Below are 576,716 nucleotides of genomic sequence, written 5' to 3' on the forward strand. Positions count from 1 at the left end.
AACTCTTCTGATGTCATTTAACAGTCAGCACTCTCAGTGCAGCTATGATATGATCATGGTGATGGATTGCAGCAGGATGCCGTGAGCACCAAAATCTGGGCTCCACAGTTCCAACACTAGATATCAAACGAAAGTCTGTCTTAATTATTTATCTCCCACTGGAAAAGCATAAGGCCTCAAAAAATGTACAGAAGGAAAGTGATGAAGGATAGCAGGGTGATTTTATGTAATATACCTTAAAATACTTTTGTTCATTGAGGAAGACTAATTTTGTTTAAAAACAAGATTTAGTATCATAACAAAGAGCTTTTAATCTAATGGTGGAAAGAAAGCCTTATTGTGACAGTGTTAATTGGTCTGTTAACAGGTGGGGTGACTACATGCAGCACTTTTTTTAAATGAGAATGTCTTTGTGATGTTACATATCTTGATGTATAAAATTAGCAGTTAAATAATGTTAGCTAATTAATAGCCAGTGTTATAAGATTTGCCATCCTCCTATACCAAGGAAACTCATTTTGGGGGACAGTGCCATATGTAAAGTTAATAGTAGACTGCTGTCTTACAGTGAAATGAATAAATAGAATTTTTTTCCTAAATTGAAACTACCTAGGTTTTATTTGTAGTGATTCTTCCAGTTTTAAGATTACATAAATAAAACTTTCAGGTGTTTTTAAAAATTTAAAACAATAATAATCACTGTGGTTTAATGCTTGAATTTGAATGTACTTTAAAAAGTGAAATTTGATATCTGAATAAGAATATATTTGACAGTACTAATTTTATATTAAATTGGTGCACTGCACTTTGACATGTTACAAAGCTATATACCTGCAGTTTAAGATTTAGCTAAATATTGTGCATGATAAAATAAATATGGTTTGCAAAAGTATTCTATGCAACTATTTGTATAAATGTCAATAAAAATTAAATATTATTGTCATCAAACTGATCCAATTAAATTTCCTCAAAACATAGCAAGGACTTCAGCGTTCTCTGGTTTTTATGTATATTTGAAGCATAAGCAGCATGAAATGTTAAAGATGTACACAGATACCAGTTGTTAAAAATGCACTGGCATTTAATTCTGATTTTATTTGTTGAGTGTTTATTTGGCTGTTGTCTGAGTAATTAGAATTTAGGGTGTATCATAACATGTTATGCTTGGGTATAGAACCTTTGTTTTATTTTTAGTCTTCATAAAATGTACTACGTTACTTTCTTCCAAATCACAGTTGAGAGATGATCATGTAGATTGTAAGAGAACTGAGGTGTTTTCTTCCTCAATATTCTCTGACTGGTCAGATTTTAAAAGATTTTTTCACAGCCAGGGAAAGGCAGTTGGAGTTCTTTTTTGCCTGGCATTCTCCAGATTAAGAAATGGAACAGTGTTTTTCCTATTAAGCTGTAATAGTCCTGTTATATTAATCAGCAGCCTTAAAAGTCCTACCTGTGCATTCAGTAATTTTTGAGATTTCCAATGTATATATACACTTTTTTAGACCACATTTTGGGTGTGGGTTCAATTCTGGTTATCAAGTTTTAAGAACAGTGATAGACTAGACAATGTCCAGAGACCAACCAGGATGGTGAAGGGCCTGGAGATCATACCCTCTGAGGATTTTCAAACTTTTATTAAGCATCTACTATGTACCAGATCAGACAACTAGGTGGTGTAGTGGGAAGAGTGTCAGGCCCAGAGTCAGGAAGACTTCCCGAGTTCAAATGTGGCCTCTGATACTTAGAAGCTGTGTGACTGGGCAAGTCACTTAACCCTGTTTGCTTCAGTTTCCTCATCTGTACGATAGACTGGGGAAGGAAATGGCAAACCATTCCAGTATCTCTGCCATGAAAACCCCAAATGGGGTCAGGAAGACTCAGACATAACTGAAATGACTGAACAACCACAGTGTACCAGACATTACACTATATACTAAAGACACAAAAATAAAACACCTTCTGCCCTCAAGGACCGTATATTCCACTAGAAGAGCCAACATGTGTATAAGGATAAATAAGATAAAATATAATGTAAATATTTCTAGAGGGAAGGAAGCTAGGATCTGGGGGGATAGGAAAGGCTTTAACGTAAAAGGTGGCATTTGACCTGATCATTATAGAATCATTATAGAAACGTGTGTGTGTGTGTGTATATGTATATATATATACATATATATATATATGTATATATATATATACATATACACACACACAATGTGTATGTGTGTAGATATGTGCATGTGTGTGTGTGTATGTATGTATATGTACATAATGTCAAGATATTAGAAGACACCCTGTTTTCCAGAGCTAAGGCCCAGCAAGCCAGCTGTGCCCCAAGCTTGGCATAACAACAATCCTTTGTATTCATCCTCTGGATGATCTCAGCTACAGCAAAATCCCAGATTTGTTTCTGGTCATGATGCCCTGTTATGAATCAAAGTTGTGACACTGTTGCTGCCCTGTCAGGGTTACAGCTTACTGTGCAGCTGTCGGTATAAGTATTGAGGTCTCCCCCCACACAGTAGGGTTCTATCAAGTGTCCTTGATTACAGGCCATTTCCCTCACTTTGAAATTAAAGTTTGATTCCTGACTCTCCTATCTCTAGCCTGCTCTGTTCGTTCCGGACACCCACGAGTTAGAGGCTGTTGCTGTCCAGTTGACATTAATATAACATAATATAACATGATGGTAATTATGATATATGACTTTATCATATATGATCACATATATCACATAAATATATAGTGTATCATATGTAATTATATGTCAAATATATTTTTAAGTTAAAAATTTTAAATGCTTTATTGACAACAATATGAGGAAGTGTTTCATAAAGTAGTAAATTAATTTTCACAATGTAAATAACAGTATCAGGGCAAAAATTGTAATTTTGTCCCTCCTTACTGGTTTTTCCCCTTCTGCCCCCTCTCCTGGGTGTTAGGGGAGCTCTTTGACAAAAATCACAAATCCGGCAACCTGATGGAATAGCACTGAACCCTACACAAAAAGCGTGATAACCTCTGTCACATACATCACATACATAATTTCTTTTGCATGATGTGGCTGTTCACATATAATGCATGTTTTACATTCCATACGCTGCCATGGGTATGTCTAGTAAGTATGTAATATACACACATCTATACATACATATATACATACATACATATAATCATATGTTATATATGTATATAAGCTATTTCCCAATAGATAAATGATCAAAGGATATAAACAAACAGCTCTCAAAGGAAGAATTACAAAATATACACTACAACATGAACGAATGCACTATATAACTAATAATAAGAGAAACACAAATCAAAACAGTGCTGAGGTTTCCCTTTATGCCTTGTGAATTGGCAAAAATGGCAATAGTCAATGCTGAAGGAGTTGAGGAACAACAGGCACACTAATACGTTGTTGGCAGAGCTGTGAAGTGGTACCACCATTTTGAGAAGCTATTTGGAATTATTCAAAGTGCCTAAAATGACGATACTCTTTGAACCAGATACTCCATTACTGTGCTTATACCCCAAGAAAGTCACCAATAAAAAGAAAGTCCTCATATATTCTCAAATATTTATAGCAACTTTTTTTTTTGATGACAGCTAAAGATTGGGGGGGGGGAAGCCAATTTCCATCAATTGGGGAATGGTTAAACAAATTGTAGTATAAGAATGAAATGGACTACTACTGTGTTATAAAAAATGATGCCTGTGATGATTAGAGAAGCATGGAAAGATCTATATGGATTGATGTGGAGTGAATTAAACAGAGACAAGAAAATAATCTGCATAACAACTACAACAATGTAACTGGAAAGAACAACAGCACACCAAAAAAATCAAAACTCAATGAAATAAGAGTAAATGTAACAAAAGTATGAAGATCAGTAGCACTTGAATGTAGAGGTATGAGAGGTCACCCCCAACCCAGCCTTCCAAGGAGGCAGGAGACCCACAGGTGTTACACATTGCACATGGTTCTGAGCTTTTTCAGTGTATTGATCAGTTATGCTTGGGGGGGGGGGGTCCTCTCTAAAAAAACCAAACAACCATTTGCTATCTGGCATAGCTCTCTGGGAACTAAGAGGGGGACAGATACTTGGGGATAACTATGACAATGTAAGAAACAGAAGAAAGCATTTTGCTAACATGACAAAACAGGACATGGATAAATGTTGGAGATGTGGGAAAATTGGAACATTAATGCATTGTTGGTGGAGTTGTGAACTGATCCAACCATTCTGGAGAGCAATTTGGAACCTATGTCCAAAAGGATATAAAATTGTGTATACCCTTTGACCCAGCAATAGCACTTCTAGGACTGTGTCCCAAAGGGATCATAAAAACAGGAAAAGGACCCACATGTACAAAAACATATATAGCAGCTCTTTTTGTGGTGGCAAAGAATTGGAAATTGAGAGGATGCCCATCAATTGGAGAATGGCTGAACAAGCTGTGATATATGAATATAATGGAATACTAATGTGCTATAAGAAATGACGAGCAGGCAGACCTCAGAAAAACCTGGAAAGACTTGTATGGACTGATGCTGAGTGAAGTGAGCAGAAGCAGGAGAACGTTGTACCCAGTAGAAGCCACGTTGTGCGATGACTAACTTTGATAGACTCATCTATTCTTAGCAACACAAGGATTCAAGACAACTCCAAAAGACTCACGATGGAAATTGCTATCCACATCCACAGAAAGAACCATGGGGTCTGAATGCAGATGAAAGAATACTATTTGCTCTCCTTTTCCTTTGTAGTTTTGTTTTATTGCTTCATTCTCATGGTTCCTCCCATTAGTTCTAATTCTTCTGTACATCATGACTAATGGGAAAATGAGATCGCATGCTGTCTTGGGGGCGGGGGGGGAAGGAGAGAGGGGTAGAAAATTTAAAACTCAAAATTTTATGGAAGTGAAGGCTGAAAACTAAAAATAAATTATTTTTAAAAAGAAGAAAGCAATTAAAAACTTCCAAAAACAAACAAGAACAGCAATCTCTAAGCATAAACAGATAAATCAATGGGAAAGAAACTAGTAAAAGACGGAAATGAGGCTTCCAGACCTGCTAAAGAGGTCCAGATAATCTATGAAGAAATATTGCCTCGGAGGCCAGCCCGCCTCCGCTCCTTATTGACTTCCACTGGGTAGCCGCGTAACTGAGGCTCCGAGGGCCGCCCACACAGCCGGGCCAGAAACCCACATGCAGTTACTTTCCCTATAATCCCTGTGGAACAAGGGCTCACAGAGGGAGATCCTCTGCCACCAGTGTACCGGGGGGGGGGGGGGGAGGGGGGGGGGAAGGAAAGGGGGTGCGCGCAGGGCAGTGGCGGAAGGATGGGGCGCAGCAGGGGGCACGGCAGAAGCTCTTCAAGGCTCCTGAAGCAGCTTCCACCATCTCTGCCGCAGAATCGATATTCCACAAGGGAGTATATTACCAGATTGGCTATGTTGTTTCTGTAGTTAATGAACAAGATGGGAAAGTGTACTATATTCAGATTAGGGGCTTTATCAGGGCCAATATCTCGAAGAAAAGGGTAGCACTAACATGGCTCATCCCAACAATGTTGTTCAGTTGTGACTGACTCAGTGACCCCATTTGGGGTTTTCTTGTCAAAGAGACTGGAGTGGTTTTGCCATTTCCTTCCATTGTGCAGATGAGGAAACTGGGACAAACAGGGTTAGATGACTTGCCTAAGGTCACACAGGTAGTAAGTGTCTGAGGTCAAATTTGAACTCAGGTCTTCCTGACTACAGGTCCAGTGCTCTATCCACTGTGCCACCTAGCTGCTCTCATCCCCACAATGGCCAGTTCCAAAGCTAGTTTGATCCAGCATCTTCTAAGAGGACTGAAAGAAGATCTTCCAAGGAAGATGGAATATTTGGAATTTGTCACACATCTTCAGAATATTTCAAGTCTTCATCCCCACCATTCCCTAGTGTTCTCACTAGGCCTGAGAAAGGTATGTAATAACCATTAAAGGAATAGTTGCCAGGAGTAACTAGGTGGCACAGTGGATAGACCACTGGCCCTGAAGTCAGGAGGACCTGAGTTCAAGTCTGCCCTCAGACCAAATGCTTGACACTTAACTAGCTGTGTGACCCTGAGCAAGTCACTTAACCCCAATTGCCAAAAGAGAAGAGAAGGAAAAAAAAGAGTTGCCAACAATTTATAGTCTGGGATTGTTTTTTAAGATTCAATTTCCCTATCTCCTTTATGCATGCCATTACAAGATGTCCTGAAGTATAGTTGCTGAAATTGCTGTCTAGACGAAAAAATAATTTTAAAAAATATAATTACCAGATAGGCAAATAGTATCTTCTTAGGCATAGTTAGCTTTTTTTCCACTCATTTTTAATGAGTCTTTTTTAAAGAATTATTCCAAAAAGGTACCTATATAGAATAAGGTAAGATAAGACAGGTGTCTCCTTTCCTGAACTAGGATCTCCTACAGTGGAGGAAGCTTCTGATAGAGGTACATCCTGCTTTTCACCAGGATATATTCCTGCCTTCAGTGTAATGATGCTGATACTACTAGCTTCCCATCCCAAAGTATTATTTATCTGATGCTCAGTCTTTGGACCCCAGTCATAACCATAGTATGACCACTGTGTCATAAAAACAAACTATAAACATTTTATTATGTTTAAAATAGTGAAACTGCCATGCCCTGTGAAATAAATAGGCATATCTATACAGATTAAATAGGAAATCCCAAGTAATATACATTGAGTATGTATTACTGAATTATAAATATGATCTAAAGCTAACATGGTAGCTAGAATCACAACAGAAAGGCTTTGGGGGAATAGTTGGGGCACACCAATTATTTTTATAAAGCCTTTCCAACAAAGTTTAAGGTGATGCTTTTCCCCCCCTTAATTCCAGCCAACCATGAATATTCTTTAAAGTGCTACAGGAGTGGTTAAGTTGGCTTGTTGATGGTAGGGTTTCTCCTACTGAGGACGACCATATTCCCTATCTCTTCACTTTGTTTAAAGTTGCTGCTCATTACCAGATCGGACTAAAGGCTATCAGAGGACTATGGGACAATCAAAGTATAAGGAAAGCACAATATATATATTTTTAAAGGATCTTAGAAACATTTCTCAGGGACTTGTTAGCTAGGTTGGAGCAGAATGAGCTCAGCCCCATTATGTGAAACAGTGTGAGGAAAGGGCCGTATGTCCTTGCCTATAACTAGGGTGTTACCTTTGGCTCTGATTGAAGCAACCTACTTGTCTAAAGACTGTAGAGGGCCGATCTTAAGTTCTGAGATGGGTTTAAGATCCAGGGCAGAGTGTGACCTCTGCCCGGGCTTTCACCCAAAAGGGCTCAATGATTAAGAGATAGGCTCTCCAATCCCTTCCTGATTAGGAGGTTCCTGAGACATTCCCTTCTTACTCTTTGAACCTTAGATTTACACATTCACTCCTCTATGCAGGTGGCGCCAAGGTGCCTGGGAAAACCTTGATATTTACAACCCAGTCTAGGAACCCTGATAATGAGGAAATGTATGTTGTCACGTCCTCAGCAGATGTTCTGGGGAGTATCTCACGGGGAGGACTCTTTGAAGTTGAGCTAGATTTTCTCTATCTATCCTGTACCCTCAGATGAATAAACTGAGTCAGTTCTGCTGCTCTGCCTGATCCATGTCTCAAGTTTATTTCGTGCTCTTCCGTTCGGTGCACTATTTGATTGCTGGCAACAAGAGAAAACTATGAGTGCAATTCGTCCCACTGGTTTTAAGATATAAGAGTTTTGCCAATTCATCTGTCTTTCATCCCTTCCCTATATGTATTTTGGCTTGTGTCTGGCAAAAGCAACTGTAATTGAGTCTTAAAATAGATTGTATTTAGCATTCTATTTTTGTCTTTTCACAAGAGTGGTTGTGAGTCACCTATCAGATTGGCTAATATGACAAAAAAGGAAAATAATTAATGTTGGAAAAGATGTGGGAAAATTGGAACACAAATGCATTGTTGGTGGAGTTGTGAAGTACTCCAACCATTCTGGAGAGCAATTTGCAACTGTGCCCAAAGAGTAACCAAACTGTACATATTGTTTGATCTAGCAATACCACCACTAGGTCTGTATCCAAAGAGATCATAAAAAAAAAAAGGGAAAAGGACCCACATGTACAAAAATATTTATAGCAGCTCTTTTTTGTGATGGCAAAGAATTGGAAATTAGGAGATGACTATCAGTTGGGGAATGGGTGAACAAGTTGTGGTATATGATTGTAATGGAATATTATTGTGCTATAAGAAACGACAAGCAGGATGATTTCAGAAAAACCTGGAAAGAGCTACATAAACTGATGCTGAGTGAAGTGAGCAGAACCAGGAGAACATTGTATCAGAACCAGGAGAACATTGTATAGAGCAACAGCAACATTGTGCAATGATTAACTATGATACACTTACCTCTTCTCAACAATACAACGATCCAAGACAATTCCAAAAGACTCACGATGGAAAATGCTAAACACATCCACAGAAAGAACTATGGAATCTGAATGCAGATTGAAGCATACTATTTTTAGTTTTTTTGTTGTTTGTTTTTTCTTTCTCATGGTTTTTCCCTTTTGTTCTAATTCTTCTTTTATATGACCAATGTGGAAACGTATTTAACCTGATTGTACATGTATAATCTGTATCAAATTGTTTACTATCGTGGGGAGGGAGGGAGAAAAATTTGGAACTCAAAATTTTACAAAAATGAATGTTGAAAACTGTCTTTACTTGTAATTTCAAAAAAATAAAATACTATTAAGGAAAAAAATAAAATGCAGGGGGGCAGCTAGGTGGTGCAGCGGATAGAGCACCTGAGTCCAAATCCGGCCTCAGACCAAACACTTGACACTTACTAGCTGTGTGACCCTGGGCAAGTCACTTAACCCCAACTGCCTAAAAAATGTAAATAAAATAAAATACAGGGCATAGAATTGTGGGAAAAAAGAGTAGTTGTGAGTCATAAATATACTAATGCTTAAAAGTTTTAGATTAAAATATATTTTTTAAAAAAGAAGTAATTCAAGACAAAACAAAATGAATCAACATTTGATGAGTCGAAGCACACTATGGATTTCCAGGAGATCATGGAACCATCTCAAAATATTCTTGAAAGGTTGAAAAAAATACAAATTGCAAACATAGAATTTATGGCCTGCATGAAAGAAATAATTGACAGAATAGAAAAATTTGAATCCATGTTAGGGAGTCTCTCCAAAGAAACAAAAGAGAGAACAACTGAATGAGAATACAAATACAGAAGAAGTAAGGCAGTTAGACAGCTAGAACACTGGGCCTAGAGTCAGAAAGATCTGAGTTCAAATGTGGCCTCAGACACATCCTAGCTGTGTGGCCCTGGGCAAGTCACTTAGTCTCTGTTTGTCTCAGTGTCCTCATCTGTAAAATGAGGACACTACCTACCTCACAAGGTTGTAGTAAAGATAATATTTGTAAAGCACTTAACACTATGTCTGGCACATAGGAGGTACTATGTAAATGCTTATTCCCTGCTGTCCTCCAACTGAGGAACACTCTGAAAGAAGAAAAGCAAAAAACAATAATTTTAAAAGAACATATGATCTTTATATGAACAAAAACATATTAATTCCCAAGATAGGATACACAGAGAACTTAAAGATCAAATGTGTCTCAGAAGAATACGACAAATCAAAAAAAGTGAACCCCATAATACGAGAAAGCTGCCGAGAATCTCTGAACACAGAAAACAAAAGGCCAGTCAAAGAATCCACAGGTCACCTCCAAGAACAACAAAACTATGCTACAAACTCCAAGATATAGAGTGACTAAATTTAACAATTCCAATGAGAAACAACAAATTATGCAAGTGACTAGGAGAAAGACTTTCAAATATAAAGAAAGGAAATGTTAATATGACAAGAAAATTCTACACTCACCAGAAAACACAGAAAGGAATTGAATAATGCCTCCCCAAAAGCGAAAGAGCTCAAGATGCAATACAAAGTGACGTTCCCTGCAAACCTGAGCTTAATTAGTGAAAAATTTGGAATTATGCAAATAAAGTGACTAAAATGCTCAGACCCTCTGACCTATAGATTCTATTACTTATACCCCAAGAAAGCCATTGATAAGAAAAAAAGTGCCCACACATACCATGATATTTAAAGAAGCACTTTATGTAATAGGTTAAAAAGAAAAAGAGGAAACAGTACATGCCCATTACTAGCAAATGTCTGAACCAGGGGTGGGGAGCCTACGTCCTTGAGGCCACACATGGCCCTCTAGGTCCTCAAGTGCCACCCTTTGACTGAATGCAAACCTCACAGAATAAATCCTTATTACAAGGATTTGTTCCCCACTCTAAACAAATTGCGTTGCATGAATGTAATGAAATATTACTAGTACAAGAAATGATAAATGTGAGAAACACAGAGAAGCAGGGAAAGATCTACATAAATTGATGCAAAGTGAGGTAAACAGAGCCAATAAAATAATATACATGATGACTACAACAATATAAATGGAAAGAACCACAAAAAAAAATCAAGTGAATTTTGCAAAATTATAAAGAACAATCATGACTCCAAAGAAAAGATCTGAGAAGACACTTCTGCCTTACCCCTTTGCAGAGATGGGAGGTCCACAAGTATTGTACATCAGCTTTCACCAATGCACACATTTGTTGTTTTCTCTTTTTCTCTCTAAATCTTTTCCCTTTGCTTCTCATCCACTGCCATGGATTCAATTATCATCACTTGGAGATGATGACAAAATCCATGCAATAGAACAAGTGAAATGATTAGCATTCTCCAGAAAAGCCATCCTTCATTTTGAAAACAAAAAGAATGACACTGCCAATGTCCCAATCAACCATGCTTAAAACTTAGTATTATCTTTGAGTCTCACCTCTACTCTACCTTCCATAGCCCTGTTGATTCTGCTTCTAAAATCTTTTGCACATGCATCCCTTCTTTTCATTCCCACTCTCATCCTAATTCAAATCCTCATTAGCTCTCTCTTATGATACTCTCAGTTGGTCTTCCTGTCTCTAGTTAATCAATCCAAGCAATCCTAACTTTTTAAAAAAATTTAATGTTTTATTTTTCCTCAATTACATGTAAAAGCAATTTTTAACACTCATTTTGCCCCAAACTCTCTCCTTCCCTTCCCTCCCCCCTCGTTGAGAAGGCAAGCAATTTGATATAGATTATACATGTGCAGTCATGCAAAACATATTTTCGTATTAGTCATGTTGTGAAAGAAATCACAGACCCTCCTACTCCCCCCAAAAAAACAAGAAAATGAAGATTTAAAAAAGTATGCTTTGATCTGCATTCAGACTCCATCATTTCTTTATCTGCAGGTGGATTTTTCATCATAAATCTTTCATAATTGCCTTGGATCATTGCATTGCTGAAAATAAGTCATTCACAGTTGATCATCATACAATGCTGCTGTTACTGTGTACAACATTCTCCTGGTCCTGCTCACTTCACTTTGCATTATCAGTTCATGTAAGTCTTTCCAAGTTTTTCTGAGAGCACCTTGCTCATTATTTCTTATAGCACAATAGTATTCCATCACAATCATATACACAACTTGTTCAGCCATTCCCCAATTAATGGGCTTCCTTTCAATTTCCAATTGTTTGTCACCACTTAAAGAGCTGCTATAAATATTTTTTGTACATATAGGTCCTTTTCCTTTTTTATCTCTTTGGGGTACAAACCTATTAGTGGTATTGTTGGGTCAAAGGGTGTGCACAGTTTTATAGTTCTTCTGACTAGCTGTCCAACCCCCTTATATCTGTGGGCTCAGAGCTCTAGAAGCCACCTCAGCAGCAAATGGTTCCGTTGCCTCCAAAGCCTGCTGCTGGTTTGCTGGGGTCTGGCTTGCACTGTCATAGCTTACTCTGGACTGCTCTCCACTTTCACCCCACTGGGACCTTTTTTGCTAACTTCGTAAGTTGTCTTGGGCTAGAAAAATTGTTTCACTGTGTTCTTTTGTAGTTTTAGCCAACTCTACAAGTCAATTTAGTTTTTTTTTTCAATTTTTGTTGTTTTAGGCAATGGGGTTAAGTGACTTGCCCAGGATCACACAGCTAGTAAGTGTTATGTGTCTGAGGCCGAATTTGAACTCAGGTCCTCCTGAATCCAGGGCCTGTGCTCTATCCACTGTGCCACCTAGCTGCCCCTCTAGAAGTCAGTTTGAGGCATTATTTAAAATTGCTTGGAGGGGAATTAATTCTTTGTTTTCAACACTGATTTAGGAGGGGGGGGTGGGGGAGGGGGGGTGGTACAATTGATTCTTTTTTTCCAACCAGCAACTCTAGAAATCTTGTAACAAAAGATTGGTAGGATGTGATTGGGGGTTGGAGTTGATGAAATTTACCTAGTAAAACAGACATGACTTACTAAGGGAGTTTGCTGCTCCCATCTCTTCAGCAAGGAAATGTCACTTTTAGGTCTCTGGTCTCTTACCTATACTTAGAAAAGAGAAAAAGAAAGCAAAAAGAGGGACATCGAGGTGGCACAGTGTATAGAGCACTGGCCCTGGAGTCAGGAGGACCTGAGTTCAAATACAGCCTCAGACACTTGACACTTACTAGCTGTGTGACCTTGGGCAAGTCGCTTAACCCTGACTGCCTCTCCAAAAAAGAAAGAAAGCAAAGAGAATCCAGAAATTTGGGGTCCATAAAACTCTCCTCTCTGCCTTATTCATTTCCAAAGCCATCATGGATGACCCCTAGAGGAGTGAAATTGGTGCCAGTGCACTTAGGATCTCTCCAGACACGGGGCAAAAAAGAGTCCAAAAAATGTCTGTAGTATCACATTGATAGGCCAGTGAAAAAGGATGACTCCTCTCCAAATAATCTGTCCCACTATAATGGGAGCCAACCAATTGATCCAGGAAATAATAGGAATTGATAAAAATCAAGTGGTATCTTCCAGTGGGGAAAATGTATTCTTCTTTAATTAGAAATCTCTAAGAGGAGCCTTCTTCAGGATAGAGTCAATCTGGGTCCTCTTACTGTGGCCAGTAAGAAGGGGGATAAAGTTGAGAGCTTCTATTGCCACCTTCCTTTCAACTCTTTCTCTTTGGTTTCAGAAGTTTCTCTATCTGGGGAGAAATATTGTCCCTAAAATCACAGTACTAATTTCTCCCTCCTTCCTGACACTCTTCTCTTCCAAAGTTTTCAGTATCTCCCTATCGCCTACAGAATAAAATAGAATTTCCTCAGCAGGCTCAGGAAGTTGGGGTGCCCTCTCCCACTAGGTGCCCACTCTCTTGGCTCACATGAACTGGTTCCATTCTTGGGGGACCTGGCCCCTGAAGAGAGAGGATGGGTTTTCTCATTATTGCTGGCTCATTATGCCCCCAATTATAATGTTTCTTTTAAACAAAGCTTAGTTTTGGTTCATGTCTAGGGTCTCCCTCAAAAAGGATTAATAAGGTGCCTTTTAGAAGGGTACTTAAAGTACAAGGTAGATTAAGAATAGGACAAATATTTATTTTCTCCTCTACAAGAGAAATGCTTCAAACACAAGGGAAGCATAGTTTTCTTTTTTTTTTCTTTTTAGTTTCTCTAGAAATATTAAGAAATACTGTTTCTCCAGTTTAAACCCCTTTCCAAACTTTTACCTTAGGGAAAATGGGAGAGAAAAAAAAGGTAGCCCTTGCTTTGAAACGGACAAAGAGTGATAACCAAACTCTATTCTGTTCTAGATGAGATGATTACCTTACCACCCACTTAGAGTAATTGGTGCAGGGACCCATGTGGGGTCAGTATCTTCTCTTTTGGAATTTAAGGCTAAGATACTGATAACAGGAAAAAATTCTTAGGGTAAAATAGTCCAGGAAGGAACTGAGTGGTTCCTTATTCTGGAATGTTAACCCTAAACTATATTTTAATATATTATGATCTTTTCCTTGTTCAAGACTCCTGCAAACACTTGAAATTCCTGAAATCTTGGGGTAGTCTGTCAGAGGGCAATGGGACTGGTTTGGATATGCCAAAATAGAAATGACTCAGATGGAATGATAGATAGATTTTATCTATCTCTTTGTGTGTGTGTGTATGTGTGTGTGTGTGTGTCGGGCAGACTGATACCTAAATCACAAAGTACATTCTTGGTATTATTTTTTTCTTCAACAACATAAAAGACTTCTAAGCACACAACGACAAATACTTAAAACATAAACCAGTAGTCTATAGTTCCTATTATGCTTTCCTGGGAGACTGATATGTAAAAAGCAAGATATAAAATCCTTTGTGGGACTGCTGAACAGATACATTGCCTTTTGTCAGTTCTTTGTGTGAGAAATTCACTCAAGGTCCCTATTATCTGGCAAGTCAGGGCATGGCTTGGGCTCATTATGCAAGTGATCATCTCTGGATCCTTAGGGCAACTAGGTGGTGTGGTAGATAGACTGCCAGGCCTGGAGTCAGGAAGACTCATCTTCATGTGTTTAAATCTGGACTCAGATCCTTACTAACTGTGAATCTAGGCAAGTCACTTAAGCCTGACTACTATGGAGAAGGAAATGGCAAAACACTCTAGTATCTTTGCCAAGAAAACCCACATGGGGTCACAAAGTGTCAGACATGACTGAAGGATTGAACAACAACAATTATTAGTAACCTAGAGCATTTTCATGACTATTGGTAGGTTTGATTTCTTCTTCTGAAAAAGCCTGTTCATATCTTTTGACCACTTATCAATTGGAAAATGGCTCTTATTTTTATAAAACTAAGAAATGAGACCTTTATCAGAGAAACTTCCTATATAATCCTCCCCCCTCCCCCATTTCCTGCCTTCCTTCTAATTTTGGCTGCATTGGTTTTGTTTGTAAAAAACCTTTTTTTAATTTAATGTCATCAAAATGATCCATCTCACCTTCCGTGATCCTCTCTATCTCTTGTTTGGTATGAATGCTTCCTTTGTCCATAGATGTGACAGGTGATTTTTTTCCCCCCATGCTCCCCTAATTTGCTTATTTCATCCTTTATATCTAAATCATATACCCATTTTGAGCTTATATTGGTATACAATATGAAATATTGATCTTTGTCTAGTCCCTGCCACCCTGCTTTCCATTTTCCACAGCAGTTTTTGTCAAATAGTGAGTTCTTGCTACAATAGCTTAGAACTTTGGGCTTATTGAGTGCTAGATTACTGTGGTTATTTATTTCTGTATATCACATGCCTAATCTATTCCATTGATCAGCCACTCTCTTTTTTTATGAAGTGGAATTTTTTATTTTTTCCTTTTTTACCTCTTTTTATTAATTTATTTTGATTTATCAACTATCACTTCCATAAGCTTTTGAGTTTAAATTTTTTTCTCCCCCTCCTTCCACAAGACAGCACACAATCTGATATAGGCTATACATATGAATTCCAATTAAACATATTTTCACATTAGTGATGCTGTAAGTAAGAATTAGAACTAATAGGAGGAACCACCAGAAAGCAGAAACAAAACAAAACAGAAGAAAAAAAATAGCAAATAGTATGCTTCAATCTGCCTTCAAACTCCATAGTTCTTTCTTTGGATAAACCACTCTATTTCTTATCCAGTACTAAATAGTTTTGATTACTGTTTTGTAGTATAGTCTGAGATGTGGTACTGCTAGACCACTTTCTTTCACTTTTTAAAAATTGATTTCCTCAATATTCTAGACCTTTTGTTCCTCCTGATGAATTCTGTTATTATTTTTTCTAAATAATTATGTTATTATTTTTTCTATCTCTAGAAAAAATTCTTTGGTAGTTTTATTGGTATGGCACTGAATAAGCAAATTGATTTATGTGGCTTTGTCATTTTTATTACTGGCTTGGCCTACCCATGAGTAATTACTATTTCTCTAATTGCTATCCTTATTCGTGTCAAGAGTGTTTTGTAACTGTGTTCATATAATTCCTGTGTGTGTCTCAACACGTAGACTCTCAAGCATTTTAGAATGTCTGTGCTGTTGTTGTTGTTGTTCAGTCATGTCCAACTCTTTGTGACCCTGTAGACCACAGCATGTCAATACTGTCCATGGGATTTTCTTGGCAAAGATACTGGAGCGATTTGCCATTTCTTTCTCTAGTAGATCAAGGCAAACAGGGTTAAGTGACTTGCCCAGGATCACACAGCTAATAAGTGTCTAAGGCCAGATTTGAACTCAGGTCTTCCTGACTCCAGGCCCAGAGCTCTATCCACTGATCCACCTAGCTGCCTCCAGAAGGACATGAAAGACAAGCTCAGCTGAATCATCCACAGTAGAGGTGAACAGAACCCAACTTTAACATAAAGTGCCGGAGGTCCTAGCAGGGAGGGGGTGGGGGGAAGAAGAGAATCACAGACAAGAGACAGCAATATAAAAATGAGCATCAATAAAGTTTCTGAAATTTTTTTGAGATGAAGAATGAAGAAATTGTCAAAGCTTCTGTAAAATGACCTTAGTATTCTCAGCAAATAGGAACCAAAATCAATTTCCTAAGAGAAGAAAAAGGGGAGTTAAGTGTTTGAAATAATTATTATGGGAAATATAACAAGAAGCTGATGAGACATTTCTTTTTTTTCAGGTGCTATATTCTTTTTTAATTAATTTATTTTGAATTATCAACAATCACTTCCACAAACTTTTGAGTTTTAAATTTTTCTCCCCCTACCTCCCCACCTCCCTCCCCAAGACAGTGCACAGTCTGATATAGGCTATACATATACGTTCCTATTAAATATATTTTCACATTAGTGATGTTGTAAGTAAGAATTAGAACTAATAGGAGGAACCCCCAGAAAGAGGAAACAAAACACAACAGAAGAAAAAAAATAGCAAATAGTATGCTTCGCTCTGTATTCAAACTCCATAGTTCTTTCTCTGGACGTGGACAGCATTTTCCATCATGAGGCCTTTGGAGATGTCTTAGATCCTTGTATTGCTGAGAAAGACTAAGTCTATCAGTACTAGTCATTGCACAACATGGCTGTCTGATGAGACATTTCTAAGAAGACTTCACCAAGTAGCAACAAGGACTCAAATTTATATACAGTGTAAACTTATAATGGATGAAATTAGTGTGATCTCATGAAGGGGACAGAGAAGGGAAGGGAACATTGATTAAGCACCTACCATATGCCAGGCGCTGTGCTAAGCACTTTACAATTATTATCTCATTGGATCCTCACAATAACCCAGGGAGGTAGATGCTATTATTATCATCCCCCTCTTATACTGAGAAAACTGGGTAGACAGACAGGGTCACACAGATAGTGTCTGAGGCTAGATTTGAACTCAAGTCTTCCTGACTATAGGCCTAGCACTCTATCTACTGCCTTTTGTCAACCCTCATTCTCCATGACCTCTCTGCAACCTTTGACACTGTTGATCTCTCTCTCCTCCTTAATACTCTCTTCTGCCTAGGTTTTTGGGACACCATTCTCTCCTGGTTTTCCTCCTACTTACCTGACTGCTCCTTCTCAGTCTCCTTTACTGAATCCTCCTCCAGCTCATACTCTCTAACTATAATAGGTGTCTGTTCTGTCCTCTTCTCTTCTCCTTCTTTACTACTTCACTTGGCTATCTCATCAGCTCCCATGGACTTAATTACCATCTTTATGTTGATGATGCTCCAATTTACCTTTCCTTCCCCAGCCTCTCTGCTGACCTCCAATCTCACATCTCCAACTGCCTTTTAGACATCTCCAACTGAATGTCCAGTAGACATCTTAAAGTCAGTATTTATATAAAGAACTTTGTCAAATTTATAGGAATATGAGTCATTCCCCAATTGATTAATGGTCAAAAGATATGAACAGGCAGTTTTCCAATGAAGAAATCAAAACAATTTATAGTCATATGAAAACAATGCTCTAAATCATTATTTATTAGAGAAATGCAGATTAAAACAACTTTGAGGTATCATTTTACATTTACCAGATTGGCTAAAATGATAGAAGGGGAAAGTGAAAAATATTAGAGAAGATATGGAAGAATTTAGAGGCTAATTCATTGTTGGTGAAATTGTGAACTGTTTGGGAGAGCAATCTGAAATTATGCCCAAAGAATGATTAAACTACCTATAGCCTTTGACCCGGCAATACCACTGTTTGGTCTATTTTGAAAGATGATTAGGGAAAAAGGAAAAGAACCTATTATATGTTCTAAGATGTTTATAGCAGCTCTCTGTTGTAGCAAAAAACTGGAAATTGCAGGGATGCCCATCAATTGGGGAATGGCTAAACAAATTGTGATACATAATTGCGACGGAATACTACTGTGCTTTAAGAAATGATGGGCTCAGTGATTTTAGAAAAATATATAAAGACTTGCACAAAATATATATATCTATATCTATCTATCTATTTATCTATCTATACCTATTTGTGTCTAATGGTAGCCATCTCTAGGGTGCGGGGAGAGAGGGAAAGAAAACACAAGAAATTTACATGATAATTGTGTTGTATATTTGAAAGGAATAGCAAGTTGTGCATATTGGATTTGCAGTTTCATGTGCAATTATTTTTCTTGTTGTATTATGTTATGGAAATACTTGTTTTATTCCATAAATTAAAAATGAAATAAATTTAAAAAAAATAAAGGGAGTACGAGGTGTTCGGGGAGGACTAGCGCCTGTGGTGTGAGGGCTGCTGAGCCCTTTTCAGGGCTCTTCGTCCATCTTTGGTATTCAACCTGTCATCCAAACAGACTCTCACCCGTGGCTCCAAGATGCTGCAGCATGTGCAGTGGCCAGGCTTCAGTAAAACTGTCTTAGCAGACAGGCTAAACCAGATTGAGGGCGACTGACAGGTCTCAAACCTGTGGGTGAGTTAGATAGATATGAAGACTTCCTCCAGTGGAATGGGCGGATGGGAACACGATGTTCCATTTGCCGTGAAGGTGGCTGAAGCAAGCTCTGTGGAGCTGATGATTTTCTGCAACTCTGACTCACTTAAATCCAATTCACAAAAAAGTCAAGACTGATGTCATTGATCCTCTTTGAAAAGGAAGGGCAAACAACAGGTAGGGGCTCCTCCTGGGCCTCATTTTTTCTGTATTTTCAAAGAAGAAAATTTCCTGCCTTTTTCTAGCTATCAGAGGATTGTTTATAATCAGGAACTTGGAACGATTTGAAAGAACAGTGTTCTGTAAAACACAGGGCGCTGTTATGAAGAATAATCATGTAATTATTAGACAATCGCGCTGATATTAAATCAGTGAGTAATCATTTCACAAAGCTAGACAAAATAAACACAGTACTTTGCTACTGCTTTCTTTCCAAGGTAAATATTTGGGCTTGAACACTTATCAGGTATGGCCTATAGGTGGAGCAGTTGAGCTTCTCTAAGGACTGTTTCATTAAGGCCAGCAGGGAGCACAGTCTTGTCTAGACAGAGGACGTGCACAGAATCATGAAAGCCTCAGATGGCAAGCAGCCTGTAAAGGTTGCTTAATCCATCTGCTTGTTTCCAGGCAGAATCTGCACCTAAACTGGTCTAGGTAGATAGCTGTTGCAGATTTCCAGGAATTGCACAGCCTCCCTGTTAACCTTGATAAGCCCAGTTTGGAGTTAAACTGACCTTACATCTACTCCGGAGGCCTCTTTTCCTCTTCCAGATCATTTGTTTGCAACCTGGATCGGGGTGGGAGGGAGGAATAGGGAGAGGAGAGAAAGAGAGGAAAGAGAATGATAGGGAGAGACAGAGAGGAACAGATAGACTAGAGGGGGTAGAGAGGGAAGGAAGAGAAAGAAAGGAGGAGATATGGAGAGAGAGGAGCAGGAAGGGGAGAGGAGAAGAGGAGACGAGAGAAACAAAGAGGAGATAGATGCGAGAAAAAGAATGGAGAAAGGGCCCTAACAATCTTTGTTAACATAAGGTCTCAAAAATAGTTCTCTAAACTCTAATGAGAGAGTGGTAGCAAAGGAGGGGACATTTTATCAGGCACCTATTGTGTGCCAAATACTGTACTAAGAATTTACAAGAATTATCTCATGTGATTTAGTAAATGTTGTTTTCAGTCTTTATGATTCTTATGCAAAATTCTGGCTCAGGCTTCTCCAGGTCTTTCAGATCCCGGTACGAAGACTCACATAAATGCTTTTATGAATACGTGAAAGTATTTCCATAGAATGGTTTGGCTGGATATCATGTCAGAAGCTGCTTTTATTTTCCTGCCCACACACTCCTTCTAAGCAGGAATAATCATTTTTTTCAGTCCCTCAGTCAACTAGCATTTATGAAATACCTGCTATGTGCCAGACACTGTGCTAAGCATTGGAGATCAAAAAGGGGGAAGAGGGGGAGTCTACTCTCCAGGAGCTGACAGTCTAATTCGGGAGACAGTCTGCAAACAGCTATGTGTAAATGAGACGTATACAGAGATAAATTGAGGGCAATGCCAAAGGGAAAGCACTAAGATCAGAGAGGACTCGGAAAGGTTTCTTACAAGTGGGCTTTAGCTGAGACCTGAAGGGACCCAGGAAAGCCATGAGACAGAAATGAAGGAGAGTTCCAGACATGGGAGACAGCTCACAGACAACACTCAAGAGTCAGAGATTGGAGGGTCCTGAGGGAACAGAAAGGAGGCCAGTGTCACTGGACCTCATAATGTGCAGAGGCGAGTAAGATGTAGCAGAGACTAGAAAGGTAGGAAGGGACCAGTTCATAAAAAGCTTCGAAAGCCAAACAGAGGATTTTATATTTAATCCTGGAGGTTATAAGGAGCCACTGGGGTTTACTGAATAGGGGATAATGTGGTTGTAAATGCATTTTAGGAAAATAAACTTGACAGTCGAGTGGAATCTTTATTCTTCTCCAGGCTTCCCTGCTGACTCATCTCCACAGAACACTGTAGACCATGTCATAGAAATCTTTCTTTACTCGTCACCACTCCACCCTGGACAGCTTCTCACGTTGGAAGTACTCTCCTCCCCTCTGAGATCTATCTGCCTTCTGATTGTTTGGTTCCTTACATAACCTCCAATTGAAGGAAACCCAGGCCAAAGATGTCTTCCTTCCTCTCTAGGCTGCATTACTGATTCATCACCAAAGGACTTTCTCTGCCAACCCCTAGTGCCCAGAATCCTTCCCCATTCTTTTCACTTTTCAACTTCCTTTCACATTAGAATATAAGCTCTCTGAGAGGCAGGACTATTTTTCTGTTTATATTTGTGTTCCTAGCGCTCAGCCCAGTGTCTGACACATTTGTTGCTGTTCAGTCATATCAGACACTCCGTGACCCCATTTGGGATTTCCTTGGCAAAAGTCTTCCTAACTCTAGGCCCAGTACTCTATCCACTGGCTGACGAGATGGATTGGAATGGGGAGAGACTTCAGGCGGGGACCTTCCCAAGGATGGTGGCAGTGTCTGAGGAGAGAATGCGATATGTGTGAGAGATACTATGAAAGTGGAAATAAGATTTGACCCCACTGATTGGATGGGGGTAGAGGAAGAGTTAGGAGTTGATACTTAACTTTGGGATCCCAACCTCACTAAACCTGTATTAGGACTGTCTGCCAACAGCAACATTGGGTGATGATCAACTTTGATAGACTTAGCTCTTCTCAGCAATGCAATGATCCAAGACAATTCCAAAAGACTCATGATGGAAAATGGTATCCACATCCAGAGAAAGAACCATGGAGTCTGAATGCAGATTGAAACATACTATTTTTACTTCTTTTTGTTTGTTTGTTTTTTCTTTCCCATGGTTTTTTCCTTTTGTTTTTATTCTTTTACAACATGACTACTGTGGAAATGCGTTTAACATGATTGTATGTGTACAATCTATATCAGGTTGCTTGCTGTCTTAGGAACTCAAAATTTTACAAAAATAAATGTACAAAATGTTTACAAAAACTTTTAAAAAATACAGTTTGCCACATAATTCTCTGGGTTTGGCCTGCTTCCATATCCTCTGAGGGACTGGAAGCCCAGACTTAGCACTTCCATTCCTAAATTTACCCTATGTCCACTCAGCTAGGTGACACAGTGGATAGAGTGGAGTCAACTCATCTTCCTCAGTTCAAATCTGGCCTCAGACACTTACTAGCTGTGTGACCCTACATAAGTCGCTTAACCCTGTTTGCCTCAGTTTCTTCATCTGTAAAATGAGCTGGAGAAGGAAATGGCAAACCGCTCCAGGAACTTTGCCAAGAAAACCCCAAATGGGGTCACCAAGAGTCTGACACAAGTGAACAACAAATCCACTCATCACTATCCATGGTCTCAGCACTGAAATAGAGCATTTCCTGCCTTTATTTGAGAGAACAGCAATTCCTGAAATAGATCTTCTAGACCTATAGCTTTGACACTGAAGCCAATGAACTCATTTTTCAAACTATTCCAGAGGTCCTGAGAGCTGGAATACTAAGGGTTCAAATTCATGCTTCACTACTAAATCTCACCTTGGGCAGAGAAATTCTTCACTCTGCACCTCAATGTAAACACAGACACAGACACAGACACACATACATACATACATACATACATACATACATACAAACATACATACATACAAACCCTAAACACCCTCAGACCTTGCCCTGACTGTCATAAGCACTCCAACTTTAAATTTTACTTCATGGAGTGACTTAGAGGTTTACCTCACTTTTTGGAAAGGGTAAGTTCCTGAAAGGTTACATATAAAATCCATTTCTGAATCTCTAATTCTATGCTTTCATTTCCTCATTATAAAATCGAAAATGTGTTCATCTAAAAAAAAGTTATCTCCAGGAAGTAACAAAAACACTCTTAGAAATATAGTAAATTTGAATATATCTTTGTATATATGTATATACATATATATGTATACATATATGTGTGTGTATATATATACATATATATATACACACCAATAACTTTCTAGTTAAAAATTAATACTACTAGCAAGTAGTAAAATATAAATGTAGAATATCCAATAGTTCTAAAGCAGGGGTGGGAAGTAAGAAGTCACCCAACTTCTACCAGTTAACAAGCATTTACTAAGTGCTTTACTATGTGCCAGGCACTATTTTAGGCTCTGGGGAACAAAGAGAAATATTAAACATTTGTTTACATTCTACCAGGGAGGAACACATATACACAAATAAATAGATAGGGAACATATAAAAAATAAATACAAGATAATTTGAGAAAGGGAGGACACTACAAGCTGGGTCATGTTTTGCTTTTTGCTTTGTGTCCTGAAAAGCTAAGACATAGAAGGCATGCTTCTATATCAGGAGAAATTCTCATGAGTGAATCTTTAGGTCATTTACATTAAACAGGGGTCTAATAGGCATCTGGTCACATAATTTTGTAAGGAACCAGGCCTCCAGCCACTTCCTTTTCTGGCCATCCCCACATCATGAAGTCCTAGTCCAGGAGTGGGGAAACCTATGGCCCTGAGGCCGAAGGCTCCCCACCCCTAGGACCTAGTGTTTGTAGCCACCACTCCACCCCACCTCTTCCAGCTCTCTTTTATGTGTTGTCTTAGTACAGTGCCTGGCACACAGTAGGCTCTTAATAAATATTAATGGATTGCCTATCTTCTCCAAGCTTCTCACATTGCCCGACACATGATTGTCAATAACAATAAATATAAACAATAAATGCTCAGTGTATCCTGTTGCATTATTTTGGTATAATAAAGCATGCCCCTATGTGAAATGCCTGAAAGGATTTGGGGTAGGGAAAGTCTCACAGGGTGACTATTCTATACTCACTGTCATTTGGGTACAGCAGATGGAGGACTGAGCTAGAAATTAGGAGACTTTGATTCTGTTCCTAACCCCTCACCAACTGTGTGGCCTTCAGCAAGTTACCAAACCTCTTCGGTCTCAGTTTCCTCATTTGTAAATCTGAGGATTTGCAGGAAAGGTTACATGTTGTTATACAAAGTGCACAGCCAGCTGGAGAATTGGAGGCAGTGTGGTAGGGTGGTGAGAGCCCTTGGTTTTTTTTTTTCTTTTTATGTTTCATTGATGCTCTTTTCTAAGCTCACTGTTGCTTACCAATGACTCCCCCTTCATTGGAACCCTTCCTTGTAACAAGTATGACCAAGCAAAACAAATCAATACATTATGGATGTCTGAAAATGTGTCCCTCTGCCAAGAGGTGGGAGGCAGGCTTCACAACCCATCCTCAGAAGTCACAGTAATTGAATTGCTCACAGCTCCAGTCTTTCACTGTTGTTTTCTTTTACATTTGTTTGGACTTTGAGTCCATTGTTCTCCTGCTTCTGTTTGCTTTGCTCTACCTCAATTCATGCAAATCTTCCTAAGTTTCTTAGAATTATCCATAGCTGTATTTTTTTTTTTGGCAATTGGGGCTAAGAGACTTGCCCAGGGTCACACAGCTAGTAAGTGTCAAGTGTTTGGTCTGAGGCTGGATTTGAACTCAGGTCCTCCTGACTTCAAGGCTGGTACTCTATCCACTGTGCCACCTAGCAGCCCCTATACCTGTAATTTCTTATAGATGCAATAATATTCAAGCACATTCATATACCACAGTTTATTTAACCATTCCCCAGTCAATGGTACCCACTTTGCTTCCAAGTCTTTGCTACTGCAAAAAAAAAAAATGTTGCAATAAATATTCTTGTATATTGGAGACTTCTGTCTTTGACATCCAGTCATTTGTTAATGCCATTGGGTCAAATGTTATATATTTTTAAAAGTCTTTTAAAAGCATAACTCCAAATTATTTTTTAGAAAGGCTAGCCAAACCAGAGTTTCACATAACATTACATTATTGTGCCTGTCTTTCCACAGCACAACATATATCATTTTCTCCTTTTGTCATCTTTGCCAATCAGACAGACACGAAGTGAATGTTCCAGGAATTTTCTCTGACTGGCTGTCCCCCATGTCTGGCATGTTCTTTGCTCATCTAGTCTCCTGGCTTTCCTGGCTTCCTTCAAGTCCTAAGATCCCACCTTTCCTGATCCCTTTTGATTCCAGTGCCTTCCCTCTGTTGATTATTTCCATTTTATTCTCTATATAGATTGTTTGTAAGTATTTGTTTGCATGTTTCCTCCCTCCATTAGACCAGGAGCTCTTTGAAGGCAGGGACTGTCTTTTGCCTTTCTTTGCATCCCCAGAATTTCGCAGTGCCTGACACTTAATATTTGTTGGCTGACTAACGGAAACCTTAGAGTTATTTTTAATTTTCACTGGACTGCTCTATGGTTGTTGATAGCTTGTACTTCTTTTGTAAACTATCTGTTCATAACCTCTGACAACTTATCTATTAAAGAAGGACTCTTCTTACATATATTTATAAAAGCATTGAACTTGACAGAATTGCAGGAATCTTGGATGGAATCTCATCTGGTGCAACATCTGAACAAGAATTGCCTTGTGTACCCAGTAAGCTGGCATCCGGCCTTTGCTCAAAGACCTCTAATGAGGGAGGACCCATTACCTTCGCAAGGCAGGCCGTTTTACTTCTGACTGCTCTAATTGTTAGGAAGTTTTCACTTAACAACAATCCTAAAAATCTGGCTTTCTGCAACTTCTGCTCATTGCTTCTATAAGCAGAACAATGTTTAATCTATTCCACATGACAGTCTTTCTAATACTTGAAAATGGACATCATGCTCCCCCTTCATCTTTTTCTCTTCATACTAAATTTCTCTACTTCTTTCAACCAGTCCTCATATGGCATAATGTGATTTGGATTCAGATGTCCTGTACCTGAAGCTCTTTTTAATACTTAATATCTGATTGGAACATGTAGCCCAGGACACCAGTCTCCCTCAAAGGCTGTATGCTCATACCCACCCAGGCAGATCTCAGAGGCTAAGCTTTAAAAGGTCAGTGTCTCTCTTTAGCTCATTGCCCCAGTCCCAGAGTTTTACTCTGGATAAATCTCCAAAATAAAGTTTTCCTATAAGAAGTATAAGAAAAAAGGACATGTGGGAGCCCAAGAGCAAATATAGAAACAGGAAGCCTCTTAACAGCCCTTGAGGTTTCTCTCAGATGTTAACAGACTTTTAGGGGCTAATTCACCTGGGACCCACACAATTTGAGCCACTCAAAGTAGCAGCATGGGGCTTTGATAAGATGCAGATCCTTGCCTCTCCTCATCTCCCCCAATGCCAACAGCACCTGGCGGCAGTAGCCACACTGATGATCTGCTTCTTTCTCCTGTCAACACACTTTCAAAGAAATCACCCTAGTCAGGGCCTAACCTCTCACATTTGGGAAAAGAGGGGTCATATCTTTTTGTTATGCTTCTAGGGGTGAAAGCAAGACACAATTAACACTTACAGCATAGTAGCCAATTCAATTGATATGGGCATAAATTTTCCTGCAAGAGTTCAGGAAAAAGGACTGACAAGAAGAAGGCCTTGGAAGGTGCTCATGGCTCCACGGATTAGCTATGGGAGGCCTTTTAAAGGCCTAATTGAGGTACCTTGCAATTCTACATATGAATGCTAATTCACATTCCTGAGGGGAGAGGAAACACTGATACTAAGCAGAGGAGAGGGGCCTCATTGCATATTGTGTATGACTGTGATGTTCTGTTGCAAACAATTCATTTCATAGTTCATTTACACTCTTCAGAATAAGGACAGTTAGCACTTATAGTGGCAAAATTCTGAGAAGTAAACATATCCCAAAATAAGAAAAGGTAATAGAAACCACATACTGGATGCTATGAAATGGCTCCATAGTCATGGCAGTCATAGTTGAACAAGTTCTACAATAAGGGGGTGAAGTTTCAGACAAAAGCCATTTCCTCCTGACTTTCTGTTATCAGTCATCTTAGAAGCAGCAACAGTCACTGGCAACCAACCAGAGGAGTTCCTCATGTTCTCAGAACAACGGTGTCATGTCTAACTTTCCTGCAAGCCTTATCAGGTTAATCCTCTGATTACCTTACTTGTTACTGATACACCTTAAATGTATGACCTGGGGCAAGCCAATTTTTGTTTTCTCTTGGAGATTTGGCAGATTCCTCATCTACAAAATGAGGTCTCTCCTCTAAGGTTCCTTCTATATCTAAGTCCTCTGAATGATTTTACAATCCCTTCTATCCCTTAAACTCTAAGATTCTCAATTTTCAAAATCTCCGTTGTACCAGAAGTTGGAAAATTATTTTTCATGAAGTTGTGATAGGGATAAAAATCAGTATGTCTAGAAATTGATATCCTTGAAGGTATTTAGTTTGCTGTAATACGTGAAGGTGACAGAGCATGAAAACAAGAGGGTTCATTGTGAAAATTTAGCCAATGAAGACATTAGTTTCTCTTAAAGAAGTTTTATGTTGACCCAACTAAAGTAACTGTTATGCTGTACAATCTTTGTATATCTTAATCCAATAAACATTTTATGACCATGTATAATGGTCAAACAAATTAAAACAATTCACCGGGCACATTTGGCTTAATTTTTTAAACTAAGCAGCTGAATGCATGTGTGGTCACTAATTGCAGTATAATTAGATTAAAATCAGAAAACTTAATAAATGATACAACTGAGTGATAATTAGCATGAGGTAGCCTAAACCTAGATACTTGTGTTGAACCTTAATAATAAATTAGTGTTTTCACTGATATGAAATTAGATGCCTAAAGCTGCTTAAGTGAAAACTAAACAGCAGTTTAGTCTAGTAGGAATTTACACAGCCAGATTTAAGGAGTTGAGAAGAAATTACACAGCATAACATAAACCATGACTTAATAGGAACCCTATCTTTTGCCCAGGCATTTTAGGGATAACTTGCTATGCACTAGTCTGAAAGGCAGCATTGTTCACTGAAAAGAGCTCTAGGCTTAGGAAAAAAAATAGGCCTGGGTTTGAATTCTGATTCTGCCACTTATCGATGTGACCCCAATAAGTCATTTTATTTCTCTAGGCCTGAGTTTCTTCCTCAGCAAAAGAGAGAGCTGGCCTAGATATTTAAGGCCCTTTTAAGTTGTAAGTGCTATGATCCCTTAAAGTACTAAGAGCAGAATAAATTTGCCAGACTTTAAAGGATTAGACATTGAGCTAAAAGCTGAGATTTTTTTTTCCTTGATGTAGCTAGATCTCATATCACTCAGAGAAGGCCTTGTCCAATTTTACTACGTCTTTCAGCAACAGTGAGAAGCTGTTAGAAAACATCATCTTATTTGTTATAAAGGAGCTTAGCATTTTATCCATTTCTAACCTAAGCAAAGAGAGGTGTGAATGGTGTAGCCAGAGGGTAATTTGTGCCCAGAATGCTCCATGGAAATCTTCGGCAATCATTTTCATTGACCTCAGCATCTCTTAGGCATCTTCATCACTTCTCCCACTTACATGTTCACTGTCCTCTGGCAAGGGCCTATACTTTGAGATAGCAGAGTAGAGTTGTGCTAGCATTGGTCTTAAAGCTAGAAGAGGTGAATAATTCACAAGCACTGATTCTGACAATGACTAAGTGTATATCCCTGAGAAAATAATTTTCTCTTTCTGGGCCTCAATTTCCTTGCCTGTCAAAAGGGGATAATGGTAGCCATACAACCTCCTTGTCAGGAGTGTTACAGAGAAAGACTTTTGTAGGGGCAGCTAGGTGGCATAGTGGATAGAGCACTGGCCCTGGAGTCAGGAGGACCTGAGTTCAAATCCAGCCTCAGACACATAACACTTACTAGCTGTGTGACCCTGGGCAAATCACTTAACCCCATTGCCTAGCAAAAAAAAAAAAAAAGAAAAAGAAAAAGAAAACTTTTGCGCAACTTAAAATGTTATCCAAACATGAGTTCTCAGACAGCAACTTGAAACTCTTAGTATTGATTCCCATCAATGAGGGAACGGTTGAATAAATCATATCATATTATAATTATAGATATGACTACAACGGAATACGATTTTGCCATAAGAAAGTTTTTGAAACACACAATAACATTATAAGAGAAATATCTTTGAGTGATTTAAGAACTCTGATCAAATAGTGACTGAGCGGTGACCAAGCAGCATTCACTAGGACTGAAGATGAAGCATGTTAGTGACCTCCTTACACAGAGGTGATAGGACTCAAAGAACGAGACCAATGTGAGGATTCATTTTGCTTGATTGTGTATATTTGTTACAAGGTTTTTGTTTTTCTTCCTCCTCTTATGGAGAGGAAAAGGTGGGAGAAAAAGAAATTTTTTTTTTATTTTAAAAATATTTTTTAAAATTAAAAATCACCCCCCACACCCTTTACCCTCTGTTCACACAAACACAATCAATATTAAGAACCCAAACTCATAGATGCTTTTCCTCTCCAAAAAGATAGCCAATCAGCTAATAAGCTTTTATTAAGGAACTGCTATATTTGGGCACTGTGCCTGATACTGAGGGTGTGAAAACAAGCAAACTGATTCAAATATTTGAAGACGGCTATCATGTCTCTCCCTGCCTCCCCCTCCTGACATCCTCATTCCAAGTTTTCTTTTCTACAGACTAAACATCCCCAGTTCCCTCAACTGAAGCTCCCCATGGCATTAGCTCAAAGCTCTTTGATGTCTTTGTTGCCCTCTTCTGGGCACTCTTCGGCTTATCCATTTCCTTCCAAAATGTGGCAATGGGGTCTGCACACAGTACTCCAGATGTGGTCTCACCAGGACAGAGTAGCATGGCCCAATGGAAACAGCATTGGCTATGGAGTCAGAGACCTTCGGATCCTGCATTTGATGCAATGGGTAACTGTGTGACCTTGGATAAGCCCCCTAAATTCTTTGGTATAGAGGGCCGATCTTAAGAGTCTGATAAGGGTTTAAGATCCAAGGCAGAGTTTGACCTCTGCCCAGGCTTTTACCCAAAAGGGCTCAGTGATTAAGAGGGACGGCTCTCCAATCCCTTCCTGATTAGGAGGTTCCTGAGACATTCCTTCTCACTCTTTGAACCTTAGATTTACACATTCACTCCTCTATGCAGGTGGCGCCAAGGCGCCTGGGAAAACCTTGGAATTTACAACCCAATGTAGGAACCCTGATAACAAGGAAATGTATGTTGTCACATCCTCAGCAGATGTTCTGGGGAGTACCTCACGGGGAGGACTCTTTAAAGTTAGGCTAGATTTTCTCTATCTATCCTGTACCCTCAGATGAATAAACTGAGTCAGTTCTGCTGCTCCGCCTGGCCCATGTCTCAAGTTTATTTCACGCCTCTCCATTCGGTGTATTATCTGGTTCTGGGCGACACTTTGGGCCTCAGTTTCATCATCTATAAAAGGATATGATTCAACTAAATGACCTTTTAAGTTCCTTCTAGCTTTCAATCTATAATATTATGAGTACAGCATGACTATCCTCTCCCAGATCTTAGACACTATGGCTCTCTGCTGCAGCCAAAGATGGCATTGACTTTCTCAGTCGCCACACTGTCCTGTTGCCTCATGTCTCAAACTGAGCTTCCAGTTCACTAAAACCTTCAGATCTTTTTTCAGATGAGCTCTTCTCATCATATACTTATGCAACTATACAAAGTATCTGTGATTTATTAAATGTGTAGAACTTCTGGTGAGGCAACTCCCTCTACCAGCACCATGAATCACAACCCATCTATGACTTAGTAGATAAGTCTTAGGAAGTGTCCTGGGGCACAAAGTGGTTAGGTGACTTGCCCAGGGTCACAAGGCTAGCAGCAAAGGTAGGATTTGAACTTAGCTCTTCCTCACGCCTAGTTCAACATTCCATCTACTATCACACACTGCCTCTATCTTATACTTATGAAATTGATTTTTCTTTGACATTGCCCTTCTTTAGTATTGGGACATAAACTGTTGACTTTTCCAAACTTGCTGGCATATTGCGTATGGCACTTTAACAGACTCATTTTTTAGGATTTTAAATAGCTCATCCACCTTTGGTGTCCACCTCTCACTCAATTCTCACCTGCGGCACCAAGAAGTTGTAGCATGTACAGTGGCCACACCCTAGTAAAGCTGTCTCAGCAGATGAGCTAAAACAAAGTTGAAGGTAATTGACAGGCCTCAAACCTGTCAGTGAGTTAGGGGGATGTCTACCCCAAGCATATGAAGATTTTCCCCAGAGGAATGAGCAGATAAGAACAATTTGTTTCAATGGCCATGAAGGTGATTGAAGCAGGTACTGTGGAGCTTCGTCAAACACCAAAGATGCCAAGGTCATCCACTGAACCAGTCATCTTGACATTGTCTTGCCATTGGACTTTGATGACTCTGGAAAAGAGAGTGAGGTTGACAATTTTGTGCAACTCTGCCTCACTTAAATCCAATCCACACTTGAATCAAGACATTACTCCATGATGTCATTGGTCCTTTTAGAAAATGAAGGACAAAACAGTAACAAATAGCTCAGCTGGAATTCCATCACCTCTAATACCCTTTTTATTAGTAATGCTTCCTGAGGTATACTTGACCTCATTCTACAGGATGTTTAGCTCTAGATCAGTAACCACATCATGGTTGTTACTATGGTTATTGGTGATGCTAAGATCTTTCTTACACAGTTCTTCTGTGTATTCTTGCCACCTCTTCTTAATTTCTTCTACTTCTGTTAAGTTCCTACTATTTTAGTCTTTTATTTTGCCCATTTTTCCGTGAAACATTCACTTGCTACCTCTAATTTTCTTGAAGACATCTGTCTTTCCCATTCTATTGTTTTCTTCTATTTCTTTGCATTGCTCATTCAAGAAAACCTTCTTCTCTCTCCTTGCTACTCTGAAAACTCTGTATTCAGTTGGGTATATCTTTCCCTTTCTCCTTTTTCTTTCCTCAGCTATTTGTAAAGCCTCATCAGATAGCCAGTCAGACATGGTGAAACAATAACTATTCCTAGACTGACATAAAAAAAACCCTGAACTAAACTAAACTAAACTAAACTAAACTGGATAAGCCTAGCAGAGGAGGTAGATCCAGTGAGTAATCGGCAACCAGCTGCTGTGAGAAATGTGACATGACAGAGAATAAGCAGCCTGGCTAAAGCCCATCCTGCCATCTTGTGTCTAAACTAAGTAAAACACAGCAAAATGTCAAAAGGAAATGTGAATCTAACAAGATCTAATCTTAATGAATTTATGGCAGTTCTTTGTGATCGCTACTCCTTTAAAAAGAAAACAAACAATTTTTTTCTTTCTATTTTGAACTTAACAATCATCAATAAACACAAACATTTCAATATAAAAAAAGAAAGAAGAATTTAATTTCTACTAGGTAGAGTTTGTCTTTTAAGCAATATTTTGATTTGGAATTATGATTTCATTATGTTGGATACACCCAAACAGGTAACTCCCTCTAATAATACAGACGAACACCTGTTCTGCAACTTTCAGTCTTGGTCTGAGACAGTACAAGTTAAGTGACTAGCTTGACAAACAGTTTGTGTCAGAGTCTTGGACCAGATTTTTATGACATCAAGGCCAGTTCTTTATCCATTACACAATGCTGCCTCTCTTTTAAGAAGTATGTGTGTAGGTGTATGACACACACACACACACACACACACATAATCCTCATATATATATTTACATATATTAGGGATCTATAAGGATATAGAGGGCCACAAGCTGTTCAAGATGTCTCACTGATGGGTGAAGGCCCCTCTCGGGTGCTAATCTTTGGGCAAAGGTCACCTGGTTCAGTGCTCCATTGTATGGATCTTTAACAATCTTTAACTCCCCTAGTTATTGTATGGTCATTAGCAGTCTATTCTGGGACTGGAGTCAGATAAGTGCACAGGACATGTCCTTAGCACAGCATGAGCTCTGTGTCATTGTAACTTGATAAGAAGTTCTTGTTACTTTACTACTTAAGTGAATGCTTTGCAAAAATTAAACAGAGTTGCTTCCATCTTGTCTCCCGCCTCATCAATGAGCATTCAAGATAGAAGGTTAAGCTGGTCTTATCCCTTCAAAGTTAGTATAGGATCCTGGCTCTTGTGGTGAGCTGAATTAGTTGTGCGCAACATACATACACGTACATGCACACATATTGATACACATAAATACATAGATATAGATGATACTGAAGCATATATATATATATATATATATACAATCACACACGAATACATGTATATTATATATGTACATATATAATTTTAAAAGGAGTAATATAATTATTCCATTTTTATGACTTGCATTTTTTGTTTTCTGTGCATTAAAAAAATTTTCTATTCTTGTGTAATTATCACTGTCCACTACCTTACAATCTCCACCCTACCCCCAAGTAGAAGTCTTTCTTCGTAATAAATATACATATGTACATACACATATATTTCAGCACAATAAGTTAACCATCAACCATGTCCACAAATGGCTAATTAATTCTGTAATTCTGGTCCATTACCTTGTTTACAAGTTGTGGGAGCTATGCATCATCAGCCTTTTGAAGTCATTATTGTTTGCTGCTTTGATCCAGGTTCTGAGGACTTTTGACTTTTCTTCCTCTTTTTTCCTTGAATTTCAACAGTTTTATTGAAAGGTCACTTTCTTAGTACCAGAACAAAATGGTACTTTGTTATGTTACTTGAGTCAACTTAAGTTTGCATTGATGAATTAGAAAGGAAATTCTTCAATGAATCAGGTGTTTAGGAGTAAGGGAAGGATGCTTCTGCAAAAACTGCTTTACAAAATGAAGCATAGTGAATAGGGCACTGGCCCTAGATTCAGGAGGACCTGAGTTCAAATCCAGCCTCAGACACATAACACTTACTAGCTGTGTGACCCTGAGCAAGTCACTTAACCTCATTGCCTAGCCCTCCCCCCCCAAAAAAAATGAAGCATAATACATATGAGACATACTGTGTCGTTCTTTAGTTTTTCTTTAAAGGGAACTTTTTTTCCCCACAACATTGTGTCAAAGGGAAATTTGAACTAGTTATGGCTATTATGGAAGTTAGGCTATATATTGCACTGATTAACTACATGCTTTCCCAACCCTATATCTCAATTTAGATTCATTAACTTATAACTAGCCTTTAGGGCTCCAACAACCACATAATTAGTCAATTAAATTGCTGTTTACTTGAATCTGAATAGACAACTCACTTTAGTCTCTCTAAGTTGAATTGTTACAAGAGCATTATGACAATAGCATACCCAAATGTATTTCACCTTTGCTTTTCTTCACATTATTATTGTCGTTACATAAATTGGTCTCCTGGTTCTGCTCAATTCACCCTTCTTCAAATCATATGATTTTTCCCATGTTTCTCTGAAGCTATCACATTCATCATTTCTTAGGCACAATAATATTCCATTACATTCATTTGCCACAGTTTGTTCAGATATTTCCCAGTCAATGGGCAACTATTTTCTTTCCTATTATTTGCTGCCATTAATATTTCTATATGAATCTTTACTTTTAACCTTGAAATAGATGCCTAATACTGGCATCACTGGATCAGAGGATATGTAAGACTTAGTGACCTGAAAGATAGCTTCAAATTATTTTTCAGAAAGATTGAACCAATTCATAGCTCTACAAGAAGTAGAGAAGTAGAAGTAGTGGACTGTTCTTCTACAACTCCTCCCAACTGCTGTTTTTCTTGCTTATCATCTTTGCCCAGGTGATAAATTCCAAATGGATACATGGCGTAAATATGAAAGGTTACATATGATAAAAAAAAAAAGAATTAGAGGAGAAAGGAAGAAGAAAGGGACAGATAAGCTGTAAAAGATAAACTGGGACATCTTCAATTATGTAATATTGAGAAGCTTTGGCATAAACAAAATAAATGTAGCTAGAATTAAAAAGGAAACAACTGGGAAAAAATGTTCCCAGCAAATCTTTCTAAAATACCAAGATATATAAAGAATTAAGGGGCAGCTAGGTGGTGCAGTGGATAGAGTACCGGTACAACCCAACATGTTGGGTAACATATTTGGGATCCAAAGAGATCTCGATATGTTGGAACTATGGACTGAATGTTATGTTAATACATGACTTGTAGGAGCATCTAGGTGGTGCAGTGGATAGAGCACTCGTCCTGAAGTCAGGAGGACCTGAGTTCAAATCTGGCCTCAGACACATAACACCTACTAGCTGTGTGACCTTGGGCAAGTCACTTAACCCCATTGCCTAACCAAAAAAAAAAAAAGGAAGAAAGAAAAAGAATTAATACAACCATACAAGAATCAGGTTTTTCTTCAGCAAATAAGTAATCAAAGAATATGAATAGGTAGTTCCGAAAAGAAGAAATGCAAACTATTAACAACCATATAAAAATCCTCCAAATAACCAATAATTAGAGAAATACAAATTTCAAGTGCTGTGAGGTTCTACCACTTCCTTTTCCAGATATTTGGTAACTATGTCTTTTTTAAATTAATGTTCCAAGACTGTAATTTGAGTTCACTGCATGTGAGCCATATGTCCGAGGCTGCTCTGACCTCTGGGCAAAGGCCACATCAAGTCAGATGAGAAAGACATCTCTGAGGAGAAGACGATTCTTTTTTTTTTAATGTAAAATTTTAATTTTTTTTACATTACCTAAATTTTCCCCATGTACTTCCTTCTACCTCTTCTTAAAGTGTCATCATATATAACAATTTTAAGAAAAAAATAAGAAGAGGATGAAAAGAAAAACAATCAACAAAAAACCATAAATCCATTAAAAAAAAAAACCAACCCAACAACATATGCAATATCCCAGAGCTATGAACACCCTCCCTTCCTAACTTTGTAAAGGAGTTAGGGAAAGTGTCTTCTCCTAACTCTTCTTGGGCCTTAAACTTGTCCTTTGTAATTTCACAACACTCACTTTTGATCTTTTTATGGTTGTTCATTCCGTTTTATTGATGTTGTTTTCTTGGCTTTGCCAACTTTGTTTTGCATCAGTCCGTATAAGTCTTTCCATGCTGCAGGTTCATTTTTAACATAGAAAAAATCAACAAAGATGGGAAAGGCAGCAAGATTGGACCAAGTATATTTAGGGGAGATGTTTCTGAAGCAATACAATTGTGAAAGTGTTGAGGGGACTAATAAACAAGGTATCTGAAATAGGAGATTCCCAGAGAGCTGTAAAAAAATACTTTGAAATTTAGCATTACCAGAAAAAGTGACTGAGAATATTTATAATTGTTGACCTATTTGCCTACTGTCTTATGTATACAAAATCTTTTTTTTTAAGTCATCGAACAATAGATAAATCAAGGATATCCTTGATATGGGCATTAGTAGGAAACAAGCATGTTTTCACAAGCAATATTCAACTATGGGCCACATACCATCTCTAATTTTTGTTTGTGGTTTTTTTTTTTGGGGGGGGTGGTTTTGACGCTGTCTTCCTATATCAACTGGGCTGGAAGTACAATAGCACTCACAGCCCAATGCAAAGATGATCTGTACGAAAGCTTTCACCTGCTCTACATGGGTTGATTTGCCCTTCTTAGACAGCTGAGTGGTTCTCCAGTTTCAGGGTCTCACCGCATTTGTGCCAGACAGCGAAGATCTCAGATAAGTTTTTAGCTTTATTCCAGCTCAGCACCCCCACTCCAAGCAATCTACCAGCCTTAGTCTCCCTTAAGTAGCACAGATTATAGGTCTGTGACCACCATTTCACAATTAACTGCAAGATGTATATATATAATATATATATAAAGATATATGTGTGTGTATATTCTATATATAAAGAGATATATACATGCACATATATACTTACAGAGAGAGAGAATATAAGATTCTAGCATGCTTATTGTTTGTTGATTTAAAACAAGAACAATAAAGCGTTGATTAAATGAAACAAAATTCCTCCTCAGTTCCTTTTACAACAGATTTTCTCTCATCCATACCTCAAAATCATTCAAGATTCCTTGAAACATATAACGACAGAAATAACCCTGCTCCATGGCCTCCTAATTCTAAACATTAGGCAAAGCATAAAATAGCGATTTATATGTTCACTAATGTTATTTGCTGCTGTGATAGGGGAGATCCAATATAGAATCTAAATTCACTATCCTTGTGGATAGTGAAGTCCTCCAGATGCTCTGGAGTTTTACTGATAAAACTGGGCTGTTTAAATCCAGTGCCAGAAACTTGCAGAGCCCCCTGGAAGACATATGTAGTCAACGCAGAGTTTTGGCCTATCCATTCACACAGGAAAGACCAAGCGGGTGAAGAATATCCATTTTGTCCAGATTTTAACATGGATATAGAGATTATCCAAGAGTATGTATACTTGGGGCACAGAGTACAAATAGATAATAAGTTGGGCCAAGAATTATATAGGAAAAGGAGAGCAGACTTGGATTGCTTTCAGGAAATTGAAAAGCTCTTTTATTGATTTCCGGTCTCCCATGGAAAGCAAAGACCTATCTTGCTCATATTAATATGTTACTGGTATGGCTATATGGCAGTTATACATGGACCACAACTGCCTCCAAAGAACTCAAGATGACTATAACAGAAGGCAGTGGAGAAGGGCATGGTAGATGTAAGCAGGCTGCAATATATATCCAATGAGGAGCACTGAAATAGACCAGTAAAGAATTTTATCAAGGAATTATATGATGGGAAGAGATGATTGGCCGTTCCCACAGCAAGAGTAAAGTGGAAAGCCAGCATGCTCTACTAGTACCTTTGAGATGTCAGGAGAAAGTAAGACAGGCCTCTAGCTCATTGGGTGGGTCCCATTTAGTGAACTTTTTGGAGGACCTGGACGAGAGTCATTCAACATGGGCAGTCAAGGATAGGCTGCAATACTTGGAGGGAACTCCTGAAGTCGGGAGTCACAGATTCGTCTGAGTATTTAAATTGAGAAAGGTAACAAATAAGTGGTCCCCATGCCTAAAATAAAGCTTGAGGAATACTTTGGTGACTAAAAGATCTTCTCTTCATAAACTTCATAGTAAAGTCCTAGTCTAAGCTGCTTGTTCTACTTGGCTACCTATCCTGAGCTATTCCAGGTGTTTTCCAAATTAAAATCTCTCTCTCCCCTTCCCTCTACCAATTGATCTGCATTTCTACAGAGATAATGGGATCATGGAAAATCAAACCACATTGCCTACCCCACCCCTCTCCTGCCCCAGAGGTCCTTGGAACCCCAACCCCAAACTGCCAACCTTGCATGGGGAGGGGCAGAGAAGAAGAGACTTATCTCCCTGGGGAAACACTGAGTTTCCCAGTCCTAGAAATATTGCTCTTCCCTTCAGGACAAGTAATGGTTTTGATTTTCATCAGCTATGAGTCCTGTCCCTATCACTGGTCTCACTACATTCACTTCTTTCTCCATCTTGCTCTACACCCTCATCTTTTACTATAGAATATATATGCTTTTATTATATGATATATATGGATAGAGGATAGATCTGTGATTTTATTGGTAGAAGAAGCCCCTAGATAAGGAAATTTCCTCTACCAATGCGGATCGGCACCTTCTCTTCAAATTATAGTCTTTTTGAGAGGTTGAGTGATTTGCCTAGGCTCACATGGCCAATATGTATCACTGGGTGGACTTGAACCCAGTTCTTCTTGGCTCTGAAGCCAGCTCTCTATTTGCTACTCCATGATACATCTCCCTTCTCTCAATCTATAGAACTGAATAATAAATGCTTTGGGAGGAAGAAAGCGCTACCACTTTTCAAAAGTCTTTAAAACAGGATTAGTTCTCTTTTGTCTGGTATTAAGGGTGATTCTGTTAGGAGTCAAGGGAACTGATGCAATGACTTTATGGTCCCCTGGGATTCCAGGATGAATTCAGGTTTTGTTTTTCCATTAAAAATTAAGCATATTGACAGGTGGGAAAATTTCAAAATAATGTCAGGTTTTTTTTTAACAATGTATGACCTCTCCAAAGGCCTTGTGATGGAAAATGCTATCTTCAAAGGCCTCGTGATGGAAAATGCTATTCACATCCAAAGAAAGAACTACGGAATTTGAATGCAGATTGAAGCATACTATTTCCTATTTTTTTCTCTTCTGTTGAGTTTTGTTTCCTTTCTGGTGGTTCCTCCAAATGGTTCTAATTTTTACTAATAACATCACTAATCTGAAAATATGTTTAATAAAAATGTATATATATAGCATATATCAGACTGGATGCCATCTTAGGAGGGTGGTCGGGAGGAAGGGGGAGAAAAATTTTAAATGCAAAAGCATATGGAAGTGATTGCTGATAAATCAAAATAAATTAATAAAAAATAAAAAAGAGGATCATATAAAAATGTATGACCAGTTCTGTTAAATTTTTGGGCTTTCCTTTCTCTCTTTTTTTTCTTCTCCTTTTTAAAATAAAATTCTTTGTTGTCTCTGGGAGAGGGAGGAGTACAAGGGAAGATGATACAAAAACCAAAGTATCAATAAAAATCTATTTAATGAATTTTATTTATAAGAATGAAGTGTGTTGGAAGAATTACCAAAGGAAATTTGCTTCCTGAAAGGTTTACTGTGCCTGCAGTCTCAGACATGTGCTCACGCCACAAGGTTCTGCTGTACTTGAGTTACTCTTCTCATAATAATTTCATATTTTCCACTTCAGTACTCAAATGTTCAACCAAGAAAGGCTAGGGAGTCACCTCCTTGGGAGGCTATATAGATATAAAGCAAGCAGAAGCTTTTCTGGGATGATTTTTCAATAGAGCCCTATTCAAAGACAGGGGTACGTATTAGATAGATGACCACTCACATTCTCTCTAGCCCTGGGGTTTTAGGATTTATGAGCCACTGAAAGTGTCAGACTTTCCTTCCATAAAATGATGCATGATTATGTCTGAGTCCACCTTTCTTTTCCTCTCTCCCCCCTCCCCCCAGCTCCTTTTATCAGATTGAAGAGTAAAGATTAAATCAGCAGTTGCTGTGAAGGAAAAAAATGTCACCCCAAATCTTCCTGATACAACAGGTGATGGGAGCAGACTGAATGAAAAGGGCAATGTGGCAGCCTTGGAGGGAGAGCCACCAACAAATAGTTGGAGGAATCGGGAAAGAGGAAAAGGAATTTCATAATGAAATGGGGATTTGCCAGAACATCAAACAAGTATTTATTAATTCCTGTAATTGGTCAGGTACTGTGAGGGGGATAAAAATGAAATAGGGCAGATCCTTAGATAGAATCCCACCCCACCCCCCAAAATCTAGCACAAAGGAAACAGAGAGAATAATTTCTTTTTAACTGTGAAATAAGTAGTAAGATTGGAGACAAATGAATAGCCCTTTAAAAGGACAGAAAACAAGAAGTTCCTAGGGGAAAAGAAGGAAGCAACAGCTAGTCTTTTACCCCCACATAATTTCTGTTATATCTGGTCACAGAGCAAGTCTACAATTAGACCATGCCAAAGGCTAAATATTTGAAGGGGCTAATCTACTCTTCTAATTTGGTTAGCATTAGGATACAGTGCTAACGAGTTCAAGGTCATAGATTCAATTCCCATATGGGCCAATTAGTCTCAGAAGAAAAAAAACCCCAACAACTTTGTTCAGTAAATATAGCTGCAGCTCTAATCCTGGTTAGCCATCTTATAAATGTGGTTCATGGACATAAAAGGAACAGGGCATGAGAGCATTGATGACTCAACTCAATTTCATAAACATTACAGGAAGACAATTCAATATCCCCACTCAAATGTCATGGATCAGCAGGTGTCCTTACTATAAACAGTATTCTAGTGTTAGTGCTTGAAGGGATTTTTGAGACTACTCATTAGACACCTTTTCTGTTGATCCCAACTGTCCAGGGCAGAGAGAAAATGAAAAGAATATTGAACTAAGTGTTCTAGGTTTTAGGAGTCCTAGGCTCTAGCCCCAATCTTGCTATTAATTAGCCACGAGAACTTAGATAAGCCCTTTTGCTTATCTGGGCCTCAGTTTAGCTATTTGTAAAATGGTTGCACAAGAGTTCTTCGTGTCAGAGTTCCAGAGTCTGGATATAGATATGCTTTAGGGAATAGAGAAGGATTTCAGAGGTATCAAGGATGCAGTTGTCACCAACTTAGTGACAACAGAGTTATCATCACCCAGCTTGTGGGTGTACTTTCGTGGAAGAGCTGAAGTAACTTGTAGTAAAGCCTAGTGTGAAAGTCCTTCCCAGGGAACAATGTAAGAGAATGCAAGCAGACATTCAGGGGAAAGCAAGCATATCCCAAGACTCCCCAGAGCAACAATTCCGTGGCCCAGAAAGAAGTCTTACATGGCTCTCTTACTCTCTCTCCAAGCGCAATCAGCTTCACAATCAATAGAAGACACAATTTAACAACATCAGCCTGTGATGTCCTGACTTTTAGATACTGCCTACAGGCAGCTCAGGGGTAGAAGAGAGTCAAATATTTTCTTCTAGGCTACTGGGAACAGCTGCTTTCTTTCTGATCAGACAGGTTAACTGTCCCTCTGTGGTACTATTGTAGCACTTTTGGTCCTAATTTTCTAGGATTCTATATGAAGGACAGAGCTTCCTTTTTTCTATCTTCATTCCAATTCAATACTTACAAATAATTAGACTTTTTCCTAAGGCTATGCCCATTGTTATCACATATCCTAAAATGGAACTTTATGACTTGAGGTGATAAACAAATATAAGGGACCAGTACCATTGTAAAAGCCAGTCTTTATAACCTGATTTCCTGACTGCCCTGGATGATCTATAAATGCCTTTTCTAGCCCAAGAGTACAAGAGCATTAGAACAATAGCAAACAACAAAAATAATAGCTAACATTTAAGATTTGCAAAATGATTTATATATGTTTTCTTACTTGATCCTCAACAACCCTGGGAGGTAGGTACTTTATTATTTCCATTTTATAGATGAGGAAACTGAGGCTAACTTTGCCCGTGGTCACTAAACTAGTAATCGTCTGAGTCAAGATTTGAATTCAGGTCTTCCTGACTCCAAGCCCAACTGCACCAGTAGAAAAAGTGATAGGGGCAGCTAAGTGGTACGGTGGATAGAGCACTGGCCCTGGCTTCAGGAACAAATGAGTTCAAATCTAGCCTCAGATACATAACACTCACTAGCTGTGTGACCCTGGGCAAGACACTTAACCCCATTGCCAAGCCAAAAAAGAAAAAAGAAAAAAGAAAAAGTGATAAAACTTGGAAGCAATGATAGAAGTGCCAGCTAAAATACTGGAGGTCATGGGCCAAGGCTTCCTTTTACACCCCAAGTAGTCCCCAGACCAATGTGCTTAATAACTATGGGTTGATCCACTTAACTCCAGATAGTCATGCCCCTGAGAACCATAGAACATTAAAGCAGGAAGACCAACCCTCTCACTATACAGAGGAAGCCTTAGGCCCTATAAAGGTGAGTTATTCAGAACACTCTATTAGTAGCTGCATTGACTGGGCCTTATTTGTGGTGGTAACATTTAGGAGAATGGAAGAACTGAAGCTAGAGAAACCAGAAGAGGGTTGTTTTGGGGAAAGTCAGATCAGAAACGTGGGGCATAAGGTCTTAGAGACATCAGAGGTCTTGTGATGTGTTTATTCACCCAGTCACGTGAGAGAAACAACTTATTGGAGGCAGCATGATGTAAGTTAGACTGTTTAAATGTCAAACTCCTAGACATTAGGGCCTAAGCATCTGAACACAAAACTCCCAAGGGCTTGCCTGAATCAATTTAAAATGTAATTGAAAAAAGGTTAGCAAAATAAAAATATAACACAGATATTGTTAATTTGTTGTTTTCTCAGTCAACATGCTGCCTGCCCCTCAGGCATCCATTTTTTATTTGAGTTTGATACTAGACTAGAGGATTTTTGAAGTCACTTCCAACTCTGAGATTTTATGATTCTAGGGCTTAATGGAAAGAATAATAGGCATAGGTCCTGAAGACTTGGGTTCTCTTTTGAGTAGGCACAGTGAAGCAGATAGAATATGGGATGTGGGATCAGAAGCCCTGAGTATGAATTACACTTCCTACCCTTGCTAGTTATATGACTCTCGGCAAATACTTTAACTTCTCAGGATTTCAGCCTCTTCATCTGTAAAATAAACAGGATAATTCATGTTCTGCCTGCCTTGTAGGGTTGATTAATCAGTGAACTAGCATACATGAAGCACTCACTATGTGCCAGGCATTTAGCTACTTCGTAAAGATGCAAAGACAAAAACCAAAATTTCTCCTGTTTGTTGTCCTGGTAGAGAATTACATTCTCCAGGGGGATTGTTATTAAGTCAGTCAGTTAATAAGCATTTATTAAATGTTTACTATATGCCAGGCACTTTGTCAAGTGCTAGGGTTACTAATAAAGTAAAAAAAAACCCACCACACTCCCTGCCATCAAGAGAGTATTTTAATTGGGGAGATAACATGCAAACAACTACTGAGACAAGATACATACAGGGTAAATGGTATGAAATCTGAGAGGCAGGGCAAGAGGCTGGATGCAGTCACTGAGAGAGGAATGAGAAAGACCTCTAGCAGAAGGCAGGATTTGAGCTGAATCTTGAAGGAAGCCAGGGAAGTTAGTAGGAAAGCATTCCAGCATGGGGAACAGAAAGTGAAAAGACAGAGTCAGAGATGCAGTGTTGTATGTAAGGCACAGCTAAAAGGTCAATCAATGCCTCTGGACTGTAGAAAACATGGAGGGAGGAAGGCACAAAAAGACTGGAAAGGTAGGGAAGTTTCTTTTGCAAACCTTCAGGCACTATATAAATATGAATTACTGGCATCTCAGTTCCCACATTTACCTGATATGTGACCTTGTGGAAGTCACAACTGCACTGAAGCTCAATTTCTTCTGCAAAATAGAGATACCACCTGTCCTTGCTAATCTCCCTGAGCTGTCAGGAGGGTCAGATGAGATACTTTTTGTGAAAGTGTTTTATAAACTATGAAACATCATAAAAATAAGATTCATTGGAACCAGAGTTGGAAGGGACCAAGTCTAATTAATCGAATCATCCCTTTTTACTGATGTGGAAACTGAAGGAAGTTAAGTGACTTTGCTGAAGGTCATTATCACCAGCATGATCACTTATTGTTAATATTAACTATGAATTAATATTTGTTATTAATTATATTAACTCAATTAAATTAATATTAATTAAAATATTAACCTTTTGACCCAATCTGTGACTTGATCAGTACTGGATGCTTCCAATAAGGAATTTTTTCTACTACTGTAGATGACACCTTCTTTTATGGTATTACTTCTTAATCTATTCACCTAGAAGTTGCATTAACTTGATCTTTCCTCCTCTTTCCTGAAAGAATGAGGAGGAAAAAAACTATTCAAATGGGAGAGTTGAACCTGCTAACCTTTAAGACTACTTCTAGCTACAACATTATAGGGTTCTGAATCTTCAAAAGTGTTCTAGGTTTTTGGAATCCCCTTCCCTACTCCCCCACCCTGCTCCTAACCCACTTAAGGTGAAAACCAAAGAACAAGCCCTGGAACTACTTACTAGGGGGAGGTGGTTGACCATGAGATGGATTTCAGAAATAAGGTCACTTTTTGGCTGGCTAGACACCACAGAAGAAAGAAACGAGTTAAAAAGTATTCCAGATGAAACAACCTTCCGTAAAAACCCATGGCCACAAGGGGGCGCTTGATCTCATGGCTAGCCAAGATTCTGAGCATTTTTACGCTCAGCTGAAACGAGAGCCAAACCAAGGAGGAAATAGCAAAATTCTAGATTCGGAGTCAAAGGAGAGACTTCAAACTATTGAATAACCACGACCCAAGATCATGGTTGAGGAGCGTGGATTTAGAGCTGGAAGGGACTTTAGAGATCTAGTACAGCCCTCCTTTATCCAACCCGCTGCTTAGCACAGTGCCTGACACGTTTGTTGGTGTTTAGTCATTTCAGTCCTATCTGACTCTCTGCGCGCCCCATTTGGGGTTTTCTTGGCAGAGATACCGGAGGGGTTTGCCATTTCCTTCTCCAGCTCATTTTACAGATGAGGAAACTGAGGCAAACAGGGTGAAGTGACGTGCATAGTTGTAAGTATCTGAGGCCTGATTTGAACTCAGGTCTTCCTGACTCCAGGCCTGGGGCTCTATCCACTGTGCCACCTGCTTAATGTTCATTGAATTTATTGGACCCCTAAGGAGAAGGAACTGACCTCAGACCCACTCTGATTGCTGCTTTTAAAAAGATTTCACTGCTACCAGTCAAAGATAAGGGAGCGTGGCATGGTAGAGAGGACATTTGATTTGGAGTCAAAGGACTTGGGTTTCACTACCATTTTTGCTACTTGATACTCATATGATCTTGGTCAAATCATTTAATGTCTTTGAGACTCATTTTCTTCATCTGTAAAATGAGCGGGCCTCTGAGGTCCCTTCCAGATGTCAATCTATGATTTTATGATGACCCAAGTACCATTCTTTTCTCTCTTGGGCTTAAAATTTCCAGAAGGAAAAAAAAAAACAAAACCAGAGGTCAGAGGATCTTAGAAACAATCTTGCAGCAATGATTCAGCCCTGTGCTTGATGTTGGAACTAGTGTCACTGGCCATGAAGCATTCTGCCAAAGATGCATCCTGATCTTGGGAGGGCTTTGGAAGAGAAGGAATAGTAAAATTGCTGCTTACAGCACTGGAGCAATTCAAAGCTTTTGTTTTCGTGTGTGTGTGTGTGTGTGTGTGTGTGTGTGTGTGTGTGTGTGTGTGTGTGTGTGTTGGGGGAGTGGGAATTAGGGTGATGAAGAAACAGAGACCTGGTTTGCCACCTGTGTTAGATGACAGATTATCATTATCCAGAGTTCTTTATTACAGACAATAGCCATGGCATAATCAATAACTGATCTCCAAAACTAAGAAAAAAAAATGGAGATGGAGTTGGGGAGAAGAATAGGAGTGTGAATACAAACTTACCAATAAATTGGGCAGGCTTAGCTGTCTACTTAAATTGAACTCATTCCCCACAATTTCTGAGTCAATCATCCTTTGCTCTTAGCAACACAATCACTTCCTGCTCAAGTTAAACCATTTTCTCTGATCACTGTCAACAGTGTCGAGGGAGGAACATCTATCAGACTGCTTACAGGACCAGGCTGCTTCCTGAGATCTGTAAGGATTAAATGCCTTCGGCTTGGGCCTTGGATGGGTTATCTCCCTGATGACAGGATTGTATCCAGCGTGGGGGAGAAATGACTATGGCAGAATTTTAACTCCTCTTTGTCATAGATTGAAATCTCCCAAAGGGCTGTGGAGGGGGTGGGGTGGCAGAGACTAGCTGAACTACACATTCTTTGTCCAAGAAATGGGAATGATTAGCCTGAAGTAGAGGAAACTGTGGGATGGGGGTGGAGTAGGGAGAGGATGTGAGAGCTGTCTTCAAGCATGTGAAGAGCTATCAAGTGGAAGAATGAGCCTTGTTTTGCTCTGCCACAGAAGGCAGAAGTAGAAACACCGAACAGAAATTTCAGGAAGGCAAATTTTCACTTGATGCAAGATGTGCTGGGGTGGGGGAAAGAATCTTAACAATTACCACTGTTCTAAAGTGAAGTAAGCCTCCTCGGAAGATAGTGAGTTCCCTGTTACTGAGGTGTTCAAATGAAGTCGACAACCACCTTTGGGGGGTGTTGAGAAGGGGAGCCTCTAGTTCAGGTACTACTCAGACTGGATGCAGTTCTGAGTGTTTTTGATGATATAGGCACCTAGCATGGTCCTGTGCATGACAACGCATTGTCGATCACGGCTTTGGAGAAAGCTGGCATAATCAGTGTAAGAAGCTTTGGCCAGACCAGCAAAAGATTTGGATTGGAGTCCTGGTTCTATCAGTGGGCATCTATCAGAGGTTCAAACCTTAACAAATCACTCTCCCTCTCTGAGCTAATTAATGCTTGTTAGTTGATTGGTGGGGCTTCATTTTCCTTAGCTGTGAGAAGAGAGCTGATCTAGAAGATCTACCTGGTGACAGCTTATGGAAAGAGATTTCATCACTTTCCTTTCTAATCTTTAATAAACAAACCTCCACAAATCTGAAGATTGTCATTGGGTCTTGATTTCCTTTAGCTTTTTCTCCTTAGCCTGTTTTATTCCATAACCGTTGTTGGGAAGCTCTGCCTAAAATAGTTTGTAAATGAATGGATGGTCTTATAATTTAATTCCATTCAAACATTAAATGCCCCCTGTGGCAGAGAGCTGTAGATCTAGAACTGGAAAGGACCTCAGAGACCTAGCTTAACCCTCTCAGATGACAATCGAGGAAACTAAGGCCCAGCCAGATGGCACAGTGGACAGAGTACTAGGCCTAAAGCCAGGAAGATTTAAGTTCAAATCCATCCTCAAACACTCACCTGCATGACCATGGGCAAGTCACAACATCTCTGTTCCCTCAACTGGAAAAGGGGGGGGGGTCCATAATCATACCTACCTTCCAGGGTGATTGTGAGGATGAAATGAAGCGATCTTTCCTCTGTACCATGCAAGGCCCTCAGGAAAGTACCAGACTTAGATAATGCACAGTCTCTGCCCACATCATCATCATCACTAACATTTACTTAAGGCTTTGAGGTCTGCAGAGAGCTTTTCCTGTACTGTCTCCTTTATTTATCACAGCTGAAGTCTACTAAGTGCTTAAAGTGCTTAATAAACACTTGCTGACTAACCAGATAACTTGATAATGACTTCATTTCCCCATCACTCTTAATAAATGCTTGAAGAATTTAATGGAGTGAAGTGGCATTCCCAAGATCACACAGCTAGCAAGTACCCAAATGAGATTTGATGAGTAGCTAGATAGTACTGTGGATAGCATGCTGAATCTGGAGTCAGAAATACTTAAGTTCAAATTTGGCCTCAGATACTTTCTAGCCGCTTGACCCTGAGCAAGTCATTTAACTTCTATTTGCCTCTGCCTCAGTTTCCTCACTTATAAAAATAATAATAGCACCTGGGGAATAATAATAATAACAGCACCTGACTCTCGGGGTTGTTGTGAGAATAAAATAATATTTGTAAAACACTTTGCAAACCTTAAAACACTATATAAATGCCTCTCATTAGATTGTGAGCTCCTTGAGGGCAGGGAACTGTCTTTTGCCTCTTTTTGTATCCCTTGCACTTAGCACAGTGTCCAGCACATAGTAGGCACTTCACAAATGTTTATGGGCTATTGATTACCTGATGTTATTGCTAGAAGTAGTAGAAATGCAACATCTAGCACCTTATCCTTATGTGCCTTATAGGCACATATATTAATCACTTAAAATATAAAATATGAAAGATAGTAATGATGGCTGTCATTTCCATAGCGCTCTAAGATTTGCAAAGCACTTTACATGCATGATTTCATTTAATCCTCATAACAATGCCATAAGGTAGGTATAATAATTCTTATTATCGAAAGGAAATACTCACCTAATTCAAATTTGAGAAAGTTTATATACTAACGGTGAATGAGGAAGATTAAAAAAATCTCCAGACACATTGTTCACCTGCTAGATCATAGGACCATAGACAGAGAGCTGGAAGGGACCTCAGGGTTTAACTAGTCCATGACTACTATTTTGTAGATGAGGAAACTAAAGCCCACAGATGTTGAATGATTTGAGCAAGGCCACAGAAATCATAAATAGCAGGGGCAGGATTTGAACCCAGGTCCTCTGACTCCATAGCCAATGCTTTTCCCACTACACCATGTAGGCATCATCTAGCATATTTTAGAAATGAGATAATTGAGACTCAAAGAAATTAATAACTTGTCCCTGGTCAAATAAGCACAAATAGACCTTGATTCAACTCCCAGCTACAGTTCCAGCATGTTTTTACCATACCACTGAGGGTAGATGGTGGGTAGAAATCAGGGCAAGCTTTCTGGAAGAGGTAGCATTGGAGCTGGGCTTTGATGGGTAACAATTCAGCCTATCAAAGGGGTGGGAAGATAACTGCAGGTATAGGGAACATCATAAGCAAAATACGCAGAGCATGTGTTGGTGATGCTGAATAGCCCAGTTAGCCTACTGCCCCCTTTGCAAAAAAAAAAAAAATTACTCAGTGCCCTCCTGGAAATTTACTCTCTTTAACCCTTTAACTTTTTTGAAATTTGCATCATTTCAAAAAATATATAAAATATTTTTAAACAAATAATGCATCTTAAATTTAACAATTTATTGTAAATTTGTGGGTTTTTTCCTGCACTGAAATTTTGATGATACAATACTGTGTCATGTAACCATACAGTATCATATTATAAACAAGTCATTATACACACATATTCCTGCCAATGCATGCTGAACTTCCCAACAATGCCCGACGTGCTCGCTTGCCAACATTTTCTTGTTAAGATCTGTCATCAGACTTGACCACTGATTAGTTATAACTTGCATTTTGTGTGTTTATTTGGAAAATAATGTAATCACTATGACTTTAACTCTGTTATACAACAGATGAAACATGTACAAATGGTTTTTCAAAATTTTCTTCTTTTCTTTCCTTATGCTTCTACCACCCCCTTATTTTTATTCAACGCCCCCCAATTGCACCTGAGGCTGCTACTGCCCCCCCCATGTTCTAGTGCCCCCCAGGGGGTGGTATTGCCCACTTTAGGAACCTATGACCTAGAACATGAAGTATATGTTGGGTATGTATGAGTGAATGCTGGAAAGTAGGAATGATTCTGGATTATGGAGACCTCTGAATGTGAGGCTAAGAACTTTGATCTGCAAAGCTAGAATTTTCTGTTTTGCAGTATCATAGTTGCTTAGGGAATTCTTTTAAAAAGCCAGTGTTCTACTATTGACCAAAGGGTCTTCAGCTTGTGGTACATGAAGCCCCACAACTCTTTTTTTAGCTCCATTCACACATCTTTCATTGTGTGCTTGGGTCAATGGGTTCATCTCTCCAAAAGTGCTACCCTGTTTGAGCGCCACCAATCTGTTGGTTTCCCTGACTGTGGCTTCGCTTTCATAAGAGCATTGAAACAACACATGCAGCCCCAATCAGCAGCAGCCCTGGATTTATAGATCTGCAGGGTTATTATCTCCAGAAAGTAATGAGAACTCATGTCTGCGGGGGCTGGGGAGTCAGGGTAATGATTTCAGAGCTGGGTATCAGCAGAAAAATTAACGAGATGATGCTAAAACTCATGCTTCTGTGGGCTGGCTGTATGGGGAATTAATGATCCTGTGCTGGCTAAACCACAAACACTCTCTGGGGGCCAAAGTGGAAGTCATTTAAAGGACTGGCACTTTGTAACCATGTGTCACCCATTAATGTCACCCAGGGAGAGCTCAGATGCATCTCAGAATTGATAGTGTGCATCAGCACTCCCCTATATCACTGCAGGTGGCTGCTCGGGATGGTTGTAGGGGGGACGTTTGGCACATCCTGGACTGCACTCTTGGGCTATCACATCTGTATTTGAGTTGGCCCATGCGAGTCCATACCACATCTACTCCAGACAGCACAATCACTACCTGAGTTCATTGCTAGGGCAGTACCGCAAAGCATAATGGATAGAGTGATGGACTTGGAGTAAAAATGGACGTAGGTTCAAGTTCTATCTCAGACACTCACTCACTGTGTGACCCTAGGCAAGTCACATAAGTGCTTTGTGCCTCAGTTTCTTCATCTATAACATGAGGAGTATGAGACTCAATGGCCACTATGTTTATCTATGAACCAATGAGCCTATGAGAAGCCAGATAAGGGGGATAATAACACCTACAATACCTAGTTTACAAGGGTATTGCTAGGATCAAATGAAATACAAGTGCTTTAGACTGATAGGGAACTTCTTGCTATCTAAGATGAGCAATATAAAGATTATTCCAGTTTTACAGATAGAGACTGAGACTCAGGTAAGAGGTTAAGCACCAGGAATACAAAGAAAAAAAATGTAACAGTTTCTATACTCAGTTATTTTGCAATCTACTTGGAGACCCTACAGGGTAGGACTTCCAAAGGAAGAGCTGTCTACCACCTAGCACTTTCTGCTTTTCTGGGGCAGAGAGGAAACAGCTGTGGCCAGAGCCTAAAGGCATGGCATCAGTGGTGGGTAATGACCTAGTCTACTCTAGGGGAGCTGCCCAATAAATTTGCCCTAACAAAATTCAATAAAGAACAATTCACTTTCCTTCCTAGCCTGATGTTATCCAACCTAACGTTCTTGGAGAAGGTGGTCAAGGAGGAATCTTCTGAGCCAGATGTGTTTCTCAGGAAGCCCGGGAACTGAGCCTGGAAGAGATGCAGGGCCACTAGGAGAGAGTCACTCCTTCCCCGGAGCCATGGTCCTCCCAAAACATGCTGAAAGCTTTTTCAGAAGTTCTGTTAATATCATCAAGAAGCCAAACCCTGCTATTTAAGTGGGGAAGAGCCAGTCATTTGAAAGGAAGGAAATCTTTTGGCCAGACGTAAAATGCACCACCCCTACCCACACAGCCCTGGGGTAGAAAAGCAAGAAGGAAATGCTGAAAAAAAATCCCAGCCATTTCTGGTTCTGCATTCCACTTTCACCCACAGGCTCTTCTGGCTGACCTTTCAGTCCAACTGGAAATCTTACCACACACCCAGCTGGCAGAAAGGCTACAGAAAGGATGCAGGCTTCCATGCCCTCCCCCCACCCTCCCACTTGACCTCTAAACCTTGCATAACTCCCTTGGGTTGCCCTAACAGATGCCAAGTGAACATAGTCACTCTTTACCGCTTACATGCTGGGCTGGAGAGGGAGGGTGAGGAAGGAGGAGATGGTGGTGGAGGAATGTGTAAGAGAAAGATTCAGTGTGGGGACAGTGAGAAAAGCACTGGCTTTAGACTCAGAAGCCTTGGGTTCAAATCCTGCCTCTGGCACTCACTAACTTATGTAACTTTTAGTAACTTATTTAGGTTCTCTGGTTATCTCATCTAGAAGAGGGGGTTAAACTAGATGGCTCCTAAGGTGTCTTCTAGCTCTTGATCGAGGATCTCTAAAACGCCCATGGGTTCCTGAGTTAAAGTCTGTTAAGGTGGGAAGAGCACTGAACATTAGGGGAGGCAGATATATGCATTAGGACTCTGAACCCAATAGACCAGCCACCCACACAGAGGGATACCAGGGAAAATGCCCAGATTCCCAGCAACCCAATGGCTTCTACCATCATTCATCAATGTCAGATCACTGGGTAATGTTCTCAGAAATTCAGGCTTCTGTTGCTCCCTTCTCTCTTTAAAGTTCAGAAAAATGCAAGTGATGCCCACATACCACCAGGCATATGCCCAATTACCCTCTGGATTGCTTTCAAGGAAGACAAAGGCTCAAGCCCAGAACCATAGCACAGCTCAGAATTGCCGTCTACTCTGGATGCTCCCTGTTCCTAGAACACGCATTTCCTTTTGTGTTCTTACACCTCTACTCATGCCTCTGTCTAGCACAGCGTGTGAATGCCCTGGTCTCTGACATCAACCAGTGGTTAGTAATAGAAAAAATGAGAGGAACCTTAGGAGAAAGTGACTGTCAGCTTGTAATTCAAAGCAGCAAGAAAAGGACTATTGGCACCTCCACCAGGTGTGCACCCTAGACTTTAAGAGACAAGGTCCAAGAGAAAAGATGGGCCTGATGAGAAAGGCAGCTTGGTGTTAAAGGCAGAGCGCTGGATTTAGAAAAGAATCCAAGAGAGATGTGGATTCAAATCCTACCTGGACACTAGCTGTGTGACCAAGCGAGCCTTAGCTCCCTTATATGTAACAGGGGGATAATAATGCCTACAATATCTAGTTTACAAGGGTATTGCTAGGATCAAATGAAATACAAGTAAAGTGCTTTAGACTGATAGGGAACTTCTTGCTATCTAAGATGGGCAATATAAAGATTATTCCAGTTTTACAGATAGAGACTGAGACTCAGGTAAGAGGTTAAATAATTCCTCCAAGCTATTCTTGGCAGTGAAAATTTAAACCCAGGCCTTTGATGACAAATCCAGTGTTCTATCCCTTACCTCCGCAGACTTTCACTCGACACTACTTGCCATCTCTTCTATGAGATTATAGTTCCGTGGGAGCAAGGCCATGTCTTATTCTTTGTGCTTAGCAAAGGTGTCCACAAATTGGTGCTCAAATATTTGCTGAAGGAATCAATCACATATCACATCAAGAAAGAGTTAACCCATCAAGTCATCATGTCAATGAGCATGGAAAGATGGCCCATGAATAAACTTCACTATAAATAATTTATCTGGAGATAATTGGAAGTTGAGAGTGAGACTGCATGGATGAAGACTTGTAGGAGGTGGGAACTGGCACTTCCAACAGTACAAGACTTTTTTTTTCAGGACAGTGGGGGGGGTGGGGTTTAGGTGGCACTGTTTGCCAAATGCTTCTGTTCTGTTCCCTAGTCACCCTGTGCTCTGTGCCCATCACTGACTGGTCTCTCGGCAGCACCAGACACCTTCCTCCTCCTCTGGTCTACAGACCAGACACAGCATCAATCACCACATTCAGAAACTGATCCATTTTAAATGTCAGATGCCCCCTTAAGTAAGGGTTTGTAGGAAAATAATTCCCTCCTTGGTTATCCTTTCCCATAAAAATAGATCTCCTAGGTCCCCAAAGTTCTTACCTCCTACTCCTTGGTAGGAGGGCCAGGCATACAGGACTGAGATGCTTCCAAAAGGCAAAGAAAGAAAGTAAAATATTATCAACACCGATAAATCAATCACAGATGGCCTTCAAAAATTAATTGAAAAGCAAAATGCTCATTTTCAGCGAGTGCCTGGTTTCTTGAAACAATTGGGAAACTTCCCAAGAACAGCCTCCTATGTAGGTGATCTGGTATTCACTGGCTTCAGCTGGAAATTTCATGATTAAAAAAAAAATCCTATTTCTGCCTTTTTTGTTTTTCTTCTTCTAGATGAAACCAGGAAGACAAACAGCTAGTTGAGGTATAGAGCATGGCCACACCAAATCAGAAGACCTGGGTCTAAGTTCCAGCTCTCCCACTTACTAATTATATGTCTTGGGCAAATCACTTCCCTCCACTGGGCCTCAGTTTCCTCAGACAACAATAAAATGCAACACTGTTGTTCAGTCATTTCATTTGGGTCCGACTCTCCGTGACCCCATGTGGGATTTTCTTGGCAAAGATACTGGAATAGTTTGCCGCTTCCTTCCCCAGAAAATGCAACATAGGGCAAACATTCCTTTAACACCTATTGTGTGTACTGTGCTAGGTGCTAGAGGAGGACATACAAAACTTAGATATGACCTAGTCACAGTGTCTGCCTTTGTAGAGCTTAAAGTCTAAAGGGGATTGTGTAGGTCCAGAGTAAGAAGGAACCAGAGACACCATCTACTCCACTTTCTGCATTTAGGAAATTGAGGCTTAAGGAGTTGAAGCGGCTCACTCTAGGGCACACAGATGGTAAATGCGAGAGATGGGATGTGAACCCAGTTCTTCTGAATCCTGAGCCAGTATTACTTCCTTTATATCAAGGCTAAGACAAACACGGGTTACTACCATATACACTATTTACATGATAGGTGCATTAGGCAAATGCAAAACAAATGTCTACAGAAGGTCACTTGGGAAAGATCATTACCAACTAGAGATCAGGGAAGACTTCCTGGAGGAGACAATATTTGAGTCGAGATCTATTACATGAGAAGGTTCAACCAGACTTGCAATGACAGGTTGGACTCAGACTTTTGAAGTCCCTTATGATCTTCCGTAACTATGAGCCCCTACACCCTGGATCCACACATTGCGATATGACCTTTTGCAAGTTACTGACATTTCTAGGAATGAGATGTCAGTCAGTACAATCATTCAGTTCAATGAATATAGGCAGTATTGAGGAAGCATCTCGTCACAGCATGGGTTTTAGGGCTGGGAAGGAACCTTAGAGGTCACTGAATCATCATTTCATTTAATTCCCTCCTTTTGCAGATAAAAAAACTGAGGCTTAGAGAGAAAAAGTCCAAGATGACAAAGATGAAAAATAAAAAAGCATATATTTGAACTTGGCCTTCCTGATTCCAAATTCAGAGCTCTTCCTGTCTCCTTTACAAACCAGATTCTGACAAAGATGGTGTACAGATCACTGTGCTAGATTAGGGGAAAGATTCAACATGGCCTGGCCCCTACCTTTGGAAGACTTACCCCTCATGGAGGGATTAGCAAGGACAAAGTAGGCCAAGTACTTACAAGAGGTGCAGTGAACGAGTTATTCAAGGTAAGAGGAAGAAAGCATCATGGGCATGAGTGTGTGGGAGGGAAGATGGTTTTGGTCAAGAATAGTATCAGAGGAAACTTCACAGAGAAAGTGGTATTTGTCTAGGACATGAAAGATAATAGAATTTCAATTCACAGAGACTGTTGAGAAGGGAAAATGGTAAAGGTATAGGCATTGGACAAAGTACGTCTTGCTTTCTTAGATGCTAGATATGAACGCTACAAGATAATAATAGTTAACTAGTGTTTATATAACACTTCAATGTTTGCAAAGCACTTTATGTTTTAATCTCATTTTATCCTTACAACAACCCTGTGAGGTATATTATCCCCATTTTGTAGATGAGGAAACTGAGGCTGAGAGAGAGTAAATTACTGTCTCAGGGTAATGTAGTTTCAAAGAGTCTAAGACAGGATATGAATTAGCTCTTCTCAACCCAAGTCTCAGACTTTACCCACTGTGCCACCTAGTTGAAGTTACTGCTGGATTGCATCCCAAAATGAAACCAGGAACTTCTCTCCCCTCCTTTAATTAATTAGATTAGTTAGAAATCCTGAACTGAAATTTTGGCTTGCCAGAATTTTATATCAAGCTTTAAAACCCCCTACTCCCCTGTCTTTCCTCTCCTGACAAAACCACTAATATACCCAACCTGGCAGAAATTTTTCCATAAGTCATTCGACCACAAGTTTTTGGTCAGTAATATCTGCATTGATACATCCTCTCCCCCGACCCCTTCTGATTTCTATACAAAGCAAGCCCAGCAGGACTGGAAAGGAGAACCGAGGCTACTGTTTTCTCTGAAGTCCACTTCTTTGGAGTCTTCTAGCTTACATAATCTTTCCCTTCTCAGAAAAGCTTCCAAGCCCAGCTTTTGCCCATCCCCAACCACTCCAGCCTCCCCTCTTTCTCCTCTACTTCTGAGCCCCCCAGCCATGACATGGTTAAAAAAATGATAGCGAATGCTTCATGAAGATAAATATTTCAAATCTTGCTTTCAGGCCTGCCAGATGGCTGCATTTCACACTCCCAACTGTGTCAGACTCCAAAACACTCTCAGCCTTCCATCTTATAGTTGGGTATGTCATTCTCAAATAGGGTTTTGGGGCAGAAGATCTGAGCAGATTTTTTCCAAACAATTCCGAGTGGTTAACTGGAGCCAGTATAGCTCAGATCATTCCGTCCAGAGATAATGCAGCTGCAAACAACTTAACTAGACCACACAATCACTGGTCTCCCCCATACCTTGACTTTCTCAAGTACTAAATGGAAGAGACCTCTGCTCTTGTAATTGGGCACTCTTGCCAGGTCCCACCTCTACCCCTCTGAATTCCTACTGACGGATCGTTTAAAGCCCATCTCAGATATCACCTCCTCTAGAAAACCTTCTTTGCTCCTAAAGTCAGTAACGACTTGTATCATTAGGATTCACACGCCGTTTTTACTGTAGCTCTCTCATTCTCCTTTGTGTTACGTTGTGTCAGCTATTCTGCATAAATCGCAGAGCAGAAGAGGGCAGTTAAGTGGCACCATGGACAGAGCACTAAGATTCCTCTTCATGAGTCCAAATCTGGCCTCAGATATGTACTAGCTGTGTGACCCTGAGCAAGTCACTTAACCCTGTTTGCCTCAGCTTCCTCGTCTGTAAAATGAGCTGGAGAAGGAGATGGCAAATCACTCTAGTATCTCTGCCAAGAAAACCCTAAAAAGAGTCGCACACGACAATTGATGTTGTGAGTTCTATAAGGGCAGAAAAATCTTTTTTTTTTCCAGTCAAAGACAAGGTTTATTAGAACATCCATCATATTGGGCAGACTCTTAAGGTCTGAACATTAATTCGTAAGCTATTGGCTAGGTTTTAAGAATCTGAGCCCAGACAAATCTTATCAAAGCCTTTCATCTTCGTAACAACAGATTACTCTCTCTATCTGAAGGAGGTGGCCACAATAAAAGGATGCTGAGTTGAATTGAATAAAACAGAGGACATAGGCCTCTACAAACAGCCAGCACATTCCTCTGTTCTGGGGTGATACTGTGGAGAAACAGCTAAACTTGGGGGGCTGGGTCCTCCTGTGTTTGGATCTCAAGTCTACTACTGGGGACTTTGGGCAAGTCCCTCCCCAGGCAACCTCCCTGGGCCTCAGCCTCTTCATCTGTAAAATCAGGGAGTTGTGCCAGGTGATTGCTGACAGCCCCTTCTAGTTCTAGATCTATGACCCTGAAAGTTGCCCAAATAGGAAGGAAACAAGCATTTGTTAAGTGCCTACTGCATGCCAGGCACTGTGCTAAGTGCTTCTCATGTGATCCCCATAACAGCCCTGGGAGGAGGGTACAATTATTATCCCTATTTTACAGTGAAGGAAACTGAGGAAGGCAGATGTTAAGTGACTTGCCCGGGGTCACATAGTCAGTAAATGTCTAAGGCCAGATTTGAACTGGAGTAGAGGGAGAGAGGGTTCTCTGGCAAGGGAAAGATTTTGTAAGCTACTCTTTTTGACCCCAGATCCAGGGCTCTATCTGCTATACCACCTAGCTACTTCACAGCAGATCTATATCTTATAAAAAACAAAGTGTGTGTGTGTGTGTGTGTGTGTGTGTGTGTGTGTGTGTGTGTGTGTGTGTAGTTATATTGATTGCAATTTTCTTGGGCAGTAAATATAAAAGATAGCATCATAATTTTTTTTCCATTTTGATAGCATCTTTCAAAGAAACAAAAGAAACAAAGAAGTTGTCTGTATTAAAGACATTTGAGTAATAGGCATTTATTTTTAACATTTCTACCTAGAAGGTATTATTTTTTAAAAAGCAAATAAATATAAATACATTAAAAATAAAAATAAATAGTCTAAAAAACAAACAAACCTACTCCTATCACAATGTTTGTTTCCCCAAGTCATAGGCAAGTTTAGGAATGGGGTGGCAGAATGAGTGAAAGTTATAGAGGTAGCTTGCAGCTCAACCGAAGGAAAATATCCCAACAATCTGTTGTAGTTGTTCAGTTGTTTCAGTCATGTCTGACTCTCTGTGACCCCATTTGGGGTTTTCTTGGCAAAGATACTGCCATTTCCTTCTGTAGCTCATTTTACAGATGAGGAAACTGAGGTAAACAGGGTTAAGTGACTTGCCCACAGCCATACAGCTAGTAAGTGAGGCCAAATTTGAACTCAGGAAGAGGAGTCTTCTGATGCCAGGCCCAGCACTCTAGGGCCACCTAGCTGCCCCATCCTAAGAATTAGAATTGTCCAAAACGGAATAGAATGTTTTGTGGCTGATGAGTCCCTCATAACTGCAAATATTTAAGCAGAAGCTAGATGATCATTTGTCCAGGATATTGTTCACCTCTACAAACCATCTTCTACACAGTTTCCGCATTGATATTCCTAAAGCACAAGTCTGATCAGGTCACTCTCTGCTCCAAACTTTCCAGGGACTCATACTCTGGAGGATAAAATATAAACTCCCCTGTTTATCATCTAAATCCATTAATGACATAGCCCCAGCCTCCCTTTCTGGGCTTGTCACACATTAATCTCCTTGCGTGCTACTGTCCAGACAAACTGGCCTCCTTGGTAGGGCTTCTGAACACGCTTGGAATGCTCTCCTTCCTCACATCTGTCTCTTAAATCTCCCTTCAGGTCCCTTTCAGCTCTATATATATGACCCTAAGTCTCGGTTCATGGGTCACCTCATATACTTCACTGATCTACTCAGTTGGTGGTGCCTGCCCTCTTCCCCTCAATATTCTTTGTACTTACTTTGTTTATAGCTCATGTTTATTTTTCTGTGTACATATTCTTTGTCCCAAATAGAATGTAAACTCTATGGGGGCAGGGATTGTCTCATTTTGTAACTGTGCTCCCCTAGCATTTAACACAATTCCTGGCACATAGTAGGTGCTTAATAAATGCTTATTGAATGAATGAGTGAATGTTATAAAAGGAAATCATGATTTGGGTAAAAATTGACTTTCTAGCTTTAAGTCTCTGTATGATTCTGTGGGTTTTTGGATCAATATCTGGCCAGCTTCTGATGTAAGCAATAGATTTCAAAGTGAAGAGAAGTGAGCCTGTGAGATTATTTACAGAGACAGAATGATTAGGGACCGAGATTAGGCACTGATGATGTATAGAGGCTGGGCAATTTGAGGAGACAGATTCCAGAGGAAACCTCCTTATTTTTACCTGCAGAGCAGGCAGAAGAGCAGACTCAGGAGCTCCATGGATACGCAGCACCTTCCTACTAATTAGCATGAGAAATGTCATGTCCTTGGCAGGGCCTCCTGCTTTCCTTCAGTGTGGTGCAGCTAGTTGTTAGGGCATTAACAGAGCGGGAGCTCTCTGAGAGCCTTGCCAATGAGCTTCATATGAGACCCAGGAGGAATTGCTATCATCCTCATGCAAGGAGGCTGGAAAACAAGCCACTTTTTGTCACTTCATACACACACACACACACACACACACACACACACATACATACACATATGTAGGTATATATGCATATATTTATACATGTACATATATACACATGTTTGCATGTATGTATTGTACATACATATATTATACACATGCATATGTGTACTGTATGCTATTCACATATACATGTGTATGCACATATACACATGTGCGCACACACATACATATATAATCTGTATATGTACACACCCTTCCTGTATGACACGCATCTTGGATGGTCCCTCAGATACCATCTATGTAGTCCAGCCCATTTCTTTATCATCCCTAACAAGTAGATAGGCAGCCTTTCCTTGAAGATCAAGCAAGATAACATATGTGCAGTGTTTTGCACACTTTGGAGCACTATATAAATGCCAGTTATTGCTATTAATAATCTCCAGTGAAGGGAACCTGTTAACCACTTGAGTCAGCCAATTGTAGACTGAAAAACCTCTGCTTAGGCACCTACCTTTTCTTGGGGCAGGCTGCATTCTTCTTGCTCCTGATTCACACTTGGTACACTCCTCCTCATCCTCCCTATCTCCCTAAACACACACTTTGGCTTTTCTCTCCTTGCCTGAAATATCCAGCTTCTGAGTAATTGGTGCCCACCTGCCTATGGCACCAGAAGGAGTTAAAAAAAAAAGAGGTGTGGAACTAATTGCACTTGCCTGTTCCCACCACCTCTCCAGACAGCCCATTCTGTTTTGCTGTAGCTCTAATTGTCAGGGAGTTATTTTTCACATCAAGTCTAAATCTGCATCTTTGCAACTTCTACCCTTGTTATTGGCTATGCTTTCCTTCTGGGCCTAAACAGAACAAGTCCAATCCTTCTTCCGAATGACAAGGGGCAAGGATTATGCCTGTGCTTTATTTTATCCCAGATGAGACAAATCCCTCTGCCAAGGCAGGTAGGCATTTTCTCTGCAACTTAGAGTCTTAGAGAGTTGCCTAGAACACCGGAAGGTTAAGGGACTTGCCCAGGGTCACAAAGTCTTGTGTGTTAGAGGCAGAGATCTGACTCCTTCAAATACATAAATGAAGACAGCTATCGAGTTTACCTTGATTTCTTCTCTCCTACAGGCTAAACATCTTCAGTTCCTTCAGCCTGTGCTCCTATGAATTGGACTTGAGGTTCTTCACTATCTTAGTTGCCTTCTGGTCACTGTCTAGTTTGTTAACATCCTCCATCAACAGTGATGCCCAGAGTAGAACAAAATACCCCCGATGCAGTCTGACCAGGACAGAGCAGAGTGGAACAATCACCTCCCTATGCTTGGAAATTATGCCTCTCTTAGAGTAGCCCAAGGTGGCCCCAGCTTCTTTGGCTGCTAGATCTTACATTGAGACTCGCAGCCTTCATGCAGTCCAATTACGGAGCATCTCGTTGATACTCTCCACTAGGCTTGCACCATCCATCACTATGCCTGCTTGGTAAACAAGTGTTTTTACCAGCTAAAGGCATGGAGTTGTTCTGTCACCACACCAGGGTCATACAGCAGGAAACAGAACTCTCTGATACTTGATTCTCTCGCTACCTGGGATTTGAGTCTGCTCTCACCAAAGGAATGCTAGAAACTTCCTGCTCCTCTCTCAGCACATGGAAAGATCACTACCCTTGGACTCAGAAGATATCCTGGGTTCAAGCCTGGGGTCTGTCACTAAGTCGTTGTGAGACCTTCGGTAAATTATTTCAAGTCTCTGAGCCTCAATTTCCTCATCTGTAAAATGGGGGCAAATAACATTTGCCCTATTATACCTTGAATTTAAAGTATGCAAAGTACCTTACATACACCATCTCATTTAATCTTCACACAACTCTGTGAGCTAGGTTTTAATTATCATCTCAATTCTACAAATAAAGCAACTGAGTCTCAGAGACTTGAAGTGACTTGCATAGGATCACACAGCTAATAAGTATCAGAGATAGGATTTGAACCCTAGGAAGCCCTGTGCTACAATGGAAGGGGCACTATAAAGCTTATGGTGAAATGTCCTGGGTTTGAATCCTAGTTCTGCTATTAACCACCCTTGTGACTTTGGGCAAATCATTTAACCTTTCTGGGCCTTAGGATCCTCATCTATAAAATGAGAGGTAGGGACTAGGTGAGTTCTAAGGACCTTCCCAGTTATAGATCTAGGATCTCATATTTAATTGCCTTATAAAAAAGCAGGAAACCAGGCATTTATCACTATGCTCCTTGAAACATGGGACCACTGGGGCTTATTGAGTAGGGGGATGACGTGTTCAGATTTGTTCTTTAGTCAAATCAGTTCGGCAGCTGTGTGGAAGATGCATTGGTGTTGAGAGAGGCTTGATACAGGGAGACCAAATAGAAGGCTATTCTAATGGTTCAGACAAAAGGTGATGAAGGTTTGAACTAGGGTGGTAGCTAGGTGAGTGACGAAGAAAAGACGTAAGTGAACAATACTATGGAGATGGAAAAGACAAGACTTGGTAACCAATTGTTCATGTGAGGTGAGTGAGAATAAGAGGTCCATGGTGACACCTGGGTAGGAGGAGAACCAGGGAAGAGCAATGACATGAAAATTTGGAAAGCAGACAGTACTCAGAAGGGGAGGACAGTCAACGGTGACACATGCTACAGAGTGGTGGAGAAGGATTAGGATTGAGGAAAGGCAAATAAGAGATCATTGCTTATTTGGAGAGCAATTCCATTTGAATGATGAGGTCCAAAGTCAGATTACGTAATGTTTGAAGAGGAAATGAAATGAGATGCAGAGGGTAAATGGCATGTTTTCAAGGAGCCTGGCTGAGAAACAGAGTTGAAATATAAGATGATAACTAGAAGAGATGGTTGGATCTAGTGAGGGCTTTTTAAGAATGAAGAAAGATCTGTTGGAGAAGGCAGGGAATAGGCTGATAGGTATATATAAAGGAAGTAAGCCTTAGTGAGGAGTACTGCCACCTCTTAATAATTATATAATTAATAATAATAATAGCTAACGTTTATTTAGTATCTACTTCGTGCCAGGCTCTGTGCATTTTACGAATATTACCTTATTTGACTCTCACAACAAGTCTGGAAGGTAGGTACTATTTTATCCCCATTTTACAAATAAGGAAAGTGAAGCAAAAAGAGATTAAGTGACACCCAGAGTCAAACAGCTAGTAAGTGTCTGAGGCTGGATTTGAACTCAGGTCCATTAGATTATAAGTTCCTTGAGGGCAGGGTCTGTCTTTTGCCCTTTTTTTTTTGTATCCTCAGCACTTAGCACAGTGTCTGGCATGTAATAGGTACTTAATAAAGGTTCAGTGATTATTGATTAGGTCTTTCTTATGCCAGGCCCAGTACCCTGTGCCACCTAGCTGGCCTTTTCATCATTGGATGAAGTAAAGGAGGAACTAGAGGGGGGTGACATCAAGGGACTGTGAGATATTGCAGAAGTTGTTGTGAGATGAGGAGGAAGTATAGAGTGGGAGCTCTGGGCAAATGATCTCAATTTTTTTTCAGTAAATCAAGGACTTCAGCTGCTGGTTAGGGGAAGGGATGAAATGGGAGGCTTGAAGAGAGAAGGTTTGAAACAATTGTTGTGGAGAGTAGAATACAAAATCAATTAGGGAGGAGTGAAAGGATTGCCTTGTAATAGTGAGGGCCCAGCTAGTGGACCTAGTGACTTTCTCCAATTGCATTCAGCATCACATGAGTAGTAAGAGTCAGATGGCAACAGTAATTCAGGACTATGGCTTTACCAAGGTAAGGGATGGGACAAAGGACAAACCCAATATAGTGTTGATCTGGTTCACTAAAGGTTTGAAATTGGGAAGGAGGAGAGTGTAGTCAGAGCAGGGGGGATGGCCTGGCAAATTTCTGAGTGCTGGAGGAGGGATTACAGGTCATTCCAGGAATGAAGAAAAAATAAATAAATTTAGGGACAGGGGAAGATGGATGGTAGCAGATTATGATCTGATGAAGAAATTTCATTGTTTTTAATCATGGAAGTTGAACACTTTATGAGTGATAGCAAGATTCCTGTCTATGGTTGAGATAGAGTGAGTAGATTGGGGATCTATGAGGTTATATGATATGAGAGAACATTAAAATGTATGTTGAAGTCCCCTCATATAACAGCAAGAGTTGAGGCAGAGAGAATAGCTGAGCACTGAACTCACTGCAAAATATCCTAGGGTTCAGTAGATAAGTCCACCAGAATGTGAACATATGGATAGAGTGAATTTCAAAATAGGAGAGCTTACGGAGTAATGGTGGTAGAGGGAGGGTCTGCCAGTGGCAATGGGGGCCAAGAAATAGTCTGATTCCTCCACTTTGACTGGCTGAGGGGTAGGACATATGAGAAAAGCTGCAACCAGCAATGGAAAGGAAGGCCAGTGTTGCCTTATCATTGAGGATTCAGGGTTCAATGTCTCAGGCAAGATTTGAATCCAGAACTTCCTAACTCCAAGACTGGTCCCCTGTCCTATGCAGCACTCCCTCTCTAGCTAGGAACCAAATGCAACCGAACAGAGCAGGAAATCTGGGACTGAACTCTTCTGAATGGTCAAAAACAATGATGCTACGCATCAAGGAAGTCACCTCAGGCCAGGTGCAAGCTAAGAATCTAGAGACATTGAGTCAATGAGAAATATTTTTTTAAAAACCCTTTTTACTAAATAAAAACACACAGCAAGGATATAAATTCACAGGTGCAGCTCTCCAGGATCTTACCCTAGGTGGACAACAGTAGCTATTAGGGAAATAAACAGTCCAGTGGGTTCGAAGAGCTATATTTCTTCCTCAATATTGGTTTAGTCAACAAAAATTAGAATTTTGTGTGTTTAACCAATCCCTTGTCTCTGTCTTTGTAACTAGAGGCCATGTATGCTCTATAAATAATCAACAACCTGCAGCCTAGTTAGTCCCTTAGGGCTCTAAGCCTCGGCAGAATGAGTAAGACAGAAGTTATTGAAAAACAATATGGGGCAACATTACATGAGATTTGTCAATATTTGCATAACCAAATTACAATGGGCATTGCATACCAACGAATTTCACTCAGGCTTTGCAAATAAACAAGGAAGCAACTACAGATCCAAAGAGCCATTGGGTGCACTGGGTAAAAAGGACTGCTACAATGCATGCCTACCCACAGTGCTCACTCATCACAAGGAGTCCAATCTCTGAGCCCCAAAGAACTATAGTTAGTGATGGCTTTCAGCTCAGCGAAAATGATGGTGTGGTTCACATACGACAGTGTCTTAACTGGGAGTTTTGGTACTCAGGGAAAAGTCAGTTGAGAGGGGGAGGGAAGACTTGAGGAAGGTAGAGACGAGGCGTGGTTCAGGTTCCCAGGTCAAAGGTTCTGTAGGTAGTCAGGCGCATCTATACCAGTAGAAGGAGGTGGGTCCAGGGAGAGGGGTACAATAAAAACGGGACCATTGTGGGGGTGCTGGCTGGGACTAGCTAAGAAGGAGAACATACTTCTTCCTCACAGTTACCCTTCACCAACCCCATGTCACATGGCCTGATCACCCCAAGCCTTCCTGGCTGTAAGTGGCCTGGGGCAAAGTCCTGGTGGCCTCATACTAGTTATGTCTTTGACATATGGGAAATGCAGCAACAGAGCTCAGACAAAAAAGCGTATCTTAAATTGGCATTTTCTTGACAGAGCCTTACAAACAACCATTTCTATTCTGATTTCACACTCCACTGAGGGTTTGCACAACAAAAATGACCAAGATGATAGGAATCAACTAAGGGAAGCCAACAAACTGAGCATAAGGTTTCCTTAGTAAAAGTCCCTCTGGGAATATGCTCTTGAAAGATAAGACCAATTTTCTCTACGTCTGTCAATATTCAGGTATGTGCTCTCCTTGAAGAGCAATAACTCACACAAATGAGCCAAAGTTTTGAAAGGTATATTGTTATGGGATAGAGCAAGAAACTCTAAGATGCATGGTCATTCCCGCTAATGATAAGAAAGTATTAAGCGTTAGGGGTGCCTCCAAACAAATGTACCATGACCACTACCCAGTTACATAGGCTTCCATCACAATCTGAAACATACATGTTACTTCCACTTATAGAATATAAGCTCTTTGAGGGCAGGCCATTTTGGTTTTGTTCTTTGTATGCTCAGTGTGTGATATATGAGGCACTTACTAAATCCTTGTTGATTCTCTCTTTTTATTTTTAAATTAAATTATTGTTCCCATTATACAGATGAAGAATGTGAGGAAGAGAAACGCATAATAATAGTTAACACCTATATAGTTTACAGAGGTTTACAAAACAATCTACAAAGCAGTTTAGACCTATTGTCTCATTTGATCTTCATATCCAACCTGGGAGGTAAGCATTTTTATTGTTTTCCTTTTACAGGTGAGGAAACAAAAGTGAGTGCTGGTAAATGACTTGCCCAGTGTTATACAGATAGTCAGCTGTCTGAGGAAGGATTTGAGCCGAGGTCCTGCCAACTCTTAGAGCAGTACTTCAGTTGCCTCACCATCCACACCTGTGTAAACAGTATGTCGTAGACTTCAGCACGTGTCTCTGATTTCAAGCCAAATTGTCTTCATCTCGGTGAGCAAAGTGACACCTGACATTTAGCTCAGAATCTTACAACTGAATGTAGGGAAAGCCATATCACAAATGGGGACTTGCATTAAAAACACTGCCCATCATTCAAAACCCTTAAGTTTTTACAGAAGTTTTAGACTTGACCTTGGTAAGCCTTGCCCATCTGCAGCAAGAGTGGAAAGCATCGACAGGGATAATGAAAATGAAATATCTGCTGTCTTATAAAATCTTTCCTGATCCTCTCCCCAGCTTTTGCAATAAGAGTGGAAAGCATTGACAGGGAAAATGAAAATGGAAATATCTTTATCTTATGTTTCATAAAAGCCTTCCTGATCCCTTGAGTTTCTAATGTCCTATCCCTGAAAAATTTTGCTTCTTTTTATTGCATTTATTTTGTATACACTTAGTTACATACATGTTATCTTTATTTACAAAATATAAGCTTTCTGAGGTAAGGTCGTTTTGCTTTTGTTCTTTGTATGCTCAGTGCCTGGTAAAGTGAGTGGCACATATTAGATACTTAATAAATTCTTGTTGATTGACTATCTTTTTATTTTTAAATTAAATTTTATTTTCAGATTCTCATTTTCTTCACTACCCTCCCCCAGTCCACCCCTACTCCTTCTCCTCAGCTGAGAAAGAAAAATAAAACCCCTGTTACAAACATGTAGAGTTAATCAGAATAAATTCCCGCATTGGCCACAGCCAGAAAACCACATCTCAGTCTGTATTCTAAATCCAGCAGGGATCAGGTAGTTTGTTTTCTCTTGAGTCCTCTGGAATTGTGGTTGGTCATTGCGCTGATTAATCTATAATAGGCTTGAAAAATTTTTATATCCTTATTTACACAAAGAGCTATAACTAGCACTAATAAATCCACAAGCATTTATTAAGCACTTACTATTTGCCAGGTACTGAAGCTTCAAATACAAAAATGACACCGTGCACGCTCTCAAGAAGCTTACATTCAATCAAGAATGATTTATTCATCAACTACTCTGGAGGAGAAAGTGGGGCTGGTGACTTTGCACAGCCCTCCCTCCCTTAAATCCAATTCACTTGGCTATTATGGCATCATCTCCATGATGTCATGGTCCTCTTCAAGAATGAAGGACAAACAACAACAATATGCTAACTACTGTAACATGCTGGGTGCTGAGTATACAAAGACAAAAATTTGTACTGGGAGATACAACATGGTCACCAGAAAAGTAAATATTCAATCTATCTATCTGTATATCTGCATATATTGTAATTATACAAGGTGGAAGAGGGCCCCTAACAACTTTTATAATCCAAAATACTTATATCACAATCAAATAACTGAGCTTCAATTAAATAATTTGTTAAGCACCTAGTCATATAATTAAGAGCTAAAACAAAACAAAACAAAAAACCATAATGCATCTCCTTCAACTCCACCATGCTACCGATGAAGAAAATGAGACCCAGAGAAAAAGAGCTTTGCCTGAGTTCATGCAGGGGATAAACAGCAGAGCCAGGATTCAAACCTTTTTCTTCTGACTCCAAATTTAATGCTTTTCCCCATACATCAGAATACTATAGTGCAGTAGAAAGACCAGAGTTCAAAAGAGACCTCTGACACAATGGAGGTATGTGATCATGGGCAGGTCGCTTAACCCCTCTCAGCCTCAGTTTCCTCATCTGTAAAATGGGGATTAATGATACCTATTGTGCTCAACTCACAGAATTGTTTTGAGGCTCAAAAGAGAGAATGCATTTTGCAAATTTTAACTAAACATCAAATTTTAGCTAAAAGTCAGCTATTATTCTTACTACCATGTGACCAGAAAGAATCACTTTGGTATAGAAAACTAGCCAGGAAGACCAGGATTCATGTCCTATCTCCAACACATATTGGCTGTGCAATTGTGAGCAAGTCATTTTTCGTCTTGATGCTCTAGGGAAGACTCTAAGATGATAAATTGCAGAGAAAGTGCTAATCTCCCTTGGTAGGATGCCCTCTTCTGGGGATTTTCCACACTAGTGAAATCCTAGGTGCAGTCCCTGCCCTGTGTGGCTTACACTTGGCTAGCCACTGTGGGAGAGCAAAAGAGACCATGGGATCCTGACCTCTAAAAATGGACATGCTAGATGTGGAAGCAAGATGATAGACAATGAAACAATTAGAGACCACACCGTATCCAAGTCTCCTCCTTCTCAACAGTCTTATCCCAAATTGAGGGATGGAGTGGACGTTGGGTTCTGGAAAGGTATGCTAGGAGCAAATGAGCTCTGGCAGGGTCAACTGTCCTGATAGGTTATTAGGAAGGTTTGAGAATACCGAAAGGAAACATGGAGCTTGCACCAAGAGAGCCAAGAAAGCCAACTCTTTTGAGGGGAGATACAAAATGAAGCAGTTGGAGAGAATGATGGAATAGGGTTGGAGAGGGAATGGGGTAGCCTCTCTCCAATTAGTACAATCTTCAGGGTTTTTATAGGGTTCTTAACTGGCCTAGCAGAATGAGGCATTGGGAGAAAGGCATGAGAAGCCTGAATACTGCCGCTGATTCATGCTAGTTGGGGGAGAAAACATTCCTTGGGAACTGAAGAGTAGTTGATAATCCAACTCCTTTCCCTGTAGGAAAGGAGTTTTGGACCATTGTTGTGGAGTCATTTCAGTCTTATCCAACTCTTTGTGGTCTCATTTGGGGTTTTCATGGCAAAGATACTGGAGTGGTTTGCCATGTCCTTCTCCATCTTATTTTACAGATAAAGAAACAGAGGCAAACAGGGTTAAGTGATTTGCCCAGGGTCACACAGCTAGTAAGTGGCTAAGGTCAGATTTAAACTCAAGAAGATAAGTCTTCCTGACTCCAGGCTCGACCTCAGACTCTGTGCACTCTGGCGCCACCTAGCTGCCCTTTGGACCACTTCTATTGGTCTTACCCTCATGGGTGTTTTGGGTTCCCCAGGCTTCTTTGTTAAGTGGGTAGGGGAGACTACTGTATTCCCTACACCCACCTCAAAATTACTGTGTACTTCCTTTGCATATTTTTAATTTACTTTTTTGGTTGTACAAGTAATTCCCTCACAGTAGAATGCATAATCTTTGAAGTCGGAGACTGTTTAGTTTTGGGGTCTTTATATCCTTAACTCTTAGCACAACATTTGGTACACAGGAAGCCTTAATAATTTTTTTAATGGAATGAAGGAATGGCTGGGGAGAATTCTCTCCTTGGGAAATTTGCATTTTAAAAGAAGAGACCCATCGACCCAAATAAATCTTCTAATTTGTGAGATTTCAGGCTGTGGGACCAAAAGAAGTAAAACACTTCAGGCAGGAGAGGGAGATGCTTTGGTGATGGGGGAAAAAGGGCTCTTATTAGTTCTCTTAAATCATGTTACATGTTTTACATTCACATGGGTGGCTCCTTCCTTTACCTACACAGGGTTGGTCTTGCCATATGAAAGGCTAGGTTGTTAAATGGACTCTTCTTCCATCATCGTGACTTCTATCAACCTGACACGTCGTGACTTTCCCCACGGCAATATATCACAGGTTGGCATAAGAAATTAAATGGGAAATTTGGGGGGGTTTTGTGGAAGCCACAGATGACATGCAAAAGCTAGCAAATGACACAGAAAAGGCTTAGAGACTCAGAAATGCATAAAACATAGTATTGTATTGTGTAATATCAACATATTTTATCTTTTAACACCATAATAATTCAGACTCCTTCTGTGGTGCTAAGGGAGGGCCAAAATATTTTAAGCAGATTTTCCAGATTGCAGGGTGAGGGTGGGGGGGTACCATACCCCTTGCCCCCGTGACATGGAAGGGATAACTGTATATTAACTGTTTGAAAGATTGACAGCAAATTTCCTAGAAGTCACAGAACTCATTCTCCCTTTAGGGATCAATATTTACTCAAGGTCAAAAAAGGGAAAATGTTATATCTTGGGACATTAGTAAATGAGGGTGTGAAACTTCATGGCTTGGAGAAATTAGAAAATTTCTCATATCAATTCACCAGTGGTACAGTGTACAAACCAGAAAATTTACCAAGTACTTCCTAACTACATTACTAATATTTGACTGTGTACATCAAACCTTGTCCAGATAAGGGACATAGCACAAAACCTACATTATGTGTTAATTTATTCAAAGAAGAGAGGAAAATCAATAGTTTTTGTTAGGTACCAGAAGCAGTGACAAGCACTCAACCAGACAAGATTTCAACACCAAGAAATCACACCTTAGTCCAGAAGCCTCCAACCTTTTTCTGATAGGGAGCTGTGGTCAGATTGACCAAAGTCTTACCATCTGCCAGCATAGACAAGGAGGAGCAGGAAGAAGGTGGTGGTCCACTTCTCTCCCTTGCCTACCTCTCCACAAGTCAGTTTATGGTTCACTGACTCTCCCAGACTATGCGGGGATGTTCTCTTACCCAGAAGTGGAAGGAGAAAGGAGAAGGGAAAGGAACAGGAGAAAAGAAAGGAAGAATGGGAGGAAAAGAGCGAGGCATAGGAAGAAAGGAAAGAGAAAATAGAGGAGGGAGAGAATGATTTTCCTCTCTCTTCTCTCCCCAGTCAATGAGAGGGCACTCCTGTGAACAATGAAACAGTTCTTTGCCCAGACACAGGTGGTGATATACAGCAATGACCAGGGTGGTTCTCCCCCAACTTCCAGATGACAAGACCCCACAGGAACAAATAGCATCCCTCTCTCTCTAGCCATGCTGAGGAGGATGCACCTCTTTGATGTCCTAAAAAATGCCATTGACCTTTGTTCCTCCCCCCCTTACCAGCAATGAGGAGACCCGATTTGTGCTTTTCACTCCTCTCTACTGCCTAACTTCCATCATATTAAACTCTACAGATTATGACAGCTTAAAAAAAAGTTCTACTATTTCAAAATGTTTGGAAATCTACACTGTAAGGTTTGGTGATCGATCTATGACTCAATCAATAGGTTGGGGATATCTGCCCTGGGCAGACATTAACTAAAAACACCCCAGAAGGAAGTTTCTTAAGAAGTCATTTCACAATATTTTGAGAATTTTAATTCTCAGGTGGTTAGGAAGCTGGTCTCATGGTTTAAAGCTCAAGGCCCAGCCTCCTAACTCCACACCCTCTAGGGTAGCAGGGTCTTAAAAATCAAAAGGAAAGGAAATTCCACAATCTCCCTTCTTGGTACCTTCCCCTATTTCAACATGTATACTCCCCAAAAGCTCTTCCTTATGTCTGATTTAAATCCCTCCTACTGCTATTTGACTTCAGTTTCAAATGTCTACACAAAGCAGACACAAAGCATAGGTGCTCACCACCATGGATGGATGTGGTCCTTGAGTACTGAATGAAGACCGGAAGAAGAGGATGACTACAGCCCTGATTTTAGATAGAGTCTTCAGTTAAAATGATTTTTCTCTCCTCAGGGACTGAGGAGCAAAGCAGTGGGCTGTTGCAGTCAAAGGCCATGGATTCTAAGCCTGGGTTTTGCTTTTTCAGGTCATCAGTCTCTTCATTTACAAAAGGGGGACAGAAAATCTCAATCCGTTGTTCTGTGGTTAGAAATCTAATGCACTGTTTGCATGTAAAGTCTTTTCTCTTATGAAAGCTTCTTACTGGACCTCAATTCTTTAAGCCTGAAGAGATGAGGCCAACTAACAAGCCAGATTAGTCTTTTTTTTTTTCCCTGCTCAGGAAACCAGGACATTGTAAGTGGCACAAAAGTAACCATTTATTTTCGTTAGGTCTGTTTCAAGGTTCGGTCTCTGGGCTGATAAACTGGGCAGAATCAGTCACCTGAGCGTCGGGAGACTCACCTTGAGTGTCAGGTTCCCAGTGGGTTGTGAGTGGTGTGGTCCATTCCATTTGTGATGCTACTGGGTCCCTCCTCAGGGGCTGGGGGAAGAAAGGCTCCATGAACAATAGACTTTATATTAGTAAAGGTAAATTTGCAATCTGCTGTGTAGAATTTCTTACCCCTTCAATCACTCCCCTACCTCCTTGTGCTGCTTACCTATCAGCATCTCTTTCAAGCTGTCTCCATTAGGCTCCCAATGCTGTTGTCTTCAGCAAATTACCAAAATAGGATTTATGATTCATTGACCCAAATTACATTCCCACTGACAGGATCTGTTTAAATCCTGCTCAGCACTGGCATTCTCATTTCTGCAGAAAGCATACCTCGCTCTTCTAGAAATCTCCAGTTCCAATAAGCCCAACTGGACACATGAAAGCTTATCTCCACAGGAGTCCTTGACCAGGGAACGTCCCAGACTTGGCAGTTCTCTGCATTCTTTTTCAAGCTTTGCAAAAGGAAAATGATTTGTGTTTTCTGTGGGAGGTAATTCCATTGCTTGGTGCAGTAGAGAAAATATTGATCTTAGAATCAGAAGGCCTGGATTTGAGTCCAAACTCTGCCTGGGTGATTCTTCCAAGTCTCAATTTCCTCATCTATAAAATGTGGATAAGTAAGCATTGGCCTACTTCACATGGGTATTACGAGGGAAAACATTTGGTAAACCTTCAAGCAGCATCTGCTGTAAATGTGAGCAGGTGTTAGGAGAACTCACTCTGGTCAAGGCACAAGAAGGCATATAAGAGACAGTGTTCCTGTACAAAAATGCCTTTCTTTTCAAAGTCACTATTGTGAAGTGACAGTTCCACAGCCATCTAGTGCTTCTTGATGTTGTCAGGTTACAGCAGGTTCACTGGGATCACAGTGCGTACTTTACTCTTTGTAAATGGAAGCCAAAGTACCACTGAGGCACCAAAGGTGAAAGGATGACCACCTCACACAGCCTTTGTGGTCCTATTTACTTTCCTCTAAATGCCCTATTATTTCCTTGCTTTAGGATGAAATGAGGACCTTGAATCAGAGGTGTCATTTTACAATTCCTGGAAGCAAAGTTATTTGTCCTTTAAAAACAAGAAGGCATAGTGGTACAGTGGGGAGAATGTTGGTTCTGAAGCCAGAGGGCTTGGATTCAAATCCTTCCTCTCATTTACTCCCTGTGTGACCTTGTTCAAATCACTTAACCTCTGTGGATCTCAGTCTCCTCCTTTCCAAAAAGTAGGGGTTGGATTAGATGGTTTCTGAGGTCCCTTCCAGCTCTGGAATTGACAATGTTATTAGATGAACAGAAAGCCTTTTACTGATATAGGTAGTATAAACTATGTAATTTGGTGGGGTGGAAGGAAGGAAAGAAGCCTTTATTAACTATCTACTATGTGACAAGCACTTTGCAAATATGATCTCATTAGATCTTCGCAACAACCCCAAGAAGTAGGTGCTATTATTATCCCCACTATATAGATGAGGAAACCTGAGGCAGAAAAAGTTAAGTGGCTTGCCAACTCATACAACTATTAGTCAGTATCTAGAGTCAGATTTAACTCAGGTCTTCCTGACTCCAGGTCCAGTGCTCTATCTACTGTGCCATCTAACTACCTCAATGTAGAGCAATTATCAGTGTTGGTAAGGTTTAATCATGGAAGGCTCCCTGGAGAAGGTGTGTTTCAAGCATGGCTCCTTTCCTCAAGGATTATTCTTAAGTAACTGAGAATACATAACACCAATAAATTTTACTAGGGGTCTGATTCCTGCTTTCATAATTATGCACAGGTGATACACTTTCAATGTGCCAGAAATTGTCCCAAATAATCATCACCCAATGGCTTGGTGAAGGTTGATTCTCATCCATTTGATTAGATCCATTCTATATGTGATAATTCTGTATACACAACCATTTTACATCAATCAAAATATAATGCAATTTTTTTTATTGCCCTGAATGATGGAAATCCATTGTTATAGTCCACAGTGATATAATAAAGTAGATAAGCCCTAAATCTCCCCTTTACTCAGGGTCATTAGAGACTCTTTCCATCACTCTTGAGAGTTCCGTACACTAATGAGTGTTCTTGTTAGAGCATGATTTTACTTCAATATGTGGACCATTCATCATTTATTTCACTGGTGAGTGTTCTGTCCAGCTGACAAATCTCATAAGCCTTCTCCATGTTTTACTAGACGTCTCCACAATACCAACAATAAGAAGCAGCAGCAGTAATCACGATAATTAATCCCCTGGTGGCCAGTCTTGTGATAATGAACCTCTCTGAAATTAGTTTGTTAGGTTCTCAGACAAGTCAGACAACTCATAATCAGGCAAGTCTTGGAAGCCTTTCTCACTTGATAAAACCCGGCAAAGCTTGTGTTCTCTTGGAACATATGCTTTGAGAATCCAAGGTCATCTCCATTGTGCCATCAGAGGAAGACTTAAGTGGAGGGGGTGTTATGATCAATTACTATCAGTTAGGTGCCATTCTTTTAAAAGTTTTCTTAATGTCTTTGGTTTCTTTATTGTAGTCATTTCTGAATACACCTCTTTTCACCCTCAGCAGCCTGCTCTTATAACAAAGAAACAAAAAAAAAAAGTAAAACCAACTGACAAGTTGGACACAACATATGCAACATTTCCGTACTCACAGTCCCACATCTCTGCAACAAAAAGAGGGAGGTGTATTTCCTCATCCCTGATCCAAGGTCGAGATTGGTTGTAATTATACAGCAACATCATTATCATCATTGTGTCTCTTATTCTCTAGAGGCAGCTCCGTGGCACAATGAATACAGCGCTGGAGTCAGGAAGACCTGATTTCAAGTCCAGCCTTAGATGCTTACTAGCTATAAGACCTTGTGCAATTCACTTAACCTTTCTTTCAACTTCCTAATTTGTAAAATAGGGATAATAATAGTGCCTATTTTCTAGGTTTGTTGTGAGGATAAAATGAGGTAAGATTTTTAGAGCATCTTGTATACCATAAAGTGCTTTATAAATGCTAGCTGTTATCAATATTATTATCATTACTTCACTCTTCATTGGTTCATTCAAATCTTCCTATTGTTTTTTTTGCATTCTTCATATTGTTTCTTATGGTGCAATAACACTCCACTACATTTGTATACCACAATTTGTTCATCCATTCCTTAATCCATGGACATATTCCCCATTGATGGAAAAAGTGGATATCATTCTTGCTAGCGTTGTGTATCTGCCTCCCAAGGCCACCTTTAGGGACAGAAAACTGGCAGGAATGAAGCAGGGTTGGTTGGCTTAGATGAGCTATGGAGCAGGAAAGCGCTATTAAATAAGCTGGCAATACCCCTTGGCGATTCTCACCAGCCATTTAAAAATGCCCCAATGTCCCACAGCCAATTATGCTCCTAATAACATTATTCCCCTCACTCCCCTTATTTCCCATATGCTTTCCTCTAGGGGGAGAGGATATAAGATATAAGGTTTGGAAAATGCTGGGCATGGAACTAACAGATTTGACCAACATTTTCACTTGAATAAACAGAGATTTGGGTGCTTTATAGTCCTAACCTAAAGGTTATTTTTCTAGATGTATCACTCAGCATCCAGAGTCCCCTCAGGATTTGTGCTCATATAGCTGGATTTTAATTATTTGCACTAATGGAGGGGAGCACAAAAAAAAAAACCCTCCAGAATGGAGACTAAGCAAAAATATAAATAAATTATTATACATGGTTTGGTTTTCTATTTTTTCCTTATCCCATCCCACAACAGATTTTCTTTCTTAATCATGCTTTTCAGGGGCCAACACTAAAAGAACTCTGGGCAGTGGTGAGGGACAGCAAGCAGCTCAGAGATGTGTAGAGGTGGTGGGTAGGGAGAGGGCAGGCAGAGTTAAACTATTCCCCATAGGTAACCCTGTTAAGAAAGAGATTGTCCTTCAAATTTGTGAGGTGACCTGTGTATCGAGTTGGATGTTTTGATCTCTGAGGTAGTGGGGATGCTGCAGCCATTTTATATTTCCTTAGTTGTATTTTTGTATTTTCCCCTTGGTCCATTAAATGGACATTAGTGAGCTCAGTGACAAAAACAGGAATGTGAGTAGAACTACCAAAAGCCCATCATTAAGCCAGAAAGCTTCTTGAGTGACTGAGAATGAAATTGGGATTATAGGATAATCTAGCAAGCCCAATCTATCATTCAATTGTGGACAAATCCTAAATTCAGATTGGGGATGTTTTAAGAGAGAAGATACCAGTCTTGTTGGGGAACTATGATGCAGCTAGAGGAGTTAACCTACAAGGGAGGAAATATGGAGCACTGGAAAGAATGAGGGACTTGGAGACAGAAGGCCTTGGTTCACACCCCAGCTTTACCACTTACTATGTATGTGACTCTGGGCTTGTTATTTAATCTCTCCAGGCCGCAGTTTTATCATTTATAAAATGAAGTGGGAGGGGTGGAAACTAGATGATTTTGTTGTTTTTCTGGTGTTGGGATTAAGTGACTTGCCCAGAGTGATCCAGCTAGTGAATGTTATGTGTCTGAGGCTGGATTTGAACTCGGGTCCCCCTGACTCCAGAGCTGGTGCTCTATCTACTGTGCCATCTAGCTGCTCCAGTATTTATTCATTTTTAGAGAACCATCTGAGACAACAATGGGAAAGTTGGCAAATATGATTAGTACTTCTCTAAGGGCATTGGACTGAGTCAGGGAATCTCTTTTTTTCTCTCCTGGCTTTGCCATTGATGGACTTGGGCAGGGGTATTCTGGTAGATGTTTAACAACCAGCTCTCTGGAAGAAAAATGTATATAGGACAAACAAGTTTATTCTATGTTATTAAGATTTTCTCTGTCACTTTCTTAAATCCAGACAATTAACAAAACCATAAATCCAAGTCCTGATTTTTAGCATTTGCCAACTTCTGAGATGCAAATTCTCATATGTAAAAAAATTAACAATTGGCTCTCCTTCGATGATTTGAGCTGGCTCCATCACACCCCTGGGCTTGGGCCTCTCCATGGGGTTGGATTAGATAGCTTGCAATATAAGATCATAGACTTAGAGCTACAAAAGGGACCTTAGAGACCACCTAGTACAATCCCCTTATTTTACAAATGAGTAAATTGAGTCCTAGAGGCATGACAGTGACTTACCAATGCCATCTTTATGTATTCTATCTATTTTCTATGCATATATAAATATATAGATAGCTAAATTTCATATATACATGTATATATACATACATTTCATAATACTTTTTATTGATACTTTTTAAAATATCAAATAAACTCTGCTCTTATTCCTGGATAGGATATGTCAGACTACTTCTCAACAATCTCATTTACCAACCCCATAATTTTCCTGACCAAAGTGCTTCTCTCTGACCATCACTCCCATTTGTATTTTGTCTTCTCCATTAGAATGTAAGCTCCTTGAGGACAAGGATTATCTTTGCTTTTGGTTGTATATCCTCAGCCTTTGGCACTGTGTGGGTTTAATACATGCTTTTTTAGTCATTCAATAATATGTATTTTTTTTTTTGGTGAGGCAACTGGGGTTAAGTGACTTACCCAGAGTCACACAGCTAGTGAGTATTATATGTCTGACAGCAGATTTGAACTCAGGTCCTCCTGACTTCAGGGCCAGTGCTCTATCCACTGTACCAGCAACTGCCCCAATAAATATGCATTTCTAAAGAGATTGCTCCCCACATTCCTCTACCTAGCCTTCTCATGTAACAATAATTGAATAAGGAAACGGGGGGAAAAAGTGAATCAAAAACAGACAACACATCAATCTCATTTGGGGCCACCTAGTGGCCCTTCTGCAGTGGAGGGAGGGAGGTGCTTTTTCCCAGTCTGCATCTGTTTGTTTGTAAGTATGGCTGTATCTTTTTCATGTATGCACATCTTGTGTCTCCCATTGGTTAGGGAGCTCTCTGAAGGCAGGGCTACATCTCTTTCTTCAAAAAAAAAAAGTCTCTATATTACCAACTAAAGAGCTCTACCTGTTATGGCATTAAATTCCTGACTACAAAGTAGCCTGGGCCACCAGTCACTGTCAGGGCAATGCTTTCTCCAGAGATAACAGGATGACATCAGGACAGATTATCTCCTTCAGAATGCAGGCCCTTGCTTGTTCTCACTAACACATTCCCTTTGCTCCTTGAGAGTTCTCAAGGCCTGCAGAGGGTTGGAAATGTCTGGGTTGGATGACACTATTTGCAAAGTAAAGAGTCTATTTATGAAGATAATAACAATGCCCAGGCCAAGCCTACTGTGAGAGAATCTTGATTCCTAATTAGCAAAAGCAGTATGTTTTAACAAGGGAGCTCAGCTGACAGTTCGCTCCTGCTCTGAATGCCAAAGAATCTGGGACAGAGAGAGGACTGGCAGAGAGTACATGCAGCAGGTGAGGAGAACAATGTTGACAAATGCGTTCATCCACTGGAAACATTAAACCCTGGAATCACTTGATTTGCCATTACCTTGGCTGACATCCCAAAGTCCTTTTCCTCCTGCAATGAATGGATCTGTGAAGAAAGGCTAGATTTTAGCTTAGCTAGGGTGAGCAGATGCCCCAATTTTGGCAGAATCAGGGTCCCTGCTGCTAGTGAATGAGGGCAAAGGCCCAGTGGGGACAGAACCTTGTGGACTTGTTCCTTTAATGTCACGGAATAAAATCTTGTCCCTTAAGGCTGCTAAGAATTTGTCTGTTGGCCTAAAAGGAAATTTTCCCTTTGTGTAATTTTTGTAATTTGGGGAATAGAAAGTGGGGGGAATGTGGAACTGAACAATGAAAGGGAAGTAGCAGTCTAAATTCATGTTTGAAGGAATGAATAAATGAATTAAAATCATTTATTAAATGCTTACTATGTGCCAAGCACTATGTTAAGAGTTAGGATTACAAATGTAAGCAAAGCAAGACAGTCCCTGTCCTCAAAGAACTTACATTCTAATAGAGGAAGACAACACATATCGGTGTTTTGGAGAGGAAAGGATGTTTCGAAGAGGAAAGCCAGAGGAATGGTAAATGAAGGCATCATGGGAAAGTTCCAGGGCAGCCTTATAAAAGTTGTCCTAGTCTCTCTCTTTTACTGCTCTATCAATCAACACAACACCTGCCCAGTGTCTCCCTTATGCAGGGCAGGTAGTTGGAGCAGTGGATAGAGTGCCAAGCGTGGCATCAGGAAGACCTGAGGTCAAATCAGCTCTTAGACACTTATTGGCTGTGGTGTGACCCTGGGCAAGTTGCCCTTGTTTGCCTCAGTTTCCTCATCTGGAAAATGACCTGAGGAAGGAAATGGCAAAACCACTTCAATATCTTTGCCAAGAAAACCCCATATGAGGTCTTGGAGAGTTGGACACGACCCAAAAAATGCCTGAACAACATCTCCCATACACGTAGCTAAGTGTTTAGCACTGTGGTAATCCAGATCATAGGACAGAATAAAAGGATCACAGGATTTCTGAAATGGAAAGGGCTTCATTCCAACCCTTACTGGAACAGTAATCAGGTCACTGTCCTCAGTCTTTGTATCCCCAGCTGCTAGGAAAAGAACTTTGCACACAGTAAGCACTTTTAAACTGAATTGAATCTCCTTGGCGAGATGAGATATGCACAGAGAAAACTGCCAAAGAAATTTTAATAACAATGGAAAGCAGCTTATGAGAATAATTTACATTTGTGTGTGCTTCATAGTTTACCAATTATAAGAAAACAAAGCTAGCAAGTGGGGGAGTTGGAAACTCAAACCAAATTCTTCCAATTTCCAGTCCAAGGCCTGTTCTGGTGAGTATATGGTGATTCTCTAAGGGACACTAAGTGACAAGTGAATATAGACAATAAATGTTATAGGAATTCAGGGAAGAAAGAGACAAGTATGGCTGGAGGAGGCAGGAAAGGCTTCAAGATGGTGATGGCACAGACGAGATTTGGATAAACAGAGAGCAGACATTCCAAGTGATAGCAAACAAGACTAATGGATTCAGAGTTTAAAGGTACCTTTAAATCATTGAGTCCAACTCCCTCATTCTATAGATGAAGAAACTGAGGTTATGTGACTTTCCCAAGGTCACACAGGGAGTAAGCAGCAGAAAAAGTATTTGAACCCAGATCTTCTACCATTGTTATCTAGTGATAATTATATTACACTGGGCTTACATAAGAGTTGGTTAACTGTTGGTTCCTAATCTTTAGTTACCGACATAGACATAGCACAGTGCCCAGCATTATCATTTCTTCATTCATATTTATTCACTCATTCATTTAAAGGCAGTATTACGCATATGCAGAATGGGCTACCAAAGGAGTTCATGGGTTAATTTTATAAATAGAAGCAACGCTATTTTTTTTATGTTGTAGGTTAGTAGCAACCTTACCCAGAGGCAGAGAATGAATGAGACTAATTCTACAGGTCCTTTCCAGCCCAAGAAAACATCTTTGTTTTAAAAAAAAATGGTTTTAGGTGTCATTGTGTGATAGTGAATATATACTTCATATTAACATAGTGATACAGTCTAGAGGGGGTGAAATCTGAGGGAGGAGCAAGTTAAAATCTCATTGGTAGATGTGAAGTTGGGGTGGGAAGACCTTCACAACATAGCACAAGTTAAATCCCTGGATGGCCCACCACAGTTTGTGGGGTCAAAAAGCTAATGCTGTTTTCCTTTTCTCTCTTAAGAAAGTAGGAAAATAAAATAAAAAAATAAAAAGGGGCAGCTAGGTGGCACAAAGGATAGAGTACCCACCCTGAAGTCAGGAGTACCTGAGTTCAAATCCGGCCTCAGACCAAACACTTGACACTTACTAGCTGTGTGACCCTGGGCAAGTCACTTAACCCCAATTGCCTGAAAAAAGAAAAAAGAAAAGAAAGTAGGAGAATGTCACCTTTCTTAATTAGGCTGTTGGGGACCTACCTGATTACCCTTTGGGTCTCCACAGGATCTGCTGTCCAGAAGATCCTAGTTTCACAGCAATTTCCTTTGCCTTTTAAAAATCTCCACCCTGAAGACACTCAGCTGCTCCTGCCACCTGGAACAGGCCTTTGCCTTTCTCTCTGCTTCATTACCTCTCCAACTTCTTTCTCTCTCCAGGCCGTTACTTAGGTCTCTAAGGCATTTGGAGGCTGCAGCTTGTGAGAAGGGATGGCTACTAAACAGTGCAATGCTGCAATTTGATTTAAAACAAATGGCAATTAAAGACAATCAAAAAGTAATTTACATGCAGAAGGACGATGGGATCCACCTTGGTTTCCTGCTCATGGGGGTGTTTGTTTGTTTGGTAGGACTTCAGGGACAAATGATCAAATGGCCTATAGCTTCTTATTGGCAACTTGAACTTGGAGAAGTCTGTTCCAGTAACTGATGTTGAATTTGCAAGTTCCTCAGAACTGAAGGAGCTCTCCAATCAAGTTGAAATCCGGCCATTTATCGGGAAACATTCAAAGGATTTTGAGGGAACTGTCCCTGGGTAAGTGTCACCAAACACAATCCTCTTGTTCCACAGACAAAGGGCCCCATGAGAAAGAGATGTGGAAAAGAGTTACTTTGAATTCAAATGTATTTATAAGCTGATTGCTCATCACTGTATAAGCTTTCTCTCCAGGAAACAAAGTTATCTGTGTGATAAGGTCCATGGTCCATGGCCCCAGAAGGCCATCTAACTCAAAAGGTACAGTACTATTTGTACTAGGAGAACTATAAAACTTATCACCATGAGAAACAACATTTCTAAGGGAAAACGTATCCAGAACCTTAACCTGGAATGACAGAACCATGTCTCCTTTCCACCCCACCAAGTCATTGGTTATGGACCAAGGCTAGGACCCTAGAAATAATGGCAGCTTCTAATGATGTGGCCTTTTAAGGGTTGCAAAGCATTTTCCTCATGTAATTCTTGACCCAGATCAAAGACAGATGGCAAATTCAATTTTGGGCTGTCCTTCAAATCATAATCTCTTTGATCACTTTTTTTCCTTGTTAAGTTTCATTGGGAACATCAGGATTCAATTCATATCTAGGTCTCTGCCAATGTGAATTTAAAAGTTCCAATTCCTATGGAATCAGTCAGGATAACAATGCATAGCAAAGAATTTGAAAGTTTGAAAGGACTTTAGTGGCCACCTGTCCAACCCATACACAAAAGGAATCTCCTCTATACCATACCCTATAAGTGGTCACCCAGCTTTTGCTTGAAGACCTTACAGGAGGGAAACCCACCACTTCTCTAGGTAGCCTATCGCACTTTGGGACAGCTCTAAATGTTAGGAAGTTTCTTCTGACAACTAGCCTAAATTTATCTCCTTTCAAATTCTATCCCTTGTTCCCAGTTCTGTCCTCTTGCGCCAAGGAGTTTTCCATTAATTCTAGTAGCTTCTTGGCTTGTCTCTCAGAACATCTTCACTATAATCGCATCCTTGCCAGATATATATAAAATGTGTTTAATCGCTCTTCCACACGACAGCCTTTCAAATACTTAAAGACAATTATTTCTCCAGAGTCTTCTCTCCTCCAGGCCAAATGTGCATAGTTCCTTCAACTAGTCCTCATATGACATAGCCTCAAGGCCCTTCACAATCCTGGTTTCCCTTCTCTGGAAACTCTCCTATCTATAAGTAAGATGCCCAAAACTGGGCACATTACTCCAGATGAAGTCTGACAAGGGCAGAGTATGGTGGGATCCTCACCCTGGAAGCTGTTGCTGTAAGTGCGGCCCAAGATTGCATTAGTGTTTTTTTGCCTGCCATGGCAAAAAACCAGATTTTTGTCACATTGCTATCTTATTGCAACCCATTAAGACTCCCAAATCTTTTTCAGAACAATTGCTGTCTAACCATACCTCCCCAAAATTGTCCATATGAAGTTGATTTCTATTAAACATGAGTAAAACATTCCATTTACTCCTGTTGAATCTCATCTTATCAGATTTAGCCCAAATGCTCTAGCCTGTCAAGCCTTTTTTGATCTTATCATCCAGTGTGTTAGCTATCCCTCCCAGCATTAAGCCATTTGCAAATTGATAAGCATTCTATCTATGAGTTTGTCCAAGTCATTGATAAAATGCCAAACATTGAAGGGAAAAGCATAGATCTCTGGGGTACTCTACCGGAGACTTCCTGCCATGCTGACATTGAACCATTAACAGTTACTGAGTCCAACCATCCAACCATTTCTGAATCCAACTAATTGTATTATCTCCTCTATATAATCTTCACAAGAATAGCACAAGATGCTTTGCTAAAATCTAGTTAAGCCACAGCCATTGCATTCCCTTTATCTACTAGTTATTAATCTTTTTTTAAAAAAAGAAATGAGGTTAATCTTGCATGATAATTCTTGATGAAGCCATGAAAAGTCTTTATAAGCATCCTTTTCCAAATGTTTACCAACCATCTCTACAATGACGCATTAAATTTTCCCTGGAATCAAAGGCATGTTCATAGGTTAATAGTTTGCAGACTCTGTTCTCTTCCCTTTTTTGAAAATTGGGACATTTGCCCTTCTCCAATCATGTGCTACCTTTGCAGTGCTCCTGATCTTTCAAATATCACTGACAGTGGCACAGCAATTCCACCTGCCAGGTCTTTCAGTATGTGAGGATATAGTTGATCTCCAACAGGTGATTTGAAATCATCAAGGACACATGGGTGCTCCCTTATTCTCTCCTTACTTCTCTTGGTATCAACTCCTTATTAGCCATTTTTGTTGTGTCATTTTCAATGCAAAAGTTGTAGAGAATACAGAAGCGATGTAAAGGTTAAACAGCGTGGCTTTTCTTTGCTGACAGTTATTATCATCCTGTCCACCCCAAACTCCTTTAATCTTCCTTTTCTCCCAATATGACTAAAAACAAATAACATTGATTGTACTCATCTTCCCTTGACACCTTCGGCACATTTTGAGCTTTAATATGCCTAACAATTTTACACAACCAAGATGTGGTCTTATATTCATCCTCTGCTTGCTTCTATCTTCCTCCTCTGCTTGCTTCCATTGCCTGTAAATTTCTTTTTAAAGTCTAAGTTGATTAGTGAGTTTCCTGTGTACCCACAATGGTCTCTTCAGACAAATCCCGTTTTTCCTCCTCATTGGAACTATTTCCTTTTGTGTCTTTTAGAATCTCCTTCTTGAACATTCCCCATTCCTCTCAGGCTGACTTCTCCTGTAGCATTTTTGTCCATGGAATCATAACTCTTTTTTCTATGAGTGCCTTGAAATTGTCTTTCCTAAAATCTACCGTTCATGTCAGACTATGGCCAGACTTCCTCTTCTTCTCAATCAACCAATCAACAAGCATTTAATTGACTACTATATGCCAGACACTGTCCTAAATTCTAGGCAGAGTTTGAGGAGAAAAATAATGAGGACTGGTTTGGACAGGCTGAATTTGAGATGTCTCTGGGACATTCAGCTGATAATGTCTAATTGGTGATGTGGGCCAGGAGAGACTGGGCATGTGTGTATATGAAGGTATGTATATATATACATATGTATCTGTATACACACATATCTACCTTGTTGGTATCTCCATATTTTGATGAATAAAATTACCACTAAGACAAATCAAAAAGTTATTAGCTTGTGATAGAGAGGAAACTCTAGCAGAAATCTGGATAAAGTCTCCCAACACTACTATAATATTTCTCTCTGTCCTACTTCTGATCTGTTTCCCAAACTCCTCATCCATTTCCTCTTTCTGGCCAGGTAGTCTATAGTATATATCAATTATAAAAGCATTCCTTTTTCTCCTTCCATTGATCTTTACCAAATACTTTTCTTCATGCTCCTCCATTCTGATTTCTGGATTTCTTCACATGAATATACCTTCTTAATATACGATGCTCGCCTACCCTCCAACACACTTTTACCTATCCTTTTAAATATGGTATACATGCACACCTATGTTTAATCATAGGTTTTACCCCACCAAATCTCAAAAATATCAATGAGGTTAAATGTGTTTTTTCATGTTTGGACCTGTGAATATTATTATTTGTTACCTAGACTTTGTCATTTATGTATACATAATAGAAGCATGGGTTGCGTTTTGTTGGTGTTATTTTTTACTGACTTCTTTGTTGGATTTTGTCTCCTATAAACTTCTTGGTGTCTTATTATGAACAACTCGTTCACTCGGCTACAGAGCCTACCTAGGACCTAGGATTTCCCAATCACCTGAAGAATCAAGACCAGCTTGATCTTTCACTCTGAGCACGCATTGATGAGGTAGGAGAAAAGATGGCAGCAACTCCGTTTATTTTTAGCAAAGCACTTATATAGTAAAATAACAGGAGCTCTTTCTCAAGTTACAATGCCATATAACCCATGCTGTGCTCAAGGACAGTGCATGCACAGTCCGTGCACTTACCTACTACCAATCACAAATACACTGTTAATGACTAATGAGTAACTAGGGAAGTTAGAGATGCATAGAATGGAGCACTGAACCAGGTGACCTGCCCATAGATCAGTCACCTGAGAGGGGCCTCCGCCCATCAGTGAGACCTCATGAACAGCCCGTGGACCTCTACACCCTTACAGATCCCCAACAACTCCACCTTTTTGTTTTTGTTGGAGACGGAGCATATGAAGCTCAGTCCCAAAGTCCTTTATCCGATTAGCAATGCACCTGAGCAAACATGGTCCAAAACACAGCATGGCCAGCAATAGCAAACATAATGGCAATAAAGAAGATAATAAAGGCATAAGCCAATGTCCAAGGTTATCAAAAGGGTTACGGAGTTCATCTAGCCAATCAAGTATATGTTGGGCAGTCTTATCTGGCATCAAATTTTCATCAGCCGTCCTCGCAATATCATCAGCAATTTTATATAAATCATCAATATCCAATGCAACAGTAGAATTCCCAAATAGCCCATTCAGATGTCTACATATTCTCTGCCACTCCCATTGGGAGTCATTGTATTTAACATTGGTAAGGCAAATGAATTCATACCTATAATCACATTTCAAATGTGTTCTATATTCTAAAATATACAATTCATCACCTATTCCAATAATGGTTTCCTTCATTCCCTCAAGTATGTGATAAAATCCCTCATTTATCCTTTTTTGTGCTTGAAAACCCTTTGATACATTGCGAGCTAATTGATTCATAAAATCAGCTTGAACCATTTCATTTCTTGTGATAGATATAGATTGAGATAAAGATACAGAAGCAGTTATAATAGCTATAAGCGATACAATTCCTAATACTACACATGAAATACATCTCTTCTTCCTAACAATTGCTAATTGATTTCTTTGGTCTATTATTCCAAAAATATGATCAGAACATGACTCATACCAATCTTTGAAAATTAAACTTTACTGTAATTGACCCATTCTTTTGAGGTGTAAAATTAAATTCCTTCCCCAATCCTGCAGATGCATTCTCTTGTAAAATAACCTCAGGTATTGTCTCTCCCCATGTAGCCAGTCTTGGCCATGGTGATTTTGTCACAAAAGTCCATCTTGTTGTATTTCCTGTCTCTGCTGCTGTGTTCTGTACCACTGCTGACAATAACGACAAGAGTCACAGCTTGGTTACAAGTTCGTGTAGTGCCTTCTTCTTATTCTTTCGACTCCTTCGATTCCTGGCCGGTCTGTGTTTTCTTTTCTGCTTGCCTTGTCCCTTCTGAATGGATAATTTGGACATCCTTCATTCTGACCCAAAGTTCTCCATCACCTGTGAAAATAAGAACAAACCCTTGCCCCCAGGTTAGCACTTGCCCTGGGCCCTGCCAGACACCATCAACGTCTCTCCACATGACTTTCATATTGTGTTTAGGAAAAAGGAATTTGTTTGATTTAGTGGTGTCACTAGTACTGTTGTCATTTCCTGCCAGATATTTCATTGCAGGAGAGAGGTTACAACTGTCGAATTTTAAATAATTTATAGTATAGAGTGCAGTGTTTAATTGATGCCATGGGGATCCCTTAGCTCCCCCTTTTTGTTTTTGGAGCACCATCTTTAATGTATGATTGGCACGTTCAACTATGGCCTGACCACGAGGATTATAGGAAGGCCAGTAGTATGACTAATAGAGAACTCAGTACAAAACTTTTTAAAACCCTGAAATATATGCAGGACCATTATCAGTCTTTAAGCATTGAGGTGGGCCAGCGAAAGAAAAACAATGAAGCAAATGATTAATAACATAGCGGACAGCCTCACCCGCTTGAGCAGTAGCAAAAATAAAGCCTGAATAAGTATCAATAGAAACATGAACATACTTTTGTCTTCCAAAGGGAGAATAATGAGTAACATCCATTTGCCATAAGGCGTTAGGTGTAAGTCCCTTGGGGTTGTGTACATCAACATGAAAAGGGGCTGAAAAGGCACACAAGTAGCACAGCGCTTAACAATTTCACGTGCTTGTGATTTTGTTATGCCATATAAAGTTCTTAAAGACCTAGCAGATAAATGTAATTGATTATGACTATTCCTTGCTATTTCCACATTCATTGTTAAAGATTTATCAACAAAATCATTACCTTCAAAAATTGGTCCTGGAGCAAGAGTATGGGACCGAACATGCAAAACATAAAATTTTTCTGTCCTATTCTGTATATAATGTTGTATATCATGAAGCAACTGACAGATATTATTACCAATATTTTTTATTATTGCAGTCTCTAGGTGTTTTAGGATTCCTTTTACATATTTACTATCTGTGATGATATTCATTGGCTCCTTATATTTGTGAAAGGCACAATAGACAGCATATAATTCATTCTGTTGTGTGGAGGTAAAAGGTGTATTAATCACTGTAATTCCTTTCTTTTAGGGCACCAGATAGAGCCTTATTCATCTTTGTGGCATCAGTAAAGACATTAATTCCATATACGGGTTCACCTGATGTATGTGTGGGTTGTATCCAAGGCCAATTCTCAAAGATTACATGATATTTAAGGGGTTTTCCATACACAAGCTTCAAATTGATATTCACTTGCCAGTTGGGCATTGTTTGTATTGCCATTTCAATTATTTGTTGAGAAAATGGAAGGTATATGACTTCGGATGTGCCACATAATTTTAAACATCTGTTATCAATTTTATGTATTAAGTCCCCTATCAGGACCATATAATTACTTAAAGTGTTTTTTGACTGAGATGGTAAATATACCCATTCTAAAAGCCTTTGTTTCTGATGTATTACTGCTGTTGGAGAATTTGGGGTGTTAAATATAGAAGCTTCCACACTTTCATGCCTATCAATCCTGTTTGTGTGTGCTCCAACTACTTGTTCCTGAATATACAACAATGTTTGCTTTGCCTCAGGGGTCAGTATCCGGGGTGAATCTAATTGAGGATCACCTTTAAGGCAATCATACAAGGGTATCAATTTATAATTTGGAATGCCAACCTGCGAACAAAGCCACTGTATATCTCCTATAATTTTCTGAAAATCATTAAGTGTTTTCAATTTTTGTAGGTCTATTGTTGGTGGATGTAAAACTATTTTCTCTTGAAGTATTTGATGGCCTAAATATTGAAATGGTGGATGTTTTTGAATCTTTTCTGGGGCTATTTGAAGCCCATGACTTTGCAACAATTCTTGTGTTTTTTGTAAAATTTCTTCTAACACTTCAGGATTAGGATGAGCACATAAAATGTCATCCATGTAATGTATCATTTTTAGCTTTTTGTAATGGAATAGTAAAAAAGCAATCTTTTAAATCAATAACTATCAAAGGCTGGGAAGTCATAAAGCATCGTTAATTTTCCTGACTACTTTGCAATAATAAAAACAGATGAATTTTAAGGAACCCAAACAAGTTCACTAGATTTCGTTTTGTATTTTGTCAGTTTTATGGATAGAAAAAGCACAAACAGTGGGCAGGAGAAAATAACAGCTCTCAGTAAACGTAATATATCACACCCACAAATTAAGGAGAAATGAATTGAGTTTTAGCTATCTGTTATCCTAGTAGTTTAAATTCATCTTAAAATAACTGATTAGTGGTGATTTATTAGACAAGCTAAAAGTAATTAATATCTGTAAAAATTGTATGAAACTTATTAAAAATTATCAAGGAATCTTGATTAATTTGTAACATTTTGGTGGTATGCTTGTAGACTGTAGAACAATATACCTAAAGTAAGCAAAGAGTGATACCTTTTGTACCTTGTCAGAGGTAATTATAAATCTATGAGACTGAAAGGCTTGTTAAAACTTGGGCATTAATAAGGAGAGTTTGGTAGTAGTAAGACAACTGTAAAGTTTATCATCCATATAATAAATTATTTTTGTCTGGGAATATTTCTGACTAACAAGTTTAATAGTGTTATGAACAAAATTTCGGCACATGGTAAGAAACATTCCTCCTTAAAGGATCACAATAGGAAAAATGGGAAATACTGATTTAATGAGACAACTATACCCAAATTCAAACTCAAAACAAAATTAATTATAGTTCTAAGAGTCTTTTACCTCAAGCAGTAAGTTTCACTGATTATGGCTTAAAGCCAGATACAGTTAATTATTTTCATAGAAATGCAATAAGCAATAAAGATTTACTAGGTCTCACATATATAAGAAATTTTACTTAACATCCTTTCTTTCCCACATTTAAACTTGTCTTGGTGAGAAAGCCAATTATTAGAAATTATTTATATAAAGTTGCAATTTCTCAGTAAGCTAAATGAATTGTTTAGGAACTCAATAACATAAACAAATTCTTTTCTCAGAGCAGACGACCTTGGCACACAGCTGGTAGGAGCTTTTGGCAAGCTTACAAAGTTAAGGGAATTGCCTTGTGCCCCTCCTTTTCTCTCAGAAGTAATTAAAAATTCTAGGTCTTAACTTTAAAACAGTAACTTCAAATAACTTAGTTAACAATTTGGTAATTTTCCTGAGTGATAGTTAAATTGTTTTAGCTCTAAGCTGTTCTTTAATCGTAGGTAAAGACAGAAATACCTGATTTTCTAAATGACAGTTATAAAAAATCATAGAACAAGATTAACCGGACTTGATAAAATAATTTAGCTGAATTTACACAGTTATCTCACTACCTTTCAGTTTCTTTTAGTTCACATTTTAATAACATCTAAATTATTAAAAATTGCTTGACATAACACATAAAAGTGTACCAATTTGTAATGAGACTAGATTTTTTAAAACTTGAAACATGCATATTGCTAATGTGAATGAACTAAATTATCTTTAGATTGTGTTCCAATACTTAAAAACTTTTCTTTTTGATCTGAAGAGGAAACTCGTCCTCCTTATCTTCTCCCTCTTTCTCCCCCACCCCAACCTGGCCAGGGTTGGAATTCAAGAGAAAGGAAGAGAATATTTTTCAACATAATCTTTCAATCTTACACCCAAAGCTTTGGCCAGAGCCTTAGAATGCAAAAAAGATTTTTTTTCTCCAAAAGTTTCCAAATCTTTTACTCTCAAATCATCTATTCCTACTATTCATGCAAACAGATTATATTATTCTTTCTATCCATACTTTTCTTATTCCTGTATGCTTAAACTTTCTTGCCTTTTGTCAAATTATATAACCTAAATAATGAAGTACTTTTTCTCCCATTCTCTCCCCCATCCACCCGCTCCCGGGAATGCGGCTGGTATTAGGGAGGGGGAAGGGGAGAAAGTCACTATCAGCATTTCAGAATCCAGTTGCAGCCCTTGGCTGCCTGGCAGTGAAAGATCAAATAAATTATAAACATTAATCACAGACCATCATTCACACAGACACAGACAAACATAGAACAAAATGACAGGGAGAATCCAAAAGCGAGAAACTTGTCAGAAATTCCCTACACAAATGAAATAATACTATTTTTATTTTATTTTATCTTTTCTTTCCATGGTATTCTAAAACCAGGCAAAATCTTTCTTAAGGTTTTGGTTTTTATAAAAGGCAAAACAATCTGTAGTTGTATAGGGACCTCTCGTAATGCTGCTTGAGTCTATCTAACAGCTCAGGGTATGGAGAGTGTGGAGGGGGTTTTGAAGCTAAGTCAGGATATAACCTATAAATCTTAGGTCTGTTTTCTCTCTCAGGAGAGCCTGCTCTACTATTGTTAGGTGAGCACAACAAAGAAGTTTGAGTACAGGCAGGGAATTTTCTCTTCTCACCCTGTATGTCAGCTTGCGAGCCCATTTTTATAAGATTATATATAGTGAAAGTGCCCAGGGGAACTGATTTCGGCCTTTGGTATTATAAAATTCTGTCAATTGTTCCCCACTATCTTCCATGGTTCTAAATCTAAACTCCCTTCCCTTGGAAGCCATGGAGATGTTATATCAATAATGTCTAGAAACTCTCTTATTTTCTTGGGAGTTACCGAGCACCCCTGTTCCTTGATCACTTGATATATTACTCTAACATTTGTTCCTTATCTGAGAGTTTACCTAATTTTGCCTCATGGTAAGAAATTCTCTTACCACTCCGTATCTTGCAACGGGATCGATTGGAGACCTCTCACAAGGAGGCTGCCTGGCTCCAACAGACCTTGGTGTCTTGATGTGGGTGTCATGTCTTCTTGGTCCAGATGTTTCCCGACTGTTTCATGCAGCTGTCTTACTCTCCGTATCTTCTGTGCAGCTTCAGTGCAGCTTCACGGCAGCAGTGCAGCCCCCTGTTGGGCGCCAGTTTGTTGTGCACAACTAGTTCACTCAGCTACAGAGCCTACCTAGGACCTAGGATTTCCCAGTCACCTGAAGAATCAAGACCAGCTTGATCTTTCACTCTGAGCACGCATTGATGAGGTGGGAGAAAAGATGGCAGCTATATAAAAATAAACTCCGTTTATTTTTAGCAAAGCACTTACTTATATAGTAAAATAACAGGAACTCTTTCTCAAGTTACAATGCCGTATAACCCATGCTGTGCTCAAGGATGGTGCATGCACAGTCCATGCACTTACCTACTACCAATCACAAATACACTGTTAATGACTAATGAGTAACTAGGGAAGTTAGAGATGCATAGAATGGAGCACCGAACCAGGCGACCTGCCCATAGATCAGTCACCTGAGAGGGGCCTCCGCCCATCAGTGAGACCTCATGAACAGCCTGTGGCTCTCTACATCCTTACAGATTCCCAACAGTGTCTTAACCTCTATTCTTTTTTTGTAGCTTCTCTTTAAGGTATCTAACTTGGGGAACAGATGTAAGCAGTCTTGGCCCTCCCCTATCCTTTTTAGTCTGAAGCCCTTTTGATTAGATTTTCAAGACACTGGACAAATACAGTCTTACCAGTCTTTCTTTGGTGTACATCACTGGCCAGAAATCTCTCCTCTTTATATTTTAAGTTATGGTCCAGAAGTCCAAATTCCATTCTCAGATACCACCTTCATAACCAACTGTTCACTTCCCAAATTAATTTTTCTCTTCTGCATCTTCTTCTATCAATAGGCAATGGTGAGGAAAAACACAGCTTGTACCCCTATGGTCTTCGATTTCATGCCCAAGCCTTCATAATCATTGGCAATACTTTTTTAGGATCCTTTTCGTTGTGTTATTTTTGCCCCCAGTGAATCATGGGAAGTATCTGTCATTCATTTGGGAAATCTCAGGAGGTTTGCATATTTGCCCCAAGAATACAATAGACCTTTCTGTTGTCATGATCAGATTGACAAATAGTGGCCTTAGAATCCCTAAACAGGGAATCACCAAATGCCACTGCTCTTCTTCCTCTGCTCCCTACTGGATGATGCCTCACCTGAGAGCTTCTGCAGTTCTACTCTATCATTCTTTGGAGAATAAGAAATTTCTTCCTCCTCAGAGCATTCTGTTTCTACCTCTTTGGGAAGACTCTCAAAACTGTTTTGGTGCTCTAATTGAGCAACTATCCCTTTCTTTCCCTTTCTCTTTTGTGTGACACTCTTCTACTCCCTAACATTCTGACAAGGGTCTAATCTCTCCATCTTAGACCTTCCATCACCACCCCTTCCCCCATAAAGCCTTGTGTCTCTTTCTTTTAGGAATGCTTCATTTTCCCTAACAGCCTGGAGAGTGGAAAAGTGTTTTTTGAGCTTTCCCTTTCTCTGTCAGAAGAGAAATCAGACTACAGTTGGAATACAGATTACAATGACTCTATTGTGGCAGAAATACAAACATGTCACCTAAAATACAAGCCACTGCACAATTTCCCCAACTCTCCAGACTGATTGAGATTTTCAACCTAATATGAGAATAAGATAACTTTTATGTCAGTGCTCAAATGGATCTGATCTCATCAATTCAGGAATTCCCTTCAGTATTGCTGATCTCAACTCACTTATGCCTTCCCATCCCATAGAACTCTTGTCCACGTCCTCCCAAAAGGTCACCAGCGGGATTCCACCCAATGCGCTAGCTATCTTCTCCACCTCATCTCAACATTGCAAGGGTGCTAGTGGAGCCCTCTTATTGTCTACCTGCCACTCTTTGCTTCCTCTCTTCCTGCCAAATAATTCTTTGATTTCTTTTTTACTCCTATTCTTTGAAATTCTTATTTGGTTTTGTGTTACGTTTATTCATACCCACTATGCACCTCTCTATTACCCGCTACGTAACAACCATTTCTAGTTCTTTGGATGCAGCTTTCATTTAGCTTAACAGAAAAAATGCATAACAGCATATAGGATTCAGTCGCCCATAAAGAGTTAATGTGATTTTCCTCCCCTTTCTATTGAGTTCCACCCTCTCATTTCAAGGTTCTAAATTTACTTCTAGCCTTTTTTGACCCTTCTCAGAAGGGAAACAATACTATAAAGATACCCTCTCACATTCTTGTGAATCTAACTTTCCACCCAGGGTTCTATGAAGGCTTCCAGGGCTAACCTAAGGATTTGAACTCCCCTTGGAACAAAAATCAATCAATCAATCAATCAATAAACACTTGGTAAGTGCCTACTGTGTACTAACCCTGTGCTAAGTGTTAAAAATGAACTTCAGATTCCTAGAAAGCCAAATTATGGTGAATCTTGCTTTCTATCCCAGGTGCTTCTATAGACTTTGTCTCATAGTGCTACTCTAAGAGTTAGGACCCTGGAAGCCAATAGATAATGACTGAAAATCTTTGATCAGAAAAGTAATAATTGGAACTGAGTCATAGGAATATTAATGTGGAGAATGTGTGGAGGATGGATTGGAGAAGGGAGAAGCTGAAAGCAGAGAGGCCATTTAGGAGGCTAGAGCAATGGTCTAGGTGAGGGGTAATTAGGGCCTAAACTAGGATAGTAATCCTTGAGTAGAGAGAAGGGAAAATAGAGTGGAGTTGGAGGGTTAGGGTTAAAGTTACAGTCTATAGAATTGGCCAGATTTGGCATCTGATGGCATATGGGGGTGGGGGTATAAGGGAGAGTGGAGAGTTGAGGGTAAACCCAAGTTTTTGACCATAGGTAACTGGAAGATTGGTATTTTGAACAAAAACAGGTAAGTCTGAAAGAAGAGTGGGGTTAATAAATATGGTGGAAAGAGAATACTGAATTTGGAATCAGAAAGTGGGTTCAATTAAAGTCATTCCATTAAACAAGCATTTACTAAGTGCCTATTATGTGTAAGAAAAGCATTGCTCCAGGTACTGGTTGGAATTATGTTTCTGACATTTTCTAGCTATGGGACCTTGGGTAGTTTAATTTGATTTAACAACTACTTGTTGAACACCTCCAATATGCTAGACATTATGCCAGGTATGAGAGATGCAATGACAAAAAGCGAAACAATCTCTGACCTTAAGGAAATGACATCATGTTGTTGTAAAGTGCTGTTTACACAGATCATTTTACCCCTCAGAGATCGTTTCCTTTCTCCCTTCTATTATTTCCCCCCCTTCCCCTCTCCTTTATCTCATCCTCTAGTTCTTGTATTTTGCAAGGAGCTGGATGTGTTGCTGTTGTTCAGCCTTCATTCTCCAAGAGGACCAATGACATCACGAGCAATCCCCAATCAGGACAACGATGGCTCAGGTTGGAAGTTCTGTTGATGAAAACGTTAAAGCCTACAGAGCATGGTTTATAGTTGAAGAGGAGAAGGCCTCTGGGAGGCAGTCAGAATAAATGGCCTGGAGACTGGGAGTGAAGTTAAACGTGGTTAAGGTCTTCCTGAAATTATACAGCTGAAGCAATTACCAGTGACTAAATTGTTTACATCCTTTGACCCAGAAATCTCACTCCTATGCATATATGTCAATCAGGTCAAAGATAAAAAGAAAGGTGCCATATAAAACTAAATATTTATATCAGCACTTTTTGTAGCAGCAAAGAACTAGAAACAAAGGAGATTGGGGAATAGCTAAACAAATTGCAGCATAGAGATGTGATGGAATATTATTGCCCTATATGAGATGATGAATGTAAAGACCATAAGGAAGATGACAAGACGGTTGGAGTGGATAAAGCATTGCCTACAATGGCTACATATAGTGAGCCATGTGAGTTTGTGTTCATGTCCTTACCAATTAGGGCCAAACGCCCAGGGTGTCTGTGTGGATTCAGTACCTCAGGACACTGTCATGGTGGTGTCTGTTACTACAGAGTGGCTAGTAATAGAAGAGAAGGCAAGAAGATAGGCCAATCTGTTTAAGTATCTATGTATGAAACAGTTGTCTGATCTGGGACAAGTCACTTAAATTTCTCTACAATCCAGCATCCTCATCTATAAAGTGAAGGATTTCTGTCCAGGTGATCTATATCTAACTCTAACACTTTATGATTCTTTAGGTGCCATTATAGCTAAGCAGCAGTGAATAAATGTCAGAGCTGAACATAGGTCTTTTTTAACCTATGCAGAGTGTTCTCTCTGATAACATCAGCCTTTTCAGTAAAAGTCAGCAAGGGTTTGGGAAGAACAAGTCATACCAGACTAATGTATTTCTTTCTTTGACAGAATTACTAGAATGGTAGATGTAATATTATAGGCACAAATTATATAAGATTTCAGCAAGGCTTTTGATAGTCTCCTGATATCTTTGGAGGCAAAATAGAGATGTGTGAGCTAGATAATAACATAGTTAGATGGAAGATAATTGAGATACAGTATGACATAATAGAGCCCTGGACTGTGAACAAAGAAACCTGGGTAAGTATTTCACCTCAGACATTTACAAACTGAGTGGTCATGGGTAAGTCACCCAACCTCTTTCATCCTCAGTTTCCTCATCTGTAAAATGAGGATAATTATATGTATTGAACCTGCCTCACTAGATTGTAGCAAGGATCAAGTGAAAATAGATGTATTTTTCTTCAAAGCATTACATAAATGTCTATAAACTGAAGTTTCTAGTAGCATATCTCAGAGATCTCATAGGGCCTATACTGTTATCTATGTATCTATCTATTTATTTACTTGTTTACTTATTTATTTAAATTTTTAAAAATCTTGGCAGAGCAAGGTGGTACACACCTGTAATCTTCAGTATTGAGGAGACTCAGGCTGGTGGATTGGCTGAGTTCTAGAATTCCAAGCTACAGTAGGCTAAGTCAATCAGGTGTCTGAACTGAATCTGGTAAAATATGGTAAGCCTTTGGGAAAGAAGGACCACCAGGTTGCTTAAGGAGGGTTGAGCTGACCAAGTTTGCAGATGGTGAATGTCAAAGCTCCCTTACTGATCAACAGTGGATCAACCCTGTGACAAGGACACTGCACTTCCAAACTGGACAAAATATAGGAATATAGTCCCTAAAAAACAAACAAACATAAGCAAAAAAACCCCCAGAAATTTGGCTGCAGGCACAGATGGTACCCTTATCAAATCTGTAATGGCTATCACATTAGAAGGAAGAGACAACATGTTGGGTAACATATTTGGGATCCAAAGAGATCTCGATATGTTGGAACTATGGACTGAATCTTATGTTAATACATGACTTGTAGGGGCAGCTAGATAGCACAGTGGATAAAGCACTCGCCGTGAAGTCAGGAGGACCTGGGTTCAAATCTGGCCTCAGACCAAACACTTGACACTTACTAGCTGTGTGAGTAAAAAAAACAAAAAACAAACAAAAAAACACACACACATACACAAAAAATACATGGCTTGTGATTTTGTCAGTGTGTGGGAACTCATTTCATCTGAATGGCAAAACCAATCTGTGACTTGGTAGGTAATTCTCAAGAAGTTGTCTAAGGCACATGGAGATGAAGTGACTTGCCCAGGGTCAGAGTGTCAGAGACCTGGATTTGAAGCCAGGTCTTCTTGTCTTCAGAATCAATGCTCCTTATGCTACCTCTCACTGTTTCTCTTTACACATATGAAATAATTCAGTGTGTTCAACATAATTTGTGAAATGTAATGAGGATAAATGTAAATTCTTGAATTAAGGTACAAAAGACATCTATAACCTAAGTTCAAGATGGCTTGATGGCAATTCACATGAAAAGAGCCTAGTGATTTTCATTGAGTGCAAGTCCAATAAGCGTCAAAAGTGTAAATCTGATGCTAAAAAGCTAGTGTAATTAGCTATGTGATAATTATTTATATTAATTATAAATATTATCCTGAACAATGGAGGCAATTATCCCAGTGTACTCTGCCTAGTCAGATCACTTCTGGAGTACTATTGTCAGTTCTGGGGACCACATTTTATGAAAGGCACTGACATCCAGAGGAGGGAGAGCAGAATTGTCAGGGAAGTTCAAATTATGGCTTATGAAAAGTGGTTGAAGAATATTTAGCCTGGATCAAAGAGAAGACAAGTCATTTAACTTCTCTGATCTTTATTTTCTCTTCTATAAAAGGAAGAGATGGACTAGACATTCTCTCTAAAACCACCTCCAAATGTTGTGATTTTGTAATTGTCATCCCATTCATTGTCCAGTCTCAAAGAACTGGTATTTCACAGAGTAAGTCCAGATCGCCTCGTCTGACTTGGATCACTCATTCATATTTGATTCCTAGCCACTAAATTGAACCATCAGTTCATATCACTGAATTTCAAGGTTGAATTTCAAGATTAAGAGATGGAAAATTGTTGGTCATCATTAATAATATTTTTTAGCCTTCAACTATTCCTTTATCCTGAATCCTTATACCTAGTCTCTTCTCTCTGTATACGAGGGGTTCTTGACCTGAAATCCATAGATTCCCAAAGATATCAGAGGAGTCCAAGAACTTGAATGGGAAAAAATTGAAACTTTATTTTCATCAGCATCTTACAGAAATTTAGCATATCCTTCAATAATGAATGTAGACAACAGACTACAGTACTTTTAGCTCTCATATACACCTCCTTCTCTCCTTTGGCACTGCCACCAGTCTGATACAGACTCTCATCACCTCAGGCCTGGACTATTTCCATTGCAATAGCCTCCTGGTTGGTCTCCCTGCCATAGATCTCTTCCCACTCTAGTACCTCCACTTAGCTATAAAAATGTTTTCCCTAAAATATAAATCTGATTGTGGCACCCACCATTCAACAAATCTCACAGGCTCCCTATCGCCTCCAGAATCAAATATCAAATCCTCTAGGGTTCAAAGCCCTTCATTACCGACCTTCTTACATATTACACCCTGCTCACCCCCACATACTCTGTGATCCAATGACCCATGCCTCCTCCCTCTTCCTCAGAGATGTCAAATCTGAGGCCTGTAGGTCACAACACTCACTAGTGAAACCTGAACAGATCAAAATGTAATGTGGGAAGTATTTAACAAAATCAATAAAAATACAATAGGACACAGATAATGGTGATATCTGTTTTTCCAAGTCAATTTGCAGCAGCAGGAATCCTTAAGTATTCCTTCTGGTTTCCCTGATGATCTCTCATATATGTGTGTGTATACACATATATACATATATGTGTATGTGCATATGTATATATAAACAAACTTATTTATATATATACACAAATATACCTATATATACACATACACACAATACATATATACATACACATACATACATATAAGTGTGTGCACGCATGCGCACACACACACACACACACACACACACGCACAGAAACCAGGAAGTAGAGATGAGGAAGGAGAGAATTCCAGTTGTGAGGGACAGCTAATGAAAACACAAGGAGTACACATACATGTACGTGTCTATACATGCATGTATGTATATGTGTATACATACATGTATTATATTCCTTGGTTTTCACATATATATGCACATATATGTTCTCTCTCTTTCTCTCTCTCCTGAATGCACCCCTCTGTGAATGTGTTTTACCTCCTAGTAGAATGTAAGCTCCTTGAGGACAGGTATTGGCTCACTTTTATAAGATATGCGTGTCCACATGGGTTATCTAAATGCATAGAGGTGGCTTGTGGGTGACATACATATCTTGGGAATCTGGCCTATGTCTCTTCTAGAGAAACTGTAGTTTACACCAGGGAAGCAGGAGAAATATAGTGGTGGGGTATTTTTTCCCTCCTTTGCCTCTCTCTAAGGGTGGTATCTAGCTGGAACATACATACATACATACATACATACATACATACATACATACATACATACATGTATATGTATATATGTGTATATACATAAATACATATATACATGCATGTGTGTACACACACACACACACACACACACACACACACACACACACACACACTTGCCCCTTCAGATATTTCTGGTCTAGTGCTATAGTGTTTAGGGATTCAGAAGGAATAACTCTTCTCTGATTGTTCTTAAGGGGAAGCATAGCCCTCAACTTAACGCTCACCAGCTTAGCTCCTTCCTACCAAGTGCTGATTATACAAAAGACTATCACAAATAGCAAGTAAACTTATCTATCCAAGCAAACAGCAAATATAAATTGGAAGAGTTATACACATAAGACCATACCAAGGAACATACAAGATAGAATGAGCTCTTAACTGTGAGCAAAATGAGATGTCCCCATCAAACCAAGTGAGAAGACGCAATCTCATCTAAGGATGTCCATTTCAGCCAACTCTAGCCAGCCAGCTGAAAATCAGGGACACAATGAAGATCTAGCTTTCTGTATGTGTTCATTGCTTTGCTCCTCACCTATCTTTCCCAAAGAGTCTCTGGACCCTTTGGTATCTCTCACCCAAGAATCTCTGGCACCAATCCTATAAATCCCTCCTGCCAGCACACAGCATTATCATTCTCTGAATTCTCTCTGCCACCATGGATAAGTGGGAACTGTGTTGCGTTAGTATTATATCTCCAGCACCTGGCAAGTAGAAGGCACTTAATATGTGATTGAAAGATTAACTTTATCTTTTAAGGAGTTCCACGGGGAGACTAGAATCCAGATCTGGTGACCCATTCCCACTACTCCTCAGCTCTTTCTATTACACCATAGCTGCTATCTCAGAGCTGCCCACAAGATGAAAGAAGAAAGAATTCCTTCAACAGTATACCCGAGTATGCATCCCAAAGTCACAAAAACAGCACTCTCAGTCCCTCCATCTTTCCATAACTCCAGAGAGAAGAGCTTAACACGCACTTAATCCTGCATTTTAGAGGTCAACTAGCATTTAGCTGAACAATTAATAGGCTTGATTTCTGAAATGGTCAACTCTTACAGTGTGATACAAAGCTGATCCTACAGGTCCCTAATCCTTCTTTCATTCCTTCAGTGCCAAGATTCTTTGGCAAGGAGTCAATTTTAGTAAGTAGCTTTCCACAGACTTTGGAAGGTACCCTCCAGAGAGAATTAGGAAAGCCAGTCCAGATTTAAAAGGGGGAAGATTTAGAGAGAGGAAAGGGAAGAGAAAGGTGTCAGAGAGGGAAATCCACTTAAGTATTGTCCCTATCAGCACTGGCTTCAGTTTATATAGTGTCAGGAAGTGAAGACTGAAGCTATAAGAGATGGGACTTTGAGCTTCTTTATCAATTGAAATGTGGAGTTGGGTCATATTGTAGTCTTACATCTCAGAATTTGTTTCTATCTGTTCAGGTCAGTCATTTATAGTATCAGTTTGAGTTCTGGCATCCTCCCTTCCATGTTACAGATATAATAAGCCCTTGAATAGAAGCATCCTACTTGCCCATTTGGAATGAAATTCCACCTAGAAACCTTGTGCTTATATAGCAAATCTAGCAAAACTTTGGAGAAAAGCACCAGTCAATCCATCAGTCTGCAACCGGTGACTGAATGAGTAACCACTGGGTACAGAAACATACATGGTATTGTGGAGAAATATCAGAATTGATGAAAACATGATCCTTTGGGGATTTCACAGCCAAAGGTGAAAAACCTAAGCATATTATGTAATAATACTATGTAACTACAGCTGGAGTTTATACCAACTGGGTTCAATCTTGTACTTAACCAATGGGTATTGATTGACTTATCAACTGATTGGAAATATCCCACAAAAAAAAAAACTCTCTCTTTGGCTCATACCTCTTCCCAGAGTTTCCTTTGAGAACATGAGAATTTGGATGGTTTGGCCCCTTTCCAGAATATCCCCTGTAAATATCAGAACATAGGTCATATCGAACTAAGCCTCTATAAGAGGAGCTGTTTCCACGCAAGCACTCAGGCTAATACTATATCAAATATAGTACAAGATTTATTCTACCTGTCAGAAAATGCAAACCACAAAAGGCTGACATTCAAGTCCACAAATCATTGAGAAAATTCTCCTTCTTCCTATGGTGAGTCTCATCTGGGATGTCTACAGTCCTCTAGACTTCTGGTAGTATCTTGTAGTTTTCCCTCCAAAGTGAGTCAGTGACTCTGCAGTCTACAAAGCTCACAGTACTAGTGGGGACGATGTCCAAGTTTGCTCCTTCATCTTGTGGCTTTGCTCCTATCTGCTCCTCCCTGCCAAATTCTGCCTAGATTTGGAACTCTTCCTATTGGTCCAGGAACTTGGTGTTATACAGGAATTCTTCTTCTTCTCTCTAAAAGACTGTATCTAGGAGTTTGGAGTTGGCTAGGATTTTTCCCTTCTCTCTCTAAGAGACGCAGACATTCAAATTCCATCACAGTTTTCAGCAGCTACCATCTCTCCTGATATTAACTAATTAATCAAGCATTATTAAGCACCTACTATGTGCTAGTACTATTCTAAGTATTGGGGATATATATACAGTAAGTAAAATAATCCTGACAAGGAGTTTGCATTTTCATGGTTCCCATTTCTCCTGGGGCCATATGATTCTCTCTCCAAGATCTGTCACCATTCTGTCCCTGTCTCTCCCATATCCTGGACCATGATGTTCCCTGAGGCAAGGTATTAGGATAAATAGTCTTCTATGGTCTCTTTCCCATTTCAAGGACCCAAGTCCATCTCTGTGTGAAGTTCTTCTCTTATATGAGTCTCTGGGCTCCAATTATTTTTCTAGATCTCTGTCTGCTCTCTCCATCCAGAGGACAAGTCTAAGACTATGGTTCAGATATATAGTAGCCATGATTCATTCAATTAACCTTAATGTGGTATCATTAAGGATGTTGATGCCCTCTATAGAAAGAAATCATTCTTCAACCTAGTTATTCTTGACCAGGCTCCTTCTGTCATGCCCCCTACTAAGAAAATGTCTAAATGTTTAAGTCTTTGCGTAAGCAACACTGAGAGTAATTGTGTTTTGATCTCAATAGTTTTAGTACAAGTGATAGAATCATAGGGCAGCTAGGTGGCCCAGTGGATAGAGCGCAAGGCCTGGAACCAGAAATCCTCATCTTCTTGAGTTTAAATACTGCTTCAGACACTCATTAGCCATGGGACTGTGAGCAAATCACTTAACCCTGTTTGCCTCAGTTCTTCATCTGTGAGATGAGCTGGAGAAGGAAATGGCAAACCACTCTAGTATTTTACCAAGAAAACCCCAAACGGGGTCATGAAGGATTGGATATGATTGAAACAACTAAACAACAAAAATAGAATCATAGATGTACAATTGAAAGGGACTTAAAAAGCTATTTAGTCCAACTCCTCCATTTTGCAAATTAGGAAATTGAGGCCTTGGGGGTTAAGCAACTTGCATAAGATGACATAGGTCAGTAAGTACTCAGGTCCTCTCACTCCAGAGAGTCACTGACTCACTTTTGAGGAAGATAAATGGCACAGTGAAGAGAAGTAGAGAGGCTATTACAGGCAAGAGCAAAGATAGGAGAAAAGTCTTAGTAGAGGACAGGAGTAGATACAACTAACATTCTACCTTCCTACATTACCTTGAATGTGGAACAGATGAGTCTAAGAAAGAAAAAGACAGTCTAAGGAGGAACTGTCATCCAAATTCAACCTCTTCCAATAGGACCGTAGAATCAGCTTTCTTTTTCTTATTCTTTCAAAGGCAGAAGAACAAGACTAAGCTTAAGTATTGTGCACAATATTTGGCCTCTCGTACAATGTAGGCAAGGATTCTTCATTCGCCAGTGATGATCCCTGTGCTAGGTGTAGGACATCAAATAGTCTTTGCTAGAATTTATGAATTTCCTAGGAAGCTGGACTGTGGTGTTCTGGCCACATGAGGCCTCGAAGCTGGGGGTTCCCCACCCCTGTCTTAGAAAATGAAAGACGAACAACAACAACAGGTAACATTGATAGTGTCAATTAATCAATCATCCTACCCCACTTAAAGCAACTAACAAAATACTTTAGCCCTGACACTTTTATGAAGTGAGATTAACTCTTTGTCATATTGCATTCATGAGACCCCACTGTTGTGCTTCCTCCTCCATTGAATATCAGTTGATATCAGTTAGTCAGCAGGTCCCTGGTCTGAGCTGCCCACTGTGATCCTTGAAGAACACAGCGCTCAGTACTCGAGGAAGTAGCAGGAAACTTTTAGCAGGCCCTAAGTGATCTGATCTGGGGCACAGATCCTCCTGGAGTTCTAGTAATTTCAGACTTTCCCTTGTGGAGTGGCCCAGTATACAGTTGCTGACTGCATCAACTGCCTGGGAGGCTCTGCAGGTTCAGAGAGACAGAGCTGTCTATACCTAGCCCTAATTTGAGCTTGGGAGATGAATCCATAACCTCATCCATCACTGTCATTCTGACAATGACAGAGCTACGGGTGCACTCCTGTTTCACAGTATCTGTCCTGGTCACTTGGCTGAGTCAAATTCATGATCTTGGGCAGGGAAAATAACCCACTGTGGTGTCTCCTTAGATTTCTCAATCACTATTTGTCTGATACTCTTTTTTAGATCTTTGTTAGAACAGTTGTGGGATTGCTGCTATAATGTTGAACAGCTTTCTACTGCTTTGCCATCTTTGCTGGTCCCAGTCCAGAACCTATATGTAATGTACAATCAAAATGTTTCTGGTACTCCTCCCTAAGAATTACTTTTAGAACCAATTTCTTGAGACCTGATAAGGAAAAATTGCATCACAAAGTGATGGTCACACTTTATGTATCAGTTAAAATGAATAAAGTTTATGTTACTATCTTATTCAACACACCATAATAATTTCTAAAAGGAAAAGATTTTTGAGATTTCTTCAGTAGTATTATGTCTCTTTATCACTCACCTAACTCTCTTGGGTCCAAATGAATTGTGACTTCCAAAAAAAAAAAATCAAACCTTCAAGGAATGAAGAATTGCCATAATAGAAGATATTCAAAAGACCTAGCCACAGGTTTTCAAGGCAAATCCTGACATATTTCAAACACAGATGGCATCGATGGAGTGAATATTTGGGCTCAGGAAGGGACTTCTTTGAAGCAGACAGTACTCATCTGGATGCACGCGCTCTAGTTTGTATGTCAAAGTATCAAGTCAGTCTCTTTTTACCAATATGGCAACTGAGGCCTAGAGAGATTAAATTACTTGTTCAGGATGTAATAATGATGATGATAATGATGATGATGACTAGAACTTGTGCAGTATCTACTATGTGCCAGGCTACTAAGTGTATGAGGAAGTACTCTAGGTCTTCCTGACTCCAAGTTCAGTGCTCTATGCATTACTCTATACTGCTTCATTTCTTAATTGATTGATTTTCACAGCATTTCAAGAGACATACCCAAAGGGTCCAGTGTTTAAATAGTTCTGATTACATTTGATGTAAACAACTGAGTCCTCTCAATCAAGAGAACATGACAAGATATCTAAAGAAACCCAAATCCCTGCTCTCTCTCTCAGGCAGTTTTATTGATTTACCTTTAATTATAGGCCCTAATTAAATACATGGCTCTTCGGATTAGAAGGAGAAGGCAATATCCATGTTTAAGCAGGGGATCACTTGATGCCTGGAGCATTCTGTCTCCATGAGAAACTGTCACAGAAGTTGTTTTCTTTTGGCAAGCGTTGGCTTCTTCCCTGCTGGCACATTTCTTAAAAGGTTGTTTGGCCTGCGTCTGACAGATGCTATCTAACTCTCAACCCTCTGACTATATTCCCCACTAGCCAGCATGGTGCAGCTTTCTCTTCTGCCACCCTGGTATATTCCAGGGCTGTGTGGTCCAAGCCTGGGATGCTAACTCAACTGACTGAAACCACAAGGAAACAAGAAATGCTCTGTGGTTCCCTTTGCTGACATTTTAGTTGGCTGGTTGGCTTTGTGCATCCACTAATGCATGTGTGTGTGGTCTGTGGGATGTAGGGTAGCACTTGAGGAGTCGATCTTTAATTGGACAAATGAAGTGTCTGCCATCAGATTTCCTAAAGTTCAAGGAACCAATGGTATTAAAAATGCAGCCTGAGTGCCAGCCCACAACATTAGCCTGCCAGCACCACTTCCTTCAGGAAAACTGCCAGGGACCAGGAGAAAAGCACTGTGTTTTTGCCTAATCTTTGATGACCTGACCTCACCTCCCACACTAAGTTCTAGGTGGATGGCTCCTTGGTCCCTTGCATTTGAATTGGGATTAGAAAAAAACAACTTCTTACAACATTTTCATATTTCTCATCCCATCTGATCAGTAAAGATCATTTTTTGTTTTATAAAAAAGTATTGTGTCTAATAAATACACATGCTTATGGTTCTTTCTTTTCCTACCACCAGATAGATTTGGTGGTAGGAAAAATCTCCATAAATACTGCATACCAATTCAATAAAATAGAATTTGCATTGTTTCCCTTCCCCTGTTTTAAATGTCACCATTTATATAATGTTTTTCCTTCTCTAGACTTGACCCTTTTTCACATGTACAGGCATCAACATGTCTACTATCCCAAGGAGACTTTATCCTAAAAATTGTAATTTTGTCTAGTATCTTGGCCAAGAAAACCCCAAATGGAGTCACAAAGTACACAAAATAAAATTGGTAACATGCAAAACATTTTTTCTCTCTCTAGTATTTCCCTAGAATTCTATGACTTTTTGTGCTAGCATTCCAATTTAAAAAACCCTAGCAATTTCAGACAATATCCTCTTTTTATTGCACATGAAATCTGCAGTACCATAAATACTGTACAGTAAATAAAATTCTTAAAACTAAGACATTTCTTAATCTGAATCTTGTCTTTCCTGTATACTATACTGCTGTAAACCTCTCTAACTTGGCTGCCCTTTGAAAACCAAGTGACAAGTTGCTAGGACTTTAGTCACTGTTATCAGAAGACATGAAGACTGGTGAGGTCTCAACATCACCTCCAACATTATTGTCTTTCATACCTAGTAGATGGCAGAGATCATGAAAGACAAATCAGTTTGAAATAATCTGTCACCAACATCTGCTTCAGGCACTGTTCGAGATCTTTAAGGGTCTATGTGTATGGGAACATAGCAGAGGTGAGTTGACATTTAACTTTGAGGCTGTGATTGAGGGATTGGCAACTTTGATGTCTCTAGCCAACTGGTTAATTATGCCAAGCCACCCTTCAAGCTTGGAAACTGTGATGGCACAGTCATTTTTTTCCTCTAATGCACATAGTGGTGAATGTGTGAGTTGCCAATGTGAAAGTGAAGATGAGGTTACTTATAAAATCATGCTCGAAGTGGACAAAACTAAACATGCAGAAGTTGAGGATCTTCCTTCAACCTACCCTTCTAATGGTTCTTTCAGTGTTCCCTCCCAGCCTTCTGTAAGGTATCTCTTACCTTTATGCTGCCATGGGTGAGGTAGTGGATAGAGTGCTGGACTCGAGTTCAAATCTTGCCTCTGACACCATGTGACCCTGGGCAAAGTCTTTTAACCTCATCCATGAAATGGGGATGATAATAGCACCTACATCACAGGGTTGTTATGAGAATCAAACAAGATTCATGGAAAGTGCTTTGCAAACCTCGAAGTGCTGTATTAATGCTAGCTATTATTATTTTAGTTTGTTATTTTGTGATAGATGTGCTTTATGTTCAAATATCAGTTGGGAGAGGCTTGCTTGTGAGTGGGCCAAACGCTTAGGGGAAAGTGTGAAATGAACTGAGTTCAAAATATTGAGAGTGTGAAGAAAGGCAGAGAGACAGAGAGGACCTCTAGCATTATAGCTTTTATTGTCTATAGTGCTTACTTATTGACTTAAGTTGTAAGGTGCCTAAGATAATGCCCTTCACAATTCCACTCTCAGTGAATCCTAGGGTCAGAGAATGACAGTCAGAGGAAACCTGAGTCCATCCTGTCTAATGTCCTCATTCTACAGATGAGGAAGCTGAGGCTGAGGGATGTTATATGGTCCTGCCCAAGGTCTCCCAGGTAAAAAGTGTCAGAGACAGATCTGAACCCAGGTCTTCTGACTTCAGAGCCTATCTTATTTCTATTGTACTTACTGTTCAGTCATTTTCTACTCCTTGTGACCCTATTGGGGGTTTTCTTGGCAAAGGCACTGGAGGGGTTTGCAATTTCCTTCTCCAGTTCATTTTATAGATGAGGAAACTGAGGCAAACAAGGTTAAATGATTTGTCCAAGGTCACAACAGCTAGCAAGTATCTGAGGCCAGAGATGAACTCAGATCTTCCTGACTCCAACCGCAGCATTCTATCCACTGTGCCACCTAGCTTTCCTACTGTACTATACTGCCTCAAATAGTTGTTGATGAAATCCTAAAAATTAAAGGTGAGATTAATAAAATTGAATGTAAGAAAGACATTGAATTAACTGAAACTTTTTTTTTTGGTGAAGCAATGGGGGTTAAGTTACTTTCCCAGAGTCACATAGCTAGTAAGTGTCAAGTGTCTGAGGCCAGATTTGAACTCAGGTCCTCCTGACTCCAAGGCCGGTGCTCTATCCACTGCGCCACCTAGCTGCCCCAAAATCATTAAATTAACAAACAAAATTAAGAGCTGACCTTATGAAAAAATCAATAAAATAGATTAATGGTTAATATGATTTTAAAAAGAGAAGAAAATCAAATCACTAGTATCAAAAGTGAAAAGAATGAAATCAAAACAATTATTAGGAATTATTTTACCCAATTATATACTAATAAGTTTAACAATTTAAGTGAAATGGAAGAATACTTACAAAATATAAACTGCCTAGATTAACAGAAAAGACCTAAATAGACCTATTTTAGAAAAAGAAATTGAACAGGTCATAAATGAGCTTCCTAAGAAAAAAACATTAGGACCAGCTGGATTTACAAGTGAATTCTACCAAACATTTAAAGATCAACTAATTCCAATATTAAATAAATTATTTGGAATAATAAGCAAAGAAATTCTACCAAACCTCTTTTACAAAACAAATATGTTGCTAATACCTAAACCAGGAATAGCAAAAACAGAGAAAGAAAAGTATAGACCAATTTCACTAATGAATATGGATGCAAAAATCCTAAATAAAATACTAGCTAGGAGATTACAATATATCACAAAGATTATATACTTTGACCAAGTGAAGGCTATACCAGGAATGCAGGAATGGTTTAACGTAAGGAAAACTATTAATGTAATTGATTCTATCAATAACAAAAGTAACAAAAATCACATGATTATGCTAGTAGATGAAGAAAAAGCTTTTGACAAAATACAAAACATTCCTATTAAAAACATTTGAAAGCATAGGTATAAATGGATTTTTTCTAGAATGATAAGCATCTACCTAAAACCATCAGCAATTACTATTTCTCATGGGCATAAGCTAGAAGCCTTCTCAATAAGATGAAGAGTGAAACAAGGATGTCCATTATCACCAATTTTATTCAATATTGTATTAGAAATGCTAGCAATAGCAACAGGAGAAGAAAAAGAAATTGAAGGAATCAGAATGGGCCATGAGGTAATAAAACCACCTTTTTTTTTGCAGATAATATGATGATATACTTGGAAAGTCATAGAAATTCAACTAAAAAGTTAGTTGAAACAATGAATAATTTTAGCAAAGTAGCAGGATATAAAATGAATCCACATAAATCATCAACATTTCTATTCATCATGAAAAAAAGGGCTACAAAAAGAGATTGTAAGAGATACCCTATTTAAAGTAATGATAGCATAAAATACATAGAAGTCCATGGGCCAAGACAAACCCAGGAACTACAGGAGCATAATTATACAACACTTTTTATATAAATAAAGTCAGATTTAAATAATTGGAGAAATATTAATTTTTCATGGGTGTGCAGAGCCAATATGATAAAATGACAATTCTACCTAAATTAATCTATTTATTCAATGCCATCTCATTAACCAAAAATTATTTTGTTGAGCTAGAAAAATATTAACAAAATTCATTTGGAAGAACAAAAGGTCAAGAATATCAAAGGAATTAACGAAAAAATGCAAAAAAAAAATCTAGCACCAGATCTTAAACTATATTATAAGTGGTAATTATCAAAAAATGTGGATCAGTGGAATGGAATAAATGTACAATGCACAGTAGTAAATTATTATAGTAACCTTGTGTTTAACAAATAAAAAGATTTAAGCTTTTGGTATAAGAATTCAGTATTTGGTAATGTTGGGAAAACCGGAAAGCAATATGGCAGAAACTGGGCATGGACCAATATCTCACACCATTTACCAAGATAAGGTCAAAATGAATACATGACCTAGATAAAAAGAGAGATTTTACAAGAAAATTAGAAGAACATGGAACATATTACCTATCAGACTTATGGACAGTAGAATAATTTATGAATAAACAAGAGATAGAGAGTATTATGAAATACAAAATGGATAATTTTGATTATATTAAGTTAAAAATGTCTTGTTCAAATAAAACCAATTTGGCCAAGATTAGAAGAAAAGCAGAAAATTAGGGGGCATTTTCATAGACAGTTTCTCGGATAAAGGTTTCATATTTTAAATATATGGAGAACTTTGTTAAATTTATAAAGATATGTCATTCCCCAATTGATAAATGGTCAAAGGCTATACAGGCAGTTTTCAGATGAAGAAATTAAAGCCACCTATAGTCATATAAAAATGTTCTACATCATTATTGATTAGAGAAATATTCGTTAAAACATCTCACACTTATCAGATTGGCTAAAACGACAGAAGGGGAAAATGACAAATATTGGAGGGGATGCAGAAAAAATTGGGATACTGATACAGTACTGGCGGAACTGTGAACTGATCCAACCATTCTGGGGAGCAATCTGGAATTATACCTAAAGAGTTTTAAAACTATGAATCCTCTGTGAACCACAATACCACTATTAGGTCTGTTTCCCATGATGATCAAGGGAAAAGGAAAAGAGCCTGTATGTTCTCTTTTCCCTCACTTAATAGTATTTTATTTTTTTCCAATTACATGTAAAGATAGTTTTCAACATTCATTTTGTAAGATTTTGAATTACAAATATTTCTCCTTCCCTCCCTTCCTCTCTCCTTTCCCCCCACCCCGAAGACAGCAAGCAATCTGACATAGGTTATAGATGTACACTCATGTTAAACATATTTCTGCATCAGTCATATTGTGAAAGAAGAATCAGAACAAAAGAGGAAAACCATGAGAAAGTAAAATACATAAAAAAAATGAAAATAGTATTCCCTCATCTGCATTCAGACTCCATAGTTCTTTCTTTGGATGAGATAGCATTTTCCATCATGAGTCTTTTGAAATTGTCTTGGACGATCATATTGCTGGAAAGAGCTAGGTCTATCATAGTTGATCACTGTACGACGTTGCTGTTACCGTGTACAATGTTCTCCTAGCTCTGCTCACTTCATTCAGCATCAGTTCATATTAGTCTTTCCAGGTTTCTTTTCCCCTGAAATCCACCTGCTCATCATTCCTTTAGCACAATAGTGTTCCATTACATTCATATACCACAACTTGTTTAGCCATGGGCTTCCCTTCAATTTCCAGTTCTTTGCCAACATGAAAAGAGGTGCTATAAATATTTTTGTACATGTGGGTCCTTTTTCCTTTTTTAATGATCTCTTTGGGATATAGACCTGGTAATGGTATTGCTGGATCAAAGGGTATGTATAGTTTTATAGCCCTTTGGGCATAGTTCCAAATTGCTCTCCAGAATGGTTGGATTAGTTCACAACTCTACCAACCACGCATTAGTATTCCAATTTCCCCACATCTTCTCCAGCATTAATCATTTTTCCTTTCTGTCATATTAGCCAATCTGATAGGTGTGATGCGGTACCTCAGAGTTCTTTTTAAATTGCATTTCTCTAATCAATAGTGATTTAGAGCATTTTTTTATATGTCTATAGATAACTTTAATTTCTTCCTCTGAAAACTGCCTGTTCATATCCTTTGACTATTTATCAATTGAGGAATGATTCATATTCTTATAAATTTTACTCAGTTATCTATATATTTTGGAAATGAGGCCTTTATGAGAAACACTGGTTGCAAACATTCTTTCCCAATTTTCTATTTTCCTTCTAATCTTGGTTGTATTGGCTTTGTGCAAAAACTTTTCAATTTAATGTAATCAAGATTATCCCTTTTGCATTTCGTAATGTTCTCTATCTTTTGTTCAGTCATAAATTGTTCCCTTCTCCATAGATCTGACAAGTAAACCAGTCCTTGTTCCCCATTTGCTTATGATTTTATCCTTTATGTCTAAATCATGTACCTATTTTGACCTTGTCTTGGTATACAGTGTAAGATGTTGGTCTATGCTAGTTTCTGCTAGTTTTCCTAGCAGTTTTTGTCAAATAGTGAGTTCTTGTCCCGGAAGCTGGAATCTTTGGGTTTATCAAACAGTAGATTACTAGAGTAACTTACTGTTGTGTCTTATGTACTTTACCTATTTCTTAGCTAGTACCAAATAGTTTTGAGGATTGCCACTTTATAATGTAGTTTTGGATCTGGTATGGCTAGGCCACCTTCCCTTGAATTTTTTTCCCATTAATTTCCTTGAGATTCTTGACCTTTTGTTCTTCCAGATGAATTTTGTTATTATTTTTTCTAGCTCTATAAAATAATTTTTGTAATTTGATTGATATGGCACTGAACAAGTAAATTAATTTGTGTAGAATTGTCATTTTTATTATATCAGCTCGGCCTACCCATGAGCAATTGATATTTTTCCAGTTGTATAGATCTGACTTTATTTGTGAGAAAAGTGTTTTGTAACTGTGTTCATATAGTTCCTGGATTTGTCTTGGCAGGTAGATGCCCAAATATTTTATGTTGTCTACAGTTATTTTAAATGGCATTTCTCCATCTCTTGCTGCTGGGCTTTGTTGGTAATATATAGAAATGCTGATGATTTATGTGGGTCATCTTGCAATTTTGCTAAAGTTGTTCATTGTTTCAAGTAGTTTTTTAGTTGATTCTCTAAATCATCAGTAATAGTTTTATTTCCTCATTGTCGGCCTAATTTCTTCAATTTCTTTTTTTCTCTTATTGCTAAAGCTAACATTTCTAGTATAATACTGAATAACAGAGGTGATAATGGACATGCTTGTTTCATCTCTCATCTTATTAGAAATGCCTCTAGCTTATCCCTGTTATATATAATGTTTGCTGATGGTTTTAGATAGATATTGCTTATCATTTTAAGAAAAACTCCATTATTCCTATAAGCCTATATACTTAAAATATTTATCACAGCTTGGAGCAGTTAAACAGTGCAGTGGATAAAGCACTGGCCCTGGAGTCAGGAGAACCTGAGTTCAAATGTGACCTCAGACATTTACTGGCTGTGTGACCCTGGACAAGTCACTTAACCTTGTTTGCCTCAAAAAAAATATACATAGTATCTCTCTTTGTGGTCACAAAAAACTGGAAATTGAGGGGATGTCTGTCTGCTGGGGAATGGCTAAATAAGTTGTGGTATATGTGCTGTAAGAAATGATAAAAAGGTTGATTTTAGAAAAACTTGGAAAGACATGAAATAATGAAGTGAAATGAGCAGAGACAAGACAACATTGTATACAGTAATGGCAATATTGTTCAAAGAATAACTGTGAATGACTGAGCTATTCTGAATATTATAAACACCCAAATCAACTACAAAGGACCTATGAAGAAAGATGCTATTCACCTCCAGAGAAAGAATTGATAAATAGAAGTATGCACAGTGGTTTTAGATAAATCTCTCTCTCTCTCTCTCTCTCTCTCTCTCTCTCTCTCTCTCTCTCTCTCTGTCTCTCTGTTTCTCTCAGTCTCTCTGTCTCTGTCTCTGTCTCTCTTCCTCTCTCCCTCTCTGTCTGTCTCTGTCTCTCTCTGCCTCTCTCTTTCTCTCTGTCTCTCTGTTTCTCTCAGTCTCTCTGTCTCTCTCTCTGTCTCTCTGTCTCTGTCTCTGTCTCTCTGTTTCTCTCAGTCTCTCTGTCTCTCTCTCTGTCTCTCTGTCTCTGTCTCTGTCTCTCTCTCTTTCTCTCTGTCTCTCTGTCTCTCTGCTTCTCTCAGTCTCTCTGTCTCTGTCTCTGTCTCTCTTCTTTCTCCCTCTCTGTCTGTCTCTGTCTCTCTCTGCTTCTCTCTTTCTCTCTGTCTCTCTGTTTCTCTCAGTCTCTCTGTCTCTCTCTCTGTCTCTCTGTCTCTCTGTCTCTGTCTCTGTCTCTCTGTTTCTCTCAGTCTCTCTGTCTCTGTCTCTGTCTCTCTTCCTCTCTCCCTCTGTGTCTGTCTCTGTCTCTCTCTGTCTCTCTCTGCCTCCCTCTTTCTCTGTCTCTCTCTGTGTTTCTCTCTCTCTGTTTCTTTCTGTGTGTGTCTCTCTCTCTGTCTCTTTCTCTCAGTGGCATTCTCTAGTGGTGACTGGGGAGGGAGGGAGAGAGTTTGGAATTTAAAATACAACAAAAAAATTAATAAAATAAAATTTTTTAAATAGTTGTTGATGCTCATTTTCAAGGAGTAGAAGTGAGGTTAGGAGCCAGAGAATATTAGGGTGCCTCAGGGGAGCACCTGAGTATTCCCAGGTAGATCCTTTCTAATAGGAACTAATGGGGTCAGGCTTCTATGGCTTACCATAGGTCATTTGCTATGAACACTTATTTGTCACTATTCTGGCCACAGCTGTTGTTACAGCCAGAGTAGTAAGTGCTTCATATGTGAAGTAATCTTCTACCACCTTTTTCAGGACAGAGCAGAGCCCAGCATGTTAGGGTCATAACCCCTCTGGAGCCATTTCCCATTTTATTTGTTAAGGTGAGAAGGGCACAGGAAGAACAAGCTGAAAAAGGCTTTTATCAGATTGGGAGCCTGTGGTCCGGCCTCTTGATGAACACCTGATGAGGACAGAAGAGGGGAGGGGAGGAAGCAGAGACTGCAATATTCCTGGCAGGGAATGTCTCCTCCTCAGAGGAAGCTGTGACAAATATTCTTTCCATCTGTTAGTGTCTTCATGGTCCTCAAACTGAGTCACGAAGGCAACTAACATTTATTATGTGCTTACTTTTTGCAAAGCACTGTGCTACGTTCTAGGGGTAAATACAAGAGGGAAAAAGACATTCTCTGTGTTCAAAGGAGCTTGCTTACATTCTAAGACAGTACATAAAAGAAAGCAATGAATGGAGTAGGGGATGGGAAGAGACAGAGTCAAAGTTCAGAGAATAAGAAGAACATTCAGGAAGGGAATGAAGCATGACTAGCACTGCCTATTCCTGAAATGGAGGCCCCCAGAAGGAATTCAGAAACTCGAGAAGGGGACCAGCATGGCACAAGGATGCTCCAGGATGAGCAGGCGGCTGAGTCATGTCGGCAAGGTTCTGAACATCAGAAGCCCAGCCACATGAGTGAGCCGAGGGCCAGGGAGGTGGGGATGGGAGCAGGAGGAGCATCTGGAGAGGAAGTTTTGAAGTAGTCAGACTCTGTCTCTGGCACTCTCCAATCTCTTGTTTATCCTGTGTTCCCTTTACCTCCCTGAGCCTCATCTGGAATCATTTCTGGAGAAAAGGAAAGAACTCTGGTTTTAACCAGAGTTGGTGGGACTTCACAAATCTTTGGACCTCAGTTTCCTCATCTATATAAAAGGGGGAAAATAATATTTGCACCACTTATCTCATGAAGGAGCCTCTGTAAATTGTAAAGTATTTGTTCCAGTTTGTAATGGTAGTTTCGGAACAAAAGAATCAGACTAATAATGAATTAAACATTAAAGTAATGAGTTTTTTATTATCAATAAATTGGAAACCCTTTGTGTATGCATGTGTATGTGGGAAGAGAGAGAGAGAGAGAGAGAGAGAGAGAGAGAGAGAGAGAGAGAGAGAGAGAGAGAGAGAGAGAGAGGAGACACATATTAGGTTCCAGCTAAGTCTTGGGCTATGTTCTTCTCCATAGTGTGGTCTATTCTCTCATCTTCAATCTCTCCTTAATTATTGGCTCCTTCTCTACTGTCTACAAACATTCCCACATCTCCCCCATGTTAAAAACTCCTTACTTGATCCTACCATGTCTGCTAAGTATTATCCTCTATCTCTCCTCCCTTTCTTGGTTTAACTCCTTGAGAAACCCATCTACACTTGGTGCCTCTACTTCTTCGCCTCTCATCTCTTCATAGCCCTTTCCATTGAGTCCCAGTGGCTCCCTGTTATCTCCAGGATCAAACATAAAGGTCTCTATTTGGCATTTAAAGCCCTATATAACCTGGGCCCTTCCTACCTTTCCTTTCTTCCCATATTTTACTCCCTTACACTGTCCTACTTGCTGTTCCTATAATAAACATTTCATTTCCTCTCTACATATCTTTGCACTGACTGTCATCCTCCATGCCTGAAAAACTCTACCCCCTAGCTGCCGGTATCTTCCCCTTTCAGGTTATCTTCCACCTACTTGGTATATATCTTGTGTTTACCTAGTTATTTACGAGTGGTTTCCCCATTAGACTGGATGCTCTTTGACCAGATGATCTATTGTTTAACCTTTTTCTGTATCTTTAGCACTTAGCAGAGTGCCTGGAACGTGACAGGTTCTTAAATACTTGTAGAGAAATTTGTTTTTGTTTTTGTTTTCCTTTCCAATGGGGTAGGGAGTGGGAAGGAGAGAAAATGGATTTCTGTTGATTTGAAAAGAAAAAGAGAGAGGTAGGGGTAGTGGTACAATTGTGAATGGTTACATGCACTTTAACATAAGGTCATTGTGTTATTCGGTTTGCATAACTGACTTTGTTACAAGAGACCTTTCACATAATAAGAGTAATGTGCAAATGTGTAGTGTAAAAACAAAACACACCATTAAAAACTAAGGCGAAAAAGAATGCACATGACTGTTTAACTTTTTGTCACTCTTAATTCCTTAGCACAGAGTCTGACAAATAGTGATTACTTAATAAATGCTGAATTAATTGAATTAAACCTTAGCATAGAATAAGTATTCTTGAATTCACTTATTCCTTTATACGTTGTCAGCTCTCAATCTTGAGATTGTGTAACTTAACAATTCCCAATAAAATATGGATCTGTTCAAATAAATGTTTGCTGCTTGTTGGCTGACTTGCTCAGAATGCAGTAAAAATCAGCTGATCTTTATCTGGAGAACAGCAAGGTGGCACAATGGCTAGAGCATTGGGCTTAGAACCAGCAAAACTCATCTTTGGGAGTTCAGATCTGGCCTCAGACACTTACTAGTTGTGTGACTCTGGATAAGTCACTTAACCCTGTTTGCCTCAGTTCCTTATCTGGAAAGTGAGCTGGAGAAGGAAATGGCAAACTACTGGAGTATCTTTGCCAGGAAAATTCCAAAATGGAGTCACGGAGAGTTGGACATGGCTGAAGCAACTGAACAAGCAATATTTATCTGGAGACAAAAGATATTATAAAAGTACAGACAACATATAAACAATATTTATGGGTAAGCAATGCCAATTCATGAGGCAAGAGGGGAAGGATGCTAGAGGGGATAAATTGACCATGACCCAGTAGCAGCAAAACAACAAAATTCTGTCGCAGCAAATCATTTCTTAATCAGGTGAGTATGCCAGAAAAAGCTCTGACTGCTCACGATCACATGCAGTTTAGGTATAACTAGGCACAGCACCCTTCCCTTCAATTGACTGGCACTGGTACCAGTCTGCATCCCTACCCCACGCTCCTTCTCTGGAGCTCCTAAGCTCCTGGGCTTTTCTCCTGTCTCCCATAGCTTCTGTTTCCTGCTGGGCCCTCCTAACAGCTAGGAAAACTGCATCAATTCATTGCTGATATAAATCAATAAATATTTATCAAACACCTACTATGTGCTTGGGCAACTATGTGGCACAGTGGATTTGAGTGCTGGGCCTGGAATCATGAAGACCTGAATTCAAATGTGGCTTTTGACACTTATTAACTGTGTGACCCTGGACAAGTCACTTAACCTGTTTGCCTCAGTTTCCTTATCTGTAAAATGAGCTAGGGAAGGAAATGGAAAAATCACTCCAATATTTTTGCCAAGAAAATCTCAAATGAGGTCATGAAGATTTGGACATGACTGAAAAAATGATTAAATAGCAACTACGTGTTGGGTGCTGTAGGTGTACTAAAAACAGATACTGCCATATTCTAACCCAAAAACCTTAAGACAAAACATCAGGGGTAGGATCATGGATAAGAGGGGCACTGAGAGAAGAAAGATTTAGGGCAAAGATTTTAATTGGGTCTTAACACTAAGAAAAGGTGCAGAAAACTGAGTCTCAGTCACTGAAGTGGGAGTGGATAGATACAATATGTTCTCTCTTGCCAGAGGAGTCTGAGAGTTAAAGCCTCTATGGGATAGTCCAGGCCACAGCAGGAGGAGAAGGAGTCAGGACCATCTTTTGTACACATCACCCTTGGATTTGTCACATCTACTTCCGTCAAACTCTGACATTCCTCTCCATTGGTGCATAGATTCCTGTCTCACAATCATCACCTTTATATCAGGGAATCTTCTAGAGGGAGCTAAAGGTCATGAGCTTCATAGGGAGGAGAGCATGTTTTCACTTAGGTGTGTCTGGTTGGTTTCCATCTCCAATTGTCACAGGTAGAAGATGCTAGATACTGGCCGGTAAGCTCGATATGGAGTACAAGCATGGAGCTCTCTTACTACCACCTTACTTATGAACAACAATTCAATTCAGCAATTATTTCTTAAATGCCTGATACCTTCCAGGCACTGTGCTAGGCATTGGAGATACAAAGTAAAAAATGGAAATAATCCCTGTCTCTTAAGAAGTGCATTCTCGGGCAGAGTCAAATGGTGGAGTAAGGCAGGAACTCTCCTGAACTCTCTCAAATTCACCTCTGAACAACTATAAAATAACTCCTCAAAATGAGTTCTGGAGCAGTAGAACCAACAAAGTAATATTCCAGCCCAAAGCAACTTAGAAGGTTGGCAGGAAAGATCTGTCACACCGGGGCAAAATGGCAGTGCAATCAAGCCGTGTCCAGGCAAGCTAGCAGCAAGGCTCCAAACCCCCCATATAAGAAGCTTAGCACAGTTATCTTTCCATCACAGGAAGAAAGTCCAACTTTAACATAGTGTTAAAAGTCATGAAATAGACTGAAAAACGAGCAAAAATAAAACCCCAAAACAAAATTTAAAAAAAGATCTTGACCATATGGTGACAAGGAAGATCGAAACACAAATTCAGAAGGCAACAATGTCAAAATGTCTATATGTGAAGCTTCAAAGAAAAAATGTGAATTGGTTTCAGGCCCAAAAAGAACTCCCAGAAGAGCTCAAAAAAGAAAAAAAGGGAAAAGGATCTATTTGTACAAAAAAATTTATAGCCGCTCTTTCAGTGGCAGCAAAAATCAGAAGTTGAGATGTCCAATGTGAATGGCTGAACAAGTTGTGGTATGATTGTAATGAAATGCCACTGTGCTATAAGAAATAGCAAGCAGACAAATTTCAGAAAAACCTGGAAAGACTTACCAAGAACTGATGTAAAGTGAAATGAGCAGAACCAGGAGTATACACAGCAACCGCAATATTTTGTGATGATCAACTGTGAATGATTGGCTAGTCTCAGCAATATGACGATTCAAGACAATTCCAAAGGACTCATGATGAAAAATGCCATCCACCGCCAGAGAAAGAACTGATGGAATCTGAATGCAGATCGAAGTATAATATTTTTTCGCTTCCTTCTTCTTTCTTCTTCCTTCCTTCCTTCCTTCCTTCCTTCCTTCCTTCCTTCCTTCCTTCCTTCCTTCCTTCCTTCCTTCCTTCCTTTCTTTTTGGTTGTATTTTCTTTTACAACATGACTGATATGGAAATAAGTTTGGCATGATTGTACATGTATAACCTATAACAATTGCTCACCATTTTGGGGTGGGGCAGAGAAGGAGGGAGAGAATTTAGAACTCAAAATATTTTTAAAAAACTAATGTTAAAGATTATTTTTACATGTAATTGGGAATAAAATAAAATATTCAAAAAGAAGAAGAAAAAGTGCATTCCAGACAGGAGGGCTATCCAGTTCAAATGCATAGAGATAGAAAAATATGTATTGTGTGAGAAAACAGGAAAAGCCAGTTTGACTTGATGGCAGATTTCAGAATAAAGGAAGGAAGAAAATAAGGATTTATTAAGTATCTACTCTGTGCCAGGCACTGTGTTAAATGCTTTACCAAGATTATCTCATTTGATTCTCACAACAACCCTGAGAGGTAGATGCTATTATTATCTCTAATTTATAGTTGAATAAAGTAAGGCAGATAGAGGTTAAATGACTTGTCCAGGGTCACACAGCTAGTAAGTGTCTGAGGCTTACTCAGGTTTTCTTGACTCCTGGCCCAATACTTTATACAGTAGCTTCCCCTTAAAAAGAACAGTGTCCAGCAAGGCTGGTAAGATAGATTCAGGCTGAGTTGTAAATGGCTTTAAAAATTAAACAGTTTATATGTTATCCTAGAGGCAAAGAGGGAGCCATTTGAGATTATTGAAGAGGGCATTGCTTCCCCCTTCAATGATTACATCTATTCTGTATTTATCTTGTATGTGCCCATTTATTTATATTTTGTGTCCCCCATTAGAATGTGAGTTCCCTAAAATCCAAGGTCTGTATTTGCCTCTTTTTGTATACCTGATGTGTATCACAGTGCCTGAACGCAGCAATCAATCAATAAATGCATTCTGATTTAGTGAATGACATGATCAGATTTGGCTTTAAGGGAAATCACTTTGGTAGCAGTAAGGAAGATGGATTGCAGCAAAGAGAGAATTGAAAAAGGGAAATAAATTGGGAGGCCATAATAATCCAGGTGAGAAGTAATGAGGTCCTGACCCGATGTGGTAGTTGTGTGACTAGAGAGAAAGAATCAGATATAAGAGATACAATGGCAGAAATGGCAAGATTTAGCAACTGATTGGCTCTGTGGAGTGAGAAAGAGGGAGAAGTCACGGATAAGGCCATGGTGATGAACTCAGGAGAGTACTTTAAACACAGTACTCTAAGAGGGTGTACAGTGGCCAGCTGGAACCAGCTCACTGATTGTTCAGTTTTCAGTACGAGCATTTACACCTTGAAAATCTACAAAAGCTTTAAGTCAGGGCTTGATTTATTGTTTTCTTGATTATCTAGACTTAAGAAAGTGATGGAGAAAATGTTAATCGTGCAGATTAAACTGAAAAGTGTGTCCTACTAAGCAGTTGCCACCACTCTTGATATGGAACACTTTTTATTGGCCTCTCATGGAAGAAATGCTTGGAATTGACCACTCTTGTCTCTACCCACTGGGGCTAGCCCGGAACATGACCTTTTCTACTTATCCTTGCTCTCTCTCACTTGGAGGGGTAGAGAAAAACCCAAAAGCCCTTGGCGCAAAGCAACTGTTCTGATTGAAGATAATGAAATTAGCACATGAAGATTTTAGTCTAGTACAAAAATCCCATTTGAATATGGCTTGTTTTTTTTTTCTTTTTTGCAAAGCTTTTATTTTTTAAGCTTAAAAATACAGACTCTTCTTTTCCAGAGCTGAGAAGAAACATAGCTCTTGGGATCTTTACTATTTTAGGCCCCATCATAAGGCATGCATTCCAAGCAAGAAGGACAGTTACAAATGGAAATAGGAAAATGTAGAAGAAGGGTGACTTTGGGGGTGGGGGGAGATAACGAGGTTTGTTTTTGTCATGTGGAGTATGAGATGTCCTGTAGCATTGACTTTGAAATGTCCAGTGGGCAACTGGTGATGTAAGACTGAAGTTTAGGAGAGAAGCTGAGGCTGGACATACAGATTTGTGGATCATTTGCATGGAGATGATAATTAAATCCATGGAACTTATGTGGTCACAAAGAGAGAAGGCCCTGGAAAAAGACTCAGGGAATACCTACAGTTAGGGGGGGATTGATATGAATGGTAGGATAACAAAGGAGACCAAGAAGGAGCAATTAGACAGGTAGGAGAACCAAGGGAGAGTAGTGTCAGAAAAAACCAAGAGAGAAGAGGGTATCCAGAAGGAAAGAGTCAACAATATCAAACATAAGAAATAATTTGAAAAGGATGAGAACTGTGAAAAGACCATCCAATTGGCACATTAAAAGATCACTGATAACTTTGGAGAAAGTAATCTTACTTGAGTGATTAGGTTGGAAGCCTGATTACAAAGGGTTGAAGAGTGATTGAGAAGAGAGGAAGTGAAGTCACTGAATGTAGATGGCTATTTCTGGGAGTTTGGCTAAGAAAAGGAGGAGATATTGGTTCTAATTCTTACAACATCACTGATGTGAAAATATGTTTAATAGGAATGTATATGTACAGCCTATATCAGATTGTGTGCCATCGTGGGGAAGGAGGTGGGAAGGAAGGGGGAGAAAAATTTTAAAATCAAAAGTATATGGAAGTGATTGTTGATAAATCAAAAGAAATTAATTTTAAAAAAAAGAAAAGTAGGAGAGGTATGAGACAATGGCTTAAGGGGATGGTAGATTCTAGGGAAGAAGGCTCTTTAATGACTGGGGAGACAGGCATGTTTGAAGGCAGTAGGGAAGGAACCAGTAAATAGAGATTGAAGATTTGAAAGGAATATCGGGATTGTAATCTGCTAGAGAAGATAGTGGGCAACGGGATCAACATAGAGGAGGTTGGTCCTGGCAAGGAGAAGGACCACATCATTGTCAGATCCTGGAGAAAGGAGGAGAAAACTGAGGGGGAGGTGATGGGAAATAGTATTGAGATGAAGGGAAGGTGAGAGAAGAGGCAACACATATCAAATGACCTCAATTTTCTCAGTGAAATAAGAGACAAGGTTCCTTTTCAATTTGAAAATCATACTTCATGATATAGAAGAGGGACAAAGTAGGAGATGAAAGGTTTCATCATGATCCTTATCCACCCCAAAGCAATAGGCTTCTTTTTCCCTTTTTCTTTTCCTTATTCTCAACATAATTAAAAAAAAACAACACATACACATGAAACCTTTTCCATTATCCTTTGCATTTTTTTTCATCTCATTCTGAGCTTTAGCCTTTCTGATTCTATTCTTACAAGCCCATGACATATGTTTATGTTCATTCTTACTTACCTTTGTCCCAATCTGCTGATAGCACTCTGGGGACTTAAAGGAGATTTCATGAAAAAATCGCATGCCAATAAATGGTTACATCAGTAGGCTTTTGTTATGGCATATTTCAACTTGTATAAAGGAAGGCTTAAATTTAGACTACAGAAAACACCAAGGCTGGGGAATAAGAAGAGAAGCAGGTCACCAGGATGGCAACCAAAACCCTCCACATCAGGACTTGGAAAGGGATGAAGGTCATGAGATCACACTTATGCTTTTCTTTGAACTTTCTGAAATCTTCTTTCAAAAAAATTTAGAGTGCATTTCAGACTCTATCTTATCTTTAACCTTAATATTCTTCCCTAAGATTTACTCTTTAGGTTCATCAATTTTCACATATATTTAAGTCTTCTTGAATTAAAGTAATATCAATCAAACAACAAGCATTTATTAAAAGTTTACTATATGGGGTGGCTGCCAACATTTGATAGCATTTTCCATTTAAAAACAGAAGTGGGAATAGCCAATACACATTAACCTGGCATAAAAGGATGCTTAGACAGAGTATGTAAACTGTCATTCAGTTGTTAGCCTGGCTAAGAGATTCTTTAGTTTTTCCTTAGCTTCCTTGGGGGGCCATTGCCAGTCATCCTGATCTGTATCTTGCCACTGGACCCAGATGGCACCGGAGGAGAAAGTGAGGCTGGTGACCTTGCACAGCCCAGCCTCACTTAAATCCAATTCATTTGCAAGTCATGGCATCACCTCCCTGATGTCATGGTCCTCTTTGAGAATGTAGGACAAATAAAGACAACAACAGCTTGACTCATTGACTTGTCTTCACAATTCTTCATTTCTCCATCTGCTCTTGACTCCTGTTCCTGTATGATGACCCAGACTTTTCTGTTCATAATCCCTCTTCATGTGATATTTTTGTTTTTAATCCTTGTTTTTTAAGGCTCTGTTCTAAACCTGAACTTGTTCCAGACAACCTGATATCTTCCAAGATGATACTGTACCCCCAGGAACCCAGACAGGTCAATTCTTGCCTGCCTCACACAATCTGAACTACAAATTTGAATTGAAATCTCAACTTCATTTTGTTTATCACGTATCACTTTCTAGTGTCCCTAAATTTTTTGTTGTTGTTCAGTCCTTTTCAGTTGTGTCCAACTCTTCATGTCCCCATTTGAGGTTTTCTTGGGAAAGATACTAGAGCGGTTTGTCATTTCCTTCTCCAGCTCATTTTACAGATAAGGAAATTGAAGCAAACAGGGTTGAATGACTTACCCTAGAACACAGCTAGTATGTATCTGAGGCCAGATTTGAACTCTGGTCTTCCTGATTCTAGGCCTAGTACTCTATCCACTGAGCCACCTTGGTGTCCTCCCCTAACTTAGCTGTAGCTGTATGACACTCTTCTGCTGCTGTTATTACTCACTGCAGTACTCTCTAAGCAAATGGTTGTCTCTAAGTAGCAATAGATGGCTATGTTGTTAAGCTGTTATGTCTGGGTATTTTGCTCTTTCTCCCTCCGTTTTCAGCTTAAAGCTCTTCAGATCTCTATCTATACACATTCCCCCCACCCCTTCTTGTTTGATGTACTGAATAAGAGTCCATTCATTAATGTACCATCTTAAGCCATAGTCTAGGAAACCAAATTCTACATTCTTTGACATCATCTTCTTCAGCCAAAGATATATTTTTCATGTCTGTATACTGAGTTAGATAGGTGGTGCACTGGCTGGAATGCTAGCCACTTGGAGTCTGAACAGACCTGAATTAAAATCTTCCCTCAGACATTAGATCTGGGGGGAGGCACACACTCACACACACACACATACACACACACACACACACACACACATCATATAATATTTCCTGTACTTATGGAATGTTATGTTGATATTGCAAAATATTCAATATAAATTATACTTTATAATACGTAATATATATATTAATACATGTGTATAAAGTACTTTGCTAACTTTAAAGCACTGTATAAATATTTATTAAAGCTATTATTTTTATCTGCAAAAGTTCAAAACTTTAATTGGGAAGAGAGAGAAAAAATATTTCCTATACAGTTATATCCTTCAGTTTTCCACCCAGGACTTCACAGTCCCTAGAGTGTCTTTCTAAGTTTGATAAGCCAGCTCAGCACTTAACTTCTTAAACCTTAGATATCACATAGATGCACTTGTGAGCACATCATTACAGTTCTGGTATATTGACATTCTACTCTGGTAAAATGGTCTTCTACTACACCAAGAGTTTTCATACTTTTTGGCCTCAGTACCCCATATACTCTTCAAAACTATTGACAACCCAAAGAACTTTTGTTTAAGTGAGTTATGTCTATCAATATTTGCCACATTAGAAATTGAAACAATAAAACTTTTTAAAAATTTATTAACTAATTTAAAATAATAATAATAATAAATCTGTTACTCATTAATATAACTACATTTTTCAAAACAAGTAAATACAGAGAGAAGAGTAGCACTATTTTATATTTTTGCAAATTTTTTTAATGTCTGGCTTAAAAGGAGACATCTGGATTCTCATATCTGCTTCTTCAGTCAATCTGTTATGATATGTTGTTTTGGTTAAAGTCTATGATATGTAGCTAGAAAAGAAAAGAGTATTTTAATGGCCTTTTCAGATACTAAAGAATATTCTTTGATATGACATCCAAATTTGACAAGTGATAATCGGTCCTTAAAGGTTAGTTATCCTTAAAGGTTAGTTACAATGTGGACTGTGAGACCATGTCAATGAACATTTTCATAGCCTGATAGATTATAATCCACTGGTCTATCTTGGATTTGGGATAGATTTTTTATTCATGCTTGATTTTGTAGCATCATGTATTGGTCATTTGGAAAATATTGGTTCACTGAGTTATGCGGATCTTCCAAATGTTGACACATTTCTATAAGATATAAAAAAAATCATACAGTTTCTGTCAATGTTGAGCATGTAGAGGACAATAATTCTATTCATTTGAATTGTTCTTTAGGGCTTAGCACAGACTCTGATGATGGCACTTAAGAAGTAGAATCAAGACAGTGATTATGTTGGTTTTATGCATATGCATTTGCATATGAGTTCATTTGAATCAGAGAAACTTTCATGTTGCTTCTCCCTCACACCTACTTGCAATCAATCACACCTATAGAGGCAACCAAGCAAACTGAAACTCCCAGCCTTGTCATATAATTTAGCCATTAAGAAAAAAAAATGTTCCAGTAAAACTAAGCCACGGTGTACAGCTTCCATGTCGGTCACCTCTTTTCTAATTATCACTAAAGCATGACTTAGCTAGACGAACCATTGCTCTAGAGGGAGCCTTAAAACCTGAGCTATTAAGTCTAGTGTCTTTCTAAAGCCCCAAAGAGTGCTGAAGAGTATTTCCAAAATTAAATAATAACTTAAAAAACTAGGCAAAGTTTTCTTTGACAATTGGGGTTGGCGGATGGCTGAGTGGTCCATGGGAATGTGTGTGTGTGTGTGTGTGTGTGTGTGTGTGTGTGTGTGTGTACAAAAGAGGTTAAAGTTTTGCCAATAGGTAAATGAAATGAGCCCATGTGAACTTTATTTAAAAAAATAAAACAAAACAGGAGACCCAATTTCAAGCCATCCAGGGACTGGTGCCAGAAGCCATCTAACCTTAGAAATAGCAAATGATTTCATCAAGAATTAATTAGCTGAGGGGGCAGCTAGGTGGGTCAGTGGGATAGAACACTGGCCCTGAAGTCAGAAGGACCTGAGTTCAAATCTGGACTGAGACCAAACACTTGACACTTACTAGCTGTGTGACCCTGAGCAAGTCACTTAATCCCAATTGCCTAAAATACAAAAATGAAAACAAACAAAAAAAAAAGAATTAACCAGCAGAGGGCAGAGCCAAGATGTCAGAGTAGAGGAAGCAGCTAAGCTCTCCCAACATTCCCCTCCAAACAACTTTAAAATAACACCTCAAATTGAATTCTGGAGTGGCAGACCCAACAAAAGTTCAGAGTAAGACATTTTTCCTGCCCAATCCAACTTAGGAGGTTGGGAGGAGAAGTCTATGGGGGTCGGGGCTAGCCTGGAGCCCATGTGGCAGCAACACCAACTGTGGGCCTTGGAGGCATCAACTTCAGGGGTTCTTAAGCCAGAGATGGTAAGGGAACCTAGCATTGGTCACAAAGAGATTATGGGGGGCCCCTGTGCTAACCCTGGGCACAGGACAGGGCACTGTTTGGCAACTCCATTGCCTATGCCCACTTCAGAGTCAGAGTTCAAGGGCAGAGAGGAACACTTGTAATCACGGATAAGCAGGGCCCCTGAGGAGCAGGTTCACTTTTCAGTCCCAAGGGAGCAGGGGCCCTGAGGAGCAGTATCACTTGTGGAAGAAGGGGATCTGGGGCCCTTCTAGATAAGGACCAGTGAACAGAACAGGAGAGCAGTGACCACTCCTCACCAGGAATCCTACCATCATGGAAAAACACTCCTAGAACTAGCTCAGAAAACAGCAGTGTAAAAAAGCCTGAAACTTAGGACACTTCCCCCCATCCCATCCCAACCACCCATACCCATTCCTATAAAAAAAAAAAACCCAAGAACACTAAAGAGCATAGGAATAAATGGAGTGTTTCTTAAAATGCTAAGTAGTATCTATATAAAACTAAGAGCAATAAGATAAGGAGTGAAGCAAGGATATCCAGTATCACCACCATTATTGAATATTACATTAGAAAAGCTAGCTACAGCAATAAGACAAGAAAATAAATCGAAGGAATAAAAACAAGCAATGAGGAAACAAAACTATTACTCTTTGGAAATGATTTGATGGTATACTTAGAGCAGCGCTTCTTAAACTGTGAGCTGCGACCCCATATGTGGTTGCAAAAAATTTGGCAACAGTAAAAGGTTTCTGAATGTGTGATCAAAAATTAATTAAAAATCAGACATATAATGAATCCAAGGTGTTTCTAGCAATACTTGCCTGTGTTGCATCCTGCAACTTTACTGCAGCCTTGGTTCTGAACCCAAAGCATGCCCACTTTGCACTACGTATGCCCTCAGATTGGGCAAAGCCAAGGAATGCTACTAAAATGCAAAAAGGGTTCGCAAGTGGAAAAAGTTTAAGAAGCCTTGACTTAGAGAATCCTAGAGAATCAACTAAAAAACTACTTGAAACAATAAAAAACTTTATCAACTGTGAATTAGCAACTCTGATGATACAATGATCCAATACAATTCCTAAGGACCCATCATGAAAAATGCTATCCACCTCCAGAAAGAGAACTGATAAACTATGAGGGCAGATTGAAGCATACTTTTCTTTCCCACTTTTTTATTCCTTACTTTTTAGTGTGTGTGCATGTGTATGTGTGTGTGTGTGTGTGTGTGTGCTTGCAACATGGCTAATACAGAAATATGTTTTGTATGATTTCACTTGTATAATTTACATCATATTGCCTGCTTTCTCAATGGGTTGGGGAGGGGTGGGAGGAAGGGATAGAAATTGGAGCTCAAATTATTTTAAATAAATGTTAAAATTAATTAATCTTTTGAAAATGAACTAGGAACTACTTCTTGAGACTGATAGTTTATGATGAGGCTGTGATGCTATGGGACCATGGGTCCACTGCCTTCTACTCTTTTCTTTTACCAGCTAGCCCCAGAAGGTGATTCAGGGACAGATCTTACTAATTCCTAGCTGCCACCAACTCTCCTTTCAGAGCTGAATTTCCCAACTCCAGTTTGGCCTATGACAGAAGACACAGGCCTTTTTCTTCTCCTGCTGCTGGAATCTGTCTTCATTTTAAATGTTGCTTTTTAGGCTTTCAATACTAAATACTAACGGCAGGGTTGGGAGGAACTGAAATAAGCAAGAATTTCAGTATTCAATGGATTCGTGCTCTCACCTCTGTAGACTTTCCCTCCAAACATATGTGTATATGTACACACAAAATATATGTGTGTATATTCACATATGTATATATAGATATAATGTGTGTATATATACATGATTGTATATCTGTACACACAGTATGCACAAATAATGAATCTCTTGAAGTGGTCACATTTATTTGAAGTTATGATTAAGTATGGTCATATGGTCCAGCCCAATGGAAATATGCAGTACACATTTGAAGAATGTCCCAACTTCAGCAGGATTCATTATTCACATCAAGATCTGGCTGTACAGACGTGTGTGTGTGTGTGTGTGTGTGTGTGTGTGTGTGTGTGTGTGTGTGTGCAGAGCTAGGTCCTACAAATAACAAATCTCCTTACAGTGGGCACATCATATGCATGCATATACATTGTTCATTTGTTTCAGTCATGTATGATTACCTCATTTGAGGTTGTCTTGGCCAAGATACTAGAGTGGTTTACCGTTTCCTTCTCCAACTCATTTAACAGATGAGGAAACTGAGGCAAATAGGGTTAAGGGACTTGTCCAGGGTCACACAGCTGGTAAGTGTCTAAGGCCAGATTTGAACTCAGGTCTTTCTGATTCCAGGCCTGGTGCTCTACTCACTGTGCCACCTAGCTGTCCCCATGCACACACATGTGCACACATGTGCACACACACACACACACACACACACACACATACACCCTTGTGTGATTATAGAAGTGAGCAACCCATTGAAGCTTTTTCATCCCATGTAATTCTTCATCTTGTCCTTCCAGGAATCCTTCCTGGAGGTTTTACTCAATGCAGGAGAGGTCTTTGTCTGTGTAGCTTAGCATTTTTACAAGTAAGAGTGAATTCTCAGGGTATTTCGCTATATGACTTAACCACCTCCCTTTCTGGCGTCACAATTCTTAAATGACATCTTCTACTCTACTTATTCCACATGAGCCATCAATGGTAATACGTTGCAGTTTTCTTAGTCCTATCAAAATCTTTGAGCTTCCCATTTTTTTATTTGTCAAAGACTGTGGGGTTCTGTGGTTCAAAATCATATCACATTGGAATTAAAAATATAGGGTTTTGTGTCAGGGAGCAACTTGCAAATCATTGAAAGCATTGCACAATTTCCCAAGGCAATCCAGCCTATTCTCCTCTTCTTCTCTAATTCTGGGCCCAGATCACTGCCTCTCTGCAATGCCTGTCTGAGATCTGTGCATTGATGGATTAACTCAATGGACCACTTTATTCAACTGCATAGCAAATCTTGGCCACAGGCATTCTTCATCCACGTGGTTTTTCCTATGGGAATTATTAAACTGATCTCTTCAGTGGTCATGGATCTTACTGAGTAGGCCCTATAGCATATTAAACTTGATGCAGTCAGCACAGTGCCGTCTACAAACAGCAGCACCAATCGATCAACTAATTAATAAGTATTTATGAAGCACCTACTATATTCCAGGCACTGTGCTAGGAGATGAGAGGGGAAAAAAGAAACAGTCTCTGTTCTTAAGAAGCTTCCACCATATAGGTGAAGACAACATGTACACATATGAATACATGCAAAATAAACACACAAATACAGGATAATTTGGAGAAGGGTGAAGGCGTTAACAACTGGGGGGATAAGGAAAGGCTTCATATAGTAGATGAGGTGTGAGCTGGATTTCCAAAGAAACTAGTGATCCTCAAAGGCAGAAGTGAAAAAAAAGAATGTATTCCTGGAATAGGTACAGCCAGTGCAGAGATGTAAGTATGGAACATGGAGTCTGTGCGTGGGGAATACCAAGAAGCCCAGTTTGGCTGGATCACATGATGTGCAAAAGGAAATGATGTATAATAAGGCTGGAGAGGTAAATTGGAGTCAGAGTGTAAAGGCTCTTAAATACCAAACAAGGGAGTTTGTATTTAACACTGCAGGTAATAGAGAATCACTGGAATTTGCTGAGGAAGGGAGTGGCATGGTCCAACCTATGCTTTAGGAAAATCACTAGCAGCAGGCAAGAGGTGATGAGGTCCTACCCTTACGTGGGAGCTGTGTGAACAGAGAGAAACAGACATGAGATATATTGCAGAGTTAGAAATGATAAGGTGTGATAACTGATTGGATACATGCTTAGGGGTAAAGAATAACTCTGAAGTTTCACACTTGAGGAACTGGAAGGATGATAGTACCTTCAGACAGAAGATCAGAAATATAGTAGTTTGAGCAGAGGTAGGTTGGGGGGAAAGTTGCATTTTGATGTCTTTTTTGCCAGTCTAATGGGTGTAAGGTGTAACCACATTTGCATTTCCTTTATTATTAATAATTTGGAGTATTTTTCATATGGCTGTTGATTGCTTATACTTCCTTTGAAAATTGCTTGTCCATATCCTTTGACCATTTATCTATTAGAGAATGGTTTTTATTTTTATAAAATTTTTAATATGTCTTGGACATTAGTCCTTTGTTTGACAAACTTGCTGTAAATATTTTTTCCCTAAGAAATTGCTTCCCTTCTAATTTTAACCACATTTTTTGTATCTAATCAAAATTGTCTGATTTGTCTTTTAGGATCCTTTCTATCCCTTATTTAGCCAAGAACTCTTCCTCTACCCACAGTTGTGATAGACATTTCCTTCCTCTTCTCTAATTTGTGCTTCATGACTTTATGTATTTGAGTCATTTATACCCTTAGAACATATCTTTGCTATCTGGTGTCAGATGCTTGTCTAAACCCAATTTCTGCCAGACTGTTTTCCAGTTTTCCCAGAAGTTCTTAAATAGTAAGTCCTTGATGTCTTTGGGTTTATCAAACACTATGCTACTATGTTCATTTGCTTCTGTGTATTGTGTATTTAATCTATTTCCGGGGCCATCTCCAGTCGTCCTGATCTATATCTTGCCATTGGACCCACACCGCTCCAGAGGAGACAGTGAGGCTGGTGACTTTTACACAGTCCTGTCTCACTTCAATCCACTTGCAAGTCATAACATAATCTTTGTCATGGTTCTCTTCGAGAACAAAGGACAAACAGCACCTAATCTATTTCGCTAACTGATCTCACTATTTTTCAGCCAGTACCATTTATTTTTAAATTGCTTTGTAATGCATTACTTTGCAATGCGGTTTGGCATGTGGTACTAATAGATCCCCTTTCTTTCCACTTCCCCCCAATATTTCCCTTGAGATTCTTGACTTTTTGTTCTTCCAGATGAATTTTGTTATTTTTTTTTAGCTCTACATATTATCCTTTGGTATTTTGATTGGCATGGGAATAATGGGGGGGGGAGTATTTATTAAGTACCTACCATGTGTCAGGCACTGGGCTAAGTGTTTTACAAATATTATCTCATTTGATTCTCACAGCAACCCTGGGAGGTAGGTGCTATTGTGATCACCATTTTACAGTTGAGAAAACTAAAGCAGACAGAGGGTAAGTGATTTGCCTAATCACATAACTAGTAAGTGTCTGAGGCCAAATTTGAACTCAGGTCTTCCTGACTCTAGGCTTGGCAGTCTATCCACTGTGCCACCTAGGTTTTACTTACCCTTGAGCAATTAATATTTCTCTGATTATTTAGACCTGCCTTTGTTTCTTTAAATAGTATTTTGTAGCTGTATTCATAGAGTAATAAATATTTTTTAATGATATTGATATTCACATGGGGGGGAAGGGGGATCATTTTTGCAAATGTTTTTTATTATTCATTCCCAGTTCTCCAAACCTTTAGAAGTCAGATGAGACCTCCAAAGCTTCCTTAAACAGAAATCTGTCACAACCTCATGTTTTTTCCCCTTCTCCTCACAGTGACCTATTGATGGATTTTGAAAGAAACTCAGCTCTTTTAGAGCCAAGATACATTCTGAGAGAATGTTTGCTTCCTTAGCAAGGGAAAGCAAATGATATCCTATCTAATCAGCTTCAAAACAGCAGGAGAAAGACAAAATAGTGACATCTGGACACTGCACTCAGGCTAATTTAAGTAATGAGATAGAACACTGGCCTTGGAGTCAGGAAGACCTGAGTTTGAATCCTGCTTAGACACCTACTAGCTCTAAGTCATTTAACCTCTGTCAGCCTCAGTTTCCTAATCTGAAAAATGAGGATATATTTATTTCTATTTCTATTTACATATAGATAGAATAAGTACTTTAAAAACTTTAAAGTACTATCTAAATATTAGTTAGCTAGCTAGTTATAGTAAGAGTTCTAACTTGATTGTCAGATGTGAGATGAGGTTAAGTGCCATGAAAAACATTCCTATTTCTGAAAAAGTGATGGAAGTGGACGAGATGCAATTGAATAAGAGCCTTCATAACTGAGGAGATTTGGAAGCCTCTTTTGAGGGTCCCTTTCATTGAAGGACTTGACTTCAAGCAAAGGCTGATGACCACTTTTTGGGTACATTGTAGACTGCTATTCAGAATGGCCTAGGCGGCAACTGGAATCCCTTCCAGCTCTGAAGTCCTGTGAGTCTGAGTTGTGAGAATGAATAGCAGGCGGCTAGGTGGCATTGTAGATAAAGCACCAGTCCTGAAGTCAGGAGGACCTGAGTTCAAATCCGGCCTCAGACACATGACACTCACTAGCTGTGCGACCCTGGACAAGTCACTTAACCCCAATTGCCTTGTAAAAAAAAAGAAAAGAAAAGAAAAGAAAGAAAAGGAGAGAGAATGAATGGAACTAGTTATGAAAAACTTTGAACTATATGAATTTCAGATGGTGTCATTTTTTCTAATACCTATTATAGATTGCCTATGTTTTCCTAATCTAGTTATCCTGACCTTAATGAAAACACACTACCCAGTGCTAGACCCAGGTGATAAAGGAGGTGACACTTACTTTACTTTTTCTACCTGCTTAAGTGTTACAGTAGCATAAGAAATAAAGAAATCCTGGGACCATTTTGGTTGGAGTTCTCTCCTTGGTTTGAGTAAAATTTTGCTTGTTGCAGCAACTCTCGTTATCATTGTAGCTTAGCTAAAATCAATTGACCCTGGGTCCTCAAAAGCATGGAACAGAGTAAGAAATGTAAGCTGGCACCATTCAAGGTGGACCCACTACACTAATGACAGTGGGGCAAATCCAAGACAGATGGTTTCTCTCTTACTCTCAATTAGCTGCTGGTACCTGCACTGGATATTCCCACTGTGCAAAAGAAGACGGACACTAAAACACTCAGTCCTAGCCTACACATAATAATCACCAATGTTTTGGACACATTGATTTGGCTCCCACTTTTCTCTTGGACTCATGCTAGTGAAAATTGAACCTGCCTTAAATCTGGCAACAATTAACGTGAAAAAACCAGGGGCAGCTAAGTGGCGCAGCAGATAGAGCACCAGTCCTGGAGTAAGGTGGACTTGAGTTTAAATCCAGTCTCAGACACATGATACTCAATAGCTGTGTGAGTCTGGGCAAGTCACTCAACCCCAATTGCCTTACTTAAAAAAAAAATAACCCATTGTTTTAGAAAAACTCCTTGATACAGTCCTCTACCACCAAGAAGCCCTACTAGGACAGTAATTGTCTACCTATGGCAAATCTTAGATAAGAATCAGGGAATTGTAAAATTTCAGAGCTAGAATTTATCTTAGACACCATCTTGTCCAATCCCTGTATTTCATAAACCAGGGAACTCAGGCCCAAAGGGGTTAAATTGTTTGTTGAAAGTTACACAGGTTGTAAAGAACAAAACTCTGACTGGCACCACAGTCATCCTGACTCAAGATTGTACTCTTGAAACCTAGATTTAAGGATTTCATATGTTTATCCCTATGCGTGGATATGTCTTTGCCTCTGCACACGCTGTTGTGGGCAGCTGGAGGAGTTTATGAAGTAGGTTGACTTTTGTACCTGCCAGGCACCTTTGCTCAATCCTCTACCCTTCAAGATTTCATCACAAGGAAGTTTTGTTCCTTATCTGACTATCAAAATCTTTTCTTAGGAACAGATTCATTATTAGTTATTTATACTGCCATAGGATTAAACTTGATCCTCTCTATTGTAACGAACTGACATTTGAATAGCCTGCAACATATTACCATCAGGGTTGTACAAGAGAAGTGACCTAAAGAATGGCGTCAAATATGTTTGATTAGCATCCTCGTGATGTCTAGAGAGATAGAAGAAAGCCTCAAGTGTGGTTGGGTGGGCCCCTCTGAAGGCTTCATGAGGGGATAGGAAGGGAGGGACAAGAGTCACACAGAATGATAAGGTGCAAATGGAATGTAATCTGAGCCTTTGGAGGAAATACCCATAAGGATACATTCATAGATTCATCAAATTAACAGACTAAATGACTAAGTTTAAAGACAGAATCATTTCACTGTAGCATATGAATTTTAAAAAATAAATTTTACTGATATATATTTTTTATAGTTGTTGAGTCATTTCAGTCATATCCAACTGCTTGTGACCCCATTTAGGGTTTTCTTAGCAAAGATACTGGAGTGATTTACCATTTCCTTCTCCAGCTCTTTTACAGATGAGAAAACTGAGGCAAACAGGATTAAGTAACTTGCCCAGGGTCACACAACTAGTAAGTAAGTCTGAGGCCAGATTTGAATTTAATAATAATAAATCTTCCTAGCTTCAGACCTGGCACACTATATTGTGCCACCTAGCTGCCCCATTTTGTTTTTATATCACCTGTATTTCCCCAATATATACTTCCCCCAGCCAACCCTTACAAGAAATAATTTTTAAAAAGGAAAAACAAAAACTAAGCAACACATCAAAAAGTTTGACATTCTATTCAGTGACCCATTCTTGTAGTCTCCCCCCTCTGATAGAATGTGGAGAAAGGCGCCTTCTCAAATTTCATGTTTGGTGCCAAAGAAGAGGCATCATAGTCTGAGTCGTAATTTTGCAACATTCAGTTTTTATTGTTTTCTAGTTGCTCTTTCCATTTTCATTGTTGTAATCACTATGTTGATTTCCCGGTTCTAGATATTTCAGTTGACATCGTTTCACGTAAGTCTTACTATTACTTGACTGAAACTGCTTTCTCTAGAGTAACTAGTGGTCTTTTCATTTGCAGATTTGATGGTCTTTTTAATTGACAAAGCTGATCTACCATTGGCCACTCTCTCTTCCTGGGTAGTCTCTCCCCTCTGGGTTTTTGTGACACTCTTCTCACGTGGTTTTCTTTTTACCTGTCTAATCACTCTTTTTCCATCTTCTTTGCTAGTTCATCATCCTGATCATGTTCCCCCAATTGTAGATGCTTCACAAGGATCTAATCTAGATCCTTATCTTTTTTTTTTGGGGGGGGGTGAGACAATTGGAGTTAAGTGACTTGCTCAGAGCCACACAGCTAATAAGTATTATGTGGTTGAGGTTGGGTCTGAACTTAGATCCTCCTGACTCCAGGGTTGGTGCTCTATCCATTGTACCCCCTAGCTGCCCCCTCACTCTTCTTTTATGACCTCATAAGCTCCTATAGATTTAACTTTCATCTCAGTGCCAAGGCCTCCCAGATCTATGGAACTAGCCCCAGTCTCTCTTGGGAGCTTCAATCATGGATCATCTATTGCCTGCTGGCACTTAAAACTAGATGCCCCAGAGAAATCTTAAACTCATCATATCCAAAACAAAACTCAAAATCTTTCCCCAAAACCTTCCCCTCCTCCATATTTCCCTATTTCTGTCAAAGCAACCACTGTTTTATTCTTGTCTCCTCTGTTTTGTAACTTTAGCATTTTCCTCAACTCCTCACTCTTCGTCTCCCCACAAATTGTCAGATCTTGCTATTTCTAACTCCACAACATCTCTCATATTTGACCTTTCCTCTAATCACACAGCTCTACCTTAGTTCAGGACCAAATTACCTCTCACCTAGATTATTGCAATGGCTTCCAAAATGATTTTCCTACCTCATCTCTCACCATTCCAGTCCATCCCACACACTACAGCCAAGTAATTTTCTTTACATGCAGATCTGACCTTGTGATTCCCTTACTCAATAAACTCCAGTGATTTTTTATTGTTTTTTTAATTTCATCAAATATCACCTTATTTTTTTATATATTGAATCAAGGTTTATTTAAAAAGGTAAAGCTTTATACATACAATTTTAAAATAGGAATTTATAAATCTTTGAATTAAGCAATTAAGCAATATTACAATATTACAAGCTATTTATAACAAAGTAGTGTTTACATTTCACAAATGTAAAAATGTCAAAAGAAACTCAAATTACAACTTGGATCCTGGGTGATTCAAGTGTTTGATCCCAAATGACACAAGTCAGATCCCATCTCCGTGAAGCGATCCTCAGTCAATGACATCATACTTTAGGATAGCTGGCAGCTGTTGCTATTCCACAGTGGTTACTCTGGTCCCTGGTCATTAAAACATACCCCTGGTCGCCCCACTCTTCACCCCAGCCGTTCTTGACAATCCAGTATTTCTTTTCATTCTTTGTTTCAACACCATAGCCCACAACCAGCACACCATGATCTAGCTGTTCACTACTGCATTCTGGTTCATAATAAACACCAGATCGATAGAACTGGAAAGATGCATGTCCTGCATCAACAGCAACAGATATGGGACCCACAGTAGCCACAGCTTTTGCAATAGCCCTTTCCTGACCAGATGGGATGTCCACATATCCAGTGACATTAGCACCAGAGCATTCTGCCCGATACCGACAGTCACTATCCTTTCCCTCATAGGGATATGATTCCTCTGTATCAATGCCTCCATTTTTCTTCACATATTCAAAGGCATTATCCATCAAACCACTGTTACAGCCATCATTCCTAGAGCAGTCAACCAAATTCTGTTCACTAAGTGAAACAAGTTTGCCTGTTTTATGGAACACTGGCCTTCCAAGGAACCAGTTGCACTAAATGCCCAGCAAGAACCACACTGACCCTGATTCTTAACAGGAGTCACATAGCCTTTTTCTCTCCAGTCTACAGATTTAGGGGTCTGCATAAGGAGAGGTTCACGAAACAGAGTTCCTTTGTTCTTCCTTTAAAATCTATTTTGTCTAAAGCCATTCATCACTTGCCTGAATTCATCATTGGTCATATCACCAAACTTGCTCATTTCCAACTGGAAACTATGCTTGCCAGGGTTGTACTGCTGATTGCACATTTCAGTCATTCTCAAATTCTTCTCCCATGTTGCTCTCCTCCAATTATCTTCATTCGCTCCATAGGTCCTTCTATGTTGTGACTTCCATTTGTACCATTTAGCATCTAAAGTCCGGTCAAGTTGTGGAGTAGCATCTACTATCCCCAAGCATAAGCAAGCTAAACATACATACAAATTCATGTTTCAAACCTGGGCGTCTCAGCAGGGGCGGGACCTGGGGAGAGCCGGACCTCTAAGCAAACTTAGCAGGAGACTGCTTCAAATATCACCTTATTAAAGCCAATTCAAGTACTTGGCTCACTAGATCTGGGTTTTAATAACTTACGGTTTACAGGACAGTGAACAGAGCAGAATGGGAATTTGAGCTAGTCACAATAGAAACAGAGGCTTCCAATTCTTTGGGGATACCCTTAGAATCCTGAGGGAATAAGGAACCTGTCTTGAGAAGCCAAAACTCATCTGTGAAAGTAGAAGCTAGGATCAAAATCATCAGATCCTAAGTGGCCTACACGTGGGGACTTGTCCTGGTCGGGAGTGACCAGGCTGAATTCAGTCCACTGGCCCCACCTCATCTCTGGCAAACATTATTGTACTTGGCAGGGTCACAATATAAATCACTCAACACTTGCAACTTGGCTACATACATATAGACTTTGAATTTCTCTGTGGCAGCCCAACTCAAATCCAGAAACTCCAGCTTATGGATGAGACAACGGGTCTTACTGCTGCTCAAGTTTCTGTAGGCCAATGCAATGGGTTACATGTTTCCATCACTCTTTTGGTACAAGACTGCCCCCCCACTTCGAGCTGGCATTTGTCCATGAGGCAAAAGCTGAGCTTGGCTCAGAAGAGGACTACCATGAGACATGTGAGGAAGCTGACCAAGTCCTTGGAAGCTTGTTTTTTTCTTACTTTCCAACAGTCACCTAAAGGCTTAGTTGTTTTTCAGACAACTGTGTGTTTCTCATCCTTCTGCTTTGCTCCTCTTCAACCATATATGCTCAAGTGAGGACATCCAATGGTTTGGAAATGGCACCATGGTTCTTAAGAAATGGTGAAGCATAACCACCAAATTGGATAAATGGCCTTAGATCTCCAAGGGTCTTTGGATGTAGCCAAGTCAGGGGGTACTTCTATCTACTCTGGACTATTGCTCATGCCTCGCTATGATACAATGTGATCCACATCCCTGATAGAGTCTTTGCACAACTCTGGGACTTATCCAGTGAAAGTCTTAGGCCATTTACTACTAGCTGATACAACATTTTCATCAGTATTTCCTTATGTTCCTCCAGAGTTTTCCCAAAGATTATGATATCAGTAGGGCATCTAGGTGATGCAGTAGATAGAACATGGGACTTGGAGTCAGGAAGACTCATCTTCCTGAGTTCAAAGCTGCCACCAACTTATACCTCCTCTAAATGGCATCTAGTACAGTGACCTTGCCAGGCAGCTAAGTGACACAGTGGATAGAGCAGTGGGTTTGGAACCAGGAAGACTCATTTTCTTGAGTTCAAATCGGCCTCAGACACTTTCTAGCTGTATGATCCTAGGTAAGTCACTTAACACTATTTGCCTCAGTTTCTCACCTGTAAAATGATCTGGAGAAAAAAATGGTGACCATTCCAGTATTTTTGCCAAGAAAATCCCAAATGGGGTCATGAAGAAACAGACACAACTGAAGTGACTGATATCATTAATGTAAATCAACACTTGCTGTGAATTCATGTTTCCAACTAATTGCTCCATCAGTTTTTGAAAGGTGATAGGTACCTCCCAGATGACTTGGGGCACATGCACAAACTAGTAAAATTTGGATGGACACTTGAAAACAGCCTTGACTTTATCTTCCTCTGTCATAGGAATCTAGCAAATCAAAACAACTGAGAGGTACCACATCACACCTATGAGAATGGCAAACATGACAAATCAGGAAGATGATAAATGTTGGAGAAGATGTGTGAAAATTGGAACACTAATGCATTGTTGGAGTTGTGAAATCATCCAACCATTTTGGAGAGCAATTTGGAACTAATAGCCCAAAGGGCTATAAAAACGTGCATACCCTTTGACCCATCAATACCACTTCTTGGTCTGTATCCTAAAGAGATTATCAAATGGGAAAAGGACCCACATGTGCAAAAATATTTATAGCAGCTCTTTTTGTGATGGTAAAGAATTGGGAATTGAGAGGATGCCCATCAACTGGGGAATGGCTGAACAAGTTGTGGTATATGAATGTAAAATGGGATACTATTGTGCTATAAGAAATGATGAACAGGCTGACTTCAGAAAAGCCTGGAAAGACTTGTATGGTCTGATGCTGAGTGAAGTGAGCAGAACCAGGAGAACATTGTACACAATAATAGCCACGTTGTGCAATGACTAATATTGATAAACTTAACCCTTCTTAGCAATACAAGGATCTAAGACATCTCCAAAGGCCTCACGATGGAAAATGCTATCCACAAAGAAGAAAGAACTATGGCATTTGAACGCAGATTGAAGCATACTATTTGCTATTTTTTTTTCTTCTGTTTTGTTTTGTTTCCTTTTTCTGGCAGTTCCTCCTATTGGTTCTAATTCTTACTTATACCATCACTAATGTGAAAATATGTTTAATAGGAAGGTGTATGTATAGCCTATATCAGATTGCATGCCGTCTTGGGGAGTAGGGAGGGGAGGGAGAGGGAGAAGACTTTAAAACTCAAAAGCTTATGGAAGTGATTATTGATAAATTAAAATAAATTAATTTTAAAAAAAGAGAAACCTAGGATTATTTAACAATGAAACCAGAAACCCTTAAAGGAAAGAAGAAAGGGTAAGGAGGATATAGTCATCTTGAGTGCATACTAGGCAAAAAGAGAACTGAATTCAGAGTCAAAGAGGGCTTGGCTTTAAACCCAAACTTTCCTATTGACTACCTGTTGGACCTTGGCAAGTCACTTTCCTTTTTTGGTTGTCTGTTTCCTCACCTGTTGAATAAGGAGGTTAGACTAAGTGATCTTTAAAATCCTTTTGAAACACGGGTTGTCCCAAAAGTCTTAGTGCAATTTTAAGTCTTAATAGCTTAAAGAACTTTGTCTTGATTTGACTAAATGGAGAAATTAGTTGCAATTTTCAAGCATAAGAGATTCATCATGGTATGGTGGAAAAAGCCTAAGTAGGTAAATTGACACCTGGAAATGCTAACTCTTCAGAAAAGAGAACTAATTCTCATACCACCAGCCTGGACTGTGCTCCTGTTTTCCTAGGAGTGAGGAAGTCATACATGAGCCAATATTCTTCATAAATGCTGATAACTCCAAAGGAACTGTTGTGGGTTATTTTTTGAAACAAGTAGTTTTTGTTTTTGAAAGCCCAACTTTCTTTTTTCTTTCTTTTTTTTCAAACAACTATAAGTACAGTTCTCAGACTGGAGATGCACTCTTCTATGTCTTTTTTGCATCGGGGGGGTTGGGAGAACAATTTTTCTAATGGTCATTTTCTATCTCAGATGCTCAGATACATTACCACGTTGTTATTTGACTTTATTTCCATCAGTTCTACTAGCAACTCTGAAATTCTCTTTGCCTATTTCAAATAGATGACTTCAGCTCTCCACTGTCCACTGTCAGACATGCAGTATTCCAATCCCTACAAATCCAAAATTTATGTTGAGTTTTTGGCCAGGATGTATATAACCTGGTCACCTTCTGATTCTGGCTGTTGCAGAAGGAACTAAATGAATGTACCACCCGGCTAGAATCAGGCCAATGGAATTAGAGAATTACAAAGCTGGAAAGGACCCTCCCTCTCAAGAATCCTTCCTATGCTAATAGCCCTGACAAGTGTTGTCACTGTTTAAACTCAATAAAATAGCTGAAGTCATTGTTGGACAACTCAACTGTTAACAAGTTTTTTAGAGTGAACCAAAGCCTGCCTTCCTGCATCTTCCACCACTAAATGAAAGCTTCAGTTTTTTTCTCTAGACTCAACTTTAAACCTCCTTCCAGAATAACAGGCTTTCAAATATTTGGAGGCAATAATTGTGTTTCCTCTGAGCTTTCTCTTCTTTATTCTTAATACTTCTTCACTAATTCCTTGAGTAACATGCTTTCCACACCATATAACCATCTTGCTCTCCCTATTCTGAATGAACTCGGATTCTTCTCAGTCATTGCTACTAAAACAAAGAATCACAGGTCAGTTGATAGAAGTTAAAGGGAGGCAGAATTTGCCTCAGTATAAGAATTTCCTAGCAATGAGAGAGAGAGAGACAGACAGACAGACACAGAGAGACATAGAGAGAAAGACAGAGAAGACAGAGAGAAAGAGACAGACAGACAGAGAAAGCCAAAGGTGACTCTAATATTTTGTGCCTTGGTATTGGGAAAATGGTCACCTTCCAATTGGTAGTGCCCTTGCCACCCCAAAACTCACTTTTCTTCTCCTTTGTGCATGTTTTGTATTTACATATCTGTATACATGTGTTTCTCTCCAGTAGAATGTAATCATCTTGAGGCAAGGGATTATTTTGTTTTTATCTTGTATCCCCAGCTCCTATCCTGGTGTCTTACACATAGGAGGCATTTTACAAATGCTTGTTAAATTGAATTGAATTGATGGTTACTTTAAGAAAGGGATGATTTTGGAGGGAGTGTGATGAGTTCAGTTTGAGACACTAGGGACTGAGATGTCATGTCATATCTAGGTAGAGATATCCAAGAAGCAGTTAGAAATTTGGGACTGGAGGTAGGGAAAGATGGGATCAGGAGCTGGGAGTCATCTGCATAGTCTGCATGTACCTAAAATTCACATTCATACTCTTCCTGTGCTGAAGAAAGTTGTAGAATTGCTTGTCCTTCTCCCTACCCTATCCCCAGGTCTCCAAGTGCAGAGTCAGAGGACCTGCGTTCAAATCCTGGGTCTCCCATTTATTACCTGAACAGGCTCAGGCAAATCACTTGAACTCTCTGGGCCTATTTCCTCATCTGTAAATAAAGGTATTGGATTAGATGATTTCTGAGGTCCCTTCCATCTCCAAATCTATGATCCTATCATGATATTCACAAATTGAATAGAATATCTTTTAAGGTGGCAAGTGTTAAAGGTTCTCTGTTAAAGCTTGTAAACATGTAAAGGGAATTCATCTGTTGCATAAAGATTTGTATTAAATCTTTCCTGAAATCTGTGTGATTTACTCTGAGTCTCCCTGTAGCCTGGCTATGGATATTTTCCTCCCTGTTTGGAAATGTACCCCTATGTACTGAGGGAGAGGGTTTCCTTGTTACTTACCTACATATCGTGTTTAGTGAAATACTTTCTGCTTTGAATTAATGTGTCTTCTGGTTTGGGCTAATAAAAAGGAAATGTAGTGGGGGGAATAATGAACTTTAGTTTTAAATAGATTGTTGATTCTTGAATCTAAGTGTAGCATCATTGAGCCCTTTCATCATCCAATTGTGTTGAGTTCTGGGTGCCACATTTTAGGAAGTATATTGAGAAGCTAGAGAGTATCTGGAGAAGGATGACTTGGATAGTGAAGGGATTCAATATCAGGCCATAGGAAAATAGGCTGAAGGAACTGGATATGCTTAGCCTAAAGAAGAGAAGATTTAGGGAGAACGTGATAGCTATCCTCAAGTATTCTCATGGAAGTAGGTTCTGTTGGGTTCTAGAGGGTAGAAACATGAACAATGGGTAAAAGTTACAAAAGGGCAGATTGAGAAAAAAGTTCTTAATAATTAGAACTATCCGGAAGTTTAACGGCTGCCTTGAGAGGTCATGGCTTCTCTCTGGCTGGAAGTCTTCAATCAAAGGATGTATGATCACTTTGCAGATATGTTGTAGGAAGGGATCCTTTTTCAGGTACAGATGGACTAGGTTGCCTTTGAGGTCACGCTGAACTCTAGGACACTGACTCTAGGACTGTAGTTTCCCTGACCTGAATAGTCAATAGGTGTGCCAAGCACTATGCTAAACCACTGGGGATTCAAAGAAAGACAAAAGACAATCCTTGCCCACAAGGAGCTCAAAGTCTAATGGGGAGATAACATGCAAACAGTTATGTACAAACAAGCTATGTACAGGATACATCATAGAAAATCAACAGAGGGAAGGCATTAGCATTAAGGGGGATTTGGAAAAAAACTTTTTGTGGAAGGTGGGATTTTTGCTGGGACTTAAAGGAATGCAGGGAAGATGGAAAGCAGAAATGAGAACGTAGAGAATATGGAGAGGGGAAAAAGAGTTTCTTGTGTGAGGAATAGCATAAAGACCAGTGCCACTAGATCAGTGTAAGTAGGAGTAGGGATTAGGGGGAGGAAGGTGGAATGAGACTGGAAAGGTGGGGGGAGGGGCAGTTTATGAAGGGCTTCGAATGCTAAACAGAAGATTTTGTATTTTATTCTGGAAGTGATAAGAAGCCACTGGAGTTACTGGCGGGAAGGGGCTTGACTTGTTCATTCCTGCAGACCTGAAAGGAAGTGGGGCCAGCCTGTAGCTTTATTCAATGCCTGACAGATTGTAAAGTATTTCTTTGGAGTCATTCACACAAAATAACAACTTGACAGAACTAAGAACTGTTTTAATTTGTATTTTTTTTTATCTACTTAACATTGGAATGCAAAAGAGTTTCAAACATTGAATCTACTGCCAACCTAGGATGGAAGTTCTCATTGGAATAGCACAGTGGAAACTGCGATTTTTAGCTCATCCTTCTGTGATTAGTTGGGTATACAGTTCTTCCTTGCAGTTCTCTGACCATAATTTGGTTCCCTGAGCACACATTTACCTTTGAAATGGATCTGTTGGTGCAATCCACACCCTGATTGTCAGTTCAATAATGTATTTGAAGGGAATGATTAGATGTGATTAGCTTAAAGGCACAGTGGAAATGTATTTCTTTAGGAGGGCCTCATTAATAGCATTTACATGTAAGTCTGGCGGGAATATCATTTTAACAGGAATTAATTCAGCTGATGCCACCAGGCTAAATTTCCAGGAAGATGGATTTATAGATAGCTGAAAGGAAGGGGGAAGATCTCCAATACCTTGTGAATTATCTGCATAATAAATATATGCTACCCAGAACTCTGGCAATGCCAGAAGGAAAAAAAAGCATCAGTGTAGAATATGTTGGAGAGTGTCCTCAAGAAATAATGAGACAAAGAAGCAAAATCTCCAGAGAGCTTGGCATGGCATAGCTAAGATAAATCATATTGTGATATAGTGCCAAAAACGGATAGGAACTATATGCCAGGGCCTTGCACACCTCCCCATTCCCCAGGGGCTCTCCATAACCTTTTCAACAACTTATATTAACATAGTACTTTCCTAAGAACCAACCTTTGAGGTTGGCAGTAAAAATGTCATTATCTCTTCTTTCAGCTAAAGATACTGACACTTGGAGAGCTTAAATAAATTGTCCATGAGCACATAGATGGCAGAACCAGGAATGGACCTGTTTAGGTTTAGGGGTTTAAGGGTGCTGGGACCCCAAAATCACAACATGCAGGTCCTGGCCAAATGAATTCAACCCAAGCTTTCTTTCAACCAAAGACGAGGTTTATTAGAACATCCACCATATTGGCCAGACTCTTAAGGAATCTAAGCATTTGTATCACTAATACAAGTGGGCCTGATTTTAAGAATCTGAGCCCTTGCCTAGACTCTTAAAGAATCTGAGCAGTGGCTCAATTTTAAGAATCTCAGCATTTGGCTAGATTTTAAGAATCTGAGCACCTTAATGGAACAAGATGGAACTTGTATACAGAAGGACTGTGGGAGGGATCCAGGAGTGGCCAAGTCGTTTGGGGTGACTGGAGGAGGTGTCTAAAGAGGATCTGGATGGGAGTGGCCAGTAAGCTGGGGTAAACAGAACACCAGGGACCTGGATCACATGGCCAAGGGAGAATGGAGTCTAGATAGGATTAAGGGTGGGAAGTGGCCAGGGGCAATTGGGAGGTAACAGAGCTGAACTGGGAGACTGGGCATAGCCACAGTAAAAGGCCAGTTGGATAGGATTATAGCCTCAGGTGAAAGCCAGAGATTTGGCCAGATGGGAAAGTCCAGGGTTTTTCCTTTTTGGGGTCCATATCCCATGGTCTTTTCCTTTTAGGGGTTCAGATCCCATCTCTATCATTTCCCCCTCAAAAAAATGGGACCCAAATTTTGGGGGGGTAAGGGACAAAGGTCTTGGCTTCTGAAACTGCTTTCTGCTGATAAGGGGCATAGAGCTGTCCCTGCCTTGACGAGGTCCCAAAGAGGTTGACTGGAACTTAGCACAGGCTGCATCCAGGGAACAACAGAGGTACCCACTGTTTGCTACCAACTGTAGGTGAATGGCCTGTAGTCTGGAAGACACAAATCTCACAGAAAAGATTGCAAAGCCCAGATATAGGGAGAAATAAAAGTGTAAGAGCCCCATTAAAATCATTTACATTTGACCTGCAGGACTATCAGATCTTGTTACTTTTTCACTTTTGCAGGTAGAAGTTTTCCATCCCTGGGTTCAATAGTTACCCAAATGAATTTGAATTTGCCAGAGGCTGACTTTCACTCCAATTATCACTGAAATTCTCCTCCCCAAACCTAACTGACTTAATTTCAGTTGTTGGGGATATTGAATGACTACACATTCAGGTCAAAACAGCAAGATTTCACACATTTGCATTGATCATTTACTGACCACTTGCTCTGATTATATAAATTTGCTATGAAAGGACAAAGCAGGGACTAGATTTAGGGCCCAAATATGACAAAATAAAACATCCTTAGCTCTATTTAGATTCAGATAATTCTGTTGTCCAACCATGCAGTATCAAATCCACCTCACAGCTAGACTCAGGAGTAGACAGGTGGGTAACATTCCTTTTCAAAGGAACATAATGGGGAAACTGAGCCAGGAGGATCCCATCCTAAACTGAGGCTAAAATTGTCTTCTCAGCTTTTCCTGATCTGAGTTCCCACCAGTTTCACATTCTCTTCGAGTAGCTTGTTGGCATTTCTCTCAGACGGTGGATTATTGATTATCAATGGATTATTATGATCCATCAGACAACTCATAATAAAATCCCATGAGCTTTTACCTCAAACAGCAAGTTTCACTAATCACAGTTTAGGAAAAACTTCCAGTATTTACATCTCAAATTTAAATTTGTCCTGGTATAAAAAGCCAATTGTTAGAGATTATTCCTATATACTTGCAAATTCTGAGCAAGCCATAACCCAAACAAGCTTTTCTGCAAGTTTACACATTAAAATAATAACCAACAATAGCCAAATTGTTTTAGCTGAAACCAAATCATGAAAAGTTGCTTAATATAATTGATAAAAAAACAAGTTCACCAATTTGAAACTTGAAATAACACCATTACCAATCTGGTCACTTCAATTTTGTTAAATGCATTTCCAAATTACTTTACACAGAGAATCAGCATCTTAGCATTAACAATTAAAACTACAACTTTAAAAGAGCATGCTTACCCATGTTCGGAGGCTAGCTTTTTTTTTCCTTAATTATTTTGAGTTATCAACAATCACTTCCATAAGCTTTTGAGTTTTAAAAATTTCCCCCTCCCTCCCCAAGAAGGCATGCAATCTGATATGGGTTATACATATACATTCCTATTAAACATATTTTCACACTAGTCATGTCATAAAGAAGAATTAGAACCAATAGGAGGAACCACCAGAAAGAAGAAACAAACAGAAGGAAAAAAAGAGCAAATAGTATGCTTTGACTTGCATTCAAACTCCATAGTTCTTTCTTGGGATGTGGATAGCACTTTCCATCTTGAGACTTTTGGAGATGTCTTAGATCTTTGCATTGCTGAGAACGGCTAAGTCTAACAAAGTTAGTCATTGCACAATGTGACTGTTACTATGTACAAAATTCTCCTGGTTCTGCTCACTTTACTGAGCATCAGTCTATTCAAGTCTTTACAGGTTTTTCTGAAGTCTGCCTGCAGAGGCTATCTTCTCTACTTAGAACAGGATGTGTTGAACCTGGGTGATGCCTCCAGGCAAAGGTTGCCCCAGGACCCAAAACCATTGCCAGGGACCTTGACCCCTGGCTAAGGGAGAATGGAGTAGGATAAGGGTGGGAAGTGGCCAGGGGCAATTGGGAGGTAACAGAACAGAATTAAGGATTGGGCATACCCACAGTGAAAGGCGTTTGATAGGATTATAGCCTCAGGTGAAAGCCAGAGATTTGGCCAGGTAGGAAAGTCCAGTGTTTTTCCTTTTTGAGGTCCAGATCCCAAAGACATGGTCTTTTCCTTTTAGGGGTTCAGATCCCATTCCCATCAGACCCAACAAGTTCAGTTTTCTTACCATTCTAACATGCTATCTCCCTTGATCAACTTGGCAATCTAATGATCATTGCCTTCATAGTTTCCACCAAATGGCTCTTCTCTGTCTTGTCTGATCTTAGCTTCTGCTACTACCTAATGTGGACTTTTCATTCCTACAAAGCTGTTTCTTTGTCAGTCAGGCAGTAAGTATTTATTAAGCAACTACTATGTCTAAAGCACCTACTTTGTGGCAGGCCCTGTGCTAAGTACCTGGGATGCAAAGAAAGGCAAAAGATGGGCCTAGTCCTTGAAAAGTTCACACTCTAATAAGGAAAGCAACACGCAAACAACTATGTACAAACAAACTATATACAGAATAAATCAGAAATAACCTACAGAGGAAAGGCACAAGAATTAAGAGGGGTTGGGAAACGCTTCATATAGAAGATAAGATTTTAGCTGGGCCTTGAAAGAGAAGCCAGGAGGTAGAAATGAGGAGGGAAAATATTCCAGGCATGGGAGATAACTTCTAAATAGTTTTTCCTCTTCTATTTCTGAGCCTTTACTTAAGCATCTGCATAGTACAATCTTTCTTCTCCTTTCTGGAAACCTAGTTGTTTAAATTATAGCTCAACAAGTCACCTTCTCTAGAAAGTTTTTCTTGATTAACTTTACTTATTAATTCTCCAACCCATTAACAATTTTGACCCCGTAATTAATCCTTTCAACTGAATACTGTTGTATAATGTTGAATTCCTTGCCCTCTTGTCCCTAATGCCTTAATACACCCTAATCTTGGAAAACTTCCGCTATTGGCTTCCTCCATTCCTACTAATAAACTGCTGAATGATGCTATATGACATTACATAGACATGCTGACTGTTGTTGCTCAGTTATTTCAGTCCTGTCAAGCTCTTCCCCACCCCATTTGAGGTGTTCTTTGCAAAGATACTGGAAAGGTTTGCAATTTTCTTCTCCAGCTCATTTTACAGATAAGGAAACTGAGGAAAACTCACCCAAGGGTTAAGTAACTTGCCCAGGGCCACATAGATAATAAGTGTCTGAGGCCAGATTTGAACTAAGGAAGATGAGTCTTCCTAGCTTCAGGCCTGTTGTTCTATCCACTGCTCTTTGCCAGGGACATCTTCTCTACTTGTAACTTTGATGGCCTACCATCTAGTCTTCTCTGGCAGATTGCCCTGACAATCATTCCCAGTCTCTAATCTTCCCTCTCTCCTCATTATTCTCTCCTTCCCTGTTGCCTATAAATATGCCCAGGTCTTCCCCATTCTTTTTTTTTTTATTGGCAATTGGGGTTAAGTGACTTGCTTAGGGTCACACAGATAGTAAGTGTCAAGTGTTTGGTCTGAGGCTGGATTTGAACTCAGGTCCTCCTGACTCCAGAGCCGGTGCTCTATCCACTGTACCACCTAGCTGCCCTAGTCTTCTCCATTCTTAAAACAAAACAAAACAAAAACTCAACCTTCATTTGACCTTACCATGCCCTCCAGCTATTATTCTATATTTCTCCTCTCTTTTACAGACAAACTTGTAGGAAAAAAATGGTGGCTCTTTGTTGCCACCAATTCTCATCTCCTTAATCCTTTGCAATATGGCTGTTGACATCATCACTCAACTGACATTGTTTTCTAAAGTTACTGATGACCTCTTAATAGTCAAATGCATTGACTTTTTTCTTATTCGTCATCCTTTTTGACTTCTTTGCAGCATTTGACCACTCTCTCCTCCTGGATACTCTTTCCTCCTTTCTATAGCTCTTCTATCTCTCAATTCTCTTCCTAAATGTCTGTCCACTCCTTCCAGATCTCCTTTGCAGAACCATCATCCATGTGTGTAGCCCTGTAGGGGCTTAACAAAAGGATTTGTTCTGTAAAGTTTGGATTTAGTCAAAGGGCCTCACTTGAGGACCTAGCCACATATAGGCTGCAGGTTCCTCACCCCTGCCCTAGGCTTTTTCTTGTTCCTCTTCTCTTCTTTGGCTAAACTTTTCTCTCTCTTAATCTCCTTAACTCCTAAGGATTTAATCATCATTTCCATCCAAATTTATAAATTGAGCTCAAATCTCTTGAGTTCTAGGTCCACATTGCCAGTTGACTATTTGACATTTCCAACTGGATGTCCATCAGTTATTTCAAACCCAGGATGCCCAAAACAGAACTCAACATCCCTCCACCTGCCTCTCCTGATAACTTTCCTATTTCTGTACCAGTTGCCCAGGTTCATAAACACTCCTCACTCTCTCTCATTCCATTCTCTGACTCCACTCTCTTTCATGTCCAATCAGTCTCCAAATCTTGTTAATACAACCTCTACAACATCTCTTGCATCCATCTCCTTCTTTCCATTTACATGGCCACTACCCTAATTCAGATCCTCATCATTTCTCACATGAAAAACTGAAGTGGCCCTTGAATTGGTCTGTTTTTAGTCTTTCTCTTCTCTGATCCATCACCAATGTTAAGTTCTTATAGTACAGCTCTAACAATGTTGTTCACCTCTTTAAGAAGCTCCTATGGCTCCCTATTAGCTCACAAAATTTGATTTGGAGAGAAGTTTACTGTTCACTTATTCTAATGTGCAAAGAGAGGAAATCGTCTACCTTTGTATCCCCAATACTTAGCACCTCTCCAGGCTACCTGTTCCACTTTTGGATGGCTTTAATTGAGCCAAAGTTTTTTTCTGACATGAAACTTAAATTTACTTCTTTACAACTTGCATCCATTGTTCCTGCTTCTGCCTTCTGAGGACAAACAGAGCAAGTCTAATCCTGATTTTATATGAGGGGTCTTCAAATACTGTTTTTTTAAAAATAGCATTTATGTAGCACTTGAAGGTTTGCAGAATACTTTATAAGTGTTATTTCATTTGATCCTCACAATAACTCTGTGAAGTAGGTGCTACTACTCCCATTTTGCAGACAGAGAAACTGAGGTAGAGAGAGATTAAATGACTTGCCCAGGGTCACACAGCTACTAAGTATTTGAGATCAAATCTGAACTCAGGTCTTCCTGACTCTAAGTTCTGTGCTCTGTGCACTGCACCAACTACCAGAGCTTTAATTTTGAAAGACCAAGATTATCCATTGTATCCTGGGTCATTGACAGTCCTCTTGACTTTTGTCTTGTTTGGACTCAGATGACACTGGAGGAGAGAGTGAGGCTGGTGACTTTGCACAGTCCTGCCTCACTTAAATCCAATTCATGAACAAGTCAAGACCTCACCCTCATGATGTCATTGGTCCTCTGGATAAAAAATGAACAACCACCACTAACTACTTGCTTCTACTTAAAGACAGTTGTATGTATATATGTGTATCTATGTATCTATGTTGTATGTATATATGTGTGTCCATGTATCTATGTTGTATGTATATATGTGTGTCCATGTATCTATGTTGTATTATATATGCATGTGTATATATGTAACTGTTGTATGTGTATGTATGTATCTATGTATCTGTGTTGTATGTATCTGTGTTGTATGTATCTGTGTATTGTATCCGTGTTGTATGTATATGTCTATGTATCTATGCTGTATGTATATGTGTGTATCTATGTATCTATGTTGTATGTATACATGTTTGTATGTGTATCGATGTATATGTGTATGTGTCTGTGTTGTATGTATGTATGAGTGTATATATGTATGTGTGCATATATGTATATGTATATATGTATGTATATCTCCTGAGTCTTCTCTGTTCTAATCCCAACACCCCCAGGCCCTTCAAATGATCCTCCCTTAAGAGACTCATGGCTTTTCACCATCCTGGTTGCTTTCCTCTAGCTTATCATTGTTGTTCTTAAACTGAACACAATAATCTCGCTGCGACCTAACTAGGGCAGAGTACACAGAGACTATCACCTACTTATTACTGGAAGTTTTGCAGTTCAAGATTTCATTAACTTTTTTGGCTGCTCATTGCTGACTCATCCTGAGTTTCCAGTCCATTAAATCCCCCATTTTTTTCGGGACAAATTGCTGTCTTACCATGCCTTTCCTGTCTTATACTTATGAATTTTATCTTTTTGAACCCAAGTGTAAAACTAAATCTTGCTGATTTTCATTTTATTAGAGTCATTCAAATGATTTCTAAGCTTTTTTGATCATATACCCCTAGCAGTAAAAAAGTTTTGAGCACACATCCATTTTACGCATATTTATTTAATAGACATGTATTACTATATTAGAAATATATGAATTCTAGAATATACATAAAATAAATTTAAAAGGATAAATATGAAATAATTTGTAGTTTAAAGTAATTTTAAAAAATTATTAATGGTTTGAATGGTATGAAAACTTTCTGTTCTCCTTAAACATTATTGTAATATTTATTTTAAAACTATTTAAATTTAATATTATTTATTTAAATATATTCTTAAGGTATTAAAATATTTAGAATTTTAAAATAATATTTAATAAAACCAAAAGGGTTTTTAAATAATATTTGTGTTGGTAAGGAAAGTGGGACTGGAACTTTGAATGGGTATTTAAGTTAAGTGGGACCAGTAACCAGATAAGGGGAATATAACAAAAACATAATAGTGTTTGTGGGGAACAGAATGTATTTAATTCAAGATAGAAATAGCAGCAGCAGTGCCCTTTAAGGCTATAGGACCTCACTCTGGAAGTACCTACCAGCAGTGGAGTTAGTGCGGCAGCAGTGATGGCAGTAACAGTAAGAACTGAGGTCCTGTTGGCTGCATCAACCTCTTCCTTTCTGTAGAAGGAGCTGGCTTTACACTTGGGGATAGTCATAATTAAAACCCTTGCACATGCAGCACTGTTCAGATGTTATTGAGAAAATCTACCCTCTTCCCACCAGCCCCAGTGTATACATAACCTACTGCCCAGATTGTCTCTTCAGTGGGTGCTCCTGGAAAAGGGGATATTGGGGTTGTATTTGAAACATACTCAGTTACTGGAAATTGTGGTGAAGATGGAATGTGAATTATCTTCATATTGTTTAATGCCATAAGATGCACTCCAAAGGACTATCTCACTTAATCCCTTAGGATGCATTTTGTGGATAAACTGGAGCGCATACACCTTCATTCTGGAGACCACTGGCATAGCTTATCAAGATCTTTTTGGATCCTGACCCAGTCATCTAGTGTGCTAGATATATTTTATAGCTTTGTGTCATCTGCAAATTTGATGAACATATCATCTAAGTTTTTATCCACATTATTGTAAAAAATTTTAAACAGGATGGTGCCAAGCACAAACCCCTGTTAGGCTGACACATTGAACTCGGAGTCCAAATGTTTAACCAGTTCTGAATCTAACTAACTACATTATTGTCTGGTCCATGTCTCTTTATCTTCTCTGTAAGAATAGCATAAGATACTTAATCAAACTTGCTATCTTAACCCATTAGAATGTAAGCTCCCTCAATAACACTCCTAGGTCTGTATCCCAAAGAGATCATTAAAAAAGAAGAGAGAAGAGGACCTACATGTGTGCAAATATTTATAGTAGTCCTTTTCATGATGGCAAAATATTGGAAATTGAGGGTATGCCCATCAATTGAGGAGTGACTGAACAAACTGGTATATGAGTGTAATCAAATACTAATAAGAAATGATGACTAGGCAGATTTCAGAAAAACCGGGAATGACTTATACAAACTGATGCAAAGCGAAATAAGCAGAATGTACACAGTATCAGCAACACTGTATGATGATCAATTATGAATGACTTAACTGTTCTCAGCATGCAATGATCTAAGACAAGTACAAGGACTCATGACAGAAAATGCTATTCACATTCAGATAAAGAACTGATGGACTCTGAATACAGATTGAAGCATACTTTTTTTGCTTTATTTTTTTCACACTTTTTTTTCCTTTTGATCTGTTTCTTTTTTCACAACTGTGACTAATACGGAAATATGTCTTACATAATTGCACATATATAACCTATATCAAATTGCCTACCATTTTAGGAAGAGGGGAAGGAAGAGAAGGAGGGAGAAAAATTTGGAATTCAAAATCTTGCAAAAATGAATGGAAAAATAGTCTTGAGATAAACTTGGGAAAAAATAAAATACTGTTAAAAAAAAAAAGAACGTAAGCTCCTTGAGAGTGGGGACTGTTTCACTTTCAGTTTGTATTTCTAGTATTTAGCACAGTGCGTGCTATAAAAAGTACTTAATAAATGCTTGTTGAAAGATTCATTTGGAACAACAAAAGGTCCAGAATATCAAGGAAACTAATGAAAAGAAATGCAGGGGAAGGTGGCCTAACCATTCCAGATCTTATATTGTAATGTAAAGCAGCAATCATCAAAACTACTTGGTACTGGCTAAGAAATAGAGTGATAGATCAATGGAATAGGTTAGGTATGCAATACACACTAGTCAATGATTACAGTAATCTACTATTTGATATACCCAAAGACCCCAGATTCTGGGATAAGAACTCACTATTTGACAAAAACAGCTGAGAAAATTGGAAAAGAGTATGGCAGAAACTAGGCATAGACCAAAATCTCATACCATATACCAAAATAAAGTCAAAATGGGTTCATGATTTAGATATAAAGGCTGATACTATAAGCAAACTGGGAAAGCAAGGAATAGTTTACCTATTAGATTTATGGAGAATAGAAGAATTCGTAACCACAGGAGATAGAGAACATTATGAAATGCAAAATGGATAATTTTGATTACATTAAATTGAAAAGTTTTTGCACAAAGCCAATACAACCAAGATTAGAAGGAAAGCAGAAAATTGGGAAAGAATTTTTACAACTAGTGTCTCTGATAAAGGCCTTGTTTCTAAAATATGTAGAGAATTAAGTCAAATGCATAAGAATACAAGTCAAAGGATATGAGTAGGCAGTTTTCAGATCAAGAAATTAAAGCCATCTATAGTCATGTGAAAAAATGCTCCAAATCACAATTGATCAAATTGATCAAATCAAAACAACTGAGAGGTACCACATCACACCTATCAGAATGGCCAACATGACAAACCAGGAAAATGATAAATGTTGGAGAAGATGTGGGAAATTGGAACACTAATGCATTGTTGGTGGAGTTGTGAAATGATCCAACCATTTTGGAGAGCAATTTGGAACTATGCCCAAAGGGCGATAAAAATGTGCATACTCTTTGACCCATCAATAGCAGGATTTCTAGTGCTGTATCCCAAAGAGATCACAAAAATGGGAAAAGAACCCACATATATAAAAATATTTATAGCAGCTCTTTTTGTGGCGGCAAAGAATTGGAAATTGAGAGGATGCCCATCAATTGGGGAACGGCTGAGCAAGTTGTGGGATGTGAATGTAATGGAATACTGTTGTGCTATAAGAAATGATGAACAGAGGCAGCTAGATGGCGCAGTAGATAGAGCACTGGCCCTGAAGTCAAGAGGACCTGAGTTCAAATCTGGCCTCAGACCAAACACTTGACACTTACTAGCTGTGTTGCTCTGGGCAAGTCACTTAACCCCAATTGCCTAAAAAAAAAAAAGATGAACAGGCAGACTTCAGAAAAACCTGGAAAGACTCGTATGGTCTGATGCTGAGTGAAGTGAGCAGAACCAGGAGAACATCGTACATAATAACAGCCACGTTTTGCGATGACTAATATTGATAAACTTAACCCTTCTCAGCAATATAAGGATCTAAGGCATCTCCAAAGGCCTCATGAGAGAAAATGCTACCCACAAAGAAGAAAGAACTATGGAATTTGAATGCAGATTGAAGCATACTATTTGCAATTTTTTTCTTCTGCTTTGTTTTGTTTTCTCTTTCTTGTGATTCCTCCTATTGGTTCTAATTCTTCCTTGCAATATCACTAATGTGAAAATATATTTAATAGGAACGTATATGTGTAGCCTATATGAGATTGCATGGTGTCTTAGGGAGGGAGGTGGGGAGAGAGAGGGAGAAAAATTTACAACTCAAAAGCTTATGGAAGTGATTATTGATAAATCAAAATAAATTTTTAAAAATGCTTGTTGATTAATTGATTGCTAAAATCGAGGTAAAGTATATCTATAGTATTCCTCTCATATGACAATTTTGTAATCCTGACCAAAAAAGGAAAGAAGGCTAGCCTGGCATGACCTGTTCTTGCTCAATTTATGCTGCCCTTCTTCACTTTCTGGATATTCACCAACTTTCATCTCTTTAATAACTGGTTCTGTAATTTTCCTAGGAATCAAAGTCAAGTTCCCTGGATTTTAGTCTGCTGATTCTGTTTATATAGAAGCTCATTTCTTTGACTTTTAAAGTCCCTCAAAACTGGTCCAACCATTCTAGAGAACAACTTGGAACTATGCCCAAAGAGCTATAAAACTGTACATACTTTTTGGTCTAAGAATATCATTACTAGTCTGTATCCCAAAGAGATCAAGAAAAATGAAAAGGATCTGTATGTACAAAAATATTTATAACAGCTCTTTTTGTGGTATCAAAGAACTGGAAATTGAGACAGTGTCTATCAGTTGGGGAACAGCTGAACACATTGTGGTATTTGATTGTGATAAAATACTATTGTGCTATAAGAAATGATGAGGAAGACAGTTTCAGAAAAACCTAAGAAGGCTTATACGAACTGATACAAAGTATAATGAGCAGAGCCAGGACAACATTGTACACAGTAACAGCAATATATTGTAATGATAATCAAGTATGAAAGCCTTAGGTATTCTCATCAAAACGATGATCCCCGACAATTCCAAAGGCTCATGAAGAAAAATGCTATCCACCTCTAGAGAGAGGACTAATGTGTTCTAAGTGCAGGTGGAAGCGTATTTTTAAAATTTTATTTTCCTTGCTTTTATTTTGGTAAAATGGCTAATGTGAAAATATGTTTGTATGCCTTAACATGCATAATGGTTATCAAATTGTTTGCCTTCTCAATGAGTGGGGAAGTGAAGGAGAGAATTTAGAACTCAAAATAAAAGAATGAGCTTGTTGTTGTTAATCATTTCAGTCTTGTCCAACTCTTCGTGGCCCCAGTTAGGGTTTTCTTGGCAAAGATACTGGAGTAATTTGCCATTTCCTTCTCCAGCTCACTTTACAGATAAGGAAACTGAGGCAACTAGGGTTAAGTGACTTGCCCAGGGTCACACAGCTAATAAGTGTCTGAAGCCACATTTGAACTCATGAAGATGAGTCTTCCTGGCTTCAGGCCTGGTATTCTAAGGGCTTACATCTCTCTATCTGCAAAATGGGACCTACATTACTTGCATTACCTAACTCATGGTGATGTTGGGAATAAAAACTTTATATGCAAATTATTTTTTATGATGATAATTAAAGAATGGCTTGAAATCTTTATCTTAGAGGCTCAATTCTAAGAAACATGGTTATTTGCAAACCCAGAAATTAGAGCATTATATGGCCTCCAGTTCTGTTCCAAGACATGAATAGGTTATGCCAAGTGTTGAGATGAGGCAGATCTCAACCTCCTCATGGAACATAGTTGTTTTGGTTTAAGACAGCATTAGGCCAAATTGTATAGTAGTTCCCTTTGGTAGTAGTCAGCCAGTTAATAAACATTCATTAAGAATCTACTATGTTCCGGACACTGTGCTGAGCACTGAGGATACATAGAAAGGCAAAAGACAACTCCTTCTCTCAAGGAGCTCGCAGTCTGTTGGGGATGATCACATGCAAACCACTATTTACAAACAGTATGAATCAGAAATAATTAATAAGTGAAGGGCTAGAATTAAGAGGAATTAGGAAGGGCTTCCTATAGAAGGTGATATTTTAGTCGGGACTTAAAGGAAGCCGGGGAACCTGGAAGGTAGAGATATGGAAGGAGAACATTCTAGGAGCAAGGGACCAGTGAAAATGTCCAGAGTTAGGAGATGGTTTCTTGTACAGGGACAGGACATCTAGTCTAAGATGCCCAATGGACAACTTGAGATGGGAGGCTGGAGAAAAACAGAAAGGTTAGAGCTGAATAAGTAGATTTAAGAATCACCAGAATGATAAGAAATGACGAGCAGGATGGTTTCAGAAAAACCTGGGAAAACTTATATGAGCTGATGCAAAGTGAAATGAGCAGAACCATGACAACATTGTACATAGCAACAACAATATTGTAATGTTGATCAATTTAGCTACTCTGATCAATACAACTATCCAAGAAAATTCCAAAGGACTTATGATGAAAAATGCTATCCACCTCCACAGAGAGAATGGATGAACTCTTGAGTGCAGATTGAAGCATGCTTTTTTCTTTAAACTTCATTTTTCTTTTTTTTTGTTTGTTTTATTTTGCAACATGGCTAATGTGGAAATATGTTTGCCTGACTTCACATGTATAACTGATATCATATTACTTGTTTTCTCAGTGGGTGGGGAACTGTTAGGAGAAAAGGAGAGAATTTAGAACTCAAATTTTAAAAAAAAATTAATGTTAACATTTTTACATTTAATAGGGAAATATTTAATGAAATAAAAATGTATCAAAAACAAACATAAGAACCACCAGCATAACTGCATCCAGGGTAGCTAATGAGGTCACTAAGTGAAAGAGTATAAAAGGAGAAGGGAAGAAGGTCTGAGACAGAGCCCTGTAGGACACCCATGGTTAATGGGCAACACTTGAATGAAGATCCAGTAAAGGAAACCAAGACAGAGCAGTCATATAAGTAAGAGAAGAACCAGGAGAGAGTAGTGTCCTGAAAACCTATAGAGAGGAAAGCATCAAGAAGCAGAAGGTGATTGACAATGTCCATCACGTTAAGCAAGGTATAGATCAGAGGCTCCCAAACTTACTTGGCCTACTGCCTCCTTTAAAAAAAAATTACTCAGTGTCCCCCTGGAAATCTACTTTCTTTAGCACTATAACTTTTTTTTTGTCATTTCAAAAAAATATAAAATATTTTTTAATGACACATCTTAAATTTAATAATTTATTGTAAATTTGTAGGTTTTTTCCTACATTGAAATTTTGATGATGTTGTTGGTAGAGCTGTGAAATGATCCAACCATTTTGGAGAGCAATTTGGAACTATGCCCAAAGGGCTATAAAAATGTGCATACCCTCTGACCCAGAAATAGCACTTCTAGGGCTATATCCCAAAGAGATCATACAAATGGGAAAAGGACCCACATGTACAAAAATATTCAGAGCAGCTCTTTTTGTGGTGGCAAAGAATTGGAAATTGAGAGGAGGCCCATCAGTTGGGGAATGGATGAGTAAGTCGTGGTTTATGAATATAATGGAATACTATTATGCTATAAGAAATGATGAACAGGCTGACTTCAGAAAAACCTGGAAAGACTTGTACCGTCTGATGCTGAATGAAGTGAGCAGAACCAAGAGAAGAACAGCCACATTGTGTGATGACTAATATTGATAAACTTAACTCTGCCCAGCAATACAAGGATCTAAGACATCTCCAAAGGCCTCGTGATGGAAAATACTATCCACATCCAAAGAAAGAATTATGGAAGTTGAATTGCTATTTATTTTTCTCCTCTGTTGAGTTTTGTTTCCTCTTTCTGGTGGTTCTTCCTATAGGTTCTAATTTTTACATACAACCTCACTAATGTGAAAAATATATTTAATAGGAATGTATATCAGATTGTGTGCCGTCTTGGGAAGGGTGGTGGGGAGGAATGGGGAGAAAAATTTTAAACTCAAAAGCATATGGAAGTGATTGTTGATAAATCAAGATAAATTAATAAAAAAAATTTAAAAAAAAGAAATTTTGATGATCAATATTGTGTCATGTACCCATATAGTATCATATTGTAAACAAGTCATTACACATACATATTCCTAGTGATGCATGCTTGACTTCCTGACAGTGTGTGACAGGCTAGTCTGCCAATACTTGCTTGTTAAGACCTGTCAGCAGACTTGACCACTGATTGGTTATAAATCGTGTGTGTTTATTTGGAAAATAATGTAATCACTATGACTTTAACTGTTACGCAACAGATGAAACATGTACAAACAGTTTTTCAAAATTTTCTTCTCTTTTTTCCCTATGCTTCCACCACCCCCTTATTTTTATTCAATGCCCCCCAATTGCACCCAAGGCTACTACCACCCCCTTGGATCATTCCAGTGTCCCCCAAAAGGCAGTATTGCCCACTTTGGGAATCTCTGCAAGAAAAGGCTAATAGATTTGGCAGCTTAGAGGTCACTGGTAACTTTGGAAAGAGCAGTTTCAACTGAATAATGCAGTTGGAAGCCAGACTGCAGAATTAAGAAGAGAATGAAAGGAAAGGAAGTAGAGTCCATATTTATAGATGGCCTTTTCAATTTTAGCCATGGAAGAGAGATATGGAATCATAGCTAGTGGGAATGGATCAAATGAGAGTTTTCTGAGGATGAGTGAGATATGGGCAAGTTAGTAGATAATATGGAAACAGCCAATAGAAAAGAGGGATTGAAGTTAAGTGCAAGAGTGGGGATGTTAGAGGGAGCAATCTGTTGGAAAAGGGAGCATGGCATGGGATCACTTACACAGATAGAGGAAAAAGGAGAAAGGGCACCTCATTACGTGAAACGGAGCTGAAGGAAGACATAGTGGCAGAGGGCATGTGGATGTTGTGAGATGAGCAGGAGGGGAAATAAATACATTTTCAGCTATGTGTATTTTCCATACTCATCTAATATATGAATGTCTGGATACTGAAGGCTTCTGTCTTTTTGTTCAGTCCTGGGTTGGATGAAGATCTTACTGGTCTTCAGATTTCCTGATCTCTTTTTGGGCTGGTACTCCTTTTAAATCTTTGCTGTAGTACATGAGAGCTAGGTTCTTCTTTGATCTTTCATTCCATCTTCTTAACCAGAAGAGTTGGAGGTGGTATTTGAGCCCATGTTTTCCTGACTCTTAGTTCATCATTCTCTCTCTCTCTCTCTCTCTTTTTTCATCATTCTCTTTACTAGGCCGTATAATCAATCAATCACCAAGCATTTATTAAGTGCCTACCGTGTTCCAGGCACTGATGGCTGAAGATTAAAAAAAAAAAATGAAACAGTTCTTGCCCTCAGGAAGCTTACATTCCATCAAGAGAGACAACATGTGCATATTGTCATAAGATAATTTCTACTTTCATTTTTATTGGCTCTAATACAGTCATTTCATTTTTCAAAAACTTTTTGGTGAGGCAATTGGGGTTAAGCAACTTACCCAGAGTGACACAGCTAGTAAGCACTGTGTGTCTGAGGCTGGATTTGAACTCAGGTTCTCCTGACTCCAGGGCTGGTGCTCTATTCACTTCATCTCCTAGCTGCCCCAGTTATTTTATTTTTAAAGAAAATCATGTAACGAAATAAAACTTTTTCTTGTGAAATTTAGCTTAATCCTTCAAAACTTTAACCCAGGTGATTAACTGGTTAATGATAAAAAGAACTTCTTGCTCAGCTTTATTTACTCATTTGCTGGCTAGTTGTAAATTTCAGAACAGATCCCTAGTGTTTACTGATCGATTTACACGTTTATCTCATGTAGATTTTTTTCTGTTTTGCCATCAGTTCTTTAAAATGCAGGCCTTTCCTTTTCCCTTTGCCAGCTGTAAAATTCCAAGCATATCCTTCCTGCTGATGTAACAGAAGACTATGTAGTTATTTCTTCTACATCATGACTTTCCCCACCACGGTTTTGATATACCAAAGATCGGCATAAGAAATTAAATGGGAATTTTTGGGAGAGTTTTGCAGAAGCCACAGATGAAACTCAAAGGTCAGCAGATGACACAGAGCCTATGACCAAATACTTAACCTAAATTTCACAATAAGATACTGTAAACATCCTATAAAAGAAAAAGGAAAAATTCAGACTACTTCTCTGGTAGGAAGAGAAGGCACAATGATAGGCCAGTTGAGTAGATTATAGCCTCAGGTGAAAGCCAGAGATTTGGCCAGGTGGGAAAGTCCAGGGCTTTTCCTTTTTGGGGTCCAGATCCCAAAGACATGTCTTTTCCTCTTAGAGGTTCAGATCCCATCCCCGTCATGCTGAGTATATATTAAACCAGCTATTAAAATATCTTAATAAATGTTGGTATGTATGATTGGCAGCAGTACCCATCAACAAATCCTTGAATATTTTCATATCAATATGGCATCTAGGTATAGAAAAGTCACATACAAATCAAACGTAAGTTAATCATGAAGAGGAAGGAACTAATAGCTGGGGTAGGGAATGAGGAGGGAATCAAGAAAGGCCTCCCATAATAGGGGGCAAAAGCTGAGTCTTGAAGGTAAAAATAGAGATTCCAGGATGTAGGAATAAGAAGGAAGAGCATTCCAGGGCATTACACAGACGATAAGTCTGCAAAGGAGACTGAGAAGGAGTGGTCAGACAGGTGGGAGGAGATCTTAGAGAGAACACTGTCAAAGGAAACTCAGAGAAGAGAAAGTATCCAGGAAGAGAAGGTGACCTACAATGTGAAATGCTGAAGAGAGCTCAACAAGGTTTAGGATTGAGAAAAGGACATTTCAGGCCTAACATTTTATGATCATATAAACGTTTTTATTTCAATATACTGCACTCTCTCCTTTTTTTCTTTTTTTTTAAAAAATTAAATGCTATCTCATTCTCACAACAACCCTGGCAGAGAGCTGCTATTATTATCCCCATTTTACAAATGAGAAGACTCAGACAAACAGAGGCTAAGTGATTTGCCCATGATTATACAGCTAGTAAGTATCTGAAGCTAAATTTGAACTCAGATCCTCCTGATTCCATGTCCAGTGCTCTATCTACTGTACCACCTAGCTATCTAGTAGACAGTGGGTCAGACTTCAGGACACAGCTGACACCAGGTCCAGTGGGCTAGAGACCTTGGACTCGGTTAGAGGTTAGTATATATCATCTGGAAGTTGATGGCTCTGACGCTTCCAGTCTTGGCTGGAGAAGAGCTTAGGATTGGACAATTCTTCCCGGTTAGCAGGGAACCATATCTTGAGATCTAGAGGTTTAGGGGTGCTGGGACCCCAAAATAATGAGAGCAAGAGACTCAGATCCTGCCTGAAAGAATTCGACCTAAGACTTCTTTTAGCCAGAGACAAGGTTTATTCAAGATCTGCCATACTGGCCAGACTCTTGAGGAATCTGAACATTTGTGAGCGATTGGCTAGGTTCTTGAGGAATCTGAGCTCTACATTACTTGTTTAAAATACAGAAATCAATAAGACAATAAATCAAGCTCTGATTTGTAGGTGTTCACAAATTTCCAAGGTGTAAATTCCTACACTGAAAATTTAACATTTGGCTTTTGCCTGCTGATCCAAGCTGATTCCAGCACACCAGACATTCCTAATTCTTTCACCAAGCTAATCTTTGAATTGGGATAAAGTGGGAAACAGTTTGCTTACCTCTCAGAGATGTTATCTATAGAGATTCCATAATCCAGTTTGTAGTCTGATCATGACTGCTCACTGATCATACTACCTCGCCAATCGCAGGATAGCACAGTCCCAGTGGGAACGATGGTTTCTTCAGCTAGTGAAGCTGAGAGGTCAGGGGATGTACTGCCCACCATTTTGAAGCATGTAGCACTTCAAGGGTTCTCCACTGCCCAACTGAATGAAAAAGTATGCATTGGCAATGGGGAGGTAATGGGGTAACTGGTAATTGGGTAATGGGGTAAGACAGAAGGGGAGGTTGGATGGGACTTCATCTACTTCTGGGGATTTGTGTCCATTCATACTCAAGTATTTGGTTTCTATACTTCCCAGCATCAATACTGCAAATAACCAAAAACAAAAACCCAACAACTTTTAATACCACTGTCAGATTGTATTCCACTGATCCTTTCTTGCAAATAATAATTTGAATTCAAATCAGTGATCTGGATCACAACTAGGCTTGGTGTCTTCAGTCCCATTCCCCTATGACTCAGTCACCATTTCTTGCCAGTCACACACAGAGTTATACATATTCAATAAAGACTTGTTGAATGAATGAATGGAAGAAACAATAGGGTATTTATTTTGTAGCCACATCTCTCTTACTTTCTCAGGAGACTCTGGGGATTGAATGGAGGTGGGAAGGGGTTCCAGGGCCCTTGCTGCACAGAATCTTAGAGTTGGAAAAGCTCTCAGAGGTCATCTAGGCTAGAATTCCATCTGTAACACACCAAGAACATGGCAATCTAGTTTTTACTTGAAGACCTCCAGGGAAAAGAGACAATAGCTTTTGCAATCAGTGCTTTTGGATGGCTCTATTTGTAAGGAAAACTTTCCCAGTGTCAAGCCCAAATTTACCTCTTTGCCATTTCCACTGTTGCTCCTATTTCTCTCTTCTAGGACCAAAGAGAACAAATCCAACCAGTCTTTCAAGTGACAGACCTTCAAACACTTGAAGAAAATAATCATGGCTCATTTACCCCTCCCCCCAAATTCTTTCTTTTCTGAGCTAAACTTTCCCTTTTCTTCCAATGCATCTGCATATAGATTTTCCTTATCCTGTTTACCTTCCTCTCCATGTTCTCCAGCTGGTCAATGTCTATTCTAAAATGTGGTGCCCGGATATGAACACGATACTGGAGATATTGTTTAACCAGGGCAGAGTACAGGAGGCCTATCACTTGCCTAGTTCTGGACATAATGCCTCTTTTTCAAGTAGACTAAATCAGCTTTGTGACTACCCAGTTACACTGTTGACACAGTGAACTTGCACTCCATTAAATCCCCAGGTCTCTTAAAGACAAGTGATAGTCTGCCCCTCATGTATGAGTGAAGCTGATTTTTTGAACCCAAATATAAGACTTTACATTTGATTTGCTGACACTACCCAGGAGGCCACTGAATCAGTTCCACTAAATTGTTGCTTTTTCTGTTGTTATTCTTGTTCCCAGTTGCTACTTCTGCTTTTCTAAGAACTGAACAAATCTCATCTCTCTTCTGACCCCTTGATAATCCATTTACATCATTGCCAGCTTAATCTTCCTTTATGTGTAGTTTTGCTTATATTACTCCTCTGCTATAATATTTTCATTGGCTCCCTATTGCCTATCAAATTTCTTTAATTAGAATTCAATTTATCCATTTAGTCTTAATTTAATTTATTAATTTAATTAATCCATAATGTCTTCTACATTATGGCTCTAATCTTTTCCAGATTATCTTGTATTATTTCCCATAGTGAACTATATTGCATCAGCCAAACTTGACTACTTATGGTCTATCTCCCCTACTTCTTCAATGTCCAAGTCAAATAACCCTCCCATGAAGTCTCTCTGGCTCTCTTCTTAGGATTTATATAACCCTTGTTATGTACCTTGCTATAAAATTTGTCATTGTGGTAGTTATTTGTTTAGGTGTCTTACTTCTAGACTCTAAGTTCAATGAGGCCTTATCTAAGCTTTTTAGTATCTTCTCTGTGACCCAGCACAGTGAGTAGGTACTTAATGAATGTTTATTGAATTAAATTATCCTCTGCTCAAAAAACCATCTTGGGCTGAGGAAAGAGTCATAGAATTACATAGTTGTCAGACCTGGATGGAACCTTAGAGATCTTCCCCAGATGATGAAATAGATGGCAAGTGACTTGCCCAAGGTCATACAGGACTATATGTGATAGCTCTGGGATTTGAACTCAGTGCCTTTAGATTCTAAAGCTACTACTCTTTCTACTGTGCCAAGATGCATCCTTTTAGAGAGTCAGTGTTCCTGAGAAACAATGAGTTGGAATGGAAAGATCATTAGACCTTGAGTCAGGAGGACCTGCATTTGAATCCTACCTCTGACACTACTTGTGTGATCATCTGTGAAATGGAGATAAAAATACCTAAAAATACAACATCGAAGCAGCTAAACGGCACAGTGGATAGAACATCAGCACTGGAGTCAGGAGTTCAAATTTGGCCTCAGACACTTGACACTTCCTGTGTGACCTTGGGCAAGTCACTTAACCCCAATTTCCTCACACCCCCAAAAATACAATATTTCACAGGATTATAGACATATTATTAGTCTAGGTATAAGGTGGGCTTTATCACTAGAGTGAGGAGAGGCATTAGCAACAGAGCTGAAGGATACCTTACTGAAGTGTGCTGACCGGAGATACTGAGATAAATCTGGCTAAACAAAGTCTGTCTAGAGGAGGGGGGGCAAGCGGGAGATAAAGAAGTCACAAGTGTACCTGTCCCTCTTTGTTACGCATAGTGTTCCTTCATGTGAGTATGCCTTTGTACACATCAGTTTTCAGCTGGGTATATTTTCTCAACACCTACGCAGTATGTGAACATGCAGGCACCACCATACTAAATGCTTCCAGTTATCAACTTAAATGCAGGCACCACGTGTGCTGTGCTTGTGGTATGGGATAGGGCATGGATAGGCTAGACCATTATTTTTCATAATTAAAGAACTTTCAATGCTAAGAGACTATCAACAGGCCAAGAAGGACCACGGTTTATCTGATATGTCTCCTTTCCTCCACATGCACTGTTTGAGGTGTGGGACTGGTCACGGGCAGGCCGGACTATTATTCATCATTAACGAACTTTCAGTGCTGAGACCATCAAAAGGCCAAAAAGGACCACAGTTTATCTAGTATATGTCCTTTACCTAAAAGAAATGAGGTTCGACAACATATATCAGTCTGCAGGGCTTAAAACTTGCAAAGCAAAACCTTGGAGAGCTAAGGCTGCATACTCATTCAACTCACCATGGGCACGTGGGAAATGCTTTGTTTTGCTCCCCAGCCCCGAATGCTGACATATAAGGGGATGGCGGTGGGGTGTTATTTAAAAACCTAGACCCACCAAGGCTGAGGACCCCGTCGTTATTACCTAAGGCTGGGGTCAATTGCGTAACCAACCCTAGCCTTGCACACAATGGAGATACGTGCGCGCAGGGGGGGATCCTTCCCTCTTTGGGGGTTGGGGGGGGTGGAGGAGGAGATGGATGAAGGGAAGGGGGGGATGGTGCGGTGTGTCACACACGTGACAAAGCCGCTTCGAGCGGCCCCGGGAGCGCGCGGAGGCCGCGCCGGAGCCGGAGCCGGAGCCGGGGCCGCGGCCGCGCAGGCGGGGGAGGAGCAGCAGGCGGCCGCCGCCGTTTCGCCTCCCGCCCGCCCGCTCGCGGGGCCTCCAGTTCGTTGCACATTCTCTCCTGGCGGCGGCGCCACCTGCGCCAGCGAGCGCCGGAACATGGCGACGGGGATTAGCTGCGGGGAGCCGTGGCTCCCTCTCCTCTTCGCCCTCATCGCGCTCTTGCCCCCCTGGGCTCTGGCCGAGACCCGGAGCCTGCATTCGGCCGGGGGCCGGGCTGCGCTGCCCCAGGAGCGGGGCTTCTTCGTGCTGCAGGGCGGCGCGGGCCAGCCGGGGCTGTCCGGGCGCAGCGGCGGCGGCGGCGGCGCAGGGGATGCCGCCGGGGGCGCGAGCCGGACGGCAGGGGAGCTGCCGCCGGCGCCGCCGCGGACCAAGCGCAGCGCCGCTGCCCATCAGCCCGAGCCTGTGAAGGTGTACGGACAGGTGAGTGCCAGCGCTGGCCCTCCACGCACCCCGGGGCGACCCGCGATGACATTCCCTTGCTCGTTTATCATTTTGGGGGCAAATGCATCCCAGCTACCCCGGGGATGTCCTTCCCGCTCCCTTGCCTTTGCAAAGAGAATCGCCGTGTGCAACTGGTCCTGTTGCCTGCGGACCTGGGGTTGCGCCGGAACCTGCACCTGGATAAAATAGGGGTTCGCTTCAGCCCGTGGCAGTGGGCGGTGGAAGCCAGCACCCCGCAATGGCAGTACACCCCCACGAGTCCCGCGTGGGGAAGGAGGACGTGTGGGGTGCTTACTTAACTTCCACCTACCATAAAGGTGGGGGACCCCCAAAGCATGGCCCTTTGCTATGGTGGGGTGGAAGTAAGAGTTAATTTTCTGGGTGGATTTTTTTTCTTTTATCTTTTCCTTTAAAAAGGAAAAGGCTCCAGTTTGCATAGTAATCTTCTGTGTTGTTACTTGTAGAATTTGACTGAAATGAGATAATTTGGAGATCTGATTATTCGGCAAGTGATTATTACTAGCCAAGCAATGGGTTTATTAGATTCCAAGCAATGTTAATTTCTTTTTATGGTTAACCCACTGTTAGGAATGGCGAACAGGTTAATATGGGAGATGGCAAAATTAATTTGATCTTTTACAGTCTCATAAGACTCCCCATTCCTGCGGTTAAGACGCGTATCAGCAAAACTAGGCAGTGGGCAGAGGAGGAAAGAGGAAGCAGTAGAGGTGGTAGCACTCACCTTTCCTATAAATGAGTTTTTTACCCCCCCTTTAAAGTAGAAATTAAAGGGCCCGGCCTGCGTAGGGCTGTAACTGCTACCTTTGCCCTTTATTTTTTGCACCTTCCTTTTCCCCAGGAGATTGACAGAATCATAGAAGTAGAATAAGGGCCATAAGGGACCTTAAGAGATATTCTAGTCCAGTCCCTTTATTTTGTAGATGAAGAAACTGAGAACTTAGTTATCTAGTGACTAGCCCAAGGTCACACATCTAAAGACAGGCAGAATTTGCTGCATTGTGATACAGTGGAAAAAGCTATAGATTTAGAACTAGAGTACTTGGGTTCAAGTCCTGACTTTGCCGTTTATTTTCTACCTGTGTGATATTGGGCAATTAACTTAGCCTTTCTGTGCTGCATTTTTTTTTTCACGCGTAAAATGACCTCTAAGGTCCCTACCAACTACAAATCTATGGTCCTCTTTGCTGAAGCTCCATGACTTCCCTCTCTTTCTACTCCTTCCCTCCCTCAGGCTGCACCCTTTTGATAATAAAGTAGTAGTAGCTTAGCTTGTTAGGATAGATTGATGTATGATGAAATGCCTACTGGGGGTAGGTAAGGTGGTAACTGGGAGCATTTGGCTTCATTTTTTCCTGCATCCCTGGGTAAGATTTTGGGTATATTCTTATATAACATGCATATGTACAAAATGTACTGCTAGAATCAGATCTCATTTGCTAACTTCTTTTGTGAATCCTGATTTCCCCTGCATCTGAAGCTCTACTTGTTTGTTTTTGACTCTCAAGTCCCAGCCACAGAACAGGGACACTGACGTCAGTGATGTGTGGGAGGGGAAAGTGAGTCTTCCTGGTGGACTGGTTCACTAAAGAATTATAGGGCAGTTTTTCTAAGGAAGGACCAAACAACCCCCTCCAGATCTGAGTTGCCTTTTTTGACGGTTGGATTGATGAAGAGGAGGTTTTCCTTTGCTTTAAAGATATGGATGCAGTTTTTATTCCAGGGTTTGATTTTTATAAGGTCTTTGAGGCCTGGAGTAGCTGAAATGAATTATACTCCCATCTGGGGGTGATCTAATAAGCTGCTTTTTCATCACTGGGCTTTCTAGAATGAGTGAGCTCTCTAGAAGAAATGCAGCTTTTTCTAGGCTGTGGCAGCCTTACAAAATCACTATTCTCCTTCTCCTTGGGGGAATGTAACAGTGGACTTAATCTGTAGCATAAAGACTTTGGGTTAGAGATAAGTAAGGACTTCCTGGCAGAGAATGAAGGAATTTGCAGAATCTCTTCCCTGTATTCTGAGCTGGAGGATCCAATTCACAACCCATTTAGGATGATTGGTGTACTCTTATCTACTAAAATAGGGGTTCTCAACCTTTTTTTAAATCAGGGACTCCTTTGGCAGTCTGATGAAGCCTGTGGACCCCTTCTCAGAACCTTGTTTTTAAATACGTAAAATACATAAGATTTCAAAGGAAACTCAAAGTTAGTGAAAAAAAGAAAAGATGTGATGGTTTTTTTCCATCCAAGATCACACCTTCTAGACCATAAAGCCTCCAGGTTACTAAAAGGAGGGGTAGAGAGAGACAACTTCCCTCTCAGAGGAAGTCTGTTGAAGTGGATAGAGAGCTTGACTTTAGTTGGAGTTAGTAAGATATATGTGTTCAGACCCTGCCACAGAAACTTCCTAGCTGTTTAACCGTGGTCAAGTCGGTTCACTTCTCTAAATCTCAATTTCCTCCTATGTAAAATGGGGATAATAATAGCATCTACCTCAAAGGGGTATTGTTAAACTCAGATTACTTTCACCAGCTGTATAATTGTCAACTCTGTTTCCCTTCCTCTGCCTTTGAGCCTGAAGGAGTTAGAGTTGGTCCAGAGTACTTTGAATATGCATGAAGTCCAGCACCTCTTTGTAGGCACAATTCAAGGAGGAGGAGGAGGAGGAGGGGATACTGAGGAATGGGAAGATATCTTTCCTGTCTGTGGGAACTTAAGAGTTCAGTGAGGAACCAAGACACATGCAACTTTAGACATATATAAATACAAGTGACAGAAACCAATAAAGGTAGACAAAAACAGCCGCAACTGTACAGAGATTTATTGGAGACCTATGTAATTGGGGACAGAAGGAACAGTAACGGGGCCAGGTGGGGCTCTTGAGACCGACGAGAATGTGCAGCAGCTTGCCCTTTTGACATTCCAAGGGAGGTCAGCAGGGCTTCTCCTAGCAGCTCCAATTAAAGCAGGGATGCTCCGAGTTGTTTTATGTCAGCCTCTGTTGCTGCAGGAGCTGCTGGTCAGTTGGGATCCTCTTGAAGAGCGCCCAGAAAAATCATAGAATATGAGGGTGACCTTGAAACCACCAGCTGCAGGGATTTTATGCTGAAGAGGGAAGGAGAAAGGCCATCAGCCATTTTAGGAGGAGGCTGTCCTGGGCTTGGAGTCAGAAGACCTGGGGTCCAGTTCCAGACCTCTGTGATTTTGAGCTGCTGGTTATTTTAACGCAGGCCTCAGTTTCCATATCTTTAACATAGGAAAGACAATTCTTGCCTTAACTTTCTTAGAAGAATATTTGCATGATAAGTATTGGAATGTAACAGTATATTCAAAAGCAATTTGATGTCAGTTCTGCTCAACTTAATTCAACAAATGTTTATTGTGCAATGCATTATGGTAGGGATGGGGATATAAAGGGAAAAATGAAATGACATGGACATTGCCCTCAACGAATTGATAATCTAATTGAGGAGGGATAAGATGTCACAGATAACTACATATTATATGTCTACAGTTATAAATGTAGTTATCTGTGTAGCTAGATATATATCTAAAATATATTCATAATATGTGTGTGTATAATATACACACCCTTCCCACTCCCCAACCTTTACCCCTACATACACAAACGTAAGTGTTATATATAAACAATGGATAAAGTGCTAGACTTAGAATCAGAAAGAAGTGAATTCAAATTGTGCCTCAGACATTTACTGGCTCTGTGGCCCTGAGTAATTTAGCTTCTCATTCTCAGTTTTCTCAGCTGGAAAATGGTGATGATAATAATAATACCTGCCTCCCAGATTTGTTGTGAGGATCAAATGAGTTAATTTTTGTAGAATGCTTGGCAAACCTTAAAGCACTATGTAAATGTTAGGAATAATAATAATGGTCATTATTATTATGTGATAAGTACATAGGAGAGATATAAATATAGTAGTATGAGAGATTTGAGGAGGGAGAAATCACGTAGGTAGGGAATTTGGATGTAATCTTTATGGAAGAGGTGATACCTGAGCTAGTTGGCCTTGAAAGATGGAAAAGATTTCATTAGGCAGAGATGTAAGGGAGATTATTCTAAGCATAGTGGGTGGCTTACTCAAGAAATGTGGAAGTCGGGAAAGGCAGAACAAGATTGGAAAATGGTGAGTAGTTGAATTTGCTTGGAAGACAGAATCCATGCAATAGTCTCCCCAAGTGGCTAAGCTGGAAGAAAGCTGATGCTTAGCTAATAATTGAAGAGAGCTGTCCTCTCTCTCATTCAATCCTTTCATTGGAAATCTAGGTAAAAGCATAGGGATTCCATTGTCTGGAGAAGGGAGGTTTTGGGGAATGGTACGTTAGAGATATGGGAAGGAGCCTTGTAATATAAGTGGGATGTTTCCCATGTGAGTACTTGACCAGGTTTTTATAGATTCTTATGGTCCGAAGGATGGTCGGGTAGTGAACCTGTGGGATGGTGGAACCCAAGTTTATCCTCAGCCATTTAAAAATTTATTTAGAATATTGGACTTGAAATCAGGAGGCCTAGTTTTGGATCCAGACTCTAGCTTTTACTAGCTGTGTTACCATGGGTCTCTTTCTTTTAAAAAATTTATGTGCATCCCCTTCTTTTCTTTAAATCAATTTTTATTTTATTATCAGTTCTGAATTCTTTCCCTTCCTACTTCCCCTCCCCCACCCATTGAGAAGGCAAGGAAAACAAAAACCCATTAAAGTTTGTGTAGTCATGCAAAACAAATTCCTGTATTAGCCATCTCCCAAAAGAAGGAAAGAAAGAAACAAAGGAAGAGAAGAAAAGATGCTTCAGTCTTTACTCTTGATTCCATTAGCTCTCTTTTTGGAGGTGGATAGCATATTTCATCATAAGTCCTTTGAAATTGTGGTTGGTCATTGTGTTGATCAGAGTTCTTAAGTCTTGTAAAGTTGATTATCTTTATGATATTATTATTATAGAAATTATTCTCTTGGTTCTACTCACTTTTTTTTAAATCATTTCATTCAAGTCTTCCAGGTTTTTCTGAAAGCATCCCTTTTGTCATTTCATATGGCACAATAGCATTCCTTTACATTAATATTACCATAACTTGTTTAGCCATTCCCCAAATGATGGGTGTCCCCTCAATTTCTAATTCTTTTTTTTAAAAATTAATTTATTTTGATTTATCAGCAATCACTTCCATAAGCTTTTGAATTTAAAATTTTTTGCCTCCCCACGTCCTTCCCTCTCCCTCCCCTCCATACTCCCCAAGACAGCATGCAATCTGATATGGGCTATACAGATACATTCCTATTAAACATATTTTCACATTAGTGATATTGTAAGAAAGAATTAGAACCAGTAGGAGGAACCACCAGAAGGAGGAAACAAAACAAAACAGAAGAAAAAAATAGCAAATAGTATGCTTCGGTCTGCTTTCAAACTCCATAGTTCTTTCTTTGGATGTGGATTTTCCATCATGAGGCCTTTGGAGATGTCTTAGATCCTTGCATTACTGAGAAGGGTTAAGTCTATCAAAGTTAGTCATCGCACAACGTAGCTGTTACTGTGTACAGTGTTCCCCTGGTTCTGCTCACTTCACTCAGCATCAGACCATATAAGCCTTTCCAGGTTTTTCTGAAGTCAGCCTGTTCATCATTTCTTATAGCACAGTAGTATTCCATTACATTCACATACCACAACTTGTTCAACCATTCCCCAATTTGTGGGCATTCTCTCAATTGCCAGTTCTTTGCCACCACAGAAAGAGCTGCTGTAAATATTTTTGTACATGTGGGTCCTTTTTCCCATTTGTATGATCTCTTTGGGATACAGCCCTGGAAGTGCTATTGCTGGGTCAGAGGGTATGCACATTTTTATAGCCCTCAGGGCATAGTTCCAAATTGTTCTCCAAACTGGTTGGATCATTTCACAGCTCTACCAACAATGCATTAGTGTTCCAATTTTCCCACTTCTTTTCCAACATTTATCATTTTTCTGTTTTGCCCTGTTGGCCAATCTGATAGGTGTGATGTGATACCTCAGAGTTGTTTTGATTCGCATTTCTCTAATCTAGTGATTTAGAGCATATTTTCATTTGAATATAGATGGTTTTAATTTCTTCATCTGAAACCTGCCTGCTCATATCCTTTGACCGCTTATCAGCTGGGGAATGGCTTGTATTCCCAATTTCTAATTCTTTGCCACTACATAAAGAGCTTCTATAAATATTTTTATATATCTGGGTTATTTTCATCTGTCTTTGATCTCTTTGGGATATAGATCCAGTAGTGATATTACCTGGGCCTGTTTCTAACTTTGTTTTAATACCAGTTTCTTCACCTATAAAATGCAGATAATACTTGTTCTTCTTACCTCAGACAATTGTTGTGAAAAGTTTGTAAACCTTAGAGTGCTATAGCAATGTGAGTTATCACTATTAAGTTTGCATAACATTGCAGTCTGGAGTGGTAGACAGAGAGTTAGTCTTGGAGTCAAGAAGGCCTGAATTCCAGGTCTGTCTCTGACTCAGGCTTTGTGACCCGGGCTGAGTTACTTAACCTCTCAGGGCTCCAGGCAGTTCTCTGAAGATTCTAAGTTGCTCAGTAGATGCCAATGTGTATTTGTGGAGGAAGATTCCTCCCTGGTATTTCCCTACACTAATGAAATCACAGGTCTGCTTAAAAAAAAAAAAGCATAAACCTATGATTCTAACACATAAGAGTTCTTGACCAAGGCTACCAAACTGAGTTCCGTTTTGTGTTATTAGTTTGTTTTGAGGAGTCTTTTAGAACGCCCAAGTATAGCTGCAGGTTTATTTTTCTCCTAACAAACTCTCTCTTCACATGTAGTCTCTGCTTTTCAGAGGGTAGGTCGGATTCAGTGTCTTGTTTTGAGACTGAAAATAAGGTGTCAGTTACAGTACAGAGCTCTCAAACAAAGGAAGGCCTCTTGGGGTGGAATGCTGTTTGGCCTTCGGTCTAGTTTTCCCTTGATTTTTGCCTGATATAAGTTCTTGGGGAAAGAATGAGAGGTTGAGCCTAAAACTAGGATGCCCAACCTGTGTGTTCCCAGAGGAAGTGGAGAAGCCAGTGTGTTGGTGTTTCTGTGAGAGTGAAGAGTGTCATAAATTTGTAGGTAACCTGTTTATATGGGATTTTTGAAGAACATAGGTCTTTGCTGTGAAAATTGTTTTTGGGGTAAGGAGTAGGATCAGAGAATCTTAGAGGTCCTTTTGTCCAGCCATCTACCACACCCCCAGTGGGCACTTTGTCCTGTTTTACTTCTGTCTAGCCCCCAGTAGCCCCCTAATTGGTGGCCATTTTATAGTTTATTAGTACCTGGGCTGTGGGTAGGTTGGGATAGGGTGATTAGAGGAAAAAAGGAGCATAGGGAAGGGAAAGGGAACAAGTGTTTATTAAGCCCTTACTATGTGCTAGGCAGTGTGCTAAGCATTTTTTACAAATATTATCTCATTTCAGCCTTGCAGTAATTCTGGGAGGTAGGTGCTATCATTAGCCCTCATTTTACAGGTGGGGAAGCTGAAGTACACCAAGGTTAAATGACTTGCCCTAAATCACACAAAGAGTGAGTGACAGGTCATGGATTTGAATCCAGGTCCAAAATTAGTTTTAAATTATTAACAGATGTCAGTTAACCTTGCCCCCAATATGATGAAATGATGGAGTCAACTATATGTAGCCTCAAAATATACGTATTGGTTTCACGATTGTGAATAATCATCAAGTTCTTCTTACCCACAGTTTCAGAGTCCACGTTAGGCACTGGTACTGAACATTAGGCACAAATGATGGGTTTGGAGTGAGATGAACTCTGAGACCCCTTCCAGCTCTGACAATCCACGGTTCATAGCCTGTTGTTCATGGTCTGTTGTGTGCAAAATGATTCCCACATCGTTAAGAGCACCAGAGGCTCAAAATAGAAGGAGGTTTGGAGGTTCTTGTTCCAGAAGAAGCCAATCTCCTCATAATTTTCTTTTTTCTTTTTTTGCAAACCACTTCTATGTTGGCCATATTCCAAAAAAAAAAAAGGTAAGAAAAATAAAGAAAGTGAGAATATTATACCTTGATTTGTATTCAGAGTTCATCAGTTCTCTCTCTGGAAGTGGATAGTATTTTTTCATGTTGTTTAAGCTTGTCTACCCAGAGATAGTGGAGTGGTTTGTATTTACTTCTCCAGTTCATTTTCCAGATGGGGAAACTGAGGCAGACAGGGTGAATTGACTTGCCTAAGGTCACACAGCTAGGAAGTGTCTGAGGCTGGATTTGAACTCAGGTAGATGAGTCTTCCTGACTCCAGGCTCTGCAGTCTATCCTCTGCAGCACCTAGCTGCCTGCCCCTCATGAATACTTTGGAACTGCCTTGGATCATTGTATTGATCAGAACAGCCAAGTCTTTCACAGTTGATCATCATTACAATATTGCTGTTACTTTACATAGTGATCTCCTGGTTCTTCTTGCTTCACTTTGCTTCAGTTCATGTAGGTGTTGCCATGGTTTTCTGAAACCAACCCCCTTGTCATTTCTTATAACAAAATACTCCATCATAATCACTCCACAGCTTGTTCAGCCATTCCGCAACTGATGCGCATCCCCTTGATTTCCAATACTTGGCTTTTACAAAAAGCGGCTACGAATATTTTTGTATGTCTAAGTCTTTTCCCTTTTTCTTTGATCTCTTTAGGATACAGACCTAGCAGTGGTATTCCTTGGTCAAAGGGTCATGATTTTCAATTGAATAAATATTTTTTTAAGTGGTTGCTCTGTAGAAGGCACTGTGCTAAGGGTGGAGGATGCAGAGATCCAAACAAAACAGTCTGTATCATAGCCCTCAAGGAGCTTATGTTTTCTCTGGGAATGGATACAACAACACGTGCGTATGTAAGAAAATAGAAAATGATAGAAATGATTTGAAGAAGAATGATTGGGAAGATCAGGCCTTGGGAAGGAGGAGGCTCTGGAGGGCGTGATGCTTGGAAGAAAGTTTGGGATTTGAGGAGGCAGCGATGAGAAGGGAGGACATTCCAGACATGAGATCATATTGTCAGAATATCGATTTAGAGATGTAAGTGACCTTAAAGTCAAATCCAGTTCATCAAATCTAGTCCTTTCATTTTTATAAATGAGGAAGCTGAGGCCCAGAGAGAGAAAATGATTTCTGCAAAGTCACAGATAGCTGAGTGAGCCAGGTCCTCTTGAGTCTAAATCCACTGCTACAGTTGTACAGAATTATGGAGGTAGGAGATGGGATATATCGTGTGAGGAATAGCTAGCAGGCCGTGTAGACTGGACAGAGAGTGTGTGATGGGGAATAACATGAAATAAAAAGGAATAGGTGGGGGCCATAATGTGGAGGCTTAAGGATTTTGTATTTTATCATAAGGGTAATGGGGAGCCACTGGAGATTCTTGAAAGGTGGTGGTGACATAGTTAGATCTCTGTTTTTAGGAATATCATTTTAGCAACTAGGGGGATGATGGATTGGAGAAGGGAGAGACAAGAGGCAGAGAGACCAGTTAGAAGGCTGTTATAGTAGTTGAGGCCAAAGGTGGATTATAAAGGCTGTATCAATGGAGATAAAGCTCTAGATGGTAGAGATGTGGTAGTAAAAGAATTGAGAAGACTTTTTAGCTGATAGGATGTAGTAGTTGAGGAAGAGGGAAGAGTCCAGGGATATGTAGGAATAACCAAGGTGGTGAACCTGGATGACTGGAGAGAGAGAGTGGTCCAGACCAACAGCAGAAATGGAGAAATTCGGAAGAAGGGTAAGGGAGTGGTTGAGGGCAGACTCCATATAGAATTCTTCCTTTAGGGGCAGGTCCAAGCTGGGTATGAAACATCAAAATAAATGGATCGAGTTCACGGAGTCCATCATGACTCCAGCCTGGGTCTCATAATCTTGTGGATTGACATGGTGGCATATGTGTGTGTACATAAATGTGTATACATGTATATATGTGTATATACATGCATATGTCTTTGTGTGTGTATAATATATGTGTTTATGTATTATGTGTGGCATTCACTTCTGCTCATTTAACTTGTGCTGTGAGTTTTTCCTTCTTGGTAAACTGAGGTTAATAACACACTTGTAAAAGTGCTTTGAGATCTGGGATCCCAGAATGGGAAACAGTGATTTGGATTGCAGATAATGAGGACTGCAAAACAAAGTTAGTTTTATCTGTGTCAGGGCTTTGTGAGAGGGTCTTAAGGCTACACTTTGGTGTATTTAGCCACTTACAGCATTCATTATCAGTGGTGTCATCTTTGCACACAAAAGGCAGTTAATTATTATCTACACTAAAGGACATAGCGGGCCCAGGGACACAAACAACTTAAATAGCAGATAATTTTTTAAAATGGCATATTTAGAATAAATTTGATCTTGAGAAGAGTGGGTTTACCTTCCTAATTATGTGTTGCTTATGTTAATATTAAAATAAATTTGCTTTCCTTGAAAAACCTGTCAGCTGATATGGGAGGTACAGTGAATGTAGTAGAGAAGGCTGGTTTGGGTTTTAAAATTGGGATTATTTAAAATAATCCACAGAAGCAACTGATAATTGATTTCATAAAAATCAATATAAGTTGGACTAGTATAAGGACCTTGCTTTAAAAAAATTGGCTCTTCCTATTTATTTTGAAAGGGAAATTAAGATTTGTACTTAGTGGAAAGCAAAAGATTTTTTAAAAAATTATTAGGAAACATTTGAGATTAGAGTTTGTATGGAAAGAAATGTGGATTTGTGCGGCAGGGAAGACTACTCTAGGTTGACAAGCATAGGACAGACATACATTGGCAGAACACGTATTCATTCTGGCCACGTAGATGCAGAAATCAATTTCCCTTGGTTTGAAATGAGCTGCAGTTAATTTTGACCTAATTCATTGGCATATCGACCTGTGGACCTTGGGCCTCCCGTGAAGAAATGGCATGGACTGCTGTTTAGCCTTGGACTGGCTGAGAATGTTAATAGCTAGTATTTATGTAGTGCTTACTGTGTGCCAAGCACTGTGCTAAGCTCTTTACAATTATTATCTCATTTGATCCTCACAACAGCCCTGGGAGGCAGAATACTGCAAAACAGTATCTGGCAAGATGGGAGACAGGTACCTGGGCTGTTAGGTTCATCTGCTAAATGTCCTATTTTAGAGCCTCAGTTTCCTCATTTCTGCTAACTGGCCTTAATACATGCCTTGAGGTTTGTAAAGTTCTTTACAAATATTGTCTCATTTTATCCTCAGAACAAACCGAGGAGGTAGGTAGTGTTATTATCCCCATTTTACAGGAAACTGAAGCAAAAAGAGTTCCCATGACTTGCCTAAGGTCACACAAATCGTGTCTGAGGCTAGATTTGAATTTGTCTTCCTGACTTACAGACTCAGCATACTATCTGTTGTGCCACCTGACTGCTGCTAGTATCTGGAATCTACTTCCTTGCTATTGACATACAATAGTAAAAGGGAACTTAAAATAATCGGTGTTCTAATAATCCATTTGGTTGTTGTTAGTAATAGTGACAGGAACCGTCTGTGTCACCACTAGCCAGTTGCTGGGAAATATCACTTTTCTTGGCTTGACGGTGGTAGCACAGGTGGACTTTCATCCTGCCTATTTGGTTTAGTTCTTCCTCCTCCTCCCAGAGGAAAGGTGACTTATTCCTCATCAGGGAGAGATATCATCCCTGCCTTGAAGTCATAGTAACAGTAAATACTGTCCTTGTTTCCATCACAAACAGAGGATAGGAAGAAAGCAAGATCTTAGATCTGGAAAACCCCAGTCTTTATAGCCTCATAATCTCTCTCTGTGTCTGTCACGTCTCTGTTGGCCTCAGTCTTTTCATTTGTAAATGTAGGGAGCTGGACTTACATGGCCTCTGAGATCCCTTCTGCTCTCATTTTATAATATATGATCCTTCAAATTTTTTATTGATGCTTTTGCTTACATTTATTTATCTATTTATCTGTTTATTTTTGAACTTAACAGACATCAAATAAAACTAAAGGAATTTCCATGTATGGAAGAATGGGATCATCCATGGAACTGTGAATTGCTGTTATACAGAGCTTTTCTTTTTAAATATTTAATAATTAATCATGTAACTTTGAAAGCTGTCTTGATTGTCTCTGATCCCTTCTTGCCTTCCTTCTTTTCCCTCTTCACTTTTTTGGAACCCTGTCTCCAGTCTCCTTGTCCTTCCCTCCTCCCCTTCCTCTCTCATTTGGTAAACAGAGTCAAGCAGAACTTTTGCAACACATATCTTGTAGCAAAACAAGTTCTTGCATTGGCTGTTCCCAAGTATGTAAGTCTCATCCTCTATCTTCAATCTTCATGTCTCTTTCAGGAGGTGGGTAGCATGCTTCATCATAGTTCTCTAGAATTGTGGATGGTTGCATTGATAGGTCTTAGGTCATTCAGAGATGTTTTTCCTTACATTATGGCTATTGAATAAATATTATACTGGTTCTATTCACTTCACTTTACATAAGTTCATATAAACTTAGGTTTCTCTGAAAATGTCCTTCTTATATATATATGTATATCTTATGGTATAATAACATTCCATTACATTCTTACACCATAAGTTGTTTAGCTATTCCCCAATTGATGGCTTCCAGTCCTTTGCTACAACAAAAAGAGCTTCTATAAATTTTTTTTTGTACATATAGAACCTTTTTCTCTTTCTTTGATCTTTTAGGGATAGATGACTAGTATCACTAGCCTAGTTAGTATCATTGGATCAAAGGGTATATATGATTTAGTAACTTTTTGGTCGTAGTTACAAATTGCGTTCTAGGATGGCTGGACTATTTCACTGCTCCACTGTTTTCCTTTTTTGTCAACTTTGCCAATCTGAGTTTCTTTAATTTGCATTTCATAAGTTATTAGTGATTTGAAGCATTTTTTCTTTTGTTTGTGATAGCTTGGATTTTTTCCTTAGAAAACTTTATATCCTTTGATCATTTATCAAGTGAAGATGGCTTATTCCCTCAGTTTCTTTTCTTTTTCTGATTGCTATAGTTAGCATTTTGAATACTATATCAAATAATGGTGATAATGAACCCTCTTGCTTTGCCATTGATCTCATTGCTAGGCCTCTAGTTTATATGCCTATTAAATAATTCCGACTCTTGGTTTTAGGTATATACTACTAATTATATTAAGAAATGGTATATTTATTCTTATGTTTTCTAGTGTGTGTGTTTTAACAGAAATGGGTACTTTATTTTTTCAAAAGCCATTTCTATATTTGTTGATATAACCATATGATTTTTGTTGTTCTTGTTATTTGTTGTCAATTATGTTTATATTTTTACTAATATCGAACCAGCTCTGGATTCCTGGTATAAATCCAACCTGGTCACAGTGTAAAATCTTTGTGATGTGTTGCTGTAGCCACTTTGCTAATATTTTATTTAACAATCTCTTATCAATGTTCATTAGAAATGTTAGCCAAGTTTTCTTTCTCTGTTTTGACTCTTTTCTTAGGTTTAAGTATCAAGACCATATTTGTATCATAGAAGGAGTTTGATAGGATCCCTTTTCCCCGTATTTTTGTATTTTACATATTTTGTAAACATTCACCCATTTCATTTAAAGTGTCAGTTTTTGGCATATAGTTGGGCAAAATAGTTTCTAATAATATCCTTTATTCTTTATTTGTTGTGATTTGTCCTTTTTCATTTTTGATATTAATGATTTGTTTTCATTTTTTCTTTTTAAAATCAAATTAGCTAATGGGTTATTCATATTTTATTTTTTCAAAAAAGTGGCTCCGAGTTTTATCTATAAATTCAGTGTGTATATTTTGAATGGGATTTTCCTTTCTGTCAGCCATTTCCTGATATGCCCTTCATTCACTGCCCTGAAATAAAGAAAAAATCAAACAAGACCTAATATGTCTGTCACTGTATGCCACATTCACCGTTTGTAGTCTACCTCCTCAACCATTCCCCTTCCTCCTTACTAGGTACAACTAGGAGTATTTTATCATCTGTTTTCTTGAATCGATAGTGGTCATTGAATTTACTATGAGTTCAGCTGCTTTTTAGTAGCTTTTAATTTACATTATTGTGGTCATCGTATATATTGCTCTCCTAGTCCACGAATTTAGATCGTATACCTTAAAAATTTTCTTTGAATTCCTCATATTTGAATAATTCTATCAATCTGTCTATATCTTAAAAATGAGACCTTTTCAAGAAACAAACTGCATATTTTTTTCTCCAGTTAATGTTTTCCCATCTAATTTTAACTGCCTTGACTTTGTTTATGTGAAAACTTTTAATTTGATGTAATAAAAACTATCTATTTTATCTCCTCATAAACTCACCTCCTGTCTGAAAGATAATTTCTTTCCTGTTCCTCTAATTCACTTATAATGTGATTCTTTATATCTGTCATGTATCCATCTGGAGCTTATTTTGGTATATTGTGTGAGGTGTTGGTTTTTACCCAATTTCTGTATTTCAGTGATGTAAGCTGTCCAACTAAATCTAATTTCTACTAGACTGCTTTTTTTCTTATTAAATAGGAAGTACTTTCCTAGATAATTTAGGTTTTTGGATTGATCAGACAGGTTATTGAATTCTTATTCTTCCTTGTCTAGTCTTTTCTTCCCTTTTTTTTTAACCAGTATCTAATGATTTTGATATAATTTGAGATATGGAAATGCTATTCCCCCTTACTTTCTACCTTTTAAAACTTGTTTGCCTTGACATTTTAGATCTTTTGTTCTTCAAGATGAATTTTGTTATTATTTTGTCCTTTTGTTGTAGAGTGTACCTTTGGTATCTTGTTTTGTACAGCACTAAATCTATAAATTAATTTAGATAGTATTATCATTTTAATTATATTGGCTTGGCCTAGCCTTGAGCCCTGAATATTCATCCAGCTACTTAATTGTTATTTCTTTCTTTAATGTAGAGATTCTTAACCTATTACTGTGATATGGATCCCTTTGGCAATCTAGTAAAGTCTATGGGCCTCCGCTCAGAGTACTGTTTTTAAATTCAAATGCATAGAATTACAAAGAAAACCAATTAAATTGAAATACAGCTTTCAGATGGAAAAAAAAGAACAAATTTATGGACTCCACTTTAAGAACCCTGGCGTTTTTGTAATTTTATTTATACTGGTATTGCATGTGCTTTGGTAAAATTTATTCACTGACATTTTATTCATTTTGTGGATATTTTGAATGGGACTTTCTTTTCTATCATAGCCGTTTCCTGATATGCCCTTCATTCCCCACCCTGTAATGAAGAAAACTAGTCAAACAAGACCTAATCACCGTATGCCACATTCAGCATCTGTAGTCTACCTCCTCAACCACTCCTCTTCCTCCTTACAGAGTAGATCAAAGAAGTATTTTATCATCTGTTTTCTTGAATCGATAGTGGTCATTGAATTTACTCTTGAGTTCAGCTGCTTTTTAGTAGCTTTTAATTAACATTATTGTGGTCAAGGTATATATTGTTCTCTTAGTCCACGCATTCAGATCATATGTCTTTCCACATTTCTTTAAATTCTTCATATTTATTGTTTCTTGTGGCACAATAAATTCACGTGCCACCATTTATTCAGCCATTCCTCAAATGTCCTAAAATTTTGTTTGTCCTAAAATCCTTCTCCCAAAAAGGGCTGCTCTGAATATTTTGGTGTATATGGGACCTTTCTTTTTGTCTCTGACTTGTTTGAGGTAAATGCCTAGTAGGGGCATGACTGGGCTCTAAGTGTGTAACTTTTCTCAGATAATTCCAGATTGTTTTCCAAAGGAATCTGACCCATTCATAGCTATAGGAATTCATGTGAGTGACTTACCAGAGCCCCTCTAACACTGTTTTTGTCTTTTATCATCTTTATCAGTGACTGTGAGGTGAAATCAAAGTTGTTTTAACTTTTAAGGCCTTTATTATTACTGATTTAGAACTTGTTTCTTTACTATTCCACCAATATAAAATTGTATCACCTTTAATGATTTTTGCCAAATTGATGGGTGTGGCTAGCAGGTACTTAATAAATCCTTGTTGGTTGATTGATTAATTTTTTTTCATATGCCAACCCCTCATTTTATAGTGAGAAATCTAAAGCCCAAATTGGTAGGAATGACTAGCTCAGTGTTACCCAGCGAGTTAGTAGCAGAAACCAAGTCTTCTCAGTTCCTTGTCCCCTATTCTTTCCGTAATTCTACTGAGATTTACCCTCAGGGGAATCTCATTACGCCTTCCATCTCCTTCCACTGATTCCCTTCATGGACTGCTTAGGTGCTTATAGGACCCTGAGACATCCTTTGTAGTTTTCAGTGGACCCTTGTGCCTCCCCATCTGATATGGTCCTAGTCAAGTTCTCCTTTGGAAATAGACCACTGAGTACGAAAAGTCTGTGTCTTATCCCACGCCCACTTGCTGACTTGCCTTGGTGTGACCAAGGCCAGTCATTCTTTCCTGGCTACCCTGTGGGTACTGAAATAAAGAATCTGTCTAGGGGCACGGTCACCCTCATTTCACATAAACACTCACTGCTGCCGGCCTGGCTGGAGAAGTTTAATTGATCATGCCGTTGCTCCTGCAGGCTTTTGGCTCCGGAAAATCGGGACCTTTCAGAATGATTTATCTTCAGTTTCTCCAATTAGATTAAAAAGACAGCTATGCATTCTCAGAAAGGCAAGCTGATGTAATTATCTCTCAAAATCTGGCTTGCAGACAAGGGCAATAAGATAGAGGTTATGTAAACCTGAGGAGTGAGGGATCAGCCGGGAATGTTTAAAGCTTACTGCCCTCCCTCTTTTTTTTTTTCCCCTTTTTAAAAAAGAATTTCTAGCAAAACTATGCAGGGAAGAGACTAGCTTATTGAGAAGGAAATCCCTCCCCCAAGATCACTGTGGATTGATAGAGGACAGCAGACAGGCCTAGGTGTATGTAATAAAATAAAAATGTGGGATTTTTTTAATTCCAGGACTATAAAGGAGAAGGTAACACTAGGGCTAGAAACATAAATCTTAAATGTCAGTTTTAAAGTATGAAAGTGATCCCTAGGGGAAAGCTGGTGGTGGGAGAGATTATAAAGAGGTTTGAACTTTTGGAGAAGCTGTTGGATTGGGAGTCCTATGGGGAAAAACCAATGAACTCATCACGAGTAGAGCTCTGATTAGGAATTTTAGGATTAAAGATTTCAATAATCATCTAACTTACGCTGCCAGTCCCTTTCTTTCCCCTCTAGTCCCTCGCTTTTTACAGAAGATAAAACAGGTCTTGAGAAGTGAAATGATTTGGCTGAGGTCCGGTAGGTGGTACTTACCAGAGCCAAGATTGGTACCGTTGTGGTAAAGTGTTTTAGCTTCTGCTTTGGTATCGGAGGACCTGGGTTATTATCCTGGCTTTGCTCCTTGCTCCCTGTGTGACCACTTATGATTTCTGGAGTCCAACTTTTTCATTTGTAAAATGCATGGATTGGACTAGATAGCTTCTGTGTTTCCCTTTAGCTCTCAGTGGAGCCCAGGTCCTTTGATTACAAATTACCCTTTCCAGTATGCCATACTTTCTAATGGAGAATTAAAGGAAGAAAGAGAGAGACAGAGAGAGAGAGAGAGAGAGAGAGAGAGAGAGAGAGAGAGAGAGAGAGAGAGAGAGAGAGAGGGAGGGAGGGAGGGAGGGAGGGAGGGAGAGAGAGAGAGAGAGAGAGAGAGAGAGAAGAGAGAGAGAGAGAGAGCGCGCGCGCGCGCGCGCGAGCATACTTCCTCTACTTACTGCCCTAAACCATCAATAAACATTTATTAAATGCTGACTGTCCTACTTTGCCTACTATGCTAAGCTTTGGGGATACAAAAGGAGGCCAAAGACAGTCCCTGCCCTCAAGGAGCTCACAATGTAATGGAGGAGACAACTTGTAAACAAATATATACAAATTAACTATATACAGAATAAATAGGAAATAATTAACAGAAGGAAGGCACTAGAATTGAGAGAAGTTGGGAAAAGCTTCCTGCGAAAAATGGGATTTTAGGGGCAGGTACAGGGTGCAGTAGATAGAGCACCCGCCCTGAAGTCAGGAGGACCATGCATTCAAATACAGCCTCAGACCAAATATTTGACACACTTACTAGCTGTGTGACCTTGGGCAAGTCACTTAACCCCAATTGCCTTTAAAAAAAAAAAAGATGGGATTTTAGTTGATACTTAAGGGAAGCCAGGAAAGTAAGTAGTTGGAGTGGAGGAGGGACAATGTTCCAGGCATGGGGGCCAGTCAGAGAAAATGCCCAGAGCTGAGAGATGGCCTGTCTTGTTCATGGTACAGAAAAGAGGCCAGCGTCACTGGATCAAAGAGCCCATGGTGGGGAGTAAGGGGTAAGGAGACTGGAAAGGTAGGTTATGAAAGGCTTTGAATGCCAGACAGGATTTTGTATTTGATTTTGGAGGTGATAGGGAGCAACTGGAGTTTACTGAATAGGAGGGTGACGTGATCAGACTTGCACTTAAGGAGAAACATGTTTGTGGCTGAATGGTGGATGAGTTGGAGTAGGGAGAGGCTTGAGGTCGGCAGAACCACCAGCAGCTATTGCAGTAATCCAGGTGTGAGGTGATAAGGGTCTGCACCAGTGATGACTGTGTCAGAGGAGAGAAGGGCACACATTCAAGAGATGTTGCAGAGGTGAGATCCGCAGATGCTGCAGAAGTATAATCAAGAGGTCTTGGCAACAACTTGAATGTGGGGGGTGAGACATAGTAAGGAATCCAGGATGAAGCCTATGTGAGCCCGAGGGCATGGGAGGATGGTGTTGCCCTCTACAGTAATAGGGAAGGTAGGGGGTTGGGGAGGATTAGGGGGAAAGATAATGAGTTTTGTTTTGGACGTTGCTACTGGACATTCAGTTCGAGATGTCTGAAAAGAAGCTGGAGATGTGTTTGGAGGTCAGCAGAGAGGACAGGGCAGAAGAGGTAGATTTGAGAATTATCAGCATAGAGATGGTAATGAAATCCATAGGAGCTGATGAGATCAGCAAGTGAAGTAATAAAGAGGGAGAAGGGGGTCCAGGACAGAACCCTGAGGGACACCTACAGTTAGAGAGCATGATCTGGAGAAGGATCTGGCAAAGGAGACAGAGAAAGAGTGGTCAGAGAGGTAGGAGGAGAGCCAGGAGAGAGTGTCATCCCAAAAACCTAGAGAGAAGAGAGTATCAAGGAGGAGGAGAGAGGGAGAGAGAGAGAGAGAGAGAGAGAGAGAGAGAGAGAGAGAGAGAGAGAGAGAGAGAGAGAGAGAGAGAGAGAGATCAACAGTGTCAGAGGCTGCAGGGAAGTTAAGGAGAGTGAGGATGGAGAAAAGGCCATTGGATTTGGCAGCTAAGAGATCATTAGTAACTTTGGAGAGAGCAGTTTCAGTGGAATAACAAGATCAGAAGCCAGATTGTAAGGGGTTAAGAAGAGAGTGAGAGGAAAGAAAATGGAGGCATGTATTGTTAATATAGATGGCATTTTCAAGGAGTGTGTACCTGTGGGTACTTGTCAGTCTGAGACTGAAAATGAAAGTTGAGTTAACATGTAGTTAAGTCCAGTGACCCCCAAAGGTCACTAGGAGAGGAGTCACCTGACTGGAAGTGAATGGAGGAGATAATTTAATGTTTAAAATCTCCTGATGTAGAAGCAGTCCAGCAACACAATTCTGCCTATAGATAACCTCATCTGTATGTAGTTTTAAGGCCAATGTTCTTTCATATTCAGAGTAAAAATAATTTGTGTGAATTCATTGTGTTTGCTTTCCCCTGTGTTGGATGGTGCAGGAGACCAGTGATTCAATTTAGCAAACATTTATTAAATTCCTTGTGTGTGCAAGACAGTGCGCTATGTAGTAGGTGAAAAATGACGTCCCTGCTCTCAAGGATTTTACAGTCTAATAGAAGGATGTGACTTGCACACAAATACGTGATACTAGGTAGAATGTGATAAGGAAGGAAGACTGGAAAAAAGAATTTATTAAGGGCCCACTACGTGCCAGGTACTGTGCTAAGCACTTTAAAAATGCCATCTTATTTGATCCTCACAACTCTAGAAGAGAAGTGCTATTATTATCCTCATTTTATAATTGAGGAAACTGAGGTAAACATGGCTAAGCGACTTGCTTAGGTCACGTAACTAGTAAATGTTTGAGGTCAAATTTTCACTTAACTCTTCATGACTCTGTCCACGGCTCTATTCATTGCAGTACTTAGCTGCTTCTAGGAGAAAGGAGGAGATCCTTGAAGAGTGCTCTGGAAAGATTTGAGGAAGGAGAGGGGGGAGGTTAGGGGATTTGGGGACCACTTTTACCTGGGAGAACCAGAGAAGGCGTCATGGTGGAGGTGGTGCTTCAACTGGTCCTCAAAGGAGAAGGGTTTCAACCACCGGGAATAAAGGATGATGTCTATATCTTGTGTGTGGGAGATGGCCTGTGTAAGTGCTTTGGCTATGCAAAAGTGCAGAATAAAAACTGGGAAAGTTTTCTTGGGAATGAAGAGCATGTGAAAAGGACAAGTATTAAAATAAGTCTGGAAAAGGTAATTTGGAGTCAGCTTGTAGATGCCCTTAAGTGCCAGGATAATGAGTAGGTGGGTAGCCGGGTGGTGTAGTGGATAGAGTGCCAGGCCTGGAGGTAGGAAGATCTGACTTCAAATCTGGCCTCAGACACTTTCTAGCAGTGTGACCCTGGGCAAGTCACTTTACCCTGTTTGCCTCAGTTTTCCTCATCTGTAAAATGAGCTGGAGAAGGAAATGGCAACCACTCCGGTATCTTTGCCAAGAAAACCCCAAATGGGGTCACAAAGAGTCGGATGTGACTGAAAATGACTGAACAGCAATTTTATCCTGGAAGCAGTGGAGAACTACTCAATTTTTTTGAGCACAGTGTTCAAATGAGCAAGACCAGAGCATTCAGAAGGTTATTTTGGCAGTTTTATGAAGGATGGATGGTAAAGGAGATGGGAGACAGGCCATTATCAAGGTAAAGGTGATGGTGGCCTGTAAGGGACTAGGATGCTGGCAGTGCGAGTGGAGATGAGACATTATGGTAGTAAAACCATCAAGAAATGAGGAGTAATTAGATGTGGGAGAGATGAGGGAGAGTGAAGAATCAAAAATGCCTGAAGGTTCCATCTTGGTAGAGGACAGAGTTATGGTACCACTATCAGAAATAGGGAATTTAGGAGGAAGGACATGTTTAGAGGGGAGGGTGACCAATTCAGCTTTGGATCTATTGAGATGACATGCTGAAAGGACATGAAGAAGGCAGCTGGATCTGTAAGATGTGCTCAGGCGAGAGGTTGGGCATATCTACATAGATTTGAGAGTCAGAGGATCCTGAATTATGGAAGGAGCCTTCTAGGCCATTGCATCCAGCGTTCCATCGTTTTACAGATGAGGACACTAAAACCCAGAGAAATGAGGTGACTTGTCCGGGGTCACACTGGTGGTAAGTACCTGTGTCAGGATTTGAACTTTGGTTGTCCTGTCTTCACCTTCAGCACTCTGCTTACCCTGTTGCCTTGAAGACAGGATGGAGGGCTGCCATCTGTATAGAAGTGGTAAAGATTTCCAAGGGAGAGAGTACAGAGAGAGAAAAAAGAGAACTAAAGTCATAGCCTTGGCAGACTTCCATATTTAGTGGGTTAGAAGAGCAGGATGCACCAGCAAAGGAAACTGAGGAAGAGTGGTCAGACAGGCAGAAAGAGAACCAGGAGAAAGTGCTGTTGTGGAAGCCAAAGGAAGAAAGAATTTCTGAAAGTGAGGCATGATCAACAGTCATAAAAGCTGCAGAAGGCCCCTGGGGGACGTGGACAGGGAAAATTAATTTAGCAGTTAAGAAAGTGATGTTGACTTTGGGGAGAGCAGTTTCACTTGCTAGGGAGAGAAGCTTCCTTGTGAGAGGTTGTGAGGAAGTGGTGGTAACAAATGCAACACAGGCTGTTCTTTGTAGAAGTTTATCAATGAATGAAAAGAAAAATAGGATGATAGGTTGAGGGGATGAAAGAGTCAAGGGATGATTTTTTTGTGGGGGGAGGGGAGGGAGAGAAAGGCATTAAGTAAACCTCAGCATGTTTGTAGGCAGAAAGAAGGAACTCACTAATGAGGGAGACGAATGATGGAATCCAAAAATATCTTGGCAAGACTAGAATCAAATAAGATGAAATAAAAAAAAACATCAAGCCTCACAAGGGTTGGAAAAAAATCACCTGCACACATACAGGGTGAGAGAGTTGTGGTTCACGACAGCAGTTCGTGTGAAAGCTGTCAGTATTTTAGTGGGCCACAATTTCAGTATGAGTCAACAGTGTTTCGTGGCTGCCAGAAAAGCTCACGCAGACATAGGCTGCATCGAAAGAAGCAAATGTAGATGGAGGAGGAAGAGGAGGGAGATGATAATCTTGCTGTACTGCCCTGGTCAGAATACATCTCGGGTAATGGGTTCATTTCTGGGAGCCACGTTTTATGAAAGGACACTGAATGACCAGGATTGTGTAGGACATGTTGTTGTTTATCCTTCATTTTCAAAGAGGACCAGTGACATCATGGGGGGATGGCTTGACTTGCCAGTGAATTGGATTTAAGTGAGGCAGAGCTGCACAGTGTCATTAGCCTCACTCTCTCTTCCGTAGCACGTGAAGATCCATTGAAGGAACTGGGGATATTTTAGCTGAAGAAGAGAAGGCCTGGGGAGGACATGATAAACTGTCTTCAAGTACTTGAAGAGGCATTATGCTCTGTCTGATTTCAAGAGGCAGAACCAGGAGCATTGTGTCAAAGTCATAGAGGCAGGTTAGACTTTGTAAGGCAAAACCTTCCCAAAGATTGACTTTCCTGAGCTGCCTTGAGAGGCACAGGGCTCTCTTGCACTGGAGGTCTTCTGATAGAGGGAATTCCTATTAAATCATTTGTTAAGTACTTACTGCATGCTAGGCACTGTGCAAAGTGCTGAGAGTACAAAGAAAGTAAAAACTGGAGTTCCTGTCCTTAAGGATCTTGCATTCAAATGCGAGAGATGTTGTGCAAATAACGACGTGCATGTAAGCTATCTACTGGGTAAATGGGAGACAATCTCAAAACGAAGTCAGTAGTAGTGTAAGGTAGAGGGAAGAGGGGCACTCTTGCAGAAGGTGGGATTTGAGCTGTTAAGGTATTATGTTAGACTGAGGTCCATTCCAATTCTAACATTCTTTGAGAGGGAATCAGCAGTAGACCAAGATGCTTAAAATCATGAGGAAGGGGAGCAGCTCTGAGTACCTAGTGATGAGGGTGGCCTGAGGAAGAGGCACGTTCCTTTGAGGAAGACCCCTTTCTGCTCGTCCCTCACCTCTCCCATGCTGTCTGCAGTCATGGTTGCCTAGCAAAGCTGGATGGGGAACGGTCTGTTCATTTTATCCCTGTCTGTTATTTGGGGACATGTGTTCTCAAGAACACAAGGAGCCCTTCTGATAACTAAGTGGTGTCCTTGCAGCGCTGAGGAATAATTTAAACTGGGGCTATCACTCAGAGAACAGCAGCTGTTTGGGTTTTGTGGGTTTTTTTTTCCTCTTCCTGAACCTTGTTTATGAAGCTGTGTTTATCCAGCCTGTCCCCCAGACTGAGATGGGGGTTAAAGAAGCCTTGTTCATCAGTCTTGAGTCATTTGGTATCTCTCTCTGCCCCTTGGGGATACCAGGGCATCTGGCTCAGCCGAAGTGGCAGCTTCTCTGTCTGCACGTGCTGCTGGCGCTCTACTTTGGGTTAAATTTCCACCTGGCCACTGGGTTATGCTAAACCATGGAGGGAATTACAGCGGAGGACTGAATTAGCCCCCAGGAAATCCATTTTTACCATCACTTAGGAGTCAGTTCCCAGTCCAACTTCGTCTCAGTCACTGAGTTATTTATAGTAAGTCACTGGTTTTCTATAGGTGGCTTGCTTACCATTAAATAGTCATTGGTTGTATGAAGCCTGGAGCTATTTTTCTGCCTTAGTTTTTAAAAAAAAAGATATGGCAAAAGAAGCATTTCTGTTAGTAGCAAGAGGACTTGCTGATCATTTCTTGATACCTTGAGCTCAGGATGGGATTATTTGGCTATATACTACTACTTTTTTTTTTAAAATTTAAAATTCTTTTTGGTGAGGCAGTCAGGGTTAAGTGACTTGCCCTGGGTCGCACAGCTAGTATGACGTATCTGACGCTGGATTTGAACTCAGGTCCTCTTGACTTCAGGGCCAGTGCTCTATCCACTGTGCCATCTAGCTGCCCCTATATACTACTTTGGATGCTTCTGAGGGTAGCTGGGGGAGGAATAGTGACTGTGCTGAGAATTGTAGAAAACCTTGGAGAAGGAGGGGTAGTAGTGGTACTTGGGGACAGCTAGGGGTCAACTGGCAACCAGCTCAGATGCCCACTAGGCGGATCTAGGTCCGCTGCTTGACTCCCTCTGGTTAGCATGTAAGGTTGCCCTTAGTTGAAATCCTGATGTCCAATAGAGACTTCCCAGAACTAGAATCTGCTTTTGGATAACATGAAAGGGGTGAATTAGAGGGTGAACAAGTGATTACAAGGGGATTCACTTGAAGAGGGGTTGGAGGAAGAAGCTTACAAGTGCTAAGAGCTGCTTGTTAGTGGACATTAATGGACATGAAAAGTCAGTTTGAAATGATAAAGATGTAGAAATGTAGGCTGCAAGGGACGTTAGAGGACATCTAGTCCAGCCTGCTCATTTCATCGGTGAGGGGATTGAGGACCAGAGAAATGCCCAGGATCTCAGGATATAGTTTTCACCAGTTTTGTGCCAAGACCACAGTTGTTGTTGAGTAGTTTCAGTCCTGTCCAACTCTTTGTGACCCCATTTGAGGTTTTCTTGGCAAAGATACTGGAGTGGTTTGCCATTTTCTTCTCCAGTTTATTTTACAGATGAGGAAACTGAGGCAACCAGGGTTAAGTGACTTGCCCAGGGTCACAGAGCTAAGAAGTTTCTGAGGCCAGATTTGAACTCAGGAAGACAAGTCTTCCTGGTTACAGCCCACTGCCCTATCCAATGCGTCACTTAGCTGCCTGGCAAGACCACTGTACTAGCAGCCATTTAGAGGGGGTGTGAGTTGGTGGCAAACAAAGAGAAGCCCCTACATACTCTCAAGCCACTTACTTCTTAACGTCACTGAGGAAGGAGCTTACAGATAGGTCCTTCTCCAAGTCTGAGTCCCTCTCAGGTCGTCTACTTGAAGTAATGTGTAGTCTAAGAAAATTCCGTTCCCTATCCCTGTTTCCTTTTCTGCTTCAGTCCCAGGGAGGAGAGGTGAGGGGAGAGCTAATAAGTTTTGTGAATCGTATTGAGACCATATTAAAAGCTTAAGTGAGAGAGGTCAGAGTAGATGAACATAGGGTCTCTGCAGGGAGCCCTTAAACTAGATTTGGGCCCTTGAGAATAATGAATTTACTAAATTTAGTGAGCACATGGGGTGATTTGGAGACCTTGCATTTAGGTTGTGCAAACGGAAATGGATGGTTTGAGCAAAACCCTGCTATGCCACTGTCAGGTGGAGGACACAATTCTTCCCTGAGAGTCTGAGTTCAGCATCCTCAAGCCTTTACTGTCAGCTTTCTGCTCAGGGGTGAGACAGGGAGTTTGTTTCTTCCTTCACCTTCCATTAACATTTTAAAATTTTAATGTTCACTTGTTTGTTTTTCATGTAAAATGTTGAATTGTGCCTCTGGGAAACTGAAAACAGTATTGAAAAGTGAGCAAGAATTTATCTGTTTTTCTTCTTTCCATTGACTTTTGGAAAGAAGCTGTACAGGAGTGACCACATAGTGATTGTTCCTCGATCATCCTAACCCATGGATTTTACCAATGTGGAAAAAAAGGAGAGGCGAAAGGAAAGAGAGGGAGCTGGCTGTGGCCTAATCAAAAATGGAAGTTAGTCCCAAAAGGAGTCTCAGATGAATGACCCCTTGAGATCATAGGATTATAGATTTAGAGAAAATTAGGAAATTAAATGATTTGCCTAAGGTCACACAGGAAGTAAGTGGCATAGATAGGGTTTGAACCAGGGTCATCCTCCTCCAGATTTGTTGCTTTTTTTAGTATCTTGTTTTAATCATCTTTGTACCAGATCAGATGTGTACTCCACTTTCTAAGAAGCCAGATATGAACTGGATTGATTTTTAAATGCTCCAAGCTTTTCTCATAGTATTACAGGATGTCAGAGATGGACTCCTTATTTTATAGATGAAGAAACAGCCACAAAAAGGTGGAATAACTGTTCCCATTGACTTTTCTTGCATGACTTCTAGGAAATCAATGCTCATGCCCTCTTCCTCCTGTTTTTACTAATGTAGAGTCTGCAGATTTAGAGGACAGTGAATCTTTTGACTCTGGAGATAACTGGTACCAAGTAGTATATCCTCTCAGAGCTCAGTTTATCTACGGGGAAGGAAAATGATTGCAAAGCACAGGGACACGAGGCCAGTTCATTTCATTTGCTTTCGATAGAAGCCCTGTGTGCTGGAGAAAAGACTTGAACCTTATGGATAGAAAGTTGGTCTTGGAGTCAGGAGAACCCAGCTTCAGGTCTCTCTGACATGTACTTACTGGCTTAGTGGTCCTGGGCGAGCAACTTTGCCAGTCAGTGTCTATTCTCTCAAAGACTGTAAATTGCAGAAAAGGAGGCAATCTTCATTACTAGAGGCAATTTCCACATCTAGGCATTCCTGATACTAAAGAAATCACAGGTACAGTTCCCATACCTATATGTTTATTATGTACTTGGGAAGGAACTGTGTGTGCTCAGTGCTGGGGATCCAGAGATGAAAAATAATGCAGCCTTCTGGGAGTTTACAAGTCACCTGGGGGATATAACACACATAAAAATAAATAATTATGACTGATATTCATGTAGCTCTTTAACATTTGCAAAGTACTTTCCATACAGTTATCCCATCTAAGCCTCACAACAACTTTGCAAGGTAGGCTCTATGGATATTATATAATCTTCATTTTGCAGTTAAGGAAACTGAGGCCCCATGGGGGGGAAGTGCAGCTAGTGTCAGAGGCAGGATTTAGATCCAGCTCCTCTGACTCCACAGTCAGTATTTAAAAAAAATTTTGTTTTAGCAATAGCATGTTCCCCCTATAATACAAAGTAGACTGATAGGGCCAAAGAGAGATTTAGACTAAGTGTCCTAGAAAAATCTGAGGAGGAAGAAAGATCAGCTTTAGCTGGGGGAGAGGGGTAAACGGAGCAGGGAAGACTTCATGGTGGAAATGATAGCTAAATCAATCCTTAAAGGAAGAGACAATTTTGTCTGATGGAGAAGAACAGAGGAGTGTTTTCTGGGCATGAAAAATGACTTATTCCAGCTCATGGAGGGGAAATAAAGAAGGGGAGAGCAAATTTATATTGAGGAACAGCTAGTTGTCTGGGTTTGTCAGAATATAAAGGCTAGACCAAGAGAGAATACAGAAGAGCTCTGAATTAATCTGGGGGATAAAAGGACATGAATGTGGTGAGGGGCATATGGTCATGATTATGTGCTGTATAAATGGACACCTGTAGTTAATAGGGGGTCTGTACAGCTGGGGTTTCGAAGGGTTGTACTGACCCTGAAACTCTCCGAATGAATTGGATTTCTCTTTGATGGATTTATTTGGCCAATGTTCTAACCCTCGGTCTCCATGGTGACTCGCTCCAGCAGGACATTTTGGTAGCATAATGCATTTAGAATTGACACTAGCAGCATTTCCTGCCAGTGGGGGCTTCTCCATGCTGGAGCAGGTGCTCGTTTGTGTCAAGCTGGGGAACCTTCCTTGGTGGAGTTCTTCAAGACGAGCAAACCAGGCTATTTCTCAGCTAGTTGAGGTGTGGTTCTTGTTGGGAGGCAGAGATAGACCAGATGCCTTCTTGAAAGCTTATCCAGACCCAGGATTCTGTGACTGCCCACGCCTTGCGCTGTGATGAGCAGAGACCTTTCTTTTGGTGGAGGAGGCAGAGAAATGTCGCATGAAAGACAAGTCCGTTTATGAGGGAGGGTCTGCTTGGGCTCATGGCTTCTGTCTCTTCCTGTTTGTCTTCTCAGGTGAGGTGGTGACCCCAAGACTAGGCCCTGTGATTAAGTCTCATTCGAGTCCCTGTTATTCCTGGAAACTCTACAGAGGAAGGCCTTTATGCGCACTAGCCTCCTGGTGTTCATGTTCTCTGGAAAGAGGCAGCATAATCTATGGGAAAGAGTACTGGCTCAGAAGTCACAGGACCTAGTTCAAATCTTGCCTCAAATGCTTACTGCTTGGATAATTATGGGCAAGTCGTGTAATCATCTTGGGTCCTAATGTGTAAAATGAGGGTGTTAAACTAGGTCCCCTTTAATTCTAGGTCATACAGCTGGTAAGTGTCTGAAACTGGATTTGAACTCAAGTCTTCCTGTACCCCCTGTACCACCTAGCTGCCCAACAACAGAGGTCTCTTCCAGTTCTAGATTTAGGATCCTACAGTCACTTTGTGCCTTCCATGCCCTAACTACACATTCCTGTATAGAAACTCTTCTCCCTCTTTGTCTACTTTCCCCTCTCTGTATAAAGTACTTAGCACAGTGCCAAGCACATAATGGGCACTATATAAATGTTAGCTGTTCTTATTATAATTATTCTGTTTCTCTTACCCCATCCCTGTCCTCAGAGCTGATTGTGAAGTTTGGGCAGGGCTGGTAAGGGAGTTGGAGGCCTTGGAGCAGCTCCGCAGGATTTAACCTTGCTGGGTGTTGAGGTTAGTGATACTGAGTCAGGAGGGAGGGTCGGGGAGGAGGATGAGGATAGGACCAAGAAGGAAAATAAGCAATTGAAGCAGTTTCTTAACTAGGGGGCTTTAATGATGGACTGTCCCTGTGGATTGGGGGTGGGAGTGATACTTTTCTGTTCTTGCTGGGGAACCAGGGACCAGGTTGGATCACAGAGAGCAGCACTTCCAGCTGGATCATCCTGTGATTTGGGTCTTCTGCTGTCTCTTGGGGAGGGGGCGGGCTAGCCTCTCTGTATCAGTAAGCTCTGTGGCCTCTTATCCTCTGTACTCTTTTTTTCCCCCTTAGGGACTCATTCTTGTGACTTTTTGGTTTTGTGTGTTTGAGGGATGGGACCCCTAATACCTAGATGCACAGTACAAAAAGGTGCAGCACTAAAAGAGAACAGCCTTGCCTTGAGGATTGGTGGTGACTCACCCCTAATTGTGCTCGGGGGAACTGTTCACGTGGCCAGGATGTGCTGCTTACTGGAGTCCCACCAATCTAAGTGGCTGGATTTGCTTGGGTGTGAGGCACTTCTTGCTGAAGGATTCTCACTAATACCAGTTTGGGATTCGTTGCCTTATTGCAGTCAGCAGTTGGGAATGAAAGGATCACCAAACTGAAATTATTTTTAAAAAATTTCATTTACTCGAATTTCACACTTCCTAGCCAGACTCACTCAGCAGGTCAGCACCTGTTTCCTTTTGTTCCTCCTGACACTCTTGCCCCACTCTTTTTTTTTTTTTTAAACATCATGAGCGACATTTCGTCTGAGCTGGGAAGACTTTAGCTGGTTCTCTTCAGAGCCATTCCCTTTATTTCCCTAGTCTCTTGTCAGGGAAAGCTCTGTATCCCTGAAGAGCCATTTGACTTTCCTCAGTCCCTTGGTTATCATTTTGGATAGGTCATTTTTGAGCTTGAAAACTGAATATTTTCCTCAGTCACATCAGGAATCACTTGGGTATTATATCTTTGTGGCTAGACCTGTGTTATGCTTATTTTTCTGTTTATTTTTATTCTAAATTTAGACACCACATAAAATGGTACTTCCATATACATAGTATAACAGAAGAGGATTGTCCATAAAATTGTGAATCTCTAGTATGCACTGGTTTCCTTTCTTTGAAATGTAATAAATTCAACATATAACTTTTAAAGCAAGTCCCACTTGTCTGTGACTCTTTCCAGCCTTATTTCTCTTGTGCACATAAAAGGAAATGATGCTTCATTAACTATCTTTTCTTTTTTTCATTATCTTACCCCTCTCCATTCTCTCCTTTCAACACCTCCCCCATCAGAAAAAAAAAGAGAAAAAGAAAGACCTTGTAACAAATATCCACATACATACAGCACACACACATTTGTTTTTTGTTTTTCCTGTGTTACATTTACTGGGCATCATTTTTAGGCACAATTCCCACTTTCTTCTTATTCATCCTCTCCTTCAGTTACCTTGCATTTATTTTGTGTAGTTTTTGTATCTACTTGTATCAAGTCAGGTCAAATCAATAAGCATTTATTAAACTCTTACTATGTACTGGCTGTGTGACCCTGGGCGAGTCACTTATTAACCCCGTTTGCCTCATTTTCCTCATGTGTAAAACGCACTGGAGAAGGAACGGCAGACCACGTCAGTGTCTTTGTGAGGACCCCTTAAACGAGGTCATAGAGAATCAGGCCCAGCAGAAGCCACTGAACAACAGTGGCAGCAGTGTGCTAGCTAGGTGCTATGCTAAGCACCGGGAATAGAAGTACAAGCGGGTAGAAAAGCGGCTCCTGCCCTCAAGAAGCTTACATTCTGAAGGGGCTGGATGCCTCATAAGAAGAAGCTGGAAGGTGGGGGATGTGGGGGGGCATTGTAGACAAAGTGTGGGAGGAGAGGCAGGAGTACAGCCTATAGAGGAAGTAGAATTCTTACATATGTAAGCGTTGTCTCCCAGATAGACTATCCCTTGAGAACAGAGATTGTCTCGTCTCTGCCCTGGTATCCGGTCCCTAGCATGGAGCCTGGCATGTGGTTGGCATTTAATAAATGCCTATTATTTGATAGATTGCTAAGAGGCAGCAGGGCATAGTGGAAAGAATTCTGGATTTGAAATCAGGAAACCTGGGTTTGAATTCTTTTTATTTTATTTTATTTTTTTATTAGTTTATTTTGATTAATCAACAATCTCTTCCGTAAGTTTTTGAGTTTAAAATTTTTCTCCCCCTTTCTCCCCCCTTCCCTCACCAAGACAGCGCACAGTCTGATATAGGATGTGTGTATATATACACACACACACATACACACACACATTCCTATTAAACATATTTTCACATGAGTCATATTGTAAAGAAGAATTAGAACCAATAGGAGGAACCACAGGAAAGAAGAAACAAAACAAAACAAGAAAAAAAAAGAGCAGGTAGTATGCTTTGATCTGCATTCAGACTCCATAGTTCTTTCTCTGGATGTGGATAGCATTTTCCATAATGAGACCTTTGGAGATGTCTTAGATCCTTGCATTACTGAGAAGGGCTAAGTCTATCAAAGTTAGTCATCGCACAACATGGCTGTTACAGTGTACAACGTTCTCCTAGTTCTGCTCACTCAGCATCAGACCATGCAAGTCTTTCCAGGTTTTTCCGAAGTCAGCTTGTTCATCATTTCTTATAGCACAGTAGTATTCCATTACATTCGTATACTGGGTTTGAATTCTGCTTTAGATACTTGATGTGTGGTCATGGGCAAGGCTTTTAATTCTCCACATAGAGGTTTCCTCTTCTGTTAAATGGGGATAATTAGGCTCCCAAGACCCACCTCCCTGTCTTGTTTGTGAGGAATTCATTTTGCACACTTTAAGGTGCTAAGTAAATATTATCTATTAGCATTAGTATTCTGGTCATAACCTTGACGTCCAAGGAGGGAGAATTGAATGCTTGTTCAAACCATTGTAACTTTTATACTCCTGTACATAGGTGTTTCCTGTTCACTTTCATCTGCATGTTACCTCTACTGGGGAGGCGATTAAGCTTCAGGAAGTGATAATGAACCTTAGTGCTTGGAAAGGTGCCCTGATTCCTCTGGGGCTCTGGTTTCCCCTGGGTATTTTCACTTTGTTCTATCCCTTTGTCATTTACATGAGATCTTAAGTAGAGGTGGGAAGGGAAATTTTAGGAAGATAAACTTTTTAAAACATTTTGAAGATTTTTTCACCTTTTTTTAAAAAAAGTAATACAACAGTTTATATCAGACATTTGCAAAATAAGTGCTTGAGATCTTGGATCTATTTCGATGCAGGTACTATCTCAAAGTAAAATAGTTAAAGATTAGCGCCTCTGTCACTCTGCCTTCCAATTTTGTTTTGCAGGTGTTTCTCTTATCCTTTGTGACATCTGAGAACACCTTAAGGAGAAGGGCGTGGGAAGAACTGGGGGGGGGGAGGGGAAGTGGAAGAGAAGCAAGCATAGGCTTATTGTTGCTTATATTTTGACAGCAGGATTTCTAAGAACAGCCAAATGAGAAAAAAAGCAAAAACAAAAAAAAACCCTTTCACTTAGGCTGAGGTTTTGCATCAGTCCAAGAAATAATGTTCTCACAAAGGAGGTCTAGCCAACAGTGATAATTCCTAATGGGGTACTGAAACTTGGGAGTAAAAACCATGTAGGCTAGGGTAGGAGATGGTCATTTAGATTCAGAAAACTATTTGTATTTCAGAAATGTATATTCAGTTCCTGGACTGAAAGTGAGAGCATCAGTAGAATCATTTGGGCAGTTAAGAATCAGTATCACCTAGAAATATGATCACTGGGGACCAAAACATCTCTTTTTGAGCCTTCCATCTTAGATTAGGTGTGGTCTGGGGACACCAAAGGGTCTGTGAGATCCTATTAGGAGTTTTGTTTTTTGCTGAGGCAATCCAGGTTAAGTGATTTGCCCAGGGTCAGCAGTTAGTAAGTGTCAAGTGTCTGAGGCTGTATTTGAACTCAGGGCCTCCTGACTCCAAGCCAGAGCTCTATCCACTGTGCCACCTAGCTGCCCCTCTTATTAGGAGTTTTGTGAGGTCAACACTATTTTCACAATAATATTAAGATTTTTTAAAACTTCTAATATGGCGAATATCTATGGATATAATCCAAATAAGGAACAGTAGTTTGAGGGATCTTCAGTAATTTTTAACAGTGTAAAAGGGTCCTTGAGACCGAAAAGTGTGAAAATCTGTGTCCTAGACCGACAAGAAGTGTAGATTCTCATTTTGGCTATGCGATGTCGTAGATGTGTGACATTAGAATCTTTGAGATAGAAGAACCTTAGAAACAATCTGGTCTGACCCTGGTGCCTGCCGCCTGGTTAGATGAGGACACTTTCTGCAGTGTGGGGGTAGTGGTGAAGGGAGGAGGATGCCACATGTAGACAAACAGCTAAAATGGGAAGTCCGTAAATACAGCCCTGGGACTCCAAAGGAATTCTCCCAATTGTGTGTTGATCCTCACCTAGCTTACTCATTATTGGTGCATTCTTACATGCCTTGAGTCTGCTTGCCTTAGCTTGGTGCATTTTTTTTTTTGTAAACAGTATTTTATTTTTTCCAATTACATGTAAAGATAGTTTTTAACATTCATTTTCATAAGATTTTGAGTTCCAAATTTTTCTCCCTCCCTCCCTTCTCTTCTTCCCCCCTCCCAAGACAGCAAGTGATCTGATGTAGTTTATACATGTACAGTCACGAAAACATATTTCCACATTAGTCATATTGTGAAAGAAGAAACAGAACAAAAGAGAAAAGCCACACAAAAAACACAAAAAAAGTAAAAATAATATGCTTCAGTCTGCATTCAGACTCCATAGCTCTTTCTCTGGATGTGGATAGCATTTTCCATCATGAGTCTTTTGGAATTGTTTTGGATCATTGTATTTCTGATAAGAGCTAAGTCAATCATAGTTGATCATTGCACAGTGTTACTGTTACTGTGTATAATGTTCTCCTAGTTCTGCTCACTTCACTCAGCATCAGTTCATGTAAGTCTTTCCAAGTTTTTCTGAAATCCACCTGCTCATCCTTATAGCACAATAGTATTTCCTTACATTCATATACTACAACTTGTTCAGCCATTTACCAGTTGATGGACATTCTCTCAATTTACAGCTCTTTGACACCATAAAAAGAGCTGCTCTAAATATTTTTGTACATGTAGGTCCTTTCCCCCCTTTTATGATCTCTTTGGGATACAGATGTTGCTAGATAAAGGGTGTGTGCAGTTTTATAGCCCTTTGGGCATAGTTCCAGATTGCTCTCCAGAATGGATGGATCAGTTCAAAACTCCACCAGCAATGCATTAGTGTCCCAGTTTTCCTACATCTTCTCCAGCATTGATCATTTTCCCTTTCATTCATATTAGCCAATCAGATAGGTATGAGTTGGTATAGCTTGGTGCATTTTTAAAGGCCTCTACCCCCATTGTCCTCCTGAGTTCAAAACAGTGCTGGCTTATGGACAGATCAGCATTCTTGGGATCCTTGTGTTGGGTTGCTTCATTTCTTATGACCAGAACAAAGACTGAGACCAGTGGATGGTCATTAAACACCTTTTTTAAAAGTGCCTTTTTTTTTTGGGGGGTGATGAAGCAATTAGAGTTAAGTGACTTGGCCAGAGTCACATAGCTAGTGTTATGTGTCTGAGGCCGGATTTGAACTCAAGTCCTTCTGACTCCAGGGCTGGTGCTCTATCCACTGCACCAGCTAGCTGCCCCTAAAAATGCTTTTTGTGTGTTTTATACCACCCATGGCTCATATAGTACTGATAATCTCTGCAATTAGCAATAGAGTGTGGACCTGGGTTTCTGTTTCTTCAGAACCTGATCCAGGATGGGGAAGTATCCCCAGTGAGTTATTCACTATCCTTCAAGCATCTCCAGTGATGGAGAACTCTCTACTTTGGGTAAATGGCCTTAGACACCTTAGCAAGGTGTCAGCCTGAAATCCTGCCTAGGCTTACTGCTTTCATAACTACACCGAGTTAGGGGATCTGGGCAAGTGTGAAGGAATTGCCAACATTTTGTTTAGGTAGATTGCATGCCACATGTGTGTTCAGCAAGCAGAGTGGTAACCAGAGGTTGGGATGATCTCAACAAAAGACACAAGTAAGCAGAGTAACTGATATCAGCAGAGACTTATAGGCAAGAGTTGTCTCAGCGTGCATATTCACATGTACGTGATAAAGATTTAACCTTAAAATGGTCTTTTTAGGGAAGCAGTTTGTTTTTTTTTCCTTGGGAAGTTTATTCTGGGGGATTGGAGGTGTTGGGTATGGATACGATCAAAAAAAGCACAAACTGGCTTTCAAACCTAAGCGCCCTTGAAATTCCCTGTGGATGGGGGTGGGAAGGGAAGGAAAGGGATGCTTGGCCCAGATTTCCTGTTATCTGTCACCCTGTCTAATTCTTCTGGTGATTCAATGTGTTTCAGGTGAGCCTGAATGACTCCCATAATCAGATGGTGGTACACTGGGCTGGAGAAAAAAGCAACGTGATTGTGGCATTAGCCAGAGATAGCCTGGCACTGCTGGGGCCTAAGAGCAGTGATGTAAGTATGCTGTCCTTATTTGGAAGGAGGGAGGGGGAGCTCTGGGATTTTGGTGGTGTGTGGGCACATTCATGCCTCCTTTTATTCTGCCTGTGGGAGGTGGCGTCTGCTCTTGGCTCACCTGGAGAAATTGGAGGTAAGTGGAGAGTAGACCAGGAATATCACACAATGACAAGGCAGGGTGGGTAGAAATATTATCTCTTTTGCTTGCCTGATATGTAGCTCAGTGCTGAAAACATATCCTCATGATAACATGGTTGCTTTATTTCTCAAAGTGACATGGTATTGTCCTGGTGGCTGTATCCACTCGACATGGTGCCAGAAATATATATTTCTGGGCAGAAGCCACCTTGTCCCTTGGAACAAAGCCCAGATGAAATCTCAGTGGTTTTCTCATTCGTTGAATTCTTACCTGTTACATTTAAGTAGATTTCTTTCCTTGGCTTTTCCTCTTTAAAATGTTCAGGGGCTGGATGCTACCCCCATTTCAGGAACTCTGCCGAAAATAAGGGAAATTTCTTTGGATTATACATCTGACACATTGACATCCTGATACTGTGTGCAGAGTCCCTTAATGCTGTAGTTGCTATGTTACCTGGAACACGAGAGGATGCTTCATTTCAGCTGTATGCAAGGATCCTTCATTTTAATACAATTTTACTTTCTGTTTGTGTGTGGTACTCATTATGTGTATTATGTATGTTGTGTATATATATATATATATATATATATATAATATATAAAATTTTTAGTTTTATTTTTCTGTTATATACGGACCAGTGATTTCATTGGTATAGGTAGCTTCTATTGAGGAAACCTCCCTTTTTCAATATAGATTAGGGACTGGTCTGCAGTTTATATTTTAGAGAGTCGTCTAGGGACATTGAGGGGTTAAATGATTTGTGACACATAGACAGTATGTGTGTGATAGATCGGACTTGAACCCAGTTCTGTTTCTAAGACCAGATTCTTTAGTCGTTAAGCTATATCCTGTCTTTCATAACACATTATATAATAATGTACATATATTATTTTAATTAGATTCAGGAAGAAGATGGATAGTAGAAAATTAATCTAAAAAACGTTGAAATTTCTATGTAGACAATTTGAGGGACCTTGGCTTTGAGTCCCTGTTTTCCCTTCCCTGGCTAATTCATCTGGTGATCTGAGCTCTAGAGGGTTAGTTGGAATTATAATTATATTGGATAAATCACAAGAGAACAGGGAAGAGTTGGCAGAGATATTGTCTCCCTTGTTTTTCACATATGTATTCTCATTGACTCTTACAATGTCCTTATGAGGTAGGCAGAAGAGGTATTACTAACTCTGTTTTTCAGATGGAGCATCTGTGAGGCCCATAGAGGTTAAGGTACTTAGCCAGGACCACTCCCTCAAACAGTTGCTGTTTGGGGCTCTAAAATGGGGGCATCCATAAGGATGCAGGATACAAAGTATTCTAGTAAGAGAATCCTGGAGCATAGCTTTACTCAGTGTGATGGTGGGACCTTTGATCACTGGAAAATCACAAGCTAGCTTGGTGTATAGGAGCAGGGGTGGGATAAGAAGGTGATTTTTTTGATGAAAAGTTTTGTATTGATCATGAACTTGGAAGGGTTGCATATAGCTCCTGGATCCATGTACTAGATACAATTTTTAATTTTTTAAAATTAAAAATTATTTTCTTTCCTCCCCATCTTCTCTTCCCCTTTGGAAAAAAAAGAAAAAATAAGTCCCTTATAACAAATATAGTTTGTGTACTCAAACAAAATAAATTCCTATATTTATCTATAATTCATTCCAAGTATGAGAGGCCTGCTGGTTATGCATGAGTCTTTTTCTGTAGTATTTATTCAGCTACTGCTACGTAGAACCATAGAAAATTAGAACTGAAAGGTACTGTACAGATTATCTAATATTTCTCTCCCCCCCAAAAAAAAATTTTACAGATGAGCTTACTGAGGGGGAAAGGTTTTCTAAGTCCACTTAGCATGTCTGTGATGGAGTTAAACCTAAGAACAACAATATTTATTATTCATTAATACCAACTAACAGTCTTTATCCTAAAAGCGTTTGTCTTAAACGAATGTCTACAAATAAGTAGATAGAGGATAATTTGAGGAGAGAGAGAATGCTACTAATGGGTTTGGAGTGGGGGTGGAGGATATGTCATGAAAGACTTGTAGTAGGTTGTACCCAAGGAGGCAAAGGTGAGGAAGGAAGGAATTCCAAGTATTGGAGAACAGATTGAGGAGAAGTAATTTTTAATTCATTGGATTCCTTGAAAACCATGATTTAAAAAAGTGTGGACACTATATTTCAAGAAAGCACAAGTGAATAATATCCAGATATAGTAGAACTGTAGGGTAGAGTGAAAATAGAAAGACTTCCCTCAGTCACCTACTGAAAAGAAAACCCCAAAGTCATAGGAACACCGAAGTCAAACTACAGAGATTCCACATCAGATTACAGGCAGTCAGGAAGACAAAAATTCAGGCATCAGGAGCCACAGTCAAAACCCCATGAGCAAGACCTGGCAGCGTCTCCTGTGAAAGAGAGAAAATCTTTGTTGATAGTGTTACAAAAGGCAGAAGAAATAGGTTTACAGCCAAGAGTATCTCACCTTGCAAAGCGTGGTCTGTTCCTACATTGGAAGAAAAATAGATCTTTAATAATACAATGGAGGACTTCAAAGCCTTCTTGATGAAAAGACCAGAGCTGAGCAGAAATGTTGAGATTCAAGTACAAAATAAGAATCAAGAGAAGCCTAGAAAGATACATTTCTTTGAGCACTTCTAATTTTCCAGTAGGGAAGAAGAAACGAGTCCCTTTAGAACCTTAACATTTTCAGAGGGTATTTTTGTTATTCATTCATATCAGTTGTGTCTGAGTCTTCATGACCCCTTTTGAGGTTTTCTTGGCAAAGACGCTGGAGTGGTTTGCCACTTCCTTCTCCAGCTCATTTTATAGATGAGGAAACCGAGGCATACAAGTTAAGTGACTTGCACAGGGTCACACAGCTGGAAAGTGTCTGAGGCCATATTTGGACTCAGGTTTTCCTGACTCTAGGCCAGGTGCTCTATCCACTGTGCCATGTTCAGAGGGTATTAAAAGAGTTAAATTAGAAAAAACAGAGGACCTGGAGTGGGTTAGTTCTGTTCTGAGGGTTTGAAGAGAAGGAAAAAAAAGGAAGGTAAAAGGGATTCATTTGTGTAGAAAGAAGGAAGAAGGGGTGGAACTTGTTATTTCTCTTAATTGGGGGTGTCAGAAGAATATACAAACATGGAAAATTATATGAGGGGCGCAGGCATCAGAAGAACTTCAGTCTTATCTGAACCACATCAAGGAAAGTTGAACACACACACAGACACACAGACACAGACACAGACACAGACACAGACACACAGAGTTTGATGTAGAAATACAAGAAGAAGTGCAGATTAGCAGGACAGTTTGAAATTAAAGTGTTGATAGACCAGCCAAGGTGCTGGAGTAGGAAGAAGCAGTACAGCCAAACTCTTCCCCCTCATATCCTCCCTGCTCCCTACCTACCCATCTAATAAAAACACCTGTAGACCAAGTAGTGATCAGGAAGTCTAAGAGAAAAGCAAAATAGGGCATCGTTTCCTCCTAAGATCACAAGGTCAACCCACGGGCATGTGACTAGGGCAGAAATTGTGAAGCAGGAGTAACTGGGATCCTGGACTCGCCCCAAGCCTAAGCTAGCATTACAGGATCTCCCAAAAAGGCAGGGATCATGGATTCAGACCAAGAGACTTCATACAGGCAGCAAGCAGTTCAGCACTCCACAGAGTGGATTGAGGACTGAGCTCCAAGCTGAAAGCGGAACAAGACTAATAGTATTGGTCACCCCAAGTGGATTCCAGGCTCAGCCCTGGTCAGAGTACAGAAGTAGGCCAGCTGTGAACAGAGCCGATGGCATAAACCTGTAACATGGGGTCTCATGAAGGGCTCAAAAGGTCTGGGCAAGTAGCATGATGCAGGATAGCCCAGAGCAGATCAGAGACTTATTCTTGGGCCCATTGCAATTACTCTGAACTTGATCACTGCTTATCTATTCAGCTAACTGACAAGCTGGGACCAATTACTGTCTACTGGAGCACCACCTGAGGCAAGCCTGCATCTGTGTTGACTAGACATAACCTTGTGTGTGGAACCTGAAAAGCCCAAAAGGAAAGGATCTTGCTGTGCTCTTGCTTTGATCAGATAGTGCCTGCTGAAAGTATGCAACTCCCTGGCTCAAGCTGCCCCTATTATCTTTAAAGAACACGTTACTCAATAACTGAAGAACATAGTAGCATGGCCCCAGATAAGACAGTAGTAGTCCCACCAGAAGAGTGTAGAACCCAACACAGAGCCCTAACCTGGGAAGCAAGGCTGAGTAAACAATCAAACAAAAATATAAAGAGCCATTATGATTCTAGTGATGCCCAAGACTAGCCTAGAAGAGAAGAATAATTACAAAATGCTTATAAGCAAATTCCCCCCCCCAAAAAAAAACCTTGTCTGCATAATCAAGTAGAATTCTTAGGAAATGAAGCAAGAGTTAAAAATATTTTGTAAGTGAGATGAAAGTGATAGATGAAAGAATTGGGAAAGAAATAAGAGCTGTGGAGGAGAGATTTGAAAGAGAATTAGCCACTTAACACAAGAAATATGAAACCTTACCCAAGTAATATATTCTTTGAAAATTTGAATGGATCAGATAGAAATTAATGACTCCATATAATGAGAAATTTTAAAACAGAAGATTGAAAAAGTATATCTCATATAAAAAATAACTGATAAAAAATATCAGTGAAGATAATTTAAAAACCATTTGACTACCTGAGAGCCATGACCAAAAAAAGAATCTGGGTAATGTATTTCAAGAAATCTTGAAAGAAAACTGCCCAGACATAATTATAAGAAGAAGGCAAAAAATGCAAACAGGAAAAAAGTCCATCAATTACCTCCTGAAAGAAACTCTCAAAGGAAAACTCCCAGGAGTGGCATAGCCAAAATTTAGAGTTTCCAAGTTAAAAAAAAATATGGTAAGCAACCAGAAAGAAAGAGGTTAAGTACTGAGGAACCATGGTCAGGATCACTCAGAATTTAACAGCTATCAATATAAAAGAGAAGAGAAGAGAGGATATTCCAAAAGACAGGAGATAGGGCTTGTAGCCAGGAATAATTTGCCTAGCAATACTGAGTATACTCTTACAGGGAGGAAAATGGGTTTTTTTAAAATTAATTTTTATTTGTTAATTTAGTTTCATTTTCAACATTCACTTTTATAAGATTTTATAAGATTTATAAGATTTTATAATCTAAATTTTTCTCTCTCCCTCCTGCCTCCTTAAGATAGCATGCAATCTGATACAGGCTATACGTATATGTAGTCATATTATACATATTTCCATGTTGTGGAAGAAGAATCAGAGCAAAATGGAAAAACCATGAGAAAGAAAAAACAAACAAACAAAACAAATAAAGAAAATAGTGTGCTTCAATCTGCATTTAGACTCCATAGCTCATCGCTGGATGTAGATAGCATTTTCCATCATGAGTCCACAACCTTCTTTCTTTCTTTTCTTTTCTTTAAAAATCATTCATTTATTTATTTATTTTTAGTTTTCAGCATTCACTTCCATAAGATTTTGAGTTCCAAATTTTCTCCCCATCTCTCCCCTCCCCCTACCCCAAGATGGTGTGCAATTTGATATAAGCTCTATACATTCATATTGAACCTAGGGAAAATGGATTTTTAATGAAATAGAAGACTTCCAAGTTTTATGGAAAAAGACACTTTAGGCAAAAGACAGTTCCTGCCCTCAAGTAGCTCACATTCTAATGGGGGAGACAACAAAACACAGGATAAATAGAAATAATAGAAGGAACGTACTAGAATTAGGAGGAGTTGGGATGGCTTTCTGTAAAAAAATGGGGTTTTAGTTGGATCTTAAAGGAAGCCAGGGAAATAAGGAGGGAGAGCTTTCTAGGCCTGGGGGAGAGCCTGAGAAAATGCCTGGAGCTGAGAGGGGTGTCATGTTCATGGAATGGATCAAAAAGAGTATGTAGTGGGGGAGTAAGGTGTAAGAAGACTAGAAAGGTAGGATGGGGCTATGTTATGAAGGGCTTTGAATGCCAGATAGAGAGCATTTTATATTTGATCCGGGAGGCAATAGGGAGCCACTGGAATTTATTGAGTAGGGGGTGTGTGTGACATAATTAGACCCTACCCTTTAGGAAAATCTCATTAGTAGTTGAATGGATATGGATTAGACTAGGGAGAGACTTGAGGCAGGCAGACCCATCAGCAGGTTATAGTAGTAATCAAGGCATGAGATGATGAGGACTTGCACCAGAGTGGTGGCAGTATCGGAGGAGAGAAGGGGGCATATTTGAGAGATGTTGCAGTGGTGAGATAAACAGGCCTTGGGGTCTGCTTGGACATGGGGGTAAGGGGGTGGGAAGTAGTGAGAAATCCAGGATGACTCCTAGGTTGTGAGCCTGAGGGACTGAGAAGATGGTGTTGTCTTCTATAGTAATAGGGAAGGTGGGTGGTGGGAATGGTTCAGGGAGAAAGGTAATGAGTTCTGTTTTGGACATATTGAGTTTAAGATGTCTACTGGACATCTAGTTTGAAATGTCTGAAAGACAGTTGGAGATATGAGATTAGAGGTCAGCAGAGAGATAGGGATAGGAAGGTTAGATTTGAGAATCATCAGCTTAGAGATGGTAATTAAAATCCATGGAAGTTGACGAGATCACCAAGTGAAGTGATATGGAGGGAGAAGAGAAGAGGTCCCAGGACACAACCCTGAGGGACATCTACAGTTAGAGGGCATGATCTGGATTAGGGTCCAGCAAAGGAGACTGGGAAGGACCAGTCAGATAGATAGGAGGAAAACCAGGAGAAACTGATGTCCTGAAAACCTAGAGAGAAGAGATTTTTGAGAAGGAGAGGGTGATCGCAGCGTCAAAGGCTGCAGAGGTTGAAGAGAATAAATATTAGAGGTGAAAAAGGAAAAAAAAAAGAAATCTGTGATTGGGATCTGGATGAGGGGAAGGGAAGATGGATAAGGGAGTAGAAGTTTATTGGTATGAAAAACAGAGCTGTTCCCCTGCCTTCTTCTTTGTGAAGAATTGACTGGGAGCAAAGAGTGAAAAAAAAAAGCATGCAAGAATAAGATGGAGAGAAATATATAAATAATGATCAAAATTATGAGTGGGATGAACTCACGCATAAAACAGAAGAAGATAGCATAATGGATTAGAAAGTAGAATCTTGCAATATGCTGTTTACAGGAAGCACGCTTGAAACATCAGATTCACCCGCATTTAAAATAAGGAACTTGAGAAAAATCTCTTGTGCTTTAGCTGAATTAAAAAAAAAAGCAGGAGTAGTAATCATGATCTTAGACAAAACTGTAGCAAGAATGGACTTGATTAAGAGATAAATAGTAATTACATTTTGCTGAAATATACCACATACAAGAAATAAATTTCAGTACTTAATATGTATGCATTGAATGGCTAGCACCTAAATACTAAAAAGAACAGCTAAATGGATCACCAAGAGAAATATAGAGCAGAACTATAGTAGACAGATCTTAAAAAACAAAAACAAAAAACAAGAAAGAAGTAAAGGACCTGAATAGAATTTTAGAAAAGTTAGATATGATAGATCTCTAGCAATTTTATTTGATGACAGTAGAAAGAAAGTGTATATACACACATCATTCTCACCTGTGTATATCATCTTTACAGAAATTGACTGTGTTTTAGGGCATTAAAATCTTATAAACAAATGCAGAAAAACAGTTATATTAAATATAATTTACTGACTACAGTGCAATGAAATTATATTTAATAAAGAGCCATTGAAAAAGAATTAAAATCAACTAGAAATAATTTAATCCTGAAGTATTGGTATATCAAAGAATAAATCATAGAAATGATAAATAATTTTATTAAAGACCAGAAGGATAAGACAAAATACTAGAGTTTTGGTGATGCAACTAAAGCAGTCCTTAAGGGAAACTTCACATCTTTAAACACTTTTATCAACAAAGGAGAGAAAAGAGATCAATGAATTGGGAATATACCAAAAGAAAAATAAGGCATAGAAAACTTAAGAAATTAAAAATCCATGATTAAATACTAAAATACAAGTTTAGAAACTCAAAGAAGAGATTAATAAAATTGAAAACTAAAAAAAAAGAATTACTAAATGGAAGGAGCTTTTTTTGGGTAGGAAAATGTAATTAGTTAATTTTAATTAAAAAAAGGAAAATGAATTACTACTATCAGAAATAAAAAAGAAGAAATCACAACGTATAAAGAAATAAAGGATATTATTAGAAACTATTTTACCCAACTATATGCCAAAAACCCAGCAACTTAAAAGAAATGGATGGTTACTTTAAAAGATATAAAAAAACAGATTAACAGAAGAAGAAATAGAGAGGTTAAACAACTTAGTCTGAGAAAAAGAAATTGAATAAGACACATATTAACTCCCAAGGGAATAATACCCAGGACCACTCAAGTGGAAAAACTTTTTACAGAAATAAAGACAGATCTAAATAATTGGAAAAAAAATTTTCTTCCTCATGGATAGGCTGAGTTTGTATGATAAAAATGACTGTACTGCCCAAATTAATTTGCTTAATCTGTTCTATACCAATCAGATTACCAAAGGGTTGCTTTTTTGAGCTCTAACCTCTTCCTCCAAAACCAAAATTCATATGGGGGAACGAAAAGTCAACAATCTCAAGGGAAATAATAGTAAAAATAAAAGTGAAAAATAAGGAGTTCTAGTAGTTCCAGATCTCACAATGTACTGTAAAGCAGTAATCTTCAGAATGAGTGGTACCAGTTAATACCTCTATCATTCCAGAGTACTGCTAATGTAGCATGCTACCCACCTGCTTTCAGAGATAATTGACTCAGGATATAGAGTGACATATTTTTTGGATGTGTCCGATGTGAGAATTTGTTAAACTTGACTCTGCATATTTTTTACAAGGGTTTTCTTTTTCTTTTCAAATGGTGGGGGTAGGAATGGATTTTTGTTCATTGAAAAAAAATAAAATTTAATAAAAAGTAAAGTAGTGTTGAATTTATTATGCACTTTTTTGAAGAGCAGCACAACATGTAGATCCACAGTTTTATATACAATCTTCATTTTGTGTTCCGTTTATCTGGAAATGCTTCTTTTTTTGGTGTTAATTTTGTTTTTTAATACATTGTAACTTAGAGCCAGGATCTGGTGGTATGAAAAGAAGTTAGCAAGCTTTTCTTTCACAGTGACCTGAATGAAAAGTTTGTTAATTCCTTACAGTAATTAAAGTGGAAGTTAAAAAGTATACAAGCAGTTGATTCTTAAATGCCAGAGAAGGGCAGTATGGTGCTTATAGTTTGCAACTGGATTATCCTGGAAGCCAGAGACCTGTACGTTTCACTTTTATCTTGTGGAAAAATACTGGAAACAATCATCACCTCCCCATTGAATTTTTGGGCACCTTAACAGAATAAAGTTGGTGTTGGGTAACATGTGAACATCTTAGTCATAAAGAACGAGATCCAGCTGAGATTTCCTTCTGTGACAAGTATATTAAAATGAAACAGTAGATGTTATTTTTCTTGATCCTAAAATGAGGGTTTTGATTCTGTCCCATGTGACATATCGTATGACTAAAGGAAATCTAGTCTGGTTCATGTGGTTGGTAGTTCTTGTTACAAAACTGGCCAAAGGGTCACACACCAATTGTATTTTGTCTAGGTGTAAGAGTTGATCAGGAAGGGGAAAATGGGTTCTGTCTAGCAGCCGTTCAATTCAAGAGACGTTTTAGGAGTCTGCTATGTGTCAAGTGCTATATGCTAGAGGTACAAAGGGTTGCTAGAGACAGCTAGAGAAGATGTCCTTCAGAAAGCCAGTGCTGCACCTGGAGTTGTGCCGTCTTCATTGTTGCTGTGGATTTCCCAAATTCTCTAAAGGCCTTTTAAGAAAGTCTCAATCACGGGCAGCTAGGTGGTGCAGTGGATAGAGCTCTGGCCTTGGAGTCAAGAGGCCCTGAGGTCAAATGCGACCTTAGACACTTGACACTTAATTAGCTGTGTGAGCTTGGGCAAGTCACTTAACCCTATAGCCTAGTCAAAAAAAAAAAGTCTCAATCTTCTTGACTTCTCTGCTGCATTTGGCACTGTCAGTTATATCCTCTTATACTTCAAAGGATTCTTGAAGCCCTTCGTGAATGCAGTTGTTTTGGTAGTGGTGATGATGATGATGTTAGGATCTTTCAAGCCCATAATTTTATGACTGATTAAATTTGAAAGATAACAATTTTTTTTTTGGTAAGTTGTCAAATCTCCCTACCAAAATATCATTTGAAAGAGTACACTTTGAAGGAAGCTCTAGGGATCATAGATTTATATTTAGATCCAGAAGGGCTAGAGGTCCCCCACCTAGTCCAACCTTTTATTTACAGATGAGGAAACTGAGGCCCAGAGAGGTTAAGTGACTTGACTGTCTTTAGCAGACAAGGGATTTGAACTTGACTTCAAGGGCAGAGCTCTGTCTACCCTCAAGAGTACATTTTTCTAGACAACTCTGAATAAGTAAATGAAAGTAACTTTCCCTTTTGAAAAACTATATTTTCCCCTCACATTTTCCTTCTGAGACATAAAACAGTATGCAGTTTCTCTGAAGTCATTCAGTGTCTGGAGCGTGTGTATTGGGGGAAAGGGAACAAGAAAAGATTGAGTTTCACTATATCCTTTTGCCCTCAAATAGAACTTCTATTCTGCTTCCTAATAATTTGTCCTAAGCTTCTCTGTAAAGTTTCACAATTTAGGGAGGGAAAAACAACTTCAATTTCTGTTGTTGAATCCTCGACTTCCTCTTCTGCAGTTGGAAAGCACTCCATGCTTTTATGAAGTCTGTGTCCCTGTTACTTTAGATTAGAACCATATAAGTGCAGATGCCTTTGTTGTGATTGGATTAACTTTGTGCCTAATAGATAGCAGCCATCACTGAGGGTGATGGCTGACTCTCTGCCCTACCCCCACCCCCAGATTCCCATGGCTTTCCCTTTTCTGGGTACTCCTCCGTAGCCTTTAGGAGCCCTTCTGTTCCTCATGAGATATTTGAAGATAAAGCAAAACAAGTGGTCTTGGGTTGATTATGTACTTGTCAGATTTGTCTAAAGCCAGGGATGGGGAGCCTGCAGCCTTGAGGCCACCGGTGGCTTCAGCCGTAGATTCCCCAACCCGGACTCTAAACCAGTGCTTTTATTACCCCGTTGCACTTTTCATAGCCAGGAAGGTGTAGACAGGGTTAGAATGGTGTGTGGCACTGACCACTTCCTTCACACCATCCATGTTCTGGCCTGTGTATCTTTTGGGATCAGTAGAAAATTGACAAAAGTGTAACTACCAGTGGAGCAGCTGAACGCACTTCGATTGACTGTCTTTTGCTCCTGCTACACCCTACCTTGTATCAGACTCGTTGGTGAATGGGTTACTTTCTCAGCCACCCCATCCTTCCACCCTCACTTTGAGGTCAAGGACTGTCGTGTTAAAATTTTGTATCCTTGGTGTTTATCATAGTATCTTATACATAGCAGGCCCTCAGTAGATTCTTGTTGAATTGAGTTGAATGTCACATACAATTCCCTATTCCTCTTGAGGAATCATAAGAACTTTAGAGCTGGAATTTATGATACACTAAATTTAAAAATATTTCTTATTGAAATAAGGAAAAACACGTAGCAATACTCCTCTCTTCTCCCTCACGTTCTTTCCCTCTCCCTTTCTTCTCTACTCCCTTTCCTTCTCTTCCCTCCTTTCTTCCTCTTCCTCTTTCTCTCCTGTCCACCTCCTCTCCCCTCCTTCTCTCTTGCCTTTCTGTTGGCAGTCTTTTTCTTCCCAGTCTTCCAGCACAGCCTAAGAGTAGAGCTTCCCAGAAGGCAGGAAATATGTGGTAGTGGAGACCTGACAGACAGGACACATTTTTAGTCCATCCAGACAAATACAAACCTCTGGATATAATTTGAACCCATTAGACCCAGTCAGGAGTGTAGAGTGGCTATCATGGCTTCAGTCATGTTGGCCCTTTTCTCAAGCAGGTTACGTTGTCCTTGGGTAACCATGACTGGGGACAGACACAGAGGTGGGTTGATTCTTTCCTTGTTAACATTATTTGGTAACACCTGTAATTTCATTATGCCATTGAGACATAATTATTAATACATTCAGAACCTGCAATGGGACAGTTTCAAAGTGGAGCCAGAGGGAGATATTTCTCTGTCTGATCTCTTGTATTTCTTTCTCCCCTCTCTTCCTCTCCCCCCACCTTCCAGGTTTATGTGTCTTACGACTATGGGAAATCATTCCAGAAAATATCGGAGAAATTCAACTTTGGTGTGGGAAACAACACCGAAGCTGTGATTGCTCAATTCTACCATAGCCCAGCAGACAACAAACGGGTAAGGAAGTAGCAGCCACAAAGTACTGCTTTAATGGACCCTGTTTAGGGAAGAAAGAGCTCAGTTGTTATGGGAAAACAAATGTGTTGAAACATTTTGGGGGCAGGTTGTGAAGCCATGGTTTCTGCTGAGACTCTGCTAATTCTTGCTTATGGAGGGGAACATTTATTATGGAGGAGACCTTGTTTGTAAGGCTGGCTCCACAGTATGGTGATGCCATGTTACTAATCAGAATTTCTTTTTTTTTTTTTGGTGAGGCAGTTGGGGTTAAGTGACTTACCCAGGGTCACACAGCTAGTAAGGTCAAGTGTCTGAGGTTGGATTTGAACTCAGGTTCTCTTGACTCCAAGGCCAGAGCTCTATCCACTGTGCCACGTAGTTGCCCCACTAATTAGAATTTCTAATGCAGAAGCAGCCTGCAGAAAATCCTCCACTTCACTCATTACCTTCTGGGGTGGTAATAATTATAATAACGATTATCTTTTTTATTATTGTATACTACATTTCTCTAGGGCCTCAAGGTTTACAAAGTGTTTTTCTCACAGCAACTGTATATCTGAAAGGGAATTGAAAAAGTGGTGAATAGAATAGGTCAGCATTCAGTGAATCAGTTACAGTCTTCTCTGACTGTCTTTTTGTTGTTTTCCATTCAGAGCCACTTTTGATGTTGCTCTGTTCACTTCAGTGATCAATTCCTCATTGACTAACCCCAGGCCCTGTTTTTTGCATGGAGAGAAAAATCAAACCAGCAGATATTATATATTGCAGACCAGGCCATTGGTTCTTCCCCCCCCCCCATTTTCTCATCTGGCTATCCTAAGGGCTTTGCTTTTTTAGCAGACTTTGGGCTGATTTTATTTAAAATATGAAATGAACAGTTTTCAATTATATTTTTATTGCAAAAAATTTCTCTACCAGATTAAAAAAAATTCAGTTACATTAAAAAATATATTTTGTGTGTGTGTGTGTGTGTGTGTATGTGTATGCAAACCCCCCATACATACATACTCCTTAACTGGTGTTCAAGGCCTTCTACACTCTGGCATCACTGTTTAGTCTTAACTCACTCTCTTATATTGGAGCATGGACAGCCTGCTTCAGCTATACTGGTCTTCTCACCACTTCCCTTCTTATTCTTCTCTCTTCCTTCTCCATCCTTTATCATAGTCCTCTGTGACTAGCTAGAATCAGTTGTCTCCCCCACCCACACCAACTTCACATATCAAAGTCCCTTCCTTAAATACCTGATTCAGGTACCATCTCCTTCATGAAGCCTTTTTGGACTCTGACCCCAGCTGAAATGGATTTCTCATGGCACTTTTCGAGGACCCCTGCTTTGCACTTATCACATTTCCCCTTCTATCATCCATATTTGTATGGGAAGGAAAGAAGGAAGGAAATAAGCATTTACTACTAACAAGCACATTTAATGTGTGTCAGGCATTTTGCTAAGTCCTGGTAATACAAATACAAGCAAAAAAAGGTTAGTCCCTGTCCTCAAGGACCTGCAAAGCAGGGTAATGGGAGAGAGGGATGAAGGTACCTGACTGGAGGCATGGCTTTGAAATCTAGAGAAAGAATGCAGGCCTGTCTGGGTCATTCCACAAAGTGGAAGCTCCAGGAGGAACTCACCGGTGGAGAAGAGAGCCAGGCCTTGCAATTTTTGGGCCATGAGGATGGTAGCCTGTTCCAGAGCAAGGAGGCCTTGGGCTGTAAGGGAACTTCTAGGATGAGCCAGCAGTAGAGAGGCCATGGTTTTGAAGTCTAGAGAAAGTCTGGAATAGGACTGGGAAGGGAAAAATGTGTCCATTCCTTCACCTCTTAGGTTGTAAGCCTCTTGAGGGCATGTTCTGTGATCTCTTTCATCTCTGTATCTCCAGCATCTAGCCCAGTGCCTTGTACAGAGTTGGCACTTTAAGATTTGTTGAATTGGATGTAGTTTGGAGGGAGAGCTTGGTGAGGTGGCTTTTAGCTTCAGTAGTATTGAGGAGATGCTAGTAGCTCCAAGTCCCCCAGACAAGTAGAGCTTTGTGTTAGCATTTCAACGTGCCCCATTGACTTACTACTTTGTATGGGATTATACGAGCAGGCTACATCTCTGGCTTCTGAGTAGCTTCATAACTGGTGGAGATTCAGAGCCAGGGGATGAAATGTCCTGACAGCCATAGAACGTACTGGTGCTGAGGCCTTGTGTAGCAGCCTAGGAGGAAACATTGCCAAGAGGAAGTTTCTACTTCCTTGGTGGTAGCTGTCTGTTGTCTCACTCCTTGAACTCCCCCGAAAGGAAATGGTGACTCGTATTATGTTAATTGTGTTTATTTTCACCCAGAAGTCACATTGTTCCACCAGACCTGATACTTCCTGAGAAAAACCGCACAGAGTTTCTGAAGTGCCTTGTTGTCAGTAAGGCCATCAGGGAGAATCTTATTGTCAGCAGGGGCATTGGGAGAATCTTATTGAGTGCCTCTCCATCCCTGCCCCCTGACATTTTTATCATGGTTAAATGTTAACATTGAGGACCACCTTGATGAGAAAGAAGAAGAAATTAAATTTTTTCTAATATTAAAGGGCAGGGTGCAGGCTGAAGGGGTATATATGGAAACAATGGGAGGCCCATAGCTAATGCTATGATAATAATGATAATGGTAATTGATAATGATGGTGGTAATGATGAGGGGTTTATATGAAGGCTTCAGGTCTTTTTTAGTTCCAGCTGTCAGTACTTCTTCATTCTCCTGACTCCCTAAGTTACTTAGAAAGAAGCTCTAGCGCCCTCCTCCAGATTTCATGCTGTCTGTGAATGGGGAAAAAATAGATCTTTATTTCTACTTGTCTCTTACTAAAAGTTAGCATTTTCTTCAATTATGAAGAAAGGGAGCCATAGGATTCACTGGGGTCTAAGACTCAGAAAATGTTAAGAACCCCTGCTGTAGCAAGACAGAACTGCTCATGCTGTAAGACCCAACCTGATGAGTTTGAAAGGTCCTGGGCCCTTTTCTAGAGCACGTAGCCCTCACAGTACCACAGAGGTAACCCCTGTGGTTAGTTCTGTGTCTTATGCTGAAGTTACTCAGATTCATTTTAGATGACCAGATGGGGCAATCTCAGGTAAAATTGTGAAGTGTATGAATTGGCTTTTGGTGCCACCAAACATTTTCTTTCTTTCTTTTCTTTTTTTTGCTAGGCAGTGGGGTTAAGTGACTTGCCCAAGGTCACGTAGCTACTAAGTGTCAAGTGTCTGAGGCTGGATTTGAACTCAGGTTCTCCTGACTTCAGGGCAGGTGCTCTATCCACTGTACTACCTAGATGCACCCCCCAACCATTTTCTGTCCCAGTTTTTGAACCCTTGTGACATACCGTACTGTCTTCACTCCCCACCTACATTTTTCTTCCTTCTTTAAAACTTGTTCTAAGGAAAGAATTAGATAAGTTCATTTTCATAATGTAATGTGTGTAAATAGCTTATAAAGTCTAATGGGTTGTCCCCTCCAGAGGTTATTGTATTTTAACATGTGTCAAAACCTTAAGTCATAAGAGTGAACCCTTAATATAGAACTTTAGGCATTGTTAGCTAGGAGGGAGAACGACATTTTTTGGGGAAAGAAAGACTTTCCTGATGGTTCTGCAATCACAACTGGTGGTGAATAGCTGCTGAATAAGACCAACTATGCTAGGTATTCATTGAGTGTTTACCATGTGATCAGTTTTGGAAGAGGAAGGGAATAAGCATTTATATGTCACCTGCTGTATACTGGGCCTAGTGTTTTACAAATATTATCTCATTTGATCCTCACAACAGCCCTGCGAGGTAGGTGCTGTTATCATCTGCATTTTGCCTTTGAGGAAACTGAGGCAAACAGGTTAAGTGACTTGCTAGGGTCACACAGATACTGAGTGACTGAGACTGAATTTGAACTCAGGTCTTCCTGACTCATGGCCCATGTTCTATCCCCTGAGCCACCTAGCTGCCTCAGCTGGGTGGTGCAGCAGTTAGGAAATAGGATATTATATTAGGATAAAGAATACATGAAAAGTGTAAGCCATGTTCTCTGTCCTTGGGAAGTTATAGTTTAGTTGGAGAGACAAGACATATACACACAAAATCATTAAACGTCAATGGTACAGGGGTGAGAAAATGTTATAGGCCCCCCCCAGAATGTCATTGGAGGTTAAAGAAGGAGATCAGTGTGGCTAGAGGGATTCTTTATTGGAAGAAGTGGGACCAGCTGGAGTTTTGAGAATGGATAGGATTTGAAGAGGTGGGATGGAAATCAATCAATAAAGATTTATTAGGTAGCTAGGTGCTACAGTGAATGGAGTGTGAGCCTAGAGTCAGGAAAACCTGAGTTCAAATCCAGCCTCAGAAATTTACTAACTGTATGACCATTGGCATAACCTCTGTTCCCTTCAATTTCCTGATCTTTAAAATAGGAGTAATAACAGCCCCTATCTCCCAGGGTTGTTATGATGAGATAAAAATTGTAAAGGGCTTAACATAGCGCTGTGTGAATATTATTTATTTATTTCTTATTAAGCACTTACTTTGTGCCAGGAACTGTGCTAAGTATTAGAAAGGGGAATGTTCTGAGTAAAGTAAGGAGAATAGAGGACAGCATGAGCAAAGATGGGAGTCATATTGGGTGGTGCCTTTTTATAAGAGGATTGTGAGAGTTCTCCCTGAGTAGGAGAAGCCTGGAAAGAAGTAGGGTGAAATAAGATGACCTGACAAGCCATCTTAGAAATCTGGACTTTATCCTGAAGGAACTGGGGGGACAACTCACAGTTTTTAAGCAAGTGATTAGCATCGGGACACCCCCATGACCTTTTAAAGGACAGCCACGATAAAATGTGTAAGTATACAGATGGAAAAGAGATTGGAAGGAGGACACAAAGAACAAGTAAATATTTTTTGGTCAAAGTTAATATTTTTACCAAAACGTATATGTGGTTTGGAATTTAAAGTTGTGTTGAGAGTTTTATTTCTTGATTTGTTGCCTGATTATTTGTTGAGTTTTTGCTAGGTTTAGAATTTTAAAAAAAGTTATTTAGGAGAGGAATTGTAGGAAGATTAATCTTATGGCAGTGTGCAGAATGGTTTGCAGAAGAGATGATTGGAGAAGAGTTCTTAACTTTTTTTGTGTCCTGGACCCCATTGGTAGTCTTGTGAAGCCCATGAACCCCTTCTCAGAGTGATAGTTTTTTAAAAAATAATTGAAGGAAATGGTAAATTTCACTTGTGGAAATAATTTTCCCTATCCAAATTTGTGGGCCACCTGAAATTTATCCAGGGATGTCCATGGATCCCAAGTTAAGAATCCTTGGATTAGAGCTATTGCCATAATTCAAGCATGACCTGATGAGTTAGGAGCCTGGACCAACCCTGGTGAATTTAAAGGCATTAAACAGTATTGAAAAATCCTTTCTTCTGACACCCAGGTGACCTATGAAGGAGGGAGACTTGAGGGAGACACCTGCAGAAGTGAGGCCTTGGTGATTAATGGCCACTATTGTTGTAGTGTTTCCAGAATAGCAGCACCTCTTTTGCATCTTTCTCAGACTATTTCCTGAGATATTTTTATGCTAAATAATTGGAGGGGGGCTGCCTCATCTAAGCCAGACAATAATGGTTTTTGGTGGTGGTTAGTATATTGTATTAATACTGGGAGACAGGGGCAGCTAGTGGCACAGTGGATAGAGCACCTGCCCTGGAGTTAGGAGGACCTGAGTTCAGATCTGGTCTCAGACTAAACGCTTGACACTTAAAGCTGTGTGACCCTCGGCAAGTAACTTGACCCTGATTGCCTCACCAAAATAAATAAATAAATAAAGAATACTGGAAGGCAGTAGTTGAAAAAGTTGAAATTGAAAAAGCCCTAAACTTGCAATCAACAGTCAGTTAGTAAGCATTTATTAGGCACCTACTGTGTGCTAGGCACTGTACTAAGTGCAAATTCTAGTGCTGTTCTGTCTTGTCTGTGTGGCCTTGGACAAGTCCCATACCCTTCTTGGGTTTCAGCTTCCTCATTTGTAAAATTAAAAGGGATCAGACTAGATGATCCCCAGTGTTCCTTCTAAAGGGGAAATGGTTCCGTGTCTCCAGGGGCTCACATTCTAATGGGAGTTGACAACACACGTAGAGGGTTTCAGCTCCCTCAAGTTAGATGGAAAGACTTCATGGTCCTTAGGGGGCAATGGCAGTGGCAAAGCAGATGGTAATAGATTTTTAATGTTTTTTTCTTCCCCGCAGAAAACTGTTTTTTTCTGTTTCTGATTCTTGAGCCATTCAGCGGTGCCAAGGACTTTGGTGTTAAGAGCTTTGTTTTCTGTCTTTTATGTAGCTGTGGTTGTTGAGGAATTAGGGCTGTAGCACCTGCAGAATCAGTTGCAAGGTTTCATTTCCACAAGGGTTGGTTCCCAGAATGATGACTTCAAGGAGCTAGATGCAAAACTAAGAATTGGTCGTCTGGGGTCACTGACTTGCCTAAGGCTCTTGGGCTTACCTGTCCATTTGTGGCATCTGATTAGAAGTTGGTGTTGATGGTAGCCAGGAATATGGGCCATTTCTCCATAGGGCTTGTTTTCCGCAATGACATGGGCCAAGCTCAAAGCAGGGCAGATGGGTGGGGGATCTCTTCTGTTCCCAGAGCTCTTAGTTTCATAGACCTAGGCTTTCTCCATCTGGCCTTGAGGGAAGGTGGTGGTGGAGATGGTGGCATTGGTTTTACCCACCTGGCGCATGCTGCCTCCCATTGCTTCCCTAAGGAATCTTGGTACTTCAGTTAGGTTGGCTTGCCTAGTGGATCCTGTTGAGGGAAGTTGATCAGGAAGGTTTTCTTGCATTCAGTTTGTATGTTTTATTTCTGTGACCAGACTCATGGTAGAACTGGATCCTGCTGATTCTGACTTCTTAGTCCTCTGCTGAGCTTCCTGGTCAACCCTAGAACAGGCCCTTATTCTCCCTCCCCACAAAGGGCCTCTATAGGCAGGCAGTTGCTAGTCTGCCAAGCTATTGTTCAAACTCAGTCACCCTTGTACAGCTAAAATGAGGTGCGTCCTGTTCCCACAGGAGCCACTCCTCTAGATGCTACAGAGAAAAGTCTGCTGGCCTCAGAGGCGCTCCTTTTGCTATGGAAGTAGTCCAGCCTGCTTGTGCAAGGAGAAAAAGCCATTCTCACAGGGCGGGTGAAACTCCTGGGCAGGTGATGTTAAAGTTTGACCTGGGGCTCTTTTGAATGGTGCTGGTACTGGAATTCTTTTCCAGCCTGTCCCTTCCCTGCCCACTCCTAATTCAGCTTATCAGGTGTACAGGTAAATCATAACCTCATAGAATCAATGGATCACAGATTTAGAGCTAGAAGGGACTTCAGAGCCATTTGATCTAAAGCCCTTATTTACAGATGAAGAAACTAAGGCACAAAGGGGTTTCAGTACCTAAGGTCACTTGGTAGTAAATTTGCAGACCTAGGTCCTTTGACTCCAAATCCGTTGATCTTCCTACTATATGACTCTGATTTCCCAGTCTCTTGGCTGCTGTTGGCCTTTGAAAAGAATGAACCATTACCCACTATCCAAGTCACCTTCACTTTTGCTCTGAGAACAGTAATCAAATCAACATTACTTTACTCACCATCCCTGAGTCTTCCCAGACCAGAACTACCCACTCTGGTCATTACTCCCCTAAATATGTCGTTTTCCTTGATTAGAATGTAAGTTCCTTGAGGGCAAGGACTCTTTCGTTTTTTGTATTTGTATCTCCATCATTTAGTACACTGCCTGTCAATTGAAAGCTTAACAAATCATTTTTCTTTCATTCATTCATTCATTCATTCATTCATTCATTCATGGATGACAAAAAGTCTTCACCTCTTGGAGATGGTGGTCAACAATGAAAGATAAAAATTAGAAGAACATTCTGATGGAAGTCACAAAGATCATTAAAGTTTTGGTTAAATAGGACTAATATGTGGGATATACTAACCTGTCCTCTCTGTTGCCTAACTCAGTCATTTCTAGCCTGCCTTTCTTTTCCTTCCTTCCTTCCTTTCTTTCTCCCTCTTGAAAAAATTGGAATATTTTGTTTTTAACTTTACTTTTATTCGCTTTTTAAAAAATTGCTGTTATTTCCCAATGATTCTGCCCTCCCCCATAGAAAGAACACTGTCTTAGAACAAAGAAGCACAGTTAAACAAGACAAATGGGCACGTTGGCCATATCCAACAGTGTATGCGTCATTCTGCTCCTGTAGCCCACCACTTCTTTGCCAAGAGGTGGGAGACGTAATTGACAAGACATACTTGTCAGAAGGTGGGACATGCTTCACCATTTTTTCTTTGGAATTAAAGCTGTTCATTGTATCAGTCAGAGTTCTGAAATCTTTCAACATTGCTTTCCCTTATGATGTTGTCAATGTATGAATCATTCTCTTGATTCTGTATGTTTGCATCTCTTCACTGACATGCTTAGATGGTAAGAAGGCCCTCTTCTCCATGGATATGCAGGCCCCTCGTTCCTCCCTGGTTTTCATCTTCTCCTTAGTACTCTCACATTGTATAGCTACGGGGGTGGCTGGTTATTGCTAACTTTTTGTCATTGTGTGCCTCTGTCTTCTCTGTTTTCTGCTCTAGTACATCTTTGTGGATGCCTATGCCCAGTACCTCTGGATTACTTTTGACTTCTGCAGCACTGTTCAGGGTTTCTCCATCCCATTTCGGGCAGCTGACCTCCTTCTGCATACCAAGGCCCCCAACCTTCTCCTGGGCTTTGATAGATCTCACCCTAATAAGCAGGTAAGTGAACCTCCTTCCACTCACCCACTTGCTGCCTTGGGAGGGCCCTTAGTAGGCACAGGTAAAGGCTTCTTTACTTGCCTTCTTGTTGTTCTCTGTCTGTGTCCTTTCACTAATTCTTTTCCCTTTTCTAGGCTTGGCATTTGTAAGCACAATTTCATTTACTGTTGTTAAGCAAAAATACATCCCTTGGCAATTTCCTTCCTCCTTCTGGCCAAGGATCACTATCCTAGCACTTGGCAGCCTCTTGCTTTTTAACCTAGTGCTCTTCTAGACAGATATTTTGTTGTTGAGTGGGAGGAGGGGGTGTAAACTGAGGCCCTGGAATCCATTATGACAGAGAAAGCAGGAGCCTGGACTCTACAAGCTGCTTTTACATTTCTGGCCTTCTGTGGTATGTTTACCCAGAATTTATATTAGAATAACATCAACTGTTTACTCCTTTGGGAAAGCAAGGGGATCAATTTCAGGCCTGGAATTAAGTAGGTCAGGGATGTAGGCCTGGCATAAACCTGCCTGGGCCCTGGGTTGGCTTGGTAATGATTGTGCCAACTAAATGTGGGTCATTTTCTTTTTACTTGTAGCCTATTTAACAAAAAAATGCCTCCTACTTATTTTGGTAAGGTTTTAGGTCTCTCATAGGAAAGGCTTGGCATGGGTAGGAGGGAGAAGAAAAGGAGTGGACCAAGTATGGGGCTACATCAGTTTCCCAGAGTGGTTCAGGTATCTTTATTGTTGTTTCTGATCTTGTCTTCCAACGTCCTGTTGCCAGGGACACATAAAACAACCTTCGGAAAGGGCCTCCAGGTTGGGGCTTTTCAAGTTTAGGTGATTGGTTTATCCATAATCTCTCTGGCTAGGTCCAACAGGTCTATTTGTCATGTTTATGTTCCCCATGTATACTGATGATTCTATTGGAAGCTCTGTAGTTCTGTCCTTGACTAATGTTCACTCTTCTCCCTCACGCCCACCTTAGTCACCTAAAGTCGCTAAAGGTGTTCAGGGACGTTATTTCTGAGGGAGGAAAACCTAGGAGTAACTCCCTGACCATATTCTATCAGCTGAGATACAATCCTAGAGGAAATGTCCATTTCTGGAAAGCCAGAAGAGCATCATTCTTTGAGAAAAGGAAATGGACCCAATCATTTTTTCCTCCCAAAAACACGCATTTGAGATTTTGGTCACTGCAGAGAAGATAGGGTAGCAGATTTATCTGTTGTTCCCTGTCCTTAAATGCTTTTTGTGCACTCCTGTTGGCTCTAGTGATATGTGCCTGTTGTTATAGACTCTGGCGTTGTGTTCCCTAAGACTGGGTTTCACAGGAGGAGTTTGATGGTGATTTAGTTGTCTTTGGTCCAGAGTGCTTAGCCCTCTTTCATCACTTTCATGTTATTGATTTGCAGCTCTGGAAATCCGATGATTTTGGCCAGACCTGGGTCATGATTCAAGAACATGTGAAGTCATTTGCTTGGTAAGTTGTACCATCTTAAGAGGTGGGATTAACGTTTAAATATCTTCTCTCCAATTTGATCCCCACTTTTAATGTAAACATGTTTGGCCCAGTTTGGGATTGAGAGTCATGGGAAAAAACCCCCCATCAAACCAAGTTCTACAGAATCTGAGTCAGAACTCCAAGTGGAATAGACTTAGCTTAATCTGAATGAGGACTGATTATGGGAGGGGATCAGATCTTTGGGATTTCTCAATCCATTAGGAAATCAGGAGGATATTGGATGCTTTCTGAAGACCATTTTTTAGAAGTGGTCTTTCAGAAATACCACATTTTGCTGTGTAAAAAACATTAAGCTTTGTCTCTTCTGATGTTTTCTATAAATATTTTAAGTTAGAATGTTAGAACAACCTTTGACATATTTGCCCAGAAGAGACTATAGAAATATAAGACATGATTTCTATTAGAGATGCATCTAAAACAGACTCTTAGGCAAGCAAGGTCTCTAAATATCTGAGAACAATTTTACCCTCTCCTTCCCCTACCTCCAGCCTCTCTCTTTTTCTCTCTCTCTCTCTCTCTCTCTGATACTGAGGAGCCTTATACTAATTTGCATAACCACCAACGGAAATACTCTAATCAGTACTTCTAATTGTGGAGGAGAGCAGATTGTACCAACACCCACGCACACATGTACAGGCGCACGCACGCATGCACACACACACACACACACACACACACACACACACACACACACACAATATCAGATAATGAAGAACCATTTTCATCCAGGTCTTATCTAAAATGCCAGTTTTCTTCCATTGCTCTAGTTAGGAATTTATTGAGGACTTGTTTGGATTACAGAACAGAAGTAGAAATGTCCCCAGTTGTAATGTCATTTTCTTTGTAAATTATGCCACCCTTGAAATGGAAACTCTAAAATGAGGCTTTAGGAGGGGTATTTTGAGGGAGTTTCACTGGGCTCTTCATTACTCAAAAGGCTGCTAATAAGCACCTATATGTTTTATGGAGCCATACAAAGAGAAAGATAAGCCCTTGTTCTTGGGGAATTTTTCTCACTGTTGTGTTTTCTTTCCAAGCCTTTTGGCTGCTTGTGCTTGGAGAAGATTGAGTCATTGGAATCATTAGATTGTATCGCCCCTTATTTTTGAAAGGTTACTAAGAAGAGGTGTCTTCCATAGACATTTCTTCATTTTACTCCCTTTTCCTGCCAGCCTTCATATTGCCCAGCTGTCGGTATGTGTTAGGAATTGAGTTAATGATTAGGATAAGTCCTGTGGTCAGTCATTTCTTTGTATTTGATGTGGGGTGGCAGGAATCCACATGCCATCTTTTGTGCCAACCCCAAACTACACACAGTGTACTCTTGTTGAACAAGAAAAACAAATCACTGGACAAAGAATCAGAAGACTGAGGCGCCCTAGTTGTAGCTCTTGTCAGTAACTAACACTGGGATTTGCATTTCTCTGGGCTTTGGCTTCTTCATCTGTCAAATGAGGGTGTTGGCCAAAATGATGGGAGAAGAATCAGACTTGTTCTGCTTGGGCCAGAGGGCTGGAATCAGGAGCCAGGAGTGGACTTTGTGGAGAGGAGGTTGTAGGCCTCACATGAAGGAATGCATTTGAACAGCTGGAGTTTCCCCAAAGCTCAGTAGGCTGTGGGAGCGAAGAGCGGTCTGCTAGCAAAGGCTGGATGACCACTTGTCATGCATGCAGTCCAGGGGAAATCTGTGGAGGTTTGGGTTGGAATGGATGCACTCTGAGGTGTCTTCTGCTCCTGAGATTCTGTGATTCTGTTATCTCTAAAATTAAATAATGTTAAAATTGAAAAGTATTCTTACCTCAGAAATCTACAAAGTGAGGTCATTTTTATACTTAGCCCTTAGGACAGTATCTCCCTTGTAGTAGGTGCTTAATAAAGGCTGATTTCCTTCCTTCTATTTGGGCAGGTATTTTCTGAGTACCTACTGTGCTAGTACAGCACTGTGCTGGGCATTCTGGGGGAGATGATGATTAGTATAATAATATATATATATATAATAATAACTAGTATTTATATATCACTTTAAGGTTTATAAGGCTCTTTTATAAATATCTCATTTTATCCTTACAGCAGTCTGAGAGATAGGTACTATTATTATTCCATTTTACAGATGGAAAACTTGAGGAATAAAGGTAAAATGATTTGCCCAGGGTCACATAGCTAGTAACTGTCTGATGCAGGATCTGAACTAGGTCTTCCCAACTCCAGGGCCAGGGCTCAATCTACTATGCCACCTATGATCCTATGACTTGCTGAGAAAGTCAGTGAGATGCCTAAAATGAAGGCGTCCTGTGTGTGTGAGTATAACAGTAATCGTTTTTTCCTTTCCACAGGGGAATTGATCCATATGACAAACCCAATACCATCTACATTGAACGGCATGAACCCACAGGCTTCTCCACTGTCTTTCAAAGTACAGACTTCTTCCAGTCCAGGGAAAACCAGGAAGTGATCTTGGAGGAAGTCAGAGACTTTCAGCTCCGTGACAAGTACCTATTTGCCACAAAGGTGGTGGTAAGTGGGAAGGGGGCGACTGAAGCTTAAAGCCAATTACAAAAAATGAGCTTAGTTGAAGCAGGAAGGACTTTACCGAGACATGGTGATGGTTGTCTTGCCTGTAGAGGTTGTTGGATCCTGAGACTCATTTCCAAAGGATTATTTGGAGTCTTTGTTCATGGAAAGATTTAGGAAAAAAGATGGCTCCAGCAGGCTTGAATGTTGTCTTGCTGGGGCTGGAGAAACCTCTCAAAGTGTCTTTCAGAGCATGGCATTTCATTGAATTTCCTTCTGACCTTATGACAGCTTTACAAACATAAATTCTCATGAGCAGCTAAGAAAAAAGTGATGTAGAGCATTGGGGGAAAAAAAAAGACTAGGCTTGGAGGCAGCAGAGATCTAGGTTTGAATCCTGGTTCTGACAGCAGCTATATGACACTGGGATTTTCTCCTCATCTCTAAAATGAGGATAGTGGGGAATAGAGAAGGGAATAAACATTTACATAGCACCTATATAGCACTCCGTGCCAGGCACTGTGCCAAGTACTTTTTATAGCTATTATCTCATTTGGCTCTCACAACAACCCTGAGAGGTAGGTGCTGTTATTATCCCCATGTTACAGCTGAGGAAACTGAAGCAAAAAAAAAATGACTTGTCCAGAGTCACATAGCTAGTAAGTGTCTGAGGCTGTGATTTGAACTCAGGTCTTCCTGGCTCTAGGACCAGTGCTCTATCCACTTCATCACCAGCTTCCTGTACAATAAAACCTGCTTTATAGGATTGTTGTGAAGAAAATGCTTTGAGAATTTAATAGAGCCCATAAAGGTGAGTTTTTATCTGTTGGTTTGACTGTTATTTCCTTGATGTTCATCAAGTAGATTTCTTCAAAGCTCCAGAAATATGCTAATTGGCTTAGTTGAGTGAATATATAGACATTAGTGTAGACACTATTCAGTGGGAGTTAGTGCCTTAAGTAAAACATCCCAGGATTTAAGCTTCTAGCTTCTGTGCCAGTAAGTGGAGGGACTCTTACCTCTCCTTGCCCTTTGTTTGATCCCCTGTAGCCAGAAGTCACAGTAGAAGACTTGCTTATTCAATACCTGTGACTGGTTATTAACCATAATATAGTTTATATCAGTTTTATTTCTTATCAGATCATTAAATCATGTGCCAGTCCCCATGCCAGGCACTGAACCTAGAAGTACCAAGAATGAAACAATATTCACACTATTGCTATTCTAATGGAGGAGGCAATCCATACATATAAAAATATGTGCTGCATAAATACAAAGTTGTCTTTACAAAGTGGTTAGATCCAAGGTAGTTTGGGAGGGAGGGCAGTAGGAGTTGGGGATATGAGAACAAGCTTCATGCAGAAGATGGTGTTTGATTTTCATCTTAAAGGAAGGAAGAGACTATTACAAGGTAGAGGTGAGGAGAGCATGAAATCCAGGTATAGGGGATAGTCGCTGAAAAGGTACACTGCTGGCAGATGGAGTGTCATGAGTGAAGAGCAGAGAGAAGACCAGTTTGGCTGGCTTGCAATGTGGAAGGGGAAGTAATGCTCTCTGAGTCTGGAAAGGTAGGTTGGGGTGAGGTGATGAAGGACTTTAAAATCTAAACAGAGGGGTTTACGTTTTATCCTAAATATGAAGTCACTGGAGGGGAGTCACATGGTTGGATCTGTCCTGAAGGAACATTACTTTGGCAGCAGTGTGTGGGACAGGCTGGAGTGGTGAAAGACTTGAGGCTGGAGACAGATTAGAAGACTGTAGTAATCATGTAGGTGAGAGGTGACACGGACCTGACCTTGGGTGGTAGCTGTGTGAGTAGAGAGAAAGAACTGGCTATTATTGTTATCCTGCTGACTGATTAGATATTAGATTAGAGGGGGAGAGTGAAGAATCCAGGATAATGATGAGCTTATGAACGGAGGAGACTGGAGGAAGGATGGAGGAAGGATCTTCAAAAGAAACAAGGAAATTTAAAAGAAGGGAAGTTTCAAAGGAAAAGAGAATGAATTTAGTTGTAGTCATGTAGAGCTTGAGATATCTCTAGGATATCCAGTTTGAAATGTCCAGTAGAGAATTGGTGATACCATGATGGCAGCTTAGGTGAGAGATTTGTATATAGCACATACCTCTCTCTCTCTCTCTCTCTCTCTCTCTCTCTCTCTGTCTCACATACACACACACACACACACACAAATATGGACACATAGATACACATATTGATATATGCATATATGTGCACCTACATGTATGTATAGATACAAGTATATTATATAAGTGCATATTTATGAGTATATACACATAGGTGTATATGTGTACATGCACATATGCATACTTATATCTGTGAGTCATCTGTATAGAAATGAGAATTAGACCTAAACCCACAAGGGCTGATGAAGATACCAAGAAAATATATAGAGGGAAAAGAAATCTATCTCTCTATCTATCTTTATATCGGTCATCTACATCTTTATATATCATTTATATCTGTATATAGAGAGAATTTATTAAGCATTTACTACAGCCAAGCACTGTGCTAATTGTTGGAGATGCAAATACAAGCAAACAAAATAGCCCCTGCCCTCAGGGAGCTTATATTCTAATGGGACTCAGGAGCTTACATTTAATGGGAAGACAAGACATATAAGGAAGTTGGAAAGTGGTGGGGAAGAAGAGAGAGTGGAGGAGGGGGTACCCCTTTGAAGAGTAGAGTACAGGACCAAACCTTGGGGGATACACACAGTTATGGAGTATCATACAGATGACAAGGCAGCAAAGGAGACTAAGGAATAGTCAGATAGGCAGGAGGAGATCCGAGAGAGAGCAGCATAATGAAAACCCAGAAAGGAGAGAGCATCCAGTAGGAGAGGGTGGTTGGTAGTATCAAACGCAGCAGATAGGTAGAGGACGTGGACTGAGAAAGGACCATCAGATTTACTCTCATTGGTAACTTTGGAGAGAACAGTTTCAGTTAAGTGATGAGGTCAGAAGCCAAACTGCAGAGAGTTACGGAATGAGTGAAATTGAGTGTGACTGGGGAAAAGGAGGAAGAAGAAGAGGAACCAAGCCTAGACGGTTTTTTCCAGGAGTTTGAGAAAGGGAAGAAAGATAGAGGATGGTAGTTTGTGAAGATTATAGGATCTCTTTTTTAAGAAAAGGAGAGACATGTTTGAAGGAAGCAGGGAGGGAACCAATAAGGGGGTAGAGAGGGAGAGAGACAGAGAGGAGAGAAAGGGGGAGGGAGAGAGAGAGAAGAGGGAGGGAGAGAGTGAGAGAGAGACAGAGAGACATGGAGACTGACTCTGAATGCGGTTTGCTGAAGGAGATGAGATCTAGTATACATACAGAGGATTTGACCTTGGCAAGAAGGGCCACCTACCTCTTGGTCATAGACTGGATAACAAGAGAGAGGGAATTGATGTCCGGGATTTTGACGTGAGGTGGATGAGAGATTGAGGTCTCTCAGGTCAGATGGCCTGTTGTAGGAGTCGGAAGACAAACAAACAGGACCCTCCAGAGCTGCATGGCTTGTCTTCCTGGGGCCTTGGCAGCTTCTCTCTTTGCTCTCTGTTTGGGGCCTTTCCTCCCATTGACTGCAATTAGGGACAGAGTATGTTAGTAACCTCTAAATGGTTAATCTGCTTCCTGACACAGTTAACAGGGTAGCAGTTGAAGTCAGTCATAGTTTACATAGCTAGGCTTTTATTTATTTATATGACTGGTAGCAAGCGAGAAAGAACCAAGCAACCTTGTGGTTTTGGAAGCCCAGATAAGGGAGAAGGCTTTTTCATTTTTTCCCCCCAAGACAAGGAGGAAACCGTAGTGGTGAAGTAGATATGGGGGTTGGCCAGAAGAAAGAGGGGCTCCTGTTTTCTGCTTTTCACAGGATTTTTGAAAAGTGTCTGCTCTTGGAAACTTGTGTAGTAGCCAGACCATTTGCATTGGCCTCAGCCGTGTTTTCCTAACCTCCCTCTCCCCCTCCCTCTGCCTCCTGCCATGGACATGCCCTCTGTCTCCTGTTCTGTCACCAGTCTCAGAAGAAATGGATGCACCTACAGCAGAGAGACTCACAAAGATCCCTATTAGGGTCAGGGAAGTACCATTTTATTGATGAGAATGGCAGGTGGTGAGCAGGCATACTGAGATTTGCCACATGCATTTATATGTTGTGAAACAAAATAGAGGGAGAGATGAGCCTGTGGTTTTATGGGGATTGGGAACTCCCAGGTGAGGAAGCCTCTTCCCACTAATGCAGATTATTAGTACCTTCTTTGCGATTTGTAATCTTGGAGAGTTGTTTAGAGCAGTGAAAGGTGCAGTGATTTCCCTAAGGAAATCCTTCTCCAGCCAATATGTATCAGGGGCAGGATTTGAACCCAGGTTTTTGAGGCTGGCTCTCTAGCCTTGCTACTTCTTTTTGGGGCACAAAGAACCAGGAAATGCTGAGTGGTAAACCTTTTAATGCTCATAGTTCATCTTGGTTTTCTTTAAGACAACAAATTTTTCATGACTTTTCATTTCTAAGGAATGTTGAGTGAGGTTCCTTGTCTCCCCAAATTTGCCCCACCTTTCCAAAGGACAGCTTGTTTGGATTTTTTTCCCTTAACTGTATATTTTTCCCCTGATCCCAAATCTGATCCTATTTAAAGCTTGTGGCAAAGAGCCTTGGACTTGGAATCAGGAGATTTAGGCTCATATCTAAGCTTTGATACTCACAGCTGTTTGAATATGATCAAGTCATTTTTCAACCTTTCTGACCTTCAGTTTCCTCATCTGTAAAATGGGAATAATAATCGTTGCACTATCTACTGCACATCCACTTATTATGAAGAAAGCACTTTGTATAAATGTGAGGGATTATTATTTCTCTCTCTATTTTTCAAGTCACACAATTGATTGCAAAGCCATTTAGAAATAGTTTTGGGTTACTTATGCCACTTTCTTCCTTCCATCAGCATGAATAATCATGATTTGTCGCAAGACTTCTTCGTGTGGTACGAGTAATAATCCTTTTTTCAGCTGCTTCTGTACCTAAGCTGAGTTTCTAGAGATAACCCATGCAGCATCTCTAGGCAGCTCTGTTGGCTTATTAGTCCTTTGGTGTTAGATGATGTACTCATATACCTTTTGATTTTTAGACCAGATTAATTTCAGTCCCATGTGCTCTGCTGCAGAGTTCACTCCCCTCTGTGGAAGCTGTACAAAAATGGCAGTCCCCTCTTGGCATCTTTGAATGTTTATTTTCCTAGCTCCTCATATCCCCCTTTCCACCAGTCCTGAGCTCTTATTTTAGTGTGGGGAAAAAACGAACTCCAAAACAAAGTAAAATCCCAAGCCTTGTATCCAGCACTAGATCTGTGATTTCATTAGTATAGGGAATTCCCAGATGAGGAAACTCCTTCATATTCTCTGCAACATCTAGTCCTAGAGAGTTACCTAGAACACAGAGAGGTTAAGGGGCTTGCCTAGGGTCACAAAGCCGGTTTGCATCAAAGGCAAGAGTTGAACCCAGGTCTTCCTGGATCAGAGACCAGTTCTGTCTTCTGCTCTATCAGTCTAAAGACTGGTTTTCCTAAAGGGATGTGTTTAGTGGAGGTTAGGGAGAAAAGAAACCCACTGAAGTTAAGCCTTCAGTTTCTCTCCCTCCCTTGCTCTTTCTTCACTGTCTACAAATATGCCCATCTCCCCTCCTCTGGGTTTTTTTTCCAGTGCTTTCAAGAGTCTGAGATTGCATCAATGTGAGTGTTCCCTCCCTAGGTACAGATTGTAACCCGTTTGCAAATTAGTAGGCAGTATTGGAGGGCTGATCCAACTTCAGAATTCATTATTTTGATCCTATCCTTTGGATGAACCTCTTCACATTCATCTGGGCTGTTCCTTGGATGACAGACTTAGAGTCCGTCACCAGACCTGTTCTCTAAGCCATCTTGGTACTATAGGGCATGCTAGGCATAGCTGGTGAGGACCAAGGTTCCTTTAAAAATATTTTAAAATCCCAAACCTGCTACCCTCTATTATACAATTCCCATCGCTCAATTTCATTTCACTTCTAGACTTATGGAATTGATTAGTCTTGAAATCTCTATGCACTGTCTTCACTTCCTTATCATTCATTCCAAAACCCTCTGTAATCTAGCTTCCATTTCCACCACTAGAAACCTTCTGATTGCCAAGTCAAATGGCTCTTTCTTAGTTTTCTTCTTCCTTGATTCTTCTATGGCATTTAGTACTGTTGACCACTCCCTCCTCTTGGATACTTTCTTTTCCATTGACTTCTATGACACGTTCTCCTGGTTGTCTCTGCCTTGCTGAGTACTCCTGGTTCACACAGTGTCAGAGCTGTGACCTCAGTGACCATCCAGTCCAATGTATACCTGAAAAAATTTCATCTGCGATGTGCCTCAAACTAATGGCCATCCAGCCTTTATTTTAAAGACCTTTAAAAATGGAGAACTCTCTACTTCCCAAGGCAGCTCATTCATTCCACTTTTAGAATTCTACATCTGCTCTGTTCATAGCTCGAATTATTGAGACGTTTTTTGTTTACATGAAACTAATTTTGCTTTTATGTTATTTCCACCCATCATTCCTCATTTTGCTCTCTTGGGCCAAACTGAACTAATCTAACCCCTCTCCTAGGTGATAGTCCTTTAAACATTTGAAGACAGCAATCACCTGATCTTTCTAGGGCATAAACTTGAGGTCTTTTACCAAGGTGGATGCCCTCCAGTTTTTTTTTCCTTACATATTATCAAGTGAATCGACATTCTGTCTCAATCAACAAGTATTTCTTAAGCAACTACTTGCGCCAAGCACTGGGGATAGAAGTACAAAGAATAAGGTGATCCCTGCTTGTAGTGAGCTTACATTCTAATGGGGGAAGAAGACATCAAGTATACATAAAAATATATAAAGCCCAAATGTGAATTTTATATATACACATTACTTAAATAGAGGTAACCTGGTGGGAAAGGCACTGGCAGCTGAGGTGATCTGTAAAGACTTCCTTCAGGCAGAAGGAGGTGCTTGATCTGCATTTTAAAGGAAGAGAGGGATTCTGTGGGGTGGAGGTGATGAGGGAGTGCTTTCTAGGCCTTAGGAACAGCCAGTTCAGAGCTTGGAGATATAAGATGGAAGTCTTGTCTGAGACTCTGAGAGAAGGCCAGCTTGGCTGGATCACCTCGTGCTGGAGGGAGATGCTGGAAAGACAGATTGAGGTCAAATTGTGTAGGGCTTTAAAAGTGAAACAGAGGAATTTATATTTTATTCTGGAGCCAATAGGAAGCCACTAGAGTTGGTGGAATAGGGAGTCACATGGTTGGATCTGCACTAAAGGAAAATTACTTTGGCAGCACTGTGTGGGATGGATTTGAATGGGGAGAGTTTTGAGGCAAGGAGACCAATCATCGGGCTGTTGCAATGATCTAGGTGAGAGGTGATGAGGGACTGAACTAAGGTGGTACCTGTGTGAGTAGGGGTCAGATTGTAAGAGTTGTTATGAAGGGAAAACCCACAAGATTTGGCAGCTGATTGGATTAGATATGTAGGATCCAGGATGATGCTGAGATTCTGGAACTAGGAGACCTTAAAGCACTATATAAATGCTAATTCCTCTTTTTCTTCTTCCTTCTCTTATTCTTCATCTTCCCCTTCTTCTTTGTTATTATCATCACTAAATCTTCTTTTCTGAATCATCTTCCTCATTTTTTCCCCTTAATGTAGACACTTGAAAGACTGTTTTTGACCTGCTTCTCTTTGCATACTACCATTTTCCCAGTTATCCATTCTCATAACCTTTGGGTAATTTCTGATTGTTTGCTTTCTTTTGAGTTCCACATCCAATGATTTTGAGAAATGAATTCTTTCTAAGCTCTCTTCATGATAGAAGGTAGTAGGAGGAATACCCTCAGTTGGACCCTCAGTGCTGCATGACAGTCCTTCTCCTCTCTTCTTTTTGTGGCTTTTTGTCTCATCCCCCACAGTGACTCTTTGAAATCTTGCCCTCTCTTTTTCAAACTCTCAGTTGAACCTGACCCATCACACTTAACAGTAAACGGCTTAACCTCCTACTTCACTTGAGAAGATTGAGACCAGAGGAATTTTATATATTATCTTAGAGCAATAATGGAGTCACTAGAGTTTATGGATTAGGGGAGTGACAGAGTCAGCCCTATACGTAAGGAAATACCACTTTAGCAGCTATGTGGAGGATGGATTGGAATGGAATGAAGAAAGACTTGAGGCAGGGAGGATAATTAGGAAGTGGTTGTATCAGCTGTTGGAGTAATCCAGATTAGAGGTGATAAGAAGGTGAACTAAGGTGATGGCTGTATGAACCAGTCGTTAGAGCAGGAAGGAGGCAAGTGATGTTGTAGAGGCAGAAATGACAGGGTTTGACCACTGATTGGATATTTGGGGTGAGGGAGAGTGAGGAGTAGAGAATGACAGTGAGGTTGTAAACCAGGAAGATTGGGAAGATGATGGTGTCCTTAATAGAAATGTGGAAGTTTGGAAGGGGGTGAGTTCTATTTTGGTCACACTGCAGTTGAGATGTCTGTGGGACAGTGTCTGTGGAATAGTTTGAAATCTCCAGTAAGAAAGTCAGCAGACATCTCTGTTTGTCAATGTAATAATATCTCGTTTTATCCTCACAATAACCCCGGGAGGTCGGTGCTATTATTTTAACTGTTTTACACATGGGGAAATTAAGGCAGACAGAAGTTAAGTGACGTGACTGGGAACACACATTGAGTGTCTGAGGTAGAATCTGAGCTCAGATCTTTGACTTCAGGATTTGACAGTGCTAAGTGTACATTCATTTCCATCACTGTGTGAGATGTACATGTGTGAATGACTGCTTTCTGGAGTAAGATAAAATTTTTAATTTGTCTAATCTGCAATCCTTTCTCATGTGTTATTAATGTTAGTTATTGAAAAGAGACACTACAATTCCATTTGATGATAAATTACTAAGATACTCAGATGTACCTGAGAGCTCAGCAATATAGGTACCCCTTTAGTGATGCAGGTCACTACCTATCTATGCCTGCTCATTTTATGTGACTCTGGTCTGTATCTTCCTCTCAGTCTGCTCAGGGTCTACCTTGTGGTTTTCTGGCATCCTGATCGTACAAATGGCAAACACAGGCTGTTCATCAAATCAAAGATGGCCAAAGAAAAATTGTATCCCCCTCGTGTGCTTTCATGTATGAAATCATGGGCACCACCGTCCTCCCTTTATTGTAAACCTGCTACCTAAGGAAATAAAGAATTAGAATGGTTTTCCCTCTCACTGTTTGCGAGAGTGGCTCTGAGCTGATGTAATTCATTGAAGTTCTCTCTCTCCCTGGCAGCATCTCTTGGGCAGTCAGCAGCAGTCTTCCGTCCAGCTCTGGGTCTCTTTTGGCCGAAAGCCCATGCGAGCCGCCCAGTTTGTCACCAGGCATCCCATTAATGTGAGTGGAATTGGCTTGCCCAGGGAGAGGGAGGGTCTGCCCACTCAGCCGCTCCTGTCATGCTTGCTGTGGTTAGAGGAGAGGTTGGCCATGCCCAGGGATGTCTCTTGTGGTTGGAGATGTCAGGGGGAGGCTCTGGGCACTGCTGTTCGGGGTGTTTGTTATTTCTCTGGGGTAATTTGCCTGTTTTCATTGTTTGAGCTGGATTTGACCTGGCATCTTTATTGCCTCAAGTAGGAGAAGGTTGGGCCGGGCATGTAGTGCTGCGGAGTCAATCAGCCATTGTCAAGGGATAAGAAGTCAGGCCAAATACACACACATCTTTGAAAAGCCTGCCTCACGCCCAGCTTTAGGTTTTCAGCCATGATCCTGGTCCTTGAGGGAACTGCTGGTACAGTCGAGGACACAAAAACAGATATACAAATGGTCAGCTGGTGATCCAAGAGAGCTTCTGATTGAGGGACCAAATGCATGATGCAAACTATAAGTCCTGCTAAGCTGAGGAAAGGGCTCTTGGAGGCAGTAGCCTTGGATGTGGGCCTTGAAATATAGGTGGGGGGCTAACAGAAGAGTGGGAAGATGCAGGGGGTGTATTCCAGGCCAGGGGAGTTTGGCTCTAGCACCTTTTAATCTAGCAGGGTTCGTCTGTATCCGACTCCTTAGGAGTTAGGATTTAGGAGTAAATTACGTGGTTTACAGATTATCTAAGACTCCTCCCTGACCTGCTTCCTTATTGTGTGGAGACTACTAGTACCTGCCCTCCCCACCAAAAAAAAGGGAGTGACCTGAAATTCAGATTAGTAATATATTTTTGTTCCTTGACAGCTATTTTGGTAAGATTGTATGTGGGGAAAAAGAGAGAAAGCAAGAGAAAAGGAGGTTTTGGGGAGATAGCCTGTGGACTCACCCACCTGGAGGCTGGTGCAAGCCATGTTGCAAGCATGGCTGGCCTTGGTTTCTCATCCCCTTTCCTGCCTAGTCCCAGCAGGACCAGGGGATAGAAACAATGGAACAAGCTTCTTTGCCAGAGCTGGGGAGATCTGTGTGCTTGCCTCTGGCCACTGCCACCTACATAGCTCTTGGAAGATCCTTTCTGGTCCAGTTTTGGGGCAAGCAGACTTTTCCTCACCTGTTTCTCCACTCTGTTCCCAAAGGAATATTACATTGCGGATGCCTCAGAAGACCAGGTGTTTGTGTGTGTCAGTCACAGCAACAACCGCACCAACTTGTACATCTCTGAGGCAGAGGGGCTGAAGTTCTCCTTGTCCTTGGAGAATGTCCTGTACTACAGTCCTGGAGGAGCAGGCAGTGACACCTTGGTGAGGTAAGATGACAGCCACACCTTCTTTCCCTCCCTACTCCTAACCTCTCTCTCTCTCTCTCTCTCTCTCTCTCTCTCTGTCTGTCTCTCTCTCTCTCTCTCTCTGTCTCCACCCCAGACTCCTGGGCCAAGAAATCTATTTGAGGTTTAGGGTTATGTCAACATAGGCAGACATATTAACATGGTAGTGGATTCTTTGAAGTCACTTAGTTGTTTTGTTTTGTTTTTTGGGGTCTGTATAGCTAGAGGTGGGGTGGCAGACACGGCAAATCAGTATTGTTGGTATGACTTGCTTACAGGTAGCTTGGATTAAATTAAAGCCTCTTTATTTCTTCTCCACATTAAAAATTTTGGGAGGGAGGGAATCAGGTGGAGTCCAGATTTGTGGTTTTACTGGCTTGGGGTTGCTCCCTGTGTAGACAACAGCCAAACAGCATTGCAGAGCAGCAGCTTGTTTTCAGTTTTATAGTCTGAGGGAATCTCTGAATCCCTAGTTTCCCCTAGTTTCCTTCAAGATTCAGGTCAAGTACCATTTTCTGTGATAGTTTTTCCACTTCAGACCCTCCCCCTCAGACATCCTGGCACGCCCCTCCCAATTATCTAGTATCTGCTTTGTATCATTAATAGAAACATAACCTCATTAAAATCAGGGAGTGTTTTACTTCTGTCTGGCACACAGTGCTGCATTGGTAATTAATAAATGCTTATCGATTGGTTGGTCGATCAGTTGAGAAAGTTGCCTGAAATAGTGAGTTAAATGACTTGCCCTTGGTCACATAGCTGAGGGTGTATTAGAAGTAGAACTTTAACTCAGTCATCCTGCTTCTAAACACAACTCCATCCATTGTCTTTTATTTAATTAGAGTAACTAATAAATATTAGTAAGCCTTCCTTGGCCCTCCTCTCAATAATAACCTCTTTTGGACCTCCTGTAGTATATTGTTTTAAATTTTCATTCTCTCTCTTTTGCTCTCTCTCTCCTTCCTTCCTTCCTTCCTTCCTCCATTCCTTCCTTCCTCTCTCTCTTTCATTTTATTTTTCTAATGCACTTATTATTATGTATTCTAATTACTCGTGCTTTCCATGAGACTAAACTCCAAGAAGGCTATGTATGACCAGTGTTTTATCTAAATCTACTTCTTTTTCGGTGGCTAGAACAATTCTTTGTATACTACAGGCATTACAAAAGTGTTGACTGAATTGAATTTTATTCAGTATGCCTTTTCTGTGCGGGAGAAGCTTGGACTACCTGGTTTATACTTATTATTATATATTATTATTATCATAAGCTTATTATCCTCATGCAGACCACCAATAGACTGCTCTGGCTGGCCATAGTCTTTATCCTTTTTTGCCATGAGGTTTATGGCTTCTTTGCCAGTCTTCCTGAAAATAACCTGAGTAACTGGAAGGCTCATAGTGTTTTCAATGAAAACAGGAAGTTTGTAGGAGGAGAGGGTTTGGGCTTTCCTCACCTCTGAAGTGATGGGGACCTCTTCCTCTCCTTCTCTCCATCTCCTTTCTCTGCCTTCCCCTTTCTACCCTTCCCTTCTTGTCCTATTAGGGAGTATAAGCTGGATAATGATCTAAGGAAGGATGCTAAGAAGAAGTAGTCAGACCTGAAGGAGGAGAACCAGCAGACAGCAAAGTCATGGAAATAAGAGAATAGCTAGGAAATAGGGGTGGTTGGACAGTGTCACAGGCTGCCAAGGATTCAGAGATGAGTTCTGTATAAAAATGTGGAGTTTAGTAATCAAATGATCATTGGTGATCTTGGAACAAACAACTTCAGTTGAGTGGTAGCATTACAAGTCAGATCTTGAGATGAGACATGAATATAGGGCTTTGGCTGTGAGAGGGAGGAGCTATGTAGGAAATTTCTTGAGGGAAAGCAGGTGGTACAGAAAAGAGGACTGGATTTGGAATTAGAGGCTTGGGCACCAAACTGACATCTGTCTTTTAATGTTTGTGTGGCCTTAGGCAGGTCACTTAACATTTGGATCTTAGTTTTCCTGTCTGTAAAATAAGTGTGTTTGAATCTTAGTTTTCCTGTCTGTAAAATGAGTGTGTGATTAGATCTAATGAGACCTTAAATTAAGGTCTTTTCTAACTAGTCTCTGTAATCCTGTAAGGGTCAGGTGATGATCTTTTAAGGACTTGGGGAGGGGCAGGTGGGAGGAGTGAGCCTTGGGCATCTGTCACCTCTCTGAGTTTCAGTTTCCTCATTTGTAAAATGGTGCTAATAATGCCTGTAGTATTTATGTTAGAGGTTTGCTTTGGGAGCTCCAATGAGAGGACATATTTAAAGTACCTTGCAAACTCTAATGCACCAGACATCACTCGTGACATAGATAGAAGATAGGGTTGGGCTTGGAGCCAGGAAGGTGTGGGTTCAAATCCTTCCTCTGTCTGACCCTTGCTAGCTATAGGACCCTGGGTAAACTATGTAGCTGCTTCAGGCACCACTCTAGGACTTATCTGTGGACTCACAGAAGGGCTTCTGTCAGTGGAAGTAGTCGTCTGAGAGTTTTCATGCTGACGGAATCAAAGAGCCTTGGTGTATGCACATATTAATGTCAGTTATTATTCCTTCTTCTCCTCCTCTTCCTCCTCCTTGAAGCAGCAGGAAAAGACAAAAGATAAGAAAAAGAGAATGTTGAGGAAACTGAGGCCCAGCGAAGTTGGGTGCCTTGTTCAAGATCACACAGCTAATCAGTAGCAGAACTAAATCAGAACCTTGAGCTCCTGTTTCTCAGTCCAGTGCTTTTCCACTCCTGCCTTGCTGCTGTTACAAAGCAGCCTGTCCCATTAGTCCTTCTGACTTTCTCACAATCTGTTTTCTCTTAAGGCTTGGTCTATTCTGATTGGCCCATTTGAGTGGCCCTGTATTGTCTGATTTAAAAAATTCTAGTTAGAAGGTGAACTGGCAAGTCATAGAGATATCTTCTGTTAGAGTAGAAAGGGCACTGGTTTTGGAAGTCAGAGGAATTAGGTTAGAGGTTTCCTTCTGGTTCTGGGCTCCAGCCTCTCTTTCTAGGCTGATGACGTTACTCCTTGCTCAACCGTTCTGTCGTTCGGTGACACTCCTGGTCTACAAAATTCCATCTTCTGACTCACCGTCTTCCATACCTGGAATCCTCTCCCCTCCTTGCTTTTCCCTCTTGAGATCCGTAGCTTCCTTCAGGGGCTTAGCCATAAGAGGCCTTTCTGATTGTTCCAATTGTTAGTATTCCCACCTCCTCAAATTACTGTGTATTTATGTTGCATTTACCTGTTTGAAGTGGATGCCAAAGGATCCTGAGCTCAGTGGGAGGACAGAGTTTCATAGCTTGTCATTGGGAACATCACTGCTTTAACTTATTCTTTAAAAATCTGAGTAAAGGACTTTTCAGTAATGCAACAAAGGTAGACACCTGCTGAACGCTGTGCTTGTGGTTAGCAGCATTTGGAGATTGAGGTGTTGGAAGAACAGCTGTCCTGAGGAATCATGAGGCCCCCATGATGATGCGTGGATGAATTGTTAAGAAGATGGAAGGCTGGCTGTGCTTGGCTGTTGACAGCTAGCCGGGGCTGGATCCTGCAGTCAGTGCATCTGAGGGCAGCCTGCAGGGCAGTGAGCTGCATAACAACTACCTTTGTTGAGAGGCAGGCTGGGAAGCCGTAAGGAGAGTGGTGCAGACAAGGGCAGACCAGGGATGAAATGGAAAAATAACCTCTCACACTGCTTGTAGGATGAAGTTAGGGATTTTGCAGAAGGAAGGGGAGGAGGCAAAGAGAAGAGAGATGGAAAGATGGTTTGGGAGAAAAGTGGAAAGTTATGAGGTGTGGGAAGAAGACATGTTTGTGTTTGGAAAGGAAAAATAGACAGCTTAGGGAATCTGACCTGGGGAAAAGAGCAGGGCTTGTTTTCATTAGGGGAGCTCAGACCTCCCTAACATTTGAAACAAGCTATTAAACTTGAGGTAAATCGATTGATAATAATAGAATTAAAAAAACAACAGGTTGAGAAAATTGATGTAAATATGGAACAGCAAGATATTAAACCCTAAGTAGACTCCAAAGAAGGTAAATGGACAAAAAAATAACTGAGCTACATTGCACATCCCTCCCCCCTGCCATTTAAGGTAGAAAACTTTATTTCATATAATATTTAGGCTGCAGCTTCTGCATTTTATCTGGAACTACAGTATTTAGTCTATGCACGTTAACACAAGTCTATGACTCCTGATCTCCATTTCCTACCTCCTTCCTTCGAGAGAGAAAGCCTTTTTATTAAAACAAATGTAGAATTTCCCTGTGCCTGGAGGATAGCACAGCAGCTATCAGTTGCTAAAGAAATTTTTGTGGTCAAATTTTTGTTTTTATTATTTTAACTAGATCTGTGACTTCATTGGGCTAGAGAACTTTGAATGAGGAATCCTTGTTACCAGTACATACCAGCACAATCTCTAGGGCATAATCATAGCTAACATTTATGTAGCACTTCTGTGTACCAGGCACTATGCTAAATGTTTATAGTTATTATCTCATTTGTTCCTTAGAACTACCTGGAGAGGTGGGTGCTGTTATGATCCTTGTTTTATAGATGAGGTAACTGAGGCAGACAGGTAAAGTGACCTGCCCACGGTCACACAGATAGTAAATGTCTGAGGCTGCATTTGAACTTAAGTCTTGACTCAAAGGCCAACTTCCTTTTCATGATACCAGATGGCTTCTCATGTTTGAACAGTTGAAGGTGGATTGGGGGCATAAAAAGCAAAACATTTTTAATCTTAAACTTTTAGTAAAGTAGTCTGAACCCCCTAGATTAAAAATATAAAACTAAACTTGTGCTAGTCTCACAGAAACATGATGGTTATCATCTGTGCTGTAATTTGGGGTGAAACTGCTTTTCAAATGTAAAATGCCACAGTGAAACTCATAATATCCTGGCTTAGCTAGCCACCAGGGGAAACTGGGTCCCTGAGATCCACTTTTCACAAATAGGTATCTGATTGCATTTAGCTTTGTATTGTGCAGCACCATGCCGCCTTAAGCCTGGGAAAACCACAGTCCTTCTGGTAAAATGGAGAACTAGTAGGTCTTAGCTTCTGCCCTGATTCTATGCCCGTCAGACCCTTGGGTACTACCATCTCATCTAGCCCAAGAGCATAACCTGAGACGTAATCCAAGAGAGCCTGGGTATTGCCATCTCTCCCCTGCTTTTGTACCTTAATGACTCTCAGACCTCTTTATCCATCCTGTAATGGAGCTCTCTTATATGTATGGCCTCCTCAAGCTATAGTGTGGCCTCCTTGAGAGGAGGGGCTATTTGTATCCCCAGGGCTTTAACACAGCACTTGGGACCTAATGAGTGCTTAATGAATGGTTTTTAAAAATTCATTTATTCATTCATTGTAGAGCAAACTTACCCTGTGCTGATCCCACAAGAAAGGGAAAACGAATTATTCCCCTCCAATCTTCGGCATAAATACTTGGAGAGATTTCCTTGGAGCTACAGGTTAGAGAATCAGATTGAATGTCTCATCAATGGCATTCAGACTTCAAGCCCTTCCTGTGCATCAGTGATGATCTCGGGTGTCTGGAAACCTAGCTTATTATCCTCGGCATAGACATTAGAGAACTTTGCTAGTGAGCAAATGATGGTGTTTCTTAGCTCTGATTTTGCATAACAATGATGATGATGATATTATAACAACTCATGTTTCTGTAGCTCTTTGGTTAAAACTGTATGAGTTGTATTATTATCTCTGTTTTCCTGATGAGGAAACTGAGACTCAAAGGAGTTAAGTGACTTGTCCAAGGCCATACAGCTAACAGATATCTATGCCAGAATGAGTTCTATTGAACAGGCATTCATTAAATGCACTCTACTACATGTCAGGCACTGTCCTAGGTGCTGACCCTGTAAGGGCAGAAATAAAACAGTCAGTCTTTGCCCTCAAGGAGCTTATGTCATTTTGGGATGGGCACAGCCTGTGGGTAGATAATTAGACATAAAATAGGTACAAAACATCTTCTTCTGGTAGCATATTGGCAACAGGGGGGCATCAGAATAAGGTTCCTGTAAGAGATAGCAAACTGCAAATCCAGATCTCTCGTGAATCCAGAGCCAGTACCCTTTCCACTGTCCCCTATGCTTCTGGTCTATTGTCTTCGAGGTTTTTACAGAGCAGCTGATTGGGCCAGCATCCTTCAGCTTCCAATAAAATAAAATGACTCTGTTTTTCTTAATGCTAATCAAGCGCATTTCCCATTTTCTAGCTCTACTCACTTTCTCTGGTTATAGGTACTTTGCAAATGAACCCTTTGCTGATTTTCACCGAGTGGAAGGAGTCCAAGGGGTTTACATTGCCACCCTGATTAATGGGTCTTTGAGTGAAGAGAACATGAGGTCAGTCATCACCTTTGACAAAGGAGGAACTTGGGAATTCCTTCAGGCTCCAGCCTTCACTGAATATGGAGAAAAGATCGACTGTGAGGTATCAGCCGCTTAATCTTGTTTTCCATGTTCACAAGGAGAAAAGTGACTATAACTGTAGTGGTCTGTCTCTTCTCACCTTTAAAGGGGAAAATGCAAATGAGAAAAAAATAAGGTGATATAATAAAGGAACCCCATTGGTATTATACACTATCAGCTTTTATCAGTACATAATACTATAGTAATTATAATTTCTTACATAATTTCTTTGACAATTCTATAGTCACAGCCATGTGTTAGAGTTCTACAGTTTGTCCTGCTTGTGATTCCTATCTGTCTTATTTTCTCAAAAAGTTACCCATTAAGTTTTTTTTAAGCTTTATTGATGCTTTAGGTTTCTTTTTTTATATCATTTTCATTTCCCATTATTCTGCTCCTCCCTCATGCTCTCTTGTAATAAAAAAGTAAAAGAAACAGATACATTGACTATGTCTGACAGCGCATGCCTCATTCTATACTCATAGTCCACCACCTCTCTACTAAAGTCATATTTCATCACCAATCCTTTAGCATCACCATTGGTCATTGCATTAATCTGAATTCTGATGTCTTTTCACATTATTTTTTTTTCTTTACATTATTTTGACATTTTATGTTTTTTATCTTGCTTCTGCTTACTTTACTCTCATTTCAAATGAATCTTGCCAAGTTTCTTTGAATTTCTCTTATTTCTCTTACAGTCCAATAATATTTCACTACAGACATCCAGTACTACAGTTTGATATCCCTTTTCCCAAAGGGCATCTACTTTGTTTACATTCTTTTGCTATCACAAAATATTTTATTTTGGTATATATCACCACCTAAGTTTTAGTAGGAAGATTTCTCCTTGGTGACCTTCTTTCACCACTTCTTTATCTACAGACTTTTTGCCTCCCACCCTTCCCCCTTTCCACGTAATGCAGATCTTTGCATTGTGGCCTTGGGGAGTCTGTGTCTCATTCCCTTTGCCCCAGCTGTACATAATGATTTGGGGCAGTGGGATGAGCCAGGCAAGAAAGAACAAGGAGAAAAATAATTCAGTTCATGTTTTAAGGAAGCACATGCATTTGCATTTGAAAATGTCAGTCTGTTCAGAGAGATATAATTTATATGCATCTGCTCATGTTCACACAGCCTCCTAACTTCATATACCTGAATATGTGGCCCTTTGGATATTACTAGCAAAGACTCTGCCTGCAGAATCTATGTCTTGTTCTTTCCACTTTACCTGGCACCAGGTCCCAATCCATCATTCTGGTGTCTTATAGAACAGAGAGACCTATGATAACTTCAGACAGACCCTTCTGGGTTTTAAAGGTTGGAAGGGATTAAGCCCTGCTTGGGAAGAACACTACTGCTATCCTTAAAGTTCAGCTAAGGTGAAAGTACCTCACTTCTGCCGCTAAATTGTCTTGCTTTTCTTCTGACAATTCCGACAAATGTATTTACTCAAGAACTGTAAGGCTGGCCGTTAATCAGCTTTTAGTTTCTGTTTGTGGTGTCAACTTGTGAAAGCCAGAATGTGTAGGAGCAGTTAAAATCTGATTGCCCTAGGATACAGGAAAGCCATAAATGAATAGATTTTCTTGCAGGTAAAGTAAAAAATGAGCTTGGAAACAAGGGATTGAGCAAATAAATATTTGAGATCCAGTTCAAGTTGCTCCAGTTTTTATTCCCCAGTGACGAAGCTGGCAAGTTAAATAGTCATCAGGGAGGCCTTTTTGAAACAAGAATTTGTAGATCAGGAAATTCTTGCTGTGGTTATTACCTGCATTGTAAATGCGTACTCAGTTTTTATAGCTGGAAATTCTAGGCTCTCCCTGGAATCTGTTACCTAAGCAGTGATCTTTAGGACTGGGTTTGTGTGTGTGTGTTTTGCCCTTTTGCCTTTTCTGGCAATAAAGCATAAGGGCATAAACCCAAGTGATAGGGAAGTTTTTTTTTTGTTTTGTTTTTTAGGCAGTTGGGCTTAAGTGACTTGCCCAGGGTCACACAGCTAATAAATGACAAGTGTTTGGTCTGAGGTCGGTTTTGAACTCAGGTCCTCCTGACTTCAGGGCCGGTGCTCTATCCACTGTGCCACCTAGCTGACCCCAATAAGGAAGTTTCGAAGAATTTGAAAGTCTCATATTAAAAAGTTTGTTCCTTATGCAACATGCTTTAATTTTTAATCCTTTGCAAAAAAGGATCCACTTTGTATGTGACTGCATCTCCTGTGTTGGTCTGTGGGGTAATCTATCAGCCAGGGCCTTTCTGGTTTGTAGTTCTTGGTTTTCATTCTGTCACTGTCAGAATAACTTAAATCACATTTAAAAACTTGTCTCCACTGACTTGGAAAATAAGGACTATGGGATCATTTCATTTTCCTTTAGTTCCAAGCCACTTGAGAGGTTATCTGAAGCAGAAATGAAGAGAATTGTGTTCTTCTTTATGTTTGAGTTGAGGTGATTCCTAATTGCTGTTCTTTGAGCTTCTTTTTGAGGAGGCAGTCCTCCCAGCCACTCCTGTCTCCACACCCACCACCGCAGGGGAGGAGCTGGCCCACTCTCCTCTTCACCTTAAGGACCCTGGAAGAGTTGAGTCGGATCTCCTTTAAGTGAATTCCTTTCCTTCCCTGTCTGGCCATGGTGCCTTTACACAGCAGGCTCAGTCTTCTGTAGGAAATCTAAGCCCTTTATCAGACTCTAACAAGTGTCTGGAACTTCTGTCTCCAAGCTTTCTCGTGGCTGTTCCCTGCACTTGGCCCAGCGCCTTAGTCAGCTGCTGAACTTCCAGCTCCGGAGAATGCCCATCCTCTCCAAGGAGTCAGCTCCCGGACTCATCGTTGCCACTGGTATGTCCATGTTTACCTTGGAATGTAAACTGCCTTATCATTTACAGATGGGTGCAGGTCGTTTTTTCTGATGTGTTCTTCATAAAAGTGATGGTGTTGAAAAGTACAGTGAGTTGCTTGTTGGAGGAGGTGATTGCTGCCCACGCATGTTTCTAGAATTAAAAAACATTCTTCTCCTTCCCCCTGTAGGTTCAGTTGGGAAGAACATGGCGAGCAAGACCAATGTGTACATCTCTAGCAGCGCTGGAGCCAGATGGAGAGAGGTCAGGATCTCCTCCTTCTCCCAGCCTTTGATTTTTCTTTGGTCTGGGAGGATGGGCTTCCATGCATTTGGATTCCCAAAACATTCAGGACAATCCAGTGTGAAAAAGGTCAAAGATGGAGTGAAGTGCCTTGGAGACAGTTGGCATAGTGCCTGGGGAGAGCACTGGTCTTGGAGTCAGGAAGACCTGGTATTACTAATAGCTGACATTTATATAGTGCTTTAAGGTTTGCAAAGCTCTTTACGTACATTATTTCATTTTATCTCCACAAACGATTCTGAGAGGTAGGTGCTGTTATTTCCCTTTCTTATAGATGAGGAAACTGAGGCTCAGAAAATAGAGTAATTTGTCCCAAGTCACATGGTTACTGAGTATGTGAGGCAAGATTTGAACCCAGGTCTTCTGACTCCAAGTCTACTACTCTCCCTACTCACTGTGCTAATTGGCTTATACAATGCTTAGAAGTCTGTCATGTGCATATGTGGATATGGCTATGTATTTTTTAGAGAGCTTGTTGTTAAACATTTACCAGCACACCACTGATATAGTCATAGGATCAGAGACTATAGAATTGAAAAGGACCTTTTTGTTTTTGTTTTTCAGTTGTGGCTGACTCTTTTTAGCCTCATTTAGGGTTTTCTTGGCAAAGATACTGGAGTGGTTTGCCATTCTTTCTCCAGCTCATTTTACAGATGAAGAAACTGAGGCAAACAGGGGGAAGTGACTTGCCTAGAGTCACAGAGCTAATAAGTATCTGAGGCCAAATTTGAACTCAGGAAGATTAGTCTTCTTGACTCCAGTCCTCTGTCCACTGCTGCCCTTGGAAGGGGCCTTAGATAACATCTGTTGTTATAGTTCTTAACCTTTATTTTATGTGCACAAACAGGTCCCTCTAATGTTTGATATTACATCGTAACTACATTAGCGCTTTTCAAAACAAAAGGACTTTTATGTACTTCCTGTGAATCACTTTGCATTGTGGTCTTTGTTTTTTTTACCCCAGTAGAATATGATAGAATATAAGCTGCTTGAGGACAGGGGCTGTGTTACCTTTGTGCTCCCAGAGCCTGGCATTGCATAAACGTGTGTTGAGTGAAGGAATCCTTCATTTGATTGTGAGGCTCTGTAAGGCCAGTATTGCCACCAGCACCTAACGGTGATCTTTGGTAGCTAGTACTGAATAAGTATTAGAAATTGAAGCTTAAACATCTGCAAGCATGTAAAAATTATTTTGCCAGCCTACCCAGTTTTTATTGTGACTTAAGGATGCCATGGAGAGAACACATCTGATTTCCTTAAGCCTTTTGTGCTGCTTTAGTGCACAAGAACCAACTTTTCATACATTACCTCATTTGGTTCTCACTTTAGTATCAGTTGTGAGACATGAGAGATGCTGGCACAGATGGCGTGCCCGCATCAAAGAAGACACTGTGCTCTGTGAGCAAAGCAGAACTGCCACAGCACCAAGGAAACATGAGATGTGCAAATCTGGAGACGGCTCCATCCCAAATGTTCATAGGGGCTGTTTGTGCCCAACCTAGGGTAGAGCCTTCCATGCTCTTATTGGTCTGATCAGCCTGTACCTTGACCCCAACATCATGATGTCATTGGTCCTCTTTGAGTGTGAAGGATAAGCAGTGAATGAGTGAAGGATTCTCACTGTCATTCTCTGATGTGGGCCCTGAAGGTATTATCAGAGAGGTTAAGTTAACTTGTCCTTTGTCACTCAGCTATTTTAAAAAAAAAATTTATTTTTTTTTATTAATTTATTTTTAGTTTTCGTCAATTACTTCCATATGCTTTTGAGTTTTAAACTTTTCTCCCCCTCTCCCTCCCCAGAAGGTGTGCAATCTGATGTAGGCTCTAGGTAAACATTCCTAGTAAACATTTTCACATTAGTCATGTTGTAAGGAAGAATTAGAATCAATAGGAGGAACCATAAGAAAGAGGAAACAAAACAAAACAGAAGGAAAATATGCTTTGATTTGCATTCAGACCCTGTAATTCTTTCTCTGGATGCGGATAGCATTTTCCATCATGAGACTTTTGGAGGTGTCTTAGATCCTTGAATTGCTGAGAAGAACTAAGTCTGTCAAAGTTAGTCATCACACAGCGTGGCTGTTACTGTGTACAACGTTCTCCTAGTTCTGCTCATTTCACTCAGCATCAGACCATACAAGTCTTTCCAGGTTTTTCTGAAGTCTGCCTGCTCAACATTTCTTATAGCACAATAGTATTCCATTACATTCATATGCCACAATTTGTTCAGCCGTTCCCCAATTGATGGGCATCCCCTCTATTTCTAAATTCTTCCAGAGGCATGATTTGAACCTAGGTCTTCGTGACTCAAAAGTACAACCCTCTGTCTACTAGACCAAGTACAGCTCAGCATGTCAAGTAGTCATGTATTTATTAAGCATTTTTCATATGCTCTGGGTAGGATTATATGGGACACGGAAGAAATAAAAGGTCTGGTTTCTGACCTTAAGCAGCTGATGATCTAGCTGGGGAGATAAAATCTAACACATAGGATTGGGTTATAGGATTCCAGATTTAGATCTGAAATGGACCTTAAAAGTTATGTAATCCAGCTCTCTCCTTTTGCAGATAAAGAAACTGAGGACCTGTGAAATTAAGTGATTTGATGAAGGTCATACAGGTAGAAAGTGAAAAAGGCAAAGTTTTCTCACGTCCTAGATTTTTCCCACTGCACTAAAATAATAGTTTAAATTTTATAATGACCATTAATATTTTAATCCATAATATATAGCATTAAGTGACAGTTTTATAGCTCTTAAAACACTTAATAATAGCCAATATTTGTAAAGTGCCTACTGTGTCCCAGGCACTGTGCTAAGCACTTTCTGTTTTGTTTTTTTTTTAGTGAGGCAATTGGGGTTAAGTGTCTTGCCCAGAGTCACACAGCTAGGAAGTATTATGTGTCTGAGGCCGGATTTAAACTCAGGTCCTCCTGAATCCAGGGCCGGTACTCTATCCACTGCGCCACCTAGCTGCCCCAGCTAAGCACTTTCTAAATATTATCTCAGCTGATTCTCCCAGCAACCCTAGGAGGTGTGGTTTTTCAGTTATTTCAGTCGCGGCTAACTCTTTGTGACCCCAGTTTGGGGTTTTCTTGTCAAAGATACTGGAGGCTTTGCCATTTTCTTCTCTAGCTCATTTAACAGATGAGAAACTGAGGCAAACAGGGTTTAAGTGACTTGTGTCTGAGGCTGGATTTGAACTCTTGAGTCTTCCTGCTTCCAAGCCCACTGCTCTATCCACTGTACCATATAGCTGACTGAGGAGGTAGGTGCTATGGTTATGCCTGTTATACATACAGTTGAAGAAACTGAAGTGAATAGAGGTTAAGTGATTTGCCCAAGATCACACAGCTAGTAAGTATTTGGGGATGGATTTGAACTCAGGTCTTCCTGATTCCAAGCTTGGTTCTCTGTGCACTGCCCCACTAGCTGACTGACTTAGCATACTTTTCCCCCCTTACAACAACCTTTTGACTGGTACCATATTACAAGTCAGGGAACAAGGAGGTTAGGGACTGGCGTGGGGTCACTGAGCCAGCACTTTTCTCAACAGCAACACTGTGAAGTAGATAGTCATCTGATCCAGAACCAAGAGAACACAGAGATCATCTAATCCAGGCTTCTCATTGAACATACTGGGAAAGTCAGGTGTGCGGTCACGTGGCTAGGAAGTAGAGCTTGGAGTTGAGAGCTCAGTGCTCTTTTCACTGAAGCACACTGCCTCTCTCAAGACATGTTTACCTTCCTGAGCCTCAGTTTCCTCACCAGCTCTAAATCTGTGATTCTGTGGTCATTCAGTGAAAAATTAGGTGGTCTAGACACTGCATGCACCTGTAAAGAATTCAGAGGAGGACGATCAGCCAGGGCTGGAGCAATAAAAGGCACACGCACACTTGCAGTACAGCAGAACTAGGAACCTTTGACAGATCTGTGAGTCAGTCTTGCCGGGACCCCCGGGGATGATCCAGCAGCTGCTTTCTCTTTCCCTGGTGTTATGTGTTCCTTTTGAAATTGGGTGTTCTCTCCTCTGGCCAGGCTTGTGGTTTGCTTGTATGTTCTGATGTTGGTGTAATCTGGTATTTGGACATCTGCAAGCAATTTCCTCTTGTGAAGAAAGAGATATCTTTCCCCTCCCAGCAGAGTGGTGTGGTCTGGTGAATTCTGGGGCAGCTACAAGTGGCTCCCTCCATGCTGTTTTGATTTGCACCCCTACGTCGAGATTGTACGAGGGGACTTTATTCACAGACACAGAGAGCCCAGAGCTGAGGGGTAGGGGTGGGGGTGGGGAGCAAAAGCATGAGATTGCATTTGTTTGAAAGGAAGCCTGAGAGAGTGCAGCCTTTTCTTCCTAGGTGGTGTAAAACAATGGAGGGGCAAGGAGGTGGACAGAGATTTTTTAAGAGAGGCAGTGTGACGTGTAAACACAGTCAGCAAGCATTTATTAAGCGCCTGCTATATGTCAGGCTGTATGCTACAAACAGGCAGTCTCTGCCTCACTTAAATGAAAGAATGGATGAAAAAGACTTTATGAAGTACTTATTGTATGCAAAGCACTATGCTAAGTACAGGGATACGGTAGAAAAGCAAGGCAGTCCCTGCTCTCAAGGAGCTCACATTCTAATTGGAAAGTTTCAGCTGCAAGTCGGATGGGAAGGTCCCATGATCCTTAGGGTGCAGAGGCAAAACAGGTGCTAATGCCTCTCCTTTAATGTCATTTCCATTGATAAAATCTCATCAGTTTCTGACGTCGAACGATTTGGCAGTGCCAAGGACTTTGTTGGCATAAATTTTCTTCAGTAGCTGTGGCTGCAGCACCTGCAGGAGCAGGGGCCTCGCTGCATCTTTCCAGGGGTTGCTTCCCAGGATGATGGCTGTGGGCATTGCCATCCCCAGGACTCTTATGTTCAGGATCCTGCTCCATTGGTTAGTAGGGATGGCTGGCTGGCCCTCTTTCCACAAGAACTGTTTTGCTGCCTGATGGCTATAAGAATTTGATTGGAAGCAGGACTGGTGGTCTGAGATGGCTGCCACTCTTAGGCTTCCCTCCCTCTGCTTTTTGTCTCAGAAAAGTGAAAATCTCATACTTTAGCTCCCTCTTCCTCAGCCCTGTGCTGGGTCCATAAATAAAGGCCCTTTGTGCAGTGGCTCCCTGTCTGCCTGTTGGTGGCATTTGGTGAACATTTGTTGCTGGTAGTGATGAGGAGGCCTGGGCCCCTTCTCTACTATGATTTCTCCCCTCAATATTGACCACAGGGACTGAGTTGGAAGTGGGTCTGGTGGTTTGGGGGACATTTCTTTTCCCAAGGCTCAGAATTAGTTGGTTGACAGTTGGTGGTAATGCCTAGCCCTTCTTCACAGGACTTTTTCCCCTGGGTGATGTCTGTGATGACTGGGCTATAATAACCTTCTCTGGGTCTTAGTTGACTCACCTGTGAAATGGGAATAAAATACCTTATCTGCCTGAAAGTAGAATGGTGAATACAAAGAAAATGGTAGGGAAGGTGTGTGTATGCTAGAGCTGGGCCAGATAATCCCTTCCAGCTCTGTGGACCATGATCCTAGGAAATTCATTTTTATGATTTAGTTAGAAAGAGAAAACTGGAAAATATAATACTGCATCTTACATGTTATAGAAGGAAAGGAAGTGGTGGTAGTAGTAGTAACAGTAATAGCTAGCACTTGTATAGTGTTTTAAAGTTTACAAAGATCCTCAGGACAATCATGGGAGGTGGGTACTATTATTATCCCCATTTTATAGATGAGGAAACTGAAGTGAGCAGAAGTAAAGTGACTCACCCAGGGTTCCACAGCTAGTTAGTGTGGGAGGTTGGATTTGAACTCAGGTCTTCTTGACTCCAGACCCAGCTCTCTATCCACTGTACCACCTAGTTGCCTAGTTTTAACACAGAGATACTTGCTTCATGAGGTAAGGCCCTCAAAAGAAGAACTCCAGGAGGGATGAAAGGGTCACCTTCATCAAGAAGCGTTTATTAATCATTATAACTTCTCAGTAGTTACAAAGCATTGTCACATAGAACAATTCATAATGTGAATGTTATTATTTAGATTTTTTTCAGATGAGGAAATGGAAGGTCAGAGTGGTTTATTGACACATAATCAGATGATAAGTGGTAGAACCAGGACTTCTGGTGCTTGTCTTCTTGCATTGTGTCATGGTGTCTGTCTATATATGGTGAAACAGAGAAGAAAACAGCGCATTTCCTGGTCCTGAGAGAAACTTTGACATCTAAGAGAGTCAGCCCTGACACAGATCACATATTGGCAAACAGACCTGGACTCTGAAGTAAATAAGTGGATAACATATTAGTGTTGTGTTTGTGGCCCGAGTGGGAGGAATGAGAATTGTGTGTTGAGATGAGTAGGAATAGAAGGCTTCAAGGAAGAGATGGATTTTCCAGACCTGCATTATTAAAAGAAATATTGAGAACAGATTGTCAGTAACTAACTGCAGTGGTGAAAGAGTGTATTAATATAGGAATGATACCTTTAGTCCCATTTGATTACCTTTAACCTTGTAGTCTGTCACTCAGTCAACAAGAATTTGTTAAAGACTTACTCTGCGCTAGGCACAGGGGATGGGTTACAACTACAAAGGGTGAGCTAATGGGGAGATAAAAAGTATATAAAAAAATATGTAGAGCATAAATAGAAAGTTAATGAATATATATGTATACATACATACAAACATATATATGCAGACACACATGTACACACACAACATAATTAAATACTGTGTAGTTTTGGGGGAGAGTAATAGCACTTATTCTGATCTGGAAAGTTTTCATGCTACAGGTTGTTTTCAAGTTGCAACTTAAAGGAAGAGAAGGACTCTGGGAGATGGAGGTAAGGAAGGGATGCATTGAATGGTCACTGTGAAGGCACAGAAACAGGAGGCGGATGGAGAAGAACAGAGAGAAGACCAGTTTGGCTGGGGAGTAATGTCCAGTGATTCTAGAAATGTAGGTAGGGGCCAGGTTGTGTAGGGCTTTAAAAGCAAAACAGAAGAGTATATATTTTATCCTACAGTTGATAGGAAAACACTAGGGTTGGTTGAGTAGGGGAGTCACATGACCACATCTTTTCTTAATGCAGCCTACTTTGACAATAGTGTGTAGGGTAGGCTGCAGTGGAGATGGGCTTGAGGCAGGGAGACCAGCTAGGAGGTTTTTGAAATAACCAGCCAGAGGTGATGAGTATCTGAACTAAAGTGATAGCTCTGTGAGTAAGGGAAGGAATCAGATGTAAGAGAAGATGTGAAGGGAGAATTGGCAAGATCTGCCAGTTTATTGGATGTGTGGAGTGAGGGAGGGGGAGTCCATGCTGAGGTGATGAACCTCAGACCCTGGAAGGATCATGGGTTTGTTTGCTTTTTTTTTTTTTAAAGAAATAAGGAAGTTTGGAAATGGGGAGAATTTTAGGGAAAAGATGATGACCTCATTTTTTAACATGTTCAGTATAAGATGTCTCTGGGACATTCATTTTGAAAACTCCAATAGACCCAATAGGAGATATAGGCTGGATATATAGACCTGGGAGTCGTCAGCATAGAGATGATAGTTAAACCATGAGAGGTGATGAGGTGGTGGTGGTTGTTGTTTGTCCTTCCTTCCCAAAGAGGACTATGATATCAGGAAGATGATGCCATGACTTGCAAGTAAACTGGATTTAAATGAGGCAGGGCTGTGCAGGGTCACCAGCCTCATTTTCTCTTCTGGAGCCATCTGGGTCCAGTATACCTGATATAGATCAGGAAGACTGGAGATGGATTCCAATGACATTACCTAAAGAGGGGCTACAGAGGGAGTAGAGAAGAGGGCCTAGAGCAGAACCTTGTGGAACAAACACCTACAGCTAGGAATCATGATGTGGATGTAATAGAAAGAGGGCCAGACACAGAATTAGGAGAGCAGGCCTGATTCTGCTGCTTTCTAGTTGTGTGATACTTTAAGGACTTCAGTGTCTTCATCTACCAAATGCGGATAAAAGTACTTGCACTCGTCACAGGTTAAATGTGGGGGAAAGCACTTTATTATTCTTTGGCTGTTCCATTGACTTTGGTGCACAAAATTTCAGATGGTTATATGTATGTGTGAGGTAAACAGGAAGAGAGAATAGCATAGAAGTGTGATACTCAGATGGATATTCCTTCATCCATTTTTCACTAAGTGTTCTAGTTGTCCCTACTCTGGGGACTTTGTAGCAGAAAATCCAGGGGTCCCAGTGTTCCCTTCATCCTTTCTTCCTCACTCTCTAAGGCACTCTTCTTACTTTATAAATTCCTTACCTCTTTTTCCTTCTCCCCTCTTTCCCTTCTGATCCCCAGGGCTGTGGTTTTTGCCTTAATTCAATATTAACCAGCACCTGCTTTTTACTAGGTACTGAGATCTAAAGACAGAAATGAAATAGCCCCTGTTCTCAAAGATCTCATGTTTTACTGAGGGATACAGAGTATACCCATCCGGTGTAACGCTTGTCCATGTCCTTGCATAAATGATGACTTAAGTGCAAAGGTGGGAAATAGTGAGACTGGGGAGAAGCCAAAAAGTTATAGATTATCTAGAAGCCTATATGCCTCTATATCATGAACACTTTCTTGAAGAAAAGATTCAGTAAGTGCTGAACATGGTGAGCACCAAACAATATTTTAAAGAATGAAATTAATTATATTTTAATGGACAAGAAAAGGATTGTTATTGATATTAGTTATCCCCAAATCAGCAATTTGTATGTAGTCAGACTGTTGACTCTTCAGAGCTAATAATAGTATTAGTGAAAAATAGTAATAATGCTAATTAGAAAAAATATGATGTATAATTAAAACAGTTTAACCCTGAACTGTTTAAACAAATAATTGTAAATCAGATATGGAAAATAAGCAACAAATAACATTGAAAGTGGCTATAATAATTTTATTCTCAAGTTTAACCAATGTAAATTAATTACCACCAGAAGAAGACTGAAATATCTCAGAAAGTGCCTTAGTTGGCAGATATCTGACTTCTTTGTCAAATCGAGATAGATGGCTGCTGAAGACAATTCTTGGGTTAGAATATAAACTAGTTTGCAAAATCTTATGAAGAAAGATGATGGGTGATTATGAGAAATATCTCATAAAGAAGAGTGAAGCAGTGGAGGGAAAAACCAGTTTAAAGAAAACTTGGCAGGATATCCAACAAAGTCATTCTGAGGACAATTATGGATGAAAATGCAAGGAGAATTGCAAATGGAAGAAAGATACAAAAGATTAGCAAAAGTCCTAACAAACTTTTCTTCATCAAAGACAGTGGAACCATCACCCTTGACTCCAACATCACAGTGCCAGATGGGGTTATAGAGGAAGTAAAAATAACACTAATGAGAACAAATAAAAGAAAAAAAGGCATATTAGGCCAGGTATTTACAGAGGAAATCTGTGCTGGCAGTGGCTCAAGTGCAAGGACATTGAGGTGTTTGAAGAAGGGGAAAATACCAGAGGAATGAACAAGTACTGGGCTTTATTAATATCAATAAAAAGAAACCGAGAGAGCATTGGTAACTACTGAGTAGATGTATGTGCTTACTCTTCCACCTATACAGAATCTTTATGAGAGTCATCTGTACCTGCGTTTAAAGAATCTTCATTAAGGGTATTAGTAGGGAACAGGGAGGCTTTCACAAGCGATGTTCAAAATGAACCACTTTTTACTATTTCACAATTAACTGAAAGACGTAGAGAACATAAGATCTCTGTGCTTATTATTTGTTGACTGTCCCCCTTCCTGCTCCCCCCCTCAAAGTCATTGATTTGGTAGAACAAAATTCTGCCTTACAAGTGCTTTTATTATATATCCTTTCCCCATACATCAAAATCAGTGAAGATTCCTTGAATTATATAACATAAACAACCCTGTCCAGGGGGCTCTCTGATTAGAAACATCAGGTGAGGTATAAAACAGGGAAAGGTATGCTTGCTAACGATGCTCACCACTGTAATGAAGGTGATGCAGTGGAGGGTCCAGATTGAAAAGGAATTCTCTGGATGGTGAAGTCCTCCATATGTTATAAATAATATTATGTTTATTGCATTGAGACTTAGAACATTGCAGAGCCTATTGGAAGAATTCTATACTCACTCAAAAGAGCTTGGCATGACATCTGTACAAGAAAAACTAAATGTGCAAAATCAAGTCAACAAGCATTTCTTAAGTACCTACTATGTGCCATGCATTGTCATAAGTGCTGAGGGTGCAAATAAAGGCAACAGACAAACCCAGTTCCTGCTTTCAAGGAATTCATAGTCTAATGGGGGAGACACCATAGTTATGTATGAACAAGAGATGTATACAGGAGAAATTGAAGATAATCTCCAATGAAAGGCATTAAGATTTAGCAGAACTGAGAAAGTCTTCTTGCAGAAGATGAGACTTGAAGGAAGCCGAGGAATTGAGGATGCAGAGATGAGGAAAATGAAAGCTCCAGACATGGGGCATAGTTGGTGAAAATGCCTGGAGCTGGGCAGTGAGATGTCTTAAGAGATGAAGAGTAGGGAAGCCAGCTCCACTGAATCACATAGTGTATAGAGGGGACTAAGGTAGAAGAAAACTACAAAAGGGCTAGATAATGCGTCTTACAAGTCAAATCAAGGATTTTATTGTATCTGAACCTCCGGTTAGTAGGGAGCCACTAGAGTATGTTGAATGGGGGAATGACAGGGTCAGACTTGTGCTTTAGGAAGATCTTTTAGACAGCTGAGTGGAAGATGGAGTTAAGAATGAAACCCTGGTTGCAAGCCTGTGTGACTGAGAGTATGGTGGTTCCCTTGACATTAATAGGGAAATTAGGAAGAAGGGAGAGTTTTAGGAAAAATAATGAGTTCACCTTGGACATGTTGAGTTTAAGACATCTAGTTTGAGATATCCAGTAGGCAGTTGGAGGTGCAAAACTGAAGATCAGGAGAGAGATTAGGGCTGGGACAAATAAATCTGAGAATCATCTACAGAGAGATGATAATTGAATACATGGGAGCTGATGAGATCACTAAGTGAGATAGTATAGTGGGAGAAAAGAAGAGGGTCCAGGACAGAGTCTTGGGGGTCACTCATGGTTAATGGCTATGAACTTGGATGATGATTCAGCAAAGGAGCATTCAGACAGGTAGGAGAACCATGAGTGAAAACCTAGAGAAAAGAAATTATAAAGATGAAGAAGGTAATTGACAGTATCACAAATAGAAGAGAGATTGAGAAGGATGAGGATGGAGAAAAGGCCATTAGATTGGGGAGTTAAAGAGATTATTGATAACTTTGGGGAGAGCTGTGAAGAATGAGGTCAGAAGCCAGATTGCAGTGAGAAGAAAGGCAGCAGAGACAGTGATTGTGAAAAGCCTTCTCAAAGAGGTTGACTACAAAAAGGAGGAGGACAGAGGATGATAGTTAATGGGGACAGTTAGATCAGGGGAAGATTTTTTGAGGTTGAGGGAAACATGGTAGGTTTGTAGGCAGTAGAGAATCAGCCAGTAGACAGAGATTAAAAATAGTTGTGTCATTATTTTTCAAATGAGGAAATTGAGGCCCAAAGAACTTTGGTGACCTGCCCATTACCATGTAGCTTGGTAGCACTTCCACTTGATGTTTTTCAGGCCCCCTTTCAGATTAATTATTGCTTAAAACCTTGTGTTTGTGTAGAGGAAGGAGATCTGAGCTAAGAGAGAAGATCTGGGTTCTAGATTTGCTTCTTATTAGCTGTGGCTTTGGCCAGGTCACAAATGGTCTAGTCCTCAGTTTTTTGATCTGTAAAAAATGGGGCTAACAATATCTTCCCTGTGTAGTTCACGTGATTGCTGGGAGAATCAAATGACACCCATGTGGTAGTGCATATGTTCATTTGTTCAACATAATTGCTCATTATGTATACTGTATCTTATAAACTGAAGTTGTTTTTTTTGTGTCTTGAATCTAATGGTTATTTGAAAAACTCAATATTCTTAGCCTTCTAATGACAGAATAAAGTGACCGATTGACTCTTTCTTCTCAGGCTCTTTCTGGACCTCATTATTACACGTGGGGTGATCATGGAGGCATTCTTATGGCCATTGCTCAGGGAATGGAAACCAATCAGCTGAAGTAAGTTACTTTTTTCTGTTTTTTTTTTTCCTTTTGTGTCATCAAATCATTTTCTAGAAATTAAATCAGTGAGCATCAACAGAGAAGAGAACACTCCCCACCCCCCATCCAAGGCTGTAGTCTGACATCTAATACTGTGTGATGGGTCACTTAAGCTTATTTTTCATCCCTTCTCTTATCTGTGAAATGGGTGTTGTTTTGAGGATTAAATGAGATAATGGATATGATTTTTTTTCTTTTTTGATGGAGATGGTGGTACTTCTGGTGGTACTGAAATTCAGTAGGATGCTCCCAGTGTGGAAACTCCATCCACCTATGTAGATCAGTAACTTGTCTGTGCTTTCTGGTCTTAAAGAGTTTGCCTGTTGAACTGCAATTAAGTGACTCGCCCAGGGTCACATGGCTAGTATATGTCAGAGGCAGGACTTGAACCCAGGTATTCCTGACTCCACGGGTCATGGGTGTGATACTCTTTTGAAAATAAAAATAGCATATTGACAATTAATATTAATAAATTTTTGTTATTAAATATAATAACCTGTCTCTTCTTGCTCATACATGCACACATAGACATTAAACTATGTGATGTTTGAATGAATGAAAAAAGTGTTGTGTCCAGGTATTGAAGTAAGGACAAACATTTCTTTTCTTCTCGTAGAATTTCTGATCTAAAAGGAAATTTAGAAATCATTTAGCCCAGTTCCATTCATATCACCAATGAAGAAACTGAGGTCCAGAGAGGGGAAAATGACTTGTTTAAGGTCACACAGCTACTTGCTAGAAGAACCAAGATTACTGTCCAGGTCTCCTATCCAGTGCCTCTTTTCCTAGGATCATGCAGAGAGCTAAAAATGTGTCTAGATCCTCATAACCTCCAACTTCTGCATTGTATCCTGATCTTTGTTTGGCTTTTGCCTGAGTTCCAGATCCCTGAAATATAAGACAGGTGCTGGTGCTCAGTCAGACCAGACTAACCTCCATGTTTCTGTCTCCCATTGAATGGATGATTAGAAGAAACAGCAAGGTCGTCTGGTTTAAGAAAATAAAATGGCCTTTCTCTTCCTTTGTTCCTTCTAGAAGAATGGACAACAGCAAAGAGGGAAGTGGTAGATTTATTTTTTATTAATTTATTTTAATTTATGAATAATCACTTCCATAAGCTTTTGAGTTTTAAATTTTTCTTCCCCTCTCTCCCCACCCTCCCCTACACTTCAATCTGATATAGGCTATACATATACGTTCCTATTAAACATATTTCCACTTTAGTGATGTTGTAAGGAAGAATTAGAACTGATAGAAGGAACCACAAGAAAGAGAAAACAAAACAAAACAGAAGGAAAAAAAAGCAAATAGTATGCTTCGATCTGCATTCAGACTCCATAGTTCTTTCTCTGGATGTGGATAGCATTTTCCATCATGAGACCTTTGAAGATGTCTTAGATCCTTGCATTGCTGAGAAGGGCTAAGTCTATCAGTATTAGTCATCACACAATGTAGCTGTTACTGTGTACAGCGTTCTCCTGGGTAGATTTATTTTTAAAAGGAATCTGAGATTGTAGCATTTATTTGGCTTTCTCCCCTGTGGTTGATGCTGAGGCTGAGGACTGAAGCAGGGATAGATCCCAAAATATGGTGGCAGAGATAGGCGAAGGACTGCGACTCTCCTTCTGACCTTGATTTCTTCTCCCTTTGGTGCTAGGTAAGAATGTTTTTTAAAGCTTTCTGCCTCTGTATCATGAAAAGAATCGACTAGGACAAGAGACAATATGGTATTGTGAAAAGAACCCTGGTCTGGGAGGCAGCAGAGCCAGTTTCTATTCTCAACTCTGCCCCAAAGTCACTTTGACCTTGGGCAAGTAACTTCCCCTCTCTGGGTTTCATCATGGTGACGAGGAAGGGGTTAGACTAAATGATCATAGGATCAGAGATTTAAAGCTGAAGGGGACGTGAAGGCAGCTAGATGGTGCAGAGTACTGGGCTTGGAGTCAGGAAGACCTGAATTCACATCTGGCTTCAGACATTTAACTAGTTGTGTGATTCTGGGAAAGTCACTTGGCTTTTGTCTGTCTCAGTTACATCAGCTCTCACGTGGGGATAATAATAGCATCTGCCTCCCAGAGTTGTGAGGATCAAATAAGAACATAGTTGTAAAGCTCTTAGCACAGTGCCTGGCACATAACAGGCATTCCTTCCCTTCTTCCTTCCTCCTCCCCTCATTTTGCAACATTTAGCACTTGGTACATAGTAGGTGCTTAATAAATGCTTGACTTACAGATAAGGAAATTGAGGTTTTGGCTTTACCTAAGGTCAAAAAGGTAGGATGAGTGAAAGAGTGAGATTGTAAATGTAGGTCCTCTGAATCTACATTGGCATTATCCATTTTTTTAAAGAAGTTCTATGATGTGATGATTTCAATACCCTTCAAAAAATTCATTTTAATTTATCAAACATTTACAAACCACCCACTGTTTGCACAGCATATGTATAGTTATACCTGAAGAGCTTATCTGTGATTTAACTCTTTGTACTGTTAAGTGTGGCGCTATCCTGATTTTTAGATTTGTTAAGAAATTACTGCTTTGTAGTCAACTCTCAGTTTTTCTACATGAAGTTTATAACAACAGTAGTAATGATAGTAACAACTTCTCCTGTTCCTAGTGACTTAAGGTTTGCAGAATACTTTATTCCCAATAACCCTGTGAAATAGGTAGCTCAAGAGTTATTACTCCATTTTACAGATAATGAAACCACAACTCTGAGAAGTTAAATGACTGCTTCCTGGTCATAAAGGTAGTGTTTAAGGTGGAATTTGAATATTATTCTTCTTATTTGCACACATAGTACACATAGTATTATATCATACCACCTTGCCTCTGAATTTTCTTATTTCAGCATTTTGATCCCAAGGTTATTTCCTTCTCTGGGCTACCTTCACTATCCAATTATCTAAGGGTGTGTGTCTGTGTATATGCATGCTGTAAGGATGTAGAATCATTTAAAAATTTCCTGAAGTAAGACACCATTAGAGAGATAATTCGTTTTCAAAAACAAATAAAACCCAAACCAATAACCCAAACCATAATGTCCCCCATATGCAAATGTAAATGGCTTTTGGATTATCTGTTGTTTGGGATTATTTAAACCAAGTCTCCCCTCTTATTATTATGAATTGCTGATGTTTAAAAAAAGGAAGGCTTAAGGGATATGTATGTGAGTGTGTATGTATGTATGTGTGTACATATATATGTGCATATATCTGTATCTATATATATAAATATATGTGAATATGCATCTGTACATATATGCACATATAATTACACATATATGTATATATAAAATAGCTGTCATCAGGTACTTGAAGGGCTGTCATATGGGAAAAGGGATTTGAGCTGCTCTGCTTGGCCTCAGAAGACAGAACAAGGAGCAATGAGTGGAAAGTATAGATGGGTAGATTGAGGCTTGATGGTCGAAAGGAAAAACATTGCAACAATGAGAACTATTGAGAACTGGAATAGGCCACCTCAGGGTGTAGAAGGCCCCCCCCTTTTCTGGAGGCCTTTAAACAAAGGCTCAGTGATCACTTTTCAGGAATGTTGTTGAGGGAAGGGGGGGGTGTCCTTTTTTCAGGTCTGTGTTGGACTAGATGACCTCTGAGGTCTCTTGCAATTCTAAAATTCTGTGTCTCCAAATTTTTGCCATAACCTAGAGCTACACTGAAATCCCTGAAGATGCCCCAGCCCCTCTCTCCAAAGCTAGACCGGGCCCTGATAGTTGTGTTTTTTGGGGTGACTTTAGGGTTTCAGTCAAAAGTGGAACCTCCTGTGGTCTCCCTAAGTCTTTGAGCTGAGGGGCAGAATGCTGCAGGCATGGTTGTCCCATGTGCAGTAAGGGAGATGTTTGGGCTATGAGCTTAACTTTTGACCCATGCTAACCTAGCCAGTGGTCCGCTTTCATGTGCTGGGACCTTCACAGGAGGTGCTGGGGATATACCCCTATGAAAGCCCTTCTCATCTCTTGGGAAGATTGATTTTTTTTTTTGGCAAGTCAGAAGTGTCATCATTAAGCATATCTTTATGGTGAAGGCAGACTCTATGAGAAGAAGTGGAAATTGTTCTCATATCTCATGATCAGGCTGGCAAATCAAATTTTGACCTGTGAATCATCCGTTGTGATCATTTCTTTTTTTATGCTGAGTGCCAAGGCATTCTTCCTGTCTCCTGTCCCCAAGAACCGTGCTTGTGGACAGAGCACAGGATGCTTATTAAGCTTGAGCCATATCTCCAGCCAGCTATTTAAAATGAAAGAGGAAATGAATCATCAATATAGGATTCTTTACTTTTTGCTCAAAGACATAAAAAGTACCATTTGTTCTATTACCTGTTCCCAATTTCAGTGAATGAGAATAAGAAAAGGTTACAGACTCAATGAGACATTGGGACAATTGAGCAGATTCAAAAAACAAATCAAAATAACTTCAACTTATTACTTAACTGTATGTACTACGTAAGAAATTCAGAACATCTCAAATGTTCATTTTAATCAGTAGGTCTGTCTTTATGTTTACATCTGGTCTTTGACCAGAGATGCTACTGTTGGGATACTGAAGACCCCAGTTATCATACAGTGGAATATCATATAATGGAAGTGAGGGCAGGGCTACTACTATAAGACAGGAAATAAACCTGATGACTCAACCCACTTCTTTCCCACCATGAGTTAGCGTTCTGATGGAAGCTAAGTGCTAGGTTTATAAAAATAGGAGTTCTAGCCTCTGGCCCTGAGAGTTGGCTAGTTCAGGGACAAATCCTTTAGGAAAACATGCTTCCAACAGTTTGGGGAACAGATATTCTTCCAGCAGAGAGGGTTGAAAAATTTAACAAAGGAAAATGGTTCATAAAGGAGAAGATAACCTTAAAAAATGAAATTCTGATAATGTAATTTTTCTAACTGTCCCCAGTGAAGAAGGGAACAAACAGCTGGGGGAGTTTTCAAGCAGACTGGGTAGATGATTATTTCTCAGCTGTACAAAGGGGTTTCTTGTTCAGGTGTTGTTTGGACTAAGGGGTCTCTGAAATTCCTTCTTATTCTGAGCGTCCGTGATGTCTTTGGGGTTTGTTCTCCTCCATTGTTCCTTGGGAAGTCAAGTCAGGAAATACCAAGAGTAGCAGGCTACTTGATGAGCTGATGGAGGTCTTGGGGACAAAAACACCCCCAAAACACCAAAAGACTTGAGTGATGATGAATTGGTATCATAAAGTCCGCAAGCTTTGGTGACCCCTTCTGAGCCTTTTCCTATTCTTTCAATTCTGCTTATGTCAAAAGTTATGAGATTCTTGCAGAATTAGGTGAAGCTCACCTGTCTGAGGCTTCAGTCCCCTTCCAGCCTGACTTGTTTTACGTTTCCTAGGGTCTCTGAATTGGAAGGGACTGAAGAAATCATTGAGTTCAATTTGAGACTATTCTCTTTGATAGAGAATTGAATAGTTCTCTTCCTGTGGCTCCTCTCAACATTATGCATTCTGCTCCAGGCTGTAGCTTCATTGTACCTTCATTGTCTTCCTGCTCTGAAAATTGTTTTAAAAGTTACTCTTGCTGTGCTTTTGAAAGTACTTTCATAGACCTCACTTTATTCTGGGTCTGTTCATGTTTGGTGAAGTGCCCATCCTTCCATTCTGTGTGTACGTGCCCTTAAGTGGTGAGCTTGTTAGGGCCATTCCCATCACAGTTTTGTAGTTTTCTTTGTCATATAAATAGAATTATAAGAGACTTTACAAGTTACCTTGTCCAGCCCATACTTGTTCAGTAAGTACTTCTGCAGGGTCACTGACTGGTGTCACAGACAAACAGCAGCCTCTAAGGACATCACAAAATCCAGCCCCTCTTTCAGAGATGCTCAACTTTGATTGTATTATGGATCCCTTTGACACCTTGGTTAAGCCTATGGACCCCTTCCCTCAGAATTAATGTTGTTAAAGGCATAGAATGAAATATATAAGATTAGAAAGGAAATCAGTTACATTGAAATACTGTTATAAGTATTTAAGGGTTCATAAAGGCGATTATAAATATGGTTATAAGAACAAGTTCACAGACCCTTGGTAAGAACCTCTTCTTTATTTGAAGACTTGTGGTTGAACAGCTGTTGTTGGACAGTTCTAATTGTCAGGAACCCCAAATGACCTCTCTGCAACTTCCACCCACTGATCCTAACAAAACAAGTCCTACTACTTAACAGCCTTTCAGATACTTGAAGATAGCTATCATGTTCCCCCTCTACCCTTCTCCAAACCCAGATTTTTTCAACCAACCTTCTCATGTCAGAGTTTTGAAACTCATCATCTTGGCCACCTTTCTCTCAACATTCTCCAGTCTGTGCATATCCAACCCCAAAATGTAGAGCCCAGAGTTAAGTACAGTATTACAGATGTGGTTTGACAAGGGCAGAGTAAAATGAGACTATTATTCCCTTTGTCAGGGGTGTTATGCTTTTTTAATGCAACCTTAGTTTATATTAACTTTGTTGGCTACCATGTTTTTCTTCTGACTCATTGAACTTACAGTCCTCTAAAACCCGAGGTCCTTTTCACAGAAATGGTTGCAAAGCCATGTCTCATACTGTCCCATACTTGGGAGGTTGATTTTTCTTGAATTCACGTGTAAGACTTGAACCTCAATAAGAATTAATTTAATACCCATCATTCTGCCTTCTTGAGATCTATTTTTTTGTCTGATGGTGTTGTTCAGCATAAAATGTCTGTCCCCCTTTCCCTTCATTGGGGATAGTTAGAAAAATTTTATTATCAGAATTTCATTTTTAAGGTTATCTTCTCCTCTGTGAACCATTTTCCTTTGTTAAATTTTCCAATCCTCTCTGTTGGAAGAATATCTGTTCCCTAAACTGTTGAAAGCATGTTTTCCTAAAGGATTTGTCAGTGACCTAGCCAATTCTTAGTGGCAGAAGCTAGAACCTCTTCTGTTTTTATATCCCCAGCACCTAGCATGATGCCTTATACATAGTAGGTGCTTCTTAGATATTTGCTAGATTAGACTGATGCAGTAGAAAGCACACTGACTCTGGAGTTAGAGGAGTTGGATTCAAATGACACTTCTGATTATTACCAGCTTAGTATGACCTTGGACAAGTCATTTAAACTTGGGCCTCAGTTGCTTTATCTGTAAAATGAGAGGGTTGGGCTAGGTGGCTCCTTGCAGCTCTATATCTGTGATCCCTAAGTTTAGGCTTTGTATTTGACTGGGTCTGTTTTCTCAGGCATTGTCAGAAGTTCGTCTGCTACTCAGTCCAAGGGTATTCCGACGTGGCCACATTCTCCTAAGGTTCTGTTAGCTTCCATTCCATTAATCTGTTACATTGTTGATTTGAATCGATAACAGCTATAGTTTCCATTTATATTAAGGTTTGTGAAGGTCCTTTTATTACTTACTTTACCATCTGTAGTTGATGCAAACCTCCTCCCCTCCTTTATTTTTCTTTCTAGAAATTCTGGAAAATAGTTTTCTTTTAAATGAGCAATTTTGTTTGTAGCAACAGGCCTGTGCTTGACCGTGCATTTGCTCGTTAGCCTCATTAATGCATTATTGGTTGGGTTCTTCTAGTTTCTCCTGGGAAATGAAATGATTCGTCTCTTGAGGTTAGCTAGAGTTGGAGGAACTTATAAATAGAAATAATTAGGCAATGTGCAAAAGACTGGATTTCCAGTATTATTATTACAGAGCAGACAAACGCTGCTCATCATTTCTGCCAAGCAAGACAGCTCCATTAGATTTGTATGTATGGGAGTGGATGTTAAGCCATTACAAAAACCACAGGTAAGGAAGGGGATTGAAAAGGTCAGCTCATCCCTTCTTCTATTTTGAACCATCCCAGAAGATGAAGATTTCTCCTTTTGTTAAAACCTTGAAGGAAGGCATTTCTTCAGCTTCCCTCTGCCATTGCCTAATGATCCTCACCATTATTAGGTTCTTTAGGATAAAGCTAAATCCTTTCCATTGTGGGGTGTTATATGTGGATAAAAATCAGAGTACAATAGACATTACGGTTTCGTGTGCATCTGAAATGATTTCAACATATATAGATTTTTAAAATTACACATAAATATACATGTTACATATAGATATAATTTATAATATATAACTTATAAATGTATAAAATGTAATTTATAATATGTAATTTATGAATATATCAGATATATAACATATATTTCTTATGGTCCTATTTATTATGCCAGACCCAGTGTTCAGTGCTTGAGGGACACAAAATTATTCTCAGTCAATCAGTAAGCATTTATTAAGCATCTGCTATGTGCCAGCACATTGTGCTAGGTTCTAGAGATGCAAAGATGAAAACCAAACTATTCCTGTACTTAAGGAACCTACATGCTCTTGCAGGAGACAATATGTGCATGTATAAATATAGAAAAATAAACAAATACAAGGGAGTTTCCATGAGGGAGACATCAGTATCTGGGTCTTACTCACATGAATTGTTATGAAGTGATGCTTCTCACTGTCCTATACTTGTGAGCTTATTTTTCTTGAACCTAAATAAAAGACTTAAGCTTTAATAAGGATTAATGTAATATCTGTTATTCCTGTATGTGGAGGTGGGTGTTTTTGGTTACTGCTTGTGATTATCCAACATAAGATCCTGCTCTCTTTTCCTCCATTGGGGTCACTGTATCATCAGATTTCATTTTATATACTGCCTCATCCTTTGTGGTCCTTTTCCTGGGAGTCAGGAAAAGCCTCATATGGCAGGTGGTGTTGGAGCCCAGCTTTGAAGGAAATTAGGAATTCCAGGAAGTAGAGGTGAGCAATGGAATGTGTCCTAAGCATGGGGTGCAGTGGGGTTGGGGAGGGCAGGACACAATCTGTGCAAAGTCATGGAGTTGAGATATGAAATGTTGTGTAAGAGTTAAGTCAGAAGGCCAGTTGGCTGGACCATGGAGTGTGTGAGGGAGAGTAATAAATGCATAATAAGCCAGCAAAGGCAGGTTGGAACTAGATTGTTAAAGCTTTAATGCCAAACAAAGGAATTTGTTTTTGGAGCTCACATTCTAGTGGTGGGTGAATAACATCTGTACAGCAATCAATAGGATATAAGGTAAAATGTTATAACGGTAAAAGATGAGTTCAGTTGATTTGCTGTAAGAAATCTGAGAAGGGAAAGATCATTTTCACCTGGGATATATCAGAGAAGATGTTATTCTGAAGAACTAAGCCTAAAATCTCAAATACATATGAGAAATGAAGACAGGATGTATTTTGTATGTAATTTGAGATAAAAAAAAAAGATTGTAGAGTGGTTCCTAATCCTAGGTTCCTCATAAGCTCAGTGGAGAACTCACCCTGCAGGTAATTTTTCACAAGGACAAAATTTAATGTTGTTGTAAAAAGTAAACAAAACATGGTCTGTCTTCCTGGGCTTGGTTCCCTGCCCTGAGGCTATTTAGTATAGGGAATTTTAACCTTATGAATTTCCTTGTTTTTGTTTGGGTAGGTACAGTACCAATGAAGGGGAGACCTGGAAAACATTCAGCTTCTCAGAGAAGCCTGTGTTTGTGTACGGGCTTCTCACTGAACCTGGAGAAAAGAGCACCGTATTCACCATTTTTGGGTCATACAAAGAGAATGGGCACAGCTGGCTGATCCTGCAGGTTAACACAACGGATGTGCTAGGTGAGTGAATCTTCAGGGGAGTCATCATCTGCTGCCACCATCTTGGTAATCATTACTGTGTGGGTCTTCAGCACTGATTGAATACCTGCTGTGCACAGAACCCTCTTAAACCAGGCACTCTAAAGGGATGCAGAAGGAAACTATCCTTACCCTCTAGGGGCTTACTGTCTGCTTGGAGAAGGTGATCACAGGTGTAAATAACAAAACAAAAATATCCGAACTCTGCAGAAAAAACAAATGCAGATTAAGGCCTCCATGGAGAGGCATAAAGGAATTCTAGGGGTGAATGAAGTGTTCAGCTATGTTAGTCTCTTACCTCTGTCTCTTACCTCCTTCTTAGGGTAGTATAAAATGCTTTCCAGATAGTGAATGTAAGTCTAATGGTATTATGAAGCCCCTGTGCCATTGAAATCCCATGCTACACTGAAGGGCAGTGTTCCTCAATCAGATTTTCTTCCATGAGTCCAGCTTCTATACATGTCTTTAAGATTTGCCAAGTACCTTATATAGATTATTTCATTTGATCCTCATGACAGCTGTAAGAGGTAGGTGCTATTGTTATCCCCATTTTATAGATGAGGAAACTGAGACTCAGAATATTTATGTAATTTACCTGGAGCCACAGAATTGATAGCAGAGGTAGGATACAATTCTAGGTCTTTCTGACTCCAAATCCAGTACACTTTTCTGCCAGACCCTGGGTCTGTTTCCTCATCTGTAAACACTAATATGTGCTCATGTTTACGTGACTCTCTGAGATTTACAAAGCACTTTCTTGGTAGCAACTGGGGGGGTAGGTAGTGTGAGTAACAGCATCCCTGTTTTATAGATGAGGGGATTGGGAAACCAGGTGACTTCTCAGGGTTACACAGCTAGTGAGTGTCAGGGTCAGGATTCAGCCTCAGGGCTCTTTCCATTACACATTATAAAATGAAGGGCTTAGATGCTGTATTATCTCTAAGGCTCCTTTTATCCCTTGTGTGGTATGGTTATACCGGAGAATGCCAAGGCCAGGGTTCTTCACCTTTGGCAGCCTGATAAAGCCTGTGGACCCCTCAGAAAGTTACTGTTAAATACATGACATAAAATATGTAGGATTACAAAGGAAATAAATTTTTTTGAAATACAGTTACAAAATATTTTTAAAATTTTTACATGTTCTGGGGCAGCTAGGTGGCACAGTGGATACAGCAGCACTGGCCCTGAAGTCAGGAGGACCTGAATTCAAATCCAGCCTCAGACCAAACACTTAACACTTATTAGCTGTGTGATCTTGGGCAAGTCACTTAACCCCAATTGCCTTAAATTTTTTTTTTTTACATTTTCCCCTGAAATCTCTCCACAGATCTCTTGGGGGGAATCCATAGATCCAGGTTTAAGGACCTATATTCTAAGGGAATTTCTTAGATACTTAAGAAATTCTTAGATTCAAAATGTCCCCTTGGACTTAAGATTGGCTGGTGGGTTTATAGCCATTACAACAGCTAAATGAATTTATTTTGATTCAGCAAACATTTATTAAATGCCTACACATGCACAAGGTACCGAGAATACAAAGATAGAAGATTGTCCCTGACTTCATGGCATTGGTATTTCATGGGTGTATGCGTGTGTGTGTGTGTGTGTGTGTGTGTGTGTGTGTGTGTGTGTGTGTGGGAGAATAGGGGATTTACATCATGTACACAAAAAGGTATTAGTTTAGGGAAAACTGAAGAAAGAGAGAGTACTAACAGCTGGAGGGATCAGGGAAGGCCTCACAAAGGCAGCGGCCCCAGTTCTAAGTCTTGAAGGACAAAGAATCATCTAAGCAGGAGTGTGCTAGTAAATGTTTAACTACTGGCCCTTGGGCAGGGGAGGAGTGGAAATGTACACACAATATACTTTTATGTTTAATCTGCATTATTTAATTTTTTTAAGCCTAGTTAATCCACAAAGTGATAAATAAAGCCCTGATTTGTGGCATTTGTCAACTCCTGAGTGTTGGCTCACACTGAAAATTGAAGTTGTTTCTTTAGAGCCAGTATGAGATGGTTCCAGCCCTCCCTGAATTCTGAGAGGCTGAGATGAAGAGGTACTGCATTCCAGATATGGGGGATAGCCCCTGTGAGTGGATGAAGGCAGGAAATGGAGTGTTGAGCTTGGGAATCAGATCATAAACTGGTTTGTCTGGAACATGGAAGATATGAAGGGGAGTAATATTGAATATGTGGCCGCCATATTGTGGAGGGCTTTGAATGCTGCAACAAGGAATTTGGGCAGTGTGCCAGCACTAAAGGTTTTTTGATTGGTGTAGTATTTTTTAGCAATATGGAAAGTGTATTGGGGAGAGGTGAGAGTAGGGACAAGGTGACCATTGAGGAGGTCATTGTGCTAGTCTACATGAATGACGGTGAAGGTCGGTACAGGGTAACAGGTTTGTGAGTGAAGAGGAGAGATTGGATGCAAAAGTTATTGTAGAAGTACAATTGGCAATACTTGGCAACTTACTGGAAATAGGGATGGGGAGGGAGGAAGAGGAGGAGTCAAAGATAACTGAGTTTTTGAATCTAGGTAACTGGAAGGTGGGGCAAGGCTGGAGGGAAGATGATGAATGAGTTAGGAAGTTGAAGCATCTCATGTTGGCAACTTTATGCTTCAGAGTTTTGTTCTTTTTCATTCTTGTCCCCCTCAGGGGTTCCATGCACTGAGAATGACTATAAGCTGTGGTCACCATCTGATGAACGGGGAAACGAATGTTTACTGGGGCACAAGACTGTCTTCAAACGGAGGACTCCACATGCAACATGTTTTAATGGAGAAGACTTCGACAGGCCAGTGGTGGTGTCCAACTGTTCCTGCACAAGGGAGGACTATGAATGGTAAGTGCCAGGAGTCCGTCAGATGGGGGCCAAGGAGAGCCTCTGCACACAACAGATCTACAGGAGCAGCGAGCTGTGGGATGGGCTGCCCTGGTGTGAGCCATTTGGGGTCTTCTCTTTTCCCTAGGAACGCTCTTGGTATGATGAGAAAAAGAACTTCAGTCTTGGCGTCAGGAGACCTTCAGTTTAAATCTTAGCTCTGATGCTTTCCAGCTGTGTGACCATTTTACAGTTGAGGAAACCAAAACTCAAGCCAGGTGAAATTATTTACCCATTCAGGATGTGTCTGAGCTAATATTCTAGGCCAGGTGTCCCAGTCTCCAGATCAGGGATCTTCTCATTGCATTAATCCACCTTCCTCTTGAGTCTAGATGCTCAACAAATTGGAAATTTGTTTCCAAACAATAAATGCATTTCAGCTTCTTAGTTCATTTTTAAGAATGACAGACTCTTGAGAGGTGTTCAGATACTCCGTAGGCATAAAAAAATTGGGGAGCATTGTTAGCTATTGGGACAATAGCTATAATATAGTACCTTTATTTTACATGTGAATGATCAGATTGCTGCCTGGGGCACTGGGGCATCCCCACCACTCACACACACATGCACGTGCACATGCACATGCACGCGTTGCTCCTAACAGAGCTACCCAGGGTTCAGATTGCTCTCATGGATCTGCATCCATAAAGAACAATAGCTCGTGAGCTCTCACCATTGTATTTACTCTTTTTTTAGTCACCCAGTAAACACAGTTAATTCAAAGCACAGTTATTTATTGAAAGAGCTTAGTAAGACAAGTCAGAAGAGACCATTCCCAAACTTGAACTACATCTCCTACAAACGTGCATGATATCGGTGGGGTGAGGGGGTTTGTATAGAAATCATGCATTAGGGGCACATGTGGAGTGAATAACTAATGTTTAAGTAGCACCTACTACGTGCTAGGTGCTATGCTAAGCCCTTCACAAACATTATCTCATTTTGATCCTCACAACAACCCTGGGAGGTAGGTGTGATTATTATCTCCATTTTACAGTTGAGGAAACTGAGATGGTGGTTAAGTGACTTACCTAAGGTCACCCAGCTAGTAAGTGTCTGAGGCCAGATTTGAACTCAGATCTTCCTGACTGCAGGCCCAGCACTCTACCCACTGTACTGCCTAGGTGCCAACTCTTAACTTCTAGTGCTGCTAGTCCACTGACATTTCCTAGTGATGCCATTGTACTGTCCTCATTGGGCCTGCCCCTTCCTGGGTACGTTGTCTCTACTGGGTGTGATGTTACCTTTTCCCTGCTGGTCTTGTGATGGTTGCTCAACGTGATAGTTTCTGGTGGTGGTGTGGTTATCTGCCACCAGCTTCTGGGCTCCATCTCTCAAGGACCGACCACTTCCTGACCATCTAGTTCTAGTTATGCTACCCTGGCTAGTGGCTAGTGGCCAGATTATTTTCCTGTGAAAGGAGGCAGAGAACTCCGTAGTCATGGCCACCACACCCATCTGAGAAAAGCCAGGCAGAGCAGTCCTTTTCCAGGGAAAGGTTAAGTCTTTTCTACCACTAAGCTTAGAGGTCTGAGCTCCCTTTTTTGGGTAGCTGTTCCACTTAAGGTTAGACATGCCCAACATTTTCTTTGGCTTAACGTACAAGCAGAATGGAGGCAGAACCAGAGTTAAGTCCAGGTGGCCACATCTTTGTCTTCCACCTGTATTCCTGCCTTTTTTTAGGCATATCTGACAGCCGCAAAACCCCTTTGCTTTGGGTTCTATCTTTTGGGCAGCAGAGAAACCTAGTTTTCTCCTTGTATATCGAATATACACATACAGGGAAACTCTGTTGAGGTAGGTAGATTTATTAATGGTAGATAAATGAAAATTTTCTGTGAGTTGTACATTTATGGGGAAATCCCCTTTGACTCACAAAATTTTAGAACTAAAAGGGACTTTAAAGATAATCTAGTCCAATACCCACTTCCATTTACAGATGAAGAAAATGAGTTTGAGTGTGCTCTGCTATCAAAGACAGACCCATGTTTGGGGATCACCCGGCCTGCCCCCTAGACTGTTAGAGCTGGAAATAATCTTAGCAGCCATTTAGTCCATTAATGGGCTAAGCTCATCCGTTTTGTGTGTGGCAGTGCTGGGGACCAGAGGCCTGTGGAGGTTCATTCATTCAGTCAGTGTATTTTTTAGTACATACCATGTGTCCTCTCAAGTGACCTTTGAACTGCATCTCTATATGAAGCAAGGGATGGGTTTCCTAATCCCTTTCTCCCCCAAGTCTTAACTCTGTCTTTTTTTCCAGTGATTTTGGCTTCAAGATGAGTGAAGATCTATCATTAGAAGTTTGTGTTCCTGATCCTGAATTTGCCAGTAAATCCTTCTCCCCTCCTGTGCCTTGTCCTGTTGGCTCTACTTACAGGAAGACAAGAGGGTATGTACTGTGAGAGTTCTTACGGCATCACATGGCAGGAGGAGCCTGGTGTTCGGTTATCACAGACAGACTTGTATTCGGGGGTTCCCTGACCCACCCCCAGAACATTAGAGTTGGAAGTGATTTCAGCAGCCACGTAGTTCAACCCATACCTGAACAATCAGCATGGCAGCTACCATTGGGTAGTTCTAATTGTTAGGAAGTTTTTTTTTTCTCCCAGATATCAAGCCTGTAGTTGTTTCTTTTCAGCTTCTACTCATTGGTCCTGGTTCTGCCTCCTCAATTCTTCACATATTTAGAAGATAGCTAGGTGGTGCAGTGGCTAAAGCCTTGGTCCTGGAGTCAGGAAAGTCTGAGTTCATGTCAGATCAAATCATAGCCTTAGATGCTAGCTGTGTGACCCTGGGCAAGTCACTTAACTTCTGTCTGCTGCAGTTTCTTTATCTGTACAATGGGAATAGTGGTAACACCTATCTCCCAGGGTTATGATGATGACAAAAAGAGTTAATATTTGTAAAATGAGTTGCAAACTTTAAAGCACTATATAAATGCTAACTATTACAACATTATTATCTTCTCTTCCCCCTCTCCCCCAAGTTTTCTCTTCTTAGCTAGATATTCCTGGTTTCTACACTGTTGCCCTCTGCTGGATACTCTCTCAAATACTGCTGTTCATCTTAAAGAATGGTGCCAAAGTCTGGAAATGGTACTTTAGATGTGGCCTGGCCAGGGCATAGTCCAGCAGTACTGTTGCCTCCGTATTCCCGGAGGCTCTGCTTCTCTTAAGGAGGCTCAAGAACCCATTGTGGCTTTCTTGGTTTTGCAGTTATCATACTTGTGAGTTGACTCCTGAATCTTGTTTAGTCAAACTACTGTCTAGGCTTGTCTCCCCCATCTTCTGGGGCAGTCAGATCTTGGAGTCCAGCTACGAGATTCCACATTGACCGCTAGTGGATTCATGCCAGTGCTCCAGCCTGTCCAGGTCTTTTTGGCTCCTGATTCTCCTTCCAGCCTTGTGCCATCCGAAAACTCCACAGACATGCTGTTTATGCCTTTATTTGGGTCATGGATAAAGACAGGCTGGGGCCCAGCCTCGATCCTTGGGACACTCCATTGGGTTCTTTGTTGCCAACTGACACGAAGGCATTAGTGAGTCCCACTCTTGGAGTCCGGTCACTTGACTAGTTCCAAATCCGTCCATCATGCTGTCGGCATGTCCACGTCACCGCTTTCCTACCAGAATCGCATGAGAGCCTTTCTCAGATGTTTTGTTAAAATCTAGGTAAAGTAGAGAGGTAGCATTCTAGCTTAGTAAATGCTGTCCAGAAAGGAAATAAGGTTCATCTGATCTGACCTGTTCTTGAGGAAGTCAGACCAGCTTCTTATAGTTAGAGCTTTCCGTCTTAGGTAGCCGCTAACCAGTTCTTTAATACTCTGGTCTAGAATTCTTCTGAGAATCAGTCAAACTCCCTGTTTTGTACTTTGCAGACTCCATTCTTTTTCTCTCACATTGGAACATTTGCCCTCCCACATTGCAGTAATGCCTCTCCTATTCTCCACCATCCTCCAGATATCCCACTGGCTCAGTAATCACAACTGCCAGTTCTTTTCAGTGCCTGAGGATATAGCCCATTATCCTACTATGATATTATTATCTCCTCTTTTCTTCATCTTTCCTCCCACCCACCAAGTTTTTTCTTATTGGTTAGATATTCCTAATTTCTTTGATTGATTGTCACGTGGCACTTATGACTGTTTGTTATTTTACTTGTCCTCTGCTGGACGTTGTCTAGAATGTTATTGTGCTTCCTAAACAGCAGTGCCAGGATCTGAATCAGTACTTTAGATGTGGTCTGGCCAGAGTACAGTGTGGCGAGAGTCTATGATGAAGGCCATAGTAAAGCATACCCTCGTCAGGTCATAGTATATGTCACCCAGATGACTTGAATTCCTCCTGGGTAGCTGGATATTCTCTTATTCTCTCCCAGTTTATCTTGGGTGGCAATTTCTTTGCGAGTCATTTCTATCCTTTCCTTTGCTAAGGACATTCTTAGCAGATAAGACTGAAGCAAAGTAAGATCTCAGGAGCCCTGTCTCTCTCTGTTGTCAGTTGTCATTCCATTCACCCCTAAAACTGCTCCTGCCCCTTTTCTGACCTCTTCCTTTTTCCTGCCCCTCTGAACAAAAGGTCTCCCTTTGTGGTCCTTGGCCTTCCTCCCCACCTCTGCCCGTTCTGAGTTCTAGTATTCCTGACGTTATTCCAGGACTATGCTGGGCTTTTCGGGTCAACCTCCATTGCCTCTCCTTGCTTCCATTTTCCATCGTATCTCTTGAAAACCCTAGGCTGATTGTTAGTGAGTTCCATATGCATCTGTGTAGATCCCTTTAGATAAATCTCTATTCATTTTCATTGTAATTATTTCCTTTTACATCCCCCGAGTTTCAGTCTTGATGGCTTCCTATCTCTCTTAGGATGACTTATTTCCCTTATAAAATATTAGTCTACATTTGGAATCTTGCTTATACTTTGTAACCTTTTGAAATTTATAGTCTCTAAACCTAGGGTGCAAATTAGAATATATCTAGTTTTGCCTCTACTCTGTCACAAGCTCTAGGGTCCCATCAGAAGCATGTGGTTCACTGGGTAGACCTGGAGTCAGGAAGACATGAGTTCAAATCCAGCCATAGACTCTTATTGGCTGTGTGAAATTGAGCAAGTCACTTGACCTCAGTCTCAGTTTCCTCATCTGTAAAATGAACTTAATAGCAGCTGCTTCCCAGAGTTGTAAGGATCTAATGAGATAGTTGTAAAGCTCTTAGCACAATGCCTGGCACATGGTGTTATATTATTATTATGTTTATTATTATTATTAGCTAAGATAGTGCTTAGCACAATGCCTGGCACATAGTAAGGACTTAATAAATGCTTATTCTCCACTGTTCCCTCTGTCATTTCCACCCCAGTACCCAGATTGTCCCTGGTAGCAAGAATGAAATCCAGAATAAAATTCCCTGCTTGTTGGTTCCTTCAGTTCTTGAAGGCAAAATCATCATTAAGGAAGTTAAGAGTCAGTGTTGGTTCCCAGCTTCCATTCCCTTTTTCTAGGCTGTAGGAGATTCCTCCTATTTGCCTTCAGACCAGTGTCCTCTCTGCTTTATGAGTTGTCTTCCAATGAACAGTAACAGCATTGTTATCTCTAATTAAGATACCATCACTAATAATCCCTTCCATTTTTAGAGCTCTTTTATTTTTGAAGTGTGTTCTTATCTTTTATGTTATTTGCTCTTATGATGACCCTGTAGATTGTGGGAGATAAACAGGATTCTTCTTGCAGAACAGAGAAAATCTGAGTCCTAGACGGAAGAAGCAACCAGCCCAAGAATGCATGGGTGGCCATGGAACCTGAAAAGCCCCTTTTCTGAATTCATCCTCTGTTTGGGTCTTTTTCTCTTTGCTCCTCTTTGAAAGAAGCCAAATTAGTGTTCTTTCGCATTACCCTTCCCATTAATTCTCTGCTCAGGGACCAGTAAAAGGGGGCCCCTTACAGTCATCTGGCTGGATATCTAATTGTTTTGGGTGATGCCTTCCTTAGAAATGTAAAGTTAAAGAGATGGTATCCCTTTGGGGAGCCTTGCAGAATGTGTGTTTCTTTGTCTATATCAGGGGTCCTTAACCTTTCTTCTGTCATGGACCTCTTTGGAAGTCTGGTAAAGTCTATAGACTCCTCTGAATTAATGTTCTTTAAATAATTGAAGGAAAGGCTAACTTTTAGATAGAGGTTAGTGAAAATAAAAATATTTTTTTTTCATCCAAAGTCACAGGACAACCCCCCCCCAAATCTGTGCACAGACCCCTTGGAGTTAAGGATATCTGCTTTTATAATCACATTCCCTGTGTGTCTTAATGACCTGGCTGGCTACATCCTCCATTATGAAATAGCACTTTTAAGTTTTGCTAAGCACTGTACAAAGATTATCTCATTTTAGCCTCACAGCTACCCTGGAGGTAAGTGCTGTTAAGTTCATTTTACAGGTGAGAAAACTAAGACAGATAGATGTTAAATGACTTGCCCAGGGTCAAACAGCTAGTAAGTGTCTGACCTAAGATTTGAACTCAGGTCTTCCTGACTCCAGGCCCAGCACTCTATCCACTGAGCTAACTAAGAGAATGAAAGGGAAGGAGTATAATTTTTATCTTTCTACCAGGCTTCTCTACTTTTTCCTTTTCTTTGCCACTGGGCCGTATTCTTAGGAAGAGCTTGGTCGGGGCAGCTAGGTTGCACAGTGGATAGAACACCAGCACTGGGTTCAGGAGGACCTGAGTTCAAATCCAGACTCAGACACATAACACATACCAGCTGTATGACCCTGGGCAAGTCACTTAACCCCATTGCCTAGCCTCCCCCCCCAAAAAAAAAAAGTTTGGTCTTTGTTAGGTTGTGGTAGCACAAAAAAGCTGAATCTGTTTGTTTTGGTTACTGACATGGTGCCTCCTTGTGCTACTCCAGGGGCAGTACCGCATCTCCTCCTTAGCAAGCTTGAGTCTTTGCCTCACCGCTGTGAAGAGCTTCTGCAGAGCTGGGTTGGCAGAACTGGGCTAAAGTATAAAAAACTTAGCCTTATTATTGCCTTATCAACTAAACTAAATGGACAAAATGATAAACTTTCTTATCCTGGCGTTCAAGGCTTTCGGTAACCTGACTCTTAGCCAGAGATGTGCTGATAAATTTTTAACAAGTGGATCCCTGGTGGGAAAAATGTACCTGTGACACACTTTTATATTTAATCTCCATTTTTAACATTTTCTCTGTAATTCTGTTAAATCTAGAAGTCAACAAAATAATAAATCAAGCCCTGATTTATAACATTTGCTGATTTACAAGCTATAAATGCTCACACTGAAAATTTAACAATTGGCTTTCATGAGTTGGTACAAGCTGGCTACAGCACACCCTTCTTCTTAGCTCATATTCCTGTTGCTTATATTCTAGGCAGCAAGGGGGTGCAGTGGATAGAGTGCCAGGCTTGAAGTCAAGTCAATCCAGCCTCAGACACTTACTAGCTGTGAGACCCTGAACAAGTCAGTTAACCCTGTTTGCCTCAGTTTCCTCATCTGTAAAATGATAAAGATATGGCAAACCACTCCACTATCGTTGCCAAGAAAACCCCCAGTGGGGTCATGGAGAGTCAGACGTGACTGAACAACAACAAATCTGTTCCAATAAAACTGTACTACTCACCAAACTCTGTTTTTGTCTTTCCTTCGGGCTCACCTGGAACACTTACATTTTGAACACCTGTGCTATAATAACATCCTTAAACACCAGAAATCAGGGCCTCGCAGGGCTTAGATTTAACAGTTGCCAACCTGACTCACCTAAACATAGGGTCACAGAATTTAGATGTCAAAGGGACCTTTAGTATCTTCGTATCTCAGCTCTAGAGAGATTAGAGTCTCTCTCTTTGCACAAACCTTAAAACCCTGGTATGGACTCCTCCCCCACCCCCATTCAAATCCCTTCTTTCCACCAAGGCCCAGCTCATGCACCACCTCCTCCACAAAACCTTTTTTGATTTCCCTCTAGCTAGAAATAATCAAGCACCTTCAGATTTGTCACAGTACTTTGATTAGTCTTTGTCTGAACACTTTGTCATTTTTTAGCTCGTGCTTTTCCTTATTGGTGATCATGTCTTATCCTTACTGTTAGATTGTAAGCTCCTTGAGGGCAAATCCTATGTGTTCCTTAATATCTGTATCTTGACTGTGTAGCATGGCATATGGAACTTTAGCAGGCATGTAAGAACTATTTTTTGAATTGTGTTAGATTAAATTTCTGTATCTCCCTAGAAAGATGAGGTAGACTTGTTCTGTGTGACTTCAGGAAGCAAAGCTGTTAGGGCCAATGGGTGAAAGTTTCTAAGGACCAAGATTAGGTCAGAGAAATGAAAGTTGCCCAAGTGGAAAGAGTCGCCTCCAGAATAGAAGCTCCTTCTCAGCTGGATTTATTGAAGCAGAGGCTAAATGACAGTCTGTCAGGGATGTTTATAAATGAGACTCATTCAAAGTGTGGGAGGTGGGATTAGAAAGCACCAAAGGTCCCTCTGAATTCTGCATTCTGTGACTCTGTGATAGAATTGGAAGCATTTAGGGTTACATGTTCAGGGGAGCCAGGGTGGCAGCTCTGAGTCTAAGCCCTGCAAAGCCTTGATCTTTCCAGTGTTTTTAGGAATGCTCTTATTGTACACGTGTTCAGAATGCAGGTGCTCCAGGTGAGCCCGAATCCAGGTCTCTGAAGCTGTAGGTGCTCTTAGGCAAGGTGAATGATGAGGGGCTTCAAATACATGCCCTATGAAGAGCAGTGGAATAGCAGGAGATATTTAGCCTGGGGAAGAGAGAACCCACAGGGACCTGATAGCTGTCATTTTGACTCATTCTGCTTGGCCCCCCTTGGGAAGAGCCAGGAGCAATGGGAGGAAGCTGTGGGGGGGGGGGCACACTTAGGCTGGTTTGGGAGAAAAGCTTCTGAACGCTCAGAACTGTTCCCCAGTTGAATGGGCTGCTGGGGGATGGCCTTTCACCACGCCCAGCTGGTGTGGCTTGGACTAGATGACTTAAGAGGCCTCTTCTGCCTGAATGGATAATGTTTATAGGATTTGGTCCAAATGATAATTTCCTGCTTGGTACCATGAGGCAAAGAGCCGAAAGACGGTCTCCTGGGGTACCCTCCAGGACTATCTGATCAGCCCAATGGACTTGAGTCAGAAGGTAGAGGAAATCCTTCTGCTAGTTTTATGGAGAAATGAATTTCATGGGTTCTATTTAGAAGGGTAATGATATCCTCATACCTTTAAGAATGCTTGTTTTGATGGTATGATTTACTGATTTGCCTTTTTTCTTCATTGTCCTCTTGTAACACGACTAGATACCGAAAGATTTCTGGAGACACTTGTAGTGGTGGAGATGTTGAAGCCCGCTTGGAGGGAGAATTGGTTCCCTGTCCTTTGGCTGGTAAGAGAGATTTCATTTCACATTGCCTTCCTCCCCAGCTATGATTTCTTCCTTGTCCTGGCATCATGCAAGCACAGGTATGGAGGCTTAGCTAACAGTAGTACATGGCCTCAAACTGACATGGAACTGATCCATGCAAGCCGCAAAGTGATTTAGAAGAACACACATTAACCTTATCTACATTGAAGAGGTAGCTGGGTGGTTCAGTGGATAGAGTGTTGGGCTTGGAGTCAAGAATTTCTGAGTTCAAATCCATCCTCAGACACTTACTAGCTTTGTGACCGTGGGCAAGTCACTTAACCTGTTTACCTTAATCCCATTGGAGAAGGAGATGGCAAACCACTCCAATGTCTTTGCTCAGAAAACTCCATGGGCAGGATGGTCCATGGGGTTGTGAAGAATCAAGCACAACTGAATAACTACAACAACATTGTATTGCATTTTTATTTGTTTTGTTCAGTATTTCCCAGTTATACCTTAATCTACTTCCAGAGGGCCAGGGGCTGGTAACAGCTGTGAGTTTCTCACTTCTGTGGTAGAGGAAAGGCCTTTTAGTGGAACCAGTAAGACGTAGTCACTTTCTTACCTGACAGCAACATCTAAACCTCAATTGGTGCCCTGAAGTCATGATAGGACCAGGACTGATTGCTTACCATCATGTTTAAAGGCTGAAGGATGCCAGTGCTACAGGGCTGAAGGTTGGTTGGGATGGTGTTCTCCCATTATTGTTAAGTGAAGGAGCATATACTGCTGGGGGAGACAAAATGTAAATGACTAGGTACATGCAAGTTATAGAGAATGTATTAGTAGTAGTAGTAATGGTGGTGGTGGTGGTGGTGATAGTGGTAGTAATAGTACTGGTGGTGGTAGTAGTAGTAGCAGCAGCTAGCATTTATATAATGCTTTAAGGTTTGCAAAGCACTTTGCATATTATCTTTTTTGATCTTTAAAACAACCCTATGAAGTAGATGCTGTTATTACCATCCCCATTTTACAGATGAGGAAATTGAGGGTAGCAGAGGTCTTGTGACTTACCCATAGTCCCCCAGCTAGTAAGTGTCTGAACCAGGATTTGAACTCAAGTTTTCTTTATTCCAACATCATCTGTTGTGCCACTTAGATGCTTGTGTGTTTGTATCCCAAGTGTTTAGCACAGTGCCTAGCACACAGCAAATATTTAATAGTTGCTTGCTGACTGACTGTAAGATGAAAGGGATAGATGAGCTGGTCTCCCAGGTCCCTTCCAACTCTCAGTCTGTGGTGTGGGTTCCTTAGGCTATAGGCCACTTGGCATAGGCATTGGGTCAGCAAGCCAGGCAGAGATAAACAGCATTCCTTCAGTTTTAGATCTATGCCGTGCATGCTAATTGCAGAAAACTCTGTGGAAAGGCAGCATGTTGTAAAGGGGAGGTATGCCCTCAAGCATTTTCCAGGTTGATTTCAGGACACTCTCAATCGAGGCATGTGCAGCATGGGCCTGAAGTTATGGTAGCTTTAAAAAGATTAGTTAGTCTTCTGACCTGTTTTCTTTCTTCTCCCAGCTTCCCAGTCTCATTCATTTGTAACTTTTCTTTGATTTCTCAGAGTCCTGGGTGAAGGTTGAATAATTTGTGCCTACTTCCATTAGGAAATTATGCTGTCTTATGGAACAGTGACAGGGGCCAAATGAATCACAAAAGCAGCCTGCCCCAGTGTAGCGGGTAGTGATGGCATTTCATTGGCCTGCTGGCCACCAGCTTGCATTGTTCATGGGAAGCTCACTGGTCCTTTAATTTCAACTTCCATCATTAGCAGCATAATTAACATGCAGGCGCACTGGAGACTTATAAAGAATACATTTTTGGCAGACTCCAAAAAATGAGCCGATGATACATGTTTACCTTACTTTCTCCCCCTCACCTCATCCATAAGAGCTGTTATTAATGACAGCTTTGATTAGTAGGTTTTAATGATTTTGCTTAAGGAACTAGAATATATATTTTAGCAGAAAATATATCTGAAAGTAATTCATCTGGAGAAAAAGAACCCAGTTAATTTAAAGCACACTGAAGGGCCAGGAATCCTTCTCTTTTTTCAGTAGGATCCAAGAGTTCCTGACATTTTGGTATGTTGTGGATACCTTTGACATTCTAGTGATGTCTGTGGACCCCTCCTCAGAATAACATTTTTCAAAGCATAAAGTTAACTACATAGGATTATAAAGGAAACCAATTCTATTGAAATATTTTTCATTTAAAAGAATACAGATAAGTTCATGGACCCCAGGTTAAGAACCTTTGCGCAGAAGATAGGACAAGAAGTAGAATGCTCAGTTTCCTTTATGACAGAGACCATCTTTTAAATGTAAAAGACTTCCTAGTCTAGCAGGCAAAGTTGTAACATTAAAGAGAGATGTGACCTTCTGGAGTTGATGGAAAACACCTGCCCCCTGGCAAAGATGAGACAGGTTAGATATCTTGATGGGAGTACAAATATTTGATCTCTCTTTATGATTACTGTCGGGGGAAATGTGTGTGTGATAGACATGCTGTGTGGCTTTGTGTGGCCAAGTGCTGGGCATTACCGTTCTGCTCCATTTTTTTTTCCTCATGGCACCTGGAAGTCCACTCTCTGGTTCACCACTGAGGCAAACAGTCCTAGGCATAGGCAGTTTGGAGGCATTAGATTATTAGAAGCAAACCAGCAGAATGAGGTTTATGTTTATTGGTGTGATAAGAAAATGGAATCTCATGAAGGAGAATGAATTCATCCTGTAAATTTTGAGTAGAACATCACTGTGAAGCCAGTCCCTGACTCTTAGGGCAGCCATGGTTTTTAATTTCCCTTGCTTTCTTGATAGACCTTCTAGTGTTCTCTCCCCTTCTTAAAGAGACTGAGACTTCTAATGAGATCTGTTTGAAAATTAGAAAGGTTGAGCAGTGATAGTGTGGTGTGAGGATTTAAGACCTTTTTAAGTAAAGAAGGTAAGAAAGATGAACTGGAGCCTGGATTGTTTCTAGTGCTAGAGGCTGTCATCTTGACACATTTGGTTGTTTGAATAACAAAAACGAAAAAGAAAACTCTTAAAACAGTTTATTCATAGTCAGGCAGAACAAATTTCCATGTTGGCCATGTCCAAAAATGTATGCCTCATTCTGCATTTAAGTCCATTACTTTTCTGGCAGGAGGTGGGTGGCCTGCTTTGCTTTGGTCCTCTAGAATTGTGGTTTATCATTGCATTGATCAGTGTATTTTTCAAAGATGTTTTTCTTTTTAGTGTTGTTGTCATTGTATAAGGTATTCTCTTGGTTCAGCTCATTTCTTTCTGCATCAGTTCACACAAGTCTTCTCAGTTTTCTCTGAAACTGTTTCATCATTTTTTATGACATACTTGTATTCCATTACATTCATATACCATCATTTTTGTTTATCTGTTATCTAATAGGAGAGCACACCTCAGTTTCCATTGTTTTTATTACTGCCAAAATTGCTGCTATAAATATTTTTGTACATGAGCCCTTTCCTCTCTCTTTGTTCTCTTTGGGGTACATGACTTTGGCTTTTCATGTAGGATTTGCTGTTATGTGAATTGTCTACACTGCAGCAAGAGGATTCAAATCTGAACATAGCCCCATGAAGCAATTGATTGTCAAAACTATCACTTTGCAAATGTGTGCCAAACTTTTCTACAATATACTAGAAGAATCTGAATTTTTTTCAGGTTATTCCCTTTCACATTAGGACTTACTCAATTATAGGAAACTCACAAGTTGAGAATCCAGGTCTCATTTTGCTCCATATTGAGCAAGAATTGACTGAAGAGGACAGAGAGTTCATGTTAACACAGGGTCATGGGGTGTTGGCCATAGAGTTAGTTCAAAGATGCAAAATGGGAACAAGTAGGAGCTCTCTTGATGTGGGCCGTGCATTGGCCTTCCTACCCATATCTAAACTTCATTCCCCTGGAGTATTCCAGAAGAGAAATCAGTGCTAACAGTGTTTATTTGTATTAGGTGTGTTATGTGTAGCCCCCATCATTCTGCATCTTAGTGAAAAGGAGAGAGAAGAGGCATAGGCTGTCATCATGGCAAAATGGAAAGACCTGTTCAGTTGGAAAACCTGGATTCAAATTCCATCTCTGACACTACTTTATGACCTTAGACAAGTCTCTTACCTTACTTGGGATCCAGTTTCCTCATCATCAAAATGAGAGGATTGGGCAGGATCAGAGGTTCTTAACCTGGAGCCCAAGAGGATAGATTTCAGGGAATCCATTAATTTGTATTTTCAGGAATTTGATAGCTGTATTTCAGTAGAATTGGTTTCCTTTGTAATCCTATGTGTTTTAAGCATTTAAAAATATTATCCCTAGGAGTCCATAGGTTTCATAAGGGTCCTTGACACAAAAGGAAGTGGAGAACCTCTGGACCGTAGGGTCTCTGAGCTCCCTTCTTACATTGGTCTGTTCAGTGAAGCAGCAGATGCAGAGACTTAGGATTCTCAGCTGTCTGCCCTTCTGCATGTTTCTCTGGTGTAGAGGTTCTTAACCCTTGTGGTGTCATGGGGCTCTTTGGAAGACCATGGATCCCTCCTCAGAATAATGTTTTTCAATGATGTCTAAAATAAGGAAACCAATTATATTGAAATACCAATATTTAGGTGGAAATATCTATATATCTATATATATGCACATATACATTTAGAAATGTATGCATGAATATATAAAAATATACACACATGCACACATGCAGAATGTGTATATATACACATAAACACATATATACAACACGTGTGTGCATGCACACACACATATATATAATTAGAATTTCACAAGAGAATTTTAGGGATTCTTAAACGTGGCTTCAGGAACTTTAAAAATACGTAGATATAGATCTCTATATATACACATATACCTATATTTACCTACATACACAAGTGTGTGTGTGTATTTGTGTATGTATATTTTTATATGTGATTTTATATATATTTATATTTATATGTGATTTATACACACACACACACACACACACACACACACACATATGTATGTTCCTGAACACACACATACACCTGTTCAAGAGTCCCTGATTTCAGGGGCAGCTAGGTAGTGCAGTGGATAGAGCACAGCCCTGGATTCAGGAGGACCTGAGTTCAAATCTGGCCTCAGACATATAACACTTATTAGTTGTGTGACCCTGAGCAAGTCACTTAACCCCATTGCCTAACCAAAACCAAAGAATCCCTGATTTCCAGACCTGGGGCACCTTTTCTCTCAGACAGGCAGTCATTGGTGCTGCTGGTTAGTGTGTGTAGGTTCCTCTCAAAGCACCTCACCTGTGGCTGCTTCAGTGATTAGTGGTGATGATGCTGGGCTTCTAAAGCTTTCAGGGGAAAGTGGAAGGGAATCTCTTTTGTCCTGAGACTTTTTGCTGTCAGTTTAAGGCTGGGAAGTTTAAAGTCCTAAAGACTACAGAGGAAGAAGGCACAAACAGCAGCATGATAGCTGCATAATGAGGGGGGAGAGAGGATGAACTTCCTTGTTGGAGAGTAATAGAATGTTAAAGCTGAAAGGAACCTTTCAGTATTACCATTAGTACTGACAGTTCACATTTTAACATTTTACAGTTTTTTTAGGAGACTATGCATTTATTTTATCTTATGTTTTCAGTACACATTTGTATAGCACCTACTATGTGTCAAGCACTGTGCTAGAGCTTTACAATTATTAACTCATTTGATCCTCACAACAACCCTGTGAGGTACATGCTGTTATTATCCCTATTTTACAGTTGAGGGAACTGAGGCAAACAGAGGTTAAGTGACTTGTCCAGGATCATTCACACAGTAAGTGTCTGAGGTCAGATTTGAACTCAGGACTTCCATGACTCCAGGCCTAGCACTCTCTCCACTGTGCCACCAGCTGCCTGTCTTTATGAAAAAGGGCACTCCAGAGAGTGTAACTTCAAGGGAGGTACTATTTCTTTTGTCTCTGTATTCTCAGAGCCCTGCATGCTGCCATAGTAGGTATTTTGATAAATGCTTCCTCGTTCATTCACTTGATTGATTATACATGCTATGGGGCAGGCTGGGCAAGTACAGTGATATTATTCCCATTTTACAGATGAGACATCTTGAGGCCTGAAGGGTTGAAGTGGCCTTCCTAAGATAGCAGTGGTACTGAGCCTCAGACCCCAGCCTCCTAACTGATACTAGGTCTAGTGTTCTTTCTAATTTACTGTAGACCATCTTGTCCATGCCCCTTATTTTGCTGATGTTTGTATAGCCTGAAGTCCATTGAGTAAAATGACTTTACTAAAGTCCTGGACTGTTTTGGGAGGCAGAGCTAAGACTGTGTCCCAGTCTCCTGACTCCAGTCCAGGTCAGTGAGAATACCTTTCATGTGGCTGAGGCCATGGGAGATGTCATGAGGAAAGGTGGCTTAGTTGGTGAGACTGACACAGAGGATGAGAATTTCAAGCTTAGGGCATGGGGAAAGGCGTACGTGGCACTAAAAGATGGGAGGAGTCAGAGTCCAAGCACCCATTTTGTAGCCACCTGCTTGCTGGCTGTGTGACCTTGGACAAGCCGCTTGACCTTGGGGCTCAAATGAGGGAGTTGGACTGGGTTGATGTCTGTGGTTGCTGTCAGTTCTAATATTCTTTGTGTGTGATCCTTTGTGGGGCAGGGCCTGGACTTGGAGTCAGGAAGACCCGGATTTGGATCCCCTCCTCAGTTACTTAGTTGCTGAGTAATGGTGGGCAGATCATTGTCTCTGAGCTTTAATTTCCTCACCTTTTAATTGGGGGGAAAATAGCCCCTACCTCATAGGGTTGTTGTGAGGAACACATGAATAAGAGATAAGAAGATGGGCAAATCTTTTTTTTTTTAATTTTTAGGCAGTTGGAGTTAAGTGACTTGCCCTGGGTCACACAGCTAGTGTCAAGTGTTTGGTCTAAGGCTGTATTTGAACTCAGGTCCTCCTGACTCCAGCACCTGTGCTCTATCACATTGCACCACCTAGCTGCCCCAAGATGTGCAGATCTTGAAGTGACATATAAATGTGAGCCATTGTTGGTTCAACAAAATTCTTACACCCTCTTCCTCATTCCCTCCCTTCCCATCCCCAGCTAGGTGGACTAAGAGGTCCTGGTACTCCCTTTTCCCATCCCCAGCTTTGTGCACTGAGGTGTCCTTGTATGTTTGTCTCTTTGCGCAGAGGAGAATGAGTTCATCCTGTATGCCATGAGGAAATCTATCTACCGCTATGACCTGTCTTCTGGGGCCATCGAGCAGTTGCCTGTCACGGGGCTGCGGGCGGCTGTGGCTTTGGACTTTGACTACGAGCACAACTGCTTGTACTGGTCTGACTTGGCCTTGGACATCATCCAGGTGAGCTCATTGTACACCTGACTGGAGAACTTGTACTTGGCTTCTTAAGGTCGGCTTAAGTTTTAACATCCACATCTGACGAGGCTTGTTCAGTGACAGCCTGAGAAATGGTCAGGGGTTTCCAGGGTTTGGGAGAAGTAACCTACTTGGGGCCATTCCATGATACAGCGTGATCCCCAGTATTAGTATGCTGAGGTCAAAATCTGTCTTGTAGCCTTATCTGTGGTGAAGTTCCTCATGTATTTTCCTCAGTCCTGGGGAGGGGCATACTTAGTCACTGTGGAGGCCTAAGGGGGGAATATACATACTTAATCCTTTTCCTTCCATGCTACGGTGTCTAGAATATCAACTGTTGGGGCATAGCCCAAAACGCAGAAAGGAAACAAACAAACAGAAAGGTCTCTGAACTGTGTAAATAAATGCTGATGTACCAAAGTTCATACATGTATATGTAATGATTGCCCCTCACTCAGAACCTATTTCCTCTCACTTGAGACGTGGTTCTAAATATATTTGGTTACCTGGTTTCCCAGCACAAAGCATATTGGTAGCAACATATCAGAAAGCTATAGCTAGAAAGAAGTATATAAAGAACTCGAGGAGTTGGTAAGGTCACAATGAGGAAGGAAGCAGAAAAGTTTGAAAAAAAAAAGCCCAAGAACTTTTAATAGCACAAACTAGAGTAATGAGTTAGTAGCTCTGCTTGCTTCAGAAGAACCTGAGGGGAATCACTGTGTGATCGCCAGACAGTTAGGTGATGCTCAGGGTGATGACTTGGAATCTCCAGTCCTTCAGAGAGCTGTGGCTTCCTCAGTGCGGGTCCTTCCCTTCCCCAAAATAGACTGTGATCTTTCTTAAACTCATTAGCTGTTTTGTCCTTGTTTGTGCTTGAGTCATCAGGAAGAAGCTCATTTCTTTCTTATGTTTTACTTTGTTTAAGATGACAGGGAATTAGGCTGTGTATTTTTAATTTTTTTTTAGATTTCAATTAAAATTGTTAACATAAATTACTTAGAGGGATTAAACTTCAGTTAACCATGTAATGCACTCTTATGGAATTGATAATCTTCTTGGGACATAAACATCTGAAAAAAAAATTTTTTTCCCTCTTTAGCGTCTCTGTTTGAATGGGAGCTCTGGGCAAGAGGTGATCATCAATTCAGGCCTGGAAACAGTGGAAGCTTTGGCCTTTGAACCTCTCAGCCAGCTGCTTTACTGGGTGGATGCTGGGCTGAAAAAAATTGAGGTATGTTTGCTCCTATTTTTATTTAGTATTGGAAAGGGTCTACTCTGGACGGTGCATTATCAGAATATAGTGATAGCATGGAATGGACTCTGAGCATTCAGTTCGATAAATAACCGTCATGAAGAGAGCATATGTGCTGGGCTTTGTGGGGAGGTAATAGTTCATATAGCACTTGAAAGGCTTCACAAATATTATCTCATTTGATCCTCACAGTGCTCTGTCAGATGGGTGATACTTTTATCCCCATTTTATTTTATTTTTTAGGCAGTTGGGGTTAAGTGACTTGCCCAGGGTCACACAGCTAGTGTCAAGTGTTTGGTCTGAGGCCGGAGTTGAACTCAGGTCCTCCTGACTTCCAGGCGCCACCTAGCTGCTCCTTTCCCCACTTTATACATGAGGAAACTGAGGCAAACAGAGGCTAAGTGACTTGCCTGGGGTCACACAGCTAGTAAGTGTGTGAGGCAGAATTTGAACTCTGGTCTTCCTCATTCCAAGTACCCACTAGGCTACCTAACTGCCTAGATGTTCAGTTTAGAAAAGTTTGGGTCCCTGATCTTATAAAATATAGTCTAATTGAGAAATAAGACAGAAGTGCAGATAATTGTAATACATAGGAAAATGGGATAGTTATATTGGAGAGATAGAAAGTGCTCTGTGAGATCCAGGGGTGGAAAGTCTAATCATTGAATTGGTGGTGGTGGTGGTTATGGGAAATGAGAGAAGGCTTCATGGAGGAGGGGATGTGTGAGTTGCATTAAGCAGGCAGGCAACTAGCATCTAAGCGCTTCCTAAGTGCCAGGCTTTATGTGAAGTGCTGGAGATACAAGTATAAGCAAAAAGAAAGACAGTCCTTGCCCTCAAAGAGCTCAAACTCTAAAGAGGAAAGTCTTTATATATATAGGAGCTGAAAAGCAATGGGGAGGGGGAGGAGAAAGTCCCTATATAGGAGAGTGGCGGTGATATCCAGAGAAAAAGAAACAGCTGGTAGGGGATTGATGCATGGCTGCCTTGGCCTTGTCACCAGAATGGAGGTCCTGAGGCCCTGGAAGAATCTCACCAGTGAGACAAGGGGACCCAGAATGGTGAAGTGATAACACTGAGTGAGAAGGCTGCAGGTGATGAAGGGCCAGGGTTCGAGGGCGGCTGAGTTGAGTTGTGGTGAATTCCAGGAGACTCCGAACCACAGGCAGAAGGGCAATGACACATGGCCGACCTGCACATAGGTAGGAATTAGACAGATGAAGGGAAGAGGGGGAGGGAGATTCCAGACTTAGGGAACATCGTAAGAAAAGGGAAGGACATGTTGTGTTTGAAGAAGTGAAGAGGGAAGAACGGGCGTAGTATAGTGGATAGGAAGCAGGCCTTGCAGGAAGGAGGGTCAGGATTCCAATCCTGCCTCTGACACACACGGGCTGGGTGACTCTAGTAATTAAGTGCCTGTTTGTGCCAAGTGCTATGCTAACCCCTGCCAATACAGAAAAGAGCAGAAACGAGTTCCTGCTGTCAAGGAGGTCAGGCTGCTGCTGGAGACCACATGTAAACCGTTGTGTACAGAGCAGTGATAAACATGACAAACTGGGAATGATCGAAGGGAAAAGACATTCTTGGGAAAGACTTCTTGAAGAAGGTAGGACTTTAGCTGAGACTTGATGGGAGCCAGGAAAAAGCCAGGGGCAGTGATGAGGAGGGGAGAGACACAGAGAGGCAGAGACAGAGAGACCCAGGCATGGGGGAAAGACATTGAAAACACTTGGATTTAGGAGATGGACTGTCATGTCTAAGGAACGGCATGGAGGCCAGTGTCACTGGATTGAAGAGTATGTGGTGAGGAGACTGGACGAGTACGAAAGAAGCAAGGTTATGGAGACCTTGATAAGCCAAAGAGAGGATTTTATATTTGTTACCTCAGGCACTAGGGAGCTACTGAAAATTAATGAAATGGGGAGGGCGTGGGATGACATGGCCATTCTTGAGCTTTAGAGAAGATGAGTTTGACCGATGAGTAGAAGATGCACTGGAATAGAGGGAGACTTGAGGCAGGCAGACCCACCAACATGCTATTGCAGTAGTCCAGGCCTGAGGTAATGAGGGTCTGCATCAGGCTAATGGCAGTGCCAGAGGAGAGAAGGGGCATTAAGGAAGAACTTAAGAAGGTAGACGTGAGATGGCTTGCTAAGTGATTGAATGTGGGGAGGTGAGAGACAGTGGAGAGCTGAGGATGATCCCAAGGTTATAGGGGTGGATGGCTGGGAGGATGGTGGTACAATGCGGTACCCTGACAGTAATTCAAAAGTTAGGAAGAGGGAGAAGTTTTGGGGGAAAGATAATGAGTTCATTATCTTTGAACATACTGAACATCATATTTGAACATACTGAGCTTAAGATGTCTACAAGACATCTAGTCTTCTTAAAGGCAGCCAGATGTCTCAGTGGATAGAGTGTTAGACCTGGAATCAGGAAGACCTGGGTTCACATCCCTCTTCAGACACTTTCTAATTGTGTGATCCTGGACAAGTCATTTAACCTCTGTCTACCTCAATTTCTTTAACTGTAAAATGGGGATAATAAAAGCACCTACTTCATAGGGCTGTTATGAGGATCAAATGAGATAATATTTATAAAGCAGCACATAGTAGGTGTTTAATAATGCTTATTCCCTTCCCCTTCTCCCTAGTTGATGTTTAATAGGCAGTTAGAAATGCAAGACTGGAAGTCAGGAGAGAGGTTAGGACTGGACAAATAAATCTGAGAATCATCTTCATATCAATGTCAGTTGAAACCATGGGAGCTGATGAGATCACCAGGTGAAATAGTGTATTGGGAGAAGAGAATCTGGAACATAGCCTTGTAGGAGTCTCATGGTTAATGGGTTTGACATCACTGATGATCCTGCACAGGCCATTGAGAAGGGTCGGTCAGACCAGTAGAAGCAGAACTAGGACAGAGCAGTGTCATGGCAACCTAGAGTGAAGGGGGTGATTGACAGTGTCAAAGGCAAAAGAGAAAAAGATGAAGAAAAAAGATGAAAGACAACGACTGGGGAAAATGACCTAGGAAAAGCTCCCAGGGCTCCTAGTAACTCCTTAAAACTGTAATTTGCAGTGCAAATGTGTACCTATAGTGGTAAATAGTTTCCTCACTCAGGAATTTACTTCCCTGTACCAGTGAAACCACAGGTCTAGGCTCAGGCAAACCAAAACATAGAGGACAGGGACTGTATTATAATGTACCTTTGTATTCTCCTAGCACCCAGCCCAGTGCTTTGCATTTAGGAAGACCTTAATGTCTTTTGAATGGAATTGAATTGAAAATATCTAATAATTATTTTAACCATATACAACTAGTATATTTGTCTTTATGCCATGGCAGCCTAGGACAGTGCCAGGTACCCGTAGAAGATAGATTAGAGGAAGAAAACTTGTGGAAAATGCACAAAGCAGTTTTAATGAATATAATTGAAAAGTGATTATACAGTGATACTTCATGTATCAAGAATTCGGCTATCTGATCCCATCATCCCATCTGATCCCAGTTCAGAAGCATTAAGAACCTAGCACAAAAGTCTGACCAAAATTGAATTCACAAAATAAAGCCGTAAAACCCAGAAACTTAGCTCAAAGGAGAGTCCCTCCGGTCCTTGTTCACAGCCCATTTACTTTTATTTAACATTCACTTCTAACACGCCTGGTTATTTGGCTTCCTAGTCCAAAGCAGATCAGTAAGGAGGGCTGTGAGGGAAAGGACATTGATATCACTGAGAAGGAATAGTGGGCAACCTGATAAGACTAAGACACAAAACCTTAGGAATCAATGTATTCTTAAATTTGTTGTAGATACTAGAAGCCCTGCATGGTCTTAATTGGTTCAGTTCAGCAAACAAGAATACTGATAAAAATGAGGGCCAAACTCCTGTCCTGTTGAAAGATATGAAGTATGGGAGAGATGCTACAGTGGAACTGGAGAAAAACAAGTTTTTACTGATTTTTAAAAATGTAATAGTATTTTTTTTTTCAAATTACATGTAAAGACAATTTTCAGCATTATTTTTTCTAAGATTTTGAGTTCCAGTTTTTTCTCCCTCCCTGATATACTTGTGCAATCATGGTATTTTACTGATTTTTTTTAAAGGAAAAGAATGTAGAGTCATTAAACTGTAGGCTAGTGAGCTTGATCGTTACTGGAGAAGATCTAGAATATGTTTTTATTGGGATGGGTTATGAGTGGTGGTGATCACACCAACAAACCTGGCTTCATCAAGAGTAGGTTGTGCCAGACAAACCTGGTCTCCTTTTTTGACAAGGTTGTTAGATTGTAGATCAGGGAGGGAAATGCTATACATGTGATTTACCCAGATTTCAGACATGTATTTCAAAATGTCCCATGATGTCCTTGTGAGCAAGATGGAGAGATAGGGGCTAGATGATATTACAGCTGGGTAGACTAACCTAGTTAGGTGAAATGATGAAATCTAAAGCCTATTTGATGTCAGCTTGCAGTAATTTTTCTAACAGAGTATCCCCGGTTATCTATTCTTGGCCCTATTCTGTTTCACATTTTTATCAGCGATTTGGATAAAGCATAACTATGCTGGCCCTGTCTCCAAAATGGAGGCCCCTGGAAGAAACTCAACAATGGGAGCCAGCAGGGTGGAGGGAGGGATATTTTGCTGTACGTATCACATTTGCAAATGTCACAAAAGTCGAAGGGAGATCTCATACCTTGGGAGGTTAGTTAAGGATCCAAAAAGTTCTTGACAGCTAAAATAATGGACCAAAACCAAGATTAAATTTAATATAGGTAAACATAAAGTCCTACATTTGGGTTTAAAAAATATTTCTGTATGGGGAAAGTGAGACAAAGGTTCTTGTAGAAAAAGATATTGATGTCTTTGGCCTCTGGAAGCTCAAGTCAGCAGGTATTTATTAAGCACTTATTGTGTGTGAGGCAGAGTGCTGGGAATCACAAAAATAATCAAGAAGAAACTCCTCAAGTGATTTGCATTCTAATGAGGAAAAGACCCCGCATAGAGAGGGAGAGTAGGTGTCCTGTGGCCCCCCAAAAACGTTACTGCAATTTTGGACCGTAGCATCAGAGCAAGGGAGGTGACATTTTCACTGATGATACTGTGGTCTTGTTAGATCATATGTGAGATCTGCATGGTGATGCAGCTGGAGACCATGATGTGGATCTGTTGAAACAACTATTTTTAGCCTTCAGGAAGAAGAGAAGACTGGGGCAGGGTGATCAGGATGACTGTCTTTCTAAGTACAGTTCTTGTAAGTCTGTCAGGTAGAAGAGGATTTATGCTTGTTCTACCAGACCCTAGAAGACAAGACTAGGAATAAACCATAAAGATTGCCAAGGAGCAGATTTCAGTGTAAAAAAAAAAAACTGGAAAGCAGTTTTAAGCTGCCCATAAGGGGCCTGGGCTGCCTCTGTGGGGGCACCTCACAGTGGGACTTCAAGTAGAGACTTAGATAACCACTTCTCTCTTCTCAGGGCTTTTCTAGAGGATATTCCTGTTCAGGGAGGTTTGGATTCAATGACCTCTTTCGTCCTTTCTTTTTCTGAGATTCTGTGTGTGCCTACAGTGTGTTTGGTGCTGGGACTGCAAAGATTGCTGTGACCCAGAACGTAATAGTAGCTGGTATACACTCACTGAGCTCTGGCTTCCTGATGTCACCAAAGCTAGGTGCTTCAGTAGAGAGAGTGCTGGGCATGGGGGTCAGGAACACCTCAGTTACACCTCAGTTCAAATCCAGCTTCAGGCACTTAACTAGCTGTGTCACTTTGGGCAAGTCATTTAACCTCTTTGCCTCAGTTTCCTCATTTGTAAAATAGGGATAATAATAGCACCTCCCTCACAGAGTTGTTTTGAGGATCAAATGAGACAGTAATTTATAAAGTGTATAACACAATGACTGGCAAATAGTAGGCACTAGATAAATGCTAGCTATCATTGTTATTATTGTTATTATTATAACTGCTTTCCTGTCTACTCATTCTAGCCCTGGCTCCACTTTCACTCATACCCCTAGTCATGGTGGGAAAGTTGGAATACTCCATGTTCCCTGTTGCTGCTTCTATACTCTCCCTCTACCACCATCACTCATCACCTTCCCTTTGATGGAGGTTCATACTCTATAAATTTATCACCCAGCCCGGATCCTGGTAGCGGTTACCTACCAACCCCCAGGACACTCTCCTTCCTTCTGGCCTTCCTTTCTTCCTTCCTTTCTTCCTTTGAGCTTCCTTTCTTCCTTCCTCTCATCCTTCTGTGCCTCATTTACAGCTTCTGCCCCAACTATCACCGCCTACTAGGAAGGGGAACAAGCATTTATTAAGTACCTCCTAGGTGCCAGGCACTGTGCTAAGTGCTTTACAGAGATCTCATTTGATCCTCACAACAAATGAAGTAGGTGCTATTATTGTCCTCATTTTAGAGTGGAGGAAACTGATACAGCCAGATTGAGTGGCTTGCCCAGGGTTAAGCAGCTAGTAAGTGTCTGAGGCTGGATTCTACTCAGGTCTTCCTGACTCCAGGCCTAGCATTCTCTCATTGCCCCATCTAGGGAGTTTCAGCCTACATGGTGATGCTTTCCCAAGAACCTTATCTTTCCAGTTCCTCAGGCTACTCAGTTGCTATGACTTCCATTCCTTCTCTCCCCACCCCCACCCCATCTTGATATCACCAATGAGTGTTCCCTTTCTGTGTTTACAAACTCTGAAATCCCTTTATCTGATCATAGTCCTTTATCACTGCATCTTTTCTTCTGCCTTGCAACTCTTAACCACTTCCTTCATGCTCATTCTGATCTCTGTTCCATGTACCTTTGAGTTCTTTCCCAAGCTATCACCTCTTGACTTCTCCTGTATTAGTCTCCACTCCTTGACTTCTGTTATCTTATTTTTATACCGTTTTTAAGGAAATGTTATTTTTTTTAATGTGGGGTAGAAATTGCTGCAAAAATCATAGCCGTTTGGGAAATACGTTGATCTAAAGATTACATATCTTTCGCATAGGTGGCCAATCCAGATGGAGACTTTCGACTTACTATTGTCAATTCCTCTTTGCTTGATCGGCCCAGGGCTTTGGCCCTCGTCCCCAAAGAAGGGTAAGTGTCCAATTCTGATGGCAAAAGGCATTACATTGCATGGCCCCTTTGAGTGATCCAAGATGGATGGAGATACATCCATCTTGACATGACAACTCCTGGAATAAGCGTAGTATTTTATCTATACATCTCTTAGTTTTGTGGCTAGAGATTATTTCTAAACTGGAATTGTTTAGAATAACAGAAAATGATATAGTTCATAGGGTTACAGATTTAGGTCTAGAAGAGACTTTAGAGCCCAGCCTCCTCATTTTGTAGATAGAAAAAGAAGCCGATTGAAGAGGAGCAGCTGCTTGCTCAGAGTGATGCAGCTGCTAAGTGTCTAAAGCAGGACTGACACCCAGATCTTTCTGACTTCAAGTCAAGTGCTCTGTCTGCTCTACCACAATGAATAGTGTTGGCCGAGGAACTCTATTCCCTCTTTATTTATGAACTTTAGAATGTGCCCAGTAGTCCAGGTGTCTTATTTGGAGAAACTTTGTACAGTAATAGTTAACTCTTAGTTATCTGTGGTTTATTTACTCTGTGTGTGTGTGTGTGTGTGTGTGTAGGTGTGTGTATACACCTACACACACACACACACACACACACACACACACACAAGCTCCATTTCAAAGCCACGGAAGTTCTTTTGGATTAGTCTCTCCATCATGCCACTGCCATAGCACTGCAGACATTTTTGGTTTCAAATACCAAGCAGGAGGTAACAACAGCTAACATTTATATAGCACTTCAAGGTTCACCTAGTGCTTTCCATATATTAGCTCATTTGAGCCTCATGACAAGCCAGTCAGGTAGGTGCCATCATAATCCCAATTTTATAGATGAGGAAACTCAGCCCGAGAGATGTTCTGTGCTTTGCCCGGGGGTTACCCAGCTAAGTAAATATCTGAGGGATGATTTAAACTCAGGCATTCCTGACTCTCAGGTCCAATACTTTAGCTGCCTATGCCTGGCAGGTTTGTTCTTCAGAAACTTATCTCCGTTGCGTCAGGATTTGAGGGCCCATTTTCACGGTTCTAATGGGGATATTCTCTTTCTTGGGTTTGAAACCAGGTTGATGTTTTGGACTGACTGGGGTGACCTGAAGCCTGGAATCTATCGGGCCGACATGGATGGATCCTCCATCTATCGCATTGTTTCTGAGGATGTAAAGTGGCCCAATGGAATCTCGGTGGATGATGACTGGATCTACTGGACAGATGCATTTCTGGACTGCATTGAGCGCATCAACTTCAATGGCCAGCAGCGCTCTGTCATCCTGGACAGCCTCCCTCACCCTTACGCGATCGCAGTCTTTAAGGTACTTACGTGGATTCTGCCACTGTTGGGCAGACAAGTACTTTACAGAGATTAAAGGGGGCTTGAGGTCTTTGTATCTTAGCTGGGGTTGTGAATCTGCCATTTGGGTCATTTTAAGTCAGCTCTTTCTAATTGCTATAATTTGGATCATCCCTGAATTTGGGGCAGCTGATTCAGGTCCTTTCCAGGATTTGACCCCTTTCCCCTAGTAGGGTAGGCATTGTGACATGATGAAAGACTGAAATGCTGGGGGATGGATCAGGAGACTACTTTTCCTCTCCCTGCTCTCACCCTGCTTGCCCTTCTGGGATTTCCCCAATTTCTCTGCAGTCTGCTCATTCCAAGTCTCCTTAGGAGTATGGGCTGGTCTGCCTGCCACCTTGACACTCATTACTAGCAGGTCTCCAGAGGACAGAGTTTTCCTTCAAACAAGAACAACTCACCTGTTTATAGCATCTTAAGTTTTAAAAAGCAAAACAAAAACAAAAAAACCCAACACTTTTCTCTCCAAAAAACAAAAACAAAAAACCATGAGGTTGGTAGTGCAGGTATTATTATTTTACTGTTATTCACATTTCACAGATGAGGAGATGGAAGCTGCTTCTGATCCCACAGTTAGTACGGATCAGAGGGAGGGCCTGACTCCTGACTCTAGGCCCACCATTCTTTCCATTATCCTGTGCTGCCTCTCCCTTGTAGCAGTTGGTGGGTTGAAGTCTGGGGCATCCCTGCCAAGCTCTTGCCCATACATGTGAAGTTGCATCTGGTGGCTTTAGTTGCTTCCCTTTTAACTGTGCCAAGGGCTTGGAGAGGCATGACAGAATCTTGCTCTTCAGGGCCAGATAAGTCAGTTCTTTTGTGGGGCGTCAGATGTCCACTGTGAACTGGATGGGGCACTCGGCTCTGTCTTGGCTGGGAGGAGGTATGAGAGGGACAAAGAAAGAAAGAGTGAGCCCAGGATATCAGGAACTTTGAGGCTTGATGGACAAAGGAGTCACATTTTCCTTTTCAGAGCGAAATCTACTGGGACGATTGGTCACAACTCAGCATCTTCAGAGCTTCCAAGTACAGTGGGTCCCAGATAGAGATTTTGGTTAGCCAGCTCACAGGCCTGATGGACATGAAGATTTTCTACAGGGGGAAAACCACAGGTAAGGCAGAGGTTTCTTCATCACCTGTTCAGAAGCTGTCCCCAGAGAGGAGCTGGCGGTGGGCAATTTTTTCACCTGAGCAGTAAACGCCACTGTGCATTTTCAGTTGTCACGACGACATATGCATTATTTAATTCTTCCCTAATGACATCTTAATTTCTCTTTTCATGATGTGCAGACAGCTGGAAGACAGCATGATCTTGCCTCTCTGGCTTGCTGGTGTTGGGTGGATAATTACACCCTCCTCCTGCCCTTCACCCCTTTCGGATTGGTGGGGGATGCCTAGGGATGCAGCTGGCCAAGTCTCGGCATGTGGCTTATCCCAGCAGGTGGTGACAGTTATGCAAAGTGACATCAGGATAGGCCCAGGCACTGTTTGCTAGCAGGCCTATTCAGGTGCTGCATTTTGAGCCCTGCATGCTCCTTTTTAGGAAAAGGTAGGAGCCACACAGGGAGGCTTCCCCAGGCCTTTTTGTGGGGATGAGCTCCTTTTCATCCCTATAAAATTTTAGGGTCCCTGGGGGTGGTATTGCCTTCTAGGGAGTGTCAGTGGTGATGCCAGTAATCGTGACAGCTTGAGCCAATATGACATAACAGGACTGCTAGATTTGGACTTGGGTTCGACTCCTAGTTACTGTACTTAAATCATAGGATTTAAAGCTAGGATGACCTTACAGATCGTAGGATCATAGAATTAGAACTGGAAGGAGCGTCATTCTGTAGTTGAGAACACTGAGAGGTGACCTGCCTAAGGTCACTCAGCAAGTAAGTGGCCAAACCAAGATTCACCTTAGGCCCTTTGACTCCAAATCCAGTGCTCTTTCCACTATTCCCACCTATGTTTTATAGACAAGAAATTGTTTGGTTTTTTTTTCTGGGTAATTTAATCATTTTATTAATAGTTCTGGAATGTTTACCAGTAAATGGATGGTCATTTGGCTGTCTCTCTTTTAAGTCAAAGACCAATTTTTTTTTCAATAGAAAAAAAATCAATATCTTTTATTTTTAACATCACCTTCATTTCCCTACGTTTGTCCTCCTTCCTCCACCCATTGTGCCATCTCTTATAACAAAGAATTTTTTTAAAAAGAGAAAAAAAACAGCCTGGCGAAATTAATCAACACAATTGAATCTGTTACTATATGCAGTGTTCCACACTCATAGTACCCCACCTCTACAAAGAAGGGTGGGAAGTATATTCCTCCATGTACTCTTTGAGTCTCAGATTGGTCCTTATCATCACACAGTATCCAGTTTTCTTTTTTTGTGGCTTTTTCTATTTACATTGTTGTAGTTGTTGCATATATTGTTTTTCTAGCTTTGCTTACTTCATTCTATATTAATTTATGTAAGTCTCTCTGTGAATCTCTGTGTTCTTTATGGCCATCATTTCTTTTAGGACAATAACATTCTGTTATGATAATGTACCACAATTTGTTTTGCCACATATTATGTTTTCAGCCTTGTTTTTTATTCGACTTCTCTTCATGAGCTCTATATTCTGGCTAAGATAGACTTCTAGCTGTACCCTGCTCTCATCCTGTTTTCTGCTGCTTCTGTGTATTCATGTAGGCTATCCCAAATGCTGAGAACACACCTCTCCACATCTGTCTGTTGTAAATGTTTGTTGTTGTTTAGGCATTTTTCATTGTGTCTGACTCTTTGTGACCCCATTTAGGGTGTTCTTGGCAAAGATACTGGAGTGGTTTGCTGTTTCCTTCTCCAGCTCATTTTACAGATGAGGAAACTGAGGCAAACAGGGTTACACAGCTAGTAAATGACTGAGGCTGGATTTGAAACATGAAGATGAGTCTTCCTGACGCCAGGCCTGTAAATGTTGGGTCTGTGGTTTCAGCATTTCTTTAGGATCAGCAGTGCGACACGAGTTGTATCTCAGTGGTCTTATCATTATGGACTTCACTAATAGAATGGGTCTCTGCTATTGGAAGGTATCTGTTTCATAGCTTAGAAGACTTCTGGGAAGGAAGACTCAAAAAACACAAGGCATTTGTTATTGGGACTCCCAACGGGTGTCGGTCAGTGCATTGGAGGAAACATATGAAAAAGTGAGCATGGAAGAGCCTGGGGTAATTCTCCTCCTGAGCCTGGGATACTTGCATGGGTCTGATTCTTCCTCTTTAGGTGGCCAAATTCATCCATAGGCAACTGAATTTTTCCAAGCTTTCTTTCGTGGACAGCTCTGTTCCCACTTCCTTAAGTGTGTTCACTAAATGCCTCCAGAAGATAGCAGCTCAGTTGTTAACTGTGTAGTTAGTTGTTAACGGTGTGGTTCTGATTCTGCTGCCTTCCCTGGCTTTGGTGCTAACAAAGTCTCTTTTTTTTCTTTCTGAGGAGACAGTTGGGGTTAAGTGATTTGCCCAGGGTCACACAGCTAGTCTGTGTCATGTGTCTGAGGTCACATTTGAACTCAGGTCCTCCTGACTCCAAGGCCATGGCTCTATCCACTGCGCCACCTAGCTGCCTCCTAAACAAAGTCTTTCTTGATTGATCTGAACGTGGACAATCTCTATACGTCTTGGAATCTTTCTTGTACTTTGTTTACACCTCCTCTTTGCTGCTTGAATACTTGAATCATACTTAGTTTTTAAATATATCTTATCCTTCCTCTTACATTGAAATTCCTTGCTAGCAGGGATTGTTTTTCAAGTTTGCGTTTCCCAACAGTACATTGTGTTTCACGCATAGCTTAGTAAATGTTTGAATTGTTTGAGAGAATTACATTGCCTTTAGTAGCCTTGAAGACTTCTAATTACTTCATAAGATTATCTCTACTAGAAATGTAGGACCAGAGTGGATGGGACAAATGGTTTATATCTTTACTTCCTCCTGAAATCCTGCCCAACCTCCTCACTTCCTATTGACATCATACCCATACTCAGATCAGGTTTCATTTTTCTCCATGAAGCCTTCTCTAGCCAAGATAGTGCAAAGAGATCTCTCTTTCTTCTGAACCTGTGACAAAACCCTGTCACTTGTTTGGCTGGGTTCTTACTGTTCTGCACCCTTAGCTGTCTTTATGTATCTTAACTTCCCACATAGATTGTCTGCTCATCAAGGCCAGGGAACAGGATTTATATTTCTCTGAAACCCCTCTAAGTCCTAGCACAGAATCTTGCTAGGTTTTTTTCATTGGATGATTTATTTATTATTATTATTTTTTGGTATTTAGAAAAATGCTGAGTACATAGTATATGCCCCATAAATAAGGGATGAATTGAGTTATTGAAGAAAGTTATGTGATGACTCCAAGGAAGCAATTCATAAAAAAATGTTTAGACTGGATGGGAACTAAAGTAATTGAGAGCCTAAAACTGCAGGAGGGCCAGCCCTGTTACACTGAATTAAGTATCTTCATTATCACTACCATCAATTCGTGATCTCCTTGAAACTTATCAAAGAGTTAATGTGTATTCGGGTCTGGGGAGCTAATGAAATATAACGTGTTGGGAAAGTCACAATATCTCTAGGCCTTAATTACCTCATCTTGTCTATTAGGGGGTGAGATGAAGATGTTAGAGAGTATGATAAAACCTCTAGGTCCTCTTCCAGGTCTGGGAATCCACAAACATGCCTCACAATTTCGCCAAAGGTCAGTCCTGCTTTAGAGCACAGGGCTGAAGACTTTTTTTTAAATCACTAGACCCTTTATATATTATTTTGAAATCATAGAAATTGGGTGAAGTGGTAAAGCTTACTTTTGTGGCATAGTTTTAGAAATTGAGCAAAAATGTTCCATTATAAGAAGGAAGATGAGAATATAACTAGAACTCAGAAGAGACAAGGACTGGGTTCAGGCATCCTTCACACAAGCTTAAAATATAAAAAAAAAAATGCAGTGATTTGACAACAGCTTCTAGCCCCCTACTTCATTCGCAAAATACCTTGTGGAACCCACTGAGTTCCATGGAATGACATTTGGATGACCCTACTCTCAAAAATGCTGCCTAATTTTAACTGGGTACTGTATATCCTGAGATGCTTATCAAAAGCAGACTGACAAATGAACAAATAGAAGATAGCCTAGTCTTAGAAATGATATGACTAGCTGTGATTCTGGGAAGTTCTTTGTTCTCTGAGTTCTGTTGTTCACTCATATTATCTAAAAAGGCACCTTTTTATGCTGAAAAATATTCAGGTGCTATTGATCCTCTGTGAAATTAATTTCTGAACTTCTGCATGGGTTATAATCTCCAAGTTGGTGAATTCTTTCAAAATTTTTAAAAAATCTTTTGTCTCTATGTCACCTTCATTTTGTACTACATACCTCCCCTCTCTCCCACGCATAGAACAATCCCTTAAAACAAAGGAGAAAAAGCAAAAAGGAACTAAAAAACAGTAAAACTAACCCATACAACTGCCAAGTCCGACTGTCCAGGTAGTTCTCCACACCTGTAGGCTTCTACTTCTACAAAGAAGGTTGAGAGATAACATTCTTAAAGCTCTATTTGAGCTCCAAGTCTGACCATCATAATTACCTGTGTTCGGTTTCTGTTTTGTTGTTCTTCTTTCCATTTAGCTTATCGTAGAAATGTATGTAATTTTTCTTGTTCTGCTTACCATGTTTTGTATCAGTTCGTTTAAGTTTTGCCATGTTTCTCTATCCATCGTGATCATCATTCTTTATGCTACGATAGTATTCCATTATATTGATGTACCACAATTTGTTTAGCCATTTTCCAGTTGATGGAGGTCTATTTTGTTTCAGGTTCTTGGCTACTACTTTAAAAAATGCTTATAAATGTGTTTTCCTGTATCCTGAACTTTTCTTTTTATCTTTGACCTCTTTGGGGTGTATGCCTACCCATGAGATCCCTTGGTCAAAGAGAGTATAGACATTTTAGCCTCTTTTTTAGCAATAATTCCAAATGACTTTCCAGAATGGTTGTACTAATTCACAGCTCCACAGTATATTAGTATGTTTGGTCTCTTTCCACAATCTTTCCAACATTAACTATTCTCATCTTTTGTCATCTTTGCCAGTTTGGTGGATGTGAGGTGAATTCTCAAGAGCTGTTCTGATTTATATTTCTTTTGTTGTTTGTTAGTGATTTGGAATCGTCTTTCATATGGTTGTTAATGATTTGTAATTCTTTTGAGAACCATTTTTTCTTTTCATGAGAGTCATTGTGGGATGTTAGAGATAGACAGAGAACTGGCGTCAGAGCCACAAAGACCTGAGTCCAAGTCCTATCTCTGACACAAGTCACATGACCTCTTAGGTGGTCTAGGTGATTTTGAAGACTAAGCTGAAGAGAAGGTGATGACTTGCTTTGATAGAGGAAATTTCCTCATTCAAGAGTTGCCAGTACCAGTGAAATTACAGCTCTAACCCCTATTTTTATTAATTTCCATTGAACATTTATTCATTTGGGTAATGTCTCTTGGTATTTAGATTAGTTTTTGTATATCTTTGATATTTTATCAAATATTTAATGCAAAAGATTTTTTTTCCAATTAATAGCTTCCCTTCCTATCCTAGTTGGGTTGATTTTGTTCATATAAAACATATTATGTTTTATGGAAAGAAAACTATTATCTTTTGTGATCACCTCTATCCTTTGGTTAAGAATTCCTCCCCCAAACATAAGTGTAAAAAGTACCTGTTTTAGTTCTTTCTAATTTTTTTTAAATGGTGTGACTTTAACTGTTCAGGTTATACACGTATTTTAAACTTATTGTAATATGTGGTGTGAACTGTTGGTCTAAGACTAATTTTTGCCAAATTACATTTGAAGTTTTCATAGTACTTCTTGTCAAATAGGAACTTCTTCTGAAAGCAATTTATGTTCTTAAACTAATTGAACACTGTTAATGAATTCACTTATTTTTGATTCTTCTTCATTTAGTTTATACCACTGATCTACTTTCAAAATTTATTAACTGTGCTAAGTAGTTTTGGTGATTACTGCTTTATAGTATAATTGAAGGTCTGGGAGTGCTGTTCTCTCATCATTTTTATATTGGGTCATCAGTTTCCTTGAAAGCCTAGACCTTCTGTTCCTCCAAATGAAATTTGTTGTTACTTTGTTTCCATCCCTTTGTAATTTGATTGGTAATGTACTAAATCTGTAAATTAATTTAGTTGGCGTTGTAATTTTGTTATATTGAACACTGAATATTGTTCCAGTTATTTAAGCCATTCTTTAAAATCTTGAGTGTGCTTTGGTAGATTATCTCCTATATGTTTTATGCCTTTTGTAGTTATTTTGAATGAGACTTCCTTTTATATTATTTCTTTCTGGATTTTATTATTGCTATGTAGAAATGCTGTTGATTTTTATGGGTTTACTGTGTAACTTACCACTTTACTGAAGATATTGTTTCAGTTATACAGTTTTCTAAGTAAATCATCAGTTTTCTAGCAGTGAGGGATAATTTTATGGCCTCTTTGACTGTGTTTATACCTTCAATTTTCCTGACTTAACTGTTATCACTAACATTTCTAGAACTATGTCAGATAAGTGGAGAATAGGAGTATCCTTGCTTTATACCTGCATTTACTGAGAAGAATTTTAATGTTTTCCCCACTGCACGTAATATTAGCTTTTGGTTTTAGCTGTTTTGCTGCCATAAAAAAAGTCCTCCTCTGCTTGCCTTGTAGGGCCCAGAGAAGTTAAAGTGACAGGTCTAAGGTCACGCTTTATATAATGCTGTGACTTTGGGCAAGTCACTAAACTTCTTTGGCCTGAGTTTCCACACCTGAAAAATAGGGATAACAATACTTGCACTCCCTGCTTCACAAGACTGTAAGGAAAGTGCATTGTAAGCTTTAAAGTGCTGTGTAAATGTAAGCAGTTAAATCCTGGATTGAGAAAAGAGGGCTTCCACTTCTCAGTGCACCTCCCATCTGGGAATCCTGGCAGACTTTGAAGATCCAACATGGCAACTGGGAAAAATGTCAGGTAAGGCTTTGAGATCTATCAATAGATCTGGAAATACTGGGTGCTCATTGGGGCTCTTTAAGATTTTTTCAATGAGAAGTCCTCTTTCTCATTTGCCTTTTGTAGACCCAGAATGTTAGACCTGGAAGGAACCTTAGAGTTCAACTAGTCCTAAGGAAAATGAGGCCTTGAGACTTAGATTGACTTGGTCAAGGTCATGCACCTGTTGAGTGGCAGAGCCAGGTTTCAGTCCCAAGCCTTTATGTGAGGTCTTATGAAGTAGCTAAGTGACACAATGGATAGAGTGTAGAACTCAGTTCAGGAAGACCTGAGTTCAAATCCTGCCTCAGACACTTACTAGCTGTATGAACCTGGGGAAATCACTTAACCTCTGCCTGCCCCTAATTTGTAAAATAGGGACGATAATAGCACATACCTCACAGGGTTGTTGTAAGGAGCAAGTGAGATAATATATATGTGTAAGCACTTTATAAACCAAAGTAATATATAAATGCTGTTATTATTATTATTATTAATTTTTATCTGCCCTTTTCACTACATCACCCTCCCTTACCTTGACCTTTGTTTGTCTTGAACATGATGTTTATTCAAGAGGGAAACAGTAGGGTAGATGCTCCAAAGAGGATGTCTCTATTAAAAAATTCCCCCCATATCTCAATATTAAATATCATCTCAGGTCTGTTGGACTCACCTTTATTGAAGTAGTTCCTGATTTAAACTGGGATATATGGCTATTGATTTGTATTCCAAAGATAGGCTTGAGTAAAGGGAAAATTGAAAGGAAGACAACAGGGCCATATGTTGGCATAGCGTGTTATATTTTTCAAATATGCATATATTCAGTAAACTACAAGTACATTGACTTGTAGCCTTTTAGATCTGAAAGGAACATTGAAAGACTGCTTTGTTGAGAATTATCTCAATTGGTCACATTAAATCTTGTATGTGAAAGACTTTTGTAGAGTATAGCGTGCCATTCACAGTTTTATGACATCACAGCATCGTGGTAGCCGAGGCCTGCCTTTAGAGCTAGTAGACACAGTCCAGGGCTGTACCCTCACTAGGTGCTCAGTGAATGTTCCCTCAGTGATCTCTTTGGGGTATGGTAAAAGAGTAATTCCTGATAACAGTAACAACAATAATAAAATAATTGTTAGCATTTATATAGAACTTTAAAGTTTTACAAAGTACTTTGCATATGTTAGTTCACTCAATCCTCACAATAATCCTATGAAGCAGGTGCTATTATTATCCTATTATTATATTATTATGCTATTATTATTTTACAGATGAGGAAACTGAGGCTGAGAGGGTTTTTTTTTTAAAGTAACTTGCCCAGGGTTACACAGCAAATAAGAATTTGAAGCAGAATTTGCACTCAGGTTTTTCCTGATTCCAAGTCCCAAACCTGTCTACTGCACCACCTAGCTGCCTTCCATAAGAAGCTTATGAATTTTGTAAAAGTAGCTAGTTAGTGTTCACTTCATCCTCAGATTATCCAATTATCCTTTCTCCCTCCTCACCTCTGCCTTTTAGAATCCCTGGCATGCTCTCAGACTCACTGAAATGCCACCTTTTGCAGGAGGCTTTTTATTGTCCCCCCCAGTTGCTGGTACCTTTCCCTCTAAGGTTACCTTCCAAATACTCTGTATCTTGTGTGTATGTTCATGTTGTCTCCTCCATTAGAATGTAAGCCTCTGGATGGCAGGAACTGTTTTAGTTTATTCTTTGTAAGTGCATAACAAATGCTTGCTTCGATCTCCTCTTTACTTATGTGGGCACTCCTGGTTCCTCCCCTAGAATGTAAGCTCCCTGAGGGTAGGTACAATCTCTGTATCCCCAACACCTAGCAGAGTGCTTTGCACATAATAGGCACTTAATGTGTTCAACAAAACAAAACATATATTATCCCTATCCCTTTGTTACTCTTAATGATTTTCTTAGAAGCAAAGTTAATCTATGGCTTTCTTGACAGAAAAACTGTAGATCTGTTTATGGGTGTGGAAGGTGGAGAGTACCTTGAAACTTCATTCTTTCCTTTAAAATCTGATGTGTTCTGAAAAGCATGGAATCTGGATGGCCATAGAAGGGACTGTCTTTGAATACTCTAGCCTTAACTAGACAGTGGCTGACACAAGCTGGATGCTTTCCCAGATGGGCATTGAAGGATGTAAAGCAAAGGGTGGAGGAAAATTCCCAAATGGGCCTGGTGAAAACACTGCCTGGCTCTGCTTCATGATCTTATTAAGCTCTCTTTCAACATCACAGGGTGGGTAAGAGCATTAAGTGGTTCCTGAACAAGGGAAATCTCTGCAAGGCTATTTATTACACAAAGGATGGTGACCAGCTGTTCACCATCTCCCTCAAAACAGAACTAGAGGCTAATAGAATAGTAGCAGGAGGGTTTGGGAGTTAGAAATAAGGAAAGGCATTCTCATAGCGGGGATTGCAAGATTCAGTTTACCGAAGAAATATCATTCCTGAGGTGCCTTTAAAACCAAAACACATTCCATCATTCTAGGCCAAGTTCGGTTTGGGGAATAGAGAGGACAGCCATTCCCAGGCGGTAGCTGCTGACTCAAGTCATTAGGAACAGGAGGACAGAGAGGAGAAAAGTGAAAGCTTGACATATTCTCTGAGTCATCATAGCCGTCACTACAGGGCTTACTTAGAGTTTGGCTTCAGCCCAGCACAGAGGGATGCAGAAGAGTGAATTCCCATGGGTGACCCAAGGTCAGAACAGAGGGAGGATGTGCTGGACTTCCTCCTGATGTCTGGCGCAAGCTGCCCACCGGCACAGAGAGGACATGACACTGTCCAGCCTCTGGATCTTTCTGAGTCCAAACTATGGCATGCATATAGGTGGGATTCACTTGTGCCTGATAATACTACAGACTGTCTCCAGGTGCTCATTTCACAGGTCCTCTGAGTTAACCTGAGAGAGGCACAGAAATTGTAGGAGACTATGAAAACAACAACAACCACCCAAATCTTTTCATTGATCTCTCAGGGGAAGGGGAAGGAGAGATATGATTGAACCCTGCTTTTAAGTTCATAGCTTGAATCCCACAGTTTCCCTCTGACGTGGGGTAGTATGATCTTCCCAGTGAGAGGAGTAGAATCCAGAGATTCTGTCTCATCCACAAAAGCAAATCTTCCATCTCACAAGTAACTGTTCAGAAGGGTGTGTTTGACAAGCATTTGGCAGGCAGGCTCTTAGATATCCTTGTTCAGATGAAGTATGTGGTCTTTGACTCCCTACTTCTCTGACGACCTAATATAAACAGTTCCAGCTCCGCTTGAATGCCATTATTCTGGTGTGATCTAAGAAAAAGTTGCTGAGGGAATTGGTAGAGTGCACTTATACTAACTCCAGCTGTAGCACAGGCAAGCTGCCTTTCTTACATTGGGTGTGATTTCCTCTTTATACTGAAGAAAAGCAAACTTGGATTACACTAAGGCAGCCGTTCTCCAATTTTTGGGAGTGGGGGTAGGGTGGGTGTCCCTGAGACCCTTTCAGGGAGGGTCTGCAAGGTCAAAGCTGGTTTTGTAATAATACTAAGATGTTTTGATTTCTAATATGGTAAATGCTGATAGATACGGCTTACGTGAACAAAAGCTCTTGGGGGTGGAGGGGGGGCATCTTCAATAATTTTAGAATTACTACCAAGGGGAGTCCTAAGACCAAAAAGTTTTAGAGCTGCTATACTATAGAGGGTGATTATATGTGTGTGAGGAGGGGGTGGGATGCAGGGGTGATGTTTAAGGTGGGGAGAAAGCGACTGGATTTACAGTCATTGTTCTGAAATCAGAATGTTTAAAGGATTCGGTATGTGTATGTACATCATGCAAACTTCCTCAGCAACCTTTCCTGGGATAACACTAGAAATAATGACAGTTCTGGAATTGTTTGTGTTAAGTTAGGAAAGCAGGAAGTCCAAAGACCCTGGACCTCATCTGGGCTGGGGGAGCAAGAACTGTGATCTGGAAGGATCTCAGAAGTTAGAATAGTTTTCACAGCAGCCTTTTGGGTAGGTAGCATAGGCATTATTAGCCCCATTTTTCAGACCAAGCAAACTGAAGTTCAAATAGGCTGAGGTCTCATGCCTCATGTCAGACTGGACTTTAACCTGCTTTTCTTACAGGGCCATCATTGTGCAGTTTATCTTGGCTATCAGTCCCTTATCAGAGATATAGGATATAAATTTTCCCTCTACTCCCCTCACCCATTGATACCTTCCCTTCTTAATGTAGTTGCATTAATTGTATTTATGAAAAAGCTTTTTCTTTAACAGTCCAATCCTGTATAGAGGCTCCTTCTTTATCGTCTCTGATAAGTACTCATTTGGCTTCAGCTCGAAGACCACTAGAGATGGATAACTCATGACCTCCTGAGGTAGCTTAATCTATTTTGGGGGCAGTTTTGATTTGAAGGAGGTCTCTCTACTTATATCAGACCTAAATCTTCCTTTCTCTAATGTCCACCCATTCATCTTTAGTCTACCCTCTGGGGTCAAACAGAACATGACTGTTTCCTATTTCACAATACAGCCTTTCAAATCTTTGAAGACAGCTATCCTGACCCTGCCTATATCTTCTCTTTTCAAAGCTGAGCACCCCGCTTTTCTGACTGATCCTCACTCCTAGGGCAGCACAGTTTGAAATCCCCTTATGATCCTGTTCTCCCTCCCATGGATCTGCTTCTGCTTGTCAGGATCTTGGTGAAAACAGAGCTGGCTTTCAAAGCTGCACAGAACTGGCTGATAAGAGCAGAAGATAACAATATTACCACTTCTCTTGTCCTGAGCAGCCCAAGATTATGTTAGCTTTTTTTGGGGTTTTCTCTCTAGTACTGAAGCCTATTGAGCCTGGTACAGATTTGTAATTTTGAATTGACAGTGTGCTAAAGTTATCAGTTCATTTTCATATCACCTGGGCACACCATTCCCTTTTTTAAAATTTAAATTAAAAATTTTTTAATGAACAAAAATGTTATTTTCTCTCCTTCCCACTTCTTTTCCTGTTGAAAAATAATATGGAACTTCCATCTTGTTAATCTCAGCTGTTCCTTAAATGTTTGGGGTTTCCTTGTCTCTACAGCATGAGCCTGTCTTTTGATGGAAGCAGCATTGACCACCACTGCTGTTTCACCTTTTCTCCTCTTTTTTTTTTTGTCTAACCAGTTAAAAACTCCGTTATGAGATACCATCATACTCACAGGATATCAGAACCTTGTTATTGTTAGCAGATTACTGTTAAAGCCAGCTGTACCAGAGCACATGATTACTATTACACCTGGGGTTGATTCTGAAGCCTGCACAGATGGGGTTTGTGTAAATGTATGGGGACCAGCCTCTCATGACTTTCTGTGCAGGGGAAGAAGGGGTAAGGGGTCTATGGCAGTGGTGTCAGGAAGTGCCTACCTGCGCCCTCCCCATGACTAGGGTCTATGTGCGCAATTATAAAAGGTGTTTCATAGGAATATGGCAACAACCTAATTTGATGCTCTGATGGGTAAGCTAATATGTACTAGCTGTGTAACCCTAGACAAGACATTTAATGTGCCTTGATTAGGCTTCTCATTTATAAAATGGATTAAATAATAATCCTACCACCCATCTCATAAAATTATTTTGAATGAAAGTGCATTGTAAATTTTGAATTGCTATGTAAATGTGATGTATTATTATTTTTAAGTTGGGCTCTAGGAAAATATGTGGGTGTTAAACAGCAGGGGATTCCTCTCTCCCTTTGTATTTTGGGAACAACATTAATAATAGATCACTTTATATAGTGACTTAAAGTTTGCGAGAGCTTTATGAGATAAGCACTACTGTTCACTCTCAGTTTACAGATGAGGAAACTGAGGCATAGAGAGGTTAAATGAATGCCCAGGATCACACAGCTAGTAAGTATTTGAGGCAGGATCCAGATTCAGGTGTTCTTGAATTTGGTAGTCTTCCATGTGTTTGTGAGATTGCTGCACTTTGGAGGAAAATTGAAGAGACTATTAATAATTCTCATTACAAATACTACCAAATTACAGTTACCATTTTCACATCTCAACTTTCCCCATTGCAGTTTTGATATATCATGGGTCAGCATAAGAAATTAAATGGGAATTTTGGAGGAGTTTTGCAGAAGCTGCAGACAACATACAAAGGCTAGCAGATGACACAGAAAAAGTTTAGAAACTCAGAAACGCATAAAATATATGTATAGTATTGCATAGTGTCAATGTATTTTATCTTCTAATGTCATAATAATGCAGACTTCTTCTCTGGGCCAAAGGGAGGGCCACAAAGTTTTGCATTGATTTTCCAGATTACAGGGGCTCTGCTCCCCTAACCCCCAAAAGTATTTCTGTAATGCAGTCTAAGCTATTGGGTACACTTCATTTAGACCAGAAGCTGCTTAATTACATTAGTGATGCGTTTCTTGAATTGAAAGTCTGGCAGCCCAGTATTGTACAAAGAAGACTGAAGAAAAGGTGGAAGACTTAGATTCTAATCTAGTTCTTCTGCTTTTAAGCTGTGTGACTTTGGGAGAGTCACTTAACTTCTCTGATCTGTCAGATGGGTGCGGGGGTTGGGCTTCATAGCCTCTTACTATGACCACCCTTGTCTGGGCAGGACTTGGGAACGTCAGGGGACCGCAGATCCATTCATCATCCATTTTTCATTTAATAACCTACCACATTGCTACCTCTTTTCCTCCACCCAGGAAGCAACGCCTGTGTATCCAGGCCCTGCAACCTGCTGTGTTTGCCCAAAGCCAACCAGGGCAAGAGCTGCAGGTGTCCTGAGGGTGTATCCAGTAGCGTCCTTCCATCGGGGGAGCTAAGGTGTGACTGCCCTCGGGGCTATGAGCTGAAGAATAATACTTGTGTCAAAGAAGGTGAGAGGCCCCTGTGGGTCTTCCTTGGCTTGGCTCCCTTCTCTTCTTCCCCTCCCCCCCAACCTCTTCCCCTAGTTCTCGAAACCTTATCAGGGTAGACTCTGCCTTAGGGCAAGACCAATCTCAAACAGCTGGGAGCTGTTCACCCCAAAATGAGATCCCTGTTTTCAGATATTGTGCTTTTCTGTTTAATGTCAGAATTAGGCACCTAATTTTTCCACTCTGACCCCTGACCTTTTTACCATTCCTTCTCCACCTCCCTGGCTAGAAGGTACCAGTCCTGCTTCAAATGCATCTCACCTGGGCGTTATTTCGAGACAGCTTTGTTTCGCTGCAGACTCCCCAAAGTGCCATTGCCAGTGTTTACAAAAGACCTCAGGGTCCAAGCCCACTGTGGACTTTGCCTCATATTGAGTTCCAACCTATGGGTGTCTAGTCCAGACTCCGTGCACCCCTTCCTCCTACCCAGCCCTTGTGTTGCCATGACAATGAGCTGACCTACTGGCTGACCATTCCTTTTCCTGATTGGCCGGTGTTGATGTCCTGAATTCCTCCTTTGCATTTGCCCCAGGTGATATTTTCTTTGTAATCATAAGCTCCCTTCTCACAGCAGTCTTAGAGGCTGGGCAGCTAAATATACAATGGCAGTACTTTAGACCCTTTCCTAAGAAAAATAAATAGGAACTGAAAAAGAGCATATATTCTTGGGTTCTATATGACATCTCAAAGGTATTTGAAATAGAATAGTCAGAATTTACACCACATTTTGGGGTGTAAGGAATATCCTTTCAGTGTCTGTTCTCAGAACACAACCTGGCCATTGATCAAATGGCTGTCGACGCGAAGATCTCTATGTATTGCCTCAGCCCAATTTCTTTTTTAAAAAATGCATTTTTTTTCTGTGTAGGAAGTAGAGAATACTTGTTTTATTTTTTAAAAAAAGTCATATAAGAAAAATAAAATATATGTATAATAAATTTAAAAATCACCATAGACAAAAGCAAAATAATCCAGTAAGTTACTAAATCGAATGTTTTCTTAAATATAGGATGGTCTGGGTCCCCACTAAAGTGTTCAATGTGAGGATAACCTTTCCCAATATAATAACATTATAGGAGACTCAGTTTTCCCTCATCCCACTGGCCTTGTTAATCATCTCAGGTGGCCTTGTACCCTTTCTTAGTTTCTTTTTCTTCTTTTGCTTTTCATTAAGAAGAAACACAGAAATATGTCCCCTGCCCTCTAAGTGTGTCTGTTCCCAGCCCACCCCCACAGTTCCATACTGGTCCTGAGGTAAAGATGAGAGAGGAAAACCGCCAAAGCGCAGCCCTCCCTCGCTGAAATCCAGTTCACTTGCATGCCGTGGCATCGCCTCCCTGATATCATGGTCCTCTTCGAGAACAAAGGCCAAACAGCAGCAAAAACCCTGTGCTGTGCACTCCACAGTAGTGATGCTTGGTCTGTTTTCCCTACCTCCCCCCTCCGGATTACCGATCCCCCAGAAAACACCTGCCTCCGCAATCAGTATCGCTGCACCAACGGGAACTGCATCAACAGTATTTGGTGGTGTGACTATGACAACGACTGTGGGGACATGAGCGACGGAGGAACTGCCGTGAGTCACGGGGCTTGGCTGGGCTCTTGGTTTCCCATCTTTCCATGGGCTTGAATCTCCAAGGGACAGGGGTTAGTTTTTCTAGGCTTGTGAGTCAGGTTGTAGCCCCCGGTAGAGAGCAGTGTGCTTCTCAGGTGATTGCTGGTTCTGCTGGCATTCAGGTCAGCAAGCATTTCATTTAAGTACCTCACGGTTAGAGCTGGAGATAGAACAAAATGCAAAAACAGTCTTTGCCCTTAAGGAATAGACACACTTTCTATGTAGGTAATTAGGTACCTAGACTATAGATGCAGAATCAGTGAAGGTGATAAAGATAATCTGAATGAAATGTTAATATGTTTCCCCATTCAGTTATGCCTTTTGTACAGAAATAATAGCGTTCTTAAAATAATAACAAATTAATAGTGTACTCAAAGAAATGTATAACATGAGCACAATGTAATAGAAACTGTACTGTAGGAATTGCAGTATAGGGTGGACTCTGTTATAAGTCGTTTTGGGACTTTTGGCAAGTGACAGATCTCTCTGGGGTTTAGGTTTTTCCCCCTTTGTAAAATGAGAGTATTAGATGAGGGTGAGCCCTGAGACCTGTCACAGCTCCACTTCCTTAGTTCAAACAGCATTATTGGCCACTATTTAGTTTGGTTTATAATAGTTTCTTGTTTATCAAGGAAGATATGTGCCCATTTTTCATCTCTTTCAAATATTTGACCTCTCAGTGTCCAAATTGTTTTTTTCCCCAATTTCACTATAGCCGTTACATCTCGCTTAGCAACAACCTGAGACGTTTTAGATGTTTATTTTTGCTCTGGTTATATACCGCTGTTGTCATTATTATGGGCTATGCAGCCCTAGACACTCAATGCTCTAGGCAACTCCGAGAATGTATGTTGCAGAAAAGGTACTATCCTGCATTGGCAAAGGGAGTGTGCTCATGTGAAAGTCCCCTAGGCTAATGAAAACACTGGTCCATCACCATCCTTAGAGTGAAAAATGGATCTGGCTCTGACCTTCTCCTGTTTTGGTTGAGACACCACATTCCATCAGGCCTTGCTGGGAAACAGGAGCTGGGGCTGAGGCTTCCTTATCAGGGAAATGGTGGCCCTCTGCTCTTCATTTGAAACTGCGTTTAATGGAGGCTAGGGAAGGGAGAGGTAATGAAGGTGAGAGATTAACTAAGCAAGGTGGAGAAAGTGATGCCTGGAAACCAAAATAAATGTTTATGCCACCCATGGACTGCATTCCTTATCCCAGTCAGTGGAAAAGTGATGCTTATAAAAGATAGAGCTGAGTGTATGTTTTGTCAACAAATGGTCAGAACACCTGGAGTAGCTCAGGCCCCTGCCTCTGTGCCCTCTGGGGTGTTCAGTGAGACAGTGAAAGAGAAGCTGAGGGTTGGTCTGGAGGGAAGCGGGGAGGATGCTCTCAGGAGATGGCCTCCCCTCTCTAACACACTCCCTCAGCAGGAAAGTGCCAGGCACTTGAGCATTGCAAGAGTATCTCCTTCACTCTTGTCATTTTGTATTCAGGCTCGGCCTCCCACTCACATCTCAATTACAGAGAAGCTATGGAGCCCCAAATCAGAGTGCCAAAATGTCTACACAGGCTCCCCCGCATCCCCGCCCACCACTGCCACCAGGCCCCTAGCCAGCAGCATGCTGCTCATTCTGGTTTGTTGCTCATGGTGGAGAGAGTCATTTGCCAAACAGCCAACTTCCTTAGCCTTCTCCAGGAATAGTGTCTTGGGAACAAAGGGGCTGGTAGCTCCTTTTATATAGATAGAGATAGAGATATAAAAAATGAAGTAGTCCTTCCACGCAATGGGCTTACAGTCTACCAGGGGAGACGAGTACAGATATGAATATAACGAGATAATAAATATAACGAGAATAAACACAGGTTAATTAGAGCAGAGGCACTGGCATTTGAGAGGGAATCAGAAATCATACCATTCAGAAAGTGGTATCTGATATGCATCTTGAAGGAAGAGAAGTGAACTCTTCTTGCCAAGTGAAGAGAGAGTGAACTCCAAGCGCTGGGCATGATGATCATTGCAAGTTCTGGAGAGAGGAACGGAAGCACTGTGTGTGAGGAACAGAAGAGCTGATTGGGCTGGATTGAGTAGTATGAGAAGGGGAGTAATAGTCAGTCAATAAGTCTAGAAGGGTAGGTTGGAGCCAGGTTATGAAGAGCTTTGAAAACTAGCTGGGATGGAATTTATTGAGTAGAGGAGTCACATGATAAGATCTGGGCTTAAGAGGGGGGGAAAAACCCACTTTGGCAGCTGTATAGAGAAGGGGCTCAACAAGCTATTGCCTGAGGACCAGATCCGGCCGGCCTGCTTTTGTGCAGCCCATGAGCTAAGAATTGTTGTTCATTTTCTTTTCTTTTTTTAAAAATTAATTTATTTTGATTTATCAACAGTCGCTTCCATAAGCTTTTGATTTAAAAATTCCCCCCCCCACCTCCCTCTCCAAGGCAGCACACAATCTGATATAGGCCATACAGATACATTCCTATTAAACATATTTTCACATTAGTGATGTTGTAAGGTAGAATTAGAACCAATAGGAGGAACCACAAGAAAGAGGAAACAAAACACAACAGAAGAAAAAAAAATAGCTAATAGTATGCTTTGATCTGCATTCAAACTCCGTAGTTTTTTCTCTGGATGTGGATAGCGTTTTCCATCCTGAGACCTTTGGAGATGTCTTAGATCCTTGCATTGCTGAAAAGGGCTAAGTCTATCAATGTTAGTCATCACACGATGTGGCTGTTACTGCGTACTGTGTATTCTGTACAATGTTCTCCTGGTTCTGCTCACTTGACTCAGCATCGGTCCATACAAGTCTTTCCAGGTTTTTCTGAAGTCTGCCTGCTTATCATTTGTTATGGCACAATAGTATTCCATTACATTCACATACCACAGCTTGTTCAGCCATTCTCCAATTGATTAGCATCCTCTCAATTTCCAATTCTTTGCCACCACAAAAAGAGCTGCTGTAAATATTTTTGTACCTATAGGTCCTTTTCCCATTTGTATGGTCTCTTTGGGATACAAAGGATATGCACATTTTTGTAGCCTTCAGGGCATAGTTCCAAATTGCTCTCCAAAATGGTTGGTCATTTCACAACTCCACCAGCAATGCATTAGTGTTCCAATTTTCCCACATCTTCTCCAACATTTGTCATTTTCCTGTTTTGTCATGTTGGCCAGTCTGATAGGTATGATGCTTGGAAATGGTAATTAAACCCATGGAAGCCAGTGAAGTTGAGTGAGAGTATAGAGAGACGAGGTACCTCAGAGTTGTTTTGATTTGCATTTCTTTAATTAGTAGTGATTTAGAGCATTTTTTCATATGACTGTAGACGGCTTTAATTTCTTCATCTGAAAACAACCCACTCATATCCTTTGACCATTTATCAATTGGGGAATGCTGTTCATTTTCAAGTGCAGTAAAACTTAATTTTAAAATGCAGAAATCATTCTTAGCTAATGGGCTGTGTAAAGACGGGCTGGATTTGGTCAGTATGCTGTAGTTTGCCAGCCTTTGGGGTAGGGGACTGACTGGGGTGGGGAAAGACGAGACTGGGAGACAAGTAGATGGCTGTTGCAGTTACTATCTAGCCGAGAGGTGCTGAGGTTCTGAGCTAAGATGACGGCTGTATGAATTGGGGTGGGGTGCAAATGCAAGAGATGTAAAGGTAGAAGCGACAAGATTTAGCAACCGATTGGCTATGTGGGGTGAGAGAGAGTAAAAAAGAGATAAGATAATATTGTTACAAACCTGAGAGGCTAGAAGGGCAGTGGTGCCTTTGATGGAAAGAAGGGGAGTTTAGGAGGAAAGATAATGGGTTTTGTTTTAGATACATTGAGTTTAAGATGTGGCTGGCACAAGTCTGAATTGTCCCATGGGTAACTGGTGATATGGGACCAAAGCTCAAGTGATGAGAGATTGGGACTGGACATGCAGGTTTAGGAGTTACATGCTTGGAGATGGTAATTAAGCCCATTGAGTGAGAATATAGAGAGAAGAGGTTCCTGGACTGAGCCTTGGAGGCCATCCACAGTTTGGTCTGTGATGAGCCGGCAAAGGAGACTGAGAAGTTCTCCTGCAGGTACTAGGAGAACCAGGAGGAAATAATGATACAGAACCCCAGAGAGAAAAGAGCATCCAAGAGGGAAAGGGTGGCTATAGTGTCAGGTGCAGCAGATTGGTCAAGAAGGAGGAGGATTGAGCAAAGTCTGTTGGATTCAGCATTTGAGGGACCATTGGGAACTTTGGAGAGAGAAGTTTGAGATTGAAAGCTAGATTGCTGAAGACTAAATGGGAGGAAAGGAAGTAGAGGCATTAAGTATTGTCATCTCTTTTAGGAATTTGGCTGAGAAAGTTAGAATGATAGCTTGAGGGAATCGTAAGTTCTAGTTAATGTTTTTTCAGGATGAAGCAGATTTGGACGCCTTTGGAGGCAATAAATAGGGAAGGACTGAGTAGAGAAGGTAAATAGGTATGACTGAGGTGACAGCCTGCTGGAGAAAATAGAAAGGACAGATATTGAGAGTTTGGCCTTTACCCCATTATCAATGACTGGGAGAGAGGATGTCAGTGTGTTTTGAGATGAAGAGAAGGGGAAAAGAGGGAGCTTACAATTAATGGCCTCAATTTTCTAAGTAAATTAAGAGACAAGATCCTTAGCTGAAAGAGTAGTGGGAAGAGAAGGTATGGGAGGCTTGAAGAGAAGGTTTGGAATAACTTCTTTGATGAGTGAGACAGTAAATAAGGGATGAATAAAAGGATTGCCTTGTTTCAGTGAAGACTCCATTTTAGTTGAGTAACATGGATTTATAGTGTATCCAGTCCACACTGTTTTGCAATTTCATCCAGCTTTATTCATCAACACATGAATAGGACCAGAGGAAGCAGATAGTGAGAGCAGCCCAGGCCTGGGGTTTGGTGAGTTATGAGTGATAATTAAAACAGTTGGATAAGGGATTCCAGAGTAGAGCTGGTAAATTATAGCACAGAGATTAGGAAGAGTGGAGAGTGAACTCAGAGTAAAGTGAAGGACAGAGAAAGTACCTAAAGTTGGAGGGATGTCAAGAGTTTTTGAACAAGGAAATGGAATAATTGTGAGATCCGTGATGATTGTCCTTGTGTAGTTGAGATGGGTGGAGGAGTTAGGTCATGGCACATTTGAAAGCACCTCTGCTAGCATATTGAAGTCCCCAGTGTTAGAGCAGGAGCTGGGGAAGAGAGGGAGACAATGAGCCAGACACTGGACTCCTTAGGTGAGAAGGCAGCTGATACGCAATTGCCACCATGATGTGAGTAAAGTGAAAATGGGGAAGAAATTTCTGAGCAATGACAGGAAGGGGAGAGCCTGGAAATGGAAGTGGGAAGCAAGGAGTATTTCAACTCGCCCTTCAGAAACAGGGGGTCAGGGGGTGGGAGTGGAGATGTAGTCAGTGCTGGAGAGGGAAGTCAGCCCTCATTGAGTACGAGTAAATTGAAGGAGCATGGGAGAGGGTTGGTGCATAAGGAAGTGGTTTGTGCATTGTAGAAGGAGGATCCCAGAAAGCAGAGTTAAATGGCTGATTGGGGTTGTATCTGACCAGGGGTGGGGCAGAGTTGAGGAGGAAAGAGATAAGAGAATGGGAGGTGGGAGGTGGAAGGTGAGAGAATGAGACATAGGTAGCTGGTGCTTGAGTAATCAGGGAGGAGGAGAGAAATAGGTGGTGGGTGTCTTAGGGGTAGGAGTGGGTAGCAAATGAGTTATAATGCTCAGTCTCCAAGGGGTGTCGTTGCCTGGCAAGGGCCAACGGTGTAGATCTTGGTGTGCTTCTCCAGGGCCAGTTGAGTGGGGATGGGCAGGGTGGGCAATGTTGCCCATGGTCACACCATGTAACTCATTTAACTCCTCCTCTTTGTGCCTTCTTTCCTCTCAGCTACCACCGTTTGTGATCTGGACACCCAGTTCCGATGCCTGGAATCTGGGACTTGCATCCCACTGTCCTACAAATGTGACCTGGAGGATGATTGTGGAGACAATAGTGATGAAAGTCACTGTGGTAAGGGAAAAGGAGAGGGCTGACTTCTGAAGATCCCACTGACATAGACCATATCTTCCCACTGGAAATAAAGAATATCTTGGGGTTGTTGGGTAGACAGAGAGGGCTTCCACCATCCGGTCCAGAATCTGCTCTATTCTAATTAGAGAGCCTATCTCCATGCCCAGATTTAAAACCACTTTACTATCCACACCACCTAGAGTTAACTGAAGGCTTCCCCCCCCCCCATTTCATCTGACTTAGGGTTTGTGCTCTATCCATTGTGCCACCTACCTGCTCCTGGGATATTATAGAGCTTCCTAACAGAGATCTACAGTCTCTCAAAAAAGATCAAAAAAGTAGAATATAATCTTCTTGAAGGCAGGGACTATTTCATTTGTCTTTGTAGCTCTAGTGCCTGCCACAATGCTTAGCACATAGTAGGTACTTAATTTCAGCTCCTTATTTTGTTGATTGATCCACACTGGGAAAAAACCAAGTAGCCGAATATGCATGTTGCCCATGTTGTAACACGAAGGGCAACCCATTAAGATATTCCATCAGTATAAGTACATGTCTTGAACAGACATTGCAGATGGACCCCGAGTAAAGACCAGAATGTTTAAGAGGCAGTGTGGTGTATGAATGGAGTGCTAAACTTGGAATCAGGGAGACTTGGCTTTAAAAGCTGCCTTAGATACTTGCTAGCTGTGTGGTTCTGGACAAGTCATTTGGCTTCTAGGTGCCTCAGTTTCCTGATCTATAAAAAGGAAGGGGTTTCACTAGCCTCAAAGATTCCTTCTTGCTCTAAATGTATGATCCTATGAATAGGAGAAAGAAATGGGGCTAAATCATATTTGGGAGATGATGCGAGTTTTGTAGTTTTGCTGAATTTGAACTGTTCCCTGCACTGAAGGCCATCTTTTGTTAAAAAAGCATGTTCCTGGTGATGTTCTGAATCATGGAACACCACCGTCTCTGATGGATCAGAATCATGGGGTTTCTGTAGGGCAATGGAGATGCATATAACAGGTATAAATATGCTGAATTGTACATCTAAGGAGCACGTGCACAGTTGAAGTGATGTAAGTCATGTCGTTTTAGGGTAGGATGTAGACTGACCAAGATGAGGGATAAACAGCCCAAATGATGCACTGCTATCAATGAAATAGGGGGAAAAACAAATGGAGAGAAAGCCCTGTCTCCCTGTCTCATCATGTTGGGTGGGCTTTCTATGGCAAATTTCTAGAGATGGACAACCTGCAACATGGTATAGGCGATCTTGTGCTGGATTTTTGTCAAGACCTGGTTTCAGATCTTACCTCAGATACTTATTAGCCGTGTTGTTACTTTGGCAAGGCTTTAGTTCTCTGTGCCTTAGTTTCTTCATCTGTAAAATGAGGAAGTTGGATGGCCTCTCAATAGCTTCTAAAATACTTCCAGCTCCAAATCTGTGATTTTAAGAATTACTTGGGTAAGAAGATATGGATGGGGGGCAGCTAGGTGGCACAGTAGATAGAGTACCGGCCTTGGAGTCAGGAGGATCTGAGTTCAAATCTGTCCTCAGAGACTTGACACTTACTAGCTGTGTGACCCTGGACAAGTCACTTAACCCCTTGCCTCACCAAAAAGGGGGGGGGGGCAGGCATGGATGAATTGGATATCCACTTGAGGAGATTGAGCATCCATCAGATGGTTGGTTGAATGGATCCACAGTACAAGGCGAGATGCTTGGTGCCAAGCCAAGCCTCTCAGACTCTTCTCCCGGAGCACCCACCTCTTCCCACCTCCTCATCTTGCCTTAGCAGGGTCACTGCAATAGGATATTTGCAGAGTCTACTGTAGTGCAATTATTCTACCTACAGTGTGTAGAAGTATTAGTGTATATAATCTGTATATACAGAATTCAGTAAGTGTTTATTCGAGGCCTCAGGTCCTCTCTACCCCTGACAGTATGCAAAGGGTTGGAGATGCAAAACAGAAAGTGAAATAGTCTTTTCCCTCAGGGAACTTATATCCTATTTGAAGAGAACAGCAGGAACACAGGTAAATGCACAATACATACTAAGTACCTGGGAGTGAATGAGGAACTAAGCAGCACTCTAATATATCTGTGAGGCCTCACCTCATTCCCCGGCACCCCAACTGGACACAGTAACATGTTTAAAAAAACAATCCTCAGTCATAGTATACCTAGTCTGCCTTGAAGGGACTCTGCATTGTTCTTTCCCTTTTACTGTCTGTACTGCCCTCCACTTTTGTTTGGTCACAGCTTTCTCCCCCTGGTTAGGTTCCCCTATCCAAGGTAACTTTGGGGGAAGAATATTTCTCTTTCTGAAGCACCTTGAGGGCAGAGATTGTATATCACCCCCCCAGCTTGTTGTAGTTGACATCACAATATCCAGGTGGATCTTTACAAGCACAGTTGTATTGATGATTCCTGAAGAGGACAACATTGTCTTCTAATCCACTTGTTCTTGAAGTATCTCCTGTTAGACAATACAGGTGAAAAGCGATACCCTAAGAAGCAGTAGGGCAGGGACCCATGCTTGACACCCCCTCCCCTTCTTCCTTCCACATTCCTGACACATAGTGGCATCCTGCTATTTGGTAACAAAGGCCCCCAGCTTATCAGCCCTTTTTTTAATAGCAGGGAGTGCATTGCCCTTAAGTGATACAGACAGTAAATAATTTCAAGACAAATTTGTATAAACTCACAGAGAATAGATCCTGTAATGGAGTTTTCTTGAGGAATTAGAAAAGGTTACGTTCATCTTGAACGCATCATGAAGAAGAACTGTGCTCTAATGGAACCTCTCTCAGAGACAAAAGAATTAGTATGGGGTTCATTAGTCTGACCTGATCAGGGATTATTATTGTTCTCATTTCGTTGTCCTGCTCACTCCCCTTTAGAAGCTCACCAGTGTCGAAGTGATGAATTCAACTGCACCTCAGGAATGTGCATCCGCTCCTCCTGGGTGTGTGACGGGGACAATGACTGCAGGGACTGGTCTGATGAAGCCAACTGTACAGGTGAGTGGCTCGTGGAACCAAGGACCCGTGGATGGCCTTGTTTGTCAGTGGTTCAAAAGGCTTATTCTCTCTCCTTTCCCCCTCAAGGGGAAAAAAAAAGTAGAACAGAGAGACTAGGACTCCGGTGGGGGAACCTCGAGGCCTCAGGTTCCCCCACCCCAGGACTAGGTTGTGTATTCCAGAATGTGAAATTTAAACATTTGTACGTGTGTGTATGTGTAAACATTAAACACTGTAAGAGAGTTCTGCTAATTCAAACAGAATTAGGTGATTATTATCATCACCTATGATTATCAATCACCTCTCATTAGGTGATAGCATCAGTTATCATCTAAATGCATCTGGATTACCCACTTTGTGTATTAAGACAACTTTAAAATTCAGCCTTTCCACACCTTCTAGGATACCTGAGTAGCCTTGCCATCCTGCCCAGCTCCAGGGGACTAAGAGAATCCCAATTAATTTTAATTTTTATGTAACTGAAAACATAAATGGGAACTGGGAAATGCTTGTCCTCCTTAGAAGTACAAGTACAAAGTCCCTACATGTTCATTATGTAATATACCTGAAATTTACATGCCAGTGGCTTAGGATTATTCAGTGTTTTGGATTTATCTCCTTTTGGACTAGAACCTTATCTGGTGCTTCTTTGTAGAAGCATCTCTCTATTGTGATTAGTGCAGGGCTGTGTACATGGTAAATTCTCAGCCTTGTTGACTCTGCTTCCATTCATTAATGTAGTCAGTTTAGTTTTGGCTTTTTGGCCTGTAAGAGTCAGTGGACTCTCCTAAAGTGCCTGACCAGGAGAATCTGGCTGAGTTCAACTAACTTCCCATTGCTGTTGCTGCCTCTGCTGCTGCTGCTGCTGCTGCTGCATCTCTACAAGTTTCACATCTTGGAATTCACCAGAATGTTTTGCCATAAAGTGGGCTGGCTGGCAGGCCAGGACCTGCAGCATAGACTCTCTATGTGTATCTGGGCTCACAGCAGGGTGAAGAAAACAAGCTCCAGGATGGAACCACTGTCAAGCTCTTCAAGGCATGACCATCATTAGGAAGCCCCTGTTTGGATATGTGACCAGTGTGTAAATTAGTGGGAAGCCGCAGGGCATTTCTGTTTGCAAATTGTAGGATGATTGAATATCTTGTTAACATCACCATATCATTCAGGCTTATGTTTCAGCGCACATGCCTGTGCTACGAAGTGAATTAATGACTTCATTTCTCAGGGTGGGGCTTGCCATCTACACCCCACCTCCCCCTCTTTCTTTTCTGGCAGTGCTGATAGAGGGAATGCATGGCTCTTGCCTCCCTCAACTGAAGCCTTGTTCTAGGAGCTGCCTTTCCAAACTTTTCTAAGAGAATTCTCTCTCTCTCTCCTTCTTCCTGAAATAGTCTGAGGTCAGATGGGAGCTCATTAAGATGTGTGCACATGACTTTCCATTTCCTACAAGAAGTTAAGCTGTAACCAAATAGCCAAAGAAAAATAGGTCAGGACGGGCTGACCTTCAGTTAGCCTTAGCCCTTGTGCACTTTTAAACAATTGAACCTTATGGAGGCAGTGAGGCCATACTTTCTTTTCATTGTCATAATTCATCTGGAGAGAAAAAAGGCCCTGCTCGTGTTTGACTAATCGTGAAACCTCATTTGCTGTTAATCAGCTGCTGAGGCAGGAAAGATTTACCCAGGGTCAAAGAGTGACTCATTAGATAATAGGCTATATTAGACACTCTAATGCTCCCATTCTGTGAATTTTATCTTGACCACTCTGGCAACATGATGGAGCAGAGAGCGATCTGGATTAAGAATCAGGAAAACCCCTAACTAGCTGTGTGCTGTTGGGAAAATCATTATACCTCTCAGGACCTCAGTTTCTTCATCCATAAAACCAGGGCATTGAATTAAGTTATCTCTCAGGCCCTTTCCAGCTCTGGCATTGTTTTTCCAGAATACACTCCTTGCCGCTCTCAGGGGTATTTTTCATCTTTCCATACACATTGACTCTTTCTACCTAGTCTTGCCAGATACCTTTAACCTAATTTAGTCTCAACCTTGGCTACCTCTGGAGTATCATTCAAAGTGCAATAAAAAAATAAGGGAAGGAATATAAACTAATAGAAAATCTCTAGAGTGGGGTGTTGTCCAGTCTATGCCTCTAAATCACTTAAACAATAGTAAACAAGCATTTTTTTAAGCATTTCTTATTTGCCCAGGCACTGTGGTAAGCTCTGGGAACATAAAAAAAGGCAAAAACACAGCTTTGCCCTTAAGGAGCTCACATTCTCATGGGGGAGGCAATATGAGAATGACTAAGGATATTTAAGATACCCACACATTTTATATACACACAAAAATGTATATATACACATATATATGTATATTGCATATATGTATATTGCAGCATATAAATATATATAATAAATATGTGTGTATAGATTTAGTTACACACAAAACATATACACAATATGCATACACATATACATATACACAATATGCATACACATATGTGTATGTATATATAAGGAGAAGGGGAGGGAGAGAGAGAAAGAAAATATTGGAAAGTAACCTCAGAGAGAAGATACTTGCAGTGGGGGAGTGGGGTGGAATTAGGAAGAGACACTGGGAAAGGCATCTTGCATAAGATGCATAAGGAGATGAGCCTTGAAGGAGGCCTAGGAAGTCAAAAAGTGTCAAAAGGATTGTCTTGCTGCTCTGAGGGAAGGCCCAGATGAGATTGTGTAATAGAAGTCTTAGTACATATGCCCTTTCTAGCTCTCCAGCTTCTGTGGTTATGAACTGGAGATGACAGTGATAGACACTCCTTATAGAGTTTCAGAGCTACCATTTGAAGATACCAGTGACACTTAGCCAGATGTTTTTCATTTACCAGATGCCGTGGAAAGGCTAAACAAGGAGCAGATTAGAATTTTTTGTCTAGGGGCATGTAGGTGGTGCCATAGGTCACCAGCCCTGGAGTCTGGAGGAACTGAATTCAAATCTGGCCTCAGACACTAGCTGTATCACCCCGGGCAAGTCATTTAACTCTGATTGCCTCACCCCCCCCCAATTTTTTTTTTTTAGTTTAAAACAAAACAAAGCCCTGGAAAATGCCTGCTAGTTGACATGGAGTCATCCTAGCACTAGTAGCAGCTTGTTCGTGAAAGAAGAGAAAAATGTGATGAGGCATTTGAAAAGGTTATTAGACATGTTAAATTAATAAATTAAAATCATGTAAAAGAATCACTGTTCCTAGGGTAATACCTCATGTACCATGACAGATAACATTTATTCCCCTTCCTGGAGATAAATGCATTTTTAAAAGATACCTAATGGATTGTAAGTACCAGTGATGGTAACATATTATATCCTCTAGTCAATTTATTTGCACACTGCCATGTGAAGCAGTCTTGTAGGAGATATGGCAAGAAGATGAGGATGGAAATGCCACTTGTTTTAAAGTGATTTAGAAAATCAGAACATTTTTGTTTTAACTTCATGATGTCAAGGACCTCTTAAAGCACTTTGCAAACCATAAAAGTGCTTTATAAATGCTGTCTCTTATTCTAGTCTTTTTTTGGGGGGTGGGGGCTAGGCAGTGGGGGTAAGTGACTTGCCTAAGGTCACACAGCTAGTGCATGTTATGTGTCTGAGGCCGGATTTGAACTCAGGTCCTCCTGACCCCAGAGTCAGTACTCTGTCCACTGTGTCACCTAGCTGCCCCTTACTTTAATTTTAAAGAGTTGTCTGGGCCACAGAGAGGTTGTAACTTGTCTGTAGTTGCACAGATAAAGAATGGACTTGAACTCAGGTCCTTATGATCTCAAGTCCAGCATTTTACTCACAATGCCACACTACCTCTCTTTGCATTTTAAATTATCTTTAGAATAGACTTGAGTTAAGTTGGCATCCTGCAGCATCAGTTGAGCCACTGAATTAATATGAATAGCTTATTGTTGCTTACCTTGATTTAGTAAGAAAAGCACCTGTTACTCTCTATAACACAGTCTCTCTCTGTCCCCCTCTCTTCCCCTCCCTCTCTCCCTTCCCCAGTTGCTTTTTCTCCCTTCCTCCATCTCTCTCTCTTTTTTCTCTCTTTCTCTGTCTTCTCTCTCTCTCCCTTGATTCTTTTCTCTGTCTTTCTCTGGCTCTCTCCCCCCCTTCCCACTCTCCGCCCATTTCTCTCTTTCCTTCCCCTTCCCTTCCCTCTTCCTTAGGAAACAGGTATAAACAACTTTCTGCCCAAGTGGAGAAAGAGAAAATCAGATGAAGCAGGCAGGCAGCAGCAGCACTCTTTAGTGCCCTGCAGAAATTTCACCCTATGAACCAGAGATTTGGAATAATCTCTTTAAACCACTGGTGTTCTCTTACAGCCCAGGGCCATAGTTTCAATCACCTCTTCTTTTGCTTTTAATTCTAGTCTTCCTCTCTTTTTAATTTAAGCTGGTAGAGGGGGCCCAGTCTTCTGGGATCATTATATCTAGGATATAGTTTTATTTCTGGGGCCCACTTGCTGTGTGACCTTGAGTAAGCCACTCTCTGGTTTTCAGTTTTTTCACCTCTGAAGCAGACAGCTTTACCCTATAGAGTTGTAGTGAGAATAAATGAAGGAATTCTCTTATTTAGGAGGAAGTATCACTAAGTTATCAGATATATATTGAACACCTGCTGTTTCTGTATCACTATTTTAGGGAGTAAAAACATAAAATCCTCAACAGCAGTTTTGAAAAATCATTAATGGTTTATGACGTTGAGAGTTTATATTCTTTTTGGGGACACAGGACTTACAGATGGGAAACAAGACATTGTTATTATTGTTATTATCATTTTTATTTTGTTTGGTTGTAGTGAGATAGGTCTTTAATTTCATTCTTGAAGGGAACCCCTGGTATGGAATCTCCCTCTACCAATTTAGATGGACATCAATATACAGGCTTAGAAAGTTGCCTGGGACCCTGAGAGATTAAGTGACTTTCCCAGAGTTGCAAAACTAATAAGTATTAGAGGGAGGAAATTTGAACACTGACTGTAATGTTACCTTTCTATAACAAAATGTCAAATAGACTAGAATAGAATTCACGTCGAGTTGTCCTGTCTTGCTCTGGTTACCATTATGCTTATAGCAAAGATCTTTGGGCATGTGCAGATGAAAATAAATGTGACCAATTCAAAGAAAGAGGAAACAACTGCTTCTGTAAAGCATATGTTATAAGGCTCTGGAAAGAGAGAGAGTGAGAGGAGAGAGAGAGAGAGAGAGAGAGAGAGAGAGAGAGAGAGAGAGAGAGAGAGAGAGAGAGAGAGAGAGGGTTTGTCTGTGTGACACACACCAGAGGTATTTGTCTTTTCCCAACCATGCTTCAGTCAGTTGGGGGAAGGTCACTTTCTTTAACTTTTGTATATAGAGCTTCATGATGATTCTGCAGTGAATTTTAGAAGTTGTTGAAAGGTAGTCATTAGAAGTGCCAGACCATTCATCAAGGTGCACCCACTGAGCTTAGAAACCAGCCTTTCCCAGCTTTCTAGGTCCTGCCTAGAGCTAGGACAGACCTCCTCCTTCAGTGTTAAGGACCAGGCAGCACTCACCTCTCCTCAGTGGTTGGTGGGGGAGAGAGAAGGGGCAGTTGTGGTGATGCTGTCTCTTTCTGTTTTGTTTTTAGCCATCTTCCACACCTGTGAGGCCTCCAGCTTCCAGTGCCGCAATGGGCACTGTATCCCTCAGAGGTGGGCGTGTGACGGAGATGCCGATTGCCAGGATGGTTCTGATGAGGACCCCATCAACTGTGGTGAGTGCAGATGCCTCTGACCCAGCGCCTGACCTTCAGTCTCCCCTAGAAAGGAGAAGCGAGTTGAGGCTTCGGGATGGGAAATGCCATCATTCTTCACCAAGAGATTCCCACTGAGCTGGGGAAGCTACTGCACGCCTCAGAGTTTTAAGTGAGCCAGCTTGGAGGACTCGGGAACATTTCTTTTGGTTGGTTGCTTTTCTAGAAGGGATGCCTTGACTGCGCATTGTTCCTCCTGGTTATACTTGTGAGACTGCGTCCTTGGGACTCAGAGACCAGGGTGGGTCCGTGCTCACTTTGAATCACTGCGCCTGGCTGTGATCTAGAGGCAGTGCTCTTTTGGCAAGATTGACGGACCTGGATGTGGGAATTGAGGGCCCTGCTTTTGTTTCTCTACAAATTTTCAGTGCCTTGCTTCAGCACATCCTTTAAACTCTTGCTGTTTGGTTCCTACTTTTTTTTTTTTTCAAAGATTAATAGCAGGGATAAGGGTTAGATGGTGGCCTGTGTTTAGGAACCTGTTCTCCTTACCTCACGTGATTGTTGAGAAGATAGATGGCACAGTGCTCTAATGAAATTATAAAGGGGGTTTTCCCCTGTGTAGGAGCCTTGGCTCTTTCCTCCCAGTATGATCCTGTTTCCTTATCTCTAAAATGAGGGGATTAGACTAGAAGGTATCTAAAATCCCTCCCAGGACTCTTTCTATCTCTATCTATTATTATCGTTATTCAAAATTTTTTATTATTTATTTTATATTTAATAATTTTATTTAATCTTAATTTATAGTTACATATAATTTATTATGTAATCATAATTAATTTTAACATACAATTGTATTTAACAAATATTTATTTAATTTATTTTATGTCATACATTTTATTATTTATTTTAAGAATCTGATCCAGGCTTCATGGCTTCCTGCTCCTCGGCACTGATTTTTTTTTCTTTCTCTTCCTTTTCTTCCTTTACCAAATTCCAGAGAAGAAGTGCAATGGATTCCGTTGCCCCAATGGTACCTGTATTCCATCCAGCAAACACTGTGATGGGCTCCATGACTGCTCAGATGGCTCAGATGAGCAGCACTGTGGTGAGTGCTGCGCTTTTCCAAGGGGAAACCACAGACGGGGTGTCCGTGGTGTCTGGGAGCGGGTGGTCTCAACATTTTGCTGCTCAGTGTCAGTTTTTAACCAGATTGACCTTCAGCTACTCGGGCAGTCTCTTGCTGGATCCCTGTGGCAGATAGACAGCACCAGAGGGGGTATGTGCCTTTGGGCCTTGGTGTAGAGAAGTTCCAGCTAAATTGTCTCAGTGGGCATTGATTCTGGCTCCTGAGTTGGTTGCGTTCTAATCTAGTATTGCTAGGGACCACACATGCAACATTTTGTGGCCTCAAACTCCTTTAAATCCCAAATTGTTGTTTTAATGCCTTGACTTAAGGCTCTATTTGCCTGAAGTGTCCATTGTTAATTGCAGAATAACGTTGGGTAGCAAAGTCCCACCAGCCCCCTCCCCTCCTGAATTACAAGCCATCCATTTTAACCCAACTGAAATGCCACCTCCTCTGTGAAGCTCTCTCTCCTCTCATTCCCCCAAGCCTTAGTAATGAATGGCCTTTCCCCCCTTGGGTTTCCTATAGCTCTTTGTTTTGAACAATGTTTTTATTGTGCATTTTACTTAGCAATGTTGTTTTATCTTTTACCCCACCTAAACTGAATTCTAAAGGTAGAGACTGTCTTATCTATACTTACTGTTTGTTTCTATGTCTGACACAGGGCTTACTTTGCAAATAGTAGGTGTTTAATGGATATTTGCCTAATTGAAGTCTCCTTCTGTCTGTGAATTCTTTCAGAGCCCCTGTGTAGTCGTTTCATGGACTTTGTATGTAAAAACCACGAGCAGTGTCTCTTGAACACCATGGTGTGTGATGGCATTGTCCAGTGTCGTGATGGCTCAGATGAGGATGCAGCTTTTGCTGGGTGTGGTAAGTGGGCTGCTTAGGGAAGTGATATCCTGAAATGGTGGAAGGACTGTCACAGCTGAAGGGTGGTGAGACCACTTTGGGGATGTTTATTCACCCAGCTTAGAGATCTGTCAAGTATCCAGTATGGGCTATCTTAAAAGACTAGACATTATATATAAAGCATTATAAGCCCTTTCAGTTGAGAGTAGTCAAAGTACTAACAGTTTAGAGTTTGTGGTTTGTTTTTATTTTTGTTTTGTTTTGTTTTTTGCTTGGGGTTAATATATTTCATAGAATCTTCAGATCAGAAAAGCCTTTGAGAAGTTTTCAGGCCATTTTTTACCCATATGTTGTTCTGCTATGCTGAACTTTTTAGCATAAGAATGATCATTATCTCATGTTTTAACGTGTTCCTTTGTTAGCTCCTGACCCTGAATTCCACAAGGTTTGTGACCAGTTCAGTTTTCAGTGTCAGAATGGAGTTTGTATTAGTTTGATTTGGAAATGTGATGGGATGGATGACTGCGGGGATTACTCAGATGAAGCTAATTGTGGTAAGCTAATTTTTAAAAAACTGCTTGTTCACTTTTCTGTCCTTGATCTTATCTTACCCTTAATTCAGGAAGCAGTAAAATGAAATGACATTTGGTCATATTCAGGCATGTAACTTTTTTTTTTTTCAGGAATGACAGCTAATTCTAAGCCAATTTATGGGCTGTCATGTCTTGAGAAACTTTGGAAGCTATTGAGCGCTCCTCATATTGAGATGATATATGTGTGTGATTATATTGTATATTATGTATTTCCATTTTTTGAGTGTAATACTCTTCAAAGTACCAAGTTTTTTAATATGTATGCGTATACACACACACATGTATATATTTTTTCATTTTTTGAGTGTAATGCTCTTCAAAGTACCGAGTGTCCTAATTCACAGCTATATCACCACCGTTAATTTTCGTCAATAGACCATTCTTTTTTGTCAGATGTGTATAATTTTAAATTCAGATAATGGCTTTTAAAATGTTATGATATATTTTAGGAAATTAAGTTTCATGAGGAGGAGAGAAGGGGGGTGGAATTTATGGAATTATATGGGTGATTTTCTTTGTCTCTGTTGTAGAGTCTAATAGCCTTGGTAAATGCCACTGGGTTCTGGGTAAGAAAGGTGTAATTAGATCTTTGAGGTCTCTGAATAACATGTACTGGGAAAGTGACTACTGCTCATGGTTGATATCTTTAGAAAACCCCACTGAAGCACCAGACTGCTCTCGGTACTTCCAGTTCCGGTGTGAAAATGGGCACTGCATTCCAAACAGGTGGAAATGTGACACGGAGAATGACTGTGGGGACTGGTCTGATGAAAAGGATTGTGGAGGTGGAGGTAAGGGAGCGCTTACAACCAGCTGATCTTTATAGAACGCTTGCTAGTTTACAAAGTGCTTTGCCTAAATAATAATGAGGATGATAAGGATGATTATAATAATAACAGTAACAGGAGAGCATTCTGGGAAGATGGCGGACTAGGTCAGAAAATTCTAAGCTCTCCAGATTTTCCTCCACAAAAGAGATAAAATAGTGCCTCTGAGCGAACATAGAGCAGGTAAAAGTAAATAAGAGTAGGAGTGCAATAGGGGTCCTCCTGGGACAATCAGAGAAGATCTGAAGAAAAATCCCAGGCTGAGGGTGGTCCCTGTGAAGAGTAAACACCTCCAGGCTAGGGACCACTTAAAGAACCAGCGGCAAACCCTGGGGTTGGCTGGGTTGGGAGGCTGCCTTGGCCCCAGCCACAAGGACACCCCCTGCCCATCCCCTGACAGTGAGGAGAGTTGGACATCTGAGCTGGGGAAGATTGAGGGAACCTCTGCTGAGAAGGAACCAGCCCCTGAGTGGTAAGTGCAGAAGCAGTGGGGCTAGATGCCTCTGGTGGGGGGCACTTATAGGAGGCTGGAAGTCTTGTTCCGGGCTAGAGGGGAGAACTGAAGATCTGAGCCAAAGGCACTGTCTCTCACACCCCAGAACTAGAGATGATTGTAAAAATTAAGCTACTACAAATTTTAAAAAAATGCACGGTCAAAGGAGAAAGAATCAAACCATAGAGCATTACTATGGGAATAGAGAAGACCAGGGTTTATTTTCAGGGAAGGATACTGAAGTAAAGAAACCCTCTTCTACCCCAAAGAGTAATGTCAAACCTGCTCAAAAAGAATTCATAGAAGAACTTTAAAGAGACTTTAAAAATCAAATGAGAGAGATTGAGGAAAAACTAAAAAAAAAAAAAAGACCAGTCTAACAAAAGCAAGAAGATTAGAAAACCAATTAGAAAAGGAGATCCAGAATCTTAAGGAAGAAAAAAGACTCCTTGAAAATCAGAATTGGGCAAAGGGAAGCCAGCAAAGTTGTAAGAGATCAAGAAATAATAAAGCAAAATATAAATAATGAAATAATAGAAGAGAATGTGAAACATCTCATAAGAAAAATAATTGATCTGGAGAACAGATTAAGAAGAAAAAACATAAGAATAATCAGACTACCTGAAAGTTATGATCAAACAAAGAATCTTGATACAACAATACAAGAAATAATTAAAGAAAATTGTCAAGAAAATTGTCCTGAAGCATTAGAACAAGAGGGGAAAGAACAAATAGGAAAAAAAAATCTACTGCTCGCCACCTGAAAGAGATCCTATGAATATTATAGTCAAATTCTGAAACCCCCAGCTGAAGGATAAAATATGATGAGCAACAAGAAAAAATAAACAATTTAAATGTGGCAGTGCCACAATTAGAATCACACGAAAAGAACTGAGGTTCTAGCCAAAAATATACCCAGCAAAGTTAAGCATAATCCTCAATGGAAAAAAATGGATATTTAATGAATTGTCAGGCTTTCAGGACTTTCTTAAAAAGAAATCTGAACTTGATAGAAGATTTGACATATAAGAGCCAAGAGAAATATGTTATATACCAAAGACTAATTACAAGGGACTCAATAGACTGTTTTTCTTTTATGTATGTAAAATGTAAAACATATGTTTGAGATTGTTATTAGTAATTGGGTAGTTTGTGAAAAAGATCGAGGTAGACCTGAGTATAATATGACTTCAAAAAGTAGAACTGTTTAGGAGCAGCTTAAACGAGTAATTATCATATACAAATGAGGTGCTAGAGGAAAAATTGACACAAGGGAATTAAATGAGGGAGGCGGGCTGGTAGCTCTAGAAACCTGCTTTCATCAGGAATGGGTTTAAGAGGGAACAATACATATATATCTAGAACATCTAGAAGAGTGTAAAAGTCTTCTAAATTCAGAAGAAATAAAATGACAAGGGGATACGAAGGGGGGAGAGGATAAGGGAGGGATCTCTAGCAGATAGGGTGAAGGACTAGGTTAAGAGGGTATAGAAGGGTGTTTAGATTAAAGGGAATGGGAGGATAAGGGAGGGATCATTGGAGGTGGGGTAGGTTAAATAATAGGAGGGCAAGTTAGTGTGTAGAAATAAAGTAGAGGAGTCTGGAGGGATAGGAAATAAGGGATATGCGCAAACATAAAACAAATATCAGGAGTAGAATTTGTTAGGGAAAGTGTTTATAAATGTATGTATCTTTTTTGTATGTATGTGTATATTTGTGTGTATATATCTATATATAAATGTATCCATGCTTAATCATAGCCTTCGGGTGGGGAGAAAAGGAAGGGGGAAAAAGAACAGTAAAAAGTGCATAGCACAGAACAAAAGAAAACTTACAAGGAAGCAAAGAAAAGATGGATAGCTCTCAGCACAACATGTAGTATCTATTAGGTAGGCTTTCTTGAAATGGAAATTTATTGGTATATGTGTTGAATCCACTCTTATGTTCTGCTGTGCGCATGGCTTTTTTCTTTTCTTATTTTATTTCCTTTTTTATTCTTATTTCTTATTTTCTTATTCTATTTCTTATTTAAGTTTTTTTTTTTTTTTTGGTTAGGCAATGGGGTTAAGTGACTTGCCTAGGGTCACACAGCCAGTAAGTGTTATGTGTCTGAGGCTGGATTTGAACTCAGGTCCTCCTGAATCCAAGACCAGTGCTCTATCCACTGTGCCACCTAGCTGCCCCTTATTTAAGTTTTAATATTTTAGTTTACATGTTTCTTTTTCTTTTTGTATATTTGTTTTAGAAAATAAAATAAAATAAAGGGGAAGAAAAAATAACAATAACAAACATTTATGTAGCACTTACTATGTGCCTGTCCCTGTGCTAAGTTTAGCTTTACAAATATCATCTCAGCTGGTCCTCACAAGTATCCTGGGAGGTGGGTATTATTATTATCATCCCCATTTTATAGTTAAGAAAACTGAGGCAAACAGAAGCTAAGTGACTTGTCCAGGTCACCCAACTAGTAAGTGTCTGAGTCTGGATTTGAACTCAGGTGTCGCTGACTCCATCTACTGTGCCACGTGTTAAATCCTCTCTACAACCCTGGGCTCTGGGGAGTACAAATACTATTTTCATTGTAAGGGATGAAACAGGATCAGAAAAGGTAAATAACCTGGCCAAGGTCAGGTAGCTAGTAAGTAGAAGCTCTTGAGACCTGAACCTTACCAGTATCTTAGCGTGCTTCTTCTAGTCTCTCGCTTTGGGTCCTTGCACTGGACGGTGTAGCCAACTTTGGTTAACCACTTCAGATGTTCAGCACCCTCTAACTTAGACCCTCTGCTCTCTAGCCGTCAGCTGACGTATTTACCCCAGAAATACAAGCCCATTTCAGTACTGGCCTGAACTAAACACAGTTGGGATGGTAGGCTTGCCTGCCGTGTACATGTCAACTCATCCCAAAGCTCCCAGGTAAATAACATTCGAATTATCTAGCATTCTGCTGTGTACCCGTCAGCCTTGCGGGTTCTAGGGTGCCATTTAGACTTACAGATTAGGGGCTTAGCTTCCTGTGACGCTGACTTCTGAGGGTTTTGTTGCTCTGTTTTTCGCAGATTCACATCTCCTTCCCCCCATCACGACGACAAGGCCTTCCACGTGTCTGCCCAATTACTTCCGCTGTAACAGTGGTGCCTGCATTATGAACAGCTGGGTATGTGATGGGTACAAAGACTGCCCTGACGGCTCTGATGAGGAAGCCTGCCCGACCACTGGTGAGTTTAGGAGCTCCGACCTCTTGACCTCGCTCCCACCTGTGGAAGATGCCTCCCCACTGAGCCAGAGCACTGCCCCTCCTTAGAGAGCCCAGGATTTCTGGAAGTCACCTTGAAAAAGTGCCTTTATCAGACTTTCTCAAACAGCACACATGATATGAAAGGGGGAAATGAATTCAGAGGCCCTGCCTCATAAGGCAGTCAGGAGCAGGATGGGATCATAGAAATTATCTGGTCAAATATGGTCATTTAAAACAGAGGAAACAGAGTCTCAGAAAGGAGAAATGACTTGCCTGGGGTCGCACGGCAAGATGGGGTTTGGGGAAGGGAACAAACATTTATGAGGCCAGCCCAGAGATCTGTTCACTGTTTGGGTCCTCCACCCACCCAGAGCCCCCAGCTGAGGCAGAGCTGGAATTTGAACCCAGGTATTGTAAACTCTAACCTAGTGATCTTGGCACTGTAACATGTTGCCTTCTTAGTAATAGTAGCCAGCATTTTTATGTAGTGCTTTAAGATTTGCAAAGCCTTTCACAAATACTGTCTAATTTGATCCTTATGATAACCCCTGGGAGGTAGCTGCTTTTATTATTATCATTTTTCAGATGGGGAAACTGAGGCACATGGTGGTTAAGTGACTTGCCCAGGGTCATACAACTGGTATTGGAGGCTGGATTGGATCTCAGCTCTTCTTAACTCCACTGTCTTCTTGTCTTTTGAGGAGTTAGGGGTAAAGCCTCAGCTCACTTCCACTGCAGCAGCAGCTTTAGAGATAGCAATTGTAAATCAGATTTCTGAGTGACTTTTCCTTGGGCTGTGCTCTAAATGCTAGATTACAAGGAAAAGACTGAACGATGAAGTTGTCACTGGCCCTCTGCACTTGCTGCAAGACTCTTCCAGCTTTCTTGTTCCCATCTCAGCAGCTCCGTGCCTTTCTCCCTGGGCAGCAAGTGCAGCTGGGAGTGTGCATAGGAATATATCTTTATGGTTAAGGCTCTGGGACGGAACAGAGAGAGATGGCAGTTTCCTCCTCAGAAAAGAGTAGAAGACTGCCATCTAGTGGTTATACGTGGTGACACACTTGTTCTTTCAAAGGACCAACCAACTTGCCCTGTCTTAATTTCCTACACTCCTAGCCTCCTTACATACGCATTACTCACTTTCATTCTACTGCTCAGACAAACTGAGACGACACTCCATCCACCATCTCCGTGCCTTTGAACTGGCTGTCCATCGTACCTGGACTGTGCAGGCTTCTAAAGACCTTGAGAGCTCAGCTAATTGATACACCTCGCTTCAGGCAGAATACGCCCATCAGCTAGATGAATGTCCTTCTTCGTAAAGGTCATCCGAGAAGAGATTCCACAGTGCTTATCAGTGCCTGGCACATAGTAGGCACTTAGTAAATGTTTATTGAATGAATGAACCCTTCTCTAGATTACTCTAAATGGAATATGGACTCAGGACGCTTGGGTTCACATCCTGGCTCTCTGTCACTTAGTAGCTGTGGGATGTTGAATGAATCACATTCTCAGTTTTGACATCTGGACTAAGTCTCTAAGGTTCCTTTCAGCTCTGACATACATGATTTTGTGAATCATTGATGGTTACAGCTGCAAGAGCAGGAGTGCTTAACCTGGAATCCATTGCCTTGTGTTTTTGAAAAATATTTTGATAATTATATTTCTATATAATTGGTTTCATTTGTAGTACTATGTATTTTTATTTTATGCATTTAAAAGTATTCTTCTGAGAAGGGTTCCATAGGCTTCACCAGACTGCCAAAGGGGTCCATGACATAAAAATGGTTAGGAATCCTCTCTTAGAATGTCATCTAATTCAGTCCCTTCCGTTTTATTAAGTGGATAGCAGAGTTCAGAGAAATGAGCTGACTTCCCCAAATCCTGCAAATGACACAACAGAGATTTTTTTTTTTTGCTTTTTGGTGAGGCAGTTGGGGTTAAGTGATTTGCCCAGGGTTGCACAGGTAGTAAGTGTCAAGTATCTGAAGCTAGATTTGAACTCAGGTCCTCCTGACTCCAAGGCCAGAGCTCTATCTCCTGCGCCACTAGCTGCCCCTTGACTTGAAATTTCAAGAGTCAAAAGTGTATTCCTTCTGTCTAATCTGAATTCTTCCTGTATCTGTATATTTTGAGCCTATTTCTTTTTTTTTTGTAGAAATAGAGAATAATCACTCATCCTTTGCTTAAAAACTTTGCATAGTAAATTGTTATGTCTCCATTCTATTCTTCCTTTTTTTCATCATATTACTCCCCTGCTTAAGAACCTCCCATAGCTCCATGTTGCCCAGTTGTATAATTCCAGACTCCTCAGCTTTCTGTTCAAGGGCTTCCATAATGTGAACCCATGCTGCCTACCTATTACCACTCTGTTTCCCACTTTCCCCCTACATCTACCCCCTTTCCACTGAAGCTGGCCTCCTATTTGCCCCTATCTGAAAGCCCCATCATTTTTCAAAATACATGAGGCTGTAACTCTTAGGGAAAGGCCCTCAAGAGACCCTCTGACCTAGACCTGAGAGTTGTTACATCCTTAACTTTTACATGACTCTTTCAATGAAACTTTCTGTGATAACCTCAGTGCACACTGCTCTCTTCCCCTTTTGTATTTTGTGTTATACATATTAGTCCTCAATTTTATTTTCATGAATTGCTTTCTAGTTGTTTTATGTACATAAAGCTTGTCTCCCTCAAAAGATTATAAGTGTGTAGTGAGAACTGAAGCCTTCACTAACACACTATAACATTAGGTATATGGTTAGTAATTCGTGTGGTAAGATGAGGGATCCCTTTACCTTATCAAACTTTGCCTCAAGACCCAGCCTTTGAACCATTTTCGTCATTCTTCTCTCAGATATTTCCTTATTACCAGTAGGTCTGTGAGCTTATTGATACAGAAACTCTGTTGATACAGATTATGATCTATCCATGGCTTCTCATTCTATCCAGCTTCTTCCTTAGATCCTTCATACAACATCTGGCACTGTAGCCCTTACTCCAGGTCTTTTGAAGGTTATGCTTTATTCTTAATCGATGTTCTTTAATCTCAGCTGTACCACAGCCTCCAGCAATTTTGAGTGGAATAGAGCTTATTCTGTCAAACCCCTGTGTACATATTCCATCATTAAATTTCTAGCTTTTTGGGACCTTTGTTCACCTCTTTCTGTGTTGTCCCCAGTGTTCACTGGCCTTTCCCCTTTGTCCTGAGGTTCTGATGGTTTTCTTGTCTCCTTTCCCAGCTAACGTCTCGTTGACCTCCACCACTACCCAGCTTGGACGATGCAGCAGGTTTGAATTTGAGTGCCAGCAGCCAAAGAAGTGCATTCCCAATTGGAAGCGCTGTGATGGTCATAGGGACTGCCAGGATGGCATGGACGAGTCCAACTGTCGTAAGTGCCTAGAGCCATTAGGAAGGGTGATTTCTAGTGTTGGTCTTATATTCCTTGTGCTTAATTTCCCTGTGAGTTGTATATCCCTACTTGAGTGGAGTCTCAAGTATGTTTGTCTGTATCTGTGGATACATATGTACAGTCATGTTTGTGTTATATGCTCATAAACAGTTGGGGTCAGGGTCTACACTGTTCTAGACCAGTAGAGTCATAATTAAGAAATGGATCCCTGCAGGCTGCATATTGACTTAGAAAATCACAAATTGACATTAACTGTCTTGCATTGTATTTTTATTTATTTTGTCAAATATTTCCCAGTTACATTTTAATCTGGTTCAGATTAGACTCAGGAGTTTTGAGGGCCATTTTAGGCTTTGTATGCCCTCCCACCCATCCCCAGCACACAGCACAGTGCTTTGCTCACCATAAGTGCTTAATAAACATTTGTTGAATGAATAAACACATGAATGTGCCTGTGGCCACTTTGGAAACATCCGTATCAAAGGTTATGTGGACATAGTGCTTTAGAGTTATTTTCTTTGTCACTGGGAGTTAGGGATTTCTAGTATTATTATCTCCTTTTTAAAAAGGGGCAGGGGAGGGTACCTTTTTTTATTTGTTCTTAGCTTACTTGAATCCATTTCAAGGCACACTGTTCTGTGGAACACACATTAAAGATAAAATACATCATTGGACAGTTTCCTGTGACTTTCGAAGGAGGTGGGGCAGGGATGGCTTAACAGACATTTCCAAGCCTATTCCATTCACACCCAAAAGACTGGAGCCCAGGGAGAGGGTGGGAAGGTCAGAAAGCCAAAGATGATCCTGTTCTAGATGAAAAAGCAGAGACTTCCGAGCCGCACTTGAAGAATGTTACATGTGCCTAGTTACCTCCTTGCTTACAAGGTCAAGATCAAGGGTGCCATCCGTCCTTTTGAGGGCCAGTTAGCTTTGTTCTGTTTCTTGACTGCAGATTTCCACAATAGGCCTTGTTACCATCTCAAATATGCAAGCTGTGGTCACAAAGGCAACTGGGTGAAAGAGTATGGAAGGGTCTGTGTAAAGCTGTCACTGCTGTCAGAGGTTAAAGTGGGTGTCCTGCTGACGATGAGTTTTGTGTATCTTCCCCGTGGGAGGGTTCATGGTCTGGTGGAAAGAATATTGGGTTCTGATCCCCAGTCTCCCAATAACCAACTGCTTGATTTTGAACAAGGTGTCTAACTTCCTTGTTCCTAATGTTTTCATTTTTCCAATGGTAATAATAATACCTGTTCCCTCATAGAATTGAAAAAGGCTTCAATCCAGCTTCATCTAATAAATTCACTGAATCCAGCTTACTACCTAGTACACAAACACCATCCACAGCATCCCTGACAATTGGTCATTCAGACCCTGCTGGGATGCTTCCAGTGACAAGTTACATGACCTCATAAAGTTGTAACCCATTCCATTTCTGGAGCATTCTTAATGTTAGGAAGTTCTTTTTTTATATTGAACCAAAATATACCTCTCTGTAACTTTCACCAGTTGCTGCTAGTTCTGCCCTCTGGAGCCACATAGTTTCATAAGACAACCCTTGAAACTTTGAAGGTGACTGTTGTGCTCCTAGCCAAGTCTTCTCTTCTCCAGGTTAAAAATCCCCAGTTCCTTCAGCCATTCCCAAAATGGTAGCATAGTTGTCATCTTCCTCCTCCTCACCATCATTTCTGACATTTGTATAACCCTTTATGATGTACAGAATGCTTTTACATACATTATCTCATTGACTTTTCATTGGCCCTATGAGATAGGAAGGACAGTTATTATCCTTATATTGTAAATTAAGATACTAAGGCACAGTTGCTTAAGTGAGCTCATGTAACTAGTAAGAGAGAGTCAGAATTAGTATTCTCCTGCCTTTTCTTCCATCACCCTTTTCCATGACAAAAATTTCTCGGAACCTGTGAGTCTGTGGTGTGATTTTCAGGTCTTTCACAGTCTTAGTCATACTCTTCTGGAAATACTTCAGTTTGTTAATGCCTCAGTGAACAGATCACTATATCTTTGTGTGTGTGTGTGTGTGTGTGTGTGTGTGTGTGTGTGTGTGTGTGTATGTATGTATATATATATATATATATATATATATTATATATATATATATATATATATATATATATATATATATATATATATATATATATATATATGAAATAGATACGTGTGTACATATGTATGCATAATCAGTGCGGAGAACACTGTAACTTTTATCTCCCTTGTTCTTAATACAATACATTATTGCTGTGATTATTATTGTTATTCATCCAGCCTAAGAGAACATTAGCTTTTGGGCCAGCCAAGTCATACTAGACTCATACTGAGCGTGTATCCACCTAGAACCCCTAGGTTTTTATCACATAAATTGCTATTAAACCAGAGCTTGCTGTGCTTAGCAGTTGGATTTTTGAGCTCAAGTGCAGAAATTGATATTTATCCTTATGGAATTTTGTCTTGTTGACTTGTTGTGGTTATTCCAACACATCAGGATCCTTTTAAAGCTTGATTTTATTGTTTATCCTAAAGGTTACACCATTCTACTTTGTGCGTTATGAAAACTGAGTAAGCATGCCTTCAATATATTTATCGAAGTTATGGGTTAAAATGTTAGATAAGAAAGGGTCGTGTACGAAAAAGTTCAGTGGTTTTTCCAGTGTCATTAGTATGTTGTAGGACCAGAATTTGAGCTAAGTTGACTCCAGTAGAGACTTCCTTCTAGGCTGACATTGATCTTTTATTCAGTACCTAGTAGGATTGTTCAAACAGTTACATAGTTCTCCTCCCCACCTCCCCCCAGCCCTGATATCCTGTTGGTAGACAGTCTGGTATAGAATAGAGTTCTGGACTTGGAGTCAGGAAGACTTGGGTTAAAGTCCTGCCCCTGATAGGTATTAGTAGTTGTTGGGTGAGTCTCCAGTGTTTAGCACAGTGCCTGGCACACAGTAGGTGCTTATTAAATGTTTATTGACTGACTGCCTGACTGACAAACAGCCTTATTTTCCCCATCTATAAAACAGAAATAGTAATACCCATAGTGCTTACTTCAGGGTTGTCATAAAAGGTCAGATGATATAATTAAGTAAAACATTTTCAAAATGACAGTTAGTCTTGTCATCATCCCTGCCACATTTCTGTCTTGTCCATGAGGATAATGGGGTAGACTTTGTTAAAACTGTGCTGAAATTAGGCTGGACTGGTTCTGTGGTAATCCTTTGATCCCTTTTGAAAATTAAGTGATGTTAGTTGGGCATGATTTGTTCCTTGTTATCACTGCATTCTTTTTTAAATGCTTACTAATCTAATAATCTGATTCTAGAATATTGCTAGCGATCCTGTCGAACTCACTTATTGAGCTGTAATTTCTAGAATCTACCTTTTTTGGAAAACTGGAACATTCACCTCTCTCCCATCCCTAGGCTTCTCTGCCAGGCTCCGTGTTGTCCCAGAGATTACTGACCGTGGTTCTGCTATCTCAGTTACAAGTTCTTTCCATACCCTGGGATACAGTTTGTAAGGGCCTGATGAGTTATTGAAAGTAACCAACTTCTCTGCTACTCTCTCCTCACCAATTGTGGGCTTTAATTCCTTTCCAATCTGAAGATAATTCTCTTTGATAGAGTGTCAGTAGCTACAAAGCCTTTCCTGCTATTTTTCTTCCTTGTAAATAAGACAGACTCTGGGTTTCTTGTCTTCACCTGCTGCTTTGCTATCCTGGAGAAACTTCTGGCCTGAGGTTCTGCTCTTCTGATTGGTGACTCCTTCTCTGAAGCTCCATTTTAATAAGGGCCCAAACGATGCTTCACCTCACTCATGCCTAGACTCACTCTCCAGACTTCTTTTTCTTTTCTACTGCCTCTGTCTATCACTCTATCTCTCTGTCTGCCTCTCTGTCTCTTTCTCACTATCTATTACTCTGTCATCTCTGTCCTTCCTTCCTTCCTTCCTTCCTTCCTTCCTTCCTTCCTTCCTTCCTTCCTTCCTTCCTTCCTTCCTTCCTTCCTTCCTTCCTTCCTTCTTTCCTTCCTTCCTTCCAAATAGAAGTGATACTCTCCCTTTATCTGCTTTAGAGAGATGAAGGGATTGAAAGCTAGAAGAGGCCTTAATGATCACCCACCCCCTATTCTCTTCTAGGTCCAGGTTATTTTTTTTCACCCTAGTTTATATGTCACCTCTTCTGTCCTTTGTACATGCCCCTTTGAAATCTGAGCTCACCAGAGAGCTGCCTGTGCAGCAACACTGACTTTCCTTTTTCCTTAGAATCAACTGTAGTTGCATAGTCAGAACTTGATTTTGAGAGCTTCTATATTTTATTGAAGTATTTTCTTGATTTAATTTTACAGTATTGTGTAAAGGGTCAGTAAAAGTAGACAGAATGTATTTGCATGGCTTTTCAGCCTTTCCAAATCTCTTTACATACATTATCTCATTTTATGTGAAAATATTTTGAAAAATTTGAAAAATTTTAAGTGGTATACACACTATTGATGATGATGATGATGATGATGATGATGATGATAGCTAACTTTATTTAGTGATTATTATGTGCCAGTTATTATCTCATTTCATCCTCAAAACAACCCCAGGGAATGGGTGTTGTTATTATCTCATTTTACAGATGAGGAAACTGAGGCTAACAAAAATTAAATGATTTTCCCAGGGTTACATGATTTGAACTCAGATCTTCCTGACTCCAGGCCCAGCATTCTATCCACTGTGCCACCTAGCTACCCACAGTAATAGCAATTATTTTTACTATTGTTATAATTGCTCAGAAAGAGTCACACAGACTGAAGTACTCCCCTGAGCTATATATTAGTCTACCTTCTCCAAAGCATTTCATGTTGAAGGTGTTGGCACATGACTGCATGAGAGCCCTAGAGTTTGTGTGTATGGAGTGTGAATGAAGAACTCACTTTGTAAATTTTAAGGTATATAGAATTGTAAGCTATGAATCTTCCTCCTTTGGATGGTTAATTCTGACACATTTAAATGAAGCTAATTGAGCTAAAAAAACAGTCGAGACACTGACTGCAGACATGACCAGAGCTGGAGCCTCAGGCTCAACTAGTGGAATCCATTACTCCTATATTTTTCCATGGTTCCTATGAGCTTTTGAATTTTATTGTATTTGTTGTTTTCTAGCTACACGTAGCACGTTGACTTGTGTCAGTGGACGGTATATGTGTGAGGATGGAGAAGCCTGCATCGTCCTGACAGAGCGCTGTGACGGCTTCCTGGACTGTTCTGATGGCAGTGATGAAAGAAGCTGTACTGGTGAGTGACTTTTCTCCCCATTGACCTGTTTAGACAATTTTCCTTTGTTCCCAAGGTAACCAAGGATCCCTCTGCAAGGAACTATGGGTCTTCTTGTTTTTCATTCAACCTATAGGTGAAGCAGAACCTTTCTTCTGGTTCCCTTAAGGAAGGTGAGAACAGGCTAGACTTTGAAACTCTGACACCATCCTTACCTTACCACTAGGCCCTGCTCCTTCCTGGCTCTGTTTTAGCTGTGATTCTTTTCTTATTGTGAACGCTTAGCCACTGCTGCTTCAGCATTGTGCCTCAACTCAACTCATTGCCTTCTCCTTGAGAACATATTAAGTGTTCAGGGCTCTCATGATTGAAGCAATAATGAATGCCGATCTGTTTGCATTTTGTACCTCTGCTGACATTTCAGCAGGACAGATTTGAGCAAAAATGTAGAGATGCGTCATGGCTATAAGGGATATGGGGCCCCTGAAAGATTTGCAATTAGGGAGGCTATAGAATTCTTGCCCAGGTTTATTTTAAGAGGACTGGGGCCTTTCCACATAACTGTTGGCCCAGCTTTGTCAGGAGTCTGGGTAAGGGATTAAGTGACTCCCAGAGGGCCCTTCAAACCCAAGACTTGATGAGGCAGTATTTTCTCCCACTCTCTTGCTAATCCCTTTATTTCTGTAGAGGAGACAACTGTATATAAAGTACAGAATCTCCAGTGGACAGCTGATTTCTCTGGTGATGTTACTTTGACTTGGACACGGCCGAAAAAAATGCCAGCAGCATCCTGTGTGTATAATATCTATTACCGGTGAGTTCTGGGATCATCATACATTTCAGTCTGACAAGGATGCACTCCATAATCTGCTCTTTTCTGCCTCCATTCTTCTGTTCATGCCATTTCCCATACATGGACTGGATTTCCCCAACCCTCATTCCCTCCCCTGCCTCTTCCATGAAGCCTTTCCCTGGCCCCAGCTCCCAAGGTGAAATGATGTACGCACCCTACTCAGATTTTCCTTTACATTACCTGCTGCCTCTTGTACCACTGTTATTTGTACAATTTTGTACTTATCTGTATAGATGCTGTAGGTTAGTAATGGGCAACTGCCCATCAGATTAGATAATAAGGTCTTTAAAAACAGGATCTGTGTTCTATAGAGCTTTGTATCTCCCTGCCTTGCACAAAGTAGGTATTTGATAAATGTCTGCTCAGCAAATGAATAGGGATACATGCATATGTGTGTATCTATAGTTATATCCCTGGGAGTTTTACATATATAATATATATTATATATATGTTATATATAATTAATATAACATGCATATATGATGATGCACATAAGATAATTAAAATATAATATTATTACAATTAAATATATAAAACTCCCAGGGTTATTATATTTTCATATGTATGAATATGTGTGTATATGTATATATGTATGTGTGTAATTTCAGAGCTAGAAGGCACCTTAGAGATCATCTAGTCATCATGGGCTACTGAGGGAGTAGGTTCCTTCCCCTTATCACCATTTTACAGTTGAGTAAATTGAAGCAGAGATTAAATGACTTGCCCCAAGGTCACCAGCTAGTAAGGGTCTTGAGGTCAGATTTGAACTCATGTCTTCCTTACTCCAGGCCCAGTACTCTATCTGTTGTATCACCTAGCACCCACATCTCAGGTTCCTGAAAGAACTGACCAGTGTGATTGCTGAACCACTATCAGTAGTGTTCAAAAGATTGTGGAGAGTGGAACTGCATCTAATGAAGGGCTGGTAAAAGTACATTTGCCAGAGTCTTGAAAATCTTGTAAATCTAGTCAAAAGGGCTTTCAATTAATCAACCATTCTACTTTTTTAAGGTGGTCTAAGTATATACCAAAATAGAAGGTAAGTGTACAAATTCCAAAGTGCCAGGCCTAGTGGCACAGGTCTGCAATCCCTGCTTCTGAGGAAGGCTGAGGCTGGTGGATTTTTTGCGTTCAGGAATTCTGAGCAGCAGAAGGGACTTCTGCCAGAAGGGTGCCTTCACTAAGTCTGGCATCAACATGTTGAGCTTTGGGGAGGGAGTCCAGGGAAGGGGCTCCACCAGTCTACCTATAGAGGAGTCAACCTGTTCAAGTTAGAAACAGAGTAGGCCAGAGTTTCTATGCTGGTCATTAATGGGGTTGGGCCATTGAGGACTTTATTTTTACTCTGGCCAAGATAGAGAGACCCATTCGTGAAATAAAACAAAAAAATATGAGTAGGAGAGCCTAGGATGAGTTTAAGTCACCAGGCCTAGATAAACTATATCTTTGGGTATTGAAAGAACTGGCAAATTTGATTCTTCACTCACCACCAGTGATATTTGAAAGGTTATAAAGAACAGAAGTGGTAATTCAGGATTAGAAAAAGTCAAATGTTACTTGCATTCCTTGCAGAATTCTAAAACATGTCATTATCAGAAGGATGGTTATTGAATGTCTAGAAGAGGAAGCAACAATCAGTCAGTTTGGCACATATCATGCCAAACTTATATGGATAGGGACTTTACCTGTGATTTCATTGGTGGAACTCCCAGATGAGGAAACTCTCTCTACCAATGCAGGTTAGTACCTTCTCTGAAACTTTTAGTGTTAAAGAGTCCCTTGGGACAGTGAGAAGTTAAGTGACTTGCCCAAGGCTATACAATCTATATGTGTCAGAGGTAGAACTTGAACCAGCTCTTTCTGGCTTTTCGGTGCTACTTCTGACAATGTTACTAGACTGGTTGATTGGCTTAGTACCGTAGCTGTAGTTTACCTATATTTTAGCAAAGTATTTATCAATCTCTGTGCTTGTGGAAGAGATGGAAAGACACTGGCTAGAATTTAACACAGCTAGGTAAACTAAGTGGCACAGTGGACACAGCATGGGGCCAGGAAAACTCATCTTCCTGAGTTCAAATTTGGCCGCAGACACTTAATAACTGTGTGATCCTGAATAAGTCATTTAACCTACTGTTTGCTTCAGTTACTCATCTGTAAAATGAGCTAGAGAATGGCAACCACTCCAGTATCTCTGCCTAGAAAACCCCAAATGGGTTCACAAAGAGTCAGACATGACTGAAAAACTGCCGATCAACCACAAAATTTAGAGTTGATTGAATGGTTAGACCCAGTGGGTAATCATTTATAGTGTGATGCCAACTTGGAGGAAATCTTCGGTAGAGTAACCCAGGGATCTCTGTATGTCTCTGTGCTGTTTAACATTTTTATCAGTTACTTATATAAAAGCATAGTTGGTATCTATCTCATATTTGTAGATGGCACAAAACTGAGAGGAATAACTAACACATTGGGTCACAGGATCTATAAAGATCTTGACAAACTAGACCATGGAACTGAATTGAACAAAGTGAGATTTAAGAGGGATAAATGTAAAGACTTATATTTGCTTGAAAAAGTGAATTTTAGCAGTGCTCCATATGAGTCAGTAATGTAGTGTGGCAGCCAAAAAAACCCGAATCTAGTCTTAGGCTTCATTGAGAGTGGTATAGAAAGTCCTAGGCGTAAGAAAGAGAGAGTCTCACTACATTCCACCTTGGTCAGAACACATCTAGGGTGCGCTCTCCAGTTCTAGGTGCCAGATTTTAGGAAGGACATGATCAGAAAAAAGAACCACCAGGATAGTGAAAGGCTCTGTTCTACCAAATCTGGATCAACTAAAGCAGTTGGTGATATTTAGCCTAGAGAAGAAGAGACTGAGGAAGGACATGATATCTTCAAACATTTGAAGGGCTTTCATGTGGAAGGAGGATGAGACTTGCTCTATGTGACCCCACAGGGCAGGAACAGTGGATGGAAATGGCATCTATTCTAGGCTTAATATAAGGAAAAAAAGTTTCCCAAATTAGAACTATCCAAAAGTCTCAGCATCTCTAAGAAGAAGCCTTTCCTGGTCCTCCTTGATCTTAGTGCCTTCCTTCTGAGATTCTTTTTTTTTTTTAGGCAATTGGGGTTAAGTGACTTGCCCAGGGTCACACAGCTAGTAAGTGTCAAATGTTTGGTCTGAGGCCGGCTTTGAACTCAGGTACTCCTGACTTCAGGGCCAGTGCTCTATCCTCTGCGCCACCTAGCTGCCCCCCTAAGATTATTTCTGATTAGAAAGGAAGGAAGAAAATAGATGGATAGATAGGTGGATAGGATAAATGGATAGTTTGGTAGATAAATAGAGATAGATAGGATAGGTAGGTAGAGATAGGTAGATAGATAGAAGGAATAGATGGATAGATAGATAGGTTGGTAGGTAGATAGGACAGATGGATGGATAGGTAGGTAGGGTAGGTAATAGAGATAGATGGGACTGTTAGGTAGATATGATAGGTAGATAGCTAGAAAGAAAGAAAGAATAGATAGGTTGGTAGGTAGATTGGATAGATAGAATAGGTGGATAGGGTAGGTAAATAGATAGAGATAGATAGATAGATAGAACCAATAGGTAGATAGATATGATAGATACTATACATAGACAGGTGATAGATACTTATATAGATGATACATAGGATAGATGATAGATAAATAGATACATACATAGATGATAAATAGGTAGATACACAGATACACAGATGATAGATACATAGATGGTAGAATAAATGATAGATGGACACACACATAGTTGATAGATAAGATAGATGATAGAAAAATAGACTAGATAGATATGTCTTATTAGCAGGTTGTCTTCACCATTAGACTGGGAGCTTCTTGAGAACAAGGACAGTGCCTGGAACATAGTTGGTGCTTAATAAATGCTTGTAGTCTTGACTTGGAGGCTTGATGATCACTTATGAGAGAGATTGTAGAGGAAATTCTCATTCAGCAGCATGTTCTGGATAGGCTTTGTGGTCTCTTTCAACTCTAGGATTTTGTGATTATACCTAAGGTCACATGGTTGTTTAGCAGCAGAACTGGGACCAGAACCCAGGCTTGTTGGCTCCTCACTCAGGGTTCTTTCCATTGTGTGGTTCGTTCTGGTATGCTTTGCTACCTCTCAGTTCACTCATTAACATAGCAGTTGCCACCATGAAGAATAAAAGGTCCTCCTTGTCATTGGATGTTCTGGTGCTCCTATGATGAAAAGCCTGGTGTGGCTGCTTTTAAATTGAACCATATATTCTTAGTCACCTCCATGTTGCTCCAGAGCTGAAATACCTTTGTTTTCTCACCTAGGATGGTTGGTGAGAGCATGTGGAAAATATTGGAAACTAATAGCAATAAAACCATCAGCATCTTGAAAATCCTCAAACCTGACACCACCTATCAAGTCAAAGTGCAAGTCCAATGTCTGACTAAAGTGCACAACACCAACGATTTTGTCACCCTCAGAACCCCAGAAGGACGTAAGTGTGGCTAGCTGACAGGCCCCAGCTGGGTCAACAGGAATCCGCAGGCCACTTCCTAGGGATGGCCATGTGGCTGACTCCTTGCTCCATTAACTTTGAACTTGATTAGCAAAGGCCTGTGTGAGCTATAGATCAGTCTTGTGCCATTCTTATTCATTGATTTGTTTTCTGATCTTTCATTCCTAGCTCCTGCCACCACCACTACCCTCTGAATATTTCTTCCTTTTCTGCTCTTCCCCTCCAAGCCCCTTAGTCTGTTCCTTCTGCTTGTTCCTCAAGCTTAATACGGTTGAGTTGATTGCAATGCAGCTAGATAGGTATGATTGTCTTTTTTTTTTTAAACAAAAAGATTATAAATCAGGACCATCTCCAGAGTAGTCAACTTGGAGTGCAGTGACACAGCCAAAATCCCATTTTGGAATTGCCATGAGGGTCTGCAGCATATTTCTTTAGATATTCCCAGTGAGGGCACACCTTTACTTTCCAAGTATAGGTTAGATATTTTGAAACAAGCCAAAAGTCATTTAGAATCAAGCCTAGAGAAATAAGGTAACACGTCAAGCTGCAGATTATTTTTGGTACAAGGTGAGAAAGAAAATAGGCTTTCACATGTGGCTCCTGGGTTGACTTTGCAGGCAGTTACAAATGGGGAATTCTAAGAGGTTCTGAGCAAGGCAGCCTTGTTAAAATAAATGTACAGATGACTACTTTGTCTCTAAATCTCTAAGAAGCATATGGTCTTTCACCCTCCAAGACCTTTAATTCTAAAGCATATTCTAAGTAGGGGCATAGTAAAGTAATTTGAATTTGGGACAGAAGAAGGGGAATAACTGTTGTAACAGCTAAGTTTTCTATGGACAGTGGCAGCATCAGGTGGACTCTTAGGCCAGTAAATCCCCTCTAGCTCTCTAGTGTACGAGTTGGTTTTAATGCAGACCCATCTCTTTACCAGTTCCAGATGCTCCTCGCAATCTCCAATTATCGCTTCACAAGGAATTTGAGGGTGTGATAGTGGGTTACTGGGCACCCCCTGCCAATACCCATGGACTTGTCCGAGAATACATTGTGAGTATCTGCTAGGTACTCCTCTGTCCTGTGCCGTAGGCTTCTGGGCATGCTGGGGCAGAAGGAAAATCTTTATGACCAGGAATCCCTCTTACCAATTCCTGAGATTATTTCATTCCTCCTCTTCTCCTGTACCTACCTGTTTAGAATGAGCCAGTCTTTTTACCTCTGAGCATCTTTTTTCCTGACTGTATGTTATTTTTTTCTTTCTCTCTTGACCTTAGGTGGAATATGGTAGAAGTGGTACCAAGATGTGGGCCTCCCAGAGAGCACCTAGTAACTACACCGAAATAAAAAATTTGTTGGTCAACACTTTATATACCCTGAGAGTGAGTTGATAAATGACGCGGTGGCATGATATAGTAGAAAGAAGACTGGGCTTAGAGAAAATGGGTTTCACATCCCACTTCTGACATTTAGGACTCTTGGGGTCTGTTGCTTCATCTGTAAAATGGGGATAATAATAGCACCTACCTCACAGCACTGTTTAGAGGACCAAGTAAGATGTGTGTAGTGTGTTTTGCAAGCCTCAAGCTGCTATCTGTGTAAAGGCCAGCTGTTTTTATTTTTAATGCCTGTTTTAAAATTTTCAGAACCTATCAATGTTACTGCCACTTTTTGAGTACCTTGCTGTTGCCTTTATCGTAGCCACATTAGTGACCTACAAAGTGCCCAACCTATTGCCCAGAGGTTTACTTTCCTTTTGGAGAAACCTTAAGATGTGTTTTCAAAATCTTAAGAAAGCCTAGGCTCTAAAATGTAAATGTTGTAGGCTTTTCCTGCCTCCCCACCCCCATCCCCAATCAGGAATAACATGGAGCCCAGCTCTTGCTGTTATGACAGTCATTGGGAGAATGGAGAGCTATAACAAGGCAAGTTAGATGGCAAAGTGCTCTGGTCTTTTCACCACAGCCAAGGGTGCATTCTGTCATCTCTCCTCACTCACAGAGCATCATTAGGACCAGGGGGAGCATTTGTTTTCACCATGGTGGCAGGAGGAGACTCCATGGCCCAATCTTAGTGATTTGGCTGTTTTGATAGTCACCTCTCATTTATCTGCTGTAAGGAAGTCACTGTGGTGGATGGATGATCCAGAATGCTTTATAATCAAAAAGCACTGGGATACTTTTTAATTCTTCCAATAAAGTTTGAATGTGTATCTTCTGTGGGAACACATAAGCCTCCAGAAAAAAATCATAAAAACCTGGATCCTAGCTCTAAAGCCAGAAGAGCCCACAGAAGCTGTTGAGTCCAGTTCCCTTATTTTGCAGGTGAAGAAACTGAAGCCCATAGGGGTAAAGAGACTTGCCTAGGCTTGTCCAGGTAATAAATACCCGAGTTATGGGATTTGAACCTAGGTTTCCCTATGTCAATTAAAATAACCCATCCATTTTAGCACTTTAGAATAAGCTAGAAAATTGTCCAGCTTTCCCAACCTTCAGATTTGTACCAACAGAAGACGTGACAAGGCTACTGAGAAGTCAAAAGCAGGTTTTACCTTGGGAAACTGCATTGACTTGTATTTCCAGAGTTTAACCAGAATATCTTTTTAGCTCCCAGACTCATGTGCATTCCATGTTATTCCCCCTTCTCATCTTCCACCACTGGGTGAGGGGCATCTGTGTCATATTACATTTATAAACAGACTTGGGTGTTTTGATGACCTTAAAGAAGAGAGGGCATATTTGCACAAAGTATTAATAATGTGAGTTCATCCGTGTGCACAGACCAATGACTCCATAACGCTGAGTCTTTTTGTGGCCTTTTTTCTGTAGCTGTCCATAAATACTCTCTAGAAAGACCTTAGGTTGCACCGATCAGTGGGATTCCATTTTCTCATGGCTCTGACAGTCCCTTCAGTGCCTCTGACAGGGCACTGCTTCTTTATCCCCATTTCATTTGTTTGTCCTCAGAGGAATGGCGCCCTTATGTTACTTCTTAACCTTGTGGCTCACTGGGCATCCTTGACTTCTGGTGCATTGCTCTTATTTCATACTAACTCACTTTAATTTTCAAAGGTCGCTGCGGTTACCAGTCGAGGAATAGGAAACTGGAGCGATTCAAAATCTATCACCACCATAAAAGGGAAAGGTAAATGATCTCAGTGCCTACAGATGTGGTAAAGGTAGTTACCCTTTTGAAATGGGCCTGGAGATGAAGAAACAGATTAGAATCTTCTCTCTGGCTTTTTCCTGGGCTTATTCATGATGATTTATAAATATTTTCTTTGGGGTAATGGTTTGAATATGTCTCTAGTTCCTGATAATTTTTTCTTTTTCTTTTTTTTTTTGATGGAACATTTCATATAATCCAAAGATACACAGGGACCTATCAGTAACCTCTTATATAGACAGACAGACAGATAGAAAGATAGATAGATAGATAGATATCACCTTATCTCTAGTCAGGCTACAGCTTAGCCACCCAGGACCAGTACTGTACTACTCTTCCTCCTAAAATTTTATATGTTTGTGAAATGGTGAGTATTTTAGCTGCTCTGTTTTACAGTTCACAAATAAATATTCACCCTCAAAAAAATTTGTCACGGTATCCCGATAATGCTGGGGCTGGCGGTGATTGTGTCCGGCGCTGACAGCCAGAAGTCACCATTAGGCCTAGTTCAGTGCCATGTACACCATAGGTCACTGGCCCATGGTCCTGTGAGCTAAATAAGGGTTGAAATGAAAGTTCTCTCTAGCAAACAGTTTTCTAAGTGAGTTCCTGATTTTCACCTTAGAACCCCTTTGGATCTGTGGCTTTGGAAATCAGAGAAGAAATTCTCTTGTGGTTGGAGGTATCTGCCTTGAAACCTGAGGCCAGTGAGAAAAAGGTTTCTAGCTATGCCTTTGGGGCACCTGGCCCCCTACTAAAATCTAGAGTCATTGATTGATATTAAAAATAGGTTTTAATAAGGCAGACAAATTTAGGGAACCCATAAAGGGTTGGGCAGAATTCTTAGATAAAGGATAACCAGCCCCACATTTTAAAATCCTAAGCCATTGTTATAATTAAACTTTTTATTTATTTATTAAACTTATCTCATATGGTGGTGCTGAAGCCCAGCTGCACACACACAGATGAACCATATACAGCATGTACAGAAGACACCTTTATATTGCATTAAAAAGTGACATGGTGTTGAGCCAGCCATTGGGGAGGCTGAAGCTGATGGATTTCTTGAGCTCAGAAATTCTGACCTGTAGTGAGCTATGCTGATGGGGTACCTACACTAAGTTTGGTATTAGTGTGGTGAACCTGCAGGAGTGGGGACCACCAGATGGCCTAAAAAAAGGTGAGGTCAGCACAGAAATGGAGCAAGTCAGAGCTGTTGTGCCAATCAGTAGAGGGACTGGATTTGTGAAAAGCTTCTAAATTCTAGCTTGGGTGAAATAAGGAGACCCAGTCTTTCAAAACAACAAAAAAGGGACATATTGAAAAAAGACGGTGGTGTTCATATGACTTGTGCTCTGGGCGTATCCAGGTCCTTGGAGATGTCATGTATTTTAGGCCGCATCGTATTTCAATGGAAGGGGCACTGTCTGTGCAGTCAGAGGAACTATGTTCAAATTCCATCTGTGATGGTTACTACCAGTGTGACCGGATGACTCATTCAACCTCCGTGGGCCTTGGTTTCTCCATTTATAAAATGATGAGTTTGGGCTTAGACAGCCTCTGAGGTCTCTTTTAGCTCTAGATCTATCTGTGACTGATCTTGAATGATCTTCTGTCCTTAGGAGCAGGTATAGGAAAAGTAAACTTGGCCTGCATCAGCCATCCTGTGTTCATAATCCATGGATGGACAGATCTATCCACAAGTAGATTGTAGGGGGTCTGTGAACTGCGATGGGGGAGAAGGGAATCTTTATTTTCACCAACCTCTGACTGAAGTGAAACATTTCCTTCAGTTATTTAAAAACATTATTCTGAAAAGGGGTCCATGGACTTCACTGTGGCTAAGAACTTTTAGTCATTAGTCAGTGATAATCATGTCCTTTTCTTAGTTATAATATGGATACCTTTTTTTCCACATAGATTAATTCTAGACTGTCCTGGAGCCCTACCAGACCCCATTTTTCTATCTTAGCTAATTACAGGCTCATATCACCATGCATGGCACATGTTGCTTAATAAATACTTATTGGTTGATTTAGCTGGAAGGGACCTTGGAGATTTATTTTATCAGATCCCTTTGCTTACAAATAAAGAACCTGAAGGCTAGATAGGATAAATGACTTGCCCAAAGTCTCGTGTAATAAGTAGCAGAGCAGAAATGTAAACTCAGGTTCTATCAGGAAGGTCATTAATCAGCTGGAGAAGTGTGCAAAGGAGGGCAGCCAAGATCATCAGGGGTCTCAAGTTTATATCATACAAGGACAAGAGGAATGAACTGAGAGTCTTTAATGCAGTGAGCAAAATAGCTGTCTTTATGTATCTGAAGGTCTGTCATGTGGATACAGGATTGGACTTATTCCTCTTGACCCTGTGGCAAAATTTTGACAAATAGGTAGAAGCTGCATAGAAGCAGATTTAGGTTTGATTGTGAGGGTGGAGGGTGGGGAAGCTTTCTAGCAATAAGAGTTATCCAAAAGTGGGATTACTGCCCCTAGAAGTACTGAGTTCTCCCTCGCTAAATGTTTTTCAAGGAACAGGTGGATGACCAATTGTTGATGTCTCTTAAAGGAATTTTTTCTTGTGAAAATATGGTGAAGATGTTGCAGATCAAATAGTCTCCATGTTGAAGGGGACCTGAGAGGATATCCCCTTTCTTACAGACATGTGTTGATGATGATAAGTGTGCTCTCTGTACATTCAAGTGGAGAGCTATCCATCATTTTTCCTGTTCTCATCCGCCTTGGCTCTTAGCTTTGGTATGAGATTTATACTCAGATACTTCCAGATGTCAGATTGTATAGCGGTTCAGAATCTGCTATGTTATAGAATGGGAGTGTCATTGTGGGATAGCTTAAAAAGCACTGGACCCCAGTGTCAGAAAATTTTTAGGTTCCAGCCCCATCACTAGCTGTGAGACCTTGGGCAAGTCCCTGAGCCTAAAGTTCCTCATCTAAATAAATCTCATCCTCATGGGGGTAATATGTGCACCACCTGCCATATAATATTTTTGTAAGGAACAAATGACCTAAGCATCATAGATCAGAGGCCATCTAGGCAAACCCACTCATTTTACAGATGAGGAGGAAACTGAGGCCCACAGAGTTGTTATTTACCTATAAACCATACACATAGTAAAGATCAGAGATGGGATTTGAATCTCTTTAGAGAGAAGTAGTTTTCTATCTTAGCATTCAAAGGACAGCTGGGTGGCATAGTGGATAGAGTACCGGCCCTGGAGTCAAGAAGACCTGAGTTTAAATCTGGCTTCAGACACTTACTAGCTGTGTGACCCTGGCCAAGTCACTTCACCCTGTTTGCCTCAGTTTCCTCATCTGTAAAATGAACTGGAGAAGGAAATGGCAAAGCACTCTAGTATCTTTGTCAAGAAAACTCCCAATGGGGTCGTAGAGAGTCAGACATGACTGAAACCAAACAACCACCTTAGCATACAGCCTCCTAAAGGGATGTAAAACTGTTTTAGAAATGTGAAGTGTTAAATAAATGTGAATTGGTATAATAGAAATTGGGGTTTCGCTAGCGGGAGGACACCCACCGTGATTGCAGAGCCTTTGGAAACTGGGCTGTGGTAATTATTGTTAGGAAAACGCCTCTTTAAAAAGAAGAAAAGAATGGCATGTAGTGCAGACTAATTCCCAGGGTGGCTTAGGTGACTGAACCTGAGTGAGATGTGACAGGTGGGCAAAATCAGGCAAAGGAAATCCCCTGCATGCCCAGACTGAAAGATCACTTTGTCCATAGAAGAGGAAATGAGTAAGGTTCATCAAAGTTGCTGGCTGTCTCATTTTCCTTCCTTGGGATTCTCATTTTGAATTCTTTTCTGTTTTCAGTGATCCCACCACCAACTATCCACATTGAGAGCTACAGTGAAAATTCTCTCAGTCTCACCCTAGTAATGGATAGCAACTTTAAGGTAATACTGAAATTCGTACTCAGCGGTTGGTAGTGAGTGGGGCAGGTGGAAAGCAGGGAGACAGCTCATTCCCAAGGAGCTGACTCAGGTGGCTTGAGTGATAGACTTCACCCAACGTGAGAACCAATATGTCACAGTTTCAGTTGGATCAAGAGAAATGAAGGATTCTGGTGATGTAGTAATATCCTAACCAGGTTGGCTTCCTTCTTTTCACCTCTCCCAGCTCTCCCCCTCCTCCCCCCAACATTCCTCACCCCAAAGCAAAAGAATTACTTGGATCTTCATGTATAATTATCCTGCCTCAGCCTGGTGCTTTCTTTTTTTTTTTTTAAACCATGTAATTAAATGGTTCACAGCTACAGTGCAAATAAAGGCTTGGTGTTAACAGAGAGTGTGTGCCCTGTAATTTTCAGCTTTATTGGATTTCCTGGTGCTACGAGCTAATGCAGTGTTTCTCACACTGGAAGAAGAGCCTTTGTGGGGAGAGGTTCTGATACTTTCCCAGGGAAAAACAGATTCCATGTATTTTCCCTTCTCCCCTCCTCACTTTCTACCCCCCACCTCAGCCCCACAGACTCTTCCATGCCCTAGTTCCCACTTTCCATATAGACCTCAAGGAGTAACCAGAGACATACCTTTGAATGTCCTTTAGAAGGTCAGAATGGGCTCTTCTGCTCCTCACTGAACGTGAACCAATAAGAATGAATAAAGGGGGGGGGGCTGCCCTCAGAGTAGAGGCAGGACCCTCCAGTGATGGAGAGGCTTAAGGCAATCTATTGTAATTCTAGCTCTTAACTATTTGGAATATATTGACTGTTAGAACTACAGAGACTTAGATTCTAGTCTCAGCCCTGACTTTGCCTTGGTGTGTGTGTTCTTGAGGAAGTGACTTCCCTCTTCTGGGCCTCAGTTTCCTCACCTGTAAAATCAAGGGAGTATATTAGATGGTTACATGCCCTTTCACTCTTATTTCTGTAACAAAGCCTCTGCGGTTTGGGGCTGGTGGGGTGGTACCCCAGGTTTTCATTTTTGTTTCACATCCTTTATGTCCATCTCTGCCCCAGGAGGGATGACAGGAACAAAAGTTTGCAGACCACATGGGAACACAGGCCAGACTTCATAGACCAAAAGCACCTACCGCCCTAAAAAAACCAAACAAGCACACACAAAAAAAAACCCTAGTGCCGTTTGCTTGTTTTCTTCACAATGAAGTGCCCCTTTATAGCGTAACATGCCTTGGTGCTAGCTGTCCCTCTCCCCCCACCTAACCCCATTAGTCTGGAATTCACTCCTTCCTCACCTCTACTTCTTAAGCATCCCTAGCATCTTTCAAGCTTGGCTCAGGTCTCACCTTCCACATTATCAGAAGGCCTTTCCTGATCCTCCCAGTTGTTAGGGCTTCCTCTCCATTCCAAAATTAAAAAAAAAATGCCTTGTATTTATTCTGAATATACCTAAATGTGCCAATATACTTGTATGTTCTCTTTTTGTCTTTCTGTCTTCATTACCTGGCACAGAGTAGGTGTTTAATAAACATCGATTGATGAATTAATTAGCATGAAATTTCATTAAAATGGAAGCAGTAGATGAGTCTTGGTTTGGTTTGGTTTCGGTCATGCTGATTTGAATCTCTCCAGTATTGAAGAAAATCACAGTACCTACCATCAAGAAGCCCGAAATGGCCTCCATGATAACTCTTGTCTCTTGGTGTTTGTCAGGTCAATGGCTACGTGGTGAACGTCTTCTGGGCCTTCGACACTCATAGACAAGAGACAAGAACTTTATTCCTACATGGAGAGATAACATCATACAAAGGTAAAATGTGGCAGCTAGTGGACGTAGCAGGTGGAATCAAGGTTAGATGAGGTATTTATTTCCAAGCAAGGCAGGTTTTTCAGTGTTGGAACTAGTTAGTGAATGCCTTTCGCTAGGGAGGAAGGAAGGAAGGAAGGAAGTATAGATGGATTGAGTAATTCAGGTCTGCTATGTGCCATGTGTTGTGCTAGGCACATTACAAATATTATCTCCTTTGAAGGCAGAGTCGTGGACCAGATGACCTCTCAGAGTCTCTTATAGACCTGAGATTCTGTTTCTGTTAGAAGATTGGAGACTGAAGGAAAACTATTACCTATAAGCTTCTTTCTCTGAAATTGATACTTAGATTCCAGGTTTGGTATATCATATTGACCAGCCAAAGTGGCATAACTCTTTATCTCTGAAGAAAAAAAAAATCTTTATTGGTGCTCTCACTCAATCCTGAAAATATGAAGCTTTTGATATGAAAATGCACTAAGTAGAGGCTACCAGATCATAGCTAAGCTTTCCCTTTTGCCTAAGATAGCACTTTCTATGAGGGAGGCCGCCTTTGGAATGTGAAAGACTGACATGGGTAGCCCCTTTCTTTCACAGCTCTCCAAAGTAATCCCTCACTTATCTTGCATTGTTAGCTAAGGATGTAGTCTCATAAATGGATTTCCCAAATTATGGAAGCCAAGTGCCAAAGCTATTAAAATTTTTTTTAACTATTCCTTTACTGTAAAGTAATGTGGTTATGTGTCTGATTTTTATGGTGTCTGTGTGTGTGTGTTTTCTGACTCTTCCCTCAGTGTCTAGTTGGCAGCTGTCATTTAGAAACATAGAATCTTAGGATTAGATAAGACCTTAAAGGTCATCCAGTCCAAAGGACCCCAAATAAGTAGTAAGCCTCCAACAGTATGGAAGTCACTTCTGCTCTGAACAGTGCTTTGCTCTGGGTCACTCTGCCCTTGTTTCCAAGAGATAGCCCTTTCCCAATCCCTCTACAGTTTTCCAGCCTGGCCATTTTAATGGCCAGTCAGAATGGCGACAGTTGGAGTTGCCTTTCTTTCTTAGATTCTTCTTCTAAGGATTTTAGCCCCCTGTTTCCTCTCCTATTTTAACAAGATGCTAGTGGGGCTGTTTGGTCCCCTTTCTACCACTCTGTTCCTACTCTTACTTCCATTCCAGGCCTAGCAAGATTAGGAAGAGGGAAGTAAAAAGCCAATCCCTGTAAACATCTTTCCTACCATTGGGAATTGGGACATTCAGGTCACTTCAGTGTTCCCAGAATTCATGGTCCTACTTTCTCCTCTTTTCCCTAGGCCCCGTTCATCTCTTTATCCACAGCTCCTGCCCCAGATCCTAGGATGATACTGATAATTCGATTTTAGGCTGAATAGACCCAGAGTATTCAGAATGAGGGAACTGATAATCCCATTATAGTGTATTTTAGTCTTCCCTGGTCAGACCATGTCTCTACTATTGTGTTCAGCACCACATTTTTTAGCCAAGAGATTAACAAGCTCATGTCCCTAGAAGGGAGGCTAAAATGGTGAGGAAGCTGGTAACCATTCCTAAAGAGGATTGGCTAAAATAATTAGGGATGTTCACCCTAGAAAAGAGTTGGAGGACAGATGATACTTATCTTCAAGTTTTAGAAAAACTTGTTTGAAAAAAGGATTAGATTTGTTTTGCTTGGCCTTAGAAGAAAATCTCTAATAATTTCAGCTGAAATTATAATGGGCTAACTCAGGGAGGTACTGAGCTCCAATCATGGGATGTCTTCAGGTAGAGGCTGGCTAACCATTTCCTAGGGATATTTTAGATAGATGGTAGGATTTGGTATGGGGCTAGATTAGATGATATCTAGGATTACTTTTAATTCTAAGTTCTTGTGGTTCTTTTTTTTTAATTAACAAAAATTTATTTTCTCTCCTAACCTCCCCCCATTTAAAAAAGAAAAAAAGTTATTATAACAAATATTCATAGTCAAGGAAACATTTCCATATTTACCATGTCCAAAACTATATATAGCTCATTCTTCATCTTGAGTCCATCACCTCTGTGTCAGGAAGTAACATCATCCATCCTCTCTAATTGTGAGTGATTGATCATTGTACTGAACAGAGTTCTCAAGTCCTTCAAAGTTATTTGTCTTTGCAGTGTTGTTACTATATAAATTGTTTGGTTCTACCCATTTCACTCTGCATCAGTTCATAAAGTCCTCCCAAGTTCTTCTGAACCCTTTCATCATGTCTTATAGTATGATAATATTCTATTATGTTGATATATCGTGATTTGTTCAGCCATTTCCCGATTGATAGGCACCCCTTTTAATTTCCAATTTTTTGCCATGTTACAAAAGGAGTTGCAGTGTATTTTTTTGTGTATATGGGTCCTTTTCCTATTTTTTTTTATCTCTTTAAGGAATAGACCCAGTAGTAGAATTACTGGATCAAAGAGCATGCAGTTTCTTGACTCTTTGGGTTTAGTTCCAAATTGCTTTTCAGAATGCCGGTACCAAATCACAGATCTTCCAACAGTAAATTTATATGCCCATTTTTCCACAGCCCCTCAAACATTAGTCATTTTTCTTTTTTATCATACTTGCCAATGTGTAATGGGTGCATGAGGGAGAACTTCAGAGTTGCTTTAATTTTCATTTCACCAATTATTAGTGATTTGGAGTATTTTTTTCATGTAGCTGTTGTTAGCTTTGTTAGCTTGGATTTCTTCCTGAGAACTGTCTGTTCTTATCCTTTGACCATTTATCAGCTGGGGAAAGATAACTGTGATAATACTAAATGTCTAGGGAAATAAGAATCTGAAAAGGTGTGATTAATCTTACTTCACTCTTCTTGATGGCAGAGACTATGGCTTCATTATTGTTATTATTATACCTCCCCGAAGCCTAGCACAACATTTTGCACATGGGCACTTAATAAATGCTGGTTTAGTATGTGAACAAATGAAGCAGACTCCACTGTTATCATTTGAGCATGGGTCTTGTCTTCCTCTACCAAGTCTAAGTTAAAAAGAAGGGGGACAAAATAAGAGGCCAAGGAAAAAGCCTACCCTAGACTGTTCCTCCATTGTTACTTCAAGGAGTATATGATCTCTTTAATGTGAACACTACCTGTAAGGGTGTTGATCAAACCCACGTATTAGGGTTTTGCTTGGTAGTTGGGTCCCGTGGAATTGCCTGAAACACAAAGAGGTTAATGGACTTACCCAGGGTCACTCAGCTAATAAATATCAGAAGTAGGATTTGAACTTAAGTCTTCCTGATTCTGAGGTCCTCTGGCCTCTCTATCATGTTGCTTCTGAGGAGTATCTTAATACTACTGTAAAGAATCAGGTGTTGTCAGAGATGATGTTGAATGGATAACTTGGTGAAAATCTCACAGTATGTGAGAAAACACTATAACTGTGGTAGTGAGTCTGCATATCAAGATACAAACTATAATCTAATTTTCTTTGTCTGCCTCTTGGCTTCTCCCTAGTGAACAATCTAACTGCCCATACCTCCTATGAGATTTCTGCCTGGGCAAAGACAGACCTGGGTGACAGTCCTCTGGCTTTTGAGCACGTGATGACCAGAGGCACTCGTCCACCCTCTCCTAGCCTCAAAGCCAAAGCCGTCAATCAGACCTCGGTAGAGTGCACCTGGACTGGGCCAAGGAACGTGGTGAGTCAGTAGGAGAACCTTCACAAATACTGACTAGGTTCAGGTCAGTGGGCAGAATTGGGAGGGTTCAAACTACTACTGTTTTACCTTCCCTGAAACCATTTAAGAAGCTAGGTTTTCCTTTAGATTACTTGGTATATGACCTTTGGAGTAGCATTGCCTTCTCTCTCCCAGCAAGTGATAAGTTTTTACTCTTTCCCAGGAAGCCTTGCCATACCATGGCCTGGGCTCCAACCCCGTGAACATAAGTGAAAAGCTTCCTCACAGTGGTGTCACATTAGGTCCTATGTGCTAGAACGTTGGAGAACTTTATTCTTAGGATTTTACCTTGTGCTGTGGGTGTTTTCTGGAATCTGACAACAATACTGAGTACTGCAGTGAGGTAGAGAGCACTTTTCTCGATGGTAGGGAAAGCTAGAATGGTCTCTGTGCCTTCTTTCCGTATATACCTTTGAAGAAAATTATTTGCTAATATTCACCTTGTCATATTGGAAGGACCTCCAACTCACCACTTGGCAGGAAACAACAGGGCCAGGAACCAGAAGTGCTGAGTTCTAAGATCCATATCAGGGCTGTGGGAGCTGGTACAAGTTCCCTGTTCTCTCTGTGTGCCTCTGCAGTAAAATGGGAAAAGTAATTAATTCCTTTCCCTCTCTTGCCTCCTCTGGGAGATGAGAGTGAGTGAATGAAAAAATGCTTTATGACTATATGTTAGAAAAACCTGGAAAGACTTACATGAACTGATAACCGTGAAATGAGCAGAACCAGGAGAACATTGTACATAGTAACAGCCTATTATATGATGAGCACCTGTGAATGACTTGGCTATTCTCGACAATAAAATGATCCAAGACAATCCCAAAGAACTCATGATGAAAAATGTTATCTGCCTCCAGAGAAAGAACTGATGGTGTCTTCATACAGACTGATGCATGCTATTTTTACCCTCTTTCCTTCCTGCCTTCCTGCCTTTCTTCCTCCCTCCCTTCCTTCCACAAAATGACTAATATGGGAATATGTTTTACCTGGTTGCACATGTATGGTCTATATCGGATTGCTTACCATCTCAGAGAGAGGGGAGGGGACAGAAGGATAGAATTTGTAACTCATTTTAAAAAAAGAAATGAATGTTAAAAATTGTTTTACATGTAATTTGGGGAAAATTAAAATATTATTTTTAAAAGACTACATGGCAATCTTATTAGGGGTTAATGGGCTCCTTCTGGGTCATTTGGTTTCCAAATTTCTAAACACAGTATGTGAGGAAAAGGAGACTGCTTCTTTTAGCATGAGGAAGTAATCATCTGTCTTGTTCTCTGGCTTCTACCAGGTGTATGGGGTTTTCTACGCCACATCCTTTCTTGACCTCTACCGAAACCCAAAGAACCTGACTACCTCATTCCACAATGCCACAGTCATTGTCAACAGAGATGAACAGTACTTATTTCTGGTATGTTTCTCTTAGCCCCACAACTTCCTTCTTTTAAAGCGCATCTAAGTGGCTGAATTAATTAGCTGCTGACCAAGAGGAGTTGGAGACCTGGATGCTTCTCTCCACAGTGCAGCTTTGTGACTTCCAGACAAATTACTTATCCTCAGTTTGCCCATCTGGATAATGGGGAGACAGCCTTTGCTGCTCTCTCTGGGATATTGAGCTTCCCTGAGCCATTTTCTGTGAAACTCACCAATCTCATCAGAGGGCCTGGAATAGCAACATTTGTAATCATGTCATGTTTGGGGTGGGTGTGTTTGGCTCCAGGTTCGGGTGATAGCCCCATACCAAGGCCCGCCTTCTGACTACATTGTGGTGAAGATGATCCCAGACAACAGGCTCCCTCCTCGACACCTTCATGCAGTGGACGTTGGCAAGACCTCGGCTGTCATCAAATGGGAATCGCCATATGACTCTCCCGACCAGGATATGGTGAGCCGGCCAGCTATCTGCCCCCAGCCTTGTGGCCTCAGGGGTGTCTAGAGTGGCTAGGGATACAGTAGCTCAACAGCATCATTGAGGAGGAAAGGATATCTGGACGAAGACTTTGTGGTTGACAGCTCAATAGTATATCCCTTCTCTCTACAGCCCAAGCTAAACCAGTGCGAGGTTGAGGTGCTTCTCTGAGAGGAACCACTTCGGGATAGGACATACATGCAACAAGGCGTCTGATTCCTATCTGAGTCTTAGCCCCCAAAACTGTTCTCTGTCAGCACCAGTTGTCCATTGGCCCAAGTGCTGTGGTTTCTTATTTGGTTGTGCTTTTCGTTCTAGCTGCCTGACCAAAAGCAGGGTCCTTATCAGGGCCGTGCAGACGAGTGAGTTTCCTTGTTCTCCTGTCAAGACCCCTTATGTATTTGCCTCTGCCTCACATTTTTTGGGAGATAGTAGAAGACAGAAGAGCCTGGTGTGCTATGATCCGTGGGATCACAAGGAGTCAGACACGAGTGAACGACTGAACCAGACCTTTAACTCACTAAGAACAGAACCACTGATAACTAAAGTATTGAATCAGTTTCTAGGGAGCTAAATGTAGCTTCTGTGCCTTCTTCTTCCCCTAATTAGAGGAAGGGTCCTCTTTCACTGTCTGGAACTGGTTGCTTTTTAAATGGGCTTCTCCTTGGGTGATTTATTGAAGGGATGATACCAGTGCATGCTGACCTTCCCTCCTTCCTGATTTGTGTTTCCATTATGAATATTGTTCTTTCCTTTCATTCTTTCTTTGCCTCCATGTCACATATGTAACATCAGTCAGATTGGAAGTATAAATTGTTATTTACTTAGATCTGGCATTGAGCCTCAACCAAATGTACAGATCCCCAAAACTGGGTAATTTTCCTCTTTTTCCTCCCTAGCCACACTCTCTGGCTATTATTGTTTCAAGGGGAACTAAATCCTGAGTTCATGTTTTTCTTCCCTGTTCCGTTCTGCTGGTGTCTTGATAAATGCCATCTCCCCTGGAGTCATGAGTAGGGTCTTGGTATATATTTGATGGTTTCAGGCAAAGTTCTACTAATAAATTCTCGTAATGAGGTTGAGACCTACTTGGGCCCCATGGGTCCTCAGAGGATGCAGCTGGGTACTGTAGTTCAGAATGCTGTTGCCTGGGGTCACCATGGCTAAATATACCCATGTTACATCATCTGTCATACATCCAGAAAGGACAAAGAACATTGCAAAATAGCTGATATGCATCAATGTGGTTCTCTACCCCTCCAGTTATATGCTGTGGCAGTTAGAGATTTAATCCGAAAGACTGACAGGAATTACAAAGTGAAATCCCGGAATAGCACGGTGGAATACCCGATTACCAAATTGGAACCTGGTGGAAAATACCATGTCATTGTGCAACTTGGAAACATGAGCAAAGAAGCTACTGTGAAAATTAATACAGGTAAGCAAGAGGGGGTTCTGCATTATCTGGATGCCAACTAGATTTGAAAGATAGCTCCAGAGTTAACACAAAGCAGCTGCTTGGGCATGAAGTCTTTTAAAGCCTGAGTCTACCAAATCTGTGACTTCTCTGTCCAGCTTTGTCCCACAGGGAAATGAGTGTAATAGCAAGTTGGAAAAGGGAAGAGCACAGTTTTGGAGAAGGGGGAGGGATTAGGTACATTAAACTCAACTGAATCATTGTCATTCTGCTGCTCCCCAAAGCTTTAAAATGGTGGGAGTCCTCAAGGGTCGTGAAGATAGGAGCGCTCCCCTTTTGCAAACGTTTCACAATATTGCTGAAAGGGCACCAGAATTATAATTTGTCCACAGTTCCATGGGAGATATAGTCAGCTCTTTCGTGCCTGTTCCCACCTGTCTCCCTGACTTGTGGAGTGGTGGGTATGGGGGGGTGTGATGATTCCGCTGTGAGTATACTGCAGAGATTAAGGTTGAATGGTTTTCCCCATCAGTGGAACTCTTCCAGGTTTTCATTGTTAGCCACCGATTTGTACCCTTGCAGGTCTTCTTGTCTCTCCCCTCACCTCCTTCCAATCCATGTTATATACTACTGCCAAATTAATCTACGTATCATCCTTGACTCCTTATTCATCTCACATATTCAGTCAGTTGTTAAATCTTATCATTTCTGTTCCTGCATTATCTCTTGCATATGTCTTCACCTTCCTGCTCATACAGCTACCATCATCACCTCTTGGCAGGACTCTTGCAACGGCCTTCTAATTGTACTTCCTGCCTCAAGCCTCTTCCCATTCCAATCTGTACTCCACACAGCCACCAAAATGATTTTCCTAAAGACTTGTCTCAGATTTGATCATGCCATCCTCTCTCTCTTAGCAAACTGCAGTGACTCCCAGTGACCCTAAGACAAAATGTAAATGCATCTGTTGGACATAGAAATCTCTTTACAACCTGGTCCCTTCTACCTTTCCAGTCTTCTTACTTCCTTCTGTTCTTGGACTAGTTGAATTTCTTCCCATGACACTCTTATTTCCCATCTCCATTACCTTGAACTGGCTATCCCTCATGCCTAGAATACAATCCTTCCTCATTCCCGCTTTTTAGCTTTGAGGATCTGCCCAAGGGTCACCTTTTATGTGAAAACCTTTACCGACAAGACAGCTAGGTAACCTAGGCATAATGCATAGAGTCCCGGAGTTGGAGTCAGAAGAACTGAATTCATATCCTGTTTCAGATTCTCAACTAAAGTGTGACCCTAGCCAAGTCACTTACCTGCTATCTGCCTCAGTTTCCTCATCTGTAAAATGATAATACCCCCTATCTCATGAGGATCAACTGAGATTGATCATGTTATAGAAATGCTAGCTGTTATCCTCCTGGTTGCTAGTATACTCTCTCCTAAAACTACCTTTTTTTTGGGTGTATATGTATGTGTATACACATACATACACATATACTGGATTATAATTTTACATATATATATATATTATATATACACATATATGTATGTCTCTAAATAGTGAATATATATTTCATATAACATGTATGTATGTATGTATGCACATACATACATCTTATATTACATGTATATCTAGATAATCTATCACACATTTAACATATATGTATATGTGTATGTCATGTATGTACTTATATATGTCCTCTCCCTAGTTACAACGTTAGCTCCTCGAGGGCAGCATTGTTTCAGTTTTGTCATGGCTTGCTTAGCCCAGTGCCTAATATAAAGTAAGTACTTAATAAATTCTTGTTGGTTGGTTGATTCTGTATGAATATCTCTTCGTGTCATTCACTCTTCTGCTCAAAGTCTATCAAATTCTGTCCACCAAATCAAGTTTGATCTGCTTAATCTGGCATCCAAAGCCCTCCACAGTTTGCAACTGTCCTACCTTTCCAGCCTTATCTTTACACTGCTGTTCTCTAAATGCTCCTCAGCTTAACTGGACTGAACAATCTCCTATCCCTTGTGCATGTTCTGTATTTTTTTATTTCCTTGTTTCTATCCATGCTGTATGCTGTGCATGCAATGTCCTTCCCTACCCCTGTAGTGGAGTCTTTCCTCTATAGGACCTCACCTTTCTGCTGGATTTAATCTGTATTTTTTTGTAGTGTGATTTTTTTTGTAACTGTGTTAAATGCTTGTTATAAGCTCTAGGAAGGCAGGGACCTTATTTTCTCTACTCTGTGTTTCTCCTCACTTCCCAGGCCCACTCTTTCTTCCCAAACTTAACACAATTCTCTGCATGCAGTTGGGGCTAAATGAATGAATTGCAGAGGTGTGTGTGCTGCAGTAGAAATTTGGAATATGGAGAAAAGGTCCTAGAATGAGATTCAGGAACCAGGATCAGAGGCAGGAGAGGGTTTTCTTGGGCTGCAAGGAGGGATATCTGTGAGTAAAGGGCTTCAAGTGTGTTTGGGGAATGTGAGCAACAGGAAAGATGGATGAACACAGGTATCAGGAGCAGTTCCTTCTCCAGGTCCCTCCCAATTCAGCAGATACTTCCTCCTTTCTGTGTTGCCAGCTCTCCTAGGGGAGGGATGATCACCCAGAGCAAAATCAAGAACCAAGAGCTGAGTGCTGGTCATTAGTGTGGTATCTTTCCATGCCCCTGTTCCTTTGGTCCTTCTCAGGTAGAGGTACAATGACCAGCCAGCTAAGACCCATAGTCTAAAAGGTACCCAGATCCTGTACATATCCACTAATGGAGAGCCTCATCTCTTCAATTTTCAGTGTCATTATCCGCACCAGATGCCTTAAAAATCATAACAGAAAATGACCACGTTCTTCTCTTTTGGAAAAGTCTAGCCTTAAAGGAAAAGTATTTTAATGAAAGCAGGGTAAGTGCCTTATTCATTCTCATTGTCTTTTTTTTTCTCCTTTGACTTTGGGAATCCAGTTGAAATGCTCTTTCAGAGACGAGCTCGTTAACAGAATGCTTGGCATAGATGGAGGGCAGAAAAATAGGGCAAGGCAGTGAACTTGAGAATTAAAGGACCATTTTCTGTGTGATTGCTAATTAGTGAAATGTTTATGTGGCACATTAAGTATAGAAATCACTGCACTAAGCACTTTTCCATCCTGAACTCTTCACTTAAAAAGAGGGGGAGATGGGCTGGGGCAGACGCTGTGAGCTGGAAGGAGAATGATTCTGCCTCAGACCACTGAGCTACACCTTTCTCAGAGCCATGTAAGCAGCTGTCCTCAAGCAGCAATGTCAGCCGAATAGCTTGCCCTATAAACCAGTTGTCTCATCAGCTCTTCTCTTCCCAGAGATAAGTGGCAGCAAATTGAACTTAAAGGTATTTGGTTGGCCTAAGGAAAGTCAGTTATTTGATGTGGCAACCTTAAAATGTTTGAGGCAATATGGCATAGTTGATAGAGTTCCAGACTTGGAGTCCCAAAGACCTGGGTTTAAGTCCCCACTCTGACCCTTAGGGGCTGTGTGAGTGCTCAGCCTCTCTGCTGAGGCTTACCTGCTCAGCTACAGACTACATTTACATCGGTAAAGGGAATTCCCACACCAGTGAAACTGTGTATTCTTGGTGTGTTACTATAACTTTGTATTGTATCGTAGATCTGTATTGTGTATCTTAATGTCTCCACTTCCAAAGTATGAGACCATTTTCCCTACTGGTCGGTTGTTGACCTTTGTTTTCGAAGAGGACCAAAATAACATCGCTATATTGGGGTCAAGGTACAATGTGTCCAACGTTAGCTGATCAGACCAGTCTGAGCTTGGAGATCTCTACCACAGGTCGAGCACAAATAATCCATGTGAACATTTAGGTGGAGATGTCTCTAAATTTGTGCATCTCATGTTTCTTTTGAGCTACTGCATTTCCACTAAGAACACTAGGCTAGAAGTAAAGAGATCTGAATTCTAATCCCCAGTTTAGCTGACCACGGACTTGATCTCTGTCTTTGACCAGATCACTTTGTTCCTCAGTTTCCTTCTTTATAAAAAATGATGGGTTTGGACCAGAACAGGGGTGGGGAACCTTTGGCCTCGAGGCCACATGTGGCCCTCTAAGTCCTCGGGTGCAGCTCTTTAACTGAATCCAAACTTCACAGAACAAATCCCCCTAATAAAAGGATTTAGTCTGTAAAACTTGGACTCAGTCAAAAGGCTGCACCCAAGGACCTAGAAGGCCACATGTGGCCTCGAGGCCAAAGGTTCCCCACCCCTGGACCAGGACATCTTTGAGGTCCCTTAACACTCTAGCATTCTTGGTATGATTCTTTGTGTGTGGTATGTGCTCACGTCTACATGTTTGCTCTTAGGGTTATGAGATACGCATGTATGACAGCGTGATGAATATCACCGCGTACCTTGGGAACACCACCGACAATTTCTTTAAAATTTCTAATCTGAAGATGGGCCCACAATTATACTTTCTCAGTACAAGCAAGATGCCTTATCGGTGGCCAGATCTGTGGAGAGCCTGCAGTACTTCTCTATGATGAGTTAGGGTTCGGTGAGTCACCAGCATCACTGGTTTCTTCCTGCAGTTTTCAGAAGGCTTCAGGTTGCTCCATAGAATCTTACTCATATACCTTTCTAGTGCTGTAATTAAACTTTGCTATCAGCTCAGAAAGATCAGAGTCAGCACCTGACACAACTCTTGTAATAGAAGGTTTGTGGGAGGTGAGGTCGGGAGCAGAGGATTTAGGAGCACAGTTAGTCCGAAACAACAGAAAACCAGCAGGCATTGTCTGCCTGGCTATTGTGGTATGATATGTATGAACTGTGCAGCTACACAAACACACATACTACTTCTTTCTATGCCAGCTCCCTCCCCTTTCTCTTCACCATTCGCTGTGTAGGTGGTCTGATAACTGAGTTAGGTCATGGTGGGTGAGAAGGCCCTGATTCATTGTAAATTACAACCAAACAACGGTTAAAAAAATCACACACGCCCCATCTTGTGTTAAGTCACTATTTATCAAAGTGCTTTGTGTGACAACATTCCAGAGACAGGCTCTGATGAGAAAGTCCTGGTTTATTTAACATTTTTCCCCAGAAGATTGGTCCCTGTATCGTGGCTAAGTTAAGGTTTCATGTGTATGTTTTGCCCTTGATCTGTGTAAGTTCCATTTACATTGAGAAAAGAGTCTAGAGCCTAAATCTTATCTTCAAGTTGTTATTTTTTTTTCCCATAGATGGTTTAAACATTTTTATAGAAGAGTTTGGGTTCTTTTTTTTTTAAGGCAAAAAAAAAATAAAAGCACAGGCGATAAGTCAGTATTCTAGTGAATGAGTATTTTATATCACTTAACAGAGCTTCAGGTAATTGCAGTTCAGTGCAACTTGGGTGCCAAGTCGGGGAAATAATTGCAATCTCAGTAATTAGTGGTCTGGTTTCACATCCTCTTGTACACGGCAAGCAAGTGGTCTTGAGTAATAATGCTAATGAAATCAATGCTGATACCCCCAACAAAGGTCTCCCTTCCAAGAGATCATCTAAATAACCAACAAGGCAGTGATTAAGAGTCTAATGTAATTACCATATTTGCATTCTCAAGGCCTATGGTCTGTCAGCTCATGGCGGGCAATCAAAAAATAGTCATGTGGGAACATATCATACAAGGAGGCTGCTCAGGGTTGCACATCTCAAAAGATAGGGAGAGGGGACTATTGGGGCAGTCAGGAAACTGGAGGGGGTCATCTCCTCCATCCCCTGCATGTTCCTTATTGATGTCTTCTGTTGGCAGGTGGGGATGCATCAGCATTCCAGGCTGGAAGATCGACCGATGTGGCTGCCATTGTGGTTCCTATATTATTCCTGCTTCTGGTGACCGTGGGGATAGGGTTTGTAGTCCTATACACACGGCATCGGAGGCTGCAGAATAGCTTCACTGCCTTTGCCAACAGTCACTATAGCTCACGGCTTGGTTCAGCCATTTTCTCATCAGGGGATGATCTTGGTAAGCATGGCTTGGTTGTTATGGTGGTTTTCCTTTAAACCACTTATTTTCTAAGCCAGTGATTCATTTTAGGGCTCCCTGAGGCCTGTCCTTTGTCTATATTTTGTGTACTGCCAAAGTGAGTTATTCATTAGCCAATAATACTATTGGAATGGGTTAAATTAGTTTAAATTAAATTTAAATTAGGTCATGATCCCACCTTTGTCGCTTACTATCTGTGTGACCTTGTGCAAGTCACTTTAACTTCTTAATTTTTTCACCTGTAAAATAAGGATATTGAACTAGTTGGCCTCTGAAGTGCCTTTGAGCTTGAGGTTAAGATCCTTGCCATGTTAACTCATGTCTGGCATCCTCTTCAGCTTCCGTGCCATTCTGGTCACACCTCTGAGGGAGTGGCATTTATCTGGGAACTTGCCTCCTCTGGGTGCAAAAATCAGACCTTAGAAACTCTCCAAATATCTTCCGAATCTATGGGAAACCTGCCCCCCAAAATAACTTACTACCCCGACTCATACACGTAATATACCATTAATCTCATCTCCTTGGGGCAACTTTGGAGGACTTGATGTAGGTCTTAGTCATGCTTTTGCGGGGCAGGTTCTGTTCCCCTAAAATGTTCCCTTCCTCTCTTGATCCTTCTCCTGAGTCCTAAAAGTAATTTCATCAATCACACATTAGCTTTGTAACAATAGCAGAACAAGAGGTGACTCTCCTAAGTGGTAACTGCACTCTGAGACCACTTCTGCTCTGGTCTCTTCCTCAATTCCCTGTGTGTTTGATAAACTCTTTGGTCCACCTGGCTTAAAGAAAAACCACCATGTGGGGAAAGGGAAGATGGGTGGGTTTGGGGGTTTTGCTAGGGGAGGAGTGGTACCTCTACAGCTCAGCTCCATTCTCTTAAACATTGAGTGCCTCTTGGTTGTATAAGACACAAGTCATGGACTGCAGAGGAAATACAGCCTGTATTCTCAAGGAATTTATATTCCTTATTCTCATGGGTCTTTACCCACTTGTGTCAGTGCAAAGAGAGCACTATGGGCCAAGCAGAGAGGGCAGACCATGCAATTGACTCTGGATTGATTAATGGAAGGAGGACAGTGTAACAAAGAAAACCTGTGAAAACATCATGCCTTCCAGGTCATTTTTTTTTTCATCCCACAAAGTTATCTTCCTAATCCTGTTAAACTTCGATTGATACCAAAAGAAATTTATACTCCTTTAGTGCCCTCACAATGCTGGGTATTGTGTCAGAGGGCTTGGATTCAAATCCCAATCCTGCTATTTAACTACTAATTTGGCCTTAGTCAAGTTCCAGAACATCTTGGGTCAGTCAGTCATCTTATATTTATCAAGTGCCTACCATGTGCCAGGCACCATGCCAAGCACTGGACGTGTCTAGATCTCAGTTCCCTTATGTGTTAGCTCTGAGGCTTTTTTCAAGCTCTAAATTTATATAGGGATCCTGTGATCTTCATGTGACTCAGCAAGGTATTGAGAGGCAAAACAGAACCAAGGCTGTGTTACAGAATTCTATAAACTCTATGTGGCTACACTGAGAGTTTGCTGTGCTGGATAACATGGAGGCTGCAGCCTTGTCCTTTATGATGAGGGAACTGTGTGTGTGTGTGTGTGTGTGTGTGTGTGTGTGTGTGTGTGTGTGTGTGTGTGGTAGGGAGAGGGGGCCATGGGTGGGGTGACAGTGTATGAGAAGTTTACCAACAGTTATGTTTGTCTTTAGGAGATGATGACGAGGATGCTCCCATGATAACGGGATTTTCAGATGACGTCCCCATGGTTATAGCCTGAAGAGTGTTCCTCACTGTAAACCAAATGGTGTAAATATTTTATTTGATAAAGATAGTTGATGGTTTATTTTAAAAAAAAATGCACTTTGAGTTGCAATACGTTATTTTTATATGGGCCAAAAAAGAGGACAAAAACAAAAAAAAAGAGAAAGAAATGAATGAATAAACTTTGTAGTAATCAACTGTGAACAACAAGAAACCAGGTTGATTTTAGTCATCAGATTGCTTTGATTTGACATTAATTTAGTCTTACAGGGCTGTGCTTGCTGGGCATGCTTTTAAGTCTGTGAGATAATTTTTGGTTTAATAAATTGGCTACTCCCTTTTATTTTTCTAAGGCAACAGAAATGTATTTAATAAAAACTTCAGGAGAACTACAGTGGGTGAAATCCCCCTCTCCTTGAAGGAGTGACTGAATTTTAAATATTCTTTGGATTTTGTTTATATGCAAATTTGGCGTGGCTGGGGTTGGGGAGGATGCTTTTATTTTGTTCTGTTAATTTATTGGGGCCTCTCTTTGGGGCTAGAATTTTGTGGTTATGTGACATTGCATGTGTTACTGAGCCCTCCTCTCTCACAGGGCCCAGGAGTGGGACAAAAGCAATGGTTTTGCCATTCCTGAAGAAACCCATTTTAATCTAACGTGTTTAACATTACTGTATTTGATAGGAGAGACACTTGAAACCAATACTCAGTTTCAATTAGACAGAACTGCAGCTTGTGCATCTTGCCAACCATAAGCTTACTCTTGCTTATATTAAGCGATGGAATTTTACTCTATTTGCCCGTGTACAAGACATAACTTCTGAAGCTGAAATGGTGGCGTAAGAGAACACTGCTCTATTATACACTGCTGCAGTCTTCATTGGGGAAAAAAGATTCCTTCTACTGTGAGAGAGAGTTAGCTCCCAACTCAATGCAATATGTGACCAATCGATACTCTGGAAAATAGAGTACCTTATTTTTTTTCGATTTATGCATCTTCAGTTTTAAGTTTTATATTTGAGATAATAGTGTGGCCGATATTTTTTCTTAAAAATACTTGGTGTATATAGCTGTTTTGGATTGGGTTAGTGCCTTCTCTTTCTTTTTCTCTCACAATCCCTTCTCTCTCCTTCCTCTCTTCCTCCCTTTCTCTCTCATGCTCTCTCTCTCTCTTTCTTTTTTTTACCCTCTATTTCTTTTCTTCCTTTCCTTCCTTCCTTCTTTCCTCCCTTCCTTCCTTTCTTCCATCCTTCTTTTCCTTCCTTCCTCCCTCTCTCCCTCCCTCTCTCCCTCTCTCTCTTCCTTCCTGCCTTCCTTCCTTTCTCTAAAGAGAAAGTGCTACATTCTCACCAAAATAGCTGAATAATCCAAAATTTTGGGCCACCAAACCATAATTAGCAGTAGAAGCAAAAATGGGGTTTGTTCATTCTCTTCACAAAATGATTTGTTCTTCTGCCTTTATAAAGTCACCTGAGTGTCAAAAACGAAAACAAAAAACAACACTGGCCATTTAATGTAGAATGCACTGCGGCCTGTCACGCTTCTCTTTAGCAGTTAGAGATGTCTGCATCCTTGTCTGACATTGTTGTAGTTGTATTGTGTGGTTTGTCACTGTGAAACTTCTTCCCAGGTTGGGACCAATGAATGACCTGTGGGGAGAATCCAAAGTTATGTCTTTTAATACATGTTTCTGATATGCAAAGCTTTGTGAAGCCTCATCATCGCTGCTAGATGCAGTGTACCTCTGTCTTTTCTCAAGTATTTGATTTATTTTAACCAAAAGTATCTTGTTTTGTGTAACAAAATGTACTTACAGTCTTCTTAAGGATTGTGTTGGGGGAGAAAAAGAGCCCATAGTCTTTTTTAAACTGTTGACTTTAATTTCAGATAAGAAATATTTGAAACGATACAAGTTTCATTCTCGGTGTGGCTACTCCTCTCATTTTTAATGTGTGGTGGTGGTGGTGAAGTGAGCCTTCTCCCAGGCCATTGTTTCTTTTTGAAAGACAGGAGTTTTATTGGTTTTCTCCATTCTTGGCTGGGATTTTATTATTGATTATTCCTTCTACCTCCCCCTTTAATTACTCCTTTAAGTAGCTGAAAGATTAAAAATCAGGGGGTGGGGAGAAGAGAGAATTAATTAAATTTAAATAAATAAATTAATTTAATTAAATAAATTAAACGAGGAAGTATGATTCTTTTCCTCCCTTCCTATCAATCCTTTGTGTTGTCTGTTAAAACCATCATACAGGGCTCTGGTGAGCTCTAAGACATTGTTTTCATTGATTCTGTAGGTAATTTCGTGTATAGATCAGGTCTCCGTCAGCAATGTTTAGGTATTTTTGAGAGTTCCTAGTGCCTCGCAATGCTGTGTGCACAGTACTGAATATGCCGGCCACCACCTCTCCCCTTGAAATAATGCCCCTTGTGCTGTTAGAGAAAGCAGCCTTGTAGGGCTAGTGCATTTTATATAAACAGAAGAGCTCAGCTCCAGAATACGAAGATAGATATAGATAGATGCAGCGATGTGTAAATTGTATATTTTTATGGAGTTTTGAAGCACATCAGCTTTCTTCATGTAGTTGTGTGGGGTCGGGATGTATATATGAAATCTAAAGGGATCCAGTGTGGTTGAAGTGGCACTGGGAAATGTCAAGAAATTTCTGAGTGCCTTTTCAAGTGACTGGATATTTTCCCTCACTGTGACACAGCCAATGTCAGTGGGTGCTTTTGGCAAAGGGGGTCTCGTGCCTTGGTGAAGATGCTCTCCATTTGATCTGTCATGTTTGAGGGGGAGTGGGGAGTTTTCATATTTCTCCCAGTAGAACCAAGTCCCCTAATGGGGATCATTGAAATTGAGCAAGGGGAACAGATTGGGCAAGGAATAACATCAAGAAGTTTGTACTGGAAGTTGACTGTCTGTGTGGTATGTGCAGCAAAACCCTTTGGACTTTATGTGACATGGGCCTCTCTTGAGGTGTTTAATTAGCAGTCATGATTGGACAGTAGAGTCCTGCAGAGTCCTTGAGGAGGCCATGTCTGTATAGTCCAACCTTCCAGGTTGTTAAAAAACAAAACAAAACAAGACAAAACACCTCTAGCAGCTTGGTGGCTGACTTAAAAGTCTGTGAAAACCCTTACGATGCCAGCCACTGGGAGGAGCTTTTGTCTCTTGAAAAAGGAGTTTATAGGGATTCATTCTATCCTTAATGGCATCCCTAGGATCACTGCCACTGATGACAGAGGGAGAGGTTAGCTGTCTCCTGCTTTCTTCTTCCAGTAACGTGTAACCCATATAGTATGTTCCTAAATGTCAAATGTCCATTCAATAAATTAGCTCGATTGTGCCTCATAGGTCACTTCTCTTGAATGGAAAAGAGGCAATGTCAAGTGTAGGGGATGTGACAAGGGAAGCCCCTCCCCCAACACACACACACACACACACACACACACACACACACACACACACACACATACCTGCTTTATTCAGTCATTCTTTCAGTTGGTTTAGGTAGACTAGTTATTGTATCTTGTGAAAATACGTCCCCAAATTTTCTTCCTAGGGGAAGATCCATCCTAGCAGTTTGATTCCTTCTTCACCGAGGTTGCTGCTACTGATGGAGAACCCCTCACCCAAGACTGTCTACTGACTGCAGGTCTTCCAGACTATTTCATCTCTCACTGGCAAAGAATAAAATCCGTGCAAAGAAGGCATCTAGGAAAATAATCAAACTGAATGCCACCTTATGTTGATTAAATATCCAGGCGGGAATCTTTGAAACAGCTTACATTAGGACTCTTCTTTGAAATTCCTGCCATCTAATTAGTCTTAACTTGAATGTTTAAAAACCAGTACATTGAGTTTATACAAGTTCTTCTCTATGCAAGCCTAAGCGATGGAATAAGATAACATACTGGCAGCATGCTGATGAGAGGTATGTTTTCAAAAAGGTATCATCACCACTTAACAGGAAAAGAGGCTAAGGGAGGATTAGGTGCATATATGTTTCTGCCCACTCATTTAGAGCAGCCATATCGCAACTTTTAAGAGCCAAGTAATCCAGGAATGGTATTAGTCTCATGTATAGTATCTTAGAGGGATGAAAGAGTGAATGGTGAAATGGAACAATATTATTCTCCTGTTTGCCATAGAGCTTCTCTCTTGAAAGATTCTGTTAGGAATCATTAAAAATTTTAAGCAAATTCACAAGCATTTGCAGAAAAAAAAATAAATCCTGTACTGCTCTTATTTAAGCAAAACTCTATATTTGTTCTTCTCCAAAGTAACATTAGATGTTTATAATTTAAATTGCCTTGATAAGTTTCTTAAGTCACTGATTTCTGCTAAAGATTTTACTATATTGTCGCACAATTTTAAAGGATTTTTGTCTTTGTCAACTTTTTTCACTGAATAAAAAATTAATTGGGTCAAGAAAACATCTACTTTAAAAAATCCATTCTACATATGTGTCTTGAGTTCTTCCTCTGAGTGCAATAAAGATGGCTAATGCAGTCTCTGAACACCATTTGATGTGTGTGGTTTAAAAGGATATTTGTTTCATAGACACGAGAACACTGAGATCTGGGACAATTTTGTTATTAACAGGATCACTCAGGATGTGGATCCATGAAGAACACTCTGTCTTTGTGTTGTCAGAGGAGGGGAATGGGAGAGGTGGGCTATGTTTTGACTGGCTGGCTTGAAATAAATAGAATTTGTCACACGTGGGGTAGTAACTCTGGACTTTTCCTCGGAGTTGTATCTATACTAGCTAAGAGGCAAATTTGAGACTCCAAATTGAGATTTTTCTGCCTTTTCCTGGCTCCAAACATCAAAAAAACAAATCTGTGTATTTTTTAAATATAAGAGGAAAAAAGCACATAGGTATAGATGGGTCCTTAAACCTTTCAAGAAGTTTTAATAGTCTGGTGAGCAGTAAAGAGAAGAAAAGAATTAGTAAATGCTTAATAACAAAATAAAAGAAAGCTGCTTAGAAAAAGTGTAGAATAATAGAAAACTAATGAATATAGGAAATGGGGGGGGCAAATTTTAACTCAGTAGTCTGTGTTAAAAGATCTAAAAGTCCTGGCTTACATATTTACTAACCAAGTGAAAGCAATAGGGGCTATACCTGTGATTTCATTGGCGGAGGAAACCCAGGTGAGGAAAACCTTAATACCGATGTAAGTTGACACTTTCTGTGGAGTTGAGTCCTTGAGAGGTTAAATGCCTTGCAGAGACTTGAATCCATATCTTTTTGATTACAAAACCAGTTCTCTAACCACTATACAGTGTTGCTTCTAAGCAAGCGATTGAGTTTCCTCAGATGTAAAAAATGGGGGCAACAGTCTTTGTACTGCCAAACTCATTGACTCATTATGAGCAAAGTGCTTTGTAAACCTTATGGCATGATTTAAATGTGAACAATTATAATTATTAATAATAAGGTCATATCTGGAAGTCATCGATCACCCAGCAAAGTTTAGCTATTTGGAATACCAACAACTATCCAGGAGTGAGCAAAAAGGCCTTTAAGAAGCCAGCCCTGGGGGCAGCTAGGTGGTGCAGTGGATAGAGCACTGGCCCTGGATTCAGGAGGACCTGAGTTCAAATCCAGCTTCAGACACATAACACTTACTAGCTGTGTGACACTGGGTAAGTCACTTAACCCCATCGCCTAGCCAAAAAAAAAAAAAGCCAATGCTGGATATTCTAAAAATTCAAGTTCAGTTATTAAAATTTGTTCACATGGAGAGCCCTTAGACACTCCCCAAAGCCTATTTCTGCTCATTGCGTACTATATTCTGAAGGAGCTGGGTTATTTGGTTTCTACCAGGTTAGGGTCAAAAAAGGATCTCGGTGATACCCCCTAAATGAGAGTGGGGGTGGGAGTGACCCAGGAAATATTCATAGGAACACAACACCGAAACCTCTTCCTTCAGGTGCACATAAAAGTTCCTAGCATGCAAGCACAAAGCCATGTACCCAAAGGGAAGGTAGGTTATTATCAGAGTATACATTTCCATATGTAAAAAACACTTGGGGGCCTGACTGGCTGGGTCCCTTCTCTCTACCCATACTTGCCAACTTTACCTGGCTTCTCCCTCACTCTGTAGAATGTAATAGTCAGAAAAGTCCTCACAGGCCAACAAATGCAAACTGAACTTGAACAGGAATTCCCCAGAAGCGACCGAGAACCTTTTACTTGAAGACTTTCAGTGAAGGTCCTCACACCCATCCTCTGCAACCTAGAAAAATCACTCCTAGATCTCAATGAATGTGCCTTTGGTGCTCATGCCATCTGTTTTTCTTATAAAGTATGATGGAAATACTGGATTTAGAGTCCTAAATCTGCCACTTAGTTGCTGTGTAACAGGGCTGGACGAGGTGACTCAAGTGCCTTCCTATTCTTAACATTCTGTGATCAGTGATCCTGCTTACCAGCAGACCTGACTGCATGAGCATCTACCCCAGCTGTGCTCGGGTAACCATGGGACAGTGGAAACCCCTCAGCGATCTCCTGCCTTTCGGCCCACCTCACCCATATTTTCTTCAACCTCTTCGCTCATCTCTCTCACCACTATTCAGACACATTGTTGATTAGCAGTGCCTGGAATGTTGCAGGTGGTTAATGCATGCTGGTTGATTGATTGGAAAGGGAGACAGGTACTAAAGACAGGCACACTAATAGCAAGTAACAAGTCTAGTAATGAGGGACAAACAAAAAGTGCTTAAAAAAAGCCACAAGAATGCGAAAGAGCAGTCTAGGGGAAATTTAGGGCATCCCTAGCACAGTGCAATAATTAAGGTTCAAAATGATGCCATGGAATCATCATCAAAAAAAGTTAAATTAGATGGTGTTCCCAGAATGTAGTACTTGCAGAGATCCTCATAGGTCCTCTTTATCTGAATAGGAATGCTCTCCATGGCATTCCCAATAAGCAGTTATCTAGCCGTTGCTGGAAGATGTCCATCGAAGGAGAATTTGCTGCTCCCTAGGGAAATCCATTCTATCCTTCGCTAGTTCTAGCTGCCCTTTTTTGGGGGGTGGGGGTTGTGTAGGCAATGGGGTTAAGTGACTTGCCCAAGGTCACACAGCTAGTGTGTCTGAGGCTGTATTTGAACTCCAGTCCTGACTTCAGGGCTGGTGCTCTATCCACTGTGCCGCCTAGCTGCCCCCCAGATAGTTCTAGCTGGGCACAAAGTTGTTCCTCACATGGAGCCAAAATTTGCCTTCCTTCCTAGTTCTTAGATTCACAGCCAGGAGGGCCTTAAGTTGGTTTTCTCTCAATGAAGCTAAGTGGTGCAGTGGATTAGGCACTGGGCCTGGAGTCAGGAAGTCTTGAGTGCAAATGTGACCTCAGACACTAGCTGTATGACCCTGGGCAAGTCACTTAACTGTTGTTTGCCTCAGTTAATGTAATATAAATAAATAATATAATAATAGCACCTAACCTTCCAGGCTGGTTGTGAGGATCAGATGAGATAAGAATTATAAAAGTGCTAAACCTGGCATATAGGAGGCACTTAATAAATGATTGTTTACTACTTTTTTCCCTCTTCAGCATTGCTGTTTTAGTTGTTTCAGTCGTGTCCAACTCCCTGTAACCCCGTTTGGGGTTTTCTTGGTAAAAATACTGGAGTAGTTTCGCCATTTTCTTCTCCAACTCATGTTAACAGATGAGGAAATGGAGGCAATCATGGTTAAGTGACTTGCCCAGGGTCACACAGCTGACTGAGGTCAGATTTGAACTCCTCTTCCTGACTCCAGGTCCAGTGCACTATCCTCCACACCACATAGGTGCCCTTTCACTTTGCAGCCCTTCAAATATTTGAAGTTATCTCTTCATCCTAAACCCCCTCAATCTCTCCAACTAATGGTTGTGTGCCAGAAGTGTCAAACTCCAGCAACCTCCTCAGTGGGCCCAAAACAGATTAAAAGGTAACTGGGAAAATGTTTAACAAAATAAATAAACGTAAAATAAAACAATTTTAATTTGTAGTCTATTTGCAGTCCACAAGGATCCATGTTTATTTGAATTTTGGCATCACTGTTGTGTGCCATTATCTTGAATTCCCTTACTATCCTGGTCGCCCTTCTCTGGTTGTGGTCCAGTTTGTTCATCAAATGAAACCAAAAAACCTGTGGCACCCAGAACTGAACACAGTACTCCATGAACATACTCTGGGGCAGAAGATAGCAGAGCTACCAGCTCCTCACGTGTCAGCCAGCCTGCGGGTCATCTTGCCTTTTTTTGGTACTATCACACTATTGGTTGGTACCGAGTCGTTGACTACAACCCTCAGAGTTTTTGGGGTTTTTTTGACCTGTGGTTGTGTAGCTTTCATCATTCCCAAATGTGAGACTTCATATTTATCCCCATTAAGTTTCTTTTTGGTAGATTTAACCCACTGTTCAATGTTGCCAAACTCATTTTGTAGGCTGGCTCTGTCATTCTGTATATTAGCTATTTCTCCAAATTTGATATGATCTGCAAATTTGATAAAGATGCTATCAGTGCCTATATCCAAGTAATTGTGAAATCCATCAATCAATAAACATTTATTGAGCATATACTACGTGATGGGCACTGTGCTAGGCACTGAGGATACAAACAAAAAAGAGGCAAAAGGCCGTCCTTGCCCTCAAGGAGCTTGCAAACAAATATATACAAAGTAAGCTACATATAGGAAAAAGAGGAAATAAAATTAACGGTGGGGAAACATTGGGATTAAGAGGGTTTGAGAAAGGCTTCCTATAGAGCAGAGCTGCACAACTTGACAGTAGGTAGGGACCAAAATTAAAATGGGCTAAGTCTTTGGGCCTCTGATAGTCTGGTCACTAGAGACAGACTGATGATGGTTGGTTGCTTCAGGTCACATGACAAAAAGTGCGCATTGGCAACCTACCCACCATGTTACATGATGGGCATACTAGTGACTAGTGGAAGGAGGGTTAAGCGGGGCACGGACAAAGCACTTGTTACATCTTTACTTTCTTTTACGTCCTGTATATTTTCTATGGGCCTCCCAACATCCTCTGGCAGGCTGATGGCGGCCTGTGGGCTTTATGTTGTACAGGCCTTCTGTAGAAGGTGGGATTTTAGTTGGGCCTTAAAAGAAAGCCAGGGAGGTTAGTAGTCAAAGCAGAGGAGGGAAAGCGTTCCAGGCATGGGGTCCAACCAAAGAGAATGCCTGGAGCTGAGAACCTGGAGTGTCTTCTTCATGGGACAGCCAGAAAGTCAGTGTGACTGGATCAAAGAGTATCTGTTAGAGAATAAGGTTGAAGAAGACTGGAAAGGTAAGAGGGGGCTAAGTTATGAAGGGCTTGAATACGAAACAGATCATGGGGGGACATGATTGGACCTGAGCTTTAGGAAAATCACTGTAGTGGCTGAATCTCCATTCATGTGTCAGAGTGAGGAAGGCCTGAGGTCAGGATGAGCCACTAACAGGCTATAACAGTAGTGCAGGTGTGAGGTAAGGAAGGCCTGCACCAATGTGGTGGCAGTATCAGAGGAGAGAAAGGGGTGCATTGGAGAGATGTTGCAAAGGGGAAAACGGCAGATCTTGGCAACAACTTGGAAAAGGGGGGGGTGAGAAATAGTGAGGAATCCAGGATGACTCCTAGGTTGAGAGCCTGAGGGACTGGGAGGATGGTGTTGCCCTCTATAGTAACAGGAAAGGTGGGGTGCAGTTTGAGATATCTGAAAGGCAGCTGGAGATGAGAAATTGGAGATCCCCAGAGAGATTAGGGCAGGAAAGGTAGATTTCAGAGTGTGCCCAACTTTCCTTTCCTTCTCATGGATTCTATGAGGTGTTGATCACTTCTTCCCAAGGTTCCTAGCATTTCTTCTTTGGCACCAGTTCCACCTTGTTGGTCAGAATTGGATCTGGTAAAGCAGTTTTCATTATGGTCTCCTCTTTTTGAAATACAAAATTTAAGTGAAGTCAAGAATTTATTAGCTGCTCTACTTTAGGCAGAAAGAGAGAGAGGTGGAGATACAGAGAGACATCCTCTTCGGAGCTGAATAGATGAAATCCCCCATATACCATGCAACTATTTGGCTCAGTGAATAGAATGCTGAACATGGAGTCACAAAGTCCTCAGTTCAAATTTGGTGTCGGACACTTTTTATCTATGTAGCCCTGGCTAAGTCACTTAGCCTCTGTCTGCCTCAATTTCCTTAACTGTAAAATAGGGATAATAACAGTACCTGCCTTCCAAGGTTGTTGTGACAGTCAAATGAGATGTTTGAAAAGCACTTAGCAAAATGCCTGGCACATAGTAGAGGCTTAAATGTTTCTTCTCTTCTCCCCTGCCCCCACCTTCTGTGCCAGATTTGTGATCACTGTGAGTCATATAGCATCTCTGAGTATGCTCACATGTATGCATTAGCAGAAAAAGGTCTGAGCTGGTCGTGGAACCAGAGTAAGGGATAACAGACTGCTCAAGTGCTGGACTTGTACTTGTAAAATAATCAGTGAACCAGAGGGAAGCCGCGATAGTAGGCCATTTGTGGAGGATTATGGAAAGACATAGGCAAGATTTGCACAATCAGAGGCTTGGAGCAATTGTAATCTGCTCCAATGGAGGGAATGGCTAGACCTTGGAGATCACAGAGCCACTGAAGCATCCTCACTTTAAGAAGGCAGGATATAATGCATATTAAAAAGATATCAATAAAAAGGCAAAAAATAAAATTTTGGTGTTTAAATAAGATAAGCTTCAGTGATCTGGAACATGCAATCATGTGAAACACCTCATTCTCTTCAGAGTCGGATAAATGGGCTTTACTGGACTTGGAAAACACATTGATATGCAGAGAATGTGATAGTAAGGATGTCTATGTGGAGGATTTATTTTGCTTAGGAGAATTTCATTTTGGGTAAGGAGGGTGGTGTAGAGGTGGTGGGCAGAATGAAAAGAGCACAGGACATGGCATTTATACTCCTGTTTTTGGTCACCACTCTGATCCTGAAGAGTTGTGTGACCTTGGGCAAGGACTTTAGCCTTTTTCAGCCTCAGTTTCCTCATCTGCAAAATGGGGATAATAATGTTTTCATAGCCTGAGGGAAGTGATTTGCAAAGCACAAAGCTTTATGCAAATGTCAATTTACTAGACTCTGGGCTCTCTGAAAGCAAGGAGGGTCCTTTATTTAAATTTTGTATCAGGCATGTCAGTCTTTGAGAACAGTTGGCATTTCAAGTTTGTCTTAGTATCCCCAGCCCTTAGCTTATTGGCTACAGTATATTAAATACTTACTAAATGCTTGACTGACTTATTGACGGTGCTCTGTGAACAGTAAGCACTGCATAAATGTTTGTGGAATTTGACGGGACATAGCCTGGCTTAGCTGAGCAATGGCTAGCATGGATTTTGAAAGAGTCCTTTGCATTTTAGGAAAGGAGCTGAAGGGCATGTCCTTTTCTCTTTTATTTACCTGCTAAATGAGGGAAACTCTCTTCTTTTTTCACAAGTATTATTTCCAGTGCAGCAAACAATCGCACTGGCATTAGACTCTCAGTAGCTAGTGCTATTTCTTGGCATCTCACCTTGACTGGGTCTGTTGCCAGTGCCCCATTCCTTTGGAAAAGAAAGAAAAAGGAAGACAGAAAAGACTATGTGTAGGATAATTTGAGTCTGCTACAATTTACAGTAGAACAATGGTGTTATGCTTTTAAAAATGCAAATGATATAATTGTCATGTCATAACCCTATTAATTCAAAAATTATAAATTGCAGTGTTTGAAAATATTTGTGTAAAAGCAAAGGCATTTCATGCTCAAAATAGCGAGCAGTCAACTCTGGGGGGAAAAAAAGCTCAAGTTGAAGTGTCACATTCTTTGATAAGAGTTTGCCCTCTACCCATATCCCTGCCCACAAGGTCTTCTAAGGCAATGTAATATTCTGGGAAGGCCTGTGGACTCAAGTCAGATAACCTGGGTTTTAGCCCTCCCTCTGCCAGGGCAACTAGGTGGCAAGGTGGTTGGAGCTAAGTCCAAATCTGGCCTCAGGCACTTACTAGCTTTGTGACCTTGGGCAAGTCACTTAACCCTGTTTGCCTCAGTTTCCTCATCTGTCAAATGAGCTGGAGAAGAAAATGGCAAACTGCAGCACTATTTTTGCCAAGACAATCCCAAATGGGGTCTTGAAGAGTTAAACATGATTGAAAAACAGCTGAAGGACAACAATAACTGAATACCACTTGCTCAACATATGACCCCAGGCAATTAATTTCTCTTTTCTGAGCCTCAGTTTCTTCATCTGTAAAATAAGGATGATAGTACCTTGCTTTGCCTACCTCACAGGGTTGTTTGTTTCAATCTTGTTGTTGTTCAGTTGTTTCAATTGGATCTGACTCTTCATGACCCCAGTTGGAGTTTTCTTGGCGAAGATAGTGGAGTAGCTCACCATTTCCTCTCTAGTCATTTCAATTGAACAATTATTAAATGTCAAATGTTTATAGTGTAGTGTGCTAAGTAATAGAGATACAAAAATGAAAAAATGATGCAATTTCAGCTTTCATGGAATTTAAAATCTAATAAGGGCATAAAACAGTCTTATAAGCAGCTATAAAAGATTATGATAACTACATCGGCAAGATAAACACAGGCATGAGAGACTCAAGGAGAAAAGGATTACTTCTATTCCGGGGGAGCAAAGAAAGCTTCGTGGAAAAGATGGCACCTAAAGTGAGCAGCCCTCCACTGAGGTTTGGTTGGGCTTTGGTACTGTATGGGTACCAACTGAATGAAAAGATAGCAATAATTAAAACTTTTTTTCAGAGCACTCCCCAGTAGATCTGTTGGCTATACAGGCATTGACCCAACTTTTGATACTCAATGATCTGCACTAATATGTATGCTATGCATAGATATATACACCCATGACTGCACAGGACAGCCATCACTTTTTAATTTCATCTTATTTTCAACCAAAAACTAAATTTCCCTAGCTTGATTGCCCATTGTATTTGCCACACCTGTCCGTTAATGACTTTTGACTCTTTTCAAAAATTAAATCTACCTTCAAGGGACCCACATTTGTTCATGCTCAGCACTTGCTATTATCTTTTCCATTTTTTCCCTCCTCATTCCACACATCCAATTTTCCTGTCCTGCCCCTTCTACCTCTGAGATCTTCCACATCCACCATTTCACCTTCTCTCTTCCTACAGCTTTCACACTAGTCCCATCTCTCATGATAACCCAGTCACAGAATCTGAGATTCTGGAAAGGTCTCAGCCTGTAGCTGAACAAAAATCTCTCTGTAGTATCTGAAAAGAGGTCAGCCACCCAGCCCGGGCTCGAAAACCTCTGCCGAAAGGGCGTTTGCTACCTTCTGAAGCAGCCCTTTGCACTTTGGGATAGCTTTAATTGTTAGGAAGGTTTTTGTGTTTGATCGGTTGGTTCCTGACATCTTCCTCTTTGCAATCTGCAACCATCAGCCCTAGTGTATTCCTCTGGGACCTATCAGAACAAGTGTCAGGCCTCCAACACCATCCGTCTTCTTCCCATGCCCTCCCATCTCCTCCTTCCATCTGGGGCCATCTCCTGATCTATATCTTGCCACTGGACTTGGATGACTCTGGAGGAGAAAGTGAGGCTGATGACTTTGCACAAGTCTGCCTCACTTAAATCCAATTCACTTGCAAGTCAAGACATCATCTTCCTGATGTCATTGGTCCTCTTCAAGAACTAAGGACAAACAACAACAGAGGCTATTGTGGTGAACACTTTCTTCTCCTTACTACCACCTAGAAATCCTTCTTCTTTATCCCTTCTTCTTACCTCCTTCTCTGACAAAGAGGTGGCCCATCTGCTTGCCAAGGACATCCCCCATAGTTGTTCTCTCAAGCTCGTCCCCTACCTTCTCCTTCAGGATCGTGGCCAGTCAAATATTCCTTTTCTTTGACTTATCTTCAGTTTCTCTTTGTTTATATTTAATCTATTTATTCACTGATTTTAAACATATGTTATTGTTTAGTCATTTTTCAGTCATGTCTAACTTTCTATGACCCAATTTGGGGTTTTCTTGGTAAAGATACTGAAATGTTTTGCCATTTTCTTTGCCAGCTCATTTCACAGATGAGGAAACTGAGGCAAACAGGGTTAGGTGACTTGCCTAGGGTCACACAGCTAGTAAGTGTCTGAGACTGTATTTGAACTCAAGAAGCTAAGTCTTCCTGACTCCAGGCCTGACAGTCTATCCACTATACCACCTAGCTGCTGATTTTATATATATATATATATATATATATATATATATATATATATATATATATATATATATATGTATATATATATGAAATATTTTGTTATATAATAAAAACATGATTTTAAAAATCCTTGTTACCTACAAATATGTCTTTATCTCCCCTATCCTTAAAAAAACACTGAAAAACACCTTAACTTCATGCTACTATTCCCTCAGGCTAATGTCCTATATCTTCTCTCCATTTTATGGGCAAAATTAAAGAAAGGCTACCCTGTAATCCTAAGATCATGCATAAGATCACTGCCATTTCCTCACCCTGCCCCATCCCTTAAAATGTGGCTTCTGTCCCCATCCCTCCATTGAAACCTCTCTCAAAAGTTACCAGTGATGTATAATGCTAAACCCAATAATCTTTTCTCAGGCTTCATTCTGCTTGACCTCTCTGGAGTTTCTGACATTGTTTGCCACCCCCGCTTCAGAGAGAATCTGTCCTCTTCTGACTTCCACACCACTGTTTTGGCCTGAATCTCCTTAACTATCTGACCATTTCTTCTCAGTCTTCTTTGTTGCATCCTCATCCTGCTTCTACCCCCAAGACTTTTCTGGAACATCTTCTTTTGTCTCTCTACACTGATGATCTTGGTGATCTTATGAGTTCCTGTGGATTCTATTATCTCTATAAGATGACTCCTAAATCTGTATACCCAGCACCAATCTCTCCTGTATTACCAACTGCCTGTTGCACATTACCTATATAACCCAAAGGCACCTCAAAATCACTGTGTTCAAAGTAGAACTCATTTGTCCTCATATCTATCTTTCACATTTTAAAAAAAATTTCTGTTTAGGGTACTACCATACTTTTAGTCACGAAGATTCACAATTTGATGTCATCCTTGTTCTACCTCATCCCCCCCCACCTGAATATCCTGTCAGTTTCCAAGTCATTCTGAGTCTACCTTTATAACATCCCTCAAATATGCTCCCTTCTCTCCACGCACACAATCTCTACCCTAGTTCAAGTCCCTACTACCTCTCCTCTGGATTATTATAATACCCTCCTAGTTGGTAAAAGAGAAGGAATATGATAAACACTAATAACATATAATTTAAGTGGTACACTCCTGCTCCATTACCCCATTTATCTTTACTTTACAAACTGAAATCACTGGTTCTTACATTTTCCTTTTAATTTCCCATTTACAATCTACCCCCTGAAACCAAAGGTCTTTGGTTTGTGTCTGTTCCCTCCCTGATTCTATCCTCTAGCCTAAATTCCCTCTTTTCTTTCTATATCCACCCTAATTCACCATGAGTTTAATGTATTTCTACACTAAACTCTTTGTGTGTTCAACCCTCCTTTGTCTGATTAAGATAAGAATGTGGTTCATGAGATGCCTACTCCTTCCATTCTCCATGTTTCTTTATAGTCTTTTCATGTAGCCCAATTATGAGAAAAAATAATTTCTCCCCCTTCATCCTTCTTTCCTTCCCAGTGTATTTTTTTTCCTTTCCCTTTTCTTTCCTCTCTTAAAACAATCTGAACAGAACAAAACCATACCTAGGCCCTGTGTTTTTCCTTCTTAACTCCCTCTGTGGCCCTAAAAGAATTTGGAGTTCTGAAGAGACATTTTTCTCTTCTTCCCCTATTAGAAAGTAAGTAGTTCATTAACATTTAGTCCTTTCCAATTCCTCAAATGTATTTACCCTTATACATCTCTCTTGACTTGTGTCTTTGCATTTCAAAGTTTCTGCTTAGTTCCAGTATTTTATCAGGAATACTTGGAAGACCTCCGATCTGTTAAAATTTATGAATAAATAAATGGATGGATGGATGGATGGATAGATAGATAGATAGATAGATAGATAGATAGATAGTAGATAGATAGATAGATAGAAAGAAAAAAACTTTTATCCTGTAGGATTATACTCAGTCTTGCAGGGTGAGTTATTCTTGACTTTAAGTCATCGTCTTTTGCTTTTTGGAATGTCATATTCTAGCACACATTTGTGTGATACCTCCAGAATTCCATGGTACATGAACTCTTTCTGCCTGCTTGTAGTATTTTTCCTTTGACCTAGAATCTCTAGATTTTGGCTATGGCTTTTCTAGATATTTTCAGGTTTTCATTTCTTTCAGGAGGTGACTGACATTTGTTCTGCCTTCACTTTGCCCTCTGTCTCTAGTAGATCTGGGCAGATTTCTTGAAATATGATATCCAGGTTTTTGGTTTGGTCATGGTTTTGGGGGGAATGAAATGATTCAGGGCATGCAAGTGAGCTCTTCTTGACCTTTTTACAGGTCAGTTTACAGTTTTTGGTAGCATATAATTTATATTTTTTTCTAATTTTTTCAATCTTTGTTCCAGCGTCCTTAGCTGTCTCCTGGACTCATTGATTTCTGTTTGCTCCATTCTGTTTTTCAGGGAATCTGCTACTCAGATAAGAACTTTCTGTTCTAAGCTGTTTATTCTCTTTCCAAAAGAAATTTTCTTAAATCTCTTGCTTCATTTCTTTTAGGCATTCATGTAGCCCTTATGACCAAAGAATACTTTTCTCTCTGATATTCTACGAAGTAATTACTGCTCTGTTCTTCTGGGTTTGCTTCTTGGGTGTCTCTTAGCCTACTGTGTTTGTTTCCATTATTCATTTATTTTCAGCCTCAGTTCTTGGTTTGGGATATGTATTTTCCATCCTCCCCCCAACTTTCATTTGGGATGGTGAGGCAGATTGATCCTATCCCCAGTTCTGAGACTTTCACTACTGACTTACACATTCCTTTCTGCCTTCCTCACCCCCACCTTACTTGCCCTCAGAATGCTGGTTCTAGAGCAAGGATTAACTTTTTTATTTCATGGATCCCTTATCAAATGGGCAAAGTTAATACTATCGTAGTATTTTTCCTATTTTTCATATTGTTGCCTATGTTCATAGTAAAAGGAAAAGCTATATTTTAGATAGAAATTAGTGAAAATAAGATATAATTTTCCAATTCAAATTTGTAGACCTCCTCAAATTTGTTCACAGATCCCTGCCCTCAAGATTCCCTGGTATAAGTTCTATGGGCTTCTGGCTCCTGGGAGTACCCCTAATTTGAGTTCCATGGGCTTTAAGCTCTGGACCATCTCTGGTTTGATTCTATAGGCCTCTAGCCCCTGGACCACCCCCATTTACATCCCAACATTCCTGGTCAGACCTCTGAAAAGCTTCAGGTCTATTAATCATGGTGGGACCTCTCTCTCAATGCCCACAGGTTTCTGGTTATATTTGTGTATGAGATGGATGGAGGTTTTTACTGGTGTTTCTCTTTGAAGTCTTGATGATTATTCAGTCTTTTTGATCTTTGCTGGAGCATATATATGAACATCAGGCTACTCTATGATCTCTCATATTACAGTCTTAACTAGATAGGATAATTTTATAACTACAAGCTGGTTTCTCTCTGCTTTCCATAATGCATCTAGTGTTGCCTTCCCCATCATGATGGAATCCTGATGTTAGAAGGAACCTTAGTGGTCAATTCCCACCCAAAGCTGGAATCGTTTCTGTAGCTTCCTTGACAAGATATACATGTAACTTCTACATGTACATGCACAGTGTTGGGAATGTCACTACTTTGCATGGCATTCCTTTATCAGATAGCTCTAATAATTAAAACAGTCATCCTTAGATGGATTGACACGCTTCTTATCATGTATGCTAATGGATCCTAGTTCTGCCTTCTGGAGCAATGCAGAATAGAATTACACTTTTGTGTTTAGAAGAGGAAGGGGCAGGGGCAGGCAACATGGAAAGAGCAAAAATTCCAAAGTCAGCGGTAATGTGTTCAAAATCTCACCTCTGATCACTGCTAGCTGTGTGAACTCAGGCAAGTTACTAAACCTGCAGGGGTGGGGAACCTGCAGCCTTGAGGCCACATGTGGCCCTCTAGGTCCTCAAGTGCGGCTTTTGGACTGAATCTGAACTTCACAGAACAAACCCCCTTAATAAAAGGATTTGTTCTATAAAACTTGGACTCAGTCAAAAGGCTGCACTCAAGGACGTAGAAGGCCAATGTGGCCTTGAGGCTGCAGGTTCCCCACCCCTGCTCTTGGGCCTCAGTTTTCTCCTCTATAAAAGGAAGGGCTTGGATTAGATGGCCTCTGAGGACTTTTGGAAGCTCTAAATGTATTAACTATGCATGCTCAGTTTAATACTCTCACTTTTTACCATGGAAAAGGTTGAGGCCTCATGTGGTCACGTAACTTGCCTAAAGTCACACAGCTAGTCAGTAGCAGAAGTAAGACTAGAACCCTGGTCTCCTAAGCTTTGTTTGTGCTTCTTGACGCTATGACGGCCAAATAATAGTATGCTGCCTGAGAGGCTGGAATGTGTGTGGCGAGAGGAGATGGGAATAAATACTCCCTCATGCATATGATGGCCCTTCAAATCTTTGAAGACAGGTATCATATTGCCTTATGCTCAGGGAATGCATGCTCATAATAACCTTAGAAAAATATAATCAAGAAGGTAAATCTTGGGGAAAAACTATATCAAACTTTTCAAAGCCACTCAGAGGAGCTGTTCATGTTGTCCGTATGACAGTGCCCTAGCTCTTCTCCTTTGGCCCAGATATTCGAGAGCACTTTCATATCTTAGCCAATTTATCCTAAAACCCACACTGTCATTCTTATGAAAAATGAGTTTTTCAAACACTGTCTCATAATTCATTTCTTCCCCCTTGCTCTGAATCCCTGGATGGGATTTTTTTCCCACTGCCATATTCCCAAATCAGACCCTGGACAGGCCAGAACAAACATCTGCATTCTGACACCTGAGAAGCCTGCTGATGGGAACCTAATGCCATTCCCCATGGGGTCACGTAACGAGGAGCGGATGGACTCTTTCCAATGAATGCTCATAATTTTCCACTCCCAGCATTGAGAAGGCAGCCTTGCAGAAAGGTAAAAGAAATTAAGAAATGAGGGGAAGCTATTATCAATTGCATACTCCTGCACTGTGTGCTGTCTCCTTCATTTGAGACTGCTGGGTCTCTCTTCTTTGCAGAGGGTGAGGACTATGGGTGGAGAGCATGGCATGTACTTGCAGACTCAGGTGATGTGTTGGCCAGTTTAACAGACATGCTTTCCCCTTCTTTTTTATCCTTTGTTACAAAGGATAATGGCTCACTGAGGAGGGAGGGGGAAGGGATGTGTGCAGAAAAGAACGTCACAGAAAAAACAAAAAGCACCAAGAATTTTAAAGAAGTAAATGGTTGCTGTTCTTGGTAAAAGCACTAGCTGGGTTTGATTCACAAGTGTTTCTTAAGCATGTACTGTGTGGAAGGCATTGTGCTGGGTGCTAGAGATTCAAAGGCAAAACAAAAGCCAGTCCCTTCCCTGAAGGAGTGTATATTCTGCTGGAAGAATTAAACACTTAAATAGATAGACATATGATAGATATAATACATATGTATACATATATATATATATATATATATATATATATACATATGTTAACACTCTATATGTGACTCTATGTGTGTATATATGTATGTGTATACTTACATATGTCTATATGTAACACTAACCACTGTGGCCTTCACTTCCTGAAGGCCAGGTATGTTAGATTGTACCCGTTCCCCTGGGGTTCTCCAGTAACCTTATGGGGATTTGGGTGTCTAAACTCTCTGCCAATGGCTCTAGCCTTTAGGAATGAGGTTCCCTCAATTGTAATGGGTGGCCTCCTGTTATCTCAATTCCATTAGCCATTAAAAATCAAATTAGCCTTTACACAGAAAAATATGCTTCAAAAGGTGTAATAAATATACAAACACCTGGGAGGTGTAATCCTTCCCCTTCCTTGCCCCCCATCTCATACCACCTTAGTCTCTAGGGAGGAGAAGGGGTTTAGGTTCATAGCTTAGCTCTAGAGAGCACGCTCCCAGTTCCAAGGCCAAAACCCTCTTGGGCTCGAGTTCCAAGCACCCTGGGTTCTCAGGGCTTCCTTTTCAGGATGGCTGACTGTACTACCTTGCCTGCAATTCTGGTTCCCAGGTCAACATGGCTTCAGCTGCCACGTCTGTGAGAATCACCTCCGGCACTTGCAACCGAGGAGAACAAATAACACAGAACAAATACAAACACCTCTAGGCCCATTTCTTGGAGCCAGGGTAAAAGAGGGGGAGCAGGAGAAGGATATTCCTTCCTGTATCATGGGTTCAGTTCATGCCATCTTCACTCTGGGTGAACTAGGATCTTTACCCTTTGGGCACAGCCAATAAGAGAGCAGCAGAAAAAAAAAAAGGTGGCAGAGCTCAGTTGAAAAGAATGATTGGCTCAATCTCTCCAGCTTTAAATACCAAAGCAGCCAATCAAAGAAGGGACACGGCATGCCCTACGTTGGACAAATTGGACATTCTCAAAAGGTCCCGCAAGGGCATCTCCATGTTAGGATTGGGCATGCCCAGAGAAGCTTGGGAAATATAGATATACATCTATATATACACATATATAGCTTTATTTCTATGTGTACACATATATAGCTTTATATCTATATATACACATATGGATTTATATACGTATATACATATATAGACATAGACGTGTGTGTGTATATATACATACCTATACATTGTATATAAATACCATGTAATTTGAGGAGGGACAGCACTAGCCAGTAGCAGGATCCAGAAAGGCTTCTCTTCTGCAGGAGGAGGTACTTAAAGAAATTTGGGATTGTAAAGGAAAAGAGATAAGATGGGAGTTTATCCCTGGCATTCAGAGCAGCCTGTGCAAAAGAATGGAGGTGAGTCGTGACTAAAGTAGTCTGGCTGAAATCCAAAGAGTTCATGAAGGTGAGGAGTGCAAACTAAGTCTGGAAAGAAAGGCTGGGGCCAGACTGTGAAAGACTTTATGCGCATGAGGAGTTTGTATTTTATCTTGGATGCTCATGGGAGTCAGTGACACTTTTTGAATGACAGTGTAACTTGTTTGTGACTATGTTAAATGTATGGAGCTTTCCCTGGGCATGCCTAGATTTGCTTAACGTGGAGGCACCCTGCATCCTCAGCCTCCTTTGATCGACTGTGTAGCTGTAGCAGGCTGCATCTTTAAAACTCATGAGACTGGAACAGTTTCTCTTTTTCTTGCAATACACAGCATGGGGTGCTATGAACTGAACAAGGAGGGATAGTAAGTAGCCCTTGACCCCTTTCCTCTTAGATGCTGTACCTGGGGGGTTTATCTTGTTCCGTTTCATTTATCCTTCTTTGTTTCAGGGGCAGGTGGCAATCCCCACTGGAACCAGAGTTCAAGTCATGGTGACTTTGGAGCCAGGATTCTAGTTATTGCAACCAGTCAGCCCAAAAGAGAAGCCCACAGAAGCCAGGGAGCCTAAGACCTGAGTTTGAGGTGGATTCTAGACTTGGGACTGGGCCTGTGCTAGGTCAGAATTGAGCTAAGCTACGAATTACGCCAAGCTGTGATACCCTCCCTTAGAGACAAAGGTAGTAGGGCCCACATTTTGGGAGGATTATACCTTTTGAAGTAACTATTTCTAGAGGGAACAGAAACAGCTTTAAGGAAGGTCCTAGGGAAGGATTCCATGTCTGTTGATACAGTAGATAGAGCTCTGGGCCTGGAGTCAGGAAGATCTGAATTCAAATTTAGCTTCAGATATTTACTAGCTATGGGACTCTGGACAAGTCACATAAAAAAAAAACAACCCTCCATTTGCCTCAGTTTCCCCAACTGTAAAATGGGGGGTAATAACAGCATTTATTTTTCAGAGTTGTTGCAATGATCTATTAAGATGATATTTGTAAGGTGCTTAGCCAATTTCTTGGCACATAGTAGGAGCTATATAAATGCTTATCCTCTTCCCTGTTGCCTGAGAACCTACTTAGCTAAGTCTGGTGAGGCTCATCATTGGAATAATAACCAGGTGATTCCTTTTTTTTTTTTTTTAGATACAACTCCTAAGGTGTTAAGAGTCTGGGACCTGTGTATTGTTGGGTGGGGAGCACCCACACCAAGGAAATAATGGCTACTTCAAGTGCTGAAGTATTTCATTATTATTATAATTAAGATTAATAGCAGTAATAATAGGCTGTGGGAGAGGTATGGGGAAAGGAAAAGGCACCATCCCTGGCCTTGTTGGAGAGATTACATGAACAGGAAAAAGACATTAATGTATGCATTGGGAACATAACCAAGGGCTTAACCAGTTTCAGCTGCATAGAGCTGTGTGTACATATATATTTATGTGTATGTGTATGCATATGTCATTTGTACAAATATATTTATGAATAAGTGTATGCGTATGCATTTTGGGTACACATATTTATGTATACATGTATGCGTATGTGTAATATATTTATGCATATGTGCACATATATTTATATATGTATGTGGGTGTGTATGTTGCACCATAGATTTAGAGCTGAAAGGGGACCTCAGAGATCATTTACTCCAACCTCCTCATTTTACAGAGGAGGAAAATATGGCCCAGAGAGGGGAACTAATTTATCTGAGGTCACACAAGTAAGTAAGTAGCAGGGCTGGATCTCACACCTGACTGCAAAATCCAACATTCTTTCCACCACACCAAAATATGTACATATATTCAAGAAGGGTACTGGAGTATAATTGGGATGATTAGTACAGGATAGAGTTAATCAAGGAAGACTTCCCAGAGATGTGTTTTAAACAGGACTCATAAAGACGAGAGAGAGACATATAGTTAAGACAAACATGGCTCAGGGATCAGTGGAATGGGAAGCCAGGGGTCACCCAGAGAGTTGGTGGCAGAGTTGGGACAAGCGACAGGACTAAGGGAAGGCAAAGCAGGCAGCTCCCTAGGGTGCAGCATGTGGGAGGGGGCAACTTAGGTACTTTTAAAAATGACCATATAAATGCATGTATTTAAATGTCAAACAAGTTGGCTGTCTTAGGGACCGTAGGTATTTTTTTTGTGATGTCAGTTTCCATATATATATGTGAAGGTCCCAAAACTCTAATGTGCACTAAATCTCTGTAAATATACAGTGGAAAAAGGAATAAGGGTTCAATTTTCACATCCTTCTTTGGGTACCTACATGCCTTGAATGATTAAATGAGCATTTATTAAAAGTTTGCTATATGCCAAGCACTGTGCTTGTCTTGACTGACTAGAACCAGAATCCAGTTCTCACTCCCATTCCAGGACTCTTTATGTTTCCTAGTACCACACTCTAGGACATTTAAATCAAATTCCCAGAGGTTGGCTCACTCCTCCTCTCCTCCAGAGTTTTAGGGGCGACACTGAGAGGCTGAGACAGGGGCATGCTGGTAAATGTTTAACGGTCAGCTCTCTAGGGGGGAAATATATGCCCCACATACTTTATTTTTATTTATTTATTTTTAGAAGTTTAGAAAATGTTTTATTTCAAACAAGACATTTAGACATTTAATAGGAATGTAGGAATATAATAGATATTTAGTTTCTATACTTCACTGTCTTATGGTTATTATTTAAAATTAAATTGTTGACTCTCCCTACACGTATCAGGCACTCCTGGTAGAACAGAAGTGTTATCTCTTGGTTGCACATGACTCTCTTCATGTTCTGCTTGAATCTTGTATTTGAAAGTCAGATTTTCTATTCAGCTCTGGTCTTTTCATCAGGAAGGCTTGAAACTCCTCTATTTCACTGAATAACCACTTTTTCCCCTGAAGGATTATACTCAGTTTCACTGGGCAGGTGATTCTTGGTTGTAATCCTATCTCCTTTGCCCTCCGGAATGTTATACTCCATGCCCTGCAGTCCTTTAATGTAGAAGCTTATAAATCTTGTGTTATCCTGATTGTGTTTCCATGGTACTTGACTTGTTTCTTTCTGGCGACTTGTAATATTTTCTCCTTGACCAGGGAACTCTGGAATTTGGCTACAATATTCCTAGGAGTTTTCCTTTGAGGATCTCTTTCAGGAGGAGTTGGGTGGATTTATTCAATTTCTATTTTGCCCTCTGGTTCTAGAATATCAGGGCAGTTTCCCTTGATAATTTCTTGAAAGATGATGTCTAGGCTCTTTTTTTGAGCATGGCTTTCAGATGGTCCAATAATTTTTAAATTCTCCCTCCTGGCTCTATTTTCCTGCTCAGTTGTTTTTCCAATAAGATATTTCACATTGTCTTCTATTTTTTCATTCTTTTGGATTTGTTTTACAGTGTCTTGATTTCTCATAAAGTCACTATCTTCCAATTGCTCTATTCTAATTTTTAAGGAAGTATTTTCTTCAGTAATCTTTTGGACTTCCTTTTCCATTTGGCCAATTTTCTTTTTAGGGCATTTTCTCTCATTGGCTTTTTGGACCTCTTTTGCCATTTGGGTTAGGCTATTTTTTAAGGTGTTATTTTCTTCAGTATTTTTTTGGGTCTCCTTTAGCAAAGCCATTGACTTGTTTTTCATGATTTTCTTGCATCACTCTCATTTCTCTTCCCAGTTTTTCCTCTACTTCTCTTACTTGCTTCTCAAAATCCCTCTTGAGCTCTTCCAAGGCCTGGGACTGATTCATATTTTTGTTGGAGGCTTTGGATGTAGGAGCTTTGACTTTATTGTCTTCTCCTGGTTGTATGTTTTGATTTCTTTGCCACCAAAGTAAGATAATATAGTCTGACTCTTTTTGCCCTGCTTGCTCATGATCCCAGCCAATTATTCGAGTTTGAAACTCTTTGTTAAGGTAAGAGTCTGCTTCCAATGTGGAGAATGTACTGTCCCAAGCTTCAGGGGTTTGTGTAGCTGTTTTCAGAGATACTTGTAGGGACCTGTAAATTTTCAGTTCTTCCAAGGTGGTATGATAAGGGATGAGGTGTTTACTCCTTTCCTGGCCTGTACTCTGGTCTATTAGTGACCACAAACACTCCTTTCTGTCCAGGAACTGTGAGTAGGGTTTTCTCTCTACAGACACTATAAGGTCCACCATGCCAGCGCTCCTCCTCGCCCCAGGATTGCCCCTCAGAACTGTGATCCAGATCCAAGCACGGGCAAAGCAAGAGATTCCTGCCTTCGCACTGGTAAAGAGATCCCTGCAATCTCCCTCTGAGCAGCCACTCAATTTCCCCTCAGTACGTGGGCCGGAAGCTCAGGAGGCAGCCCCCGCCTCGGACTGTGCTCGGGGAATGGAGCTGAGACCACCTCGCTCTCTCTCAGCACTGTAGAAATAAACTTTTCCCACTGACCTTCTAAGCTGTTTTTGGCATTCGTGGGTTGAGAAGTCTGGAAACCACCACAGATGCCCGCGATTCAGCCCTCTGAGGCCTGCGTACCCATGCCAAACTGCACTCCTCTATCAGCCTGGCATGATATACCTTTCCAATCAACCATCCAAGCTGTCTTGGGCTGGAAATTTGCTTCACTCTGTCTTTTTGTGGGTTCTGCTGCTTTAGAATTTGTTTAGAGCCTTTTTTATAGGTATTTGGAGGGGTTTGGGAGAGAGCTCAAGCAAGTCACTGCTTTCACTCCACCATCTTGACTCTGCCTTGCCCCACATACTTTAAAGGTTAATGTGCGTTATTAATGTTTTTTCATCACTTTCTTAAGTCTAGACAATCAACCAAATAATAAACCAGCCCCAATTTGTAGTATTTGCCAATTTCTGAGGTATAAATGCTCATAATGAAAATTTAGCAGTTGACTCTCTTGAGCCAGTCTGAGCCGGCTCCAGCACACCCCTGGTCTGAGGATGGTAAAGATAGCACTGCGGGTCAAGATGACCCACCCCTACAGTGGCAAAGAATCTGAAGGGGAACCATTTTTATCTAATTCGTACACATGGAACAAAGGGTATGAACCACCAACTCTTGTACTGAATATCCTTTTCTCCCTCCATGGAGTCTATGTAAAATTCCCCTTAGGAGTAGCTCTGCTGGACTCCAAGTATTGGTGTCTTTCTAGAGTCCATAGCTGACACTTCTTTCCTCAACGAAAGACCCCTGAAGCTGCTGCCATCCTCAAGAGACTGTTTTTCCACTTGTAGACTTTTCCTGAAGGCTATAGATTCTTCCTTTGTTAATGGCCACTATTTCTTTGGAGCCAGATCTCCCAAAAGTACATGATCACCTGGGGCGTACGCTCCCAGATTCATTCATCTAAGGTCAGGAAAGCATAAACCCCAAAGGAACAAGGGCACCATAGCCCCTATAGCTAGATGGGAGATAGGGTCAGCTCCCTCCCCTCCACTCAGAATCTTAAAGTAATTCTTGCCTCAAGCCCCTTCAGGAAGGAAAAGATAATGAGATTTAGACAGGTCATCCCAGGAAGCTCACTTCTATCTCAGCACCTCCTGAGTCATCTGTCCTTCTGAATCCTCAGTCAGTTAGAAGACTTCATGATCACCCAATACTAATAGCTGGTTGGAAATAGGCTCACCTGAACTTGCCATGTAGTTGGTGGCCACTCAGAGAGGAACAAGACAGAGAAAGATTTGTACATGGTCTGTGACTGGAACTGAGCACAGAATAACTGCACATACTTCAGGAACTGAGGACTTATTGTTCAGTTTTCCCATTACAATAGGAACATGGAAATGACTTGCTGCCTCACTGCAGCCTCTTCAGCACTGACAAAATATATTTAATAAGCACCTACTATGTGCAGAGCATTGTGCCAGACTCAAGACATTTTGCTAGTCATCAAGTTATCCTCCTACTGTCCTCTGCAAACCATGTCTCTCCCCTTTCCTTAAATACTCTACTAAAAACTGATACTACCAAGGAAAGGACCCATATAATCCTCTATACAAAAGGCAGTGTAATGTGGTAGATAACGCTGGTGTCCTCAGGGTCAGGAATCAATTAAGCAAGCACCAGGTGAGCATCCACTCTGTGCCTATTATGTTCCAGGCACCGAGAATACAAAGACAAAAGCGAAATAGTCCTTGTCCTCAATGAGATCACATACACACACACATACAAATGTAAATGTAAAAAATATATGTGTGAGTATATGTATGTGCACACACACACACACACACACACACACACACACACACGAAGATTTACATTCTACCAAGTCTTAATTAGGAAACCATAAGCTAGTCATTAGTCTGAGCCTCAGTTGCCTCATCTGTTAAGTGGGGATAAAGATACAGTACTTCTCACATGGTTGTTGTGAGACTTTGAGATACTGTAAAGGCAGCACTTTGAAAATGTCAACATGCCCAAATAGATGTCAGTTATTGTTATTCACAAGCATTCATTCATCCAGGCTGTCATGGAAGACTTCCAGTAAGGAGGAACCCACTATCTCCTGAAGCAACCTTTTCCACTTTGGGATGGCTCTCATCATTTGGAACTTGTTCCTGACATCAAGCCAAAATTTGCCTCTCTGCTTCTTCCATCCAGCGATCCCATTTCTCTTCTCTGGGGACACACAGAACAGGTCTAATCTTTCTTCTAAATAGCTTTTCAAATACTTGAAGATACCTATAATGCCTCCCCTAAGTCTTCTCTTCTCCAGGGTACACATTCTCATTTCCTTTATCCTGTCTTCCTATGGCTTTAACAGAAGCCTCTTCACCATCCTGGTTGCCTTCTTCTGGATGTTCTCCAACTTAACCATCCTCTTATTAAAATGTAGTGTCCAGATCTGTACACAATATTCTTTTTTTTTTAATTAATTTTTAGTTTTCAACAATCACTTCCATAAGCTTTTGAGTTTTAAATTTTCTCCTCCTCCCTCCCCACCTTCTTCCCCAAGATGGTGAACAATCAGATATAGGCTCTACATATACATTCCTATCAAACATATTTTCATATTAGTCATGTTGTAAAGAAGAATTAGGACCAATAGGAGGAACAAGAAGAAACAAAACAAAACAGAAGAAAAACAAAGAGCAAATAGTATGCTTCAATCTGCATTCAGACTCTGTAGTTCTTTCTCTGGATGTGGATAGCATTTTCTTAGATTCTTGCATTGCTGAGAAGAGCTAAGTCTATCAAAATTAGTCATCACAGAACATGGCTTTTACTGTGTACAATGTTCTTATGGTTCTGCTCACTTCACTCAGCATCAGTCCGTACAAGTCTTTCTAGGTTTTTTTGAAGTCTGCCTGCTCATCATTTCTTATAGCACAATAGTATTCCATTACATTCATATACCACAACTTGTTTAGCCATTCCCCAATGGATGGGCATCCTCTCAATTTCCAATTCTTTGCCACCACAAAAAGAGCTGCTATGAATATTTTTGTACATGTGGGTCCTTTTCCCATTTGCATGATCTCTTTGGGATACAGCTTAGAAGTGTACACAATATTCTTGATATGGGCTGCCGAGGGCAGACTCATATCAAGCTAGAAGTCCACTAAAACCTTTGAATTTTTTTCAGAAAAACTGTCAGCTAGTCATGCCTTCCCCATCTGGTAACTGTGTCATTGATTTCTTGGATGCAAGTGTCAGAATTTATCTTTATTCCTATTAAATTTGATCACGTTTGATTTGGTCCAATATTCTAGCTTATCAAGACCATCTTGAGTTCTGAGTGTGCTCCAGGGTTTTACCTATCCCTCCCAACTTTTTTTTTTTGTCATCTGCAAATTATATCAGCACGCTGTCTAGGTCCTTCTCCAAGTTATTAGTTAAAATGTTAAATCAACATGAGTCTAAGCAGGAATCTGTAGGGCCCTTCATTGGAAACCTCCTTTCAAGAGGACATTGAACCATTAGTGACTCCTTTTGCATTTGGTCATCTAACCAGTTTCAAATCAATCTTTTATTGCCATCTCATTTCTTTCTATCTTTTTTTTTTTACAAGAAGAGCATAAGAGATTTTATCCAATGCTTTCCTAAAATTCAGGTATAGTATATCTAGGGGATTCCCCTAATTTACTCTTTAGTAACTCTGTCAAAAAAGGAAATTAAGGTTAGTCTAATGTGACCTGTTCTTGATAAAGCTATACTGGCTCTTTGGGTCTTATCCTTATCTAGATCTTCAGTCTCCTTTCCTTTAACAGTCAGTTATAGAATTTCACTTGGAATCAAAGTCAAGTCTAGAGACGATAGAATCTTCCTCCTTTTCTGAAAGTCAGAATACCTTTGCCTGTCTTCAGTCCCATAGTGCCTCTCCCAGTTTTCCCAGTCTTTAGATATCATTGACAGTGACTCAGCAATCACACCTGCCCATTCTTTTAGTACCCAAGAAGGTAGGACATCTGGACTTTGTGACTTGGACTCATAAAAGTATTTGAACACTTTCTTACTAACTCCTTGTTTATCTTAGGTATCAATTCTACTTTGGTCATGTTTATTCTGTCCTTCCCATCCAAAGATCCTCCTTGGCAAAGAAAACACAAGGATAACAATAATTGGCTATCTCTGCTTTCTGTCTCTTTCTCACAGGTGTCACTGTCCTTTCACTTCTTTAGCTTTCCTCTTGTTCCCAGGAGAGCTTAAAAGCTAAACCCTTTTTTGTTGTTTTTAGCATTCTTCTCTGTCTCCAGCTCATCCTGAGCATTAGCATTTATGACAAGCATTCTCTGCCCTCATGGACAGTAAAGTAAAGGAATAAGACACAGAGGTAACAAGGCAGTGTGAGTCCAAAGGTGCCTTCCTTCATTCTGATCATTAGAGTTTTTATAACCCCATTTACTAGATGTTCTAAGGCTGTGTGGGTACCAGGAAGAGAAAGGGAGAAACATGGTACTTTCTTATCACATAAGCTGCTTAATTATGTTAATGAGATCTTAAAAGCAGGATTGGCCACAGATAATTTATAATTCCCATAATTGGCTGGTGAATAATATAAATGGCCTCTTCTTTCCAAAAGGGAGGAGATCAGCTGGATACCATTTAAGAAATTGCCTGGAGCTTCCAATGACCTTATGCTGCTTTCTTTTGCAAAAGCTCACCTTTAAAAAATTTTTTCTTTAATATAAACATTCTCCTGGTAATTCTATATGAGTGTGAATCTGGGAGGACACCACAGTCTCAGAAAGATAAAAATTGGAGGGGATCCTAAAGGCACTGGAAAGAAAATGGTGGGTGTAAAGAGGTTGAAGCTCATTACCAAAGATAACTGGCCTCATCAAAGACATGTGTGCCTAGAAAAGGAGGTAGGTCACTCGTGTGTCAAGAATGAAGGATAACAGATGAACATCACATGTTGAATTAGCATCTGGGAAATATTAAAAGAGCTAGAAAGAGCCTTCAAAATATTGCTTGTCTCCTTTTAGAAGATTTCTGGAAAGATATAGGCAAAAATTGCCCAGGAAAAGAGGAGTTGAATAGATCAGAAGGAATATTTACATTGATGAGATTATAGTTATACTGAAGTATGATATATATCATATAGATAAGCCTCAAGGAGAACTTTAAAAGCCCTTCAAGACTTGGCCCCAGCCAATCACAGTTACACTGGCCTCATGGAGCTCATCGTTTTGTTAGGGAAATTAGACACATATACATAAGTCCTACTCATCTTTTAAGGTAAAGTTCAAATCTTACCTCTTCCAAGATGCCTTCCTTTGGCCAGCCCAGTCCAGCCCAGAGTAAGAATATGTCCTCTAAACTACTTTGGTAGTTATCAGGTTTACCATTCATCTAGGACTTAGCATATTTATTCATCCATCCTAACTCATGGGTCCTTTCTTGCCCCTGATGACAGCAGATAGGCCAAAATTAATGAACCAAAACAGTTTATCTTAATTTTATTTATATATGAATATGTATTAAATATGTAATGTCTTTCTCTCTCTATACACACACACACACACACACACACACACACACATAGACAAATAAACACTGAGAGAGAAAGAGAGAGAGAGAGAGAGAGAGAGAGAGAGAGAGAGAGAGAGAGAGAGAGAGAGAGAGAGAGAAACCACTTAAGTCCAATTTTTATTCCATAGATATGCATAATAGTTTACAGCAGATCATTCAGGCTACTGGCCCTCAGTAATCCTTTATGTCACTAGAGACCACTGAGCCTTGGTCTTACCAGACTCCAATTTGGCTCAGTTAACTGTCCTCTCCACCCTTCCACCCCGCTTCTCAGAAGGGATTTCTAACAGAGATGCTACTAGGGTTTTCTGATAAGACAGTCTCCACTGGGCTAAGCTCAGCTAGTCACTACTTTAGGTGGAGAAGATGCTATCAGCATTTAGTATAGGTTGCATTCCATTGTGAGATATATCTCAACACTCCCAAGTGACAACAAGCTCATTAGTATGGCTATGCCTTCCATTGGTGGGGGCTGTAAATTGTCCATAGCCTCTTATCCTAAAAGGATTCTTATCCCTTTCTTTTCATGAATTGTCCATGGAGGATCTGCCTAGCTGGGGCCTGCCTGGGTTTCCTTAATAGTTTGTGGGTACCAGAGCAGTGCTCAGGCTGTCCATCAGTTATTCCTTACTCTCTCTAGATGACTAGTTTATCTCCATATGTCATTTAGTTAGCACTTCAAGGCTTACAAAGCACTTTCCTCAGATATATTTAGAAACTCATCACTTCCTCAACCAAATTATAAACCTCTAGAGGTTGGGAACCAGATATTATTTATCCTTTATTACCCATTCAAAGTAGGTAATGAAGATATAGTAATAATTTACATTTACATAGTATAGTGGATAGAGCTCTGGGCCTGGAATCAGGAAGACTTGAATTCAAATCCAGCCTCATCCGATTAGTAGCTATGGTACCCTGGGCAAATCACTTCACTGCTGTCTGCCTCAATTTCCTTAAATATAAAATGAGGATACTAATAGCATAACAATCCAGGGATGTTGTGCTGATCAAATGAGATATTTGAAAAAGCACTTAGCTCAGTGCCTAGCACATAGCAAGTACTATATAAATAGTTGTTTCTTTCCTTCCTTCCCTTCTTCCTCCCTCCCTCCCCCTCTTTCTTCCTCCCTCCCTCCCCCTTCCTTCTTTTCCTTTCCTTTCCTTCCTTCCTTCCTTCCTTCCTTCCTTCCTTCCTTCCTTCCTTCCTTCCTTCCTTCCTTCCTTCCTTCCTTCCTTCCTTCCTTTTCCTTCCTTCCTTCCTTCCTTCCTTCCTTCCTTCCTTCCTTCCTTCCTTCCTTCCTTCCTTCCTTCCTTCCTTCCTTCCTTCCTTCCTCCCTTTCTTCTTTCCTTCTTTTCTTCCTTCTTTCCTGTCTTCTTCCTGCCTTCCTTCCTTCTGCATATATTCTTATTTGAACCTCACAATAACCTCACAACAGTGAGGCTGGCAGAAGGTGCCAGTCTTTTCATTTTATAGCTATGTAAAGGGAGGCTCAGACGGGTTAAGAGACATGTTCAAGGATACACAGCTAGTAAATGGCAGAGCCAGGACCTAAATCCAGCTCTTCTGATTCCATATCCATTACACCACACTGTCTTAATTCTAGCTTCCTCTAGTGATGGAAGGGAGCATAGGTGTGACTAACTGACATGGACAATTGATTAACAAATATAGCCAAATTAGGCAAATAACAATAAAACCCTTCACACCCCAAATATCCTCATTATAACATGAAATAAACTTTCCAGGAGGAGCTAAGCCCCAGCTGTAATGAGAGAAGAGCACCTGAATGCAGTTTCTTGTATCCCAGTCATCCACGTGCTTGGTAGAGAAAGGAATAGTGCCTCCATTCTTTGAAGCATCAATGCACTAGAATTTCAGGGCATTCAGCAGCAGGACTTCTTTATGAAGGTGGCTAAGGGGCTCAGTGGATAGAGCACCAGGCCTGGAGTCAGGAAGACCTGAATTCAAATCTGGCCTCAGACACTTACCAGCTATGTGACCTTGGGCAAGTCATTTAACCCTGTTTGCCTCAGTTTCTTCATCTGTAAAATGAGCCGGAGAAGGAAATGGCAAACCACTCCAGTATCTTTGCCAAGAGAACCCCAAATGGGGTCATACTAACTCTGAAATGGCTGAAACAACTGAACAACAACCCCTTTACAAGGCACTTCAGAAGCAGAATGGCATAATAGAACACTGGATTCAGAATCAGAGAACCAGGTTTGAATTCTGGCTCTGCCACTTACAACCTATGTGATATTGGCACTTCTCTGGGCCTCAGCTTCCTTATCTGTGTGACATTAGGGATTTGGACTAGATGACCAAATCCCTGACTAGATGATAAGGTCCCTTCCGTCTCTATGATTCTAGGCCCTCCTGGGCTTCAGTTTCCTCATCTGTAAAAAGGTGATAAGAAGACTCCCCGTGCATCTTCACAGGGTGGTCTTATCATTTAGAACTGCAAAGGGCCTTACAGATGATACTGTCCGAGCCATGGAGCCCGGGGTTCACCCAGGGAGTAACAGACTTTCTCAGGGATTCAAATCCAGGTCTTCTGACTGAAGATTCAGTGAACATCCCCACTTCCCCATGATGCTCCTCGGGTGAGAATCAAATGAGATCAAGCAGGTAAACGGCTTGGTAAACCTGCAAATGTTATGTCAACACAAGAGTGGACACTAGTGTTTCTTAAGTGGCACCAAGCACTGTGCCTCCGTTTCTGTCTTTGTTGTAGCCTTTGGCTCTGGGGGTCTTTGTTTGCGGCAGGCATTCTTTTGGCCACTGGAGGGCTCTCCAGACAGACGATGCGGAGCGGCTCCCGGCTCTGCCTGCCCTTTCAGCTCAGCTCCAGATTTACGAGCTTGCAGTGTTTCCCACAAATCCGATTTAACTCAGGAGAGTATCAGTCGAAGGAATGTTTCTTATATTTAGGCTCTTAAGCATAAAGGAGACCTCTATTTGAGGAACAGTCTTTGGATTACAGTCTATTCACAGCCTGCAAAAGAAGGTGCTAAACGTGGGTTCAGACAATGATGCCGCAGAATTTAGTCCAGGCTGGGATCAGTAGGAGGTGACTCCTCTAACACACTGAGAGCTACAAACACACTGTGTTTGATGTACATTATTACATTGTTATGGGTGGGGATAGGGGATTGCTTTAATAATAATGAAGCAATGTGGTGGAGTAGTAAGGGTCTTGACCTTAAAGACAAACCTTCGTTTGAATAACAACTCCAACCCTTGCTAGCTGTGAGATCTTGGGCAAGTCTAATCATGGGCCTCTCTGGGCATTGATTTCTTCATCTATAAAATGTAGATGAATAGGTAGCAAGGAGTAATGGCTAGAAGGCTCACCTTGGAGGCAGAAGGCCTGGGTTCAAGTGCTTTTTTGCCAGTCTGAATGAATGGTTCTGATTTTGCATCAGTGGAGGAAAATTGCACACTGGGACTGCTGTAATAATATCTCCCTCTTTACAATAAAATGAAATGAGGATAATAATACTTCACCTGCTTTAGAGGCCTGTTGTATAGAAAATGTTATATAGACTTCAATATAAATGTGACCTGGAAATGAATAAAAAGATAGGTCTGGGTTTGGAGAAAGTTCTGCCCTATCACATGCTGGCTGTGCAGACAAGGGAAAGCTACAGCCTCTCAATGCTCAAGGCAATTCTTTAAGACTGTTAAGTTACAAAGGACTTGTCAAACTGCTTTAGTGGAGGGAGTTTCTATGGTGGGTGTTCCCTACACTGATGTAATTCTAAGTCTGGGCAAAAATGGGTAAGTAAAAGGAGCCTTAACTCGATTTTGGAAAGAATTTGGGAAGAGTGTGTTCCATAGCCCCAGTGAGGTGCAAAATCACCAATATTTATTTGCATGCCACTCTTTCCCTTCCTACACTTTCCCCCTGTTGTTTGAACCCAGTCTTGAGACACTGCTTTGCTGACTGTTGACAAAATAGTCCTGATTCCTGGGATCAAAGGTGTTGCTATAACAGGGAAAAACACCATCTCCATGCTCCAAATGATCAAAGCTGGGACCTGTCTATGGGACACAAACCCAGATCCCAATGAGAAAAAGTGGCGAGAAAAAGAGAGGGAATCAGTCAGCTACCAGCTCTCCTATTTCTGTAAAACAAAGGGAATCCATTGGAAACATGCAGCCCTAGCTCTGGCTGGCTTTGAGTAAGACCAAAATGAAGTCTTAAGGTCAGAGGCTTCTAAGCTTGGAAAAAAAGGAACTTAATCTTGTTGGTTTTGTCTGGTATCCTTGGCCTTGTCATTCCCCTCTGAGCCTGAGCAGCTGCAGGTGACAGATTGATGTGTAGGCCGCTTTGAAGATCTTTTTTTGGGGGGTGGGGAAGGGACCAAAAATTTAAGTACACAGATCTTATAGAACAGATGCTGTTGATGTGGCCAGCGGGGTGATAGCAAGTGGAGGAGGAATCGTAGGAGGTGAGGACTGGTCTGAACTTTCAATGGGTTTGTTCAGCTATAAAATAGGAACAAAGAGCCTTATTTTCTGATTCCCTTGATTGGAGATCAAGCTTCTATAAACATGCATAGGACAGCTTATACTAGATGAGCTCATCCTAGATGGAGATGCCTCCATCACTGGAGAGGGATTGGAGCAGGGTGGGGTTCAAGAATCTTCAACCATAGCAGTCTCTATCCCCTCCTCTCTGAGAGCTCCCATTCCACAAGCACAGCAATGATCACTAGGTAGACTAATCGTATCAAGTTTGCTCCATTCATCCAAAAACTCAAATGCAATCGGTAATAACTAATAATAGTATTTATTTATATGCTGCTTTAAGGATTACAAAGTGCTTTCTATACATTATCATTTTTGATCCTCCAACAACCTCCAAAGAACAAAACCTGAAAGTCTCCCAAATGGCAATGGAAAGACACATGGTGGATGTGAGTAGACTGCCCAGCCCATGACTAGTGGTTACTTATGCTGGAGAAATGGTGTAAATGACTTCATCAAGAAGTGGGGAAAGATTTGAGCTGGTCATAGAGCAAGAAAGAGGGATTGAAGATCAGCCCAAGTTCTGCTTTGGAATGGAATATAGAAAAAGACCCAGAAGAAGGATTGTAGCACACTGGAGAGATCTTTGTATGGCCCATTAATAGAAAAATGACCATCCAGGAGGAGAAGACAAGTCACAATCCTGCGAGGTAGGTAATGCAAGTATTGTTGTCCTTGTGTTACAGATGAAGAAACTGAGGATTCAAAATGGAAAGTGAGTTGCCTAAATCCCTCCAGCTAGTAAGTGGAAGAGCTAAGATTTGGATCTGGGTGTACCCACTCCAAGTCTTAGACTCATCTACTTAGAGCTGAAAGGGACCTTAGACATCACCAATCCAACCTCCTTATTTTACAGATAGAAAACCGAGGCTAGGAAAGGTTAACTAACTTGCCCAAAATCAGTTACGCAGTAAATATTAGAACTGAGATTTGAACCCAGGTTCCCTGACTCCGAACACTGTGCTCATTGCAGCGATTCTCACAGAGTGCATTTCTCTCCAAAGAGTTCACAGGAAGTTAGGGATTCTCCCTGCCCCCTGCCTGCTGAAAGTCATCTCTCCCTCCTCAAATTTTCCTATTAGTTACAGTTAAATGGTTTTGGTAGAAGGAGTTTCTATGCTGTGTGTTCCCCGTACTGATGTGATCCTAGGTCTGCACAAAAATTAAAGTACAGGCATTTTGTATCTCTCCTGTATTCTCGTCATATTCTTATATCACACTAATTTGTGAAGATCGTATCCTTCCCCTTGTCACCCATTACTTGGAAAACTCGGAGGGTAGGAATTCTGGCATGTCCCATCTTTGTATCTCCTGTTCTAAACACAAGGTCATACACATAGTAGGTGCTAAAAAAAATTGTTGGATTAAACTACGAAATTGCTCTTTAGTATATGAGAGCTACAGAAGGATTAGTGTTACCCAGCTGGTGCTTGGCAGTGTTTAAAAGAGAGCCTTGGCATACATATTCCACCCCAGGTCTTTTGCCATTAGACTAACTCTTTGTGAGATCTAAACTAATCACAAATCACTCCTAAAATATTGATGAGGTTCATAAATACAAAACCCCCTCAACACCTGCATGTATACCTATTAAAGGGTTCAAAACAACCATGTGATAGGAAGCAGTATGGATGGCTGGACCAGAGCAACCTCTGGTAGTAAATTCCTAAACAGAAGATTCTGGTCTAGTTTCTACCAGTAAGCAGCTGTGACCTTGGGCAATTTATTTAACCCCTGGCCCTTATATGTAAAATGAAGAATTAGACTAAATCTAGACCTTAAATCTTCCTTCAATCTCTAAAACTGTATGAGCCTGGGAGAACAGCAGAAGCCTTTAAGACAGGGGAGACGCAGGATTTAGGGTATGGAATACGTTTGGGCAACATAGGGTCTAATAGACCCAGTCAATTATTTAGAAGCTTCATGATCAAGTCCCATAAGTTCATGTACATGTCACAAAACACTTCATCATATAATGACTTCCCACATACATGTAGTGCTGCTTAACTCATGAAATCATGGTGCTATGCACAGTGCTGGGAACAGAATAAAAATGCAGTAAATATTAGGATCATAGAATTTGGAGCTAGAAGGAAACTTAGAAATCCAAACCAAACCTTAGAGAGCCCAAAGCAAAGCTCAAAGTTTGAATGATCTGCCCAAGGTCACACAGGTGATAAGTGGCACAAGCGGGATTTACACATATGCCTTAAGAGCTCCAAATTCAGCCTTCTTTACTCTCTACCAGGCATTTTCTGTTGTCCTCTGCCGAAAAGCTTTCTCTAAGGGAGACAGCTCTTTGTTGCAGAGAGGCCCAGAGATTCCAGGGTTTCAGACTTTTTTTTGAGGGATGGGCAGGATCATCTTGTAAAAAAGATTCTGGAAAGCCCAAATGTTGCCACAGACCTCAAGGTCAGCAATCCTCACCTGTTGACCAGTATCATTCTCCGAGTGGGTGGTAACCTGCATTGTGTTAGGAATGCCTGCATTCTTGCACCAGTCCCAGCAGATGGCGCTCGCGAGCAAGTTCAATCCCCTTAGCGCCTTTGCCCGTCTAAAGCAAAACAGATGTTTTCATCATTTCTGGGCCTGGCATGTGACTCGCAGTTCAGCAACGTGCCGACATGACCCAGAGTTCAGTGTCTCCCCCTTTTCTGCCGCCTCCCTCCACCCCATAAAACAACAACAACAACAACCACAACCACCACAACAACCATCTGCCACAGATGCGCGCGCGCACACACACACACACACACACACACACACACACACACACACACACACACACACACACACTTCCATCTATGTGAAACACTGACAAACGACCAGTTTAGTGGAAGGGACACAGTAAACCTCATGTAGCCCCAACTGCAATCTTCCTTGTAACCAACCTGCGCTCTATAATTGGAAGGTTACCTTTTTTAGAAAATAGGCAGAAACTGCGAGACTCGATATCTTTATATAGATAGAGGGCTGGGGTAAAGCTCAAGCCTTTTAAAATAGACTGGTTGGGCTGGATAAGATATCTGCACAGGAGCTGGTTTAGGAGATGAACAAAAAACTGGTAATAGCAGCAACTACACCAGCAGAAGCAGCAGGCAGGCAGGCAGGGAGGTGGCTCCCTGTCCCATCCGCCCATCTCGGTAGATGGCAGCATTGGCCTGGTCTCCCTGCTGGCCATCCTGAAAGCTAGGCCCTTTTACTTTCGGTGGCCTCAAAATGATTTGTTCCAGATGAGTTCTTGCAATTGTAATATTTGGTTTAACCCAATCTATTCTGATTGCGTCAGTATGAGTTCAAACACAGCCGTCTAAAGTCTAACTATACATCTGAGGCAAGGTTTTTTTTTGGGGGGGGTGTCAACATTCCCTATCCTTTGAAAGAATAAAAAAAAATCCTGGAGGTCAAGTTGTCCCCCCAAAAAAAGGATGGGGGGGCAGGAGCGGGTAGGGAGAGAGGGAGAGAGAGAACTGGGGAAATTCAGGGGAGGGAGGAACAATAGAACTTTGTCGGCTGAAGGCTGCTGCATTTATTTGTTGAACTAGGAAGGGACCTCTGGACTCTTTGAAGGTTAGAGCAAATAAGCAAAACTGGTGGGCATTTTGTTTTCTAAGAGAAGAGCACTTCAAGTCACGTAGGCTGCTATTGTAAGACACAAAACACGCACTGTCTGGTGGCTGGGTCTCTGCTTAATGCTCCGCTTTGCCTTTCGGGAGGGGAGGGGGGCTGCTCACTTTTAACCCCCCGCTTCCAGCCGGCCTCCGGGCTGCAGCGCCATCCGTGCTCCCGGGAGCCGGGCTGGGTTTCCTAAGGACACCAGCCCCAAGTCCCCAAATGACACAATTAGAGCAGGAAAGGCGTCCTGCAGCCTTTCAGCCCGTTTCTTTGGCATTTTGGCGACGGGGAAGTGTTAGATTCCACAAGTGTCTTGTAAACAGCCACGCTGCCGCCATTTATCGCTCCCCGTCTCGTAATCTGTGTGCAGGGGAGGAAGCTGGAGGCTGACCCCCCACCTCCAGTAACTGGGCCCCTGTCTCTCAGCCGGGGCAGGCTTTTACAGATGGGTCAGGCGAGCTAAGGGACTCATTCCGGGCTGCAGGGCAGGCCAGCAGAATTTGGAAAGGCAACCCAGGCGTCCTACTGCCTTTCTGCACGAACCCTTAGACAATAAAGAGCACCTTGCCCCCATTAGCTGAGATGGAACAGCCCAGCTAGGTGTGGAACAGGCTCGGCCAAGCTGTTTTTTCCCCCCTCCCTTTTCTTTCTTTCTGTCTTTTTTTTTTTTTGAATCAGTACTCAAATTCTTCCAGTGCCTCTCCCAAGGTCGCAGAAAGTTAGTGAGATTCCTGCTAGCCTGACAACAGGGGACTTTGCCTTTCCCCTCCAGGTCTCTGGCTCGACATGGTAATGATCAAAAGCCAGCGCCCGTCTAACAGATGCTTAATGTCCTGCCTGACGGGAGCGAGTGGCTGGAGCTCTGTCTGGATCTGCTGGACAATCAGAGCAAGCAGCCATCTTGTCAGGTGGGGCTCCGTTCGAGGGGAAAGAAGGAAAGGCCTTTTCTCTCGGCCTGTGGCATTGCTGGGCAGGGTAGCGACACCTCCTCCAGCTTCCCAGGCCACGACGTGGAGCGGCCAGGCGCTCAGGCTATTGCTGCTTCTTTTCAAGTCCAAAAAATGCAGACTTCGCTCCAGGTCATCAAGCAGATCCCAGACTGGCCTCACAGGGAGGCCCACCTTGATGCTGGGAAATGCCGTTTGAAACACCAGGCTTAGGAGGCTGTGAGGGTAGAGCTTTGCAGACAGAGTGTGTGTGTGTGTGTGTGTGTGTGTGTGTGTGTGTGTGTGTGTGTGCGCGTGCGCGCGCAAAATAGGACAGGGATGGGTGTGTCTGTGTGTATTTGAGGTGGGGTGGCACCACCTAAAGGCTTAGGGCACTTCATATTGGGGGGGGGGAGAAAGACCCCGAAATCAAATCTTGTACAAGATACAAAGGATGTCTGGGTAGAAAACGTGGAGAAGCAACGTGGAGTGAGCCCAGCCTCCCACTTCTGACACTTATCACCTTTGTGATCTCGATGTTCTTTTTCCCATGTGTCTGACTCTTTGTCTCCCCCTTGGACCATATTGTCCATGGGATTTTCTTGGCAAAGATACTGGAGTGGTTTGCCATTTCCTACTCTGGTGGTTTAAGGCAGAGGTTAAGTGACTTGTGCAGGGTCACACAGTTAGTAATGTCGGAGGCAGATTTGAACTGGGATCTTCCTGACTTCAGTCCCAGAGTTTTATCCACTCAGTCATCTAACTGACCTATCTACCTGGGCGATCTTGTACCTTACTTCTCTGTCTGTTCCTTCCTCTGTAAAATAAGGGGAGTGGGCTAGAGGACCCCTTCCAGCTCTAAATCTGTGAGCCTACAAGCGCATGATGGGTTAATGTCAGTTTTCCTTTGGAGGAGTCACATCCCTGAGATTCAGAAAAGGCTCAGCATGTCCTAAAGCTCGTTTGTCCCCTTTTAGTCCTGGGCACCTTTCCTTTCCCCTCTTTTTTTTCCCCTCCTGCTTTTCAGCTTCTCCTGCCTCCTCTCCCACTGATGACTTACTGAGCCAGCCACCTCCCTGTGAGCCAGCCAAGGTAGGTCAGAGTGTCTTTCTTCTTACATTCCACCCAAACTCATCTGTTCAGAGCAACGCAGCAGCAGCCATGAACCCCTGTGGAATCTGGAGAGGCCAAGTCTGCCTTTTATTTGGGGAATTTTAATCTTTGCCAGTGAAAATAAATTACTGAGATTAAATTATTAAAAATAAGAATCATTCCTTGAATTTCCCTTATATAGCACTTTTGCTTCCAAAACACATTTGTACCCATTATCTCAATTGTCACACAGTCTTGGGAGAGAGGAATGGTGGGGGTTATTTTCCATGTTTTAAAAACAGGGAAAGTGAGACCCAGAAGTTAAGTTTCTGATTTGAGGTCACAGAGTTTATTACCAGTGGTGAAGGCAAGATTAAAACCCAGATCCCCTGCTTGCTAGCCTGGGGCTCATTCCATGAGCTCATCTGATTACTCTTAACCAAGTTCATTGGCTTACTGCCCAATAAGGCAATTTTGTGCTTAATCTTTCCCACTTTCTCCTGCCTTTGCAACAGCTTTAAGGAAACATCCTCTCAGAAACTGTGCAACCTGACACTCGTAGATCTGGACCATCTAGTCCATTCCCTTCACTGTACAAATGAAGAAACTGAGGCGTAGAAAGGGTAATGGCTTACCCAAACTCCTGCTCCTGCCAGACTCCAAATGGAGCCCTTTCCACTGTACCACATTACCTACTGAGAGGGTATCCCTGAATTATCAAAGTGGGATTTTGGTGCCTAGTGGAATGGTAGACAAGATGGCTGTACCTGCCTCCCTGCGCAAAAGACATTGAATGCTACCTTTTGGGCATCACTGTGTTGCCAGGAAAGATAGAAAACAAGAGTCAAGATATTGACATCGGCAGCTGGGTGCTGCAGATTAGCACCTATCTGGCAGGGTCATTGTGAGGATCAATTGATGTAATATTTGTAAAGGGCCTGGCACAGGCCCTTAATAAGAACTTGTTCCTATCTCACTGCTTCTCTGGGAGTTTCTGTTCTAAAGTAGCTGTACCAGTACCTTTGTTCAAGGCCTTCACTAATTGAAAGAGTAAAGGGGCAGATAAAGATAATAATAGCCAGCTTTTATACAGTGCTTTAAGTTTTGCAAAGCCCTTTACATATATTATCTCATTTAATCCTCACGACAACCTTATAAGGTGTTGTTATTATCCTCATTTTACAGGTGAAGAAATAGGCTTAAGAGGTTATATGGAACCCAGGTCCAGAGACATTGTCTGAGGTGGAATTTGAATTCAGGTCTTTCACAGATTTCCTCCTCTACTCAAATGTACAACTCCAGAGAGAAGAAAGCATTTTTTAGTGGCCTAAACATTATCCTAAGTAGGCATCCGAGGGAAAAGCAGCAGGGACAACCCGTAGTCATTAAGTGTAGCCTCTACAAGTGGCCAGCTTCTCAGTGATGTCACATGGCATATCAATGACCACAGTTCCCTCTTCCAGAATCTCTGCCCCATGATAAAGTGGAAGGAGCATTGGACTTAAGATCAGAGTGTGAGTCAAGGCTAGCAATATAATTGTGAGTGAACCACTTTATCTGTTTGAACCTCAGTTTCCTGACCTGTTAAATGGGAATAATAGTACTTAGAATCTGTACCTCATGGGGGGTTGTGAGCAAAATGCTTTGAAGTGCTTTATCAATGAGAATTGTTAGGATGATCTTGACGGTGCTGCATAGCGAGCAGGCTGGCATAATGGGATTATGTCCCTCCCTAGGCATGGATCTCAGATTTTGATTTTAGAGGCCATCTAGCACAGAGGGGCTAAATACACTGCCTGCTGGCCACATCTGGCTCACAACATTCCCAAGTGCATCCTGAGCCAGATTCAAATGTATTTGGGAAATAGTTAACAAAATAAATGAAAATACAACAGAACATAGATAATGTTAAAATGTGGTTTTCTAAATTAATATGTACCCCACAGGGATCTTTGTGTATGTTTTAGTGGCCCTGTTTCTATTTGAGTTTGAAACCTGTGGTCTAGTCCAACTCCTTCATTTTACAGGTGATGAACTGGAAACCCAGAAAGGTCAATCCCCAACAGGTAGTAAATAGCAGAGGCAGAATTGAGCCCAGATCGTTTGACTTCAAATCCAATACTGTTTGCTGTGCAACTTGTAGTCTATACTAAACCAACTTTTCTACCTTCACACACACACACACACACACACACACACACACACACACACACACACACACATTTCCAGGTCAGTCTCAATTGTCTATTTTATGGGTTTCCTGCAGCTATAATTTCAACATAATTTTCCTTAACTACTTTGGTAGCTTGCTTGTCCAGTACATAACTATGTTTAGGGAACACAGTCATGAGTTGCAAGGTACCCCTATCAACAAATGCACCTAGTGGTCAGTCTTTTCACCATTGAACCTTTTTACATCTATCCAGTTGGGTACCTGGACAACAGATATATATTGATATGCCTATTTTTATCCAGCTTTTTAGAAACGTCCAGAGCTTGGTATAGCCTTTGAGAACACTAGGGGCGGCTACCAGGCACAATGTATAGAGTGCTAGGCATGGAGTCATCTTCCTGAGTTCAAATCTGGCCTTGGATACTTATTAGCTGTGTGACCCTGGGCAAGTCACTTATCCCTGTTTGCCTCAGTTTCCTCACCTGTACAATAAGCTGGGGAAGGAAATGGCAAACTACTCTAGTACCTCTGCTGAGAAAACTACAAGTGGGGTCACAAAGAGTCAGACACAACTGAAATGACTGAACCACAACAACCACATTGAAAACCCCGGATCACCTCTACACCATGATGAGGTGTCATGTCAGGGCTTTAATATAGGAAACAAATAAATAAACAAAACATGAGTGTTTTTCAAAACTAAAGAGAATGCTTTTTTAAAAAAGATTATGGCAATTTTTATTTTTCTGCCGTCGATCGTCTCTATTAGTAGGGATAATTGAATATTAGGTAGAGGAGGGAGTCTCACAAAGACCTGGATTCAAATCCCACCAGCCTCTAAAATCAAAATCTGAGATCCGTGCCTAGGGAGGGACATAATCCCATTATGCCAGCCTGCTCGCTATGCAGCACCGTCAAGATCATCCTAACAATTCTCATTGATAAAGCACTTCAAAGCATCTTATTGAACCTCTTTTGTGGTATTCATCTTTAGTTATGTGTATTTTATATATGGTTTACTAAGTGAGCAAAATATGTCCAATGATGGCGGTCCTTGGGGAGGATGTTTGTCAGATACTTTTAAATAGAATCTATTCCTATTTTTTTTGACATCCCAGAATATATCAACAGAGTGAATGGGAACAATAGTTGAGTTGTAAATCATCACATTCGTACTGAGCTCATAGATCTTTGCTTTCATTAGAAGATCTACCATTTAGTTGTAAATATTAATTAAGTATAATAATAACAATAGCTAGAATTTATACAAGGCTTTAAGGTTTACAAAGCATTTTACAAATGCTATCTTATTTTATCCTCACAAGGGAGATAGGTGCTATTATTATCCCTGTTTTATAGATGGGCAAATGAGGCAGGCAGAAATTAAGTGACATGTCCACAATCACACAGCTACTAGGCATTGGAGGCTGAATTTGAAGTCAGGTTTTCCTGACTCCGGGTCTAGCCCTCTTTTCATGCTGTAAGAGGTAAATAGGTGACTTCCTGTAGGTCTGGCTGTGGATGTTCTTTATTTTAGTAGTGGTTCCAACATCTTTGCGGAAGCAAATACGCCTCTGTTTTATGGACCAGTACGTTGTCTTTAGAGAGGTCCATGAACTAGTCCCAGCACACATAGTAGTTTAATGGTAGAGCCCAGGACAGGAATCAAGGTTCCATCTTAATTACTAAATGACCATCTCAAGTTCACTCAACAGATGGCTAGGTAATTGTATTGGCTTCTTGTAGCTTTTGCTCCAGCAGTGTTTTCCTTGATTACTGTTTTGGAAATATTCTCTCCCTTTCTTCCTACCATCCCCACTCCCTTGTCATTTAAGGATGGGAAATGGATTTTCAGGTGACATTGATAAGAGAGAACTAAGCTGCCCTTGACTTGGGGTTCCAATAGGAAATACTAATTTAGTGATAGATAAGGATGGCTGTTGAAAGTCAGGATGTTAGAAAGACTCAGCCCAAAACTAAGTGGGTACAAAGACATATTGTCCATTGTTGCCACTGCCACTGACTAACCGGGAAAGTTTAGACAAGTCTCTTCACATCTTTTTCTTGGGTTCCTTGTTTTTAAATGGAGATAACATCAGTTTTCTTCTGCCATGGGCCTGTCATGAGAATTACATAAGATAGTTGCTATGAAAATGCCTTTTAAAGTGTAAAGTTCTATGTAAACATATAAGTACTGAATATTGCCATGATTACTGAAGATAGACCCCTCTCTGAAGCACTCAGCCTTATTGAACTTGGATTATTTAGGTGTCCTCACAACATTCTGTAAAGAGGAATTCAGAGATTGGGGTAGAAGCAATGACTAAAGACCTTTGAAAGTAGAATGAGAGGAATAGACATCGGCAAGCAAAGTTTTCGTGAATAGATGAAGGTAAACATCAGATAAGGCTTATTAAATGAATCTTGAGGCCATCATCCCTAGGTGAAAGATAGTTTATAATTAATTTCACTTAAAGATTTCTGGGAGTTTCCTTCTGTCACCGTGGCCCTCCATGGTACTCACTGCTTCATGATGCAATCCTGGATTTTATAAAGTCTGGGTCCCATTAATGACTTACTCACTCCACTCGCCTGTATCAGGCTGGCACATCTGGAGTCTGCCCAGCTGCTAGGGGAAACGTCCTGTGTATCAGGCCACTGCCCTTCATCCGGCGTCCCCAAGCACAGAAAGCTCATTTTAGCCCTACAAGTTAATGTTGAATAGAAGGTGGAGGAGGAAAATGATTTCTTCATTTCTAATTCTACCAATTTTCTTATGTTCCTGCTATGTGTGTGGGGGGGTGCTGGGGATACAAAGACAAAATGGAATAGTCTCTGACTTCAGTGGGAGATACATTGTGTACATCTACAAATAAATGGAAGGTGGTGGTTATTGTTGTGGTTCAGCCTTCGTTCTCGAAGAGGACCAATGACATCACAAGAGTGACATCCTGACTTGTGTATGAATTGGATATCAGTGAGGCCAAGCTGCTCGCAGTCAGCAGCCTCACTCTCTGCTCGAGTCCAGTGACAAGACAAAGTCAAGATGACTGATGATGGCCCAAGATGCAGTACTTTGAGAGGGAGAGAGCACTGATGACTAGGGTAAACAAAGAGAGCTTCCCATAGGTGGTAGCACTTGATCTGAGCCTTAAAGGAAGCTAAGGATTCCAGAGGGAGCTCATTGGAAGCATAGGGACAGTCAGCACAAAGCTACAGAGACAGGAAGTGGAATGACAAATTCAGGAACAACAAATAGTCCAATTTGGCTGAAAAACAGAATATGGGAAGGGAGGCAGTGTGAAATATGTATATCTGGAAAGACAGATTAAGGGCGAAAGGAAGAATTATGAGAAGAGTAAAGGACTGTAGGGAATTAGTTTCTACTGGAGTTTTTACAAAGGATCTAAGAGAATAGCCAAGATAGGGGAGCAGGAAGAAAAAGTAACAGCTTAGCTTCCCCAACAACTACTCTAACAATTATCTAAGAAAAATGCTAGACTAGGAGTGATTGGAAAATTGAAGGAGAAACATTGGATTATCTTTCTTGTCTGAGATCACACATTCGACCAAGTGAGTGACTGGGGCAGAAGCTGTGGAACAAAGATGGATCTGGATCATAGACTCAGTGACTCAGGTTATGAGCAGAGGGATGCCCATAACTGATCTCAGGCTCAAGCTCTCTGGTGAGGTCGTCAGCAAGAGACTCCCAGCGGGCTGGGACATCAGGGCTAAGAGCCCCAACCAGAGTGTCCCAGAGCAGATTTGCAGCTCCCTGCCCAGGAGAGTAGTGCCCCGGATCTCGTGAGGAGTGGGGATTACAGTGTTTGCTCCTAGCTAGGTTAATAATGTTGGGCTGTCCAGAGCAGATTGCTGGAAGAATGGCTAACCAAAAAGAGACAGATAGGGAGAGAGAAAGAGAGAGAGAGAGAGAGAGAGAGAGAGAGAGAGAGAGACAGAGACAGAGACAGAGACAGAGAGACAGAGAGAGAGAGAGAGAGAGAGAGAGAGAGAGAGAGAGAGAGAGACAGAGACAGAGACAGAGAGACAGAGAGAGCTATGAGGCCAGGGATGCCCAAAACAGAAACCTAGAAGAGAGAAAAATTCCAAATCACTTATAAGCAAAGCCTTAAAAAAAAAAAAGCTTGCCTACAAGGTCAATTCCTAAAACAAATTATTTAACAATTTAAAACTTAGTTTTAAATGATGTAAATGAAATAAGAGTGATAGAAAAAATTAGATAAGAAATGACAGCTATGAAGGAGAGACTTGGAAAGAAAATTAACAATTTAGCAGCACAAGAGAGAAAAAAAATCTACCCAAGTAACAGATTCCCTGAAAATTAGAATGGAACAAACAGAAGTTGACTCCATGAGACAATAGGAAATATTAAAACAAAGTCAAAAGATTTAAAAAAAAGAAGACAATATAAGACATCATATATAGAGAACAACTGAACTAGAAAACAAAGGAGAGATAATTTAAGACTCATTAAAGCTTCCTGAAAGCTGTAACAAGAAAAAAAAAGGCTCAGACATCATATTTTAAGTTATCATGAAAGAAAACAGCCTAGAGTTCAGAAGCAGAGGGCAAAGTAAAAATAAAAAGAACCCACCAGTCACCTCTTAAAAGAAATCCCATAAAGACAACTCCCAGAAATGTCAGCCAAAATCCAGAGCTTCCAGGTCAAAGAAAAATACTGCAAGCAGACAGAAATAAAGAGTTCAGTTCCTGAGGAACCACAGTCAGTATCACATAAAATTTAGCAGCTATTACTATAAAGCACCAAAGTATGGACTGTGACATTCAAAAAGGCAAAAGGCCAAGAATAACTTGTCCAGTAAAACTGAGAATAATCCTACAGGGAGAAAATGGACCATTAGTGAAACAGAGGACATCCAAGCATACCTGATAGAAAGACTAAAGCTGATTAGAAACTTTGAATTACAAACATGGGAGTAAAGAGAAACATAAAAAGGTAAATATGAGCAAGCAATCAGAAAAGAATTCATAACAATGAAGGGTTTGTATTTTAATGGGGAGTGAGAGGATTATACAAGCATCCCCTGAGAACTGTGATGTCAGTTGGGGTCATAGAGAGAGTCAAATAAGATGAAGGGACTGAGAGTGATTTTTGTTATGTTGGGATGATCCAACTTAAAAGAAAAAAAAGAGAAAGAATATGTAAGGGAAGAAAAGGGGAAAAATTAGGATGGGGCTTATTATCTCACCTATTTGGGAGCACAGGTAGAAGAAGTCTATACAAATGAAGAGGTAGAGTGAGTGTTTATTACTTGAACTTCACTTTGTATGGATGTATAGTAAAGTGAACCAGGAGAACAATTTATCCTATACTGATTACTGTAAAAATGAACAATTCTCAAAGACTTAAGAACTCTTATCAACACAATGATCAGCTATGATTTCAGAAGACAGATGGTTTAGAATATTACCTACCTTCTAAAGAGATGATACCCTTAGATACATAGAACAAGACACAAATTTTTTGTTCATAGCCAATGTAAGAATTACTTGAATGTATATTTGTTGCAGGGGTTTTGTTTTTATTTTTAGGTTAATTTGTTTATTTATTCATTCATTCATTCATTCATGTGTGTGTGTGTGAGAGAGAGAGAAAGAGAAAGAGAGAGAGAGAGTGAGTTTGGGAGTGGCAGTATGAGAGGGAGAAGGAGTAGATGCTTGTAAACTTAAGAAAAAAAATTTTAATAAAAAAGTGAAAAAGGATGTACCTAGTGCTTCCTTCGTAGAACTTGCAGTCTCATTGTGGAAACAAGCCATACACACATGAAATAATTGTCGTAGCATAAAATGGTTCAGGACTAAATACTCCAATCTCTTTGCTGTCTGGGGGTGCCTCAGTCAGCCCATTTTGCACCTGCAAATTGAACATCTTCGAGCACAGGAATAAGGCAGAGAAGGAAGATAGTATCATAGATTTAGAACTAGGAAGAGCACAGAAGGAATCCAGTCCACCTTCTCCCCATTGTACAGATGAGGAAACTGAGACCCATGAAGGCCAAGTGATCCTCCAAGGTTAGTCGGGCAGTAATCAGATGAATGAAGATTTGAACCCAGGCTTTCTGACTGCAAATCTAGAGCTGTTCTTCCTCTCATGACCCTCAAATGATATCATCCATGCTCATTCTCCACATAAGAATAATACTATTCAGAGCCATGAAGACGGATAAAAGAAGTGGGGAGAGGGAGGGAGGAAGGAAGTAGATAGCACTGATTTCTTGGAAATTTAAGCATGACAAATTGAAACCTTTCTCTGCGCGTTGGCTCAAGTTTCAGTCAAGTGGGTAATTTCTTCAGCCTTCTATCTTCAAGAAGATTCAATGACTTTATTAAAATAAGTTTCATTTGCCTAGAACTCTAAGGTTTGCAAAGTATTATTCCTCCTAACCACGTGAGGTAGGTAGTATAAGAATAATTATCCCCATTTTATAGATTAATATATTGTGAAGTGGCTTGCCTGTGGTCACATAGTCAGTAAGTGTTGCACCTGGATCTCTTGGCTTTTGCCCTGTTTCCTCTGTATCGTACCAACAACGCACCACAGTTTAGCTCCAATGTATCTTTTCCAACCTTCTCTCTCATTAAGCCCCATCATGAATTTTCTATCCCAACCATCCTGGTGTTCCCATTTTGATGAACTCAAATTGCTCATTTCTATCTCCATGCCATGCCCATGGGTGGGTCCCCTAGGATGCCCAATACCTTCTTCTCCATAGATCTAAATCTTAGCACTCTATTCCTCAGGTTTTAACTTCTGAATGAAACCTCCTTTGGGCAGAGCTAGCCAGGTGAATTGTCCTCCTTCTAAATACTCCTGCTACTTATTGTCTGTACTAATCATATAGACACTCAGTCCCAGGCTACTGTGTATTGTTTTTTAGCTTTGCATGTGTAATTGTCATTTCCTCAATTAGACTATAAGTTTCTTGGAGGCCACATCTTGTATTTCTTTTACATTTCCACAGCATCTAGCATAGAAATGCTGGTGAGACTTTTAAAAATGAATGATCCATTTTCTCCTCATCCCCTTCATGATCCCAAAGTCTTTATACACATGGCAATGTGCTGAGTGCTGTGTGAGGGGTAACTACCAAAATATGGGTTCCTGTCTTCTAGGAGGGCAGTGTGGTGGCACAGTGGCTAGAGTGCCAGGCCTAAAGTCAGGAAGACCTGAGGTCAAATCTGGCCTCAGACACTTACAAGCTGTGTGACTCTGGGCAAGTCACTTAACTTTGCCTCAGTTCCTCATCTGTAAAATGAGCTGGAGAAAGGAATGGCAAACCACTCTAGTATCTTTGGCAAGAAAACCCCAAATGGGGTCATGAAGAGTCATACAGGAACTGAAAACAACTGAACAACAATCTTTTAGGAACTTTCTATCTAAACTTGACTGGCAGATGCAAATACATACACATTCAGGTAACAATACAGAAAAGTAAATGTCCACTCGTAAGCTGTTTTAAAGTACTTGGTAAAGACAAGGAAGGTACATACTTGGAATGAAGAGAGGGGAAATTAGTTTCTAGGATTACCTTCAAAGTGAATCACAGACTCACAATCTGATTTGGAAGAGATCAGAGGCCATCTGGTTCAAGCCATATAATTAAACAAGAATCCCTTCTATAGCATAACCTATAAATGGTCATCCAGCCTAGAATTTATGACCACTAGTAATGGAGAACTCACTTCTTTCGAAGGCACCCCATTCCGGTTTGGAGTAGTTATTGTTGTCAGTTTTTTCTAGTTCCAATCCCAAATCTGTATTTCTGTAACTCTTACCTTAGCTTCTGTTGTTTCTAATGCCTGTCAGTCAGTGAATAAGCCTTTGTTTATACTACTGTGCTAAGTGTTGGGGATATAAGGATAAAAGGCAAGGGTTGCCCTTAAGAAGCTTATGGTCTAATGTGTCTAGGTCCAAGCAAAACAAGTGTAACCCTTCTTCCACATGTCATTGTTCAATTATTTTGGTTATATCCAACCCTTTGTGACCCCATTTGGGGTTTTCTTGGCAGAGATACTGGCGTGGTTTGCCATTTCCTTCTCTGGCTCATTTTATAGATGAGGAAACTGAGGCAAACAGGGACAAGTGACTTGCCCAGGGTCACACAGTTAGTGTCTGAGGCCGGATTTGACCTCAGGTCTTCTTGATTCTAGGCCTGGCACTCTAGCCACTGTGTCACCTAACTGCCCCTACTCTCCCACGTGACAGTCCTTCGAATACTTGAGTTAGAAGGTTAATCCACCCATTTCTAATCGATGCAAGTTTTCATGGAAGGGTAGAATTTAGGCACCATTTAAGTGATAAGGGATAAATGGGTTGTGGGAGATGATAGATCATGTGGAGAAGACTCAAGGGAAGAAATAGGTAAAGAGGGCAGTGAGAATCATCTTAGCCATTGCATCCCTAGTATCTAGCACAGTGCCTTGTGTAGAGCTGATGCTTAATAAATGCTTAGGAGTTGAACTGAAGCGCTATGTAAAGTGCTTTCTTGACAACAGCTCTTTGTGCCAGGCATATAGACATTGTTATTCTCATTTTATAGATAATGAAACTGAGGCTCAGTAACATGACCACAGTTACATAGTCCGAACTTGAATTCCGATCTTTTGACTCCAGGACCAGGATTTTTTAAATTACATTATACTGACTCCCTGTTTCATGTTTACATGGTGATTTCAGGTTGCAGAAAGGCTTTCACATATATCATTTCATTTGATCTTGACCAGAAAACAAACTCTTCACAAGTACTTATCTCCATTGTACAGATGAGGAAAACGTGATTCAGAGGGGTGCAGGGTCACCCAGCTTCTAATTTCCCTCATCTCTCCATCTTGACCAAACCTTAGTGGAAGGAAATAATTGCTAAACAAGGAGACTTCCTATCTCAGATATGCCATTGCTTCTGAAGCTCTTTCTAACACAGGCAGCTTCATGCAGTGACTTGGGCTTGCATGTGCCTAAGGGCTGAAGCCATCCTTGGGACATTTACCCAGAATGACATTTTCTTGCACAAGGGCATTTGGCGAGAGCACAATGGTACCTACACCCCTGCCATCTGCTAAGCTATTTCCCTGCCCACCCTCTCTAGTGCCTCTCCAGCCCTACTTACCTCTTAATTACTGGCCTTGGCTCCTACCTGGCTTAGAGAAACAGCTTTCCTTCCCTGTTGCATTTTAAGCAATGTCCTGCCAAAGGGACGCTGAAAAGACTCTGCTGAGATGGATTTTGGATGACTTCAACTCTTCTATTCCAGGATGCACTAAAATGCCCACCGAGTGGCCCCATGCCAGCCTGGCTTCCCTTTAGTCCTGGGGATCTCTGAACCAGTTACATCTAGTGTAAGAGAATACCCCTAAAGGGCAGAATGGACATTAAGGGTTCTGGGAGAGACTGACACAGAATTGAATGATGTGGGAGGACAGTGGAAAACTGAGCCCCTGGAAACACAGACTAAGGGTCTGGCATTCTGTGACTATGAGGAGACAAGGTGGTAAAGTGGGAAGAGTACTGACTCTGGGCAGAGGACCTGGGTTCAAATTCTACTTCTGATGCTTATCACTTGTGTGACCTTGGGCACTGTCCCTACTCCTTGGTTTCCTTATCTGTAAAAATGAGAGGGTCTTACCTAGGGGTTGGTCAACTTAAAAAAAATTGGATAGCTGTATTTCAATATAATTGGTGTCTTTTGTAATCCTAGTTTATTTTATGAATTTAAAAACAGCATTCTGAGAAAGGATCCATAGGCTTCACCAGATTGTCAAAGGGGTCCATGACCCAAAAAAGGTTAAGAACCCCCCCCCCCATGCATTAGATGGTGTCTGAGGTCCCATGTAGCTGTCAACCTCTCACAACATGAATGTACCCAACTTGATTTGTTTACTTTGTCTCACTTAAAACTAGACCAGCTGGCTTTTTCCTTAGTTTGCAGCATTGTTCTCTTTTCAGAGCATGAACTCAGAAAAAAGAAATGTTTTCCTCCTAATATAATTTCCCATGACCAGTCCTCCTTTACCTTCTCTCAGCCCCTCCCTGGTCTCTCCACCCCAGGTAATAAAGCATCCTATAACTTCATTTTTCTCTTTTGTTGAATGGTTGATCTTGGCTCAGTATCAGGAAAATCTTTGTAACAATTAGAATTGTCCCAAAGTAGAATAGTCTGCCTTAAAAGATAGAGAGGAGTTCTCCATCTCTGGACACCTTTAATCAAAGACTGGATGATCACTTACTGAGAATGTAAAGAGAATTCATGCTTTGGCTAGTGATGGGATGGGCAGGCTTCTTTTAAGGTCTCTTTTTACTCTTCAATCCTAGATGCTTTCTGAGAGAAATGATTATTAATAACCAATAATCTTGGGGGATCCAGAGCTGTCTCCTTCTTCTAAAGCCCTGATTTTAGAAAGTAAAAAAAGTTCAGTCTCTTGAAGGACATTACTGATGGTGAGATTGAATTAACTCTCCTCAAGCTTGGTCAGACTCCCACCAACAGTACATGGAATTTAATCTAAGGTTGGGGAAGTCCATTGTGTTCTACTCAAGCTTGAGTGGAAACAGATCCCTTTGTTTAGATAGCCCATGGCTGGGGGTAGTCTGGGTATGGAGATCTTCTCTTTCTTTCTTTTTTTTTTGTTTGCTTTTTACTGGGGAGGCAATTGGAGTTAAGTGACTTGCCCAGGGTCACACAGCTAGTAAGTGTTAAATGTCTGAGGCTGGATTTGAACTCAGGTCCTCCTGATTTCAGGGCTGGTGCTCCACCTAGTTGCCCCAATTCTAAATTTAGAAGGTTTTTATACTCTTCTGCCACCTAGCTGCCCAATTCTAAATTTAGAAGACTTTAATACTCTTATAGATATATATGTATTTTTCCCTCTTGAACCCATTCCCAATAAAAGTAGATTTCCAGAACTAACAGCTTCCCTCCCGCAACTAATTCCTCTGTATTGGTTCTTTCTCTTGCACCTCATTTGTATAAGATAATTACTCTTTTAGCTGTTTTTGAAAAATCTTACTATTTAAAATCATATCATACTCAGGTCTACCCCAATCTTTCTTATAAGCTACCTAATTACTAATAACAATCTTAGACATAGGTGTTACATTTTACATACATCAATGGTAAACATTCTATCCTTATTGGGTGCCTTGTAATTGGTCATTGGTACATACCTTCTATTTGTCTTGGTTCTTGTACGTCAGATCTTCTGTAGAGTTTGGGGTTTTTTTTTTTTAAACAAAGTCCTGAAAGGCTGACAGTTCATTAAATATCTGTTGTTTTGTTGTTGTTGTTATTGTTCAGAATTATGCTTAGCTTTGCTGGGTATGATATTTTTCGGCCAGAAGTTCAGTTCTTCTGCTGTTTGATATATATTGTTCCAAGATCTGCAGTCTTTTAGTGTAGCCACTGCTAGGTCTTGTGTGATTCTAATTGTGGTACTGCCAAATGTAAATAGTGTTTTTTGCTTGTTGCTTGTCATATTTTGTCCTTGAGCTGGGGTTTTGGAATTTGACTATAATATTCCTGTGAGTTTTTCTCATAGGATCTCTTTCAGGTGGTGATCAGTGGATTGGAGATAGTTTCTCTGTGCAACGGTGGCATGCTATCACTTGCAGACCTTCATTTTAATATAGCTCACCTTCCACTGTGTTATCAATCAGAGTTGATTGCCACCCCCAGGAACACCTCCTCTTTGAAGAATATATGAACTGTGAGCCTGCCTGCCATGATTGTCTTTGGTCTAAGAGAGAAGGCCAAATGGCCATCCTTTTATTAATAACATGGTGGCCTTATTAATAAAATTATTAAAATATCCAGAAACCATGTCTCTTGAAACTTTTAATTGTCACATTTCTTAATGGTGTTCACCAACCTCCCTGGAATTTGGTCATATCTCTCAAACATTTTATCTTGCCCTGATATGGTAGGACCAATATCTATCAGGGTTTCCCTTACTGCCCCCACCCTTAACATGGACTTAATTGGCCTAGGGTTAGGGCGGGGCTCAAGCTGTACCTCCCATGACACAACTTCCTAGTGGCTATGTGTTGATGTGACTTCCTGATCAGCTAGGGGCATAAAAGCTCCCACCTATGTGGAGTCAATGACTCTCCAACTTGGTGGATATCCAAAGGCTGGGTGAATCACTAGATTCACCTGCTCTACTAACCAGATGGGTTTTCATGTGGAGACCAGGGGAAGTGCATCTATGAAAACAAGATGGCACTTTTTCCTTGTAGCATATCCTTGCTATTTTTGTGTTAAATAAACCTTCTTTACTGTCCAATGACTTAGAAGTACCTCATTTTGTCCTAATATTGAACTGAACTTACAAAGTGCTATATGTCAGGCATGCTTCTAATACCTTCCCTTCTCATCTCCATGCTCCTGGGATCAAAGTGAGGCATGAATTGTCCAGGCTTCTGGTTGCCCCTTGGTGCTCGACCAGGAAGAGCTGTCTTACAGACACTCTGACGAGGATACGTATCCCTGCTTTTAATCATCTTCAGAGAGAAGCTGAAATATTTATTAGCACTAAAGACACAAAGCTGATTTGTCCAAATGTATTATCTAAGAGGCCCCAATGAATAGGATTCAGTAATAGAGACAGGATAATAATTTCCTGGCCTTCTTACTTCAAAGGATGGGTTGCTTGCATCAAACATTGAAATATTGAGGTGCCTCCTAAGAGATTCATCATTCTTAGGAAGAATCCAACCTAACTATCCACACAGGAAAAACCAAGAGGATGAAGATTGACTTTTGCCTAGACTCTGGACATAGCTGATCCATCAGCATACATATTTTAGAGAAGAGATGACCAAATGGTCTGGGAACGCCTAGGTAAGAAAGCAACATGCAAGGTTTATAATTAAACCCAATTGTCCCAAGTAAACTCTAGCAAATATCTTAATATGGCTCCAGAAATCCGAAGGATAAAACAACCCAAAAAACAAAACCTCCGTCCAGTCCAGAATCATACAAAAAAGGGGCCAGCAATAGATAGAAGGAGGCAGAGTGGTCAAACCAGAGAAGCCAGCATGAGTACTGGTGAATGAAACAGCTAAGGGTTATGCCAGCAAAACCAGCCTGAATTCTAGTGACCCATCTGGAAATCAATAAAAGTGGTGTGAAGGACACATTAGGACCTTCTGGAAATGGGCCTGAAGCCAGCCAGTACTCTAATCAGGGGTGTCAAAAGCCAGAGCCAGCCCCAGTAATTAAACTCCTGAAGCCAGATCCTGGCTGCCCATCAGAATAAAACTGGGGATAGAAACCTCTCTATGGATCACCAAACAGGGAAGGCCCAGCTGTGCCCTCCTTGGAGCACTTGAGAGCCAAGTAGAACACAATTTTAACTCAGGGAGTGCCAGTGCTGGGATGTTTGGGCAGGAGGCTTGAGACCAACATAATCTCTAGTATCCCACTGGGGCCTATTATGGCCACAGCAGAGTATACAATCAACTCTTGATTTAGGATCATGCAAAGAGAAGGAGAAGGAGACCACCTGAGACCAGAACCTACAGCAGACCACCAGGAGACTAAAACAGAAGCCAAGGACTGAGGCAGAGTGTGGGGCTTAATACCATTCAGATGGGCAGTAGCAATAGCATATGGACTACTGATGGAACAGTACCAAAAAGAGCTTATCCAGGCTACCTAAGAGTAGAGGAGATTGGTCTTAGACAAGTACTAAAGTTAATAATAGGAATAACAGAAAAGAAAATAACAAACACAATGAAGAAATACAATGGGTTAAGAGAAGCCCAAGAGGTAATCACAGAAGAAGACAGCAGCCCCACAAAAAGCACAACCAGAGCCTCTCAGAAAGAAACCAAATACTTCGCTTCAAGGACTACAACAGCATCTGGAAAAAAATAAAGCAAGACATTAAAAATTGAGTTGATAAGTGAAATGAGAGTTTGAGAGGAAAATATTGAAAGGAGATCAAATAGCTCAAAAACAATGTAGAAACTCTTACTCAAATAGTGGACTCCCTGAAAAATAGAATACAGGAAGCAAAATTAAATGATTACATGAAAAAACTAGAGATGTTAGAACAAAGCCAAAAGGTAGGGAAAAAAAAAGGAAAATGTAAAGTTTCTGCAATTAACAACTAATGGAGAAGGGATGAGAAAAGATAATTTAAGAATTAATAGGTCCCCTAACCAGACAAAAATCTGGGTATCATATTTTAAGAAATCATAAAAGAAAATTGTTCAGATCATTTAAAACCAGAGGGCAAAGCAAAAATCGATGGGATCCCCCAGTTACCTTTTGAGTGAAATCCTAAATTGAATGTGCCCAGGAATGTTAAAGCCATGATTCAGAGCTTCTGAGTGAAAGGAAAAAAAATATTTAAAGCAGCCAGAAAGAAATAATTCAAGTACTAAGGAACCACAGTCAAGATCATACAATACTTGGCAGAAGCTACTATGAGAGAGAGGAAATATTGGAATATTATGTTCCAAAAGGCAAAAGATAAAGGCTTGTAACTAAAAATAACTTACCCTGATAAACTGAATATGATCCTACAAAAGGAAAAAAAATTAACCTTTAATGTAATAGAATACTTTCAAGTATTCCTGATGAAAAGACCAGAACTGAATGGAAACTTTGAAATGCAAACATGGGATGCAAAAGAAATATTAATAAATTCAGTTGACTAATTGAGAGGGGCCAAATGATGATGAAATACTTACATTCTAATAGAGGAGAAGAGACAAGTATCTTTTAGAGTCCCAATATCTTCAAGGGTCAAAGAGGGTTAAAGAAGACAAACTAAGGGCCTGGGTGTATTTTCACTCTGTTTTGGTGGTTTAAAGAGAAGAAATAAAAGGGACAGTAAAAGAAATACACTAAAGATGAAATGAAGGCATAGGAGAACTTACTAATAAGTGGTTTTCATAAAATATATATATACATATATATATATATATATATGTATATATATATATATATATATATATATAAACATGGAAGAAGGGGAAGAAGGACCTGATATCTCATGACCTCACTGATGAGAACTAGATTAAGGAGACTAACACACACACACACACACACACACACACACACACACACACACACATACACACACACACACACAAAATTTGGGGTAATAATATATTAACTCAATAGGGATATAGATGGGGATAGAGAAAAGAAAGGGGAAAATAGAGTTGGGGAAGGAATTGACTCAACAAAACAAACTCCCCCTTCAGAGGGTTGACAACAAAGGGTGATTAAAAAAATTAAGAAGTATAAGAACCAAAGGATCAGGATCTGGACAGAGTCAAGAGAAGAGGGGACAAGGAATAGGAACAGAATGTAAATTGTGGTTTACTAGTGATTACCAGATTCTTCTACTTCTCAACTCCTTTCTACCTTGTAAAGAGGGAACTAGTAGGGAAAGAGGGGAAAAAATAAGGATACTAGCAGTCATAACAGTGAATGTGGTGGTCATAAATAAGATATCTCCCATTACGGCCAACTCAGTGTGAAGGATATCATCCGAAATGTCTGATTGGAAAAGAAAAGTGTTGGTAAAATAGTGATGGCAAGCAACAGACAAATTTTGTACTTCATCGGTCCCAGTGTAATGTCGGGACATCCAGAGGAAGGTTTTCACCATGTTGGGTGGCTCCCTTGTTGAGGATTGGTAAGAGGACAAGGGCAAGAGTAGAGTAGAATGGGCTGGAATGGCCAGGTTGTGGTTCACCCAGTTGGAGAGAGTACCTATAACGTTGTGGTAGATTCAGCTCAGCTTTGTCCCAAAAAATCCCCTTCACCTCCTTAGTTGCTGCCATAACTTTGCACAACCCTTTTGGGCACTACCCTGTCTATACTTAATTTAATTAAGCAAGTATTTATTAAGTACATCATACATACAAGGCACTATACTTTGCTACATGTGGGGGATGCTAAGAAAAAAAACCTACAACTGTCCTTGCTCTCAAGGAGCTCCCATCCTCTTGGGTCTGTTCTGTTAATGAGCTCTCTTCCCTCCTTTAACTCAGTTAAAATAAGGATGATGTTGCTCAAAATGAATCTCTGTTAGCCAACTAAGAGAAGATAAAGAATCAACATATACAGGGGGCAAGTTCACAGAGAATAGGTTTATGTTTCAAACCTAATCAAAGTCTAGTCTGTGTTAATCCCTAACTCTCCCATTGAGTCCTATACCTTCCCAGACTTGTAGTGCTATCGTGTGTTTTACACTCTCTCTGGGGGGTAGACATACTTTGGGACTACATGATAGACAACCCACTTCCTATTGAAACTACACTGTCAGAATAATTCATCATAATGTGCATGGTGGTGATGTTAAGGGTCAGATCTGCTTTGATCTTATACTGTAGCTTTGGTTCCTTAATAAATCTCCAGCTGAGGAGGTGGTAGGTAGGGATATGAGCAATCCTCTTATCTCTCCAAGAGACAGGTTATCCAAGAACTCCTCTTATCTCCCTAGAAGACCAGACCTCCAAACTCTCAAACTTGGACAGTGCTAACAAGGCAACTCCTAAGGCTAGTGTTCCCCACAAAATCTCTCTTATTCAGCTAGAAGGCTAGGTTCTGGCATTGTGCTGGCTGCCCAGAACATCTCCCCTTTCTCTAATTGAGAGGCAGGCATTCAGGAATGACATTGTCCATGAATTTCCATCTTGTTCCATGTGGCAAATATTTGTAGCTCCCATTCACTTTTTCATCTACCTCTTTGCTGACTGCTGCCATTTCTTGAGTCTCAATTCTCTGGTCTCTGATCTGTGTGCAGAAACCTGTGGGAGAATATGATATGCCATCTTCCTTATGCTTTTACATCATGGCGGTCATTAATAGCTCCTAGTGAGGAGGATGAAGCATACACAGGCTTCCACCAATCAGGTCAGATCTTAGATTTGTTGCTTGCTCAGAATCTTAAAGGCAAGGCAAAAAAAAGCAAAAAAGCACACACCTCCCCCTCCAGAAGGGTTGAATAGGTGTGCCAGCTCATTTTTATAGGCAAGAACAAAGGAAGTGGCTTCTCTTACAAGAGTCCATTCTTCTAAATATCCAAGCCAATCAATTCATGTGGGGGCAGCCCCAGTCCTGAAACTCTGGGGGCTCCAAAGAGGCACCAAGTGGTTGTCTTCAGACCAAACAGTTCATCTTGGAGCAGCCCCAGTCACTGAGATCTAATCAAGGAGTTGTTTTTTGTCGTTTTAGTAAGATGTTGATTGGTGTGTCTTTACTTTATTGGGAGACAAAACTTAGAAAAATCCCAAAGACCTGGTAAATCTGTTAAGTTGTTTAGGGAAGTGTCAAGTCAAACCTTTCCATATATATGAAATAAGAATGGGAAAAAGGGAAACAGATTGTGGAGGACCTTATTTTATGTTTTATCCCAGAGGCACAAAGGAGCCACTAAAGATTTGGGTGACATTGGAGAAGGAGGTGACAAGGTTAGATATGTACATTAGAAATATCAATTTGGCAGTTGCATGTAGAATGGATGAAACAGAAAAATGGGTGGCAGGAAGACCAGTTAGGAGGCTATTGCAGCTTCAATAAACTAGAGTCCTTCCCTAGTACCCCAGAGTCTGAGCCCTTCTTTTGATTCCCTGACTAAGACTTCATTTCCTTCAGGGCTGGTGTCCTACTCTGTCCCTGTGCCAGTATTTCCAGAAACAATCAAACAATTGAGCAATAAGCATTTATTAATCACTTATTGTATGCTAGTCACTGGAGATACAAATGCAAAAGTGACACAGTTCCTGCCCTCAAAGAGCTTAAATTCTATTATAGACATACATGTCCACAGATAAGTAAATGCAAGACAGATACACAATAAATGCACAGTGATGGTGGGGCACTCACAACTGAGAGACTCAGGATAGGCTCCCTGAAAGAGAAGGAACTTGAGCTGAGCCTGGAAGTAAGCTAGCAGTTTCAATAGATGGAGATGGGGAAGGAGAGAAGCCCAGGCACAAGAGGTAGAGGATGGAATCCAGAGCCTTGGTCTTTGTTGCCTGGCTTTCAGCTACTAGGTGCTGTATCTGAGCCTAGTGACTCTAACTAGACCTTGGCCTTACTGGCTGCTGCTTTTGGTTTAAGGAGCAAAAAGGAGATAAGCTTGAAAGGAGCAGAGAATGGATGCTGAGACTATAGATGAAATTAGAATCCATAGGGCATAGTAGAACTAGCCTTGGACTTTGTGCCAGAAAACCCAGATTTGAATGTCAGCCCTGTTACTTTCTGGGGTAAATTCACTCCTATCTCTGAATTCTGATATCCTCATCTGCAAAATGGGAATAACACTTGTGTCACCTGCTTTACAAGGTCATGGTGAGAATAAAATAAGATAATGTGTAAAGTGCTTTGTAAACCTTAAAGACTTGATATAAATATGAGTTATTCATATTACAGATGTCCTTAGGATAAATTATGGAGGACCAGAAATTCAGGCATAATTTTGACTTGGTGTACTAGAGAATAGGGGATGATTGAGGGTTTTGGCAGTATATTTCTGAGGTGTGTGTTCTGTTGGTCTTCAGGTTAGTGTTGGGTCACAGATCCGATCACACCTGGCATCTCAGCCTTGGGGGCATTTGTAAAATAAACCTCTAAGGCTCATTGACATTCCCTCCAATAGACCTCTCCTGCCCCACAAGTGTTAAAATAATTGAAGTCGGGTTGTTGTTTTTTAATTTTACTAGAGCCATTACAAAGGTGTGAAATATTAGACACTTACGCATCTGTGAATAAGATTGTAGGCTAGAACGTGTGAGTTCCCGTCTCAGCTAATGAACTGGAATATGGTTTTAATTTTTATACTGCAAAATTTTCCTGCCTTTTTTGGTCTTTCCCACAGAAGACTTCATATTTTAATAATTCATTGCAGCCTAATTACTTTAATTAATCACCTTCTTTTCAAAGATGTCATTGGACCTCATTATTTTCCTGTTGCTTTAGGTATTGCCTGTAGTTTTTAGGGAAGGATTTAAAATATATATATATATATATATATATATATATACATATATATATATATACATATATATATATATACATATATATATACATATACATATATATATACATATTCATATATATATATATATAATAACCTAGATAGCTTTGTTATAAAATTAGGATAATATATAATTTGCTTTTAGATAGTTAAGGCTGTCCTGAGTGGGCAGATTGAATTAAGAATATAGCTTTAGATTTCACTGTCACTTTTCTTCCCTTTGACCAGTTAACAAAAGCACCTTTCGCCATTTTGAGTCTTAAAAACTGCTAGCTGAAGGAAAAAAGGGAAACGGTTATTTAGAGCAAGTCAATATTTTTGCATCTTTTTGAGTCATGATGAATATCCTGGGAATGACAATAGCTCTCATTGTGCAATCAATATAATTTGCTTCCATTGCAGGAAAACATAATTAGCTTATAGTTAACTTATTGGCAATGAAAATGTACTCATTTCTAAAGTTTGTGTGGGGGTGGAGTGTTTTTCATGTTCAGGGAAGGGACCCAGAGAATGAGGGACTTCAAGGCCTCTTCCCAGGTGTAGGCACATTGCTTTGCTTTTGTGACACTAAGCAAATGACCTCTATCTATAACTCAGTGCAAAAATAGAAAGAACAGTAACTTTTTTTTTTTCAAAAGAGGGCTGGATTTACAATCTGAGTTGGGCTCGAATTCTAACTCTTCCACCTACTACCTTTCTGACCTTGAGTCTCTGAATTTCTCTGGGCCTCAGGACCTTCATCTAGAAAAAGAGAGGGTTGGTTCTAACTGGCCTTCCTAGGTCCCTTCTATCTCTAAATCTCTGATCCTAATCCCTTAAGATATGGGCAGGTAGGTAGCCAAGTGGATAGAGTGCTGGGTCTAGAGTCAGGAAGACCTGAGTTTGAATCTGGCCTCAAACATTTACTAGCTGTGTGACCCTGGGCCAGTCACTTAACCCTGTTTGCCTCAGTTCCTCAGTCTGTAAAATGAGCTGGAGGGGGAAATGGCAAACCACTCTGGTATCTTTGCTAAGAAAACACCAAACAGCGTCGTGAAGAGTCAGACAAGACAAGATGCATTGCGTCCCCTGAGTTGGTTATGACCTTTCCTCCCTCAGACCTCACATAGCATTTTATTGGCACCTCTCATATTTACTCAACATGCATCGCTTTCTGTTATAACTAATAATCTCCCTTCATAACTGTAAGCTTCACGAGGGCAGAGACTCATTCTTATCTAAATTTCATATCTGCCAAATCTGCAGTTCAATAAATATGACTTCAAGTGATAGTTCTGGAAGCCTGATGTTAGCTCTTGGACATTTCATAAATACCATGTCAATATTAAAACAACAAAACTCTAAGAGCTGCACTTTTATGGGGATCATTTTCTAGACAGCTTAATTCCCACATTCCCTAGATCTTCCCCCTTCCTCTCCCCCAGTACCCCCTAATAAATGAGTGAGTTTAAATGTAGAGTTCCCACCAACTCACTTCCCTACTTGTTTTATGAGGATCCTTTGTCCCACTGGGCACCGCATCCCAACGTGTTCTCTGACTACCTCTTGCAAAGCCTGCCTGTCACATTCCCATATATTTTCCATGCACTAACATTGGCCTCTGGAGTCCTTGACTTATTTTAGTCCAAGCAGCTTTGCTGGCCCACTGGGGTTTTAGGATACTGAGAACCCAGGGAGGGTTGAGTCAAGATCAGGCTGAAGTGCAGTCCCTAAGATACTGTCAAAGGCTGCTAGGAGACCTCCTGTTCTGGTCTCCTGGCCAAAGGCTTTTATTTTGAAATTCAGGCTGTCTAAAGCCAGCCCTGCCAAACACAGGGAGTCTGCTTTTGAACTTGGGCTTGCATCCTGTATGTCACCTGAAGCTAGCAATTTGAGATCAGAGTTTGGAGCTCAGTGGTGGGATCTGTGCCATGGGGCGTTGAGGCCAGGGTTGGGACTTGTTTCACTCACTTAAGAAAGGGAAATATGCTTTGCTGAATTTCCTTCCCCCTTTATTTTCAAACCTAGCCCTGTTCCCTGCCCCCACCCAGTATGCACAGTAGAAGTAGCGGGAGATCAGCAAGGGTCTAATCGATGATCAAATCAATTCTCCCTATGGATGGGACAAAGGCATGTTATATAAAACCCTCTGGGTTGTTCTGGGTCTCCTAAAATATTTCTTTTGCAACCAGAGATGTTAATTGGTTATAACTGCCTGTGGTCGGAGGAAGTGCTCTGATTGCAAGGAGAAATTCTTTTATGTTTCTGGACCTGAGCCACAAATTTTCTGAAATTAGGAATCTGGCTACGGTTGAGCCACCTCCAAGGTGTAAATAAGAGTGCAGATTCTCTAGCCCAGTAGAAATCAATTTTGTGTGTGTGTGTGTGTGTGTGTGTGTGTGTGTGTGTGTGTGTGAAGCCATACGGCTAAACCCATCCCCACTTTCCCATTCGTTATAGGAAGGTGTGGGTTACAGCTGGAGTCGAGACAATGGAAATATGGTGAGGGAGCGGACCCAGCCAGCAAGACATAACAGCCTTGCTCAGGTTGCACACCCTGCGGTGATTGTGAAGTCTACACAGACTCCAGAAGAGGAGGGAGGCGGAGCAAAGGGGAAGGCAGGCAGCCCTTCCCGTGGAGGGCAGTGTGCAGGGCTGCCTGGTATCAAGCAGTTAAGGATGACTGGCACATAAAACTGCTTACTTTGCGAGTCAGGCAGCCCAGTCGCTAACAGCTTAAGTGGGAGAACGTTTTATAGCACTGGTCTGGAAATCCCAGTGACATTTTCCCCAGCGCTGCAGACACACCGACGCTAGGAGAGAGAGAGAGGGAGAGGAAGAAGGAAAGGGAGAGGGAAAAGAAGAGGGAGGGGAGGGGCAGAGGAAGAGGTGGAAAGGAAGGGAGGGAGGGAGGCAGAGAGAGAGAGTTTGGTAGGGCGGGGTTGCTAGCCAGGTTCTGCCATAGCACAAGTACTTAACTCTCTGCTACATGCAGAGCCAACTTGTGGGCCCTGGGCATGGCACGGGCTCCTACTCGATGCAGCAACATCACACAAGGAGCTGTCTCACTTGCATGGCAGAAGGTTGTTTGGGATTCACTTAATCATGAGCTAGACTACAGGAAGAATATCACCTCCCTCCTCCCCCTTCCCTCCAGCTCCCCGCCTCCAGTCCTAGAATAATTGCATTCCCAGAGCTGTGTGTGGCAGAAGGATAGGGGTGTGAAATATGCCCGGTCTCGATTTCATACTGCTCCCAGACTGTCGGTGACAGTCAGCTCTAAAGTCAAACACAGGACAGTCGGGGACAAACCTGCTGCTTAATTGCTCTTTCTTAAGCATGAGTCCACTCAGACGCCACCACCCACCTATACCACGCACACGCACACACACACACATACACACACACACACATTTACAGTACTGCATTTTACTGTGACATGGCAAACACAATAATAGTTAGAGCCTGACAGCTTTTCCTGCGGCTCGCTTTCCATTTTCTCCTTCCCATTGGCTCCCAGAGAAATCCTGGTGAACCAATAGGAATCTGCTTTTCCATTCATGTCCTAGCAACAAGCCTTGTTCCAATCTTTCTCCGGCACACTAACACCTGAAAAATTACATCATGAATAATGGCAAAAGCAGCAAGGGCCAAGAGAGGTTTTTTTCTTTTCTTTTCTTTCTTTTTTTTTTTTCATCTGTCTGCTGCAGAGTTCATTTAAGGTGTTTTAGTCTAGATCCTTAAAGAGACAATGCTTCAGATTTCTGCTGATCTTTTTCAGCACAGGGGTTAGGGAAAGTGCTAGGAGAGAAATAAAATGACGCAGCCCAAGGCCCTTAAGGCGAGGGGAACACAAGTGTGTGTTGGGGGACCCTGATGGGAGACACCTTGACATCGCCTTCCTTGTAGCCCTGCAAGTTCTACCTCATGCGCCCCCACTCCCAACCCCAGGAGAACGTCAAAGAGGAGAAATAGGTTGTTCATGCGTTTTTTTTTTCTCAGCAAAATGCCGCCGAACCACTTAGTTCTGATATAAACTACCACCCACTCTCCTTTGCAAAGATGCACTTCTTTCTGGTAACTGTTCATTGTTTCCCCTTCTGGTTAAGGAATACTGCAGTTCCTACAGCTTACCCCTTTGTATCAGAAGAGGTCTGGCCCAGGAGAAAATGGTCCACATTCGCTTTTAGGGGCCCTGAGGCTAGGGGGGTGATTATGCAGGGATTTGTAAAAAGGTGTGAGGTGGGTTGAGTAGAAGAGAGAGGGGTGTGTGTGTGTGTGTGTGTGTGTGTGTGTGTGTGTGTGTACTGAAACTGCAGACAGGCAGCCAGAGAAATGAAATTCAACGAGAACCAGATGACCAAAGTGGGGGTGGGTAAGCAGAAAGGGAGGGGAAGTAAGGTGGGTGGGGGAGTGAGTGGGAGTGGGAGTGGGGTGGGGGCCCAAGAAGGGGATGCCAGTTTCTGCTGTTCAGACAGGTTTTCTGTTCTGTACCTTTCCCACTGTGCAAGGATTTCTAGTGAGACAGCCCGCCTCTCTATGAATCTTTTAGACTGAGAAAGAAATGCGGCTGTTCAAAATCACCGCACAGCCTCCGCTCCCCCCCCCCCAATCCTGTCTAGTACAGACAGACAGGGAGGAGAGGGGACCTGCAGAGGAGAGATTCAGACACAAAGAGCCACAGCCCTGTGGACCGAGCCAGACACTAGCACCTGCAGTGCCTTCGCCGACCTCGGAGAGGTGGGGGGGCGGGGACAGAGACAACCCTCACACCCCCTCCCTTTCTCTCCTTGCGCGCCCAAGCAAGGAAACCCACGTATACACTAGTGTAAACACCGTGATACTATCACGGTTTTCCTGGGTGCATTTTGTGTCCAGGGGAGGGGCCGCAGGCTCCCTTTGATTCCCTAGGCACTGCAGTCAGGCTTCTGGGGACTGCTGATGCTCAATCAACAGCGCCTGGGGCGTCTCTTTTGATGCAGCAAATGGATTCATTGGTCCCTGGTTCTGGAGCTGGTTTCTAGCTCTTCTGAACCATGGGATCTCCCGCAGCAGGGAGAGGCTAGACATGATAGCAAATAACTGCATGACTATATAAGGTTCTTGAAAGTGAGCAAGATAGGCCCCCATCCTTCTAATTCCCAAAGGCTGCAGGAATTTAAATGGTTATTATAATAAGAGCACCATAGAATAACTCAGAATGTTCAACCTGGAAGGGACCTTAGAGGTAGTCTAATCCAATCCTTTCGTCTTATTAGGGAGGAAATACTGGCTAAGGGAGGGGAAAGCAACTTGACCAAGATCACCAAGCTAGTAGTAAATTACAGGGCACAACTGGAACCCAGGTCTACCGACTCAAAATCTAGGGTTCTTTCTATTGTACCAGGCAATTCAATTCAATTCTATACCTATTCTAGTGTTTGGATGGTCAGAGAAGGTTAGATTTGGAAGGGACTTTAGGGGCTACTGGGTCAGAATTAGAAAGAACTGAAAGGGACCTTTACAAGACAACTAGATCATGCTTTTCATTTTATTGGTGAGATAAAACCAGTTTTCTTGACAATATCCCAATCACCTCTACAGAGACAATCACTTAAGGGGTGGTGGGGTGGTGGGGTGGTGGTCAGAATGAGGCACAAATGGGACCCAGCAGTCCTGACTCCCAGAAGTCTTTTGTGATATCATAAGCACAGGACACTTGGATTCTTCACCAGGAGTGAGATGAGTCTTGACTGCCACTCTGGAATACTAGGCAAAATCTTCCCCAAGGGAGATACGGGTTTGAATCTTGCCTGTCCACATATTAGCCATGTGACCATAATCAGTCACTTCTCTGAAACTGTTTGGTAAAAGAGGAGGAGCAAATTTCAGGTTTATACATGAGACCATAGGTGAATGATTATTCTAGGTTGTAATGTTTCTCCCAACGTTTGTATACAGGTGAAGGATAAGGATGAAGGCTGGACCTATGATTTCATCAGATGTAGGGAATGTTCAGATCAAGAAATTCCCTCTGCCTATAAGTAATCATGTTAAAATGAATAGAAAGAGGGGTGGGGATAACATCACAAAAGGGCAACCTGGAATTTGAGTGATTCCCAGTGCCTTCCATGTAAAATGAGGGAATTTGTGAGGATGACAAGAAATGGATCAGCAAAAAGTGATGAAAGAAGCTAGAGACTGATAAACTACAGAGGAACCTAACATCCATAGTTCTTAAATATTTTAGGGAACAAAAGAATTGGTAGATGGTTGACATGGAAAGTACTGAGCAAAATTTTAAAAAATTAAATTGGTTATATTTTAACATAAGAAATGACATGTTACTGATGTAGGAGTCATTCCTGAGTCAGCTCTCTGTGTATAGTCAAACTACCAACTTGTTAGAGCACAGAACAAAATTAGTACAAAGCTAGAGCAAAGAATAAAAATGAAAAAAAGACAGTATTCAATTGAAACAGCTATATTTTCACCTATACAAATATATTGTTTATAATAAAAACAGCTAAGAACAGAAAAAAAGACATAGATTGTAATCATTTCATACGGTTTAAATAATATAATTAAATTGCTGTAAGAGAAAACAAAAAGAGCCCAAAGAACACCTTAATCAGTAAACACTTGACTTAATTGCCAAGAAGAGAGAAAGAAAACAAAGGTATTACCAGTTTAGAAGATACATTTGTTCATAAAGTCTTATGGAGAGGGATGATTGAATATCAGTAATATAGCTTCAAAAATAGGGAGAAGTAGTATTGGGTAAACCAGTTTTATTCTGGTAAAGGTTGTCAGAGACTCAATTAAGCAATTATCCTGGAAGCATTTATGGATGAAAACAGAAGAAGAAAAAGAAGAAAAATGGAAAAGACTGGCAAAAATTTTTGTAGTAAACTGTTATTAGCATAAATAATAATATAGCAAAATTTATGTTTATATTGTTTATAATGTTTATATCTTATAAAGTTTATAATGTTGTATCTTTTGATCCTCACAACAACCCTGTAAAGGGGATGCTATTATTAATTCCATTCTTACAGATGAGGAAACTGAGGCAGATAGTTTGTGACTTGCCCAGATTCATACCGCTAGTTAGTGTCTGAGGCAGGATGAGAGCTCAGGTCTTCCTGACTCCAAGTCCAGCACTCTGTCCACTACACCACCTCAGTGGCATACAATTGATGTACGCTATTGTACATTAATTACAGTAGAGCCACCACGTCTAGATCCTAACATCATAGTCTTAGATGTGCTTATAGAAGAGGTTAAAAATATCCTTAATACAGAGAGCAAAGACAGGAAAAGCAGTGGGATTGGATTAATTGTATGTAGAGAAGAAACACACCTTGAGCTGCACAATTGGAACAGTACTGAAGAATTGATTCAGAAAGTATCTGAAGGTGAAGAAGATACCAAAAGCAAGGGAAATGCTCACACTGTATTAATGCTGAAAAAAGCGAACAAGAGATAATGAATGATTACTGACCTCCATACCTTCTTCGTAGAATCACCTACTTATGCATTGAGAGCATCCTCGATGAGAGAATTAGCGTGAAACAAGCAGGCTTTCTCAAGTGCTGTTCCACATTAGGCCAAATCTTTACTATTACTCAGTTGACTAAAACAAGCAGAAAATGTAAGATCCTACAGTGTTTGTTGCTTATCCAATAGTATTTGATTCAGTAAAGAGAAATATTGTCTTAGGTTCTCTTCCAACAAGATATCTATTCATTCATCCATCTAAAGCATTCAAGGTTTTTTTTTTTTTAAGATATGATGATCAGCCAACAAAAACTTATTAATTTCTATGTACCAGACACCATGCTAGGCTCTGGGGACACAACGACAGAATCAAAAATGGTCCATGTCCTCGAGATAACACTTCACAGGTGAGACTATATGCCCAAATATGCAGCCTGCATGTGGACCAAAACTTGTCTGCATACACAGGCAATTTCTTCTGAGGACATGATGTCTTTTGTATCAGTTGTGTCTTCTTTTTCATTGGGTTGGCTTATGTACAACCTGTCCTCATACCAGCAAGTTTAGGGGTTTCTCAGACTGGGGATAGCCATGGTCACCATCATGTAACTACAATGCAATCTCTCTTTCAGACTCCTAATGGTAACCCTGCTTCAGGGGACCTAAGTTGCTACTATTAGCCCCTGTAGCTACTGTACCTCTACCAGATGTGCTTCCCATTGACACTAAACAATTCAATTTCACTTCAGATTCTTTAGGAATAATTCTATTTTGATCTTTACCCTAAGGGATCCTTCCTAGAAAAGTGTGAGAGAAAATCAAAAGGTACCTAAGTACATAAATGAATCAGATATGGCATAGGCAATAAAGAATCATCGTAGGATTAAAATCAGTTGTGAGGCTAGCCTGAAAGCCTTGCTGGGACACTTACAATAGGGATACTCATTAATTGTTTTATGTTTTACCTTGCTTAAGGACAGCCTCATCGAAGAGCTCAAGCACTCTCTTTCTTCACATCTTCTCTGTCTCTGTGTCTCTGTCTGTCTCTGTCTCTGTGTCTCCCTTCCTCTCTCTCTCTCTGCCTGTCTTTGTAACTCTTTCACTCTTGACTGTTCTGCTTCTACTACTGTTTCTGCCACAGCTACAGTGGTGACTGATACTGCACTGCTTGGGGGAAGATGCGAACAGCCTTTCAAGATCTCATAAGACCCTGTACCAATAGTAGGGAGACACAGACCTCCCCAACATGGGCTTGCCTAGGAAGCCATGAGCTCACTGCTTGTAGTCCAAATAGGAGGAGGGAAGGAGCCTTATACTTTGAGGCCAGTAGAAAATGGAGACCAGAATGGCAGCATGTTGTTTTTGTTTTTTGGGGATTCTGCCTATCTTGTTCAAGCTGGAAGTACAGGGGCAACTCACAGAACTGATCCCTCTGTTTATCACCACAGAAGCTTTGACTTGCTCTGTTTCCAACCTGAGCTTGCCTCCTTAAGCAGCCTGGTGGCCCGTGCTCCCAGGGGCTCACCATATTGGTATTGGACTTAAAATGGACATCCATTTAGCTTTAGCCCACTGTAGCTCAAAACTTCTGAGCTCAAGGAATCTACCAGTTTCAGCCTCCTCAGTAGCAGGGACTATGTGCCACTGTTCTCCAGCTAAGGAGCAGAGGTTTAGAGTTCTACCTCAGCAGTTGATTGAAAGAGTTATCATGACTGACAGGAAGTAGTCAGAAGATAGATGCACCTATTCTGAATTGGGGTGGGAGGAAAGACCCCTCTGTCCTGTATCCCCAAGGGGGTGCTACACACACAGTATCTGCCTTTGTGGAGCTAACACTAACCCTAAACTTCACTTTGCCTATGAAGACACCTGATTTTCATATTATTAAAAAATTCAGATCATCTGACTCCAATTTCAGAAAATTCAGCATCTTGGCAGGTCCAGCCTATAATCTTAACTCTCAACGGAATAAAAAATATTCCCTCACTTTAGAGCTTCCAGGATAGGAAGTTAAATTGTCTAAGATCATATAGGTAGTAAATAGCAGAGCTATGATTTGAATATATGTCCTTAGAATTCAGATCCAGTGGCCTAGTGGGTAGATTTAGAATCTTGAACAACTTCTAGGGGAACTCCATTACTCTTTGTCTCACAACATCTAGTGAGAGACCATGTGGTAAGGGGAAGGGACTTGGGACCTTTACCCTCTAAGGCCATATGATTCCCAAGAAATGGCCCAGAGTACTTGGTCTTTTCCTTCCTTTTTTCCATTCTAGATACACGGAGTAGAGTCTCTGACCATGGGAAAGTAAGCCACAGATATTGGGGAAAATGTTTATATGTTTGTTCTTGCTAGATATTTGAAGTAAATATTTCTTTGTAAAAGCTACTGGAGGGCAGCTAGGTGACGCAGAGGTTAGAGTGACAGGCCTGGAGTCAGAAAGACTCATCTTCCTGAGTTCAAATCAGGCATCAGACACTTCATAGCTGTGTGACCCTGGGTAAGTCACTTAACCCTGTTTGCCTCAGTTTCCTCAAATGAGCTAGAGAAGGAAATGGAAAAACCACTCCAGTATCTGCCAAGAAAACCCCAAATGGGGTCATGAAGAGTTGGACACAACCGAAATGACTGAACAACAACAATAACAAAAGCAACTGAATGTTACATGGTTAAATGGAATTGGGGCACTAATCTTAGCACCCAAACAAATATGGGAAATAACTGTGGTGCCTAGAGTCAACAGCAGCGGAGAAAGAAAACCTCAATCCCTCAAGGTACCATTAGCTCCTTGCGGGGGAGATATAGCAGGCCTGGCTCTGAGAGGGTGGGGCCAGAGTGTGCTCCTTACACATAATAGATTTTGTTTGTTTTGCTTTTAAATAGATTTTTCTTGATGTCCTTTGTTTTTCATTTCCTGAAATTTTCCCTGTATCCTTCTCCCCTCCCCCATCCCCTCCCTCCCCCAGAGAGCCATTCCTTATAATAATGAATTTTTAAAAAAATGAGCAAAACCAATTAACATATTGAAAAAAAATCTGATGTCGTATGAAATATTCCACACCCATGAACCCTGACCTCTGCAAAAGGATGGGGGTGGGGGAAGGTATCTTCTGTTTCTTCTTTGGAGCCAAGTTTGTTCTTTAGAATTTCATAACACTTGGTTTTGTGGTTGTTCTTCCCATTTACATTGTTGTCATAGATTGTTTAACCTAATTTCGGGAGTCTATAGTTATCCCAGTTAAAAATAAATCATTATTACTTTCAACCCATGATTATTTGAATGATGATTCTGTCATTTAACACATAAGCTATATCTCCTAACTTTACATCATCTGCAAATTTTATACAAATGTCTTCATTCCAGTTGTTGATGAAAATATTGAACAAGATAGGAACCAAGCAGAGAGGCTTAAGACATGATATAGATACATCCTTCTAAAGGAATATTGTTGCATTACTAAAGGATCTTTGGGTGCAACTGTTCATTATTACTCTGCTTTTTACTCATTATTTTACTCATTATTACTCAACTCTTAGCGTGGGCTCTAGGGCCTTACTCTCTCAATTCTCATTCCCATTAGCAGGTCAGATCCCCAGAGCAAGGCTGCTATATCTCTTCAGGGCTCTCAGGGTAACCATGAGGGATTGGGGGAGAATTGTTTGTCTAGTGTTATAGCTCACAAAGCCCCCCTGGCTTACAGTCAGTTCTGCTACAGTGTTTGTTTAGAAAACTCAAATTTATTCTAGTATGACTGACATATTGGGGAATAATTTGAGCATAACTGAAATTTATAGTTTTCTTATTTGTGATTTCTTCTTTGGGAAATCAGAAAACTTCATTACTTTGCAACTAACAAGCTGCAACTCTTCCCAACACCCACTTCCCGCAAACAAACTTCAGGTCTTTGTTGAGGTCAAGTGCCATATTTATCGTATAGCTTCTGGTAAAGTAGGGGTTGTGGTCAGAGAAGAAGAATTTTCACCGCCTCACCTTACTCCCGCCTGAGGCCCGGAATTACAGTCTGCCCAAAGTTAAAGAATTTGCTAGACTAGCCTGTGGGATCCCGGGCACAAGCTGAGAACAGCCTGGGGCTCACAGACATTGCCCCTATTTATGGTAGTATTTATGTATTAACCACCTAACATGGACTGTGCTACCATTTTTATTAGGTTATCTTTTTTTTTTTAATGTGTCACTGATGAAGTTTTTGAGAATTATTCCCCTAACCCTATTTCCCCAGTCCTGCTGGTTTTATTGCTCAATTTTGCATAGCAAGGTGATTTTTAAGAATGCATATGTCTCCTTATAGCAGAACTGACTGTACTTCCCACCATGATTATTACTTGATATCAGCCAGTCAGCCAGATTTAATTAGCTTTTAGAAAGAAGTATTTACTAAGATAGCTTAATAAAAACAGTTGGTAAAAAATGTTGCCCCCCAAAGTCTGACATACTCTCTCACGAGTATATTACAGTGTTTAGGGGAAAATGAGCTTGAGTTTAGAAAGGACACTAACTCAAAACTACTAACTCAGAGCTTCCAAAAATTCTTTTGTTGGAGTCCTCAAGATGTTTGCCTTAGGTGGTGCTCAGTTTTTTCTGCTGGGCTCTTTGTAAAGCCTTGAATTTACTTTCCTCGACTTGTCCAGTCTTTGTTTCCTAATGTAGACAGAGCCACCAGCTGTTCTGAAGATACTGCTAGGATATCAAGAAAAAAGTCTAAATTCTTTGGATTCTTTGAAGTATGAAAAAAAAGTTGCAGTTAAATGTAAGGGTGGCTCGTATGTTCTCCTTGAAGAAGCAAATAAGAGTATTAGAAAAATTGGTGTTTTTTAAGGTATAGTTTTAAAAAACTTTTTTATTGATGCTATTTGTATTTTTATCACAGTTATTTAAGATCTGGGGATCCCTACCTCTCCATCAGAGCACTTCCCTTCTAAAAAACCAAGTTTATCAAAACTAGTCAGCACAGCTACTATGTCAGATGACAATGTAGGCAATATTTCACATCCATATTTCTCTGCCTCCCCAAGTAAGGATGGAGGCATATTTGCTCATCTTTTCTCTGGAACCTATATTGTTCATTAAAATTACATAGTATTATTTTTGTTTTCCATTATTGTGATCACTATGAATATCGTTTTCTTGCTTCTGCTTACTTTGCTCAGTAACATGATACTCATGATTGAAATATGGCTCTGGATGAGTATACCTTCTTCAAAGGAAATTGGATAAGTAAAGGGGATACGTTGGGATAGCCTTGCATATTAAAAAGGTAAATTCATGTGAAGAAATCCTGAAAGTGTGTGTGTATGTGTGTGTGGGTGGAATATGGTGAAGAACATTTGGGTGAAGATCAAAGGAAGGAGAAATGGAGGTGATTTTGGCATCAGAGTGTATTACAGATCACTTGGATTCCTAATCACTGTGGCTCATGTTTGGACTGTTGCAATAGCTTGCTGGTTGGTTTCTCACAGCCTCAAGTTTCCTTATTCCAATTCATCCTTCACTCAGCTGCCGAAGTGATCTTCCTAAATCTCAGTTTTGACTATGTCATTCCCCATTCAATTAGCTTTAGTGGCTCCCTTTTACCTTCAGAATAAAATATAAAATACTTCGATTTTAAAGCTCTTCACAGCCTGACTTCTTCCTACCTTTTCAGTCTTTTTAAACTTGATTCACTTTTGCAGACACTATAATTTAGCAACACTGGCTTTTTGTCTATTTCTTTCACATTCTGTATCTTTTCATTGGCTATCCTCCATGCTTAGAATGTTCTTTTTTTTTTTTTTTTTTTTTTTTTTTTTTTTTAGTGAGGCAATCGGGGTTAAGGGACTTGCCCAGGGTCATCCAGCTAGTTAGTGTCTAGTGTCTGAGGCTGGATTTGAACTCAGGTCCTCCTGACTCCAAGGCCAGAGCTCTATCCACTGCATCACCTAGCTGCCCCAGAATGTTCTTCTTTCTTGTCTCTACCTACTGGCTACTCTGGCTTCCTTCAAGATATCCCCTCTTCACCTCCCTGACCTATGTTTTCCTCTCAGTTAATGTCTTCCTTCTGATATTACCTTCAGTTGCTTTCATGTTGTATCATCCGTTAGACTATGAGCTCCTTGAGAGTTGAGACTTGTTTTTATCTTTCTATCTCCAGCACTAATCACAGTACTTGGCAGATAGAAAGTGCTTAATAAATGCTTATTGCCACCACAAATGGAGGCCCATCAACTGGGGAACGGCTGAACAAGTTGTGGTATATATATGGTTGAATGGAATACTACTGTGCTATAAGAAATGATAAGCACAATGATCTTAGAAAAATATGCAGTAGATAGAGTACCGGCCCTTAAGTCAGGAGGACCTGAGTTCAAATCTGGCCTCAGACCAAGCACTTGACACTTGCTAGCTGTGTGACCCTGGGCAAGTCACTTAACCCCAATTGCCTAAAAAAAAAAAGAAAAAAAAGAAAAATATGTAAAGACTTGCGTGAAATAATGAAGAGTAAACTGAGAGAACCAAGATTACATTGTATACAGTAACAGCAATACTGCTCCATACAGACATTGGGCAAATAAGTCATTTTGACTATTATGAATATTCAGATTAATTATAAAGGACATATGAAGAAAAATGTTATCTGCATACAGAGAAAGAACTGATAAATAGCAGTTTGTATATAATAATCTTACACAAATATGCATCTACCTATTTATCTATCTATCAACACCTATTTTTGTCTAATGGCAGCCATCTCTAGGGTGGGTAGGGGGGAGAGTGGGAAAAAAAATTATGTGATAACTTTATTATATATTTAAAAAGAATAGCAGGTTGTACATGATAGACTTGCAGTTTCATGTGCAATCATATTTTTTATTATACTATGTTATGGAAATGCTTGTTTTATTCCATAAATTAAAAATAAAATAAAAGTGTTTATTGATGGTGATGATGATGATGATGATGAACTGAAAAAGGAGATAGATAAGGAGTCTGGGAGACGACATAGACTGGTAAAGAGACATCTGCTGGAGTTTTCTTTCTGTGCGTGAAAAGTAGAGCAGCTAATGACTCCTTGACTTGCCTTAATGGTAACATCATTCTTTGAAAGGACCAACAAGGGAGTATTCTATGATAGATCTGATTCTACCTTGTGAGGAAGAACTGGATGCTAGGATGGAAATGACAGGAACTCTGGGGAGAAGTGATCGTTCCCTCCTTGAATATTTGTAAGGAAAGGAGAGAAAAGCCAGGCACAGTCTGACATGTCTTAGATTTTGGGAAATATTTCAAAGCATTTAGAGGAGAGATGGTTACAATGCCATGAACTAAAATTTTACAGAGTAAGTCAGGTCATGAGGGATGGGATTCCCTCAAGAACATATGTAGTGTTAGTTGACTAAATGAATGAAATTCTGGAAAACAAAAGGAAATAATTACAATGAGGAAGAGAGATTGGACTTGTCTGCAGAGAACAATGTAGTGACACAGGGAATTCACTGTCCAACTTAAATATGAAAACAGGATGTGGGAATGCTGTAGATATGGTTTATGTATATTTTAATTAAGAATTTTATAAAGTATATAATACTACTTAATGGAAGAGATGGAGGGATGTGGACTAGATAACAGAATTAAAAACATTCAGAACTATGCTGCTTAATATCCTTATCAGTAACTTGGATAAAGGCATAGAGGACATGCTCATCAAATTCACAGAAAAACTGGGAGGATAGCTAACACATTGGATTGCAGACTCTGTAACCAAAAGATCTTGTACCTGACACAAAATATTTGCTTAATAAATGTTTAACTGATTGACTATCATGTTAAATTTAACATATACTTAAAAAAACCCAGATTGTACATAAAAGAAATTACAATTTCATATACAACTTTCTAACCTATATTGAAATGTTTAGATTTGTTGATATATGCTAAGTTAATGATAAAAAGAAACTACTTAAAATTAAAAAAAAAAGAGAAAATTGTACCAGGAGAAAAAATAGGTCATGCCGGATTAACCTCATTTCCATTTTTTTGGGTCAGGTTTACTAGACTGGTAGATCAGAGGAATGCTGTAGATATATGTAGCATCCACAGCTCTCCTAATATCTAGTCCCCTAGAAAGCTATCCCACATTCTGGACACTACAGATGAGCATCCACTTACAGCCAAAGTTCATGAACTTGACAATGTATTTACTTTGATTAAACCATCTAAGGAAGGAGGGCACACTGAAAGCAAAAGAAATTTAATTAAAAGCATGACAAAATAAGTGTAATGAGAAAGATTTTCCCCATACAAACAGGAACACACTTTCTCACATCACCAGTAGTGCAAGCACACACACACACACACACACACACACACACACACACACACACACGGAAATGTGTGGCCAGAGATGAAAAATCAAGGGCATGTATATTGGGAATGTGTGTCTAGACCACTTAGGTATCCAGAGCAAATCACACTTAAAGTGCTTTGGGGCCATCAATGTCTTCTGGTGATGGGGTTTTGTCAATTTCTGTTGAGTGCTGTGTTATCTCCTCTCCCTTCTGGTCAGCATTGTATCATGCTCAGTTGGACATCACTCTGCTCTTTTAATGAATGCCCTCTTGTTGTAGTGTTTGCTAACTGCTCTCTGCTGCCATCTGCTGGTTTTCAGCTCTGCAGTTTCTTCAAAGATACTTTGCTCTTTGTTATCATCTACTGGGATGCAGCTACTAGGAAGACTCTTTCCTTGCAGAAGACAGTCAAGTTCTTTTTAGGCCACATAGCCTAAGGCCACAGCAGCAGCATCCAGCCAGGCAGACAGCCGGCAAAAATCTCAGGCTAAGATTAAATATGTCCTTTGAACTAATTCTTCTATTTCTCTCACTTGAGATCCCTGGCTCTGTCTGACTTCAGGTGAGGAATTTCTTTTCAGCCTCTGTCAGATTCCCGATTGTCAGTCTTCATCCTCAAAATTCATTTTAGAAACTCAACTCGGTAAAAACCTATAGGATCTGTGTAATCTGAGATGATTAGACTCCTCATTTCTCATAATGATCATTGTTAGCATGCACATAAACACGAGAGCAAGAACAAAAGAGCTAGAAGGCAGCCTTTGGTTTTAGAACCCACTTGTCTTTGTTTAGCATTCTTACCAACAAGAAACCTCCCTGCTCTCCCTATATATAATTTACTTAGATTTTAGCAAAGAATTTTAAAAAGTCTCACATGCTGTTTTTGTGGAAAAGATGGAGGCAAGAGAGCTATAGGAAAGTACAATTCGTAACTGTTTGATTGGCTGTGTCCGAGTCATGAAATGACTTAATGTGTGTTTGGAAGGAAGACTCTAGTAGAGCACCCCATGGATCTGTGCTTGGCTTTGTTTTGTACAATATTTCGAAATGATGACTTTGAAAAAGGATAATAGCATCCTTATGAAAATGTTTAGATTATGTAAAGTTAGGATGACTGAGACAGGATTTTAAGAAATCTCGACAGGCTAAAATGTTGGGCTAAAGGTAATAAGATGAAATTTAATAAGGATACATGCAACAGCTTACACTTAAATTTAAGCCATCAATATCACCAGTGCAAAATGTAGTGACATCTCCCAATAGCAATTCATCTTAAAGGGGCCATCGGGTTTTAGTAGACCTTAAGATTAATGAGTAAACTATATAATATGGCAACCAAAAAATGCCAGTGTAATCTTAGGCTGCATTGAGTGGCATAATGTCTAGGACTATGGATGTGACAGTCCTTCTGTACTCCACCCTAGCCAGAACACATTTAGAAGGCTGAATTTAGGTCTGCATGTCACCTGGCATGAATTGGGATGAATTAGGAAGGGAGCTTTGGGATTTCCTAGTTCAATTTCTTTATTTTACGGATGAGAGAACTGAAGCCCAATAGGATGAAATGATTTGCCCAAGGTGACATAAGTAGTAAGTGGCAAAACTGGGATTATACTAAGGTACGGTGACTCTAAATCCAGAGCTCTCTGTCTACTGAAGCACTAGGGAAACAGCTAGGTTTGAAAGTCAATATCATTATTCATTAGAGATGATAACTGGAGCCATGAATGCTGGTGAATTCTCAGAGAGAAATGAAGAGGGAAGAAGACTCCCATTATTCAGATGTTATCATAGAATCATAAGATTTATAACTGAGAACCTTAGAAGTCATCTAGTCCAACCATCTCATTTAAAAAAAAAAGTCCATACCTGTGATTTCATCAGTGCAGAGGGGCTCACCAATAAGGAAACTCCTGTTATTGTACATTGGCAACAGCTTTGCAACAATGATAATTCCAGAGAGTTGTCTAGGGGCACTGAGTTGTTAAACATTGTCTAACAGGAAAGAAGGAAAGAAGATGGGAAGGAAGGAAAGAAGAAAGGAAGGAAGGAGAAAGGAAAGAAGGAAGAAAAAAGAAAGAAAAAGGAAAAAAGTAAAGAAGGGAGAAAGGAAGGAAGGAAAGGAATGAAAGTAGAAAGGAAGGAAATATTGAGCCTAATATGTGCCAGGCACTGTGCTGAGTACCTTACAAATATGATTTCATTTGATCCTCACAACAACCTTGGGAATTGGTGCTATTATTATTCTGATTTTGCTGTTGAGGGAACTGAGACAGATAGAGGTTAAATGACTTGTCCAGAGTCATACACCTAGTAAAAGTGTGTGAAGCTTGATTTGAACTCAGGTCTTCCTGACTCCAGGCCCAGAGCTCTATTCAAGTCCTTGATTACAAATCCACTACTCTTTCCATTAGGAAGGCCTTGAAGCAAAGCAAAGAGATAGAGAAGCAGCATTTGGAGAGGTAGAAGGAGAATCAGAGTAGTATAGGGTGTTTGTTCCATCTATTTTTGTTTCTCTTCTGTTCTAGGTACTCCAGGATGATGGCACTCATGATTACTCAGCCTCTCACACTTTCAGTAGATACTCATTTTCTTCTTCCTTCTGTAGACAATTAGAACATTTGAAGAGAAAATATAGACTTTATTAATTCCTGGATTGTGGAAGCTAGTCATTTATGACTAAGCAGTATGTATTATGCATCAACATTGTGCAAAACTTTCCTTTTATTATTTGAGGTCCATAAAAAGGAACCATGAGACAAATGTTTGACATCCTGAGGGAAAGTGGGAATGGAAAAATAAGGTAAGAAAATCAAACTGCAGCCTTGGAAGAAAACCAGTTAAAGTGATACGTGCATGTAAATAGGATAGATAAAGAAGATAGATGCATATGTAAATAGACAGATAAAGAAGATATATGTTTATGTAAAGAGATAGATAAGGAAGGCTAGATAGATAAAGAAGAATGAGAAGAGATAAAGCTGGCCTGGGAAGAGGGTACTCCGAGGGGAAAGACTAGACTATTAGAGGAAGATTGAGATGAACCAGATCAGTGTTTCCCAAGCCAAACTACACTATTTCCAAATTCTCTACCTTGGACAGCTGGGCAGTCTTAGCAATGTCATTTATGGGAGTCTAGTCTGAGGGGCAAGTGGGATAGAGAGGAAAAGGGGGTTTTGAGAGAGAAGAGGCAGGTACAAGAAGAACAAAGAAAGAGTAGTTTCTCAATCTATGAAACTGAACATTCTGACTTGAATGTTTTCTCTCCCTGTAATTTGTCTCTTGTCTCATCAGCTTTTGAAACCCTCTTGCCTCTGGGAAGCCAACCTGGAATGATGGCTTAGAAAGGAGGCAAAGATTTCTTTCACCACTAGAATCCTACTCTTATGTTTAATTATCAAGTGGAGGTAATTCTGAGCTCTTGAGGTTTATACCAACACATATTATTTCATGTCCTGCCATATTTTGGAATATTTTTTGTTTTTTGTTTTTTGTTTTTGTTTTTGTTTTTGCTAGGCAATGGGGTTAAGTGACTTGCCCAAGGTCACACAGCTAGTAAGTGTTATGTGTCTGAGGCTTGGAATGTTTTTTGAGAGTGGCCCCAGTGATGGTCTATGTTGATGAAGGCTTAGGTGGGGTTAGTAAGACCTCTTAGAGTTACAGTTATTACAACATAGTTACAAAACATCCTGAGTATATGTTTGCTTGATCACGTGAAATGGAGGGCAATTTCCAACATGGAATAACTTACGTTGCACCAGGATTACGTGAGAATGAACCAAGACGTGTTGGGAGAGGTTTTATCACTAGATAATTTTTTTTGGGGGGGGAGGGTGTGTGGAAGCAACTTGATCCTATGAACTTTACTCACATAGAATTATTTATTTAATTTGTGGACTAAAACAAGCATTTCCCTAATTTAAGTCAATCTTACCTATTTTTGTATCATTAAAACCACAATTCTTAGTCTGAATATTGTTTCAGTTCAATAAATGCCTACTCTATACCCAACAGTGGGTTCGGCTCTAGGGGAAATAGCTGAGTCGTAGTACTTGTTCTCCTGGAGTTAATAAAGCAGGAGGGGGATGCAATATAAACACAAATGATTGTGTAACAACTCTACAAACACTCTTATGATGCTGATCTTAATTTCACTTGCTTGGTTTGAAGCCAGAGATAAGTGCAGAGCAAGGGGAGAGGGGAACATCGGAAGACGGTAGGAGCTTTTAAAAGTGACTAGAGGGTAGATGATTGGGATGAAGTCAACCTGTCCGTGACCTTTAGTCACGTACTTATGCTAAGACTTTAATATTTAGGCAGTGTTCTTTTTGGGGGTTGAGCCATATTTAAGTACATACAACAAGGTGAACATGATGTAGGCTGTGATTGGGAACTATGGTAGCAAGCATTGGTCCAGGGTGCTATGACAAAGTGAAGTGATTCCCAGAGTTAGTAGATGTTTTGTCTTCTGTGATAAGGGCAAGTGGATCTCCAAACATTTTGACTGCAATTACTTATTCCTGTCCATAGTTGTGGGATGAGTAGAATCCGGTAACTTAAACTGACTGGTTAAAACTTGAAGTGGTGTGAATGGGTGATGGAGAGTTGATGGTGGCCCTTATTAATTCCTCCTCCTCCTTCTTCTTATGCTTTTATTGATTCAGTTTTTAAATGAAATGTTTATTCTAATTACATGTGGAAGCTTGAGGAATTAAGAAACATAATTGGAATAAGGATGAAAAGCAGCAGTTTCCTTAGAGTAGGATGAGGTCTTTGAGCTATTACTCTGATTCAATAATCCACACCAAATCCTAGAGCAATTTGAGAAAAGCAATACCAATCACAAATTAGCAGAACCAAGGGAAGAGAGGTAGCCAGCTCTTTGAGAAATAGAGAGGACTTGAGAGTTGTGCCAGGTTATTCTTTGGGGTTGGGTGGGGCTTTTGATTAACAGCCCTGAATGCTTAATTGACCATACCTGCTGGGATCCAGGTACTGATCATAGTGAACCTAGCTGCTCACGGACATAAAACATAATATTAAACGTTTAATTCAGTAATGAGGTTCAAAACAAAGTGCTGCGTAATGTCTAAGGCAGAAATTCATTTTTGACAGAGAAATGCTCCCTGGAGTAGTTAGTATCTGAGTTGGACTTTAGGTCAGACTTTGTCTTTGGCATGTTTTCCCTTACCTGTGTGCCTCAGGTAGTGTTGTGGCTAAAACAAATAACTCTGCTATTGGTGGGTAAGTTGATCAGACTTTATTTAATAATTTCAGTTGGGGATTGTATAATAGTCTGTTGTTTCAAATGGAATTCTAGATAGAGGTTTAGCACTCTGTCAATTTATGCAGGTAAGTAAATAAATTGATTAGTGATACCTTACAAGTGGGGCTGAGAGGGAATTGGAGTAACAAAGACTTGGGTGGGGTAGTGAGACCTCTTGGAGCTAGAATTATTACAACAGAGTTACAGAACATCCTGAGTATGTGTTTGCTTAATGACATGAAATGGAGGGCAGTTTCTAATGTGGAGTAATTTATGATACACTAGGATTATTTGTTTTCACAGTTCCCTTCCTTTTGTCCTAGAAAAGATAATATACGATCTTACTCAATGGATATTACAAAGAGGTCAAATTTCTCCTCCTGGATTAAAACCATCTACAGAGATTCTTCTTCATGTCACAGGCAGGCCCAGATACAGCACTGTGTGAAGATCATATAGCCTTGGGCCAGAAGGACAAGGAGGAGGAAGATTCCCTAAAGGATGTTTCCCCAGGTAGGGGAAAGGGAGTTGGTTGTCTAAGACCATAGCCCCAGAAGGGGTGCCAGATCATTAGAAATGAAGAGTGAGTTGGTGAGGCTTGTGGTTATTAAGCTGTGTACTTCCTGGCTTGTTAATACAGGAAAAGCAGCAAGAGCTAATGGTTATTATACAAACCCTTTCCTGTTCTTCCAGAAGGTAGTTTAGGGCTGTGAGGTAGTAGATGACCACATCTACTAAACTAATCATCTCAGCCAGAATGTCTTCAAAATTGGATGGGCTCAAGGAAGATGGAGAAGTGCCTACTTTGAAGTTTGTTTCCTCAGGGACTAAAAAAGGACTCAAAAATCTCTCAGAAGGACTGGAAGACTGCAGGGCAAGAAAGGAAGTAACTTATTTCTAGAGGCTTTGTGGTCCTTAATGGATAAGATGGTAAATAGATCCTTAAAAACAGGCAGAGTCTTTGTGGGTCAGGGAGCAAAGCACAAGGTAACTATATATTAGACAAGAATAGAACCTTAAGGGAAAGAGACTAAACCAAGGTCTCACTTAAGAGTTTGGGAAAAAAATTGAAGGAGAATTATGAGTAGCCGTGGAGAAACCAAGTTCTTGTTTCTGCACATTCTGAGTAAAGACAAAAAAAGAGTTGAATATACAGATGGATGAATCCATTGAAAAATGCTCTACAAAATTCATTTGCATTGAAATGGTAGCACTGATGGGAAATACAGGACAAAATAGTGGCTGTAATTGAACTGATAGGGAAGGAGCCCAACCAACTCTAAGGAATTGCACAAAATGTTAAGTTTCTTGACCAGTTTTTTTTTTTTAATTTAACATGGAGAATAGGAGTGTTACCTGAGCTAACACAGAAGATCAAGACCTTTGCTCCAGAAATAAGGTGATAAGTTTTAATGCTATACTTGGTGTCTGAGGAAGTTGATTCATTGAGGGCCCCTACTCTATTCCAATCAGTATTAATCAATTTGATATGATGGGGGTAGTGATTATGAGTTTTGTATATTTGGCCCCAGAGCTGTAAGCTCCAGATGGTAAGATCACTTATGTAACCATAGGAAGCTAATTAGAGGCCCTCCATCCTTGTTTTTCCTTGTCATGCTGACCAAGCCCATTGTGTGACAGAGGTAACTCAGCTCCCCCAATTATTTTTGTACCTCTGGACCCTTCTTTTTTGTCCAACATGAGTAGGTGTCCATCTTATGACCACCTAGTCAGTGGCGATATTCCTTGCTTCACCCAACTTGTGATCCTGCTGACATATCATTTTTGCTTATTTTTGCTTATGCTAATTTGTCAACCAGTGGAATTATTCTGTAATGGTATAGCTATTCTTGAATATTTAGATATCTAACCCTATAAAAATAGGGCCCTAGAAGGAGGGAGCATCTCAAATCGTGAGGAAGATCTGAGGTCCACTTCATTAGAGGGGACCTTGGGCCCTTTAATAAAGTGCCATTGGCTCAGAGTTCTGCCTCAATTTCTCTTATTGTAAGTTGAATAGTTTTTATCCCCACACATCTAACCAGAGCTGGTATCAGGCAATCCTATGGAAAGGCAGGTTGCAGTTTATTCTGATCTGGGTAGAGTCAGTTTGAGCATACCACATTCACTAGAAAGAGAGAACCAAGGACAGAGGAGACCTGATCCAGAAGTGCTAGGGACTCCTTAGAAAAAGAAAGCTTTGGGGATCCCAAAAGCAGCAACAAAGCTTCAGAAGAGGACAGAAGAGAAAGAGCCTTAGCCTTGGCTGAAGAAGTAACTTCCAAAAAACCAGAAAAACAACCCAGTCTCTTTCTGGTGTTGAATGAACATGTGATATATCCTTCTTTACACAAGGGATCATGTCCAAGTAGGACTTAGGAGAAAAATGTGATGAATGGTGAAGGTCTCTAACAAACAAAGGACTAGTTTGGACATTGGGAAGTTAAAACTCCCAAATATTGACCTTGAGAAAGTAGGAGATGAGGTGTTGAAAAGATTGCCCTCTACTAAATAGGGGGACAAAGCCCTTACTATGTGCCAGGTATTGTGCTAACCTCTGGGGATATAAATGCATGCTAGACAGTCCCTGCTACCAAGGACCTTACATTCTAATGAGGGTAGACAACCCTTTAAAGGGAGCTGGAAAACTAGAATGAAGGAAAGAATACACACCTGTGGTATGGCTGGAGATGGCTGGGAAGTGCTTTGGAGGCCTGGAACTGAGCAAGATAAGAACAAAAGTCGACCTATCAAAGCCTAGGGAAGTTCAGTGGTGGAGTCCAATTTTCGAACGGGAAGGGAATACTAGTAATAATGTAGGGAAATAGCATGGCTAGAGATGATCTGGAAGTACTAGAGATAAGGGGCAAATTTTCTGACCCAGAGAAGGATATGAAGGATTAATCTATACTCTAGAGGAGCCTACATTTAGGTTCTGCATAGGTTTTCTTTCTTTCTTTTTTTTAAATAATAGTTTATTTTCCTCCAATTACATGTAAAAACAATTTTTAACATTCATTGTTTTTTTTTTAAAGTTTTGAGTTCCAAATTCTAACCCTCTTTCCCTCCCTTCCTGAAATAATAAGCAATGTGATAGAGGTTATACATGTGTAATCATGCAAAACATTTTTATATTAGTCATTTTGTGCAAGAAAACTCAAACAAAAAAAGAAGGAAAGAAAGAAAGAAAGAAAGAGAAAGATGACATCAGTTCTTTCCCTGGAGGCGGATAGCATTTTTCATCATGAATCCTTTGGGATTGTCTTGAATCACTGTATTGCTAAAAAAAAAAGCTAAGTCATTAATCACACAATGTTGCTATTATTGTGTACAATGTTCTGGTTCTGCTCACTTCACTTTATGTCAGTTCATGTAAATTTTTCCAGGTTTTTAAAAATCATCCTGCTTGTCATTTCTTTTTTTTATTTTAATTTAAAAAATTAAATTATTTATTTTTAGCTGTCAACATTCACTTCCATAAGATTTTGAGTTTTAAATTTTCTTCCCCTCCCTCTCCTCCCCCCTCCCAAAGACAGTGTGCAGTCTGATATAGGCTCTACTTATACATTCATATTAAGCATATTTTCAATATTAATCATGATGTATAGAAGAATTAGAACTAGTGGGAGGAACCACAAGAAAGAAGAAATGAAACAAAACAACAAAAGAAAAGGAGAGCAAATAGTATGCTTCCATCTGCATTCAGACTCCATAGTTCTTTCTCTGGATGTGGGTAGCATTTTCCCTCATGAGTCTTTTGGAGTTATCTTAGATCCTTGCATTGCTGAGAAGAGCTAAGTCTTTCAAAGTTAGTCATCACACAATGCGGCTGTTACTGTGTACAATGTTGTCCTGGTTCTGCACACTTCACTCAGCATCAGTTCATTTCAGTTTTTCCAGGTTTTTCTGAAGTCTGCCTGCTCATCATTTCTTAGAGCACAATAGTATTCCATTACATTCATATACCACAACTTGTTCAGTCATTCCCCAATTGATGGGTGTCCCCTTAATTTGTAATTCTTTGCCACCACAAAAAGAGCTGCTACAAATATTTTTGCAGATGTGAGTCCTTTTACCATTTGTATGATCTCTTTGGGATACAGACCTAGAAGTGATACTTGTTATTTCTTATAGCACAACAATATTCCGTTACAATCGTATACCACAACTTGTTTAGCCATTACCCAAGTGATGGGCATCCCTACCATTTCCAGTTCTTAGCCACCACAAAAAGAGCTGCTATAAATATTTTTGTACATATAGGTTCTTTTCCTTTTTAAAAAAATCCCTTTGGGATATGGATCTAGTAGTTGTGTTATTGGATCAAAAGGTATGCACAGTTTTATAGCCCTTTGGGTTTAGTTCCAGATTTCTGCATAAGTTTTCCATGTGATGGAGATGGGGAAGCTGTGGCCAATCTAGGATATCTTCTTTGTCCCCAAGTTCAGAAGTATAAGGATATAGCCAGAGGTTTGATGGCTTTGGATTCCTTAATTTGTGTCTTAATATCATACTTTTTTTGGGAGGTGGTTCAGTTTATGATGGGTGGTCCCTCATTTTAAAAATTTGTTTTTTTGACCACTCTTGGCCTCCTTTTCATGCCAGAGATTGTAATGGACCTATTATTTTTTGTGGGACTCTGTTTCTCTTTGACTCAAGAGTTCCCCAATGGTATATGATTGTATCTACGTCAAACAAGCCAGTGAAAAGGAATTGATTGATATTTAAGATCATCCCAAGTATAAAAATTCCATTTCTCCAGAAACTTTCAGACTTGAGAATTACAATTAACATATATTAAATAAAGCAGCAAGCCCCTTGGAGGCAACAGTTTAGTCTTGGAATGTGGACTACTGATGATTCATAAGAACTTTTTATGGTTTATTCAAGGATTTTTCTGAAACTGATAGACTTGTATCTCTAGAGAGACAGAATGGGTCAAATAAAAAAGGATATCTTTAGTAATTACATGGAAATGAACATTTGCTAGACCAGATTAGACATACCAGAAATTTTCAGATTTTCTTCATCTACCTTTTTGCTGGCCTGTTACTTTACTCAGGGTAATGACCTGAAATTAAGAGACTTGGGATTCAGTGTTGGGGCATGGCCAAAATCATTCTAACACAAGGTCACCTAGTGGTATTTATCCTTATATACCAGAGATAACAAAGTGTCCCTACTTAGAGAGTCCCAAGGTTCCATGAGTGACCCTTGCTATCTACCATTCATTTCTTGGAAGCTGCCCCTGGAAAGTAGAGATGGCTAGTCCTAGACCTGATTGGCAGTAGCAGTAGAATCTAAGAAATTATGAAGCTTGGCTAAAGATCTCTGTAATGTAGGACTGATGTTGAGAAGCTTTTCTAGCTATATCACAAGAGACTAGCCTTCAGCTTATGATATTGGGTGCCACCCTACCTTCATGGTCCATGGTTAAGGTAGACAAAATAAGTGAGATTAAAGGTCTCAAAGAAGTCATCTACCAGAATCAGAACTTATTTTAGTAATGGGGTCAAGTGACCCAGTAACCCAGAAGAGAAAGACAATCAAGAACCTGTGGAAAGGTTGATCCCATAAACACATAGTTGCCGGCTAGAAAGGCAAGCTCTCTGATGGCCAGATCTCTAGTAAAGAATGTTTAAAGAGGTCTTCATGCCTCAACAGTAATGCAGGAAATGGAGTGTAGACAGCCAGCTCTATGGAAGGTGGGGCACAGGGCATTAGGGATCTTGGTAGGACCTCCAAATTGTTGTAGCTAAAACAGCAAGATAAGTTCATTGGACTTCATTTAAAAATGTAACTGGGAAATATATAACTTACTCTTTCTGGCAGCATTCCAACCAGAGGTTTAGCGATATGATTAACTTGACACAGGCAAGTAAATTGTTTAGTGGTGACTTCCAAGTGGAGCTGAGTGGAATGAAAGATAGGGTAGTGGAACAGCCTGATATAACTACATTGTGTAAGGAAAAACAAAAGTTCTGTAAGTAAAAACAAAAACAAAAACAAAACACAACAGCTTGAGTATAGGCTTGCTTATTTACCAAAAACAGAGGGGAGCTCCCAATATGGAGTACCTTATGCTAAACTAGGGTTATACTTCTATGCCTCCACAGCAGAGGTGGCTCAGAATACAAAGCATTGTCTTGAGCTAATCCAGTTAAAACAGTGCTTTTCATGATGTCAATGATGGATGAAGGAAAGAGTAGTAGAGAAAGAAAAATAAAATCCAAGCATTAGAAAATAACGTGAACGGCTGAACTAAGAGAAATCTTTGTAAAAGCCCAGTTAGATATGAGAAAGAAAGAGAGAAACTTGAAGGAAGTGTTCAGTGGCACCTCATCTCTGAGCAGCGCTCAATCTACAATCCTAGAAGAAGAAAGGGGGGGTAGGATTTCCTCAGTTGTACAGAAAGGAGAGAGGGAGAGGGAGCTCTTTGAAACACTGTGGTATAATCAGGGGTGTCAAACTGAAAAAGAAATGGGGGTTGCTAAATCATACATAAGGATCCCTGCTGGCCACATATTGACTTGGTTTTAAAATGTAACATTATCTTTGTTGTATTGTATTTTGTTAAATATTCCCCAGCTATATTTTTAATCTGGTTTGAGCTGCACTTGGGAGTGTTACAACCCAAGGGACAAGTGTTTGAGGCCTCTGGTGTAGTGGAGAGAGTTAGATCTGGAATTGGGAAAATCTAGGCTCGCATCCTGACTCTGCCAGATCCCAGTTACGTGACCATGGTTGTCTTGCAACTTCTCTGAATTTCATTGTCTCTCAATTTTCTTATCTGTAAAATGAAGGCATTTGAACTAGATGACTTCTAAGGTACCTTCCATCTTTAATGAACAATCCCTTCATTAGATGGATGTGTGACTTTTAGAGTGGCTATGATTGCCTGAGGATTGTTAATTTAGCTGCTTAGGACTCTGTGCTAACTAAAGAGTTGGTGGAGTCAGTCTCTGTGGGGGTGAGTAATTCTTCCTTCTACTTTAGCACTTTTGATTTTGGCTTGCTAACTCACAAATAGCTGCTGCTGGTCACAAGGGTAATCCAGTAATCTGATGTGATCAGATCAGTAGGAACACATCATATAGCTGTAGGGAAAGTGGATCAAAGTTTCCAGTGCTTACTACAGTATGTAATTAGCAAACATAACACATAAGAGTGGTTTCTGAATTGCAAGAAAAGTAGCCCAGAAATCAAATTGGAATCACTTGGTGAGCAATGTTTGGAAATAGTAATAATAATAATAAATATAGATAAATCTTCGTTATCCACGTTAATAGAGGAGAAAAGTGGGATATATTGCAAACAACATTCAATCCAAAATCATACTGAATATATTAAGGTCCTTTGTGCTAGGAGATGCACTTCTAGCAGAGGTACTGCTAGCATTCTCTTAGTTCAATTTTGATTTGGGAGCAAAATGAGACACTTATAAGTCATTGCATGTAATTTGCCATAATACAGTAATTGTGTGCAACAAATACACAACAGCAGTTCTGTTCAGTTTTGGTAGACCAGCCCCCAACCCACCCTTCATAGAAATACAACCAAACAGCAAGTCATCATGGTGTATGACTCCTTCGGTCTTAGGTATCCACTAAGTCTAAGAGACTTAGTCTCCACATGACTGGACTTTCTGCATGCCCTGGAATCTGTGTCAGGGATGCTGGAGATCAATCAATTCCCCAGGGCAGCTTGGTTTATTATTATTATTATTATTATTATTATTATTATTATTGTTACTGTTATTTTAGATAAAAGTGTTTCCACATTGTGGATGGTAGGAAAGTAGCTGCATCAGGGCAGTGCTAATCCTACCACAGCTTTCTTATTCTGTTTTGTTTAGGCTAATGCCAAAGGAGAAAGAAATATGGTCCCTTAGCACAAACCTGCTGATGCCTTGGAACTTAGGACCCTCTGTAACCTGACTCCACCTTACCTATCCAAGCTTATTCCCCACTTCTCTCAATTAATGTGTTGAACCCTCAGCTTTAGTTATGTCAACCTTCACCCTGTTCCATGAACACACGATGCTCATTCCTTCGTCCCTCAGCACCTTCCATCACTTTGTTCTTCCCACCTGGAATGTCCTCTTTTTTTTCTTTCCAGTTACCAAGCCCTATCTGTCTTTCAAGGGCAAGCTGAAGTGCTCTTTCTTCTGTGAAGCCTTCCCTCACTCTTCCCCACTTTGATTTCTTCCTGAATTCTCGCAGCCCTTATACCCTTTCTCAGAGTAGAATAACCATGCAGCTTGGCATCAGAAGACTTATGCTCTCAGTCATCATTTGGTTACTTGCTGGCCATGTGACATTTAGGCAAATGACATACTTCTGGACCTTACTTTCCTCATCTGTCATATCAAGATGATAACATTTTCACTCCCTTAACTTACAGAGTTATTTTGCAGATCAAATGTGACAATGATATAACAGCTCTGTAAATGTAAACTATTGTAGTAAGAGGTGTCCTATCCTTCTGAATCATAGGTACGGGCACTGGGAAAAGTCATTAGGAGCCTTGAGCTCTTTCCTTCCAGTCTCCTTTTTAGAACTCTTTAAAGAAGTACCGGGGGAAATTTGTATGACCAGGTCCTAACTGCTCCAGAAGAATGCAAGAGGAGGTGAGATAAGTTAAGAGACAGCAGTAGTGGTGGTTTTTTTTTTAAGCCCCAAAGTCTCAGCAGGAGAGGCAGCTAGGTGGAGCAGTGGACAGAGCACCGGCCCTGGAGTCAGGAGGACCTGAGTTCAAACCCAGCCTCAGACACATAACATTCACTGGCTGTGTGACTCTGGGAAAGTCACTTAACCCCAATTGCCTCACCAAAAAAAAAAAGTCTCAGCAGGAGGCATGCCATCTCGGGTCTGGGGGAGGGAGAAGGCAAATTCTTAGGGATTCACCATGTACTGATTCGGAGTACTCATAGGCTTGACTGAGTGATCAGATAAAGAAGCATTTCTAGAATTGCCTGAAAAGATCTCTTTGTGGGGGTTGAGGCAGAGACTCTGGTGTAAAAGAACAAAAGTTTTAAATAGATTGGAGGCATTTTCTTTCCTGTAGGAAATAATGGCGCTACTGGAGTAGTGGATTAAATTTTCAGTGTGAGAATTTACCCTTGGAAATTGGCAAAAACTTCAAATCAGGGCTTGATTTGATATTGTGTTGGCGGTTTAGATTGAAGAAAGTGATAGAGAAATGTTAATAATGAAGATTAAACATAAAAATGCATCCAGATATACATATTTTCCCCCTAGAGAGCTGGTTGTTAAACATTTACTAGCGTACCCCTTATAAGCACTATCAAATGAGGTTCTAGAGGAATCAGGTGAGCTGCTCTAGAGTTAATACAAAAACAGGAGGCAATTAGCACATGAAGAACAATAGTGGGGAGAAGTCTAATTAAAAAGCAATGCTGTTAGGGAAACAGAATACTGTTAGGGAAAAGTGAACCCTGACCTTCCTCTTGCTAATAATAAAATAATAATATATAAAAACATAGAAACTGCACAGTTCCTGGGTACAACTTGGCATCAGAAGACTTATCTCACATATGTCATGTGAGGATGAGGTGGGTATTCCCCGGGAGGGCAATATTCTTAGCTTTTAAAGGGTCATATGCAAAGTATTTCTGTGTTCTGCATTATAAATAAAACTGTTCTATGTTTTGGAGCCTGTAAGCTTAAATGCTTTTAAGGGGATTTGAGAACAATGAGCCAGATAAATAAGAGGTTCACAAAGTGTACCTTGACATCTAACCTAGGAGTAGTACCATTATCTTGGCATAATTTAATCATCAATTTTATACTTATATTGTTCACTGTGGATTTTTGTGTATTAATATGATCTCCCCAACAAACTGCAAATTCAATTAGAGTAGGGCACTAGTCTTATGCTTCTTCTATATATCAAGGGTGGTGGAGGTGAGAAGGATGCCGATGAAGTTGGTCCTTATGAGCAAGTGTAGCATGATCAGATGATGCAACCTGTGCTTGGACTTTGGAACACTTGAAGATATTTTGTAAATCGTTAAGATTTGCTAATCATGTGACCAAGAGGTACCTTCTCAACTGACTGTGGAGCCAGAACTAGAGAGGGTTTTTAGAAGGTACTGACCAGTCAAAGTGAGAGTCTGCCTCTGGCTCATTCTTGCCTAGGTACTGTTTAGGGGAAGGACATGACATGGTAAGGGAAGAGTCCTTCCTATATGAAGCTGGCATGTGGCCCATGAACATTGGCCTCAGTTCTTGCCTCTTTGCATTTGTTTTTTCCTATTTTAGTTGAAAGAGCATCAGAGATATCTACAACCTTGTGAACGAACTTTGAAAGGTCAGAATGGTGAACCACCAGAGGTCCAAGAGTCAGAATCCCTGATGAGTTTTGTGATAAGCCAGGCTAATAGCAAGGCCCTGAGAGATGCAGCCCAGCATTAGCTGAGACAAGAATTCATTTAATAGCTATTTGAAAGTGAATTGAACGTAAGTAGAAAATGCATTTAATCTGAGCCCACTCTCCCAGGGACTGAGGTCATACAGGGAAAAATATGCAGGCATATTTTTCTGTAGGTGTTGGAAGATAAGAGAATGTTTGTAATTTCTTGCTATATCTTTGTGACAAATATCCTGTTATAAAAGTTAATTGTTATTAATTGGTTCAATGAAACTGGGTGCTAATCACCGATGGTTAACATTGTGGGGTGGGTGGGTAGAACATACCAGAATGGGGGCTTGAGTCCAGTATTAGGGAAAGTTACTTTCAACGGTACCCCTAGATTCCTGAGGAGGAGATACAGCTGGCCTTGCTCTGGGCAAGTGAGTCCGGGTGATGGTACATGTATCCCTCAGAGTTACTGGTACAATGTTTTACACATGGTGGGTACTCATATTGTACCTAGTCACTGGCTGATTGTTTTTAAAGGTGACTCAGAAATATTCACTTATTCCATTCATTCATTGAACAAATATCTATTAAGCACCCTTTGTATGCCAGGTATTAAGGAGGATACAAGTATAGAGAACTGGTTTTTGCCCTCATGAAGCTTGTATAACATTGATTTAGGGTAAAAATAGTCAAAAACACAGATAATTGCCACCCACAGTATTATATGTTAAATGGAGCAGAGAGACACAAAACAAATGTGCTGCTATGTAAAGTTTATTGGGGGGGGTGGAAAAGGTGATATCTGAGTTGGGCTCTGAAGGCTAGGTGAAGAGGTGGAGGGAGGACATTCCAGGCACAGGGAAGAATAGTATGAGGTGAGAAAGCACAATGTTTTTGGAGTGTGGAGAGTTGTCCACTTTGGCAGGAATATAGAATACGCAGAGGGGAATGTTGTTGTTTGGTTATTTTTTAAGTTTTGTTTATTCTTCATGACCCCTTTGGGGTTTTCTTGACAAAAACACTGGAGTGGTCTGCCATTCCCTTCTCTGGCTTATTTTACAGATAAGGAAACTGAGGGGAATAATACAAGGATTATTGGGGGCAGCTCGGTGGCACAATGGACAGAGTACTGGCTCTGAAGTCAGGAGAACCTGAGTTCAAATCTGGCCTCAAACACTTGACACTTACTAGCTGTATGACCCTGGGCAGGTCATTTAACCCTGATTGCCTCGAAAAAAAAAAAACAAACCAAAAAAATATCCAATAAATAAACAAACAAACAAACAAACAAACAAACAAACAAACAAACAAATAAATAAATGAAATGGCAATACAAGGATTATTGAAGGCCTTGAATATCAGGCCTTCAGAAATTTAGTTTGAACTTTCCTCCATAGAGACGAGACACTACTGAAGTCTTCTGAAGAGAGGAGTGAGAGGAATGAGCAGATCTGTGCAAAAAGATTATTGGGCATTGATATGAAGGGTGGATTAGAAGAAGAAAGAGTAGAGACAGAAAGGCTTGTGCTATCATGTGGGTCGGAGCTAATGAGGGTCTTTATTAGGGTGATGGCAGTAGGAACAGAGGTAAAAGGAGATGTGAGAAATGTATTCATAGTAGCAAGGGAAAATAGACTTGGGAAATAAAATCTACTTCTGTCCATGTATAACCAGAAATTGGCTTGTGCCTTTATTCAGTATTATTTACTTGCAAGTCATTTTATTCACATGTAGATTGGTATATACTGTTCTGCCTATTTTACAGATAAAGAAACCAAGACTTAGGAAGGATAAGAAATTTGTCCCTCATCTTGTAGAGGCCAATATTGGAGTCCAGACTGATGAGAAGGTCTCTGCTGAATGTTCTTTCTAGTAGCCTATGCTGTTCCTGAGTTCATTGCAGACTTGAGTCTCAGCTCATGGCAGACTTGAGTATTCCTTTCATGAGCAATTGTGTCCAGTGTGAATTGCAGTCCTTAAAATAAACACAAATAGCATTCCAAGAAATTAGCAGCAAATAGTGTTGCCTTTATTTTTCCTGAATGTTTGTTTATTAATGTGTCAAGGTCCCTTATCATCAATAGGGCAGGAGTATTAGTGAATGCCAGAGGAATATGGCACTCAATAGCATCATGGAAAATGGCTTGGTTTCAGTGAGATCGCTGATGCTTTGTTAGACTCTAAATAGCTTTGACAGTTTAAATTTGAGATTTTAACCCCTCCATCAGGCTGTTAAACCAGCCAGAAAATCTGGAGCATTTGAGAAATTCAAAAGATTCAGTGGAGACAAATTGACTGGAAGGTAAGCTAATGCCAGAGCCTGGAAGTGAGCATCAAGTGAGGTCAGCAGAGTCACAGAAGGAGTTTAGGGAGGCTGGGGCTGCCCCCCCCAAGACATGGGCAGCTTCTCGATCTCCAACGCCATTCTGTTCCACTATCTCCAAATTGTCATCCTGGACAATAGTGGAGAGTCATGGTAGAAACAGTGTTGGACTTGGGGTCAGGAGAACTGAACTTGAATATTGCCTCATACACTGACTGTGACACACTCATTGGATGAATATGGGCATGACATTTAATCTCCTTGAGCCTCAATTTCCTCATCTGCAAAATGGGGATCAATAAATACTTATGCTCCACTTTACAGCAGAGTTTCTCGAAAACTTTGAAGCATTCAGTATTCCTTAAGAATGGTATAAGCTCCTTCAAGAGAATGCATTGGAGAGCAGGGACTATTTCATTTTTATCATTATATTATTAGTGCCTTCACAGTGCCTAACATTTGGTAGGAACACTTAATAAATAACTGTTGAATTGAATTTCTGCAGACATATCACCTTAGAATTCTGACTACATCCACAATTACATTGTCTATTGGAGCTACCTCCACACCTACAGGGGCTTTATTTTCATCCAGGAAGTGTTTATTTATTGCCTACATCTTTCCTCTGTCACTGCCACACTGTGGTGCAGGCCCTTATCACCTCATGCCTGGTTGTGTCCATTTTAGAGATGAGGAAACTGAAGCTCAGAGAAATTAAGTGATTTGCCAAAGATAATGTAGTTAATAAGTAGCAGATCTGGGCTTCAAAACCAGAGCTTTTGATGACAGGGGAAGTGCTCACTGACAAGGAATTCATGCCCTACTCACAATCATGATCATTCTCCAAAGGTGTCAGAGAATCAGAAAAGGGGAAAGTCACTATTACATTTAGTTTTCAAAAAGGGCCATTGAAGGAAAGGCCCAGAGACATTGAATTAGCTCAAAGATATAAAGCAAATCAGGATTAAAACCCGTGTGCTGTAAATCCAGTCCTATCCTCCTATCTAGTGACCCTCAAGTTCTCATACTTGTACTAATGCCACACTGAAATGGTTGTAGGATTCTTATTTCCAGCCTTGGTGAGTCCCCTTTTCTAAATCAATAATATATGTTTGAAATTCTGTATTAGAAAAGATGGCCCTCTGGGCTGGGGAGGGATACAGAAGGGAAATACAGGCAATGCAAACACAAAAGATGGGCAGCAAGATGGTTCAGTGGATAGAGCACTGGGCCTGGAGTTAGGAAGACCTGAATTCAAATCAGGCCTCAGACACTAGTTCTGTGAACCTGGGCAAGTCACTCAATCCTGTTTGCGTCAGTTTCCTCATCTGTAAAATGAGCTGGAGAAGGAAATGGCAAACCAAGAAAACCAAGTAGTGTCATCAAGAGTCAGACTACTAAAATGACTGAACAAAACCACAAAAGATACCCATAAAATCTTATTTAAAAAATAATACATATTGCATTAAATGTCTTTTTCCTGTCCCATTGAGGAGGTCTGTTCCCCTCAACAGAGTTGAGTCAGCCCTTAGAGACAGCCCTCAGAAGCTCTTGTCCCCCTTCTTTGTGGACTGTAATGGAAGACGGGACACAGGCTAGCACAGATGAACTGTTTTCTGGTTTACTGGGGACAAATTTCCTGAAAGGTTGCCCTGTGGCATAACATTATGAGTGAGCCTGTTTTTCTATCTACAGAGACCTTATAAAACCCCATCGTCTCTGCTCCTGTTTTAAAGCTGGAGGAAAATCTCTGGCCAGAGTCTCTTTAGACTCTGACTACAATACAGATGGCCAGATCTTATTGTGAGAGTTCTGTCGATGGGACTACAAAACATTTGTGTCATGATTCTCTTTTTGGGGGGTCAGTAGAAGACCAACCTTTACTCATCCTAAAGGAAGGACATTCTTATTGCCTGGTTTTTCTTGTTGCCCTTTCTTAGTAACGTATTTCAGTAAAGGTACTTTCCTTCCTGTATTTGAAATGGGTTGTTCTAGTGAGCTCTTCCAAGAGGCAGCTAGGCATCATGGAAAGAACATTAGATGGAGAATCAGAGAATTAGTTTTTAATCTAAGCTCTGTCACTCACTCTCTTGTGACCTTAGGCAACTTACTCAAATTCTCAGAACCTCTGTTTCTTTGTCTTTAAAATGAGAGTATTAGAGCAAATTATCTCAAAGGTTGTTTCCAGCTCTTAAATGCTATGGTTTTCTAATTGAAACCCATAGTATATTCTTTCTTTTCTAAGACTGCATCTTTGAGAGTGGAGAAGCAGAGCCGAGATGGTGGAGGAGAGGTAGGAATTCACCCAAACTTTCCTAAATTCTTCTCCAAACAACTTTAAAACTATGTCTCAAATCGAATTGTGGGACCACAGAAACAACAAAAAGTCAGGGCGAACCAATTTTCTAGCCCAAGAAAATGTAGGAGGCTGAAAGGTCTGTCACACCTGGGTGGTGATCAGCTCCAGAAGGCAGCACGGGCAGCACCTGGCAACACCAGCAGCAGGCCTTGGATGCGACTACATCAGCAGCAGCTTCTGGAGCTCTCAGCCCACAAATAGTAAGGGGGTTGAACAACTGGTCAGAAAGAGGTTACAGGGAATCCTTTGCAGGTGCTAGGTTCAGGATCCGGTTGCATTGCCCATATGCAGGTCACAGTCCCAGGGTGAAGAGGAATACTAGCACTGGCAGCCACAGGGCGAGTAGGGGCCCTAGGTGTAGCTCCAGGGTGGAGAAGAGTACTTACTAGTGGTTGCTAACAGAGGAGCAGGCATCCTGGTCTCAGTTCCAAGACAGAAAGGAGCACTAGCATTTGCAGCTACAGGAGAACAGGGACCTGGTCATAATTCCAGGATCAACAGGAATGCCAGAATTTGTGGATACAGGGGAGCAAGGTCCCTGCCTAGGCCTGAGCACAGGCCAGGAGAGTAGTGACCATGCCTCTCCTAAGATTTAAAAAAAAAATTTTTTTTTTTTTAGGATAGGCAGTGGGTTAAGTGACTTGCCCAGGGTTATGCAGCTAGTAAGTATTAGTAAGTATTATGTGTCTGAGGCCAGATTTGAACTCAGGTCCTCCTTAATCCAAGGCTGGTGTTCTATCCACTGAGCTACCTATCTGCCCCCTCTCCTAAGATTATACCACCTTGGAAGCCCTGAAAACTTACAGACCCCAAGAGCTATCTCTGAAAACAACAGCACAAAAAACGTGAAGTGCCCCCTCCATGCTGGGAGTAAAGCCTACCTTTAACATAAAGTTAACACTTAAAAAGTAGGCTGGAAAAATGAGCAAACAACAACAACAACAACAACAACAAAAGTACCTGATCATAAAAAATTATTATGGTGACAGGGAAGATCAAGACACAAACTCAGAAGAAGCCCATGATATCAAAATAGCTACAGGCAAAGTCTCAAATTAAAATGTGACTTGGACACAAGCTCAACAAGAATTCCTAGAAGAGCTCAAAAGGAATTTTAAAAATCAAATAAGAGAGGTAGAGGAAGAAATGGGAAAAGAAATGAGAGTTATGCAAGAAAATTATGAAAAGAGAGTCAACGGCCTGGTAAAAGAGGAACAAAAAATACTGAAGAAAATAACACTTTAAAAAACAAAATTGGACAAATGGTTAAAAAAGGCACAAAAATCCCCCTAAAGAAAAGAACTCCTTAAAAAGTAGAGTTAGCCAAACAGAACAAAAGAAGTACAAAAATTCACTGAAGAAAATAATTTCTTTAAGACTAGATCTGGACAAGTTAAAGCTAATGACTCCATGAAACATCAAAAAACAATAAAACAAAATCAAAGAATGAACAAATACTAAAAAAAAAAAAAAAGTAAAATATCTCATTGGAAAACGAACAAACAAACAACTGACCTAGAAAGTAGATTGAAAGGTAATTTAAGAATTATTGGACTACCTAAAAGCCATGATCAAAAAAAAGAACCTACAGATTGTATTTCAAGAAATTATCTAGGAAAACAGCCCTCATCTCCTAGAATCAGAGGGTAAAATAGAAATGGAAATAATCTACTAATCACTTTCTGAAAGCAATCCCCAAATGAAAACTCCAAGGAATATTATAGCCAAATTCCAGATCCCCCAGATTAAGGAAGAAATATCGCAAGCAGCTAGAAAGAAACAATTCAAATATTGTTGGGTCAGAGACAGGATCACAGAAGATTTAGTAGCTTCCACATTAAAGTATCTGAGGACTTGGAATATGACATTCTGGAAAGCAAAGGAGTTAGGATTACAACAAGAATAACCTACCCAGCAAAATTGAGTATAATCCTTCAGAGGAAAAATGGATATTTAATGAAGTAGAAGACTTTCAAGCATTCTTGATGAAAAGACCAGAATTCAATAGAAAATTTGACTTTCAAATACAAAAGGTAAACATGAAAGAGAAATCATGAGGAATTCAATAAGGTTAAACTGTTTACATTTCTATATGGGAAGACAATATATGTAACTCTTAAGAACTTTATTATTATCAGGGCAATTAGGAGGAGTATATATAGATTTAGGACACAAGTATGAGTTAACTATGATGGGATGATTTCAAAAAATAAAATGAAAGGGTGAGGAAGAGGAATGCATTGGGAGAAGGGGGAGGGGAGAGGTAGATTAGGAAAAATTATCTCTCATAAAAGAAGCATGAAAGGAAGAGATTTTATAGTAGAGGGGAAGATGTAGGAGTGATAGGCAGTGCTTCAACCTTATTCTCATTAGAATTGGCTCAGAGAGGGAATAACATGCACATTCAGTTGGTTATAGAAATCTATTTTACCTGATAGGGAAGTAGGAGAGGAAAGGAATAAGAGAAGGGGTGCAGAAAGCAAGGTTCGTAGAAGGGAGGGTAGATTAAGGGAGGCAATGGTTAGAAGCAAGATAGAGTTTTGAGGAGAGACAGGATAAAAGGAGAGAGAGAAAGATAAATGGGGAAGATAGGAGGGAGGGAAATGCACAGTTAGTAATCATAACTGTGAATGTGAATGGGGTGAACTCATCCATAAAATGGAAGTGTCTGGGAGAATGGATTAAAAACCAGAATCCAACAATATATTGTATACAAGAAACATACTTGAAACTGAGAGACTCACAGAATAAAGTTAAGAGATGGAGCAGAAATGATGATCTCAAACAAAGTGAAAGCAAATACAGATCTAGATAAGCAGGGAAATTACCCTTTGTAAAAGGTACCGTAGACAATGAAATAACATCAATACTAAATGTACATGCACCAAATTGCATAGCATCCAAAATTTTAAAGGAAAAGTTAAGGGAATTATAGGAGAAAATAGTCAGTAAAACTGCACTAGTTGGGGACCTCAACTTTCCCCTTTCAGAACTAGATAAACACTTTTGAATATTTCATTTTTTCCCAATTATATGTGAAAAACTATTTTTAACATTCATTTTTTAGAAAATTTTGAGTTCCAAAATTTCTCCCTCTCTTCCCTCACCCCCCTCTAAGATGGTAAGCAATTTTATATAGGTTACACATGTGTAATCATGCAAAGCATATTTCTATATTAGTCATGTTGTGAAAGCAATCAAAGACCTCTCCCCCCCAAAAAAAAACCTATGAAAAAAATAAAGAGAAAAATAGTATGCTTTGATCTGCATTCAGACTTCATCAGTTCTTTTTTTTGGAGTTGGATAGCATTTGTCATCATGAGTCTTTTGGAATTGTCTTGGATTATTGTATTGCTGAGAATAGCTGAGTCATTCATAGTTGATCATTGTACAATATTGCTATTACTGTGTACAATGTTCTCCTGGTTCTGCTTATTTCGTTCTGTATCAGTTCATGAATTTCTTTACAGTTTTTCTGGAATCATTCTGCTCATCATTTCTTATAGCACAATAGTATTCCATTACAATCATATACTACAATTTGTTCAGCCATTCCCTAATTGATGGATATTCCCTCAATTTCCAATTCTTTGCTACCATAAAAAGAGTTACTATAAATATTTTTTACAAATAGGTCCTTTTCCTTTTTTTTTTTTTGACTTAGACCTAGTGGTGTCATTCTTGAATCAAAGGATATGCACAGTTTTATAGCCCTTTGAGCATAGTTCCAAATTGTTCTCCAAAATGCTTGGATCAAGAACTAGGTAGCTCTAACCATAAAATAAACCAGAAAGAAGTAAAGATTGATAGAATTTTAGAAAAGTTAGCTATGAAAGACCTTTGGAGAAAACTGAATGGGAATACAGAGAAGTATGCCTTTTTCTCAGCTGTATATGGCACCATCACAAAAATTGACCATGTACTGAGACATATAAACTTTACAACCAAATGCAGAAAAGCAGAGATATTAAATACATCCTTTTCAGACCATAATGAAATAAAATTATATTCAATAAAGACTTGTGGAAACAGATTAAAAATTAATTGGGAACTAAATAATCTAATCCTAAAGAATGAGTGGATCAAAGAATAAATGACAGAAACAATGAATAATTTCATTGAAGAGAATGACAACAATGAAACAACATAACAAAATTAATTAGATGCAGCCAAAGTAAGGGAAAATTTGTAACTCTAAATGCTTATATCAGTAAAACAGAGAATGAATTGGTCATGCAAATAAAAAAATAGAAAAAGAACAAATTAAAAATCTCCAATTAAACATCGAGTTGGAAATTCTGCAAATTAAGGGAGAAATTAATAAAATTAAAAGGAAACTATTGCACTAATAAATAAAACAGGAGCTGGTTTAATGGAAAAAAATAAAATAGACAAACCATTGGTTAATTTGATTTTAAAAACAGAAAGAAGAAAATCAAATTACCAGTGTTAAAATGAAAGGGGTGAATTCACCACCAATAAAGATGAAATTAAAGCAATTATTAGTAGCTATTTTGCCCTATTATGTGCCAAATGAATCTAGCAGTCTAAGTGAAGTGGATGAATATTTACAAAAATATTAATTGCCCAGATTAACAGAATAGGAAATAGAATACTTAAATAAGACTACCTTAGAAAAATAAACTGAAAAAGCTATAAATGAGCATCCTATGAAAAGTTCCCAGGACGAGATGGATTTACAAGTGAATTCTATCAAACATTTAAAGAACAATTAGTTCCAATATTATATAAACTATTTGAAAAAACAGGCAAAGAAGTAGTCCTGCCAAATTCCTTTTATGACACAGATATGGCCCTAATACCTAAACCAGGAAGAGCAAAAACAGAGAAAGAAAACTATGCACTTATTTCCCTAATGAATATTGATGCAAAAATTTTAAATAAAACACTAGCAATGAGATTATAGCAATATAGCAGAAAGATCATACACTATGACCAGGTGAGATTTATACCAGGAATGCAGGGCTAGTTCTATGTTAGTTAAACAAACTATCAGTGCAATTGACAAAAACAACAAAAATCATATGATTATCTCAGTGGATGCAATAAAAGCTTTTGACAAAATAGAAAACTCATTCCTATTAAAAACAGTAGAAAGCCTAGGAATAAATTGAACTTTCCTTAAAATGATAGGTAGTATCTGTCTAAAACCATCAGCAAGCATTAAGTTAGAAGCCTTCCCTACAAGATCAGGGGAGAAGCAAAGATGCCCATTATCATCATTATTATTCAACATTGTACTAGAAATGCTAGTTATCACAATAAGAAAAGAAAAAGAAATGGAAGGAATTAGAATAGACAACGAGGAAACAAAATTATCACTCTTTGCAGATGATATGTTGGTATACTCACAGAATTCTAGAGAACTAAAAAACCAGTTGAAATAATCAACAACTTCAGCAAAGTAGCAGGATATAAAATAAACCCAGAAAAATCATCATTCTATATATTACCAACAAAGTCCAGCAGGAAGAAATAGAGACATTTCATTTAAATTCACTGTAGATGATATAAAACACCTGGAAATCTATCTGCCAAGACAAAATCAGGAACTATATGAATACAATTATTAAAGACTTTTCATACAAAAAAAATTAGATATAAACAATTGGAAAAATATTAATTGCATATGGGTAAGCCAAGCCAATATAATAAAAATGACAATTTTACCTAAATTAAATTAATTATTCGGTATCATACCAATCAAATTACCAAAAAATTATTTTATAGAGTTGGAAAAAATAATAATAAAATTCATCTGGAAGTCAAGAATAATCAAGGTAATTAATGAAAAAAAAACATGAAGAAAGGTAGCCTAGCAGTACCAGATCTCGAAGTGTATTACAAAGATATAATCATCAAAACAATCTGGTACTGGCTTAGAAATAAAGTAGTAAAATGGTAGGTCTAACCATTCCAGATCTCAAACTGTATTATAAAGTGGTAATTATCAAAACGATCTGGTACCGGCAAAGAAACAGAGTGGTGGATCAGTGGAAGAGATTAGGTACAAATTACATTATAGTAAATGACCATAGTAATATAGTTTATGATAAATCCAAAGATCCAAGCTTTTGGAACAAAAACTCATTATTTGACAAAAACTGCTGGGAAAATTGGAAATCAATATGGCAGAAAGTAGGTATAGACCAACACCTCACACCTTATACCAAGATGAGGTCAAAATGCATACATAATTTACACATAAAAGGGTGATACCACAAGCAAATTAAGAGAGTATAGAATAGTTTATCTGTCAGATTTATGGCTAAGGGAAAAATTTAGGACCAAAGAAGATATAGAGAACATAATAAAATGTAAAATGGATAATTTTGATTATATAAAATTAAAAAGTTTTTGCACAAACAAAACCAATGAACCAAAATTATAAGAAAAGAAGAAAACTGGGAAAAACTTTTCAACAAGTATCTCTGATAAATGCCTTATTTCTCAAATATATAGTGAACTGAGTCAAATTTTTAAAAATACAAGTCATTCCCCAATTGTTAAATGGTCAAAGGATGTGTACAGGAAGTATTCAAAGAAATCTAAGCTATCTATAGTCATATGAAAAGATGCTCTAAATTACTATTGATTAGAGAAATGCAAATTAAAACAACTCTGAGGTACCACATCACACCTATCAGATTGGCTAATATGACAAAAAAGGAAAATGTTGGATGTTGGAGAGGATGTGGGAAAATTGGGACACTAATGCGCTGTTGGTGGAGTTGTGAACTCATTAAGCCATTCTGTGCATATACCCTTTGATCTAGCAATACCACTGCTAGGTTTATATCTTAAAGACATCCAAAAAAAAAACAACCCAACAACCAAAAAGGGAAAATAACCCATTTATACAAAGATATTTATAGGAGCTCTTTTTGTGGTGGCTATGAATTAGAAATCAAAGGAACGCCCATCAACTGGCGAGTGGCTAAACTAGCTCTGGTATGTAATTGTAATGGGATATTATTTTGCTATGAGGAATGACAAGCAGGATGATTTGAGAAAAACCTGGAAAGACTTACATGAACTGATGACGAGTGAAGTGAATAAAACCAGGAGAACGTTGTACACAGTAATAGCAACTGTGAATGATTTAGCTATTCTCATCAATGCAATGATCCAAGATAATCCCAAAGGACTAATGATGCAGCATACTGTTTGCGTCCAGAGAAAGAACCAATATTGTTTGAACACAGAATGAAGCATGCTATTTTTCACTTTCTTTCTTTCATTTTTTCTTTTATTCGAGCCTTCTTGTACAATATGACTAACATGGAAATATTTTACATAATTACACATGTATAATCTGAAAAAAATGAAATAAAGTAGTAGATCAGGGAACTAGATTAGGTGCATAATACATAGTAGTAAATGGTGTTTGATAAACCCAAAGATCCAAGTTTTTGGGACAAGAACTCACCATTTGACAAAAATTCATGGGAAAACTGGAAAGCAGTTTGGCAGAAACTAGGTATAGACCAACTATATACCAAGATAAAGTCAAAATGGGTACATGATTTAGACATAAAGGATGATATCATAAGCAAATTAGAGGAACATTGAAAATTTTACATGTCAGATCTATGGATAAAGAAAGAATTTATGAACAAACAAGAGATAGAGAGTATTATGAAATGTAAAGTGGATAATATTGATTACATTAAATTAAAAAGGTTTTATACAAAAAAGGTTTTATACAAATCCAATGCTGCTAAGATTAGAAGGAAAGTAGGAAACTGGGGGAAACTTTTTACAGCAAGTTTTTCTGATAAAGGCCTTATATCTCAAATATACAGAGAACTGAGACAAATGTATAAGAACACAGTTATTCCCCGATTGACAAATATCAAAGGATATGAAGAGGCAGTTTTCACAAGAAGAAACCAGTGCTATCTACAGTCAAGAAAAAATACCGAAAATCATTATTGATTAGATTTTGGAGTTCATGGCTCTATCTTCCAATCAGATAGAACACAGTGATGAGGTAGAGTACCAAGGCTTGTGGGATCTTGTATGATGATGAGTTTTTCCTAATTGAGGTTCCTGGAGGCATGGTGCACAAGTCATAAAAGTTCTAAAGCAGTACATGGAAAATCCTATGTGTACTACCTACCTCACACATTTATGGTGAGGAAAGTGCTTTGTTAAGTGTAGAACTCTACAAATGGGACCTGTTATTATATAGCACTACTTGGGGTCTTTGGTCATCTATACTCAAATTCCAAGGCTCATAAACCCCCCACTGATCCTCATTTTTATCACTTCATATCAGATGACCATGGATTGAAAGCAAAGACATTTAACAAAACTAAGTAGGCAAAAACAAGGAATTAAATCAGGCATTAAACATTCTCCCCCCCCATTCCCAAATGATTGCCACTATCATATCTCCCCTGAGGAGTGCTGGTCTCTGCCACCAGTTAACCACAGTGTCCCTCTAACACAATGGAAATGGAATGCATTAGTCCCTCATATAAAGCTTCTGGGGAAGCTCACAGGGAGCTCTGGGGTACACCAGGCTTCTCTGCACAGGAATGAAATCATCACTGAAAGCCCAGGCAGGCCAGTAGCACTGCTTCTCCATGTTAGAATTGAAGGAGATGCTACAGCTCTGAAAGCCACTACCTTTTTCTTCCCATCTCTCTCTGGCTGACCCACGTACTTATACATCTTGAGAGTTCTTCCCTGGCCCTTTGTACCTATTATCATGGATGTTATTGAGGATCTCTCTCCAAAATATTAATTTTTCCTATCTGCACTCCTATTAGATGATAGCTATCCACAGGATAATTAGCAAAGGCAACACTTTCAGGATAGTCCTCTTCTGGCCTGGAAAAGAGAAGGAGGAAAGGTGCTGGGTGCCCTTGTCTTCCTCAGATTTTATGAAAAACAGTTCAAGAAATGAGGGTTTGGCTTGTTTTCCTCGGAAGATGGTCAGAGGCATAAAAAACAAACAAAAGACTCTTTGACATTGTGGGGAGGGACTCAATAGGGGAAGGTAGTATTATAACCCAATGGGTAATTTGTACACAAAGCCAGACAACCTCCTGAGGTCCCAGATTGTGAATAGATTTTTAGGGACTAAGGCTACTACTACTCTCTCTTTCACTGAAAATATGTAAATGGCCATTTCTCCTTCTGCCTCCTTCCTAACTCCTTTTCCTCCCTCCCTTCCTTCCTTCCTTCCTCCCTTCCATTTCTTCCATTATGTGTAAGGTACTATGTTGTATATAGAATATTGACATCAATGTTGAGAGTAAAGCAGAGAAAGAAATGGAAGACCTCAGAGGATGAGAGGTAGCATGACTTGGAGCTAGAATTGAAGATAGGAAGACATGAGTTCCTGTCTCTGACTTATACTAGTTATGTGACCATAAGCATACTTCACCCTTCAGTGTCCTAGACAACTTTCTATGACTGTAAATTATAGGCTATTTGCCACCAGTGGAGAGAATCCCCACACTAGGACCAGTAAAGTCACAGAACCAGGCCAACTGGACCAATTTTTCTGGCCATCAAAAGAATTAGAAACAATTAAGAAAATACTATTTAGAAGCCAAAGAGAATTTATTTAGTAGCACAACCCCAATACTCAAAATAATGTGGTTTATTATTCTTATTCCTGATTAAGATGCCAGATGATATCAAATATTGGGCTATAGTAAATATTTTGCCCATTTATTAGAGATAATGTAAAATGCTACCAACTTGTAAGGGTAGCACCGTGTTGGCTGATGGTATAATTCTGACATCTTGGATATTTGTCTGAGGAGTAGGACATGTAAGTTTGGTCTGCAGAAAGTTTGAGCCCTTGGCCAAGAACCATGGCCTTGCCAATTCAGGGTGGCAAAATACTTGAAGAAGGAATTAGATTTCCTGCCAACATGGAGACTGTAGCCTCCCTCCTTCCCTGGAGTGTACCACCAGCCTGGGGGGATGGACTGTGGAAAATGATCATGCCTCAGGCGATGTCGGAGCTTGGGGAAGGCATTGGATGCATGTGTGTTTTCTCACAGAATTATAAAGCCTGGCCTAGCTCTCAGTGCCAGAGCCTGCCTAGAGTTTCTGTGTTTTTCTACTATTCATTAGCGATTACATACCCCCCTGAACACCTGCAAGACCAATTCATAAAGCAAGCATTCATGGACTTTGGCAAGGGCTTCATGGGAACTGCAGGGTACGGGGCGTCAGTCATTGTATCTCCAGATAAAAACCATTCTCTTACCCAGGCTGCTGAAAATAGAAGCAGGCTGCAATTTCAGTTTGACACCGCAGGGTATTAAAAAGAAAAGTGTTACTTCACCTCGTCCCTTTATAAAGTCAGCAAACTGTGGGGCTGTGGTGTTATTGGACAAACCCTCATTGGGGCCCTTTGCAGGAGTGAGAATAGGGGAGTGGTGGGCACTGCTCTGATTGTAATACACTACCACCCAGCCGGGACTCCACAGTGCCCCAGCATATTATATTGCACGGTGCTCTGATTTATAGCAGGATAACAGGAAACGCTGAACTTGGGTGGCCTCCTGTGTAACTCGGGGTGACAGATTGCTGCTGCCACTTATAAAAATGGTGCTATAATTAATCTGGAAAGGTCAACATAATAATAAATATCCAACAAAAAAAATAACGTCTTTGTAAAAAAATATATAGGGTTGACCTTTAATGTGAGTTTTTTTTTTTGCATTCATTTTTTCCTTTTAAGTGTTTTCTATTAAATGACGAAATAGTAGGAATTAGAGCAGGGAGACTCCTAAAACCACAGCTGGGAGACTATGGTTCTGCTTGCCCAGGGAGAAGGATTATTGCCTACTCCTGAAAGTTTATTTGAGAACTAAAGTGAGCTCCGTTTTATAGAATGGAAGTGCTGAGGCTCAGAACTGGGGGCGCAAAGGACCTTAGTGTCTCTTAACGTGAGAATCAATTGTCTTCTCAGACAATGGAAGGTTTAGGGTTAGCAGTAAGGTCCCTTATGTCAGGAACCCCATCGTATCTGAACCTTGTATTTTCCTTAGCTCCCAGTACAGTACTCTGTAAACGATAGATGCTTAATAAAATTTTTGATTGAATCAGGTAGAATTAAAATTGAACTAAGTTCATTTTTTCACTTTCTAGATTTTTGATGGTCAGAAAAATGGATCTTCTTAGTTTGAATCTACGATTTTATTGGCACAGAAAACTCCCTTCAATAATGTGGATAAGCAGCTTAAGGAGGCAGTGTGGTATAGTGGGAAGAACACTTGGTATAATGGAGGGCTATCTGACAAAAAGGAAAGAACAGTTGGATTGGGGTAAGAAAAACTGGTTTCAAATCCCAGGTCAGTCAGTTATTGTCCTGTGACTGTGGACGTTTCACTTAACCCCTGTTTGCCTCAGTTTCCTCAACTGTAAAATGGGCATAATAATAGTACCTGCCTCTTAGGGTGATTGTGAGGATCAAATGAGGTAATAATTGTAATGTGCTCAGCACAATGCCTGCCTGGCACATAGTAAGTGCTCTCTCTCTCTCTCTGTCTCTCTCTCTGTCTCTCTCTCTCTCTTTCTCTCTCTCTCTCTCTCTCTCTCTCTCTCTCTCTCTCTCTATATATATATATATATATATATATATATATATATGTTAGCTATTGTCAGCTATTATTATTATTCTGCACCTCAGTTTATTTATCTATAAAATGAGAGGTTAGTCTAAATGATATATAAAGTCCCTCTATCTCTACATACTATGATTATATGATTAGTGAATTTGGACTGTGTAGATAATTACGATTGGGCAGTCCCCTTAACAGGAGGGTTTTTCTTCCTTTATGGCAGGTGAGGGGAAGGAGATACTAACTTTACCTTTTCACTTTCCTTTGCCTGCATAAGTACAGCTTCTATTAAGTATTTCACTAGCTCACACATTAGAAATGGGCCTTGGTATGTTTTATATACCCATGTATAAATACACCCTATCACAAACTCATTTAGCTTAGAATGAACTTCTAATGGTACATCTGGCTCCCCTCCATTCTCTTGTGTCAAGGCAAAATGGATTCTATTATTAATATCCTAAAGCAGCTATCAGGATGCCCAGAATTAGTGGTTAGATAGACTTTCTTTGGTCCCTGGTTATTGATTCAGGCACACATAAGACAGCAAAAAGACAATGCTTGAATGTAGGAAGAGGCAGTCAGGAATTTCATATACTCCATTGAAAAGCTGAGCAAAAGCTGTGGTGGTCCATCCAAGAAGAAAGCTCCATAAAGTAATGCTAGTTAACATGCCAGCAGAGAATGACAATAATAAAACATCTTATGTCTTGTTGTAGTAAAGCTTTCCTCTCTCAGTACTCAAGCTGTGTCTCTACAGGTAACCTGAAGTGGAGAAGAGTTGAATCCCATTAAGATAGAAGCTTTTGTTAGGACTTGGAATAGAGATCTTTGCAGTTCTATGATTTATCATTGAGATCAAGGACTTGAAGGACAGCTGTCTAGATCCCCAACTGCCTTTGTAGAAACATCCTCTCCCTCTCCCCCACCCAGTGGCTACGTGGGAATTTGGTTTTCCATGCTTTTTTGGATTATTTTATTGATGCTTTGAGTATATTTTTCTATGGTTGGCAAACACAATTTCCCAAGGAAAACGTCTTCCCCTGCCAAGAGTAGCCAAACTAACTATGATTGAGGTAGGTGGTGCTCTTTTGGAAACAGGAGCTAAAAAATAAAACAAACACACGTACATACTTTGATGGATCCATGATGTCATTGATTCCTATATACTTTCCACCCGTCTGTACTGTCTTATCCTGTGTAATTCTTATCTGTGTCATTTTGTATCTATCCAATATACTCAAGGACCTTTCTCTTGTGGCATAGAGTTTAGAGGTTGAAAGGGGTCTTAGAAATAGTTAGTCAATCAATCAACAAGCATTTATTAAGCACCCACTATGTGCTATGAATTGTGATGTCTTTTGCCTTTCTTTGTATCTCTGGTGCTTAGCACAGTGCCTGGCATGTAGTAAGTAGCCACTTAATAAATGTTCATTTATCTTACTGACTGCTAGGCAATAGCCATACAAATATAAAGAAACAATCCCTATTTTCAAAGATCTTCCCTGCCAATAGGGAAAATAATAAATACATATATAAACATATAAAGAACAAATATAACAAATACAAATAAATAATTTCAAAGTAGTTAAGTGCAAAGTAGTTAGGGAGGGAGGGAACTAGTGGGGGAGGGGGAGGAATCAAATCAGAAAGGAGAAATTGTCCAACCCATTTATTTTACAGATGAAGAAACAAAAACCAAGAGTGCTTAAGTGATTTTCCCAAAGGACACGACTAGTAAATATTGAAGCCAGAATGGAAATCTAGGTCTTCTGTTTTCAAAACTGGTATTCTTTTTTTTTTTTTTCATTCTGTAAGATTTCACACATACCACTAGAATGTTTAGTGTTCTCTCACTCATACCACACAACCAGCCTACCTCTTTTTCTGGTCATACATGTCCTTAAGGATACATTGTATACCATCTTTAGTACACAGGTCATCATTAGTAATACACTACAACTTGCTTACACTCGCCATGCCTTTTCTCTTGCCCTTGGGGTCACCTATAATTGTAACTCCTGGGATATCACAATGTTCCAAGATTTTCAATCCCTCAAGCATTTGGTGTTAAAAAAAATACGGGCTTTTGTAACAATGAATAGCTTGAGATCATTGAAAGTGATGGACATTTCCCCAAATATGATTGAATCTGATATATTCAATTCTGCACCAAGATCGTTGACCATGTATAGCACTTGTTTGGAATTTATGTGTTGTTATTGTTGTTCCGTCGTTTTCAATTGTGCCTGACTTTGTGATCCCATTTGGGGTTTTCTTGGGAAAGATGCCGGAGTGGCTTGCCATTTCCTTCTCCAGCTTATTTTACAGATGAGGAAACTGAGGCAAACAGGGTTAAATAACAGCTAGTAGGTGTCTGAGGCCAGATTTTAATTCAGGAAGATGAGTCTTCCTGACTTCATGCCAGGCATTCTAGCTACTGTGCCCCCTAGCAGCCCTTTTTATGGACCTATAGATTATTTTAACTGGTTGTCTGTCCAAAATCATGTTATAATCTGGGTAGTATCTGTTCTTCGTCAACTTTGTTTTTCTTCTTTGAAGGTTCAGACTTATCTTTGCTAATGACTGTGAATGTCATTGAGGAGGCCCTATGCTCTTGCAGGGCTTAATGCAATTTGCCTAATGATATTCTCATCCAAGAGCATACAGAGAACCTTCCTGTCAATAGGAATTGCCTCCTTCATTTTAATTTTATGTAGGACATTCTCTATGATGCTGCCAAACATCTTTAGTGAGCATATATTACCTCATTGGATATCAATACTCATGGAGCATTAGACAGAGTTGTGTCCATCATTACGCCTATCAAGAATTCCAGTGTGACCTTTATATAGGTGTGGGGAAGAAGGACCTTGTTAAATTAAGGAGAGTCTTTAAGACTGCCTTTTGTTCTGCTAAGGTAAAAACTACTTTGTAATCAACAGATAATAGACATAGAATTTTTATATTCTCTATATCTCTCACTTTGGGACAGCTAGGTGGTACAGTGGATAGAGGGCCAGGCCTGGAGTCGGGAAGACTCCTGAGTTCAAATCTAGCCTCAGACACTCACTAGCTGGGTGACCCTGGGCAAGTCACTTAACCCTGTTTGCCTTAGTTTCCTCATCTGTAAAATGAACTGGAGAAAAAATGGCTAACCACTCCAGTATCCCTGCTAAGAAAACCCCAAATGGGGGCAGGAAGAGTTGGACATGACTGAAACAAATGAACCACAACACCAAAAACATACCTCTCATCTATGATGTAGTAGAGGGAGTTCTGGATTTGGAAGGTTTAAATTATAGTTCTGCTAATTAATAATAACTAAAATTTTTATAGTATTTTAAGGATTGAAAAGTGCTTTACAAATACCACCTTACTTTGTCCTTACTACACCCTGGGAGGGAGGTGCTATTCTTATTAATACCTGCCTGATCTGGGGCAAGATTCTTAATTTCTCTGGGCTTCAATTTAAGTATCTGAAAAATGAGGAAATTGGACTAGATGATCTCTAAGGTCCCCTCCAACAAGAAAACTTGTGATCTTGCGAACTGTCCATTTGTGATTATTTGGTTTGCTGTAGAAAATTATCTATCAAAGCTTACCTTTTCCCTTCTCATATTTTCATCAAGGATACCTTCCATGCATGCATAGACCATGCTTAGCAGTTTGTAGAGTAGATATCACATCATTAGCATAATGGCCACTATGAATCATAACTACCTTCTTTCCTCCTGTGTTCATGCACAAGCAAATCTGGATGATTTCATCACTGAAAATAGACAATAATTTAGGTTCCTTCCAAATCTGATTTTTAACTGAGCAGTACTTTTTTTTTTTTGCCTTGGATTATTTGCTTTCTCATTCTACACTCTGTATAAGAGATAGCCATGGCCTTTGAGGTCTGAAAGAACTGAATACACAATAGGAAACCGACATCTTCTTGTAGTCCACGCCTTTTTTATTTGCAGACTGGAATAAGCTATGTCTATATGGTTAGTCTAGGTTCTCGTACCCAATGTAGAGGGCCAATTTGAACAATTTTTGCTGATAAAAACAACCTCAAGTCATGCTTTTCTTTCAATGATCTGGGTAAATTAGGCTAAAACATTTGGGGGTAAGGCAGGGAGTCCTAAAAAATATAATCCATTGTAATGGCTACCTAAGAAATATTATCTTTGGGCTTCTTCCACTTGAATCATCCTCCACTTCCCTTAATGTTTAATAGACTTGGACTAAGAATTCTGAACTGTTCTATTTGCAACCTCTTGTGGAAGTAAAATATTCCAACCACCCCCACTTTCTCTTTTTTCCTTTTAAAGAACACAGATCCAACTTTCAGAGAGCTGGGAGGATACTGGTGCTCGACTTGGAAGATCAGTAGCAAATTTTCCCAAGAGACACAAACAAACACATGCATAAATGGAATATCAATGAGGTCTTTTTAGAGGAGACACATTAAAATGCAAAGCAGGAGATAATGAGATAAGCAGCAAGTTACAGGTTTCTTAATTCCAGCTCGAAGCTAAGGGGAAAAAAAAGAAAAAAAGAAAAAACCCACCAAAGTAGCTTAGCAATGAGATTTGCTGAGCCTGGTATTAAGCCTTCTTGGTGAGTATTTTCACCAGTTATCACAGTGGCACAAATGGAATTGAAAGGGATTGTATGAGGGAGACAGGGAAGGTATTGGGGCCATAAGCAAACAGCTCTGGCTCCAATTTAATGCCTGCTTCCCACCTCCTCCTTCAGCACATCCAAATCAAATGCATGAAATCTCTTGTTTCCTGGACACATGGACCATATGTTTGTGGCTTGACATTTCCCTGCTCAGGCCAATAGAGCCACAGAAATTAAACACGAGTAAATGTCTTTGTCTGTCTTGGCATCAGTAATGGAAAGAAGGATGGTAATAAGCTGGAGATTGGAGTTACCCACCATCAAGGGGCATTCAGGATCTAGCTTCAACTGTCCAAACAATTCAGTTAAGAATAGGTAAAATAGAGGCAGCTAGGTAGCGCAGTGGATAGAGCACTGGCCCTCGAGTCAGGAGGACCTGAGTTCAAATCCGGCCTCAGACACATAAATGACATTTACTAGCTGTGTGACTCAGGGCAAGTTATTTAACCCCAATTGCCTCACACACACACACACATACACACACACACACACAAAATAGGTGAAACACCCCCCCCCCTTTGGCCCAATTTCTGTAGCATTAAGATTAGTGGGGGTTGACATTAATCTGGAATATTTGGGAATATCCAGAAATTGAGAGCCAATCCAGATTATTCAAGACCAGTCAGTCAATAAAAATTTGTTAAGTGATTGCTGTGTGCCAGGCTCTGTGCTAAGCTCGGGAGATTCAAAGAAAGGCAAAAGACAGTCCCTGCCCTCAAGGAGCTCACAGTCTAATGGAGGAGACAACATGCAACCAATTTATACAAATAGGGTATATATAATATATATATTATATATATTTATATATACAGAGAGAGAGAGAGAGAGAGAGAGAGAGAGAGAGAGAGAGAGATCATAAGTGGAAGTCACTAGCATTAAGGCAGATCAGAAAAAGTTTCTCCTAGAAGATGGGATTTTAGCATACCTGTTTGTAAGGTAGCTTTTCAGTCCCCTAGCCTAGGTGACTCAGGGGCTCCATGGAGACCAAAGGGCTGGAAGCTCTGTAATGTGCAGTGGTATTTTAGCTCCAGACTGTTATGGAAAAGCTTCTCTTAAGTACAAGAGATGGCAGACTGTTCTCTCAGTTAAATGACACACATCCACCATTGCTCAGTCAAAAGCTAGTATCTATTTTTGTTGTTCCCTTGTGCAATCATGTCTGGCTTGTTGCGACCCCATGGACCACAGCATGACAGTACTTGCCATATGCTTTTCTTGGCAAGGGTACTGTAGAAGTTTGCTATTTCTTTCTTCAGAGGCAAACAGAGGTTAAGTGACTTGCCCGGGGTCACACTGCTAGGAACTATTTGAGGCTGGTTTTTAACTCAGGTCTTCCCGACTTGAGGCTCAGTGCTCTATCCACTGAACCATATAGCTGCCTCAGTATCTATTTATATCAGGTAAAAAAAAAAACCCTTCCTCTATGGAGTACATTTCACTTGGATTGTCCAAGACAGCATGACTGTGTGTACATAGGCAGAAGTGACACATGGTATATTTGTGACCAATCATAGAATCTCATAGCTGAAAGAGACCTCAGAAATCATTGGGTTGAATCCATACCCAAACAGGAATTTCTTCAACAGCACATCTCCAATAAGTGGTCATCCAGAATTCATTTGTTATCTTCTCCATTTTCCAAATACAGAAAATAAAGCATAATAAATTGAAGTATCTTAAGAGTTTTCAAGAATGCTAAGACTGAGACCTAACTAAGCCAGATTAAACGAAGAACATTTAAGGATGAAACTAGAAAGAGGACAATGATGTTGGAATATGAAAAAATAGAAAGGATTTCTCCGATTCCCATAATAGATAACTCTAGCCACAGCACCAGGACTTTAACTTTGTTAGCACTTGGTGGCACATAGCAGGTGCTTAAAAATGTTTTTTGATTGACTGACCAGGCCCTGAAGCAGAGATGACAATAAAGAAAATGAAAAATGGAAGAGTAGATGGGCCAGATTAAGAATACACAGATAAAATCCATTAGAGAGACCAGACAATTTTGAGGACATTGGGAGACCAATTATCAATGTAGCATTACCTTGGGGATGTGTGATGGAGGGAGCCTATCTCTTCTACACACAAACTTTAAAGCAGGTGCAGAAATCCTTTGTCTTCTTCCAGTTGGTGATGTCTGTTTTAATTGGCTTCTGAACCTGGACTTTGTGGATATACTAAAGGGACAATCACCAGTCAGTCTTCTTGCTGTCCTTGTGATGTAAGGATTTCTCTCTGAGTTTCAGAGGATCAAAGGGGGTGGGGCGGAGGAGATGCTCTTCCCCTAACTGAGCTACAAGCTATGAGTTCATTGCCTCCTGGATAAGCCTGTGTCTGGGATGGCGCTGCCTCTGTTTACGTATTGTTTTCTTTGATATAGGGCCTAGTGAGATATTGAAAGTAGAGTGTGTCTTACTACCTTTCTAGGCACCCAAGCAGTGGGATATTGGCTCTCAGAGAAGTTTTAGTGTCGATAGCAGCATCAACAGAGTCAGTGAGAGATAGGTCAAAAGGCTAAGAGTAGCTGAGAGAGAGAGAAGGAGAGACAGAGAGAGACAGAGACAGAGAGACACAGACAGAGGCAGAGACAGAGCAATCACAAAAATAAAGAACCCACTTGTCATTGATTGGGTTGTATTCAGTTGAGGTAAAATTTATTTTTAATTATTTTTTTTTAGGCAATTGGGGTTAAGTGACTTGCCCGGAGTCACACAGCTAGTAAGTATCAAGTGTTTGGTCTGAGGTCAGATTTGAACTCAGGTCCTCCTGACTTCAGGGCTGGTGCTGTATCTACTATGCCACCTAGCTGCCCCAGTCAAGGCAAAATTTAAAATAGCTAATGAGCATCTCCATTTTCCCAACAAGGTTTGCATATTAGCCTCTCAACTGATTGAAATTATTCTGATTCTTTTATTGCTTAGCATTCTCTTTCTGTGTGGGAATAAAACTGCCTGTTCTATAACCTGATACATATTTGTACTCCGGGTTCCTTTTTTTCTCTCCCACCTGCTGGGGAGGAGTTCTTAGACTAGTTCCAAAAATAGAATTGTCTCTCAGGAATCTGAGGTGGAAGGTAGAATTAGAGCAATGGGAAGCTTTGTTCCCTTACTGAGAAGACAGGCAGGAAAACTATAAGGGCAGGTAAAGGACAGGGATTGGTGAAGGTTACCAGCCTCTATGGCCTCAGCCTAATGGTGCTTGGCTAGCCATAGTGCTAGATGAAGATATCTGAAAAGGGAAAATATTGAATAATTGGAAAAATTATGGATATTATAAAAATAAGATTGAGATATACAAGTTATCACCAAATCATATGCCTATTTTTTTTCATTTCTATGTAGTGGAGATAGGGGTCCTTCTGGGCTTTGGGTCACATCTATAAAATACTTTTGAAAGTATTTTGCACGCTTATCAAGGGCATCATTGATAAAAAATATGAGAAGGGAGCAGACTGACTTTCAAAAACAATATTCTACGGCAAAGTATACCTTCATAGTAACATGTCAGCAATTGTAATTGACTAAAAGGTACAGAAAATATAAGATCCAACTTTATTTATTATTTGTTGACTATAAAAAGGCATTTAACTTATTAGAACAAAATGCAACCTTAAAGGTTTTCCTCCTCCAAGAAGGTATCTTTTGTGCCTATATTAACATCATTCAAAATTGCTTGAAAGATTCAGCAACAGAGATTGTTTGAAAACCCTTTGATTATTACTATCAAGCAATGCATAAAACATGGAGGTATATGCCCACCAAAAGTCTTTGCTGCTGTCATGGAAGACATCTAGCAGGGACTAAATGGAAGATTTCCTTCTACATGTGGTGAAAGTATCCAGATGTTCCATCCAGATGTTCCTGTAGGTGGATTCCACTGCACGACCATAACCGTTCCCAAGACTTTATCATGGATGAAGAATGGCTGTTGTCCAGACTAACATGCAACTGGATGGACAGCCCATAAAGTTGGTCCATCAGGACTTATGTATTGGACCAACAATGTAGACAGATGATGATCTGAACCCATAACTGAATAGGAATAAGTGAACAGGCTAGATTATATTTGGGATCTCATGCCTCTTTTTTCAATGATTCCCACACTTTGCCCTGAAACAAAATCTCATCTTTGTTAATACCAATATTTGTCCAGTGATGTTCTATAGTCACAAACTGAGGATAACACAGACTCCAAGGAATCAAAATTATAAGTCACCCAAAGGCTGATAGGGAAATGTGGGGTGTGCTACAGCCCATTGCTACCAACCTGCTGTACACACAAAATGATCTATGAGTAGAGGAGGAGGTAGGTTGGTCACGTAGGGAAAGCAAGGAATAACATATGGGCAATTTATATGTTGAACCACTACACAAGTAATGTCAAGTCATTTAGAGGAAAGCTCCCAATATAGTAGTCAGACCATGTGTGAATAATTTGTGGGAGGGAATGGACAAGAGCCATAGAGTATAAGAAGGCGTGGTTGGGTTGAATTCTCTAATGATGGAAGGAGAACCTACATCACAGATCCACCTAAATGTAAACTTTTTGTATCAAGCCAAAGAGCTGGAAATAAAATTTAGTAGGCTTAATCTTCTTCAGCCTCTGGTCTTGAGGGCATATCACCATTCCCCATTTACCCTATGCCTCCTCAGATGAATATTTCTAGAAGCAACCCTCTAGGATTACAGATGTATTTTTAAATTTTTATTATTTCTTTATTTTTAACACTTAGTATTTTTTTGAGTCCCAAATTCTCTCCCTTCCCTGTTGCCCCTCCCTCACTCATTGAGAAGGGAAGCAATATGATATCAATTATACCTGTGAAATCATACAAAACATATTTCCATATTAGCCATGTTGAAAAAAAAAAGCAAGAGAAATAAAAGAAAGTGAAAAAAATTATATTTCAATTTTCACTCAGAGTTCATCAGTTCTCTGTCTGGAGGTAGACAGTATTTTTCATCATGAGTCCTTTGGAATTATAGGACTACAGATATTTAGATGATTGTTTTGAAAAGTTGGCTACATTCTTACTGTAAAGGAGTGACTCCAGGCAGAATGAAGGTAGCATTCAAAATTGAAACCCAGACACTTTTCACCAACACTAATAGAAATATTACATTTCTACTTAAGAGTTTTTCTTTACACTCATCCCTTTTTCTTGACTGGACGACAGGTCTTGGTCATACATATAGCTCAAATTCAATAAGGAAGTCATTATATATCCCTGATTCCAATGACTTTTGGGGCCTGGGGAGCACCCAGTCAGCTCATGTTCTACAGATGCCTGGCCTCCATCAGCCTCAGATGGGTCCAAAATGATTGTCTTAACTGAAGTTAGCTTGACCCTACCACGTGAACAAGGTGAGGACCCTGAATAAAATCTGAATGGAACAAAGTACTCTAAATAAAGAGCTATTACTTAACTGGACCCAGTTAAGGAAGAAAGGATATTTCCATTTCTGCCAAGTGCCACATGTGATTGCCTGTTGGGTGAAGGCTTATCCATAGCTTTCTGACTGAGCCAATAATTCATATCTGATTCAGAAGCTGACTTGGGTAGATTATAGCCCTACAGCTGTTCTTAGAGGAAATGCAGCTCCTCCCAATGGGACTCATTGTAGCCACACGTTTCATTTATAGAACTCATATGCAGGGGCTGGGAGACCCCAAACTGTAAATTAGAACCTTGTGTCTATTCCTTTGGTACAGTCAATTCCAAATCACTTAGACTTCTCCAAACAAGCTATTTTCACTAGGAAGGAGGGAAAAAAACACAATGGAAAGGAAACAGATCTTTCATATTCACTCTTCCTGTTTCTGGTAGGAGGTCTTGAAATAAACCTAATAATGCAAATAAATCCCAATGAAATGTTGAGACCTTGGTGAGACTTGGTGTCTGTCTGAGTGTGTGTGTGTGTGTGTGTGTGTGTGTGTGAGCATATATATATTTATGTATGGGGGTAGAGGAAGGAAATGAAGAGTATGGGACTTTGATGTGGTTGAAGAAAACCTCACTAAAAAAAATCCTAACCACAGATCCACATAGGCAAAGGCAAATTGAGGGTCAGTGCAATTATATAAAGCCAAAAGAATCCTCTTTGGCTATATTGTGGAAAAGTGGACAACATTTGCCTAGTATTAGCCAAATCTCTGTTGTTCACTAACTTCTCATATTCATCCAATTTTGTATTGAGTGAAAGCTGAATTATCAAGGATATGGAATAACAATGGAACAAGGCAGCAACTGCAACCAGATGAGCAAAGCAGGGTAAAGAATTGAAAAGCTCCTCTAGGATCATTCTTCAGTGCATTAAAGGCCCTCTTTCTAGTTTGTATGCCAGGATCATTTAAGTGAGGGTCCAACCTTAGAATTCCTTACCTTTCCTGGCATAGAAAGAAACATGATTATTGACAGTACTAATGGTAATAACATACTTTTGCTTATATAGACTTTAATGACAAACTATTTTATCAAGGATGGTGGACATTTAGACTCTAACATCACAGTCCCAATGTTCTGCATGAGGAAAGAGAAATAACATTGAAAACAACACAAATGGAAAAATGTCCAGATACACAGAGGAAGACTATGATGGAGGTGAGATCAATTTTCAAGGTATGTGATAGAAGAGAGGATACTAAACACTTGGAAAAATCAGAGATCTATTATCATGGAAAATAGGCAATCAAGAAACTATTCACCAACCCTTAGGTACTCAATACCTCGAACTACCAATGAATATGCCTATTTTCTTATTTTATAAATTTTTTATGAAAATAATCTACCTACACATTGGTGGTATCCTTGATGAAAGTATGTTAAAGGCACAGGCAGACTTTCATTAATGATAGTCTATAGAATGACATCATGCCAGTCAAACAATTGATGGAAACTTTACAAAGAATCCAAGATTCCATTGTGCTCATTTGTTGACTGTGAAAAGAAATGGATTCAGTAGAATAAAACATCAGCATTAGGTTTTGATCTATCAAGGCAGCTCCTACCTGTATGTTAAAGTTCAACCTATCTTGAAAAATGAGACAATTTGTTCAACAGCCCTCTCATTGTTAATATGAAATGTATATTCCATAAATAAGGGAGACACATACTAAAGTAATTTGCCACTGCCATATAAGAAGGCCAGCACAGAGTACTAATAGAAGAGGGATTCCCCATTGATAGTTAACACCTTTAAATACTGCTATTTGAGAACTACATTGTGCTAATTTAAAGAAGCCCCAGAACACTGAAGAGTCTTTTACATGACAACCATAATCACTCATTGCTCAGACTACGGTATGCAATTGGATAGATAGCACCTAGGTTGTCTGTACATGCATTTTGGACATGCACTGTAGGTAGACAACAAGCTCAAAATTGAGTAGGAGGAAAAGAGTAGGCTGGATTCTACTAGGGAAATTGAACAATGACTGCAACTTTCTATTTCAAACAAGGACCCATCTTCTTACACACAGCTTATTCTTGTGATACTATAGATTATGAAATACCATGATCTCTGAAGAATTAAAACTGTGAATCTCTTCAAAGATCCACGAAGAGGCATGTGTGGGTGTGAATAAGCTATATCAGATTACTGCAAAAGCTACGTAAAAAATATGATGGTAGAGATGAGAAGATGCACAGCTGGAAGAGGAGAATGAGGTGGACAATCTATGTGCTCCACTGGTACCCATACAATATCAGGAGATTTAATAGAAGGCATATTGAGTATCAGATTTACAGGAGAACATGGACAAGAGCTGCCAAGGTCTGGATGACATTGAGATCTGTACAACTGGAGATCATAGACCATTTAGAATACAGAAGTGTTAGTTTTTAGTTTTTTACAAAATTGATGCCATTGACACTCCATTAGTAGTATATTTATTCATCAGCATCATCGATATGAATAACAAAAAAGCACTTATTTTACACCTACTTTGTGCAAGGAACTAGGCTTACTGTTGAAGATAAACCTGATTTGTATAGATTATGTGAAAAAGTACTGTTCTAGGTCCTGAGGGAGGCACAAAAGAAATATAAGAAATAGGTCCTGCTTTATGAGAGCTTATGGTCAGAAACAGTGCATAACCTAATAGTAGGATAAATGTCAAAATAAGGGAGAAGAGGAGCATGTGTTCTAGTTCCTACCAAATTACCTTGTATTCAATGTACTTATTTGCATTTATTTTCTTAATATTTATTCTCTCTATATATATGTATATACATATATATACATACATATATGTTTTTGTTGTCTTCTCCTTTAGAGTGTAAGCTCTGCACTTGTATCCCTAGCATCTAGCAGTCCTTGGCATATGGTAGGTACTTAATAAATGCTGGTTGATTCATTGACTGAGTAGGGTGGTGATAGGGTGTGATTCATGAGGAAGAGGGAAAGGAATAGAGACTGGAGGATTTGTGCTGAGGAGTTATGTGGGAGATACATGTGAACTGGCAGCAGAGAGCTAGACCCTGGAACATATAGCATTGACTTGAGTTCTCTTTTTTCCTTCACTATAAGAGATGGGTTATGCTAAACCACATGGAGGAGTTCTCTGTCGTTGTCCCCATTGTGACCAGTGGTATGGATTAGCAAAATGATTGGTTAGGATTGTTGGGATGGTTGGGGTTGAGGAAGGTCTCAGGCCATGGAAACTGGGTCCTGCTTTATGGGAGCTTATGGGATCTGGTTGGAGAGAAACATACACACTAGAAAAAGTGCTTCGCTTAATAGTAGAATAAGTGTCAAAATAAGGGAGAGGAAGAACACGTGAACTAGTTTAGTTCCAATTCTGCTGCAATTAGCTGATTGACCTTACGTAAGTGGAACATGGGCTGTGAAACAGTTTTTCACTCTATAGAACCAACTGGCAGGGGAATAAACTGGGGACCTTAGCTTCATTAGCATCATGCTCTTGTTTTATACCATCTAGGTCCTCTGTCTTTTCCCTGTAGCAGAGCTCTCACTTACACATGAACATAGTGGACTCATGTAGCCAAAGCCCAGTGGGGGGTTCTAAGTTCCTTTGGCTCATAGATAGGTTTACAGAGCTAAAGCTAGAAGGGACCTTAGAGCTGTTTTAGTCTGACCCCCTCAATTTGTGTATAAGGAAACCAAGGCCCAGAGAAGCTAACAACTTCCCCAATGTCGAACAGGTGGTAAATCTCAGAAGTAGAATTTGAAGCTGAATCCTCTGACATCAAAGCCATTATTCTTCCCATTGTACCTTGTTACTTGTCTCTGCTCTTTTCTCTGCTTGGAATAGTCTTCCTCTTCTTTGCCTATTCTCATTCTTTTTATCCTTTAAGGACTCATTCAAAGTTCTTCCTTCTCAATGAAGCTTTCCCAGGTTGCTGAAGGCCACCTTTGAGTCAGCGTAGAATATTAGAAAGAACACTGAACTGGGAATCAGGAGAATGTGATTCTTAGGGCTTCAATTTCTACATCTGCAAAATTGGACTTGAGGAGGTTGGACTGGAAACCTCCTAGCTTCCTTCAGGTCTCAGCTAAAGTCTCATCTTCTGCAAGAAGCCTTTCCTAGATCTGCTTAAGCTTAAAGCCTTTGCTCTGAAACTATCCCCAATTTATTCTGTCTATGTCTTGTTTGCATATCATTGTTTGCATGTTGTCCCCCTCCCCCACCCCCACATTAAACTCTGAGCTCCTTGAGATAAGGGACTGTTTGCTTTTTGTTTTTTCTTTGTATCCCCAGCACTTAGCAGAGTGCATGACACATATTAGGCATTTAATAAATGCTAGTTGACTGACTGACTGATGCTGTCTGACGTCCCTTCCAATGCTGATTTCATAGACCTGCAATGCCATGACTTTGTCGTATTCATTGTCTGCAATACTATTGAAACCCTCAGTTACATTGCGGCTTCTTGAGACAATGTGGGGTACTGGAGAGAGCACTGTTCTGGAAGTCAGGAAATATGGCTTTTCATTTTTGCCCTCCCACTAACTTACCTAGGACCAGAAACTTCTCCCTTCTGAGGCTCACTTTCTAGACTGGGTTTGACCCCTGGTGATCATTCCAAATCCAGCACAGTTTCCCCTCTATCTTATTGCCTCCTTATTTAGGGAATGGAGATTTCATTTTACTTGAGTGAATTGTTGGAAGGCAGCACCATATTCCCTGGCTAATTGCGTATTGCCCTACTTCCCTTTGGTTCTGTGAATATGTATTTTGGAGGTGCTTTGGTTTTGCTTTTTTCTACTGATCCATCTGGATAAACGCTTCAATCCTCTGCATGTTTTCATTGGTAGACACCAAGCCCTAAATCCCCCTCAATACTGGAGAGGAAGCATTCCCTGCCTCATAGGAACAAGGGAGAATTAAATCTGGTCAAAGGGCAAAGTATTATATTTTGAGAAAATGTGAGAATAAAAAAGAAGTACGGTGATGTCAAGTCTTAGTTCAGTCAGAAGTGGAGAAATGGCAGATATCCAATGAATCTGGAGTGTATAGCTCGACAAATGGGATTATATAAGACAACCTCCCAGTCTCATGAGTTTTCCCTCAGTTATCTGGGTTGTGTGGGGCTTGACTTATTTATTCCAAATAACCTTGGCTGGCTGCAATAGACTTGGGATTCACGTACTGTCTACATTATCTCCTCTCCCCCATGTAAAAATGACCTATAGCTGCCCTGGAGAAGCAAAGTGGAGAGCTGGAGTTACCTGCTAAATTTGGCCCAAGTGGGCATCAGTCTGGATCATTAAGGTGAAAAAAAAAAAAGCAACACCCTCCCTTCTTTCTTCCGTAGCAAGTTTCAGAGACTCTGGTAGAAATTTAGGTTTGACATAAGGAAAAATGTCCTAACAATGACAGTTATCCAAAAGTGGAACAAGTAGCCTTTCCTTCCACTGGAATTCTTCAAACAAAGAATGATTGACCACTTGTTCGTTCGCTTGCTCAGCACATTCTTTTGTAGGTATAGGTTAGAGGCTCTGAGGTCCTTTCAAACTCTGAATTCTGGGACTCTGATAGAATTATGGGAATAACTACTTAGCTTTTCCCCTTTGCTCTGCCTTTAGAAGCATAGTCATAGGCAAAACCAGGAGTTAGGGAAAAACAATGGTGGTAGGGTTTTTTTTTCCCTTTTCAAATTTCCCTTTCCAGATGTCATCTATTTAGTTCCTGCAATATTAGTTGGCAACCATATTCCATTTTAGAAGTGTGCAGTGTACTTGAAACCGCAGAAATATTTTACTTGTAGAACCAAATGTTGAAAAGGGCTTTGGTAATAAAAATGGAACAACAAGGATATAATTCTTAGAGGGTTTCAACTTTTATGTTTCCAGTGGGTTATCAATCACAGGCAGACACATGTACATATGTATTTGCTAATGTCAGTGGTGTGTTCTGTGTGCATCTGAGGCCATATCTATGCAACACAAAGCAATTTGAAGGGTTACCCTAAACAGTGGTTCTCCTATTCCCACTGTTATTAGGTATGTTTCTCAACCCCGTGGTACAAAAATTATCACAGTCTAACTGTCCAGCGGTACAATATGTATCAGACCTGGGAACAGATAGCTTGACAAGATAGCCACAAACTTCACAAGTGCCCTTAGGGACACATGATCCTGGGCATCCTCTGGAGATGAGCAGCACATTGAGAGAAAAGAGTATCTCAAACTGGGGAAAAAACAATACGTGGGGACCCAACAATATTATAACTGCCCTACCTCACTGCAATAAACGTTGAGCCACTCTTTATCTCTCCTCACACTAAGTCATTATATCTCTGTGAATTATAAAAGCCAACCTAACTAAATAAGAACAATGGTAGCATTGTTCCATTCTGCTTAAATGCATGGACTGACTATGCTCCCTGGCAGGAAGAAAATGCAGCACACACTTTACTATTAATCATACCTGCTTCCTTCCCACTGCTACGGTTCAGATGTGTTGCTATTTCTACTGTGCTGACCACTATGTTCTCCTCAGGTGCCTCCACTTTCTGTGTTCCTGCTAACAGGGGTAGGGGTGGGGTGGGGAACAGATGAGGCCTCTCTGGATACTTTTGGTGAAACTGGTGAACAAGAACAGGCTCACAGCTCATCATTTCTGGTCTGATCTACCACTGCTGGCCTGTCCGAACACGTCTCTCGCTGCCTCCATTCATGCTCTGCCTTGCCATGAAGTCTTAACTCCACTTACTTCCCCTGTTTGCTTTCACAGGGATAGCACTCAGTACCCTCCTCCTCCCCCAACTCTGCTAGCTTTATAGGAGAAACATGGGGAAATCAGTGTAGCTCTCAGTTCTTCCTTTCCATGTTTTTGCATAGCTTCTCTGTGTCTTGACCCAGTGGCTTCTCATTGGAAGGAAGCTCCTCTGTGGTAAAACATACCAGACAATTGGGAAATCCTGGATAATACCTGCGTACCAACATTCATGTCCCACCAAGATCAATGGCAACATCTTAGGTGGGAGGGTTACAAAGGTAAGCCAAGTTATTAGCTGCTCTGCTTTTGGAAAATGTACAGATGATTAGAGTGCTCTGTCTGTACTCAAGGCTTGTATCTTTTTCCTGAATACCTCATCTATTTCTTCTTTTGTCCGGGTAGTCTGTAGTATACTTCAAGGACAATATGGTTTCTCTTAACTGTCACAATTTATCTTCATCCAGGTGATCTCTGCTATGCGGCACCTTCTGGTTTCTGAATTTTCTCACATGATATATCTTCTTAATATATACTTTTACTTTCCTCTTTTACCTATATTGTTTCTTTTGAATAAACTCTTTCTTTCCAGAGCCAAGTCTCTGGAGTACCTATAAAGTTCAATTTACCTCTTTGCATTAGAACCCCTAGTTCAGGCTGCTGGTTGCCTACACTTTGTGCATAGACATTTGAGGCTGTGGGTTTCTCTCTCTCTGTCTGTCTGATTCTTTCTCTCTCTTTTCTCTTTCTCTCCCTCTCTCCTCATTTCTCTCTCCTTGGATTTTTGGGTATCTCAATTGTGATTCTTCTTTCAATGCTGTGACAGTTGTCTGTGGCAGCAGTTTTCAAACTTTTTGCACTTAGGAACCCTTACTAATCTTAAAAATTATTAAGGAAATCTTTACATTTTTAAAAATTATTCAGAATTCCAATGAGTTTTGCTTATGTGGGTTCTATATATCAATATTTACCATGTTAAAACTAAAATGGGCAAGTTTTAAAAATATTTATTAATTCATTTAAAATATTAATAAAACCATTACTTGTTAATATATTTTTATGAAAAATCTTTATATTTTCCAAACAAAAAGAAAACTTAGTAAAAAGAAAAGGATTATTTTATATATATTTGCAACTTTTTAGTTTCTGGCTTAATAGAAGTCAGCTAGATTCTCACATCTGCTGTGATATGTTGTTTTGGTTGAAGTATGTGAAGAAAATCTAGCCTTACACAGATATGTACTTGGAAAAGAAAGAAGTATTTTAATGTAAAAATAACATGTTAGAGTTATTATGAAAAGTTTTGACTTCACAAATCTCCTGAAGGGCTCTCTGGATTCCTCCAGGGTCTGAGAACCTCTGATCTATGGTGTCTAACTTAGTGGATCCATATAGGCAATTTTCTCCAGCAACCTGAGTGAGCATCTTCAATGAAAAAGACAGAGTCTTATATCTCCATTTGTCCCTTTAACTCCTACAGCCTTTGCAGCTAGTCTAAGACTTGCTGGAAGGTTGTTACATTTTATATACATATACATACACATGTACATGTAAATATACATATATACATGCAAATCCAGATGTGTGTATACACACACATGTGTATATATATATATATATATATATATATATATACACACATATGCATATGTGGTATGATTCATGTGATGAATACACACATATATTTATGCTAGTCTCCAAAGTTTTCATCTCTATCTTCATTTGCTGGACTAGGTAATGTTCAGAATGATGACTGAGTCTCTCTAGAATCCACATTTGGCAAAGAAGGAACATTTTAATTATCTTTAGTATATGCTGGTACTCATGGTTTCATGTAAGTGTCTCTACCCCATTACCTCCATGTTATCATTCTTTTCCTATCCCCTTCACTGCTTTTGTATTGATATGTGGTGTTCTGTGGGACATTATACTTCTGTTCCCTTTCTCAGATACCAGCACCATGCTAGGTGTGAGTTGGTTCAGCCAAGCATCCCTTACTAGAAGGGGTGAAGGGCCCTTGGAAAAGATTAAAACATACCCTTACCACTTCAGTTAATCGGTCTGTCAGTAAACATTTATTAAGTGACTAATGTGTGCCAGGCCCTTTGCTAAGTGCTGGGGATACAAAGAAAGGCAAAAGACAGTCCCTGCCCTTGAAGTATTCACAATCAAATGGGAAGACAACATGCAAACAACCATATACAAATCAGATGTGTGTATGTGTATAGACACACACACACACACACACACACACATATATATATATATACACACACACAATTACATATCATATATAATTATATTAATTGATTCTATAATTAGTAATAATTTATATATAATAACATAATATACACACCTATCTATCTGCTGCTGTTTGTCCTTTGTTCTCAAAGAGGACCATGACATCAGGGAAGTGATGCTATGACATGCTAGTGAATTGGATTTAAGTGGGGGAGGGCTGTGCAAAGTCACCAGTCTCACTTTCTCCTCTGGAGTGATCTGGATCCAGTGGCCAGATATAGATCAGGACAACTGGAGATGGCTCAGGATGCAGTGGGGGACCTTGGCCTTTTTAAGCTAAGGTCTTTAACAGGTTTCAGTTTGATTGAGGCAATGTCAATTCAATGATTAAGACTTAATAATAATATATAACATATACACATATCTATCTGTCTATCTAGAGAGGGATAAGGAGAAAGAGAGAGAGAGAGAGAGAGAGAGAGAGAGAGAGAGAGAGAGAGAGAGAGAGAGAGAGAGAGAGAGAGAGAGAGAAAGATAGCCTGTCCTGACACTAGAACACGTAAGACACAAGTAGCTATCACTTTGACAGGCAGAACCCAGTCCTGGTCCCCTCTCCCTTCCTCCTCCCCTCCATTCCCTACATCCCCTTTTCCTAGTCCCAATCTTAATTAGCTTTGAGTAACTGTACACAATATTTTTTTGTTGTTGGAAGTTATTCAATGCTCAATACTTATTTTGAAAAAAAATATATACATTTAATGAAAACATGAGAAAAATAAGCACACCTCTACTGATAATCTTTAAAAGGACTTTCCCATTATAGTTAAACTCATATCTTCTCTTCAAAATGGATTTCCCCTCCTGGTCTTTTACGTGTGCCATGCTCATTCTTTCTTCTGTGCTGCTGTCCCTCTTCCTCATTGTGCCATGACTCTCCTCCCATACCTAGAATGCCTTCTACCCTCCAAATTCTACCCATCAAAAGACCCAGCTCAAATCACCTCCATCAAGTCCTTGTTGATCACTCTAGTTCGTACTGATATATAGCTCCTCAGAAAGTCTATCTCACTTTTCAGAGAGTCTTAGATTTAAAACTGGTAGGAATCTTAGAAACCATATGCTTCAATTCCCTCTTTTCAGATGGAAGAAAATGAGGCCCAGTGAGCTTGAGGGATTTACCCAAACTTATGCAATAAGGGAGTAATGCCCCTTGAACAAGAATCCAGGCGTACTGAATCCATGTGCCACACTCTCAAAGGAGATCAAATGAGATAATATATGTAAAATGCTTTGCAAATCTTAAAGCATTATATAAATGTTAATTATATCAATAACAATAATAATAATTATTATCATTCTATTTCCTGTCTGCTCTCACCACCCAAGTCTTCCCATAACATCAAGATGTTTCTCCTATTTACTAAGTACTGTTTAATTTTGCCTTTTTGTGTCCTTGGAGCTTAGCACAGTACCTGGAACATAGTAGGTGTTCAATAAATATTTATTGAATTGAATTGAATTTCAGAGACTCTACATCTGAAAGGGACTTCAGAGATCATCTAATTCAGCTTACTCATTTTTAGAGATAAGGGAAATGAGGTCCGGAGAAGGAAAGTAATTTGCTGTAGGTCATACAGATAGTAAACTTCGTGGCTGCTATTTGAACTCAGGCCTTCTGATTCCCAGTCCAGTATTTTCCCCCCTACATCATTAATCTCTTCTATCCAAACCTTCTTCCAATGCCTCACTGAGGCAGAGAGGTCATCTTGGTTTCTCTAATGCAAAGCCATTGGGGTTCAGGCTTTGACAGGTCCTTCTAAGATGGAAAGATATTCACTGTAGAGCCAGTGATGTACTGTTGTCTGAGGTCCAAACTAGTTAAATTTGGAGAGCCCAGTGACCACATAATGAAACTTTCTGGCCACAGCAACTCATTAAATCATCTTTTGAGGCCTGGAGGGGTTGTGATACTCCTTGGTGAAGGGAGTGCCTACACCAATGACATCACAGCTCTTTTGACATATTAATGTATGAAAATCTGTAGTTGGACTGGACCTCTCTTGGAAATGTGACCGATAGCTGGAGAAATGCTGCCTCTCTGAAGATATGACAGTATTATTACTACCATAGCCAAGATGAGTTTGGTCTTAACTCATTATAACAGTATGTGTCTTATTGGCTAAGTATATATCTGTGATATTGTTATTGATTGCATTAATTTTATTGTTAACAATGATAATAATTATTATTCTGTCAACTCGTTTCTTTTGAAAATTGCCCCCTTTCCTTTAGAAAATAGCTTATGAGGAGACAGATTTAAAGATTTCTGGAGAGGTAGGGTTTTCACTGTTCTTTACAGTTGGCTAGACCGGCAGCATCTGCTTTTCCTCAGCCAAGGTGACATGCTTTGGGCAGCTGAGAGGTCTGGGAAACAGCAAGTTTAGCAGTTTGGGAAGGAGTCCATTTTCTAAGACTTTTAGGGAAAAAAAGTAACTTTCAAAGTGAAATAGCATTAAGAGTGGAAGAGAAAGCTGGGTCTGTGTTTTGCTGCTGATCACACAAAATTCTACACTGAAGTACCCCAAATTAAAGATACGTTAGTCTTTTATTATTTAAATTGACTCTCATCCAGATGTTTTCACTTGTCCTAACCCCTCTCCCATATTTCAATACTTTAAGGATCTTGTGATTTTGTCATTGGGGATACTACTTCCTTCTCCCTCCAATACTGGTCCCAGTTCTTCTATGATGTGATAGGTCACCTCCAAGAGTTGTTATGGATAAAAAATGATTTTCCTATGGCTAAGCTGGTGATGAGCAATCCTGAGGTTAGTTGAAACTGGTCTTAGATAACAGACCATTGATGGACTTGTGTTTGTAGCTTTTCCTGCTTGGTAGCATGTGCCAGAGCCCAACCCTTCTGGTTTAGACTTCAGAAAAGCCAGGGTCACCTCTATAGCATGAAAATGTCTCAGTGAAGGATTTTACTAGACGCTTTTTTTTTTCACGTAGGGGCCAAAGTCTACCTTAGGATTGGAAAAGGCTGAGCTGTGAAGCTATACTCATGACACCAACTTAGACCATCAACAATCAGCTTTTGGAAATGATTGGACCAACCTCATAGATTCACGACTTTATTACAGTAAAATGTAATATTGTTGAGGGCAGAGATTCTTTTTTTTTTTTCCCTTTGATCCCAAGTGGGTTTTTTTAGCACTTTTTTTTGGACTAGCTTTTTGGTATATGGAAGTCACAGGAGTTCATAGTCTTCCAGAGTTGTCTAGTGGCACTGAGAGGTTAGCTGATATTCCCAAGGTTACATAGTCTATATGGTTGGGGTGGGACTTGAACTCAGGTACTCTTGACTCTTGGCAGTCCCTCTATTTACTACCCTGGCACATATTAGTTATTTATAAAGAACAGAACAGAACAGAACAGGAGAGGAGAAGGAGAGGAGAAGAAAGTAGATAAGGGAAGGGAAGGCAAGCAAAAGAAGGGAAGGAAAGGGAAGGGAAAGGAAAGGAAAGAAAAGGAAGGGAAAGGAAAGAAAAGGAAGGAAAAGGAAATGAGGGGAAGGGAAGGGAAGAGAGGGGGAGAGGAGAGAAGAGAAGGGAATGGGAGGAGAGGAGAGAACAGGAGAAGGAAGGGAAGGGAAGGAGAGGGGAGGGGAAGAGAGAATTTAAACAAATCTGACCAAGAGGAACTGCAGACATCATGTGGCCCAAAATCTTTCTATAGTTGAGAAAGATGGAGTCTAAAGAGGCAATGTATCAGACCAAATTACAAAGTGAATAGGCAGAATATGTCTTGTAACTCCCAGTATAGTGCTATTTCTAGAACACTTACACTGCCCTCCCCAAAGTGCCATACCTATTCATATAAAAGTTGTATTTCAATCCACCTGGGTGGCACAATGGATAGGAGTGCTGGACTTGGAGTCAGGAAGATCTGAGTTCAAATCCAGCCTCAGCTTATTGTTGGCAATATGACCCTGGGCAAGTCCCTTAACTTCTCTCAGCCTCAGTTTCCTCATCTGTAAAATGAGGATAATAATAGCACCTACATCCCAGGGATATTATGAGGATCAAATGAAATTCCATGTGTAAATTCTATATATTGACAAACCTTAAAGCACTATAAATGCTAGCTATTATTATTACCTCATCTCCAAATCTAATTTGTATTAACCCTCAATGTGGCTTGTAATCTTGTTCATTCTACAGATACAATTTAAACTTTTCTGATCTTCCAAGTGACAAGAAGTCTCCCTCACTCTACCCCAGCCCTCATTCCCTTTTTGGAGGAGACCACAATTAGCTTCCCACTCCTGGTGCTTCAGAGTAAGGCAGGTAGATCCTTGTGGTCCATGGTAGCTATCTGAGGCCATACCCTGAGGCTGAGAGAGAGAAGGGGGAGGTAATCCACAGGAATCTCTGTCTTCTGTGTCTTTGGACTTTGTGTGAGGGCTTGGGCTGGCTATCTGGATGTCTATGTTGAGGGGTAAAAAAGTAAGGAGGAAGGCAGTCAGTGACTAGTAAAGTAATATATATTCAGTCCAGAAGATAGGAGTTCACCTCTTGCCTCAGACACTAGTCACTTTAGGGCTTTCAGATTCAGTTTCTTCATCTATAAAATAAGGGAAATAATAGCACCTTCCTGATGAAATTGTTATAAGATTAAAAAATTTAAAACTGTATATATATATATAATATATATATGTATGTACGTGTGTATGTATGCATATATACACATACATGTATATACACATACACATACATATATACATATACATACACACATATATCTCTATATATATAGTATATATATATGTATGTACGTGTGTATGTATGCATATATACACATACATGTATATACACATACACATACATATATACATATACATACACACATATATCTCTATATATATAGTAACCATGACTTGTACTTTAAGGTTTATAAAGGACTTCATATATATTTATATCATATATTACATATGCACACAATACATATGTATGTGTATATGTATTGTTGTTGTTCGGTCGTTTCAGTAGTGTCCAGCTCTCTGTGACCTCATTTTGGGGGTTTCTTGGCAAAGAAGTGGTTTTCCATTTCCTTCACCAGCTCACTTTATAGATGAGGAACTGAGGCAAATAGAGTGAAGTGACTTGCCCAGGATCACACAGCTAGTAAGCATCTGAGGCCAGATTTGAGCTCATCTTCCTGATTCCAAGCCCAGTGCTCTATCTACTGTGCCACCTAGCTGCCCCATACGTGTATGCGTGTGTGTGTGTGTGTCTGTCTGTCTGTCTGTCTGTATATGTATATACATGCATACACACATACACATATGGGTATGTATGTATGTATGTATGTGTATATATACATATATACATATATGCATATACATACACATATACACACATGTGCATATCTACATATATCTATATCTTCGTAAACCTTAAAGTGCTAGGTCAGTGTTAATTATTACTTAGACTAGTGAGCTTTCCAAGCTTTTGCAACTAAGATGCTGCCATGGGAATCTAGTAGGATCCCAAAGTTCAGGTTTCCAGATTTCTAATGACAGCTTTCCTCCTGTGATATCAGGGTTTGGCTTCTTGATATGCACAATGGGGGGGGGGTAATATTTTAAAGCATCTTCTAGTTCTAAAATTCCATCATCCTTTAACTGAGAGAAGGAAGGGACGGGATAAGACTAGATTGATGGAGAGTGGCAAATGAGAGTGACCAGCTCGTCGGTATTAGCTTCTTCTTCAGCAAGGAAGAGCACAGGTTTCTGTGTTTTGGGGTTTTTTGGGTCATTTGAATATTTCCCTATAATCCTAGGTTTCTTTGTGGTACAGTGAACAGGGTAATCAGTTTAGAATCAAAAGCCCTGAGTTCTGAGTTTGTTTCTACCACTTACTTATCTTAAACAGATCACTTACCCTCTCTGGGTCTCATTTTCCTTATCTCTAAAACGAGAAACTTGGACTGAATAAATGATCTCTATTTATTTATCTAATCACGTATTTATTTATTTACTTATTTATTTATCTGTTTATTTATTTGTTTATTCATTCATTCATTCATTCATTCATTTATTTAGGGCTAGGCAATGGGGTTAAGTGACTTGCCCAGGGTCACACATCTAGTAAGTGTTATGTGTCTGAGGCTGGATTTGAACTCAGGTCCTCCTGAATCCAGGGCCGGTGCTCTATCCACTGTGCCACTTAGCTGCCCCTCTAAAGTCATTTAAAGCTCTAGTTCTATAGTCATTTAACTTGCTCTAATGCCTTACATTTGTGTGTAGAGAAGCTCATTTACTTTTAGGAAAAATAACTAATTTTCTCTCCCAAAGATCAGTGATTTTGTGTAATGATTTGTTGGTGTTTATCTATATATCAGTTTAGGGACATATCCCGAATATATTCAGGGGGCAGCTTATATTAGTAATAGTGTGGTAACTTTGTCATAAATAAGTTTGGGTGGGGGAATATATCTTTTCATCCGCATTTTCTCACTTTTTCAGTGGACTGTGTTTGAAATGGGCCTTTCTGACCTCTAGTATTTATGAAGACATCATGGTATGGTCAAATAAGGAGGCACTAAAATAAAAAACTGTAGGGGCCAATCTTGGATTGGTCTCCAAAGACTGAACTGGATGCCCCAGACGATATTTTTCCACCTCTACTTCCCATGATTTACCATGAACATTCATGGACTGTCAGAATGAATGATTGGGTTTCATTAAGTCTAGTGTAACTCATGCCTTTTTAGTTCAAAAAGTGTTCTCTGTATGTGTTATTCCTAAATCTGGTGCCACAAAACTTCTTAGGAAAAAAAAGAAGAAATGACCCTTGGATGAGGACCTTTCTTGGATGCAAGAATTAGGACACATCCTTGTCTGAGGCACATAGACAGGCAAACTTGGTATTGGGAAAACTCAGGTTTGCATCCTACTCCAGAGCTTACTAGACAGTATAGTCATGGACAAGACAATTACCTTCTCTGACTCTCAGTTGCCTCCTCTGAAAGATGGGGATAAGCATATACTTTACCATTTCATTTTCTATGATTATCAGCAAACATTTCTCATGACATTTCTGACATAAAAGCCTATTTTTTAAAAATAAATTTTTGTTGATATCTTTCCTAATAGAGTTGTTATGATGCTCAAATGATGCAAATGAATTGAAAGGGCTATGGAAACATAAAAGCCTACACAGATGTCAGTCATCATTATGTTAAAACAGCTCTTTGAGAATTTGTCTAAGAAAAATATGAAGTTTTGGAAACTGTGACAGTCTCCAAGCTGTGGCCTGGTAAAATCTGCCAAGCAAAGTGAGTTGGCTACCTGGAATAAATGTTCACATTACTTGTGGCGTGAGATTGAGAGGTGTGAGAGGAAGGGGAGAAAAGCACTTTGTGTGTGTGTTTGGGGAGGGAAATGACTGAATTTGCCTTAATTACCCAAATAGTTGACATTGGTCACATTTGACAGATTTTTTGCAAAATTCTATATTTCCTTTGGGCACTTTAATTGGCAATTGGGACAATTATCCAGATTATTCAGCTAATCTACGTGCACTTTGCACACATACAATATATATAGAAAACAGTAAGATATAAAATACATATGTAAAGATGCAAGGATATGTCTACATAAATACAAATAAGTGCATATTATAATATAGCCACCAATACAGCATATATACCTTGAGTATACATATCTATCTATCTGCTTACCTATGTGTCTGAGTGTTTATTTCCCCAATTTATCTGGATAATTACCTTACTCCTCTCTGTCATCTCCCTAGCTCCTTTACTTTTCCAGTGGAGTCTTGGCTTTGGCCTTTGTTGATTTTTTTGTCCAAGAGGAGGAAGGGCAGGGAGGTGATATAAAACTAATATTTTCATGTGGAATAACTAGTCTAGTTTAATCCACTGGTTGCCAACCTCCCATTTCTCAGAGAGCCAATCAGAAAATCTTCTCATCCTTCGCTCCTTGTTTATTCTAAATGCTATGAACTAAAAGACTCTGGAAGAGTTATTTAAGTCTTCACTTTCTTTTTATTATACTTCTTAGCAGGACTAGGCGATAAATCACTTGAGGAAGAACAGATACAGAAAACGAATATTTAAAATGAGTTATGAGGTAAAAGAGATTACCTGCTATTATGTTGTATCAAAGGCAGACACTAACAAGCAGAATGTAATTCACAATGCTTAACCAGTATGACTTTAATTGCAACAGAGTTATTAAGCTAACAGGATCATTAAAGGCATTAAAGGAGGCAGTCCAGGAGCCACCAGGAATGAAAAGTCTCCCCACCCTCCCCACTCACCCTACTTTACCTATTTAACTGGAATTGAACTTTGCCTGAGTTTCTACTATAGCCATATCCCTCCTCCCACCCATGCCCCTTCACACCAGGTTACTGTGACTGCAAGCAAGAACGTCCACATTGGCTGAGCTTATGCTGATCACCCGGAACTACCAGTGAAGTGAGAAACAAAGGCGACAGAAAGTGTGTAAAATTCTGGAGATGCTGCTGTCGCCACTTGGTCAAGATCGGCTGCGTGGGATCAAGGATCCACAAGTCACTAACATCCTCACAGTGATGCCAGATGAAACAAGTGACTTGGACAAAGCCCTTTGTTGGCCCTCCTTCCTCCCTCTTGAAGTTCCTTTATATTACTTTGCACACTCTTTGAATTGACTTAACTATAGTCATATGTTTGATTGCCTCAGCAGAATAGAAGAAACCATTTTTGCTTTTGCATTCTGTATTTCCAGTATCTACCACAGTGCCTCGAACGCAGGCGGACCTCAATGTATATTCATTGAATTGAATTGTTGTCGGTGAGAAACAGCCTATACTCAAGTGCCGACTCACCAAAATACAATTAACCCTGCATTTCTCTTTGGCCAATTCTGCATAGCTGAAGGATATCTCTGAAGGTCTGATACAGGATGAAAAAAACCAAAAAACCCCCAAACCCCAAACAACAATACTGTATTTGGTATCACAGGAACTACTTTCAAAACCTAGCTCTATTATTTACTGTGTAAGAAAGTCACTTAACTTCTCGTGCCTCAGTTTCCTCATCTATAAAATTAGAGGGTTAGAATAGATAGCTGTCTAAGGTCCTTTCTAGTTCAATCATTTATTGTCTACTATGGGCCAGACAGTATACTACAGATGCAAAGACAAAAATGAAGTAATCTTTGTCTTCAAAGGGCTTAAATCCTATTATGAGAGAAGACATATATGTGTATAAGTATAGACTAAATAAATACATGGTAGTTTTTTCTAGGGGTGAGGCACTAGTAGCTTGGGTAGAGGAGGGAAGGGAGATCAAGAAAGGTTTCATGTAGGAGGTGATATCTGAGCTAATTTTTAAAGATTCTATAACGATTGTCTCCAAGAGGCTTCTAAACTGTTGGAAAAAGAAGAGTGGGCCTCCAAATCATACAATAATGGGTGTAGTGTAAAGAAACTGAATCTTTAGATTCTCAACTCATCCATGTCCAGTGATCCCACATTACCACAGACTTACTCCACCCTCACTGCACTGCTTCTTGTAAGTCCTGCGTATAAGCCCTAACTATGGTAAAACTATAGTTAGTCCTACATTTTTTTCATCTCATGGAATTTTCTCAGGCTTTAGGGAAGCATATAGAAACCCTATATTTCTCTTCATCAAGAGGAGTCTTTGTTAATTGGAAAGGGAAATGCTGTTGGCTCGGTTATGGCCTGGGGAAAAATGTGCTCATGTCCTTTACGTGAGGTTTTCTTACCACACCTAAGTTTTGCTCATGAGGCCCTGGAAGGTCTAATAGTATCTTTGCCTTTCAAATTTCTGATGCATTTAGGTAAGCTAGATGGTATAGTGGATAGAGTGCCAGGCTTGGAATTAATCTTCCTGAGTTGAAATCTGGCCTCAGACACTATCTGTGTGATCCTGGGCAAGTCACTTAACACTGTTTGCCTCAGTTTCCTCATCTATAAAATAAGCTGGAGAAGGAATGGCAATCCTCTTTAACGTCTTTGCCAAGAAAATCCCTAATGGGGTCATGAAGAGTCAGACACAACTGAAACGGACTGAACAACAAGGAACTCCCTCAGTAACTTGTTTGTAATTGATGCTTTCAGAGTCATCTGGAAGACTGAGGAAGTTAAATGACTTGCCCACGGTTACACAGCTCATATATGCCATAGGCAAGACTTGAATCCAGGTCTTCCTGGCTATAAGGCTAGAGGACTATTCACTACCATGTACTGCATCTCAAAATAATGGTCAAGAAAAGTCATCTGGAGGATTCATCTAAAGGTCAATGTCAGTCCCTGCTAAGTTGGCTTATTGATATGATAAGGATTTTGACTTTGGATACTGGCTACTTACAGAAGATCTGACATAGCAAAAGGTGGTTTCACTGTGAAAACCTATTTCACCATAACTCTTCTTGGCCAGCACGAATTTAAAGGTTTTAATCTTTGGGGAAAGTTTTGGTAACTAGGCTTTAGGAAGGACCAAATGCCGTATTCCCCCAATAAGTATGACTGCATCAACCCAGGCAAAGTGAAGTAGAGGATTGAGGTAATTTTTTGGATAATTCATGGGGGGTGGGAAGGAATCAGAAGAGATGGAGCTATAATCACTTGCCTCCCTCTCTGTCCTACACTGGGAAATTGCGAATTCGTCTATAGGGACACAGACTTGGCATTGTATAGTACAGGAAGCAGGGGGAGAGATGATGGGGAACAGAACAAAATGGCCTCTGTTGTTATCCATTGCCTTTAGTTCTTGTTGTTCAGGCAGAAAGAGAGGCTGAAGTAATGACAAGGAAAGGCAGAATGAAGGGATTGGGAAGACTGGAGAACTCTTCTCCAGCTCAGACCTCCCTCCTACTACCACTTCTGCACTCTCCCACTGCTGTCACCACTGAGCAACCTCTCTTCTTTGGATTTGCAATCCATTACCTTCATTTTCCCCATCCAAATCTCAAAGACTGGAATCCTGGATCTCCAGGTCACACTCTCTTTTATCTCAAGGACTTTGTGTCTGACCCAAAGTCCTCTTCTTGACTTCAAACCCTGCCCTCATCCATAAGGACTTCAGTATTCTCTCTGATATCATCTTAAGCATTCTGGCTTCCCAGTTCAACCTCATAAGCTTCCATGACCTCCCTTTTCTTTCTATCTAATTAGCCTGTAGTTTTGACTTCATGATAATCTATAGCTATACCATCTCTATGATGTTGGACTCTGGAATTCTACCCTTTGATCATATACTTCTACTTTTATAGAATCATAGGGTTAGAGCTTCAAGGGGACCTTATAGGACCTGATGGGGTACTTGGAGGTCATCTGGTCCAACTCTCCATTTTGCACACGAGGAAACTGAGATCTAAAGAGTTAAAATGGCTTCCTCAGGTCACATGTATAGTAAGTGACAGAGCCAGGATTTGAACCCCAGATTTTCTGATTTCAAATTCATTGTTTTCTCCCCAACACTTTGCCATGTTGCTTCTCTCTCTCCTTTTAAACTTATGGATCTCCCCCAATGCTGGATCTCCCCCAACCATTTATCTTTTTGCTTCTACTCCCAAGGTGCTGAACCCTATTGGAGAAAGTCACAAAAAACCATGCTGGCTAAGTCCACCAAGAATTCACGTCATCTCATGTCAAGCTGGCCCTCAGATTGCCTACACAGGAAACTATGTATGCTTAATGGATTGATTCCCTATCACTCTTCCTGCAGAACTGGTTCCGATACATAAACAGATAAGTACATAAAAGATAATTCAAAGAAGAAGGAGCACTAAGGAAGAAGGAGGCATGAAGGAAGTAGGAAGGCTTTTGTAGAAGGTGACACCTGAGCTGAACCTTGAAAAAAGTTAACGCCTGGCTTTCTTTCCTCTATATATTCAAGACAGTTGGAGTCCAGGGGCTTCCCACAAGGCTATGTGACTTTGGGCAAATCACTTCCTTTCTGGTGAGCCTTCTCTCATTCTCTGTCCTTCGGAGTCTTTCTTTGAATGTCATCCTAGATGCTACCTCTTCCATGAAGTTGTCTCTGATTTTTCTCACGTTTTTAGTGTTCTTTTCCTCTGCAAATTACCATGTATTTATTTTTCTCTTTAAATATCTGTCCAAGTAGAATGTAAGCTCCTTGAGGGCAGGAATTATTTTGTTCTTGTCTTTGACTTCCCAGTGTCAGACATAGGTGCCTTGAACACAGTAGGAGCCAAATAAATGTTTATGGAATTCAGTAGAATAGAGGTTTCTGAAGAAGGCCTTGGAGCTTGTTATCCTCCTGAAGAGTCTAGCGTGTTTTTGGGAAAAAGGAAGTCTCTGGCTCCTAAGCAACCAATGTGGAACTTAGAACAGGGTGCCAACTGAAAAGAGCAGGGTTTATTTGAGGCTCAAATTGAGTTTTTTTCTTTAAGAAAAGGTAACCCAATCTTGAGAGATACTCCCTTTCAGTTCTATACCATTAACCTTCTACAACACCTGTTTACCATCTGAATGCCTTCCAGACAAATCAGCCCCAGGTTCTGCAGGAAAGTGGTGAAAAGAATATTCAGAAGATGAATAGAAACACTTGCACTCACTCATTCACTCCCCCTTGATCCCTCCCTCCAATTGGAGTGATATTCCTTTCTGACTCCAGGTCTATTGAGTTACAGAGACAAAAAAATTTAATAAGCTGGATACAATTTCTGATTTTCAACAGGCTCTCATTTTTATCCCAAACTGGCATCCTGTCTAAGTATGCTTTCTTAAGTGGGAAGGTGTCCCTAACACCTTGTGCTTTCAGCATTGGCCTCAAAGGGAAGAATCTGGTTTTGAACCCTGAAATCATCAATCGTTTACTGTGGGATTCTGGACACTTTACTTAATATGGAAATCAGAGACCGGTGTAGAACTGGAAAAGAGCTTAGGGCTCATCTAGTCTGCCCTTATCATTGTGTAGATAAGGAAGCAGAGACTTAGGGCAGTGATTTGTTCAAGGTCAGCATTCTTTCCTGTAATAATAATATCTACTAAGCCTTGTAGAGTTAAGAGGATAAATGAGGATGGCTTTTGAAAATGAAGGTCCTAAGTAAAGATAAGCTATATTTAAAATCAACTCTGGGCAGTTAGGTGGCATAATAGACAGAGTGTTGGATCTGAAGTCAGGAAGACTTATTTTCATAAGTTCAAATCTGGCCTCAGATACTTACTACCTGTGTGACCCTGGGCAAGTCACTTAACCCTGTTTGCCTCAGTTTCCTCATCTGTGAAATGAACTGGAGAAGGAAATGACAAACCACTCCATTAGCTTTGCTAGGAAAATCCCAAATGGGGTCACAGAGAGTTGGACACAACAGAAATGATTGAACAACAACAATTATAGATTTAATTATCTACTTTGTGGATTATCCATGGGACTCTCTAGTCCCATTTCATGCTTTTGGGTTGCTACCCTTCTTTGCTTATGAGTATACATTTGGATTTGGGGAATGCAAGCTTATTTTAATATTAGTCTAAATAAAACAAAATTAGGAGGGCAAATCTGCATGGTACAGTGGAAAGAACCCTGGGTCTCTTGTCAGAAGACCTGCATTCAAATGCTGCCTCTGATATTTATTACCTAAGTGACCTCAGACAAGTCATTTAACCTTTCTGTACCTCAGTTTACTTATCTACAAAATGAGGGGGTTGAACCAAATACCCTCCCCTCATCCCCCAAATGTCTTTGGGTTCTAGATCTACAATCCTATGCTGCAAATGATCATTTGCACATTTACCAAGACACGTTAGGAATCATAGCTAGCACGTCCTCATTTCTGTGGTGGTTAGGTGGCACAGTGGACTTGGAAGTAGGAAGACATCTTCATGAGTTCAAATCTGACCTCAGATACTCATGAAATGTGTGACCTTGGGCAAGTCATATCACCCTGTTTGTCTTAGTTTCCTCATCTGGAGAAGGAAATGGCAAACCACTCCAGTGTCTTTGCCAAGAAAACCCCAAATGGCGTGACAAAGACTAGGACATGACTGAAAATGATTGAACAACAAAAATTTTTATGGCATATTCCTTTAAGAAAGAGCCTAGATTTAGAGCAAAGTGAAGTGACTTGTTGGAGGTCACAAAAGTATCAAGTGGCAGACGTGGGTCTTGAACTCAGTCCTGCTTGTTTCCAGAGCCAATAATGTTCTTTTCCATTGGATCTTCTACTGTGATATCGTGGAAAAAAGTATGAGACAGAGTCAGAAACCATAGTCATATGTTCAGTCTGCACTGACGAACTACGAAACCTTTGGCAAGTCCTAACCTCAGTTTTTTCATCTGTAAAATGGATGACAATACCTACCTCCTACTTGCTTCATCTCCTGCCTGTCTGACTGCTCAGTCTTCTTCTCAGTATCCTTTGCTGGATCTTCAACTATGTTATGCTTGCTAGGCATGGGCGTCCCCTAAGTTCTATGTTGGGGCCTTTTTGTCTTCTCCCACTATACCACCGAACTTGGTGATCTTAACAACACCCATGAATTCAATTAACATCTCTGTGCAGATGATTCTCTTATTTATTTGCCCAGCCCTAACTTCTTACCTCTAGTAGTACATCTCCAATTGCCTATTGGACTTTATCGCTTCACATTCCTGTCTCCAAAACCCTTCCCTCTTTGTAACATCTCTATTATTGTCAAAGGTACCACCATCTTCCCAGTCACCTAGGCTGTCTTTCTTTACTCCTCACTCTCTCTCTCTGTCTCCATTTATCTTAGTAATTGTCAAGTTCTGTCAATTCCACCTTTGTAATATTTCTCATACACACCCTCTTCTTTCCTCTGACATGACCACCATCTTGGATTGGGCTCTCTTCACTTCATACTTGGACTATTGCAATAGCCTGCTAGTTGGCTTCCTAACTCTCCAGTCCATCCTTCACTCAGCTGCCAAAGTGATCTTCCTAATGCACAGGTCTGACCATGTCACCTTACCCCCCTACTCAGTGAACTCCAGTTGTTCCCTATTATCTCCAACATCAAGTATCTGGCTTTTAAAGCCTTTCATAACATGACAGTTTCTAGTTTTCCAATATTCTTACACCTTATTCCCCTCCATATACTTTTTGATCCAAAGACAACAGCCTTTTGCTGTTTCTCACATGGGATAATCCATCTCCCAACTCTGGGCCTTTTCGATGGCTCTGCTCCAGTCCTGGAACTCTCTCTTTTTCTCTCTGCTCTGTCTCTCTCCACCTCTGTCTCTCTGTTTCTGTCTCCACCTGTCTCTCTGTCTGTCTTGGCTTCCCCTGCTTCCTTCATGTCTTAGCTAAATTCTCACCTTCTTCAAGAAGCCTTCCCAGTCTCCTTTCATGCCTAGCACCTTCTTTATGAAATTATCTTCAATTTTCCCTGTATTTAGCTTGTTTGCACATAATTGTTTAGATGTTATTTCCCCCATTAGACTGTGAGCTTCCTGAAAGCAAGGACTGTCTTTTGCCTTTCTTTGTATTCTCAGGGCGTGGCAAATAGTTAGTATTTAATAAATGCGTGTCGACTTTACTACCTCATAGGGTTTTGTGAGGATTAAATATCATAATGTATATAAAATACATCATAACTTTAAAGCTATCATTTTTATGTTATAAATGTAATTATGACTATTTTGCATTATCTGTAGTTTCATTATTCCTATTTATTTTTGCAGCTAGTGGAGACCTGATTTTGTTTTCATTATTAGACATCTACAAAGTATCTAGGTGATTTGGATAAAACCTTTCACTTTTGCCATGTTGATTCAGGCAATGATTTCAGAGTTAGTTGGTTTAATTCAACAAGCATTCATTAAGCACCTACTGTGTGTCAGGCCCTGTGCTAGGCACTGGGGATGCAAAGACATTCTGTGCTCTCAAGGAACTTCAATTCTACTTGACGGGGGTGGTGATGCTAGAGAAGTGGGGGAGACAACATTATTACTGATAAATGATTATAAAATAGATATAACAAATAAAAAGTATTTTATTTGAGAGGTAAATACTACTAGAAAATGGAAGAAACAAGAAAGACTTCTTGTAGGAGGTGGCATTTAAGCTGAAACTTGAAGAGTCTGGGGTTCCAAGATGAGAGGTAAGAGAACATTTTAAGTGTAGGGCACGGCCAATGTAAATGCATGGGGGCAGGGATTGAATGCTGCATAGAGGCAATAGCAAGCAGTCCAAGTTGGCTGAAACATAAACTGTGTGTGTATGTGTGGAGTCACATGTAATCAGCCTGAGAAAATAGGTTGTGACTAAATTGTGAAGATCGTTATATCAGACTTGCTCTGCATGGCTCCAGAAGGCAGAATTCAGAGTAACCACTAAAAGTTGCGGGGAGGCAGGTTTGGGAGAGTCTCCTGTGGGTGGGGTGAGGGGTACTACAATAGTATTTGGGGATTTGCTGTGGTTGACAAAATTCATCATCCGGTAGTCAACCTTCTGGTGCAAATTCCCTCAGAATTTGGCTAGGTTGGTCCATTGCTAGGCTGTTACTCAAACTCTTTCTGGCCAGGCTGAACTTTTCAGAAAATATGTAGCATTGGCCTAGCCTTGGAGAGCCCAAGATCCTCCAAATCACAAAATTTTAGAATTAGCATAATAATAAATACCTGACATTTTAAGGATTGCAAAGTACTCTTTATACACTATCTCCCTTGATTCTTTTAACAACTCTGTGAGGTAGGTACTATAGGTACTAAAAGTAATTTTATCTATATTTAACATATGAGGAAACTGAGATTCAGAGAAATGAAGTGATTTGCTTCTGACAACGTAGGTATTAAGTGTGGGAGTTAGGATTTGAACTCAAATACTACTGACTCCAAGTTTAGCACTCTAGACTTGGAATGAGAAGAACTGATTTGAATCCTCTGAAACTTCCTACTCATATGACCCACAGCAGGTCCCTTCCTCTTTCTGAGCTTCCGGGAGAATTTTTGATAAAATCTGAGAATTAAAGTTATCACCATTTTATCAAAGAGACTCTGCTGATATTCTGAACATGGCAATCAGAAGACTGGAGTTCATTGATAATGCAAAAGGCCATTGCTTTAATAAGCAAACTGAGTCTTGGAGAGATTTTGCAACTCACTAGACCTAAGAAGCCATCTAGTCCAAAACATATTTGAAAAATGAGATTTTCTATAGCTTTGCTTGAAGACCTCCAGTGTGGGGAAAACCATGACCTCACAACAGGATGGAGAAATGGGAGGAGGACTTTTATTAGAAAGACAGGGTAATTATGGATCCTAGATTTATAAAGAAGGAAGAAAAATCTGAAGAATTGCATTGCATACCCATCTTTTAGGGCAAAAGGAAGCTATTTTAGAAAAAGGAAACCAAGTAATCTCAATAAATAGCTTCTTTGCTAGGTCTTGTTTTGAGAAGAGACTCAGCCAGAGGAAAGAAAAGGGAAAGGGGGTGGGCAATCCAAACAAAGTATCTCCTCCAGGAATCCAATATAATAGACCTTATGTGGGGGGTAAGGAATTGGGGGAAGGGGAGACCAGGGAGGAAATTAAATAATAGCCTGAAATTCCCAGGTGTGGATAGAAATGAGAAACAGCAATGCCTTCTAAGAAAGGAATTCAGGAATGTGTCCTTCTGGAGCCTGGGGGAGTGGGGAATGATGGCAGGGGCAGTGCACTGTGGATAGAGAAGGGACAACATGGGAAATGAAGGATTGCTTCTTGGCCTTTGGGTTAAGGTCAAGTGTAGTCCTAGTGTATTGGATGTAGCAGTACTAGGATTTGGGTGGAGATCGAGTAGAGAAACAAGACTGTGAATTGGTGGAAGGAAAGAGTCACTGGGAACACATCTAAGATGATCCAAGCCTGAGCTACAGAGCAGAGAAAAGAAGGATGAACAGGACAAGGATGGAAAAATAGAATTTCAGAGCTCCAAGGGCCATGAGATCATTTAGTTCCACCCCCTTGACTTATTTTGATTTTGACAATAAGTTTTACTCATCCCTTTTTGTTTTTATGTCATTGTTATTTCCAAACTTATATAGCTCCCACCTTGTCCACCATCCACTGAGTCTTCCTCTGTAATAAAAAGTTGAGCAAAACCCGCTGGCACAGTGATACCATCTGACTTCATATTCAACATTTTACACCCAGAGCTCCTGCCTATTTACTGAAAGGAAGAAGATGCATTTCTCCATCTATTCTCTAGGGCCAGGATCAACCATTACAATTAACTACCCAGGGTTTGACTTCATTTGAAAGTTTTTTTTTCCATTTACCCTGTTGTATTCATCACATGAATCATTTTCTTGGTACTTGCCTTAGTTCATATAAGTCTTCCCATTTTTCTCAGAAATCCTCATAATCATCATTTCTTACTTAATAGTATATTCTATACTATTCATATACCACAATTTGTTCACATGTTCCTCAATGGAAGGGCAACCATTGTTTCTAGTTTCTTACTAGAACAACAACAACAACAATAAAACTGGTGCTATGAATATTTCAGTATAGAAAGGATCTTTTTGTCTTTGACTTCCTTACAATTCCTTCATTTTGTAGAGGAGGAGACAAACTAAGGCTCAGTGAAATTGAAAGATTGGCACACAGCTAGTTAGTGTCAGAGGCAGAACTAAAACCCAGATCTCCTGATTCATAGTCCTTTTCATGATACTATCAACCCGCCATTTTCTCCTCAATGGTCCAGATAGCCCAGAGTGAGTCTGCAGTCAGGCACAGGTGCCATCTTTTCTGGGGGAACCTCTGAATAACCAGTTACAACTGATTATAGTCAATCCAGTGAGATGTCAAATGCCAATGATACATCACTGACATGGATCCCCTCACATGCGATGCTGGTCTGCTAGCAAATAATAAACATAAATTTGTGTACTTACCAGATGCAGGAGCACATAGGAAGCTCTCAAAACATATCAGAATAGTACAAACACATAATGCAGGTCACACAGCTCAAAATTGTTCTTCCCAACTAACGTTTCCCCCTTTTTATCAAAGGTGCTAGCCTACAAAAATTAAACACAGGCAAAATAGACACTAGGGATCTGAACTGGCCACTTGCCTTCCTTTATTCAGAAGTTTTTCTTTTCTTTTTTAAACCTCTTTAAAAATTCTTTTTGGATTGATGCTCTTTATTTCCCCCTCCACACACACACTTAAACAGTATTTTATTTTTCCAATTACATGTAAAGATAGTTTTCAACATTCACTTTTATAACATTTGGAGTTCTAAATTTTTTTCTGCCTCCCTCCCTCCCCCCTCCCCAAGATGGCAAGCAGTCTGATATAGGCTATATATGAACAATCACATTAAACATATTTCCACATTAGTCATGTTGTGGAAGAAGAGTCAGAACAAAAGGAAAAAAAAACATGAGAAAGAAAAAAATGAACAAATGAAAAAGAGAAAATAGTATGCTTTGATCTGCATTCAGACTCTATAGCTCATTCTCTGGATGTGGACAACATTTTCAATCATGAGTCTTTCGGAATGTCTTGTATCATTGTATTGTTGAGAACAGCTAAGTCTATGAAAGTTGATCATCGCGCAATGTTGCTATCACTGTGTACAGTGTTCTCCTGGTTCTGCTCACTTTACTCAGTATCAGTTCATGTAAGTCTTTCCAGGTTTTTCTGAAGTCTGCCTGTTCATCATTTCTTATAGCATAATAGTATTCTATTACATTCATATACCACAACTTGTTCAGCCATTCCCCAATGGATGTAAATTTTTTAAAGAAAGAAATAAGGGTCCTAAGTGACAGCAAGGAAAGAGTCAAATCCCTGTGGCTTTGCCTAAATACTAAGGACTCATTCCCATCTTCAACCACATATTTAGAGAACTCTGCATGCAATAAATTCACCCATCAACCAGCATTTATTACACAACTACTGTATAACCCAATTTCAACTCACAAGACACTGATATTCTAATCTGGGCTTTTGATAGAACACACACTGCAGCTCATATGTCAGTGCTAGATGTCAGGCAGGACATCCCAAAATGTTACTCTTAATCCTTTATATTCATCATTTCTTGTGGTGCAATGACATTCTATTACATTCAGATATATTGATTTAAATATTGCCCAATAAAAGTTTCCAATTTTTTCTACCAAAAAGTACTGCTGTGCATCTTTTGGCATTTAAAATAACATTACACATGGATTGATGTATATGCCTATATATACACATATGTGTATATGTATATATATGCATAGATATAGATATCTGTATGTGTATGTGTGTGTATATGTGAGAGAGAGGAAAAAAAGAGAGAGAGAGCAAGAAAGAGAATGAATTTGCCCATCCCTATTTTCTCAGTTCATCTCCCTTAATCTGACTTCACTTACCACCATGCCTAGTCTTGGCCCCATTCGGTTCAATTCAACAAGCTTTTACTAAAGGCACACCAAATGTAAGGCTTTGACATTTTGCACTAGTGCTCCAGGTAAAGCTCTAGGGATAAAAGATGAAATAGAAAAAGCATACTTGTCCTCAAGGAGCTTACCACTTTAATGATTCACTAGCCACTTCCTTGGAAGTCTTTGTCCTTTAAATTTAGCAGTTCTCAGACTGCAAATCCTTAGCCCTGGCTGGCCTCCACCATGATATTTCTCTGTGTTCTTATGCTTCACTGGAGAAAGCCACTGATTCATGCTGATTTCACTCATTCAGAGTGTACAGCCTCCTCAGTCCTTACTGCTACTTAGAAACCCTTCCCACTCATTAAAGAGTCATAGTGACCCTTTTTGAACCCCCATTGCCTTGGGCTGCCTCCATTCATTACAACCCCTCTCTCACATATTTTCATTCTCCCTGTATCTCTATCTCTCTATGTCCCTATCTCTTTGTCTCTGCCTCTGTCTCTGTATCTCTCTGTCTCTCACTCTCCACCCTACCCCCAACTCCTTTTTATCTTCCTATAACTACATTTAAGTTCTCCCCAATCCTAAAAAATTGCCAGATCTTTCTAATCCGTCTCTCTACCATACTATTCTTTTGCTAAACATCTTGAAAAAGTTGTCTATACACGTGCATCCACTTTCTCTCCTCATCCCCTTGCAGTCTGGTTTCTGTCTCTAGTTCATTTGAATGAACATTTATTAAACATTGACTTGTGCAAGGCATCATGCTGGGCTCTGGCATCAACACAAATACTCCAGTGAATCTGTAGTCTCGTTGATTTAGATGTCCCTTCCAATGATGCAGATCGGAAACCATCCATACCTGCCTATCCAGTGTTACTCTGGCCTATATCCTCACATAAATCTACCACAAGAGGCCCATCCAACATACAAGAGGCTTCCCTTGATTTCTCCTGAGATTACAAGGGACAGCACTCTAGCTGTCCATCTGCCATTCCTCCCTATAACCATGTGGCAGTCCATCTTTTATTCCCAGAATACAGTTCCTTGATGACATCTTTTGTTCCTCTCTAGGCTGCACTCCTGACTCCCCAGATTTTCTCTACCTTGAATGCCACCAAAAATCTCCATTCTGGGGGTTCCTGCTACCCCTGGACTTTTCACGCTGGAAGTATCTTCCATTCCTGTGGCCTCTTCCTTTGATTTGGCCAATTCCTCCCAGAACCTCCATTTTAAGGAGGATACCTAGGCCAGCCATGTCTTCATTTTGCTCTAGGTTGTATTGCTGACTCTCTGGACTTTCTTTGCCATGCCCCAATAAGAGTACCCTCTCCCCCTACTCAGCCTTCTTTCATGTGTTATATTCCCCTATTAGAATGTATGTTTTGTGAGGGCAGGAATTGTCTGTCTTTCTGCTTGCATTTGTATCCCCAAGACTTAATAAATACTTGTTGACTTGACTTAACTCATTGTTTTCTCTAAGGTTCCTCCTTGGTCATATTTTGTAGCCTATTCATATACTGTATGCTTCTCTCCATTGACCTCTGGGTGATGGTCATTTTTATTCTTTGGAGACTGTTGTATTGTGTCTCTTGCAGCAATATCACAACATCAATAGAATCTTGACATTAAGAATATGTACTTTTCTCAATTGAGGAATGGCTAAACAAAATGTGATACATAAATGTAATGGATTATTCCCATGCCATAAGAAACAGTGGCTATGAGAGAAGCTAGGAAGGACTTACATGAACCGATTCAAAACAAAGTAGAACCAGAAAACCATAAAAACAATGACTACAAAAAGTTGTGAGAAAGAACAATGACAGAGCAATCAAAACTGAACGCTTTGACATGATAACAACCAAACTTGAACCCAAAGAAGAAATATGAGATGCATCTTCCTGCTTTTTTAAAGGGGTGTGTGTGTATGTGTGTGTGTGTGTGTGTGTGTGTGTTTGGTTATAGTCTATGGAACACTGCATATAATGTCAGACTTTTGGGATATATTGGTTAGTCTTTCAGAACTGTTTCCCAGCTCCACCCCTGCTTTTTTTTTTTTTTTTGGTATAAAGGATGGCTTTTTGGGAGAGGAATAACACTGGTAAATGTAGGGGATATAAAAAAAAGATTTGATTTAAAGTTATTTTTTAAATGATGGATCTTTCTTTCTAGGAGAAACTTGGGGGTCATCAAATTAGCTTTTCCATTTCCTGAAGGCAATTCAGCCTGCTCCCCTATTTAATTTTATGCTCAACCCATTGTCTATTTGTACTATCTGTCTAAGATATATATATACTGATAGACAGGTACTCTAGGCTATCCATCTAAATAAGTCATAATCTGGGCAAGAGACGTCCCCTTGGTCTTCTTTGTGGATGCTAAGTCCAAATTCTTTTAAGGGATTCTATAGATAACTTCCAGGAAGTTCTGTAGTATTCTAGAATTTAATTCAAACAGTATAATGTCATCACAATCATCTGGAGCATCTTGGAAGACCTCCCCATCCACAGAGACTATGGATGATGTGCTGGATCTCCTCTCTTATCATGGTGAATACCTGTTGTGGGCCTGTGTCTTTCTGTTTTATATTATACAGCATCTGACACAGTGCTGACAATCCTTTCTTTTGGGATACCTTATTTTCACTCAGTTACTGAAACACCATAATTTTTTTGTTCTTCTCTCTGACCACTTCTATTGTGTTTCTTCTATTGCTTTTTTTTTTCAGTTTATTCCTAATCCCTTAAATCAGGTGTTCCCCAAGGCTTTGTCCTTGGCCCTCCATCTTTTTTTTCTCTGTTATTTCTTCCCTGGATGTCTGAAAAGATGCCATGCCTTTAACTATTGCCTGCCTCTCTCTCTCTCTCTTTAAATATATATATATATATATATGTATATGTATATATGCATATGTATGTGTATGTGTATGTGTGTATATATACATATATATACACATATGTGTATATATGTGTGTGTGTATATATATATATACATATACACACACACACACACACACACACACACACACACACACACACACATATATAAATAATCTTTTTGCCCAAACCTTCATATGCTAATCCAGGGCACCTTTACTTGGATGTCTCATTGCCACATTAAAGCTAACATGTTTAAAACAAAGATTACTTCCCCTACCTCATTTACTCTTCTTTTCGACTACCATTCCTATAAATGCCACCATTTACTCAATTCCCATGTTTAAAACTTTAGTATTTTCTCTGACTCCAGACTCCTGTTCTCATATACAAATAGTTCTCACATCTTATTGCTACTATATCTGTATGTCTCTCAAAACCATCCCTTTCTCTCTATTCCCATTATGACCATCTTAGTTAGACCACCTTTAATTAACTCTTGCCTAGATTATTATAATAGTCTCCTAACAGGTCTTCCCACATCCACTCTTTCTATCTCCCTAATCCATCTTGCATACCATTGCCAGATCTTTCTTTACAAATGTTGCACCTGGGCTAACCCTTCCCCTCACATGTGGGACCCTATCCCACACTCTATAATACTAATTACTTCAGGTTCAAGATACTCTGTAGTCCATAGCCACTCAAAACAATGAACTCCCACCTAGGCATTTATTTTTTTCTTTGGTTAATAAGCAGAGGACAGTTAGTTCAAAGCAAAGGCATTTGGTGAAATAGCATAGTAAGAAAATTTTCAGCAAAACATTTCTTCTACAACTATTGGACACCATGTCCCCATAAATGTACACACTATTAGCATGAAGAATGAGCATGCATAGAGATCATGCATGAGAGGTCAACACATGGGGACTATGTAGGGAAAGGCAGCTCACATTTCTGAAGCTGCGGGTTCATTGCTGTTTTTTTTTTTTCAGTGATGGTATTGTTTTTCTCTCAGTAGACACACTCCCCACTGAGTGTGTCTCCATTAGACATATTTCTCTACTGGTATCAGCTGATCTAGCGGTGACAACTGGGAATGTCTGCTGGTCTATTGTGATGGCTGTGCATGTAGACTTTCTCTGTTGACATATTGCTTGTTAGTTTCATAGTCTCAGCTGAGCGCTGCTCTGGAATTGCGGTCTCTGCTGAGTTCTACTTCCTTGTTATTACCTCCTGGATTCATCCCTTCAGGGCCACCCAAGGCATCTCAACTTCAGTTGGCTAGGGTATAGCGGCTATAACCTCTCTTTGATCAGGGAGGGCCGATAGCTATTTAATAATAGCTATCATACCCAGCTAACAAACTCTCCAGGGAGATTGTCTCTAGGCTATGATTAAATCGTTTCTTTTTTATACCTAAGTCTCAGGAGTGATCAGAGCATTCTATCATAAATAACTAACTTAGGGTTAGATACTCACGTACTCCTAAAATCCTCTCCATTTAGCACGTAAATGATTTTAGGTCAAAACAAAAAATAACCCAAGGAGGCGAGGCCATTGTTCTTACCTACTTGGTCCAAATTTCTTTCTTTATTAAGGATATCTGTCAGTAGAACAAGCCTGACTGCTTTAGTGCTATATTTGGCCAGTTTTTACTCTCAATCTCCCTATATTCTCAAACCCCACTCTCTCACAACACTTTTACTCCCCGCTGCCATAGGAATCCTCAGTCCTGGCAAATTACTTGGAGTCATCTGTAAGCATACATCATAAACAACCTAAATTAATAGATAACACCCAGCTATAGAGTATAATGCACATAGATTTACCTAATTTATGGCAATCACCTTAGATCTATTTACAGCTAGCATTAGTGCATGTTTTGAATATAATATATAGCTTATGATCAATCATGTGTAGGACAATGTGGTATATTATAAAGCAAGGGCAAATCTCAGTGTAGTAGAGAACATATAGCTTTACATGGTGGTTAGATCAGAGACAGAGATAGCCTCCGAGCTCATGGGAGTTAAGCCATACCCCGGAGGAGACAATCCCTGATGTCCTTCATGGATATTTTTTTCTATCTGGACTTGTTAGACTTTGTGCTATAGTGATTGTGAAGATGGAAGATGCAGAATGTCTTGCTGTGTTGGTGATTTGCAAGTGACAATCATATACATTATTCTCAAAAGAATCCTTCTATAGCTTATGCTGGGGTGAGGCTTCTGTGAGTTGGGTAAGAAGGGCTATCCATATGTGTAATCCTGGGAAAGTCCCTTAACCACTCAGTGTAGTAAGCAATTCTGTGAGACTAAAAGTAGCAGAAAGTGCCAACCTGCATTGGTAGAAGAATTGGCCTTATTTAGGAAATTCCTGTATCAATGAAATCAAAGGTCTAGATCCTCTCCCTATTACCCAGTTGATAAGTGGCAGAATCCCATCTCTTGGCATCTTTTGACTCTCAATCCAATGCTTCTCAGTTAAAGCCACACTGAACCTAAGGATTTTAAAGGCAATGAGGGTGGGATGGTGGTGGTGAAGCACAGAACAAAACCTTTTCAAAGAGTGTGAGAGGTGAGAAAGAGATTCAGAATGTGTGAGAGGATGTTCTAATCAGGGACAGGTTTGGGAGCTGCACTACATTAATGAACCTGGTACTCCATCTAGATGGCAGAATGAGGGTACTACTGACCCTTTTGGAATTGACATTAAAATTGGCAAGAGAAGAAGTTGGAGTAAAGGTCTAGAAGCTGGATTTTCCTATTTCATAATTTTTCTGAGGACTGGTCCTGATCATAATCTTTAAAGTGAAACGGACTATACAAAGCCTACTGGGCAGGCCTTTAAGGTGCCAGGCTGCTAGGTTGAGCTCCTAGAGGCTCTGGACTCTTCTTCTTTTGCTCTGTACCCTAACAGGAGATATCTCCCCGGGCACTAGGCAAATTCCCCATTGCCTTCTGAGATATCCTTATTCTGAGATATTCATTATTTCCTTACAGGTATGCAGTTAGGCACTGGATATTGAGTCATAAAGGGCAGCTAAGGTGGCACAGTGGATAGAGTGCCAGGCCTGGAGTCATGTAGACCTGAGTTCAAATCCGAACTCAAACGCTAATTAGCTGTGTGACCCTGAGCAAGTCACTTAACCCTATTTGCCTCAGTTTCCTCATCTGCAAAGTGAACAGGAGAAGGGAATGACAAACCACTCAAGTATCTTTGCCAAGAAAACCCCAAATGGGGTCATGAAGAGTCAGACACAACTCAACAACAACAACAACAATAAATGGCATCATAAGATCTGGGTTTGAATCCAAACCCTACTACTAAGTCATCTCCTCTCTCTGGGCCTCAGTTTCCTCATCTGCAAAATGTAGGGGCTATAATTGTTCAGCTAGATGTGGCTATGGGTCTAGGAATTTTGAGTAGACCAGTGCAGCTGGATCATAAAGTGTGTGGAGGGGAGGAGTATATGATGTTAGAAGGCTAGAAAAGTGGGAAGGGGATGATTTATGAAAAGCTTTAAATGCTAAATAGAATACTTAATATTTGATGCAGGAGGCAATAGGGAACCACTGGAACTCACTGAGCAGTGTGTGTGTGTGTGTGTGTGAGTGTGTGTGTGTGTGATGATCAAACCTACACTTTAGAAAAATCACCTTGACAGCTGAGTAGAGGATGGATTTGGGGGTGGGCAGGGGAGAAACTTGAGGCAAGGAGACCAATTAGAAGGTGATGTCCAGGCCAGAGGTGATGAGGTCCTGAATTAGACTTGTGATTGTGTGACAAGAGAGAAGGATTCAGCTGTGAGGGATGTGAAGGTAGAAAACCCAAAATTTGGTGATGGATGGGTTATGTGGGGTGACTTAGAATGAGGAGTCAAGGATGATACTAAGATTGTAGGCCTGGGTGACTGGGAGGATGGTGGTGCTCTTGATAGCAATAAGGGGAAGGATTTGGAAGGAAAAAAATGATTATTTTGGTTTTGAACATATCGAGTATGAGATGCCTATGTTACTTCCACCTCATTGTGTCAAAGAGGCAGCTGGAAATTAATTATTGTTATTGTTGAGTCATTTCAGTTGTGTCTGACTCTTTGCTACCCCATTTGGGGTTTTCTTGGCAAAGGTACTGGAGTGGTTTGCCATTTCCTTCTCCAGCTCATTTGATGGATGAGGAAACTGAAGCAAACTGGTTAAGTGACTTGCCCAGGGTCACACAGCTAGTAAGTAAGTGTTTGAGGCCGGCTTTTAATTCAGGAAGATGAATCTTTCTGACTTCAGGCCCAGCACTCACTGTACCAGCTAGCTGACCCTGGAGCTGGAGAATCATGACCATAACATAGCAGAAACAGGGGCTGGATGTACAGTTATTCCTTCTATATCACAGGGGTTAGGGGCATGGCGTCTCCAAGATCTGGAAAATCCATGTAAAATTTTTTTGGCCCCCCCTTCATACCAGAGAAGGAGTCTGACTTTTTTCTTTTCCTTTTATGGGGTGTTTATAGTACCCTTACTGTAAAATTGGGGTTAAGTATTTGGTCATAGGCTCTGTGTCATTTGCTGGCCTTTGTGTGTTGCCTGTAGCTTCTGCAAAACTCCCCCAAAATTCCCATTTAATTACTTATGCTGACCCATGATTTATCCAAACCTTGATGAGGAAAGTCTCGACGTGGAAAGGATAACTGTGTGGATCTGGGAATCATCTGCTAAGGATCTTGCTTGTTCCAGATCATGTGATCTTAAGTTCCTAGATATGCAAATCACTCTGCTGCTAGACAGCATCCCTGCCCTCAAAATGTTTATAATCTAAATCTTCATGGTTTAGCAACAAGGACTTGCTTGGATTAAGGTCTGAATATCTTGCCCAATATGGTCCCTTTCACACAGCTTTAACCCACCAGTTACCTTCCTTTGGGCTTCTCCTGCAGTGTCTCTGTATCCCCATTCATCACTGCCCAGCCCAGCAGTTCCCCCAGCCCTCCCTCCCAACCCCACAGTGGAGATTGGCTGTTCCTTGAACTTTCAGTATTGGTTCGATTTCCTCTAGTGGTACCACATGCTGCTATGCAAACATAACACGGGGTCCAGACGAACAAAGGAACATGTGTGTTGCAAGCCATCCCCCTATCACGGGAGAGTCAGAGCTCAGCCAGGAGAAGGGTAGGCCTGCATGCTATAATTTTTCACTGCAGTTTAAACATTGTAAGGCCCTCCAGGGAGGGGCAGGCAGGGTTAGGGTGAGGGGGGCGGGGTGCAGAGAGAGAGAGAGAGAGAGAGAAGAGAGATATAAGAGTTTCTTCTTCTCAGGATTGCTCTGGAAATAGCAAATGAATGAGCACTGCAGAATCCATCTCCCCCCAAGCTGCTAAGATTTCATTTCACCTCTGACAAGCTTCACGGGGACATGCTCTTAAAAGATCATTCTTCCCTGGAGTAGACAGAGGGAGGGAGGCTGGGACTATATACAGCTGTCAAAATGTTTCAGATAGGAGACCAGGCACATCTGGAAACACCAATCTAGGGCTGGCGGGCTCACAGAGAGAGCCTGAAACACAACAATGTAATGGTGAACAGTAATTGCATTAGGATTAGTTATCTCCTCTGTCTCTGTTCATTAGCAAAAATGCCTGCATCCAGCAAGGAGGGGGCTGGAGAGGACTGGATTTAACAGACTATGATAATAGGATGGTCTCACCTGATTCATTGCTCTTGACCTCCCCTCCCCTTCCCGAGTCTTACCCAGAGGTTTTACAAAATCTTCAATCTAGGAAAGAGTCTAATGAAAATGTGGTTAAGGGGGAGGTAGACTATCCAAAGAAAGGCACCATTTTGCATTTTCTGGCTGAGGGAGTGAGCTGGAATTCCTAGGTTCTTTTCTGGCCTAATTGGTTCAACATAAGAGCAGCTCACATTGCTGTGGGTTTCAAGGTCATAGCATCGTATGTTTAGAGCTTAGAAAGGACCTTAGAGGCCCTTGAGTCTAACTCTTTCATTTCACAGATGAGGAAACTGAGGCACAGATAGGTGCTGAGGTCCACACAGCTATTATGTCTATTGTGGGACTTAAACCTAAGACTCTCTGACTCCAAGTCTACTTACTTTCTTCACAACCACCCTGTGAGGATGAGGGTGTAGATATTATCCTACTTACTTTTCAGATGAGAAAATTGAGGCCCAAAGAGATTTACTTTGAGTTACGCAGCTAGGAAGAGCCAATGGTGAGATTCAAACCCATTTTTTTCCAATTCCAAATCCGTATCCCTTTCCACCGTCATCCGCTGCCTCTCTAGAGACTCTCCTTCCCGTCTCATGCTTGGGACCAAGGTGAAGTGGAGAGATGGCAATCATCCATAGGATTCAGGCTTTGTAACCAGTCAGCTCAGGAAATAACTGTACGAATCTTCCCACTCCAACTATAGGCAGTCAAGTAGGCATGAGGAAGGGGAGGGGTGGAGAAAGAGGTGGGAGAGAGATCATCATTACCCTTGCTTTATCCATAAGCAAAATTGGGGCAAACCCCCCTGTTCTCTCAGAGGGAGATAATTAAGGTTCCCTTAACCCTCTCTGAAAGGGCTAGCATAAGTGCAAAGCTGTATCATAATTAAGAAATGTATCAAACCCCATGCAAGACTAATTGCTGTGAAAATTTGATTGAGGCCTGTGAGGACAAGATTTCCCTTAATGGGCTACATCACAAGGGGCTGTTTAATATTCTTCAGGGATCTTCCCCTATTCACATCACAGCGTCAGAGATCGCATTGCAACCCATTAAGCACAGCACCCAGTTCTTCAGAGGAAATGTACCCTGGCTCTCCTTAAATCATTATTTTCAAAATGGAAGAATTGCTCAGAGTTCAGGGTTCAGGCTTAGAAATGTCAGAAACAGGGTTTTATTTGTTTCCATCTCGTATAATGAATTGCCCTAAAAAATGATGAAATAATTAAAATGCCAAGTACCACATATTGCATTAGCTTTGCCAAATGTTGAATTAGGCTGTTATAAGAGGAAGATTTCAAAGCCACAAATGTTAGAGATTTGGGGCACTTAGGATTCCCACAGAAACCACCCGTCCAGGGAGAACATGGTACAGATGCACAAACTTGTGACTGGGTCTGAAGGAGGCTGGAAAATTCGGCAGGTCCAGGAATGTAGGCTGTGGTCCTCATGGTGGTATCTTAATGAGTTTTGGGATATTCAGACTCTTGGGCCACTTAGATGTAGCCCGGGAAAATCAAGACCACCAGGTACGAGCACCCTCAGACTTACAAAATGTTAGAACTGGAAAGGCTGTGAGAGATTGCCTGGTTCGAGCCTTTCATTTTACAGATGAGAAAACTGAGGCCCAGAGAAATAAAGACACTCACCCAAAGTCATATATCTAATAAATATCAGAATCAAAATTCAAATCTGGCGTCTTTCCCCCCAACAAAAAATACTCTCTTCCCTATCTTATGTCCTTTGTAGCTCAACCTATGTCGACCCATCTAGCAGGTTGCTGCAACTTCTGACTGCCAGGGGCCCTCTACCTCTGGCACAGGCGCACCAGGGAGACTCAGAAGGTGTTGCTAAAGATGCAGCAGTGACAGTATTTCTTGTGACAGCACCTTTACTGACCACCCTTTAAGAGGATGCTGTGGCTAAGATGACTAGCCAGTCTGAAGCACTAGTGTTTCTCCCTGGGGACACACAACACAGGGGAACAAAATTCCCAGGGAGAGTCACCCAGGTAAACATTCCCCAGAGCAGCACTTCCCAGCTCCCTGGGGCTTTCTCTTGCTAGCTCTCAATTTAACCCTGCACTAGAAGCTTGTGTTCCCTCTCTTTTTATTGGCTGCCCATGGGAGGGGGAAGGATGAGGGAGGTGAGGCTGATGGCTTTGTTAAGGCTGTTGGCTCTTGGTCAGTCTTCCTGCCCAGCAGATCAATTGCCCTGCCTTCCTGTCGGTGAGAACACCATCTTCTCTTTCCCTTTTGTGTCAGAGCAAGAAGGGGCCTTCTCATTTCCAAGGTTATTCTTTCCACTTACGCCCTCAACCTCAAACTCTCTGGCCTCCCCTGGGACGTAGCTGTCTCAATCACCCCCTGTCACCCTACCATCTTCAGTTTCTCCCTTTCTACAGGCTCCTTCCTGACTGCCTTCAAATATGCCCAGGTTTGCTTAATGTCGAAAAAGAAATTGTTCATTTGACCCCTTACCATCACCTGATCTATGACTCTTTTCATTTTACTGCCAGGCATCTCAGAAGAGCGATTGGCATGTACTGCCTCTATTTGCTCATCCCTCATTCTTTCTTTAACTGCCTGAAATTCCAGCTTCACCTTCCTAGCCCTCATGAAACCTCCGAAGTTTCTGGTGACCTCCCGACTGCCAGATCTAGTGACCTTTGCTTCATCCTCATTATCCTTCACCTAATTGCTGCTTTTGGTATTATTGATCAGTGTCTTGAACTTGCTCCTCATTTGGTTTCCAAGATATAACTCGATTCTGGTTTTCCTCTTGCTCCTCTGTCAGTTTCAGCTCTCTCTCATCTATCTTTCTCTTCCTGACCCTGTTGACCACCCCCTCATTCTAGGCACTCTTTCTTCCCTGGATTTTTGTGACACTGCTCTGTCATGGTTTCTTCCTGCACACCTGACCAATCCTCAGTCTCCTTTGTAGGATTATCATCCATGTCCTGCCTTTGAAGCTAGGTGGTGGGCCTGGAGTCAGGAAGACCTGAGTTCAAATGTGGCAAGTCACTCAGCCTCTGTCCGCTTCAGTTTTCTCAACTGAAAAACAGGGATCTTAACAGCATGTACTCCTATGGTTGTGAGGATCAAATGAGATAATATTTGTAAAAAGGACTCACTACAGTGCTTGGCACATAGTAGGTGCTATATAAATGCTTCTTCTCTTGGCCTTTCTTCACCCCTAGATATACCCAAGCTCTCTTTCCTAGGTTCTCTGTTTCTTCTCTCTCTTACATTATTTATACGGTTTCATCAGCTCCCATCAAGTCAACTTTCAACTTTAGGCAAATGTCTTTCAAATCTGTATGTTCAATTCTCATCTCTTTCCTGCATTTAAATATGTCTGCTCGGCATCTTGACCTGAATGTCCCAAAGGTATCTCAAATTTAACTTGTCCAAAATCAAGTTCCTTATCTTTCCTTTCACCCTGTTGCACCAGCCTTCCAATTGTCCTATTTCTGCAGAGGGCACCAATGCTTCCAGTTACCTTAGTTCTTCTCATCCATTCTTGGGGTCTTCCACCTCTCTGGCTCCCTGTATTCAATTAGTTGTCAAGTCTTGTTGATTTTCCAACATCTCTCACATCTGTCCCCTTCATACCAAAACTGCTGTAGTCTAGCCTCTCATTGCATTTCACCTTGACTATTTCAGGAGCCTCCTAATTGTTCTCTTTGCCTCAAATCTCTCCCCTCTCTAATCTATCTTTCACATTAGCTGCTAATAAAATATTCCCAAACGTCCAACCATTTCACACATACACACCCTTTTCAAAAAGCTCCAATGGCTCCCTATTGTTTCTTTAAAAAAAATTTTAAATTCTTTTCTTTTGAAATGTCGAATTCCAGATTCTCTCCCTCCCTTCCAGCCCTCCCCCTACCCAATGGTAAGGCAAACAATATGCTATCAATTACACATGTGAAATCATGAAAAAAAAGATTTCCATATTAGCCATATCACAAAAAAAATTTTAAATAAAATGAAACAATTATACTTCAATTTACATTCAGAGTTCATCAGTTCTTTCTCTGGAGGTGGTTAACATTTTTTCATCATGAGGCCTTGGGAATTATCTTGGATTATTTTATTGATCAGAGCAACCAAGTCTTTTACAGTTAATCGTCATTATAACATTGCTGTTACTATGTACAATGATATCCTAGTTCTGCTCACTTCACTTTGCATCAGTTCATATAGGTCTTCTCATGTTTTCCTGATATCACCTCCCTTGTCATTTCTTATAGCACAGTGGTATTCCATCACAAACATACGCTACAACTTTTCCATTCTCCAATTGAGGAGCATACCCTCAATTTTTAATTTTTTGCCACCACTAAAAGAGATGCTATAAATATTTTTATACATATAGGTCCTTTTTCTTTTTCTTTGATCTCTTTGGAGTACAGACCTAGTAGTGGTATTGCTGTGTCAAAGGGTATGCACAGTTTTATAGCCCTTTGGGCATAGTTCCAGGTTGTTCTACAGAATTATTGGATCAGTTCACTACTCCACCAACAATTCATTAATGTAACTATTTTTCCTCATCCCCTAAAGCATTTGTCATTTTTGATAGTTGTGAGGTGGCACTTCAGGGTTGTTTTAATTTACGTTTCTCTAATCAATAGTGATTTAGAGCTTTTATTTTTTTTCTCACATGACTATAGATAGCTTTGATTTCCTCTCCTGAAAACTGCCTGTTCATATTCTTTGACCACTTATCAATTGGGGAATGACTTAATTTTTTATGAATTTGACTCAGTTGCCTATATATTTATGAAATAAGACCTTTATCAGAGAAACTTGTACTTTTAAAATATTACTTCATTGTCTATGGTACCTTTTAGCAAAATGTAGTTTCCTTGTTTATCTCTTTTAATTAGGTCTATTTTGCTTTTGTTTTGCCTGAGATAATGACTCACCCCTGCCCTCTTCACTTCAGCTGAGGCAAAATAGACTCTGCTCAAGCTCTTCATTTCAACTCTGTGTGTGTGTGTATGTGTGTTTCCTTCTGTCTCTTGTACACAACATATTGCTAGATTCTGGTTTCCAAACCAATTTGCTATTTGCTTCCATTCAATGGGTTAGCTCTTCCCATTCATATTCACAGTTATGATCACTAACTGTGCATTTCCCTCCATCCCATTTTCTCTGTTTATCCTTCTCTCTCTTTTTATCCTGTCCCTTCCTAAAAGTGTCTTGTTTCTGACCACTTCCTCCCTTAATCTGCCCTCCCCTTTATCATTCCTACCCCATATCTCTTATCCCCTTCCCCTCCTATCTCCCTATTGGGTGAGATAGGTTTTTATACCCAACTGAGTGTGTATATATGTATATATTTTTTCCTGTTTTTGAACTAATTCCAGTGAGAGTGAGGTTCAAGTATTGCCTGCTACCACCTTCCTTCCCCCTCCTCTATAAATGCTCCTCCTTGCATGCCTCCTTTATGTCAGAAAATTTGCCCCATTCTAACTCTTCCTTCTCTTTTTTCCCAGTGCATCCCTCCTTCTCATCCCTTCATTTTTTTAGAGATCATCCCAACAGAATTGACTGACTCTCATGCCCTCTGACTATGAAGACTCCTAACTCCTAATAGTGATAAAATTCTATTTTCACTCTCTTTTTATTATTATTTTTAAATTTTATTTATTTTTAGTTTTCAACATTTACTTCCACAAGATTTTGAGTTCCAAATTTTCACCCTATTTTGCCCCTCCCCCAACCCAAGATGGCATGCATTCTGAATATCCCTTCCCCTAGTCTGACCTCACTTCTATCTCTCCTCCCCTTCTCTTATCCCCTTCCTCTTCTATTTTCCTGTAGAGCAGGATAGATTTCTGAACCCCATTTCCTGTATTTCTTATTTCTCAATTGTATGTGAAAACGTTTTTTTTAAATATGTGTTTTTAAAACTTTGGGTTCCAAATTTTCTCCCTTCCTCCTTCCCCACCCACCCTCATTGAGAAGGCAAGCAACTCAATATAGGTTATACCTGTGTAGTTATGCAAAACACTTTCAGAGCAGTCATGTTGTGAAAAACTAACTCTATTTCCCTTAATCCTATCCCACTCCCCCATTTATTCTATTCTTTCTTTTGACCCTGTCCCTCTGTTTGCTTCTGATTACCCCCTTTCCCAATCTGCCCTCCTCTCTATCATTCCCCAGCTCTCTTATCCCCTTTTCACCCTATTTTCCTGTAGGGTAAGACAGATTTCCATACCCAATTGAGTGTGTATGTTATTCCCTCCTTAAGCCAAATCCTTTGAGAATAAGATTCACTCATTCCCTCTCACCTTCCCCTGTTTCCCCTCCATTGTAAGAGCCTTTTCTGTTTTTTTTTGTGTGAAATAATTTATGCCGTTCTACGTCTCCCTTTCTCCTACTCCAAGTATAATCCTCTCTCACCCCTTAATTTTATTCTCCAGATATGACCCCTTCATCTTAAACTCACCCTGTGCCATCTATCTATCTCTATCTATCTATCTATCTATCTATCTATCTATCTATCTATCTATCTATATCTATATCTATACATACATATAATTTTTTCCCTCCAACTACCCTAATACTGACAAAGGTCTCATGAGTTATAAATATCATCTTTCCATGCAGGAATCTAAGCAGTTCAACCTTAATAAGTCTCTTATGATTTCTCTTTCCTGTTTACCTCTTCATGTTCCACTTGAGTCTTGTATTTGAAAGTCAAATTTTCTGTTCAGTTCTGGTCTTTTCATCAAGAAGGCTTGAAAGTCCTCTGTTTCACTGAATGACCATTTTTTCCCCTGAAGGATTATACTTAGTTTTGCTGGGTAGGTGATTCTTGGTTGTAATCCTATCTCCTTTGCCCTGTGGAATATTATATTCCATGCCCTTAGGTCCCTTAATGTAGAAGCTGCTAAATCTTGTGTTATCCTGATTGTGTTTCCACAATACTTGAATTATTTCTTTCTGGCTGCTTGTAATATTTTCTCCTTGACCTGGGGACTCTGGAATTTGGCTACAACATTTCTAGGAGTTTTCCTTTGGGGATCTCTTTCAGGAGGAGATGGGTGGATTTATTCAATTTCTATTTTTTCTATTCTTTCCAGATTTTTCTGAAGTCAGCCTGTTCATCATTTCTTATAGCACAATAGTATTCCATTACATTCATATACCACAACTTGCTCAGCCATTCCCCAGTTGATGGGCATCCTCTCAATTTCCAATTCTTTGCCACCACAAAAAGAGCTGCTATGAATATTTTTGTACATGTGGGTCCTTTTCCCATTTGTTTGATCTCTTTGGGATATAGCCCTAGAAGTGCTATTGCTGGATCAAAGGGTATGCACATTTTTATAGCCCTTCTGGCGTAGTTCCAAATTGTTCTCCAGAATGGATGGATCAGTTCACAACTCCACCAACAATGCATTAGTGTCCCAATTTTCCCATATCTTCTCCAACATTTATAATTTTCCTGTTTTGTCCTGTTGGCCAATCTGATAGGTGTGATGTGGTACCTCAGAGTTGTTTTGATTTGCATTTCTCTAATCAATAGTGATTTAGAGCATTTTTTCATATGACTATAGATGGCTTTAATTTCTTCATCTGAGAACTGTCTGTTCATATCCTTTGACCATTTATCAATTGGGGAATGGCTTGTGTTCTTATAAATTTGTCTTAATTCTCTATATATTTTAGAAATGAGGCCTTTATCAGAGAGACTGGTTGTAAAAATTCTTTCCCAATTTTCTACCTTCCTTCTAATCTTAGTTGCATTGGCTTTGTTTGTGCAAAAACTTTTCAATTTAATGTAATCAAAATTATCCATTTTGCTTTTCATAATGTTCTCTATCTCCTGTTTGGTCATGAATTCTTCTGTTCTCCATAGATCTGATAGGTAAACTATTCCTTGTTCTCCCAGTTTACTTATGGTATCAGCCTTTATATCTAAGTCATGAACCCATTTTGACTTTATTTTGGTATATGGTGTGAGATTTGGGTCTATGCCTAGTTTCTGCCATACTCTTTTCCAGTTTTCCCAGCAGTTTTTTTCAAAGAGTGGGTTCTTATCCCAGAAGCTGGGGTCTTTGGGTTTATCAAATAATAGATTACTATAGTCATTGACTACTGTGTCTTGCATATTTAACCTATTCCACTGATCCACCTCCCTATTTCTTAGCCAGTACCAAGCAGTTTTGATGATTGCTGCTTTATAATACAATTTAAGATCTGGAATTGCTAGGCCACCTTCCCCTGCATTTCTTTTCATTAGTTCCTTTGATATTCTGGACCTTTTGTTTTTCCAAATGAATCTTGTTATTATTTTTTCTAACTCTATAAAATAATTTCTTGGTAGTTTGATTGGTATGGCACTGAATAAGTAAATTAGCTTAGGTAGGATTGTCATTTTTATTATATTAGCTCAGCCTACCCATGAGCAACTGATGTTTTTCCAATTATTTAGATCTGATTTTATTTGTGTGAAAAGTGTTTTGTAATTGTGTTCATAGAGTTCCTGGGTTTGTTTCGGGAGGTAGACTCCTAAATATTTTATAATGTCTACAGTAAGTTTAAATGGGATTTCTCTTTCTATCTCTTGCTGTTGGGCTTTGTTGGTAATATATAGAAATGCTGATGATTTATGTGGGTTTATTTTATAGCCTGCAACTTTGCTAAAGTTGTTTATTATTTCAAGTAGTTTTTTACTTGATTCTCTAGGATTCTCTAAGTATATCATCATGTCATCTGCAAAGAGTGATATTGTTTCTTCTTTGCCTATTCTAATGCCTTCAATTTCTTTTCTTCTCTTATTGCTAAAGCTAATGTTTCCAGTACAATATTGAATAACAGTGGTGATAATGGACATCCTTGTTTCACCCCCGATCTTATTGGAAATGCTTCTAGCCTGTCCCCATTACATATAATGCTTGCTGAAGGTTTTAAATGCTATTTATTATTTTAAGGAAGACTCCATTTATACCTATGCTTTCTAGTGTTTTTTAATAGTAATGGGTTTGTATTTTATCAAAAGCTTTTTCTGCATCTATTGAGATGATCATGTGGTTTCTGTTGGTTTTGTTGTTGATATGCTCAATGATGCTGATAGTTTTCCTAATATTGAACCAACCCTGCATTCCTGGTATAAATCCTACCTGGTCATAGTGTATTATTCTTGTGATAAGTTGCTGCAATCTACTTGCTAGTATTTTGTTTAAAATTTTTGCATCTATATTCATTAGAGAAATTGGTCTATAATTTTCTTTCTCTATTTTGACTCTTCCTGGTTTAGGTATCAACACCATATTTGTATCATAAAAAGAATTTGGTAAGACTCCTTCTTCACCTATTTTCCCAAATAGTCTATATAGTATTGGAATTAATTGTTCTTTAAATGTTTGATAGAATTCGCATGTAAATCCATCTGGCCCTGGAGATTTTTTCCTAGGGAGTTCATCAATGGCTTGTTCAATTTCTTTTTCTGAGATGGGTTATTTAAGTATTTTACTTCCTCTTCGTTAATCTGGGCAATTTATATTTTTGTAAATATGTATCCATTTCACTAAGATTGTCAAATTTGTTGGCATATAGTTGGGCAAAATAATTCCTAATTATTGTTTTAATTTCCTCTTCCTTGGTGGTAGCTTCCCTTTTCATTCTTGATACTAGTAATTTGGTTTCTTCTTCTTTTTTTTAATTAAATTAACCAAAGGTTTATCTATTTTATTTTCATAAAACCAGCTCTTAGTTTTATTTATTAGTTCAATAGTTTTCTTAATTTCAATTTTATTAATTTTTCCTTTGGTTTTCAATATTTCTAATTTGGTGTTTAATAGAGGATTTTTAATTTGTTCTTTTTCTAGTTTTTTAGTTGTATGCCCAATTCATTAATCTCCTCTTTTTCTATTTTATTTATGTAAGCATTTAGAGATATAAAACTTCCCCTAAGAACTGCTTTGCTGCATCCCATAGGTTTTGGTATGTTGTCTCATTATTGTCATTATCTTGAATGAAATTATTAATTGTTTCTATGATTTGTTGTTTGACCCAATCATTTTTTAGGATTAGATTATTTAGTTTCCAATTATTTTTTAGTCTATCTTTCCATGGCCCTTTATTACATATAATTTTTATTGTGTCATGATCTGAAAAGGATGCATTTAATATTTCTGCCTTTCTGCATTGGATTGTGAGGTTTTTATGCCCTACTACATGGTCAATTTTTGTGTATGTGTCATGTACTGCCGAGAAAAAAGTATATTCCTTTCTATCCCCATTCAGTTTTCTCCAGAGATCAGATAGTGATAAAATTCTTAAGAGTTACATATATTGTCTTTCTATATAGGGATGTAAACAGTTTCAATTACTGAGTCCCTTATAATTACTCTTTCATGTTTACCTTTTTATGGTTCTTTTAAGTCTTCTGTTTGTATGTCAGATTTTCTATTCAACTCTAGTCTTTTCCTCAGGAATGCTTCGAAGCCCTCTATTTCATTAAATATCCACCTTTTCCTCCTGAAGGATTATGGTAAGTTTTTCTGGGTAGGTTATTCTTGGTTGTAATCCTAGGTCCTTTGTTTTCTGGAATATCATATTCTAAGTCCTCTGATCTTTTAATGTGCAAGCTGCTAAATTTTGTGTGATGCTGACTATGATTCCACAATATTAGAATTGCTTCTTTCTGGCTGTTTGCAATATTTTCTCCTTGACCTGGGAGCTCTGGAATTTGGCTGTAATATTTCTAGGAGTTTTCATTTTGGGATTTCTTTTAGGAGATGATTTTTTATTTTATTCTCTGGATCTGAGATATCAGAGCCATTGTCCTTTATAATTTCTTTTTTGATCATGGCTTTTGGGTAGTCCAATAATTCTTAAATTGACTCTCTCTCTCTCTCTCTTCCATGGATTTTTGTGCCTCTTTTACCATCAGGACAATTCTGTTTTTTAAAGAGTTATTTTCTTCAACTTTTTGGTGCCTCTTTAACCAAGTTGTTAATTCTGTTTTTATAATTTCCTCTTATCACTCTCATTTCTTTCTCCACTTTTTCCTTTACCACTCTTATCTCTATCTTTTATTCCTCCAATAATTCTTTTTTTTCCCTCAGTGCATTCTCAGCTCATGCTGCTTTATTGCTAAAAACCAAAAACAAACCCCAGAAGTTTTATATATAGTTGCAGAGTTTCCAACTTAGGTTTTTAAAAATAGTTCCTCTTTACACCATCAAAAGAATAAAATCTCTCCTTTAAACTCTCAAAGATGCATAGATATAACAGCAAGCTGCCTTTTACAAAATTTCAAGTACGAAATTCTAACAATATTACCTTGTAAAATATAATAACTGCAGTGCAGTAGAGAGATTACAGTGCTGCATGTGCATGCAGTAAGTAAACAATCTTTCCTGCACTAAAGACAACATATGAGTATGTGAAGTGCGCTCTTCAGCATTGGATCTTTCTGATCTAATGCCAAATTATTTATTTTACATAGAAGAGTCGAACAATTTAAAAGCAGCTTCAGGAATAGTACAGTTACTTAGGATGGAAGATTACCATGCACTGCTCTAGTTTCTTTTATTTATTTTGGATATTTCTCCCCACCACTGTCTTCCAATAATTCTTGTTGGTATTGGGTCCAATTGCCATTTTACTTGAGACTTTGCTTATGGCTGTTTTCACTTTGTTGTCATCTATATTTTTGTCTTCCCTGCCATTGTAGTAGCTTTTTATGGTCAAATTCTTTTTTTGTTGTTTGCCCATTTCTCCACCCAATTTCTTCATTATGAACTTAATGGCAAAGCTGGGCCCTGCTCACCTTGGGGGTGGGAAGTCACTGTGTCAAGCTTCAGGCTTTGTGTGTGTGTGTGTGTGTGTGTGTGTGTGTGTGTATGTGCTGCTATTTTCAGAGCTATTTCAGGGGGTCTGCAAGTATTTGGTCCTTCCATGGTGATGTTACATGAGGAGAGGTGTGGTCACTGCTCTCCTGGTCTGTGTTCTTTATCTAAGAAAAGACCTTGTTCTCTTGTAGCCACAAATGTCTTAAATGTTCCAGGCATGGTGCTAGGCACTGGGGATACAAATACAAAATAAAAAATAGGATTTGTTGAAGCCAGATAAAGACTCAAATGACAAGGCTTGGGGTTCATTCAGATTTAGGGGCTACCTGTAATAATTCTACATTCCTTCCAGCCTAGGGGTCCTTGGCAGGAAGATTGAGAAACATTGAACTTGGCTCTGATAATAATTTCCTAACTGATTTCCCTGCCCCTAGTTTCTCCCCCATCCAATATATTCTCCCCTCTGTGACCAGATGCATCTTCCTAGATCATCTCTTTAATTGTATGGCTCTCCTGATTAGAAAACTTCAGTGCCTCCTGCCTGTTTGGTGCCCAGAGGTATAGGGGAAGCAACAAGGTGTGGGGGAACGAGCCCTGATTAGAGGGAGAATCTGAAGAGCTAGGGTGAAATTCTGACTGCCATCTACTGCCTATGTGACTTTGGCAGGTCATTTAATGTTTTTAGGTTGCAGTTTTCTCATCTGTGGAAAAGGGGGTTGGACTAGATGGCTTCTAAGCTCTTTCTATTTCTAAACCTTTGAACTATGTAAAGAGAGAGTGGAGCTTGCTTGGCAGATAGGGCAGTTAACTTTATCCTATGCGTGGCTTGCACTAGTTGGCAGCTGCCGGGTGAGAGAACCGCATGTTGAGGACAGCAGAGGCTGCTGTGAAGCATACTTTCCCATGACAGAGATCAGGACAGGGTGATGTCCAGTGGAACCAGACAGGGTGAAACCCAGAGCTGAGTCACAACTGAAGCAGGCAGTGGCATTTTGATTAAAGAGATCAGAGTCTTGAACTGTAAGTCCAAAGACACAGGGAGGCTGTGGAGAAACTGGGCCAATAAAGAAGTAGAGTTGTGGTGGGCAGAAAATGTGGGAGGTTGACAGTGGTAATTTCAGTGCTAGGATCAGCTGGGTAGAAACTTGGCTGGGGTTAGAGACAGTGTGAAGGTGGTTACCCTGAGAGATAACAGGGGCAGGGTGATTGGGACTTCATCCCAGGATGTCAAATTTTAAAGGAAGGTACTGAAAACATTTTCAGTCCGTTAGCATCGTAGAAACAACTGAGCTTAGCCTTTAGTTAGAAAGAGCAGGTACTCGAAATGGGAAGCTCACAGTACCCTAAATTCTCTCCTGCACCTTCCCCAAATAAATTGAGAGTGCATTTTGTGCTACTTGCCCAGGGCAGGTTTTATGCCTCTTGCCCCCAGGCACAAAAAATGCTAGCATGTAAAGCACTTCACAATCTGGCCCCAGCCTCCTTTCCCTTCTGCAATGCCCTCTACTTACCCCATGGCCACTTTGTTTCAGGCATGTTACCAACTCCCAAGCATGGCTTATTGCTTGTTCCATCTAGATGCCCTTACTTATGCCATTTCCTTGGCTTTGAATGACTTTACTTTCTCTCCTCTATAATCTCCAACTATCAAAATTGTACCCATTCTTTTTTTTAATTTTATTTTTAATTTATGGAATAAAACAAACATTTCCATAACATAGTACAATAAAAAGATGATTGTATATGAAATTGCAAATCTACTATGCACAACTTGTTATTCCTTTCAAATATACAAAATCATACAAATTTCTTTTTTTTTCTTCCCTCCCCCCAGAGATGGCTACCATGAAACACAAATGCGTACACACACATATAAGTAAAATTACTCTATACATACTTCTATGTATCAGTTCTTTCTCTGGATGCAGTTAATTTGGGTATTTGTAATAGACAAAATAACTTATTCACTCAAAGTTGTTCTTAAAGCAATATTGCTGTTCCTGTATACAGTGTTCTCTTGGTTCGGCTCATTTCGCTTTTCATTATTTTGTGAAAGTCTTTGCATGTTTTTCTAAAATCATTGAACTCATAATTTCTTATAGCACAGTAGTTAGTATTCCATCACAATCATATATCACAACTTCTTCAGCCATTCCTCAATTGATAGGCATCCTGCAATTTCCAATTCATTGCCACCACAGTGAGAGCTGCCATAAATGTTTTAGAACGTATGGTTTTTTCCTTTTTCCCTAATCATCTTTGGAAATAGATGAAGTAGTGGTATTTCTAGGTCAAAGGGTACAGGTAGTTTAATGACTCTTTGGGCATAAATCCAGATTGCTCTCAAAAATGATTGGATCATTTCACAATTCTACCAACAATGAATTAATGTCCCAATTTTTCCACATACCCTCCAACGTTTGTCACTATTTGTCATCATTCTTCAAGGCCCATTTCAAATCTCACCTCTTCTGTGAAGTCTTCCCTAATCCCCGAAGGGAGCCCACAGTGCTTTGTCCCTTCTCTGAGCTCCCACTACACTCATTTGTATGGTCACTGGTACATATCATATATCATCTTATATTCTAGTTACTGGCATACATACATATATACATAAAAATTACATGTAATTTTAATATATTATGTCAATTCATGTCATGTTCATATCAATTAATGCATTTATCAATATAAATTATTACATAAATAAAATAATCCAATTAAATAATTAATAAAAGTATACTCATATCAATAAAATATATTAAGATTATACATCTTTGATTTCTCATTCCCAGGGAAGTAATCCTGAGCCCTACCTCTAATTCACCATCTCCACCTTTCCAAGTCTTTAATAAATTAATTAAATTAATAAATAAACAAATTAATTTACATTTTGTTTTTATTTAAATATTATTTATTAATAAAGATTTTATTTATATTGACATAGAAATTTTTTTTAAACAGAGGTAGATCTTTGGTTTCCAGACCTCTTGGAGTGATGGTCCCTTCCAGGAACTTCTCAACAGGGCATGAATGGGATGAATATTTCCCAGGCATCTTGCTTCACAATCTTGGGCAGATCAGTCCCAGGCAGCCTGGCAATCAGGCAGACCCTATTTTCCTAGAGAAAGGGCTCGTTTCAGGGCCATACTTTTGGCAGGGAATGGATGGGGTGGATATAATCTCCCAATTACACTAATTTTTAGTTCCTGAAAGGTGACAAAAATATCTTAGACTTTCTTAAATTCTTTATGGTACATTTCATAGTGTGTTGCACGATAAATATTTGCTGGATGAATGTCCTCCATTCAGTTGACAAAGTGATCTTCCCAAAGAGCAGGCCAAATCATATCACCACACCCCTCCAAATCAATAAACTCCAGTGATGTCTGCTGTGTGCCAAGCACTGTGCAAAAGCTGGAGATACAATGAATAAAAAGAAAGATAGTCCCTACTGTCAGGGGGCTTACAGTCTGAAGGGGTAGTCAACACAAAAAAGGTGGCAGGAGAATGTGGAGGGAGGGTGAAGGAATGGGACACCATTCTTGTTCCGTGGAGTTGAAGCCAGGAAGGGCAGCAGTTGCAAAGTGGAGTGAGCTGAGTCCAGTTTGTGTCTTCTATAGTAGAAGGCATTGGGGGGAGTTTAGCATTCCCCCTCCAGCCCTTCAATCAGAGGGAAGAGGAGTCTGAGGGAGATTATGTCAATCAAGGCTTGAGTCCACAGCTTGAGTACTTTTGGAAGGGGCAGATGTTTCCTGGCCTAGAGAAAGGAATTCTCATAGAGAAAAGGCACTTCAGGGATCCCTGCCCACTAGGCCTAAGGATAGGGATGCCTTAGGAAAAGGGATTTCTTCCTTATAAGAAAAGGGAATCCTTCAGAGAAGCCCCCTAGACCCCCAAATGATTTGTCTCTGGCCCCTATTTGATTTGATAAAAAATTTGCCAGTGGGAAGGGTAATCTCCAGAGCTACTACATTGCATAGTCATGAAAGAATCACTTTCTATAGCTGTTGAGTTGGATCTCAATTGTGTGTGTGTGTGTGTGTGTGTGTGTATTGTATAGAGTTGGGGGAAGGACTTTTGTCTTGTGCTACTAGTAGACTAGTTGAGTAGCTACCAAAGTGCTATTAAGAGATAATGACAGAAAGATGTTTCATAAGGGTTTAGACAATTAAAGGGCACAAAATTGAAATCTTCCACATAGTAATAATACATAAATATCCTTGGGTTTATGAATGCAGGGCTTTCTGTAAAGGGCTGAAGTACTGCAGTGACATGAGCTCTTTAAGTCTATGAATAAGTTATGGCCACCTATTTTATTGAGAGAAAAATTGAGGAATGGGAGGGCAGTGACTTACCAGTGCCACCCAGTGAGCTGGCTGAGCCAAAGCTTCCTACCATTCGAAATGTGATGAAATCTACAAAGTAGATAAGAAAGGTTTTTGGAATCTTAAAATGTGAGAAATGGAAGGGCCTTTTGAGTTCATCTAGGCCAATCCCTTCATTTTACAGATGAAGAAACTAAAGACCAGAGGGTCTAAGTGATTTGCTTGAGTGCTGAGTGCTCAAAACCAGAGTTAGAATTTAGGTTTGTCTTTTGACTCCCAATCTAGTGTCCTACATTAATTCTCAATGATGCTGGCTCTCAAAATGCAGTGTTTAGACTTCAGGAGTGGGGAACCTGCGGCCTCAAGGCCACATGTGGCTTTCTATGTCCTTGGGTGCGGCCTTTTGACTGAGTCCAAGTTTTACAGAACAAATCCTTTTATTAAGGGGATTTGTTCTGTGAAGTTTGGATTCAGTCAAAGGGCTGTACTTGAGGACCTAGAGGGCCACATCCGACCCTCACCTCCCAGTCTCCTCAGACGTATACATCACAGGACTAATGTCCCACTGCTCTCTTGGTCATCCCATTCTTACTTTACCTTTGTGATGCTTTCCACATGGAGGCTGTTTGGCTAAAAATCATAAACAGCTATGGTCCCCTGCATCTTCTGTTGTGAGGTCAGTATGATTTGAAAGTCCAGGAGAGGCTGACATTGCCTGCCCAGTGAGGCAAACTATCTCTCTCTGTTACAAGAACAAGCTGACCTCTGTAGAATTGCCCTTGTATCAACAAAACTATCATGTACTGATTCCCACAGTTATTGTCTACAATCCAGAGGTCATATTATAGCATCAACTCCCGAAGCTATTTTTGTTCAGACATAACAGACCAAAAATACACCCTTACACCCCTTAAAAACCCGGCCCTCCTCCCCATTTCCAGGAGTGAATGTGATGAAGGTTGTATGTTGTCACCGAATTAGCACACTAGGCACATAATCTACTACTTTTCCTATATAAGCTCTAGCATCATTCTTGTTAGGTTGCAAGTTTCCTAAGGAGTTCTGTCCATCATGGCAAGTTCCCTAAGGAGCTCTGCCCACCATAGCAGAATCCCTTACAAGCTCTGCCCACCATATTAGCATTACAATAAACTTTTTGCCACCTGACTGGAAGACTGCTTGAGTCTGTGAATTCTTTCCAGAAAACTGTACCTGTCCATTGGTATTTTGGGGTCCTTATACCCCTAAATCACATCAGAACCATATCTTCTTTCTGGAAGTCAGAAGACCAGAATCTTTCTTCATTCTAGCTTCTGTCAGCTCCACCCCTCATGCACTGAGTAATCAACCTCCACCTATGAAGACAGTCTTATGCAAATAGGCTTTGGTTTACATATGTATTTTATTTTATGCATTAAAAAAACCTTATTCTGAGGAGTCCATAGGCTTCTCCAGACTGCCAAGGAAGTCCATGACACAAAAAGAAACCATGCACTCCTAGAGAATGGGATAGAGTGAAAGTATTTAGGTAAATTCCATCTGAAAGACAGAAGAATAAAGCAATCAATCAACAAAATCAATTAATAATAATTTATAAAGCCCTTTATATTTGCTAGGCACTGTGCTAAGTACTGGTGATACAAAAAGAAAATGAAACAGGCCCTGCCCTTGAGGAGCTTACAATCTATCTAGATGAGATGCCCTCTGAGATAGTCTTGTACTTGTGATTTTTCTACTTCTTAAGTCCTTGAATAGGCTCTCTGCCTGCAGAGCAAGATTCTGCCAAAGTTGGTAAACCATTTGCTTGGAGCTTGCATATTTCTGAAGAAGAAAGAAACCAATAGCAATGACCTAAACTCCAAGAAGCCCAGGCAAGTGGTCTGACTTCCTGGGGAAAAAAAAATCATAGGATCCTAGGACAGAGGGTTGGAAGGGGCCTTAAAGATCATTTTGGACAAACCTTCATTTTATTAATAAAGAAATTGAAGCTTAGAGAGAGTAAAGGACCTAGCTATCTAAAGTCACATAGTCAATAAACAGCAGAGCCTGGATTAGAATCTGGAGCTTCTGACTATTTCAATTATACCATACTACCACTCCTGTCTGGATTTGGGGCAGGGAGGGGAGAGGAGTGGACATCATTTGAATCTCTGCTTTCCTTTCCAGAACAAAATGAAAATGATAAGTCTATACCTTCAAGAGTTTTTGCTGTGGCCCCATCTTATGTCTTTTGTCTTCTGAATTCCAGAGCTTTTATTTCCTTTTGGTGAAGCACATGGACTCTGAAGGAAAGAAACATTTATTAAGTGTCTACTATATACCAAGCGTTGCGCTAAGTGTTTTCTAAATATTATCTCATTTTGTCCTCATAACAACCCTGGCAGGTGTTATCATTTTCCACATTTTATAGTTGGAGAAACTGAGATAGAGGTTAAATGACTTGCCCAGGGTTACATAGCTAGTTAGTGTCTAAGGTTGATTTGAATTCAGTTCTTCCTGACTCCAGATCCAGTGTTCTATCTCTTGTGCCACCTGTCTGCCTCTGAATGCATTGTATCATGTTCTCTTATTGCATAATTTTCTACCTTCTCCATATTTCATTCCTTTCCACTCCTTTAATAGTAATAGCATTTATATAGCACTTTAAAGTTTGCAAAGCATTAAAAGTAGTATCGTGTTTTATCCTCACAAGAACTCTGAGAAGTACGTACTGTTATCATCCCCATTTTACAAATGAAGAAACTGAGGTGGACAGAATTTAAATCCTCTAAATCCCTTCTTTACTATTTATGTATTTATTTTTAGCCTCAAAGCTGTGAATACTTGGGTTCAATGCTTTTAATGCTTACTTACTATATATGACTTTGGGCAGGACAGTTAATCTCTTAGTTCTATGGTCAACTTCTTAGATTATAAGTTGCATAGAATGTGCTTACATGCATTGATAGAGAGAGTTTCTTTACCTAGCAGCTCTTCATATGAATGAAATCATAGATAGTTCCTATTCCCTGCTTTGGAAATTTCAATTCTGGAAGTTTCCAGATATAAAAGAATGCAGTATGGAGATTGCCTTCCTTTACAGCAGGGTTCTTAACTTTGGATCTGTGAGTTTATTTTTTAGAAAAATTTGATATCTGCATGCCAATATAATTGGCTTCCTTTGTAATCTGAAATGTTCTATTTTATGCATTCAAAAACATTATTCTGAGAAATGGGTCCATAGCCTTCAGACTTCCACAGGGTAAAGAACTTCTGCTTAAATGCTATTTTTCACTTTCTTTCTTTCATTCTTTTTCTTTTATTCGAGTCTTCTTATACAAAATGACTAATATGGAAATGTTTTATGTGATTGCACATGTATAACCTATATCTTATCACTTGCTTTCTCAGGGAGATGGGAGGGGAGGGGGAAAAGGGAATAGAATCTGGAACTCAAAACAAAACAAAAACCAATGTTAAAAATTGTTGTAACATGTAATTGGGGGGAAAAGAATCTCTGCTTTAAAGGGATGCTGCAGGGGTGGGGCAAGGTAGAGGGGCATGGCTAAAAGATGGCCAGTCATATGGCAAAAGTCTAGGTTCAGAAAACCAGAGGTTCCTCCTCCACCTCACCTGGCTTATAATCTGTCACTTTTCACTATTTCTGTAAGGCCATGCTACCATCCTTGTCTGTCTACCATACTGCCACCCCACCCCACTACAAATTCCTTAAACATGGTTCCGAGAACTGAACACAAAACATCAGATATAGTCTAAATAGAGCATAGTACAATAGGACTCTACTTTGTTTTGTAGTTATGCTTGCTTCTATTAATTCTGGCTAAGATCCTCAGAGAGGCAGTGTGCCATAATGCATAGAGAGAGCTGGTCTTGGAAGCAGGAAGACCTGGGTGGAGAAGGAAATGGCAAACCACTCCAGTATCTTTGCCAAGAAAACCCCAAATGGGGTCAGGAAGAGTTGGACAGGATTGAAAAATGACTGAATAACAACAACAACAACAACACCAGCTGTTTTGACCACTGTGGTAGACCTTTCACTATTATTGATTAATTAATTAATTAATTAATTGATTGATTAATATTATTCACTATTAGTCTTCTTTCTCCCTGTGTCTTTTTCATTTAAACTTTGTCTATAGCTTCATTATGTTCTACTTGGGCAAGAGGCAATATGGTGCTGTAGGAAAAAAAGCCACGGTTTGTAGTCAAGGGACATTATTCAAATCCTCCTGATGTGTATTGCCTATGTGACCTTGTGTCTCAGTTTCCTAAACTGTAAAAAGAGGAAGTTGGCCTAGAGTCATCTAAGTCTCTTTCAGATCTAGATGTATGATCCTATGAATTTATATTATTTTTGGTGCGGAACCAGAATCAACTTCTTGCTTTGCCATTTATTGGCTGTGTGACCTTTAAGAGGTAGCTGTTCTTTCTGGGCTCCATCCAAAGAACAAGAGGATTGGACTAGATTACTCCTAAGGACCATTCCAACTCTAAATCTATTGCTACCTGTAACTTAGAGCCTTAGAGAGCTACTGATGCCACAGAGAGATTAAAGGATTTTCCCATGGTCTCATGTGTCCCACATGTCAGAGGCAGGACATGGACCCAGGATTTCTGGCTTGAAGGTTGTCCATCTTTCCACCACACCATGTTGCCCTCTCACTGATACAAATTCCTAGTTAAATAAGAAAAGGAGTTTAGTCTGCCATGACTTCTTGATGAACCCATGGTGGCTGAAAGCCCATGAGTGCTTCATAAACATTTGTTGAAATTTGTCTACAGGGTACTTCTAAGAAAAGCCACTGGCATTTCTATAGTAATTTTACTTTGAAAGCAGGGCCAGAGCTCTGGCCTGTACACAAAAGCCCTAGAATATTTTTTTGGGGGGATGGGGAATTTGTGACTCAATGACACCAAGTGAATTACCCAGGACCATACTCAGTGATGGAAGGATTGGCTCTCTGAAGTCCATGCCAGTGCTCTTTCCACTGAACCACACTGCTATTTGTAGTCTGGACTCCAAGAGGATCTCTCTTCTTCTGTCCGGCATGGTCCTGATTTGGGAAGGAGCTGCTCCAGCTAAATCAAGATCTCTTTTCCAACAGGACTTCTGGCTTGTGCCAGGTTTACAAAATGGATCTGATGGAAACCTTATGTGGCAAAGGAAAAAAAATAGAAAAGTCAGGCCATCTCAGCATCCCCATCCAATGAATAAACATCATGGACAGGCATGCAGGGAGCTCAGGTTACCTTTGCCAACTTTTTTTGACCTAAAGTTTGGAAGCAGTATTCTTTTTCCACTGAGCAGTAAACTATTTTCATTCCTCCTACACCAAACGACTCCTTGCAGGGTGATAATTTGATCTCAACCTTTCTTTTAGGAAATGAGTTTCTCATTCTTTCCTATATAAGAATAAGGGTTACAACAAGGAAAAAAAAAGCTTTCCTGACTTCCTTCTTTCACTCCTTCCTTTCATGCTTCCTTCCATGCTTTCTTGCTTGCTTGCTTTCTTCCTTCCCTCCCTCCACCTCTTTCCCTTCCTTCCTTCCTTCCTTCCTTCCTTCCTTCCTTCCTTCCTTCCTTCCTTCCTTCCTTTCTTTCTCTTTCTTTCTTTCTTTCTTTCTTTCTTTCTTTCTTTCTTCTTTCTTTCTTTCTTTCTTTCTTTCTTCTTTCTTTCTTTCTTTCTTTCTTTCTTTCTTTCCTTCTTTCTTTCTTTCTTTTTTCTTTCTTTCTTTTCTTTCTTTCTTCTTTCTTTTCTTTCTTTCTTTCTTTCTTTCTTCTTTCTTTCTTTCTTTCCTTCTTTCTCTTTCTTCCTTTCCTCTCTCACTCTCCTTCTTTCTTTCATTCCTTCCCTCCCTCATATCTTTTCTTTCCCTTTCTTTTCATCTTTCTTTCCTCTGCCTGCCCAGTTTTTTTTCCTGAGTCTTAGAAGTTTTTAGAGCTTTTCCTCTTTATAAGTTTTTGCCTTGGCCCCTTCTCCATGCTCTATTTCTCTCTCAGCTGTAATCTTACTCTTCTATTTATAATTCTTTAACAAGATGAATCTCCTCTCTGTGTTCCTTTCCTATCTGCCAACCCCCCTCCACCCTCTAGGATTTGAGACACAGTAGGGTGAATGGGGGAGGAGGAACCCTCAGTAATCTCTTTAATTGCTCAGTGGATTCCCATAAAACAGCAGAGGGAAGCACTATCAGGTCCTGGATCACATCAGGGCTGCTGCAAAATAGCATCAAGGCCACTGGGGAGATGCTCTGGGGACAAAATGCAGTGGAACAATTCCTTTCAATCCTTTGGGGATGCTCCATTAGGCTCTAGAAATGGACAGGAAGGAAAGTAGTTCCTAGTCCATGGCTCAGCCCTTGTGATGGACTCTCCCTAGGCCCAGTTTGGAGCATGTCTTTGCTACTTCAGGGATCCTCAGCACTTGTGTGCACAAAGCCTATTATTTCACTCTGTGCTTAGGCTCATAGACTTGTAGAATGTTGGAGCAGGAAGGAATTGGACAAAACATGGAGTCCACTCCTCTCATTTCTCAGAGAGGGGGACTTGCTCAAAGTTAGTTAGTGGCAAAATTAATGATGGGGAAGGGACTAGAACCCAGACCCCTGATTCCCAGTTTTCTTTCTACTCTATAACTTTGCCTTTAAAATAGTCTTTAGTTTTCTTTAGAGACATAATTTAATCAGTTATACACTTCTTTATGTCTTTTGGATTCTCCTCAGTTAGTTCTTGCCTTGGTGTCTGTACAGAGCTCTGCCCACAGGGGCATGTGACTGATTAATTTAATTATAAGAATCAGCCAGCTGGTAAGCAAGGGAAGATGACAGACATGCGTTCAGCCATGCCTTGAAATAATTATGCAATGTTTTTGCCTGAAGCAACTGGATAGCCTCCCTATTAAGTATACTTATATTGTGTAGTAAATATTAAGTATATATTATAGTCTCTTAGAGAATAAGCTCCATGAAGGCAGGAACTATGTCTCATCTAAACTGTATCTCTCCCTCAGGGGCTTACCACAATATCATGTACATTACTGAAACTTAATAGGTGTTTATAGAAGTAGCTGTAGCAAGTATGACCCAAGAAGAGTTGGGTAAGCATCTGCTATGTTGTGATAGGGTCGTATCTACAAGAAGGGAGCTGGTTCTATGAAAGGGGGGGCTGTGGTGGGAGGACTCAGATGAGGAATAATACCATGAGGTCCTGGAAGCAGCAGAAGAGAAGAATGTAGTATCAGATGGAGACACTGAGTTACATGAGGACCTGGAAAGAGGCCCAGTGCTAAAGGCCGCTGTGTCCACAGAGGAATGTCCCAGCCAGAGAGACGTCAAGACACACCTGGGCCTGAAGAGAGGATCGTAAGGAAGGTATCTGCCTGTGTGTGGTGCCTACAGGGATGCAGCCTTAGGCAGATGGGGAAGCTACACCAGCACAGAATGCTGAAAGGGAGAGAATCAGGGAACCCCAGATTCGAGGCCTGGAGGAGGTACTGGAAGCAAGAAGCAGCAATGAACAGAACTGTGACATGGAGAAGCAAACCTAGCCTACATCTCCACTGGTATTGTGAGTTATGCAGCCTGCAGCTCTAACAATCCTGAGCTATGCAGGACAGCGCTGCAAACCAAAAGGATGGTGTACATTTCTCTAAAAAGTTTAAGACTTTTCTTGACTGTCTAGGACCTCAGGAGTGAGTTCTGTATATGTTTAATGACTTGTTGGTACTTTTGGGTGAGCTGAAGGCCTTTTTGAGAAAGCAAAAACCAAACAAAGCAAAAAATAACCCCCTAAAACCACCAGATACTGAAGTTGCAAGGGTTTCCTTGGATGGGGGAACATGATCCTGAGAGATTTAGTGAGAGGCAACCCTTAAAGTGAACCTTTGTCTGCATGTTAGAGGGCACCTCCTTATACAGGGATTACATAAGAAAGGTGTTAAGTGAATGGGTATCTGAATTCCACAGCATGGTTAGTCCTGTTTCCTATCATAGTCACCTGAGTGATTCTCCCATGTCTTCCAATACAAGATAGTGGTGCTTTTCATGGAACATACACAATCACTTATGTTAGGTCATTTTACTGCATCCCATTTGAATTTCACACAACATAATTCAGAGGCTACTTTAAACCAGGCAAAATTCAATTGCACTCCTACAAAGAACCAGGTAGAGTGAAGATTATCATCAATGGCTTGTTAAGGTTATCGCTCTCCAAGCTCCTCCGTATGCTTTCTTTTCTGTGTACATTGATGTATGGCCTGGGGATCTCTGAGAAAGTGCCTGTGCTGATGAAAAATGAACTGAATATATTGAAAATACTTCACCTGATTCTCAATTTAACTCCTCCTCTCTTCCCCCTCGCAGCATTAAGAAATTGCTTAGAAAGTGGAAATGATCCAGCCAGCCCTGCAATATGTATAGAAGAGATGTGAAGAACAGCATCAAAAGTGGGGAGGAGGAGACCTCAAAAGAAAGTCCCTGCTCTCAAGGAACTAACAATCTAATACAGGGAGATAAGACAGTATATAATTAACTGTAGGATAAACTAATGTGGTTATTGTAATTAGTATGAAATAAGTAAATTGCTATAGTGGTACAAAAAAAATGTTAATTATGACTAGGGCAATCAGAGATGGCTTCATGGAGAGATGAAATTTGAGGTGGACCCTTAAGAATGGGTAGATTTGGATGGTTAGAGATAAAGGGAGAAGGCATTCCAAGTGTCAATAATGACATAAGCAATTTAGAGAACTGAAGAAGAAATTAGAGATTATCTAGTCAGAATTTTATCCTACAGAGGAGTAAACTAAGGCCCAGAAAAGTTAAATGATTTATCCAAGATAACACTGGTAGCAGAGCTAGGATTTTAACTGAGATCCTCAGATGCCAAATCTAAATCCTGATACTCTCTCGACGATACTACATCTTCAATGTCAGTAAAGCACAAAGTATGTTTGGGGAGTAGCAAGTGGTCAAATTTGATTAAAACATAGAATATATGGGAAGTAAGACTGAAAGGATAGCTTGTTGGAAGCTAGCTGGTGTGGTGGATAGAGTGCTAGGCTTGGAATCAGGAAGACCTGAGTTCAAATACAGTCTAAGACACTTATTGGCTGTGTTACTCTCTCTGCCTCACTTTCCTCATCTGTAAAACAAGGAAAATAATAACACCTCCTTGTTGTGAGGATCAAATGAGCTAGTATTTGTAAAGTGTTTTATAAACCTTAAAGTGCTATGTAAATTCTGTTATTGTTAAGTCAAGCTGTGCGTGATTAAGTAGTTTGGACTATATTTGAAAAGCAAAAGGAAGTATGGTGCCCTGGGAAGAGAATTGGACTTGAAATCAAAGGACCTGGGTTTGAATTTTGAACCTGCCAACTGCTATATGCCACTTTGGGCAAGTCAGTTAATCTCCCAGAATTTGAGAGCTGGAAGGGAATATAGACCCCAGTTAATGTGATTCATACATAGAAGGAATCCCTAGGATAATATATTTGACAGGTGGCTGTCCAACTTTTTTACTTGAAGACCTCCAAGTTCTTCCTCAAAGGAGGGTGAATCCATCACCTCTGAAGGTAACCTATTCCACTTTTCAATAGAACTAATTATTAGGAATTTTCCCTCATATTCAGCCTCGTTTTTTTTTTTTCTTTTCCACTTCAACCCATCACTTCTCATTCTATTTTCTGGCATCAAAAAAAAAACAACCCCAAAACCTGGCCTAATTCCTCCTCCACGTGACAGCCTTTCAAATACTTGAAGAGCTCTCATGGTCTCCTTCAGTCTTTTCTTCTCCAGTCTAAACATGCCCAATTCCTTCAAACTTTTTATGTCTCAGTTTTCTCATTGTAACATCCAGGGGTTGGACTCAGTTGATTCTAAGGTTCCTTCCAGTTCTAAAGCTATGATCATGTGACTGGAGTTTGTGAGCAAGGGAGTAACACAATTAAAGGGATGCTTTAGGAAGATTTATCTGGTGTGCTGGATAGACTGAATGGAAGATAGAGTGAAAGCAAGGTGACCAGATAGGAGGCTATTGCAATACTTCAGGCAAAATACTAAGTAAATCAAGAGCCTGAAGTTTGGAGCAGGAGTGGGGGAATGGTACTGGGGAGTAACATTAATAGAAAAAGGAAATTCAAGAGCTAAAGCTGGCTGATTGGGATGTGTTGAGGTTGGAATGGTGGTGGGACTTCCATCTAGATTTATCTAGCAGGCACTGGGGCTCATAGGAATGGTCAGATTTGGAGGTAAAGATTTGAGGTAAAGAAAAGATAATTCCATAGGGAAATGGTAGCTGAAAATATGGGATTAAATGATGTCATGAGAGATTGAATGTAAAGAAATTAAAGAAGATAAAAAGTTCTCTAGAAATCCTATACTCAGAGGGCAGGAGGAGTGAGAGAAAGCGTGGAAGGAGATAGAAAAGGATTAGCAGCGATCAAGAATTATTCCAGTTGATTCTCATGCCTCTGTTAATAGGAGAAAAGGGCTGAGAGGCTTTGATTCCCCCTCCCACACTGCCAAATTCTGTCAGTCACCAAGTCCCGCCTTTTCCTTCGTGTTGTATCTTCAATCCATCCTCTGCTGTCAGCATCGCCGCTGCTACTCTATTTCAAGGTCCTTCTTCCTAATATGTCTGAGCTACTACAACGATATTCTCATTGATTTACACCTTGGGGAACAGGGGATGATTGACTGTCCACCAAAAGCTCTCAAGTGATAATTACTGTAAAAGGACTTCTGGTTACCATAGGTCTGAAGATGGAAAACACAGAAAGGTCTGGATTATAATAAGAACTGACATTTATTTAGCGCTTTCAAGTTTACAAAGTGCTTTCCACTTAATATCTCTTTTGAACGTTCCAACATCCCTGTGAGGCAAATTCTGCAAGGAATATTATTCCCACTTTACAGCTCAGAAAAGTTAAGTGACTTGTCTATGGTAAAACAAACAAACAAACAAACAAGGAACAAAACCCAAAACTAGCAAGCATAAAAGGCAGGATCTGAAACTAGGTCTCCCTGCCCCTAAGTCCAGCACTGCCCTTTAGGTCATGTTACCTTTCTAGGTTGTGTTTATTTAGCATCATCGTGGTATAATGGAAAGACTGGAGGGATTTCCAAATTGTAGGGTATACCAGGTACTGGAGAGAAGAAATAGAAATGTACAGCCTTCAATGTCATCTTTTTTATTTTTCCCAGTCCTGTTATTTTATTAGTGTGGACAACTCCTAGTTAAGTGGATTCCTTCTACTGATGGAGATCAGCAACTTATTGTAATTTATAGTATTTGAAAGCACGCTGACACTCTGAGAGCTTAGGCAATTTGCCCAGCATCCAAACCATAATAAACAAGAATGAATTCTTTTGTATTATGTAATGAACAAGAATTGTACTTCTTTTTTTTTTTTTGGTACATAATTGTTTGCATGTTTTCTCCCCTATTAAACTGAGTTCCTTAAGAGTAGGGACTATTTTTTTTTTTGCCTTTCTTTGTACCACACCACCTAAGCAAGCAGTAAGTGCTTAATAAATGTTTACTGACCAACTGATTAAATAAATATACAGCCATTGCTTAAAGGTGAGGGAAACTCCACTACCTTCCAAGGTACCTCTTTGAAATTTGGCTTCTTGAAGAGAGGATCAGTTTTATTTTTGTATTTTTGTCTCCATTGCATGGCACACTACTTAGCACATAGTGGGCATTTAATCTATGCTTGTTGAATTTAAAGCTCTAATTATTAGGAAGCTTTTCCTGACATCAAGTCTAAGTGTTCCTTTTTGTAACTCTTCCCATTGCTTTATTTCTGTCTTCTAGGGCCAAGTCAAACAAGTTTCTTTCAAGTACTTGAAGACAGTTATCATACCCTGGTGCCTTCCCCAAAATCTTCTCTTCTCCAGGCTAAATATCCTCAACTCCTTCAATCACTCCTCAGATGTAAGATTGCAATGTCCCATTCAGCTTTCTGATTGCCCTTCTTTGGACTTTCTCCACTTTCTGACTGTCCTTTGTAAAATGTGGTGCCTAGAACTGAGCACAGCACTCCAGATATAGTTTGGCCAAGGCAGGGTACAGTGGAACTCATCCTCCTGGTTACAAAAGAGAAACCCTATCTCTACATGTACTATGTCATAACAGCTTATTAGTTATTCCTTAGATATCCTCTTCTATTATCTGTTTATCGATTTGTTCATTCAACTCTGTATTTGTGTGTGTATAATGTCTGCATTTCTTTTTTATTTTTATACATGTAACACCCCTACCAATCCCATTCACTGGAGTTCCCTGGAAGGCTGATGGCTACCAAGGATTTGTGATTACTCAACAAGTCTACTCTAAAACCATAACTTAAAATCCTCTACTGTTGTGTTTACTTTGATAATAAATTAGTTGACACAATTATCTCAAGAAGAAGACATTTAATAAGATGGTATAGTAAGAACAGCGGCTACAAAATACTCTCCATAAACCTGCAGCAAATTATCTCACAAATACACATAACATATTTGGAAATGAACTGGTATTATAACAGTGGTAGAAAGGGTGGGCACATATCAAAAGTACACCAGTAGGGAGGCAGATGTGGCCAGGCACCTCAAACCTTTGGCATTGAAGATTTCCAGCGTTCTCTTCTCATGCTGCTCTCTTGGGTGTGGGTCTCTGCTGGGTTCAGCTGAGTTCATTGGGCACGTTCCTCTCCACAGCTCAGTTCCTGACTTCCAGAACTAATTTTCTCCTGAATCTGTATCTGGCTCTCTTCTCTACTGCCAGGGGTCATATTTCTCAGAGTTGCTTCCAGACTGGACTCAAACTCTGACAAGACAAGTATCTCCACTATCTAACTGGCATGTGAGGGGTTAGGAAGAGAGATAAATCCCCTCTTTCTGCCTGTTCTCCTCTAGTAGAAGTAACAGGAGAAAGGCAAAAAGCAATCTCTTCCCAAGAACCGGGTTCTTCTTTTATAACTTTCTCGAGTCTACCACCAGGAGTCACATTTCATTGAAGCTGCTTCTTGCTTCAGCTATTTCTAGCTTTGGAAAACTTGCTTTTTATAGGCCACCTGAGGCAAAGTCAGTCTTCAGCAAACCAATATCAAGCTACCTTTTTAATTCCATCAGAGAAGAGCTTTTTTTGTGCTTCATTTCTTAACACATGAATACATTTGATTTTCTCTCTTACGTGCCCCTTCTGTAATTTCATCAACTGGGCTGTAGGAAAAATTAGTTGGCCAAACTATATCAGTTGACCAACTTCTCTCTGCACTACATGCTATATGTAGTTGTAGAGGTAACATGGCATAATGTATAAAGAACCAGCCTTCAAATTGGGAAGCCCTACATTCAAATTTTATCTCTGACATATACTAGCTATGTGACCCTAGGCAAGTCTCTCAGCATCTCAGTGCCCCCAGTTAATTCTCTAAGACTAAAAAGTTGTAGTGGAGTTATCAGTCTGCGGTGGTAGATGAAGTTTCTATATTGGCAGTTCCCTACACCGGTGTCTATGTCTAGACACATGTGTAGGTCTAGACCAACACCCACTCCTTCAACAAAAGCAAAAAGTTATAGTTGATATAAAAATTGTTCTTCTGGTTCTGCTTTCTGTACTTTACATTATATAATATATACTTTTGAAATGTTATTTTAAATGGCATTTCGGAATTCCATTGCATAGAAATACTATAGTTAATTCAGCCATTTGCCAACTGTTGGACAAGTGGGTTGCTTCCAGTTCTTCGTAATGACAAATGAAATGTGGATACATATGAATGGGCATATTTGTTTGTGAACTTGTATACATACATACATATGTATATATAACATATATATTTGAATAGATGTATTTTCCCCTTTATAATAACACTCTGTTTAAATAGTCATTATTAGGTTAAATGATTATTTGATTATTATTTTTTTAATGACCCATTCAGAGATCTTTTAAGACCATCTAATCCAACCCCTTCCTTTTACAGAAGAGCAAGTTGAGATTTGCCTCAACTCACACTGGTAGAAAGTGGCAAAACTGGTATTTTAAGCTATGTTCTCTGGCCCCAAATCCAACTCTACTTCTATTATACTACTACAACCTCCCCTGTGCATCCCCAGATTTTGCTCCATAAAGAATCTACTAGTATTCAATTTCATCAGACTGTATAAGTTTACCTGTTTTTTCTCCCAACCCTGTAAGCATTGAATTTTTAATGACTGCATTTTTTTTTTGCCAATTTGATATGAATTGAGTATGAACTGGTAACTCACAGTTATTTTAATTTCCATTTCTGTGATTATTAGGACATTTTGAGGTATTGTTTATCATAATTTAGCTGTTTATATCCGTTGATCATTGATTTAAAGAGGACAGGACACTGCCCTTGACCCTAGGTACATTGATCATGGGCTGCAGGTATAGGATGCATTAATTTATTTCTTCTACATTGTGGAAGATAAACTGTTATCTCTTTAAATATTTTTGCACTTCAAATATATCCTGATTATAATGTCTACTCATGTGGAACATTTTTATTTTTATGTAATTAAATAATCTACCACATCCCCAGTAATTTTTCCTTTTTGTTTAATGGGTAAAAATCTATTTGCCCTCCACAAACTGACAAAAATTATTATTTCCTTTTCTTCAATTTTTAAAGTTCTTTTTATGATTAATTTTATAATTAAGCTAGAATTTTCTGTTGTTCATGCTATTAGGTAAGGGTCTAAATTATTGCTACCCAGAATCCTTAATTATATTTATTAAATAGTAAATTCTTTCTCCAGTCTTTATTGGCTGTAGCTACATCAAACATTAACCTCTTTTATGCATTGGCTTCTGTTTCTGGGGTCTCCATTATCTTCTGATGGTCAATGTTTCCATTTTGGTTTTGCTTGGTACTTGATTGTTTTGAGAAAGTTGCCTTAAAATATATGTTATAGTGGTAATATGTTTTGTACGATGAAGCATGTATAATCTATATAACAAATTGCTTACTGTCTCAGGGGAAGGGGGGAGGTAAGAGACGGAGAGAAAAAATTTGAAACTCAAATTTTTTTAAAAAAGGAATGTTAAAAATGGTTTTTACATGTAACTGAGGGATATATACTAATATAACATTATTAATAATACCTATGTATTAATATTTAGGATACCAGTCTAGCTTCATCTGCTACATGCCTACTATCCTCCAAAAATTAATCCTGAACATTATTGCATAATTGTTTCTCCATATAAATTTTGTTTACATGACAGAGGCACTGTGGTCTTGTAAACAAATGGATGAATTTGGAGTAAGGAAGATCCAGATACAAGTCTTGCCTTTGACATATACTAGCTGCATGGCTGTAAAAAAATCATTTCAATTAGAGATTAAAACATTTATTAAGCACTTATGTTCTGCCAGGCACCATGTTGTGTGCTGGGAATACAAATACAAGCACAGAGAAGGACATCCCTGGCCTTGAGGAGTTTACATTACATTCTAATGGGAGAAGACAATACATTAAAGAGGTTTGTAAAGGGAAGAGGAGGAGATCCAGGTGGAAAAGTAGTTAGGAGAATCAAGAGCTAATATAGTTCAGGAGTAAGCATGACTGATATAAGTATTTCCTTAAGTGGAGGTTCCAAGATTACTTAACTTCTCAGGGAGTGTCACAGGCCAGTCTATGACTATTCATTACAGAGAAGTTGGTTACCATTGGTGGATAAATTTTCCATAACAGAAAATTTCCTATGACAATAATATAACAATTTAACAAATACATTTTATTATAGATTGTCCAGTTCTATAAAGAAACTGGTAATTTGGTTAACATTACATTAAATCGCTATATTAATGTAGCATCATCCTTTTTACTACGTTGATTCAGCCTATTAAAGAACATGGCAGCATGTCTGAATACTTGTGAATGCCAATGGCCTTAAACAGCTAATTTATCAATGATTCATAAATGAATAGATTATGTCCATAATGACACTCCTCACTCTAGAGTTTTCTTTATTTGCTTGATGGCCCCTTCCTTCATGATGGACTTTGGCACATATAAATGCTGTTTGTTGAAGCCTATAAAATTTGTTAGCTTGTGTTGATTCTTTAATTTTCTAGGTTGTTTAAAAGCGGACATGACAATTTTGATAGATAATGCTTCTAATAAACACAACTAAAGAAATATACCATTAGGTTGATACTTAGGTCATATCTATATGGCCTGATGATTTTCCCTACTTTCTTCAATTTAAGTCTGAATTTTGCAATAAGAAGCTTATGATTTGTGCCACAGTCAGCTCCAGGTCTTGTTTTCACTGATTGGATAGAGCTTCTTCACCATTGGCTGTGAAGTATGTAATCAATCTGATTTTGATAAGTGACCATCTGGTGATATCCATGTGTAGAATCACCTTTTGGATTGTTGAAAAAGAGTAATTGCCATGACCAGCAAGTTATCTTGACAAAACTCTATTAGTCTCTGCCGTGTTTCATTTTGTACTCTGAGGCCAAACTTGCCTGTTATTCCAAGTATCTTTTGATATCCTACTTTAACTTTCCAATCCCTTATAATGAATGATATCTTATTTTTGTGGTTTTTTTTCCTAGATGTTGTAGGTCTCATTTTACCCACTACTAAGGTTATATTTAAGATACCACAAGCTAATCTTCAGCTATATGTGAACTGAGAATTACCAGAAGAGCAGGCTGATTTTCAAAGATGCAGAGGAACTAGAAACCAAATTGCCAAGATTTGTTGGATTATGGAGAAAGCAAGGAAGTTCCAGAAAAACATCTACTTTTGCTTCATTGACTACACGAAAGCCTTTCACTGTGTGGATCACAACAAAATGTGGTAAGTGCTTGAAGAGATGGGAGTATCAGATCATCACATTTGTCTCCTAAGGAACCTGTATGCAGGCCAAAAAGAAACAGTTAGAACCGAACATGGAACAACTGATTGGTTTAGGATTGGAAAAGGAAAACAACAAGGCTGTATATTGTCAACTTATTTATTTAACTCATATGCAAAGTACATCATGCAAAATGCCAAGCTGGATGAATCAAAAGCCAGAATTAAGGTTGCTGGGAGGAAAATCAATAATCTCAGATATGCAGATGATACCATTCCAATGGCAGAAAGTGAAGAAGAATTAAGAAGCTTCTTGATGAAGATGAAAAAGGAGAATGTAAAAGCTGGCTTGAAGCTTGACATAAACAAAACAAAACAAAAAAGCTGAGATCTTGACAACTGGTCCCATCACTTCCTGGCAAATAGGGGGAAAAGAAATGGAAGCAGTGTCAGATTTTATATTCTTAGGCTCAAAGATCACTGTGACTACAGCCATGAAATTAAAAGATGCTTATTCCTTGGAAGGAAAGCTACGGCAAATCTGGACTGCATACTAAAAAGTAGAGACATCATCTTGCCAAAGAATAGTCAAAGCTATGGTTTTTTCCAGTAGCAATGTATGGCTGTGAGAGTTGGACTATAAAGAAACCTGAGTGGCATAGAATCGACACTTTCAAATTGTGGCACTGGAGAAGACTTTTGAGAGTCCTTTGGACAGCAATAAGATCACATCAATCAATACTGAAAGAAATTGATTCCGACTATTCACTGGAAGGTCAAATACTGAAGCTGCAGCTTAAATACTTTGGACACATAAAGAAAAATTGGGACTCATTGGAAAAGATCCTGATGTTGGGAAAGATTGAAGGCAAAAGGAAGAAGGGACAGCAGAGAATGAGATGGATAGAGAGTGTCATGAACTTGAACAGACTTTGAGAGACAGTGGAGGCTAGAAGGGGCTGGTGTGCTATGGTTCTTGGGGTCACAAAGAGTCAGCCAGGACTGAATGACTGAACAACAACAACAGCATTAGGTGAGGGCAGGAACACCTTTTATTTTCCTTTACCCTAACCCATTGCTTTCCATATAGTAGGTACATTTATAATTGGTTGAATAAATTCTTATAGAGGAGCTGTTTGACATAGCCCTTTACAATCTGGGTCCAACTTACCTTTGTAACCTTATTATATATTAGTCCTCTTCACACACTCTATCATCTAGCTCTCCTTTGCCCATAGCTGTCCCTCATATCTGGAATCAACAGTGTCCTTGCCTGTTGGAATCCTTAGCTTCGTTGAAGGCTCAGTTCTAGTGTTACCTTGTTCATGAGGCATTTCCCGGTTTCCCTTCCTGCCCTCTCCCTCCAGTTGCTATGGGGTGGTGGCAAAAACAATATAGTAATGATACTCCTTAAGTTAGATAGCTAGGTGGTACAGTGGATTGAGCATCAGGGCTGGAGTCTGTAATGTTCAAATGTTCAAATCTGGCCTCAGACACTTACTAGCTGTGTGATCTTGGATAAAATCACTGAATCTCAGTTTTCTTATCTGCAAAGTGGGGTTGATAATAGCACCTACCTCCAAGGATTATTGTGAGGATCGAATGAGATAATAATTGTAAAGTGCTTAGTTGCAGTGCATGGTACATGGCAAGCCCTATATAAATGCTAGCTATTACCAATGGCTTTCTAAACAGAATTGGATAATGCTATGATAAAAAGTATTTCATTGGTGTTATTTTATTGTGTTATATTATTTCACTGGTGTAGGAATCATCTGGCATTTCACAACTCCCCTCCACTGATGTTGACCAGCAACTCATTTATAATTTGTCTTTCAAATTACCTTGAATTTTTTATTGTAAAGTTATATGTGTAGGTGTTAATCTCTTCTGGAAAAAAATGTACACATCTGGCTTGGAATACGATATTCCATAAGGCAAAGGAGCTTGGATTGCAATCAAGAATCAAATATTCAGCAAAACTGAGTAGAATCTTTCAAGGAAGGAGATGGGTGGTCAATGAAATGGGGCACTTTCAAACTTTCTTGATGAAAAATCCAGAGCTGAACAGAAAATTTGGTCTTCAAAGATAAGACTCAAGAGAAGAATAAAAGGGTAAACAGGAAAGGAAAAAATATGTTATTCAATAAGGTTAAACTGTTTACATCCCTACATAGGAAGATGATACTAGTAGCTCTTGAGAATAATAATCTTTATTATGACATTTAGAAGTGGTATACATAGACAGAGAGTGTGGGTATAAATTGACTTTGATGTGATGATAAAAAAATTAATTAAGGGGTGGGAAAAAAGATTGTACTGAAAGAAGAGGAAAGGAGGAGGCAGAAAAGGCTAAATTATATTACATGAAATGGTAGAAAGACTTATTACAGTAGAGGGAAAGAAGGGAGGGAGGGACCATTGTTTGAACCTTACTCTTACTGAATTTGGCTCAAAGAGGGAATAACATACATACTCAACTGGGTATAGAAGTCTATCTTACCCTATAGGAAGTAGGAGTGGAAAGGGGAAAGAAAAGGGAGGGGATGGATAGAAGGGAGAGAAGTAGTAGGGGAAAGAAGAAAGAAAAGGGAGGGGGGCTAATAGAAGGTAGGGCCGATTGAAGGAGGTAGTAGTGAGAAGCAAAACACTGGTGAGGAAAGGGAAAAAGGAGAGAGAAAAGAATAAACATGGGGGGGAAATAGGATGGAGAGAAAAACACAGTAATCATAACTGTGAATATGAATGGGATGGGCTGTCCCATAAAATGGAAGTGGATAGCAGAGTGGATTAAAAAACATAGTCCTGCAATATGTTGTTTACAAGAAACACATTTGAAGAAGAGAGATACACACAGAGTAAAAGTAAAAGGCTGGAGCAGAATAAATATAAACAAGGAAGAAGTTAAGGAGGTGAATAGAATCTTAGAAAAGGAAGATATGATAGACATCTAGAGAAAACTGAATGGAGATAGAAAGGAATATACCTTTTTCTCAGTGGTACATGGAACCTACACAAAAGTTGACCATGTACTAGTGCATAAAAACCTCACAATCCAATGCAGAAAGGCAGAAATATTAAATGCATCCTTTTCAGAATGAATTGATGCGATAAATGATACAATAAAAATTACATGTGATAAAAGGCCATGGAAAGATAGACTGAAAACTAATGGAAAACTAAATAATCTAATGCTGAAGAATGAGTGGGTCAAACAATAAATCATAGAAGCAACCAATAACTTCATACAAGAGAATGGCAATAATGAGACAACATACCAAAACTTATGGGATGCAGCCAAAGCAGTTTTTGGGGAAATTTTATATCTCTAAATGCTTACATGAATAAAATAGAATAAATGGAGATCAATGAATTGGGCATGCAACTAAAAAAGTTAGGAAAAGAACCCCCAATTAAATACCAAGTTAGAAATTCTGAAAATCAAAGGAGAGACTAATAAAATTGAAAGTAAGAAAATGACTGAATTAATAAATAAAACTAAGAGCTCATTTTATGAAAGAAACCCCCCCCCCAGTAAAATAGATAAATAAATATTTGCTCAATTTGATTTAAAAAATAAGAAAGAAAGAAGTGGGGCAGCTAGGTGGTGCAGTAGATAGAGAACCGGCCCTAGATTCAGGAGGACCTGAGTTCAAATCAGGCCTCAGACACATAACACTTACTAGCTGTGTGACCCTGAGCAAGTCACTTAACACCATTGCCTAACCAAAACCGAAAACAGAAAAAGAGAGAAGAAAACCAAATTACCAGTATCAAGAATGATAAGGGTGACTTCATCACCAATGATGAGGAAATTAAAACAATAATTAGGAGCTATTTTGCCCAACTGTATGCCAATAAATCTGATAATCTCAGTGAAATGGATGAATATTTATAAAAATATAAATTGCCCAGAATTATAGAAGAGTAAATAAAACACTTAAATAACCCCATTTCAGAAAAAGAAATTAAACAAGCTATCAATGAACTCCCTAAGAAAATATCTCCAGGGCTAGATGGATTTATAAGTGAATTCTACCAAACATTTAAAGAACAATTAATTCCAATACTATATAAACTATTTGGAAAAATAGGAGAAGAACGAGTCCTACCAAGTTCTTTTTATGATACAGATATGATGCTGATACCTAAACGAAGAAGAGCCAAAACAGAAATAGAAAATTATAGACCAATTTTCCTAATGAATATTGGTGTAAAAACTTTAAATAAAATATTAGCAAAGAAATTATAGTAACTTACCATGAGGATAATACACTATGACCAGGTGGGATTTATACCAGGAATGCTGGGTCAATATTAGGAAAACTATCAGCATAATTGACCATATCAATAACAAAACCAACAGAAATCACATGATTATCTCAATAGATGCAGAAAAAGCTTTTTATAATATCCATTCCTATTAATAGGAAAGCATAGGAATAAATGGAGTTTTCCTTAAAATAATAAATAGCATTTATCTAAAACCTTCAGCAAGCCCTCACACCAGAGGTGCTAGTCCTCCCTGAACACCCCACACACCCCACTTAGTGTGGAGAGGCAAAGCAAATATTAAGGCCTCTTCTTTAATGTAATTTCCACTGGTAAAATCACATCAGTCTCTGATGTTCAATTATTTGACAGTGACAAGGAAAATGGTGGTAAAAGCTTTTTTGGGGGGGGAGGAGTTAGAAGTTATGGCCGCTGCATCTGTAGGAGCAGTAGCCAGGCTCTCTTTTCATTGGTGCTGTTTTCCAGGATGGCTGTGGGCACTGAGCTGGAAGCATTGATATTCCCAGGGCTCTTGGGTTCAAGGTCCTGGAATTTCTCCATCAGGTTTAGTAGGTGGGGATGGTCAGTCCCTTCTCCACCAAGAGTTGCTTCCCTGGGTGACGGTAGCACCAGTAGCCTGAGTGGGGGTGGGGAAGAAGTGCTGGCACTCCCAGGGCTCTTGTGCCTATTTGCTCATGGGTGGTAGTTGATCAGCAGCTGTTATCTATGGTAATGCCTCTGGGGACCTAACTTGGTAGAATATGAGGACCCTCAGAGTTACACTATAAAGAGAGATAGGAACTGAATCTATGATTTTTTTTACATAGCTTTTTTTTTTTTTGAAGGGAGGGAGGCACTAACAGCTGGGAGGTGATTAGGAGGCTCAATTTACAAGGTGGTACTTGATTTGAGTTTTAAAGGAAACAAGTACTAAGTTACATTGGACTTTTCTAATTCTCTTGGCTCAATACCCCACTCTATTGCATCTCCCCCATATCAATCACCAATTACAGTTAGTCCCTCTCTTATATCAGTAATTAGAACCCCACTATGAATTTGACTAGTTAACTTCAATTAACTTTGACAGAGGTATATATACTGAGGAGATTTAGCAAGAAAGAAGCACCAAAAATATCTTCCCAGACAAGCTGCACATTCTCCCCTCTACCACCTCAGTCCTCAGGGGGAGTGAGCTCAAACTTAAGGCATTTGCTCCACAAAGTTCACTTGCAGGGGATGCGTACCTTTTGAATGAGTTGCTCTCTTGCTATAGGACATGGTTTGGGCCCGGGCAAGCAGATGACTCCTTCAGGCTGTACTGGCTGCACTGTACTGTAGGCTCAGCTGGCAGCAAACTCTGGTACCGATTCCCATCCCTGGACCCTCTGCTCCTCCGACTTTTTCAAAATCTCACAAGGGTTTATATAAAAGGAAAGGAGTCAAAACCAGGCAGTACCCTGTACTACACATAGGCTTACCTGGCAGGTCAAGTATTCACCAGCTGGCCCAGTGGAGGAAGAAGGAGCAAGCCCTCCATTAGCTCTCTGAATCCCAGAGAGGTGTCATTACACCTCATAGCTCACAGGAAGGAAAGAAATTTAATTTCTGTGTTGGGGCTTTTTATATTTACTTTCATTCATTCTTTCATTTTTTTGCATGTTATATTTCATTTTGTATTTATTTTAGCTCAAGAGATAACCCCAAAGTCTTTTCTTTATTGGAGGCAGTCAACGGATAACTAAGTATGTTCTGAAGCAGAGAACCAGTCTCTTTCTTTCAAGGTTATCATGGATTTCTGGAAACAAGTTCTCCAAGACTCCACAGGTGAGAACAAGTTTCTCCTTGGCCAGACCCCCCCACCTTCCACCCCTTACATAAATCTATATATACATATTGTCTTCCTTGATAAAAAGTAAACATCCTGAGTACAGGGTCTGTATCCCTAGTGTCCAAACATAGTTCCTGACAAATAGAATCAGAGCTTCAGAGCTAGAAGAGACCTCAGACACCATGTAGTCCAGTCTCCTTTTACAGATAAGAAAGCTAAGGACTAGGAAGTGGCAGGAAGTGGTGGATTTTTTTAACCAGTTCCTGTGACTTGAGAGTCAGTGCTCATTCCACTGTATAAACAGAATTGTATCCCAAATGGTGAATAACTGTGTGTATGTATACATATATATACATGCATATGCATACGTGTATGTATATGTGTATGTGTGAATGTATGTATATGTGTGTGTATATGTGATGTGTATGTGTATGTGTATGTGTATGTATATGTGTGTGTATGTGTATGTGTATGTGTATGTGTATGTGTATGTGTATGTGTATGTGTATGTGTATGTGTATGTGTATGTGTATGTGTATGTGTATGTGTATGTGTATATGTATATATGGACTCAGAAGCAACCAGAGAGATTCAGATCTGATTGAGGAAGATTTCCCAAAGGAAGGGGTTTTCAGTAGGATTTTGAAAGTAGAGGTAGCTGGTTAGGCAGAGAAAAATGTGGGAAGCCTTTCCCAACAGAAACAAGACCAGATGCCAAGAGCCTGGATTGAGAGCCGGAGACAGGAAGTTGTCTTGGCTGAGGCTAAAAGCTAGTTCCTGGCTGTAGGACCAATGCGAAGCGATCCCATGCCACACTCCCCCTTATTCTAGGCTGGGCCACACTACCCTCAGGTCTGGAGTCATCATGCCAATTGTCTGGGATCCTTCCTTGGAATTTTCCCTTTGTGGCCTGATTTCCCTTCATTCTAAAAACTCCCATACTCAGTGGGGCTGCCAGGTTCCCTGCACTAATACCACAGTTTCACACACAGAAGTAAACAGATCAAAGGGATCACATCGAAGTCCATTTTTATTTTTTAAATGGAAAATTTGTTAGGGATAATCGAGTAGGTCTGGTGTAGCAAACCAGGGATGTTTCAGTTTCCATCAAATGGCAAATTGCTTAATGTCAATTGGCATTAAGTAGACGGATTTGTACCCAATTAGCACAGCCTAGTTTGAGAAGAGAAAAGCATTTTTGTGAAGCTTGATTAGTTCCCTCCAATCTCCTCTTGCAGGGAGTTCAAAGCACCCTGTACATCTTCCTTATGTGATGAATCTTTAGCCTGCTCAAGATTGGGGTTAGAGGGCAAGGAGGAGATGATGTGATTATGAGCGCTATTCTTCCATTATTTATAAACAAGTAGCTTAGGGACATAACTGTAGGGCTGGAAGAGAATTTAGAGACCATCTAGTCCAACGTTCATTTCACAAATGAGGAAACTGAGGCCCAGAGAGGTTAAGAGACTTGTCTAAGATCAGAAAGGTAATAAAAGCAGCAAAGTTGTATCTTTAACTTGTTCAGGCCACTGGGATGCCAGTAAATGACAACTTCATCCTCAGTGCCACATCAGTGACCTGAAAGAGTTAATGCAGCTCCCTAAACATTACATCCACATGGCCCTTGGAAATTCTGGTTGATGAGCTATTAGGCTGAATTATTGGACCAAGTCACTCTGTGATTTGCTTTGGAAGACTCCTGCTGGAGATCCCCAGGACCAAAATAGTGCTGGGAATGACAAGTCAGATGTGTGAAGACCTCAGCAACTCTGCCAGGGCTGGGAAACCCCTGTTGCTGAGAATCAGTGGCAGAGACACTGACAAATCTTCCAGACACTGGCAACCTGGAGAGACCCGATGCAAAGCATCTCTGCTAAATCCACGCTCCAGAGGCTCCCCAAATGAAAGAAATCTGCACGAGCCCACCCTGGCCAATAGAAGCAGGATGAGAGAAGATAGAAGCCTCATTTTCACATCCATAGATGCTATGCTCCCTTTGGTTAGTAATTTACATTTATATAGACTCTTTCAGGCTCTAGCCTCCAAAATGGCGCTACTGGTTTATATGTATAGGATGCATTTTTCTATAAGCAGCTTTGTATATATCAATATAATCTTCCCATCTGTATTTAAATATATGTGACTAATTTTAAATATAGAGCATTTTCAAAGCCACATACCACTTGAGCGAATTTCTCTTTCTTGGTGAAGGATTATAATAATAAGGATAGGTTTAGAAGACTTATAGGAGGTTGACTTTAATATGAAATGATTTTAATCTATTTATCTATTCTATTTTTCTTTCTATTTATCTATCTATTCTTTATCCACTCTTTCCTCACCTATCGTCTGTCAGTCTCTGTCATCTATTTATCTATCATCCTTCTGTCTATCTCGTAGGAAGCCGTTTATCCATTCGACAATTTTATGAGTGCCTACTATGTACAAGAACCCAGTGAAGCTGCAGAGAAAGGGAATTTTCTGATCATCTGAATGCATAGGTGTCATTGTGGTTCCCTAGGCAGAATGTTAGTCATCACACAATTAAGTGTAAGAGCACTGGCCTAGGTGTCAGAGGGTATGAACATTTAAGAGCGTTGTGAGATGTGCAAGTCACTACATTTCTGAGCCTCCATTTCCTTGTTTTTAAAATGAGGGGCAATGGTACGAGCAGTTAATCACTTCAGAGGATTGATTGATTGAATGAAAAATAATTTATTAAATGTTTACCATATGTCAAGCACTGTGTTAAGCACCGAGGATACAAATACCAAAGCAAGACAGTCCCTGCCTTCAAGGAGCTTAAATTCTAATTTAGGGAAGATGACATCCCCAGTATGTGGCACATAGTGAACCCCTGATACGTGATTTTTCATTCATTCACTCATTCACTGATTCATTCATTCATTCCCATAAATTGTCCTTAGTTAGCCTCAACAAGAACCTATTAATTACCTACAATGAACCTAGCATGATAGTTCCCAGGCTGCTGGGGAAAGAGTAGGGAACTGCAGGTGTATAGTGGTCATATTGTGTCTTGGGGAGTCATAGGGCTGGTTAATAAGACCATGGGATAGTTGATTGATACATCACTTCTAGTACCAATGGCATTATTGATTTGTCTGTGGGGAGTGGGAGGGAGGATCTGTGACAGGATGGACAGGATGAAGATGGTCCAGTGAAGTAAAAAATGTGGTTGGGAAAGGCTAGGTATGGTGAACTATGTGACACAGGCACCAATCAGGACAGCATGAGCATCAGGCCAGAAATTCCATAAATGAGAGGGGTTAGTCCCCCATAGCATGTTGTGATCTCTTGTCTAAAGGATGTCTGAAGGGCAGATAGGTTGGTTGGCAAAATGATGACTTGGCTTCTCCATGGCCCTTGGAGACGCTGCTTGAGGAGTTATCAGGCTGAATAGAAGATCCCCTTAGAAGTTGCATCACTCTTTGGAATGTGAAGCATGGCTGGGGCCAGCTAGATATGATAGGCTATGAGATGTAGTCACTAATCAGGACAGCAGGATTCCCAGAATTGCTGTGAAGAAAGTACTTTGTAGACTTCAGTGAAAGGTGCTTTTATGCATTTTTTGGTAAGACTGGTTATTTTTTTGTAGATCCATTCTAGTGTCTCCAGAAGGGTGGTTTTAGAGCTTTGATGTTCTTTATTAGATAAATCTTTCTGGTCGATCCTATTTTAATAGATAATGCTACTTTACTATACTATAGTACTACTTTACTTTACTGTTTAATAGATAATACTACCATAGAGTGTAGTAGAAGAGTGCTGATACTGGAGTCAGCAAAGTTGGGGGTGTGTACCAGCCTTGCACTAGCTGGGGGACCTTGTATGACTGTCGAGCTTATAGACTATAGATTCTCTGAGCCCCAGTTTCCTTGTCTGTAAAATTAGGATATTTACACTACCTATCTCATAGAATTTTTGTGAGTATATTGCAAAATTTAAAAGATAATTATTATTTTTCCTATTGTGGCCATATAGGCT

At 40.3% G+C, this 576,716-nt stretch overlaps 2 protein-coding genes and 1 pseudogene across 5 annotated transcripts in view; 2 read left to right on the plus strand and 1 right to left on the minus strand.

Annotated features, from left to right (window-relative positions):
• Positions 1 to 1,091, plus strand: part of SC5D (sterol-C5-desaturase) — a 14,372-nt gene extending 13,281 nt beyond the window's left edge. For all 4 annotated transcript variants that reach the window (XM_020984874.2, XM_020984872.2, XM_020984873.2 and 1 more), the window contains exon 5: positions 1 to 1,091. This exon is cut by the window's left edge and continues 539 nt beyond it. The gene's annotated coding sequence lies outside the window, so the exon portion shown is untranslated.
• Positions 1,092 to 136,280: 135,189 nt separating this feature from the next.
• Positions 136,281 to 137,220, minus strand: LOC110207060 (procathepsin L pseudogene; annotated as a pseudogene).
• Positions 137,221 to 166,587: 29,367 nt separating this feature from the next.
• Positions 166,588 to 379,980, plus strand: SORL1 (sortilin related receptor 1). The gene is given in 50 exon segments (XM_020984875.2): positions 166,588 to 166,961; positions 202,196 to 202,312; positions 214,678 to 214,803; positions 223,428 to 223,589; positions 224,993 to 225,060; positions 227,436 to 227,616; positions 236,964 to 237,065; positions 238,220 to 238,389; positions 244,676 to 244,868; positions 247,565 to 247,682; positions 247,872 to 247,945; positions 260,020 to 260,108; positions 269,626 to 269,804; positions 272,476 to 272,662; positions 274,962 to 275,090; positions 282,014 to 282,099; positions 289,295 to 289,467; positions 290,582 to 290,713; positions 297,737 to 297,828; positions 298,885 to 299,131; positions 300,143 to 300,281; positions 313,928 to 314,101; positions 315,604 to 315,702; positions 315,705 to 315,716; positions 321,664 to 321,786; positions 324,679 to 324,798; positions 330,452 to 330,577; positions 331,557 to 331,664; positions 332,427 to 332,558; positions 332,960 to 333,091; positions 333,781 to 333,921; positions 337,507 to 337,665; positions 340,925 to 341,074; positions 346,250 to 346,381; positions 347,048 to 347,174; positions 351,552 to 351,721; positions 352,677 to 352,789; positions 353,014 to 353,118; positions 354,808 to 354,880; positions 358,750 to 358,832; positions 360,551 to 360,647; positions 364,133 to 364,317; positions 365,648 to 365,767; positions 366,077 to 366,241; positions 367,529 to 367,703; positions 370,470 to 370,576; positions 372,021 to 372,119; positions 372,121 to 372,214; positions 373,452 to 373,664; positions 375,403 to 379,980. Coding segments are annotated over 50 exon segments (6,690 nt in total). The 5' UTR covers positions 166,588 to 166,637; the 3' UTR covers positions 375,471 to 379,980.
• Positions 379,981 to 576,716: the final 196,736 nt, after the last annotated feature.

This window comes from Phascolarctos cinereus, unplaced genomic scaffold (assembly GCF_003287225.1).
Source record: "Phascolarctos cinereus isolate Bilbo 61053 unplaced genomic scaffold, phaCin_HiC Scaffold_726;HRSCAF=1367, whole genome shotgun sequence".
Taxonomy (NCBI): Eukaryota; Metazoa; Chordata; class Mammalia; order Diprotodontia; family Phascolarctidae; genus Phascolarctos; species Phascolarctos cinereus.